Source organism: Pseudorca crassidens, chromosome 8 (genome assembly GCF_039906515.1).
Source record: "Pseudorca crassidens isolate mPseCra1 chromosome 8, mPseCra1.hap1, whole genome shotgun sequence".
Lineage (NCBI taxonomy): Eukaryota > Metazoa > Chordata > Mammalia > Artiodactyla > Delphinidae > Pseudorca > Pseudorca crassidens.
Window position 1 is genome coordinate 38431026 of NC_090303.1, and position 576716 is coordinate 39007741.

At 37.3% G+C, this 576716-nt stretch overlaps 2 protein-coding genes across 2 annotated transcripts; both read left to right on the plus strand.

Annotated features, from left to right (window-relative positions):
- The first annotated feature begins 195 nt into the window (after positions 1-195).
- On the plus strand, positions 196-4519 carry SOSTDC1 (sclerostin domain containing 1). Its single transcript, XM_067745532.1, has 2 exons — positions 196-569; positions 3072-4519. Exons 1-2 carry the CDS (start codon positions 365-367, stop codon positions 3485-3487), a joined length of 621 nt encoding a protein of 206 aa, XP_067601633.1. The 5' UTR covers positions 196-364; the 3' UTR covers positions 3488-4519.
- A 26690-nt stretch (positions 4520-31209) lies between these two features.
- Positions 31210-410082, plus strand: CRPPA (CDP-L-ribitol pyrophosphorylase A). Its single transcript, XM_067746235.1, has 22 exons — positions 31210-31557; positions 42922-43198; positions 63280-63429; positions 120889-120993; positions 128730-128775; positions 155827-155924; positions 184554-184628; positions 185086-185178; positions 205685-205816; positions 328940-333220; positions 350157-350282; positions 352295-352423; positions 376848-382237; positions 385871-386033; positions 386798-386873; positions 394633-394712; positions 397263-397450; positions 398156-398322; positions 400880-400993; positions 402741-402895; positions 405781-405813; positions 409774-410082. The coding sequence occupies exons 1-10, from the start codon at positions 31301-31303 to the stop codon at positions 329042-329044; spliced, it is 1338 nt and encodes a 445-aa protein (XP_067602336.1). The 5' UTR covers positions 31210-31300; the 3' UTR covers positions 329045-333220; positions 350157-350282; positions 352295-352423; positions 376848-382237; positions 385871-386033; positions 386798-386873; positions 394633-394712; positions 397263-397450; positions 398156-398322; positions 400880-400993; positions 402741-402895; positions 405781-405813; positions 409774-410082.
- Positions 410083-576716: the final 166634 nt, after the last annotated feature.

Here is a 576716-nt window from a genome sequence, read left to right on the forward strand (position 1 = left end):
AGAGACAGAGACAGAGAGAGAGAGAAAGAGGGGGGCTGTAGTTACTATAGAGTGTGCCTGGCTGCTTCAGCTCACAGACAACTGATGAAGTCCAACTCTGAAATTTCAGGCAATTTGTATACCAGGCTCCTCCTTTTCTGTAGTCTTCTCTTCCATTGGTAAAATTCTTTTGCAGGGTCATGTAGGGATCCCACCCCTTCTCTGTGTTTTCACTCTGAAGCTTTACACAACTTTACACCTGAATGAACGCCAAACCTCAGTGGATATATAAAGGGAACCTTGAGGAGGAATTTCACAGTTACAGTGCAGAAGCAGAGGGAAAGGAATTAACCAGCTCTCCAGCCAAGCAAATCCTCTACTCACCATGCTTCCTCCTGCCATTCATTTCTATCTCATTCCCCTTGCATGCATCCTAATGAAAAGCTGTTTGGCTTTTAAAAATGATGCCACAGAAATCCTTTATTCACATGTGGTTAAACCTGTTCCAGCACAGCCCAGCAACAACAGCACGATGAATCAAGCCAGAAATGGAGGCAGGCATTTCAGTGACACTGGACTGGATCGGAACAGTAAGTGTGTTTTACTTCCATGGATTTGGTTTTTTCTTATTTGGTAGCATTAGCTCACATTCCTGTAGAACTGTTTCATTGCTAACTAACCTGAACCATATACGTTTTGCTAAACAATCTGGGAAAATCTGCTGCACGTGTATATTGGCATTCTTCCCTACAAAGTTAACATTACTAAAACAGTGATTTGATAATGTAGGCGCAGACTTAAGTTTCTAAACATTCCAAAAGAAAATGTTTCCAGGAATTAGACTGTTGCTTCTTTAAAATCATGCAAGATGAGAATTTTTACAAAGTGTTGTTCTAGTTAAATTCAGATTGTTTTCTGTTTATTTCAGGACATGTGCAATTCTGGTAAAGTGTATAAAGGTAATTAACCAAAGCATGTATGGGAAATCACAAGGGAAAAAAAAGAAGCTTTTTTTGGGGAAAAAAATGGCTCACACTGATTTCTAAAACATGTCTAGTGAAAAAGGTGAAGTTTGGATGATGATATTTGAGAAAGAGGGATAAAACTAAAAACATTGGAGAATCATATTCTCCAAAATAATTCCTCATTAACCAGATCAAAATTTAGGTAACTGTATATTTCTGGGAGAGACTGGGGAAACTTTCATGACTTTAGAGATATAAAATAATGACAGTACAATAATACTTTGTATAGAAAATATTTTTCTTCTTTTCTGTTTGCTTAATTGACAGACTCATTGACCATTAGTTAGAGGGATTCAAATTTCTTCTTTTATATCACTCCTTTCCTTTAGAAGAGTTCACATGCTAGTAATAGGGTTTTAAAAGAGACACAGAGGAACAGTACACAAGAAATCTTACACAAATCTTTAGCTCGTCCTCAAGCACTCGTCGTTCAAGTGCTAAAAGGAGTTTCAACCTCTGAAAAGTCAAAGCAAATGTGACTGTTAGTGTCTTTCTAAGAAAACCAAGGTGTTTTAATTTTCATGAGGATGGTTGCTTTTAGGTACACAGGAACTACTTTATTATTATTAGATTACCGAGCAATGTGGTGGGTATTCATTGTCAATGAACTGTCACTGCAAAAATGCCAAATCTCTATATGAACAGGAACAAAAAGCTAGACAGGTCAAAATCATCTCCAGCTGTTTCCAGGTGCATTCCTAAGGCAGCTGCAGGAAGGTGAACTGGAATCAGAATCAGACAGGCAGAGCACCCAGACCAGCCAGCTAGTTTACACTTTAATTTCAGTCTCATGCTCTGTACCCGCATGGATGTATGTGCATATACCTTAAATTTTTTCACAATTATCACATCCCTTTAGCCTATATCTCTCACCTTACTAGTACTGCGGTACAGAGCTGACGTAAAACTCCTAATTTAGTATCTACTTCATACTAGCTTTCAATATTCTATGCAAGACCACTTCAATGTCCCTTATAATTTTTATTTTTTAAATTTCAGCAGTCTGTACTTTGAAATATATATATATTTCTGGTTAACAAGGCTTGATTTTTTCCCCCAAGCTTGTTACAGGCAATTCTCCTCAAGTTTAGATAACAAAGCAATGGAAAGGAAAACTCAAATATTTCAAGATTAATTTTTGCTTTAATTATGTAAGGCATGTAATGAGAAACAGTCAATTAGAGAACATGCTTATCAAATTCAAATGACTAAACAAAAAGTTTGCCATGACCAATATTCAGGAAACGAACACCGTAGTTCCTTTTGCAGTTGTAAATCAGACATGTTAGGCATTTTTCTGCCATAAAATTCATGGAAATGTAGCCAAGTTGTTATGGCAACCATACGTTCCTGATTTAGGGGGTTTTATATTCTTTAAATATTGAGTTGTAGTGACATTTTGCATTTAAACATTTTAATATTTGTGTTTTTAAAAGTCAGCTTGGGAATTTATGCTTAAAATGCAGTTATTAAGTTTGATATGCAAAATGTCAAACGTACACATATGTATATATGATTTTCTGCAGCTGAATTTTGTAAGTGAAACAAAATATTATGGATTGCATTGTACACAATATTTAAATATTTTCTGCATTTTCTCAATAGATTTTTTTTAAAAAACCTAATTAAAAGCACTTGCAGACATTAACTAATATGACCCATGAGTAAAAGAACATTAAAGTATACTCCTTCTTACCTCATTAAAGAATGAATATTTACACATAAATGTAAGACCTGCTTAATACTAATTGGGGAGTAAGACTAAGAAAATGGGATTTTCATATACTCCAGTAAGCTATTAGCTAATGTTATACATGAAAAAAAAATCAGGCCCAGTTTATTTTATTCCATAAATTGTAGCCATATAAGCTGATAATTTTCATGAAAGCTTTCTCTACAACCATCCAGGCAGTGTTTTGCATTTTGAAAATAAAATAGGTGTTCGCTTCCTATTTGGCCATTTGCTATCATTTGGACATTATTTTTGTCATTGCAGATTACTTTTTTAAAAAAACTGTCCGTTTGTTTTTTGCCTCTGATGCACATTTTTTTCCCTGTTTCCTGAAGCTCGAGTTCAAGTAGGTTGCCGGGAACTGCGTTCCACCAAATACATCTCTGACGGCCAGTGCACTAGCATCAGCCCCCTGAAGGAGCTGGTGTGCGCTGGCGAATGCTTGCCCCTGCCTGTGCTCCCCAATTGGATCGGAGGAGGCTATGGAACAAAGTACTGGAGCAGAAGGAGCTCCCAGGAGTGGAGGTGTGTCAATGACAAAACGCGTACTCAGAGAATCCAGCTGCAGTGCCAAGATGGCAGCACGCGCACCTACAAAATCACGGTGGTCACCGCCTGCAAGTGCAAGAGGTACACGCGGCAGCACAATGAGTCCAGTCATAACTTCGAGAGCATGTCTCCTGCCAAGCCAGCCCAGCATCACAGAGAGCGGAAAAGAGCCAGCAAATCCAGCAAGCACAGCATGAGTTAGAATTCAGGCTCTCCAAACTGGACTGACTGGTAACCATCTGCTTTACAGATTTGATTGCTCGGAAGACTCCAGCCTGCCACTGCTCTTTTCTTACTTGAAAATATATGCTTTCTGCTTTGATCAGACCCAGCAAGCTGTCCTAAGTATCAGGAGCTTCTTTGGAAATAGCTTTTTCTTTTCAAGTTTTTCAAGACGTACGCACATCCATGAGTGGGATTTGCATTTAAATTCCACACATCCTGTAGTATTAATTCCACACATCCTGTAGTATTAGTTCTTGAAAGACTGGTGATACTATACACATCACTGAACCATTACTTTTTAAAAAGGAAAAGGGCTTCTCAGTTACCCTTCATTTCCCAATCCATCTCCCCCACCCCCGAACAAAACCTCTTCAGAATTGAAAAGTTAAAAAAAAAAAAAATTGTTGCCACGAATCTTCAGGTTAACACTTCAGGAAGGTGCTTTTTTGGTAATCTTCATGGGAACAGTTTAGCAGCCAAGAGTGATCGCCCTTTGAAAGAGTGAAAGACTTCGTGACATTTCACTTCAAAAATAAGCCCTGTAGCTTTTTACAGTCTCATAGTATGAAATTATACCCTGCATGCTGACCCTCGCTTGGAATGGAATGCCAGAAATGCATGGCAGCAGCTAATAAGTAAAGCTGATTAACTATTTATTTGTCAATGTTATTATTTAATGAGCTTTCACAAGTGATTTTTTTCAAAATGTTAATTTTTTATGTTCTGAAGCTTTTTCATGTATCTAAATATTTTCTTGTGTAATTTGTGGTTGATCTAGAAATAGGACAATACATACTGTAGATATGTAAAATAAATATTTTAGTCTCCTTATTACATATATGTTTCATCATGAACTTTATCAATAGTATGGATCTTTTTAAATCAATAAGATGCTTTGTAAAGATGAAATATGTAATACTTTCTTGTTTAATCTGTGCAATCGGAAGGTGATTTAACCTTCAATTCCATCAGTTTCTTTTAACAAAAATAAACACTGCTAAAAGTTATTGTCCTTGTCTCTAACATGTATAAAAAAGTACGTGTTTACAAAAACTACAGAATAAACGTATCAGAGTAATTGCTTTTTTTTTTTTAACTTATTTTATTTATTTATTTTTGCTGCGTTGGGTCTTCGTTGCTGTGCGCGGACCTTCTCTAATTGCGATAAGCAGGGGCTACTCTTCATTGCGGTGTGCAGGCTTCTCATTGCGGTGGCTTCTCTTGTTGCAGGGCACGGGAATCTAGGTGCCCGGGCTTCAGGAGATGTGGCTCGAGGGCTCTAGAGCACAGGCTCAGTAGTTGTAGCACATGGGCTTAGGTGCTCCACGCATGTGGGATCTTCCCGGACCGGGGCTTGAACCCGTGTCCCCTGCATAGGCAGGCGGATTCTTAACCACTGTGCCACCAGGGAAGTCCCTGTTTTTTTTTGTTTTTAATTAATTAACTTATTTATTTATTTTGGGGTCTTTGCTTCTGTACGAGGGCTTTCTCTAGTTGCGGCAAGCGGGGGCCACTCTTCAACGCGGTGCGCAGGCCTCTCACTATCACAGCCTCTCTTCTTGCGGAGCACAGGCTCCAGACGCGCAGGCTCAGTAGTTGTGGCTCACAGGCCCAGTTGCTCCGCGGCATGTGGGATCTTCCCAGACCAGGGCTCGAACCCGTGTCCCCTGCATTGGCAGGTAGATTCTCAACCACAGCGCCACCAGGGAAGCCCCCCTGCTTTTTTTTTTAATATAAGGCACATTCAAGTTTTGATAGAAAATTCTATATTAAGAAAAAAGAGAGGGATAGGGAGACCATCGATTCAGTAAATAAGACATTTGAAAAAGTTGGGTGGCAATCCAGCAGTGAGTTGTGATAAGAATATGATATTTAAATATACCAAGTCTACTGCTCATTATAATCACCTGGGGGAGATACAAGACCCAATGCCCAGGCTGCCATCCAAATGACATCATAGTTTCTGAAGATGGAACTCAGATATCAGCAGTTTTTAAAGTTTTCCAGGTGATTCTAATATGCAGTTAAGTTTGAGAAAGGAATTGTGGAAAAATCACTACCATATGTTGGGAAACTTTGAATATTTGAATAATATTGCAGGGTCCCAAAACCAAAAACTAAAACAAAAGAAAACAAAAACTAGTTTTTCACTGTTTTCAAGTTTGACATGCCATTTATTAACCAATGTAATGAGTCTTGAACAAGATTATACAGCTAAATAACTGTTTTGTCAATTCAATCAATGATTGATCCCATCACTCCAAGTGAAGAAAGCCAAAGAGGCTTCATTATGTATTGACAAGATCTTGGTTTTCAGTTTTTGGCTCCTGAGCATGAAGGAGTCCTTAGTGCTTTTTTGTGGTAGATTGTTCTTTTTGTAATTATGTCTAAAAGTCACATGTATATGACATAAATCATACTAAGCTAAATAAGGACATTAATGTTGTCCCTTCCCTATGAGAGGTAGGAGAGTCTCAACATACATAAAGACGAGAAAACATCTCTCGATTTTGTAATAATGCCAACTATTGTATCATTAAATAAAATAATGATTCATAGTCCACTATTGACTTATTTTCTAGTCTTACTAACTAGACCTTAAACTACTTCATATCATTATATCAATGCATGGAACATTCATAATAATTATATCATAGGTTGAATATACCAAAAATGTATTATTTCATATGTCTATTTTACTTGCTCATCATTGCCCAATATGGGATATTTAACATAACAGAAGACTTAAGACACTTTGGCCATTTCTTCCTTCTCAACATCAAAGCACCTTGTATAGAAGGCCTTGGAGATGGTCTTAAAATTAGTGTGTCCTAAGGCCTGAGGCATAAAAAGGAGTTGACTGGACAACGGCTTCACAATCAAGAAGGCTATGTGGTTGCCTTTTACTAATAAAACATTGAAACAAAGGTTTTGGTGATAAAATACTAAAATCATCACTAATTTGATTGTTAATAGTATTTAGTAAGTGAATGTACTAAGAAAAATGAAATGGAATAAAGCAAACTTATAAATAAGATTAGTCTCTGCTAAGTCAAGGATTGGATCCATTTCTTATGGTCACATTCAACTTACTGATCCATTTCAGGCCATGTTACATTGTGATGCATTCAATGCATGGTATTTAACATCAAATGACAGGAAAAGGTCAGCAATCAATAAGAAAAGCCTAGGATACAATCAGTCACTCAGTGAAGTAAAAATTTAAACAGAAAGAGTAGCTTTGTAGTTATTATTTTAAAATGCTAAAAAGCACTTGCATCTTAATTGCTGATTATATTTCAGCTTTTGTTTTTTTCCAGTTAATTCACACATTCCAGTCTGATTAAACTGCATAATTGTATTCTCGCCTTAGTAACTCTCATTTCAGAATGGTGACTGATCATTTTGGCAGAGTCTGACCTCTAGTTTACATCATAATATTTATCAATTAAAGATTTGTTTATCAAGTTTATTTTGCCCAATATGGATAAAGAGCTTTTACTCAAGTGGCTTGATAGATAGAAGAGAGTTTGATAGATAGGTAGATAGATAGATATTGATATTTATAGTTATATTAGATATATATAGATAGGTGTTTTTATCAATAACAAGAATGGAAGAAAAATTAATAGTACATATACAAATAAATAATACATATAGTGTGCTACACCTAAGCTAAATATGGACATGGAGCCTTCAGAAATATCTATTTGCAAAAGAATTAATATTTTAACTACAAATGGTTTATATTTTTTCATTTATTCTAGTTACAAATAACCACTAATTGGCAGTACTCTGTTAGCCATGTTTATTTTACTGTATATTTTTTGAAAAACAATGAAAATTAGGGTGTGTTTTTTTTAATTTAAAAAAGACTGAATTTTAATCCATTCCTGGCTTGTATAAAATTAGTAATTTTTTTTTTTACGGTACGCGGGCCTCTCACTGTTGTGGCCTCTCTCGTTGCAGAGCACAGGCTCCGGACGGCAGGCTCAGCAGCCATGGCTCACGTGCCCAGCCGCTCCGCGGCATGTGGGATCTTCCCGGACCGGGGCACAAAGCCGTGTCCCCTGCATCGGCAGGCGGACTCTCAACCACTGCGCCACCAGGGAAGCCCCAATTAGTAAGGTTTTCCCAGAAGATCATGCTGTATCATTCACCCTACGTTACTAGAATGATTTTTAAAAATTGTATAACCTGATCTATTTTGCATCATATTTAATAGATATTCAGTAGGTTATACTAGGCGGTTATGAATGGAAAGAATAGTATTTAGCCAAAGCAAAACCAGGAAAGTTCCAAATTGCTGAGTAAAATTGAAGCCTTTGAGAGTTTAAATTTAGTATGTTGGATTTTTTTTTGCAACCATCATGAAATTTAAGTATCAAAATCTAATTCATTACATTTGAAATTAAAGTGTGGTTTGGATTAGACTTAACTCTTGAAAATGGTTTTTAGCACTAAAGTGGCAATTCACTGCATACCATAAATTCAGCATTTATACACTTTCTGTAGTCACATATTCTAATGAAAAATAAAATGCATGGCAAGCCTTTGATGAAATCCTGTAGACACTCAGGAGTTCACTGGGAAAATGACTTGGGATTCTCAGTGCTACAGTGTACTATCTTGTTAGAATGTTTCCTTCCCTCAAGGACAGATAGTGATGACTCGCATTTGGTTTAATTGGAACCTATTAAAATATAGCTCTATGTTGAATTAAAATGAGTTTAGATTTGTGAACTGAGTATACATTTGGCCACTAGAAATCTTTGTTACATCCACTAAGAGAGACTTACTAGAATAGATATTCCATTGTATTGGTCTATCCATCATTTCTGATTCCATACTTAACAACCCATTTGGTGCCTTTACCTGCATATTTTGCAAATTGTCTCAAAGAGCTACTGGGTAACAACCACTGCAAAAATCCCAGTGGGAAGATGTTTCAACTTCCAGTTTCAAGAACTGATTAAAATGATTTAATGCCAAGCTGACTGCATAACTATTTCCAGTGCAAATTAGACTGAGTGATAGTTTATCATCTGCATTGGCAGACCTGCTAAAGGATTTATTTTCTGTTACAAATGAAAAGTAAAACAGTTTGGGAGATTTAAGAAGGAACTTAAATATTTCTTTTTGAATTTTAGTAACTGCAAACCAAGGGTTACCTTGTATTCTTGATTTAATTTCTTAGTGGTGGGATTAGATGTATGAATTGAGACAGAATGTCTAAAGTGAATGACATTGTCAGTGACACAGACATATTCAGCTAAAGTTCATTGTTAGTAAAACCGATCAAGAGCCTGATAGGCAGGGCTTCCCTGGTGGCGCAGGGGTTGAGAGTTCGCATGCCGATGCAGGGGACACGGGTTCTGTGCTCCGCAACGGGAGAGGCCACAACAGTGAGAGGCCCATGTACCGCAAAAAAAAAAAAAAAAAAGAGCCTGATAGGCTTAAAGATAACTTACTATTAAACTATAAACATCACCTTTTTCAGTAGGAATAAATTTTTTCTTTGAAATTTATTGTCATTAAATTCACACAAATTATAAAAAAAAGTTTGTTATAATATTGGTGAATTTTCACAAAATGATCACTTGAGTCCTTTTATTTATTGAAATGTTAGCCTAAATTTGGCGTTCAAAGACAGCCTAAAACACTGAACCCAGTAGTCCAGTAACCAGGCCTTTTTTAACAACCCTTTCCCATCTTTAACTAGCACTGTACTTTATGTTGAATAGTTGACAGTTTTTACTAACTAGAGCTCTCTCTATATTTTTTTGCCTTGTTTCCTCTCTTACTTTTCATATGTGGTCTATACATTAAAAAATATTTTCTTTATGTTTTTTGTTCATTTGTTTGTTTTACTTCTTCAAGCTTAGAGAGTTAAACAACAACAACTCTGTCTTGCCACAAACTTTCTTATTGCAAGCCAAAGACAAAAATTGTCAAATGCATTTAATAATGTAATGAAGAGTTATGGGCTTCCCTGGTGGCGCAGTGGTTGAGAGTCCGCCAGCCGATGCAGGGGACATGGGTTCGTGCTCCGGTCCGGGAAGATCCCACATGCCGCGGAGCGGCTGGGCCCGTGAGCCATGGCCGCTGAGCCTGCGCTTCCGGAGCCTGTGCTCCGCAACGGGAGAGGCCACAGCAGTGAGGCCCGCGTAGCAGAAAAAAATAAAAAAAATTGGCACTTTCTAATCTGCTCCCATATAGAGTAATAAAACTCCACCAAAAATCTAAATATTTTATATGAATTTTCCTAATTTATAAACGCGAGCAGTAGATTTAAAAAATCTTGTATTTGAAAAAGTATGCATACTGGCCCTTTTGTTGTGTCAGTTTAAGCTGGTCTATGGGCCATATGGGGCACTTAAATGATATCTCAGTTTAGAGTTAGGAGAATTTAATTCTAATCCCCACTATGCCACTTCTGAATGGCCTTGGGAAATTCAGCTGAAGTGTAAACTTCCTGAGATCTGAGTTGGCATCTCTGTATTAGTTAGCATCCCAAAAGGAAACAGACAACATATTCAGAATAAGTTAAGGAGGATTTATTTACAAGGGGACTAATAATAAAAGTCTGGGGGGGGGGGGGAATAGGGAAAGTACAGGGCCTAGTGCAGGAGCCCAGGCCAGCAACAGCAAAGCTGTCACAAGACCAGGCCCTGAGAAAAGAGGGAAGGATGTGGCTATTGGAGCCTGGAAGGTGAGGGGACACATGGAGAGGAGCAGTGGGCTATTGTCAAGCTGAGCAGTCAGTCAGAGGAAACTGCAAAGCCAGGGGTCCAGGGGAATAATACCCTTGTCACTCTACTTTCCCCCCCATCCTTCTGATTAATCTTATGCCATGGCTCCCCACTAGCTGACCCCCTCAGAGGTCATGGGCTTGAGAGCTGGTGAACGTAATCTGTACAGGTCAGCCTTGGGGCAGAGGGCAGCATGAAGAGTAGAGGATGGATATGGAAAGTCAAACATATCTGCCTCACACAATCTCTTGGGCAGCCTTTTCTTTACAACTGGAAAACTGGAACAGTGTATTGCATTTAGTAGGCACTGAATTATTATAGAATCTCTCTCTCTCTTTTTTTTTTTCATTTCTAAAATGTAGAAATTAAGTTGTAAGGATTAAGATCCAAGGTCTCTTCTAGCATTAATCTTCCTCTTTCATGCTTGAGATAAGAATCTAAAAGAGACATTTGGGAGAAATTCTGAGAGCTTTGGATGGCCTACCTTAAGGTTAGATATCATGTACCTCAAGAAACAAGTCAGCCTATTTAAAGCCAAAACCTATTTAAAACACGAAAACCGAGATAACATTTTTTTGACCAATATCTCATGCAGCACATGAAAAGCAGGGGCATTTTTACTATAGATTCCTATACCTTTGAGAAGTTTTCACTATTTACATTCTATGGATAGAGTGAGGGATAGGAACTGGGTGTTTATTTTTGCTATTATTGTTGTTATGTGTTTTTAATAACAACCATGTCATTAGAACATGCAGTCATAGGTGAAAGATTAACTACAGATCAGTTTCTATTTTGGTTTTTTCATGAAAGCCATTCAAACTTTGAAATAGTATATTAGTTGGAAAAAGAAACTATCTATTCCATAAATCCATTACACATTAACTAAGAACTGCTCACCAAATATGATAATTTTCACCAAAAGGCATTATCTAGAATATAAATATATGTCCTATGTTAAGCTTATTCCTCAACCTCAGAAAAGGAAGCATTTGAATATGGCAGTGTTTAAGCTTGGCTACCCTATTATGAAAATAAAACTTCAGAACTAAAACCCTAAGGCTGAAGGTCTATGGATTAAAAGGAAGATCGCTACATACTCCTACCTGATCTCAAAACATGTAACTCTTACCCATTCACATTGTACTCCCCAGCAGTCATCACTGTAATCCATGAACAACCCGAAGTTGCAGACGGACATCATCATGGTTCCACATGCAGCTGGTCTCTTCACTTGGGACAGTGATAATCATATCACAGTTTCACAGAGTGGGACTGATCCAGGGAATGAGGACCGTAGGATGCCAAGCCATTTTAAATACACATCAAAGCCAAGTTAGAAACTTGGCTTAGGTGTGGAATGATGGGAAATGAAGCACTTGGCTTTCAGAATTTCAAGGACTCACATTAACGGGAAAGCACTGCATAGATAAAAGGCAATGAGAAAGAATGAACAGCTGTGCCAGGCTTTGCTTAGTTGTTACACTGCCGAGCACAGCCTTTAGATGTACAAAGGATAAGAAGCACTGCCAACTTTGCAATTTCTTTTTCACCTGTGTCCGAATGCATAGAAATAACATCTGTAACTGGAATAGTTCCCCTTTCCTCTTACTCTACTCTCTTATACTTGAACTGCTGGACGTTGGGCTTAATCCACTAATAGTAATATTACTTGATCTAAATAAAGGTTTTAGAATGTTGAGGTCCTAGAAATGAGAATACAAAGAAAAGATTATATGGGGAATCCATTCAAAATTAACTTATTTGGTATATCGTTAGATAGTATTGAAGTGTAGTCAAGAGTATAGATATTGGAGCCAAAAGTACATGGGTTTGAATCCTGACCTTGCCCTTACTAACGGACTACTTTGAGCATTATATGCCTCAATTTCCTCATCTGTAATATAGGGTAATTATCTCTACCTTAGAAGCATTCCTGAATGTATGGGCTCATAATATTAGTTGTTACTGATATTACTGTTGTTGTTATTATATTTCTTAAGCTGAGACCAGCTATTTGAGCAGAGGAGAATATAGGCTTGGGTAAGGACTTCATCTTCTCCAAGCCCTTGGTCAAGAAAGTAGACCATGAGTGGGTCAGAGAGAAGCAGAGGAAAGAAGCAAGTGTTAGCAAGGTAGGGGAATGCAAGGTGGAGGGCAGACACATCTTTGGAAGATATTCTGGACAGATCTTAGTTAATTTTAAATAAAAATAAATAGCTTTGGCATTTTGGTAGTTTTCAAAGAGGGAGTTTCTCTCTCTTTCTCTCTCTCTCTCTTTTACTATGTCAATGCCTTTATCCATTCCCATTTGAATCACCCCAGGTTTGCTTTCCTTGGCTATGTTGTCATTTCCTCGTTCATTTCATATATTTGTGTGACACAAAAACTGATGTAGGAAACATTTTCACACATTTATCCTCCTTTCGCCCCTATGCTCAGTCTTGACGGCTATTGTATTTGCTTACTTTACCAATATGTCACTTCAGGGCTCACCCTCTCATTCATTTCTTCAACAAAAGGAACAGAGCAGTTTTTCTTTTACTTCATTCCTGCTTTTTCATAATTCCAATACAATATGTCAATCTACTCCTAAATGTTCAGGCTACTGTTTTCTTCTGTTTTTTCTTTTTATAGTTTATATTAACTGATGGCTTAGAAGTAAGTCATCCTCTAAATTTTGGAACATGTTTCCACAGGAAAAATAGAATTTGGGGCACTTTTCTCCAAAACACATTTATTTACTTATAAATTATATATATATATATAAAATCATATTAATGTATTGTGTACATTATGCAACACATTTAAAAACAGAAATAGAATAAAATGAGAGAAAACTGAAAACAGATTTTCTTCCTGTAGTCCAATGGATCATTAAAACTTAAATAATAATAATGCCAAAAAAGAAAAACAAGAGCAAGTAAACTTGACTGTATTCTCTGAAAATAATAAATGCCATAGAATTTTGGAAAACTTGAGCAAATTTTATACTGTTTATTTAAAGTATACCTCTAAGCATTTCTTACACATTTCTCAACCCTATATTACTACCCTTTAAAATGTTCTGTTATCAATAATTGTGTATTACAAATTATAGTCTCCTTTGAGATCACAACTTGTTAATTGTTCCCTTATTTACTAATTTCTTTGTCATATATATCTTCTTGTATATGTCAAGAGGGTTTAATGAGGGGAAAGCCAGAAGACAGTGACATAAACGGAAATAAAATATTTAACACCATTCTAAAAAGCAATGGCAAAATTCCAGGGAAACATGCCTGGTGTATCTGGAAGTACATTTTATCCTTGGCTTCACAAGAAGATATTTAGAAGAATTATAAATAGAGGTTTTGTTGCTAAAGATTGTTTCAACATAGTTTACTGGCATAAAAAAAGTGATGAAACTTTCTTATATCAGGGTACCCTTAGTATGCTTGGCAAATTTGTTTTATATCCTTTAGAAACATTAAATTCCTAATTAATGCCTGCATTTAATATGAATATTAACTCTCCATTTGTGTATTTTTTTAATATTAGAAAAGGAAGGTTCACTAGAAACATTACAACTTTCATTTCTATAGATGAAAAAAACTTCGTTTTACTATTTTATGCTAGAAACGAGGTATGATTTGGTAATTTTGAAATAGTTAGCTGTTAACCCCCTTTTTCTCCCTTTTTTTCTTAAACCCCACATTTGTTTATTTATTTATTTTTGCTGTGTTGGGTCTTCGTTTCCGTGCGAGGGCTTTCTCTAGTTGTGGCAAGCGGGGGGCCACTTTTCATCGCAGTGCGTGGGCCTCTCACTATCGCAGCCTCTCTTGTTGCAGAGCACAGGCTACAGACGCACAGGCTCAGTAGTTGTGGCTCACGGGCCTAGTTGCTCTGCAGCATGTGGGATCCTCCCAGACCAGGGCTCGAACCTGTGTCCCCTGCATTAGCAGGCAGATTCTCAACCACTGCGCCACTAGGGAGGCCCTCTCCCCTGTTTTTTTTGCTTGCTTTTCACAGGTGAAACTACTGTCACATACAAGTTAAAGCGGCTCTGATTAGTCAGCTGTTTCTATTACAACAGCAGCACATAAACCTTGGATTAACAATCAAACTCTTTTGGAATGAAAATAGATACTATTACCGAATGCTGATCTAATCTATTGCCTTTATAATCTGAAACCTAATTGACCACTTAATTTCTCTAGTTTTGTGTACATCATTTTTTTCTTCAATTAGAGTGAAATTTCTTGGAGAGGTAAACCATGTTTTGTACCATCTGTATAACTCTTGTATAATAGCTTGGTACCCTCTTAATGAGGAATTCATCTTTTTCCAAACCAGAGAATTTCTTTGTGGGTGAGGGAGTTGGGATTGACCATTGCTACGAGACAGGCAGAGGCTGTTGAGACCCTTAGATATCAAGATGGCCAGAGTGCTGCCTCTTACTCTTCCCAAGCCATGGCAAAGAGGCATGGTTGCCACTCCACCGTCCTCCTGATGGTGGGTCTCACACAATTCCTGATTCCTGGCTGCTTAGGATCCTGTTGTAGCAGATGAGTGCTAATAGACAGTTGTAAAGTAATTAATAGAAAAATGAAAAGTATTGCTGAGGTTGGCTGGAAGAGGCATTTCAATACAAAGAGTGGATTCGGCATTCCTCAGGGATTTATAGTCTATTTCATGTAGATGGTGTTTTCCCTAATGATTCTTGTTTTTTTCTGACTTGTTTTTCAGGCTCATTATTTCAACTTAATGTCTCACTCTCAGTTTTTTACTATATTTCTCGATTCTGTAATTCAGTCCTTGAGGGAGGTGAAATCAGCATGCCAACCAGTTTTTGAAGCTCGGAGAGATGACTAGTTGGTGTATATGCTCTGCCCTTAAAACTAAGAATCGTTGTCTAATAAAATAGAAAAATCTCAAGAATGTGGATGAAACAAATTAGGTTTTTGTGCAAATCTAATTGATGCATGCTCTCTTTGATATGGTTTTTTACATCAAAATAGGGTTTGTTGAGTCAGGCTGTAATGATTGTTTTATTTCTTCTCGCTGGTCCTAAGCTCCTTTTAAGGATGTTCATAGTAAAAATTGTTTTCAAGCCATATCCAAAAAGGTGTTAATATTGACATATTCTTTTAACTTGATGAAACTTGAGAGAGCTGACAGCACTTCGTTTTAGCCTTACCTCCTACAATTTGTTATTTCTTGAAGTTGTCTTTTCCCGCTACAGATGAGACTTGAAGTTTAATAAGCCTTAGCAATAGCCTACGGTGAGTAATAGTTTACTCTGATGCAAGATCTAGCATATTTCTGGAAAGACAAAACATGGCACATAAATATGTGTTAGTAATAACATTCAGTGGGTAGAGACGATTCCAAAGGTGGATTCCCAAGCCCACATCTGAACTATAAGACATTATAAAAGTTACTTTGGGGCCAGTGGTTTGTCCTTTGACCTCATTTCTCTGATAGGTGTAAGAAGAGTTGTTGATTTTTCAGTTTGTTTAGCTTTTCACTTGTTGTTAGGACAGAGTGTAACTTCTAAGCTCTTTATTTGCAGAACAGCAGTCCTTCTTTTAAGACTTTCTCTACTGGGCTTCCCTGTTGGCGCAGTAGTTAAGAATCTGCCTGCCAATGCAGGGGACACTGGTTCGATCCTTGGTCTGGGAAGATCCCACATGCCGCAGAACACCTAAGCCCGTGTGCCACAACTACTGAAGCCCGCGCGCCTAGAGCCTGTGCTCCACAACAGGAGAAGCCACCGCAGTGAGAAGCCTGAGCACCTCAACAAAGAGTAGCCCCTACTCGCCACAACTAGAGAAAGCCCACACGCAGCAACGAAGACCCAACATAGCCAAAGATAAACAAATAAAATAAATACATTTATAAAAAAAAAGACTCTACCTGTAACTTGAATTCACCTCTTAGCTATGGACAAGTTGCCCTTGCTGTGGCACCTGTTCCTTTTACCATCCTCTGGTAAACATGGTCATTATCCACCCGTGCTTATCTGATGATACCTGTAACCCTTAATTATGCCTTCAATACCACTGCATTACAACCACCACAAAATTTCAATGACATACAATAATAAGAAGGCACTTATTTAGATCACACATCTAAGGGTTTTCTGGGTGGGGGTCAGTTGATCTAGATAGGGTTTGGATGAGCCTGTTGATTTCAGCTGGACTCATTTATGTATCTGGAGGTCAACTGGAGTCAACCAATCTAGGCTCAGCTGGGGCAGATGGGTTTTGTTCTACATTACTCTCAGCTTCCTGCAGGAATTGGTCTACTAGCTAGGGTATCTCATTATCATAGGAGAGGCTCAAGAGAAAAAGCCTAAATGCATTGGTACTTTTCAAGCCTTTGTCACTCATGTCCCCTAACATTCCATTTACCAAAAAAAGTCACATAACTAATTTAAAGTCAAAGAGTGGGGCAGTATACTCCATCTCTTTATTAGAACTGTGAAGTAACACATCAAAGGGTGTTGATACTCAAGAAGGGGTAAAGGTTGGAAGCCATTAGTAGAATCTAGTACATGTATCTTCATCCAAATCCAGTCTATGTCGCAGACCTTGGAACACTGCAGTGATTCAGCCTCCTCAGAGTATTTGTAATTATTGTGTAGAAACATATTAAATGTTGAATTTCTCTCCATTTTCACTGTATTCACAATAAAGTACTTATTCTTTAGATGAAAGACTTAAAGCTTTATTATTCTTCCACATGGTTTTATTTGTTAGATGCATTTGGTAAAAACACATGAACAAATAAAAAGTACATCCTAAAAAAACCACTGAACCTCAGGACTGATTGTGATCACACCATGCAAAAAATAGAGTAAATCTCATCCCAAAGACAAAATCTAAGCAATTTTGCATAATGACAAAGGTAATTTGTTCTGTTTAAGTAATGAAAAGAAAAAAGTGTTTTAAGGGATGGTCACAGTAAAAACATGAGTTTTACCAATGAAATAAAAATCCTAGTCTGTTCTTGGCAAAACACATTATTGTATACGAATAAAATAATCACTCACTACAAAGTTTTAAGAAGAAAACAAAGAATATGTCCACTTATGAATCCTTTCTTACCCTAAGGGCACCTAATTTGATTTCTTTAGGCTTCTGTGTCCTTAACTGTATAAAGAGCAGCTGGGAAAGTTGACACTAAAATGTCTTCTTCTGCTAACATATCTAAACTCATTATGTTGTCAGATTGATACTGTTTATTCCATTGAGTCAGCCATCTGTCCTAGAAAACAGCATTCAGTGAAGAGGTGTTTATTTCAGGGACCGATTACCTAGGGATGGCGCTTAGCAAAATTGTGAAGTGGGCCAGAAACTCGTTTCAGCTTCTAATAAATTTGAAAAGATTGATGAAATGCTAATAGTCATTTAGACGTTTCTAACATATATCAATTTAATTTATTCAGCCAAGACTTCTTGAGTACTTACTTGGTGCTAAGTGCTGTGACACGTGCAGGAGATAAAATGGTGAACAAACCAGATATGATTCCTCACTCACACACTGATGGTAAAAGTGGAAACTGGTTTAAATGCTTTGGAAAACTGTCTGCCATGTCTACTGAAACTGAACATATGCATACCCTATGACCCCAAAATTATACTACTATGTATATATACCACAAAGATATGTACATATATTTACCAGAGATATATACTTTTTGTGAACATATATTTAGAGCAGCATTATTTGGAATAAAGTCCAAGAAAAGGCAAAAGAAATTACAGTTTTTAAGAGTCAGGAAATGTTTATCTTTGGAGTATAACAACCTAGAACATAGTACCAGGAGTCTTCTGGGGTGCTGCTGGTTTTCTGCTTCTTTTTTTTTTTTTTTTGCGGTACGCGGGCCTCTCATTGCTGTGGCCTCTCCCGTTGCGGAGCACAGGCTCCGGACGCGCAGGCTCAGCGGCCATGGCTCACGGGCCCAGCCGCTCCGCGGCATGTGGGATCTTCCCGGACCAGGGCATGAACCCGCATCCGCTGCATCGGCAGGAGGACTCTCAACCACTGAGTCACCAGGGAAGCCCCTGGTCTTCTGCTTCTTAAATTGGATACTTGCTATATAGTTGTGTTTAATTTGTGAAAATTCGTTGACCTCTACACTAAGGATATATGTACTTTACTGCATGAATATTATAGATTGATAAAAAGTTATCTCCCTCCCTAAGAAAAATGACCATGGGTAGTTTACAGTTTAGAATGGGAGACAAATAAGCAAACAAGAAAACAGATAAATGGCAAAAGGTGCAATGAAAGAAACGAAGAGAGTGTAGCAAATATTAACCAAGTATCTCCAATGGAGAAAGCACCCTGAAAAAGAGGATCCTTTGTTTGACAATCACAGTCAACATATGCAAAACAGTTGGCTATTCAGTACTGCCATTTGCCTTCGGGTATTGCAGGTACTTGTGGAAAAGGAGGTGCCCCTTTCTAGTGGAGGATGTTGCAGGATGTTGACACTGGTCAGGTGATCATTGTGATTTTTTGGTAATGCGTGATTATGCACTGCTCTTTGAATATTTTTGCTTTAACAGCTATAATTATTCTGACCAACATGCCTATGGTTGTACTCCTCCATCCTGCTGGCATCTGTTCTCTTGTATAATTCCCCTACCCCAAAGGAGGTACTGTTGGCATTTGAGGAATTATAATGGGATCGGTGACATTAAGAACATCTGGGAAGCTGGTACTTTGGCTGCATTATGGACAGACATAATTTAGACCTATTAATTAATTAATTTTTGTTAGTTGAGATCCAGAGAGTGCATGAATCTTTTTTCAATCTTCAAAAGCATTTTTTCCCTTGGCTATATTCTGAGACATCCTGGAAATTTACTGCATGTATTTAATAATGAGTTAGAGCTGTCACTTAAAAAAGAGCCCCACTGTATTATAGTAAATGAATATTTATAGATCAAACTCTAAGTTAAGTTCTCCTTGAGCCCAATTTAGTCACTATCCAAAGAAAGTTGAATTATGCCAATCTGCCTGTGAAATATCCTTGGCATTCTAGGATATGAACATGAGTCAATAACTACACTTTCATCATCACTTTTTCCTGTAATTAATTTGTGAGCAGAAAAAAAATCCATTTTTTAAATTATAACAATTTAAAAGCACAGAATGTGTCTAAAATATGCTGTCAATGTGTAACAGGCTAAACAACCTCTAAGAAACGTAATCCTTATTGATTAGAAAAAGATTCATCTCCACTTACTCTGTGCTACCAAATTTCTTGGCTTGGTTACCAGACCCCTACATGTTGCTAGCTGTCAGGTTACATCATCTGCATGAGAATCAACTCATCCTGACAAATTGGATTCTCCAGTCTGGTAAGGAGACAGCAATTTGAAGTCTCCTTTGAAAAGAGCTGTTTTAAGTCAACTCTTCACTATCCAGCGTTTAATTATCTAGTTCTCTTTATCCAGGACTTTGCCTCTCATCCCCCACTCCTTGCCTTTTGGCCGATTCATTCTTCATCAATTGACCCACCGGGAGGTGGGCAGGGTGAGAAAAGAGAAAGGAACTTAACTGGTCAATTGAGCAGCTGGATACATCTCTGGGCCCTCAGTATTCTTACTCTATAAACCTTGTAGAGGTAATATGCAACTGCTTTAGAAAAGTGCTATATAGGAGAGTGAGAAAAATTGCATTTAAATTTTGAGTCTTAGGGAAAGCACACTTAAATAGCACTGAAAATGTGATTATTTCCTAATCTTCAAATTCATGATGCTATCTCTGAAAGAAATAGAATGGTATCTTGAAGGGTTAAATTTAAAAATTCATTCTGTAACCTCTTTGGTTTGTGTGTAAAATAATTTCTTGGATTATATATTTGGGAAAAAAAATGTGTCATTAGCCCAATGAAAGACATCTCCTTGAGAATGGATGTATTTATGTTCAGACATGTTGGTTATTTTTGCTTCTCCTCAAACATGAAATTATGGTCCTCAGAAAAAATAGGAGCTATATAGGACTAGGTTTAAATCAAAAAGATGCCCATTATTTATATGTATTTAAAACAAATATGCATACACATAAGCACAGGAGAGAAATTGCAATGTAATTTGACTATTGGGGGAGCTTAACACTGAAAAAGAATTCAGCACAAACTCTATTTTTTTCAGTCTTTTCTATAATGATGGAAATTGGGGAAAACTTTTACTGAATTAAATCAAATCAATGTTTGGGTAAATACTTCAAAACCTTGAGTATACATATTCTTCATTTCCATGAGTCATTTAGCTTATTCATCCAACAAGTATTTATTGAGCACCCAGGATACACCAGGCACTCTTCTGGCACTGTTCTCCAGCACTGTTCTGGAGGTGCTGTGGAGATACAGACAAAGTCCTTATTCACAGAGATTTTATTATGGGACAAAATGACTAAGGAACACCGTTATGGAACAAACTCAAAGGATCATCAACGGAGAATAGAGCAAAAAAATTGCCTTGCTGATTAACTGCCAAACTTCCAACATTTCTGTGGGTGGCAGGTTGATTGCCTAGACAGGTATAAATCAAGCATTCTCTCCAGTACATGCTTTGCCTTTTTACTGATAAAAAGTGCTTGGGGGGACACAAGTTGGTACTGGTTTGGAACCCCTCAAACACCACCAGCTTTTTGCTCAAAAGCATGGGCAGGTTTGCAAACAGAAGGTCACCATTGCTTAAAAAGCCTCCTTTATTTTTTTTTTAAATAAAGAATTTATTATGGGTAAAGCATTGTGTTAGGCACAGAAGGGAATGCAACAAAAGCATAAGGCAGGGAGGAACTTTTCCTGCTAGTCAAGTGCAATTTAGCAGGAGATGATAGAACCATAAGAAATCAACACCAATGTTAGCCTAGAATTTTCATAAGAGTTCATGACAAACTTTCACATATATAATTCACATAAATTTTATTCTAAAAACAGCTCTGTGAAGTAGGGCGGGATAATTATCTTATTATGCCTAATTTGTAGAGGAAAAAACTGAGCTCAGCAAAAATGAATGACTTGTTTTTAAAAAAAAATCACACTGCCAAGGATAGAGCAAGATAATTTGATTTTTCTCATTTACGATCATTAATGTTTTCCACCACATCTTGCTCTCCTGGAAATACAAAAATGAACTATTGTCTGCTCTCAAGGTATTCATACACATTTGAGTAGCACTTTATCTCTTATAAAACTGTTCTCATAAAAATGATACAATCAGAACTACATCTACTGCAACGTATCATTTTTAGTTCTATTTTGCACATAGAGGAATTTAATAACTGAGCTAAGATCATAAAGACAGTAGGGGCCCAGGAAGATTCAGTCATTACTTAAGTGTTAAAATAAGTACAGAACAATAGAACATTAGCTTTCCAAACTTCAACGACAAAGACCATCAAAAATTGAGTTACTATGCCATTTGGGGAGAATACTTCTTCACCAACAGGGGGCTCAATTTCAATTTATTTACTTACATTACTCTTCTATTCAAGAAGAATTGTGGTGGTCAGGATATTTTTGAAATGGAAAAATGTGTGGTCAGAAAATTTTTGACATGAAAAATTTAAAATAATAGAATATGCTGAAGTTGGGTAATAAAATGAGGAAGTAGGAATATTTAAGAAAAAATTAATTTGTATTATAGGATGATGATATAAAAGCCATCATTCAAGATAAGAAGAAATTTTGGGGGGCTTCCCTGGTGGCGCAGTGGTTGAGAGTCCGCCTGCCGATGCAGGGGACACGGGTTCGTGCTCCGGTCCAGGAAGATCCCACATGCCGCAGAGCGGCTGGGCCCGTGAGCCATGGTCGCTGGGCCTGCGCGTCCGGAGCCTGTGCTCCGCAATGGGAGAGGCAACAACAGTGAGAGGCCCACATATCGGAAAAAAAAAAGATAAGAAGAAATTTTAATTTCTATGGCATGTTATAGTTTTCAATGCCTTCTTCATTTCGTTCATCTCAGTTTCATCCAGGAAATTTTGCTGTAGGAGATAATGCTCACTGTTCACTGAATAATAATTTATTGTAATATTTTGTCAAGATGGGCATTAAAGAGCTGAACCTTACTCTAAAGAGTACTGAAAACAAATTGGAAACACTGTCCTCTCCTTCGGAGGATAGTATTGTTTAGACAGACCTGGCATCACAGCCCATTGCTTCCCTTGGCAAGTCACTAGTTTCAGGTTCCACATCAGTAAAAAGGGAGCAATGATAACCTTTGTCTCACAAAAGCAGTTGTGAGACCTGAAAGAATTATTGATATATGCATGTAATACTGAGCCTGACATGCAATAGAGTACTGTAATAGAGTGAAAGTGGCCCTCCTCCTTGATTCAGTGACCCACCCCACCATGCAATAACTCCTCTGTTCACCCTGGTCAATCACAAGTTGTTAAACTAGGCCAGGTTTCCATCTTTGGGTATGATCTAGTAAAGTGACTAGAAATGTAGGTGCTCATCAGAATAAGCATTTCCAAGGTCTCACCTCAGATTCTGACTCAGCTTTTGCACCTGATGCAATCTGCACCCACAAATGATTGTGATGTGTAGCCTGGCTGAGAACTATTAATTTAGGTTATGTGCTGAGAGGGAGCTGGACATGCTTTTTACCTGCCACACCTCCAGTGTATCAGGACAAAGCTGCCTTTGCCTTTATTACTACGTGGGCTCTCTTTGCTTCTACTTGCAGTGGAATCAAGCTGGACTATGCTGGGCAATGGCAAAGGTCAAAGTCCCCTTCCCTTCCCCACTCTGTCTGATTTTCCCCACCTGTTGGTAGTTTTGTCCACTGTTTTCTGGCCTGACATTTACTTATGCTCTTCAGAGGATTTGAAAATGGAGAGCAGTTGCCCACAAGACAGGACTCTTAATTCAGTTCCTGTCCCAAGATATGAAGAAGCAATTTATTGCTCAAATGTGGCACAGATGATTTCAAAAGAGAGGCCTAATTCACACCAACGACGTTGTTGAAGCAGGACCCCACGTCCATATGAACAAAATCCGGCAAAATACGTCTCCACTAGTGTTACCACTCGGGGTGTGGTTTGTTTATTAAAAACTGACACCTAGGTAGTCATTTGGTTGAAACAAGTTTGTGCATCTCTAGTTGATATCGGGCCCTTTGGCTCCATTTCCAAGATAGTGGTAGGTTTAATGTTCAGAAATTCCCAGTTGACCAAGTCTATAGCCGTAGGTAGAGGAAAGAGCCCAAATCATTTTGTAGACATGGCTCTTTAATAGAATAAATGGCCATAACAAATATTAATACTTGGAGCTTCCAATTTTCAGTTTGGGGGTAATAGAAGCCACCTTCCAAATTGTTCATAGACTTTCAAAGGAGTTGTGTTGGTCCTCTCCATTATTGCAAATACTGTATTTTCTCATATTTTTAGTTTTACTGAATTTTAAATTAAGACTATCATGTGAAATAGTTTTAACTCTGATTAAAGTTAAATAAATTTAATGCTTATGATTACAATTAAAAAATAGAAAGAATATTCAGATAATGAAGAACCCTCATCACCAACATTTTGCTCTCTAATAAAGTGCTAGTCCAAATGGTATGATTACAAGTGAGACTAAAGGATTGTCACCTTTCGGAAATCAGTTCTTGGCCTGTCACTTGGGGTATCTACAACAGTAGGGGCTTCAGTAACAGAAATAATTTCTTAGGTATATATTCACTTTGCTAATATTTCATCCCTAGTTTTGGCTTTTATGATGGCAAAAAAGAGGGTCTGGATAGTTATTGATAACTTCTAGTGAATAACTTGTAGAAACAAATGATCTGAAAGAGCAGAGAGGGCTGTACAAATCATGCTGTATTTCTTCAGTCTCTTCCTCTTTTGGCAGGAAAGCAAGGGAATGACCCTTTGAATCCTTTGCCCTGACCTGGCCAGGAATCTATGAAATCTGTATTGTTTGAGTAGATGTTCTGATCCAAAGACATGCAAATCTCCACAAGTGGGTGATTGGTGGCTGCAGAAGACTCTGCAAAGATGGGCCATTAATAATTCCTCCATGCCCCATAAGTACACGCCACTTCTCGCATAAAAAGGTGTGGAGCCATTTTCCCTCCTCTTGAGCTGGACTTTGGGCTGGACTTGTGACTTCTTTTGACCAATATAGTGAGACAGAAGTATTGCTGTGCCAATTCTGGGCATAGAACTTAAGAGGCCTGGTAGAATCTACTTTTGCTCTTTTGGAACCCATTCACTATATAAAGAAGGCCAGGCTATCTTGTTGGAGAAAGATCATGTGGAAGTTAACTGAGATACATCAGCCAATAGCCAAGCACCAAGACCCTAGCGGTATGAATGAGTCCATCTTGGATTCATTTCCAGGTCCAGTTGAACTACCCTGGTCAACCTCAAACAAAAGAGAGATGAGCGGTCTTCATTCAGTACTGCCCAAATTCCTGATCTATAGAATTGTGAGCAATAAAATGGTATTATTTTAAGACACTAAATTTTGGAATGGTTTGTTATACACAATAGACAACCGAGAAAAATTGTAAAACGATACAGTTCTTGTTCTTTAGAGCTTATTGTGGTTTAGCAATTACATAGCACACTTATCTTTGACCATCCATTCAAAAATAAAGAATAGTAAGTGGATTGTTTTTAAGGTTAGACTCGCGCTGGCCTCGTGTACGGTGACTTCTTGCTATTATCTCTGGCCTTAGGAATTTTTAAGGTTAGAATATCGTGCCTTTAAATCATGATTCTGATATTTACTTAAATGGAAATGCCTGAAACAACTGTTATTAGTTGTTATTTCCCAGGATAAATGAGACAGTTGTATTTTCATCACTTTGAGAGCCAGGTTTAATAGGGGCAGGAAGGCCTTAGTCATATAACTTGACCAAACCCAGACCTAGCAGGAGCAGCCAGTGGGCATGGGAAGTAATTCAAGGCCAGGTTATAGAACATCCTAGTGAGACCCAGGTATCATAATTCACAGGACTGACATTTAAAACCAGTTAAGTGGTGACATGGTTTTTTGTGATTAATCCTTTCAGAGAAGTTATCCAGCCAATTAATCAGAGAACAGCCCTCTGGTGATACAAGTCTAGCCAGTCAAACTGGGATCCTGTTCTACTTTACGCCAAAGACGTGGAATTCCAAGCAGGAGACAATCGTAAGACCTGGGTCAATGGGAGTAGAGTTCAGGAGGAAGGTTGCCAGGAGGTGAGTACACCCCATGAATGGTAAAGCAGTTCTTCTAGGCAATGAGACAAATTCAAGGTGCAGCCCTCTCACAGGATGGAGCTACCTGTCCTGGTCAAGGCTGAAAGGGTTAAGCCCATCGGTGAAAGCCACAGATGAACTTGTGGTAAGCAGAGCTGAGAGTGAGATGCCCAACTCAGGAGATAGCAGGGAGAAAGGAAAAAGGACCAGAAGGCGAGAAGCCAGGAGAACCAAAGAGAAACATAATGAAATTTGAAATTTTGCCCAGGACCAGTGTTGGTTAATTTTGTGCATATTTTTGTTATCGTACTATAGTAGTTAATAATCAGATTTTTTAAAAAGTTAAGAGAAAAAAATAACTACTAAGGAAAGATTTGACAAAAGGGAAAGTTTTTTTTCTTTTTAATCTTTTGTCAAGGTCTTGAGTTCTTTTAAGGAATAATGATAGGAGAAGAGGAAGAAAGAGGATAGTCTGTGCAACTTTAAATCAAAACAATTTTTTCTTTTGGGAATAGTTTTCAGCATTCTAATTTTTCTGAAGACTAAGTGTAAATTGGTCTTCATGCATTTAGGTTTATATTCATTGGCACATTGAACATGCTTAATTCATTCATTCTTTCACTTATGTCTTATGCTAGTTAGTGGTAGCCATGGTCACAAATGGAATTAATTTCTAGTTAACTTATTTCTATTCACATACAGCATAAACAACACAGTGACCTTATTTCTTCCTCTCTGCAATCTACCACAATTTACTTCTCCATGAAACATGGTCTTTCCGTCACTACTAAGTGCTTCCTGTCCAAACCAGTTTAGCTTATTGTTCTCCTAACTAGATATTACAGCATCTGCCCAAACTACTCTGTGTTTTCTTCTTCTTCTTTCTTTCTTTTTTTTTGTTTTTTTGGCTACTGAAGTAAGTGTCCCATGCTAAAAAGCAGTGAAGCACTTTTTTTTTTAAACAAAAATTAAAAGTTGTTTATATCTTCATATCCTTTGGATATCACTGAAGAGACTGTATCATCATTGTCTCAGTCTTCTCTCTCTGCTTCATCCATGTCACTTCTTTGCCTCTCTGTACCCTACCCCACCAGAGTCCCTTTTGGTCTGCTTAAGATCAAGACTTGGTACCCTCTTAGGTGAGGCATTATAAGGCAATGATGTCCCACATTCAGACTCTATTGCACAGCTCATATCCTATATTTACTCCGTGCTTGGCAGGGAAGGGGGTGGTGGTTGTGGTAATAATGCCACATTCAAATGTCCACATTCTTCTTTTCTTATTCCTTAGTAAACAGGTATGACTTTGAATTCTCAGGGAGCATTTTCTTCTTAAAGTCTAGGTGTTTTTTTTTTTCTTTTCTTTTCTTTAAATCTTGTTTTAGTAATACGTTGCAGTTAAAATATATAGGAATAACTGCTGGCAAGATCTTTCCTGGCAGAAATGGCAAATCTTCCTTTTCTAGCTGTTGCTCTTCACTGATGATTCTGTATGCTCTTCTCTTCCACAGATTATGAAAACTGGCTACCACCAATTCTAGACTAGTCATTTGTTTCCTAAACAAACCCATCAAAGATATCACCTCTCCCACATTTCTTACGCACAGAGGGCATTCCCCTCTTTTAGTTTCTGGAGGTATGTGTCATCCCTCAGTTGAATCGCACCCTTGAGTTCCATGCTCAGGACAGAGTTCCAGGCAACAATTTCAATTCTGCTTAAGCTGTGGACAAGGACATGGCCTTTGGTGGCTGTCAGAGGTGATGTGTTTTTTAATGACAGGTCTGTAGAAAGATTTCGGGGATAATTCGGTTTTCCAGGTCTCTATCATCTTTTTTTTTTAATTCCTGGCATTTAAACATTTTCCCCTCGTGTTTTCTTCTTTATAAATTAACAAGGAAATAAAACAGACATTTTAATGAATTTCTTATGCAATTTTTATATGGCATGTTTAATATATTACATGCATTTTGCGTTAGGTCTTGAAATTAAATGCATTGGATATAAAGTGAATTGGGGTGTCATTCTTTTGTAATTCAGTGTGTAAGTCTGGTCCGAACTTACATTAGGATCACCTAAGGAAGGCTATTAAAAAATGCAGATTTCTGGGCCTACTCCAGATCTACTGAGGCAAACTTTCTGTCAGAAGGTGTTAGGGGACCATTGATTGAAACCATCCACCTTGGCCAGGAACGATGATGACCACCTGCCTGAGTTGTGTCACAACAGGAGGTCCCAACAGGAACATGGTGTGCCACTGAAAAATAACCAGGAGAATTCGGGAGGGGCCAAAAGAGGGAGGAGATGATCAACCTCCCAGAATTCTTCGCACTGGAATCCACCTTGGCTGAGAGATGCGTGCACCACCAGGAAGGACCCTGAGTCAGACTATGGGCTAAGCAAGATGATTGGCCAGAGACAACCTGGAAACTAACCCCATTACCATAAAATCTGAGACTGAGAGCCACTTGGCAGAGCAGTTCTCTTGGGTTCCCTTACTCTGCTGCTCTCCACCCGGCTGCCCCTTTCCAATAAAGTCTTTTGCTTTGGCAGCACGTCTGTCTCCTCGGACAATTCATTTCCAGGTGTTAGACAAAAGCCCACTCTTGGGCCCTGGAAGGGGTCTTCCTTCCTGAAACAAAGGTGCCAATAATATATCTTCTAAGATTAATATATATTATGTAAATGATTATATTATATAACTATATAAGAACTACTATGTATCTTAACAATGGTCCCCAAATGATTCTTATGAAAAGTTAAACTTTGGTAGCATTAATGAAGTCAAATTTATCATTCAGTCCTAAGGCTATTCACCACTATTTCCCTTTTTAGCTATACAGGAAAAACAAGGTGGACAGTTGAGATGGTTGATAATTAACTTTATAAGAAATACTGAGAGAAAAAAAGATAATATTCTCGTTGCCATGTGGTGTTTAGTTTGAATTATCCACAGAAAAACCTCAATTCGGAGCATTACCTTTCTTATGTATAAAAATGAGTTAAAGGTCAGAGGTTAATAGACTGTCTCACTTACAAAAGATACACAAGAGCAAAACAGGAATTAGAATTCATAGGCTGACAGAAATGCTGGGGCTGGCCCCTGTGGAACCATAATTTATTTTGTTTGGCTCTGAATTGAAGAGTTAAAGGGTAAACCATTAAGCTGTTCATTAGCATTTGTGAGCAACACCCCAACTAACCTCCAGAGATGCTAGTAAAACAGTAAGTGTGGTTGGGGAGGAGGAGAGTGATTGACAGTGCTAATTATACTTGAATTAACCCTTGAAAAATGAACCCAATTTGATCTAAAATTCTCTAATAATGATAATAATAATAAAATCCCCAAGATAAATCTTCCACGGTACACTGACATGTAGAAACAAACCAAACACAGGAATTTTAGGCCTTTCAGATACAAAGACAAGAGCCACTTCCATTTAATGGGTATTTCTATATGCATTAAAAAGTAAAGACTTCCCTGGTGGCGCAGTGGTTAAGAATCCGCCTGCCAATACAGGGGACATGGGTTTCCTGGTCTGGGAAGATCCCACATGCCGCGTTGCAACTAAGCCCGTGCACCACAACTACTGAGCCCGTGCACCACAACTACTGAGCCCATCTGCCACAACTACTGAAGTCCGAGCACCTAGAGCCCGTGCTCCGCAACAAGAGAAGCCACCTTAATGAGAGGCTTGCACACCACAACGAAGAGTAGCCCCCGCTTGCAGCAAATAAAAAGAAAGCCCGCACACAGCAACTGAAGACCCAACGTAGCCATAAATTAAAAAAAAAAAAAGTAACATGGAAACTACATACTTTACCCAAAGTATGCATAATAAGGAATTACTTACATCCATATAAAAAGGCTCAGAAAAAAACTTTGCTTCTCATATTATGATATACAAATACTTTGCTTCTCATATTATGATATATAAATAAAGTCTGTCCTTTTTTTCAATACAAGTCTATATATTAAACATGTTTAACATACGCTATGTAAGATCTACGGGTTCATAGTGAACAAAGTTAATATATTTGTTCTAAGAACAGAACTAAATCAATATAATAAGATTCTGGCTAAATTTTCAAAGTTTAATTATATTAATGATTATATAGAAATTAATATAACAAGACCTTTATTACTATGCTATTTTTGCTCAAGAATAAGGAAATGAAGAATAACTTTAGCTCCACAAGCGAGGTTTAAAGATCAATATTAATAGAAACAATTATTTGATTGCTTTTCTGCCTCTGTAGGTAGACTCATTTATTCATTTATCCACCAATTAGTCAACATGTATTAATAGAATGCATACTATAGGTTAGATACGGGTGGTGGTGCTACAAAGTGAAATGTATTACGATGCCTACTTTTCAACTGAGTCAGTGATCTGACAAATTTCAAGTAGAATGGAGCTAAACGTTGATTATAATATAAAAGGAACAAAAATAAAACTGATAGTGATTTTAATAATAAGATCAAATCAAAAGACAATAAAAGTAGAAAATTTAAATCTTAATTTTGTATGCTTCATTCTGAACTGGGAAAATGGCTAAAAATACTAAATTGGAATATTATAATCTGATAATATTTTCAGTGCTTAAAGACTCCTATTTTATGAATCTTATATTTACTACTGATGGGTGAAGATTGATAAATTAGCAAATATTTAATTATATATACTTCGATTGTCATTCATTCATTCAATCAGTAGCTTATTCAATGAATATTTATTAAACTTCCCTTATAGTCCAGGACCTGGGGACACAACCCAAACCAAAAAAGTAAGGACCCTGCTCTCAAGGAGTTTACATTCCAGGGGCCTAATACAATCTGCTCTGACACTCCAAATACTTTAGTACATTTTCATGGGAAGCACTTACAGCAAAGACAGTAGTAAACAAGGGCATGATACGCTTCAGGCCTGGAATTTTTCAACTTTGGCTGTACTTCTGTGCAAAGGCCATTAGGTGTGCAATCTTACACAAGTTACTTAAACATTTTAACCTTATTTCCGCCTCTGTAAAAGAGGAACAGTAATAGCTGGGTTCTCCTGGAGATTAAATGAGATAATATGCGCCGACTATTCAGCAATTATTAGTATTATCGCTTTGGCTCCATGGTTCCAAAAAAAAGTGCCTGCTCATTAGAATCACCTGGGGATAGCTTTAAACTCTCAGACCACGCACCAGGCCAATTAAACCCAATCTCTGAGGGTGGGACATAGGCGTCAGCATTTTTTGAGCTCCCCAGGTGTTTCCAATTTGCAGAAATTTGGGAACGGCTGCAGTTTGGCTTACTGATATGTCATAATAACATTTGCCCATCCACCTATCTTTACCAGAGATGGAACCAGGATGCCTCATGAGCGAGTGAAAGCCAGATAACTAAGGTGCACATTTTTCTGTCTCATCTCGTGGCTCGCATCCAAATCTCTTCAAATCTCTTCAAGGGGAGAGGGATGGGAGGGAGTCCTGACCCCTGCTGCCTGCGCACAGCTGTTAAGGTTTAAGGAGACCCTTAGGTATATAGGGAGGGCTGACACTTCCACCTGCAGTGACTGCTGGGCCTGCCAGAGGAGAAGCCGAGAGCCGGGAAAACCAGCCCTTCCGGGGCGCTGGGCTCGGGACAGAGGCCGAAGACGCGCCGGGAGGGAAGACCGGCAGCTGGATCGTCCCCTGGGGCCGTACAACGGCCTGGCCCGCGCGGCTCGGGTGGGCGCTGTCTGTGTGCGCGCTTTGCCCTTGCTCGCCCTCCCCGCTGCGACCCCAGCCTAGGGCAGGAGCAGAGCCCAGGCGCAGTGGCTCGGGGCGAGGAGGGCCCGCCCCGCCGCTCGCCGCCATGGAGTCATGGCCGCCTGGCGGCTCTGGGCCCGCGGAGGCTGGGCGTCGCCTGCGCGGCTTGCGCGGCGCCGACTTGGCGGCCTCGGCCTCCTTGCTGAGCGGGGCCGGGGCCGAAGCCGGGTGCAGCGCGCCGGCCGTGGCGGCGGTTTTGCCGGCGGGGGGGAGCGGGGAGAGGATGGGCGTCCCCACCCCGAAGCAGTTCTGCCCCATCCTGGAGAGGCCGCTCATCAGCTACACCCTGCAGGCCCTGGAGAGGTAATGCGGCGCCAAGCGCGCCTTGCGGTCCCCGGCCCCCTGCTCCCCGCCCTCAAGCCCAGGGCAGCCCGCGCGCGGCACCTGCTCCAGTAGCTGCGCTTGCGCTGACACCCGCTCTCGGCGGACCGCGGGGCCGGCCTCCACCCGCTCGGTCATTCCAGTTCGGGCTCCATTCCCGCTAGCCCTTTACGGAAGGGGAGCTCTGGCCCTTTAACAGACAGGCGCGGAGCCTGGGGCTGCCCCACGGAGCCTTTTACTGCTCCAGCCGCCGGCCTGTGGAGCTGCCCTCAAGACTGACTGGGTTAGCGCGGGGGACGTTTAGTTCTAACCCCGGGACCTGTGGGGACTAATGGGAAGCTGGTTTAGGAGTATCTCTGTCCCATATTCTCTCTCACGCTCATTCTTCACTCTCAGCGGCTATCTCCGCGCATGCGTGGATGATGAGTTGCAAATTAGATTAAAATCTAGTTGCAAACTAGATTTTACTTGCCAAGATAGTTTTATGGGCCTTTGGTCATTCTTTTTATCAACTGTTAACAAATATTAACTGAGTATCTGATATGAGACATACTGTGCTAATTACTAGGTACTGAAGGTGGACCGAGAAGCAGGATTTAATCCAAACCTTTCCATGGTGGAAACGGATTTAAGGGCGCTAACTACATGCTGTATCTTCGAAAACGGACTAGCTGGGGAAATGGAAAAGGAATGGGATAAGGAGGACCAGGGGAGTAGTAGTGAGGATCGAAGGAGGTGAAAAGGAAGGGTATGTTATTTTAGCTTGCTTATAGCCGTGTGTAATGGCTGGAGGGATGGGAAGCGGGGGGAGTACAAAGGTCCACATAGGTGGTGTTATGGTGTTGAAACTTATAGAAGCCAGTGTGGAGCTGTGGGAATATGTTTTCACGTGGATTGACATGAACCATTTGCTTTAGGAGGCTTTAATGAAGATGAAGCTAATGAGGTTCTAGTCAAAGGACAGTAGCATGTTATCCAGAAAACAGACCCCTACCTCCCACGCTTTCACACACCCCAGAAGCCAAAGGCCCCAGTTGCTTTGCCTATGGTAATTTTTCCAAATGACACTTCAGAAAGTAAGTGGCAGTGTAAAGACCCATAATCACCTTTGATTCGTGGCTGGTGGTTACATGTGAAACTCATACAAACATTGAAAGAGTTCCAGGTGCTTTTTCGCTTCTGTAGTTTTCCATTTCTCTGAGTAGTTGATTCATGCTACTCCAGTATTCCAGTGTCACAGATATTGTGACAACGTAGCTCATTTATGCAGGTAATATTAGGGGACACAATAGAGCTCGGCCAGCAGGATCTTTATTAAGCATTTAGATGTAAGGGAGTGCAGAAGTTTCTACGTTGAGTTTTCCCTCGTATGGAAAAAAACGCCACAAAACTTCTGTATTTGCAGTTTTGCCTCTTCTGAGGCAGCAGGAGATAGGTGGATATTAAAAAATATCAATTTTAAAGTACAAGAATGTTCTGGAAAGGCCTTGTTGATGTAAACTAAGATGGAACACTTCTGTTTTTACTTAATTTTATCACAGCGGTAATAAAATCCTAATAGCAGTAGTAACTAATCAAAACCTCCATTTTGAAATACTTCCGGGATCATTCTTTGTAAACTATTACAATGCCTGAAGAATTTATGGAATATGGTTATTTTGGAGGATGTCTCAGGAAATCCTCGGAAACCTTGTATCACAGGGATGTATATACGGGTGCTTCTTAGCCATTTGCCAAATGTAAGCCCTTCTATTGGTAAAAGATGAGCTCCGTAGACTGCTGATAGTTTTCCTAGAGTGTGGTGCTAAAAGGCCTAGGTCATTTCATCCCGAAAGATAAATTATGGAAGTTCCTGTCTTTTGGAACTGAGAGTCAATGTAAAGAACTAATGAGGATTTAGAAGGAGGTTACCCCTGAAGTTTGGCCCCCAAATGGGATAGGGAAATGCAAAAAAACATGACTAGTTTGGTTTTCAGTTAATGCCATGTGAACATTTATTTCTCCTCATTGACTTACCTACGCAAAGCAAGTAAAAATGTATAGCCATACAAAGGAAACATGAAAGCAAAAGGAGGTGGGGCAGATAAGAGAACAATAAAGCTCTAGAAGAAAGGAGGTAGGGGAGTGGTAACCAGTCAGTTTTAACAGGCTCAAGGAAGCAGAAACGTGAGCCTTGAGGTAGAAGAGCTGTGATGGAAGCAAGTTGATTGCAGTCATAGAACCTTGGAAAGGCTCAGGAGTTAAAAGTACTAATTAAGGTAGGGTAGACAGAGAACAACTGTCTACAGCTGTAAAGGCAACTAGTTGAAACCTTCAAAAAAAAAAACAGGCTCCCAGATCCCTGTCAGAACACTGGAGGCTTAGCCTCAGGCTCAGAACCAGCACAGCCAATGGCAGAGTGAAGTGCTCCATGGCCATAGAGAAATTAAGAGGCACATTCTCATTTTCGAATGAGATGCTTAGCACTTCAGGTAGACTCAAGGAAGTACTTTACTTTTCAAACGTGCTATGCATTAAAGCACCTGTCTTTGCATAACTGAGAAGTTGGAGGAGACATTGAGAGGTTTGTCTTGTGAATTGTCTGGGACTTCATATTGTTTTTCTGCTTTAGTTGAAATTGGAAAAATACACATTTTTCTAGTTTAGCCACAGTTTACTTGTGTGCCGTTGAAATTTCTTAAACTAATTATCAGATGAAATGAGATTTAAAAGAATCTCTGAACCCTCAAATATTAAACATGTTGGCTAAAGGCTTTCGCTGGACCAATGGAGGCTCAAAGTCCGTCTGAACTAGTTGTGTGTGGGTATATATTACAATTAACTTTTATATGTGTAGAAGAATATATATGTTTATATGTTCACAAAGTATATTGAGATTATGCACTTTGTTCAGATCTGTGCATTACAGGCGTTATACTGAAAGGATCAAGTGTGACTAATTTGTAGGTTGTAGTAAGAACAGGTCTTCAGAAGATGACTAAAAACATTTCTAGGAGTTTTAAAGTTTCATTTTGGCCTTTTAGGGGGAATTAAAATATAAATTGAACCACAGATTATAACTTGAAGAGAAATTTGATTTTTCTTATTTTGTTAACAAGGAACTGAGGTCAAGGGTATTAATCCTTCTCATAACGATTTATGACCTGAGTTTGCAAAAGGAAGCGTTGCTCTAAGAAATCATGTGGCAGTGGTATTATTGGCAGGGGCCTAAAGCTCTGACAGTTCGGTTGTAAGATCTACTCGCAGTCGATCAACTGATATCTAAATTTTACTGGTTAAAAAAAAAAAAAGTATTCCCAGGTCTGAAATAGGAAGTAAAAATTCCTGCTGGCAGTCTAATTTCTGGCTTCAAATTTCTAGGGAAAGAAAGTGTTATTAAGGAGAGCTGGTTAACCTGGAATAGCTAAATAGACTCAAACGACAGCTACAATGAAAGCAAGTCACAGAGGCACACTTTGGCCATGCTTATTCAGACTCCTGGTGGCTGTGGACTAGGTGGGAATTTCCCTGACAATAGATTTGAACAAAGTCAGGCACAGCCCTCTCCATAGCTCAGGAGGCTTCTTGAGTTCTTGAGGACACTGCTTAAGATGTTTCTTGATAAGGTTCCATGCTCATCAAAACCTGTTATTATAAATTGGCTTCCCATAGAAATCTTTTATAGGAAGAAAATATGCTGTTGCATTGGTAAAGAACTTTGTGGACGTTGTGATAGTAATGTGTATCGTTGTATATTAATATGTTGGCATTCAAATTCATGTTTCGGAGCCTTTTTAGTTTGGTTAATGTGAGTTAGGCTCCTCGAGTCTGATAAATCCAGATGAAAAATTCATTTTGTCAATTTGTATGTTCTGGAAACCATGGATTTTGTGGTTGAGACTGGGTGGCTTTCTTATTATTTGGAAAAATCGATGAAAGTCCATTTTTAGTAACTGTTAAAGACTCCATGGTGTTTTTCAGTGGATTAACTTCTGGCTTATTTGATCTTCTGAAAGTTTTCTTTTAATATTTTTTGTGTACTTAAAATTGTTCTGTCCTACTGTGTTTCTGAAAACCACTGCAAATTCTGTTAGAACAAGAGAATAGAAAGCATAAATGTTAATCGAAATGAGCAATATTGATTGCTTGAATTAAGCTGAAAGTAGGAATAGAGTAGGGAAGACAGGAGAAATATTTAGAAGATAGGAATTGGCAGTTTTTAGTGATTAATTATACTAAGGATTCAGAAAAAGAGATGAATTTAGGATGCTTTTGAGTGATTGCTTAGATATATGAATTTGACTTAAACATTTTGTCTGGATGCTTCATTAATAAAAGGGTTAAGTCTGAGTCAAGGGAGGGAAGAGGCTTGTATTGTAGAAGAAATAGAGTGGGACTGTGTTTTGCACAGGTCAGATGATTGGAGATTTCAGTTCCCATTGGCACCCCTGTGGCTACTGTGAGACAAGAGAGAAGACCAGGACTGGTAGTCTGGGCTTGACCAGTGGAAGCCTTCATGGGCCATATTAAAGAGACTTGACATTGTCAAGGCAGTCAGGGGCCAGCCCCTTCACACCAATTCGGTATTTTCCTTCTAAAATGTCAGGGTGTTTATGGAGAAGGAGGGATCTATAAATTATGGCCACAGTACAATCCCGAGGCCTAATTTCCATGACAACTGTCATGTAAGTGAGCCATAGCTGTCACTGTCTCTTGGGGCCAAACTTCTGCAGCCTGGGTGAGAGCAGTTAAGGAGTGTTAACAGCGCCTGATTTTTCCATCTGTTTTTATTTATTTATTTTAAATATTTATTTATTTGGCTGCGCCGGATCTGTAGTTGCGGCGTGCGGGATCTAGTTTCCTGACCAGGGATCGAACCCGGGCCCCCTGCATTGGGAGTGTGGAGTCTTAACCGCTGGACCACCAGGGAAGTCCCTGCATCTGTTTTTTAAAAGCATTTGTTTAAATCTACTTTCAACTGATCTTGTTAAACTGAGCACAATATACTTGTAAGTAATGTTTATTTTTTAAATATAATGCACATATTAATAGAAATATATTTAAACATAATCTTAAAATATTCTGGGAGAAGATTACATCTAAGATACTGTATTTTTTCCTCAAATTGTCGGTAGGTGTAATGGAGCTTGAGGTTAGGTTTGTATTTGCCTATGGAATGTGCTAGGAAGGAAATACTCAGAACTTGATAAAATCCAGCTACAGGGGGTTCAGTGTGGACTTGCCTTCAGCTAAGGAGGTCGACCAGATTCATTTATTCAGCAAATATTTGTTCACTAGGCACTGTGTGAGGTACTTAAGGCCTTTCTTAGTGCCATGATTCTACATATTAAATTTTAATACCGTAAAAGGCTTTTAATTCTATAACTAGAAAAGTATGTGACTAAATCCTTCGAAACACAAACAGTACTTAAAAAGGCTTGCAAGTGCTGAATGTATGCTTGGTTACTGAACAAAATAGCATAACAAGCCCATTATCTCTTAAGAGTTGTGTAAGACAGCTTTCCGAACTTTTTTATTGTGACCTGTTATGAGAATTAGATTTTGCTCATGACTCAGTGACACATACTTAACTACATCCAACATATTTGAAAGAGAATTTCATGAAAACAATCTGTCCTTACTATTTGCTATACATTAGAATTTTACTATTGTATTAATTTCTATTGACTCAACACTGTTAATCTTAACTTACAAAATTGATTTGATGATACTCTAATGGGTCCTGAAATCTGCAGTTTGAGAAACACTTGTTTAAATCATTTTTCTATTTAGAGCCTCATAAAATTGTTTGAGAAGTCTTAGGCCACGAGTATATCTGTCTAATCTATATCTACATTTTTGGACTGCTTTCTGTTTGATGGAACATAGGTAATCACTTTGTAGATATTTTAAGGCATTCCAGTAAAATTGGGATTGACCTTTGAGAGTTCATTAACTCAGATGTTTGAATGACTACTGTCAAGCAATGTCCTATCTTTCTCCCTCTTCATTATTCTATATTTTAACATTTAATTTCATGTAAGTTTTGGTCAAAAAAGCAACATGTCTTTAAAAGTTGCTTTTAGCTTATTTTTTCTGATAGAATTGACTGTGGAAAGTAAAAGGTGATAGGTTAGGGCACAGGTAAAGCTCTTGCCTTAGAAAAAAATCCTGTCCACTGATATAGTTGAACATGTACTTGAAACTTCTCTATTTAAAAAAAAGAAAACTTAGTGTGATGTCCTATTAATAAAGTGTGATGTCCTATTAATAAACTAAATAGATTTGATTACTTTTACACTTTCCTATAAACTCAAGAGCACATTTTATTTCTAATTGTTTAAGCTTCCTCTTATCTATTCACTGATTTATTTAACAGATTCTTCTTTTTTTTAAATTTATTTTTATTTATTTATTTATTGGCTACGTTGGGTCTTCGTTGTTCTGCGCGGGCTTTCTCTAGTTGCGGTGAGCAGGGGCCACTCTTCATTGCCGTGTGCGGCCTTCTCATTGCAGTGGCTTCTTTTGTTGCAGATCATGAGCTCTAGGTGCACGGGCTTCAGTAGTTGTGGCACGTGGACTCAGTAGTTGTGGCTCACAAGCTCTAGAGCTTAGGCTTAGTAGTTGTGGCACACGGGCTTAGTTGCTCCGTGGCATGTGGGATCTTCCCGGACCAGGGCTCGAACCCGTGTCCCCTGCATTGGCAGGCGGATTCTTAACCACTGCGGCACCAGGAAAGTCCAACAGATACTTCTTGATACATAGTCTGCTGGTGTTTGTTATTGGATTACCAGTGACTAGTATAATGTCTGGCAAATGACAGATGCTTACTGGATGTTTTCTGAATGACTAAATGAACCCATGAATGAAGGAATACTTATGCTTAAATTGTAAGAAATAAACTTGACCATGTTTTGACCACAAATGCAGCATTATTGTTCAAAATAAATGGATTGCTGGGGACATGATGATCCAGACGTGATTTTTTTTTCTCATGGATTTTATGACCTCTCAGTGTTAGTGCTTTTACAGAGGTTTATAGTGTGAGCTCCAAAGTCAGAGTGGGGTATACCCAGGTCCTTTCGTTTCCTAGCTGTATAATCATGGGCAGGTCACTGCCTCTGTGCCATCTGTGAAATGGAGATAATAGTGATTTCTTTCAGGGCCGATATGACTATTAAGTGAAATATTACAGACACATGCTCCAAACAGTACATGGCACTTAGCCAACAATCAATACATCTTAGTTACTATTGCTACTATTAATATTACTGAAAGCTCAGTATATACCAAGCCCTGGGATATAGTCTTTGCTTTTTGTGGGTTGGCATGCTAGTGAGGGAGGTAAAAATGAAACAGTACAATGCTTGATAAGACTCTCCAGCGATAAGAGTGCTCTGGGAGCTGAGAGCAGAGATGCCTCACCCAGAATGTCAAGGAAAGCTTGCTGGAGGAAGCCACATCTGAACTGACAGCTGAAGAACAGTAGGACTCAGCCAGGAGTGGGTGGGGGTGGAGGAATTATGAGGATGGGGGATAATGTTGAGAGGCAGAGGAAGCAGCATAAGCGGAGACCTGGATGTGAGACAATGTGGCGATCACAGAAAGAGGGGCATGGCAGAGACCAAGTGGTGCAGGGAGAAGAAGGCCGAGATCAGGTCCTGCTCAAGAGGCAGCAGGGGATGGCCTAAGGTTTACACTTGAGGGAAGTCATCTAGAAGTGGTAGGGTGGATTGCGTTGATTAAGTGAGAAGGAGGAGACGAGCTGAGAGGCTATTGCAGAAATAATGGGAGAGATGGCTGCCTGGGTCACAGCTGTGCCAGTGGAGACAGAACCTTGGGAAACCTTACATCTAGGGGGCACTGAGGAACTGTCACTTGCTAAGGACTTGGTTAAGCACAGTATACGTTTTAAACCATGTAAATAGAGTAAGTTCTAGCAGTGTTAAATTTGCAATGATAGAAGTGGGGGATGGATGGATTTTACAAAGCAAAGAGCAACCTACACTTAGTCATATTCCAGAATCCTTATTGCCTCTTCACATAACTACATATTTTCTGGTCTGGTATTCTGTGAGTGGTGTTGCTTTGCTTTGCTTATGATGAATATTCCCCCAAGATGTCAGACAAAACATAAGTAATCCCAGTCATCCTTGGAGGCTTAGAATCTAGAAATCAGAGGAAAGAGTCAAACTTATTGAAACAAAACAGTCAGCAAACAATATATTGCAGAGGGAAGGCATTTTCATTGATTTTCATTCTCTCTTCAGGTTGATGAGGAGAGCTTTCTGTTTTCATAATCCTTCAAACTTTGCTATGTTGTAAGATCCTGGTAGATGAGACAGACCAAAATCATTTATTGATAAAACAAATAATTATCGAGTACCTACTAGGCGTAAAGCAATGGGCAAAACTGATACTGTCCTTGCCATCATGGAGCCTACATTCTAGAAGATGGAATGTTGTATTTTGATGAAAAATGGTAAAAATATTTTTTTCAAGTATTTTTTGGCATCAGATGACAGTATAGGAAGATAAAGTACGATGTATTTGGGTATCATATCCTTCTGATGTTTCCCATATGAGATAGTATAGAGTGTGAGGATTACATGAGTTAGAATATGACTAATGCTTAAGACTTAGCAAGTTAATCGATGTTAGCTGTTTCATATTAAGTGATAAATTATTTATTTTGCCAGTTTTTTCTTACTGACTCAGGAGGATTATTACCTCTGACTCAGGAAGATTACCATCTCTTAAATCTTATCCACAAGCACCATCTGATAGACAGGCTACCATCATTGTCTCGCTCGGACTTCAGCAGCAGCTTCCTACCTGGTCTGTCTGCGTGCTTTCTCTACCCAATCTGTTCTCCATCTTGCACCAGAGTAAAGTTTATGCTCTAAAATTAGAAGCTGCAATCACTCCTGTAAACATTTCCATGGAACTAAGTAGCTTAAAGCAACATAAATACATTCTTAAGCTTTTTGATGTCAGAAGTCAAAAAATCATTTTCACTAGGCGAAAATAAAGGTGTTAGCAGTGCTGTGTTCCTTTTGGAGGCTCTTGGGACAATCCATTTACTTGCCAGATGGCAATCCATTTACTCTCTCAGGTTCTGGAGGTCACCTGCATTCTGGGACTTATGGTCCTGTGTCATAATGAGTGCTGCATTTGTTACCACTCTTCCCCCTCGACTCACTTGCTTTTCTTTCACTGTTAAGGGCTCTTGTGATTATATTGGACCGACCCAGATAGCCCAGGATGATCTCCAACTCAAGATCCTTAACTTAATTACATATAGAAAATTCTTTTGATAGGTAGGGTTACATACATATTCACAGGTTTTGGGAATTAGGTCATGGACATCATTTGGGGGTTATTATTCTGCCTACCACAGTTCCCCTTATGTCATTGAACAGCATAGAATACTGGGGGAGGTGAGTATTAATTTGAGTGTAAATGTCCTGCATAAAGCTTTTCTCTAGATTCCTTTTATTTATTTATTTTTTTTGCGGTACGCGGGCCTCTCCGTGCTGTGGCCTCTCCCGTTGCGGAGCACAGGCTCCGGACGCGCAGGCTCAGCGGCCATGGCTCACGGGCCCAGCTGTTCCACGGCATGTGGAATCTTCCCGGACCAGGGCATGAACCCGTGTCCCCTGCATCGGCAGGCGGACTCTCAACCACTGCGCCACCAGGGGAAGCCCTAGATTCCTATTTTTTCAGATTAAAGACTAGAACCCCTAATATGGCCTTGGAGGTCTCCATGGCCTAGCCCAGCCCATCACTTGTCTGGTCCTCCAGCCTCTTCATGGGCTCTTCTCTGTGCTTAAAGAACTCCCCTCCATTTCCTCCTAGTTTCTCAGAACCTTGCTACGGCCTCTGCTTAAACCATCCCTTTCTCTCTCCCTCCAAAGCCTTTTGCCTATTTTCCTGCCTTCTGCCACTTGAAGAGAAAATTCTGCTTCCTTAGGGAACATTATCTTGGCCTTCTCTGTGCTGGTCAGATATTGTGCTGCATGCGATCCTGGAGCCTGGACCTCTCCCTCACAGCACTTTATTGCAGCTTGGAGTTGTTGGTGTTCTCTTTTTTATCTGTAAGCGCTGTGAAAGCAGTAACTATTTCCATTGTATACTCAATTCTGATCATTTATTCAGTGCTCAATAAATATTTGTTAGAGGAATGGACTTAAAATGAAAGGAGGGTGTGCCCTCAAGTTTTGGTTGTGTGCCTCAGTGTAGTGCTGTCGTAGCCACAGGCAGAATGGGGTTTTGGGTTATAGGAAGGGTTTGTTCAATAGGAGAAGGTAGGAGATGGTTAATTATTGAGTGAAGCAACCCAGTGGTTTTCATTTATCGATAGTTAATTTCATAATTCAGTAATTTTCAGACCCTTCTTTCATCTCTTTAAAAGTGAGTACAAGACTTAACTGTCTAGCATGAACATGTAGGATCTCAGAGGCTAAGAATGCCATTAAATTTTAAAGTGGCCTTTAATCAGAGTTGATATCATGGGCCAGAGGCTGTTTTCCTGGCTTGGGCCCATCAGCTGAGGAACTTTGAGTGTATAATCATGTTAGCCTCTGTTAACACTGGTCTTCAAGAGAATTCTCAACTTTACTGCAGCCACTGCCACTCAGCGCTGTGGACTGTTAGCATCTGTATGTCAGTAGGTCTAAGAGTGTTTCAGAACAGTGAAGAATTGCTTTGTTTTGTATCTGACTCAACAGATGAATTCCTTTAATTTTATATTTCATTAAAATATGAGTTTTCTCTTTTGTTTGAGCCTGATTTACACTTATACAAACTTAATTAGCATAATTTCCCTATTTAAGCTAAAACATTTCACCTTGATGTAGGCAAAGTTTAGTTCAGCTATCCAGCTTTGTTGCCAAATCAATGGATTTCTTGAAAGAGACAGAACTTGTGGAATTCATAAGTGCTTTGGGTTGTTCCTATTTAACGGAGAGAATTATTTGGGGAAAAAAAAGCAATTTAAAAGCATAATCTTAAATTTTTTCTCTCAGTCTACTGATGAATATACTAATTATTTAAATTTAAGAAATCTGTGATACATATCTATACCTAATCTATGCTTTGCAATATAGGTACTTTCACACTATGTATTGAAAAATACTACTTCTATTTATATTCATGTTTCTATAGTATGAGAAATTCAAATTCTTAATCAACCCCTTTACTAGACATGATTTAAAATGCATAACATTGACTTAGTTCGTAGCTTTCCATTTTTAATGTCCCTATGAAGATGTATTAGTAGTAATTAGTAACTCAGTTTTGTTACTAGATTAACTTTAGTTGTTTAAGAATCAATTGATACGAAATGTGTGCATACTTTCCTTATAGAGTATCTTGGATAAAGGACATTGTTGTGGCAGTAACTGGAGAGAACATGGAAGCAATGAAGTGTATTATTCAGAGGTACCAGCATAAAGGCATCTCTCTGGTTGAATCTGGAGTGACCCGCCACAGGTCAATTTTCAATGGACTAAAAGCACTGGCAGAGGATCAGCCCAACTGTAGACTCTCAAAGCCAGAAGTAGTGATTATCCATGATGCTGTGAGACCATTTGTGGAGGAAGATGTCCTCCTTAAAGTTGTCACAGCTGCTAAGGAACATGGGGTAAGTATTGAAATACTTCTGAGAATGGATAAAAGGGGCAAACGCTATAGCACATATTCATTTGCTGGATTTTGATGGAATTGTATTCAGTATTTAAATGTCAAGTTAATGAAAATGGGCAAGATGACAAAACGTTATGCTAATTTGTTTTAGGAAGTTTATATTATTATAGATTGTGAGACTGTTCTGGAATTTCTTTTGCTAGGTAGTCATTTATCATAATGTAATATGAGCTATTTGGAGAAGAATGCAGTAATGCCATTAGAGTATGCATATGAATGGATGGACCTTAGCTGCATATTTAATTTCATTCCTTTACCTAAAAATGCTGAAGAGGGACTTCCCTGACAGTCCAGTGGTTGGGACTCCGCGCTTCCAGTGCAGGGGGTGCAGGTTCGATCCCTGGTCGGGGAAGTAGGATCCCACATGCTGCGGCATGACAAAAAAAGAAAAAAAAGCCTAAGAATCTTGTAAGAGTCTAGGAGCTATGTGACTTAAAGCAAAAAAACCCAAACAAACCTGGCTCATTTCACCCAATTTTTGTTTTAATTTTTTAGAAGTGGTTTATTTTTTTAGCACAAACAGCCAGGCAAGATTTTCACACCCCTTAAAGTGAGTAATCTTAGGATGACAGAATTCTGTGTTCACTTCTCTTTCACCAAAATAAACACAGGATAGCAAAAGATCTGTTGTAATCTTTGGAACATATTTGTGTTTTTTTAAATTACTGAGTAAAATCCTGTAAATGACATAATAGATACTAAACTGAAGTTTGCAGTTTAAATTTGAGACTTAGTGAAAATTTATGGCCCAGACTTAGTATAGTATAATAGAAATAGGTTGTAGGGGCTTCCCTGGTGGCGCAGTGGTTGAGAGTCCGCCTGCCGATGCAGGGGACACGTGTTCGTGCCCCGGTCCGGGAAGATCCCACATGCCGCGGAGCGGCCGGGCCCGTGAGCTATGGCCGCTGAGCCTGCGCATTCGGAGCCTGTGCTCTGCAACGGGAGAGGCCACAACAGTGAGAGGCCCGCGTACCGCAAAAAAAAAAAAAAAAAGGCTGTAGAGTTGGACAGACTGAGGCCCAATTCTGTTTTTCTAATTATTAGTAGTATAATATGTTCAACTTTCTCAACTTCTTTGAGCTTATTTTCCTTTTAAAAATATAGATGCTAACTTGTAAGGTTGTTTTTAGGATTGGAAATTGTATATATGTTAACTACATAGTAAAGTGCTAAGTATTTAAAGTGGTATTACTGTAAGAATAATTATAATACCTCAGATAATATTTTGTTTCAAAGATTGTAGACCAATGGAAGGAGTCATCTAAGCCTTCCTAGCCATCTGGGTTTCCAGGAAGTTATAAAATACTCAACTGGGAAAGATAGCCTGATTTCTATTTAGTTATCTGTATGTATTTGGAGTTTCACGTTCAGGAAATTGCTCCTAATTTCATCTCTCTACAACATGAATTTCTTTTACATTTAGACCTATGTAAGAATTCCACAGATAAAATGAAACATTCTTCTTACTTTTAATATAACTTCTAAGTGGTATTTTGATATAGTGAAAATTGTGGCTCAGGAACACTAGTGACCACAAAACTTTCTCAAGGCTCCTGTGTTTTTTGTGACATCTTCCTCTTTTCTAGGCTCCTAGATTGTGGAAGAGACAATGTGGCCAGGTGCAAGGGTGATGAGGAGGAATAAAAGAAGAAAGGATTTATAACTTTTAAGAATTTGAGTAAAACTTTACAAGTTTGAAAGTTCTTAGGGAAGACTATATAATTTGGGCAGTTAGAAAGTCTAGGCATACCATAGCACAAATAAATTATGGCTCTTTGCCTATGTTACCTTTTGGGAAAATAGCACTTAAAACTTATTGTGAAAATCAAACATTTGGGTTTTTTGAGTATTCAGAGAATTTCTAAGATTGTTTGTAAAGTGATTCTTTTGGTAGTATGTCTGAAAGGCAAAAGGTTAATTTGCACCAATTAATAGGCTGAGAATATCATTTAACAGGTGACTAATAAAACATAAACATGTATAGCAGTTCAGTGGTTTTTTGTTGCAGATTTGTCGGAATTGCTTTTAGACTCTAATTTTCTTAAGTTGTTAATCAGAATATAATTTGTAAGATTCAGTCTCATTATGCCTTCTAAATAAAACAAATTATGTTTTAATAAAATCTGAAACTTTCCAGATACATTGAAAAGCTGGTTTAAAGCAAAATCTTTACAACTAATTTAAGAAAACTTCAGAAATTTGGTGTCTAAGAAATACTGCCTTGTTTTTGATGGTGTTAAGGGATAATTTTCATAAGTGTAAAATCATTATTAGTTTCATGCAGTTATAAGGAGCATGCTAAGGAGTTTATTGCCCTCATTAATGAGGGAACCAGACAGATGTTACAACTGAGAGGAGAACAAATTTATATGGAATAAAGGAATGTTGAAATTAATTCCCAAATAGACAAAACTTTTTTTCCCCACGGGACGAGGGGTGCCAGTTGAACCTTCACTGGGCAGAATCTATTGGCACGTTTATAGGCAAGAATGATTTTTCCATTTACTATCAGTTATCTATAATTTTTGAGAGTTGTATAAAAGCTCAAGGGCAATGAAAAGCTGGTTTCCGCTAATCGGGAAGGGTTTGCTCTAAACAATACAGTTTTCAATTGGGGACACTTATTTTGCTTATTCTCATTTCCTTAGAATGTTGAGGATAGTGACCCAGTAGCCTCAGAAAATTCAGGCACTACTTGCTGCCACCTCTCCTACCCTGTTCTAAATTTTAATCCTAAAAACAAAAACACAACTAATTGAGATGTACTACTAGTAGTTGAAGTTCTTGAATTGGTGGGAAGTATTGGCATCGTTTTAACCTCAGGTCAAATTGCAGAAAACTGGTCTGAATTAAGTTCTATAAAGAAAGTAGTGAAGATTTTTGCTTAGAGCTACCAGGCGGTTAGTTGTTTGCCTGGGAGTCCTTTGAACTCATTCTCCTTTGTTATTTTAAATTGTGTTTTATAGACTCTCAACTGATTGTCCTGTTTTCTTACCTCTTTTCAAACCCTACCTAAAAAGGTCCCTTTCAGATAAATCATTTCCTGAATAAATGAGACACTGTGACAGCCCCCTGGTGGGTATGCAGGCTTAAGATAACGTTGATATTTTAACTTACATTACATTTTGGTTAAAAAATCCAAATTAATGATGATGTACTACTTCAAGAGACTAAGATGCCCCAAAATTAAGGCTGACATTAGGTTGTCTGCATATAGGGGCTCAAAAGTGTTGCCCGGACCCCAGTTCTTTTCTCTTCTCTGTGTATGCTCCATTCTTGGGTTTCACAGAGGCAAGATGACTTCAGTAGGGCAGCTTTTATCATTTCTTTTACTTTTCATTTATTTTCTTTTATTTCTTATTTCTTTTACTTTTGGTAGGGTTGGTCAGAGTATAAAATTCTAAGTGTACAGTTATTTTTTCCCCAGTACCTTGAAAACATATTATGCCATTGTCTCCTGACTTTAATATACCTTTGAGAAGTCTACTAACCAGTCTAATTGTATTCCTTGAAAGTAATCTGCCTTTTCTGTCTGGTTGCATGTAAGAATTTTTCAGGTTTTGGGCAGTGTCTCTGGTATTTCAATATATGAATCTTTCTTCCCTTGGATTTTTTGCCCTTTATGAATTTTATGGTCTTTAAAAATCAATTCTAAAAAATCCTAAGCTATTGTCTTATTGAATATTGACCTTGTCGCATTTCCCAACTGACAGCTTTTTTTCTTCTTTATCCATATGCATCTATATACGATAAACCTTATCCTGTCCTCATGTCTCAACTTTAATATTTTCTACTTGTTCTCGTGGACTGCGTCACGGGTAATTTCGGTTTTCTATTTCATTCTTTAGTTCTAATCTTTTGCTTAAGGAGTTTTACAGTTGTAATAATTCTCAATTTCTAGTTCTGTTTGGTCCATTTCAAATGTGACTGGTCTTTTTCTATTTTGCTTTTCTGTTTTGTCTTTCAATATTTAAACATTTTATACATTGTAGCTAATAGTAATTCTTGGTAGTTTAATTCTCCAGCTCTTCAATTCTGTTCACTTTTGCTCATGATGATTGGTGTCCTCCTTTGCAATTTGGATTGTAAGCCCATGTTTGGCAGGACTCGATCAGCAGGAATCCTCTGGGCATGGGACGAAGGTATGTTTCTGAAACATGAATTTGTGTTCCCTCTGCCAGGGATCCCAAGGGCTTTTCCAACCTGCAGCAACTTTTGTCAGTTCTTGGGTTGAAGTTTTGTAGATCCTATGGTGGTGTTAAAACAAATTTCTAACACACGTATAAAGTATAGATGATCATTACCACTTCTCAGAGAAGAGTACTTCCACCCCCAGCTCACCCTCCTGCTCACCCCGCCCCAAATCCCAAGCCAGGACAGACAATTTTGCTTTGTCTTTCCTCACTGAGGGCACTTTTTTCTACTCTACTCTTTAAATGAGTATATAGCTTCTCATGTATCTTTGAGGGCTACAGTTCTCACCAACCAAGTAGCACAGGCTCAAGATCTAATTCCTCATTCCTTCTCATTTGTTAAAACTAAAGCCTCTTGTTAACCCAAAGATCTCTGCCATCTTACTTCCTTGGTTTCTGGCTATCATGTTAGTTCTAGGGAGTTTTCTTGAGAGTCATACTTTTAAAGTTCTTTTTTAAAAAGGCACTTTTAAAAGTTACTTTTAGAAGCTGTTTATGAATTCTTCTGCATTTAAAAAAATTGTAATAGGTTTTTCCAAGGTATGTGGTCTGCCATATTGCAAAATAGGAGTCCTTTACGAGTATGAAGTACTTGTATATTTCCGCATAATTATAAGTCAAGAGATGTAGTTATAAGGACATTGTTATAAGGGATATGTTGGAGCACTGAAAAATAAAGATGTAGAGAGAATCCTTTTTAGAAGGATTAATAAGCTATTGCATATACTCTAAGAACTGCCAGTAGAGTCTCATTTTCAGTTCATGCTATCAGTAGAGCAGCCTCCTAAAGACTTGCTCCTGAGGGAAGACGTTTAGTTTAGTTACTTGCATATGTTTCTTTCCTGAGCTCTCTGTTTTTGCATCTCTAATGATGTTTTATCGTCTTCTCCCTAATCAACTTCTTACAGTAACAGGTTATATTTATTGCTTCTGCTTCTTCATCTCCAATTTATTGCTCAATGCACTGCAATCAACCTGGCCTCTTTCCCCTCTGACTCTTCTGCCTGAAAATCACCTGTAACTTTCCAATTCCCAATCAAACACATTTTTAGTCTTTTGTATAACAAGGAGTTTGACTGGCTTTTGTCCCTGGTTCCTTGCAGGGAGAATAAGTCCTTGAAATTTGTCAAGGGTCTTCATTTTTCATGAGCCCATTGGATCTCATTTGAGCTTACGCTAGTAAGATGAGATGACTCAGGATAGGGGCTGGTTACCAGCAAGACCAATGGAGCTTTGAACCAGCTGGATTTTTGGGGTGAGGAATGGTGCTGGAGACCGAACTCAGTCACATGCTCAATGGTTTAATTAATCATGCTTAAGAAGTGAAATCCCAATAAACTCTGGACAATGAAGCACAGTGGGGAGCTACTTGGTTGGTGAACAAAGAGGTGCTGAAAACATGCTGCTCCCTGATTGCTTGGGGGGAGGCCACCATAGAAGCTGTGTGTTCTGGTCTCCCCTGAGATCTCACCCCATGTGTCTCTTCATTTATTTATCTAGTCTGATTTGTATCCTTTGTCATAAATACGTAATGTAAGTAATCATAATCATATAATCATAATGTGATAAGCATTCTTCCTGAGCTCTGAGTCATTCTAGTGAATTACTGAACTTGAATAGAGGTTGTGGGAACCTCTTGAATTTGGAGTCAGTTGGTCAGAAGTGTCGGTGGCCTGGGGAACCCCACTTCTCTCTGGTGTCTGAAGTAATGGCAGTCTGGTTATGAACCATGGGTTTATGCTAACTCTAGGTGGCTGACATCAGGATTGAATTTTAGAGTACACCAGTGTGTATAGAATGCCTTAAGTTTGATAGTGTTAACCAGCTTTTCCTTGGAACTCTTGCCTCTACCTTGGCTTCTGTGACTTTATTCATTCCTCTTACTTTTTTGACCACTCACTTTTCAGATACTTCTTCCCATCCTTTAAATGAGGTTCCTTTAACTATTATCACCAAACAAAGTATTTCTGAGCAATCTAAATCATGCCCACAATACTTAATATTGTTTAAATCTACATACCATAAAATGCACTTTGGGGGAATGTACAATCTGAGTGTTTATACCTGTAAAGATTCTTGTAATCACCACCACAGGTAGGACACAGAACTGTTCTAACACTCTGAAGAATTTCCTCCTGTTGCCCTTAGTATTCAGACCCTCGTTCCTCTAACCCCTGTCAACCACTGATGTGTTCTCCGTTCCTGTATTTTTGTCTTTTCCAGAATCCATAAATTGAAGCATACAACATGTAACTTTTTAAGACTATTATTTCACTGGGCGCAACACGTTTGTGTGCACCTATTTTAACTCTCACTGACACACTGTCCCAAATCTCTCTCATTCTCAGGCTTCTCACTTCTGAATTCCAGGCCTACTGTGTTCAACTTCCAGCTAGATAGAACCACTTAAATTTGCCTTTTTCAGTGTCTATGGAATCATGTGCAGATTGGAAGTCATTAATCTTCCCTGATATCTTTCCTTGAATTTCATCCATAGGTAAGAGGGAACCACTGATTTTTGAGGAGGGAATAGTAAGACTTGAACTCTACAAAGATGACTGTCTGCCTTGTTTGGTAGGTTGACTAAAGGAAGACTTTGAGGGAAGTGAAGTTAGTTGGGATCTGCAGTAATGATGCAGCTGAGTGATGACGAACCCTATATAAGCCAAATGAAATGGAGAGGGAAGTAGATAGTACTAAAATGTTCAGGGCACTGGACTGCCTGGACTTGAGTAACCGTGTGGTATGTGAGCCATAGGAAATAAGGGACATGTATTTTGTGTGCTTTTAATTTTTCTTTTCCCTGAGGTAGTCTCATCTCTTCTCTCTAAATCCCTGTGTCCCTGCCCTCCCCACCCTTGCCTCCAAGTTTCTGTGAAATTAGGGTTTAGGCACTGATTTTTTGCTTGCCACATCTTTGCAGACCTATTTACATTTGCCTAAGGGTTATGACTGCCTGGGACCTTTTCCGCACTGGTTCATGATTTATCTTATCTTTTCTCATAAAACAAGGTCTCCTATACTTCCTGTATTGGATTTTTGCAATGTGTAAAACAGGGACTTTTTGTATCTGAAAGCAGGCTCCAGGCCTTTGTTTCTTCCTATATTTGAATATCAGCTTGGCACAAGGTTTGATTATCTTGTTGATTATCTGTTTTCTATACAATAGTGTGTATATTTATTGTTAATCCCAACCTCATAATTTATCCCTCCCCCCGCCGACTTTTCCCCTTTGGTGTAACCATAAGTTTGTTTTCTGTTTCTCTTTTGTAAATAAGCTCATTTGTATCATTTTTTTAGATTCCACATATAAGTGATACCATATATTTGTCTTTCTCTGTCTGACTTCACTTAGTATGATAATCTCTAGGTCCATCCATGTTGCTGCAAATGGCATTATTTCATTCTTTTGTATGGCTGAGTAATGGTCCATTGTATATATGTACCACATCTTCTTTATCCATTCATCTGTCGATGGACATTTAAGTTGCTTCCATGTCTTTGCTCTCGTAAATAGTGCTGCAAAGAACATTGGGGTGCGTGTATCTTTTTGAATTATGGTTTTCTCTGGATATATGCCCAGGAGTGGGATTGCTGGATCATATGGTAGCTCTGTTTTTGTTTTTTAAGGAACCTCTACACTGTTTTCCATAGTGGTGCAACTATAGGTGTGTGGGTTTATTTTTGGGCTTTCTATCCTGTTCCATTGATCTATTATTTCTGTTTTTGTGCCAGTACCATACTGTTGTGATTATTGTAGCTTTATAGTTTAGTCTGAAGTAGCTAATTCCTCCAGCTCTGTCCTTCTTTCTCATGATTGCTTTGGTTATTCAGAGTCTTTTGTGTTTCCATACAAATTTTAAGATTTTTTTGTTCTAGATCTGCAAAAAATCCCATTGGTAATTTGATAGGGATTGCATTGAATCTGTAGATTGCTTTGAGTAGCATAGTAATTTTGACAACATTGATTCTTCCAGTCCAAGAACATGGCATATCTTTCCATCTCTTTGTGACATCTTTGATTTCTTTCATCAGTATCTTACAGTTTTCGGAGTGAGCTCATCAATGAATTCAGTAAAGTTGCAGGATACAAAATTAATACACAGAAATCTATTGCATTTCTATACACTAAAAACTAAAGATCAGAAAGAGAAATTAAGGAAACAATTCCATTTACCATTGCATCAAAAAGAATAAAATACCTAGGAATGGATTGTTTTAAAATAGAGATGAAAAACTCACTTAACAGATATTTGACTCTGTATTTGGAAATTTGACATAAAGTAGAATTGACCATGGCTAGTAATTGCTTGATCTCTGGGTGGTTGTTGTCATGATGATCCATACTGAAGGTCAGAGTTCAGTCCTGGGTGGGGGTCAGGTAATAAGCTTTCCTGGGCCAAATGGATCCTTTATCTACTCAAGAGAAAGTTTGGTATTGATTTAAGTCCTATGTCTAAAGAATGAGTGAGTTCTGGAAGAAAACAGTGAGTTCTGATTATTTCTTGGGAAATGTTGACAAAGGTTTAAATTAAGTCCAGGGCAGGTGGTGAACTACTTATTCCCTGACTGCCATGGTCTGAGGTGAAACTTGATCTGTTTCTGATGCTAGAGAAGCTGCTATGTGAAAGGCTTTTGTTTTGCTTAATTACCTGAAACTATCTGCCCTTGCAAATCTGTTCAATTAATTACTTTAAAATGAAGTTTGAAAGGGTAGATTAAGGAAAGATGAGTATACCTAGGAATTAAAGTTTAGTAGATATCCAAGTTTATCTCTGATCATATTAGGTTTCAGATAAATGGTATCACTCTAATTGTCCAGAATTAAAGTTTTGTGTACAGCGGGGGCTCCTTATTGCCTTTGTGCTGCATATTCAGGTTTAGGGATACTTTGTAGTGATAGCACAGTTTGGACAGGTTTTTCTAAAAGCTATATTTCTATACTGAATAAACTATAGATTCTTTCCTCATAAAAGGAGATGGGAAGTATTCTACTATAAAAATGTGAAATAGTCAAAATCTCATAATTGGCAATGATTAGCTTTGAAGATGTTATTCTGTAAACATTAAGTAGTCTCTGAATAAAGATAACTCAGCTAACTGAAATTGTAATTACCTAGTCAGAGGATTTCTGTTGTAGAGTGTCATAATTAGCTTGAATGCAGATGCCTGAGGAGGGATGCATGTTAGGACCTGCTGTGTCGATGGATGATAAGCATTGTTCAATTTTGCTTTTAAAAGTAAACAGTAGAGGTGGGGTTCTTTACTCGTATTGTATGATTTGTATCTATGATGTTTTCCATGCATTGATATGTGGAAATATTTGATACATTACCCTGAGAGGCACGTAATCACTGTGGTGTTGAGCTGTTAAGCTTCCATTCAGAGCTCATTATGCTAATTCCCATGGAAACAGTGTGTTTGATAACTTGGGAATTACATTTTATAAAATAAACTTCTCAGGTAGCTGTACTTTAGAGGCAACTCACTTTGTCCATACTTGGACAGCAGAGGTATTTTCACTTGTGACTCTTTTCTTCGGCTTTTTGTGTAGTGAGACTTAGGAAGCTGGTAGCCACCTTGTGCTTTCAATTGTCTTTATGTTGTGTTACTTTCCAACTGATGTTTTAGCTTCCATAGGAAAGAACCTAGTAATTTCTGCAATATACTAATCCTATAATGACATCTCAAAAATGAATGATCTCTGCTCTTGAAGTTAGTTTTCAGTAATCAAAATGAGGGTCCATAAATACACATCTTAGAAATTCTCTTTTTAAAAATACCAAAAACAGTCAGAGAGAACGACGCTTGCGGATCTACCACATGGTATAATAAATAGAACATTTCTGGTCACTGTGAAACTCTGTCCCTGCCTTGATCGTGTTTACTCCTCCCAGGTGGATAAACATTATTTTGAACTTTGTTTTCTTGCCCTTGTCTTCAGTTTTGTAGCGTGTATCCCTAAAGAACATACTTGTTAGATTTTATTTTTTTGTTGAGGTATAATTCACACGTTCATATGATTTTTAACTGTTTTGTATATATATTTTTTGCCCAGTGTATTGGGGGAAATGTATTCACGTTAATCTGTGCATTATAATTCCTTCATGAGCACTACTTCATATGTCACAATTTATCTGTTTACAGTTAGTGGACATTTGTTTTTAATTTATGCTAATATGAACATTGCTAGCATGAACAGTGCTACTCATGTCTTCTGGTGCACATGTGCAAGGATTTCTCTAGTCAAGATGTGTGAGTGTTACCAGCCTTACCAGATGATGCTGACTTATTTTGTAAATTTGTATCAATTTACAGTCACCAATAGTGTATTAACAACAGCTTGTTGCCCCACATTCTCACCATCACTTGACACTGTTAGACTTATTTTTTTCTAATCCAGATAGTGGAAAGTGCTTTCTCTTTGTGGTTTAAATTGGCATCTTATAAGTAGGTTGGGTATTCTTCATATATTTATGGGCTTTATGTGTTCTTATTGAATTGCACACGTACATCTTTTGCCCCTGTTTCTAGTTCTCAAATAACCACTGGTTTGTTGGGGTTATTCTGGAAACGAATACTTTGCAAAGTATATGCTTTGTAACTGTTATCTCCCTTATAAAAATTTCTTTTTAAAATACTGGTTTGTGATGAGCAAGCATTTTTATTTCAATATAGCCAAAATTACTAATGTCTTTATGGCTCTTGATTTGTGTGGGATCTGAGAGAGTGAATATGGGTGCCTTGCGTTCAGATTGGGGCAGTAGAAACAAGGAAAAGTGGGCAGATTTGGGATATTTTGAAGCTGATGTCTTGCTGATGGTTTGGATAGGAAGTATGAGAGGAGGAGAAATCAATGACCTTCAATGTTTTTGGTAAGAACGACTAAAAGAATAGAGTAGACGTTTCTGTAGATGGGAACATCTGTAGAGGAGCCAGTTAGGGGTGTGTGGTATAGGTGAAACCAGAACTTGGATATTTATAGTCTGGTTGTGTGTTTTGATCTGAATGGAGATGTTAAATACGTATTTGGATGTACAACTCCAGATTTAAGGAGAAATATCTGGGCTGGATTTATAGATTTGCGAAGTCTCGTATAAGATAGTATTTGAAACTCTGGGACTTGAAGAGGTCACCTATGGAATGAATGTAGGGAAGTCTGAGGTCCGAGTTCTGGAAATGTTTTCCACTTAGAAGGAGGATATAAGGATCTAGGATTTAAAGTGTGAGAAGATGAGAGAGTTTGCTTGGTGATAATGGTTTCTGAAAACCAAGTGAACAAATGTCCTCAAGAAGATAAAGAGCTATCCACTGGATTTAGCAATGTGAGGGTCATTGTGAGCTTGAAAAATTTATTTTGTGGAGTTGTGGAGATGAAATCCTAATAAAAGTAGACTACAGAGCACACGGGAGGAGAGAAAAATTACAGATAAGGAATAGTATAGTATGGACAATTGTTTGAAAGAGTCTTATTTTAAACTGATACTAACTGGCAGATGTATGATCAATGGAAGACTGACTTAATGATGGGAGATGTCACAAAATCCATGTACTCTAATGGAGACAGTTCAGTAAAAGAATACAAACTTGAGGCAGGACAGAAGACTATTGCTATAGAGACCTACATGAGAAGGAATGGATGCCAGTAAGTATGTGGAGATGTTGGATCTTAGAAAAGAGGTGGAAATTTTTTGTAGTTCTTAGAATGTTTTGCACTTACTGAGTATATTTAAATATATTGCACTTTTGTTAAATATATTCCTAAGGATTCTTTTTGAAGTTACTATAAAGGAATTACTTTGGGATTGTTCCTTGCAGATATATAGAAATACAGTTAACTTTTATATATTAATCTTGTCCTCTGCATTCTTACTAAACTAGTTTATTAGTTCTAATAGTATTTTTAGTGGATTCATTAGAATTATCTGTGTATAAGATTGTGTCATCTGCAAGTGAAGATAGTTTACTTTTCTTGGATGCCTTTATTAGATGTTCCTGCATAACTGCCCTGACGAGAACTTCCAGTACTTTTCTTAAAAGTGGCAACAGTGGACGTCCTTGTTCCTGATGTTGAAGGGAAAACATTAAGTCATCACACCATTAAGTATGATGTCAGCTGTGGATTTTTTTTGTAGATGCCCTTGATCAGATTGAGCAAGTTCTCTTCTGTTAGTTTGTTGCATGCTTTTTTCATGAAGTGTTGGATATTGTCAGATAATTTTTCTGAGTCTATTGAGATGTTCATGTATTTCTGTTATTTATTCTATTAATATGGTGTATTACATTGATTTTTTTCCGGAACGTTAAATTAATTTTGCTTTCTTGGGATAAATCCCACTTGGTCATGGTGCACAATACTACTTACGTGTTGCCAAATTTGGTTTGTTATCTTGAAGATTTTTGTGTTTATATCTTTCAGAGTATTGATCTGTATTTTGGCTTTTTGTGATGTCTCTGTTTTTGGTAATATTGGTCTTAAAGAGTGAGTTAGGAAGTGTTCCCTCCTATTTTTTTTGAAATGGTGTGAGGAACTGGTATTGAAAAAAATACTTTCATTACAATTAACCAGCGAAGCCATCTGGGCCTGGGCTTTTCTTCGTGGGAAATTAAAAAATGCCTAATTTTCTTAAAGGTCTATTCAGATTTTCTATCTTTGAATTAGTTTTGGTTGTGTCTTTCTAGAAAAATGTGATTTTATCTGTTACCTAATTTGTTAAAATACACTTGCAGTTTTCTTGCTCCTTATTTCTATAAGGTTAGTGGAAATGTCACCACTTTCACTCCTGATATTACTTATTTGAGTCTTATAAACCTTTAGCTAAACTAGAAAAAAAACTGTTTAAACTTTTTCAAAGAACTAACTTTTGGTTTTTCTCTATTCTATTTTCTGCTCTTATGTTTATTATTATGCCTGCATTAGCTTAAGTCTTTCTCTTTTTTCAGTATCTTGAGGTGCAAGGTTAGGGTTTTGATTTTGAAAATGTCCTTTTATATATACACAATTACAGCTACAAATCTCTCTTAGAACTGCTTTAACTGCATTCTCCAGTTACTTTACATTGTGTATGTTACTGATCTCAAAGTATCATTTCCATAGTGATTTCTTCTTGGATTCATTTACTAGTGTGTTGTTCAATTGCTATGTTTTTTTTTGTTTGTTTGTTTTTTGCTTTTTTAAATTTATTTTGGGCTGCGTTTTGGGTCTTCATTGCTGTGCATGGGCTCTCTCTAGTTGAGGCAAGCGGGGGCTACTCTTAGCTGTGGTGTGCGGGCTTCTCATTGCGGTGGCCTCTCTTGTGGTGGAGCACGGGCTCTAGGCATGCGGGCTTCAGTAGTTGTGCCCTGTGGGCTCAGTAGTTGTGGCTCGCAGGCTGTAGAGCGCAGGCTCAGTAGTTGTAGTGCACGGGCCTAGTTGACCCGAGGCATGTGGGATCCTCCCGGACCAGGGCTGGAAACTGTGTCCCTTGCATTGGCAGGCGGTTTCTTTCTTTCTTTTTTTTTTTGGTGGTACGCGGGCCTCTCACTGTTGTGGCCTCTCTCGTTGCGGAGCACAGGCTCCGGACGCGCAGGCTCAGCGGCCATGGCTCACGGGCCCAGCTGCTCCGCGGCATGTGGGATCTTCCCGGACTGGGGCACGAACCTGTGTCCCCTGCATCGGCAGGCGGACTCTCAACCACTGCGCCACCAGGGAAGCCCCTGGCAGTCGGTTTCTTAACCACTGCACCATCAGGGAAGCCCAATTGCTATGCTCTTTTTTTTTTTTTTTTGCGATACGCGGGCCTCACTGTTGTGGCCTCTCCTGTTGCGGAGCGCAGGCTCAGCGGCCATGGCTCATGGGCCCAGCCGCTCCGCGGCATGTGGGATCTTCCCAGACCAGGGCACAAACCTGTGTCCCCTGCATTGGCAAGCAGACTCTCAACCACTGCGCCACCAGGGAAGCCCCAATTGCTATGTTCTTAATTCTCATATTTCTTTTTGTTTCTCTAAAACATTTTTTGAGGTATAATTGACATACAACATACTGGATTCAGGTGTACAACATGTTTCAACATTTGTATACATTGAGAAATTACCACAATAAGACTGTATCTGTCACCATACAGAGTTACAGAATTTCTTATGAAGAGACGTAAGATCTATTCTCTCAGCAACTTTCAAATATGCAATATAGTATTAAGTATATTACATCCCCATGATGTATTTCATAACTGGAAATTTGTACCTTTTAACTTCCTTCACACATTTTACCCATGTCCCCCATCAAGCTGTTCTCTGTATCTATGAGCTATTTCTGTCTTTTGTTTAAGTTCCAGGTAAGTGGGATCATACAGTATTTGTCTTTCTGATTAATTTCACTTAGCATAATGCCCGTGAGGTCTTCACATGTCCTGAAGATGGCCATTTAGGTTTCCACGTTTTGGCTGTTGTAAATAATGCCGCAGTGAATATGGAGGTGGGTATCTTTGAGTTCGTGCTTTTGTTTGCTTCAGATAAATAACCAGAAGTAGAATCTCTGCGTCATTTTGTAGCTCTATCTTTAACTTTCTGAGGAGCCTCCATACCGTTATCCATAGTGGCTGCACCACTGTTTTCTAATTTCACTCTTAAGATCAGAGAACATACTTAGTATGACTTTAATCCTTTAAAATTTATTGTGTCTTGTTTTATGGCCAAACATATGGTCTGATCTGGAGAACTCTCCATGTGTACTTGAGGAGAACATAGACTTTTGTTGGTGGAGTATTCAATAGATATGTTAGATATAGTTGGTTTATAGTGCTTTTCAAGTCTTATTTCCATGGTCATCTTCTGCCTAGTTGTTCTACTCATTATTGAAAGTGGGGTGTTGATATCTCCAACTGCTGGATTATTTATTTCTCCTTTAAATCCTACCAATTTTTGCTTCATGTATTTGGGGATCTGTTAGATAAATTTTTATATCTTGTTGAATTGACCTTTTTTAAATTTTAAGATGGGTTTATCTTTAACATTTTTGGATTTTTTATGGTATAGCTACTCCAGCTTTCTCACAGGTTGCTGTTAGTTTGATATGTATCCTTTTTCATCCTTCTGTATTCAGTATATTTGGATCTTTTAGCTTTCGCGTTTTTACTATGATGTGTCTGGATATGAATTTCTTTGTGTGTATTCTGCTTTGAGTATACTGAGCTCCCTGAGTGTGCAGATTGCTTTTCTTGGGAAATTTTCAGTCATAATTTTTTGAATATTTTTTCTGCTCCTTTCTTGCCTTCATTTTCCCTCTGGTACTCCTATTACAAAAATGTCTGTAATGATGTCCTACATTTCTCTGTGAATCTGTTCATTTTTCTTGGTGTAATCTGTTGATCTGACTTTAAGTTCAGTTATTCTCCTGTTCAAACCTACTGTTGAACCCCTCTAGTGAATTTTTCATTTTAGCTATTTTGCAATTCTAAAATTGCTACTCAGTTTTTAAAAATAGGTATTCCTAATATTGATAATACTAATGGTCATCATACTTTATTTCTTTATGCATGATATCCTTTCTTTCTTTGAACATATTTATAATACCTAATTTGAAGGCTTACCTGATAAGTGTGACACTTGGGCCCTCTCACAGGCAGATTCTGTTGCCTGCTTTTTTTTTTTTTTTCCTTTGTATAGATCACACCTTCCTGTTTGGATGCATGTCTTTACATTTTTTGGTTGTTGTTGAAAAATGCATATTTTGGATAACGTATTTTGTCAGTTCCAGTTGCCTCCTACCTACCCTAGGCTTATTATTTTCTTGGCTACTAAAATAGACCAGCAAAGTCAGTCTTATTCCTGTACAGGGCAAAACCTCTAAAGTCACTTCAGAGGGTGCAGTTCTAGACAAGTGTTGAGTCACCACGGAATGACAGTCGTTTTAGCAGGGTTTGCTTCATCTGTATTTCCCCGATCTCCGTTATACTGTCTGCCTTTGATGCCCAACTGATAAGCTCCATTCATTGCCTGCTGACTGCTCTTTTTTCGGAACAATGCCCAATACATAAAGTACCCTACAGTTTGATCCAAGTAAGTTCTGGTCCCTTAGCCAGGGGTAGTTTGTAAAGCTGGTATTGGAGGTTTGCTCTGATTCTGGGGGTGGGTGGGTGGGTGATTCTTGTTAGCTGTCTCTTGTTCTGGTTGTCTCTGGTAAACTAGCTTCCCTATGGTTCAGCTTTTTGCTCTCATGAAGCTCTCACCTTCCTCTTAATTGCTTACCATGATCTCCGTTTCTTTTGAGAGCGTACTTACCCTTAAACTTCCTCACACTTCCAATTAAGCAAGTTCCCTTGGGGAGAGCTTAGTAGCTGTCTCTTCTTAGAGGCTGTCTTTCTCCCTGTGAAAAATCACCATGCCACTGCTTTGGAGCTATAGTTGGGCATGTTGTTTGAGTGACACCACTACTTCGTGAGCAGGGTGCTGCCTGGAGACATTAGACTCATCTTCTTTTTGCCTCTCCTGGCACAGAAACTCTGCCCTGTGTGTGACTGGGCCAAGCGTGATCGGGGCCCCAGTATTCCCTACCTACCATGCCTGGGGTGGGTCTTGCACTCTATTGGGTGGAGGCTATGTGGGTGAAGGGAGTCTACAACCTCTTGGGCATACTTGCTGGTAACTGAGCCTTTGTGACATGGAATTGAGTGGGATGGGAAATGCTGGCACTCTGCCCCTCCCACTGGGAGCTGGTGGGAGAGGGAACTCTTTCTTTTTGGCCATACCTACTCTGAGTGGAACTTAAATCACATTGAGCTGGGTGTTGCGGAATGAAGGAAGAAAAACAGATGACGGTTCCAGTACCACAGACTCTGTTCTTTCCAAGGTTTAAGAGAGATTCTTAAATGTTAATTTATTGAATGCCCTTAGGACAATTTTCAAAGGCTTTAAATGGTTGTTTTTTAAAAAATGCTTTTCTCTAGTTGCAGAGAGTCTGCACAGCTCTTCATGGAGACATTTTGTATGTCTCATGTTCTTCTAAATTTTTATGTCATTGTCTGGCATAGAATTAACCATAAGTAGTTAGTTAATTATAAGTAATAGAACTATATTTTTTTCCTTAAAAAGCACTATGACGTATGTGCATGTGTGTTCCTTTTCTGTCTTCTAACCTCTGCTGATAGGTGCTAGGCTTGACAAGTCAGGCTTGCTCTTTTTTTTTTTTTAATTGGAGTATAGTTGATTTACAATGTTGTGTTAGTTTCAGGTGTACACCAAAGTGAATCAGTTATACATATACATATATCCACTCTTTTTTAGATTCTTTTCCCATATCGGCCATTACAGAGTACTGAGTATTGAGTAGAGTTCCCTGTGCTCTACAGTAGGTCCTTACTAGTTATCTATTTTATATACAGTAGTGTGTATATGTTAATCCCAACCTCCCAATTTATCCCTCCCCCCGGTAACCATAGGTTTGTTTTCTACATCTGTAACTCTATTTCTGTTTTGTAGATAAGTTCACTTGTACCCTTATTTTTAGATTCCACATATAAGTGATACCATCTGATATTTGTCTTTCTCTGTCTGACTTAACTTCACTCAGTATGACAATCTCTAGGTCCATCCATGTTGCTGCAAATGGCATTATTTCATTCTTTGTTATGGCTGAGTAATATTCCATTGTATATATGTGCCACATCTTATTTATCCATTCCTCTGTTGATGGACATTTAGGTTGCTTCCATGTTCTGGCTATTGTAAATAGTGCTACAATGAACATTGGGGTGCCTGTATCTTTTTGAATTATGGTTTTCTCTGGATATATGCCCAGGAGTGGGATTGCTGGATCCCCTAATCAATGACAAAGGAGGCAAGGAGATACAATGGAGAAAAGACAGTCTCTTCAATAAGTGGTGCTGGGAAAACTGGACAGCTACATGTAAAAGAATGAAATTTGAACACTCCTTAACACCATACACAAAAATAAACTCAAAATGGATTAATGACCTAAATGTAAGGCCAGCAACTGTAAAACTTTTTGAGGAAAACATAGGCAGAACACTCTATGACCTAAATCACAGCAAGATGCTTTTTGACTCACCCCCTAGAGAAATGGAAATAAAAACAAAAATAAACAAATGGGACCTAATGAAATTTAAAAGCTTTTGCACAGCAAAGGAAACCATAAAAAAGACGAAAAGACAACCTTTAGAATGGGAGAAAATATTTGCAAGTGAAGCAACTGACAAAGGATTAATCTCCAAAATATACAACTCATGCAGCTCAATATTAAAAAATCAAATAGACATTTCTCCAAAAAAGACATACAGGTGGCCAAAAGGCACATGAAAAATGCTCAACATTACTAATCATTAGAGAAATGCAAATAAAAACTATAATGAGGTATCACCTGGTATCACACTGGTCAGAGTGGCCATCATCAAAAAATCTACAAACAGGGCTTCCCTGGTGGCGCAGTGGTTGAGAGTCCACCTGCCAATGCAGGGGACACGGGTTCGTGCCCCGGTCCGGGAAGATCCCACATGCCGTGGAGTGGCTATGCCTGTGAGCCATGGACGCTGAGCCTGCGCGTCTGGAGCCTCTGCTCCGCAACGGGAGAGGCCGCAACAGTGAGAGGCCCGCGTACCCCCCCCCCCCCCAAAAAAAGAAAAAGAAACCTACAAACAATAATGCTGGAGTGGGTGTGGAGAAAAGGGAACCCTCTTGCACTGTTGGTGGGAATGTAAACTGGTATAGCCACTATGGAGAACAGTATGGGGGTTCCTTAAACAACTAAAACTAGAACTACCATACGGGCTTGCTCTTTATCTACCTTTCACCTACTTGGACTTTACTCCTTCCCTATCACCCCTGGCTGTCTCTTCACTTTTGCTATTATGCCTAGGCTCCAAATCTCTGCTTGAGTCACTGGAAATGGCCACACAATTTGTACAGCCTGCTTGGCTCTCACATTAGCTTTGATTTTCAGCCAGTCCCTTGGCTTTTGTAAACTAGTGTATGGACTGTCCTTCTCAGATGTTGGTCTCCTTGAGACCAAATTTGTTCTTAGGTATTAATGTTATATGCTGCAATTACATGAAAGATAGGACATATTATAGTCAATATAAGACAGCTGGGTTTAGGCCTACCCTAGGAAGTTTAAGGCTACTTCACCAAGGTAGCTGTCTGGTAATGACCTTCAAGACTATATTACAGTGAAACTTATTAAAGGTAAAGGGAAAAGCTGTCAGATAAGGTGTCTTTTTAAAGATTAGATGCATCTATTAATGAGACAGAGCTTTCATAGGAGCAATTGAAATCAATGGATATTAGCCTCATGGAGCGTTGCATCGATGCTATATTTGAATGGAGCTGTTTTTTTGCAGGAGTTAGAGCAAGACATATATTCACTGTCACTTGGCTGGTGGCTGAGCTCATTTTGGGGATCTTAGGGAATATGTCTTGTTCCTTAATGATGTAATGTGTACATTAAATACTTGAAGGCACACTAACAAGTAAATATTCACGTATAATCCGTTTCAGTTCTTTGACAGTAGTCTCCTTCCCATCTTCAGGGAATACTCAGTTGTATCTTAGCATCCTTTTTTCGTATTTGACTTCAGTGGCCTGTGATGAAGAGGATTTTGGATCCATAATGAAACATTATTTCTGTCTCTAATATATGGAACTGTAGTGGTATGAGATTGGTTTTTGACTGGAAATGATTTGATTTATGAACGAAATTAAGACTTGTTTAAGTATGTTCTTGAGGTAGCTTGTTGAAGGTGTAAGATCTGTTTCAAAACAAAGATACCGAGTTCAGAATTTGACTTTCAGATATTCTGAAATAACTGTGTCATTTGCCTCTCTGTTTATCCTTTAGGCTGCAGGAGCAATCCGACCTCTTGTATCTACTGTCATCAGTCCATCTGTAGATGGCTGCTTAGACCACTCACTGGAACGTGCGAGACACAGGGCAAGTGAAATGCCACAGGCCTTTCTATTTGACGTGATCTATGAAGCATATCAGCAGGTAAGAATCTTCGCTTTTTGACAATCTGCTGTGTTGAGGGTCTCTAAGAACCACCCCCATATTTGGAGATTAGCTAGAAGAACTCAAGGAACTGAGTACATAGTTGGACTCAAGGCTAAAATTGATTAGAGTGACGTTGGATGATAAGAGAAAAAGACCCAGGCAGAGTCTGGAGGAATCCATGTGTAATCTTCTCATGATCTCTCTCCTTCAGTGTCGCACAAAGGTACACCTTCCGTCCAGCAGTGAGAAGGCAGCAGTTTGGGTGTGATGTTTCTTTTCAGGGAAGCCCATTAGAGATTTGATGTCTAAGGTATTGTGTTGGTCACATAGATACTCTCTGCCTTGCACACAAACTTCAGACTCCCAGGAGAAAAGCCGGTGTTCAACATAAAGCATATTGTAAACCATATTGTTTATGTGAACATCTAGGCACAGTGAGCCACTCTTACCAGTTAACTGTTCACTGGAAACACTCCAAGAGCCAAGTTCCCAGACACTGGCCGAGGGCCCACCTGGTGAGCAGGTCTACTGCTCAGGCCTGCAATCTCAGGCCTAATGTAGTAAACATTTTGCACAGCTGTATAGATATTTTGTTAAAATTTTAAAGGTAAGTGATTTCAAAATATCAAATCATTCATGTTTAGATTATACTGGATTGTCTTTGTTTTCATGTTTTGGAAACATTTTTGTACCTGTAAATTTTACTGCTATTCATTTCTGTGTTTGTTTATTAAACAGTTATTAAATATCAGGTAAAGTGCTTGTCAGAAACTTCCCAATGAAATAAGATCACTTACAACAACTAAGGCAGTGCTTGGCTGATGTTAGACAATCAGTAAATAGAGAAAGATGGACTTTAAAGAATATGAGATAATGGTAACATAAATATTGACATTTTATAATAAAAGAATACCGTATTTTGGATAGAAAGTTAATCACAATGAATCAATCTTGACTATCAGTTACTGTTTTAAATATTGAGAATGTAAATCGTAATGTGGCCTTGAAATGTGGACTTGACATGTGAACTTTTTATATTTTATCAAGGTGTAACTTTGCTTTGTGGTACTCACGTAGAAAATACATAATAGTGTTGATCATTTACTGAGTTGAGCAGAAATCGGGCAGTTGTAAGTAAGTTCATATGAGATTGTATTATACATAGAAGAAACACATCTTAATCTGATCCAAAGCCATATGGCCTGACCAAAAAGGTGGGTTTTTCTTGTTTTCTTTTTGTTGTTGTTTTTCCCGAGTTTGAGGTTATGGATGACTTCTCCTCATCAAATTGGGTGCTGGGCAGTTATAGATGTCAAGCTGCAGTTCTGTCTATGAATCTGCTGGATTGTTTCCCCCACCATTTCTTGTCTCATGTCATTCATCCTCTTGTTCTGTGTGCTCTAGTTATGCTTACTTTATTTTCTCAAATATAAGTTTGGTCCTTTCTGGAACTTTACTTCCTATCTTGCTGTATATCCTTTAGATAGTAAGTAAATTATCATTTAGGGAAGCCTTTACTGTCCACCCCCACCCCCACTAGGTTAGTCTAACCCACTACACATTTTCCTAGTGTCCTGTTTTTTCTGCCCAGCATCAAAATTAGAATGGAATGATTACTTGGGAAATCACTTACGAAATGTCCAGCTCCCCTGCTAGACCATGAGCCCTGTGAAAGTAGGCACGGTACCTGTCTTAGCAACTTGCCTGATATTTTATTAGTACCGAGTGCGTATTTGTTCAATGGATGAGCATCGAAGTGTATGCATATAAATATGAAAAATATCCAATGTACTGCTTCTTTTGGGCCACTTTTTCAAGATATTAACACTGTTTCCACTCTGCATTTAGGTGCCTATGCAAATGTCACCTTCTCAGAGAAGCTTTCCACTGATAACTTATATATAAAAATGTTCTCTGTCATGTATTGCTTAATTCTGCTTTTAGTTTCATTAGATATCACTAATGTGTTTTTGGTAGATTTTTCTCTTTCCTGCATGACTGCTCCATTAGAGCAGGAATTTTATCTTATTTGTAGCACCTGGAAGAGTTCATGGCTTACATGATGTTCTTAACATTTTCAACTGTAAGAATTTTATCCATACGTGGGTATATGTAGATACATGTTTATGTGTTAACACTTAGGTCAGTTATTATGTAAAAAACTTTGCATGGGGTAATATGTTATGTACATACTGAAATTTTTTTCTAAAACCTTCAAGAAATTCATCTGAGAAATTAGAAGTATAGGCAAACATTTGTGTATAAAGCTAGTGATTTGCAGCATTTTTGTAAATGTGAGAAATTCTATTCGGCCTCTATTTCTAGAGATTAGTCTTGAATGAATGTAAAGAGCCACTTAATGAATGGATAAAGAAGATGTGGCACATATATACAATGGAATGTTACTCAGCCATTAAAAGAAACGAAATTGAGTTATTTGTAGTGAGGTGGATGGACCTAGAATCTGTCATACAGAGTGAAGTAAGTCAGAAAGAGAAAAACAAATACTGTATGCTAATATATATATATGGAATCTAAGAAATAAAAAAAAAGGTCATGAAGAACCTAGGGGTAAGACGGGAATAAAGACACAGAGCTACTAGCGCATGGACTTGAGGATATGGGGAGGGGGAAGGGTAAGCTGTGACAAAGTGAGAGAGTGGCATGGACATATATACACTACCAAAGGTAAAATAGATAGCTAGTGGGAAGCAGCGGCATAGCACAGGGAGATCAGCTGGGTGGTTTGTGACCGCCTGGAGGGGTGGGATAAGGAGGGTGGGAGGGAGTGAGACGCAGGAGGGAAGAGATATGGGGACATATGTGTATGTGTAGCTGATTCACTTTGTTGTAGGGCAGAGGCTGGCGCACCATTGTAGAGCAGTTATACTCCGATAAAGATGTTAAAAAAAAAAAAAAAGAGTCACTTAAAGTTGTTTTGGGGGAATCTTTATGGAGCATGAAAATGCTCATGATATTAATATAACTCGTTATGTTAACTATATATAATATGTATTTATGCTTACATGTACACATGTGTGTGTATGAGTACACATACAAAACAGAAAAACTAGTTGGATATGTGAATACTGACATGTGACTGGGTTGATAGTAATTGAAGTCATTAAAAATCTGCAGATGTGATACACATTTAAAATATATAAATACTTCAGTATTTGGTTTTGATTGGTTTTGGACTTTTGCACGTACTTGCTTTTGTTGCTTAAAAACGATTTGAAAAACTTTCATTCCTTGAATTTTTAATGACACATTAAGCAGCTGCTAAAGGAAAAGATGGCTAAATTAAAGAGTAACAAATTCAGTAGTGAAATTACTCAGTCTATAGAAACATGAGGAAAACACCAGATTGGTCCAGAGGATTCTTACTGAGTATTCAAATACATAATCATGTTCTGTACTGTTTTAGAAAAATTTTGTACAAAAGCTTTTTAAATTACATGAATCAATTTCTTGAGGAAAATTGGTATGATGGGCACAGATGGTATTCTAAACTTTATTGAGACCTGGCCTCATTTCTAACAAGTTTTTAGGTTCTCAATGAGAATTTCAGAAGATAACTTGTTAAATTTTCATGAAAATGCACATGCCTGGAAGACAGAGCAGGACTCAGCCAGTGACAGAATTGTTCTCTTCAGTGTTAATGATGTACCTTTTGGTTTGATATACTAGACTTCACTGCAGAGATTAATACGTAGGAGTTAAATTTTCTCAATCTCCATTAAGAGTATTTTAATGAAACTGGCTGTTTAACCTGAAAGGGGAAAAACACCTTTCAAAAACATGCCTAAAACAGCCCTTGGATTCTTAAAGATTCCTGTCACTGAAGTCTCTCGATCCAAGAATACAATTATAAAATTAAAGGAATATAATAGGAATTTCCTTTTGTCCTACGTACCCTGCTCACACCCCACATGCATTAGAATAAAATAGGACTTGTATCTTGTACTGAGTGCTAACACGTTGGGCTTTAAATGCCAAGTTAACAAGAAACCAGTCAAAAGCATTGAACTTTATGAAGAGTCTTTCCTTTATATCCACAAGCATTACAGTTCTCGGAGGTTTTATTGCTGTTTTTACAGAGTGTACTTGCCCATTCCTTCTGCCTCCCTCTCTGTTTAGTTAGGCCTGGATTGAATTTGGAGGTGATGAGGAAGAGCCTCAGGATAGAGTTTCAGAAGAAACCTCACATCACATGGGGTTTTGAAAAGGAGAAGTAGGAAAGAGAGGAGGGCAGTAATCATTTTTATAAATGAAGAATTGAGAAAGGGATAGAAATGAAAAGATATGTAGTGGGATGAGTAAGTGAAAGATGGAAGAAACTGTGAAGAAAATGAGTGAAAACCAAATGAGGGCTCTTATGGTAAAGCTTTGAGTTGGAAATGAGCGACTTGTTGAATTAGTGGAAGTATCTGCAAAACACTATTTTTGCCCCTCAAATGTCAGGCACAAACTATGGTAGCAAGTTGCACATCTCATAAATAAAACCATGATCTATAGATTTATACTTTGAGAAAATAAATTCACAACTTGATAGTATGTTTGAATTTATTAAACACGTCCCAAAGTCATGCTTTTCTCTATTGGTCATATTTCTCAAGATGGTATCCTTCTCTCTTCTACCTTTATTTTTCTTCCAGTTACGCTACTTATATATATTCAGGTAACCAGATGAGTTCTGGTTCTATTTTGGAGAAATTCGAAAGTGCTATAGGAAAAAACGATTCTGTGACAGTGGCTGGGATCTCCTTTGAGAATATTTTTACCTTCAGAAGTTTCTTAACCATAGCCTAGAACAGTACTTTGTCTCTTATTTACTTCATGTATATGGAGAAAACCTTATAAATTATTGCTTCACAAACTTGCTTTTTTTCTGAATCTTCCCTTACATTGATAAGCTTTGATGGTACAGTTTAAAAACTAATCACTTGATTATCTTTTGATACAGCCCTCATCCTTCATGTGGACTTGGGTGGGGGGTGGGGGGAGGATCTCTCTTGATGATGTTCCTCCTGCCATCCTTGTCCATCTTTAATGTTCCACACCACTGATCCCTGCAAATGATCCTTTTAACATGCAAATCTGTCAGTGTTCATCCACAGCTTTAGGACTTTAGGTTGTCCTCTGTGGTTCATAGGATAAAGTACCAGCTCCTAAGCATGGCATACAGTTACTGTCCATTGCTCAAAACTCCAGTCTACAGACTTCATGACTTAGTTTCCTTACCACATCTTTTATCCGATTATGTCTACTTTGGGTATATACCGTTCCTTTCATGTTTCATTAAAAATAGGCAGACAACAAAAAAACAAACGGACCTAATTAAACTTAAAAGATTTTGTACAGCAAAAGAAAGCATCGACAGAATGAAAAGACAGTCTACTGAATGGGAGGAAATAATTGCAGATGATATCACTGGTAAAGGGTAAATATCTAAAATATATGAACAGTTCATATAATGTCCAAAATAACCTGCAAAAATGGGCAGAAGACCTGAATACAAATTTTTCCAAAGAAGACATACAGGTGGCCAATGGGCACGTCAAAAGATGTTCAACATCATTACATTGGAGAAATGTGAATGAAAGCTACAGTAAGATATCACCTCACACTAGTGAGAATGGCTATCATCAAAAATCCCACAAATAACAACTGTTGGTGAGGATGAGAAGAAAGGGAGAACCTTTATACACTGATGGTGGCAATGTAAATTGGTACAACTATTATGGAAAAGAGCATGGAGGTTCCTCAATATACAAAGGATCTAGAGGTTCAACTCCTGGGTATATATCTGAAGAAAACAAAAACATTAATTTGAAGAGCGATATGCACTCCCATGTTCATAGTACCATTACTTAAAATAGTTATGATATAGAAGCAATTGAAGTGTCCAAAAAGTGAATGGATGAAGATGTGGTATATATACACAATGGGATAGTATTCAACCATAAAAAGAATGAAATTTTACCATTTGCAGCAACATGGATTGACTTGGAGGTATTATATTTAGTGAAATAAGTCAGACAACATATGGTATCACTTATTTGTGAAATCTAAGAAGCTAATGAAAACAGCAAAGGAACAGACTCAGAGATATAGAACAAACTAGTGGTTACCAGTGGGGAGGGGGAAGGTAAGAAGGGCAAGATAGGGTAGGGGATTAATAGGTACAACCTACTAGGTATAAAATAAGTTTAAAAAAGTAAAACATCTACTTCACTATCATTTATTGGTCACCTTAATCCCTGGTGATTTTTTCCCCTTTATTTAAACTTTTGAAATCTGTTGCCTTATACCCTAAAGCGTCTTACCATCAAAGTTTTTAACGTGTATATACAGATACATTACAGTGCAAACTTGTCAGTTCCCTTCCTGTTTTGTTTTGGATCTTACGTGTTTAGAACTGACTTGATGTTCCTTCTTGGTTTATCGTTGGTTACTGCAGTTTATCTGTGCTAGCCACCTCTTTTTTAAAAATTTTATTTTTTCTCTCCGTTTTCCAAGATCTTACTCTTCTGCTTCCTGAAGAACCTCTTCTGTTACATTTAATGCTTTTCTTAGTCAACTTTCATATGTATCTAAATACATGTCTTACTCAGGTGAAGTTTTTTTTTTTAACATCTTTATTGGAGTATAATTGCCTTACAATGGTGTGTTAGTTTCTGCTTTAGAACAAAGTGAATCAGTTATACATATACATATGTTCCCATATCTCTTCCCTCTTGCGTCTCCCTCCCTCCCACCCTCCCTATCCCACCCCTCCAGGCGGTCACAAAGCACTGAGCTGGTCTCCCTGTGCTATGCGGCTGCTTCCCACTAGCTATCTATTTTACGTTTGGTAGTGTATATACGTCCATGCCACTCTCTCACTTTGTCCCAGCTTACCCTTCCCCCTCCCCGTGTCCTCAAGTCCATTCTCTAGTAGGTCTGTGTCTTTATTCCTGTCTTACCCCTAGGGTTTTCATGACATTTTTTTTTCTTAAATTCCATATATATGTGTTAGCATACGGTATTTGTCTTTCTCTTTCTGACTTACTTCACTCTGTATGACAGACTCTAGGTCCATCCACCTCATTACAAATAGCTCAATTTCGTTTCTTTTTATTACTGAATAATATTCCATTGTATATATTGCCACATCTTCTTTATCCATTCATCCGATGATGGACACTTAGGTTGTTTCCATCTCCGGGCTATTGTAAATAGAGCTGCAATGAACATTTTGGTACATGACTCTTTTTGAATTACGGTTTTCTCAGGGTATGTGTCCAATAGTGGGATTGCCAGGTCATATGGTAGTTCTATTTGTAGTTTTTTAAGGAACCTCTATACTGTTCTCCATAGTGGCTGTACCAATTTACATTCCCACCAGCAGTGCAAGAGTGTTCCCTTTTCTCCACAGCCTCTCCAGCATTTATTGTTTCTAGATTTTTTGATGATGGCCATTCTGACCGGTGTGAGATGATATCTCATTGTAGTTTTGATTTGCATTTCTCTAATGATTAATGACGTTGAGCATTCTTTCATGTATTTGTTGGCAATCTGTATATCTTCTTTGGAGAAATGTCTATTTAGGTCTTCTGCCCATTTTTGGATTGGGTTGTTTGTTTTTTTGTTATTGACCTGCATGAGCTGCTTGTAAATTTTGGAGATTAATCCTTTGTCAGTTGCTTCATTGAAAATATTTTCACCCATTCTGAGGGTTGTCTTTTGGTCTTGTTTATGGTTTCCTTTGCTGTGCAAAAGCTTTGAAGTTTCATTAGGTCCCATTTGTTTTTTTTTTTATTTCCATTTCTCTAGGAGGTGGGTCAAAAAGGATCTTGCTGTGATTTATGTCATAGAGCGTTCTGCCTATGTTTTCCTTTAAGTGTTTGATAGTTTCTGGCCTTACATTTAGGTCTTTAATCCATTTTGAGCTTATTTTTGTGTATGGTGTTAGGGAGTGATCTAATCTCATACTTTTACATGTAGCTGTCCAGTTTTCCCAGCACCACTTACTGAAGAGGCTGTCCTTTCTCCACTGTACATTCCTGCCTCCTTTATCAAAGATAAGATGACCATATGTGTGTGGGTTTATCTCTGGGCTTTCTCTCCTGTTCCATTGATCTATATTTCTGTTTTTGTGCCAGTACCATACTTTCTTGACTACTGTAGCTTTGTAGTATAGTCTGAAGTCAGGGAGCCTGATTCCTCCAGCGGTGTTTTTCTTTCTCAAGATTGCTTTGGCTATTCGGGTCTTTTGTGTTTCTATACAAATTGTGAAATTTTTTGTTCCAGTTCTGTGAAAAATGCCAGTGGTAGTTTGATAGGGATTGCATTGAATCTGTAGATTGCTTTGGGTAGTAGAGTCATTTTCACAATGTTGATTCTTCCAATCCAAGAGCATGGTATATCTTTCCATCTATTTGTATCATCTTTAATTTCTTTCACCAGTGTCTTATAATTTTCTGCATACAGGTCTTTTGCCTCCTTAGGTAGGTTTATTCCTAGATATTTTATTCTTTTTGTTGCATTGGTAAATGGGAGCGTTTTCTTGATTTCACTTTCAGATTTTTCATCATTAGTGTATAGGAATGCCAGAGATTTCTGTGCATTAATTTTGTATCCTGCTACTTTACCAAATTCATTGATTTAGCTCTAGTAGTTTTCTGGTGGCATGTTTAGGATTCTCTATGTATAGTATCATGTCATCTGCAAACAGCGACAGCTTTACTTCTTCTTCTCTGATTTGGATTCCTTTTATTTCCTTTTCTTCTCTGATTGCTGTGGCTAAAACTTCCAAAACTATGTTGAATGAGAGTGGTGAGAGTGGGCAACCTTGTGTTGTTCCTGATCTTAGTGGAATGGTTTCAGTTTTTCACCATTGAGGACGATGCTGGCTGTGGGTTTGTCATATATGGCCTTTATTATGTTGAGGTAAGTTCCCTCTATGCCTACTTTCTGGAGGGTTTTTATCATAAATGGGTGTTGAATTTTGTCGAAAGCTTTCTCTGCATCTATTGAGATGACCATATGGTTTTTCTCCTTCAGTTTGTTAATATGGTGTATCACGTTGATTGATTTGCGTATATTGAAGAATCCTTGCATTCCTGGAATCAACCCCACCTGATCATAGTGTATGATCCTTTTAATGTGCTGTTGGATTCTGTTCGCTAGTATTTTGTTGAGGATTTTTGCATCTATGTTCATCAGTGATATTGGCCTGTAGTTTTCTTTCTTTGTGACATCCTTGTCTGGTTTTGGTATCAGGGTGATGGTGGCCTCATAGAATGAGTTTGGGAGTGTTCCTCCTTCAGCTATATTTTGGAAGAGCTTGAGAAGGATAGGTGTTAGCGCTTCTCTAAATGTTTGATAGAATTTGCCTGTGAAGCCATCTGGTCCTGGGCTTTTGTTTGTTTGAAGATTTTAAATCACAGTTTCAATTTCAGTGCTTGTGATTGGTCTGTTCATATTTTCTATTTCTTCCTGATTCAGTCTTGGCAGGTTGTACATTTCTAAGACTTTGTCCATTTCCTCCAGGTTGTCCATTTTATTGACAAAGAGTTGCTTGTAGTAAGCTCTCATGATCTTTTGTATTTCTGCAGTGTTAGTTGTTACTTCTCCTTTTTCATTTCTAATTCTATTGATTTGAGTCTTCTCCCTTGTTTTCTTGATGAGTCTGGCTAATGGTTTATCAATGTTGTTTATCTTCTCAAAGAACCAGATTTTAGTTTTATTGATCTTTGCTATCGTTTCCTTCATTTCTTTTTCATTTATTTCTGATCTGATTTTTATGATTTCTTTCCTTCTGCTAACTTTGGGGTTTCTTTGTTCTTCTTTCTCCAATTGCTCTAGGTGCAAGATTAGGTTGTTTATTTGAGATCTTTCCTGTTTCTTAAGGTAGGATTGTATTGCTATAAACTTCCCTCTTAGAACTGCTTTCGCTGCATCGCATAGGTTTTGGGTCGTCGTGTCTCCATTGTCATTTGTTCCTAGGTATTTTTTTTTTTCGTGGTATGCGGGCCTCTGACTGCTGTGGCCTCTCCCGCTGTGGAGCACAGGCTCTGGACGCGCAGGCCCAGTGGCCATGGCTCATGGGCCCAGCCGCTCCGTGGCATGCGGGATCCTCCCAGACCGGGGCACAAACCCGTGTCCCCTGCATCGGCAGGGGGACTCTCAACCACTGCACCACCAGGGAAGCCCTGTTTCTAGGTATTTTTTGATTTCCTCTTTTATTTCTTCAGTGATCACTTGGTTATTAAGTAGTGTATTGTTTAGCCTCCATGTGTTTGTATGTTTTACTGATCGTTTCCTGTAATTGATATCTAGTCTCATAGCGTTGTGGTCAGAAAAGATACTTGATACAATTTCAATTTTCTTAGATTTACCAAGGCTTGATTTGTGACCCAAGATATGAGCTATCCTGGAGAATGTTCCATGAGCACTTGAGAAAAATGTGTATTCTGTTGTTTTTGGATGGAATGTCCTACAAATATCAATTAAGTCCATCTTATTTAATGTAAAATTTAAAGCTTGTGTTTCCTTATTTATTTTCATTTTGGTTGAATTGTCCATTGATGAAAGTGGGATGTTAAAAGTCCCCTACTATTATTGTGTTATTTTCAATTTCCTCTTTATGGCTGTTAGCATTTGCCTTGCCTTATGTATTGAGGTGCTCCTATGTTGGGTGCATAAATGTGTACAATTGTTATATCTTCTTCTTGGATCGATCCCTTGATCATTATGTAGTGTCCTTCTTTGTCTCTTCTAATAGTCTTTATTTTAAAGTCTATTTTGTCTGATATGAGAATTGCTACTCCAGCTTTCTTTTGGTTTCCATTTGCATGGAATATCTTTTTCCATCCCCTTACTTTCAGTCTGTATGTGTCTCTAGGTCTGAAGTGGGTCTCTTGTAGACAGCATATATATGGGTCTTGTTTTTGTATCCATTCAGCCAATCTGTCTTTTGGTGGGAGCATTTAATCCATTTACATTTAAGGTAATTATCGATATGTATGTTCCTATTCCCATTTTCTTAATTGTTTTGGGTTTGTTATTATAGGTCTTTTCCTTCTCTTGTGTTTCTTGCCTAGAGAAGATCCTTTAGCATTTGTTGTAAAGCTGGTTTGGTGGTGCTGAACTCTCTCAGCTTTTGCTTTTCTGTAAAGGTTTTAATTTCTCTATCAAATCTGAATGAGATCCTTGCTGGGTAGATTAATCTTGGTTGCAGGTTTTTCTCCTTCATCACTTTAAATATGTCCTGCCACTCCCTTCTGGCTTGCAGAGTTTCTGCTGAAAGATCAGCTGTTAACCTTACGAGGATTCCCTTGTGTGGTATTTGTTGTTTTTCCCTTGCTGCTTTTACTATGTTTTCTTTGCATTTAATTTTTGACAGTTTGATTAATATGTGTCTTGGCATGTTTCTCCTTTGATTTATCCTGTATGGGACACTCTGTGCTTCCTGGACTTGATTAACTATTTCCTTTCCCATATTAGGGAAGTTTTCAACTATAATCTCTTCAAATATTTTCTCAGTCCCTTTCTTTTTCTCTTCTTTTGGGACCCCTATAATTCCAATGTTGGTGTGTTTAATGTTGTCCCAGAGGCATCTGAGACTGTCCTCAGTTCTTTTCATTCTTTATTCTTCTCTGCAGTAGTTATTTCCAGTATTTTATCTTCCAGGTCACTTATCCGTTCTTCTGCCTCAGATATTCTGCTGTTGATCCCTTCTAGAGTAGTTTTAATTTCCTTTATTGTGTTCTTCATCGTTACTTGTTTCATCTTTAGTTCTTCTAGGTCCTTGTTAAATGTTTCTTGTATTTTGTCTGTTCTATTTCCAAGATTTTGGATCATCTTTATTATCATTATTCTGAATTGTTTTTCAGGTAGACTGCCTATTTCCTCTTCATTTGTTAGGTCTGGTGGGTTTTTATCTTGCTCCTTCATCTGCTATGTGTTTTTTTTGTTTTCTCATTTTGCTTAACTTACTGTGTTTGGGGTCTCCTTTTTGCAGGCTGCAGGTTCATAGTTCCCATTGTGTTTGGTGTCTGTACCCAGTGGCTAATGTTGGTTCAGTGGGTTGTGTAGGCTTCCTGGAGGAGGGGACTAGTGCCTGTGTTCTGGTGGATGAGGCTGGATCTTGTCTTTTTGGTGGGTAGGTCCACGTCTGGTGGTGTGTTTTGGGGTGTCTATGGAGTTATGATTTTACGCAGCCTCTCTGCTAATGGGTAGGGTTATGTTCCTGTCTTGCTAGTTGTTTGGCATAGGGTGTCCAGCACTGTAGCTTGCTGGTCGTTGAGTGAACCTGGGTGCTGGCGTTGAGATGGAGATCTCTGGGAGATTTTCGCTGTTTGATATTATGTGGAGCTGGGAGGTCTCTTGTGGACCCGTGTCCTGAAGTTGGCTCTCCCACCTCAGAGGCACAGCACTGACTCCTGGCTGCAGCACCAAGAGCCTTTCATCCACACGGCTCAGAATAAAAGGGAGAAAAAGTAGAAAGAAAGAAAGAGGATAAAATAAAATAAAGTAAAGTAAGATAAAATAAAGTTATTAAAATAAAAAAAATTATTAAGAAAGAAATTTTTTTAAGAAGTAAAAACAAAAAACAAAAAAAACGGATGGATAGAATTCTAGGACAAATGGTGGAAGCAAAGCTATACAGACAAAATCTCACACAGAAGCATACACATACACACTCACAAAGAGGAAAAGGGGAAAAAATAATAAATCTTGCTCTCAAAGTCCACCTCCTCAATTTGGGATGATTCGTTGTCTATTCAGGTATTCCACAGATGCAGGGTACATCAAGTTGATTGTGGAGCTTTAATCCACTGCTCCTGAGGCTGCTGGGAGAGATTTCCCTTTCTCTTCTTCGTTCGCACAGCTCCCGGGGTTCAGCTTTGGATTTGGCCCCGCCTCTGCGTGTAGGTCACCGGAGGGCGTTTGTTCTTCGCTCAGACAGGTTGGGGTTAAAGGAGACGCTGATTCGGGGGCTCTGGCTCACTCAGGCCGGGGGGGAGGGAGGGACATGGAGTGCAGGGCGAGCCTGCGGCGGCAGAGGCCGGCGGGACGTTGCATCAGCCTGAGGTGCGCCGTGCGTTCTCCTGGGGAAGTTATCCCTGGATCCCGGGAGCCTGGCAGTGGCAGGCTGCACAGGCTCCCCGGAAGGGAGGTGGCAGTAGTGACCTGTGCTCGCACACAGGCTTTTTGGTGGCGGCAGCAGCAGCCTTAGCGTCTCACGCCCGTCTCTGGAGCTCCTTTAAGCAGCGCTTTTAATCCCCCCTCCTCATGCACTAGGAAACAAAACCCAGGTTTTGCTTTTACCAGGCCTGAAAGTGTTCCTCTTTCTTTTTATTCCTCTTTTGGACTAAAAAAAAGAATCTGTTGCCTTGTTTAGTCTCTAGGCCACTAGTTGGATCAGGATCAACCCAACAGGGGCCAAATAGGCAGCTCGCACCAGCAGCTCACGAAATGGGAAAGTCCTGCTAGTGTTGGAGGGTCTCCTGCAGAGGTGGCGGTTTGCTGTGCCTCACTGTGAGGACAAGGACACTGGCAGCAGAAGTTCTGGGAAGTACTCCTTGGCGTGAGCCAAGAGCTCAGGTTAAGTTTTTAAAACTTAAACAGATATTGATTTTTATTCACTATGATGTCATCCATGTTGAAGAATCTAGAGCTCATTCCCTGTTGTGGATTAGATTACTTCATAGTTTTTAATTATGTGTGTAGACTACATTCTACTTGTCTGTCTCCTTGGAGACCTACATTGTTTGTTCCCCAAAATGCAGTAATGGTAGTCCCCATATTTGTCACTGTAAGCACAGTGCAACAGTTTTTCTGGAGTACATATCAAGGAGTGGAATGGCTAGGTCATGGAGTGCATGCATTCTTAATTTCATTCTTCTACTTGGTTGCTCTCCAAGTGGCTGCACCAGTTTGAGATTCCACTAGCAATGAAGTGGAGGGTGGGGAAGTTCTAGTTTCAGCCTCATCTATAGTTTTGAAGTGCTGTAGCTTTCTATTTTTTGTCAATGTAATAGGCATGTTATATATTGATTTCTGTTTTAATTTGAATTTTATTGCCACCATTCTACATATATTTTTACATTTCTGTGTTGCTTATCTTATTAATGTGCATTAATATCGTTTGTCCATTTTCTTGAGTTTCTTCTGTCTTTATTTGGTGGAGTTTCTTCCGTATCCTGGATGTATTCCTTTCTTAGTTGTACACATTACAAATATTTTCTCTTAGTCTCTAACTTCTCTGCTTATGTTATCTTTAATGTTCTTCATTTATATGCAGCCAAATTGTGTGCATTTAAGGTCTTAAATTTGTTCCTATGTTGTGATTATAGTCTATTGGTGTTAGTTTTTTCAGTTCACACTTAAGACTTTAATCTTTTTGGAGGGCATTAGAAAATACTCTGCAATATAATTCTAGTTTTTTAATCTTTATAAAGCTAGTTTTTCCAACATCATTTACTAAATCATCAATTTTTTTCTAATTTGTGAAACAGCCTGTTATATTGACAATTTTCAATATACATAGATTTATTTCTGAGTTTTTCACTGATGTACTTGTTTCCTGTGAAAACTACCCCATTGTTTTGAATTCATTAATTATTTCAAAAATTGCCTGTTTTTTGCACAGGTGCCCTAGCATATAGAGCCTTAGGGGCTTAAATACTGATGTGAGGTATGTGTACCAGTCTGGCCACTGCTTCACAAACGCAGCTGGTCACTTTATTACATAGGACATGTCCAGACGGGCTTATAAGAAACTATTTTTTCCTGCTAACAGACCATTCTAAGGGACAGAATTCATCGGCCATCTCTTCAACCGAAACTTCAACTTTTGGTTGAAGTTTCTCCCACAGGGAATGAACTCTGTAGCACTCTGAATGTACTTGTACCACTCAGTCCCAAGGGAAGCCATATCCCTTGACTTACAACATGGCAGCCGTAACTGTCCAGAGGTAGCTACAGGGAGAAACCAGAGACTGGTTTGTGGCCTGTAGGACCATGTGGGCCCACATGTGGTTAGTCACTTCAGTGGCATAGCGTGTATGAGACCAAGAGAGTCTGAGGCAGAGCATAACATGTGACTGATTAAACTATTGACCTTTATTACTTTGATAAAAAATTTGAAACCTGATAAATTCCCACCAGTTGGAAGCTTTTATTGGAATGTTTTGGAGTTATAAACTAAGGGATCAAGTTGATGTCTTTAGTAAGTTGTCCCATTTATGAACACAGTATGGCTCATTCATTCAGGTCTTCTAAATTTTTGAAGGATTTTTACTTTGTGTTACATATTCTTTATCAGTAATTTCTTAGATTATGCGTTAGCTGTTGTAATTTATTTTGTACTTTCTAACTTATGTTTGCTGTTATGTTCCCTCACATCCTCTTTGGCGGATTGAACTTGTAATAGGCAGATTCATTGAACTCTGGTTTTAAGCTTATTCTTGAATTCTGTTTTCCCATAAATGATTATACTGTATGCAGATAATGACAAATTTGTCTTTTTCCTTTGAATCCTTATTTATTCATTTTTGGTTTGGCCAGGACCTCTGGTATCATGTTGCAGAAGAGCAAAGTGGAGTATGTTCTTCTGGATTTTCTTTATAGGGACTGTATCTAACTTGAGTCTGTTTGTTGTAGGTGTTATTTTGATAGAAAGTCTTCAACAAGTTGAACTAATCTTTAACTCATTTCCAAAAAAGTTGATCTCTTTTACAGAATCACAAGTATGCTTTTTGAAATTTTGATTTTCTATACCTAGCAAGATCATCATGTGACTTTTTCTCATTTTGTCGAATGGGATGAATTAACTTGAAACTCACTGATGTTGAACCATCTTTGACTCGTTGATAAACACTACTTGATGTAATTTTTTATACTATTGGATTTAGCTACCTGATATTTAGAATTTTTCCTCTGTGTTTATACGTGGAAAAGCTCCTTTTGATTTCTTGTGCTGTCCTTGTTTGAGTTCTATAGCAATGCTGTATTATTTTTATAAAATGAGGTGGGTAATTATTCTTGAACAATTTTTATGAGAAATATACTATTGCTGAAATTCTTTCCAGTAAAACTATGTAAGTTTGGAGATTTTTTCAAAGGAGAATGGGGTTAGAAGACAGTTTTTTCCTCTATTTTTAGCTTGTTCAGGACCCTCTATTCAGTTTTCCATAGTGGCTGTACCATTTTACATTCCCACCAACAGTGTAGAAGTGTTACAATTTCTCCAACATCCTTGCCAGCACTTCCCTTTCCCCAAACTAGTTGATAGCCATTCTAACTGTTGTGAAGTGATATCTCATTTTAGTTTCGATTTGTGATCCCCTGTTGACCAATGATGTTGAGTATCTTTTCAGATACCTGCTGGCCATTATGTCTTTTTTGGAGAAATGAATGGATAAGTACTTTGCCCATTTTAAAATTGGGTTGTTTTGCTGTTGAGTTTTACGAGTTTCTCACAGATATTGAATATTAACCTCATGTTAAAAGTTCTCATCACAAGAAAAAAATTTATAACTATGTTAGGTGACAGATGTTAACTAGACTTAACATGGTAATCATTTTGCAATGTATACAAATACTGAATTGTTGTATACCTGAAACTAATATAGTATGAAGTCAGTTATACCTCTTACACTATTAAAAAACCCCTTATCAGATACACGGTTTAGCAAATAATATCTCCTATTCCTTAGTTTAGCTGTTTCATTCTGTTGTTTCCTTTGGCTCTGCAGAAGATTTTTAGTTTCATGCAGTTCCATATGTCTATTTACTTTTGTTTCTCATGTTTTTGGTACCATATCCAAGAAATCATTGCCAAAAGCAATGTCAAGAAGCGTTTTCTCTGTTCTAGGAGTTTTACACTTTTAGGTCTTAACGTTTAAGACTTCACTTTGAGTTTAACTTTGTGTATGATGTTAGATAGGGGTCCAGTTTTATTAATTTGTATCTGGACATCTAGTTTCCCCAACACTATTTGTTGAAGAGATGATCTTTTCCCCATTCTTACTTTCAGAACCCTTGGCAAAGGTCAGTGGAGTGTGTATATGTGGGTTTATCTCTAGGCTCTCTATTCTATTCTGTTGGTCTATGTCTCTCACTTTATTCCAGTACCATGCTATTCTGAGTACTTAATATTGTAATTTACTTTTAAATCAGGAAGTGTAGTATCTCCAACTTTGTTCTCATTTCTTAAAATTGTTTTAGCTATACTAGGTGTTTGGCGGTTCTTTGAATTTCAAGATTTTTTCCCTAAATCTATAAAAAAAAAGTCACTAGGATTTTGGGGGAAGCATTGAAAGTGCACATTGCATTGGTAAGTATAGATACTTGAACAATATGAAATCTTCCCATCTATGAACACTGGGCGTCTTTGCATTTATTTGTGTATAAACTTTTTTCACTGTTTTATAAACAAGCCTTTGATTGTTACTGTTTTTTCTTTTTCATTGAAGTATAATTGACTTTACATTAGTTTCAGGTGTACAACATAGTGATTTGATATTTTAATATGTTATGAAAGATCACCATATAAATCCAATTACTATCTGTCACCATGCTAAGTTATTACAGTATTATTACTATATGCCTTATGCTGTACATTACATTCCTGTGACTTATTTATTTTGTAACTGAAAATTTGTACGTCTTAATCTTCACCTCTTTTGCCCATCCCCCCACCTTCCTCCCCCTCTAGCAACCAGCACTTTGTTCTCCCTATGAATGTTGGTTTTATTTGTTTTGTTTTATAGATTCCACATGAGTGAAATCATAGAGTATTTGATTTTCTCTGTCTGACTTATTTCACTTGGTGTAAAGCACTCCAGGTCCATCCATGTTGTCACAAAGAGCAACGTTTTATTCTTTTTTATGGCTGAGAAATATTCTCTTATATACACACACACACATATAAACACGCACCGCATCTTTATCTATTCATCTATCAGTGGTCACTTAGGTTATTTCTACATCTTGTCTATTTTATTGATAATGCTTCTACATAGGGGTGTGTATATCTTTTCAAATGAGTGTTTTTGTTTTCTTCAGGTAACTAGCCAGAAGTGGAATCACTAGGTCCTATGGTAGTTCTGTTTTTAGGTTTTTGAGGACCCTCCATACTGTTTACCATAGTGGCTGTATGAATTTGCTTTCCCATCAGCAGTGCACAAGGGTTCCCCTTCACATTCTCACCAACTCATGTTATTTGTCCTTTTTATGATAGCCATTCTGACAGGAGTGAGGTGACACCTCATTGTGGCTTTGATTTAAATTCCCCTGTTAGTAAATGAATTGAAGACATCAATGTAAGACTAGATACTATAAAACTCCTAGAGGAAAATATAGGCAGAGCACTCTGACATAAGCTGGAGCAATGTCTTTTTGGATCCACCTCCTAGAGTAATGGAAAAAGAAACAAAAATAAGCAAATGGGACCTTATTAAACTTAAAAGCTTTTACACATCAAAGGAAACCATAAACAAAATGAAAAGACAACCCTCAGAATGGGAGAAAATATTTGCAAGCAGTGCGACTGACAAGGGATTAGTCTCTAAAATATACAAACAGCTCATACAGCTCAATATCAAAAAAACCCCCAAACAACCCAGTCAACAAATGGACAGAAGACCTAAATAGACATTTCTCCAAAGAAGACCTACAGATTGCCAAAAGGCACATGAAAAGATACTCAACATCGGTAATTATTAGAGAAATACAAATGAAAACTATAATGAGATATCACCTCACACTGGTCAGAATGGCTATCATTAAAAAGTCTACACATAATAAATGCTACAGAGGGTGTGGAGAAAAAGCAACCCTCCTACACTGTTGATAGGAATGTAAATTGGTAAAGTCACTAAGGAGAACAGTAAGGAATTTTCTTAAAAGACTAGAAACAGAGCTACCGTAAGATCCAGCAATCCCACTCCTGGGCATATATCTGGAGAAAACCATAATTTGAAAAGATACATGCATCCCAATGTTTATCGCGGCACTATTTACAATAGCCGTGACATGGAAGCAGCCTAAGTGTCCATTGACAGATGAATGGATAAAGGAGATGTAGTGTGTGTGTACACACACACATACACACACACAGTGGAATATTATTCAGCCACAAAAAAGAATGAAATAATGCCATTTGTAGCAACATGGATGGATCTAGAGATTATCATACTAAGTGAAATAAGCCAGACCGAGAAAGACAAATATCATATGATAACGCTTATATGTGGAATCTAAAAGAAAGAAACACAAATAAACTTATTTCCAAAACAGAAGGAGACCTAGACACAGAAAACAAACTTATGGTTACCATAAGGTGAATGGAGGGTGGAGGGAGCGATAAATTAGGAGGCTGGGATTAACATATACACACTACTATGTATAAAATAGATTACCAACAAGGACCTACTGTATAGCAAAGGGAACTATACTCAATATTATGGAAAGGAAAGGAATCTGAAAAAGAATACACACACACACACACACACACATATATAACTGAATTGCTATGCTATACACCTGAAACTTACATGATATTTTAAACCAACTATAGTTCAATGAAAAAAAATTCCCTGATTAGTGATGTTGAGTGTGCCTTCATGTGTCTTTTGACCATGCATATGTCATTTTTGGAAAGATGTCTATTCAGGTCTTCTGCCCATTTTTTTATTCCAGTTTTGAGATATAATTGACATAAGCACTGTATAAACTTAAGGTGTACAGCATAGTGATTTGATTTACATACATTATTAAATGATTATCACAGTAAGTTTAGTCGACATCCATCATCATGTACAGATATAACATTAATGAAATAGAAGAAAATATTCTTCCTGTGATGAGAACTTAGGGTTTACTCTATTAACCTATATATAACATACAGCAGTGTTAGTTATATTGATCGTATTGTACATTACACCCCTAGTACTTATTTATCTTATAACCGGAAGTTTATACCTTTTGACTGCCTTCATTCAATTCCCCTTCCCACTCCCTCCTCTGGTGAACACAAATTTATTTTTCTAAGTTTTAGTGTTGTAGGTCAATTATACTGCAACAACATTGTTTCTGTTATACAACATAGTGATTTGATGTTTCTGTGTGTTTCAAAATGATCACAAGTGAGGTTACGATATGTCACCACACAGATATTGCATAATTATTGACTATATTTCCCACAGTGTACATTTTATATCCATGATTCATTTGTCTTATAACTGGAAGTTTATACTTCTTAATCACCCTCACCTATTTCTTTCCTTCCCCCCTTCCCTCTGACGACCACCTGTTTGTTATCTGTATCAGTAATTCTATTTGTTTTATGTTCGTTCATTTGTTTTTTAGATAGATATGTAATGAAATCACACAATATTTGTCTTTCTCTGTCTGAATTATTTTACTTAGAATAATACCCTCTAGCTCCATCCATACTTTTTATGGCTAATAGTTCATTTTATACATATCACATCTTCTTTATCCTTTCATCTATTGATGGACGTATTGCTTCCGTATCTTGCTATTGTAAATAATGCTGCAATGAACATAGGCGTGCCTATTTCTTTTTGGATTAGTGTTTCTGTTTTCTTTGAATAGATAACCAGGAGTGGAAATGCTGGATCTTATGGTATTTCTAGTTTTAATTTTTTGAGAAATCTCCATACTGTTTTCCACAGCGGTCACACCAGTTGACACTTCCACCAACACTGTGCGAAGGTTCCCTTTTCTCCATATCCTTGCTAACACTTGTTTTATGTTGTCTGTTTGAATAGCAGCCATTCTGACAGGTGTGAGGTGGTATCTTGTTGTGTTTTTGATTTGCATTTCCCTGATGGCTAGTGATGTTGAGCATCGTTTTATGTGCCTGTTCGCCATTTGTGTGTCTTCCTTGGAAAAATGTCTATTCAGATCCTCTGTCCATTTTTAAACCAGGTTGTTTGTTTTTCTGAGTTTTATGAGCTGGTTATATATCTTGGATATTAGCCCTTTATTGGATACATCATTTGAAAATATCTTCTCCTTTTTGTTTTGTTGATAGTTTGCTTCACTGAGCAAAAGCTTTTTAGTTTGGTGCAGTTCCATTTGTTTGGTTTTGCTTTTGCTTTCATTGCCTGAGGAGACATATACAAAAAAATATTGTTAAAGCCAACCAATGTCAAAGAGCTTACTGCCTATGTATCCTTCTAGGAGTTTCATGGCTTCCAACTTACATTTGAATCTTTGATCGTTTTGAATTTATTTTTGTGCATTCTATGAGAGTAATCCATAGTCCAGTTGGATTATTTTGAATGTAGCTGTCCAGTTTCCCTAACACCATTTATTGAAGAAGTAGTCTTTTCCCCTTTGTATATTCTTGCCTCCTTTGTCATAAATGAATTGTCCCTACAAGTGTGGGTCTGTTTCTGGGCTCTTTATTCTGGTCACTTAATCCATGTGTCTGTTTTTGTGTCAGTACCATACTATTTTGATGAGTATAGCTTTCTAGTAGAGTTTGAAATTAGGCCGTGTGATACCTCCAGCTTTGTTCTTCTTTTTAAGGATTGTTTTGGCTATTCAAGATCTTTCACTTTTCTGGACGAATTTTAGGATTACTTGTTCTAGTTCTGTGAAAAATGTCAGGGATATTTTAATTGAGATTGCACTGACTCTGTAGATTGCCTTGGGTAGTATGGTCCTTTTAACCGTATTCTTCCAATCCATGAACGCAGTGTATCTTTCCATCTGTTTGTGTCATCTTTGATTTCTTTTATCAGTGTCTTAATAGTTTCCCTGAGTACGGGTAAACCTCGTTGGTTAGATTTATTTCTAGGTATTTTACTCTCTTTGATGGGATTGTTTTCTTAACTTCTCTTTTATAGCTTGTTATTAGTGTATAGAAATGTCTACAGATTTCTGTATATTAATTTTGTATTCTGCAACTTTATCAAATTCATTGTTAGTAGTTTTTTTGGTGGAATCTTTAGGGTTTTCTATGTACAGTATCCCATTATCTGCAAACACTGATACTTTAACTTCTTCCTTTCCATTTTGGATTCCTTTTATTTCTATTTAATTTCTCTGTTGAATCTGAATGAGATCCTTGCTATGTAGAGTGATCTTGTTTGAAGGCTTTTCTCTTTCATCACTTTAAATATGTCCTGCCACTCCCTTCTGGCTTGCACAGTTTCTGCTGAAAGATCAGCTGTTAACCTTATGGGGATTCCCTTGTAATTTGTTGCTTTTCCCTTGCTGATTCTAATATTTTTTCTTTGTATTTATTTTTGATAGTTTGATTAATATGTGTCTTGGTGTGTTTCTCCTTGGATTTATCCTGTATGGGACTCTCTGTGCTACCTGGACTTGACTGTTTCCTTTCCCGTATTAGGGAAGTTTTCAACTATAATATCTTCAAATATTTCCTCAGTTCCTTTCTTTTTCTCTTCTTCTTCTGGGACCCGTATAATTCGAATGTTGGTGCGTTTAATTTTGTCCCAGGGGTCTCTGAAACTGTCCTCAATTCTTTTCATTCTTTTTTTTTTATTCTGCTCTGTGGTAGATATTTTCACTATTTTATCTTCCAGGTCATTTATGTGTTCTTCTGCCTCGGTTATTCTGCCTTTGATTTCTTCTAGAGAATTTTTCATTTCATTTATTGTGTTGTTCATCTTTTTTTTTTTTTTTTTGCGTTATGTGGGCCTCTCACTGTTGGGGTTTCTCCCGTTGCAGAGCACAGGCTCTGGACGCACAGGCTCAGCGGTCATGGCTCATGGGCCTAGCTGCTCTGCGGCATGTGGGATCTTCACGGACCAGGGCACGAACCCGTGTCCCCTGCATCGGCAGGTGGACTCTCAACCACTGTGCCACCAGGGAAGCCCTGTGTTGTTCATCATTGTTTGTTTGCTCTTTAGTTCTTCTAGGCCCTTGTGAAATATTTCTTGTATTTTCCCCATTCTATTTCCAAGATTTTGGATCATCTTTACTATCATTACTTTGAATTGTTTTTCAGGTAGACTGCCTATTTCCTCTTCATTTGTTAGGTCTGGTGGGTTTTTACCTTGCTCCTTCATCTGCTGCATATTTCTCTGTCTTCTCATTTTGCTTAACTTACTGTGTTTGGGGTCTCCTTTTCACAGCCTGCAGGTTTATAGTTCCCGTTGTTTTTGGTGTCTGCCCCCAGTGGCTAAGGTTGGTTCAGTGGGTTGTGTAGGCTTCCTGGTGGAGGGGACTAGTGCCTGTGTTCTTGTGGATGAGGCTGGATCTTGTCTTTCTGGTGGGCAGGACTGCATCTGGTGGTGTGTTTTGGTGTGTCTGTGAACTTATGATTTTAGGCAGCGTCTCTGCTAATGGATGGGGTTGTGTTCCTGTCTTGCTAGTCTTTTGACATAGGGTGTCCAGCACTGTAGCTTGCTGGTCGTTGAGTGGAGCTGGGTCTTAGTGTTGAGACGGACATCTCTGAGAGAGCTTTTGCCGCTTGATGTTACGTGGTGCCGGAGGTCTCTGGTGGACCGGTGTCCTGAACTCAGCTCTCCCACTTAAGAGGCTCAGGCCTGACACCCAGCTGGAGCACCAAGACTCTGTCAGCCACACGGCCCAGAAGAAAAGGGAGGAAAAAAAAGGAAAGAAAAAAAAAGTTATTAAAATATATTATTAAAAAATAAAAATAAAAAATAATAAAAAAGACAGCAACCAAACCGAAAAACAAATCCACCAATGAAAACAAGTGCTAAAAACTATACAAAAAAACAAAAAGAAAAAGAAAAAAATAGGACAGACAGAACCCTAGGACAAATGGTAAAAGCAAAGCTATACAGAAAAAAATCACACAAGAAGCGCATACACATACACACTCACAAAAACAGAAAAAGGAAAAAAATATATATATAAAAAGGAAGAGGACAACCAAATCAGTAAACAAATCCACCAATGATAATCTCTAAATACTAAACTAAGATAAACATAAAACCAGAAACAAATTAGATGTAGAAAGCAAACCCCAAGTCTACAGTTTCTCCCAAAGTCCACTGCCTCAATTTTGGCATGATTTGTTGTCTCTTCAGGTATTCCACAGATGCAGGGTATATCAAGTTGACTGTGGAGATTTAATCTGCTGCTCCTGAGGCTGCTGGGAGAGGTTTCCCTTTCTCTTCTTTGTTTGCACAGTTCCCGGGGTTCAGCATTGAATCTGGCCCCGCCTCTGCATGTAGGTTACCTGAGGGTGTCTGTTCTTTGCTCAGACAGGACGGGGTTAAAGGAGCAGCTGATTCAGGGCCTCTGGCTCACTCAGGCGGGGGGGGGGGGGGGGGGGGGGGAGGGAGGGGTATGGAATGCAGGGCGAGCCTGTAGTGGCAGAGGCCAGCGTGACGTTGCAACAGCCTGCGTCGTGCTGTGCGTTCTCCTGGGGAAGTTGTCCCTGGATCACGGGAGCCTGGCAATGGTGGGCTGCACAGGCTCCTGGGAGGGGTGGTGTGGAGAGTGACCTGTGCTCGCACACAGGCTTCTTGGTGGCTGCAGCAGCAGCCTTAGCGTCTCATGCCCGTCTCTGGGGTGCGCGCTGATAGCCGCGGCTCGCACTCATCTTTGGAGCTCGTTTAGGTGGTGCTCTGAATCCCCTCTCCTCATGTACCCGAAAACAATGGTCCCTTGCCTGTTAGTTCCAGACATTTTCCTCGATTCCCTCCCAGTTAGCTGTGGCGCACTAGCCCCTTTCAGGCTGTGTTCACACAGCCAACCCCAGTCCTCTCCCTGGGATCTGACCTCTGAAGCCCGAGCCTCAGCTCCCAGCCCCCGCCCGCCCCGGTGGGTGAGCAGACAAGCCTCTCGGGCTAGTGAGTGCTGGTCGGCACCGATCCTCTGTGCGGGAATCTCTCCGCTTTGCCCTCCGCACCCCTGTTGCTGCACTCTCCTCCGGGGCTCCGAAGCTTCCCCCTTCCGCCACCCGCCGTCTCCGCCCGTGAAGGGGCTTTCGAGTGTGTGGAAACTTCCTCCTTCACAGCTCCCTCCCACTGGTGCAGGTCCCGTCCCTATTCTTTTGTCTCTGTTTATTCTTTTTTCTTTTGCCCTACGCAGGTACGTGGGGAGTTTCTTGCCTTTTGGGAGGTCTGAGGTCTTCTGCCAGCTCTCAGTAGGTGTTCTGTAGGAGTTGTTCCACATGTAGATGTATTTTTGATGTATTTGTAGAGAGGAAGGTGATCTCCACATCTTAACTCCTCCACCACCTTGAAGGTATCCCCTCCTCAAGGTATTTTAATTTCCTCTTTGGGTTCTTTGATCCATTGATTATTTAGTAGCATGTTGTCTAGTTTCCACATGTTTGTTTTTTCCAATTTTCTACTTGGAATTGATCTCTAGTTTCATGTTTGGAAAAGAATGCTTCATTTGATTTCAGTCTTCTTAAATTTATTTAGACTTGTTTTGTGCCCTAACATGTCATCTATCCTAGAGAATGTTTCATGTGCACTTGAAAATAATGTGTATTCTGTAGAATACAGAATCTGACATGAGTCTCTTATAGGCAGCATATAGACAGGTGTCATTTTTTTTGTCCATTCAGCCGCTCTGTCTTTTGATGGGAGCATTTAGTTTATTTACATCAAAAATGATTGATAGTATTGATAAGTATTGTTTGGGTGATTTCCACTATTTTGTCTTCCAGATTGCTGATATATTTTTCTGTATCATCTAATGTGCTATTGATTCCATCTAGTGTAGTTTTCATTTCAGTTATTGTATTCTTCAGTTCTGATTGGTTCTTTTTTTACAGTTTCTCTTTGTCAATAGTCTTTTTCTCCATTTTTATCCTGAGTTGGGTGAGCATGTTTATGACTGTTACTTTTAACTCTTTATTGGGTAAATTATCTCTATTTTAGTAGGTTTTGGGTGGGGGTTATCCTGTTCTTTCATTGGAACATACCCTTGCCTTCTCATTCTGGTAGTCTTTCTGTGTTTCTATGAATTAGGCAGAACACCTACATCTCTTGGTCTTAAAGGCCTGGCCTTGTTTAGGAATATACCTTGTGTAGACTCTGTGGGCCAGGTGACTGTGACAGGTGGGCTGGCGTGGGCTTGGGCCAGTGGGGGTCTTGGGGTGCACTGTGTTCGGGTCACCTTGGAAGGACTCCTGGAGTTTGAATGGGCACTGGCTGTGGGGTCCTGGTGTGCACCGTAGGAGAGCTAACTTGGCAAGATGCTTGGGGCTGGTGTGGTCCAGGGGGCTGGGGTACACTGTGGCAGCACTGGCAGGCCAGCTTGAGTGCCTGGACTGTGTTCTCACTTGTACTATCAAGATGGAGGGTGAATGCAAAAAATGGCACTCCGTGGTGCCTCTGATCCCAGAGTTTCAGCTATTTCCCACTATCCCTACCCCACCCATTTGGCAGATGCTCTATGGTTAGTAAATGGATTTCCTTCATGTAGTATAGATGCTCTTTAAACTACTGTTTATTTTCCATGATGCCCCAGGGCATGCAAACCTGTGTACAGGCCCCTTGGTGATGTCCCTCCTTATTGTAGGTTGCCATGTTCTGGGGTGGGGTTCCCATTGGTACTATCTCTCCTACCCATATCTATGTGGTCCTTTTATTATTCGTTGTGCAGAAGCTGTTCAGTAAGGCCTCAGTGCTTCAGGAGAAGTTGCTCTGTGTGTAGGTGTAGATTCTGCGTGTCCATGAGAGGAGGTTAGTTCAGGGTCGTCTTATGCTGCCATATTGGACTGGAACCTGATTGTTATTGTTCATTAACATTTCAGTTTCTGTAATGGTTATTGAATTATCAAGGCTTTGTCATGTTCCCTCTGCCAATTTTGACACATTATATTTTTCTGGAAATTTATCTGTTTTATTTATATGTTCAAATTTATTGGCATATTATTTTTAATCAAGTTTTATCTGTAGGAAGAGTCTATTTGTGTAAAAATAGGCCATTTATATATCTTCTTTGAAGACATGTCTATTCAAGTCCTTTGTTACTTTCAAAAATTGGGTTGTGTTTTTGTTGAGTTGTACGAGTTCTTTATATAGTCTGGATATTAATGCCTCATCAGATACGATATGCAGATATTTTCTTCCATTCTATGGGTTGCCTTTTCACCCTGTTGATAGTGCCCTCTGATACATAAGTCTTTTAATTTTGATATAGTCTAATTTATCTATTAAATTTTGTCTATGTTTTTGGTATCGTATCCAAGAAATCATTGCAAAAGTCAGTGTTGTGAAGCTTTCTCCTATGTTTTCTTCTAAGAGTTTTATAATTTTAGTTTTTACACTTAAGTCTTTGTTTCATTTTGAGTTAGTTTTTGTGTATGGTGCTATGTAAGAGCACCATAACTTCTTTTGCACGTGGATATCCATTTTTCCCAGCATTATTTGTTGAAAAGACTGTCCTTTTCCCATTTAATACTCTTTGCACCAAATAATTTGACCAAAAATGTAAGGGTTTATTTCTGGGCTCTCTATTCTATTCCACTGGTCTATATGTCTGTCTTTATTCTAGTAGCACACTGATTTGATTACTGTAGTTTTATAGTAAGTTTTGAAATCAAGGATTGTTTTGGGTATTTGGGGTGATAATGTACTCTTTAGTATAATTGACGCTAACCATATTTTACTCTAAACCTTTCTTTTGTGTTGATTATCCGGAATAGTGTCTCAAATCTAGTAGATGTTTAGTACATGTTATTGTCAGAATTCTGAAAATTGTGAGGACTTTTTATAGTATAAAATATATAATGCTTTTATAGAAACTATGAGTTTATACTCTATATACCATGGAGTAGAAAACTGTAGAAACCTTAGAGAACATACATCAATTTTTTTCCTGCTCTTACCCTGGTTCACACTTGTTCTTTAGGAACTGTGTCTTAATAAGATATGAACATCTGTCTTTACCTGTGTTAGACGATTTTTTAAAAAATGCACTGTGGATGCAGTCCAATTGCAAGTGTCTGTAAGAACAACAAAAGACAGGCAAAAGATGAGGCAAACAGGACACAGAATCAGACTGGAGAGAGGATAACAAAAATAATAGGGTCGTTACTTTCTTCCTGTAGTTTGTCCTGCATTCATGGCATTGTAATGGAAAAATAAGATCCTGGGGAAAAAATTTCCATTCTGGGAGATTACTGGAAATCTTTGGTATGTTTGTGGTTTTCTGGTGAGAAAGTTAAAGGTGGGGAATGGAATGTATGGGAAGAAGCATCCAATGGAAATACGTACTCTGTTTTAAGCAGTAGGCAGAAAGGCCTCTTGGAGCTGTCAAAGCCTTTTTGCTTTATCTCTAAAATCCTGATCTCTGGCTTACAGAATTTGGCAAGAGAAGCTGCTTTTTAAAATAAATAGAAATGAACTCAGAGATACAGTATTTTCTTTTCTTGATATTTTACTGCAGCTCAAAGTAGGTGCGGACTTCTGGAGGACAGTTGGGAGAGGGCAGGATTTATAAGGAGGCTTGAGAAATTACATGGGCACTGAAGAATTACACATAACTGGCAGTCCAATTCCACACTTTGTATGTGACAAGAGCCGACAGACTCTAGCACACAGGCAGCCCTTCTAATTTATGCTCTTCCAAAAATGACAGAGCTCCAGACTACCAGGCAATTCCGTGATCATATCATGAACTGTACTGTGTACTAGCAAAGAGATGCTGTTATTTAGGTGGAAGAAATAAGGTTCAAAATGAAAAACTTCTTGGTTCCCTTGACTGTAAAAGGAAATCTTGTAAGGTTTGGGTTCATCCAGAATCAGATGATGAAATAAATTTTGATCTCATTTAGTTCTTGGGCTTCTGATATTAATTTGTGTAGTATATGTATTAACATCTGCATGGTAGCTTACCAGTTCCCGGCCAAAAAAAGTTTTGCAGGCAGATTTAAGAACTTAAACTCCCATGTGAGGTTCTTTTATTTTAGAAAAATTGGAGAGTGATGGAAAAAGTATGGTGAGGAGATACTTTATCATGAAGGCATATAAATTTTAAAATTCATAAAATTTTATTTAGACCTGTCAAACTGTTCTGTTAAGCGGGTGAATTAATGACAGTTCTGTGCATCTCTCAATTATATCCTATGGTAGTGGATATCTGAATTACACCCATCTGTGGTAGGCATTGCTGTGTCAATTTGGCTATTTGGGAACTATTTTTCTTTGTTAGATTGGCCAAAAGAACAATATGAATGAGTTTTGGAAGGCTGAAGTGAAGCAGAAGCCATTTCTCTCCGAAGGTCTTTTTGTTGTTAGATGGTGTGACCAACAGGCACAAAGATGCCTGGTAGTTTCACCCTGTCCTCACTGCCTCACTCCGTCTGCCTTGTCTACCTGACTATTAGAGCCATTGACTGTTACCCCAGTTCACCACCAGACAGACACTGGTCTGGGGACCAATTGAGGCAGGAGCTGCACAGACCTCTCCGTGACTTCCCCTCACCTTCTGCCTTTGGTGGTGGGATGTGCTTGTCTAGTGAGATTGGCTAATCAGTGAAGCCTTCTCTGATCCTTGAACCTACCTTTCCAGTGCACAGCTTCCCTAGCAACACACTTCCTGAAGTCTAATTCCTATAATCCCTTATCATATATTACTCCCCAGACTGATACATCTAATTCAACTGTGGAGTTTTGTCCATACTGTGTCCACTTACAATGTCGTACAAGCAGCTCTTACTGTTTTTTGCCGTTGCTAAATTATTTTCTTAGCATTTTTAAAAGATACACATGTCTCTTATCAAGTAACAATTTTCCATGCTGTTTGATGCTAAAGTTGTTTGAGTTTGTAATATAGCTTTCTTCTTGGGTGTTTCACAAAGTGTTGCCAAAAGAACCAGAAAGAAAGTTTTGCTTTTAAGTGGTTCCGGCAGGGTTTTGTGTTATTGGGCTGTTGCCTAGAACATTGAAAAGTCATATATAGAGACATAAAAAAGATTATTAACTCTATACTATATTACATCTGGCGTGTTTAGGAACCACCTTTGTTGTAGAGATTAGTCATATCTGAAATAGTTGTGTGTGGGCCAACCCTTCAAACTGTGTGCCCTTCAACACGTTCTGAGGTATTGTGGACTTACAACAAATAAAACTTTAATCTCTGCCCTGCACATGATTTCAAAGTTTGTCATTATTTTATGGACGTTGTTATATGTGAGCATTAATATCTTGAGAAAGAGTTTGATGTTTCAAAATACGAGCTTGAGATGTAGTTTAGCATTATCTGGACCATTAAAGGAGACATTTTCATAGATTTTTGAATGAACTCAATTTCTTGTAGAGTGAGTGGAATCTTTTTTTTTTTTTTTTTTAACTGAGAATATTTTGGACAAGGGTTTATTTTTAGTGAAACTTAGGAGCACTGTGAGTGCCAAGATGGCCATATACCTCATAAACCTCACAGTGGGTAGTCTGAAACAAAATAGTGGTAGTTCTCTGCTTTTGGTATTCTCTAGGTTCTGTGTCAAATCATTTCCCAGGGCTTTTGGCTCCTTGTAAGGACAGAAGTGCTTGAGCAGCCAATTCTTCAGTGGATAAAAATGATAAACTCCAGAATCTCTCTCTCGTGAGAGAGACAGAGACATGAATACAGAAAGAGAGATGAGATATATATGTATATATTTGTATTTGTATAACAGCATTGAGGACCAAAAGTGCAAAAGTGGGAAAGAATTCAACCCTTGAAAGAAGGAGATCACAGTAGGTAAGATCCACACATGTATGGTGTGCCACTCAGCTCTAAATCCACTCTTCACTGCGTTCCTGGATCCCGTGGACATCTCTCCTTTGCAACGGAGGGTGTGAAAGGAAGGGGATTTTCGTCCCAAGTCTGGTGTGCTTCCATTCCTGCTGGCTCCGCAGCTGCCAGCAGCGTGTGTGTGTGGCATTCAGTGCCACTCACTCTTGAACGAGTTTTTGATGCGAGTTCTGGCCTGCCATTCTCTGCCTGCCAGCTCCTGCCTGCTGACAGGCCGGTGGAGGATTTCCCGTTTGCAGTCCTGGACCACAGTTGTGTGTGTGCCAGCCTTGGTTTCGTGGCATTCCAGCAGGAGGCTTTAGGCTTGTCAGTCCCTGTCTGCAGTTCCTTGTTCATCCGTCTCAGGCTCCGGGCCATCCAGAGGGGCTCCCAGCTTACCAGTCTTCCTCACCCCTGATTCCTGAAATGCCAGCCTTGGCTGGCTGACTGTGTACCATCCTGGCCCAGGTCAAGCTGCTAAACTCCTCCACCATCCAGTGGGCTACAGCCATACCTTCTCCAATGAGATTTGAATCTCAGCCTTGGATAGAGGCCCCACACCCTCTTCTTTCCAAATTGTTCCTTCCTTGGGTGTTTTCCCTCACAGTTGGTATGCTTTTTAGAGTTCTGTTTTATTAATTCTTAGTGTAGCTATTGTACATAGTTAATAATACTGTACATTAAATCTCTCCTGTTGAAATTTTTGTGTAGTTTACAACTCCTGACTGAACATAGAATGATGCATGAAGTGCTTTTCCCTGAGGTGACTTCTCAGTCCCTGTAGTGGCAAGGCAGAAAGCTTTTTTTTTTTTGAATCCTGAGAAACCAGAGGATGGAGTTTGGAGCTGCCAGGGAAGTTGGCCATTGAGGGAGCTCTTCCAGCACATAAGGAGCCACAGAGGAGGGAGGCCTGATACGTGCATATAAAATTTCCTCAAGCCTTTGCTGATTCCTGGGCTGTGCATGTGTGGGGCAATATTCCAAGAGCCCCAGGGAAAAACATCAACTGGAAGCCTGAAGAAGATGAACAGAGACTTGAGCTGCTCACCCCAAAGGAAGACAGGGTTTGGAGTTGGAGTCTTGTTATGCAAAGGGCATTGGTAAACACCTTGGGCTTTTCATCAGTATTCTAAGAGGACCACATTTTAGGAGTACCACTTCCCAGGAAACACCATGGAAAATAGCAATCTATAGTTAGTAAAATATATCCTCTACAGTGTCTAGTATGTATTTAAAAACTATTAAACATTAAAAAGGTAAGAGTGACTCATGTTAAGAGGTAAATAGAAAAAGACCCCAAGGTTGGAAGCAGCAGGAAAAGACTTTAAAATAACTATGACAAATAGGTTGAAGAAAAAATATGTTGAGGCTTCCCTGGTGGCACACTGGTTGAGAGTCCGCCTGCCATTGCAGGGACACGGGTTTGTGCCCTGGTCCAGGAAGATCCCACATGATGTGGTGCGGCTGGACCCGTGAGCCATGGCCGCTGAGCCTGCGCGTCCGGAGCCTGTGCTCTGCAACAGGAGAGGCCACAACAGTGAGAGGCTCGCGTACCGCAAAAAAAAAAAAAAAAAAAAAAAAAAAGTTGAAGAATTTACAAGACATGAATTGATATACAAGGTTGATAGAATGGATGAGTGATGAGGAATTTCAAGACAAATATGGAAAGAGTGAGAAATCAAATGAAAATCTGAGAATGGAAATATATCCCGGATTAAAAAACCTATAGTGAATCTATTCACTGTAATCAACAGTGAATTGAAGAATGGGACAGTGAACTTGAAGATAGCCTGGGTTCCAAGAGATCAAGGTGGAAGTTGCCGGTCTTGTTACAGCTTGTGCCCAGAGCTGGAACTCCGCCAGTTCTGTCCTTCTCTATAGGTCAGAGCAGTTAGAGTCCAGCCCGTATATTTAAGGAGAGGGAAAACAAACACCCCCTCCCCACAAGGAATTTGTGGCTCTCTTTAATCTACCACATTCATCATGCTGTACAAGTAAGAAATGTGGAATCACACAGGTCTGGGTTTGTGTTTGGTTTCTGCTACTTTTTTTTTTTTTCAGTACGCGGGCCTGTCACTGTTGTGGCCTCTCCCGTTGCGGAGCACAGGCTCCGGACGCGCAGGCTCAGCGGCCATGGCTCACGGGCCTAGCCGCTCCGCGGCATGTGGGATCTTCCCGGACTGGGGCACGAACCCGCATCCCCTGCATCGGCAGGTGGACTATCAACCACTGCGCCACCAGGGAAGCCCACTGCTACTTTTATGTTCAGTAATTTGCTATACTTTTCTGAGTCTTGGTATTTTTGACCAGGAAAGGGGTTAATATGTTTGCTGGGTTATTGAGAAGGAAATAACTGGAAATAGCAGCAATTAATGGAAGTTATTACACATTATTGTAAGTCCATTGTTGGCTTCAGTTTGTTTAGTCCCTAGTAAAGTGTTCACATGTAAAAACTTACAGCTAATGCTTTAAACTTAATTTCTTTAAGTTTCATAATGTTGAGAGTGGTAAGTAACCTAAGATTTTTTTCCCTGAAATTTTGTTCTTGTTCAAATTATACGTTGTTATTGAGCATGGATGGGGTATATAAGTTGTCAAGCCAGTGAGATGAGTAGAGATGGAAAGGACCATCCAGTGGTCATTTGGTTGGTTACATGAGCATAAATGGGCATGAGATATTAATGCAGCCCAAGCAAACTAAGCTGCTAGCAGGATGGAGTTAAACATATGAGGAGTTAGTGGTAAATGCATTTACCAGATGAATCACCACAGGGATATTTTACACTGTGTTAGAGAAGAAACAGTTGCTTTGAAAGAGATTTCAGGCTTAACTTAGTGGGGGAAAAAAACCAGGTTTGTTTCAGTGGGGAAAAGTACTGGCCTTTGCATGCAAAACTCCAGTAATAATTGATTCTTTAGCAAACAGAACTAAACCAGGTTTAACCACATCACATTTTTATTCAGTGATAATTTCTTCTTTTAAAATTTCTACGTAACAGATGTTAGAATGTATTCATTGAACAAGTGGTGAATCCCCATTGGTTTAGAGCTACTTGCCCTTTGCTTTGACAGTTCTTATTTAGGTGCCTGTTGGTCTAAGCATCCACTTTGGGCAGGCGTTTACATCTGTTCCTGAGAGCTGTGTGAGTTTGAAGTGTGTTTATTTTTTTAATCATCTTTTTAAAGAATTAATTCACTTATTTATTTGGCTGCACCAGGTCTTAGTCGCGGCACGTGGGATTTTTAGTTGCTGGGATCTTTAGTTGCGGCATGCTGGCTGTAGTTCACGGACCAGGGATTGAACCCAGGACCCCTGCATTGGGAGAGCAGAGTCTTAACCGCTGTACCACCAGGGAAGTCACAGGAAGTGTGTTTAGAATGGGGATTGACCGGGCAGGAGTGTATGTGTCTTTAAGACTATTCGATTCTTCAAAACTGATTTAAAATGTCTTCTTTGGCCTCATCTAGGAGTTTTGTTAAATTAGCATCGAATTTTTGATTCACACAGAGCGAAAGGGAAACTAGTTCACTGAGTGGGATATCGAAGGAAGAATAACTGGTAGGTGATCTTCCCATTGGTAGTTAAGAAGTCAAGGTACTTATAAAGGTCAATATGTATTAAATGGCAGAAACAAGATAAAAATTATAGCCTGATTACCTGTTATGTTTCCTGTAACTGATTCTTAAAACAACAACATGCTTTATTTTAATACATTTTGATAATATTTGCCCATAAAAAGGTATAATTGCTTTTGCAAATACCTTTTTTTTTTTTTTTTTTTTGCGGTACGCGGGCCTCTCACTGTTGTAGCCTCTCCCGCTGCGGAGCACAGGCCCCGGACGTGCAGGCTCAGCGGCCATGGCCTACAGTCCCAGCCGCTCCGCGGCACGTGGGATCCTCCCGGACCGGGGCACGAACCCGTGTCCCCTGCATCGGCAGGCGGACTCCCAACCACTGCGCCACCAGGGAAGCCCGCAAATACCTTTTAATAAGGTTTGATAACATAGGATGAAAAGACTGGAGACTATGTCCTTAGCTGGTTAGTTGAAAAGACTGGAGACTTGTGTCCTGAGCTGCTTAGTTGTGAATATATTCAGCAGTGCATTTTTATTAGCATGTTGTCTGTCTTTACCTGTGTGGTTTTCATCTTTTTGGTTTCACTTTGAGATCTGGTTCTAATGTTGAATATTTTTTGATATACATGCCATAGGGGAATGAGTGTATTTGAAATAGTAGCAATAAATAGGATGACTGACTGTTAATTTCTGATGGCTGTAGTTCAGTGTGGAGGTTCAGGAAACATTCTGTTAAACTTACGTGTTTAATGACACTAAATTCCTTTCTTGGAAACACCCTTTTCTTACCCATTATTGTCTTTAGGATAATAAGAAAACTGCAAGGAAAAATTTTGTATCCTCCATTTCTAAGAAAAACTAAAAATTCTAAGATGCTTTAGCCAGACTTTTTTTTTCTTTCCCTTAAAGATCTCAAGTTTATTTATAAGTTAGAAAAAAAAAAAAAAGGGTAAATGTCCGAAGCTTCCTTAGGCTGTTAACGATAGGTTATATCCTTTCGTGCAGTCTGTGTGTTTCCTGCCACAAAATACTGAATGGAATTAGCATCAGGAAGTCGCAGACTTCCTGTCATTAGAAGTAGGCTAGTCTACTTCATATCTGATTCTGATGGATTATGAAAAGCATAAATGCCCTTTGTTTTCAACCATAGTACAAATCATCATGTTATATCATGTCCTGGTGGTATATAAAGCAGTATAATATTACGTGAAAAAATGAACTGTACACTGAGTGCTGCATTTTAAATAAATTTCACTTTCTATACTTACCCTGGCTTTCTTGATTCAGATGAAGGAATTTACTAATTTTAGTTTATTCCTAAAAGGAACATTCTTGCCATTATATATTTTTTTCCAGGAGAATGTTGTCACTATCAAATTGTATACTTACAATGTCATCTGGAAATAATATTATTTTCAGTAAGACATTTTTGTAAAAACTGAATTTAATAAAAAATTTGTTTATAATCTAATTTAAATGATAAATAGTAAAATTCATTTTGCTGGTGTAACTTCTTCTATTTTCTGGAAGATAAAACAGTGTAATCATTTTAAATGGTATCAAAGCTTGGTAGAAAAAAAAAAAAAAAAACCTTGGTAGCACTGTCTAGTTTGCACCCAGATAAAGGAGCTCATAAGGTGGCAAGAACAAGAAAAGTAAATCTGGAAACACCAGTTTGAGGTTGTAGTATATTTTCTATAATCTACATCCATGAGTGCTAGAAAAGAAATAGGGTAAGGATGTTAGCAGACTGAAGCCAACTTAGGAGAAGGGACACAATCAAAGTAATAAAGAGCCAGAGGACTTTAAAATTAGACCAGTTGGGTTTGATTCTTGGTTCTCACACTTATTGACAGTGTGACTGTAAGCAGGTTATTCAACCTGTCATTCTCAATTTCCTTATTGGTTAAATAGGGCTAAAAATGTTATCTATCTCGAAGGATCAGTGGGAAGTTTGGATGAGGTAATACATGGAAAGCTCCTAGTACAGTGCCTGATGTTGCAAGTGCTGGTCAGCTGTCATTATGTACAAATATCCCCAAGACTCCACGGCATGCAACAACTCTTCTGCCTTACTTGGTTTGCAGTTTGGCTGGGTGTTGGTTGATATAAGCTGGGCTTGACTGGGTGGCTCTCATTATGGTCAGTCTTGTTACTGATTGTAATCTGTAATTATCTATTTGGTCTGGTTTACATGTCTCTTATCTTTATTCCCCTATAAGTTGTAAGTTGTAGTCCAAGAGGGTAGGGACTTTGTCTTGTTCACTACGTTACCCTCAGTGCTGAGCCCAATGCCTAGCATGTAATAGCCACTCAGTAAAAAAAAAAAAAAAAAAAAAATATATATATATACACATATCCCTTATAAAAACTAAAAACTTGAAAGATACAGGTTTATATTTTTAGTTGAAATTGATTATGTTCTCTAGTGTATTTTATTTTGGTGTGGCAGTTCACTACAAGCATTTTTAAAATACCACATTAGAACACTTACCTATACAATAAAAGACTTTATGTGAGAATAAATAATAGTGTTATTATAGGGAAGTTAGCTTAGCAATGAGTAAGCAAAACTCTTACACATTATATATCTTAATTTATATATTAATGATGCAGAGGACTAAAGGAAATCATCTGGGTTCTGGTGAAAATAACCCGAGTAAATGTTTCAGCTTTAATGACAGATTGCTTACACTTAGGGAGTGAACTTCCTATATAAAAAGTGGGATAATTGTACATATTTCATAAGTTTTATAGTACTGAGAGTGACATTACAGCAGAGTCCCAAGACTGGTGAGTTGACGGTTGAGTACTGCCTACAGATATGTTTGTCTGTCCTTCATAATTTTTCTTAAAATAATTGTTTTTCATGAAATTAAAAAAAAATTATTTATTTATTTTTGGCTGCGTTGGGTCTTCGTTGCTGTGCGTGGGCTTTCTCTAACTGCAGCGAGTGGGGGCTGCTCTTTGTTGCAGTGCGTGGGCTTCTCATTGCTGTGGCTCTCTTGTTGTGGAGCACGGGCTGTAGGCACGCAGGCTTCAGTAGTTGTGGCGTGCGGACTCAGTAGTTGTGGTGCACAGGCTTAGTTGCTCCGCGGCATGTGGAATCTTCCCAGACCAGGACTTGAACCTGTGTCCCCTGCATTGGCAGGCGGATTCTTAACCACTGTGCCACCAGGGAAGCCCCAGTCCTACAAAATTTTTTTAATTGAAATTTTTCTGGCATTAAAAGAATCAACATGATTTCCTCCTTAAACAATGTAAGAGTCAGCAATACTCTCCCATTCTATACTTTGTATACACTAGTTTGTGCTATAATGTCATATAAATTGCATTTTTATACATTGCATGCCCTTCAATACTCATAATTATTGCTCTTTGCAATTGTCTTTTAAGAAGGAGAAAAAGTTAAACCAAAAATGTTTACCATGTAATGTATACATGTAACAAAAATGTTTACATGTATATTATCATTTATGTTTACCTATGTGTGTAGTTATTTTTACTGGTACTCTTTATGTAGATTCAGGTTGCTATCTAGTGTCCTTTCATTTCAGCCTCAAGAACTCCGTTTGGTATTTCTTGTAGATCATTCTGTTTACAAATTCTATCACTTTTTGCTTACCTGGGAATGTCTTAATTTCTACATCATTTTTGAAAGATTGTTTCGTTGAATATAGAATTCTTGGTTGGCAATCTTTTTCTTTCAGCACTTTGAATATGTTTTCCCACTGCCTTCTGTCCTCCATGGTTTCTGTTAAGAAATTGTTAACTTTAATAGTGAATCTTATGCATAAGTTACTTGTTACTTTCAGAATTCTTCTTGGTTTTTTGACAATTTGACTGTCATGCATCCAGACATGTATCTCTTCCTGTCTGTTTTTTTGGAGTTCATTGAGCTTAAATTTAGTTAAATTTATAAATCATCATTTTTCATCAAATTTAAGAAGTAGTCAGGCATTACTTCTTTGCAAATTCTTTTTGCCCCTTTTCGTCCTTTCCTTCTAGGTGGGACATCATCAGGAATACCAACACAGGAGACCTATCTTCAATGTGCCAGTTGTTTCTTCTGACTACTCAACCATATTGTGTCTGTCTAGTGAATTTTTCATTTCTTTTATAGTTTAGAATTGCAGAATTTCTATCAGGTTCTTATTAGTAATTTCTACGTTATTAATATCATCTAACAGATGAGGCAACTTTCTCATACTTTGGTTCTTTAGACATGGTTTCCTTCAGTTCACTGAACTTATTTTTTAAAAACTTGTTTGAAGTCTTCATCTAGTGAATCTGAAGTCTAGGCTTCTTCAGGACAGTTTCTCTCCCATGATTATTCTCTACTTATGTTTCATTTTCTTTGCATATCTGAATTTTTTTTTGTTAAACTGGATATTTTTACTAATATGGCAACTGTGAAAATCAGAACCCATCCCCTTAGCATTTACTGTTGTAAATATTGCTTGTTTCTACTGTTTAATAACTTTCCTGAACTCATTCTGGAATATCTATATCCTTAGTCATATGTAGCCATTGAAGTCCGCTAAGTTAGCTTGTAGCAGTTGGCTAATGGTTAGAGATTTCCTTAAATGTCTGGAACTAACAATTTTCCCAGCTTTGCCTAAGGGCTGTCTGTGTGTGTAGGGGCACACTTCCTATACTCAGAAAAGCAGTTACAACTCTGCCTTAGTTCTCGCTCCCAGCTTGTGAAGATGCAAAATGTCAGCCAGAAATGAGAGCACAGGGCATTTTCAGGTCTTTCCTTGTTATGTGCACAGCCCTATGCATGTATGTGGCTTTTTCTAGATTCCTAGGAATAGTTGGAGCTTTTCAAAGTCCCCTGTGGACATCTCATTTTCCAGCTTTTCCTTTTAATTGTTTGGTCAGCTTATTTTCAATTGTTAAAACCACATTAGGCAGCTGCACTAATAAACAATTAGCATTGATAGTATGTAGCTAATGCTCCCAAGGAAACACTGCATTGGAAAGCTCTGACTCAAGTCAAATAAAGACAAACCTTTGGATTTGGACTTTTCAGGGAACTTCTGGACAGGTCAAGTTATGGCAGTTACCTGGGAATTGGGATTTGAGAAGCTCCAGCCTTGTTTTACCTTATCCAGGGGCTGCCAGGCTTCTGGTTTTCATTGTGGTTGTAGGCAGTTGGTTTTCAGGGCTGTCATGCTCAGAAGAGAATGTGTGGCAGAAACAGGGTAAATTAAAATTCTACAACATTAACTATTTTTACCAAGATTTAGTGCTATGTGTTTGAACAATTCCACAGATCGTCACATGCCTTTGTTTAGTTTGCAGAGTTCTTAGAAAGCTGATTTTCATAATATCTGCCAATGTTCTTGTTGTTGTTATGGAAGAAAGCATTTTTGGAATACTTAGCTCTTTTTGCTTAGTCCCCTCAACAAGTAACTTATTATTATTTTGTTTTTTGGCTGTGTTGTGCAGCATGTGGGATCTTAGTTCCCGACCAGGGATCGAACCCATGCCCCTTGCAGTGGAAGCACAGAGTCTTAACCACTGGACCGCCAGGGGAGTCCCAACAAGTAATTTTATTACTTGATTTTTCACATGATTTTTGTAAGTCAGTTACTCCTGAGTTTAGGAGTATTAATGTCAGATATGAAAGAACCAAATATGCAAAAGTTGACACTATGTATACTATTTATATACATGTTATATCCACCATGTTATTTTAAATTATATTTTAGTACTCAATAAATATCTTCTAAATGTCTTGTTCTTTAAATTGGAAATATCTTTCTCTAAAATGTGCTTGTGTCTGCTTTGATGTTTTAATTACAATTAAGTAGCTATGCTAAATTAGCAGATCAGGCATATTTTCTCCTATTAGACTAGTCTCCTGTTAGACTACTAGTAGTAGACTAGTAGACTAGTAATTTCCACATTAGATGGAATTAGTGGCTTAATGCCCTTTGTGATTAAATAGGCAGTGTTTAAGCTTTTACTTAAGAGATGTTTCTGGCTGAATGCCCTTTGTGATTAAATAGGCAAAGTGTTTAAGCTTTTACTTAAGAGATGTTTCTGGAAACAAGAACATCAGTGTCTAATACAAAGCACATGCCTACACTGAACTAGTGAGTTGAAACTCAATTCTTAGGGTATATAATCAAAATCTCACTTGTTGTTAAATACAGGCTCATTATTAATATATAGATGCTATGGTTGGCATGAAACCAGTGGTTAGACTTTTCTGAAAGAGGTGCTGTGTGTGTGTGTGTGAGAGAGAGAGAGGAAAAGAGGGAGGAAGTGAGGGGACAGAGGGAGACTAAAAAGGATGAGAAAGAAATAGATACAGAGATGAGGGCGGGAGGAGAGGAGAAACAGAGAAAGAGAAAAAGACAGAGAAACAAAGACAAAAGGAAACAGAGGGAGAGACACTAGAAGAGGGACATAGACTGTGAGCATATTCTTGGAAAAGTTGAAGTAGGAAGGGTTAAATCATAATTTTTCAAGCTGTGTTCCATGGAACATTGTTCTTGAAGAGAGTAAGTTTTGGAAAAAGATCTCTTGGTGAAATATACTTGGGAAATGCTAGACATGATATTCCCCATTCGAATATTCAAAATGCATATTAGTAAACTAAAGTCTCTGAAATGGAAGTTGCTGAACTATGTTGAAGTTAGCATTTCCTGAACTTATTTGCATAAGGAACATTTGCTGTGGATCACAGCTAATAACACTCAGAAAATAGTGTACTTCTGCACAAAACTGATGGACTTGGAGACAATTTTCATGTATTTTAACTTTTCAGTTACAGCTAAAGGGGAGATAAGGGCAAGTGAGGAGCAGTGGCAAGAAAAGGTGAAGGCAATCTTGTTTTACGTCATTTCTGGGGAATAGAAATCTACTTATTTTTGCTAAGCTGTATCATAAAAATAGTGTGGGTAATAATGAGGTTTTTAAAAATTGACAAAATTTAAAAATTCCTATTTGTACCATAGAACTTTAAGAATGCAATGAATTGGTTCTTATTGCTTTGCAGAATTCCTGACATATGGTAGTTGTTAGTTTGTGGGTATGTGTGTAATGGATGAGTGCATTTTATTGTGATCTTTAAGATGTTACAGTTTCATGGAATTTATTACTTATAAGAAAGAAAGCTAGAGGAAAATGAAAGTTATTTTCAGCTTCTGATCCTCGATGACTGGGCTTTACCTTTTCTAGATTGGTAAATTGAGGGAAAGCTATTGAAAACTGCTGAAACAAGCAGGTACATTTGCTGGTTTAACCTGATCTAAAAATCCCTCAGAGTTGAATGCAGTATTTCTTTTACTTGTGGCTAACTAATATCATGGTTTCTAGGAAGTTGTCCTTTTTATGTCCTTTGCAACCACAGGAGAATTAGATTTTATTTAGGCCTTTTGTTTTTTTTAACTAAAGAGATTCCTTATGAAAGTACATAATTTAAGGCTTAATCTGACTGTGAAATCTTTGGCTTTTTACGAATGCTGGCTTTTTGTGTGTGCATACATGTACTCGTGTGTGGGATTGTTTATACTATTACTATGAAGTTTACAGTTGAGAAAAAAAGGTTGGTCACAGGATAAGGCAGTATCTCTCAGGAGTTAATTTTTCACATGTATACTTTAATACTTTCAGATTGAAGTCCATTTTCCTTAATCGTTAATCAAATACTATTTGTACATAATCTAAGGACAGTGGAAGACCTGACTACACTCTAAAAGCAATCTTAGATTAAAAATTAGTACAGATGTACTGTTCTCAAGTAATCCAGATGACAGTAGTATATGGTTTCCAGAGCCATATGATTACCACTAAATTTTTGTAAGAATCTGTTTGATACCTCTGGAATATAGTTTTAAAATACACTACTTTTTGATTAAAAATTTCTTTGCATTTTTATCAGGCACAGGTAGAAATGCTAGCAATGAAGTAATGGATAAAATAATACATTCATTATCTCACAGGCTCCTAACTAGTGCCAGTGTTAACTCCATCTTGCATAGGGCCTTAAATAAGTCTCATGTACCTCTTGGACATAATCAGTGATTAAAACTGTATGAAGAAACATCTTCTTTTAAAAGTTGTGCCTTTGGTGAAGTTTCCCGCAGTGGGGTTAAAATCTTTTAATTGTTTCAGTGATTTAACTCCGGCTGCCTAGACAGCCATTGCTAAAGGATCCACTTTTCCTGCTGAGGCCTGAGGTGTGTGCTGTGTTGTGTGGTGGTTAGCAGGCAATCATGTTAAAAATGACCCCAAATTACCACAGGTTCTCCCTCAAAACATAGTAGGAAGTATTCCATTATGAAAACTAGAGGTAGAGTTACTTATCTGTGGCTCTTACAAGCAAAGCAACAACTTAGGAATTGATTTGCAAGAGTATTATGATTTAATCTAAATGTAGTGCTTTGTAGTGTTTTTAATTTATGGTAAAATTGAAGTAAAACTAGTCTTTTGAATGTGGTCTGCTGCTTAGATTGTTCTGTATTTAATCATCGCATTTGTACAGTGAAACATCCAGGATATTTAAGTTCCTCAGTTGAAAATTAAGTCAGGACTCTCAAATCTTTTAGGAAACTGAATAAAATAATACCAAGGAATAAACAACACGAGGAGAAACCATTAAAAAAGAAAAACCTCTAAAAGTTAAAAGAAATTAAAAGATGTTCTCTCACCAACGGTTCTACAGTGAGTGGACGTGTCAGTATCATCTTTCTCTATGGTGAAACACATATGGCTTTCAAAAATATTAGATAAAATGGAAGTTACAACAGGAAGCCTTTTTAATCTGATTTTTATGGAGACACTGAGAAAAAAGACGAATCATACGGTTTCTTAGCCTTTGGCAAAGACAGTGTGTGGTGAATATGGCCTGGCATTTTGTTGCAAGTCCATGATGTGGAATATACCAAGGTCAGGTGGTGAATTTTCACTTCTGTGCAAGGCAAGGGGAGTGAGTGTGGCACTTTGCACCTTTATTGCTGAACCGAGGAGCTCCCCCTTTTTAGTGCCTCTGTTGATATATCATACGTAGATACTGATATGTGTGCATTGATATGAGTGTATATATTGATATAATTTCTTAATAAGCATACAGTTTTAGGGTAAAAATCACCACTTAAGAACATTCTTAGTGAATTGAATGTATGAAAGAAAAAATATTTCATCCTGGGGAGAGTATATACATCTCTCCAATGGCTATTCCCTTGGAGTTAACCGTTTTTCTGTTTGCACAAGGTGCACTTTGAAAAAAGTGTTAGGGTGCTTGTTACTTGATACCCTTGAGTGCTGGCCACCTTCCCTTGCTTTTCCCCAAGGCCGAGATATATTTGAATACAATCAGAGTTTGACCTGGAGTGAATTGGAGAACTCCGCATTCTTGGGAAAGGAGAAAGTAAAAGAACTGCTGTTTCTTTTAGGTGATGCTTTGAAAGGACGCTACAAAATATTTTGATTCTTTTAGGAAAAACAGAAAAAAAAAACATGGTAAAAGTGAACTGGAATGTCTTATTCAAGGTGCTAATTTTCATTTTATTCTAACCTGGAAAGACATCAATTTTCAAACTTCTAGTTTTTCTTTGACATTGCAGCAAGGCAACTAGAAATGGTCCCTGGTGGGGCAAATATGGCATGTTTGTGATTTGATAGATTTTAGACACTGGATAAAATTGGTCCTAAATTGGTCCTATTTGGAATTGCACCAGGGAGGAAGCTTGTTCTATCTTGTTGCTGTGCATTTGAATGATCAAGAGATAGCTTCTTGTGTTCAGTATATTCTCCCTGAGATCTTTCACAAGCATTGTACTTTCTGGGGAAAAAAATTACACAATTTAACAAACTAAAGATTTGGCAAGAATTATTTAGGTATGTTTTGAATCTTTTTCTTAACCTGAAAACATAACACGTACATAACTGATTAACATAGATTTAACATAGATTAATTACTTTTTTCAGGATTACTGCTTCAGCTTTTTCGTGGTCCCAATGCGTACAAATTAAGGTAATTTTAACTCATAATGGACTTGATGGCTATTAAGTTTTCTAATGTGAGGATTCCCTAGAGAATAAGACCTCTGTGATAGGCTTTGTAGGACTGGTGATCTATCCTGATCCCAGGACATCCAGATTTTAAGAGGGATTTCCTTCTTTGATATCTACATGTCTTTCCTACTCTTGATATTTTCACGTTGAAAACTAATCAGAGCTGTTTCTTTTCCTGTAATTTTTTTTTGTTTTTGGTAGTTCATCTAGGCCTTTCTATGTTGGATGTCTGTTTAATATCACGATAATGCTTTTGGAAAGAGAATGTGCTTTTGCTTACATTGAATAGCAGGGAATAAATGTCAACACTCAGGAAATAATTATTAAGTTGGGAGGGAATGCAGTTCTTTCAGAGGACTGAGAGCTGGGGTTGGGTATGAGTCCTACGTTTTGACCTTTGTACTATCACCGAAATTTCTTTTTTCTTTGTTTTTCTTAAAACATATCCCAATCTTATGAAAAGGTGTTACTGCACTATGCTTTTTGAGTATAAAGACTAAATTTTTTCACAGTAGTTTATGGACAGACTATCACTTACCTGTTATATTGCCAAGTTCATTATATGTTCCTAAAACACGGTTCAAAAAGGAGTGCCATTCCTTTCGACGTTGGTTGTATGGTCGATATATTCCATTGTACAGGTTTACTTTAACGTTAAAAATGGAATTTTTTGAATGTTCAGTGCATGGGGGAAGAGTCTACCTGTGTTGATACTAATGAGCTAAGACTCTGGAGACTTCAAATATGCTGTGATGGGGTACCCAGGTAGCATTCTTGCAGAGAATAATCAGTCTTATACTTGTCAGTTTGGTTTGGAAAAGATTTTTTGATAATTCGCCATATTTATGAATAATCATCAGTGATGCTGGTAGTTATACAATCTTTCAGAAGGATTTTGAGATAATTGCCTCTATCAGGAACTTTTATTGGTACTGGAACTTTCCACTGTCTATGGAAGTTCCCTGATTAGCTTTTGAGTTTACAAGGAAGAGAGATTAAAAGTTTCCCAAGAAAGACATGTAAGTTATTGGAAAAAGAGAATTCATTGGTAATGGCAAGCTGTTGAGACCTGAGTTACTTCTAGGGGTTTTGCTGCCTTATGGTTAATCCATTTTTTTCACCTCATCTTCTAAATTTATGATTTCTGTTTTTCTGTAACTTCAGATTTAGTTTCCACAACCCTCGCGCTCCAAGAGGAGTGCATGCCATAGTAGATTTGACTTCCTTTCTCAACTGGCAAATTCTTTCCTCATGTCCTAGTGCAAACTTTGGGCATATAGAGCCTTCATCAGCCCGTTCACCCAGATCATAAGCTACTGATCATCTGTTGGACTGGCTGCTCTAGAGATAGGTCCCCACCGATAGACCAGTCAGCAGAACCTATGGAGTGGGGTTGGGAAGGAATGGGTATGACAGGAAAATAAAACAAGGTTGATGCTTTCTTAGCAGGGATTGTAGATCGGGTATTTTCGTTCCCAAAAAGGGGTAGGGGGTGGGGAGGGCATGGCCAGCACCCAATACTGTTTAAAAGATTCAAGTACAATATCTCATCGATATCTTAATTATTGGAACAGGAGCAGATAAATTTGGGCAAAGTTGGAAAACCTCACATTGTTTCCGGCACTTTGCCTGTTGTGATAAAAATAAGAAGGGTGGAATTAAAATTCTGTCTTTTATAACTCAGTTGTTACATTATTGGATGGATTACATAAGGATAATGAGGATAGTGATTGTGTACAGAAGAGTGTTCATTTTCCCTAGGCCTTGTTAGTGGCGCACCATGTATTTGCCTCCATCTGTACTAGAGGTGGCAAGGGCCCGTGTAATTCATTTTGAACACAGGATCTAAGGACATCAAAGGCTGGTGCACAGAGTGAGGTGTAATGGCACAGAGGAGTTGGGGTTTGCCAGTGGCATGCTCTGCTGGTCCGTGCTGGAATCTATGGAATACGTAGAAAAGGAGCAGAAACGTGACCAACCGCTTGGGCTGTGTTTTCCCTCACGCGGTCTATACTTGTTGACAACAAATGGAATGATCGCCATTCCTTGTTGCTAAGGAAATCTGTTAAGTTTCTCAGAATAGAATGTTACCTATTACAGAAATATTTCAATCCAGGTGTTCCTGGCCGACTTCCCAGTGTCCCCAGACAGTCCTACTAAATAGGTGCTCTCTGGTCTGTAACTGGTTTCATCCTGCCCAGAGACCACAGCCTAGCTCTCTGATGGTGAGGGAGGGACATGCAGGCCTTAGTTCAGGCTCTCATCAATAAGTGTGTGTGTGTGTGTGTGTGCGCGCGTGCGTGCGTGCACGCGCGCGTGTGTGCGCACTCGCGTGCATGTGCTGTGCTTTGGGGCAGCTCTGCTTTGTACTGTGGGTGTACATTGGCTGGACAGCTCTGCTCCATTCTTTCACCTTGGTTTGACCAGCAGTCTATCCAGGCATGTTCTCATGGAGATGGCAGGTATAAAAGGGTGGAAACACACAAAGTTTCTTAAAGCCTAGATCTGCCACTGGCACACTGTCATTGCTGCCTTCTATGGGGCCAAATTTGTAGTCTTTTGTGTCTGGCTTCTAAGGCTAAAGCATAATGATTGCGAGATTCATCCATGTTGTTGCACATGTCAGTCTATTGTTCTGTTTTATTGCTGAATAGCTTGTCACTGTTAGTTTTAGCCTCAGTGGCCTGGTGTTCAGGCACATTTAATTCCTGTTCTCTTAGCTCTGACTTTTCATGATTGAAGGATGTAGGCTAGGCTGTAGAGAAGAGTTTTTAGGAGCCACAGAGTTTCATAGAAAACCTAGAAACAGAGTTTCACAGTGTTTAAGTCAACAGTTGATGCTGGGGGAACTAGATTGTAAAGTGAGACTCAGAAGAAACATTTGAAAATATCATGTGAAATATGAGAACCAGGGAGAAGGCTGAAGGTACTAAAATTAGTGTAAGGAATGGACCAGCAGGAGGCTATTGGACAAGTTGTTGAGACGGCGGGATAATTTTAAAACCGTAGTTTTGGTCTTGAGATAATGAGATAATGTTTGGCGTTTAAAGCAGATTGTTACAGTTTTAAGTGTTGCACTGAACTCAGGTTAAATTTTGTGCAACTTGTGTCATTGAAGAAAAAGTAGAACTGATGTCATGAAGTCATCGGTGCTTCTCTTCATTTCCCACAGCCTGTGAACATACAGATTTAACTTTGATCTCTTTGTGTTGTATTTGCTTGTATATCTTCCCCAGCCTCATTCATCCTTCTCGGTGCTTAGAGAAGGATGCCTGGCAACTTTTCCATAAATATTTGCTTGGTATCTGGATAGATACTCCTCAAGTTTTTTGATCATTCTTTTTCATGTTTCTCTCATAAATGTTGGACATGTATTTACAGCTTCTTATGAGTATTCCTGCTTGATGTTCTATAGGGAACTTAAACTGATGCCATGAATCTAACCAATGGAACTGTTCCCTTTTTCTGCACCTTCCAACTGGGGTAATAATGTCACCAACCCTGCTGATGCTGAAATAGCTTCTGGCTCTGGGCCCTCCCTTCTCTGTTTCCTGGATTTATTTCAGATCCTCATGATCCCTTTTTGCTTTTTCTTTTTTTTTTGCGGTATGAGGGCCTCTCACTGTTGTGGCCTCTCCCGTTGTGGAGCACAGGCTCCGGAAGCACAGGCTCAGCGGCCATGGCTCACGGGCCCAACCACTCTGTGGCATGTGGGATCTTCCCGGACCGGGGCACGAACCCGTGTCCCCTGCATCGGCAGGCGGACTCTCAACCACTGTGCCACCAGGGAAGCCCCCTCATAATCTCTTGATGAGATTACAATAACAGCCTTCTAACACAGCGGTCCCCAACCTTTTTGCCACCAGGGACCAGTTTCGTGGAAGACAACTTTTCCACGGTCGGGGTTTGGGGAGGGATGGTTCAGGCTGTAATGAGAGCGATGGGGAGCGGGAGATGAAGCTTTGTTGGCTCGCCCGCCGCTCACCTCCTGCTGTGCGGCTCGGTTCCTAACAGGCCTTGGACCGCTATCCTTCCGAGGCCCGGGGGTTGGGGACCCCTGTTCTAACAGTTTTCTCTGCATGAATTTAAAGTTACCTTATCTCTGCGGCTGGGTATTGATCCAGTTTTTCAGTTTTTCCCTTAGTTGTTGACCCTGGGGCTGGACAATGCATGTGTGATATGTCTGCTCAGTGGGTTTCTGGGCACTATCTCAATTCCTTAATTTTATTTGCAAGCTTCGATCAGTTTACTTTTTCAAAGAGATACATAAGAGTAAAATATTCAGTGAACCTCTTAGTTTTTAATAGTGTTTGACAGTATTTGATTGTGAAGCTGAAAAGAAATAGTTAAAAACAGTTACACAATTACCAGTGAAATTTACTTTTCCATGTTATTTTTCCCTCTAATTATCTGGATGCAGAAAAGAAGTATCATCTTCTAGGTAATGTTTAACTGATGCATATGGGTGGTGTTTGCCTATAAGTTCATAGTGGCTTTTGGTTGGGTAGAGCTGATAAAAATGTGAATAAACTGACAGTTTTTTGTTTTAACTGATAAGTGTTTGAAAGCCATTTGTAAATGTAATTCTGTATAAACTCTTCTAAAAATTGGTACTCATAGAAATCTTGTCCTTAGCCAGGTCATTTGTAATTTGTTTCCTGAAGAGTGATGATTGCATTTATGTTATCAGCCTCATATGGACTTAGTCTGAGGTTGTTTATTTACTCATAAAATGATTGGATATATTGTAAGAACAAAGCTTCTTGGACAACTGTCTCTCCTGCAATTCTCAAATACATTGCATAATTCAAACCATGTAAATGTATGCAAAATGCTTCAAGTTTGATTTTCAGATGATAAATTGAATGCAGGTGTTCATTGTTTACCTCATTGTAAGATAGCCTATTTTGTTTCTACTTGAAATATTCTGAGTATGGTTCTATAACTGCAGAGTGAGAAACCTGTGCATGCATGCCTTTGATTTAGTTTTTCTCTAATGTGTATATTCTTTGTTGGGCAAACTTCCCAGGCTGCTTTGCAGAACTAATACTGTGAGTGATGTTAAAGCTGGAAAAATAGATATGTAATCGGATTATTTGTAACCATGGACCATTATATGATTACCATAAAACAATAGTTCCTCACTTTTTTTGTGTTATAAAAGCTCTGACACTTGTAGAATCCCTTCCCAGAAAAATAACTGCATTATACACACAATATTATTTTCAGAGGTTTTTCCAGTCCCTCTGAGTCCTATTCACTCACCTCATGTTAAGAACTCTGCTACATTTTAATGTGTTGTTTATGGGAATATAAACTGAAGCCACCTTTGTGGATGACAATTTGGAATTACTTACCTGTTTCTGGGTAAAGATAACCAACTGAACATGTGTCTAGTTTTGTTCACTACTCAAACCTCACTAAATCCACTTAGCAAGGGATTAAAACCAACATGAACCCACAGAAATAAGGAGAATGAGAGGTGGTGATGGCAAACAAATAAATAACCAGAAAACAGGTGAATAAGTAGTAACTGATGCAGTCGATTTGAGAAGGCTGAATTATAAGAGAGTTGTAGGGAAAGCTAAGAAGTAAAATTGACTACAATAGAATTCCCCAAAAGTTCAGGTAGCACCAGATACTCCTAGAACTGAGTGAAGGGGGACAAAATAAGGAGGCTTTGCCAGAACATATTTTAAAAATAGTCTGATCTCTAAATCACCTTCTCTACTCTATGATCCCCCCCCCCCCCACCACCACCACAGAGACAGGTGGGGGTGGAATCCTTCCTCCGTCTGGAGAGAACACTGGGTGCAGTTGAGGGAAGGAGTGCCTTGCCCCAAACGGTGACTAACAGACCATGTGCACATTGCCTGCCCTATGTGAGAAGCCCATGGTCTCTTCTCCCACTCAGCAGCCAACATCCTGGCGGCTTGGCTTTCTGTCTTGGCTGGAGACTGGAAGTGTTTTATTTATTTATTTATTTTTGTGGTACGCGGGCCTCTCACTGCCGTGGCCTCTCCCGTTGCGGAGCACAGGTTCTGGACGCACAGGCTCAGCGGCCATGGCTCACGGGCCCAGCCGCTGCGCGGCATGTGGGATCTTCCCGAACCGGGGCATGAACCCGTGTCCCCTGCATCGGCAGGCGGACTCTCAACAACCGCGCCACCAGGGAAGCCCGGAAGTGTTTTATTTGAGTAATATGTCTAGTCGAAGAAGACAGACCTAAGAGTACTAACCTCAGAGGTTCCCCATCTCCGTATAGTGAAGCTCACCGTTCACAAACCCCACCCCTGCACTCATTGCTTAATAGCTTTTTAATCTTCCACTCTTAAATATAAGCTGACAAGTTTACCATCCCACGTGAAGAATGCACTTTACTGTGGAAGATAGAGACCAAAACAAACACAAAAGCCTAATATGAGGAAGCAGTGAATATGTAGAAAAAGGAAAACTTTTTTTTTTTTTTTTTGCGATACGCGGGCCTCTCACTGTTGTGGCCTCTCCCGTTGTGGAGCACAGGCTCCGGACGCGCAGGCTCAGCGGCCATGGCTCACGGGCCCAGCCGCTCCGCGGCATGTGGGATCTTCCCGAACCGGGGCACGAACCCGTGTCCCCTGCATCGGCAGGCGGACTCTCAACCACTGCGCCGCCAGGGAAGCCCGAGAAAGGAAAACTTTTAAAAATATCATTACAGAGATAAAAGTTCATTGCCAACATGAATTAAGATCAGAATGCTCAAAAAAAAAAAAAAAAGTTCAGAGGATAAAAAAGATCTGGGGTTAAAAATAAATCTGAGGAACTTCCCCATAAAGGATAAAAAGATGGCATATAGGAAAGAAAAGAAAATTAGAAGTCCAATCAAATAAAATCAATATTCAGTAACAAAACTTTCTGAAAGAGAAAATTGAGAGAAGGAAATATCAAAGAAATAATGCAGCAAAAAGTGTTTTTAAAACTTACCTCTTATATTCCCTTTCTCAGAAAGCTATTAGAGGATGTGTTCCACAGAAAGGAGAGTGTCATTCAAAAAGATTACATGGGATATTGGAGATTCATGATAGGAGAAAGATGAAGAGTATCCCCAGGATCATGGTATAGGGCATTCTCAGGATGATAGCTGTGTGTCACTGTCAGAGGACAACAACCAGTCCATGTTGAAAAAGGTCAGAAGACTTCAAAAGTGACTTCTTCAGGGATATAAAGTTGGTGAAATGCCTTATGTGTGTGAATATCTTGAGAGTAGATCTAGACAAATAGCTGTTTGCTGTTGAATGAGTCATAAGTATGTAGAAAACCAAACACTTGAAACAAAAGAGAAGTTCTAATTCCAGGAAAAACAAAGACTTGTGCAGGAAAGGAATTATAATATATAACCTAGCTATGAGTAATGTTTACATAGTCAGTAATGTAGACACACATTGATTTAACCAAAATTAGGATATTGAAGGCATGGGGAATGGGAATTGTTGGTGTGTATTGTGGTGATGTTGGGAGGAGAGAAGACAAAGTTCTTCCATATATGATGGCCAACTCAGAAAATAAAGAGGCAGCATTACAAGTATGTTATTTAGAGAGATGATGTGACGGTAAACTATTTAATTGCAATTGCTCAGGCCTGACAGTGTTCTGCTTTTGTACCCTTACTATGGCCTCCCGGTAAGTGAAGTATATTTCTCTGCTCCTTGATTCTGGATTTGGTCTCTTAACTTGCTTTGGGATTTTAGCAGATGTGATATAGGCAGAGGCGTAAATGTGCTTGTGCTGTTGGGCTTGCCCTTTGGTGCATCTGTTGCCTTAAGGAAGGCATACTCTCGTGGCTGCCCCTCCATGGTGGCCTGCAGTGTGAGACCCACAGATCAGAACTGCCACAGCCAACCTACAGTCCTGCAGCTTTAGAGCACAGTCATCTCGGCTGTCCCACAGCTGTTCATGAGAAAGAAGTGTATTGCTATGTGCCACTGAGATCATATGTACATTTGTTACTCACTGATAGTTGACTGCTACACATGGAAATGAATGTTAGAAGAGTCAATTGAAAGAAGGAAAAATGATCGCCTCTGGAGAAGACAAAGTAGGGTGAAGGGGGTGAGGTTGACTTTTTCATAACAAATCTTATAGAGATATTTGGTTCTTTGAACTATGTAGCTTGATAACTGAAATGTATGAACTAAAAATTTAGAAAATAGAATAGATGACATAATTTTGTAGTTGGAGTTTATAAAGGAAATCTAGCGGATGGACAAGAGATCAAAGCAGTTGGGGTGCTAGTAATGACATTTTTCATGCCTTCCACCATAGTCTCTTGGTTGATGAAGGGCAGTCTAAGAAAGCGAACATTTCCTAATCAAGAGCAAATAGAGGTTTTATAGGATTGGATGCCTCATTCAGGGAAAAGGGCAACTTCATTGTGAGAGGAGAGTAAGAGAAATGATGGTTAGATCTTCCAGTCAGACTGGATTATGGAATGAAAAGTTTCAGAGGGGTCACAGATAAAGGTAAACATCAAGTTCCCCCAAAAAATTAGTTGTTCAAGTGAAGATAAATGTCAAGGAAATGGCTAGAGTATTTAAAGTTTGTGCACATGGACCTTGAATTCAGCTAGTATAATGTCAGTAATTGGAGTAAAAAGGAAGACTGATCCCATGTGCCTGAAACTGCAGAGCCTATGAAGTAGTGAGAGATGATAGTGTTATGAAGGTTGGAACATTGTCCAGATGGCCCGCATTTTGGAAGGAAAGAGTGTTTTGCATGGAAGAAGAGCAGTAGGGATCTGGAATGTTAATCCTGCCTTCGTACCCTGCCTTTGAACCACTTACTAGTGATGGTTGGGAAAAGCAGTAGAAACCAGTTGAGGATGCTGGTGAGCAATAGGTATTCCTTCAAATATAGGAGGTGAAGAGCCTATTAGGTAATGAGTTGGAGTGAACTGAAGCATAACAGAGGATGGTACAGGAGAAAGGGCTGGGCAGGAGGTTAACTATAGGGTGATGGTCCACGGAGACTGACCGAACAGTGTGAGAGGTGTATCATAAACTATTTATTTGATGTTAGTCACTTAACCGCTATGTAGAGAAGACAGGAAAACAATATACACATAACAAAAAAGCTTCAACTGGGCTTCCCTTGTGGCGCAGTGGTTGAGAGTCCGCCTGCCGATGCAGGGGACACAGGTTCGTGCCCCGGTCTGGGAAGGTCCCACATGTTGTGGAGTGGCTGGGCCCGTGAGCCATGGCCGCTGAGCCTGTGCATCCAGAGCCTGTGCTCCACAACGGGAGAGGTCACAACAGTGAGAGGCCCGCGTACCAAAAGAAAAAAATTAATTAAAAAAAAAGTAACTTCAACTATGTGTGATTTACAGAACAAATCAAAACGGGAAGAGAATATCCATGTTTGTAATTGTCAAAATTGAGAATAATATACTTTAAAACTTTGTTCATCTTCTACCTTTATTCTTCCAATTTCACTGCTAATTTTTCTTCCATTTTTCTTAATGCAAACTAGGTGTAAGGGAAAGTAGAAGGAGAAGGTTGTACACATTTTCAGAGCTACCCACACTACAGAGAAAATAGAACTCTACACAACCATTAGATATTACTGAATAGCTTCTGGCAGCTTTTTTTTTTTTTGTGGTACGCGTGCCTCTCACTGTTGTGGCCTCTCCCGTTACGGAGCACAGGCTCCAGACGCGCAGGCTCAGCGGCCATGGCTCACGGGCCCAGCCGCTCCGCGGCATGTGGGATCTTCCCGGACCGGGGCACGAACCCGTGTCCCCTGCATCGGCAGGCGGACTCTCAACCACTGTGCCACCAGGGAAGTCCTGTTTGTCTGTTCTTTAATTCTCGGTCTTCGTTAAACATTTCTTGCATCTTCTTGATCTTTGACTCCATTATTTTTCCGAGGTCCTGGATCATCTTCACTATCATTCTGAATTTTTTTTCTGGAAGGTTGCCTATCTCCACTTTATTTAGTTGTTTTTTTGGGGTTTTATTTTGTTCCTTCATCTGGTACATAGCCATCTGCCTTTTCATCTTGTCTGTCTTTCTGTGAATGTGGTTTTTGTTCCACAGGCTGCAGGATTGTAGTTCTTCTTGCTTCTGCTGTCTGCCCTCTGGTGGATGAGGCTATCTAAGAGGCTTGTGTAAGTTTCCTTGGCAGGCGGTTTCTTAACCAATGTACCAGCAGGGAAGTCCCTGATTTTTTTTTTTTTTTTTTAACATATTGGACTTTGTGGTTGAGTCATCTATTATCTTTTTCTGTTTTCCACCCTTCTAACTATTATCCTCTTACATATTATCCTTATTTTATGAGTATAGACACTGTTATTCTGGGGTTATTAAGTCTTTATTAACTGTATAGTTTCTAGCTCCTACGAAATACTTTACTTTTTGCCTTTTTCACCTTATCTTTCATTTTAGTTTTACCTTGGGTTTCAGTTAAATCTGGGTTTTTTGCTCATGTGTGTATGTTGGAGACTGGTTGGACTTGTGGATTTTATAAGTGGGCCTGTTGATTGTGAGGTTCACTGTAAGGTGACTGGGGTTGGCAGTGTCTGTGGGGACCTCTGACAATAGTGTGCTAAGGGCTTCTGCCTGAGGAGAACATTGTTAACACTATTTTGGGCTCCAAGTTTAGGGAGGCAGAGGGTTCTCCACACCTATGTATTTGTGTGTTTTTCATGTGATCAGTGATAGCACTATGGCCCCCATGCTGGATAATGTCGATACTTTGTGTAGTTACACATTAATTAACTTACTTGATTAAAACCTACCATCTTGCTGGGTGATTTATTTTTGTTCCTTTTCTTTCTTTCTGCCTGCCTTTGTATTAATTTCTCATTTTATGATTCCCTCTTATCACTATTGACTTCTTACTCTAAAACATTTGTTCAGTGATTACCTTGAGTTTAAACTCACAGTCACTTTGAAATACTGTTACACCTCATCATGAGCACCCAGTAACAGGTTGCTGAAGAAGACGCTGCGGGTGGGTATACACTCCTGTTGCGGCTGTGATTCCCAGAGGCTCTACATTCTCCTAGTTTCCTCCACTCAGTGTTTGACAGTTCGTTGGAATTTTTAGGTGATTGCTTCTTACCTGCCTGTATGGCACTCGCTCCCTTTTGGGGGGAGGCATGCCTTTTCTTAGATTTAGGGGTACTTGGTCATCCTGTGACCTCAGCTCTGATGTTTTGAGGAAAAGTTCTGCTTTTGGAGTTAGTCTGCTTTTTTCTTTTGTTCTGAAATGAGCATCATTGTCAGCTTTCTGTATCCTAGGCAGAAGTGGAAATCGTCATCCATGTTCTTAAGAAACACATTCAGAATTTAATTAGTCATTAAGCATGCTTTTTTTTTGAGGTAACTGTAGAAGCAAGGTTTAATGCAAAAAAAATTACCAAAAACCCTGTAAATAGTTGTAATATTAATCTATACAGTGAATAACAGCTTCAGACTATTTCTGCCAGGATGGCTCAGTATCTGTTTCTAGTATATATTTCATAAGTACCTGATCCATCATTTTCCTTATTTCCTGTTGGCTCTGTTGATTGGAATCCTGAAGACTTCATGCAGTTTGTAAGCTGTTGCCATGTTGGCTGGTACATCACGTGAGTGGCAGGAGCACAGCATCAAGTAATTCTCATCCCTGAGATACAAAGGAAGTAGCTGTTCCTGTGGGTTCCTCTTAGTATGCACTTTGTGAGCGCTTTTAAGGCTGTCCATGCATGTGTTCAATATCTTGCATCTGGAAAGAGGCAGGAAAAGGGTTATTGCTAGTCATCTCTGGGATTTAACAGTGTGTTAGGAGAGAACTCTTTTTTTACTGTAGGTTGGTCTCACTTGCATACTACTAGATGAGCCTGTGCAGACGTTGAAAGTAGAATGTAGAGGTTTACCAAAACTTAATGTATTTGAATGTAACAACTGCTGATAATACTATATTAGAGATGAAAATGTTTAATAAATGTCATGTTAGGTAGTATATCAGTATAGAAAGTTTAAGCTGAGACTGTTCTGAGTAATTTGGGACTCTGGGTATACTTGATGGTTATATTTTCTTGTACATTAACTTCATAAATCATTAAAATTTGGCATTTTGTAATCTCAAGTACAATAAAGATTGGCAAAGGGTGCTAAATGTCATATTCGTATTTGTTGTCTTCCTGCAGTCTGTCTTATACGGATATGCTCTTTGTAAAATGCAAATCCAGCAGATGTCTGCAACGTCTATATCTTTGTTTGGCACTTTTTGCCTGAAGGGTTTCCCTATGCTTGAGTTTTACTCAGTCTTTGGAATGAGATCAGAGACCGTTTCCTCTGATGGGCCTTCCCTGATACCCTCATGTAGAATTAAGTATTTTATCTCCTGGTCTACTTATAAATATTCCTCTATTGCTCCATATCACAGTCTGTTATAAAATATTTGGTATAGATCAACCTCCTTTTCTAGACTTGAGTTCCTTGAGGCCACAAAACATGTTTCATTTGTCTTTTTATTCTGGTCCTTAATACAAACCTTGGACTTGATAGGTACTTAGTGACTGTTACTCAGCTGAATTATATTGTGTTGGTCATTTTTGATGGTTCTGCTTAAAATGCTAAAAAATGTTACTTATATTTTACTAAAATCTAATGGGCGTTTAAATTTTTTCTCATAATGAAAGACTGAAATATTGCCATGTTCAGAATCAAAATATATCCTCTAAAAAGGATATATTGATATTTAAAATACCAATTAATAAGAAAGCGGTATAAATATGAGATAAGGGGTTGGAGTTTTATGGATACCTATATTTGTTAAATCAAGTCTGATACGGTAATCCTTGGTCGTACCTTGAGGCATTTCACAAATGTGTTTGGAAATGTAGTTTTTGAGCAAAGGAAATGAAGTATTATATTTATTTGACACATGAGACTATTCAGGAAGTTAAAAACTCTTCTGATTGCAACATTCCTGTTTTCTATTTGTTTCATTTGGCTTTTAGGGCATGGGGAAGATTAATGTACCTGATTAATCAGTAGCTAATTAAAGAGTTTGCAAGTTTTCTGGGCTCTTTTCCATGTACAGTTGATTATGAAATTAAAAGATTAGTTTATTTAAAATTATATTTCAACTTGTTAATTCTTTTTTCTTCCTACACAGTGTAGTGACTATGACCTGGAATTTGGAACTGAGTGTTTGCATTTGGCTCTAAAATACTGTCACATCAAAGCCAAACTTATAGAAGGATCTCCTGACCTCTGGAAGGTAAGGGAGTTGGTACTTAGCTCTGTTTTGGTGTGTCATTCCTGAAGACGTATTGTCTACAAGTACAGACAATTTCCAGGTGCTTTAGAAGATAGAGAAGTATAAAAATATTTGGTTTCATATTGAAACAGTATTTCCAGGAATAAAGGTGTGTGTGTATATGCATACATAAAAGGTGTTGAGTCTCACTAGGTTTTCTGAACCATCAAATATGGTATCATTTCTATTGCTCGGTTGCAAGAAAACTCACGCTGGGATAATTTATTCAAACAAATTCCATTTTAGCCAATAAGATTCTTTTATTCACAATTTTTGTGTGTGTTCTTTACATATAATCTTTTACTCTGTAGCCTTACCTTCAACTGGATTGAGAGTGCAACTCTGCTTTCCAAAATAACAACGTTTCCTCACAGGCCTTGGGGTGGTAGCTCCAACTTAACTGGGTTGAAACACATATCTGCCAGTTTTGACCCAGTGGGGTTGGTGGCTAGAACCACTCACCTCCTCCTAAGAGGAACTGTGCTCTTTCCTGTGGTAAGGTTTGACTGCCTTTATGGCAAACTTCTTTCTTTAGGAGGAATGAAGTGGTTGTTGCACGATCATAGTTCAGCTTCCTGTTGCAGCAGGAGTGCTTTACAGCGTGACTCTCCTGTGTTTGATTGGGTAGAAATAGGTTGAATTGAGCAGTGTATTCTGAAATAGAATTGTAGGGTCATATCATAGTTTTGAATAAGTATTGCTGCTTTTGAAATGTTGGATGAAATCTTTATAAAGCATCCCTCTAAATCTGGTTAGAAAACATTCATCCTAATTCTGAGATTATATGAATCTAAAAGCATACTTCCTCGTTGACATAAAAAGAAAACAAAAAGCCCTATGTGTTGATTAGGTATTTTGTAAGTCACGTGGTGGGCCTTGCTGCATGCGAAGATTTTCTCACACATACTTAAATTGTTCTAAGATTACAAAATATTGATATGCCTGAATTATTGCCTGGTAGAGTAAATTAATGCAGTCTTATTGCTCTTTTAAGAGTATCCAAATATCATCAACCTAGAAGGCAAACCTTTTATTCATTTTGTTTCTCCTTTTCTATATATGGCTCAGATGGTGATATACATATCAATTGGGAGGATTTTGATAGTAACCAATTAGGTATTTTGTTAAAGATCCTGACCCATGTCACCATAGACCTGCTTGACTTAATTTGCAGACTATGTTGAAAAAAAAAAAAAAATTCAAGACATTTTATTGCTACTAACATGTCAGCACTCTTTGGCCTCATTGCTGATGTTTTAGGCTGTGTGAGTATCTACTTCTTGTGGGTATTCTGAGCCTTCTTTAAACTTGTAAAGTACCCTCAGGTCTGCAGGTGAAAGGAAAGCAGCACACTGCTCTTCTTTGAATTTTACACTCTGTGTTACACAAATGTATTTCAGTATTTTTGAGTGAAATCTCACATTGCAGTGCTTCCACCCGCAATACAGTATCACGGTTTTAGTCCTTACATCTTGGCGCTCTGCTTCCCTTTTATGTGCGACAAATGCCAGGGCACTGAACTGCGGTTGGCCTTTCCAAGTGCTTCTATTCATTCTCCTCCTGAGTCATTTCATAATGCTGTTGCGGGTTGAACTGCATCCCGCCACAGAAGATATGTTCAAGTCCTAGCCCCTGGCACTTGGGAATAAACACTCTTGTTTGAAAAGAGGGTTTGCAGATATAATCAAGTTAAGATGAGGTCAGGTTGGTAAAGAAGAGTCCCTAAATCGGATCTGTAAGAATAGGAGAAAAGATTCACATACAGATAGGTGGAGAATGCCAACGACAATAGAGATAGAAATTGGAGTGATGCATCGACAAGTAAAGGAAAGTGAGGGGTCGCTGGCAACCCCAGGAGACTAGGAAGAGGTGGGGAAGGATTCTTCTCTAAAGCCTTCGGAGTGGGCAGTGGCCCTGCTGACACCTGGATTTCACACTTCTAGCCTCCAGTACGGTGAGAGGATATGTTCCTTTTTGAAGATGTCCAGTTTGTGGTACATTGTTATGTCAGCCCTAGGAAACTAATACACGTGCCAAAGGGTGATATCCTGTTAGGCCCAGAGGGATCATTTTCATAGTATCACTTTCCGAACTGGGCCGGAGTGGGGAAGCCCTGCTCTTAGAATGTTTGAATAATGATGTGCCTTACCAGGGTCTTGGATGCTAAAAGGGCATGTAATGCAGTGAATTGGGCAAAAAGTCTTTCAAATTGCAGTTTTGAGGTCTTTTTAAGGTGTCAAATTTCTTCTGTGATTGAGGGGAAGTTATCTTGAGTGCAAATGATGTAGTTGTTTCAGGTTCCCTGTTTCCCTCTTCTGCCTCCTGTCTCATCATCCTCTACCTTTAAAAAATATTTTTGATATTTACTGGCTGTTCGTTTAGCCCTATTTAGCTTTTTGATGATACTGCATGAGTTGTCTTTAGCATAAGCTTTTAGCTTAATTTTACGGTTTTATTTTGCATGGATAAAGAGTATTACCATTGCTGTTTAAACCAAAGCAATGGAATCTGCATATTGAAATAAGTGTTCTAATTCAATACTAATTCCAACAATGCTACAACTTTTTACAACTCAGAGTTGAAAGAAGATTTAGTACAATTATGCTAAAACTGGCATTGAACTTGGGTGGCAGGCCAAATGCCTGGAACATGATTCAGAAATCTGACACAGTGAAGAGTGCACAGTGAAGAGAGTGCACATTTCAAGAGAATTTTCACTACCACAAAACAATAAGGCAAAGGAGGATTCTGAAATACAGAGCCAGGACACCTTCCCCTACCCCTCAGAAAGTGAGGGAGTTCACCCCTGGTGCTGGGAAGAATGACTAGAAATTTCTCATGACCACATGTAGGACTGTTATTTCATCTGCTGCCAGAAATCCCAGGAGGACTATTTTATATTTTACATACTTTAAAATTTTTATTTATTTATTTATTTATTTATTATTATTATTATTTTTTGCGGTACGCTGGCCTCTCACCCGTTGTGGCCTCTCCCGTTGTGGAGCACAGGCTCCGGACGCGCAGGCTCAGCGGCCATGGCTCACGGGCTCAGCCATTCCGTGGCATGTGGGATCCTCCCGGACCGGGGCACGAACCCGTGTCCCCTGCATCGGCAGACTGATTCTCAACCACTGCGCCACCAGGGAAGCACCATACTTTTGAAAAAAATAGAAGTAAATGCAAAAAGTCAGCATTTACGGTTGAGGCCAGCCTTCCTGCAGTAGCTCCTCTGGGTTTAGAGGAAACATCAGTTTTTTCAGATCACCATGCAGGGTAGAGGACATCCTTGAGAATGAGCAAAACCCCCTTCTTCTCCCTCCTTTCCCCTCCCTAAGAGCGACCAACCACAGAAGAATACAGGACCGACTCCTGAGAATAGGGGTTGGCTCTGAAGCTCTGCCTGAGCGGTTGTGCCTAGCCAGCCCTTACTGAACATACTCTTATTTTAGTGAAATTTCATCTAGTCTATATGAGGAGACTAGATTTAGTCTCCATTCCTTTAATTTATAGTTGTACCATATTTTTGTCCCAATATAAAGAGTTGGTCACTTACTATACTACACAGACCTAATTGAACAAACTTCTTGTTTCTAAGTGTTAAAACAGTCTTCAAGGCATAGAAGATTCATAATTTATTGAAGAAATTTAACTATTCCATTGTCTGAAAATGCTTCTTTAGAAGACGTTGATGTGTCATCACAACATTATTGGAATGACTGACTTTTGAGGATTTCTTTTGATGGGAATTACTTGTTTTAGATTCACGTGTTCTAGCATCTTTGTTAAAAACAAAAGAAAATAGTCTCACTTTTTTCTTTTTAACCTCGAAGATACAATGTGGGGCTTCCCTGGTGGCGCAGTGGTTGAGAGTCCGCCTGCGGATGCAGGGGATGCGGGTTCATGCCCCAGTCCGGGAAGATCCCACATGCCACGGAGGGCTGGGCCCGTGAGCCATGGCCGCTGAGCCTGCGCGTCCGGAGCCTGTGCTCCACAACGGGAGAGGCCACAACAGTGAGAGGCCCGCGTACCGCAAAAAAAAAACAACAACAAAAAAAACCAATGTGGTGAAATTGTGTCTTTTCAGAGGTTTTCATCTAGTTATCCAGTCTAGAGGAAAGAACATTTTCTAGATAGACATAATTGATGAACTGGAAATCAATATAATATCCCCATCCAAATCTAAATTTGTGTCTGTCTTCGAAATTTAAGATTTTCTGGCTTTATTCTAACTATTGGAGTACATACTTATTTTCTTATGAGGTGAAAGATGGAAGAACATTAAGTGTAGTCTGATTTATGTAAGATGGTGGCCAAGTGGACTTGGCTCTGAGAAGTCTCTTTAATATACTGTATTGTCAACACGGAGCAAGACAGAGCAGGTACCATAGTGTCCTGTGGAGCTCACCTTGAGGTAGCTGAGAGTGCTCTGGCCTAGGAGTTAAAGGCAACTATCTCTGTGGCTCTCAGTTTCAGGTTTCTCTTCCACTGAACATAAATATTTTTAAAGCTAAATACTTAGATGAAATACTGCACAGAAGCACAGTGAAACAAAACAGGCAAAAACTGAGCTAAACTAGGTGAGTAGCAGATGTGGGGCTCTGAGCGTCAGCTGTGCAGAGCTTCCACACTGGTCTTCCGGTGGCCCCTGAGCTCTGAGGAGCACAGTGTGAAAACCAGTGAATCAGAGGATTGAGGCTCTTCTATCACTAGGGCTGATGTGTTTTTTTTTTAAGTAACTGTTTTCCGTACTGAGGTATTATGCAAGGTCAAAGAAAACCTGCAGATCATGCTTACAGAAGAAAATCAATCTCAAAACTGATTATTAAACTTTTCGTAAAATTAAAAATAAGGAAAGGACACTCCATATTACTGTAAAAGCTTGATAGAAAGAGTCATCAATTCAGAATTAAAACATTTTCAGTCCTCTTCCCTTTGAAATATGGCAGCTGTTTTATTTAGAAAAACAGAAGGCTGTTTTTCAACACAGTACTTTATAAGTTTGTCAGAAATAGTTTGTAGTTTATTTTCCTTAAATCAGTGTTTGTTGAGAAGTATAGTTGAGGTTTTCGATAAGGCTTTATGAAGAAAATATTAAATAAACATCAAAAACTTTAATCTGTGTATAGTATGTATCCACAGCCAACAAGAAAATGTAGGCAAAACGATGAATTTTAGGGGAGTTCCCTGGCGGTCCAGCGGTTGGGACTCTGCACTTTCACTGCAGAGGGCACAATTCACATTTTGATGTCTTTCTTGCTTATACAATTACTTATTTAATATTAGTGTAGAAAGGACCTTTAGGTAATAATTCATGTATTTTATTCATAAGACTGATTCCAATGCAAAAATGTTGTCTTGCAAATATGCTAGAAAAATCATTTTAGTATTTGAGACCAAGTTTTTTTCATTAAAAAAACCCATTGTTAAGATAGATTTATTTGGAAAAAAGAATAAGGTACTTTCACAATTATTCTATTTAAATTTGGAATGCGGTTTTATCTCTCAAAGAAAGCAGGAAGGAATAAAAAATCAGGTATGGTAATTAGGCATCTTCCTGTTAATTTCTGATTTGAGTTTACCTTACATAGCAGACAGTTATAGGAAAAAAAGGCTTTTCTCACTTAAATTGCAAATATTGAGTGATGATTTCAGATATCTAGTTAACTTTGGGTTTTCATGGAAACAAATGTGTTTTTTTTAATATTTAATATTAATATTTAATACCACGAGAGGTAGCTGTGTCCCCATTGCCTGTCCGAACGCCGGGGGTTAGAAGGTGTTCAGAGGCATTTAAAAGAAAGAGTGGATGTAACTGACATGACTGGAGGCCTCTACCACAGGTGCGTGTGTGGGTTTGTGTTGTGGGAGCCCTGATTTTCCAGCCTTTTCTATTGCCCCCGAAGCCCCCATGGGGCTCTGCTCTAGGCCTTGAGGGTCTCTGCTTCCTGTCTGTCTTGAGCTCCGCAGCCTTGTCTGGTCTTTATTTGGTAAAATAAATATATATTTATTTATTTATGGCTGCGTTGGGTCTTCGTTGCTGTGCGTGGGCTTTCTCCAGTTGCCGAGAGCGGGGGCTACTCTTCCTTGCGGTGCTTGGGCTTCTCATTGCAGTGGCTTCTTTTTTTGCGGAGCACGGGCTTCAGTACTTGTGGCTTGCGGACTTAGTTGCCCCGTGGCATGTGGGAACTTCCCGGACCAGGGCTCAAAACCGTGTCCCCTGCATTGGCAGGTGGATTCCCATTGGCAGGCAGATTCCCAACCACTGTGCTACCAGGGAAGCCCGAAACAAATGTGTTTTATTCAATTCTTATAAAAGAAATTTATCCTCTAAAATGTTGTTTCTGCAGGTTGAGTTTTGCTCACTGTTTTCATTGCTCTATTCCAGTCCTTAGAACAGGATGTACAACATGGTAGTTATTTGATAAATATTTATTGAATGAGTGAATGAGATCAATACATTCTTTAATTTGGTAAAATGCATAGTCTGAAGCTTTAAGTGTCTGTTTTCTATTTATTTCCCCAGATAAGAGAACTGCATTTTGGGTCAGTAACTATAGTACTAGTTTTGGTTCACATGTGCTTGTTTTAGACATAATTTAACAATGTCATATTTGATTTTAATAGATTGGTTGAGTGCTTGAGGAAATTTCCATCTGTCTTACAGGTTAGCTGCTACATTAGTTCTGGATTGTAAGGTATAGTTTTGGACCAGGGTTACCTGCCAGGATACAGGCATAGCAGGGAAACCTATTTTGGGTAGAAGTGCCCTGAGCCACTTACCTGAACAAAGTTTCTGTACAAGTTTAGTTAGGATATAATCTGGAGGAAAATAGTCCAAATTATAGACATGGAAGGGTATTAATTAGTGAGTATTTCTCAAAGTGGGTTTTTAGACCATTTGCATCATAATCATCTGAACGATAAGCTCCTAAGACCTTATAGTACTTATTAACATATTTGATTATTTACTATGTTCTTCAGTTCTGTGATGTAGGAAAAGTGATTCTGCAGTGCCATGCACTTGACATGTTCTGTACCTGAGCTCACTGGATGTACTCTGGGAACTATCTGCTATAGGACCATGCAGGGTATATTACAAGGAATAGGTTATTGCAAGGAGGCTGTATGTTCTTAAGCAAAGATCATGATTGTTCTTATATACATGGTGGTACCCTCCAGGCTCTTTCAATCAGTTATGTATTAATAAAAATCTTAAAAAGGTGAACCTTATCTGGAAGTATACAGATAAACTCAATTCAGAATGAAGACCCTCAATGTGAATTGGTCTTTCAGAAGTATCTCATTTCAACTGAAAATGCAATTTGGTAATTTTTTTTAATATATACTTTTCCTTCTTTCCTTCCAACATAAAACCTACTATTAAACAGTAATTCTAATACTTTTATTTAAATGCTACCACATTTTCTTTGATATAATACCTATATTAATAAGACTTTGGTAACCACTGCCACATAACGTCTCAATTTACTTAAAGATTTAAAAACAAATCTTCAACCATTTGTAGAAACAATATATATTTTTTCTGAATAAACTGATGTGTTGTAATTTAAAAATTGTCAGTATTATGTGTTTATAGTTTCTCCAAAATCAAGAATTTCCTTGGGGGCATAATTTTATTGCTTTCACATTCCTTCCTACTCTGTTAAGTCTAATGAAGTTTATCTGTCCTCTAGGTGACCTACAAACGAGATCTGTATGCAGCTGAATCGATTATTAAGGGTATGTTTGGCCTTATGACTGTCAGTTCCTATGTTTCAAAAATGTAAGCCAGTTGAGAATTTCTCATGACATTTTAAAGCCCAGAATTCTCAGAAGTATAAATGCTGTAGGCCACGGAGGTCTGTGAGTTGTTTGTTTGAGAAATAATTACATATATTTTGTTTCCTGCTTTGAAGTATCACTTATTATGATTTATGTAACATTGGTTTTAGCTTTTATAAAGGAAATACTTTATTAATTTGAGAAACGTAGGTGACATTGACACTATTAGAAGTGAAAACTGATATTTTAATTTATAAATATATTATATTTTGTTTTTATTTATTCAGAGGACTGTCTACTCCCTCCCAACACTGCCATATCAGTACATTAGACAGCATCTTTTGCATGAGAAAAAAAATTTTCTGAAATAGAGAAATTGGGCTGAATGATTTTTAATTCCTTTTAGTTCTGACAATGACTGCAATTTTGTTTTGTAATTTTAGATATTATATATGTAATAACCCCTTTCTCATTCTTTTCATCTCTGACTCTAAGCTCTCAGCTACACAGAAGTACTTTATTTCATAATCAACAAATATGTATTACTGTGCTTGACACCGTGCTAGAAATGTAATGATGATGCACAAGGGACATTCATTCTGTACTTTTGCAACCTCCACAGTTCAAATCACAGTTTCTTACCCTTGGTACTATTGGCATCTTAGGCCAGGTAATTCTTTGCTCTGGGGACTGTTTTGTGCATCCTAAAAGTTGCCTACTCACTAGATACCAGAAGCACTCTTCCCTCCCTCCCCTCCCCTGCTCTGACCATCAAATGTCTCCTGACATCACCACTGTTGTATGTATACATGGTCCTAGCCAAAATCAGAGGGGTCCACCCCCAATGCCTAAGCAAGTGTGGTGCTTTACAATCTATTTGTAATTTACTCCTTCAAAAATACGTTACGGACAGAACGATGTACTCAGATAGTGACTGAGAAGTGACCTTGTAAATTCAGATGTTGATTGAAGTTGAAAGAAATACTGAATGGGAATTGTGAGGGCAACAGTTTTTATTTTATTTTATATCTTATTTCATTTTATTTTATTTTATGGAAAGCCTATTTAACAATCAATTGGCTTCACGTTCAGAAAACTGAAATCTTTTCTCTGTTTATAACATTCTGTATTTGTAGTTTATCCTCATGTTTTTTGTCCTTCAAGAATATTGTGTTTCAAACCATTAACGTACTTTAATATGTGTATCTGTGTATGTAAACAGATCATCTATAGCTATAAATCAAAATGTTGACATATATTTACATATGAGCCAGGCTATGTATAAACATTACTCTGGAGAAGTTGCCTAAACCATGTTGTAGTTGGCTATATTCTCAGCACAAGGAAATTTAAAACTCAGTCTGGTTTCTTTATAAACGCATATCTCCATGACCTAGGTAAAATGGAAGTGAGCCATTTTGTGAAAAGTTGGCAGGTAGTTCAAGTGAGGATGCTACGTATCTCAGTACTTCGCCTATGTATTATCAAGAACAGGCTTCTTATCATGTAAAAGCCTACATTTTAAGTATAATTGCAGGGGGCTTTAGTTTTGGAAATTGTTTGCAGAGAGAAATTGTTTTGTTTAGGTAACATGTTCTAGTATGCTACTTGTCAAGTATTTAAAAAGTATTCTACTTTGATTCTTAGGGAAAGTAATTGGTCTGGATGTAAACAGCTGATTTAGAGAAGAGTCTCCTTATGTTCTTTCAGATTTGCATTTCTATTAACTTCCCAAGAGATTCTGATGTTGCTCCTACCCTTTGAGGACCACTGCTGTGGTGCCTTCCTACTCTGTTTGGGTTTCTAGACCAGTAGTGTGGTGATTACCAGAGAACTTGAACACAGAATGTCTGGCCCTGACACGTTAAGTCAGAATCTGCGTTTTAACAAAAACTCTGGCTCATTAGTTTGTACATTAATTTCCAGAAGCATTCTTCTAGGCTACTCTCCAGTCTTTAATAGTTGATGTTTTTTCCTAAATAATAGCTTTTATTGTATTTAGAGCTTCAAGTCTTTCCACGCTGTCAGTTTCAAATGTTTGTTGGCTCAACTGGGATTGCTACCTGCCTCCATGACTTGAACTAATACTGTCTCTGAGGCCTCATAGTAGAAACAATTCCAGGCATAGGAAAAGGGAAACTCTTAGATTTTTAAAAATAAAATTCTAAAATAGAGTATGGTATATAGCAGGCTACCTATCTGATCTATCTACTCACCTGTTTGAGTTTTCCATGTAAATGTTCAAAGTATTTTTCTAGGCACTTGTGTGACACAGCATTCACTGGGTACTTACTTTGTGCCAGGCATTGTTTAAAGCATTTTATATAGATTATCTCTTGCTTCTCCAAGAACTCAATGAGGTAAGTAGTGTGGTTGTTTCTGTATTATAGGATATTCAAGGGTCCTAAGCAAATACTAATCTAAGAAGGATAGAAAATTAATTCTTAATTATAAATTTTTCTACCTTAGTCAGTTTACCTCTTTATATAGCTGTTCTCCCTTTTTTCCTTAAGCAGAGATTATTCAGATTCCCTTCTCTGAAATTCTTGGGCTACATGTGTTTAGGCATTTTGATTACTATGTATTTTCAGAAGCTACTGCTGTTTGTCATACATTATATCACATTACCAGTGGGATTTGGGACGTTACCACATAATGAAACTTACAGTATATGAATATTTATGCTCAATATTTAGAATGACTATAAAGCCCCTAGCCAGTTCAAGCTTAGGACTCATTTTGCCATCAAATTTTTTTTTTAACATCTTTATTGGAGTATAATTGCTTTACAATGGTGTGTTAGTTTATGCTTTATAACAAAGTGAATCAACTATACATATACATATATCCCCATATCTCTTCCCTCTTGCATCTCCCTCCCACCTTCCCTGTCCCACTCCTCTAGGTGGTCACAAAGCACCGAGCTGATCTCCCTGTGCTATGTGTTTGCCATCAAATTTATATATGAAAACAATTTTAAAAACGTTTAAGAACTTTTTGGATTTCAGCATTGACTGTAACTTGGTGTGACCCTCTTTTAGATTTGATTCAGTGAAGGTGGAAAGAATATCTATTCTTTTTTCTATCCTCTGACATTGAGTTGAACCAAATTTATTGGTATTTTTTCTTTAGAATCTAAGGAACATAAATTATGGGAATAGATGGTCTTTCCCTCCCACCTTACCTCTCTACCTGCTTCCAGCACATGCATATTGAGCTCCAGTGTATATATCTATCTTTTTTCTTTCTTAAAATAGAGATGATATAATATTTGAATGTATGCACTTTCGTCAAGGTTTAAAACCAGGACTTGGAGCACATGGCACTCATGCCAGGTACTTTGTATGTTATTTCATTTGTTCTGTATAATGCTGTTAACATAGATATTACTGCTCTGAATTTTGCAAGTGGGAAAACTGAAACTTAGTGAGATTAGGTACTTTCCTCTAGGTCACATAGTAAGAACAGGATCCACAGTTTAATCCCATTCTCCCTTCACCTTAAGCCTGACTCTATTCTGGGACGTGGCCACTTTGCACTTCTGAGTCATGTCCCTGCTCACATTGACCACTGAAGTGGATACTGGATTCAATCTCTCTCTTTGGTGGGTACAGCAAATGGCTTATAAAATCCAGCCTGCCCAGTTCAGGTTCTGTTGGGTTAAAACCGTGTCTTCAGCTGGGAAGAATGATCACACAATTGATGCTGAAGATGTTATCTCCTAGTGCTGTGCTAAGCACACAGTAGTATTCTAGAGAGTCTGGGAGTGTGGGAAAAGCAGATAATATTGAAACTGCAGATTTCTAGACAAGACTAGAGAAAGAATAAAAATTAAAATTCAAAATCAGAATAATAGTTTCAAAATGATGGTTTGGGTACTGTTTCTTTCATTTTTAAATTCTGGGAGTTTAACATTCCTCACTGAGCCATAACAGCTTTTCCTCTTCTAGAATGGAACTTGTTTTCTCTGTGGTATGAGTGCTTAGTATTCTGTAAGTTGTCTTTCCTGTGCTGCTTTATTTACTTCAATACCAGTTATTGCTGGCCAACGTATTATATTCTGATGTAACTATTTTCTTGTTTACTAAGTGTTTTTCAAACTATAAAATATTTCTAGGATAAATGTCCAAACTTGTAAGAGCTTTTCGTATTCCCAGATTGACTTGTCACTGGAACAGCATGTATATTTTAAGGTCCTTCTTAATTTATGTTCAAGTCCGTCTCTTCAGTAGGGGAATTTTGATGTAACTAACTTCAGGCAAGCTTTTGATGCTAAAATCCTCAAATTATGGTTTATAGCAAGTCTCAAAATCTGACTTTTATTTTATGTTGTTAGATAAGTTTTATTTTTAAGCTTAATTTATTTTACTGTCAGTATATTTACGTGGATTTCCATTTATAGTGAACTGTTCAATAATAGGAAACATGTATATAAGTAGTACTCTCAGATTTCTTTTACAGTCTTTCACACACACAACTTTGAAAAATGTACAGTGAGTCACAAATTTACTCTTATGTAAAACAAAGCATTTTTAATACTCCTTTTTCTGAGGTAGAGAATTGGATTCGGTCATTGTTCTGTAATGTTTAACTCTTTTAGGCTTCGGTGTGTGAAATTTAAAACATAAACTTTTCTAGGGAGTCGTGTGGTTAATTGGTGCAGCAAGACTCTGGGTTGACTGACAGGTTTGTGAAGAGCCACTTAACAAGGAGATACTGTACTTTTGTCACATAAGCTGGTTGAACCCACCCAAGCCTGCTCTGTGGGCTCAGACCTACGCAAACTATTAAAATGGTTACAGCAGTAACATACTTTATCTAGATTTACATGTACCATGCAAACAGTCCCAAACACTTGATTTACTGTGTTGACCATATCATGGCAAAAGGATCAATACTGTATGCTAAAATTTTCTAAGATGGAAATCCCCTAAGGGATTTCTAAATAAAACATTGCATTTATTTTCTACCATCATCCTTGATCACATATTTTAATATTTTTAATTTTCTGGCTGGAGTGTTTTAAAAATAATTGTATTTTGTTCTCTCCTGGTTATGATTGTACAAACCCAAGTAGGCTAGTACTGTAAAAAAGCCTCATGGTACTTATATAAAAATGGAAAAAACAGGTAACATTGATAATCATTTCATTTTTAACTGGCTTTAATTAATATTACTTAAAATAGTTAATATTAATGTTCATATAGAAATTCATGTCTTTCCCCAGTCATTATGTAACGTTTTCCATTTGCTAAGAACTTTATTTTAAAGGAAATTGATTTCTTGGAAATACCGTATCGCCTATTGGTTCAGAACTTTAGACTTTATTCTGAAAATAGATTTTTATTTTCAGCATCATTGATACAGGTGATTTCTTTCAGTGTCAAGTATTTATGCACAGTCAAGCTATAAATCCCCATATGCCTGCTTTTTTGTTTCATACAATTTTTTAAAGGAATTAAATCAGTAAGCAAGCAATTGAATTCTTTTCTGCTTATACATTGAAAGTAGCTGAATATACTTTTCAGTTGTCTCTGACTGAAAGGAATAAAATCAAATCACATGTGGATAAAACTGATTCAGTGTTCCTGAGATTTAGGAAGATTCGTGGTGTTATAGTGTGTATTTTATGCATATGGAGAAACTAATGCCTTTGTTTTTTAGTGATCCTTTAATATCTTCACATAAAATCATGGCATTTTAAGTGCATAGCCTTTTCACATCTTCTCAAATTGAAAAGGTGAGAAACTTTAAATCAGTTTTCTACATCTGTAGAACTCTAGGTTTTTCTTTTCTGATGAGAAAAACTCATCAGGTTTTTCTTGCTAAATAGCCAGTGATGATGCCATTTTATTTTCAACCATGCTTTTTGGACAATGCAAAGCTAAGATTTACATGGAAACTGTAATTTTTTGATGTGTCTGGCTATTGACGATGATACTTCATTTTCCAAATTTTCACATTAATACCATAACTTGTTTGTAAATACTACACTTTTTGTTCTTCACTCTCTTGAGTAGTCCTGTCATTGTATCTTACGTGACTCTGTATCGACATTTGCATCAAGCTTTAATTAGTGAGAACAGGAAGGCTGCAATATGATTTAATAGCAATTTGTTTTCCTTGGACTCTTACTGGAAAAAAAATGTAAATTAGGAAGTTAAATATTCGGGTCAAGATTAAAGAAAGTGGAGTTCACTTTTTTGTTTAACTTTATAATTTCCTTAATTTGTCATTAGTGAGATGCTAATTCAAGCATAAGCAAGTAAATCTGTCATGTTCAGAAACTTCTAAGGTCACAGTGAGGTATTAAGTAACTAGTTAAATAAGACTTAATAACAGACAAAAGCCAGCCAGTTAGGCTTAACTCTGATGTAGGTAGGAAAAAACAACAAAAATGCAAACATGACACTTATGCTTTAAGTAATAATACAATACATTTTATAAATATCCTGATGAGTCACTAGCCTTAGAAAATTGCATTTCCTTCAAATTTACTTCTCTTAACTAAGAAAGAATATATACTTTGAAAAGAAAAAAAAAGTTTTGCATCGTTTTCTTGGAAAACAGTAATATCCTTACATGTAAAAACACGTGCAGGAGACAAGATGTCACATGTCTGATTCTTATTTTCAGTTGCAAGGTAGGAAACTTCATTTGGTATTCAGTGACTCATTTAAAAATGTGGTTAAGATCTGATATAAAACATCTTAAAAAAAAATCTGCCTTCCCGATGTCCTCCAGGTAGAATATGTACAGTTGAGAAGGAAGCCAATTTACAAAGACCACTTTGACCTTTTAATGTGGGTCTGTATTTCTTTCTCAAATCTCTATCCCTGTTGTCCACTTGTCCTGTAGTCATGGCTTGTTGACTGCTTCTCTTTGCTTGACGGCCTGCTGCCCTTACTGTTCTAAGAGCTTCCTTTAGATAGGTGTTCAGAGAAACCTTAGGCATCTTACTACAGATGAAACTGAGATAGGGATTTCAGTGCTCAACAGTGGTGATTCTGTTTGACTCCTTTAAAATTGTTCATGTGAGACAGAAAATAGACTCTAAGATTGGCTTTTGATTCAGTGAACTGAACAGGAGAATAGAAGATGACTGCCCCCACTTTGAATGGCTTAGGACTTGACATCTTTTGGAAATGACTATTTCTGGATTTGATATAGTTGTTTCTTACTTACCTATGAACACAAAAATTTTGGCTCAAGAGGTCAGTATAGTGGATGAGGCCTGATGGAATTCATCGTGTTAGATGTTTCTAAGAAAATGGAAAACTGACTTTTGGATTTTTTGCCTACTTGCTTCTAGAACTAATCTAGTATTTAGGTTTACTTCTCTCTTCACCACTGAGTTTGAAAATTTTTTGTAAAATACAAATACCATCCTGAGCACTCATGTGTCCCTACTCATGATTAATTGATGGAAGCATATGTCTAGGTATTCCTTGCTCCTTGTTAATGTGTCAGTGGGCTTATCACACGGTAAAGAGGAAGCTGTGCATGTTAGAGATTTTACATATTACTGTTTTGTGAAGTTAAATGAAGATTCCAAATTGCATCTGTTTTCTAACCCTTCAAGTAAGACTGGATACTTTATGTATACCGAGAGTTCTAATATTCAAGGACAATTAGAGGAATTTCTAAAAGATGAGTATATTATAAATTAGATTTTGACCTCATTTGTTAACTTTGAGATTATACATTATGCCTCCTATATAGGACTTTTAGTTAGAATAACACTGAAATTAAACACTTAGGAAAACACATTATGTATGAATATATTTTGTTAAACTGTATATTCTAACCAAAGGTGGCTAAGTTGTAGGTTGCGAATCACGTTAAACTGGGGGATTGAAAGCTCTTAAAGAATTCCATTGTACTTACAACTAGATTGAAACTTGAGAAAATTTCAAAAGAGTTTGGCAGATGAAGCTGTGATACATTGAAAACTTGGGCATTCCGGATATCTATGCTAAGAGTCCTTTGATGCACCTCCGGGGTAGGTGGTTGGAATTGTGTTAATGTTCTTCTCTGCTACAGAGAGATAAGCGGAGGCAGAGGAGCATCCTCTGTTGGAAGGTCCACCATGTCTTTTCTCCTTCTTCCACTTGGAGTTAATAGTATGTAGCTGTAGCATTGAAGGGACCTGCACAAGAGGACAGCTGACCTTCTGAGTTGTTGTCTCTATTTTATATCCTTATGGGCTTCAGTTAATGCTTAATTGGTTTTGGTATTGAGAGTGTTGTCTTCTCTGGTATATTGTGACCTAGTGAACCAGCTGAGACTTTTATGTTACTTTCTAAGTCTCTAAGCATCTGAGTTAGGGTTCTGTTGAAGAGTATTCTTAACTCTTGCCTGATTAAGTATGCAAATGAGAGACAGTGTAATTTTGCTTTTGAAGTTTAGAGGTTTAGATGGTCTCTGCTCTTTTGGCATGAGGCGGACAGCATTGTTAGATAAGCAGCTATCAACCACAACGTGGTCTTGTTATGTGACTAGGGAGTCATGGGAGGCATGTAACCAGGTACTTCATTTCTACCATGTTTCATTGACTCTAAGGTGCCATTGCTTGTAAGAAGCAATGTTATTTTTATACCATTGAGAAAAGAAAAATGCTGGCAATTAAACTACAATGTAATGTTTTATTTTCACTTAGAAACTTATAAACATATTTATTAAATGAGCTCTTTTATGTTTATTTAGGCATATATTTTTATCACACTTATTCATATGTAAAAAGACACAGGCAGAGTTCTGTTTTTGGGTAAGTTGGAGCAAGCTCACTCCACTCTGTTTCTCCTAGCAAATGAATCTATATGGACAGAATACATAGAACAGCTGTTTGAGGCTTCAAAGTAAATAGTACAGGTGGATTAACGAGTAAGACCCAATTTTGAAGTACTACCTAACTGGCAGTGAATTATGTCAGGCTCTGTTGTGTCCTGACCTGGCTCCAATGCAGCCCTGGGTCCATTGTCCAGAAGTGGGCATTGGAGTTGACAGACCTCCAAGAAAAGCCCCTTAATTCTGATCAGAGAAGCAGGAAAGGAATTTCCTAATGTTCAGAAAGTGAAGATATCTCTTCTTTTTTCTTTTCTCTCTCAGTGCTTTAATTCCCAGGCAATCATGTGGCAATAGTGACATTGGCAATGGCATCAGTGGGGGCCCAGAGAAGCCTAAAATTCTGAGGGAAATGAACATTCCTCTTAATCAGAGTTGCTATGATTCTAAGAGGTGGGATGACCACTGTTGCTGTTCTTAATTTCTCCTGTTGCTTACCTTTGGACGCAGGTGCAATCATGGGAAATGTGTGCAAAATGGGATAAATAGGATCCCAGCTTTCTGGTAGGAGTGATGAAAAGGGATGCACTAAAGAAGTGGAATGTACAGGGAGAGGTTGGAGGTGAGAGAGGATATTACTCAAATGTACAGGATATGATCTGAGGTCAGTTAACATGCAAAGAGTCAGGAAAATCTAAACTCACATGGGAAAGGACAATTAATAGATACCCATGCTGAGGTGGCACAGATGTTGGAATTTTCTGAAAAATACTTTAAAGCACTGATTATAAAAATGCAACAAATAAGGGAAAATGCTCTTGAAAGATGAAAAGTCTCAGCGAAGGCATAGAGAAAATAGAGAAGAACCAAACAAAAATCTTAAAACTGAAAAAAAGAAGATAACCAAAATAAAAAACTTACTGGATGGGCTTAATAACAGAATGGAGATGGCAGAGTGCCACTGAAGTTAAAAATATATCATTGGAAGTTTTTTTTTCTGAACTACAGAATGAAAAGAAATGGGGAAAAAAATTAACAGTACTCAGCATCTGTGGGAATGCAGCAGGTCATCTGAATCCTGGAAGCAGAGGAAAAAGTGCAGTACAGAAAAAAACATTTGAAGAAACTATGAATAAAAACTTCTCAAATTTGATAAAAGACATAAAACTGCAGATTCAAGAAGCTCAGGTAACTGCACCATGATAACCCCAAAGATGTCCATATCCAGATACTTCCTTCATAAGCAAACTGCTGAAAACTAAGACAAAAATCTTGAAAGTAACCAGAGAGAAATGATGCATTGCTTATAAAGGAACGATAATTTGAATGAATATAAATTTCTTATTAGAAAACATGGGAACCAGAAGAAAGTAGAATACGATTTTTAAAGTGCTAAAAACGAATATTATTAACTCAGTATTCTATATCCAGCAAAAAAAAAAAAAAAAAAAAAAAGAAAAATTACCCTTCAGGAATAAAGGTAAAATAAAAACAATTTCAGGTAATGGAAAAAAAAGATAATTTTGTTGCCAAAAGGTGTACTCTAAAAGAATATCTCAGCAGAGCCTTTCATGCAAAGGAGATGATGCCAGAAGGAATCTAGGAATATCAGGAATTAAGGAAGAGCAACAGAATCAATAAATAGAATAGACTCACATAATTCTTTTTACATTTTTAAACTATTTATAGGTTGAAAGCAAAGGTAATATTTTCTGATGAGTTTTTCTATGTATGAGACAGCTGCAATATTGTAGATAACTAAGTGCAACATAAAAACAGTAAGGTAAAGGGACCTATAATACCATGGTTAGGTTTCTACATTTTACTTGCTGTGGTAAAATATTTTACGTAGACTCTAAAAGGTTAAATATGAATATTGAAATCCCTAGAGCAACCACTTAAAAAAACTATACAAAGAGATTAGATCAGAAACACAAGAGATAAAACCGAATACTAAAAACAAGTTTAAACCAGAAGAGAAAGGAGAAATAGAGGAACACAAAACAAAGGGAGAAAACAAAAATATAAATAATAAAATAGATGACCTAAATCCAAATATATCAGTAATTTCATTAAACGTCGGTGGTTTCGGCACACCAACTAAAAGATAAGAAGACCAAACGTAAGGTAGATAGCTAGTGGGAAGCAGCCGCATAGCACAGGGAGATCAGCTCGGTGCTTTGTGACCGCCTGGAGGGGTGGGATAGGGAGGGTGGGAGGGAGGGAGACACAAGCGGGAAGAGATATGGGAACATATGTATATATATAACTGATTCATTTTGTTGTGAAGCTGAAACTAACATACCATTGTAAAGCAATTATACTCCAATAAAGATGTTTAAAAAAAAAAAAAAAGATGAAGATTTTAGGATGGATATTAAGGTTCGACCCAACTGTATGCTGCCTACAAGAGTTTACTTTCAACATGATGTTTTAAAGGTAGGTTATAAGTAAATAAAAGTAAAAGCACATACCATGTATTCACTAATCAAAAGAAAACTGGATGGCTATATTAATATCAAAGTAATAAAAAAGTACCTTACATAATAAAAGGATAAATTCACCAGAAAGACATAATTCTAAATGTATATCCATTTAACTGCAGAGCTTCAAAATATACTTAGCGCGAACTGACCAAAATGAAGGGAAAAATAGACAAATCAACAATTATAGCTGGAAACTGCAATACTTCTCTAAGTATTTGCTGGAATCAATAGAAGATCAACAAGGATATAGAAAGAGTAAAGAGTACCACCAACTAACTTGATCTAATTTACACAAAACTTTCCACCCAGCAGTAGAAGAATAAACATTCCTTTCAAGTGCACCGAGAACATTCTCCAAGACAGAATGTACCCTGGGTAATAAAACAAATATTAACAAATTTAGAGGAATTGAAAGCATGCAAAGTATGTTCTCTGACAATAATAGAAACAAACTAGAAATCGATAATAGGTAAAAGAAAAACCGTCAAGCTTGGAAAATAAACATTAAATCAACTGTGTCCAAGAGAAAATCTCAAGATAAATTAGAGAATATTTTGAACTTCAGTAAAATGACATCACACTTTGTAGAATGCTGCTAAAACAGTACCTAAATGCTTATATTAGAAATGAAGAAAGATCTTGAATCAATGATCTGAGTTGCTGTGTTAAGGAACTAGAAATAGAGGAGCAGTGCAAACTGAAAGCAAGCAGTGGCAAGGAAATTATAAAGAGCAGAAATTAATGAAGTTGAAAACAAAATGTCAGAGACAAAAAACCTAAAGCTGGTTACCTGAAAGGATTAATAACACTAATAAACCTATCATGAGACTGCAAAAAGAAAGGAAGACACAACTGGAAATGTTACACAATTGTTGGTGGCAATGAAAATGGCACAGCTACACTGAAATGCTGTTGACAGTTCTTATAGCGAGAAAAACACATTTACTGTATGATCCAGCATCCCATTCCAATGCATTTACCCTAGAGAAAGGAAAACTTACTTTCACACAGGAAACTGTATGTAACTCTTTATAGCAGTTCTGTTCATAATCATCAGAAGCATGGAACAATCCACATATCCTTCAGCGGATGAACTGGTGAACTGGTACCACCTATACAATGGAATGCAACTCAAATGAATGTATATGAATTGTCCATATACAAAATAACTTAATCTCAGAGGAATCATACTGAATGATCTCAAAAGGTTTGAGATCTCAACTGATCTCAAAAGGTTATATTTTGAATGATTCCATTTATATGATTTAAAAAAGTTTTAATTTTATTTTAGAGCATAGTTGAGTAACCATGTTGTGTTAGTTTCAGGTGTACAGCAGAGTGATTCAGTTATACATATACATGTATCTATTCTTTTTCAAATTATTTTCCCATTTAGGTTATTACAGAATATTGAGCAGAGTTCCATGTGCTATACAGTAGGTCCTTGTTGGTTATCTGTTTTATATTTTGTCTTTTTATATTTTTTATTATTTAAATTACAAAAATTTATTTTATGTTGCAGTATAGTTGACTAGCAATGATATTCTTGGAGAGACAGAAATGTAGTAACAAGGAATAGATCAGAGGTTGCTTAGGCCAGGGAGCTGGGGAGGGGGTGAGTACAAAAAGATGGCATGAAGGATTGAACTGCTTTGTATTATGACTGTGGTGGTCGTTACACAAATCCGTAATGTTACAATCATGGAAATGACCACCGTATACACGAAAAGGTAATTTTACTGAATGCTAATAGAGGTTAAGTGTATCTTTATAAGGCCCTGATGGGCAGCAATTCTATGATGCCATCCCTATTTCAGAGAAGTTATACAGAGGAAAAATGGAAGTTTCAATCAATGAAATATTAAGTACTTAAGTACTGAAAGTTTGCCAGTTATTTCATTAAAAGCTACAGAAGAAGATTTCATTTTCGCCCCAGAGTGATGTCATTTGCTCTTACATTCTGTTATGCCTTAACGTTTGGGAAAGGGGAATGCCAGAGCCTGTGGAGAATTCTCTTTACTCCATGAACCTGTGAGACTGTCGTTTGACGTGTATTACTCCAATAAAAAAAGGTGGGGAAACTCCTGGGTAAGATGCTGAATTGGGGAAGTATCTCATCTTCTTTACTGATTCTATTAGCATGTGGAGTGCTTGAGGGCCTTCACATCAGACCAGGTTGCCCGGTTTGAATCCTGGCTCCTGAGTTTACTAGCTGTATAATCCCAGGTGAGTCATTTGTATCATCATCTCTAATGAGGCCATTATGATTTTGCTGGCTAGATTTTGGTTAGAATTTAATATATGCTTTTTATAACACAGAATAATAATAATAATTAATTGTCAGTCACTCAGTGAGCAATAATCCAGTGGTTTGGCCGAGTTACTCTGGGCCTCAATCGTTTTCTACTTTAAGGGAGGCTAATATCTTCTATTTATTAGTAACATTGCATTGATTCATTAGAATTTAAAGGACTCCCTAAGATGTTTTGAGCTCTTAAAGCATAGAGCCTTATAAATAAAAATACCATTGCTCTTATTTTTTTCATGTTATTGGTAGTTTTCATCTAAGTTAAATTGTTGAAAGTTTACTGATCGCTTTAATAGCATGTTACAGACCTTTTTGTATCCTTATGTGCTATACTGAAGACCTAATTTTGTCCCTTGATCATATATAAAGGTACTTTCTGAATGAATAGAAGTACAGATGAAAAGACTAGTGTACTTTCAGGTAATTTTTTTTTTTAAATTTCGTAAAACTTTTTATTGTCAAATAACCCACAGATACTGAAATCTAAAACTAATTTGTAGCTTAAAGAATAATGCACATGTTTGCATAACATCACCCAGATCATGAAGAGAACTTTGCCACGCACCTCAGAAGCCCTTTCCTGTATTTTGTAGTGGCTAACCAGATTTTATAGCAATCTCCTCCTCATATTTCTTTTGAACTTTATCACTCAAATGTGCATCCCTCAACACTGCAGTTTGGTTGTGATAATTTTTTTAAACGACATTTAAAATCTCAACCTACAGGTTCCTTATCCCTTTATTTTGCTTGCACTTTGTCTTTTGCTGAATTTAGGCCATGTAATTTGTAGCTTTTCTTCTCTTTTGAATTTTGATGGGTACATATTTATGCATGGTACAGTTCTTTATGTTTTTCTTTCATCTACAAAGTCATAGCTGGATCTAGAAGCTTGGTCAGATTTAGTTTCATCTTTTTTCTCAAGACTAGAGATGGTGTGAATTTTTTGTTAGGAGACACCTAATGTCTGGTTACATAATTTTGTGATGATAGCAGCCATTGATACTCAATGCCTGTATTGTTAAGAGGTTGTGTAGGTAGTTCAGAATCATGATATATATATTTGAATTCTATTAATTAGTTTTCAGGTATTGAGGTATTTTCATAAATAAACTTTACTCATCTATTTACTTACCCAGTGGTACAGTTTATATGACAAAAATAAATGCTTGATTATTTTTCTTTATCAGTTTTCAAGCAAAAGAATCATCATTCTCTAAAGTTACCAATTATTTTGTGTGTGTTTCATAAAGATGAAATACTTCATAAGTTCATAATGGTACTTCCAATTCAATATTAAGTTGTATCTTACTTCCCGCACATTGAGAATTATGGTTATCAAAGCTACAGGGAATAATAGAATTAGAATATTTTGTAAACATTCGTTCATTTTATTCAACAGTGCACACCCTAGGTCTCAAAGTATCAATATTAATGCTATAAACCAATGTTATTTCCATAAAAATTTAAACAACTTTTCCTACATATACTGTCCCCATTTACTCTCCTCCATTTTTTTGTTTACACTGTATGTTTTCAGGTCGTATAGCTGTTATACAGTGTCTGTTTTAACTTAAGCTCTCATTTAGTCGCAGTTCTGCTAGTAACTCTGTTTTATGCTATTCATCGACAATTTTGTTCACATCTCTCTAGACTTTGGTTATCTGAAGCTTGAGCTCTGGTACATTTCTTAGGAAAGTTTCCTGGGAAACTGTTTACTTAATTCACGTTGATAACTGCTTGTGCTTTATACTTGAAAGTTAGTTTTGCAGAATGTAAAATCCTTGGCTCATATATTTTCCCTGGCATAACTTAAATATGTTCCTCTATTTTTCTTACGTAAAGTCCTAAAGATTATCTCATTTTTATTCCGTTATCTGTTTCTGTTCTTTTTGTCTATGTGCCCAAAGGAATGATTTTTTTTTAAGTGTAGTAATTTTGCTACAAAATGTCTTGGTATTGATTTTTATTGGTAAATATTTGCAGGTATTGATATGTGATGTACTTGTGTGTGTATGGGTGTTTGTGTATCATTTTTAGTAGTCTCTTTTTTCTTCATAGATTTCTATTATGTTTATGTTAGATCATCTTTACCTAACTTTAATGTTTATTACTTTATATTGAATGTTTATTTAAAAAAATTTATTTTTACCTTTTTCTCTTAAAGTATTATTTGTTAGTTTTATACATGTGTCACTTCTAGTATAGTCTTCATTTCTTAAATGATCTTTTCTTCTATTTTGAGCTCTTTTCTGAGTTCTGCAACCTAATTTGAGTTTTTAAAATTCCAAATCAAATGGCTGTTTCATGTGTTGTTTCATTAGCTCACTGGTTTTTAGCTTGTTTTGAAATAGATTACGGTTTTGATTGGTTTGATGGGCACATCTTTCTGGCATGTTCTCATTATTTTTAAAGGTGTTATTCTGTTCCTTATTGTCTTTTTGCTTATAATAATTTTGTGTGGGGTTTGGCTTTGATATTTTTCCATTATTCATTTGGATGTGAAGTTAATTTTCTTGAATTTGAAGAGGAAGACACTTTGACGATAGCTCAAAGATCTCCCTCTTTTGTTGCTTTCTTGTGGTGTCCACAAATGTGGAAGCACATTCTAATATTTTTCTGGCTCTGTTCTCCTATCACACTTTCAGGTGGATCTCCTCTTTCTTTTGACTTTGGCTGCATTGGGTCTTCATTGCTGCGCGCAGGCTTTCTCTACTTGCGGCGAGCGGGAGCTACTCTTCATTGTGGTGTGTGGGCTTCTCATTGTGGTGGCTTCTCTTGTTGCAGAGCATGGGCTCTAGGTGCGCGGGCTTCAGTAGTTGTGGCACAGGGGCTCAGTTGCTCCATGGCATGTGGGATCTTCCCCGACCAGGGCTCGAACCCGTGTTCCCTGCATTGGCAGGTGGATTCTTAACCACTGCACCACCAGGGAAGCCCGTCCTGTGTAATTTTGATTCCACTTCCAAGTTCTCTTTTAGTTGGACCCTGTGCTGAAGGTGGTGTGTCAGTTTTCACAGTACGTACACTTTTCCTTCAGACCTAACCAATTTCTCTTGTATTAACCCCACAAAAAGTTATTTTCGTGGGTAAAACTCCTCCAGTTAGGGCTGCTCTTCTTAAATTTTCAGTGACTATCTGTTGGCAAACTTTAAGGTTCTTCTGTTAACCAATCTGTCAGACACCCTGTTTTACTGATCCCTCTACTTGTTCCCAGATAGAGTCCAGTATTTCAGGTCTTGCATCATTGTTGTTGGTTTGTTTTCATTTGGCTGCATCATGAGGATTATGATGAAACCTTTGTATCTAAGTTTATTGAAAATGTTGTCCATGAGTTTTTGATTTTGCTATTCAATTTTGTTTTTATATGGGGATTCTTAGAAATTAAAAACCGTTCCTTTGCGGTCAATGCCACTTTTCAAGAATTCCTTTTTTTTTTCTCTTTTAAATAAATAATTTTTAGTGTTGGTATTGAGCAGAATACTGCAAATGAATTGAGATGTTTCTTTCAAAATAATTCTCTTAATCATAGGTCACCTTCATGTGCATAATTAAATATTTTCTACTTCTTTCCATATGGAAACTAGTAAATGTATGTATATCTGTATATTCTCAAAGGGAAGAGAAAATAATCTGTGTGTACCTAGTAAAGTGAATATGATTCTTAAATGTTAAGTCTACAAAACTTGGAGTTACGTTGTATTGAAGGCATTTTTTTAAGGCTGACCTTATTTTTTACTTTTTCTTCTAGAAAATAGAGATTTAAGATAAGTATTTGAACCTGGCTATTTCAAAGTTAGGAAGGTTTTTATATTTAAAGTTATTTGTTTTGAAGCAAAATTGTTGCATTTTTAAATTTCCTTTCTCTGAAGTTAGATTCTCCTGATATAATTTCCTGATCTCTTTCTAGATATCTAGTTACTTCCTTATATTCACAAATTTGTTTTGTATCCTTTCCTAGAAAATGAGATACGAGATATAGTCTTTTATTCAACAATGCTAATTTTTATTCAACAAATTTTAGATAAGAGAATTTGTATTTTAGTTCATAACAGAGTACAAAAACTGGGTGGCCTAAACAACAGAAATTTATTTTCTCACAATTCTGGAGGCTGGAAGTCTAAGATCATGATTTTGTCAGGGTTGGATTTTTCTGACACTTTTCTGCTTGACTTGTGGATGGCCGTCTTCTACCTGTGTCTTCACAGAGTCTTCCCTCTGTGCATGTCTGTGTGTACATTTCTTCTTTTCATAAAGACATCAGTCATGTTGGATTAGAGCTCACCCTAAGGTCTTCATTTTAACTTGATTAGCTCTTAAAGTGCCTATCTCCAAATACAGCCACATTCTCAGAGACTGGGGTTTAGAGCTCCAACATACGCATTTTGAGGGGGACACAATTCACACCCTAACAGTGTTTTAGTTATGCTCGTAGCCCAGAGATGGAAACTAATCAATGTTCAATACCTTCTTGGAGCCCTATGCTAAAACCTGGGGGTAATGTTGGGAAATTATAAGTTACAGAGTTAGGAGTTTGTGATTTTGTGGGAGAGAAAGACAAATAGATAATATAATCCAATGTAAAAACTATAATGAAAGTAAAATAAAAATGTAGAACAGGATGAGAGGGAAAAATATCGTTTAGGATGCTAACTTCACGTGGACTCGAGTTAGAAAGCTTAAAGTTCACAATTCATGGCAGTATGACCTTGGGCAGTTTACTGGCTTTATAGCCTCGCTTAACTCATCTGTAAAATGGGGAGAATAATTTCTCTCCTTGGTTGTTGTGATGATTAAATGAAATGATGTATAAAAGTATCTACCGCAGTAAAAAGCCAAAGCAATATTAGCAATAATTATAGAATGTCATGAGTACTAAATAATCAGAATGAATGCACTGACAACCAGAATGATTGCTGGCTGTAAGGAACTGATGTGGCTCTGTTGGTGTGTACTGTCTGACCATCTCCTTTGCCAGTAGACTTACTAGGGTCACAGTATGTGTGGATTTCTTTCCACTTCTGAAACTACACTGAGGGGCCTTTTCCCATGAACGTTCAAATTCAGCAATGCAGTGGTTACCTGGATATAAGGAGAATCCTAGTTGTGTGGCTATACGTGTTTGAGAGAGATATCATTATGTATCAGAATTGGGGGTTTGGAGATGGGGGGTACTGTAGTTTCACAAAATTCTTCCTGCTCGTTCTGTTCCTCCCTCCTTTTTTCTTCTCCTCTCACCAAAATACATCTAAAGCATTTGCCTAGTGTTACTAATGCAGATGGTGCTTGATGTAGTCCTCACTGGAGAATTAGACAAGGAAATGTGATGGCACTGCAGGCGGGGGGATCATGAACATTATTGCAAAGATCATGATGTGTCCAGGGAATTGTAGGTGGTATTATTTGGTGGCTGAAGAATGAGGTGTAAAGCCCAACGTGTTGTGGGTGATTATATGTTGCCCTGTATAAAATATATGGAGGTGGGTATCCTCTGGTCAGGACTTTAGAATTATGAGTTATCTGTTGAAGAATGCTTAAAATTTTTTTGCCAGTGAATTAGTTAGAGTTCTCCAGAGAAACACAACAAATGAGATATATACATACACAATAAGGAATTGGCATACATGATTACAGATTATTAAGGCTGACAAGTCCAAACTCTACAAAGCCAATGTCCCAGTTCAAGTCCAAAGGCCAGCAGACTACTGTAGAATCAGGAAGAGGCATGTTTCAGTTTGAAGGCTGTTATACAGGAGAATCATCTCTTACTTGGGGGGAGGCTCAACGTTTTCTTTTATTCAGGTCTTAAAATGATTGGATGAGGCCCACCCACATAAGAGAGAGCAATCTGCTTTACTTAGTTTACAGATATAAATGTTAAACTCATCTAAAAACACCATGACCAATACCCAAATTATGTTTGGGCAAATATCTGGGCACCCTGTGTCCCAGGCAAGTTGACATACAAAATTAATCATTATAGCCAGTAAAGTAAAATCAAGTTGCACATTATTTATTTTTGGCATTATTATTAATTATTGACAATCATACATATTCTTTGACCATTTAGAAGTTGTCATGCATGGGGATGAGGTATTAACTGAAAATTCTGAGCTTATTAATTATTGCTTACAGCTTTTAATTCTAACTTGTCGATTTCCAAGTTATGTTCCAGTTTGAATTTTATGTTGTCACTATGAGAGCTGTGCAACACTAGATGTGATATATAAATGAAGTTATTCAGTGTAAATCAGAGTACTTGTTAAAAATGATTTTGAGGGGAGGGATGTACCCTAGTGCTTTAGATATCAAAATATTTCATCATGTGACACAGGTGCCTTTTAGAAAGATTTTTAAAAAGCTGTTTAAAAGAGAGGGTAGTATGAAAACTAAAACTCAGAGAATAATATTAGTCATCAAGTTGACTGGTCAGGTATGATTTAAAGTTAATTTCAACGTTTTTCCAATTTATCCTTAGGTCTTTTTTGGGGCGAGAACAAAGAGTAGATTCTTGTGTTAGAGTTTTTATGATTCCAGGAAGTGAAATGACTTTATGGTTTTTCCCCAGTGCTATTGTTTTTATTTTAAACTCTAAATGTTTCTAAGAAGTGCTTTATTAATAGTTAGAACAGCAGATCAAGAATTTTAAAGACTTCTTTTTTCTTTTGATTTCATCATTAACCTCAAGGAAGTTGATAAATACTTTGTTTGCATTGAGAAATAATAAGGATTAATCATATTAATGATTGGAAAGTGTTTTGTGGTTCATGAAAAAAGTGAATTTTAAATAATGTGCCTTTTTTCCCCGTCTTCGTGAGTTGGGGGATACTAGAATAACTGTGGAAGAGAGGAGGTTCAATTTATTTGAGCCCTGTTCCTACAGCTTACATTCTTTCCCATTTTGGCCCTCCATCTGCATGGTACAAGTACAGTTATGGCAGATGCCTGTTTTTGATGAAGATCTTAAGTACATCAACGTTTTCAGTTAAGCCTGTCAGTGCATGTTTGTGGATTCATTAATAGAAATCATGTAAGATGTTTCAGCCTAGGTCTAATGGACAAACTAAGATATGAACGATTAGAGCTAGAAGGTATCCATTTTAGCTTCAGAGGATTTAAGTGATGAAAACAGGGGACTATTGATTACTCAAGATGTGTATTCCATTACTATATAAAACTACTGCATATTTGGTGAAACTTTGAAACTTGAAAAGCAGGGGGACAAAGTTGATAGGGATTGTTTATCAAACTCTGAAATGTTAAGACCACAAAGGCACCATTTGGAATTAGAGATGGGTTGTATTTTGGTAAGATAAAAGGAATCTTAACTTATATTCATAGTGAATGTATATGACCATGATAGCATTTATTCTGCGAATATTTATTGGGGATATACTTGTACGAAGCATTCTGGATAACTTTACACATATTAATTCATACAATCTCATTAATTCTCATGTAGTATCTTTTATTATTCCCATGTCTCCTGTTTTTCTTTTAGATACTTATAAACTCCTTATAGAAAATTTGGCTTTACATAGTAATTGTTAGTCTCATCTCGTTTCATACATGTAAAATGCTGTCAAAGTATGAATATACTATTTTCAGATAGAGAATTTGTATAAGATCTTGAAAAATTGCATTTACCTCAATAATTTAACAAATATTGGACACCCAAGAAGTGCCTCATACTTATAATTGAAATACAAACATTGCGTTTTTTCTTATAATATTGCCTTTAAAATATTGGGCACGAAATGTCTAAATTGTAAACTCCAGTGAGCCATGCAGATCAGAGAAGGAGTTGGGTGGGTTTGGGTTTCTTTAAAAATTTCACACTGAAATATCAAAGGGAAATGAGTAACCCAACACATTTTTTTTCCTCACTAAATTCGTCATCCTTCAGTTGCCACAATATGGAGATGAGAGAAAACTACAAACTTATCCCCAAATTATTATACTCAAAAAGACTTATACCATTTTGATGGGATTAATCAGCTATCGTAGGTAATTTTTATGTTTTTTTAAAGATAGAGAAACCTTTTATAAACCTCACATTATAGAAAATCAGTGCAGTGAGTAAGCAGAGGTTTTCAACCTGGCTGAACATTAGAATCACTTTTGGAGCTTCAGAAAGTACAGGCGAGAATTTTGTTGGATGAGTTATAAGCATATGTATTTTAAAAATGTAAAGGCAAAACAAAAAGGTACTGAGAGTTGATTCTTAAGTGCAGCCATGTTTGAGAACCAGTTGAACCTAGTTTAGACTTTAAATGACCTTAGCCGGATAGAAAATTTATCATTGTTGGTGCTAAATGGTATTGATATGGACTGTAGACACTTTTAGAAAGTGGCCAGTCTGGCACAGACTTCCATGTGGAATACAAGTAACTGGGAATTACAAGAAGTCAGCAGACAATACAGAAACCAACAAGATAAAAGATTGACTTTGTTCATTATTATGTTACACTGTCTTGAATCTAGGTCCTTATTTATGTTTTGCTCAGTTGATCTTTAATAAACAGAATTAATTTTTTAATAAATTTATCCAGCTTTATTGAGATATAATTGATGTAAAACATTTTAAGTTGTACAATATGATGGTTTGTTACATGTACATATTGTGAAATGATTATCACAAATAAGGTTAGGTAACAGATCCATCACCTCACGTAATTAAAAATTTAGAGAGATGAATTTTAAAGTCCTCTACTATTTATATGTGTGTATGTGTGTGTATATAAATCTATTTTTAATTGTATCTTATTTGTTTCTTGGGTTAGAATATTTTTTTATTTTAATATACTTTCAAACTTCAAAGATGGCAAGAATAGTACATATAACTTCCATCTGTCTTTTACCCAGATCACCAGTTCACAGATTTTTTACATTTTGACCCATTTGCTCTATCATTTGTTTATATGTGAGCTCATTACCATTTCTTCTTGTGTATGTTCATGCTGTCTTTTGCTCTTTCTCTCTCTCTCTCTAGCTTTCTCCTTCTCTATCTCACAGAATTGTGAGATACTTAGTGGGTGTTTTAATCTGTTAAATTTATGGCAACTTCTTGCACAATAGCAGACTAATAATCCGTGAGTCAAATGAGAAATCACAGTGGAAACTAGAAGTGTACCAGGTTAGAAAAAAATGAATGAAATCTTTTAAATTGAAAATGAAATAATTTAAACTGAAAAATATCACAATGTTTGATGTATAAATAAAACTGTTATTAGAGGAAAATTTAGAGCCTTCAATGTTGATCCTTGAACAACATGGGGTTTGGAACCTGCCCTTCCTCACAGTATAAAATTTGTGGATAGCTTTACAGTTGGCTTTCTGTGTCCACAGTTTTGGATCTGTAGATTTAACCAATCACACTCATGTAGTACTGTACTATGTACGTATTGAGAAAAACAGGTGTAAGTGGACTCTCGCAGTTCGAACCTGTATTGTTCAAGGGTTGACTGTATTAGAATAAAGGAAAAGCACAAAAGCCCACTATTTTTTTCTTTTGTAAGAAATTAGAACAGTGAACTAAATCTATAGATAGTAAATGAAGAAGATATTGAAGAAAATACTGAACATTCATAAGTTAGAAGACAAGCATAAGAGAGAATCAACACAACTTTTATTTGAAAATGTTAATAAAATTGATAAAACCTTGGTAAAAATGATCATGAAAAATATTGAAGGCTCAAATAATTATTATCAGAAATGAAAAAAGAGCATCAGTGATGATCCTATAGACATTGCAATGAGATGTGAGCAACTTTGTTCGTCAGCTTGGGCTGCCATAATGAAATACCATAGACTGGATGGCGTAAACAACAGGAATTTATTTCTCACAGTTCTGGAAGTTGGGAATTCCAAGATAAAGGTGCTAGCTGATTCATTTTCCAGATAAGGGCTCTCCTCTGGGCTTGCAGACAGCTACCTGCTTGCTGAATCCTCACATGGATGTGAGAGGAAGGTTCTGGTGTTTTTTCCTCTTTTTATAAAGGCACTAATCCCATCATGTGGACTTCACCCTATGAGATGATCTTCACTTCATGATCTCATCTAAACCTAATCACCTCCCAAGGACCCTACTACCTAATACCATCACATTGGGGGGTTAAAACCTTCAACACGAATTTTGGGGGAACAGAAACATTCAGTCCATAGCTTTATGCTAATAGACTTAAATTTAGGTTAAATGAACACATTCATAGGCAAATACAACTAGGAAAAGTTGTTCATCCATTTAAGATATTGAATCTAATTAAAAACGCTACCACAAAGACAGTTGGCTTTTACCAGTGAATTTTACAGAAACATTGAAAAGAAGAAATAACAACAGTCATACACATTTCTTCAGAAAATAGAAAAAGAGAGAACTTTCCAACCCATTACATGAAGGCAGTATAAATGTTTAATAAACCTCTCACAAGGACCTTATAAGAATAAAATTACAGGCTAATTTTTATCATGAACATAGAAGCAAAATTCTAAAGGCTGCATTATCAGATTAAAAAATTATGATTTGGAAAAAAGGAAATAAAATTTTGTTCACAATTGACATGTTTGTATATATAAAAAATTTGAAATAACTTGTAAACCCTTAGAATTTATAAGTGAATTTAGCAGTTACTAAATGCAAAGACTGTATAGAAATCTTAAGATATTTTTATACGTCAACAAGTAGAAAATGCAACTAAAGATATTATTTACAATAGCATCAATAATGTTTTTTAGAAATTTAACAAAAGTTGCAAAAAGACTCTACACTGGAGACTGTAAAACACTGAGAAAAATTAAGAAAGATCTCAATAAATAGAGGAATATATTATGTTTATAATTGAAAGGCTTCTGATTTTAAATATGTCATTTTTGTCTAAAAAGCAGGTGAGGGACTTGCCCGGCTGTCCAGTGGTTAGGACTCCGCGCTTCCACTGCAGGGGGCCCCAGTTCCATCCCTTAATAGGGGAACTAAGATCCCTCAAGCTGCACACATGACCAAAATACTTAAAAGTAAATAAATAGGTGATTTTGTGCAAATTTATTGTAAAATGTATATGGTAATGCAAAGATTCCCGAACAAAAAGCTATTTAGAACAGCTGACACGTGGCAAAAAATTAATGCCAAATTGATTTTGAGTTACTTCATTTTATTTATACAGTTGATCTTTGGGCAACATGGGTGTTAGAGGCACTGACCCTCACAAAATTGAAAATCCACATATAATTTATAGTCAGCCTTCCCTATCTGTGGCTTTAACCAACTGAGGATCATATAGCACTGTACTATTTCCTATTGAAAAAAATCTGTGTATAAGTGGACACTTTGCAATTCAAACCCATGTGCAAGGGCTAACTGTATCTCAGTTTTGGAGGGGGATAATGTCCATTTTAATTTGTTGTTGATTTACATTTGATAGAGGTTGGAATTCTATAAAGGATATATGATGAAACAAGGAAGGGAAATCTGCATATGTTGTGTTTTGTTTTAAAAAGTATTGTTAATGCATTATTTTATGAATTAGAATTGTTGTGGTACCATTATATATGTAGTAAATTACTTTGTACTTACACAGTAAATTTTTTATTATAATGTTTTTGGTGTATGTGAAAGAAGCATTTGGAAATGTAACTGGATTTTTGCTAGGACATTACGAAGTCCAGATTTCTCCAAATATTTAAGAGAATACAATACATACATTTGAATTAACTTGGTTTTCAAAAGCTACTGCTCGTACTATAGTTACATCTAAAGCTTTCAGGACACTCTAGGTATTCAGGAAAGCATGGGACCTTCATGTTCTGGCTTCACTGAGTATACCACTTCATAGCTCCCTGCTAAATCATCCAATGATTTTTTGAGTACTTATCTTGTCTCTTGTCACAATAAGTTTATGCTTGTACCCTTTCTACCCCAATACATTAAATTTTTAAAAAATCTTGTTTCTCTTAATCACTTTCAAAGCCTCTTGGCTCTACTAAGCAAAGTTTACCTTTCAAGAGTGAGCTCCTTGCTGATTTTAGCATAAAGATTTATTGAATCTTGTCAACCAATTTCCCTTTCTAATCACAGTGATGTTCCATAGCACTTAATATCTGTACCCTCCATTTGTGTTCTTAATTATATTTAATTTTATTAGGCTTGTGTAACTTAAAATTATGGACATTTTCAAGTTGGTAGGAACCTGAATCTGTCACATAGATTCACAATAATATTGTTTGCAGGGTCATCATGAGACATAGTGTGAATATCGGGCGTGGCTCTTGGAACATATACTATTATTGTTAAGTGGGAGGTAGGTAGTAACAGGAATACCATTAACTGGTGACATTATTATTTTAAATGTTTTGGACTTCCCTGGTGGTCCAGTGGTTAAGACTCCACGCCTCCACACTTCCAATGCAGGGACATGGGTTTGATCCATGGTTGGGAAACTAAGATCCCACATGCCGTGTGGCGAGGCCAACCAAACCAAACCAAAACAAAACAAAAATCTCTCTTAGAATTAATAAAACAGCTGTGACTTATTGAAAAAGAAAATAAAGTTTGGTTCTCCCCAGCTTTTTTCTGAAGAATCATTAACTATTGCTAGAATAGTGTTTCTAGAGAGCCTGTTATGTGGAGTTGCCAGTGTAAGAAGCAGCTAGGTCCTAAGTTAAACTCACGTTTGGTTTGGGACTCCTATTTAAAACGAGACTTTAAAAAAAAATCCATGACATAATACCATGAAATGTGTTCTTAACTGGCAGCAGTATAGCCATTTCTTAGTATTTTAGATCTGTTTACTGTAAAGGAGGACTGCACGTATTTGGGGAGAGTGCATCCAGGGTTTACAAAGGTGAATATCACTATGTCATACCGCTTATGATTTTAAATTATATCATCTCAAGCCTTCCAAATTCGAAGAAACCTATTTTTGACTATTTTCACTTGTTGTGGTAATAGTTAAACAGGCAGGAATTTAATTGAATTGACCGGAATGGCAAGGAAAATGCTGTGCGTAGCCAGGGCACCAGGTGGCACAGTGAGCTGTACGCAGGAGACATCTTATGACCTAACCAGAGGATCTGCCTGGGAGATGGGATTCAATCAGATTCTGGGAGATTCCTTGTAAATGTGGAAGGATTGAATTCTTGAGCCAAGTAGCTGTCACCTGCAGTTACTCTCTTCAAATATATCCAAAGATCCTTATTTCTGTTGCTTACATGATGTCCTGTTTACCCACCCACAAAATGTTAAAGGCATAGATTTACTGACTTGGATGGTCAGTTGAGTCCAGGACATCTCTGTGCAGTCCAAGTCACTCCACTTGGCCTAAAACCCACACCTCCCTATTCTTGTTCAATAGTTATGAACAGCGGGTTAGTATAGGTTTCAGCATACTAGGGCTTTGTTCCATATTCTGTTTGAAACAATATTATTTTTCTTTTTTATCTCAGAAAGAATTTCACAACAAATTTGTGTAGTTATGGACACAAAAGAAGATGAAGAACATGTAGGTCATCGTCTTGAAGAAATGCTAAAAAATGAATTAAATGTAAGTATTCAAAGATCCAGTTTGATAAAATACATTTGATTGCTACAGATTTTTATCATACAAAGATGCTTTCCTTGAGAAGACATAAAAGTACTTTCAAGCTAATTTTCGTATTTTGCTGTAATGAAATCCTGTGTTTTGCCATCACTTTTGACTTGAAATACAATTAGTTCCCCTTCTCCACTCCTCTTCTGGATTTCCTCCCCACCTTCATTCTCCGAGTTCTATTTCTCCTTTAAAATTCAGCGTCAGTGTGACTTCTTTAGAAAGCCCCCCACCCCCACCCCGCCCCGGTGCACATGAGCCCCTGCGTGAGGTTGACACTTGTCTTGAGAATCACAGTGGCCAGCACATGCTAGATGCTTACTAAAGTTTGTTGAATACATGAAGAAAAGAAAGAGATTAAGGAGAGAGAGAAAAAAAAGAAACAGATATGCAAAAGATAGCATAATTATGACATTGAAGAAGTGAATGGATGTTTCTTGCCCCCCCCCCACCTTTGGAACTGATCAAGGTCCAGGTTAACCTCATATTTAATATTAGGGTGAAGGAAATGGAAGAAGTAGCCGTGAATGTGAAGCGGTGTATAGGAATTATTTACTACTTTTACCCCTAAGGACATCCATTATTTTTGTGACAGTTTTGTGCTTTGAAATGTTTTGCTTGCCAAGGTGATTTTATTGTTTTCATCAGTTTCCTTGTTTTCATTAAAATGTGTAACTGCCTGGGTTTATGATCAACATGTCATGGCTTTTTAACAACATACGTAATTCTAGTTGAAAGCAAAAGGAAAAAGTTTATTTTAGTAAGCTAGTTCTATCATGATAGCACAGTCAGTAAAGAGAACAGGCTCTGGTATCAGATTGCCAGTACTCAGATGTCTGTTTTATTGCCTCATTTCCTTATCTTAAATTGAAAATGTTAATAACATCTGCACTGTAAAGTTGTTGGGACAACTGAACTTTAAAAATGTATTTTAATGTGCTTAGAAAAGCATCTGCCATACCGTAAGTTTTCAACGAATATGAACCATAAGAGACTTAACAATGGCGTCTATTAACATCTCAACTCGTCAGTTGAGATGGAGGTGTGATAGTATTAAGTAGTAGATACTACGAGCTCCCAAATTTCAGTCCTGTATTAAATACATGAACTGTTAAATACATAGATTCCTGGAATGTGTAAATATTTAGTGAATCATCTGGGATAAGTTCTGGAATTTCAGTTTTTAACAAGCTCCCCGTGGTCGTTTTGATGGCAGTCAGTGCTAAATCCTACCAGTAGCATTTGGAGCAACAATCTAAAACTGGAAAGAAATGGCAGCCGCCTCAGCTGTCTCTTGGGTGTAAAGGTTATACTTCAATCTTCTTTTCCAAGTTGCCTTTATTCGTAGACTTTCTGAGTATTCCTCCTCTGTTGCTGGAAGTTTTAGCACCTTGTTCTTTGCTTTCTATCTCAAATTCACCTGTTAAGAATCTGTTCCTAAGTTCTGTGCCCTAATTTCTCTGCTGCACCCTGCAGGATATTTAAGTGTACATAACTTCCCATTGTCTGACCTCGTGAGGCAACGTTTTGCCTGAAAAATAGTCTTCTACTCTTGGATAATTTCATTCATGCTTTATCCATTCAGTGCAGAAGCCAATAAGATGGAATCCTGAAAGAGTGTTACTGGGACTTGGGCTATCAACCCTAGGTTTAGAGAGCTGGGTTCTACACTCTTGTTGAGCATCCAACTGATGCATCCTGTGTCACTCATGCCTTGGTCTTCCCAGTGTTAGATTCTACAAAGAGTCCTTTTTGTTACAATTATTATGATAGTCTCTTTTTGTTGCTACTTTTCCTGTATATGTTTGGTAATTATTGATCTAAAACAAATAGACTGCCAGATATTTCTTCAGCAAAGATAGGTTTCTTCAGGATAAACAGACAATTGAAATTTGGGGTCTGCAACCATGACAAGCCACATGCAAGTCCCCCCATAGCAAGGGAAGGACACTTTTATAGAAGGAGCAAGGAAGTTGGGAGGGCTAGAGTAAATAGCCTGTGGTTTCTATTTGCTGAGTCCTTCCCAGGAGAGAAGAGGACTGTTTCTTCTTGTTGGGCTCAGCTGTAGTCGCAGGGTGTGAGGGCTCCCCCTTCTGGTCTCGCAAGTCTGTTTTAAGAGAGAAATTTGTTTATTCATTGTTTTGTGTGTTTTTTTCTAATTTTTATTAGAGTATAGTTGATTTACAATGTTGTGTTACTTTCTGCTGTACAGCAAAGCGAATCAGTTATACATGTACATATATCCACTCTTTTTTAGATTCTTTTCCCATATAGGCCATTACAGAGTACTGAGTAGAGTTTCCTGTGCTATACAATAGGTCCTTATTAGTTATCCATTTTATATATAGTCGTGTGTATATGTCAGTCCGAATCTCCCAGTTTATCCCCCCCCGCTTTCCTCCTTGGTAACTATAAGTTCGTTTTCTGCATCTGTGACTCTATTTCTGTTTTGTAAATAAGTTCATTTGTACCATTTTTAAAGATTCCACATATAAGCGATATCATATGATATTTGTCTTTCTCTGTCTGATGTACTTCACTCAGTATGACAATCTTGAGGTCCATCCACGTCGCTGCAAATGACATTATTTCATTCTTTTTTATGGCTGAGTAGTATTCCATTATATATGTGTATACGACATCTTTTTAATCCATTCATCTGTTGATGGACATTTAGGTTGCTTTCGTGTCCTGGCTGTTGTATGTAGTGCTGCAATGATACATTGGGTCCATGTATGTTTTCAAATCATTGTTTAAATAATGATATGGAATTTAGGGATACACAGAATGGTGTGTAACTGGCGCTGTGTGATTTTTTTTTTTTTCAGGGCCTTCGCTTCTCAGGTCCTGTCCTTCTCATTTCCAGTGTCCGTTGTTTTCAGTGCACTTCATCTACCTACCTGTTGGGCCCAGTCTGGATATAGCCATTATCTTAACTGTGCTGAAAAATAAATACTAAGGCTATTTCTTAACTTCTGACCACAATATTTTACCTTTCCTTATCTTACACTAAATTACTCTAACTGCACATATTTAAATTTTATAGGAAACTCTAATCCCACTGTCTTCTCTCTTTCAGCTACCTTTTGTTTCACCCTTTACTTCGATACCATGATCCATCACTTGAGTGGATCATGGATCTTTTACCAGCATCTTTAATGCCCTTGTCCTTCTATTAAACCCAGTTAGTAAAACCTCGTTCATGTTATTAGTCTAACTTTTCACTTCTCTGAGCCTGTATTCAGTCTTAACACTGCTGGAGAAAAGTATACCACAGTGTAGATCATTGTACTTTAAAAATACTGGTCTTCGTTCTTCACTAGGCCCTGAATGTTGTAAAGCAAGCATACCGTGATTCCATTGTGAGCTCCCCATTCTCCTCAGTGGATATTTTAAACCTTTTCCTCTCTCCTTAAATGTCTAAGCCAGGTTTCTTAATCTTGGCACTATTGGCATTTTGGACTAGATATTGTGAGGGACTGTCCTGTGCCTTGGACACTGTTTAGCAGCATCCCAGTCTTCTACCCACTAGATGACAGTATTATACCCCCTAGTTGTAGCAAACAAAATGTCTCCAGACATTGCTAAATGTTGCCTGGAGCGGGGACAAAATCATCCTCCGGTTGAGAACCACTGGTCTAACCCCACCATCTTTACCTCCACTCTTAAATATGGTCTTATCTCTAACTTCAGAGTATAATTATATACTCCAATATGGGAACATTCCTATCTTCCAAGCCCCAACCTTTAAAGAATCTTGCATCTGTAGCCATCTTCTCATTGAGACTATTTCCTCTCCTGAGCTCTGGTTCTCTTCCCCCCTTCCCCCTCCCCCATGAACAGATACATGTTCCTTCCATTAAAACAAAAACAAAGAAACAGTTCTAAACCCAAGGTTACCCTGTAGCCAAACTTCTTTAAAATAATTTATCTTCTCATTCCTCAGTCCACTGCATTTTGACTTCTGCCGCAACCTTCCGTAGGCTGCTCTCGGTGAAGTCCTCAGTGACCTTCCTATGGGAAATCCACAAGACATTTATCAGTCTTACCTTATTTATTGCACCACTTGACTCTCTTGTCTGATACTATTTTTTCTAGAAGGAGTCTCATCCAGTAGATTCTGTAACATCTTGTTTTTCTTTTATCCTTTTTCATTTTTGGCTGCTGCTTCTAAGTTTCTTTTGCAGGATTCAAGATTCTATTGATGATATTTAGATTTTTGGACATAGGTAATTGGACGTCTTTAAAAAAAATGCTGATGGCTTCCAGTATCCTTCATTTGCTAGGGACACAAAATATTCTCTAGCCCTGTGTTTAATTATTCATTTTCCTGCATTTCAGATCTGTATATTCAGTCGGAGGTCCCTTAAATGTCGATGATGTCGATGATATTTCACATTCACAAATTCTTTTTCCAGCCAGTCCTTCTCCATCTGCTAAGGTTTCAGTCTGTGAAAATGCATATCATTTCCTCATTCCCTAAACCTCGTATAAAGTTTGACTCATTCTCTATCTCACTCCGAAAGCAAATCAAGTTCCAAAACATTTGAATTCTACCTCTCATTATCATTCATATGTGTCCTTTTATCTTCATTGCCACTGTCCTAGGCACCCCAGCTGTTGTCTGGATTATTGCAACAGCCTGTTAGCTGACCTCCAGCCTTCAATCTTGCCCCTCTCAGATTTATTCTTTATGGGGCTGTTTGAATGATTGTTCTGAATTGTTTATCATGTTATTCCCTATTCAAATCTGTTTCTTGGTTTTCCATTGCTTCTAAATTAATATAAAAATGCTTTGCTATGTCTCATAAGATCTCTCACATGACTAATACTACTAATAAAAATAACAATAATAACAGCCAATGGTTTTCAGCACTTATTTTATGCTAGGTACCATAGCAAGTGCTCTTAACAACCTTTTGAAATGGGTACTGTTAACTTTTTTTTCCAGATGAAAGAACTGAGGCATAGAGGGGATGTTTTTTTTGTTGTTGTTGTTTTGGTTTTTTTTGCGGTACGCGGGACTCTCACTGTCGTGGCCTCTCCTGCTGCGGAGCACAGGCTCCGGACGCGCAGGCCCAGCGGCCATGGCTCACGGGCCCAGCCCCTCCGCCGCATGTGGGATCTTCCCAGACCGGGGCACGAACCCGTGTCCCCTGCAGTGGCAGGCGGCCTCTCAACCACTGCGCCACCAGGGAAGCCCTAGAGGGGATGTTTAAATGGTTCTTGTTAACATTGTTGTGAAGGGGCAGAACAGGGACATGGAGATGAACTTGGATTCATGTAACACCAGAATCTGTCTTCCTAACCGACACCCTTGCCAAACAGCCCTGCACTCTCTAACTGTGCACTCTTCAGGCCAGCTCTACTTTTTGCAGCTTCTCAAATGTGATAGTACTTTCTTCCCTCCAGGGCCTTCACCCACGATGTCATTTTCCCCAGGGAACTTTTCCTGAAAAGCTTTGTTTTTCCCGTGAAGTCTGGTTTATGTACCCTTCTATTGTGTTTTGTGAGAGGCTATACAGCCCCATGTGAGGTCTTCCCAAAGCATGATGCAGTCTTAATAAAAGGGGGACATTTATTGAATGTTGAATAAATAAATGAATGGATAAATGATCACAACTTCTTATTACTAAGTTGGACATTGTATTATATATTGTACTGTGCTTGCTGCATAACAAGTTACCCCCAAGTTTAGTGACCTTAAGTAACAAACATCTACTGTCTCAGTTTCTGTGAGTTAAGAATCTAGGCACAGCTTAGCCAGGTTCCTTTGACTCAAGGTCTTTCATTTGATTACAGTCAAGCTGTCTGTCCTCTATAGGCTGTCCTTTACAGTCTAATCTGAAGACTTGATGTGGAGGTAGATTCTGCTCTCAACATTACGTGGTTGCTGGCAGGTCTCAATCCCTTGCCATGTAGGCTTGTCCACAGGGTTGCCTCACCACATGGCACTCAGGATTGAAGGCCCAGTAGTTTTGTAGCCTAATCTTAGAAGTGACATTCCATCATTTCTTTCGTATTCGGTTCATTTGAAGCAAGTCTGTATGTCCAACGCACACTCAAGAGGAGGGAATTATATGTGGGTATCATTGGGGGGTGTGTTTTAGAGACTGATTATCACAAACTGTTACTATCTCAAAATAAATCTTCTGAGTTGTAAAAAGAAAACACCCACTAACATGGCCATCCTAGTTTCCTGTGGCATGTGAGGCAGTACTCTATATAGACCTAAGTCTTCTCTGAACTTCAGAAATTTGCTTTATTGTACCTAAAATTTCCTCATCAAGATCATCATCCGTGTCAACTATAATTCCCTAGTCAAATGAGTCACACAGTCTATTTTATATGGATTCTAGGCCTTAGTAATTGAATCTACCAGAAATTCTGTATAAAAACTCCAGAGATGATCAGAACATTCTGAATAGTTTTGGAATCAACAACGGACACGAGGCCCTAACTAGCCAAAACCAACAGCCTGAGGACATACTCTCACCAAGGAATGAATATAATCTCCTAATTAAATGTCATTCTATCCAATACAAACCAACCAAGAAAAGAATTCATGACTAATTTGTTTAGATTTTTATGTTGATCAGTCCATAGTATAGCCGTAGGTAACCTGTTGTATAATCTGATGAAACATACTGACTATAACATGAATTTTAGAAGAAATGAGTCTAATGAAGGTAGAAATTGTAAAACGGAATTTTGTGTGTCCTGTTAACTTACTCAGACAATCTTGGTTGACCTTCAGAGGAGATGTCATTCATTTCTGCTAAATCTGCCCTGGCTTCTAAATTTGCCTAAAAACTATTAACCCACACAAGGACTTACCAGGATGTTTTCTCTCATAAACAGTCACAAGACTAACAATTATGGAGTGCCTTCCATTTGTCAGAGAGAATATTATGTATCTTAATCCTTTAAAATAAACCTATGACTTTCCCTCTCATCTTACAAATAGAAATAGGGAAACCTTATGGCTTAATACTTTGTCTAAGATTATGTAACTAATTGAATGTAGGTGCTGCTTGATTCATTATGATTTCTACTACTGAATATTTTTCTAAGAAACGGTGAAATAAAGAATTTTAAGTTTGACAGAAGGATTATATCTAAGGTCAGAAAGAAGTCTCCTTGTAAAAGAAATTACCAGTTTTCTACAATTTTCTCTCCCTTTATAAGGGCACATTTATCTTATGGCATTTTTCAGCCTATAACTTATAGACAAACACAAAATGCCACATATTCTAATATTTTTACCTCCAGAGCTTTTGTCTCATTTTGCAAAGGACATATGAAAAGCATGAAGTCACCACTATTAAAATCCACGCACCTGTAGGGCAGATCTGTGTAGGTGTGGAGCTGCTCAGTGCACAACAGGAGGATTGTTTTATTGGCATGAAAAGAAAGGATGTTTCCTGATGAAACTGAAGGAAGAAATTGAGTATGCTTATTATAATTATCCATGCTAGATTTTGAGACATACCTTAGTGATGAACTGAATATCTCAACTCTAATGTAGTGATACACACCAAATACATGGAGGAGGTTGCTAAAAAATGAAATAAGGAACTAACTGAGTAGAGACTTACTGCTCCCACCCTCCATACACATGCAGATTTCACTCAGACTTAAATTTCAAGACTTCAGTATCAGGCTTGTTAGATTCCTTCTTTGATTTCTTTAAGGAGGTCGAAGTATTTCACAGAACCTACCTACTTTGGAGATAGAGGTCTCTAGAAGATACGTCAGGGCAGTAGACAGTGATGGAAGAGACCTCGCCCCTTCTTCCCAACTCTCACTGAAAAATAATTTTTGCCATATACTGTGCTGAGAACAGTAAGGAATTTAGAAGTAGGAAGAGTGGTCTTTCATTAGTTACTTAATTCATGAATGTATTTACCAAATATTAAATGCCTATCAAGATTTAGTCACTGGATTTATGCAGTTGAACTAAGCAGGTATTGTTCCCTGTCCTCAAGGAGCATACTGTGCAGTTGGGGATAAAACAGTAAACAAACACACAAAAAATGTTTAATTACAAATTGTGATAACGATACTAAGGAAAAAGTAAACTGTCCTTATGTAAGAGAGCCCTGGACAGTGATTTAAATTGCGAGTAGAGGGCAGTAAGTGAGCATCTCTTGGCAGATGTGGCATTTACTTAAGGCTAAACTGGTATTCACGAGTTAGCTATTTAGAGAGAAATACAGAAGGAACAGTGTGTGAAAGGTCCTTGAAGAGCTTCGTTCAGGGGCACTGAAATAAGGCTTGTATGACTGGAGTGGAGGTGGACTGGTGGGAGGTGAGGATAGAGACCGCGAGGGTCTAAATGCAGCCTCGTAGGCTTTGTTAAGCATACTGTGACTACCACCACCTACACTGCTACTGTAACCACTACCATTACTTACGTTTTGTCCTACAAGCAAAATGAAGTGGTAGAAGACTTGAGCTGAAAATGTCACGATGCAATTTACATGTATAAGAAGACTGTTGGCGGCTGCTGCTTAAAAGTAAAATTCTATGGAAAAAGACAGGTAGTATTTAATGTTTTTATACATCACAGAACCCCTAAAATCACAAGTGTCTTCAACCCAATTTTTGTTCCTATAATAGAAGAAAAGAAGCTCCTGAAGAATGCTGATCTATAATCTGGACAAACAGGGACCATAGGGGCTTTTTGTGTGTTTTGCTTATCCACCCCTTCCTGTTTCCTGGAGCACATAATTGAATTATTGTTTTGCGTAACCACAAATGACAAGCAGGATATAACTGAAAATCATTTGCTTTCCTGGGTGAAAGGCATGCTTTGGTTTTGTCGAGGTTGTCTGTGGTACCTAGTTTATTTTTCCTAATGCCCTCAAGGTTTTGCCCTAGTTTATTTTTCCTAATGCCCTCAAGGATCTGTGCCTTTTTTTTTTTTTTAATAGACGTAACTAAATTCAGTGTATGACATATTCGTCAAGCAAAACATCCAAAATAGCAAATGAAGTAAGAAGAAAAGCAGAAATTAAAGAAATAGAACAAATCCAGTCATCTCAGCATTGTAAGACCTGTTCAAATTAGGGTTATTTCATGCTGATTTTGGCACATAACATTTTAAAATATTATGTTTAAAGTACCGATTTTTCATTTTTTTGAAGCTGAACACTGTACAGTGTAATAGTGAAATAACACTGTGAACAATGTTTCTCGGGCCTCTGAGTCTGAACAGTGCCAACAGAATTAATTCATTTAGAGTATGCGGTTTTGGTGTATGTACAAGACTACATAAATTAGCTGAAGACCATCCAATAAAATCCATTTCGTTTGTTTGGGATGTTAGCCAGATTTCCTGATCAGTTTTCCAGAGGTAAAAATGTCCAAAAATCACTGGACCACCTAGTTGCTTGGGATGGTATTAATTATGTTCATGCTCTATTTAATAAAATTAACAGTTTATAATTATAATTGGTTGTCAGAGTTTTAGAATTTGGTTATTAATGAGGGAGTAAGGATAATCCTCCCTAAATGCCACTTTCTTTACTTTTTCTTTGTATACTTAACATGTATTCACCTTTTGTATCTGTGTGTATTTTTGAAACATAGGGACATATTGAAATATTACTCTTTCTAAAGGAACCAGATGGTTAATTTGTAAAAATGATAATCCTTGTCTGCTTAGGAATTAGGTCACTGCACACAAGTTCTAGTTATGTTATGCTAAGTTAAAAACAAATAAGCCAAAAAAATAGCCAACATCTAGATTTGGGGATATATTTGTAAAACTCAGGTCTCCTCTTGTAATTCAGGAAATTGATTTTACACACATCGTAAATGTGCTTAGAGGGAAAATTTTTATAAGAAGCTGAAAAGAATTGCTCTTTGGCATGTAGATTATAGTTTCCAACCTTCAACAGTTGATTTTCATGAATATGTATACACTAATTTTCTTATGCTATTTAAATTGAGATAAAGTTTTAAAACTTATTCACTGATGTCATTTCATTTTATTGATTTCTTTTTGGTTCTGAATAGAGGATATGTAATGTTTTTAAAATAATAATTTTATACTTATTAATGTTTCCCTAATAATTGAGTTTGGTGATACATTTCAACTATTTGCATGTGGTATGACTATAGTTAGTAACACCATAAAGTAGATTATTCTTTTGTTCTGGTGGCTTTAAGTAAATAATGGCTCCAAGGTTTTTGCTGTTTTAGGGAAACTAAACCAAATATACCCCTTTGAACTTGTGGTCAGAATAAATTATCCATGGTGTCTTGGTACCTGAGAACTTGTTTTCAAAGCTTTGTAGTACTTGTTTCCTTAGGTTAAATATCTCCTCTCTTTCTCCTCATATCTTCAATGACTGTTCGCTGCATGTGAGTCAGAGTCTATACATTTTGACCCATTATTTCAGACCTCTCACAGTCGATGCTGAACCTTTCACTCACAATGTCAGCTCTTTTGTGGCCCAGCGTATTGTCTTGCTCATGCTTTGAAATTTTCTAGTTTTCTCTCACTCTTTTTCACTCGGTGTTCTGCTTGATTGCATGCCATCCTTGTCAGTTCTGTTTAATACTTGATTTAATATTACTCTTTCCATGAAGTTGTTCCCATTTTTTCTGGTTCTTGGACTTTCTAAACTACTTACCAACAGAGGTGTCATTCTGAATATGCTACGTTTTATTGTTATTCTTTTGCCTATCGCTTTCACCATCTCTTTTATCGCTGATCTCTTGCACAGTGCTGTGTATATGGAGGAGCCAGATAAATAGGTGTGGTTAGTGGTGGTAGAATGATGAACAAGCAAGCTTCTGGAATACCCCTCCACCTGGACATCAGCCAAATGTGTTTCTGGAGATAAAGAGGTAGCTGCTGGGTGTCCATCAATCATGTGAACAGTTGAGAAGAGTTTAGAACACAGAGTACACCCAAGAAGTTATAATTGATTTCCCAACCAGAAGAAAACTGTTTTTACAAATGGAGGGAAAAGAATAGCAAATAAAAGATGTTGATGAGATGAACTGGAGTTAGCTATGGTGATAAAGTTGGTGGCCAGAAGCCTTCTGTCAGGAAAGGGGGAGGGAGAGAGAGAGAGTGATGGGGAACTGAGCTCTGCTGAGGGGGAATTGCAGTGGCGTGAAGAAACAGGTCCATAAGCAACATTTTAAGGTGTATTCTTTAGGATCTGTAATAAGATTCTATATCAGGATATGAATCTACCTTTCTGTATCACCTAGAAACATACTGCTTTAAAAATATCCTGAGGTAGATAATTGTTCACATACTTCTGAAATAAGTCACATGATCATGTTTTTGTTATTTTTGCTCAAAACGTAATTTATCCTTAATATTTAAAAAATGTTTTGGGCCTATGGGCTAAATGTATATTATGTAACTCATAATGGAAAGTTGTATGAGATGGAAATCTTATTTTATATATACAGTAATTATATTTTTTACTCAAGAGGAAAATACATTAATAAAAATCTCTTACTATGTAGGGTCTGAACAATTATATTGGCAGTATTTGGATTTTACAAGTGTTAGGGTGGTATTAAATATTCCTTAAAGTTGGGAATTCGCTGCAGTCACATGGTTAGGACTCTGAGCTCTCACTACTGAGGGCCCGGGTTTGATCCCTGGTCGGGAACTAAAATCCCATAAGCTGCACAGCATGGCCAAAAAGAGAAAAAAGAAAAAAAAAGTTAATCAGTGCATTGTTTTTTTGTGGTTACATATGAAGGAACTCTTCACTAAGCTACTCATGCATGTTTCTAGCTGATTTTAGTTTTCTTCTTTTTTTATTTCCTATCTAATTTAAAATTAGAGACAGTGTTGAAAACTTGGTAACAGACAGAGTTCGAGCTGAGAATATATTATGTCCTATTTGTTTTTAATTTTTATTGGAGTATAGTTGATTTACAATGTTGTGTTAGTTTCAGGTGTACAGCAAAGTGATGCAGTTACACATATACATATATCCACTCTTTTTTAGATTCTTTTCCCATATACATCATTACAGAGTACTGAGTAGAGTTCCCTGGTCTATACAGTAGGTCCTTATTAGTTATCTATTTTATATATAGTTGTGTGTATATGTCAATCCCAATCTCCCAATTTATCCCTCCCCCCTCTTCTCCCCTGGTAACCATAAGTTTATTTTCTATACCTGTAACTCTATTTCTGTTTTGTAAATAAGTTCATTTGTATTATTTTTTTAGATTCCACATATAAGCGATAGTATAGAGACCTCATCTAGCCATTTTGAACACACTTGTCATATTTATGGTATGTTATTTTAAAAGTATATTAAAACACTTGTCTGATAAAATACAATTCTAGTATTTCCCTTGTTAAAAAATGACTCTACTAAAACCTTTAAGTTGTTAGAATATTACTGCTTTTGATGTCAGCTACTGATTTCTGAATAAATGCTGAAGGCCAGAAACCACAACTCTCCATTTAGCCCAGGATTTTGCAGTTGCTATGTTATTAACATTTTGGGACAGATAATTCTTTGTTCTGGAGGCTGGCCTGCGTGTGCATTATAGAATATTTAATAGCATCCCTGTCCTCTACCAACTCGGCACTGGTCGTACTTCCCTCTCACACTTCTGACAACCGAAAATGTCTCCTGATATGGCTGAATTTCCTCTTAGGACAAAGTTTCCCACAGTTAAGAACTGCTAATGTAAACTTTTGTTTCATGCACACTCAAATTTTACAATGGCTTGGGGATAAAGCTGTGTGTGTGTGTATATATACACACGTACATATACATATATATTTGTATATGTGTGTGTATATATAATTGTAATTTCTAATGAATGCATATCTAAATGAAATAGACTATTATCTTTAGACTATTTAAATCATTTATAACACTAATTGGAAACAGTATTTGATGTGCATTCTAATTAGTGATTTCAAATTAATGACACTTTGATTAGAACATAACTTGTACAGACTTTATTAGTGCATATGTATATGGAAACTAGGCTCTCATGATACTTCCGTATATATCTGGCCAGTGTCTGTATTACTTAGAAAAGTTAAAATTTTGTAAATGTAAATTAGATTATGCTGTAAGTTTGGGAAGAATTTGAGGGAAAATACAGTTGAAGTAATAAATTCTTTAATTGTAGTCACTTAGCTTGCCATACTGATATATTTAATAAAAGATATAGGTAACTTATTTTAGATGATACAGAAAGGCAGTACCTTCAGTAGAATCAAGGTTCAAGTTACCTTCTGATTGTTAGTTGGAGGCACATTTCTCAGTAAATATATCTACTGAAAATGAGAGAGGACTTTTATATTATCTAACTGCTTGCTGCTTCACAGTGTGATCCTTGGACCAACTATAGCAACATTACCTGGTTGCTTGTTAGAAACGCAGATTCTACTCATTGTGCCATTTTACACTACCACCAACAGAGTCAATTTCACACCCAAACAGAATTTATTGTTGTCAGTTTTATTTTAGCCATTTTTGTGGATGTATAACAGAACCATACTGTGTATTTGATTTGAAAAGGTATCTGTGATGACTTTTTCATGTGTTTAATGATTAAGTATCTGTTCCATTTTTTAAATAAAATTTTAAAGTGGAAAAAAAATGCAGATTCTTAGACCCCGCTCCACATCTAATGGGATCAAAATCTGTATTTTTAACGAGATTCCCAGAGATTCTTATGCATATTGAAATTGGAGAAACACAGGTCTTAACTTTATTTCGTCTTGCCAGTATGATCTCCATGAGGACAGAAACTGTCTAGTCTATTGCTGTGGTCTCAATGTGCTGTCTAGTGTCTGGCTCAGAGCCCTCAGTAGACAACTTATTGGTTGAATGAATGAAACTCCAACTTACGCTAATCCAGTGGATAGTAGGGTACCCTACCCTATGTGATTTTTAAAAATTTTTGATTAAGACAGATAAGATTTGTTTACGTCAGCTTGCCAGTTCTCAGCTTGCAAATGTCTTATGCATTACTAAGAAACGTAAAGTGGTCATATTACCATGCATGCTTTTTAAACATATCATCCTTTATCATTTACAAAATGGGTAATATTTACAAAATATGCCTGCCAAACATGATTTATGTGAGCTAATGCCAGTCACTTCTCGTTTACTACAAAATCGCCCATTAGTTATGTATAGTGTAACGTTCTATAGTAAACCTCAGTGGAAAGATAAGCTTGAGCAGATTTGGTAGCTTTGCCTTTTGCCTAAACACTTTCTAGGGGCTTCCCTGGTGGCGCAGTGGTTGAGAGTCCGCCTGCCGATGCAGGGGACGCGGGTTCGTGCCCCGGTCCGGGAAGATCCCACATGCCGTGGAGCGGCTGGGCCCGTGAGCCATGGCCGCTGAGCCTGCGCGTCCGGAGCCTGTGCTCCGCAACGGGAGAGGCCGCAACAGTGAGAGGCCCGCGTACAACAACAAAAAAAACACTTCCTAGCTTTGGATGTATAATCTGTATGATAAAATGGGAGCCTAGAATTCTTTGTAATAGTGTTCTGGTTTGTTAAGATTAGGACTTGTATTTTCCATTCCACAATTCTTGTGGTTTTGCATCAGAAAAGTAACTGGCCTTCAAAGGGAATTTTAACAGTGAGACAGAGGGACATATAAAGGAGAACTTTCATTAAGGTTGTATTATCACAATGATTACTTCTGTAACCATCACCTGCTTGGCGTATATTGAATGCAGTGGTTCAGAAGCCCTTGGCTCTTCCAGGATCAAATCTGAGGACCTGAATTGGATGACCTACCTTAGATACTCTCTTCCCTGTCTAGGACCCAGAGAAATGATCTGAGTTAGGGGATTGTCTGTGGTGGCAATTAAGGTTTTTTTGTTTGTTTGTTTTTGCGGTACGCGGGCCTCTCACTGTTGTGGCCTCTCCCGTTGCGGAGCCCAGGCTCCGGACGCGCAGGCTCAGCGGCCATGGCTCACGGGCCCAGCCGCTCCGCAGCATGTGGGATCTTCCCGGACCGGGGCACGAACCCGCGTCCCCTGCATCGGCAGGCGGACTCTCAACCACTGCGCCACCAGGGAAGCCTGCAATTAAGCTTTTTAGCACTCAGATGACTTCCTCCAGATGAGGTGTTTCTTCTGAGTTGACCTTGGGACCTGTAGTGTCACTGCCCTCTGAGTAAAGTCTTGTGACTTCCATGATGTAGTACTAGTTACCTGGAGTAAACTGACACCCTGTGTACTTGAGAGGTTAACTGTTGAGAGTCCCACAGACCTTAGTCTGGGTATTACCCCTCACTGGCAGTACGGTCTCAGACAGATTCTTTAAACTTCTGTGCTTACCTTCCTTATCCATAACATGAGGATAATGATAATATATGCAGAGGTATGTTATGTGGTTTCAGTAAGATAATTGTTTAACGTATTTAGCACAGATTCTGACGAATAGTAAAACCTCAATAAATGTAAGATTTAAAATGTAAAGGGATAATGGAGATGTGGTGATGTGTGAAAGGGTCATTTAAAAGTGGAAGTTAAGTGAGAAGCGAGTGGAATAATAGCAAACATTTAAGGTACACTATATGGAAAGATGGTCATTAGTGTTTCACATAAATTCAAGAAAACAAAGATGAATGACATGACAGGACTCACACTAGAATAGGGACTTTCTAGAACAGTGTTTATTGGGGAAAGTCCAATCCATGGACTCAGGAACAGAGGCAGTGTTCACTGCATTATAAGACTCTAATCTTGGAGCAGTGTGGCTTTTAAGCTACATAATTAAGGGAGAACCAGCCCTTTCCCTGGTGTGATAAGGGCCCGTGATCTAACACTGCTGCAGCATGGCAGAACCTTGGTTCTCGTGCTGCTCTGCCTGCCTGAGAGGATTGAAACACTATCAAGACTTTGGTATGTCTGACAGGCTAGGATCTGAGTCTTGTGGTGGCAGCTTGGTAAGTAGAAGGCCACTGGTTTGATCCACCAGCTTAGTGTCCATGGTTGGAGGTCCATAGTTGATACAGCATGGCAGAATGGTAACCTGATTTACTTACCACCTCAAAGCTCTACCGACATTCATTGTTTTAAAGCTGTAGCTTTTTTCTCTGAAGCTTTCCAGAAGACCAGCCGATAGGGAAGAAGTTTTGGAAAATTTAATCCTTAACTCTCACATATTAATTTAACTAATCTATCAATTCTGATAAGTAAACTGAGCCATGGCGCTTAAGTAATTTGCCCAAAGTTGTACAGCAAATTTGTTGCAGAGCTAGATTCAAACTCCCAGGGATCTTGGCTCCAGGTGCCATGTTCTTAACTGCAAGAAAGAGCTTTAGAGCTGTCTAAAAAAAAAAAGAGTAAATGTTCAATGCTAGATGGACAAAACCTCCACAGAAGTCTAAAAATAACCATGAAGTACATGTTAATTGGCAACTCAGAATTTGGAAATAGTACTTCTTAAAGGAGTGTCTCAGGTAAAGACTGCTGAAAAGCAGGATGGAGAGGCTCTGGGCTGTTACCCTGTGACTGAAGGTCCAGACACAGCACCCACAGGCCAGAGGTGACTCCATTGATAAAGACAGTGACTGATGAATTGATGGCCCAGACTCAGCATTCTGTTGGCATCAGTCATAGCTACGTAAGGTTCTCAGGATTTGCAGTATAGAAGTACTTTCCGCCCCAGCTTTCTTGAGGTATAATTGACCAATAAAAGTTGCGTGTATTTAAGGTATACAGTGTGATGTTTTGACATACACTTTGAAATGATCACCGTAATCAAGCTAATAGATCCATCACCTCACATAATTACCATTTTCTTTTTTGGGGGTGTGGGTGAGAACACTTAAGATTTACCCTCTTAAGTTTATTTCAGTTATACAATATACTGTTGTTAATTACAGCCACCATGCTACGCATTAAATCCCTAAAAACGTATTCATTTTGCATAACTGAAACTTTGCCCTTGGACCAGCATCTCCCCGTTTCCCCTACCCTCTGGCAGCCACAAGACTTTTAACTGTTAACGTGTTGTCTGCAGAGTGAAAAGTGTATCTCTCTCTGATTCCCTTGTATATACCCACATTAGTGCCCTTGTTTGAATGGGAGGGAGGTGGGAAATTGATGGATTCAGATTAAGAAATGATCCAGCCAACATGTTCTGTAAAAAGAGTTCTGGCTTTCAGCACTCATGGGAACCTCTGACTCATGGGACTGGAAACACGTTTTTGAACCTCTGACTCATGGGACTGGAAACCAATGCTTTTCAGCCTTAGTTAAGCCTTAACTCTTCTTGAAATGGAAAACAGTTTTTGGCAACGCAGCTTCCTTCCTAATATCCCTACTTTAAATAGTACTTAGAATATGCAGATGTTTGCATTTTGTTAGTAGTAAATATTTTGTAAATTCGTATTTTTTTATGATGTAAGGAAAGTATTTCATGGCGGGGGTTTTTCTTTTGGACATACTTTTTAAATTTTACTAAACACATTGGAAGGGTTGTTTTAAATTTTGTTTAAATGTTCTCCGAACCAGAATATTTGCAGAACAAGGAGTTCTAGCCAGCAGATTGTTCCATTTGTTGTGTTTGAGTGTGGAAACGTCAGGAATGATAGCTTAAGATGATGCCATAGAACTTTTTCATAAACAGCCTAATAGCATTGTCTAAGGTGGTCTTTGTTTATTAAAGGTGTCAAAGTCTCCTTTGCTATGTTTAGGTAGAATCTAAGTTTCTTTACTCAAGCATGGAAAATATTGTTTGTTTTCTGTTTGGGAGGAAAGCAGTATGACCAAATAAAAGAGTTAAATTTCACTGGAAACAATTATTAAAACAGTCTCAATTGCAAGATGGAAAAAAATGTAGTTTGGTTTTCATATTTTTTTCAAAGGGGGTAAAAAAATGAGGGTTGGGGAAAAGTCAGAAAATCCCTCAATTCTCAGTGGTATCTCAGCAGAGGCAGGGGAAACTATCAGTGCCTACCATTTTAAAACTCTTCATCTTGTAAAAATAATAATTAGTAAGCTCTACAGTTTATACTGAAAATCACAGAACACCCAAATCTGATTTTAAAAATCTGGAGGAAACCTCAAGGCTCTCTCTGTCCCTCAAAATATTCTCACACCTTTTGGTTCTGTAGAATAACTCAGTAAAAATCAGAATTCAAGAAGGTTAAAAATTCAAAAGACAGCATTGCAGGAGATTAATAGAGCAACTGATAATTGTGGAAACAATTAGAGCCACACTGTTATAGAAATAATTAGTACATTAGACATAGAATATAGCAAAGGTCAGGTCAGGTTATTAACATAGACGGAAACTTGGGATAATCACAGTGTATTCCAAGTAAAAACTAAATGATCAATAAGAGAATAGGTGTGAATGATAATAAAGGCATCCAACATATGGATCATGTTTATATGTCAAGTAGACAAACCAAGATGTTATTCTGAAAGTTAGAAGAATATTTCCTTGAAATGACTAACTAGTTCTGTAAGATGTAGAGGGCATATTTTCAAGAAGAATTGAGGAACAGCAACTGACAATTAAATATGGTCTGATTCTAATTAAGATTTTGAACCTCCTCATAAAGAATTCTTCAGGTAGGTACCTAGGAGCAAAAAACAAAAACAAAACTCATAGAAAGGAGGACACTCTGCCTGACCTCTTGTACCTCCACAGTACTTATTATCCAAATACATACAGTGAAGCGTTGTCTATAAACTTTGGAGGGAATCAAAGGGGAATCCAGGAATACTACCGCCAGCCAAATTGTCATTTAGTTAGAAAGACAACAGGAAAAAAATTCGTATGTAACTTCTATGACTACTTCCTGGTAGAACTACTTGATGTTGAAATCTACCCCCCAAAAAAATGGTGAATAGAGAGTGAGTAGATGACACATGGACTTTAAAAAGCATCTGGACAATGCTTTGAAACAGTGTTTGAAGACAGTGGTACAGAGACTGCAAATCTCTAAGGGAAAGTGTGAACTAAACTTTTATTCCCAGGTAAGCTGTTCTTCCAACTAATAGAATGAAGAACTCTAGGAATGTAAAAATGTTGAGGTTTTTATTAAAAAACAAACAAAACCTACTTGCAGCTGAAATTCATCAAATAAAGAAGTGAATTAAAATGAATTTATAAAAGGAGAGGTTTTTATTTAAAACAGTTGTCTTGAGCATAGATAAATTATGTCTAAATTGTGTGAATTATGGCTATAGAATAGTCTATGAATCTAATAAACCTTGTCAGGGTAGAAGAGTACAAGTGACCAGAACAGTAGGTAGAAGAGTTACAAAGTGCTATTTCTTTCTCTCTCATAGTAGGAAATCAATTAGTACTGACTTACAAATGAAGTGCTTTGCCATTGAAAAGTCCAGTGTCTTAATCCTGTTCACGATATTTTACTTAACATTTAGGAAAAGCTCCCTGGAGGTGAAGAATAATCTGAAGTATAGCAGCACCTTCAGTTTTATTATATTTAATGGTTTTTTTTTTTTTTGCTAACATTAAATAATTTTTAAATGGCATGCATATGATTCCATTTTCATAAAATGTGCTAATGCTTTTGTTCCTTCATCCTTTTGTCCTACCAGTTTACTGCATATATTATTAATAGAGGATTGTTGAAACGATACTTACCTGATGTTCAGGGTAATTATTTCTAGGTAGTGTTATTTTTGGATGAGTTTTTTTTTTTTACCTTTTTAAAAAACTTCCACATAGTTGATTTTAAGAACGTACACTTTTCTTTTTTTCTTGAAACAAGACTGTGCTAAGTTTTAAAAACCTATTTGTCAAGTATTTGCTACTGGGTAAAAACATGTTTCTGTCCTCAGAGACCCCATACCCTAAGAGTATGGGGTCCTCAAGAATTTTATCAGTTTTAATACTTTAAAAGCTAAATTGGAATATCCCTCATGTTCTCATCCTAGACCTTATTTATGTACCTCCAAAGGAAAAATATTTAATTAATTAGTTTATTTATTTATTTATGGCTGCGTTGGGTCTTCGTTGCTGCATGGGGCTTTCTCTAGTTGTGGCAGCGGGGGCTGCTCTTCATTGCGGTGCACGGGCTTCTCATTGCGGTGGCTTCTCTTTGTTGTGGAGCACGGGCTCTAGGTGCATGGGCTTCAATAGTTGTGGCCCGCGGGCTCAGTAGTTGTGGCTCATGCGCTCTAGAGCACAGTCTCAGTAGTTGTGGTGCACGGGCTTAGTTGCTCCACAGCATGTGGGATCTTCCTGGACCAGGGCTTGAACCCGTGTCCCCTGCATTGGCAGGCGGATTCTTAACCACTGCCCAGGGAAGTCCCCAAAAAGAAAATTTTTAAAGTAAGTCATTTTCTTTTTTTTTTCGAGTTCAGAATTCACTCACACTTGTTAAAGTTGAGATACGTGGTTGCCTTATTTCATATCTGTCAAGTCAGAAACTAGGGAGGATTTGAGGATTATACCCAATTTTTATGCGAACACTCATGCCAGTATTGTAAATATTGGTAAAAGACATGAAACTCCAGGGTCAGAGGAAAGAATTTGTTACAGCAGTAGCAGTAAGGAGGATAGCAGTGCAGCACTGATTTTCTGAATTGCAGTTCCTCCCGGGGGAAATACAATTAGGGCTGGGTGTTGCTAGGCAGTGGAATGTATTAAAGAAGAATCTAGATATCGGGAAGCACTGCCCTTATACAGGGACTGCTGGCAAACTAGCCCATCCTCCTCTTACAAGAGAGACATTGTCTTTATTACTCTAGAATGCCAAGCAGATTGCTCTATGGAGAGAGATGTCTCTATCTTTACTTTCTACAACATAAGCAAATTTGCTCCAAGAAGAGAGATGCCTATTTTTGCAAGTCTGCCTGCTATGTGAACATCCTTGAAGAGCCAATTTGGAGTATACTAGCTATTCATGCCTTTTAAAATGTTTGGATACATGAGAACCCCCCGAAAAATAATCTCCCTGTAATATCTAGAAGATGAGACTCCTTGAGCAAACTTACTGTTGCACAGTGGAAGCTGATTTTATTTCACTATTGATACATGGCTGATGACTATGGAAGTTTTTTTTTGTTTTTTGTTTTTTTTGGAATAATCTTCCCTCTGAAATTTGTACTCAAAAACTTTAAACCAAAGTAAAATTCTTGAAATTCATGAGCCAGGTGATTTCTATAGCGTAGCTAAGATCTCAAAACCTTTACCTCTCTTTCTCAAATATTTTGTCAAAATTAGGTAGAATTAAGCTGAATTCTTCTGAAGAGGCAGTGCTCTTAGAGATACAGAGTTTCACGTTTTACTATGGAACAAGCATTGTATTTTAGATACATAAGTAAAGCTTTCTAAATGTAATGCCAGTATTAACCATGAAAATGTGACTTCTTACAGAGTTATAGCAGAGATATCATTACAACAGAGCCCTTGTTTAGTAGTTTTTTGTTCATATTGCTATAATAGAAAAACTAGAGAATAATTAGAGCATTGAACTATATGGAAGAAAAATTTTATTAGGAAAGCTTTTATAGTGTATGTACTATTTTCTAGCTAGTCTGGGACTACCTCTAGTAATAATCTTCCCTTATTATTGTTGCCCTAGTTTAAATCTTATTTCTCTATCATATATAATAATTTCTTTTTGTTTTTATTATTTTTTTTATTGAGGTATAGTTGACATATTAGTTTTAGGTGTATGACATTGTGATTCAACATTTATATACCTTATGGATTGATCACCAAGATAAGTCTAGTAACCATCTGTCACCATACAAAATTACCGCAATATTATTGACTAGATTCCCTTTGTCGTACGTTCCATTCCATGACTTACTTTGTAACTGCAAGTTTGTACTACTTTATGTTCTTCACCTGTTTTGCCCATACCCTTACCTCCCCCATCCCCACCCCTCTGGCAACCACCAGCTTGTTCTCCCTTATCTATGAGTTTCTTTATGTTTTATTTTGTTCGTTCATTTGTTTTGTTTTTTAGATTCCATGTATAAGTGTATTTCTCTCTCTGACTTATTTCATTTAGCATAATACCCTCTGGAATATCATGGATGTTCCATCCATGTTGTTGCAAATGACAAGATTTTATTCTTTTTTATGGCTGAGTATATTCCACTGTGTATGCATACATACATATGTGTGTGTGTATTTTATATATATATATAAAATACACACACACCTCCACATCTTCAAGCATTCATCTATCAACAGGCACTTCCATATCTTGGCTGCTACATTGAACACAGTGGTGCTTATATCTTTTTGATTAGTGTTTTCATTTTCTTTGGGTAAATACCCAAGAGTGGAATTGCTGGTTAGTATAGTAGTTATAGTTTTAATTTTTGGGGGAACCTCGATACCGTTTTCCATAGTGGCTGCACCAGTTTACATTCTCACCAACAGTGCACTAGGGTTCCTTTTTTTCCACACCTTCTCCAACATTTGCTATTTGTGGTCTTTTTGATGATAGCCATTCTGACAAGTATGAGGTGATCTCTCATGGTGATTTTGATTTGCATTTCTCTGATGATTAGTGATGTTGAGCATCTTTCCATGTGCCTGCTGGCCTTCTATATGTCTTCTTTGGAGAAATGTCTGTTCAGGACTTCCGTCCATTTTTTGATTGGGTTGTGTGTTTGTTCTGATATTCAGTTGTATGAGCTGTTTATGTATTTTGCATATTAACCCTTTTTGGGTCATATCATTTGCAAATACTCCCATTCAGTAGGTTGTATCTTTGTTTTATCAATGATTTCCTTTGCTATTCAAAATTTTGTAAGTTTAATTAGGTCTCATTTGTTTATTTTTGCTTTTGTTTCTTTTGCCTTAGGGGACAGATCCAAAAAAATTTGCTATGATTTATGTCAAAGAGTGTTCTGCCTATGTTTTGTTCTAGGAGTTTTATGGTTTCTGGTCTTTCATTTAAGTCTTTAATCTATCTTGAGTATATTTTTGTATGTGGTATAAGAAAGTGGTCCAGTTTTATTCTTTTGAATGTAACTGTCCAGTTTTTTCAAAACTATTTGTTGAGGAGACTTTCTTTCCACACTATGTATTATTGGCTTCTTTGTCATAAATTAATTAACCAGATATGGGTGGGTTTATTTCTGGGCCCTCTCCTCTGTTCCATTGATCTATATGTCTGCTTTTGTGCCAGTACCATACAGTTTTGATTACTATAGCTTTGTAGTATAGTTTGAAATCAGGGAGCATGTTACCTCCAGGTTTGGTGTTCTTTCTCAAGATTGCTTTGGCTATTTGGGGTCCTTTGTTATTCCATAGGTACTTTAGAATTATTTGTATTAGTTCTACGATAAATGCCATTGGTATTTTGATAGGGACTGTACTGAATCTGTAGATTGCTTTGGGTAATATCATCATTTTAACAAAATTTTTTTTCCAGTCCATGAACACAGTATGTCTTTCCACTTAATCGTGTCATCTTTAATTTCTTTCATCAATGTTTTATAGTTTTCATAGTATACGTCTTTAACCTCCTTGGTTAAATTTATTCCTAGGTATTTTATTCTTTTTGATAAAATTATAAATAGAATTGCCTTCTTAATTTCACTTTCTGATAGTTTATTATTAGTGTACAGAACTGCAACATATTTTGTATTCTACAATTTTACTGAATTCATTTATTCTAATAGGTTTTTAGTGGAGTCGGGTTTTCTATACATAGTGTCATATCATCTGCAAATAGTGACAGTTTTATTTTTTCTCTTCCAGTTTGTATTGTTTTTGTGTCTTATTCTGGTGTGATTGCTGTGGCTGGGACTTCCCATACTATGTTGAATAGAAGTGGTGATGGTGGGCATCCTTGTCTTTTGCCTGATCTGAAAGGAAAATCTTTCAGCTCTTCACCATTGAGTATAATGTTAGCTGTGGGTTTGTCATATATGACCTTTTTTATGTTAAGGTATGTTCCCTCTATACCTGCCTTATTAAGAGTTTCCATCATAACTGGATGTTGAATTTTGTCAAAAGTTTCTTCTAGATCTATTGGGGTGATCATATGATTTTTATTCTTCATTTTGTGAATGTGCTGTATCATGTTCATTGATGTGTGAATATTGAATCAGACTTGTGTCCCTGGAATTAATCTCACTTGATTATGGTGTATGATCCTTTTAATGTATTGTTGAATTCAGTTTGCTAATATTTTGTTGAGGATTTTTGCATCTATGTTCATCATTGATATTGGCCTGATGAATATTAATTTTCTTTTTTTGTAGTGTTGTTATGTGGTTTTGGTATCACAGTGATGCTGGCCTCCTAAAATGAGTTTGAAGGCATTTCTTCCTTTTCAATTCTTTGGAATAGTTAGAGAAGGGTAGGTGTTAAGTCTTATTTAAATGTTTGATAGAATTCACATGTGAAGCCCTCACATCCTAGACTTTTGTTTGTTGGGAGTTTTTTCATTACTGATTTAATTTCATTACCAGTCATCAGTCTGTTCAGATTTTCTATTCTTTTCTGATTCAGTCTTAGAAGATTTTATGTTTCTAGGAATTTATCTGTTTCTTTTAGGTTGTCCAATTTGTTGGTGTATAATTATTAACAGTAATCTCTTGTCCATTGTATTTCTGTGGTATTAGTTGTAATTTCTTCTCTTTCTTTTTATTTATTTGGGCTCTCTTTCTTTTTTTCACGATGTGTCTCTCTAAAGGTTTGTGAATTTTTAAAATCTTTTTAAAACCCCAGCTCTTAGTTTCATTGATTTAAAAAGATTTTTTTAAAGTCTCTATTTCATTTATTTTTGCTCTGATTTTCATCATTTCCTTCCTTCAACTAACTGTGTTTCTTTTATTCATCTTTTCCAGGTTCCTTTAGGTGTGAAGTTATATTGTTTATTTGAGATTGTTCTTGTTTTTTGAGGTAGGCCTGCATTACTATAAGCATCCCTTCTAAAACTGCTTTCACTGCATCCCATAGATTTTGGAACAATTGTCTTTCCATTATCATTTGTTTCAGAGTATTTTTTTTGATTTCTTCATTGACCCATTAATTGATTAGTAGCTTTTGGTTTAGGCTCCAAAATGTTTGTGGTTTTTTTTCCAGTTTTCTTCTTGTAATTGATTTATAGTTTTATACTGTTTGGGTCAGAAAAGATGCTTGGTGTGATTTCAGTCTTCTTAAATTTATTGAGACTTGTTTTGTGGCCTAACATGAGATCTATCCTGGAGAATGTTCATGTGTATTTTTAAAGAATGTGTATTCTGCTATTTTGGGGGTGAAAGGTCTATATATATATCTATTTTTAGTGGTCTAGTGTGTCTTTAAGGCCAGTGTTTCCTTATTGATATTCTGTCTGATATGTCTATTGGTGTAAGTGGAGTGTTAAAGTCTACTATTATCATATTACTGTCAATACCTTCCTGTATGTGTGTTAATATTTGCTTTATATTTGCTCCTTTTTTGGGTGCATAGATATTTATAAGTGTTACAGTCTCTTGTTGAATTGATCCCTTTATCTTTATATAATGACATTCTTTGTCTCTTGTTACATTTTTTGTTTTAAAGTCTATTTTGTCTGATATGCATATTGCTACCCTAGCTTATATGGAAAATCTTTTCTATTCTTTCACTTTTAGTCTGTGTGTGTCTTTAGATATGAAGTGAGTTGCTTGAAGGTGACCTATAGATGGGTCTTATTTTTTTTATCCTTTCAGCCACCTGTGTCTTTTGATTATAGCATTTAGTTCATTTTGATTGAAGTGACTGTTGATTAGGTATGTACTTATTGTCATTTTGTTAGTTGTTTTCTGATTGGTTTTGTAGTTCTTTATCGCTTTCTTCTTCTCTGGTTCTTTTCCCTTCTCATTTGATGACTTTCTTTAGTGTTATGTTTGGATTCCTTTCTCTATTTTTTGTGTATCTGTTAGACGTTTTTGACTTGTGGTTACCATAAGGTTTATATATAACAAACTATGTATATAGTAGCCTATTTTAAGTTGATGGCGTCTTGAGTTCAAACACGTTCTAAAAGCACAACATTTTATTCTTACCCATGCTTTATATTTTGGATGTCGTATTTTATATCTTTTTACTTTGGGTATCATTTAAATAAATATTTTAGATACAATTTTACTACTTCTGTCTTTTAATCTTCATACTAGCTATATAGGTGGTTGATCTACTACTACCTTTACTATATGTTTGCCTTTACCAGTGAGTTTTTCCTTCATAAATTTCTGGTTTCTAGCTATGGCCTTTTCCATTTAAAGAATTCCCTTTAACATTTCTTATAAGGCCAGTTTTGTGGTGATGAACTACTTTAGCTTTTGCTTCTGGGAAACTCTGTATCTTGCCAGGTAGAGTATTCTTGGTTGTAAGTTTTCTCCTTTCTGTACTTTGAATATATCATGCTAGTCTCTTCTGGGGCCTATAAAGTTTCTGCCGAAAAGTAGCTGATAGTCTTGTGGGGCTGTTCCCTTGTATGTAACTAGTTGCTTTTCTCTTGCTGATTTTAAAATTCCCTCTTTATATTTAAATTTTGACATTTTAATTATAATGTGTCTTGGTGTGGGTCTCTTTGGGTTCATCTTGTTTGGTACTGTCTGTGCTTCCTGGACATGGATGTCTGTTTCCTTCCCCAGATTTGGGAAGTTTTTAGCCATTGTTTTTTCAAATAGGTTTTGTGTCCTTGTCTCTCTTTGCCTTCTGGGGCCCCTGTGCTTCAAATGTTAGTATACTTGATGTTGTATCAGAGGTCCCTTTTTCTTTCGTTCTCATTTTTTAAAATTCTTTTTTTATTTTTGTTGTTTTGATTGGGTGATTACAAGTACCCTATCATGCAGATTGATGATTCATTCTTCTGCATCTTCTGATCTCTGGTTGATTCCCTCTAGTGTATTTTTCATTATAGTTATTGTATTCTTCAGCTCTGATTGGCTCATTTTTATATTTTCTTTTTAAGTTCTCACTGAGTTCACATACTTCTCTCCATTCAGTGAGGTTATTTATTACTGTTAATTTGAACTCTTTATCTGATAGAACTGTTCATTTTCATTTTGTTGAGTTCTTTTTTTGAAGTTTTGCCAACTTTCATTTGGAAGATAGTCTTTTGTTTCCTCATTTTACCTAACTCTGTTTCTGTGTATTAGGTATATCAGCTACATCTCCTGGTTTTGAAAGAGTGACCTTGTATAAATGGTGTCCTGTGGGGCCTGATGGTGCAGTCTCCCCTGGTCATTGTGCCCTCCTCTTGTGGTTGGGCCACAGTTGTTGCAGGCATGCTGAAACGGTGTGCTGGTTCTTGGCCTGGCTGGCTGAGAGGTCTGGCCACAACTGCTCCTGGCCTGCTGATGTGTGGGGCTGGCCTCTGAGAGCAGGAGCCACTTTGGAGAGGTACTGGTGCTGACTGAGGCCAGCCACTGGGTGGGGTGGGGCAGCAGGTACTTTGGAGAAGCTAGCCGGGTTGGGTGGGTTGAGGAGGGCTGTTCCTCAGGGGAATACTGGGGTGGGGCACATGGGTTAACTAGGTTGATGAACAGTGGCAGAAATGGCAACGGCCTGGTAGGTAGAAGAGTTTGAAAAAAAAAAATGTTGCCTGCCACTGCTTCTGTCCCTGGAGAGAGTTCTACCAGATTTCTGCCCCTCCAGCACAAGCCCTGAAATTAGTCAGTAAATTTCCTTTGATAATACCTAGGCTCTTTTCAGGGCTCTGCCTCTGTGCTGGGACTCTGAGTGAGTTTGTGTGTGAGCCTTTCACGAGCAGTATCTTGATTTCTCACAGCCCTCTACCTCTCCCGGATGTGCGCCCCACTGGTTTTCAAAGGCAGATGTTATGGGGGCTCATCTTCCTGGTGCAGGCCCCTCGGGATGGGGAGTCCAATGTGGGGCTCCTAGCTCCTAGCTCCGAGCTCCGAGCTCCTCAGGGGGAACCTTCATGGTTGCGATATCCCTCCTGCTTATGGACAGCTGCACTGGGGGTGGGGGTTCTGATTAGACTGCATGTCTGCCCCTCTGCCCGTCCTTCCTGTCTTGATGTGGCCTTTTCTTTATAGCATTGGTTGTAGAAAGTCTGTTCTGCTAATCTTCAAGTCATTCTCAGAGATAGTCATTCTATATGTAGTTGTAGTTTTGGTGTTTCATGGGAGGGGTGAGCTCAGGATCTTCCTACTCTGCTATCTTGATCTGGACCCTCAGAAGGCGGCCTATGATGGTAATCTCTTGTTGCTTTCCCTGTTTCTAGTCATTCCATATTTAGTTAAATGTATTCTTTGTAACTGTAGTATTTAACATGCTTCCAGAATTCTCTAAAAATTCTTGTCTAACCAATTTTTAAATTTTATTCAAATATTTTCTACTGTATATTTTTTGTATAAGAAAAACCAGACTATTTGCCTATTCCTGAATATATCTTGAGCCTTTTCAACATTTTTTTATCTAAAACAATTTCCTATATCCTTATTTGCTACAATAATGTTAATTATTTTGGGACTACTTCAAGTGGGTTTTTTTTGGTAGCCTCATAAACTTCAGTCTGAATTATTTTGCTCTTATGCATGGTCCTTGGCGTTATGTGCCTATAGAAATTTTGTGCTCATAAAGTTGTTTATGCTCATGTTTGGTCTTTCTATCTAGTTTGTAAACTCTTTTTTCCTCTAATTTTTTCTCCTAGCATGTAAAAGTCACATCTGGCAGAGATCTTCAGCAAATCATCTTAGAGCAATGCTACAATTTTGTTTGTGTGAATGTAAGTAGTTAATACAAATGATTGAAAGCACTTGAGGATTTGTATAAATGTAATGTTTGACAAGTAGTTAGTTTTCTTGTTTCTTAAGTATTTGAATTTAAGATTTTGATAGGTGAGTTGTGTTATTCAATATGTATTTAGAAATGTTATTTTTGTCTTTTGAAATAGGGAAATAACATTTTCTAACAACCTAGTTCACGTAATGAGAAGAGGGTGATATTTCTTTAAACGGTATTTTCAAATTTCTGGTAAAAAGTAGATAAGAAGATAGGTTTGAATTAATGAATTAAAAAAATTTTAATAGCTATAATCTTATGGGTATCCTTTAACATTGTTTGAAAATTTAAAATTAAGCTTGATAGATATTTTGAATGTTTAAATGTTTAAAAGCTCTCCATTTTTCTACTTGAATGAACTAAGTCACTTAAGAACTTCTTTTATTTTTCTGGTCTTTCAGGTTATGACCTCTGATTTTGAAGAAACCCAGAAATTACTGAATATGCTTGAAGAGAGTAATCTTTCCATTTTATATCCTGTTGTTGTTATTTCAGTAAGTGAATTAATGCAGATTTTTCAAACTTAGGCTTTGTTCCTTGAAATTCAACTTTTCTTTTTAACAAAATTTCATCCAACTGAAGAAATCCATCTAAACCCAAACGAAAAAACTCTTCTCGGTGGGTTCTAGAACGCACTTTCTTGCTTTGAGTAATCTGACTGCAGGTCCTTATTATTTCAATTATTTGGTTGAACTGATAGGTTTTCACCCTAGTAAAAATTGCATGTCTTTTCCTTCATTAGAATTTCAGAGGTTATTGCTGAGTTGACTTGTTGTTTGGATAATGTGAAAGAGCTTTATTTTAGTGTACTACCAGAATGCCATTAGAGAAGAAATCCCAAAGTTAAAAAACTGAGGGGCACAAATCAGATGGAAGAAAATACTCTTAAGTTGTTTCATCTTCTCTGTTCCATGGACAGCAAAAGTAGAATGAGCGGACTTCCCTGGTGGCGCAGTGGTTGAGAGTCCGCCTGCTGATGCAGGGGACACAGGTTCGTGCCCCGGTCTGGGAGGATCCCCCATGCCGCGGAGTGGCTGGGCCCGTGAGCCATGGCTGCTGAGCCTGCGCGTCCGGAGCCTGTGCTCCGCAACGGGAGAGACCACAGCAGTGAGAGGCTCGCGCACCGCAAAAAAAAAAAAAAAAAAAAAGTAGAATGAGCAACAGATAAAAGAGAAGTCCTAGAAAAATGGCCCATGAAAGTTTGGGAGAGATCTTTTCTGTGAAAGCCTAAAAATGTATGTTTAGTACAGAATTCACTTGATTGGCCTTTTTAACTGTGCAGCAGAGGGGTATTTCAGAGGGCAAGACCAGGAAGTAACAAAACCAGAGCCCAGGACTGACAAACTAGCTGAGAAGAATCTGTTGTCAGCAGCATTTTGCTGTGGGAAGGCGTTCCAAACATGAAATTTTCAAAACAATTGCTTAGCAATTGTTGAATTCATAAAGCTCAGGCCTGTGCCATAGTGTGGGAATTAAATTCTTGTTAGGTGAGATTGTTAATACAGAATAAAGAAAATTTGCACTAAAAATAAGTAGCTCTAGACTGAGCCATGCAAGTAGAAACAGATTAGCAATTGGGGGAAGTTTGATGATTTCACCTGCCTATTGTATTTGATTTTATGCCCTAGAGATGAGTTCCATGAGTGCTGCTGGTCATGGAAACCCAGATTCCTCATGTGAATGATTTTAACAGAAATATAGATGTTTTCATTGATATTTTTAGGAACAGCATGAAATGTTCCGAATGCTGAAGGGCTCTAAGTCTTCATAGGTTGGAGATAAATTCAGAGTTCTGTTTGGCTCCCTATTCATCGCTCCACATTAACTTTCTTAGAAATCTCATTCACACCATGTCCCCAGATATTCTTCTGAAGAGGCAGAAGAATGCTGTAAAGAGAGCAAAGGCTTTGAATTCAGAATACCTTGCTTCCTTGGTCAAGTTACTTAACTTTTCTGAGGCTTGCTTTCCTCCTTTTAGAAATGAGGCTAGTAGCCCTACTTCTTAAATCACTGTCAGGATTAAAATGATTGAATGTAAAATGTAGTTGATATTATAGTGCTGGGCCCTTGGCAGCCGTGCAATGTTAGTTTCATTTAATAGTCTAGCTCCTGCTCTTTCCAATTTGGATGAGACGAACCAAAGCTCACTGATGCTGCTCTAATCTGATTCCTGAGCTTCAGTCCTACATTGTTCAGCATTTTATCAGGTACTTCCATTTGAGTACTTGACTATCTTCTCACACCTAGCATGTCAGATCTCTCCCAGAAGCACATTCCCCATCAGTTGACTTCTCTTAGTGGCAGTATAGTTGTAGCAGGCATGCAGGTGGGAATCTGTGTCATCAATGAATTTTCCTTCTACCCCTTTCCTCTGCTTCTCTTCACCAAATACATACACACACACAGCATTTTTAAACTGTTAGTTCTTGTAGTTTATTGTTACTATTGTATCTCAAGTTCAGTCCTTTGCATTGCTTCCATAAATATTTGCATTTAGTTTTCTCTTGACTCCTGTAGAGTTCCATTTCACATATCCTAGTAAATGCCAGATTTTCATTCTTTTTTTGGCTACCTAGTGTTCTGTATTAAACTAAGGGAAAAGATGGACAATCCTCTAGTTAGGAAGGAAGTGTCTACGAGAACTAGTTTTAGAATAGTATTATTATAAGTCAGTATACGCTAAGTCAATATGCTATAAAAACTGTAAAATGTTCACTTTAAACTGGAGAGTTGTCACTCTGTAGTTAATACTTGTCTACCTGTTATTTTCCCATTACATAGGTAGAATCAGTGTGGTGATTATTAGGGTTATTATTAAACTTAATAGGAAAATGTCTCTAGAACATATCTGGAATCTGTATCCTTGGGGTGGAACAAATCACTGGAAAGGTAAAGAATACTGCCTTGTTGGATTGAGAGTCAAGTAAATTGTCTCTGGATTTTTTAATTGTCCTGTAAATGATTGTGTAAAGCCTTCATCTTTTTTTCCTTCTGATGCTGCTTTACCCCCAAATTGCCAAAAGGCCATTTCAGTTTCCCTGTGACTTAAAATTTGGCAGAATCATTCAAATATTCCCCAAATAAATAGTTGTGTGGAAAATATAGTGTAGAATAGAAGACTTAAAGTTGAGTCTAGATATCTGGGGACACAATTTTTACATTAGTTAAGTGGGAACAGTGCATACACATATAGTGTGTGGATATGAAAGTATGAATACATATGCAGACATATATACATATATATGTAATTGAAAAGATATTATGTGAATCAGATAGCTCTGAGGCTGTGGTGTGTTTACTTTGCTTCTATCTGAATTACTTCTCTAGAAGATTAAGCCAAGACAAAAAGGACCCTACCGTGGGGGATTTTTTTTTTTTTTTAAATAAGGCTTTTTAAAGCACTTTTAAATTCTGAGAAGAGTCTGTTCATTTGCTTCCCTCAACAGGTAGATTTTATTCATCAGAAAATAAATCCAAAGTGACATCCGAGTCATAGAAAAGTATCTCCATTTTTATTTGGGGATTATGTGATTCAATAGTTATTGAATGCATGTATTGTAAATGTTCACAGGCCTATTTTTTCTTGGCTGACATGTAGTACAGTGGTCCTTTTTCCTGTGCCATGGTTTATCAACTTTGATTTTCAGTCCATCTGAAGAGAGGAAGGCTTGGTCGGAATCAGTCAGATGAAAGGAAAATTGTGGTTGAGTAGGTGTTTGTGAGGGTTTTTTCAACTCAGAGGGTATTTAGTTAAGGCCTTCATTTGCAGTGTCATCATGTTTTACTGTACAAGGACAAATATTCAGAAGAAAAGGGACTGAAAGTCAGTTTAGCTGGGGCGTTTGTTTGACGAAAACATTAGATCATGTTCTCAGTGCTAAAAAATTAATGTCAGGACTACAGTATTGATGAAGCCCACATATCTCTTCTATTATATTCTTATGTAGATCCAGAAAAATATTTTGGAATACCCTGGTTAGCTGTCATTCAGTAGTCATTCAGAAGGTACGTGTGACTTTCAAGTTCATTCTGGAGTGTTTACACCTTGGAGGGAGCTAACTACTAAAGGAATGGACGGTTAATGGTGCTGGGTTCTAGGTATTTAGGATACTTAGGTTTTAGTTTGGGTTCTGTAGGATTCTTGGTTGTTCAAAGATCAGAGATCAACTTCTCCCTGGATTTTATGAAAGCAAAATGGGTTAGGAAATACTTAATGCAGGAGGTTTTTGTTATCTAAGATAAACTAGCATAGGTAGAGGCTACTGCTCTAAGATCCATGTAGAGAAAGGAACAAAATTTTAGCATGAGAAGTAGGACAAATAATTGGGATTTTATTTTAGAAGAACTAAGATATTTATTAAAATAATTTTATCTTCTATTTTTAAAATTTAGATTATGTTTGCAAAAATAAACTTTTTTGAATGATCTTGTAGACATTTATATGATATGTTGTGACATGCTTCATTTCAACTGGTCATTTTTGCGAAAATATTTTTGGTTATTTTTAGTTTTGTGAGAAATATTCTTTATTACTATGTTCAAAATACCTTTTTGGACTATCTATTTGGTCATCATTCTTATATTCTTTTTATGTATTTTAAGTAGTCTCATTTTGCCTGCTTCTTAATTCTTGATGATGTTGAATATGATTTAAGGAATTTATCAATGTTAATTTGATGAACTTAAAAAATCTTCTGTTTTGGTAGGTATAACTTAATTGTAGTTATAATGAGTTATCAGAACTTTCCAAATTTCTCTAGTCAGCTGGAGACTGACGGATGATAAAATAGGTGCTAGCATTAAAGTGAGGAGAGATAGTTGGGTGGGGTCACTGTTTAAGCATTCTGTTTCTCAGTGCATCTGTGTGGCTTAGGATGACGTTTGTTATTGTATGCAATCTTTCAACTGTGAGCCTTTGGGAACACATATTTGGATAGCAATCACACCTTGTACTAGACTAGTCTCTACTTGAAAGAAAAGAAAAGCCTTTTTAAAACTAGAAACTGGTTGGCATGAAGTAATTTTAAAAATTTAGATCACTTTCTGTGTTTTTTTTAACAAGAAAAACCTTATAAACATTAAAGGCCAATGCTTTCTTTCGTAAAGTTGTATAAGAATTATGTTTAAGAATCCTTTTCAGATGTGATTTTTGATGCTGTTTAGTCTATCACGTAAGTTATCAAGGAGCCAAGTTTTTATCCCGAGTTGACTGAAGTTTTTGTTAGCCTGTCGTTCTTGTGGTTACCAGGGGGTGTATAGTACTGCTAGCACCTTTTCCAGATTGCAGCAAGAGGGTCATCTGAAAGCTCTTTTGGAATCATCTGATACAATAACTATCAACATGGGACATGTTCAGTTTTCTCTTTTCTATTATTTGTTTTTTTCACTACTTAAGTAATGATAAACAAATATTTTTGTTCACTACTTAAGTAATGATAAACAAATATTTAGAAAAGACAATATTTGAGATCTATTAGAATAGTAAAAGGTAAATTCATAAAGTTTCTGATACAAAAATCACTCCAAAAAAACCCCATAGGCTTCTATTTAAATTGTACAAGACACAAAAGTGTTAAGAGTCTGAATCGTAGGTTGTCTTTGCTTAGAAATTAATGATCAGAGAAGTGCTTTTTCCCTGGTAATGGAGATTTTCAGAAGACAAAGCTAAGTGTAGCTGTTTTCCATCCAAGCTTATCTAAAATCAAATGTAACACTGTCAAAAAATACTTTCCAGGTCCAGAAAATAAAATAGAGATTCTACTTTTTTTGGATCTGGCAAGATTTCCACAAAATATTCTTTAGTACTACTATCAGATGAGATAATGGACAGTATATTCTTACTTATTCAGTGAGCATAGCTGATTCATATAATAGGCACCAAAAGTTTAATTTTTAAAAGCAGAAAGAAATTGACCACAAATTTAAGTGGAAGTTAAAAACTGAGAAATGAAGCAGATTCTTTAATTTTACTTGATAAAATAGTTTATCACTTTCCACAGCAAAATAATTTTACAGTAATTAGCTGGATAATTATCCAAGAGCTCTAAATTAATTTCCCCTGACAATGTAGACAATAATTTTATTGGTGCTTTAGGAGAGATAGGAATCTTTTCATGAATTTACTTAAGCAAAAAACAGAAATTCCCATATGGAATTTTAATGCTTTGAAAAACATAAATAAACCTTCAAAAGTGCCTAATTTAGTTCTAGTTACAGGAAAGTAGTTTATTGACATAATAGATCAGAATACATGATCTTTAAAATACTTCAAAATGTTTAATATTTGAACATGTCAGCAAATAAAAAAAGGAAAACCACCATCAATTGACACTTGATACATTCACATCTGGGGAAACTGTCACAGAGATGTAAATTGTTTCCAGAAGGTTCCACACTCACCAGTGGCAGAGCCAGGAACAGAATCAATCCAATGTGCAGTTTATCATATACACTTGTTACTCTAATGCTCTCATGAATGTGTTAAATAATAAGATGGAAAGAGATTAAAAATACACATATACATATATATATGTGTTTAAAATTTCTTCCTAATAAAGAACAAATGACAATTGGAAAAACACATTGATTCCTTCTTTTAAGTGCTAATGGTTTCTTTCTTTAGCTTCACAGGGTACTGAGCCTTTATTGAACTTAAGTTATAAAAATCTGTGGTCCTGTTAAATTTCTTAACAGAACCCAGCATGTGTATTTTTCCCTTTAACTTCTTGTTCTATACATTTCATTCTGTTAACCTTATTACTACTGGACTAAGAAAGTGTGTTTTTAAGGCAAAATTTCTTATAAGACCAAAAAAGAGAGCGCTTCCTATCATAATTCTCACTGCTCCATATTGGGTTTACTCTTTATGGGGCACAGTTTACCTTAGAACAATATTGGTTTGAACTGCGCAGGTCCACTTATGGGCAGATTTTTTTTTAGTAGTAAATACTATAGTACTATAGGATCCTAGTTGGTTGAATCCACAGATGCTGAGGAACTGTGGGATGGAGGAGGAATCGTGTATTCGGAGGGCTGACCGTAAGTTATGCGTGGATTTTCAGCTGTGCAAAGGGTTGGTGCCCCTAACCCCCCATATTGTTCAAGGGTCAGCTATGAATGTTTCAGGTCCTAGTTTATTTACATTTATTTTTGAATGGATATTGTGTGTGTGTGTGTGTGTGTGTGTGTGTGTGTGTGTGTGTGTATGTATGTATGTATGTGAGTGATTAATAGCCAATGAATGACGAAGGGATTAGGCCCCATTCCCTCTTCTATTCCTGTCTCAACCATGTTGCTATTGTAGCCTTATGGATACCTTGATTTTTCCCTTAGAAAATTATAACTTTATTATATGTTAAACGTCTGTGATGTCATCACTTAAGATACTTTAAAGTTCTCTCTTTCATGTTTGTACACAGCTTCAGTGGCAGAAATGCAATCACTTCCACAAAATTCTACAAATGTTTTCATTTGTTTTCTTCTCATATAGTAAGTCTCAGGTATTTCCTGCCTAAATCAGTAATAAAATCTAAGTAAATATTGGTTTAAAATACCTTTGGAACCTTTTTGCCCTTTCAGTCACTAAGGGATTCATATCTAACACAAAGATGAGGAATGATGAAGTCATTCTTGTAGGAGGTGTTGAGTAGAAAGAATTGACTGCTTTTTTAAGTTTTAGGAGATCTTTGCTTCCGGCTAAATGGTTACTAGAAAGTTTGTGTTGTGGGATATAGAAATTCCCTAAGATTAATTGTGATGGACATGTAACTGATGATGTGTAAAGAACTGATTCTCATAGGACATACCTTCTGGTAGTCTTTCTTTTAATGAATAAAGGTTATTTATTTTCAGATAGAATGATGTTCTAATGGGTGTACAAATAGAATGAATTCCAGAGAACTTTTTCTCTGTTTTCAGAATAATTTTTTTTTTTCTTGATTAAGCATGGAGTTTGGAATCACTAATTTTCTATTTTAAGTAGTTTACTAAACTTGGTCAGATGAACAAAGTTGTTTGTGAATTTATTTGCCAGTGCCGTCCTAGCAAATCAGTTTATAAAATTTAACATGAAATGAATAGGAGGCAAAATAAATGAAAATAGCCTCCTTTGTTAAGTGGCTTACATGAATTTTAGCCCTAGAAAAGGAAATAAACAATTGTTTTGGTCAGTCCGTTTTTAAAAATTATGTCGGGATTTCCTTTATTAGATTTTTTTTGTGCACTGGATTCTGTTTTAAACAGTGGAAATGGCGCTTAGCTTAATTATGTCATGCTATTTCTTTACAAAGATGGGACTAAATATATTTTCAGTACCGTTTATTATTTTAAAATTACATGTTATACTTCTGTAATTTAGTAGAAACATATATGTTAATATGAACATAGCTAAGCCTGACTTTGTTTATAATATCTAAAAGGATTTTACTTCATGGAGAAAACAAAATTCTGTTTTTGTAAAGGCGGTGTTGAATAGAAAGAATTGGCTATGTAACGTTTTAGGAGATCTTTGGCAACGTAAGGGTGTGAACCTGGAGTGGGATTCAAGGTATAGGTACTAGGTGTGTGCAAGTAACACACCTGCTAACCTTGTCAAGTTATTTCCTGTCTCTGAACTTTAGGTCAGAATTTTTATCTATAAAAGAGCAGGATGTTCTTGATTGCATCTAAGTAGCTTCTCTTTCTAAAAATATTGTCTATACTACAAAACTTTGTGATGTCTTTTTACTTTTATATGATCCACGACGGATGTCTTTTACATAAAGATATAGTAGAGCAATTTAGATGATTACAGTCATGTTCAATATGAATCAGGTGGTAGGATATTCCTTTTTTGAGCAATTTTTGACACCTTTCTGTACTTTAATCCTTATCACAAGACTCATGGGATTTTTAAAATGGTTTCTCTTGTGTTTACCTCTTTCTTATTTATCCTCCTCTTTCATAGGCTGGGTTTTATTGCGTTAAGTCTAGCTCTTCCCTTTTTGCATTTATCCCCTTTTTTCTCTCTAACAACAGTTGCAAGATTAATTTTTCTCCCATCTCCCAAGAAATCTATCCTTCCATGTGTAGCCAGGTCCTGCCTTCTGAAAATGATTTATTAATCATTAAAACTCACACCAATGCTGTTTCTTACTAATTCATCTTAAACTTACTTTAGGTGCTTTCTAGTTAGCACTTTACAGGGAGCTATCCTAGTCTCTTCATTATCTAATTAATTGCTTAATATAAATTCATATAGCATTTACTGAACATCTGTGTGTCAGGTATTTTGACATACATGTAGCCTATTTCATAATGTAATACATTTTTAAACTACATCTTACTTTAGAAGAATGAGGCATTTCCATATGTGCTAATTTTCCAGATTTTCATATCTTGATCTGAAGTAAGGAAATAATTTTATTTAGCTAATTTTGTTTTTGTAAATGAAGATTCTTAATAATATGAGCTTAATTAAAAGACGAGAAGTGACGCGGTGGTTGGGAGGTCACAGGACTCTGGTCACTATCTGTCCCTTCTTTCCACCACCCTAAGGTAAGAACTGTAATTAGGTCTGTTTGAGAAAGGGGCAATTTAGCCTGGAATTAGAATATCAGGATAGATCTTCTTAAGTATAAGGGAGAAAGCTGAAATTTGGAAGGCTGAGTGGGGTCTGAGTCTATGAGGAGTAAGAGGAATAGCATTTCTATTTGGAAAGAGTAGCACATAGGATGGTTAGAACTGGAAAGAGCCAGTGTATCTGAAACAGAGAGAACGAATTACACATTGGGGAGAGTTAAGATGAGAACTGCACAGGTCTAGGTCAAGGTGGGCCTTCGAAGTTTGAACTCTATAAAGGAGTACTGCACAGTAGAAATTGATGTGATCAGCTTTGCATTTTACCCATCATTCTGGATGCAACACAGAGAATGGACTAAAGTGATCCAGAGGGATTCCTTGATGCATTTGATTTCATTTAGAGGCTCTTGCAGTAGTCTAAGAAATAATGGTGGTGGCTAGGACTAGGGTAGTTTTATAGTGAATGTGCAGAAGTGGCTAGAACCAAGATATATTTAAGAGATAGAAGTACCAAGATTTAATGCTTCATTTAATAAGAGAGGAAGCATAATCTCTGATTTTATGTTTTGTGAAATTGGGTGCATAATAGCAAAATAGGCAACATTAGAGAAGGATCTTTATGGTTTGTTTCTGAAAGCTGAATAGGCAGATGAATATCGTGAACTTGTTGGCAGAAATAATTAGAAAGATTTCACTCATATCCAAAAGCTTTGTAGGCGTTTGTGTGTTGGTGTTTTATGTGTGTGTGTGTGTTTGAACAGAAGTTTTTATCCTAAAACCTATACTTGGAAAGGCAAGTTACATGCCTCCAAGGCCTCCTTAATAATTGAATTTTAATAGAATTCCAGGTATAAGCACAATGTAAAATACCTTTCATATTATAATGCTTTTGCCAAGTTATATAGTGTTTGTATGATGGATCATGTTTTTTACAAAATTTTCTCTGTACTAATGCTACACATTCTGAGAAAAAACAAAAACAGTAAAACGAATCTCGTCCATGGTTTGAGTCATTAGCAGACAGGAAGATGGTAAGAATATTCCAAGCCTAAGCACTATTCCCTTAGGATAAAAATCTATAGCTACCTAAAAATAGATTACTTAGGCAGTTTTCTGGAAACTCAACTTTCTTTTATTGAAAGAATGGAAAGGTGAAGGAATTAGTGCAAAAAGCTTCTTGTTCCAAACATCCTTTGGCTTGAACCCTACTTGCAATAAGTTTATACGTGACACTTTTGAAAAGTATAGCATGATTCAGTTTTCCAGGCACCACAAGTTTTATTTTATGGGATTTTGAAGTTTATACTTATTCTACTCAAATGCTGGGATACTTTATTCACTGGTACCTGCTAAGGTAGAATGCAACGGGTGTTGCCAAGATAATCCTAGTGTCAGTAGTGGAAAATTCTTATTTGGGAATGACAGGACTGTTAAGTCTGCCTGTCTCTTCTGAGTACTCTGAGTATTATACCCATTTCTAGATCATTTGAGAAAGAACTATAAATGTCTTCTGAAAAAGTTCACTGTGTTTATGGTAATAACTGAGTTCTAGGATTTTTGCTCAACCAATGAAAATATAACTGATCTTCTGTTTCTTGTTCTTCCCATTTGTAAGAAATGCAGCTCTCACGACATTTATAATTCTCAACCCCACCCCAACCCCAAATGTGGCCTGCTAATGCATATTATTAGTATAATTATGTTAATGTTAGTAATAACAGACATTCATTGAATGTTTGACATAATGAGTCACTATCCTTTTCTTTTAAAGTAAATAATCCTATTTAATCCTCAGAGCAATCCTAAGAGTTGATTATCATAGATGCTGTTATCCTCAGTTCAAGAATAAGCGCTGTGCTCATTTCACTTTATCACATGACATTGATGAGGGATGTCAGTACTTGCCCTTTTCAAGTAACAATAGATTGTTGAAGAAAAGAGTCTGAAAAATCGTTTAGTAGAATGCTCTCATTTTACAGGAGATAATTGAGGCCGTTTTCTCTCCCTGGATCTGAGATAAATTTTTTATATTAGGGGTGTCAAATTGTTCTTGTAGAGGGCCAGATAATGCATACTTTAGACTTCATCGACCATGGTCTTGGTCGCAACTATTCCACTCTGCTATAGTGCAAAAGCAGCCATAGACAAGATGTCAAAGAACGTGTGTGGCTGTGTTTCTATAGAACTTCGTTCACAGAAAACAGGCAGGAGGCTGGATTGACTCATGGGCCATAGGTTCTCGAACTTTGGCTTAAATTGTCAATCCGAAACGATCTATTTGCCACAGTTACTTAGTACCTTTACTAAAATATCTGTTAGACATTCTTTAATAGACGTATACTCTCTGGGTCATCAGTCTCATGATTTAAAGTATTGCTTGTGTGCCAATTCCTACATTTTTACATCCGATTTTCATTATTCCTATGTTTTGACAGGAATGTTTAAGTGCATGAAGTTTAAAAAGTTTGTAATCATCTTCTTCCTTACAAGAACCGTCCCTCCCAAAAGTGTCTCTTTTGTTTTCAGTTTTGACCTCATCACAGCCACTATAACAGGTTTTGCTAATTGCAAATCTACTATGTTACTCTCATTGTCAGGAAGGGAAAAATTTTCCTCTACCCCTCTAAGTTCTTTTGGCTGGTCTAATAATTGATACAAGGCAGATTAACAGGAGAAAAAAAAATTTAATTTTGTATGTGCAAAGGTACCCAAGAGTAATCAAAGCAGCCTGTTGATATACCCTTTTAGACAAAGAAACTTAGGCTTCAGTACTAATTAGTGAAGAAACTAAGCAGAGTGTGTTTACACAGACTTCTCGGCCCTGAATTCCCTGTCTCTGGCCGTAAGAATGTCTGTTTACCTCCTGGTACAGGGAGGGTGGCTTCCACATGGAAACTTATTTCCTGCTTTCGGTGGGACATAAAGGAGGCTCAGAGTGTCCTTGTACCCACTGTTTCTCAAGTAACTTTAATTCAAAACAATCAGTATGTCAAAGTGGTATATTTGGGGGTGCCCTGCCCTGAACCCTGTCATTATTTAAACCTTCTAGACACTCCTCATCCCCTCCTGGACAAAGCTCAGTCAGATCATAAAGCCTTGGGCTGTTCTGGCTCTTGCTTAATTTTATCATCCTTATTCTTCTTTCTTCACTGAGCAATTTGCCCTCTGGTAATACTGAACCACTATAGTTCTGCACATGTACTGTGTTACGTGACACATCTGTGTTTACTCTGGTGAGTTTTTCTACCTGAGACTCCATTCTTCTAGTGCTTGCTTGCTTGACTCCTATTATCCTTAAAGTATGAGTGACGATATTTTGTCTTGGAATCCTTCCTTTACATTCGTGTGCTCAGAGTCTTTTCCCCTTTTTCAAGACAGCTTGTGTAGGCATTCAGAAATGTTTACTGACTTGAATTTGCCTTGACATTTTCACTTACAAGTGTAGGTACATTAAAACAGAATCAGTTATTCTTAGAAATTCAAAGTGTTATAATGGACTTTTGTAGTGGTTTGCCCCAATGCATAGAGTGTCTTTACTTGTGAACTCCAAAAATACCTGTTTTTTAAAAAAATCAGAAAATGCTGATCTAAATGGCCTGCAGACAACCTTAATAATAATAGCAGTAATACATTTTATCATGTAAGATGAAATTTTGACAAGTCACTAAAATATGTAAAGATTATATACTAAACTCAGTGAAGAATCACACACCTGTGTTTTGTAACTTCTTCAGTGATTTGTTTTCTCTGACAGTTTTTCTCAGTTTTCTCAAACAGAAAAATAAGTAAATAAATAAATACAGAGTTAAATGTTTCAGATAATAGTAGCTAAACAAATCAGTGCTTCATATTGGGATTGCTTTTAACTTTTGGTTCTAAAATTTGTTACAGACGATACAGATGTTACTTAAGTTAATTGTAGTTGTACATAATGCTTCAGATAATTGTATTAATAGCAGAATACAGCAGTGGCAGAGTTATGTCCTTATAAGAGAGTCAATCTTGTGAAGTAATCTGAAAAATGTTCATTTTATGATTTTTTTACATGTTTTAAAGTAATACTCGGTTTTTCTATTGATTGTTTAAAATATGAAGTTCTCAAGTCCCTCCCATCAGGAAGCTTGCACAAGCCTCTTAGATAGCCTCATCCACCAGAGGGCAGACAGCAGAAGCAAGAAGAACTACAATTCTGCAGCCTGTGGAGCGAAATCCACATTCACAGGAAGATAGACAAATGAAAAGGCAGAGGACTATGTACCAGATGAAGGAACAAGATAAAACCCCAGAAAAACAACTAAATGAAGTGGACATAGGCAACCTTCCAGAAAAAGAATTCAGAATAATGATACTGAAGATGATCCAGGACCTCGGAAAAAGAATGGAGGCAAAGATGGAGAAGATGCAAGAAATGTTTAACAAAGACCTAGAAGAATTAAAGAACAAACAAACAGAGATGAACAATACAATAACTGAAATGAAAAATACACTAGAAGGAATCAAGAGCAGAATAAATGAGGCAGAAGAACGGATAAGTGACCTGGAAGACAGAATGGTGGAATTCACTGCTGTGGAACAGAATAAAGAAAAAAGAATGAAAAGAAATGAAGACAGCCTCTCAGACAACATTAAATGCACCAACATTCACATTGTAGGGGTCCCAGAAGGAGAAGAGAGAAAGGACCCGAGAAAATATGTGAAGAGATTATAGTCGAGAACTTCCCTAACTTGGGAAAGGAAATAGCCGCCCAAGTCCAGGAAGTGCAGAGAGTCCCAGGCAGGATAAACCCAAGGAGAAACACGCCGAGACACATAGTAATCAAATTGACAAAAGTTAAAGACAAAGAAAAATTATTAAAACATGAAGTTCTCATTCCATTACTTTGATCTTTCAAATAAGGATCTGAAAAAAAAAAGTATATACAAATGTAACATTTTTACTGGTACTGTAAAACTCATTTACTTTTTAATTCTTTGAATCAATAGAAACATTTAAACATTTTCTATGGTTGATATTTTAATACAAAGTACTATTTTATTTACTACCTTTTATTAAATGCCATTATTTCCCAACCTACTAGCTTTGCTGGTATTTTATTTTGTTAAGATTTACAAATGAGCTGTTAGGCATTTGCTCTCAGTTTCCATGATAGCTTAAAACTTAGTTTCTATTCATCAGAATTATGAGTTGAATTTCATGATGGCATTGATTTAAACTTGTTCTAAAACAAAGGGATTTAATATTAAAAGCTTGTTCTTTTTTTCTTTTTAGAAGTACAATTTATTAAATTAATTTTCGTTAATAAAATCCATGTAATTCATAAGTAGTTGAAGTGAGATGAAAGTTTTTCTGAAGTTTTTGGGGCTTTTTTATCTTTAAGATAAACTCTTACTTTGATTTGCATAGTATTGGCCAGTTTCATCAATTTTTAGATTACCCTGGTATTTCTTTTGAAAAGTGATGTTTTGAAGATGTTAGGCCTCATTCATACAATTTACTTTTCTGTACACATATGTTGATAATTTTGCAGTATCTCTTGTGTGGATTCAAAGAACCTCTGGTCTATCTACCAATTCTTTCTAACTCAATTATTTGATAATTACCAGAACTTTCATTTTGACCATCCTTCCTTCTACTTTGGTGGGCATTAAGCAATGCATTACTTGGATATATACATAAGCTTCACAAATTGACTTCTTTCTTAGTCAAATAAACAAAGAGTTTGTTTTCCCTTCTACCGCAAATCCTGACTCCCTTCTCAGGCCTTCCTGTGAACATGGACTCTGGAATGAGACAGAAGTGTTAAATGTGGTGTTATGGAACATTCCTGATGTTTTAAAGAATGTTGTACATGATATTAACTATTGTCCTTTAATTAATGTACCTGTCCTCAGTGACAAGTGAAAAATCACATTTTATAATATAAAAAAGTAATTGGAGTTCATTGGGGACCAGGGGGTATATTAAATGGTTACTAAGACAAATATAAAGCATGTGTAGAATTAATGTAGAAGACATGAGGCAGAGAGAAGCCTTTTCCAAACTCTGAGTGCCAGAAACCTCGCCCACCCACAAAGCCATGAAGTTATCCACATGTTAAATGTTTAAGCAGTTTACTATTTTATAGGAGTGAATTTGCTACCTTAGAAAAAGATGAAATTACATTCTTTTTTTGGGGGTGGGTGAGTAGGAAGAGATCCATATCTTTTTCGTGTATGTCTGAAAAAGAACATTTAGAAATGGCATCCTAACTGGGGAATATTGTTTTTCTTATAATTTACATGTAGTAAATTAGTGAATGGTGCAAAAAGAGACCAAAGAATATGTATTTGGTGTAGCTATAAGCAAATCTGCAGAACTCAACCTAGATGAAATGTTTTGCTACATTTCAATGGATACAAGTGCTTGTATCCTGTCCAAACTGTTTATTAAGGCAAAAACATTTACATTTCTTGAGTTATGACCATTTTGCAACCTTCTGCTACAGTTGTATAAATCTGTCCTGTTTTTAAAATGAAAGTTGATTGTATTGTACCAACTCAATATTTTCCTGGACCTCATAAGTAGCTGATGTATTTTAGAATTCAAAATTAGTAGCACAGTGTTATGTATATGCTTATATTTTACGTTATTGATATTAGGAAGTACATCTGCTGGAGATTATCTTCCGGTTTTTATGATGTCATCAGGCTTTCTCACATGGTGAAAGAGAATTTTGAGATGCATCCTACTTCTTCATGCTCGAATTTTATCAACCTGATTATATACATTTCATAAGGTCAATATCCGTATCTGTTTCTTTAAAAGTGACATATGTCAGCTACAATAATATTTAGCACATACTAAGTATTTAGAAAAGCTGTGTTATTCTCCTGTGTCACACTACTTTGTCTTAAAGTTTCCCTGTAATTTAAGTACTTGGTTTGGTGGTATGAAAAAATTAATAAACATAAACCTCTATTAAAAAGAATTAGGAGACCAGAAGGGGGAGCTCTCATGCCCTGAGATTATAGCAGAGCCCGACAGGAAGAAGAAACACTCCTCTTTCCTGGCGAAGACTCAGTGAATGGAAAGTCAGGGACTCTTTGTTTACTACAGCCCTCCAACTTCCTTTCCCCCTCAATAAAAGCCTTCTCCTTTTCTTGCTGTGTGAGAATTTGCACATGGCTCACCATGGTTACAGACACCGAATCACAATTCTCTGATGATCCCAAATGAATAAACCCGTCTTTGTTTTAGGTCAACAATGGGGTAAATAGGCAGTTTGAAGGTATATAAATAGTTCGCCCAGAGTTCACTTTTACGCATTATTTCCTTAATTTATGGAATCTCCGGTGAACAGAATTGACTTACTGATTTTTTTGAGTGCCGTTAACGTTTTTTCTTTTCAAGGAGCTAGGATATGTTGAATCTTACAGACCTATAGCTGGAGTGAAAGCCTTCCATTCCTAGTTTAGAATCTCATGACTTGGTGAGAACTTTTAAAAACTATTGTACATGTAGCGTGTCCTTCAGTTCAACCTAGATGTTCTATGCTACAACATCTGTTTCTGTAAGAAAAATTAGCTTCTATGTCATTAGTAAATAAAGGAGTTAGGTCCGTTTAATGTGAAGTTGCATCAGCGCGTGTGCAGCTTTTCCTAGATAGAAACAGCCAGAAAAACAGGAATAGAATTATAACCTTGGGAGGAAAGAGAAATACCCTCAACTCAGCTGCTGCCCTGGAAGCAGAAGCCTTTGACGTTAAAAAAAAAAAAAAAATTTGATGTATTAGTTTCTAAGAGAAGTGCAGTCAAACATTCCTCTGTGTTTATGGATTTGGATATTGTTTTCTCATAATTCAGTCTTTTTTTTTTTGCTTTGTGTTTTAAAATCTATGTTCTTAGTAATAAGGTTATGGTTATTGTAAGTTTTGTTTTTTATTATGTACTGTTTTTCTTTATCTGTATCAATGTTTGTTTTTTTGGTCTTAACCCTATTATATTGCTACAACCTTCATTTTTGGTAGTATTTGCATGGTATGCCTTTTCATACCAGTACATACATAAATGTCTAATGAAAACTATCTTATCCTGTAAAGTACATACTTTCAGGATAGTTTTCATTAGACATTTATATTATAACTAGCATATAGTTAGATTTTTTAAAAAATCCAATCTGATAAATCTGTCACTTAAGAAAGAGTTAAAAAGTGTTACATTTATCTTTATTATTTTTATATTTGGGATTCTTTCTACAAGCTTATTTTTTTTTTGGTTATTGCTGTTGGCCAATTATTTTGTTTGCTACTTTACTTTCCTCCTATGCTTTGTTGCATTGATACAAATAATCCTTTAGCCCCTCTGCAAGTTTGGAAACTATACAGTATAATTGTATATAGCTTTAATTAAATAGCATTACTTTTTTTTTTTTTTTTTTTTTGCGGTACGCGGGCCTCTCACTGTTGTGGCCTCTCCCGTTGCGGAGCATAGGCTCTGGACGCGCAGGCTCAGCGGCCATGGCTCACGGGCCCAGCCGCACTGCGGCATGTGGGATCTTCCCAGACCGGGGCCCGAACCCGTGTCCCCTGCATCAGCAGGCGGACTCTCAACCGCTGCACCACGAGGGAAGCCCCAGCATTACTTTTAATATACATAATTAGCTCTAATTTCTAATTAGGTCTCTAATTTCTGTCCTTCAAAAAAAAAAAAGATTCACACTTTATCTGTTGAATGTTCTCATTTCAATATAATCTTGTCTCGAGTTTTAGGTTTACCATTTTTTTAGACTCCCAGAGTTATAATTTATTTTTACAATTAATAGTTAATGTAATTAACTGGTATTTAAAAAATTAATTTTGGGCTCTGTTGTAGGACACTCTTTAAGGAAAATTAAAAATGAGTACCTGCTCCCAGCTCTGACTTCCCCGAGAGGTTCCCCAGCTCCTGGCAGCATGCATTTCCTCCTGGGCCAACCCTAATGGCAGTTTCCTGGCGCAGAGCTCATTCCCAGTTGTAACATAGTCATCGTTCCTTCTCTAATTAATGCATTACCAGCATTTCCACTCTTTCATTTCTGTGCATTTTAAATTTCTGTACAGGCTATAATTGCCAGTTATAGTGGTCTTTTCTTTTCTGCTCCTTGTGCTAGTTTTACACAAACCGTCTCCCTACCAACCACCTCCCTTACTTTAGTGCAAGATTTTTCTGAACTCAAATTTTGTCAGGAAGACTTGTATTACACAAGAAATGTCTGTCTGTCTAGCTATCTATCTAGGCTGGCAGTAAGGTTGCCCAGGTTGTGTATTGCAAAATTCTAGGGCATTCCATTCAGTTAAGGTATGTTGGGCAAGGTGGCCGCTAGCATTTCATGGTATCTGAATAGTACAGGTAATCGCACAGTTAAAAGAGTTAAACAGTCCTCTGAGGCTTTTAACTCCAAACAGTATTTAACTCCAAACAGTAGTATTGTTCCCCAGCCCAGCTGGTATGGGGCTAAGTAGTGATCGGGCCATATGGGCTCCGGAGAGACTCTTACCCTCAGCCTGTCCCCTGGCTTCAGATACATACCGTGACTGCAGTTTCCAAAATTGCCTCAGTGTTGGGGAATTAGCCTGCTTTTTGTAGCAAGCACACCACAGCAATTTTAGGTTCAAACTCCTAAGAGTAGAAGCCTTTATAGCACTAGTTTGACCAACTTTGTGAAAAGACTACAGGGCAGGGAAAAAGGCAGGGCAGAGGTGGGAGTGTCTTCTGCTTTAGCTCCTGCGCTCATCATCTCACATGAGTTTAGGGGCTGCTTTTTTCTCCCCACTTCTCCCTCTGCCTTGGTTTCTCAGGGGTGAGGGAAGGAGATCACAGAAGGTGGTATGTGAACCATCCTTTCAGAAGGCTTCAGCTGCAAATAGGGACAGACATCTTTTGCAACAGCTGATAGTCATTAGCTTCCAGGTACCAGCAAGGGGAACACCTGGCTATAAGGTGAATTACTTTGAAGGAAGGTCTAGTATTTATAGTTCATTCACAATTCTTCCAGCCTGGGTGTGGTTTACCAGTCAGGAGTTAGTTTTACCATAAGTAATACTACCTGGTAAAAAAGCTGAAATTTCACTTTCATAAGTTTTTAGGGAAACAGAGCTTAGGGGAAGGTGAGCCCAGGGTTTCAGGGTTACATGGTCTTTTCTTCAGCTATTCAGCAGATAGAAAAACCTGAAAATTATTCTTTCTGCTTTTTATCTTCCAAAAAAATTGTTTTTTGCTTTTCTTTGTTCTTTTGGTTTATGAATTGGACATTTTTAAGGAAAAAAGTCTTTATTGTTACCTTAGATTTCAAGAGGTAGCAGCTATATGTATATGTTTTCAACTGACTATATTTAATGAAAAGTTCCAAGAAAGTTACTGAATATCTACTAAATTAAAATACATTGCACATTATCTCAATTATCTTTAAAAATGGATGTTATATAAGCAATTTTCCCTGGAAAAGCAAAATGTAATGGGTGAAAAAAACCCCTCTCATTCCCTTGTTTTACAGAAAGAACACAATAAGATGTTTTGTTGTCTGTTGTCATAAAGAGCACATTTCCATATGAATGAGCAGAGAGGAAAGGATTAGTATAAGATTGGTATAAGGGATTAGTATTAGTATATAAGGTGGAGTATATTATAAAATGCTCCTAGTTAATAAATACACAAAATTGAACAAATAATTCTTAAGTTTTAAATTTTTGATATTGCAAAAGAATACACATATTTCTTTATGCTCATTGTATATGTACATTTGCATTTCAAATAGGTTATTTTGAAGCTATTGTTGTGATTTAGGTTTTTATATCCCATGAAAGACAGACAGTATTGTATCATCTCAGTAGTAGTAGTTTGCAGCAAAGAGCACAGATCTCCCTGAGACCTTAAATTTAAATGAAAAATAATGCTTAAAAAATAGTCACTTGAATAATTTCAAGAAAAACACTAACACTGCTAAAAGAATTCTATATAAAATTCTTCTGGATTTACTTTAAGGAGTAGATTATTATTAAATTCCAATTATTACTCTGAAAGGGATTCTTCTAAAAAACTTTTATTTGGATAAGCAGTCCCTTATATTTTATTGTTATTGTTAATTTCTTAACCTATTTATTTCTATCTAGCCTAGTTTCAAGTTGCAAATTAGGAAGTAAGTTGAAAGAATTGATGAAATCATATATTCTTTATACCAATATACTTGACTGTGACACAAATTGAAATAGAATATTAGCATTTTATACTTTTCAATTAGTGTTTACTATATCTGTATTTATAAAGGATGATTCATTTTATTAAGTACTTAGGGGTTGAAATGATTAGAAGTTAATAAAATGATAAAAATAATTTCAATATTATATGTGTTTTAAGCTTCTTTAATGTCATACTTTTCAAGGGAAACTGAATGGTACTCTGATTGTTACCTTTTATATTATTTTGCAGGTGCAATTTCTTGATTATGAATCAGTACCATTTGGTCAGAAAATGGAAAACCTAATGCAGATTAGAGAATTTGCCAAGGAAGTGAAAAAAAGAAATATTTTATTATATGGCCTTCTCGTATATTACCCACAGGTAGGTAAAATGTTGGTCTCTTCAGATTGTATGTTTTTTAGACTACAGTTTTATTGGTGGGAACCTGATTTTGTTAAAAGCAAAGAAATATTAAAAAAAAAATTGGGCTGGTAAATTACTTATCTATTCATGTTCTGCAGCAGGTAGAAACCCTTGACTCTAAGGGAAAATTAAAAATCAAAACAAGTGTTTTGATTAGGGGGAATAAAAAAGATGAAAATTGACAAAGATCTCACACTAGGTAGCCCACATAAAATTGCCAGATATGCAAAGAAAAATACAGAATCCCCAGTTAAGTTTGAATTTCAAATAAATAATAATTTTATTTTTAATTCCAATTTTGGAATTTGAAATTTGAATTTCATATTTAACTGGACTCTTGTATTTAACTGGCAACTCTAAGGTCACAATCTTAGCCGTTTGTATAATTTAAAGTTGTTTATTCCTTTAATGCTGTGCTAAAGATGTTGGTAATCAAGACTTTAATCATTTGAAAGCAGTGGCTGGCATTTGGGTTACATGAGGGCATGGTATTTAACTAGACAAAAACTTACTGTCGCTGTCTTTTAATAGCGAGTTACTTAAGCTGAAGGCAAAATGAATTAGCATTCTAGATTCTTTGTGCAGAGAAATGCTATTTAAATCAAACTGTTTGGAGAATCTGTTAGAGAAGATGGCTTTGCCCTTTGTGCATAGATACCTTTCATAGAACTTGCAGAAAGCTTCATGGTGTCTTAGAGCTGTACCACATAGGAGTCAAGGAAGTAAGATAGTCAACTGCTTTTGTTTCTAGTGGTCTGGAATAAAAGTGATTTGGTACTATATGGTTGATGAATAACAGCTATTGTTTATGAAATATTTAAGGTGCCTTTTTAGCCTGAAGGTAACAACATTTCTTTTGAAACAAATGGATTTTCGTTGAATATAAGGGGCATCTTTTAGCCAGTTCCTTGGTTTTCTTTAACTTTGAGGTTGTTTCCTCTGCTTCTGACAGAGACAAGCATGACCTCCAGTTGGTCCTAAGGACAAGGCAAAATTTAGTTCACTTAGGATCATGGAATTGTAAAATGTTAGTGCCGTATGGTTCCTGAAGTCAGCACAACCAAGGCCTAAAGAGAGACATATAGTTGCCCAAGGACATAAAACTGGCAGAGTAAGAATAAGAACTCAGGTCTGTATCTTCCTTCAGGAATGTTTCCTCTTCAATACTGTCTTTGGTTGTACCCTAGATTAACGTGGTGGGAAAAAGAAATCAGTTATTTCTCTTGTGCCATGCAAAGGAGTCATGGACTAATGCTATGCTATACAGGTATAAAATAGTGTTCACTCAGGAAAGCCTCAAAAGCTGGGGAATGGTAGAGCACACACAGTTCTGGACCTCTCTTTGTCCTATGATTTAGACTAAGCACAAAGGGTCTGTAGCTGACTTTCTAGTGGAGGGTCTGGTTGCCAGTTGAAATGGAGCATGGAATTTCAGAGAAAAAGTATGTTTTAGCGTAAGTATGTCCCAAATGTTACATGGACCATATTTGCACAAAAAATTCTTTATCGTTATTCTGAATTTCAAGTATAACTGGGCATCTTGTGTTTTATTTGCTAAACCTGGTAACACTTGTAGAGTTCATATTTACATAAAAGCATTCATTTTTTTCACACTTGACGTGTTCTACCCTTTTATGGAATGGAGTACGGTGAGTATCTATGTGACTCTGTACCTATGAAGGCTCCCTGATTGGAAAAGTAGCCTTGTGGAAAAGGAGGAGCCTTTGCAGCCCACTGCTTGGTATCTGACTGCTCTTTTTAAGGACACTTGGACCTGCTAAGCCAGCTGTCTACTAAGTTACCAAAAGTGGCAAAAGGTGGTCCTGCAAGCCCTTCAGGATATGTCTCATTACTTTAGGATGCAAAGATAGTTTACTTAGGTGTTGCTTGTCTCTTCTTAACATTTCAGTAATGATGTTTCAAGTATGTGAAAATGTTTAAAATGAAAGGTTTACTTTTGTCCTTAAAGACACAGATGTGAATTGACTTTTACTAGCCCAACACACTGTCCAATACATAATTCCACCTTAAAGAGCATTTACTAAGAGATCCTGGGATGTTTGTTAGATATGCCATTAAAAAAGAGCTGTGGTTAAAAATTTGGAGAGGCAGCAGTGAATAGAGTTAAACAGACTTCTTTAATGAGGGCTTCTCACAAATCCTTAATATACTGATGAGCATTTCATATCTCCAACCTGGGGACAAGGGCTATGCCATTTTCCATTTTCTCCTGTAATCCTTTAACCATAGATAAATCATGGGACTAATGTTCCCTAAAAGAAACTTTGAGAAACACTCCTCACAAGTATACCGTTAAGTAAAGAAAGCACTACCTCTGTACAGTCTTTTTCTACTTCAGTACTAATTTTTCCATTTAGTTAAAGCAGTACTTCTAAAATTGAGTGCCTCCTTGACACTGCAAACAGCAAGGATATGAAGATGTATAAGGTGGAGCTTTCATTCACTGTTTAGTGAAGAGTGTTGGTCTGTGCTTCCCACTGTGCTGTGAGATACAACTTTTTGTAGTGTTCATACACTGGACTTGTTCCCTAAATCTAATTCATCTCTGTAAGAGCCATTAGGTGTTTTGTAGGTAGTTATTATGTATGCTTCTAAGTCTCTGAACAGTGAAACCTTTCTAGATTTTTTTTTAAAACTATTTTTTGTAAGACACTAGCATCAGGTGCCTCTTCTTTGGATAGCTTTTCAGTTTATTGATAGCCCCTCCTCGGAAGAGAGAATGTATTGAATTGACTTCTGTATCTGTGTTACACATATGTTCTTTCTGGCTTAATGAAAACCTCCCTTGTTATGTATGTGATATTTCTGTTAATGCAGATAGTCTTGATATTTGGCCGCACCTTCACAGTGTCGATGTATATGATGTTTATAGTTAAATAGAATTACGTAGGCTTTTTTCTTTTGAAACACATGATGCTATTAAACCTCTGTTTGTGTTTGTATAGAGTTCTTTTACACACATGTATGGGAGTTTTTGTGTTTGGCAATTTTAAGCTGATTAGTTTTATTCTATTATTTCAGTCTTTCATTGTCTTTTTTGATCTAGATTATAGCATATGATTAATTAGCTATAGTTTTCTTGCATCATATAATTTACAAATTAGATGTCATCTATATTTTGTATATACCTTTAAGGAAAAAATAGATTTAGATAAAGCTAAGGATTGATTCCTTCCTTAGTATCTGTAAATGTTCTACAATGTTGTCTGTGATCAATTACTGATAATTTAATAATTCAGTCACTGACAAATGCATCTAATTTTATAATAGCTCAACTCAGTTTCTCCATATTTTCTTTACTGATATAAGAAACTTTAACAAATACTTTACTTAACTCTAGATAAGCTTTATGTGTGCGTTTTTTCTGCCTTTGAGAGAGATTATTTGCTAAATTATTGAATATGCTAGTTTCTTATCTATATCACCATAGTAAGGCACTATTAACTTTTTTTCCCAAAATTGACTTTAAAATATTCTAGTGGCCTCAAAAAATTAATAATTTAAAATGAGCTCTTCGTGGGTAGCTTAAACTTAGAGTTATAGATCAAGTGACAGGCTTCACTGTGTATATATATGTATCTATACATTTATATACACACACGTATATAACTATAAGTAAGAAATATTGGACCATAGTATAAAGTTTTCTAATGTTATCATCCAGTTTTCAGTTCCTCAAGTTGTAAACAAATCAGGAAAGATTTGAAATTTATGCTCTAGACTAGAAATGTAGCATAAAGCTTGCCTTTACAATTTGTTGAATGAATTTAAATCAGGTCCTATCCCTTTTTAAAAAATACCATACAAAAATAACTATGAATAATTAAAACCAGTTTTTATAGTTGAGTCTATATAAAGGATCTTAGTCCCTTTTTAAGTGTTACTTTAAATAATTCTATGCATAAAATATTATTCTTCATCCTGTTAATCCAGCTTTGTTATGCAAACCATCATTGAGGTCCATGATATAAAATTATGTGTTTGGGGAACATGTTTTAGTTATTTGAAAATCTGTATCTGATAATATGGCAGTGAACATATACAGACTTAGTATTTCTGTCATGAGCTGTTCAAGCCAGTAGCTTACAGTTTACAGTCTTAATTTTGTTGAAATCTAAAATATTTTTATGATAACTTTGTTTTTTAAGGCAAATATTTGTGAGTTTATATTTTAAAATAATATTCCTTAAAACTGTGATAGTAAGTAAACTGTTTCCCTGAGTTCTGTGAGCCATTCAAGAAGCGGATTGTAGGAACCCCGTGACCTATAGCTTGTTGGTCAAAAGTACAGATGGCATCCGAAGTAGAAGTCAGCCTGGTGGGACTGAGCCCTTAAGCCTGGGGTGTGTGGTCAGTGCTAACTCCAGGTAGTGAGTGTCAGAACTGTTTAGTGTGGGAAAAATAAAACACACATTTGGTGGCAGAAGTGTTGAGAACAGAAAAACAATCTTTAGGCCAGTATAAAACTTGCTGTATCTATTATCTACCCAATCCCACCGGAGGTTTTCCAAATTGTGGACATTCTTTCAGCTTAGGTGCCTAGTGAAAATGTTGTGAATCAGCGTCCCCAGCAAACTAACAGTAAACATGTAGCATGAAAAAGAAATTAGACTCTGTTGTCACTGTAATACAACTTCAGCTATACTGACCATTTTACAGGTAAAACGTCTAGGTTACAACGATATTATTCCTTTGATTAGTAACTTTTTTGTACAGACATTACAACATTGAATAATCCACTCAACTGATTTTTGCACTCAGCTTTACTTATCCACCGTCTTCACAAAGATATCATGAGACATCTTATTAGGTGTTTTCCTGAAGTCCAGATCTGAGATTTGTACAGCTGTCCCTTGCTTGAGTGATCTGCTGGTATTCTCAAAGAAAGAAATAAGTTTAACTTGTTTAAATGAACATACATTCGACCCCACTAATAAATGATTGATTTTCTACGCCAGTAGCTTTTTAAACACTTTTAAAACATCTTAGAAAAATCCCCAGCTGACAATATTATAGTCACCTGAGGAATTAAATATACAGATTCCTAGTCTGTACCTCCCTGACTCTATTTCAAGAGATCAGGGATATCCCTGGGGCTCTATGTTTCACAAGCTCAAACTGTGATGAAAGTTTAGTATGAGCCAGATTTAAATGACTGATGCAGGTCAGTGGTCCTTCATTACACTGGCATGTTGGAATCACTGATTTCCCTTTGTAATCTGTGTAGGACTGTCACATCAGTGGAAGCTCTGATATACCAGGTGGTATAATAGAATGTTGATTAAGTTTGGTAAGGGAGTGAAGAATGGCCATTTGAAATAGTTTCTCAGGTAACTGAAATCATGTCTTCGTGTTCATTAAGGACAACTGTTCTAAACACTCAAAAACTCTCAGTAAAATAGGGCAGTTATATTGATAAACATAATTAGTTGGAAACAAAAAAAGTGTATAATTGATTGTTTAAAAGATGGATTTTGAAAAGGTATTTTGTAGCTTTATAGAATTAAGAGTCATAGAACCAAGATTGGATACTAGCTAGCCAGGAACAGTACAGTTAACAGAAATGCTCAACCATCCTGTGGGACTGTGCTAAGAAAAATGCCTCCCATCCCTGATTCTGCTTATATAATATGCCAGGGAACCATGGGTAGGAACTCTACCATAGCTGATCCATAAAATGAAGAGTCTCTTCCCTAGATCTAGTCTCCTTGTTCTGGCACCACTTCCACCTTCTAAGTCTCCTCCATGTGCATGATAGAATCTATAGAATTATGCTACAGAATCGGGGGAAATATAGCTTGGTTTTTTCTCTGTAGTCTCTATAGCGCAGAAATGAAAGATGCGCTGTGGTTAGGGAAGGCATTGCTTGCGCCACTTCGCAATATCAGCCCCATCTATGTTATAGAATCCTGTCTTAGGTTGGAATGAAATCAAACAGAGCACCTTTAACCTGTGTTTACATTCAAGGGCTTGTTATTTGTCTATATCCAGGCTTTCCATATGGTGTCTGCCACAAATATACATTTTTAAATACAATTTGGCATATGAACTTTTATAATAATAAAATTTGCAAAGTCTATAAAGTTTATCTGTAGCAGTTTTGTATTTAATCTGTGCATTTTATGTACTCAGGGCTTTAGAGATGAGTCACACAGGTTCATGGTTAAAGAGTTTCCTAAAATGATTATAACTGATTATTTCTTACCTTGAATTAGTATCTTCCCCTTAACTGAAAAACAAGGTATATGACCCTGAACAAGGGATGTAAGTTTTCTAGGCCTTGGATTCTCCATTTTAAAATGCAGAAGTCAGAACTTCTGTTTGAAAGCGTTTGTCGGATGAGAAAGAGGAGACATACGAGGTGTGCAGGCTGTGTCATGTGGTACCATCAACCATCTCTCACTCTGACACGGGAATTCTAGAACTGGGCCTGGGTTTTCTTTCCTCTCCCTATGTGACCATAAACTTCACCTATACTATTATTTCCTTTATTTTATTCAGAATTACTCATTGTTTGTGTATTTTGTTCTAGTTCACAGAGGGAACTGTTCTCCTTTTTTTGTCAGACACCTTAATAAAGTAGAAGACAAGGGTGGTGCCTTAGTCTGTTCTGCTGCTATAGCAGATAGCATAGGTTGGAGGCTGGAAGAGTGAGATCAGGGTGCCAGCGTGCTTGAGTTCTAGGGAGTTGTTGGTTGCAGAGCGCTGTTTTCTTATTGGATGCTCACAGAGCAGGGAGAGGGTGAGACCTCTAGAGACCTAATTCTATGGACGAGGACTCCAATCTGATGAGTTATCACCAACTGAAGGTCTCTCTTCCTAATAGCGTCACGTCACGTAGGAGTTAGGATTTCAACATATGAATTTGGAGGAGGGGCACAAAGATTCAGTCCATGACAGGGAAGGAATTAACATCCATTAGAGAAAGGTTAAGGGAAATATTAAATATGTTAGCACGTCAGGAGTATGTGCCGTTTATTATCTATTCCTTATCTTCTGTCTCCTTTCTTCTTTGTACTGTCATTTTACTGGGTTTGATACAGTGGGAAACAGGACTTTTGAAAGCAATAGTTGGCTTAGTGTTTTTGTAAGATGGGGCCATTGGAAAGGACTACATCAGGCAGAGCTACAGAAAACAAGTCTTGAAGAGGTCAGGGGTAAAACAGGGGAGCCCCTTACCTTCTCCCTGCTCCTGAATGCCACTGCTCTCTTCCTACAACTACTGCAGCTCTGGGAGGCATATAGAAAAAGGAGGAAAGTTACCAAAGCAGTTCTGTAATTTTTTCTTTTTTAAAAAACAATTGTTTGTAAAAGACTTATGAGGATCTTTTTATAAACCTCCAAAACAGGATGTGAAATGGTGAAATGAAGTTGTTTGGCAAAACATTAAATTAGATAAAGATGTGTAAATTGTTCTTCTGTCCAAAGTGTAAGCAAGATCTCTCTACTTGATGAGTTAAGTGCTATTGTCTTTCTCTGTTGTCTGGGTTTTGAAGGTTTTGTGTGTACTATAAAGGACATCCAGAAAACATTCTCGACAATGAATCTCTTTGTAATTACTTCAGGTAAATTCAAAATAAAACATTAAGAACTACATGAACAGGTCCAACTGCTCTCGGATACCGTTGTGCCAAAAGACCTGAATTTGTAGGATGCAATTTACACCAGTCTTTCCTCTCAAATGCACCCCATTTGCTCTGTGTTCTTAGCCTTCAAGTGTGTGCGATCACTTGGAGAACAGATAGGTGCATGCTATCAAGTAGCAGAACACAGATTTGTTTTTAATGAAAATCTTTGGGGAGATTAGACTTAAAACTCTACTCCCTGCAGTGAGCAATTACTTGGAATTTAGCTGAATTATTTACTAAACTCACATTACTTTCCACGCCATCATACGGCATGTACACCAAACACGCAGCACCAAATCTGTTTACGGAAACCCATAATACCCTGTTCAGAGTAATCAGGCTTTTCAACGTGGGAATGTTGATGAGACTAAATATTTTTCACTTTCAAATTGTTTTGGCTTTTATTATTTAGATTTAGTCATTCTTTGGGAAAATAGGAAGGTTATGAAAGATAATGTCTCTTCAAAACTGTGTATTTGACGTAAAATAGCTAGCTAGTGGGAAGCAGCTGCATAGCACAGGGAGATCAGCTCGGTGCTTTGTGACCACCTAGAGGGGTGGGATAGGGAGGGTGGGAGGGAGATGCAAGAGGGAGGGGTTATGGGGACATATGTGTGTGTATAACTGATTCACTTTGTTATAAAGCAGAAACTAACACACCGTTGTAAAGCAACTATACTCCAATAAAGATGTTAAAACAAACAAAAAAACAACTGTGTGTTTGAAAAACTGAAACTATTTTCAGGGAGTTTGGTTAGCTTACTTGGCAGGCTCATCAGAGAGAGTAGCAATAAGCTATTATACTTAGACATATCTAAATGAAATGGATTATTACTTACAAACTTCCGCTACAGAACTCTCCTTCATTTTTTTGAATAAAAAAAGCAAAAGTATGAATGAAAAAGACCATGGAAAATTCTTAATGAACTAAATCCTTTGGACAATGTATTAGCTAACTATCACTGCATAACAAATTACCCCAAAACTTAGTTGCTTAAAACTACATATATAATCTGACAGTCTCTGTGGGTCTCTGGCTCTGGGTCTATCTCAAGGCCACACTGAGAATGGTCTGCTTCCTAGCCACTTAGCTGGCTGTTGAAAGGATTCAGTTTCTCTGGGCTGAGTCTTCAGTTCTGCACAAGCTCATGGTTGGAGGCCAGCCTCTATTCTTTGTCATGGGGGTTTGTCCATAGAGCATCCCACAATATCAGAGCAAGCAAGAGAGAGAACGAAGACACAAGTCACAGTCTTCTGTAAACATAATCACCAAGTGACATCCTGTCACTTTTATTGTATTCTGTTCATTGGAAACAAATGACAAAGTTTTACCTACACACAGGGAAGGTGATTTACATAGGTCATGGCTACCAGTAGGTAGTGATCGCTGGGAGCCATATCAGACGCTGCCACCACAATAATACCAGAATGCTAATATTACAGCCTAAAAACTATATTTCTTGCTACCCACTCCAAGCAAAGCAAGGGGTTTGTAACCTAAATAGGGCCAGAAATGTGTTAAGGTGAAAAACATGCACACAGATTTTACATATATATATATATATATATACGTACATACATACACACATACATATGATTACACAAACTTACTTTTTTCTTGACACTTGAATAGAGTAGTAACAGCTAGAGACAGTATAGCAGGGAAGTGGGGAGCCAACGAAATGGAAGCTTAGTTTTATGTTATCTGTACAATTTTAAAAAGCTTGATTTAGGTCAGATCCGCATCAAATAAATTAGGGAGCATATATTCATAGATAGGCTCTATTATTTCAGTTCAGGTTAGTGAAGCTAGTATTACAAAATAATTGCTATAAAATGGTGGCTTTGCATTTGAGGGAGTTGAGACTCATTACAGTGGAGCATATAACCCAGAAGTGTTGTGTCTCAGAGGCCTGAAAAACAGTTTCCAGGAAACAGAGTTGCTGTAGTAAGTCAGGAGAACTAGAAATAAAAAGAAGCCTGTGAATCTCACAACTGGAATCGTTTTGGTAATCTTCAGGGAAGATGTGTTTGTGGACTTGTAGAAAGCATTGAGAAACTTCATTGGGCGTTATCTGATTTCCTGTAAACTGTTTCTCCAGTAAAACTCCTGTCATATTACTAACATCAATGAAAAGTTGGAAATAGGATCTAACTTCATTCAATACCCAAATTCTGATATTTTAACTAATGAAATAGAAAAAAAAAATAGGCATGGCACATAGGTTGAGTAATTATTCCGTGGGAAGTGGAGAGTTTTCTAATGCATGTGGCATTATTTCAGCCCTTTGAAATAAAACATGTTGTGTGTGTGTGTATATATATATATATATATATATATATATATATATATATATATATATATATATACTGTTCACAGCAGTTTTATGTAGAATTTCCTTAAATAACATTAGAGGGAGGGAGATATCTTTCTCTGTTTATTTTCATTTTATGTAACTCTAATTATCCAAACTGCAGAAGCAGCTGTACAAAGAACTCTAAAATTGCAGTGTTTAACTGAATCAAGTGGAGAGAACATGATGTGTATGCTAGAGGACTTGAAAACATCAAGCAGAGTGGGAAGTGAAACTAGATAGAAGCAATGTGAAGTCAAGGTAATAAAGATTTAGCATTCAAAGCCAATGGCAATAAGTCTGAATACTTAGAAATATTTGGGGCCTATTGACTTTTAGATATTGCGCGTCATTTAGATTAAGGGTAACATTTCCAAAATCTGGGACTGTCTAAGGACCATGTTCCAGGAATGAGAGTTGGTTGTATGTAAATTCCTTATTCTCTGCCCTAAACCATCAGGATTTAGAAAAGATAATAGTTTGTAAATTTAGAACATGTGTTTATTGTCTCTGAGAATCCTATCAACATTTCTGATTATGAACACAAAGGAAGTATAGAGGGACCTTCTCCATTGAGAGTCAGGAAGCTATGAGTAATGTTTGGCATAAAGATTTGTGTATAGAAAACAGTGAAGTTTATTAGTTTTCCATCCATCTCATTACTCATCTTTGACAACTGGTAAGGAAATATATTTTAATTAAGCTTCAACTTTCTGTTACTGAATGCATAATGGCAATTATATACTAATGCTATTAGGAAATGAGTTGGTTTAATAACAAACATATCTACAATCACTCTTTTAGAATCTGGATTTTAATGGGCAGAAAAAGCACAGATGTTTTACAAAGACACCATTCATGATTATTATTATGCTTCGGTCAGTGTTTATATTTTGTATGTTTCTAATCACTATATCATGCTGAAATCCTATATAACGAAGAATATAAGGAAAGAATGTTCAAGAGTACCACAGACAATTTACCATTTTTTTCAGCTAAAATTATTTATTTTAATCTTTTGCATTTTTACTCTATTTCCTTTTCAAAAATACGATTCTCCATGTGTATTTATGGCCTAAAAGCTTCTGAATCGTAATAAATTTCATAACTAGGCTACAGATCTTCTGCTATATGGACAGACTTTTTACAAGGGGATTCAGGAACACAAGAATTTAACGTTTATTATAGGACATGCTGTACTTTTTTTTATTGTTTACCACAAAGACTTTTTCATTAAAAGATTCAAAGAGAGGAAATTTAATTTTTGTTCATAGGCTTGCAAGCTGAAATTTGGGCAATGTGAAATGTATTAAAATAGAGACCATTAAAGTAATCTATATACCACTTACTGGTAGTATGTCCTTACCTTTGGTTTGTAGGTTTGAGCCAATCTTATGCTCTATTCTTGATAGTGAAGTCAATTAAAAAAATTGATTCTCTAGTGAGGATATGCTGCTTTGAACAGATACCAACTACCAAATATCAAGTTACAGGCAAAATTATTAAATGTATAAATGAACAGATTTATGGTTTTCTAATGCATCTGTATTATACTGTATGTTTCTAGTTCCTTTCTAGTGAAAAGTCAGGCCATTTCTTATTTGTCTACTGGGTACATATCTTTGATTCTGACTTAATCTGTTTAGTTTTGAATTTTAAATAGGAATAATAAATTTGCTCAATATATGTATATACGAGGGTTTAAAATAATTGTGCTATATTCTTCATCATCTTAGTCCTTTTGTACCTTTATTAAATTTTTGACTTCATATTTAAGATGTTTTGATGCAATTAAGGATTTAGGCTCTTCAGAGAGGGTGGTCTCTTCTCCCTCTTTTAAGAAAGTCCAGCATTAACACAACATTATTAGTACTCTTTTGACCTTCAAGAGAAGAAATAGGCTAAAAACCTAGATAAGAAGTTGCTAAAAATCTAGTTACTGAATTCTCAGGTCCGGCCCATGATGAGAATAGGCATGACCCCTAAATCTAATTTTTTAGATGGAGATGTTACAAAATTAAAAAAAAAATACATACTGATCATAGAGCAACAATTAAAACACTCAGTGGCAAACATTTCTGAACGTTGATAGCAATTTCTATAATGAAGGCATTGCATTTACCCTAAAAAATAACCAGTTGAACAATTATATAAATGACTGGGAAGCAGCTTAATAATTTTCAACGAATGACCTGGTCAGTATGATTTCAAAAAGCCTCAGTCATATTTTCCAAAGTCGTGCTGCTTCTTTTATAGTTACCGTTTTTTCTCATAACCTAAAAGAACACCAGGCTTTGCCAGCACCATCACAAGAACGTGAGTTTTCTTCACAAATATCCTTTCTCAAGTCAAGTAGATCATAAGTGAATGCTTCCTACCTTTCCTCAAATTTTTACTGAGTGTTTTAAGGCCTTGGGAAGAAAGACAAGGTTTGTGGGTTGTTTTTTGTTTTTAAATATGTGCAAGGCCTTTTGTAAGGCATCTTGAGGAAGTCAAATGGTGGCTGAGACTTGACCTTCGCCCTCAGGGAGAGGTTATACTGAAGGAACTATATCAGGTTAATTAGATGTTATAAATGCATAACTTCTGCTTTTTAGAGCTTAATTATTTCCACAGGTATGTGTTTCCCAGTGGTTAGCTAAGCAATAACAAACGTGGCCCTTGTGGTAAGTTCATGACAATAATGGCTTTGGCCAAAATGTTCATTTGTTTTTTTCCATAAGTTGGCTCTAGTAGCGCTTACTTGTCTTTAACTTCATTGAAAACAATTTTATTAGCTTGTTTTGTGACAGCTGTCATATTAGCATGCATTTTCTAAGAAACTTATCAAAATTGATGAATTTTTGTATAGTCATTTTAATACTGAAGATGGGAGAAAACAACATTTTCGGCATATTATGCTTTATTATTTCAAGAAAGGTAAAAACGCAAGTGAAACACAAAAATCATTTGTGCAGTGTATGGAGAAGGTGCTGTGACTGATCGAACATGTCAGAAGTGGTTTGCGAAGTTTCATGCTGGAGATTCTCACTGGATGATGCTCCATGGTTGGGTAGAACAGTTGAAGTTGATAGCGATCAAATCAAAACAATAAATTGAGAAGAATCAACGTTACACCACGCGGGAGACAGCCAACGTACTGAAAATAGTCCAAATCAAGCGTTGAAAATCATTTGCACCAGCTTGGTTATGTGAATCACTTTGATGTTTGGGTTCCACATAAGCTAAGCGAGAAAAACCTTCTTGACCATATTTCCACATGCTACTCTCTACTGAAACGTAACAAAAACGTTCTGTTTTTAAAACAAGTTGTGACGGGCAATGAAAAGTGGATACTGTACGATAATGTGGAATGGAAGAGATCGTTGGGCAAGCGAAATGAACCACCACCACCACACCAAAGGCCGGTCTCCATCCAAAGAAGGTGATATTGTGTATATGGTGGGATTGGGAGTACTCTATTATGATCTCCTTATGGAAAACCAAACAATTAATTCCACCAAGTACCGCTCCCAATTAGACTAAACGAAAGCGGCACTCGATGAAAAGCATCCAGCATTAGTCAACAGAAAATGCATAATCTTCCATCATGATAACGCAAGACCGCATGTTTCTTTGATGACCAGGCAAAAACTGTTACAGCTTGGCTGGGAAGTTTTGATTCATCCGCCGTATTCACCAGACATTGCACCTTTGGATTTCCATTTATTTGGGTCTTTACAAAATTCTCTTAATGGAAAAAATTTCAGTTCCATGGAAGAATGTAAAAGGCACCTGGAACAGTTCTTTGATCAAAAAGATAAAAAGTTTTGGGAAGATGGAATTATGAAGTTTCCTGAAAAATGGCAGAAGGTAGTGGAACAAAACGGTGCATATGTCGTTCAATAAAGTTCTTGGTGAAAATGAAAAATGTGTCTTTTATTTTTACTTAAAAACCAAAGGAACTTTGTGGTCAACCCAATATTTTGCCTTTTGCCACCAGCATGGCTGGTTCTGTGGAAGTCTGTACCTTCTAAAACCCTATATATTGCACTTGAGATTACAGATCTTTTCAGCTAGTGTATCTTTGGGACTTTATAAGAAAGCATATGTGCTAAGGTAAAATAGGAGAGAGCTGTCTTGTTTAAGCCGTTGAGAATAGTGAATTTCCTGGCTGACTAAAATGTACAGTAAAGAAAAATGATCAGTAAAATTCCGAAAACCTTACCAAGTTTTTATTTTTAAAAAATCTTAGAAAAGTTTGAGAAATTACTAAATTTGTTTGTACTGTTATAGCTTATGTAGCTTTAACGAGGTGTATGAAGAAGGGGAATTTTCCTCTCCAGGACATTTCGTATAACTCTAAGTGCTAAACTCAAGTGGAAATTTTAGAATTCTGTAATGGTTTCATCAGGTATCCAAAGTTTAGATACAGTGGCTAAATTACTGCTAGCTCCTAGCTTTCTCAGTCAGAGTTTAAGTTGGTTTATACTTTTTGGATATGAATTTGATTCAGATTTCCCTTTGTCGCAGTTCAAATGTCATGTATTATGTCTAATATGTTATCTTAGATGGGAAACATGAAAGTTTTTAGTCAAAATGCCAAATTCACTAAGATTTTTATTTTAAAAAAATGTAGACTATGCAATGTTTGCAAATTATAAAATTGTAACTTAGGTAAATAGATTGATAATTTTTAATGAGCTGGAAAATAAACATACACTTGCCATAGTTTGTTATATAACATAGAACTGTGAATTAATTTCATCTTTAAATATTCAGTTACCTTGAAAATAGTGATATTTTGTCTCTGAAACATATTATGTAGTAATAAATGTGTGTAAATCTACTTTATGTAGCTTTCTGTTAATGTATAAATTTCAGTATTTTGCTTCCTGAACAAATTTTATGATCATTTCAAAACTTAAAAAATGCAGCATTTATGTCAGTTTCAACTAAGTTTACTGGAGGCACGATGGATTTTTAAGCCAGTTGAATTAATTGGGGAACTAATTGGCCTATCAGTTGGGAAATTTTAATTGTAAATGTCAGAAACAAAACACAAATCGCTTTAACAATATAACTGAAAAATTCAAGTTCATGGCTTTATGCATTATAGGACCCCAGATGCTCAAAGGGGGGACTGCCTCTTTCTATTGTCTGTCTCTTCTCCACCCCTCTATATACCCAATAACTTGGGTCTTTATTTTCATGTGGTTTTCTGAATAGTATCAAACATAAGCACCAGCTGCTGCAGGTCTATATTCTGTAAGTTTAGTAAACTCAGTGCAGAGAGAATATCTGTATCCTAGTATCTTCAACAAAAGTCTTGGCTCTCATTTTCATTAAGCTTATTTGTAAAACGTGTCTTTATTTTCTGATTCAATTACTTTGGCCCATGTAGATGTTCATTTTATTAACCAGGCCTACTTCATATGCCCACCTTTGGAGCCAGGTTAGCTCACCCAAACTACATGGATGAGTACAAGGGTTGGGTGCATTCCCAAAAGAAAATTGTGGTACGATTCCCCACAGCATGGGGGACAGGCTGGACAGGCCGAAATGATAGATTATTAACTATTCATGTTATGGACTACATGTTTGTGTCTTCTCCAAATGCATGTGTTGAAATCCCAGCCGCAATGTGACAGTATTAGGAGGTGAAGCCTTTAGGAGATAAGTGGGTCATGAGGGTAGAGACCTCATGAATGGGATTAGTGCCCTTATATTCTAGAACATGTGGGGATACAAGAAGAAGACAGCAATCTGCAAACCAGGAAGTAGGTTCTCAGCAAACACTGGATCTGCCTGCACCTTGATCTTGGACTTCCCAGCCTCCAGAACTGTGAGAAATAAATATTTGTTGTTTAAGCCACCCAGTCTATGGTAATTTATTATAGCAGCCTGAACTGATACAATTTTTAATTTGGGAAATTTTTCTATCTTAGTAAATGTGTAAGATAAAGACACAAAATATCTGTGTCCACATGATGTTAATTTGGGTGCTTGTTTACTAATTAACTGTGGAATTACAGAGTATCAGATTTTTAGGGGACCTTAAAATGCAGGTAGTCAGACTCTTCTCGAAATATTACCAACTGTAGTTATTTTTAGCCACTTGTGAAGTGCACTGTAACTTATATATTGCTAAAATATAGTTCCACTGTTTGGAAAACATTGACTCTGAATAATGAAAATAGCCACTATTTGCCTCATCTTCACTCCACCATGCTCCCTGAGAGAGGAAGGAGAGGATGGTCACTTTCTGAGCGTCATTCTTTGTTTTTGTGGCAATGGGAGGAAATGGGGTGAAAATGACTGTTCTATCGCATCTATCAGCCTTGCCATAATTGTCTTTTTCATAGAAAAAAAAATTAGAGCTTTCATGTATTTATACTGTTTATCTAAACGCTTAGTTTCAGTTTCCTTTATTGTAATTTTTTTTCCAGATGTGATTTGTATTGTATATATATTGACCTTCCCTTTTCCCACTCTGGTTCTCACCATCACCTATCATGCTTGTTCTCCATAGCAATTTAACACAGTCTGCGCACAGTGCTTCTTATTTATATGTGCTTATTACTCACCTCACTCACCTAATATGTGAACCCTAAAAAGGCAGAGGTGTGTGTGTTTATGTGTATGTGTGTGTTTTAATCTGGTTTACCGATTTAATTCTAGTATATGGATTGGTGCCTAGTACAGAGTAGGCCCTTAATAACTATATGTTGATATACTAACGTGTACTGTGCAAAAATGAACGTATACTTGCACATATTGTCAAAACATAATAGATTTGAGTGGTATCCTTACCTTTCTGATTTAAAGTACCGTCATCCCTTGGTATCTGCAAGGGATTGCTTCCAGGACCGCCTGCAGATACCAAAATCTGTGGGTGCTCAAGTCCCTCATATAAATTGCCTGATACAGTTGGCCTTCTGCACCCATGGGTTCAGCATCTGTGCATACGGAGGACCAACTGTGCTATACTTCTCTGATGCTTTCTATTAATGCTGCATTCCTGAAAATGTATAAACTATTAACAAAAAAGGATTAAACCACATTTATGTTATCAGTTGAATTTATAGAGGTAAAAGTTATAATGAACTCCAAATTGTAAGTCAATATCATTCATAAACATGAGTGCCAATTGGCTTCTCCCAGGGATTCAGAGACAGTTTGTTATTAAAAAGCCTACTACAATAATTTGCCATGTATTCAAACTAAAGAAGAAAAATATTATCTCAAAGTTGGAATAAAAATATGTGATAAAATTGATCACTAGGTCATGATAAATTCTTAGCAAACTGAGGGTAGAAGTAAAATTTCTTAACTTGCTAAGTGATATACCAAAAATTTAAAGCAAACATCAAACTTAATATGTATTGGGAACATTGCCTTTAAAATAAAGAAGATGAAAGGAATGGCCACAATCACCATTTCTGTTCAACCTTGTTCTGGATGTCCTAACTAGCACAGTAAGACAAAAGAGAGAAATAAAAAGTTTAAAGGATTGGAAAGTAAGAAACAAACCTTATCAGTATTTGCAAATAATATGATCTTATTAGAAACTTTGAGAATCTGCAGACCAATTTTTAAATTTAAGAACTCAGGAGAGTTTTGCATATATAATCAACATACTAATAAATTTTTATTTCAACATAAGAACAAACAGAAACTTTAAATGCTATCTTTTATTAAATAGAATTATACTAAGTGGTGAGTGTGTATTCCTTTGATCTCCTTTCAGCTTACAGGGTCTATAATTACTCTTAATTCATTTACCTTACAAAGAATTTGATTTCTTAGTGTATTTATATGTTGAAATTATTTATCTTCATTCTTAGACATAGCTCAAAAATATTGAGAGAAGAATGTTTAGAAAAATATAAAAGCAGAAAATTTTAAATTAATTTTTTATTGGAGTATAGTTGATTTACAATGTTTTGTTAGTTTTTGCTGTACAGCAAAGTGAATCAGTTATACATATACATACATACTCTTTTTTTTTTTTTTTTTTTTTTTTTTTGCGGTACGCAGGCCTCTCACTGTTGTGGCCTCTCCCGTTGTGGAGCACAGGCTCCGGACACGCAGGCTCAGCGGCCATGGCTCATGGGCCCAGCCGCTCCGCGGCATGTGGGATCCTCCTGGACCGTGGCACAAACTCGTGTCCCCTGCATCAGCAGGCGGACTCTCAACCACTGCGTCACCAGGGAAGCCCCATACATACTCTTTTTTAAGATTCTTTTCCCATATAGGTCATTAAAGAGTACTGAGTAGAGTTTCCGGTGCTTTACAGTAGGTCCTTATTAGTTACCTATTTTATATTTAGTAGTATATATATGTCAATCCCAATCTCCCAATTTATCCCTCCCCCCTCTTACCCCTTGGTAACCATAAGTTTGTTTTTTACCTCTGTGACTCTATTTCTGTTTGGTAAATAAGTTCATTTGTACCATTAAAAGCAGAAATTAAAAACCATGAAAAAAACTCTTTTTGAGTTGGAAGAGTTCAGCAATAACGTGAACTGCTAAGCAATAACGGGTTTTTATATCTATGTTCTAGATGTTTTTGTTTCAGGTTTCTGCAGGCTTTCTCACTGCATTATCATGTGAACAGTCATTGCCTGTTAGGTACCTGCTTTATTGCTTAAGGGAATTGCTGACATGCCAATTTATTAATCTTTCACAATATTAGGCATTTACATGTACGTGATATTTACATTTTGAAAAGCCGTGTGATTTTACTTTTAGCAAAATTTTTACAGAAAAATTTTAATGGACTTATAAGACATCTTAAGATAATGATAAAGTAGCTGCATCTTGATTAATTCAGTGGTGTGTAGAAATCAAATTAGGCATCAACTTACATTTCTAATTGAATCTTTAGGCCTCAGATTATTCTTTTTTTTTTTTTGGCTGCATTGGGTCTTCGTTGCTGCGCACAGGCTTTCTCTAGTTGCGGCGAGCGGGGGCTACTCTTCGCTGCGATGCGCGGGCTTCTCTTGTTGAGGAGCTCAAGCTGTAGGCGCATGGGCTTCAGTAGTTGTGGCACGCGGGCTCAGTAGTTGTGGCTCACGGGGTCTAGAGCACAGGCTCAGTAGTTGTGACGCATGGGCTTAGTTGATCCACGACATGTGGGATCTTCCCGGACCAGGGCTTGAACCCGCATCCCCTGCACTGGCAGGCGGATTCTCAACCACTGTGCCACCAGGGAAGCCCCCTCAGATTATTCTTGAACTCCATAAGTGTTTTGAATTCGTAGGAATATGAATGCCATGCAGAAAATATTTAATGCAGATCGTGTTCATAGTATTTCTAGATGTCTATTTTAAATGTAGCTATTCCTGTGATTAAATACTGTTCTTGAGGTAAGGAAAAAATATATATATTTTAATACTGTGTAGATTTGAGGTTTGTGCATTAACCCTTTCAATTTCTAGTGTGAGAGAATGCTTTTCAACATCCATAACATTTAACAGTTCATAGTTATGCTGAGGCATTCATCTGAATTACTGTAACGGTGAGAAATATACCACTTAGTATGTATTGAAGCATAGCCAGTTTGCTTCTTGCACGAGAACTCATCTGAGGTGGTAGAAATTCATTTATTTGTAGAAAAATAGTAATGTCCATAGAAGGAAAGGCATTTCTTTTGGAAGTTGACAGATCTTAAGGTGATACTTTTGGAATAAATTAGAGTGAAACGTATGGTTGCTTGGGTCCATGAAATTAACAAAATCTGGTTGTCAGAAACACCATGAATAGATCTACATTAATGAATTCTCTAGTCAATACAAAAATACTTCATCAAGTAAGAAAAAAATCTTTTCTGAAGTTAAAGAAAAAATTTATGCTTTGAATATATACTCAGGAAATATACAAATTCTACTTGGAAAAGTGATTCAAGAGGATTTTATTTTAATGGTAATATGAAAATAATTTTAGTGTGTGTTTACAGGATTAGTGTTTTCTTTGTTTTTCTTGGCTCATTCTGCAGAGTTGCAACTTAGATTCATACTAAATGGTGTGTGTGTACGTTTATAGAATTGGTAGAAGACTTAAGGGCATCAATTAAATATTTTAGTTCTTTTATTCTAATCTAGTTTACTGGGACAGTTTTGTGCTATGATGTTAAACGAGATTTTAAAAATTAATTAGGGTCTTTGGACATATTCTTTATACATATCAAAGGCACTACTGTCAAAGATTTAAAAAAAAAACAGACACTAGCTGAAGCTATGAAAACAGATTTTATTCAGTAGCTACTGACTGAATACTAGGAGGAGCCGTTGAGTTCCATTTGATTTGTGTTTAGGTGAGTGGGCCTTTTAAAGGGAGAATGAAGGAGTGGGGAAGAGCTGAGAGAGTGCGCATCAAGTGAGAAATAACAAAAGGTTGGTCAGTATAAATGTGATGAGGCCAGCTGTGTCTGTCAGCTGGCCATTACTAACCTTATGATTCTGTCCTCCCACAGAGTCTGGGAGACCAAAGCCCTATCCTTCCTGATGATTACATTTCAAAGGAATGACTGAGTTTCTTGAGAAAGATCCTCTTGACTTGTAGGAGATACATATACATCTCAAAGGGACCAAGAAAAGATTCACAATTTTTTAAGTCCTTTTTAGTAACTCCTCTGAAGGGGGGTCAGGGGCTTATCTGGGATTTGCTGGAACAAACAGTAAATTCTACTGGCAGTGGTTTTTTTCCCCTGGGGTTAGGGTTATCCTGGGGACAGGGCCGTAGCGCTGTTAGAAGTTGTGCTAGAGTTTTGTCATCTCTTAGTGCAGAGGTTTGGGCAGAGTCTTCATGTGCCAAGAGTTCTGCAGTTCTCATGACTTTATGTTATACAAAACTCAAAAGGAAAAAAACCCCTAATTTTCCAGTAGAAAATAGAAAATTTGACATCTAAAGGAATGAAGGAGATACTGTCCTGAATTGAAAGTTTAGTTTTTTTGCATGTGAGACGATGCTAAGGTTTACAAATGTGTGTTTTCTTTTAAAATGTTGTTTTTTGTTTTTTGAGAAAAAGTGAATTCACATGGTTTTAAACTTAAACCGTATACAGTAGTACCCAGCGGAAAGCCTTCTACCACAATATCCACACCAGCCTGGTTCCCATCTGCTACCCTAACAGTAGCATCTGCCCTTCTCGGGTGTGTGATTTGGTTTCATAACTAGTTTTCTCTTCTGTACCTGAAAGCTTTCTTCAGATTCACAGTGGTGTAGTCATGGTGTAGGTGTGTCACAGTTACCATGTTTACCTTATTCTGTTTGACCTGGCTTTAGGTAGGTTTTTGCTTTTTTTTTTAAAGTAATGACAGATTCCAGAAACCCAATCCAGAATATCAAACCAACTCTTAGGGATTGGGCCTGTATTTTTATTTATATTTATTTATTTTTAAACATCTTTATTGGAGTATAATTGCTTTACAATGATGTGTTAGTTTCTGCTTTATAACAAAGTGAATCAGGTATACATATACATATCTCCCCATATCTCTTCACTCTTGTGTCTCCCTCCCTCCCACCCTCCGTATCACACCCCCTAGGTGGTCACAAAGCACCGAGCTGATCTCCCTGTGCTATGCAGCTGCTTCCCACTAGCTATCGATTTTACAATTAGTAGTGTATATATGTCCATGCCACTCTCTCACTTTGTCCCCGTTTACCCTTCCCCCTCCACATGTTCTGAAGTCCATTCTCTAGAAGGTCTTTGTCTTTATTCCTGTCCTGCCCCTAGGTTCTTCAGAACCGTTTTTTTAAGATTACATGTATATGTGTTAGCATACGGTATTTGTTTTCCTCTTTCTGACTTACTTCACTCTGTATGAGAGAGTCTAGGTCCACCTACCTCACTACAAATAACTCAATTTCATTTCTTTTTATGGCTGAGTAATATTCCATTGTATATATGTGCCACATATTCTTTATCCATTCATCTGATGATGGACACTTAGGTTGCTTCCATGTCCTGGCTATTGTAAATAGGGCTGCAATGAACATTGTGGTACATGACTCTTTTTGAATTTCTCAGGGTATATGCCCAGTAGTGGGATTGCTGGGTCATATGGTAGTTCTATTTGTAGTGTTTTAAGGAACCTCCATACTGTTCTCTATAGTGGCTGTATCAATTTACATTCCCACCAGCAGTGCAACAGGGTTCCTTTTTCTCCACACCCTCCCCAGCACTTACTGTTTGTAGTTGTTTTGATGATGGCCATTCTGACCAGTGTGAGATGATACCTCATTGTAGTTTTGATTTGCATTTTTCTAATGATTAGTGATGTTGAGCATTCTTTCATGTGTTTGTTGGCAATCTGTATATCTTCTTTGGAGAAATGTCTGTTTAGGTCTTCTGCCCATTTTTGGGTTTGGGTTTTTGTTTTTTTGATATTGAGCTGCAGGAGCTGCTTATAAATTTCGGAGATTAATCCTTTATCAGTTGCTTCATTTGCAAATATTTTCTCCTATTCTGAGGGTTGTCTTTTGGTCTTGTTTATGGTTTCCTTTGCTGTGCAAAAGCTTTTAAGTTTCATTAGGTCCCATTTGTTTATTTTTGTTTTTATTTCCATTTCTCTAGAAGGTGAGTCAAAAAGGATCTTGCTGTGATTTATGTCATAGAGTGTTCTGCCTATGTTTTCCTCTAAGAGTTTTATAGTGTCTGGCCTTACATTTAGGTCTTTAATCCATGTTGAGTTTTTTGTTTGTGTATGGTGTTAGGGAGTATTCTAATTTCATTCTTTTACTTGTAGCTGTCCAGTTTTCCCAGCACCACTTATTGAAGAGGCTATCTTTTCTCCACTGTATATTCTTGCCTCCTTTATCAAATATAAGGTGACCATATGTGTGTGGATTGATCTCTGGGCTTTCTATCCTGTTCCATTGATCTATATTTCTTTTTTTGTGCCAGTACCATACTGTCTTGATTACTGTAGCTTTGTAGTATAGTCTGAAGTTTGGGAGCCTGATTCCTCCAGGTCCATTTTTCTTTCTCAGGATTGCTGCTTTTTTTTTTTTTAACGGGTTTTCCCAACTGTGTTGTCAGATGAACAAAGTGCTATTGCGTTTCACTAAAACATGATTATCGTCATTTGAGTAATTAACAAGATTGGCATATTTTGTGTATTAAAATAATATACATCATTAGGTTATGAGGAGACTTGTTACTATGAAAATAGCAGCAAAACTCTATGAGTAATCTAGGTGTTCACAGTCTTTGCTGTTCTGGAGAAATGAAACTAAGAGTGATGGCTGTTTTCCTGTGATCAGAAAGTTTGATGTGATAGTTACAGATCTTCTCCCTTGATCGGTGAAGATGGTTCTTTTGTTAACTATGAGTGAATTCTGGAATTCTTTTCAGATGCTCAGGCTTGAGACTCTGTATCTTTGAAATTCAGTCTGCCATGTTTGGAAAACAACACTGCTTTTCTCTTGACTCTATCTACAGCATTTCTTTTCTTAGCTTAAAATAACCCCTCAAACTCTCATTGTATACTCTGTTTTTTTTTTTTCTTCTGCCCATGCCTAGGTGAGGGAAGCTGCTAAATGAAGGGTATTTGTTAAAATAAGCCATTCAGGGAGTATGGGAAGAAGTGTAACACTTTTTGAGCACTGCGTGTGCTAGGCACTTTCATATATACTCTCATTGAAACTTCAGAGAAGTCTTGTGATGTGGGTGTTAATAGTTCCACTGTACACTGGTGAGAAGTCCCAGGCCCAGAAACTTAAGTAACTCCCCATACCATAAGCTAATAAGTGGCTGAACTGGATTTGGACCTCATGTGCACCACAGTGTTCACCTTCCCAGTGAGGTTTTTGTAGAAGGGCTTTTTAAATTAAAAAAAAATAATAAGATTACATACACACCCTCTAAAATGTTAAATTACTAATACTTAGTGGACTTCTGATTTAGCAGTTGATATTCTTATTCAGGTTACTTTATGATCCAAGCTTCTCTTCTTGGCTATTTAGGGATGGGATGCTGCTGGCCATGGAGGTTGGCAGGGTCTTTCCTTGACTATGGCATGTGAATCAAAGGAATCCTAGCCTGGGTGTTCTTGGAAACCCAGAACCAGTCTTTGTCGTTAGTTTTTACAGAGGAGTAAAGAGCAAGCAATGCAGGTGAAGCAAATGGTCTGTTTCCATGGAGTGGTGAGAGTGGATGTGCAGAGGTGGGATATGGAGAGCAGAGCCTGAAGACACTGCCTGAGAAAAAGTCCTATCAAGGGGAAGAGGCTGTTTACAGTGGAGCCCTCACAGTATTGTTGCAGGGAATAGAGTGGGGTAGGAGAGGATGGTCACATCCCAGGTTATGTCCAAGTCCCTAGGACGGCCGCCAAGTGTGGGTTCTTGGCTTCACACAGGAAAGAATTCAAGAGTGAGCCATAGTAAAGTGAAAGAAGGTTTATTCAGGGAGATAAATACTCCACAGACAGAGTGTGGGCCATCTCAGAAGGCAAGAGAGGCGCCAGGGTACGAGGTGGTCAGTTTTTATAGGGGTGGGTAATTTCATAGCCTAATGATTAGGAGGATTATTCCAACTATTTTGGGGAAGGGGCGGGGATTTCCAGTAATTGGGCCACTGCCCACTTTTTGGCCTTTTATGGTGGGCCTAGGAACTGTCATAGCACTGGTGGTTGTGTCATTTAGCATATGCTAATGTTTTACAGTGAGTTTAATGAGGCTCAAGGTGTAGTGGAAATCAATTTCCACCATCTTGGACCTAGTTGGTTCTAACCAGTTTATGTCATTTCCTCAACAGCTCTGTCATTCTTTTAAAGGTTGTGCCCTGCCCCCTTCCTTTCTCAATATCACTGCACTTTCTCAGACCTGCCTTGTGGCTGGATTGAAGTTAAGGACTTCCTAGGACTTGTTCTGCATCATTTTAAATGTGGGAGGCTGAGGCCATTCTCTGCTCTTCTGGGAAATGTTCCTCTCGGTGCAGTTGGATCTGATACTGGCTGTGGCATCATCAAGACCTAGATAGATAATTTCCTGACCTGGGCCACCTTGATCAGCTGCAGGTGGGGCTGTATTAGAAAAACGGTTTTAAGTTTTCAGAGAAACAGAATAAAAGTTTAAGTTAGTTTAAAAATTAACCCTGTTAAAAAAATAAAGCAAAATCTCTATGAATATACTTGGTTCCAGAAGGAATTGTTCTTAGATGCTTGCTGTGTTTCACTGCCAGAATTGGCTTATTAGTGAGATACATTCCAGAGAACACTAGGGAGCCAGAGCACGGTTTTTCTAATAGCATTCACCTTAATTATCTGCTTATCTTATCTTTGCTTTCAGGGATCATTGTATAACTTAACTTTGTTTGGGATTGGGCTCCTAATTGTGTATTATAAAGAAGGTTGTAAACAGTGTTTTCCGTGCCTTTTTTTTTTTTTTTTATAATTTGCCCTCATGAGTCTTTGTGGGGGTGAGGTAATAATAGTGGTGGTGCAGGAACGCATCAGTGTCATCTGGGGAGATGTCTCAAACTGCAAAATCTCTATTTCAGTCTCTCACCCCACTGATTCCCAGATGCTACCTCCCCAAAAACATTCCTGGAAAATATGCCATATTCTTTAAGCCCCCCCCCCCCAAAAAAAAAAAACACCAGAGAGAAAACAAACCAAAAGGTTTTAAACTCACAGAGCATAATTTCCAAGTTTGCATAAGTTTCTTAGTGTTAAGGTGGATCAGACTACTGACTACTATTCAATCTGGTCATCTTGTCTGTGGTATCCTCTTTATCTTGACCTTAAGGGAAAGTATACCTTATAATCCTGCAACTCAGTTGATTAAAAAAAATTAAAAAAAACACAGAGAAACAAAAACTTATTCATGAAAAGTGCAGCAAAATAAAACATGTAAGAAGTAAATCCAAAATTAGTTTTCTTTTTTGCCTAGTTTGTTCTGGGTGGAGAAAAATTTCCTATAGCCTTTTCTCTTTTCTGATAAAACAGTTGTATGTTTGTGTTGACAGATGGCTTGTAGCTCCATGTTGTGCTACTTTGTTAGAAGCCTTGTAATCAAATTTAGGGAAAGGTTAAGAGGCAAAAAGGATGTGGATAGACATTGGTAAGGGAACTTGAGACTTGAGAAATAAGCATGAACAAAAGTGTGTATGTATATGTATAAAATCTCCTTGAGGAGGGCTTCCTTGGTGGCACAGTGGTTAAGAATCTGCCTGCCAATGCAGGGGACACGGGTTCGAGCCCTGGTCCAGGAAGATCCCAAATGCCATGGAGCAGCTAAACCCGTGTGCCACAACTACTGAGCCTGTGCTCTAGAGCCCGCGAGCCACAGCTACTGAGCCTGTGTGCCACAACTACTGAAGCCTGCGCACTTAGAGCCCCTGATCTGCAACAAGAGATAACACTGCAATGAGAAGCCTGTGCACCGCAATGAAGAGTAGCCCCTGCTTGCCGCAACTAGAGAAAGCCTGCGTGCAGCAACAAAGACCCAATGCAGCCAAAAACAAATAAAGAGAAAAAAAATTAGTTCCTTTAAAAAAAAAAATCTCCTTGGGGGCAGAGTAGGAGTGGTCTATAAGAGTCCAGTGAGCCCTCCGTATTCTACTTGGACAGAATGGGCTCCATATTCTAGAAGCCAGAGATAAAAGTCGACTTTTAGAAGTCACTTGGAGAAGGCCCCTATGTTGTGTATCTCAGGACAATATGTCTGGACAGTGAAGACCTGGGTTCACAGTCCTCGCTGCTTTACAGCATAGCTTAAAAGCCTAAATTAGATTTCCTCCAGGTAAAATCCCGATTTGATTTAAAGGCCAGTTTGTCCCTTTCTATCATCATAGTTCCCCATCTGCTTGCTAATGTTTTTTTTACATAGGTGAGCAGGTGTTTAATTCTATTATTAAGGCTTAAATTGCCTGTTCCTGCTAAATTTTACCATAGATATATTTCAGTTTTATTGAAATCAATCAACAACAAAGTATGAAAACTCAGGTTCACTGCTGTTTGGTTGAAGGAGAAGAAAGTTGGTATTGGTGGTGAAGAGGTTGGGAGAGTTCTAAATTCCAGAAGAGAGAAGGGGAGAGAATCCTGCATAAATGAAGAAGAAAATGCTGAATGAATCGGCCCGGTTTACACCGAGGGGAGAAGCACATGGAGGAGTTGCACCTTGAGATCTCTGTGTCCTGCCTCTGCAAAAGCAGTGCTACTGCACTGATTTATAAAGACTGTTTTTAAAAAACAAGATTGACATTTGACATCTTTTATAATTATGGCATTTATACTAGAGTGTTTATTCCACTTCTTCCTAAGCTTGTAAGAGCAGCAACATAAGATATAAAATTATCATCATAAAGTTTATATTTTTTGATCTATGGGAGACTTTGTGGTTGAGAGCATTAGTGTATCACAAATTATAAATAGAGTTGTTTCCTGAAGCCAAATTTACCTTAGAAGTAAAGCAAGTTTTTCTACATTTTGCTATGTAGAATATTAATTTCATGAGTTTTTAATATGTATTTTATGAAAAAGTCCCATAGTTAACTAACTTTGGAGAAATATTGCTTTTTAAAATATAAGGTCAATACAGAAAAATTTTATTTTCATATTCTAGCAACAAAAACTTGGAAACTAAAGTTAAAAATTAAACTATTACAGTAGCATGATAAAACACAAAAGACTTAGGAATACTAATTTAGAAAAATTTTCAAGATCTCTACACTTAATACTACAAAATATTACTGAGAGAAATTAAATAATACCTAAATAAATGGAGATACATATCATGTTCCTGGATTGACAAGATGAGAGTTTTCTACCAATTGAGCTTTAATTCAGTGCAATCCCAGTCAAAATAGCAACAGGCCTTTATTCTTGAAAATGACAAACTGATTCTCAAATTTATATGGAAATGCAACTTAGAATAGCTGTGATTATTTTTTAATATAATAAAATTGGATAACTCACACCAACTGACTTAAAGACTCGTAAGACTACAGAATTAAAACTATGTGGAATTGGTGTAAGAAAGAGGAATTGAACAACATAGTCTAAAAATAGAGACACATATATAGTGAATTGATTTTTGCAAAGACCTCAGGTGATTTGATAGGGGAAGGAAAATCTTTTCAACAAGTTGTTCTAGAGCAATTGGGAAGAGTTACCAGACAGCAGTGAACTTCAACCTCCACTTTTCACCTAATACAAAAATTCAACGTGATGAGAAACCTAAACATAAAAGTTAAAAACTAAATTTATAGATACACATGACAACATGGCTGAATCTGAAATACACTGTTAAGCAACAGAAACCATTTTCAAAAGGGTACCCACTGTGTGAATTCTTGTATATGAAGTTCTGTAACAGTCAGAGCTAATCTATAGTAATAGAAATCAGGACAGTGGAAAACGGCAAGAGGGGTGATGGAAATGTTCTGTGTGTGTATTGATGGGGATGGTGGATATACAGTTGGGTTTGTCAAAACTTACTAAACTTTACACTTAAAATCTGTGCATTAAGTACATTAAAGTAATTTCCATAAGCAATAACAATGAAGTTGTGCATGTTGCTTTTTAAGAAGATATGTCACTAGCATTGTTTCTAAAACTTCAGTTTTAGAACTCTATTGTATTAGAATTCTCCAGAGAAACAGAACCAACAGAATATATGTGGGGGGCGGGGGGGGGGAGAGAGAGAGGGAGGGAGGGAGAGAGGGAGGGAGGGAGGGAGAGAGGGAGGGAGGGAGGGAGGGAGAGAGAGAGAAGAGAGAGAAGAGAGAGTAGATAGTTTTAGGTCTTAGTCCTGAGGCAAAATTCCTTCTTTGTGAAACCTCAGTCATTGCTCTTAAGGCCTTAAACTGATTGGATGAGGCCCACCCATTATGGAGGATAATCTGCTTTGCATAACATCAACTGATTGTAAATGTTAATCACGTCTGAAAAATACCTCACAGCTGCATCTAAACTAGTGTTTGCCAAACAGCTGAGCACCTTAGCCTAGCCAAGCCTAACCATCATACCTGTGATTGTAGAGAATCATGCTCAACTCAGCTGGGAAACTAAAGGTATTTTAGGTAAAAAAAGTTCCAAGTTGAAGCAGGCTGGCTTATAATTTGTAATTAAAACATGTAGCCTATCTTTATAGTTACAACTATCAGTTATGTCAATGAAATGAATACAGTCATATTCATGAATTGAACTGTGTCTGGCTGAGAAGGTGAATTATCGTCCCCAACTGTAGGCCTCTAGGAGAGGGGGGAAGCCTCACTTCTCTCACACTCTTCACCTGCAGCATCCCATGTGAAAGAGTTACAAGTTTGATTACATAAATTTCAGAATAATGATTAGATCACATTCACTTGATCCTCAAACCAGTCTGTAGATTGAGTAGGAGAGGTTTTATCCCTTTTGTTTTTGTTTTTGTTTTACAGAGGAACAATCAGAATCAACAAAAAGACATGATTTATCTAAAGATTTAATCATTTAATCAAATGATTAAATGATTTAGTCATTTAATCAAAAAATGATTTAATCATTTTTTTAAAACTCACTATGCCTGGCATTGTTTTAGAGTCTGAACAAATCACAGAAAATCTCTGCACTTGTGGAGCTTGCATTCTAGTGGGTGGGAGACAAAGAAAAAGTAATACAAAAAAAATTCTATAGTAATTTATAGAGTTAGTGCTAGAGAGTAGAGATTAGTGCCAGAAGAAAGGAAATGCAGTGGACTAAGTTAGGAGGGCCTTGAGAATCCCGCATGGGGTTTGCCTCACTAAAAGGGTGGAATTTAAGCAGAGGCTTGAAGGAGCTGAGGGACAGAGCCTTGTGGATACCCAGGTGAGCCAGTCCACTAGAGGAAGCAACTAAAGCAAAGCCTCAAAGCTTGGTAACTGTAGCTGAGACTATGGTCTTAAGTAGTTCATGCTGTTAGCACATAAATATGAACACTCTTCCTGCAAGCATAGTGCTAGGCAATGGAGTGACAGCAGTGCCCAGGGAATTCCTAATTTCTTATTCATTTCACTTTAGAAGTGGTTCTTCAACCATGAGATATAAAGCCACTACAGAGGTGTTCAAACCTATTCTGCTCTCGGAATTTTGTGTAGATGATAATTATACATATTATTTTCAGATATATGTAGACATTATAATCAATAAAGACATTACTAAATTCATTATTATTATGCATGATTCAAGTGATAAACACTGAAAGTTCTGTAATCATGCTGGGTGGCATATAGTCTATGAGCAATTCTGAAGTTGAAAAGGGTCCTCCCCATTCTTGGAAATGTTGGAAAGACCTCTGTTCTACGCTGTAAGACTGCCAGATTGAAGCTGGCCCCGAAAGCCACACTGAAAACTGCTGTTTCTAAAGACAAGGGAGGGTTTTGAAAGTTTACAACCGGAGGAATAGCATGATCAGACCTGTTTTTTGGAAGATTTCTTTTTATTGTTGGCTATCCAGAGGAAGCCAAATAGAATAAATCTATTGAGGAATGCGTATGGTTTAATTACAGTTACTTGGTTCCTTTTGTAACACTATGATCCAAACTGCACTGTACTTATTAATTCATTGTTTCTGATGCTTACAAGAGATTCAAATCCTAATTTCTCTGCATTATACGTTATTTGAAGCAGTATTTCCAAGTTAGAGATGTCCTCTGTTCAAAGTCAACAATTAAGAATAGGTATCTAGCTTAACCTTGCCTGGACACCTTGAAATGAAACAGTGGGAACAGTGAAAACAGAACCTTGTCAGAGTAGATGTATATGCTAGCAGGGAAACATCTGGTTTACGTGTCTGCAGGCTGATTTGACATTTATATGTTTGGATGAACTTTCATTTTAGCCTCATGTTTGAAAGTTTAGTTTTCTGTGTTTGAACTTTTAAATTTGGTCTTGATATAGACTATGGTAAACCAAAGAATTATTGTTTGAGAGATTTGAAAATATGTATTTACTATCAGCAGAGTCCCTCTACTGATACTTAATGTTGAATGGTTTTAGGGTAGCGATAAATACGTTTGAAGAGACTTGAGAAAGATGGAAATCAACATATTCAGATTCGAAAGGCTAAAGCAGTTTCATCTTTGTAAGGGATTTCCAAAGCCTGTTTACCTTGTCTACTTCTCTGCGTGATCTGTATTCTGTTCCTTTACAGTATTCTTTCCCACTCAGAAAGGCCCTTCCTCTGTAGATTACTGCTGGTCTCTGATTCATTTCCTCATGCTAACTGTATACATACTCTTGATGAATTATCCTATATCATGCTATGTTTTGATCTTTGATGTTGCTGTCAGGCAGAATATCAATGTGAAATTGTAACAGTTGTTTGCATTTGTGTTTAATTCAACCCGTATGGTATTGGCAACACTATGAATATTCATTCTTTGGCAGGACGTATGCTTCTGGCTTTGTTGCTGATTCAGATTTTCCATGCCTGTATGTGGTAGCTCTTGCTCAAACATCTAGCTGCTTGACTGCTAATGTTTCCCAGTTACCAGATGGTAAATATGTAGCCACAATTTTCCAGACAATATTATTGTCTGGGAGGGAATGAATGCACATTATGCATTTTTCTTGGGTACGTTTTGTCTCTGTGATTATTAAATGAGATCTGGTCACAGCAAACTGGCTCTCCCGTTCCTACTTGACTTCTGTGAGTCCTCAGGTTTCTATCAATACATTTGTGGTGCTTTTATTCACCATTAGGGGATATCTTCCCTTGTTACTCTACTGGCTGCTACTGAGATAGGCTCAGCCACACTCTTGCTGAGATTTACCCTAGTCCTGAAGACCTATATCCACCAAAGAGAAGAAACTGCAGCCATTGAAATGTACATAAGATTATTCATGTGTATCTATCCACCAGGGGCCGGGAGATGCTGAATGATATTGCAAAATACTAAATGTTTGCATGGGAGTCATTCAGTTGCATTTAATTTGCCCTTTTTTTCTGCTTTTTCTGTTTTTCTTCTCTTTTTGATTATTATGGCTAGAAGAGCTGAAATAATGGTTCTTTGAACTTATTAAGGAACTTGTCAAGGAGCTGAAAGACCTGATGTATGTTAGTCAATTATTATTTATAAAATTAATTTGGACTGCAAAAAAAGACACAATTGTAATAATCTTCAGATTGTCTTTATAAGATGAGATACTTCTTTTGAAATGTGCATAAAAGTAAATGCAATTTAATATATAGCTTATTCTGTTTTTGAGAGGTTGGACAGATGATGACAAATATTATTATTATTTACTGAGGGACTACGCTGTTTTGACACTGAATTTAGGTCTCTAGGTTCATTATCTAATATGCTTACAGTGACCCTATCGGGGGTTATCACCATGGATGAGGAAACTGAGGCTCAGAGAGTTTCTGTAAGTGGGCCATGGTCATGCTGCTATCAGAGGCGGATGTAGAATAGACTCTCAAGCCAGTCTGATATCTAAGCCTGTAACATTAACAGCTATAATACCATATGATACATTTTTTGAATGTATTATATATACATAGATATATAATAACCATTTCAGTCACTGAGTATGGTTTTGAAACCATAAGAATATCTGTGTCATTGAACATGTACTCTGATACTAATCTTTTTTTACAGTACTCCCCGGTCTTGTCTTATCTTTGTCTCATGCCACACGTTTGTTCTTGTTTCCCTAGCTATAAAATAGCACAAAATAAAGATTACTTAAAGATGGAAATAATAACTTTGTCCAAAATTATGCATCTTCTCCTCACATTAATGCAGCTCCTCATTTACCTAAGATAACAAACTAGATCACATTGCAGCCTGAAGTGCTCATCCTGGGTATTTGCACTTCCCAGCTTTTACACACGCTTACTAATCTCTAATACAGGTGTCTGCTTCAGCCATATAAACCTCCAGGTTCTTCCTAATGCTTTTCCTGGTTTTTTTTCTGTGGAAAAGATTCAGCTTTCCAGCCTCTCATCAATCCGTGTATCTTCATCATGCACTCCCCAGTTTTTAAGGAATTATTAAATTCCTCTCCATTCCACGTGCCCTCCACACTACCAGATTGTGTATATGTATACCAAGTCGCCATCGTATTTCTCTTTATATGGAGCCTTAAGGGGCTTTTTGATGTTTTATGTATCTATATTTCCTTCATGATAGCTATAATTGAGCTGAATACTGTTGATACTTGCTCTTGGTTTAATGAGTTGCTTTAGATCTTCTAAGATTAACAGAAAAATGTAATAGTTAGAATAGTTAAAAAATTAATTAGCTGAAAATAGGCATGAAAAGGATTCAGGAAAATGCCCCATTTCATATGTTTTTATCTGTTGTAGCATGGATTATTAAAATGTTAATAAAATGTCTTTCTGTCTAAACAAAAGAATGTAAATGTGCTTATTGGGCCGTAATCCAGAAATATTATCATGAGGTTCAAGTTTCAGGAACAGAAAATCCCCTAGAAATTTGCTTAGTGACTGAGTGTGTGTTTTCAGTGTACCATGACTAATTAAACACATACGAATAAAACAGAAAGGAAATCATATGGTCCATATGCTCAGTGGGCCTAAAGTAATAAAGTAGGTAGCAAGAGGGTAATACCTGAGGAAAGTAAACCTTATCTTTGTCATTTAGTCTCTATATCATTGAACAATATTTGATGATACCAATTAAGGTTATCTGAAATTTTGTATTTAACTTTGCTATCATTATGAAATTGGAAAAAGAAAGGTTTTGGGCTTCCCTGGTGTCACAGTGGTTGAGAATCCGCCTGCCAATGAAGACGACACAGGTTCGATCCCTGGTCCGGGAAGATCCCACATGCCGTGGAGCAGCTAAGCCCATGCACCACAACTATTGAGCCTGTGCTCTAGAGCCTGTGAGCTACAACTACTGAGCCCGCGGGCCACAACTACTGAAGCCCACGCGCCTAGAGCCCGTGCTCCACAACGAGAGAAACTACCGCAATGAGAAGCCCACACACTGCAACGAAGAGTAGCCCCCGCTCGCCGCAGCTAGAGAAAGCCCGCGTGCAGCAACGAAGACCCAACACAGCCAAAAATAAATAATTAAAATAAATAAATTTATTAAAAAAAAAAGGAAAAAGAAAGGTTTTCTTTTTATTGACTAATAACTATTGAAAGAAAGCTCTTCTTTCATAATTTCCACTTTTCAGAAAAGGTTTTACAGTCACAATTTGGAGGGGATGGCATAGTTCTTTCACTTAATTACTTCATTTCCAACTTTTTTGTACATGAGAAAAAATTATTAAATTATAGGCTAAAATTAGAATACTAAAAGTCTTTCTTAGAGCCTATCTGATAGACACATTCAGCAATGTGTCCATCGACGAAAATGGGTGAGGGTAAGCCTTTCAGGAAGCAGAAATGTGGGCCCCCCAAGAACTTGTTCCTTTCCCACACCTGGAAATCTGCTCCTTCCCTGTCCAGGGAAAGGTTATGAGTATGCTTTGGACCCGTGATTACTTTTGATTGCTTTTTATTGACCTCTATCCGGCATTTTATAGTTGCTTTCTGGTCTTATTCCACCATTGATTGGTGTGTAAATATTGAAGGAGTAGATACTTTATCATATAGAGTTCACTAAGCAATTTGGACCTACTGGGGATAATGGCTATTACCTGAAGATACTGGACTTGGAGCTTGATGCGGGGACCATATGAGACTTCTTTTCCTTTAGGAAAGGGATAGAAGCATGTAGGTAGGGCTGGATGTTTTGAAAATAAGGCAATAAAGCTGTGTATGGAAATTTGCAGCTAAGGAGTAATTAACATTGAGGGCTGACTACTTGGCAACCATGATCCCCTTCTTCTTTTCTAGCAGAACTGAAATGTTGTTCAGTATTCTGTTGTAAAAATTCATGTTTCACAGGGAAAAATCTCTGGTCCTTTGTCCCAGAGATGTACTAGTTGGTCTAAAGGTAATCTTCACTCCCTTGCTGATGATTGCTTTAGGGCATGACTGAATTCTGGCTGTTGGGATGCAAGGAGAAATTTTCTGGAGGCTTCTGGGAAATTTGTTTACACTCTTAAGAGAAGCCTGTGGGAGACCATTTTCACTCCCATTAGGTGTAAACAGGGAAATCTCCATTCCTTATATATCAACAAAAAACAAAACTAACCTCAAGTTGAAGTCCACACTGCTGGCAGCAAATCAAAATGATGGAGAAACCCTGCATTCTTGAGATGGGGAACTGGTGCCTTGACTGTAAAGCACTTGGAGATTGAGGCAATGATGTCCTCATTGTGTAAGACTTGAGCCAACTCATGTGATTTAGGATTTTCTTTATCAGTCTTTTTTTTTTTTTTTTTTTGGCCGCTCAGCATGCGGGATCTTAGTTCCCCCGCCAGGGATTGAACCTACACCCCCTGCAGTGGGAGCGCAGTCTTAGGGACTTCCCTGGTGGTTCAGTGTTTATCAGTCTTGTCTGATAAAATCTTTCTTTAGACTTTTGCAGAAAGTGCTTAAATAAATCTCAAGGCAGTTTTTGTTACTTTGTCAACTCAGTGTCACTGGCACAGGATGGAAGTGTACTCTTAACAAGGGTGAGGATGGGTCATCGGACCCTTTTTCATCTTGAATTTTTTGACTTAAGGTAGAGCAGTGTGTTGAAAGTGGAGGGACATAGGGTTGGCTGAAGAAGTTCGAAAGGGTAAGGAGAAGAAAAACTTGGCACAAGTCACAGTTAAACTTTGGGTGAGTTCTAACTGATTAAAAATTGCTATGGGTGAGTAGGGTCTTGAGGTGGAAATCGGGGAGCCAGGACTGATGCTTCACTAGTAATGAAATTTGCTATGAAAATTATAAATATAAGTCTTTGAGTATCAATTTCCTCTCCTTAAAATGAGAAGAATGGAGTAGATGCTCTCTGAAGTCCTATCTACTTACGCATTACTTTGGTTAACACTGGAGTTTTCTGTTGGATAATTTATGAAATACTTGATCTATTTAACACTTTGTTACACAGGGGTTTTGTCCCCAATGGGCTGATTTATTAAGATGTTATTGAAATGATGTTTATAAACCACAGTGACAATCTATACTTATTTCTTAAATCATTTTCTGTTGAAACAAGAAATTTTACTGTGGTTCATTTACCTCAACCCCCCACCTCCTAAGAAATTCCTAATAAACCTTTATATATTTCATAAACTTTTAAAAATTTTAAACTTTTTAATACTATTGAAAATGATTTCAGGCATATAATCATTGATGTAATTTGTCCAGGAGAAAGTATTTCTCCTGTTTTCCCTATTAAGGTTACCTAACACCAATTAGTTGGCCAATGATAGAAGAATCTGAAATAATGTATTTCAGCTAGATGTCAGAGATTTTATTAAACAAATGCAGAGTATGGATTATATATGTTTTTATTTATTCAGTGGTAAATGTTTACCATCCTTTCTAGCAATTGAACATTAGGTTTACAGATTGAGAAATAAATACTGATGATAATCAAAATTATCCTAGTTCTGTTGCTCATTAGAGATTAATTACATTGTTTCTGTATGGATTGTATATGGAATAGATTAGAAATCGGTGTAAGTTATTTACTGTAAACAGAATGGTCTGATTTAAAAAATAATTTATATTTGTTTGAAGGATATAATCACTGCTCTTTGGTTTGCTAATACTATTTAAAATGTTTCTTCGTATAAAAGTGCCATGACATCATTAGGTATGTAGAGGAAGAAAATTACACATAGGTTGTGGAATAGCAAGTATCACATACTTGCATTAATTTAATAATTTATGCTTGCTTTTTTTAGTTTGGGAAAAGTGTTCCCTTATTTTCAAAGGGAATGTCAGTTTGAAAAAAAAGTACCGTAATGAAAAAGGTTGGATTGTAGCATTGAAAACTGTCAATTTCATGCCACTAAGTTTGTGTTTTTGTTTTGGTGCACTTGATACCACATAATTTGTTTCGTTTACACCTTGAAGCTGGAGATTTGACAACACATAAAGGTTAACAAAATTCAACAATTTGACCTGTTTACCATTATGTGTACATTCTTACATCTATAAATTTGATTGCAGTGATAACAAAACAGATTCTAATTTTTTATTAGAACATTCTAATGGATGTTGTTTATGCATATTAGTATATTTTAATTTGGAAAGTAAATATGTTTTTCAGGTCTATAGTTAGTATTCAGTTTTTTCTCTTTTAAGAAAGTCTTAAACTTAAATGTGATACTTTCTTTAAAATAATTCCTATATACCTCAACCAATGAATAACAATAGTTGCCACAGAAGCACCTAATGAGATTAGAAAAATTACGCAAACACATATGGCTAGATCAATAAATCTGCCATTATTGTTATATATGAAGCATAGCATCCTCCAGTATAATAGAGAGCATAACAGATACACTCCTCTATAATGTATTTGTTGCCTTCTTATATTGTTGTAACTATGAACATTTTACCTCTCTCAACAAAATTTTATTACTAATTACAGGTTATAGACTGGTATAAAAGATTATATCGCTAGTTCCCAGCCCTGCCTCACTGAATATTGAAATCACCTACAGGCCTTTGAAGACATACAAATGTCTGAGTCTTACCCCATACCCGTTAAATCAGAGTCTCTCAGGGTAGGGTCAGGAAATGGAGTTTAATCTCTAGAATTCCCCAGGTGATGCTAATGTGCAAAATAGGTTGAGGACTTGTAGTCTGTATAGTGCAATATACTTATGAAGTTATTATTGTAACATTTCATTTGACTAAAACTTTATATACTGCTGTGGCTTATATTTTTCTTTAAAAAACCTAAAAAATTTAACATTTCCTTTGGTTTATAACCTTATGATTTTATTGCTGATGTTCACAAAGTATAGCTTTTTTCATATAAATATGTTCAAAGAATGCAGTCTATCAAAATGTAATGGATATGGCTACTATTGGTCATTCTGTGGAGGATTCTCTGCTGATGTAAATTAACATAAAAATGTTGGGTTTTTTTTAACATCTTTATTGGATATAATTGCTTTACAATGGTGTGTTAGTTTCTGCTGTATAATAAAGTGAATCAACTATACATATACATATAACCCCATATCTCCTCTGTCTTGCGTCTCCCTCCCACCTTCCCTATCCCACCCCTCTAGCTGGACACACAGCACAGAGCTGATCTCCCTGCGCTATGCGGCTGCTTACCACTAGCTATTATTTTACATTTAGTAGTGTATATATGTCCATGCCATCCTCTCACTTCGTCCCAGCTTACCCTTCTCCCACCCCGTGTCCTCAAGTCCATTCTCTACGTCTGCATCTTTGTTCCTGTCCTGCCCCTAGGTTCTTTCAAACCTTTTTTTTTAGATTCCATATACATGTGTTAGCATATGGTATTTGTTTTTCTCTTTCTGACTTACTTTCCTCCATATGACAGTCTGTAGGTCCATCCACCTCAATACAAACAACTCAATTTTGTTTCTTTTCATGACTCAATAATATTCCATCGTATATATATGCAACATCTTCTTATCCATTCATCTGCCGATGGACACTTAGGTTGCTTCCATGTCCTGAATATTGTAAATAGAGCTGCAATGAACATTGTGGTACATGACTCTTTGTGAATTATGGTTTTCTCAGGGTATATGCCCAGTAGTGGGATTGCCGGGTTGTATGGTAGTTCTACTTTTAGTGTTTTAAGGAACCTCCATACTGTTCTCCATAGTGGCTGTATCAATTTACATTCCCACCAACAGTGCAACAGGGTTCCCTTTTCTCCACACCCTCTCCAGCATTTATTGTTTGTAGACCTCTTGATGATGGCCATTCCGACTGGTGTGAGGTGATACCTCATTGTAGTTTTGATTTGCATTTCTCTAATGATTAGTGATGTTGAGCATCTTTTCATGTGTTTGTTGGCCATCTGTATATCTTCTTTGGAGAAATGTCTATTTAGGTCTTCTGCCCATTTTTGGATTGAGTTGTTTGTTTTTTTAATATTGAGCTGGAAGAGCTGCTTGTATATTTTAGAGATTAATCCTTTGCAGTTGCTTCATTTACAAATATTTTCTCCCATTCTGAGGGTTGTCTTTTCATCCTATTTATGCTTTCCTTTGCTGTGCAAAAGCTTTTAAGTTTCATTAGGTCCCATTTTTAAATTTTTGTTTTTATTTCCATTTCTGTAGGAGGTGGGTCAAAGGGGATCTTGCTGTGATTTATGTCATAGAGTGTTCTGCCTATGTTTTCCTCTAAGAGTTTTGTAGTATCTGGCCTTACATTTATGTCTTTAATCCATTTTGAGTTTATATTTGTGTATGGTGTTCGGGAGTATTCTAATTTCATTCTTTTATATGTAGCTGTCTGGTTTTCCCAGCACCACTTGCTGAAGAGGCTGTCTTTTCTCCATTGTATATTCTTGCCTCTTTTATCAAAGATAAGGTGACCATATGTGCGTGGGTTTATCTCTGGGCTTTCTATCCTGTTCCATTGATCTATATTTCTGTTTTTGTGCCAGTACCATACTGTCTTGATTACTGTAGCTTTGTACTATAGTCTGAAGTTCAGGAGCCTGATTCCTCCAGCTCCGTTTTTCTTTCTCAAGATTGCTTTAGCTATGCGGGGTCCTTTGTGTTTCCATACAAATTGTGAAAAATTTTTTCTAGTTCTGTGAAAAATGCCATTGGTAGTTTGATAGGGATTGCATTAATCTGTAGACTGCTTTGGGTAGTATACTCATTTTCACAATGTTGATTCTTTCAATTCAAGAGCATGGTATATCTCTCTATCTGTTTGTATCATCTTTAATTTTTTTCATCAGTGTGTTATAGTTTTCTGCAGGTCTTTTGTCTCCTTAGGTAGGTTTAATCCTACGTATTTTGTTCTTTTTGTTGCAGTGGTAAATGGGAATGTTTCCTTAATTTCTCGTTCAGATTTTTTCATCATTAGTATATAGGAATGCAGGAGATTTCTGTGCATTAATTTTGTACCCTGCTACTTTACCAAATTGATTGATTAGTTCTAGTAGTTTTCTGGTGGCATCTTTAGGATTCTCTGTGTATAGTATCATATCATCTGAAAACAGTGACAGCTTTAATTCTTTTGTGATTTCTTTTATTTTTTTTCTTCTCTGACTGCTGTGTCTAAAACTTCCAAAAATTATGTTGAATAAGAGTGGTGAGAGTGGGCAACCTTATCTTGTTCCTGATCTTAGAGGAAATGGTTTCCTTTTTTCACTATTGAGAATGATGTTGGCTGTGGGTTTGTCTTATATGGTCTTTATTATGTTGAGGGAAGTTCCCTTTATGCCTAATCTCTGGAGGGTTTTTATCATAAATCGGTGTTGAATTTTATCAATAGCTTTTTCTACATCTATTGAGGTGATCATATTCTTTTTCTCCTTCACTTTGTTAATATGGTGTATCACATTGATTTGCATATATTGAAGAATCCTTGCATTCCTGGAATAAACCCCACGTGATCATGGTGTATGATCCTTTTAATGTGCTGTTGCATTCTGTTTGCTAGTATTTTGTTGAGGATTTTTGCATCTATGTTCATCAGTGATATTGGCCTGTAGTATTCTTTCTTTGTGACATCTTTGTCTGGTTTTGGTATCAGGGTGATGGTGGCCTCGTAGAATGAGTTTGGGAGTGTTCCTCCCTCTGCTATATTTTGGAACAGTTTGAGAAGGATAGGTGTTAGCTCTTCTTTAAACATTTGATAGAATTTGCCTATGAAGCTATCTGGTTCTGGGCTTTTGTTTGCTGGAAGATTTTTAATCACAGTTTCAATTTCAGTGCTTGTGATTGGTCTGTTTATATTTTCTATTTTTTCTTGGTTCAGTCTCGAAAGGTTGTGCTTTTCTAAGATTTTGCCCATTTTTTCCACGTTGTCCATTTTATTGGCATATAGTTGCTTGTAGTAATCTCTCATGATCCTTTGTATTTCTGCAGTGTCAGTTGTTATTTCTCCTTTTCCATTTCTAATTCTATTGATTTGAGTCTTCTCCCTTTTTTTCTTGATGAGTCTGGCTAATGGTTTATCAATTTTGTTTATCTTCTCAAAGAAGCAGCTTTTAGTTTTAGTGATCTTTGCTACCATTTCCTTCATTTCTTTTTCATTTATTTCTGATCTGATCTTTATGATTTCTTTCCTTCTGCTAACTTTTGCTTTTTTTTGCTTTTCTCTCTCTAATTGCTTTAGGTGTAATTTTAGGTTGTTTATTTGAAATTTTTCTTGTTTCGTGAGGAAAGGTTGTATTGCTATAAACTTCCCTCTTAGAACTGCTTTTGCTGCATCCCACAGGTTTTGGTTCGTCGTGTTTTCATTGTCATTTGTTTCTAGGTTTTTTTTTGATTTCCTGTATGTTTTCTTCAGTGATCTCTTGGTTATTTAGTAGCGTATTTTTTTAGCATCCATGTATTTTTATTTTTTAAAGTTTTTTTTTCTGGTAATTGATATCTAGTCTCATAGTGTTGTGGTTGGAAAAGATACTTGATATGATTTCAGTTTTCTTAAATTTACCAAGGCTTGATTTGTGACCCAAGATATGATGTATTCTGATGAAAGTTCCATGAGCACTTGAGAAAAAGTGTATTCTGTTGTTTTTGGATGGCATGTCCTATAAAATGAATTAAGTCCATCTTGTTTAATATGTCATTTAAAGCTTGTGTTTCCTTATTTATTTTCATTTTGGATGATCTGTCCATTGGTGAAAGTGGGGTGTTAAAGTCCCCTACTATGATTGTGTTACTGTCAATTGCCCATTTTATGGCTGTTATTATTTGCCTAATGTATTGAGGTGCTCCTATGTTGGGTGCATAAATATTTACAATTGTTATATCGTCTTCTTGGATTGATCCCTTGATCATTATGTTGTGTCCTTCTTTTTCTCATGTAATAGTCTTTGTTTTAAAGTCTGTTTTGTCCGATATGAGAATTGCTACTCCAGCTTTCCTTTGATTCCCATTAGCATGGAATATCTTTTTCCATCCCGTCACTTTCAGTCTATTTGTTTCCCTAGGTCTGAACTGGGTCTCTTGTAGATAGCATATACAGGTCTTGTTTTTATATCCATTCAACCCGTTTGTGTCTTTTGGTTGGAGCATTTACTCCATTTACATTTAAGGTAATTATCGATAAGTATGTTCCTATTACCAGTTTCTTAATTGTTTTGGGTTTGTTATTGTAGGTCTTATCCTTTTCTTGTGTTTTCTGCGTAGAGAAGTTCCTTTTGCATTTGTTGTAAAGCTGGTTTGGTGGTGCTGAATTCTCATAACTTTTGCTTGTCTGTAAAGTTTTTAATTTCTGTGTCGAATCTGAATGAGATCCTTGCTGGGGAGAGTAATCTTAGTTGTACGTTTTTCCCTTTCATCACTTCAAATATTTCCTGCCACTTCCTTTTGGCTTGCAGAGTTTCTGCTGAAAGATCAGCTGTTAACCCTATGCGGATTCTCTAGTATGGTATTTGTTGCTTTTCCCTTGCTGCTTCTAATATTTTTCTTTGTATTTAATTTTTGATAGTTTGATTAATATGTGTCTTGGCATGTTTCTCCTTGGATTTATTTTGTATGGGTCTCTCTGCACTTCCTGGACTTGAATGACTATTTCCTTTCCTATATTAGGAAAGTTTTCAACTACAATCTCTTCAAATATTTTCTCAGTCCCTTTTTTTTTCTCTTCTTCTTCTGTGACCTCTATAATTCGAATGTTGGTACATTTGATGTTGTCCCAGAGGTCTCTGAGACTGTCCTCAGTTCTTTTCATTCTTTTTTCTGCTCTGTGGTAGTTATTTCCACTATTTTATCTTCCAGGTCACTTATCCGTTCTTCTGCCTCAGTTATTCTGCTATTGATTCCTTCTAGAGATAATTTTTCAGTTCATTTACTGTGTTGTTCATCATTGTTTGTTTGCTCTTTAGTTCTTCTAGGTCCTTGTTAAATGTTTCTTGTATTTTCTCCATTCTGTTTCCAAGATTTTGTATCATGTTTACTATCATTACTCTGAATTCTTTTTCAGGGAGACTGCCTATTTCCTCTTCATTTGTTTGGTCTTGTGGGTTTTTGCCTTGCTCCTTCATCTGCTGTGTATTTCTTTGTCTTCTCATTTTGCTTAGCTTACTGCATTTGGGGTCTTCTTTTCACAGGCCTCAGGTTCATAGTTCATCTTGTTTTTGGTGTCTGCCCCCAGTGGCTAAGTTTGGTTCTGTGGGTTGTGTGGGCTTCCTGGTGAAGGGGACAGGTGCTTCTGTTCTGGTGGATGAGGTTGGATCTTGTCTTTCTGGTGGGTAAGACCTCGTCTGGTGGTGTGTCTTAGGGTGTCTGTGAACTTATTATGATTTTAGGCAGCCTCTCTGCTAATGGGTGGGGTTGTGTTCCTGTCTTGCTAGTTGTTTGCCATAGGAAGTCCAGCACTGTAGCTTGATGGTCGTTGAGTGGAGCTGGGTCTTGGCGTTGAGATGGAGATCTCTGGGAGAGGTTTAGCCATTTGTTATTATATCATGCTGGTAGTTCTCTGGTGGAGCAATGTCCTGAATTTGGCTCTTCCACCTCAGGTTCAGGCCCGACACCTGGCCAGAGCACCAAGACCCTGTCAGCCACATGTCTTAGAGGAAAAGGGAGAAAAGAAAAATAAATAAATAAATGAAATGAAATAAAATAAAATAAAATGTTATTAAAATAAAAACATTATTAAAATTTTTAAAAAGTAATTAAAGAAAAGAAAGAAAGAAGAGAGCAACCAAACCAAAAAACAAATTCACCAATGATAACAAGAGCTAAAAACCATACTAAAAAAACCCAAAAAACAACAGACAGGCAGAAAGTTAGGACAGATGGTAAAAGCAATTCTATACAGACAAAATGAGACAAAGATGCATACACATACACACTCACAAAAAGAGAAAAAGGAAAAAATATAGATAAAGGAAGAGAGCATCCAAACCAATAAATAAATATACCAATGATAATAAGCTCTAAATAATAAACTAAGATAAACATAAAACCAGAAACAAATTAGATGCAGAAAGCAAACTTTGCTCCCAAAGTCCAGCGCCTCAATTTTGGGATGCTTCGTTTTCTATTCAGGTATTCAACAGATGCAGGGTACATCAGGTTGATTGTGGAGATTTAATTGTCTGCTCCTGAGGCTGCTGGGAAAGATTTCCCTTTCTCTTCTGTGTTTGCACAGCTCCTGGGGTTCAGCTTTGGATTTGGCCCGCCTCTGCGTGTCCGTCACCTGAGGGCGTCTGTTCTTTGCTCAGACAGAACGGGGTTAAAGGAGCAGCTGATTCGGGGGCTCTGGCTCACTCAGACCGGGGGGAGGGAAAGGTATGGAATGTGGGGCAAGCCTACGGCGGCAGAGGCTAGCATGTCGTTGCACCAGCCTGAGGCGCGCCATGTGTTCTCCTCGGGAAATTGTCCCTGTATCACAGGACCCTGGCTGTGGCACGCTGCCCAGGCTCCCGGGAGGGGAGGTGTGGATAGTGACCTGTGCTTGCACACAGGCTTCTTGGTGGCTGCAGCAGCAGCCTTAATGTTTCATGCCCATCTGTGGTGTCCACACTGATAGCCGTGGCTCACACACGTCTCTGGAGCTTGTTTAGGCAGTGCTCTGAATCCATTCTTGCACACCCTGAAACAGTGGTCTCTTGTATCTTAGGCAGGTGCAGACTTTTCCCCACATTCCCTCCCGGCTAGCTGTGGCGCACTAGCCCCTTCAGGCTGTGTTCACACAGCCAACCCCAGTCCTGTCCCTGGGATCTGACCTCTGGAGCCCCAGCCTCAATTCCCAGCCCTCACCTGCCCTGGTGGGTGAGCAGACAAGCCTCTCAGTCTGGTGAGTGCTGGTCAGCACTTATCTTCTGTGCGGGAATCTCTCAGCTTTGCCGTCTGCACACCTGTCGCTGCGCTCTCCTCCGTGGTTCCAAAGCTTCTCCCCTGCCCACTCCCTGCCTCCACTAGTGAAAGGTCTTCCTAGTGTCTGGAAACTTTTCCTCCTTAACAGCACCCTCCCACTGGTGCAGGTCCCGTCCCTATTCTTTTGTCTCTGTTTTTCCTTTTTTCTTTTGCCCTACCCAGGTACGTGGGGGAGTTTCTTTCCTTTTAGGAAGTCTTAGGTCTTCTGTCAGCGTTCAGTTGGTGTTCTGTGGGAGTTGTTCCACAGGTAGATGTATTTTTGATGTATTTGTCGGAGGAAGGTGATCTCCACGTCTTACTTCTCCGCCATCTAGAAGGTCTATGCAAGAATGGTTTTTTAGAAAGAAACTTCTGCAGACAGCTATGGATGTTATTTACCACACGAATGTATGGCATAATGTAGTAGTTTCCTGTGCTAATGTAACTAATTACTAATGGCTTAAAACCTTGTGACTTAAAGCAGCGCTTTTAATTATCTTATAGTTCCTAAGGTCAGAAGTCCTAAGATCAAGGTGTCAGCATGGTTACATTCTTTTTCATGGCTTTAGGGGAGGATTGCTTTTCTTTCCTTTTCTAGCACATGGAGGCTGCCTGCTTTCCTTGGCTTGTGGCCCTTTCCTCCATCTTCAAGGAGCATCACTTCAGTCTGCTTCCATTGTCACATCTCTTTCTCATTCTGACCCTTCTACTACTCTCTTATAACTGCCCTTGTGATTACATTTCCTACAGCCAGATAAAGATAATCTAGGATAATCTTCCATTTTGAGATCCTTAACTTAAGTACAGCTGAAAAGCTCCTTTTGCCATGTAAAGAAGTAATTAGCAAATTCACAGGTTCTGGAATTTGGACAAATATACATCTTTAGGAAATACACTGTCTACCGCCAGCAACTTTGAGCTGATTATTTTTCCAAATGCAGCTTTTTGGGTTTTTTTTTGTTTGTTTAGCAAAGGACAGAGTGCTAAGAAAGAAACAAATAGAAACCCAGTAGTAGAGTTTCAATGGAGAGCAAGATAGAAATAAAAATAATTTAACAAAATGAAAAATTGTTCAAGGTGCTATATAATATGATTCTAAAACTTCAAATCAAATAGAAGTTTTTTGTTGTTTTTTTTTTTTGCAGTATGTGGGCCTCTCACTGTTGTGGCCTCTCCCGTTGCAGAGCACAGGCTCTGGACGCTCAGGCTCAATGGCCATAGCTCATGGGCCCAGCTGCTCCACGGCATGTGGGATCTTCCCAGACCGGGGCACGAACCTGTGTCCCCTGAATCGGCAGGCGGACTCTCAACCACTGCGCCACTAGGGAAGCCCCAATAGAAGTATTTTAATTCATTATTTCATATCACTTCTCTCATTGTTTTATTGTGCAATTAGAGTATGATTTCCGAACATAATGTCAAAATTGAACTAAGGGGCTTCCCTGGTGGCACAGTGGTTGAGAGTCCGCCTGCCGATGCAGGGGACATGGGTTTGTGCCCCTGTCCGGGAAGATCCCACATGCCGCGGAGCAGCTGGGCCCGTGAGCCACAGCTACTGAGCCTGTGCATCCGGAGCCTGTGCTCCACAACAAGAGAGGCCAAGATAGTGAGAGGCCTGCGCACTGCGATGAAGAGTGGCCCCCGCTCACCGCAACTAGAGAAAGCCCTTGCACAGAAACGAAGACCCAACACAGCCATAAATAAATAAATGAATGAATGAATGAATAAATAAATAAATTTATTAAAAAAATTGAAGTAAGACTTGAGACACTCCAAGATACTTAGTACGTTTATAATTGCTACTCCATGTCTTTGTATCCTTTGTCATAAATTGAGACTGAACCAAATTTATGGAGGGTTTGATGCCTAAGTCATGCAATGCAATTAATGCTCTTCACGCAGCTATAGCAACATAGTAAATGCACAATAAATATTAGATATCATTGGTAGCAGTATGTCAGCTTTATCTTAAATGTTTATGTAGACATTTTAGCAATAGCAAATTATTGTCTCGGTTAGATTGATGTATCTAATCAATACATATGTATATATGTTCACTGAATGCTTTTATGTGTTACATACTCTTAGTAATATCCTGAGGTAGATATTAATTATGTAAAAATGAGTCATTGGTATTCTACCTTCAACTGGATATATAATAGCATATTTAGGAAGGAAATTTGAAAGTACTCTGAGAGGTCCAAAAATAATTTCAGTTCAGAGAATAAAAGGTTTTTGATAATAGTATATACATGCTCCTTTTTTTCCTTAAGACCAAAGCAAAATGGTTTATCCCACTATTTCCCAGTGATTCATGTAGGATTGTGTATATATGCATGAGTGTTTTCATTAGTCTTCATATTCTGCCAGTTCTTTATTTTAAATTTCTAAAGCATTGCAGACATAAGTATGAATCTTCAGATGTTCTGCTCAACAACTGTACTTCACATGGTTTTGGAATCACTAATAACCCATTTTAATAACTCCTCCATAAATATCCTTACCCATCCACAGATGCCAGCAGAAAAAAAAAAAAATCATTGCAAGTGCTGTACTCTTCTTTGTGTATGTCACTTCCATCTGTTACTGTCCTACAGTACATCCTACTTTGTTTCCTGTGTCCCAAAATCTTCCAAGTAAGTACGCTGTTCCTAAATTAAGCAGCCAGACTGCTTTGTCAGCAGCCAAGGAGAAGATCTCAAAGCTGCCTTTAAAAACATTCAGATGTCTTAAACAAGTTCCAGTCAAAGTTGCCATTTCTCTCTTTTTTTCCCCTATCCTAGGCAACAGCCAAGAAAACTTTGTTAATCTCCTCTCTGTGGTTTACACTTTTAACACATCTTCTCTCTCTTGAATTGATGGAAGAAGTTATAATAGTACAGTAGGTGTACAGAAAGATACAACAAAATTTACTGAGTAGTTGCAGTGCTTGGAAATCCACAGTTGTTTTAGTAGGTCCACAAAAATTCCAAAGGAAAATAGCCCTTCATTTGATGATCCATTTAATAAGTTGCCTAGTTTTATAAAATTATCATGTATTTACTCTTGCTATTTAGCTCCAACTGTAGTTTTAGTTAAAAAGGAAAGATTATGTGAAGAAGAAATTTAATTGGAATGTTTTGTGTTTAGAGAGTGTTTTCACAATTAAGTGCTCTGAGTTTTTAAATCATTGGCCTTTGAACTTTTTAGTGTTGAATAATATTTGATAGAAATATATACATTTATTATTTTCTGAGTTATTATATTCATTTCTCTCATTTATAGGGAGTAAACTTTCAAGTGATTATTTCTAGACCTAACTGATCATCTGACCACAAACTTAATTGTAACTGCTTCATAGAATTATGATTCTGTGTGTTACACAGAGGCTTGGTGAACTTAAAGTACTCTATCACCACTTTTTTTAAAAAAAGTGAATTAATGAATTTGACCCAAATAGAACATATTACCTACTTGATCCCTTTTTGGATATTTATATTTAACACTATTTTTTTTTCATTTTGAAACACACTCAGTATCCATCCATCCATCCAAATTGTACATTTTTGTTAGCTTTAACAAATATGTCCGTTAACAACCAGTACAAAAAGAATACAAAGCGGTTTCCTTACCTTGAAAAAATTACCTCACTCTGTACCTTTTTAGTCATTTTCTCTTTCAACCTCTAACTCGTAGCAATAATTGATTTCTTCTATATCTGTATAGTTTTGGCTTTTCAACAATATCAATATCAATGGGATCAACAATGTGTATCCTTTTGAGTCTAGCTTCTTTCACTTAGCGTAATGCACTTGAGATCAACCCATGTTCCTGCATATATCAATAGTTTGTGCTTATGGTTAAGTAGTATTCTTTTTTGATCGATGTAACATATTTGAGTCTGAAGGAGTATATTTAGTTTGTTTCACAATTTAGGTGATTATAGGTAATGCTGGTATAAATTTTCATGCACAGGTATTTTTTTAAGATTTGAAATGTTTAATGATAACAATTTTATTATCTTTCCTTTTAGGGAAAAACATAATGACAAACCACCGAAATTATATTGCAAACAACCAAAATAATATTTCTTTAGACTGTGCTACCATCCAGAGTTGGCCAATGATGAGCATATTAACTTTAGTCCTAATTTCTTTTAGAATATTTAATATCATTTTCAACTCAGAAGTAATATGTGATATAAAAAAAGAGCAAGCAGTTCTTCCACCATTAGTTCTGTTAAATATGGAATCTGTTCTTTCTCTAGATCTTATGTTGAATTTAAGATTCTCATTCATTCAGTTTCAAAAATATTGAATGCATACAGAACTCTATAGCAGGAATCATCAAACTATGGCCTGCCACTAGTGTTTGTAAATTACACTTTATTGGAACTCATTCACACCCATTCATTTACTTATTGTCTATGGCTATTTTCACATTAGAACATCAGAACTGAGTTGTGAGAGATCTTATGGTCTGCAAAGCCTAAAATATTTATCATGTGGCCCTATACAAAAAAATGTCTACTGACCTCTGCTCTAGAGGAATGTGGAAATTGATGAACAAAATAAGTACAGTTCCTGCCCTCATTAGAATAGAAGCAGATATTAAACAAATAATCACAGGAGTAAGCATGATTGCAATAAGAGCTATGTAGGAAATCACAGTATATATTCTTATTTATGTAGGTTTTCAGACTATAAATTTGTGGACAAATGAGAAGTATCTTCATAATGTGAAATATATGAAAACGTGTTTTGTAAAAATCATGTAGGATTTTCAGAAACATTAATATATTGAAGAAAAAATAATACCTTTTTCTAGTTTAAACGTTTATATCCTAGAGTATATGATAAAGAGAAGGAATGGATGGCTCTCTTAGATTTTCTTTTATTAATAATTTTTGTATTCATAATTTCTAAAATAGGTGCTTAAGAAATACATGGATGATTGAAACTTCATTTTTAATATCTATACAGATATATATAATGATAGATTTTTTTGTTATTTAAAGTTATTTATATTTTCCAATTCATTTTTATAAAGTTTTCTTAAATGGCTTATCATAAAAGATAAATACAAGTAATAATGCAATAAAAATAGAAAGTCAGAACAAAGGAAAATGATGATACAAATGCCAGCCATGATATTCAACATCATTTTAAATTTGACTCTGAACTTCTTCAAAATTATTACAAAAAGGGAAACCTAACTTGTTATAGAGTTCTCAATTTGGAAGAGAAAACAAACCAAATCCTTAAGGAAATATAAAACTTCCCTAGAATAAAATCATTTTAAACCTTATTTCCTTCCTGTTGAAAATTAAATAGTTTAAATTGTTCATTATCTTCCTTTAATATAGAAAAATAAAATATTTGGGGGACATATTTGTGTACATGATGTTTGCAAAAATATTCTCCCCCATATTTCATATTATGATAGACTTCTCATTTGTCCATAAATTCATAGTCTGAAAAACCCATGTAAATAAAATTCTATTATTTTTATTTTATTTTTGAGTATACTTGATTAGCAATGTTGTGTCACTTTCAGGTGTACAGCAAAGTGATTCAGTTATACATATACACATATCTATTCTTTTTCAAATTCTTTTCCCATTTAGGATATTACAGAATATAGATCAGTTCCCTGTGCTATACAGTAGGTCTTTGTTGGTTATCTATTTTAAATATAGCAGTGTATACATGTCCATCCCAAACTCCCAGTCTGTCAGGTTTTTATGTGACCAGAAGTTTTCATTTTTCTAGAGTAAATACTTGGGAGTGTGATTGCTGGGTCCTATGGGAAGGGTACATTGAACTTTTATAAGAAAATTCCTAAACTCTTTTTCAGAGTAGCTGTCATTTTGCATTACCACCAGAAATGTATGATTTTCAGTTGCTTCACATCAATGCTAGCACTTGGTATTATGAGTTTTATTTTAGCCATTCCAATAGGTGTGTAATGGTATCTTATGTGGTTTTAATTTGTTTCCATAATTACTAATGATGTTGAACATCTTTTTATGTCCTTAGTTGCTGTCTATCTAGCTTTAAATTGTTCAGATCTTTTGCCCATTTTTTGATGACTTGTTTATTGTGTCTTCAGAGTTTTTTTTATATGTTCTTCAGACAGGTCCTTTATCTGATAAGTAATTTATGATTATTTTTATCCCAGTCTATAATGTGTCTTTTTATTTTCATAGTGATGTCTTTTACAGAATAAGCATACTGATTTTTGTGAAATCCAAATTCATCATTTTTTTTCTTTTATGGAGTGTCTTATATAAGAAAAGTTTGTTTTATCCAAGGCCACCAAGATTTTCTTTTATATTTTCTTTTAAACATTACATAGTTTTTGGTTTTCTGTTTAGAAGCATGATCAATTTTGAATAATTTTTATTCAAAGTATAAGGTATAGGTTTTAGTTCTTTTTTCTTTACATACAGACATTAAATTCTAGTACTTTCATTGAAAAGACTATTATTTGCCAATGGAATTGCCTTTGTACCTTTTTCAAATAACAACTGTGTTGATATAGGTATTTCTGGACTCCTTATTCTGTTCCATCAATCTATATTTCTGTTGTTTTGTCAATAGTATGCTATCTTGATTACTGTAGCTTTATAATAAGTCTTCAAATCTGATTCTCAACTTTATCCCTCTTTTCCAAAATTATTTTGGCTGTTCCAGTTTCTTTGATTTTCCATATACATTTTAGAATGGGCTTTACAATATCTATAAAATTTCTTGCTTGGATTTTGCTTGTGATTGCCTTTGATATATAGATTAGTTTCAGGTGAATTGGCATCTTAACAATATTAATTTTTTCATTTTCAATCACTGAATATAGTATATATATACACTTATTTAGGACTACTTTAATTTCTTTCATTTTCGGTTTATAGTTTTCAGAATACAGATCCTTTGTACTTATACCTAAGAGTATCTTTTTTTTGTGGGGGGCAGTGGTTAGGGAAGCTATATGAATGATAACTTTTAAAAAATTATTTTAATTGTTCATTGTTATTATATAGAAATACAGTTGATTATATATCTTGACCTTGTGTCTTGTGATAAACTTATTAGTTTTAGAATTATTTTTGTACATTCCTTGAGATTTTCACAAAGGCAATCAAATCATGTTGTCTGCAAATAGAATATTACTATTATTATTATTATTTTAATCTATCCATCTTTTCTTTTTCTTACCTTGCTGCACTGACCAGGAGCTGCATTACAGTGGTAAAGAAAAGTTGTCAGGATATCCCTTGGCTTCTTTCAAATCTTAGGATGAAGGCACTCAGACTTTAATTATTGAGTATGATGTTAGCTTAGGTTTTTCATAAGTGATTTTTATCAAGTTGAGGTTTATCAATTTTATGATTCTTTTCAAAAAGCCAGCTTTTGATTTCATTAATCCTTTTTCTTTTGTGTTTCTGTTTCATCAATTAAGCACTTTACTATTTACTTTCTGCTTGCTTCAGGTTTAGTTCACTTTTCTCATTTTATTTTTTAAAGATTTTTTTTTGATGTGGACCTTTTTTTTGTTAGTATTTTTTACATTTAATTAATTAATTAATTTAAATTATTTATTTTGTCTGTGTCAGGTCTTAGTTGCAGCACGTGGGCTCTTCATTGTGGTGTGCGGGTTTCTCTCTAGTTGTGGCATACAGGTTGTTTTTTCTCTCTCTAGTTGTGGTGCATGAGGTCCAGAGCGTGTGAGCTCTGTAGTTTGTGTCATGTGGGCTCTCTTGTTGAGGTGCACGAGCTCAGTAGTTGTGGCATGGGCTTAGTTGCCCATGGCATGTGGGATCTTAGTTCACCGACCAGGGATCAAACCCGTGTCCCCTGCATTGGAAGGTGGATTCTTTACCACTGGACCACCAGAGAAGTCCCTCTCATTGTTTTTTTAAAGTGGAAGTTTAGATTATTAAGACCATTATTCTCTTCTGATACAAGCATTTACTACTATAGATTTTACTCTAGTCACTATTTTAGCTATGGCTCAAAAATTTTGTTGCGTTGTATTTTCATTTTCTTTTGGTTCAGAATACTTTGTAATTTCTCTTGAGACTTCCTTTTTAACCCACTGGCTATAAATGTGTTAATTTCCAAATATTTGGGGATTTTCAAGATGTATGCTAGTTGTTGATTTTTTTTATAACTCTATTACAGCCAAAGAATATACTTAGTATGATTTCAGTTCTTTTAAATGTTTAAAGTTTGTTGGGGACATGGGATATGTCTGTATCTTCTTGGTGAATTGACTCCCTTATCTCTGTGTAATGCCCTCTTTATCCCTGAGAATTTTCCTTTACCTGAAGTCTTCTTTATTTGAAATTAATATTGTCATTATAGCTTTCTTTAGGTTGATGTATTTGTGGTTGAATTTTTTCTCCTATCATTTTACTTTTACTCTAACTATATCATTTTATTTAAAACTGTTTTCTTGTAGGCAATATTTTTATTTACTTATTTTTTTAAATCCAAATTGCTTTTTTTTCCCTTTATGTTTGTTTAGGCCATTTACATTTAATGTAATTACTGACATGGACAGGCTTAGGTCTACCACTTGTAATTGTTTTATGTTTGTACCCTGTTTTTTCATTTTTCTATTTTCTCTTTCCTGTGCTCATTTGGATTGTTTGAATATCTGTTAGCATTCCAATTTAATTTATATTTTATTAAAAAAAATTTATTGCAGTATAGTTGATTTACAATAATGTACTAGTTTCAGTTGTACAGCAAAGTGATTCAGTTATACATATGTTTTTTCAAATTATTTTCCATTATAGTTTATTACAAGATATTAAATATAGTTCCCCATCCTATATAGTAAATTCTTGTTGCCTGCAATTTAATTTTTTATAGGTTTTTAGTTATCTCTTTACGTATTTTTGATTCGTTGGTTTCTTATAATATACATACTTATCTTTTCATAGTCTACTTAAGTTTAATAGTCTTCCACTCCAAGTGAAATGTAGAAACCCTCAACCATGTAGTTTCCTTTTACTCTTCCTCCTGTATGTTGTAGTTGTCAGGTGTATTCTGTCTGGACACTTTGAAATCTTTCCAACAATGTTATAATTTTTATTTCATACAGTCATTCATACTTTAGCAAATTTATGAAGAGAAAAAACAGTTTATTAATATTTACCCAGATATTTACCAATTCTACTGATCTTCATTCCTGAATTCCACGTTTGCTTCTAGTATCATTTCTGTTCTAAAAAGTTTCCATTAGCATTTCTTTTAGAGCAGATCCAATGATCATGAAATCTTACTTTTCATTCATTTCAGAATGTGTTTATTTTGCCCTCATTTCTGGAGGAAAGTTTTACTCGTTGTAGAATTCTACTTTGACTTTAAAAATTTTTGTTTTCCTTCAGAAATTTAAGAATGATGTTGTACTGTCATCTGGCTTCTATGGTTTCTGTTAAGAAAAATGAAAGCATTTAATTTATTGTTCTCCTCTATGTAATGTGTTATTTTCTTCTCTAGCTGCTTTTAAGATATTTTCTTAATCTTTAGTATTCACCTGTTAGATTAATGATGCATCTGGCCATGATTTTCCAGATTTTTCCTGTTTGCAGTTTGCAGGTTTTTTGAATCTCTAAATATATTTTTTCATCAAATTTGGAGAGTCATTATTTTCTAAAATATATATTTTTGTGCATCAGTCTTTCTCTCTTCCTTCTGGAACTCTAAGAATATACATGTCAGATTTTATATTTATATTGTCTTACAGGTTTCTGAGACTCTGCTGAGTTGATTCAATTATTTTATTTCTTTTGTTCAGGTTTGAAAATTTTAGTGGTCTATCTTGACAGTAACTCTTTCCTCTTTTGACTTCAGTCTGTTATTGAGCTCATCCAGCCCAAATTTCAATTCTGTATTTTAAATTATAAAATTTCCCTTTCTTTTTTTATAATTATTTTCTTTTAAATTATTTTTTTGAATTGTGGTAAATATACATAGCACAAAATTTACCATTTTAACCATTTGGGCTGGATGAGCTCAATAACAGACTTAACGATTTTAAGTATGCAGCTCAGTGGCATTGAGTATATTCACATTATTACAGCCATCCCTGCAATCCATTCAGAGAACATTTTTCATCTTACAAAACTGAAACTCTTTAAACAGTAATCCCTCATTTTTCTTTCCCCCAACCCGTGGCAACACCCATTCTACTTTCTACTTCTATAAATGTGAGTGTTCTAAATTACCTTGTCTGAGTAGAATCATATAGTATTTACCTTTTTATGGTTGGCTTATTTCACTTAGCATAATGTCTCAAGGTTCATCTGTGTTTTAGTGTGTGTCAGAATGTCCTTCCTTTTTAAGGCTGAATACTATTTCATTGTATGAATATGTCAGATTTGGGTTACCCATTCATCTGTTTATGGACATTGGCTTGCTTCTACCTTTGACTATTGTTAATAATACTGCTATGAACATGGTTATATAAATGTCTCTTCAGGATTGTGCTTTCAATTATTTTGGGTATACTATAACCAGAAGTAAAACTGCTGGATCATATATGTTTAATTATATTTTTAATTGTTTGAGGAACTGCTGCACCACTTTCCCTAGCAGCTGCACTGATTTACATTCCCACCGACAGTGCACAAGGGTTCCAATTTCTCTATATTCTCACCTACAGTTGTTTTTTGTTTATTAATCTTTTGATAATAGGCATCCTAATGGATGTAAGTGGTATCTTACTGTGGTTCGATTTGCATTCTGTGATAGTTAGTGATGGTGAGCATCTTTTCAAAGTGCTTATTGACCATTTGTGTATATTTGGAGAAATATCCAAGTTCTTTGCCCATTTTTTAGCTGAATTGTTTGTAATTTGTATTTTCTTTGCTGAGACATATATCATTCACTTCATTTTGAGAGTTTTTGTCCTCACTTTATGGGACATTGTTATTATACATGCTTAAAAGTGTTTTGATAATTCTACCATCTTGGTCATCTAGATGTTGGTGTCTGTTTATTCTCTTTTCCCATGAGAGTTGTTGAGATTTTTTTCCTGCTTCTTTGAGTCCTAGTGAGTAAATTTTCTGTTGTATCCAGTACATTTTAAGTGCTACACTATGAACTTCTGTATTCTATTAAAATCCTGCCAATAATGTTGATTTGTTTTAACAGTCTATCCACCTACTTATATTCAGATTTCAAATCCTATCTTGCCTCCTGAGGGCTGTGGTTTCAATGTCAGTTTAGTTTTTCAAGCTTTTGCAGTGTTATCCAATCATCTCTCATGTATGCCACCAGGGAAAAATCTGGGACCTGAACAACGTTCTGCATCAAAGTTCAGTTTTCAGATGTTTGGCAGTATTTATTTGAGTCAGTCTACACATGTGCAGTTCAGAGTTTACCAGGACTTTATACACAGATTAAGGGGGGGTCTCTTTCTTCCCCTCTGTCATCTTTGTGGTTCCTCTGCACTCCTGGCTCTCAAGGTCTTCTGTGAATTTATAGCTCCAAATGCTAAAGAATTGGATTCCTTTTGCTGAGTTTTGGATAAAGGAAAGTCATTATAAGAAACATCCATATGAAATTTGTGTATATTGTAGAACAAATTCTAGATATATCTATTAAGCAAAGCCTACATATGAATTTTTTTAGGACAGTTTACTTTTAGGATAAAAACATCACTTTCACCTAATTGGTGAGTTCATTTTTCCAATAACGAGAATATGAAAAATGATACAACTGCCTATGTCAATGCAAAGTCTGGTTTTGTACTAAATCTTGGATTTGAGACGTAGCATTGCTTTGGATGAAGTCAAAGTTCAGAGGCTTTGGGACTGATAACAAAACATTCAACAACTTTAAGTCCAGAATGACTCATAGTAACAGGTAAAACAATTTTCTCCAGTATTTAAACTGTCATTCTGTCTCTTCTATTTAAACGTTTTATTATTCCAATGGTATTCTTTTTAGTTTCAGTAGAGGTGAAGAAGAAACTAGAATACTTTAGAGAGTACTGTGATTTGGGTTTCTATATTTAAAACTGATTAGTTTAAGATTCCTAAACATCGGGCTTTCAAATTCTTCCAGTTTTTCAACTTCCCTTTATGTATGTTTACAAATTCATTTTGTTAACTTTAGTATTAAAACTGTGCCTGTGAGAACCATTTTCACTGATTTCCATGTACTGCCTAAAAATGCAGTACATTTCCACCAATCCATGTGAGCGTGTAACTATAAAGAATTCCCAGATGTTGTTCAAACAACGACAAAAATTACCTCCTATTCTCTCAGTTGGAGACCTGAAGTGTATCTTGTAATTGGTTTAAAAAATGTGTGGAAATGTTTAGAATTTAGTCATTTTATCCCTCAAAAAGTAGGATGAATATTATGTTATAGACTATTTTGATCCTAACTTCAACTTTTTGCTGAATAATATAGGAGTTACTTTGAAATCTTGTTTGGAATATATTAACTGAAAGATGTAAGTCTTCTAAATAATTAAAATTCATTGAATTTTTCTTTAAAGAATTCCACATAAATCTCCATGCTTTCCATTTTAAAAATTAAAATTATGCAGTTTAAGGACTTTGTAGTTGATTGTTAACATGTAGTTCATGTTAAAAATAGATTTAGTTGTAGTTGATTGTTGTAGTTGTAGTTGATTAGTTGTAGTCAATTGTAGTTGATTGTTAACATGTAGTTCATGTTAAAAATAGAATTAGAATTGGGTACTATTATCTTCCTGTAATTCTGTATCTCTTTAAACCGCAGTTTCTTTTTTTCATTTAATAATTTTTCCTTGTGAATATGCATGAAAGACTGGTGACTTCTGATTTGTAATTGATTTTAGTTGGAAGCAAATTTTTTAATAGGGATTGGCAAACTACTGCCCATGGGCTAGATCTGCAAATTGCTTGTTTTTAATTACAAAGTTTTATTGAAATGCAGCTAGGTTCATTCATTTGTGTTGTCTATGGCGACTTTCATGCTACAAAAGCAGAACTAAGTAGTTTTTGACAAAGACCATTTGGCTCACAAAGCTTGAAATACTATGATGTGCTTCTTTACAGAAAAGATTTGCTCACCCTTAGTTCAAGATGAAGGTTGCCAATCATGACAACTTTCATGTATTTTCCTTAACATTTGAGATTATTATATAATTCAGTTTTCTGAGTTACATTAGGATGTTGTTATCAAGCCATTACTTATTGTCACTGAAAGCATGTTTTCAATGTTTCACTGATTCTATGCCTAAGAATTTAAGCTATTGCCAGAGTTGTTGCCATTTCAGAAGCGTATATTCACTTTACCTGATTTTTTATTCTTGCCAGTGAAAGAATTTTTATCTCAGTGACCAGCCTATTATGTTTTCTTTTGTTGATTATGTTGGCTTTGTTCAAATTGGCAGCCTAGCATTTAATCTGCCTCAGTTATGTTCATCTTTGTAGTTTTTACGTTACATACAGGCAGTTTTTGTTTACTTGTTTTACATATTTTTGTACAATAAGGGAAGATGTAAAATTAATAGGGTATGATTAAATAGAGCTGTTGTGACTCATGAATTCTCTGTTACATATTCCAATGCACATATGCCCGTTTTCTAAGTAGTTTTAGTAGAGAAAATAATCTTTTGATTTAGGTAAGAACACTGTATGGTCTTTCAACCTAAAAACCTGTCAATATTGCTTAAGATGTAATGTAATGTCTATTTATTAATTTATTTAGAGATATATCTTGAATTCTTCAACATCATATTCACTGTTACAGACTTAGGAGGACAATAGTATACAAAACAGTCAAAAAAAACCCCACCAAAATTGGCAAAATAAAGAAAGTAAGACAAAACCTTTTAACTTCCCGGTAGCTTACATTGTATTGGGAGCAAACAGACAACAAGAAAGTATCAGAAGGTGAAGAGTGCTAAGAAAAAGGATATGGAATGAGTAAGAGAAGAAAACTGACATCTTAAAAAATAGGAAGTCAGTCTCCAAAATCTCTTCACTAATCTGCACTTCTGTCAATAGTGCATGAAAGGTTTTAAATGCCCACTTTGGACAGTATTCAACCGCCTAACTATGGATCTGATGGGTGTAACTGATATCTTGCTTCAGTTTCCATCTTTTAAAAAAAAAAAAAAAATTTCCATCTTTGTTGTTACTAATGAATTGAGCCACTTTTTCCATATCCTTACTATCATTTTGAATTTCCTTCTTTTGTGATTGGTCTGATCCTATCCTTGGTTATAATTTTATTGAGGTGTCCGTCTTTTTCTTGTTGATTTGCAGGAATTCCTTATATACATGTATGTCCTTCATTTTTTTTTAATATACTAAACAGCTTTGTTGAGGTATAATTGACACAATAAACATCATTGGTTTTTGACATTTGGAGAATAATGTCTTGTTCCAAATGCTAATGTTTTTCATGCTGTCCTTTGACTATAAATTCTGAGTATTTATGTAATAAGTTAATCAATTTTCAACCTTACAATTTATGGGTATTTTAGGGTTAGATTTATTGAGGTATAATTTACACAAAATAAAATTCTTTGTTTTAAAATGTACAGTTTATTGAGTTTTGATAAATGTGTATAGTTCTGCAACTACCATCAAAATCAAGATATGAAACATTTCTGTTGCCCCCAAAAGTTTTCATGTGCCGCTTTGCAGTCATTCCCCTGCTTCACACCCAAAACCTGGCAGTTATTGATCTGCTATCTTCTGCCCCTGTTGTTTTGTGTTTTCTAGACAGTCTTGTTAATTGAACCATACGTAGCCTTTTTTTTTTTTTGAATTTTTAAAGAAGTCTTTCCTCACACACAGGTAACAAAGGTAATGTATTCTCCTATATTCTCTTCTATTAACTCATTGATTTATTTTCCACATTTAGGAACTTTAACAGGAATCCAATTTTTATATTGTTTTCTTTAAGAATTGAAATGTTTTCAAGTTTTTCAATATAGTGAGCTACTTGTTTCAATGCCACCTACTAACAAGTATTCCTAAAGAAATGCAACTGGAATTTTTATTGAGATTGCATTTACTATATAGTTTAACTTGGAGAGCATCGTTATGTTAATATTAAGTGATCCCATCCAGTAACATGGAATATCTCTTCATTTATTCAGTTCTTTATGCCTTTTAAAAGGCCTTTAACTTTTTTTCTATAGGGATTCATGAATACTTTAATTCTTATGTACTGAATAGTTTTTCTTAGTGTGTTAATTCTCATTTTATCATATTCTTTATGTATTTATTGCTAAATTAGAGGAGTGCCATTTATTCTTATAATGTTTTATTTGGTCATTGTGCTGAACTTCCCTATTAGTTTTAGGAGTTTATTGTTGAATTTTGTAAGTAGATCATGTAGTCTGCAAATAGAAACCGTCTGAATCTTCCCTCAGGCTGTTTTGTATCTTCTTTCTTTTTTTTTCTGATAACATTGACCAGGACTTGCTCAACTGCATTAAATGGAGTGGTAAGAGTAGAAATACTCATCTTATTCTCTGTCATTAAAAGAATGCTTCAGGCATCAATTAAATATAGTGATTGTTCTAGGTTTAGGTCTCAAACATTTGACAATGGGAAACTTTTTCTTAAAATACCAATTAATACATTTCACAAAAGAGCTAGAAATGGGATTAGACCAGTGATTTTTACTGCCAGCCTCCATTAAAATCACCTGGGGCTCTAACCCTTGAGTTTTTAATTGAGTTGGTCTGAGATAGGACTCAGACCTCAGTAAGCTTCCCAGGTGATTCTTTTAGGCAACTAGGTTGAAAATCACTGGAGAAATCCATTTAACAAATGAACCTCTAAAGAATATGTATCTAAACTAGTTTAAAATTTAAAATATTGACTCCATAATTTAAAATATATTGACAAAACTATAGAGAATTGTGGATATCTCTAGCTAAAAACAAAACACATCGATGTTTTATTCATGGATATCATGAATTTTAATGTTAAAAGACAGTTTTAGTTTCTTAGGGAGAAAAACATTCCTACAGTATGTTGGGTATACTGATGACTGCTTAATACCTAAACTGATATGTGTTAAAAGGTCTTTACTCAGCCCAGGAGCCCTTATGTTCTACTTAAATGTTCCTTAAATGAGTTGGGTTTGAGACTGACAGGTTAAATCTCCTTTATCCATCACCTGCACACCTATTCTAGACCTATATGAAGGTCACATGTGATAAATATGAGCGCCACAGGTCAAAATATGTATAATTGCACATGTGTAATTTAGAAAAGAAAAGCTATTAAGGGGTCTTCATTTGTCTACATTATCAGAATGTGTTTATTGACCACTCAAATATTAGCAAACTCCTATTTTGAAAACCTGACATAGAAATGATTCATATATCCAAAAGTCATCTTTTCAGTGCTCACGTTCTTGAGCGACAAGGCTATCACTACAGGAAGAATTATCCTTTCCGATTCTCTGTGTTATGAGACATTCCTGTCCTCTGCTCTTTACCCCTTTTGTTCCTGAGCACCCAGTCCTCATGTCACATGCCATACTGCTTCTCACTGTTTCCACTCTCTGAGGATGGAGTCCACCTCTGCAGCTTCCTGGTAACCACACTTTCCCCTCTAGCTGCAGCCCCAGTTCCAGAGCAGTGACACAGGTCACCTTTATTATCTAAATAAACTACTTGAAAATATTTATACCAGGATTATCAATGGGTTTGGTACCAGGAGGATGCCAGAAGCAAGTGGACCTGTTAAGAATGTGTACTATGCCTTAAATCTCTTGGCAAGGGAAAAATATGCAGGACCACTGACAGCACCATTTCTAGGGGAAAATTCTCCTTTGTTCTATAGAGCTTTTCTTAGAAAGACTTTTTGATTAGACTTGTGAGTGGGGTGGGGGGGAAGTTTTGAAGTTAAATCAATGATATACTTTAAGCAAAATTATGCAGAGGAGACAAGTAATAAAAATACACAAAACATTTTAATTTCATTGTTTAAATTTTAATATGAATTAGATATTTGGTCATAATCAGTTAGACAGTCAGTGCTGAGTTACATGAAAGGTGGGAGTAACATGTTAAATGTTTGCTGATGCTGTGCAGGTGCTTCTTGATATGCAATAGTGAGAGATTTAAAAATAGTGCCTTTCAGCTAAAAATCTATTCTAAAATAAAAATTTTTTAAAGTAAAGTAAAAATTTTCTAATGTTCCAATGTTTCTCCTCTGGCTGCCTGTTTCTTATTATTTGCAACTTAGTTATATACAGTTTTAATTGTTTGCTTTCTGTCCTTGCAAAGGAAATGGGAGAATATAGGCAGGTAGCACTCTCAAAGAGGTAAGACAGGGAATCATTTCCATAAATTAACAGAAGTAATCACATCCTACATTATGGGATGCTTGTGATTTATACTTTCATATTTTATTTGGTTCTAATAGCATATTTTAATTTATTTAGGGTGTGAAAATTCCCTTTAATATGTGGACTACTTATAAATGCTAGCTGCTGGTCACAGAAATTTAGAGCTTCCTAAAACCAGTATATTATCATGTCTACCGGGAAAGTCTAAATTATTTGTTTATAATTTATTTTTAACATTTGTGTTTGTCTTTATTTTCCCTCAGTACAGCCCTTCTCGTTTTTCTGAATCTAAGGAGAATTGTTTTCCTTTATCTAAGTAGATGAAAGGACTATTGTTGAAAATAACCTCATTTTAACCAATTGCTAAGAAGAAGCATATGAATTTTATAGTTTCCTTTTCTGATGGAATCCTTTGTTTTTGGCTGCACTGGGTCTTCGTTGCTGCGCGCGGGCTTTCTCTAGTTGCAGCGAGCGGGGGCTACTCTTCATTGTGGTGTGTGGGCTTCTCACTGCGGTGGCTTCTCTTGTTGCGGAGCATGGGCTCTAGGCACGTGGGCTTAAGTAGTTGCAGCCCGCAGACTCAGTAGTAGTGGCACATGGGCCCTAGGGCACACAGGCTTCAGTAGTTGTGGTGCGCAGCCTCAGTAGTTGTAGCGCGCAGGCTCGGTATTTGTGGCACACGGGCTTACTTGCTCCACTGCATGTGGGATCTTCTGGGACCAGGGATTGAACCCGTGTCCCCTGCATTGGCAGGTGGATTCTTAACCACTGTGCCACCAGGGAAGTCCCCCTGATATAATTCTTGAGAGAGGCACTGGTGAAATGGTGATGCAGCACGGGGCAGAAAGATCTCTGGCTCAGGACCAGTTATTCATAGGCAACTGAGTCACACTGTGAGTTAGCTGGACATTAAATATCATTAAGTTCATTTTTCTTTCTTGAATTTTAAAGCCTTAGTATTTCATCCTTAAACTGCCTACATTCTTGTTGTCTGAGTAAGATTGATCCCCTGCAAATGTTTACTATGTTGTAAAATGATAAAACAAGGCAATCACTTTACCAGTTTATGAGAAATCGTCCATTTAGGTATAATTCACCTTCCTGACTCTCAGTTTTAGATTACAATTAGCAATGTCTAATTGTGAAACTATTAGACAAAATGCCAAGTTAGACAAGTGTACAGCTAAAGATTGTTTTGTCTTTCAAAAAACTTTTATTTCCTCAAATGAGAACGGATTGAATTTTTTTTTTACCTTGTGATTTCCTATCCTTTATTTCTTTTTTGTTAATGTTGTACATATACCTTGTAATGTGCACAGTAGTATTTTTATCTATGTGAATGGCGTCTTTTATAAGTTAGGGAAGATGTGAGCCAGGTATTAAAGTGGAAATAATATATAATTTCCATGGTCTTTTCTTATTTGTGTAAGATAGAATGATGGTGTAATTCTGCCAGCTAAGGACTAAAGAAAGTCACGTTTCTGGGATTTGGATTTCAGTTTCTTAAATCCTGCATCCCCTGTATGTTGGCATTGGCTACCTGTGTTTAGCTGTGTGGGGTTATAATTTTCCTTGAGAAGCCCCCTCAGGGACCATTGCTCTGCCAGGTACTGTCAGCCAGATCGAATTGTAATTGCTTGAGTAGTTATCGTTACCTGTTTGCTGAGAACTTTACTTTCATTAATGTTGTGTAAATAAAACCACATGGTATACATTTTTATTTTTCCTTTAGGGTGTACTGGTTAGCATTAACCTTCACTCTGGATAAATTGAACATGAGCATTTATTTGTACAGCCTTTGAGGGTTTTGGGGTTTTTTTTAGAATTTTTTAGATAAATACCCTACTTTTTCTTACTAACTGGAGTTTAGAGCTCTCTTGTTTTAATAACAAGTGTCTTCTCACTTCAAAGAGAATGGCATTGCCAGTTCTCATTTCAGCGTTATGTCAATGATTTGTGTGTAGTGTGTTTTACTTCACTCTTAATAACTTGTATTGGTCTGGATTCTTATGCAGGTTTAATGAGACAGAAAATACTGATGCTAGGTATGAAAATCTTAATGCCTATTAATTAAAAATTTTTATCTATCATAGAAATCATATCATAGAAATCTATTCCAGTATAGTACCTATTAGTGATAGTTTGTATACAAAGAAGAATTTCCAGATTAATGTTTTCATATTCCATCATGAGGTGCTTTCTTTTTGTACACTTAATTTTAAACAGTTTCACATTAATAGGTTAAAAAAATATTGTCTAAAGTGAATCAAGTTGTAAGAAGTATTTACTTGTATCCCAGTAAGCAGCTAGGTTGGAAATTACCATGAATCCTCTGTTTAGCCAGTTCACACAAAGGGGATGTGGACCCATGTTTGTGTTGTTTTGCTTGACCTTGTTGCTTTCTTTATGTAAATAACATAATTGTTGTGTTTTTCTAACTCACATTTTTGTATGGTGGTTGGTCAAATGCTAAGAGCACATCGAGGAATAAGAAAAGTCACGGGATCTTAAATACAAATAAATCATACATAATGAGAGGAAAGAGGAAAGGAAACAAATATTGGGTAATGTTTGCTTATTTATACAGTGCACTGGATATATAGTGTGAATTACACCAGTGCAATCCATGCTTTCTATCAGGGTACAGTTTACCAAGGAAGATAGTCATTGAATAAAGTGAGGTGAGAAATGAGTAAGGAAAGCTTCTGTAAGAATGTGATGTTTAAGGATAGTCATTCACTAGGTAAATAGACGGGGAAGAAATATTTAAGCAGAAGAAAGAGACTTGAGGCAGGATATGCACAGCATATTCAAGGAAAGCAAAGAAGTCAGTGAGATGTAGGTATTCTCATTTTTTTACTTTATACAGAGGTGTCAGTGGCTCAGAGATTAACTTGCTTGCCTATGTAAGATAGCTAGTAAGTAGAAAGCTGGAATATCCACAAGCCCATTCCTTTTCCAACATGTACCACACGACCTCGGTGACCGAAAGGCCCTGATAAGCTATGGACCTGGCAATTTGGACCCCATGCCTTTATTCCAGACTGGATAACCCTTCTTGGAAAACCTGGGGCAGAAAATGTTTTAATCTCTTAGTACATTTGGATATATCGATCACCTTCTATATAGGCAGCATCTGTTAGGAAATGTCCAGAAAAGTATAAGACATATTTCCTGTGCTTACAGAGTTTATAAATTAGATGACAAGATTGAATTGACTCAACACAATCAGCTAGGAAGCAGCATATAAATAAATGCTAGTATGTGTTAAAGCCTAACAGATTTTCTACAAATATATAGAAGTTGGTAACGAAAGTAGGGTGGAAAAGATGGGGAAAGCTTTCTTTGAAGAGATGACAGACCATTTTAGGATTGTATTTTTATGTTAAAGATATACAGAAGGGCATTGGCAAAGATGAAGAAACGGAAAAAAGCATGAAGCCTTTAGCAGAGGGGTGTTGGGTTCCTATCAAAGAACAGCGGAGACCCAGTAAGGCCGTGCTGTGAGAATCCTGAAAAGTAGTTGAAAGAGTTTAAACTTGGCACAGTAGATAGACGGAAACACTGGAGACTCTTGAGAAGCTCGTGTGTTTTTAACTAATTGATAACTAACAGAAGTCGTATAATCTCCTTTCTTTATGGTTTGTTAAAAGTGTTTTAGGCTCAAGCAACTGTTTAGTGCTATTAAAAAGGACCATTTAATTAGAGAAATATTTGTCAGTTACATCTTTCTTCTAAGACTGTACAAATGAAAACAGGCAAAACTGGTGTAATGAACAAAGCTTGCTGAATGGAAACACAGGTTTAATTTTGTGTACAAACAAGGATATTATAACATTTAAGAGGTGATTGATGAAGGAGAGCCATAAAATGTTCATGTTTAGACAGAATGTAATCAGGGGAATTCTGTACTTTCTTTCAATTAAGGAAAATTTAATGTGGGATTTTGGAGGTTTTTATTTTTAACATCTTTATTGGAGTATAATTACTTTACAGTGGTGTGTTAGTTTCTGCTTTATAACAAAGTGAATCATCTATACATATACATATATCCCCATATCTCTTCCCTCTTGGATCTCCTTCCCACCCTCCCTATCCCACCCCTCTAGGTGGTCACAAAGCACTGAGCTGATCTCCCTGTGCCATGCGGCTGCTTCCCACTAGCTATCTGTTTTACATTTGGTCGTATATATAAGTTCATGCCACTCTCTCACTTCGTCCTAGCTTCCCCTTCCCTCTCCCCGTGTCCTCAAGTCCATTCTCTATGTCTGCGTCTTTATTCCTGTCCTGCCCCTAGGTTCTTCAGAACCTTTTTTTTTTTTTTTTTAGATTCCATATATATGTGTTAGCATACGGTATTTGTCTTTCTCTTTCTGACTTCCTTCACTCTGTATGACAGACTCTGGGTCCATCCACCTCACTACAAATAACTCAGTTTCGTTTCTTTTTATGACTCAGTAGTATTCCATTTTATATATGTGCCACATCTTCTTTATCCATTCATCTGTCGATGGACGCTTAGTTCGCTTCCATGTCCCGTCTATTGTAAATAGAGCTGCAATGAACACTGCGGTACATGACTCTTTTTGAATTATGGTTTTCTCAGGGTATATGCCCAGTAGTGGGATTGCTGGGTCGTATGGTAGTTCTATTTTTACTTTTTTAAGGAACCTCCATACTGTTCTCCATAGTGGCTGTATCAATTTACGTCCCCACCAATAGTGCAAGAAGGTTCCCTTTTCTCCACACCCTCTCCAGCGTTTGTTTGTAGATTTTTTGGTGATGGCCATTCTGACTGGTGTGAAGTGATACCTCATTGTAGTTTTGATTTGCATTTCTCTAATAATTAGTGATGTTGAGCATCGTTTCATGTGTTTGTTGGCAATCTGTATGTCTTCTTTGGAGAAATGTCTATTTAGGTCTTCTGCCCATTTTTGGATTGCGTTGTTTGTTTTTTTGATATTGAGTTGCAATCCCTATCAAACTACCAATGGCATTTTTCACAGAACTAGAGCAAAAATTTCACAATTTGTATGGAACTTTTTTTTTTTTTTTTTTTTTTTTGTGGTATGCGGGCCTCTCACTGTTGTGGCTTCTCCCGTTGCGGAGCACAGGCTCAGCGGCCATGGCATCTTCCCCGACCGGGGCACGAACCCGTGTCTCCTACATCGGCAGGCGGACTCTCAACCACTGCGCCACCAGGGAAGCTGTATGGAGCTTTTTAAATGAAGGAAATGAGTGAGGATAAATTATCTGGGACCTCATGTCTTTGTTCAACCTGAAGATTTTACAGTATCTTTATAGGCTAGGTCTGATCCCTCAGTCTAAAGGAGACTCTTCCAGGACACCTGGCAGGACCTCTATAGAAATGTACCTGACTTACCAACATGAGCTATACATTTTTTTTTTCATGTTTGGTCACTGATGATTTTTATAGTAGTCTAACTGGAGGAAGTGAGAGAGGAAGGAGAGAGCGAGAGGTGAAAAAAAGCAATTAAGGCATTTTTAAAACCTCATTCTGAGTATTTTATAAGGAAAAGTGGTATTTTAAATTTTGTATTTATATATGGGTTCCATCTGGCAAAATGAACATAGGAAGCTAGTTAATTGATAATTTCTTCTTGTGTGTGGTGTTCCCATACATTTGATTGCGGCTATACCATAGTCTTATGTTGCTCTTCGATGGTGAGAATATGTTTATGCCATTGATCTAGTTCCTAGAACTAATGAAGGCTGAACATATTTTAGAAATGTGGCTCTTTTTCCCAGATGTCAAAAACCAGGGCTTCCCTGGTGGCACAGCGGTTGAGCGTCCGCCTGCCGATGCGGGGGACACGGGTTCGTGCCCCGGTCCGGGAAGATCCTGCATGCTGCGGAGCGGCTGGTCTCGTGAGCCATGGCCGCTGAGCCTGCGCGTCCGGAGCCTGTTGCTCCGCGGCGGGAGAGGCCACAGCAGTGAGAGGCCCGCGGACCGGGGAAAAAAAAAAAAAACAACAAAAATCAAGTATCTGGGTTTAGTTTGCAAGACAAATTTAAATAAATTATGCTCCTAGTATAATACAACCTAGTGCTTTTGCTAGTCCATTTTTATAACTTAAACAGATCATTTAATTTTTCAGTCTTTTCTTATCATATGTAATGATGCATAAAACTTACAGGCTTTATTAATTAAAAATATCCAGAACATTTGGGTTTTTCTTGGAGAGGTTGAGGGAAGATGGATAGAGAAGAGTTATGTATCTTTATTTTAGATAAGAAAGAAAATGGCAAGAAAACAGACTTATAAAAGTCCTCTAAAGAAAAGTATCTTCCAGAGTCTGGTGTATGTTAGGTTTTCTTTGTGTTCTGCTATGTTTTCTATAAATAAAACTCCAGCACTGTTATAGAGAATTAGTTTTAATAAGGTTAACTTTGAAATGCATTATACATTTCTCAGTCACTGAAATATCATCTAAGTTTAATAGTCTTTGCAAAAGTAAAGGTGTATACAAACGTTTATCATTTTCAAGAAAAAGATCTAAAGTATAACACTTTTAGCCCCAAATTAAGGCAAATGTCCCATCATTAGGATAGCTGGTCAGTTGAATGATCACCTACTGGGAAAATAAATTGGATTTAGATGCCTACTCTGTAATATCCTGAGGGCAGGAGTAATTAAGAGGAACTTTTAAGCCTGACTGGACTTGAGTTCAAATCCTGGCTCACTTCCTCTAGTGACTGAGTTAATCTCTCTTGTACTTAATTACCTTATTTGAGAAAACAGAGCTTAATCAAGGAATGTTCTAATGATTAAATGAGATAATGTATGTAAACATATTAACTGAGGCACCACAAAATAAACATCTTAACTCTTATGTCTGTGCCTTTGGGGAAGTCAACCTCTTTGAATATAAATGTCTTCATTTATAAAATGAGGATAATACAGCCTCACAGGACTGCTATCATCAAAACATCATATGACATTATATTACAAAAGCATTTTGGAAATTGTCAAGTGGGAGAAATCAAAGATGATGTCCATGTTTCTGGCTGGACCACTATTTCATGATGGGGTCCTTCACTGCAATCCTGACAGTGAAGGACCAGGTTCAAGGGAACACATGATGAGTTCCATTCTGGGTATAATGAATTCAAGACTAAAGGAACTATAGAGCATCAGAGCTCAGTTGAAGTTACATAAACTATCACTGCTCTTGTTTAACATAAAGTGATGAGAATTTCTGCCTTTATCATGTGTATACCTATTATAAACATTGTCGTTTTGCCAGCTACCATGACTAAGTTGCTTTTTCATATATCTGTGGTACCTAAAATGTACATCTTTATGACAACTCTTTCTTCCAGAGTTGGAGCAAATACATATCTCATCTTGTGAATTGCCTTTGGTCTGGGTATTGCTGTGTTCTGATAGGTTAGTATGTGGCCAGAATGGTCCAAACAGCTCTGAGTGAATCGCATTCTTAAACTGAAATGAATATTACACGTATTTTGCATTTTCATGTAATGTATTTCCTGTAAATAAATGGACAGATGTATAGCATCATGAATTTATGAAGTTTCCCAAAACACAATTTTTCACTTGGAAAAGTTGGAATTATGTCTATATGTAAGTTTTGTGTTTTATCTATACCATATTTGTGTGAATGAAGTAGGAACATATTTTGCTCCAACTTGATCACCTTCATCTTGGTCGTATTTGGCCAGGGGATGGTTTAGTTTGTCTCAGTTGAGGCTCCCTGTTGACCAAAGTCTTTACATATGCAGGTCTAGCCGGTCAGATGGTTGGCATTACTGAAACGTTAGCTCCACTTAGGTGGCGATAGCCAGTAGTCATACATGAAGATCTAAAGTCCAGGAGGCAGCATGGGTAAGGCTCAGTGTACGGACTTGAGCTAGACTTGGAGCTATGCAATAGTGAAGGTTTGGCACGATAGTATTGGCAGCATCCCAAGGAAATTTGAAGGACAAATTATCTGGTCCAAATCTTGGCTGTGCCGCCAACTAACATTGCTGCTATGGACAGGTTGCTTAAACCTTTCTGAACTTAACTTTCCACATCTTTGAAATTGGAATAAAGATAGTATTTTCCTCATGGAATTGTTGTGATGATTAAATGTGTCAACACACATAAAATGCATGGCAAACTGTAAGAGTAACAGAAATAGTATCTCTTATCATTATTACTATTAGGATGTGGATATATAGGTGTTATCAATAACAGGCAGTCGAAAGCATAGATTTAATAGCATGTCACAGGCAGACAGTGAAGAGAGGAAGCCTAGAATAGAGTCCCAGTGAAGTCGCCATCTAAGGGATGAGTAAAGGAATGAGGACCTGGTGGGAAGTAACCGTACAAGAAGTATGATATTATAGAAACTAAGGTAAAAGGATATTTCAAGGAAGAAAAGGATTGGCTAACGTTACCAGACACAAAGAAAAAAGCAGGTTGCTGCATTTCACAGCACCAAGTGCCACCATTAGGTTGTAACGGTATAAATAGAACCCCTTGTCCCATGTTCATGTATTACAGAGTAGTATATGCAAAGTTGGTTAATGCAGGAGATTCTCAGTCTCTAAAACAGTGTCAAGTCAGGTAAGGATTTTAAAGCATTTGTTTTAAAATGTAGGAAATTGCTAACCTTGACAAGGGCTGTTACAGTGTTAGTCATTAGGAGGAAATCAAATGGGAGTAAGTTCAAGTCTAATGAGAGCTGGGCAATTTGAGGACAGTAATAATACCTGTTAAGAGGGCAGAGAGGAAGGTCAGTGCCTGAAGAAGACTGGTAGGTAGAGGTTTCTTGTTTCACGATGGGAAACGACGCTGATGTAAAGGAGAAGTTAAGAAGGTGGCAGTATGAGAGAGGGCTACTGCGCAGCGTCCGTGCATCCAAAGTGGTGGGCCTGAAACAAGAGGAGGGACACCCTTGGCTTCTAGCAGAATGCTAGGAGAAAGGCTGGGTTCCTGCCACAGCTGCTTGGTAAGCTTGGTGGCAGTAAATCAAGGGAGCTCCTGTCTGATGTCTGGTACTCTCTCTTTGAAATAAAGAGGCGTAAATTTTTCAGAGGAATGACAGAAAAAGCCAGTCTCCAAGGAGGAAGCAGTGTACCTTTCAGTACTTTGGAGTAAAATCTATCAGATTCTACCATTTCTATCAAAATAGAGCCAATCTTGGACCCATTTGATTGGGGTGACTTATTTAAGAAATTACAGGATTTCATGCTTTAGCACGTTAATGGAGCCCTGCCAATGCCAGGACCGTCGGCAGTGAAGCTTCGCCATGGTGGTACGGGAAGCAAACATCTACTTTACAAAAGGAGGCCAGATTATTTTAAGCCATGAAAATAGTGCCAGAAATGATACTACTGAGCTGTCAGTTATATCTTTTTATTGAATTTAAATGCTAGAAAAAAGTATTCAGAAAGTATCTCTTTACCCATTTATTTGTAGCACCACAGAACTCCCTCTTCGAATACTTTCCTACAGGAAATTAATATTTATTATAGACCTATATTTTTCATGAGTGCCCTTTGGCAATAAAAATCAAAGAGAAACTTTACTTACAGGGTTCATTTCTATAATGAATTATAAAATATGTATGATTGCAACAAACCATAACTTTTTATTCTGAAGTCAACTTGAAAATTAGCAGAAACTAAATTTTAAATAATAATTCTACCTCGTATTTATACTCACAGTTCTGTCTTACAAGGAGCTAGGATTCCATTAATAATTAAATATCTCATATGTAACTAAAGAAACTGGCAGTCTTCTTAGTTTTATTTAATGATTCAGGAGGTATACTCAAACTTCAGAAAATTTTAATGTAACCCAATCATTTTTTGGAAAACATCAACCTCTTGGGGTTTGCACCAAATGGTTCTCTTTTAGTACTTTTGCATTTCCCTTTCTGTAGGGCCTCATAACAGGAAATGTTATCATGTCACTTTTGCATAAAAGTTGGTTTACTTTTGTCAGCAAATCACTTCTAAAGGTAGATACAAAGTTAACTTTTTTATATCAGACTTTATAAAATTTTGCTATCCAAAAGTTTTATAGTTCAGAAGATGAATCTCTCATTATAAATATTAACATTTGCTAGTTTTAAAAGACCTGCTTTGAGGATGTATTTCAGTTGGATAAAAATGTATCATAGATGTAGAAACACACAAAGACTTGCAGTTTTCTAAACTGCTCTAACAGATCCCAAAATTCAGTGGCTGAACCAAGATGGAAGTTTATTTCTCTCTTGGGTAACCAGTCCAGATAGATCATCCATGTCTGTTAGCAGCTCTGTTTCATGCAGGCAGCACCTCTACCTTTTTTTAGTGCCCAGCTTCCAAAGTCACTGGTTGCCACTACTCTAAATAGAAGTGAAAAGAACAGAAGCCTTGCGTAAGCAAGTCAAATAGAAGTTGCTCACATCATTCTTGCTCACACTCCATTAGCAATGAGGGATTAGTCACATGGCCATACATGTAGCAAAAGGACCTAGGACATGCAGTCCCCAGCCAGCAGCTGTGTCTCAGTTACACTTTACTATAACTGAGGAGGGAGGAGCAAGTCTTTAGTGGACAGCTAGCAATATCTGACATAGATACAATTGAATGTATAGGGAGAAAGACACTGTTTCAAGAGCATCATCCCACTCCTTAAGAGATTTTGGAAACGTACAATTTTGGATTGTCACATTAATGTTATGCCAGATTACTCTGCACCACTGTAGACTCAGTCACAATACCTGAAGTTCGTATAACATGTTTTGGATATCCTCTCCACCCCCCGCCCCCAAAACATACTTAAAGGAGAAAGTAACAATATAACATTACATAAAAAGCCATGTCGTGTTGAGAAAATTTTCACCTGTACCTGTTCTGTTTTCCAGTTGCTTTAGTTATTTTCCTAAATTAACTTTTCATTTCATTGATGAATTTATTCGTAAATGTGTATTGCCCCATACTATGTTTGGTATTGCGTTTCCTACTACCTAGAGATTAAGAGTTCAGAAGGAAAAGGTATATGGTGACAATAATGTGTCATACATGGAATAGAGGGATGGCAAATGGAAAAAGTGTTTCAGAGAAGGCCTCAGGGAATGGATGATTCCTACTCTGGGGTGTAAAGAATGAATGGAAATGTCTACATTTACAAAAAGGGGAATCCAAGGGACCCTACAGGAAGAAAAAAATGGCATATTCAAGGGCGTGGAGTCTGGGGAACTCCAAATTAGTTGATGTAAATAGAGTGAAGGACCCAGAGATGGAGCAAAGTCTTCAGAAGAGCCTTGGATGTCATACTGGTAACTCAGCATGACCCATTTGGTAATTCTAAAACCCCTGGGGTAGGCAAACATATCCCTGGGATTTATGTCACTATGGAGAAGCATTACAAGTGGTACTATAGAATATTTTCTCTTTTTTCTTAGCTTTTAAACATAAGACATATCATCATAAAAAATAAGCCAGCTGATTTATTAAGCTCAAATTATGAAAATCAAATTTTAGAGTATAAAGTATTATCTTTTTTTCATTATGTAATAGAATAAGAGTACAATCTGTATTTTAATTGCAGTATGTTCTAAATCTTTTTTTTTATAGAAATATACAGCAATACAAATAGCATCCATCCTTTTTCAATGAGAGGAATAAGAACTTTTTTACATATAAAGTGAGTTTAAAGACTTCATGGGATAACTCTCATATATAACTATATATTCTTTTATATATAACTTATACAACTTTTTATATAATCTCTGATAAAATAATCTAAATAAGCATTATTCTTTATTTTTAACCATGCAAAAGTAATTATATAACATTTGAAAATATTTCAGAAATCCAACAAAATTTTTAAAGGAAGCTTATAGGTAACTGGTAGCCACTGAAGCCAGGGTCAAGCCAGAGAATAATGTGATTAGATTTGCTTTATAGAAAGATCCCTTTCAGAGCAGTTTGGTAGATGAATTGGAAAGGAATGGAGGTAGAAAGAAATATGAGTAGAAAGAAAGAAAAGCCAGGCAAGAGGTGGCTAGAGCTTGAGATTTGCAGGAATGATGGAGAGGAAATCAGATGATGGACTTGAGAGACACCCACTTAGGGGAGGTACTGATGGGTCTTAGAGCATTAGAAGCCAGAGGAAGGGGAGGAGCCTATAGGGTGACTCAGGTTTCAGGCTGCTGTCAGTGTAGTTAGTTGGTGGTAGTGGTAACTAGGGTAGGCACTGGGGGAGAGGGGGCAGCTACAGGGGGAGCTGAAACATGTGTTTTGTTTTAGAAATTTAATTAATATTCTTTTCTTAATATAAGTACAATAATGTTTAGGTTGACTTGGTTTTATCCTAATGAATATAGACTTGGTGCAGATTCATGTTGTTTCCATTTGAGGACCTTCTCCCAACTCTTACATGTCCTTCTGGGTACTTTAGCTTGAGTTGCTTATTTTCCTCACTTCTGTCTCTTCAAATCACAGTAATAAAGAGAAGCTTATGAATTTCACTTCTTGGCTCTTGAGGGGAAAAAAAGCAGGATTTGTGCTCTGAAAGGTTTCCCCATGTCTCAGAAAACACTATAAGCATTTCTCCTCTTTCTCAGAAGCTTCCTGTGATTTTAAAGAGTCTCTTCAGGGCATTAGATTTGGAGTGAAAAAACTTGTATGTCTTTGCTGCTAACTTGCTGTGTTGTGTTAGGCAAACAACATTACCTCCTTGGAGCTTTATTGAGCTATTTGTAAAATTAAAAGATTGGATTAGATCAGAGTTTCTTACATTGGGATGGTTGACCTTATTTCAGGTGATCCATGAGCTGCCTAAAATTAAATGGAAAATTCTGTGTCTGTTGATGCAAGCATTTTCCTAGAGCAGGGTCCACAGATTCCATCAGATTCTTAGGGTTCTGGGACTCCAAGAAAGTTTTTTAAAAATGCACTTATTTGAAATCAGGACTGGATTTTTTTGCCATACAGCTTCCGTCTTTCAATGGCAGTGAAAATATTCCACATGACATAGTATAGAATTTTCTTAGTTGTAGACCTGTCATTTTCTGCATTCATTCCTAAGTTATGCTGTGTCTTCTCATTTCCTCTGCGATCTTCTAAGATGCCATTAATAAAATCCCAGCATCTGGTAGGAGGGGATGGAGTGGGGAGAACCAAGGGAAGTTACAGAGATCACTCGAGGGAGTGTGGGGTCCAGACTTGACTCTCAAGACTAGGAGCGTGTTTAGGTGTTCGTCCCTTCACCCGTGCAAACCGTGAGAAGGGATGTTAAACCCTTAGCACAGCCCTTTGAAAAAGCTGCCAGTGTCTGTACTAGACACACAAATTGGCTGCAAAGTACAAGTGTGGGCAAAACTGGCCAAAAGCTTGTCTAACTCAGAGCAGTGACAGTTACTGAGATAAAGCAAGTGAGATAAAATGAGAATGAGTGTTGACCCTAGAGATATTTGTGAGTCTGAACCTCGGCCAAAACTCCAATAAACTAACCCAAACACACTTCTTAAATTCCAGATAGCATAATTATGTAGTGATTACTTTTTTGCTTCTCAATACCTCAGAATAGAGTTTAGCTTCATTTGTGTTTGCTTCGTTAATAACTAAACAATGGTTTAGTCTTTAAGAAATTTATACGGTATCTATATTGACCTTAATCATACTTATTTATGTTGCCACTTCTCCTTGATTTCCACTTATATCCCCATCATATCCTGGAGAGTAGTGCTTCTCAAACTAACTGAGGTTAAAGAACCCATTTCTGTTTGTTTTTTTGTTTGATTAAATTATAATTTCTCTGAATCTATCATTGTGTTTCTACTGTACGTGCCTAGCCAGCAGCTTGTCACGTGACTCATGACCTTAAATTCAGCAATATCTGAACTGGTCTGTAGTTTTTTCAGTGAGATAAGTCCACTCATCACATGCTTGGATATTGAAGGAATATGATTTGCAGGAATCTTTGTACCATTACAATGAGAGGGCAATTGATATATGTAGAATATGTATGATACCGATCGATAGCTGGCCCATGGTTTGGTGAAAGAGATAAATAGAACAGTGGACACAAAGCAGCAGTGCATTAGTATTCAAGTCCAGTAACATTATTTTTAAAAACTTTAAAATAAGTATCACTAGTAAAATATTAATGTTAATTAATCAAAGAGAACTGCATTAAAAACACTTTCATGTTTTCTTATAAAGTCTCAAAAACCAGAAAGTTTTAAATGTAATCTCTAGTTCTAATCTGGTTAGGGAGTCTAAGAAAAAATTAATGTATCAGTGATTATTTATATATTTTATACTCAGGCATGTGTTTTTACTCTTACAGTGTATGACAGAAGTTTAATGTTGTCACTCTAAGTATTTAGACCTGATACACTCTGTATAAGCATTCCTTCACGTTCACTATATAACTCATGTGGGGAATCAAGCCTATAATATTTAACCAGTGCTCAATAAATTTGTTTATATTAAACTCCTGGAAATAAAAAGCTTGAGTTCTGTTTTTATTTGGTTTTGGCACACCCCATTACAAGTAGTGGGAGGCAGGCCTCTACCCCCGTGAAGTTATTTATTGCCGCTTGTTGTTGGACTGCTAGAACGTAATAAATCACTTGAGAGCCACGTAGCATTAAATTTTAAACAATTTACTCAATGAAAGACTTTCCAGATGCAATTGTCTCAAATGCAAGTCTATAATTATAATTTTGAGTTGAGTGGTTAAATGTCTGCCTTCTGCTACATAAAACACAAATCTGCTTGGCATTATTTTAATAAAAAAATTAAAATACAACACTGGGAGAAATTGGTTATGCTTGATATTTAATTCCAGCATTTGCTTCTCACCTCTGCCTAGAGTTTATCACATGAGGGAAGTTGGAAAGTTCAAAATTAGGAGGTGGTAATGTTATTTAAGGTAAAAATGTTAATTAGTACATTTTAAACACAATTTATCTTTCTAGAGAAAAATCACTTAATCTTCCAGAGGTTCAGGTTCCTACTCTGTAAAATGTTCAGCATAATTTCAGTGACGTGAGACCATTTTAGAGACAACTAAGTAAATGTGAGGTATCTTGTATGATACCTGCCTGCTCTCTGTGATATGTGGAATGAATTAGGTTCCTTTGTGTGAGAAAAGTTTAAGAAATATGACTTGGTGTAGATATTTATATCTATACCTTTTATTTACCTGTAGTTTTCTTTGCTTTATGCAGTAAATAAATTCTGAAGGTTGACTGTCAGTTTTTTTAATTTAAAAAAATTATAGGAAGTTATACTAGTAGTCAGCAAAGTTATTCTGTAAAGGAACAGACTGTAAACGGTTTAGATTTCACGGGCCACATAGAGTCTCTGCCTCCTTTCTTTTTCCATTATCTAAAACCCTTTAAAAATATGCAAATCATTCTCAGCTTATGGATTGAACAAAAATAGGCCACAGAGCCAGATTCGACTCTAATTATAGTTCTCTGGCTACTGACTTATATTGATATTATAAATAATAGTTTAAATACCTTATGGGTAGTTTATATATAAAGAAATTATGAAAAGAAATTGGCAGCAAATCTTTCTGATAGGCTAATAGGTCTTTAATTTTTACTCTATTGGATAAACGTAAATTTGTATTGTTAGTTTTACTTAAAGCTAAGATTAAATAAAAGACACGCTACCAGCAAAGTGCTCCTTTGCCCTAAAAGCTGGATTTCTAAATATATAAAATCAAAAACATTAATAATTTTGATAATTTAGGCAATCAGAAGCACACCATAATATACAGAGTAGAATTTATGCTGAAGAACATACAACATTGGTTTTGTTTCTTTCTGAAAAATACATATCAAACTTCCTAGGAAGGATACATTAGTTAGAAACTAAAAAATCATTTAAGGTATAATAAACCCAATCAATATTTCTACAGATATTTTGAAGAAAGCTTTATATATAGAAAGATTTTTATTGAGTTAGTAATATTAGTGCTCTACAAATAAAAATCAAACTCTGGAGGTCAAGATAGTGATTATTTTTCCTGTGCATCCACTATAGTGTGTATTATGTGTATGTGTGTGTATATATATATATATAAAATGTAAGAAATCGTATAGTTTAAAATATGATTTTTTACCTATTCAAAATCTACAAGAAATATGTCTAGAGTGTTAAGCAAAGAAAAAGGAAATTGAGCCCTCCCAAGTTAGGTTTTGGCAAGTTGATGGTTTCAGGCAGTGATTTCTAAGTTTTTGAAGCTCTTTTGTCTTATATTTGTTATGAATCAAAATATTCTCTGCCTTGGAAGGGACAACGTAAATAAACAAATAAACATGCGATTTACTATATCTGGCTCATTTAGGCATTAAGAGACACAACACCCACCTCGTTTACATTGTTTTGTACCATTCTGTGAATCTTGCAGGGTGTCTTTAACAGAATTCTAAGAAAGCAACTATTTGATAATTTTTTTATTAGTGATTGGAAGATGCGACTCTTGGTATTTTCTTACAGCATATGGTGCTCACTCAGGAAATGTTGCTGACTGACAGTCTTAACTCTCACTCACAGGTTTGTTTTCTTTTGTGGTGTTACTGTTCTTTTAATTCTAAAAAATGACAAACTAGAATGCACTTCCTTATTTATACCAGATTTTCAACATGAGATGAAAAGTCATTAAAAAGCCATGGTTCAAGCTTTCGAAATGTGTCAAGGGATTCGTGCAGGTTTAGTCCTGACATTTAGCATCCTCAACAATGCTAAATGTGGTTTGTCACCAGAATCATTTCAACATCCTACACTGAATAGCCATTCTATTAATCTTAACAGTATCCTTAATAAGACTGAGAGGTTTTGTTTTAATAGTTTAAATAAATTTTAAAAATTCTCAAGTAAAAAGGAAGTTGCTGATTATCCATAAACTGAGGGGAAATAAAACGATTAAATAATCCTAGTTCCCTAAATATCCCGTTGAAATTGTGTAGTGCAGGGTTTTTGATAAATTTTCTGTCATTAAAAAATCATTTTGTGGGGACTTTCCTGATGGTGCGGTGGTTAAGAATCTGCCTGCCAATGCAGGGGACACGGGTTCAAGCCCTGGTCCTGGAAGATCCTACACGCCATGGAGCAACGAAGCCCGTGCACCACAACTACTGAGCCTGCGCTCTGGAGCCCGTGCGCCGCAACTCCCGAACCCGCGTGCCAAAACTACGGAAGCCCGCGCGCCTAGAGCCTATGCTCCACAACAAGAGAAGCCACTGCAATGAGAAGCCCAAGCACCACAGCTAAGAGCAGCCTCCGCTCTCCACAACTAGAGAAAGCCTGCACGCAGCAACAAAGACCCCACGCAGCCAAAATATAAATAAATTTATTTTTTAAAAATCATTTTGCTTATGTCATTAAAATATTCAGGTATAAAAGATCTTACATAATTATGGCACAAAACACTCTGACTGTACCAAATAGAGAGCACCAGTTTTATTGTATGTAGAATTAACCAATGAGATAAAATGAGCTTCTATTAATATTTGATTTTTTCTGTTTAGGAAGCTAAATGATTATATATAGATGTAGTTAAGACCTTAACTGTAATTTTTATGGATGAATCTGGTAACCTAAGGAACTATTTTAGCGTATAGGTACACCACATATTATCTTTTTAAATAAAAACATTGTTACGCTTGAATGCTAAATTTTGAAAAAATGGAGAATACAAGATAAGGGCCTTGATTTCCTCCATACTGACACAGTACCTGTACATATAGTGATATAATGTTTATTAATGAGTGATCACTGGTGGTGGCATGAAGAGACATACGCATGTTTCCTGTACATTCCCAGCAGAATGCTTCTAGATTTTGCATTCTGTCTTTCTGTGCTGTGACAGGATAGAATGCGAATGTTTCCACTTCTCCAGCATTTAAATCCTTTACATTCTGCGTGACCTGGACTGGGAAGAGCCAAACCTGGCTTCTCACGGCTTCTCTGGAACGCATTTAAAAAGAGAGATTCCTGGGATCCATTCCAGGTGAGTGTGAGTCAACTCAGTTCCTTCCACATCACCAGTGACTTGATTCTTGGTGACTTGCTAAAACAATCCATATGTAGACCTAACTTTTTTTTTTTTTTTTTTTTTGGCGATATGCGGGCCTCTCATTGTTGTGGCCTCTCCGGTTGCGGAGCACAGGCTCCGGACGCGCAGGCTCAGCGGCCATGGCTCACGAAACCATCTGCTCCGCGGCCTGTGGGATCCTCCCTGACCGGGGCACGAACCTGCGTCCCCTGCATCGGCAGGCAGACTCTCAACCACTGCGCCACCAGGGAAGCCCAGACCTAACTATTTTTAATTCCATCTTTCTTCTTCTAAAATCTGCTTTCATTGTAAATACGTGAAACTGTGGCTTGAGTCTGCTATTGATTTTCCTTTGCGTACAGTAATGATATCACGATTACAATGATTCTTACAAAAGGCTGGTTGCGGAATAGAGAGGCTGCTTAGAGGTTAAAGAGTTTTCTTACTTTCTGAAGATTAACTATAAATGAAATAAAATGGAAGAAATTTTCAAACTTGGCAATAGTTAACTTTAAAAGTAAATTGGAGGCTTCACTGATCCTTACCACACAGTATTCATTTTTCTGGATACAAATTGTTTCAAGCCTAAAGGGTACCTTAGATGTTTCAAAAACTTAGAGAGCATTTTATTTTTGTTTACCATTGAAATTGTTTCCTCCCATGCATGAAGTGAAATGTTTTGCATGTAGTTTATTGCTTATCCGCTTGTTTCACTGTAGCATATCAACTAGTTTTTATTGTATTTGGCCGGCTTGTTTATTTAAGAAGGTTTTGAAGAGCATTTTTAAAATATTAGTTGGCAGGAAAATTTTTTAAAGAAATGACCCTACTCCACAGGTCTGCATTAGTACGCTTTCCTGAGGCGATGGTGTTACTTATTAGAAAGAGTTAGAAACGAGAGCTGACAATTATTTCCAGATCAAGTCTTAGTTCACTTGCCAACTAGCCACATTGTCTGGGGCACAATCTACCTAATCTGGGCCACACATCTATTGTCATCTAATTTAAGGTTTTGGTTTTTTTTTTGTGGTACGTGGGCCTCTCACTGTTGTGGCCTCTCCCGTTGTGGAGCACAGGCTCCAGACGCACAGGTTCAGCAGCCAGGGCTCACGGGCTCAGCCGCTCCGCGGCATGTGGGATCTTCCCGGACCGGGGCGCGAACCCGTGTCCCCTGCATTGGCAGGTGGACTCTCAAACACTGCGCCACCAGGGAAGCCCCCTAATTTAAGTTTTTAGACTGAAACATACTGTATGAAGGGCCACTCCTCCCTATCACGCATGTGCAGAATTTGTGCTGTTGTTGTATTAATACCACAAAATATAAAAAACATCTCTACATACTTTACAGAAAAACTTGTAAATTTGCATATAAAATATATATCTTGGGGCTTCCCTGGTGGCGCGGTGGTTGAGAGTCCGCCTGCCGATGCAGGAGACGCGGGTTCGTGCCCCGGTCTGGGAAGATCCCACGTGCCGCGGAGCGGCTGGGCCTGTGAGCCATGGCCGCTGAGCCTGCGCGTCCGGAGCCTGTGCTCCGCAACGGGAGAGGCCACAACAGTGAGAGGCCCGCGTACCACAAAAAAAAAAAAAAAAAAATATATATATATATATATCTTGAAGTTTATTTTGAATTTTGTCTTTAACTGTGTATCTTGCACTGCCTTTGTCTCACTTCCCTTGTGATGGAAGGTGTAATGTGATGAATCTGCTTGTAGTATCACGATTGCCCCAAATGTCAGACATTACAAAGACATCATTAGGAAGGACAGATTGTAATGGTCGGCCCTTAGAGGAGAACTTTGTGTATTGTAACTGCTTTAGGATACTAGGATAATTGAACTGAGTATTATCTATCTGCAAATTAATAATTACTGTATATTTACCCACAGTACTGTAGTTTTTCTTTATAATCACACACTCTATTTCCTATTGGCCAAGATTCATAAATATTTCACTGTTGATAAAAAGAAAAGAATTACATAAATGAAAATGAGAATTACAGTTTCAGAGTAGAAAACATCCTTCTTAAGTTTTTGCAAAGGTTATATTTTTAAGGGGAAAACATGTTATGTCCATCTATTGTGTGTGTGTAAGATAACTTACAAGGGGCTATATAAGAAATAGCATTAAGGGAGATGAGATGTGCATATAAATAATTGCTATATGAGGCAGTGTAAATGGTGAGTGGAAGAGACAATATTGAGGACTAGAAGAGACAGATCATTTCTGCTTGAGGTGATTAAGAAACCCTTCATGGAACAGATATCAACATCAAATGCATCAAATGCAAAAGACTGAAAAATCTGAAAGACCACAAATCATAGGAATGAAGGCAGGAACTTAATTACCACTGTATTAATAAAGAATCTGATGAGCCTGACACATAGTTGGCACTCAATAAATATTTGTAAATTATGACTGAATGTTGGATTTTAACTAAAGCGAAATTTATATAATGAGAGTAATAGATTCTGTTAGGCAAGTAAGGACAAAAATGGTAGAAGGCTTAAGATACATGTTTAATATGCCTTCATTTATTCTTTGAACAATGATTTTTTGGATCTGTATTATGTGCTTGGATCTGTGAAATGCACTAAAATAAGACAAACATGTTCCGACCATCAAAGAGCTTAGAGTATAACTAATTTAGGTAGAAAAAACTCATATTTTATGTTTCTCAAAAGGGAAGTTCTGTTACTTGATTAATTCCTGAATACAGATAATTAAGCAACTACTGCATAAATGGCATCAGTCATAAAAACTATGCTTGGTAGGGTCATGCACAAAAGGATGTGGGCGTGTGTGATTAGGAAGTTAAAGTAGGTGTTGTTGTAACCACATGCATTTATATCAGGCTACTGATAGAAGCTTTAATTTAAAACATGAATCCTTGGGAGTTTATAAAGGAAGTAGATGAGAGGCATGTGGCATGCATCAGGCAGGTGCTTTTATGGAAGCCAGGGAATTGCTTCTTTATGAGAGAGGGTGGGAATGACACTTGTGAGATCATCCTAGTTTCATGATTTCAAGTTTGTTTGTTGGGTTCTGTTAAGATTTCTGAAATGGTACATTATGCTCAAGATCTTAAGTGAGTTGCTTAAGGCTTTTGTCCCCAGTTTTCTATAACCAAGCCGTTTACTATTTTGCTCTAATTTAAGACTTTATGTAGTAAACATTATTTAAATAGAAATACCTTTAATGATAAACACAGATACTGATTGAAAGCATATAAAGTATGAGCTTGTGGCCAACTCTAGTAAGCAGAGTAGTGGTTCCCCCCAAAAATGTCCTGGTCCTAAGTCCTGGAACCTGTAAATATGTTACCTGACATGGCAAAGGTGAATTAAGGTTGCACATGCAAATAAGGTTGCTAATCAGCTGACCTTAAAATAGGGACATTATCCTGCGTAATCTGCGTGGACCCAGCCCAATGTGTTTTTAAAAGTGGAAGAGGATGGCAGAAGTGTCAGAATGAAGGAGGTGAGAAAAAAGACTGATCAGCTATTGCTGGTTTTGAGGATGGAAGGGGGCCACAAGCCAAAGAATGTGGGCAACCTCTTGAAGCTGTAAGTGGCACAGAAATGGATTCTCCTCTAGAGCTGTAAGCCCAGTGACACCTGTGTCGGTCTTCTCACCCACAGAACTGTAAGAGAATAAATTCGTATTGTTTTAAGTCACTAAATTTGTGGTAATTTATTATGGCAGCAAATAGACAACTAACATGTAAACATTTAATAGTGGTAAGGATCATTTACAGGCTATTGTTAGAAGACGTTTGAAAGAAAATATTGCATATTAATGACACGAGGAGTTACAGAATAGAATGTCAAAATTAATAGAATTTAATCTTATAATTTTAAATCATGATCTTGTTCAGAATAGATGCAAGTATAATTTAAAATAAAAGCCTTAGGGCAGTAGAAATTTTTTTAATCCTTGCAGATTAAGTAACAATTTTAATCAAACCAAAATGAAGTAAGTTTAGCAATGTAATTTAAGGAGTATAAAAGGGGATATATATATTTTAAAATATGATAACAAGATTATAAATATGCCAGCACCTAGATTAATTACATATCAACAGTATAATAAAGTACTTTGAATCAGGAGGATCGTGTTCTATAGGTCATGATCTTGGTGAAGAGATATCCCAAATCCTTTGTATATTGTTGAAGTTCCTAAAATTCATAGTGAAGTCTGTGTATCTGTGTGTGCATGTCTGTGTGTGTAGGGTTTGTGCTTTAACAAAATATAAATTATTTTCTCTGGGTTGCAACTAACACTATAATGAGATTTTTCAGGAGGATTTTTTTGGTGTTGGGTCCCAGTCTCTCACATAAGATAATGAATGACTATATGTATATTTTACAATTTAAACTGAGGCATGTGCAAAATGTATTTTTGACTCTTAAAGCAAATGTGCAGTTAATAATTTCTCAAGAATTTTAACTTCATGAGTCTCTCGTGAAGTTTGTCATTGAAGAACTAGAAGCAGATTGTCCTTTCGGAAATGTTACTTATCTTTGAAAGGCTTTATTTTGCCTTCGTCTGTCTTCTAGCCCCCGACGGAGTGATTTTCTCGTAACTTGAATCTAGGTATCACAGAAAGTTCTTGGGAGAGCGAAAACTTTACATGGCACACGCTTTACTAACTGAGTGCCTCCACATTTAGGCTTAACTTAACAAAGCATGCTTCCAAATAGCTTAAGTGTTTCAAAGTGAGACAGCAAGTCAGCTGTACTGTGGCTGCTTTATAGAGTAGAAGAGAATGGCATGTTTGGAAGAGATACTAGTTTCTCCAGCGTGTGGATGATATTCTCCTTGAGATCAGAAATTGTCTCAATTAATAAAACCGTATTGCTAGAATGACGTGGCAAACATCTAAAGGTAAATCTCACTATTTGCTGCTTTCATTATCTTTTTGAATTTAAATTTCCTTATCACTAATTGGATCCTTATCTGCTCTGCTTTCTTCCCTGGTTGTTGTGAAGCTCAAATGATATACTGGATTGGAAACTCATGTGAAATAACCTAAAGCATAGATTCCTAAGTATTGTTTTCTCCACTCCACCCCCAAGAAGTGAGTTACTGTGTGATCAAATTTATTTGCCAAATGATATTTTATTCTACTCACACTCATGGAGACTCACAATTTATGTTGACTTATAGAAGACTCTGGGTAGTCAGGCAGGAAAGAAGTTAGTTTAACCCATTATTTCCCACACTTAGTTGACCATGACACCCCTTTATTACAGTATATACTATATATATCATGTAATGTTATTTGGAAAAATGCCTTCACACAGACATTTACACATGTGGAAACCGAGGCCTCAGGAGCTTATGGCTTAGACATGGGGAAGGAGGTCCTATGCCTTTACGCTCAATAAAATTTCCAATTCGTTCCTTTATATTCTTCTTCTTTACATTTTGCAGGTAGCAGAGAACCACAGAGGTTTAGGAAGGTTTTATGGTATTTCTGAGGGATTTTACAGAGAATTCTTAGTATCTTTAATTTCATACGTTTCTTTTATATTTAATTATTATTGTTATTATTGTAGCTATTATGTACCACTATTATTACTAATAATCATTACGTTCCATTTGATTCTAACTAGCCTGTTTTCAAAGTGTTTGTGGTAATTCTAGTAAAAATTGTGCATGCCATCATTTATTTTGAATATATACTAATAATATTTTGACAGAACCATATTTGAGTCCAAAATCATACTTATAATAGTTTTGTGGAAAATTTAGATGAGGATCAAAAGCTCTACCCACTACACAATTATGTATATTACATGGCAATTTAATCCTGAGACATTTATCTATTGAACAAATTGTATGTAAAGTTTATATACTATATGAGGCTACAAATCAGCTACATGAATCAGTTTTCCCTTGACTGCAAAGATTACCGTAGTTACCTTTCTCAAAGGCCATCAGTTCCATTTAGATAATATTGGCTAGTGGGCTGAAAGCCTGATCTTGTATGCCACAGTGCTTAGTCTTCATGCTTTAGCTCTTTAATTGTCATGTTATTTCCACAAAGTATTCATTCCAATTTTATTGATAAGGAACCTGAACTGTTGTGTTCTCCTGACACTCCTGTTTGTTAGGGGAGCCACTGTTCTTCCAGTTACCCGAATTCAAGAATCACTTCTGATTATTCTCCATGTCCTAGATAGAGCCAATAACTAAATGCTCTGAATTCTAATTATTCTATATTTCTGGCATTTCCCACTTCCTTTCTTCATTCCTGCTGTGACCACTGTAATAGTCTGGTGCTGCTTGCCTTTTAGCAGAAGCTAGGGTAGTTTCCTAGGTGGTCCCTCTACTATGTCTCTTCTAAAACCTGTCTACATCCCACCGCTAAAATATCTGACCACATCTGATTCCATTGCCCATACCGTTGGCACAGTGCTACTACCATTAAGGGAGAGCAATGATAGATACATTAGCGCTTTGCTTGTGACTATGCAAACCATAATTAGTCATCCCCCATCAGAGAGAAGTAGACTCTATTAATATTACTTCAATCAGAATTAAATGTTCAGTGTTCAATGTTGCATATCCAGTCACCTTATATGTAGTTGTCTTCAGGTAGCCATGAACTTGTTTCTATTGCCAAATACTTACCATCCTACTTACCCCTGTCTTAAATGGATCTCATACATGCCCTTAGATTTCTCTGCTACACTTTTGTTTTTAACATCTTTATTGGAGTATAATTGCTTTACAATGGTGTGTTAGTTTCTGCTTTATAACAAAGTGAATCAGCTATACCTATACATATATCCCCATATCTCCTCCCTCTTGCGTCTCCCTCCCACCCTCCCTATCCCACCCCTCTAGGTGGTCACAGAACACCGAGCTGATCTCCTTGTGCTATGTGGCTGCTTCCCACTAGCTATCGATTTTACATTTGGTAGTGTATATATGTTCATGCCATTCTCTCACTTCCCCGCAGATTACCCTTCTCCCTCCCTGTGTTGTCAAGTCCTTTCTCTAGGTCTGCATCTTTATTCCTGTCCTGCCCCTAGGTTCTTCAGAAACATTTTTTCTTTTTTTTTTTTACATCTTTATTGGAGTATAATTGCTTTACAATGGTGTGTTAGTTTCCGCTTTACAACAAAGTGAATCAGTTATACATATGTTCCCATTTTTCCTCCCTCTTGTGTCTCCCTCCCTCCCACCCTCCCTATCCCACCCCTCTAGGTGGTCACAAAGCACCCAGCTGACCTTCCTGTGCTATGCAGCTGCTTCCCACTAGCTATCTATTCTATGTTTGGTAGTGTATATATGTCCATGCCACTTTCTCACTTTGTCCCAGCTTACCCTCCCCCCTCCCCATATCCTCAAGTCCATTCTGTAGTAGGTCTGTGTCTTTATTCCTGTCATACCCCAAGGTTCTTCATGACATTTTTTTTTCTTAGAGTCCATATATATGTGTTACCATACAGTATTTGTCTTCCTCTTTCTGACCTACTTCACTCTGTATTACAGTCTCTAGGTACATCCACCTCGCTACAAATAACTCAATTTCGTTTCTTTTTATGGCTGAATAATATTCCATTGTCTATATGTGTCACATCTTTGTTTTTTTTTATTAACATCTTTATTGGAGTATAATTGCTTTACAACGGTGTGTTAGTTTCTGCTTTATAACAAAGTGAACCAGCTATACATATACATATATCCCCATATCTCTTCCCTCTTGCATCTCCCTCCCTCCCACCCTGCCTATCCCACCCCTCTAGGTGGTCACAGAACACCGAGCTGATCTCCCTGTGCTATGTGGCTGCTTCCCACTAGCTATCTCCCTTACATTTGGTAGTGTATATATGTCCATGCCACTCTCTCACTTTGTCCCAGCTTCCCCTTCCCCCTCCTCATGTCCTCAAGTCCATTATCTAGTAGGTCTGTGTCTTTATTCCCATCCTGCCCCTAGGTTTTCATGACCATTTTTTTTTTTATAGATTCCATATATATATGTTAGCATATGGTGTTTGTTGTTCTCTTTCTGACTTACTTCACTCTGTATGACAGACTCTGGGTCTATCCACCTCACTAAAAATAACTCAATTTCATTTCTTTTTATGGCTGAGTAATATTCCATTGTATATATGTGCCACAACTTCTTTATCCATTCATCTGTCGATGGACCCTTAGGTTGCTTCCATGTCCTGGCTATTGTAAATACAGCTGCAAAGAACACTGTGGTGCATGACTCTTTTTGAATTATGGTTGTCTCAGGGTATATGCCCAGTAGTGGGATTGCTGGGTTGTATGGTAGTTCTATTTTCAGTTTTTTAAGGAACCTCCATACTGTTCTCCATAGTGGCTGTATCAATTTACATTCCTACCAACAGTGCAAGAGGGTTCCCTTTTCTCCACACCCGCTCCAGCACTTATTGTTTGTAGATTTTTTGATGATTGCCATTCTGACTGGTGTGAAGTGATATCTCATTGTAGTTTTGATTTGCATTTCTCTAATGATTAGTGATGTTGAGCATCCTTTCATGTGTTTGTTGGCAATCTGTATATCTTCTTTGGGAAATGTCTATTTAGGTCTTCTGCCCATTTTTGCACTGGGTTGTTTGTTTTCTTGATATTAAGCTGCATGAGCTGCTTGTAAATTTTGGAGATTAATCCTTTGTCAGTTGCTTCGTTTGCAAGTATTTTCTCCCATTCTGAGGGTTGTCTTTTCACAAAGATAGAAAACTAGAGGCCAGTATCACTGATGATGATTGACGCAAAAATCCTCAACAAAATAGTAGCAAACAGAATCCAACAGCACATTAAAAGGATCGTACACCACGATCAAGTGGGGTTTATCCCAGGAATGCAAGGATTCTTTAATATACGCAAATCAATCAATGTAATAAACCATATTAACAAACTGAAGGAGAAAAACCATATGGTCATCTAAATAGATGCAGAAAAAGCTTTTGACAAAATTCAACAGTCATTTATGATAAAAACCCTCTAGAAAGAAGGCATAGAGGGAACTTATCTCAACATAATAAAGGCCATATATGACATACACCAGCCAACATCGTTCTCAATGGTGAAAAACTGAAACCACTTCCACTAAGATCAGGAACAAGACAAGGTTGCCCACTCTCACCACTATTATTCAACATTGTTTTATACACAGCAATCAGAGAAGAAAAATAAATAAAAGGAATCCAAATCAGAAAAGAAGTAGTAAAGCTGTCACTGTTTGCAGATGACATAATACTATACATAGAGAATCCTAAAGATGCTACCAGAAAACTACTAGAGCTAATCAATGAATTTGGTAAAGTAGCAGGATACAAAATTAATGCACAGAAATCTCTTGCATTCCTATACACTAATGATGAACAATCTGAAATAGAAATTAAGGAAACACTCCCATTTACCATTGCAACAAAAAGAATAAAATACCTAGGAATAAACCTACTTAAGGAGACAAAAGACCTGCATGCAGAAAACTATAAGACACTGATGAAAGAAATTAAAGATGATACAAACAGATGGAGAGATATACCATGTTCTTGGATTGGAAGAATGAACATTGTGAAAATGACTATACTGCCTGTAGCAATCTACAGATTCTCTGCAATCCCTATGAAGCTGCCAATGGCATTTTTCACAGAACTAGAGCAAAAAATTTCATAAGTTGTATGGAAACACAAAAGACCCTGAGTAGCCAAAGCAATCTTGAGAAAGAAAACGGAGCTGGAGGAATCAGGCTCCCTGACTTCAGACTATACTACAGAGGTACAGTAATCACAACAGTATGGTACTGGCACAAAAACACAAATATGGATCAATGGAACAGGATAGAGAGCCCAGAGATAAACCCATGCATATGTGGTCACCTTATTTTTGATCAAGAAGGCAAGAATATACAGTGGAGAAAGACAGCCTCTTCAGTAAGTGGTGCTGGGAAAACTGGACAGCTACATAGAAAAGAATGAAATTAGAACACTTCTTAACACCATACACAAAAATAAACTCAACATGGATTAAAGACGTAAATGTAAGGCCAGACACTCTAAAACTCTTAGAGGAAGACATAGGCAGAACACTCTATGACATAAATCACAGCAAGATCCTTTTTGACCCACCTCCTAGAGAAATGGAAGTAGAACCAAAAATAAACAAATGGGACCTAATGAAATCTAATAGCTTCTGCTATACTTTTTGTCCTTGTATTTCTACAGATTTTAGTCTCAAAATTGTTGTCTAAGATAAGTTTTTAATTCCCTGATGTCTTATGATAAAATCTTTCCTGAATAGTGGCAGTTTTCACCTTTCTAATACCTAGAAGCATGCATTTCAACCACTTTTACTTTCAAGTGCTTCACTCCTAGAGAGGAGAGTTGTCTCTCCGTTAGTTTGCTTTGTTTGTGTTGTTTTATTTCTGAGATGAGGTGATAGTGATGGTAGTGATAGTCATTTTCATGATTTACACTTTGTATCCTGCTTACCATATGCTGCATACTACTCTCAGTGCTTTGTACTCCTTAACTCAGCTAATTACAAGATAAAGAGTTTTTTTCCTCCAGCATTGTTTTTTTAATTATGAGCTTTAAATAGAGTATAAAACTGCCAAGCCTAACTGGATACAGATATTTACTACAGTTTTTTCTTGATATATTTCAGGCATTTATTATTCACCTTTAAATCATCTTGGTGAAATCTTATTACAAACTTTGTTTGAGCATGAAGAAACTAAGTTATGGGTGAACTAGGGTTGAGATTCATTATTCTTTGCTCTGGTGATTTTATTAGGCATTAATGTGCTAAAATCTAAAAGTCCTTAAAACCTCATTAGAATTTAATAGAGGATAGAATTTTGAATTATGCATTATCCTCAAGAGGAGATTTATTACATATTTATATTTATAACATAGATGTTGCATTTTGAGTAGGCTAGGAAGGTAGCCAAAGAAATTTTAAAATATTAGTGTGTGTATACAAATCTAGGAAAACTCTTCTCACAGATTTTACTTTTCTTTAAGAAATGGGGATTATTTTGGAACAGTTGTTTATCCAAGACTAGCTCAAAATCCAGGTTTTATCAGCATTTATATTTAAATTTGTACATCTCAATGTGTAAAGTCTTTCTCTTCCTGTACAGTCTCTTTAATACAATATAGAACATTATTGTTGACATTAGAAGCCTTTTCACCTTAAGTGTGTTCTTGTATTTAAATTAATATAGAACTTGGTTGATACTTGGTGCATGCATACTTTTTACTCAGTGGAGTATCCAGGTTTGCTTTATTTTATTCGTACAAATGCTTCACTGGGGCTTTTCTTATCAAGCATTTTCAAATGCAGTTAAATAATCTTCCTAACACTCTGATAATTACTAGCCTGTGAAGGATAAGAATTATAGTGAAAAGCAGAATATATACGATGCCTTTTGTTTTGCCCTTTAAAGTGAAATGTTTTAATATTCATATTTACATAGCTCACTTAAATCTCTTGTGTTTTATATATATATATATATATTTTTTTTTTTTTGGTACACGGGCCTCTCACGGTTGTGGCCTCTCCTGTTGCGGAGCTCAGACTCCGGACGCGCAGGCTCAGCGGCCATGGCTCACGGGCCCCAGCCGCTCCGCGGCATGTGGGATCTTCCCAGACCGAGGCACGAACCCGTGTCCCCTGCATGGGCAGGTGGACTCTCAACCACTGCGCCACCAGGGAAGTCCTAATATTTTAGATTTATTAGTCTTTGTAGAAAACTAAATCAGAAGTTCCGTACAGCTGTTAGCTCATTTAGGGTCTATTTTCTTAATTTATTTACATAAATTTGTGTAGAAAATATAGAAAAGTTGGTCATTAGTATTTCATATAAAATTCAGATGTGAAGTCTTGATTAAATATTTAAGAAATTGTATAATTAAAGCCTAGGTATCAAAATATTTTATTTTTTATAAATTGTTATAAAATAGTTTTCTTTTTCTTATAAAAAATGAAATAAGGTATGGGGTTTTGTGGGTACTTAATGCTGCCATTGTAGGACAAAAACAGCCATAGACAAACAGCAAATGAATGAATGGCCATGTTCTAATGGCACATTAATTGCAGAACAAGAGGTAGCTTTGATTTGTTCTGAGGGCCGTAGTTTGCTGACCCCTGGTGTAAGATCCCAGCTGACATGGAAGGAGGAAGATGCAGGATGCTAATTGACCAAGTGGGAAGGACCAGCTAAGGAAAGGTTCTGAACGTTAGATCCATTGACCAGTTTTAGGCGTTAATGTCCAAAATGTTGTGCTTTGGTTCCGTTTTCTTGTGAAATATTTCACACCTGTCTTTAGTGCTTAAGGCATACTAGGTACGCAAAAACTAGTTGTTTAAAAAAATAAATAAATGAACAGTTCTCAGCAGCTAGTGACCTCCAAATGTTAAAAAAAAAATTCTTTTTGTTAAAAATGGCATAATTTTATAATAAATGTGTCCTGGATTATTGAAACATATATACAGGAAATGCTGGGAAATATTCAAATCTTATGAATGTTACCCTGTGAATTAGAAAAGGGTATTCTTACAAGATTGAGATAAAAAGTCTTGTATAAGGTTGTGGTTTTTAAACTATGCTCTACGGAAAGACTTGACAGATCCCCTCTGGGGCTTTTGTGGGTAGAGAGTGGGCCAGAGAAGAGAAGTTTCACTGTTGTCCGTCTACTCTGGTTCTTCAACTGAGGCAATTCAACTTGATAGTTTATTTCTTTATGTCTCCGCCAAATCATTCATATGAATAAAGGAAACATAATTCTTCTTAAAAACCAGTCATATAATAGTAACTTAGTAAATAACATAAATATGGTACATACATTTTTGTTCTTTTACCCTAGGCTGTGTAGTGTTCCTTTGGGTACACTTTATTAAGAGCAATAACTCTACTTGACTTTTTTTATCAAAGAATTTTAATGATGGCAAAATAGTAGTAATCTTAAAGTTAATTATGTCTGTGGGAAGTATGGCTGACCAGCCAAAGAGTCTGTTAACCATGGCATTTCTCTGTATTTTGTAGCAGGTTTTCTGCTCTGGAAAAATGAAGCAACTATACATGGTTAGTCTTGAATTCCAAAATAGAAAATTATGCCAGTATCTAAGTTGGCAATATTTAAATTATATCAACTCTTAAACTACATAGCAAGTTTCAGTCTGGGTAACACAAGAGATACAATTTGCATTCCTTCCTTCTTTTATGGATCAGTTTTTGTTAAGTGCCTACTATATGCCAGGCACCGTGGATCTTAAGGCAAGTATAGTCTAATTGCAAGAGAAAGAATAAGCATTTGATTTTGGTGTCACATTTATATTTTAAATTACTTTAGAGCAACATTAATTTGCTGAGGAAAAAAACTCATGTTATAAAGCAGTATTTTTATTTAACTTTTTTTCCCCAGTAGCATAAAGAGAACAGTGATAAAATATATATGAGAGTTAACTTCATAACATGTTGTATTTGATCACGATTTTCTTAGAACTCCCATTTACAATTTAGAAAAATTCTAGTGTGGATAGGGCAGGTTCAGGGTGGACATGTTAGGTTTTGTTGTCTCTCTTTTGCAGATGAAACTTTCTTATATTCTTTCCAATACTCCACCCTGACTCTTCTTCAGTTAATGGCCTTATGACTTTCTCATGTCAAGTGAGCTGCTCAGAAAGAGAGTGAATAGGTCCCTTTAAATGTTTAGTAGATACTTTAATGATTCTTAGTCTCTACCATTCAATTACAACATAACTTTAAGGAAGACTCTATTTTTTAAAATGATTTCACAATATGTAGGCACTTTTATAACTAGAAAAGTATATTAGGGTCATCAAATTACATTTTTTTCCTTGTGTTTATGTTTCGGAGCTTGTGTAAGATTGCAGTTATAATGAGCTTACGTACCTCACTGATGTAAGATAAACCTGAAACACAGGTTAATACAGGTAAATGTGGACTTGCAGTATAATTTGAATACCTTCTGATGATCTCTTAAAAGCTCTTGAATGATTCTAAAATATTCTTGGTTAATAGTTTTTAAGATACTTCAAATTTATTTATTTTTTAAATATTTCTCAGGCTATACTCAAGGATAGTTTTAACTTTTTCCACTCACCCCAACATATAGTACTTTTACCAGTTCTACCCTTGCATAGCCAAATCCTTTTCTTGAGAAATTATAGATATTTTAGCTACAGGTGATTTGTCTTATCTGAAAGATTCTTGTAGGGGGTAAGTAAACAGCAGATATTCTCTAGAAATGATTATCTTATTTTCACATAAATATCTTCAGCTATAAGCGGTTCATTTAGAGAAATATGTCAGATATATATGAATAGTTGACAGTTTATGTTCTATTAATTTTGCTTATTTTTCAGCATTTTGGCTTTATTGTTGTTTTTAATTTACATTTTTTTTTGTCACTTCAAAAATGAATAAAGCTTATTTTGTGAAACATTGTTTCCTACAGGATATTTTCCTAAAGTTTAATAAAGCATTACTAGTTTAATTAGCACTCAATGCTCATACTTTATGCAAGATTATAATTGCAAGCATGCAATTTACAATTCATCATACGTTGTTTTTATACTGCATACAATATGGTAATGAAAAAGCAAATGTCATAGCTATCTTTAAATGTGGCTTAGAGTTATTCATTAAGTTTATTCTCAAGTTGTTTTTCTGTATGAAATGCTTATAGAAAGTAATAGAATCATCAAAACAGTCGATATTCTAGTGAAAAACCAAGTAAAGTGTCGGTTGAAATTAAAGGGAAGATTTAACCTTGTTGGAATAAGATGACTGAAAATTTAAATGTTATATAGTATTCTTAATCATATGCTAATAAAAAAAGATTGTGTTTAGGTTTCTAAATTTCAACTCTCCTTTGGGTATTTCATTTTAAATGCTACATATCTTTGGTGGTGTTATCATTAAATAAAGCTAATACATGAGCCCAGGCTTTTTATAAAACAATTTAAAAATAGAGAATTATATTTAATAAAGAACAAAAGTCCCTTTTCCTCCATCCATTCCACTCCTTTCCAATGGTTAACCGCATAAAAAAGGTGCAGCACATGTCACTAGAGTTGAATCTTAGTTCTCCTTTGTAAAGTAGGATCTTAATCTTGTTCTCTGTAATATAGTGTTTCAAGAAATTATCTTAGTGAATTGAGACTTGGCCCAAATTATAGAGCTCGGAGCTCTCAGACATAGGGAATACTTTTATAGATTGTGATTTTAAAATAAAATGTATACATACATATATACTAAGGTATATATAATGTGTAGCTATGTCATATATGATATATACATATTTGTGTAATATGTATGTGTGTTTACCAAATATATGGAACATCAGCACGTCACAGAGAAGATTTTGTGGAAGAAAGGAGGTATCCATTGTTGATTGAGGTGGAGTGAGGGGAGGGTAGTGGCAAGATATATCACGTATAAAGATTTACATATATGTTTATATAATATATTATACATTAACATCACAATTAACAATGAATATATTATTTTGTATACAATATTAATATAATTATATTATAATATTTTATATGCAATAATAATACAATATTATCAGTTATTATATGTCTATATATCCCACCACTCTCCTCTCACTCCACTTTAATAAGCAACAGATAGCTGTTTTCTTCTGCGAAACCTTCTGTGTGCAGTGCTGGCGTTCCATGTATTTGATGCAACAGAGAGAGCTCTCAAAGACACCGTAGAAATGAAAGTGTCTCCAGTGATAGACTATGAGTTCCTTAAGAATAAAGACCATGTGTTGCTTAGCAATTGTTTGCATTAACTGGTAACTCTATTTCAGGTTGTACATATTTGAAGTCAATCGCATTGGTAATTGAATCCTTCTTGAACTTCAGAAAGGATAGAGCATAGAATCATAGAAAAAAATGTTATTCTTGAAATTCAGATAGAACTGGATTTAATACCCAGGACCATCACTTATTTGCTCTGTAAACTTAGATGAGATACTTAATTTTTCTTATCTGTAAAGATAAAATAATATTCATATCATACGGTTATTAAGTGACTAAACAAGTTAATTTGAAACACTTGATAAAAGGCATTCAAGAAATCTTAGTTAAGATCTATAATTATCTTGAAAGGATTCTTATCCATTTTAATATCAATTTCTAATTTATAGTAAAATATTTAAAACTTAATTTTATACGTATGTGGTCAAGGTGAATTATGAATTTCATTTGCCATGTAATCTACTCTTCCATATTAATTGGCTACAAGTATCACACAATTGCATTTTTTGTCTAAGAAGGTAAAATTGAAAAGCTTTTGAGAAGTAGGCCCAGTAGTGTGAGAATCTGGGAGACAAAAAGTGAGCCAGTTGAAAAGAAAGTAGTGTGCTTCTCAACTTTTGTTCTGGGAGGAAGATGTGAATACTTCCATCTGTCAAGGACATGGAAAGGAAAATGGCACACAAATACATTCTAAAGGGCACTGTAAGAGTGTCCATGCTTCAGAGATAAACAGGTAATTATTACCATATACAAGTTTAAAATAGTATGGAAATAGTTTTTCATTGGAGATAAACAACTGAAGCCAGAAATGTTTGTGGTTGCTCAAATGGAAGATGCTTTGTTAGTTGAATGTATTGCCTGGGCAAAAAGTAGTCACTAATTTGTGTGAACTCTTAGTTTCAAAGTTCAAAATCCTGTGGAGGGTGGCTCTGATTTCAGATGGAGTTCCATATGTTGGTAGAATTATCATTTCTCTTCTGGTTTTTGAATTATTTATGAGCAGGATTTTTTTCCAGTGGAAAAGAAGAACCTTCCCTCTGGCCTTGTTTATTACCGAAGTATAATGTTCCTGTACAGTTGCTTAAGTGTTCATAACAAGCTTGTGGATCTCAAAAGGGGCTGAAGAATTATTTCCGGTGGTCTTTGAATCTGTAATTGCTGCCAGCTGAGGAAGCAAAATTCCAAATAAGTTGCAGGAACTTTCACAAATAACACTTAATATAATTACAAGGCATAAAACTCAAAATATAGTTTATATAATAAAGTCTTACCTAACCACAAAATAGTCAAGGACCAGTCAAACAGGGGTCTTCATAGAGGTATATATTAACCTTGTGCTCGACACTGTACTTGTTTAGATTTGGTAAAACCTTCTAGCTGCGCATTTGAAATCATGCCTGTTTAAAACATACACTTACAGATGTTCTGTTTTGTTGTGAGCGTTTCCAAGAGTACCTACCAGTAGTGATAAAAACATGATCATCAAAAGCCAGAAAATTCTTCATCTTTGCTTAGGTGTAATATTCTGGAACAAAGTGGTTTTGAGATCTAGGCCAAGGACACCTAGTGGAGTTTATTTACTCTTTTTAATAATGTGTTCCACTTTTAGAGAAATACAGTATAAAAATCCAGACTTCAAAACAGGTATATGAATAAGTAATGATACTACAAACTCATTCTTTACTTTTCGGAAAAGTTTGATACAGTATCCACTTAAATATGGAACGTCTCATGAAACCTTTGCTTTACAGTTAGATTTAATTTTGTGCAGCTTTTTAGCAACATTTCTGATATTTTGACAAGAGATAAATTTGTGTGTGATCTAGCTGCAATTCGATCATAATTTACTAAACCAAGTTTAGGAATGACCGGATTGCCTGTATTTTCAGACCATCTCTGTATCATTTATATTTTTATTTTTTATTTATAAAAATATATTTTTATATATTTTTTGTCTAAGACATTTATATTTTATATTTATTTTTATATAATATAATTTATTTTTAATAAATTAAATTTAATAATATAATTTATTTTTATATAATATAATATTTATATTTATTATTTTTATTTTATAAAAATATATTTATATATTTTTTTTTGTCTATTTTTTGTCTTATATTTTTATTTTTATCTTTCTGTTAAAAGTTCAGAATGGGATTCTATAGTTTTTATTCTCTGTAGACTTAGGTTTCATATGAAGAGATCATCCACCGAATATCTCTTTTCCATACCTTCCCTCACCTCATTAAAACATAGGCTTCCTTCGCTAATTTCCATTTTTTTGAGTATTATTTTTCCATTACAAAGACTAGAAACTTGAATCAGTAAGGGAATTCTGTATATACTTTCTTCATTATGTATGTAAGACCTGTATAGATCTTGGCTTCATCACTTGAGTCATGGTCCCTCTCACTTTATATCTAAAATTAATTGCTCTCCCTATCTGTAATCCAGTGGTTTTCAGCCAGAGAATTTTGCCCCCCAGAGGACATTTGGCAATATCTGGAGACATGTGGAGTTGCTACAACCGAGGGTATGGTCCTATGGGCACGTAGTGAGTAGAGGCCATTGATAATGATAAACATCGAACAAAGCGCGGGACAGCCCCCCATAACAATTATTCAACCCAAAGTGACAATAATGCTTAGACTGAGAAACACTGCTCTAATCCCTCTTTAATCGTTCCTCCTCCAGATGATTCTTTTAGGAAGATCAGCTCGGTGCTTTGTGACCACCTAGAAGGGTGGGATATGGAGGGGGGGAGGGAGACGCAAGAGGGAGGAGATATGGGGAGATATATATATATATAGTTGATTCAATTTGTTATACAGCAGAAACTAACACACCGTTGTAAAGCAGTTATGCTCCAATGAAGATGTTAAAAAAAAAATAGTACTCTCATTGCATAATCACCTGATGAGGCATCTTCATGGGTATTATCTTGAGTATATGATCTAGATTTTCGACCTTGGTTTCAGACTTGTGCAACTAGTATGTTCCAGCCCTGTGCTATGCGATCTTCTGTTGCCTTTGTTAGTCAGGGTGGTGTCTTCCACAGAACATGGCATGGATTTTAGGCCCCAAAGTGTCTTTACAGCATTCTCCTTTCTGTGGTTCCAGGGAATTCTACTCTCTGTATTTCTAAACTCACAGCTCAAGTCCTAGAAGGCTTAGTTGACTGTTGTAAGAGACAGTTACTCCAATGAGTTGATGTCATTATCTGTATGTTAGTTATAACCATTTATTTCATCCTATCCACTATTATCTTTCTTTTAAAAAGATTGTTTCTATCACTGAAATCCATTTTGCAAAAATAATTTAATATGGAGTGTATTCCCTTTTTTTTTTTAAATAAATTTATTTATTTATTTTTGGTTGCATCGGGTCTTTGTTGCTGCATGCAGGCTTTCTCTAGTTGCAGTGAGCGAGGCTACTCTTCATTGCAGTGTGCGGGCTTCTCATTGCAGTGGCTTCTCTTGTTGTGGAGCACGGGCTCCAGGCGTGTGGGCCTAAGTAGTTGTGGCTCATGGGCTCTAGAGTGCAGGCTCAGTAGTTGTGACGCACGGGCTTAGCTACTCCGCGGCATGTGGGATCTTCCCGGACCAGGGATTGAACCCGTGTCCCCTGCATTGGCAGGCGGACTCCCAACCACTGTGCCACCAGGGAAGCCCGAGTGTATTCCCTTGTATATAAAACAGATGAAACCAAAGTCTTATCTTGAGGAGCAGAATGAGACACTTAAATTTCCTTGATTTTCTGCTGTTTTCAAGCAGGCTTTGAGGCCATATCCGAGAATATTGAGATGTTAACCTTTGTATTATTCTTTAAATTTTTGGTATATATTTCACTATAAAAATTTTTAGAGAATATCATTTTTTATAGTAGGAACTACCTGTTAATACATTTCTGTATACCTCATGGTTTTCTATGCAGCACTTTGTATATATACACAATAGATATTTAGTAACTGTGTAAAGGGCCATGTCATAAAAAATAGTACTAGAAACAAAGTAAACAGAAGGCATAATCTTAGCCTGGGAAGAAGATTTGTAGAGTATAAGGGCTAAATATGGAAATACATATGGCTTTTTGCTGAAAATTAACTAAAATGAACTAATAGAACCAAAAACAGGAAGTATGGTCCATTCTGAAAATAGGGAACCTCCTCACCTTTAAATCCCAAACTCCTAGGAATATCTTCCTGGTGTTTTTCAGTTTGGACCTAATTTTTAACAAATAGGATACAGAGATTTGTTACTTCACTCCCATAAATTAATGTGCTCCTCGGCAGTATACAAAAGGAAGAAAGAAGTTTCCAGGGAACTTCCCAGTTATTACAGCTTGGTAGCATAAGGGTTGGGTTCAGTGTTAGGAAGTTGACACGTGCCCTTTGGAAATCCATTTCTCAATTTAGAAATGGGCTGCGTAGAACACAAGGAAGAACTTACAGTCATGGATTTCTTCTTTTTATTCACTTGTTTAATTCTGTTGTGAGGATTTAATAAAACATGCAAGACAGAGTCTGCTAGGTGCCCAGCTACTCCTCATTTCAGAAAGCCGGTTTTATTCGGGATAATGACATCATTTCCTAGCTAGCCATACACTTTAGGATGGTCTCTGAGATGTAAGGGAAGATTTTCTGGAGGCTTTATTTAAAGGGACCCTTTTTTTCTCTCTCTTTCTTGCTTCCTCTTGACTGGAAAATATCCAGTATGCACCATTAAAGAAAAATAATGAATTCTTTTGTTTTCAAAACAGCTTATCTATTTCCAATGACCAAAAATATTATATGTAATATTTTTAACATTATAATGACTTTGCTGTTGTATTTTTATCGCACATAACTCCTATCAAGAATTTGATCAGGACAGCTGATTTTCTGAGGGGTGTTATAGCCATGCTATGGATAGAATCTGAGATGATCTGAGGTAGAATGTGAAAAGCTATTTTTTTTTAAGTTCAGTAGTTATTTATTTGATTGCATTCACATTCTTGTCCCAGGTCTTCCATGAAGCTAGGGCATCTACCAGGAAAGAATGGTACCTGAGTGTTGGAATAGTGATATATCGGAGCATTAGAATGGTTGGAATGCTCAGAGAGAAACATCCTTCCTGGTCATTAGAATTGCATTTTAAGGAGGAAGGGGAAATGATGGTAGGGAGATGAAATATAAACTTAAAATAGGAAAAAAGAAAAAGTTACTTTCTGAAAGAATTGCAGAAATTCATTAACAAATAGTGCAAAAAAACTGAATTTCATCTTTTACATATTTATTAAAATATGTACTTCTCTGAACAAGTATGTATTGGCATTTTCTCTCTTGGGCATAATGACAGGCACTCAGGATGCAAATGCTGAGCACAAACAGACAAGGTTATATGGTATTTGATATCATAACATGGAACTTTAGGCCAGGAGAGGATCACATTAACAAATACAAAACTGGAACAGAGACAAGAGCTAAAAAGGAGAGAGAAACTGAGAGCCTACTAAGATGGATGGATTTGACCTAGGCAGGGGTGCCAAGAAAGACTTTCTTGAAGAAGAGGAATGAAAATGAAAGTCAACTTTTCTACCCAAGCAGACATCTGAAGGAAAGTAAAGATGAGAGGGAGAGTATTCTAGAGAGACGAAGCAATATGTAAGAAGGACTTGCCACAGAAGAGAACAAATTCAAAGGGCTGAAAATAGGCTAATGGTGTTAGATTAAAGAGATAAAGGAGGAACATAATTATAGGGAAGCATGATGTGTGATGTGGCAAGAGGGATCAATGTCATTTTTTTCCCTAAAAAATAATGGGTTTGGTAGTACTAATTAAAATTAGAGAGATTGCTAAAACTTTGAATCTTCTCCTTTTATGCTTTAACTCTTATGGCTTAGCTATAATAATTAAAGCAAATATACTAGTGTCTCTTGTTTATAAGTATACTATAAGACTGAAAATAATTTGTATATTATACATTTAATCATGAAGTAAAAATAATTATTTTCTGATGTCTTTGGATTGCTCACTAGTCTCCTTATACTTTTTTCATCTCTTTCACTCATCATATTCCTAGCCATAATAACTTCCTGTGACCAACTTACTGACCAACTTGAAGAATAAAAGTTAGATGCCATTAGAAGCCAAATAATATAAAGATAGTTTCAGCTATTCAGCTGTGGGTTCATTTATTCGATTGTTGCTTAAAAGATGTTATCCTCATCTGTTACAAAGCCTCTCTAATATGTCGGAGCTACTAGTTTTACTCAATCATTCATCATTGTTTTGTAAAATCAAAGAAAATAGGGTCCGAAGAAATAGAATAGTGTCTGTTAATTCATTTTTACACAGTTTTGTCACACGATAATTTAATAGGTTATGATATTCTATATTGAGAAGCTACTTGAAGTACTCAGATGAGTAACTGATAAACCTTAACCTCCTGTAGAAAGTACACTTTACATTCTAATATACTTAGTTGTTAAAAAGATGGGACTAAATTAAATTTATTAATTGACGGCTGGGCATGACTTTAAGATCTTTTTTTTGAATTTATTTAAAAGTAATTTAATTAAAAATTCATGCATCTTATAGTGACAAATTGTGTTGATTTCGATTGGTTAACTTAGTTTATATAACTTTAAAAAATTTCTATGGCTATCATACTCTGTTATAGATGTAACATATTTGGCTTTTTCTTAATTCTGTTCATTACCAAATCCTACTAAGGTGGTATGTTACTTAGGTCTAGTTTTTCCTTGTGCCTTACAAATTGGAACCTGGTATGGATTCTTCTTTTACTGTCTACTTTTTTCTTTCCATCACTAAAAACTCCCTTGTTTTATGTTCTAGCCAAAATCTGGCTTTCTTGCCAAGTTATTCCTTTGGCTTTATTTGTCTTTTGGTTTCTCTTTACATAAAAAACCTTTCCCCCCCGCCCCGATTATCACCTATGTGAAAGTCACATATTAGCTCTAACCCAGATTCAGACTTCTCATTTAAACACACTTTTGATTCCCCTAACCACAGATTTGCTTTCTTAAAGTTCTGTATATCAGTTTGAGAAAATAAAAGGAAATGGCATTCTTAGTCACTGGTATTGTTCAGGGGAGGTTGAGATGAATTTTTACAAACATAATATTTCTCTATTATTTTCCCATATAACATCTAAGAGTAGCAAAACAGATTTAGTTGTAGTTGAAGAATAGGGTAGCCTCAAAAATTGCGTAAATTTATTATTTCTGTAACTGAAAACTCAACCAAAACTAACATACTTGATTGTTTTATCAGTCAATAAAAATAAATCCAAATTCAGACAATTAATAATATTAGCTATAGGGCTTCCCTGGTGGCACAGTGGTTGAGAGTCCGCCTGCCGATGCAGGGGACACGGGTTCGTGCCCCGGTCCGGGAAGATCCCACATGCCGCCGAGCGGCTGGGCCCGTGAGCCATGGCTGCTGGGCCTGCGCATCCAGAGTCTGTGCTCCACAACGGGAGAGGCCACAACAGTGAGAGGCCCGCGTACCACACACACACAAAAATATTAGCTATAAAACTACTGGATGAAGAATATTTAACATTATAGTAGTTTTTTGTGATTTATTCTTTTTGAACATCCTACACATGTAGAGTCAAGTTACTTATTTTCAGTTGCAATTACTAATTTTTATTGTTGATTATTTTAATTTGGAAATACCAGTGCTTTACCTGACAGTTTTCAAGAGTTAATTATGACCACTTTATGGATTTTCATCTTTATTATTGTGATTGTTTAATTTTATTACATTTCATAATCAGTTATTGCCAGTGTTTTGAGAAATATCAAATTTTATAGAGTGGAAATTTTAAAATATTAAATTTTATAATTGGTTATTGCTATTATGTAGGAAAACTCACATTATTTTATGGATTGATCTTGTACTTGGCTACTTGCTAAACACTATTAGTGGTTCTTTTATATTTTCAAATGATTACCTTTTATATTTAAAAGGTAAGATGGATTATGTCTTACTTTCCAGTATTTAACCATCTTATTTATGTTCTTGTCTTGTTACATTGGCTAAGAAACCCAATGCAATGATACATTATAGTAGTGATGCCATTTATCCTTCTGCTTTCTGTAACTTTAAGGGAAGTTCTTAACATAATGAAACAGTGAGTGTTCGTTCCACTTCTTTTTATCCCTTTTTGTATTCTTACTCAGGGATAGTTGTTGAATAGTACTGAATGCTTTTTGGCCTCTAATTAAAAATTCCTGTTGTGTTTTTTCTTTAATTTCATAATGTGTTAAATCAAAATAGATTCGTATATGGTGAAAGCAAACTTGAAAACCTAGTATAAACTTTTTTCCACAATGTATTATGATGAGAGAACATTACATCCATATTACCACAACTTTTAGTTAACACAGCATTGTGTCCACATTATTATTACTATGTAAATGTCATTTACTTCTGATAGCTTGTTTTCCTTATAGAGGACCCCTTTTCTTTTTGGAATTTCCTGCCAACCTAAAGCATGGTTATTTCTCTGGACCAGGTGCCCACATGATCTGCTTTAGGCTCTGAATAACTACCTTTACTGCCAGTTCTTTAATGCAGGTGGGGAATGAGGGGATGGGCCATCCTGTTGACTCCTTAGAATATAGCTAATGAATACTTACCCTGAAGATTGGCCCAAGATCTTTTTCTGCTCCTGGAATTTGTTCATCCTCAGCTTAAGTCAATCCAGAATTGTCTTTCACAGAGTCCTAACTTGTATGTGTTTTGGTCTATGGTTTTTGTTTCTGGTCTGATTCCATCTTTTTCTGTTTCTCAGAAATTCTCCAAAATTTCTAGTCATATCATAGCATTCTTCTTTATTTTCCAGTATCATCATATATGCATTTATGTGTGCATGTGTGTATTTCCAGAGTGCATTTAATTCCACCATCATTACCAATACACATTTGAAGAGTTTTAAAATGAGGGGAGCATGTGTCATCAGGCTACCATCTGATCCAGCCTCTCAATGATTTATTAAAATGAGAAATCCTTATAAAAATAGTCTTGTTCTTTAAGTCAACATCCATTAGACAACCTACTTCACAAAATTAAAAAATCAGTTGATGTCTTAATTAAAGTTGTACTTAGAATTTATAACTATTTGCGGAGGGGGGCTGGGGAAGATGGTCCAAAGAGTCCACAATGTTAATTCTCATTACTCATAATTCCATTTTTGAAAGCTCGTCCATTCCTGGCTGTTTTCTTTCTCACATTATCTTCAAATTTGTGGTGATTACTCTTTCGCTGATTCATGAGTTTATTTTTAATGAGCTTCTGAATTATTCTGTTGGGTTACATGAAACAAATCAGTCATTTTCAGATGAAATGTACATTACATAGATGGCCGAGAGTAAATGGTGAAGACTATGCTTGGTACTGTTTTATTACTGGCCAAAAAAAAAAAAATTAATAGTTACTATATTTAAAGTAACAAAAACTCTGTTCTATATTTATTTACACTTCTAAAAGATCATGTTTTAGTTTTAGTTTGGAACTAAATGGAACTCCTCTTTCTTTTGTGGCTTCCTCTCCTTGTTCCACAATGAGCACTTTGTTATACAGCAGAAACTAACACAACATTGTAAAGCAATTATACTCCAATAAAGACGTTAAAAATAAAGTTGCTAAAAAAAAAGAGAGATTGTAATTTAAATGCCATTTCAGGTATTCATTTTCTGAGTGGCTCTTAAAAAGAGATGATTAGCAGTTTAAAATCAGGATGTTTCTTGTTTAAGTCAAATTTATTCACAATTTTTGCTTTGTTTTATTTATTTAATAAAAATGTTATTTTGTCAGTTTTTTGGTGCTTGAGTAAACCTTTACATATTTTGTCCCTCAATTTGTCAAGTTGTTTTTCTAAAATGTAGAGGGTTGTAAGTAAAGTAGTTAAAACCCCACAAATTCGATATTCCTTTTAAATCCCCAGTCCATGGATATTCATAGTTTAATGTGGCATGGTGACTTCTTCCCATGTCTCTTAAGCACCATACAGCTTGGCATACAATCCGTATTTTAGAGTTCATCATTATCATCACATGATATCCATTGGGTGGCCTAGCATGTTGGGCAATCCTCTGCTAAGACCTATAAAACAGTTATTTCTAAAATATATTCTTGGCCTCTTGTGGTTGATGTGAAAGTGGATGTTGCTGGACACAGCTCTAAGTTACTGAGGATTCTGAGTCTTGTTTCTCAACAAACAAGTAGGTCCTCATGAGTCTAACATAGTTTGCCTTTGGACTTATCTGAAATTTGAGTCCCTTACGGCTCATCTATATTCAGTATTCCTCTTCTATAACTTAAACTGGTTTTTTGCTGTTTTATATACCCTAGGAATTAGCAACATATCACATGGCAGGAAATGACTACTAATTAATTTTATAGAAGGGCAGACGCATAAATCCTGAGAAGCTTAGTGTCATTTCTTAGAGAGTTTAAATGTTAAGTATATTAAAATATAGTATTAATCAATCATATTTACAATCTTCCCATAACTCCCTTTTTTTGGATTAATAAGCCTATTATAAGCAAACAGACTAATGTTATGAGATATTAAAAACTCCACACTATCTTGTGTTCTCTGAAAACTGTGCCTAGTTAGGGGGAAGAGGGAAATTAGGAGTTTGGGATTAACATATACACACTACTGTATATAAAATAGATAAACAACAAGGACCTACTGTGTGCAGAGTGGAACTATACTCAATACATTGTAATAACCTATAATGGAAAAGAATCTGAAAAGGAATATATATATATGTATGACTAATCACTTTGCTGTATACCTGAAACTAACACAACATTGTAAATTAACTATACGTCAATTTTTTTTAATGGTTAAAAAATGTTTTTAAATAGGAAATAAAAAATAAAATGTGCCTAGTCAAAACCAAGGAATTGTTTACTCTTTGATTAAACATTTGTATTTTGTTTCCCTCACAAAACATCCACTTTATTCCTTCTAAACAGCACGTAACTAGTTGAAAGCAAAAAGATAACATGCTATAAACGGATGTACAAGAAATTTTTACCTCAGAAGGAACATAATGATTGTAAATCACGATGTCCCTTCAGTGTTGATTATTGAGACCATGAAGAACAAAACCCAAGGTTTCTTCCATAATAATTAGAAAAACCTCCCCAAGCTTTCATTCCCTGAAATTCACAATGCTTATTTTTATAAATGAGACATACAATATCCAGAAGAATGTCACTGTAAGCTACAGTCTTCTTAGGTAAATCTCTGTGTGCTTTTATTTTTGTTTTGTTTTTGTCCTGCAGTGACGTGAACTTATTTCCAAGTAAAATGCTTGAATCCAAACAAAAAAAATCTGAGCAGCCTAGATTTTTTAGTGTAAGTTTTCCTTTCATTTATCAAGTCACAGAAATAAATAGTTCATTCTGTGAGAGGATTATATTTCCTATAAGAATGATGTACATAATTACTTATAAGAACTTCCTATCATTGAACTTGAGTTTACTTTTAAATGTCTTTTAATATATTCCTATAAAGATTATCAATCATTTTTGCTTATATGATTTAGTGTTCACCATATAGCAGTGTCTCTTGCTGTTTTCATTGGACATATATATAATCCAGACAGACATTTTCTTTCTTGTAATTATTATTCCTCTCTGCTAGTATTTTAATTATTTATAGCCATCAGGCATTTATTTGTCTTTTAAAGGCCTTCCAATCCCAATCAGAATGAATAAACAATTAAAAGGAAGAAAGATTTTGTAGGTTTTCTTTTGCTTTTGATCGTGTGTGTTCTATATAACACTTAAATTATTCTTTATGAAATTAGTATATCCAGGAAACTGGAGAATTATGCCTTAGGCTGGGTGAATGGAAAACATGTTAGTGCTTCCTTTGTAAGGTTTCCAGAGTGCCACAGGAGATTTCTAATGTGCTGCTTATTTGTGTTCTCCCCAGATCTTTTTCAGTGTATTATAATGCTGGAGAAATAATTAAAATGTTGCCTACCCTTTTCTATGTTCTACACCTCACTGAAAACATGTCAGCACAGAAAGCAAACGTTCATCATGTCTCAATATAAAACAGATCCTGCCAGGGATCATGCCAAACCCAACCAACCATGACGGTCAAATCAATCTATGTTTTGGTTTAAACTTTAATTTTTGCCTTTGCTTTAGCAATTTGACTCTGGTATATGTTGTTCCCTATGGCTTATCATTTTATGGCGTGATAGTTACTGAAATTGACAAGGCTTCCTGCTTACCTTTGCAATGTATATGTGTGACAACATAAACTATAAGAGAAAGTGACATTTGACTCAATAAATATTTGTGTTATGTCCCCTACATCTGTTTTACAGAACTCCTTTTTTATTCCTCCATCAATATTCACTGAAAAATGCTGGCTTCTACCTTTTGTCTGGACGTCACAAATTCCGGAATCAGTGTTTCAATTTCCAAGTTAGACTTTTTATTGTTATTGACCCGAGAGATTTAATTCTCTCATCAGTTTATATTCACATCATAAAACATAAGTTAATTTGGTTGTTTTTATTTATTTACTTATTTTGCTGTTTTGGGGGCTGGGCATGCATACCATGCTGTGTGTTACACCACACGTCCAACTTATTGCTGCTGAGTCATTAAAAAACTGCAGGAGGGATTATATTTTTAAGTTGATATTAAACTGAGCAAAAAAATTAATGGGTCTAAACTTTAGTCATTCAGAAGCATGTTTTCTTGGATAAGATTATCCCTAAAGTTGTTAAGTGCTTGGACTCTCTATATTCTGATCCTGATTTCAAGTCTGTATTTCTCAGTCATTATCTGTGTGACTTTGGACAAGTTACTCAAGCTGCCTTGGTTTTAAATTTCTAGTTAATGGAATTTACCTCATAGGATGTGTGATATTTTCTTTGCTTTTTTTTCCCCCTAGTGGTTTTGTAAGGTGATATCCTGTTTCATACTACTACTGATTGTTTTTTGAGTTTTATATGCATATCTACTTTTTCTCTTGCTTGTTAACTTAAAATCATTGATGATTTAATATATATTGGCTTGACTGTGTAAAATAAGAAATTCAGTATGACTTTCAGCCCTCTTCATATTCCAACATTTTGTGATGTAGTTTGCATATTTTTAAAAAATCCTTGTCTTTGAAGAATAATTATTAATTATTAAAGCATTGCTTTGCTTTATAATCCATTAAAATAATTATCCTTCTCTCTGTATAACTGAGTGATTTTTTTCTATAACAATCTGTAAATATTGATGGACAAATAGGTATCATTTTCTTCTTTATGACCCTTTTATCTCAGGTTCTGTAAATATCACACTCCTGATTTCTTCCTACAAAGTATGTCTGCTCCTTCTCAGAGTCTTTGCCAGCTTCTTTACGTCTCTTAGATGCCTAAATGCCGCAGATTCTTAGAGCACTGTCCTGTGTGATCCCCCAGAATTCTCACCCACTCATATGGTTTTAAATACCCTTCATTTGAAAATGACTATTTTCTGTGTTCTATACTCATAACTGCCTATTTGATATTTTGTCTTGGATGTCTCCCTCAAATCTCAGATTTATCCAAAATGGAGTTTGTAATTTCCCCCAATATCCAAAAGTGCTTCTGGTAAAGGAAACTTTTTATAACTTTTGTAGTGACCCTCTATCTGTAATACTGCTTTTTGTCTTAAAGTCTGTATTTTTATAGTGAATATACTGAATACAGTGAACCGAGCTTTCTTTGGGTTAGTGCCTCTCTGATCTACCCTTCTCAGTCACTTGACTCTCAGCCTTTTGTGTCCTTGTATTTTATGTGTAGCTATTATAAAGGCCATGTAGCTGTGTTTAGTTTTTAATCCAACATGACAATCTTTGTGTTTTTACCCATGGGCTTAGTTAGTCATTTACATTTATTCAAATTAAAAAAAGTATTTGGAGTGGTTACTCTCACCTTATTTTTTGCTTTCTGTGTGTTCTACTTTTCTCATGTTTTTTCTTAACTGTTTAATTAAGATTTTTGTTTTCATTAGTTTTTTTCTCTGTTATTAATCTTGAAATTTTTGAAACAATTTCAGGCTTACAAAATATTTCAAAAATAGTACGTTACCTTTTTTTCTTAAGACACTTCTTGTTTTAGATTTGTATACTCATTTTAAAGCTACTTCTTTATATTCCATGCCTTCCTGACTTATTAGATTGTCTTTCTGAAATTATCTTTCTTCCACCTGAGGTACATCCCTTAGTGCCAGAGTATTTTTAGGAATAAAATTTTACGTTTTGTTTATCTGAGGGAGCCCATCTTCTGTTTTCATTTTTGATAAATAATGTTTGTGGGTAGGAGGTATAAGCATTTTAGGTTGATAGGTTTTTTTTGGAGGGACTTAGGGTTTTTTTTTTTGGGTTTTTTTGGCTTTTTTTCTTAGCAGTTTGCAGATATGCCAGTGTGTTCTTGCCACCATTATTGCTGTGAGAAAAAGTGTTGTCAAGGTAACTGTTGGTCCTCTGTTGGTTTGTTCTCTCTAGTTGCTTTAGGATCATGTCTTTATGTTTAGTGTTCCATGGTTTCCCTGAAATTTGTCTACTTGTTGAGTTTCCTTTTTATCCACTTCAGAATTCATTGGGTTTACTTTATGAGTGAATTCCTGTGTGCTATAAATTCTGGACTTTTTTAAGCAATATTATTTTTCCCCATTGTCTCTATCCTCCCTTTCTGGGATTCTGATTAAATATATATTAAACATTCTTATCATGTCTGCCAAATCTCTTAACCTCTTTATATTTCCCATATCTTGTCTTTTCTAATATGAATTCTGAGTGATTTCTTCAATTCAGTTTCAGTAATTTTCTTTTCAGCTGTGTCTAATCTGTTGTTTGATCCATCCTTTGAGGCTTTTTTTGGTTTAAATTTGTAATGTTTTTTATTTGTAAAAGTTGTATTTCTTATTTTTCAAGTCTGTTCTTGTTTAAGAGACTGCTCATTTCTGTGGATCCATGTTTGTTTATTTAGAATTTTTTTACATAGGTTCAAATTATTTTGTGCCTAGAAATTCTAATGCTGGTTTCATTTTGATACTAAACTGGTTTGTTTTCTTCATTATTGTGAATGCATATATGTGTTTATGTGTTTGTCTGACTTGCCCACCTATGTATTCCATTAAGGGAAAAAAACATCTCTCTATTCATATCTTAATATATAACTTACATCCTGGTATCAGGTAAGTTCCTGAAATACAGTCATTGAAAGGAGTCTTGTTCTTATTTTTTTCCTCATTTATTTCGTTATTGAATAAGTTAACTTTTTAAATACTCCATTTTTTTTTTTTTTTAAAGAAAGACTCTGCTAATGGGTACGCTTTCAGAGCCCTTGCATATCCCACAATGTCTGCTTTTTTGTCCTTCTTACAGTCAGCCAGGATTCCTAGGTAACAATCTTTTCCTTAGATCCCATTTTCTTGGGGTATTTAATATTTCAGAGAAGTTACACATCAGCCATTCTTACCTATTGAAAATAATCTGTATTGCCTGATGGAGCCTGTTGAATTTTTATCTTTAAATTTGAAAGTATCATCAGAATATGGCTTCTTTTGGGGGGGGGGTTTCACTAATTTTGCAAGGGTCTAAATGATACCTGTGTCTCTGCAGACACTGGTCTTTCTTCAACTCAGGGAATTTTCTTCTACATATTTATAATGACTTCTGTATTATCTGTGTTTTCTCCCCAAGTTTCCCTTATACAGTTTGGTTCTTTAATTAATGTCTTGACTCTCTTCTCATTATTTTAAGTCTTTTATTCTTCTGAGTTCTAGAGATTTTCAAGTCTGTCTTCCATTTATCTAAGTCAAATTTATATAGAATAGGTAGGTTGTATACCACTTCCAATGAGATATTTAATTAAAATACATTTACCTAATATTTACATGAATCTCTAGAGACATAAAATTATTCCTACTTTGTTCCCACTTCTATGTTCAAAGTATCTTCTTGAATCTTGTTTTCACTTAGCAACATCATTTCAGAGAAATATAGTTAATTCTAATGATTCCAGAAGGTTCTTTCCACCTAGAAAATTGTTTCACATATCTGCTGATTTTTATCTACCTTCTTATTAGGAAGAAACCCTATAGGTAATCTTCTACCATGTGTCCTTCTCCATGAAAAAGAACTCTGCTCTTCATTGTGGGAGGGAGCTTTGTCAGGCTAATTTTCTGCTAGTTAAGACACTTAAAAATTGGCACCATTCTGGTCAGGATAGAACTCTTCTTGTAAGTTGCAATTGAAAGTCTTCTTCTTGGAAGGAAATAGACTTTTTAATACAATGGTAAATATTTTTCTGTGGAAATGTGAGATGAAAGCTTTGGATACTAACTATTTACCGATCTAACCAATATTTAAGAGTCTAATGGTCATTAACCAGACATCTTTTTCTTTTTTAACTGCTCAAAACTATTTCAATAGTAATTCCCCCCTTTCCACACACACACATGCTGCTACCAAGAAGTTATGTTTGAATTTGGCCTACTTTAGTTATCTTTCCTTGATTTAAGTTTGTAAGTTTATGGGAAAAATTCAACCAATCTTTATGCTCTAAGAGAAATTATCGGTACATTTTTCTACTAACGCCTGGGCCATCCACTCAAGAAGATACTCTTCTGAATAATCTTTCTGTCCACCCTATCTTTTCTCACCCATTGTGGAAACAGGAGTCATTGCCTACCAACACCTGGTATACAGATTTTCTGCTTATGCAACCACCTCAAATAAGAGAATGCCTGCCTCATTGTCTGCCTTTATCCTTCTGACTTGGGTATATTAGTGTAAATTTATCAGTGTCCCTACACTTATCTCTGAGACCAGGCTTTCTTTCATAGGAGAGGAATCATGTAGCACAATTTTCTAGTTTTTCACACCTTTTCAGTTTCCAAGTATAGATACAAGTTTTTCTCTTATTTTTGTTTTTAGGGGGTTATTTCTATAATGATATATCCTTTATCTAAAAACATCGATGCTTCAAAGCTGTCTTAATAGTTATATATAAAGCCAGATTTTTATAGAAGTAACTAGCAGATTAATCTGGTTAGTTTACTGAGTACCTACTATAGGTATAGTACTTTATTTGATTTTAGAATTTAATTTGGGAGAGTTGCCTTTTACTGTCTACAATTTAGCTAAGAAAATAGGATCTATACGTATGCAAACCTAGCAAGACGGTAAGAGATTGTGAGGCAAACTCTGATAATGCAAATTGCTGATGTGTACTAAAGTAAATGATTTCATAAGAGGAAGTCATCACAGCCAGGTATTTGAAAATTGATGTGAATTAGAAAGACAATTATTGGGAAACCATTTTACTGGAGAAGAGAAAACAGTGATTATATCAGTATGGCCACAGAAGTGGATTCTGTATAGTAAAGGAGTGGAAACTGGCCAGAAGGATTGATTAGGTTGACTGTGCATAGTCCTGAATGCTAAGATGAAGTTTGTGCTGCAAGTAATGTGGGTTTGACACAGTGAAAATGGTTGTTCTAGTGAGATTAGAACAGTAGCCATGGGCAGAGAGAAGTAGCCAGTTAAGAAATCCTTGAGGAATCTAGGTACAGGATGGTAAGGATGTAGACTGAGAGTGGTCAGAGTATAGCTGGTGAGGGATGTCACAGTAGAAAACTAACAGGACTTGGTAACTGTTGCATAAGTTGTATAGGATCAAAACAGTTTTGCTAATTAAAAGAGACATTGTGTATGAGACAGATTTTTCAACTTTATTAAGTGGGAGAATTGATATTATGAATGATGTAAGAAAATAAAGTATGACAGTGTGACAAGTCCCAGATCTAGAAATAACTGACACGATAATGACATGCGCGTTCTCAAGCCAGATGTCTGGTGCTTTTGGCTGCCCAGGTTTTACCCCACTGCACTCTGGTTCTGAGAGCTGCATAGTTTGGGTCTCTCCTAATCTTTAGTCTCTGTTCTTATTCAGCAGAGTGACAGTGCTGCCCCCTCAGGGTTTCTTGACCAATTCTTTCTTCTTAATTATCTTGTTTCAAAAATATTTACTGAGAACCTTCAGTACGTGCAAGACCTTGTGCTAGGCATGGAGAATAAAGGAGACGAAAAGTGCTGTGTGGTACTTCCGTTAGTAAAGTCAAGTGTATTTTAACTAGTATTTTGTTGTCGAGGTTTTCAGGAGACATTTGTTTCACTCAAATGATCAAGAGGCAAATACTTTTCATTTGGAGAGGACTCTTGTTTTTCGCAAACTATTAGTAAGTGACTGCTTTTTTCCTGCAGTTTTGGAAATTTACAAATAACGAACTTTTTTTTTCATCTCCACTAGGGGACAGTGTGTTACCATTAGATTTTTTTTTGCTTCCATATCAGCAAAATGTATACAGAAAGGAAATTTAGCCTCTAATTATTTTGATACGATATTAATTACCTTACAAATGTAACAAGACTTAAAATGTTTCTAAAGTATACAGCTTAGGATTTTTGTATATTGTATGTGTTATGGATGGATAGATATATGGCCATATATAGATACAGGTTTTATTTGTTTAGAGTGATTGAAATTTTGTGGCATTTAGATAATTTTTGCATGAGTCCACCAAAACGAGGATGGGTGGCAGAAAGATATTAATACCAAAATATAAGGAAATTGAATTTCAGGACAGTTTTGTAATTCATGGAACTTGAATTAGGCTTTCTGTATGGAATTTGCTGAGACAATGTAATGTTTACCCTTCCAAAAGATCTGTGTAGTCTCTTGAGACATCTAAAGCCTAAATAATACATTTATACATATATTTTAAATTTATAGAGTTTCTTTTAAGAGAGTACATTGTCTTCTTTAGGAATGATGTGTATGGAAGATGAAAATCTCAAAAGATTTCCGTTTAGGTTGTCTATAAAGATTTGGAGAACAGTGATGTCATAGCTTTTCCTGCCATTCTTTGAGACAAGATCCTACAAACTCCACATAAATTTGATTCTAACAGCATACCATAAATTTGTTTATACCTCTTTAATTCAAGTACTGATATCTGTGTAGTACAATGATAGGGTTTAATGTTTTGAAATATACCTTTTAAAAAGTTCTTCAAGTTTTGCCAAAACTGGGTTTTTGCCAAAAGTTGTCTTTTGAGAAAACTGAAAGCGACAGTGGATCAGTAAGGAATTCTGAGGATATGACATTACAGAAAATTGACCACTTGTACACTTGCAAGGTGCTACTTCTTCGTCATTTACTTCTGAAACTGCAGGCGTTACTTGTTCAAATTGTGAGGTTGATGGTGGGGAGCAGGGAAAAAAGCTGCTATGAATAATGGAGGTGTCATTTCATTCCCAGTCTTCTGTGAAAGTAAAGAAATCCATTTTCCCTGATTTCCAAAGAGCTTGCCAAAGGCTTAGAGGTCCCATGAGAATTTTTGCATCGAGACTTCACTACTCTATGGAAGATGATAGATAGAACCACGGGAAAGAAACCTACCATCAACCAAAAAAAAAATAATAATAATTATATATATACATATACATATATATATATATATCTCATACAAAAAACCTAAAGTACAGGATTCCATTGACAAGACTTAATTACTCTAGAGTAATTTTAAAATTGTGTTTTTAAAAGATAATGGTAATAGAACTTTTGTGCATCTTTTTTTTTTTTTTTAATTAATTAATTTATTTATTGGCTGTGTTGGGTCTTCCTTGCTGCGCGGGAGCTACTCTTCTTTGCCGTGCACGGGCTTCTCATTGCGGTGGCTTCTCCTGTTGCATAGCACGGGCTCTAGGCACACGGGCTTCAGTAGTTGTGGCTCACAGGCTCAGTAGTTGTGGCGCACCGGCTTCATTGCTCCGTGGCCTGTGGGATCTTCCCGGACCAGGGATGGAACCCGTGTCCCCTGCATTGGCCGGCAAATTCTTAACCACTGCGTCACCAGGGAAACCCCGATCTAAGCATAGCATATTTCATCCTAATCTTGAAATTACAGAGTGATAGAGAAACAGCTAAATATGATAAGTTTAAAACCCATGGTGAATTCTAATTCTAAATAATTCAGTTCAAGGATATAAAAAATTTTAAATAGCAATTTTATATTGATTTTTTTTTTAATATTCTTCCTGATATTTAAAAAAATCCAACTGTAAGAAACTCTTCAGGGCTTCCCTGGTGGCGCAGTGGTTGAGAGTCCACCTGCCGATGCAGGGGACACAGGTTCGTGCCCCGGTCCGGGAAGATCCCACATGCCACGGAGCGGCTGGGCCCGTGAGCCATGGCCGCTGAGCCTGCGCGTCCGGAGCCTGTGCTCCGCAACGGGAGAGGCCACAACATTGAGAGGCCCGCGTACCGCCAAAAAAAAAAAAAAAAGCAACCCTTCAAAATCTCAATGAGCAACTGTTAACATGCTAAATAAAATTAAGTACACATTTTTTGTTGTTACTTTTAGCTTAACTTCCATGATATCTTTCTTAACCTCTAAATCAGCAAAAAGCTATAACTTTGTGAATTATTAATATGATTCTTTTGGAAATCTTTTATTGAAAATTGCAATATTCAAACAAAAATGTTTTCTTTGTACAGATTTTGAAGTTTTTGGTGGGGATAGGTATTCTCTGGAAATCTAGACAATTATGAAGTACTGATTTTATGAGATAACAAATCAAATTTACTCCCTGAATTTAAAGTCTTGAAACTAAGTTTTAAAATAACTTACTTTTCTTATTAGAATAAAGTGTGTTTATTACGAAAATTTTGAAAATATAGCAAAACATAAAGGTGAAATAAAAATAGCCATAAATCTGTCACCCAAAAATAACTCTTGTTAACATTTTGATATTTTCCTTCCCAGTAATTTAAGAAACCTGATTACTACATCCTTTTTTTTTTTAACCTTTAGGACCAGTTTCTAGTTTATAATACAGCTGTAACCAAGAAAAAGAGTGAATGTTGTATTTTAAAGCTAGAAGTTATATTTTTTTATGAGAAGATAGAGTGCAATTTTTATTGTTTTTCAAAAATTTGACATTGTTCTCAAGTGAACAGAACAATAAGATAACAAGTAATTACTGTCTGAAGCCTAGCCATGGATGTTGCTGGAGTTACAGATAGTAAGTAAACTGCTGATAAATTTAATTTGGGTGCTTTTTCTTAATTTTTTATTGTGAAAATTTGGGTACCCACTCTTCTTACAATAGCTTTATCACATTGATATGTCCCTCTAAGGATCAGCCATTTCTTGTCCCAAAATATTTCTTGTTCATCCTGGACTCTACAGTATTTTCTTCCCCTTTCTCTCATCATTTGGTTCTGTCTCCCTGAGGATAATTCCTGTCTCATGTGATCTTACCATGCTCTGAATTCCCTTGTTCTCTCACGTGCAGCTGTAGCAATATTACCTACAGTCTAGTCCTGTACATATATTTGTACATTACATCACATTGGTTTTCTAGGGATGGGGTTAACATTTTTCAAATTTTTTGTTTGTTTCATGGAGTAAATATTCCCAGATGACATAGCTGCTGACATAACCCATATGTAGTTTTCTGAATGTTCGAAGCAGGTTTTTTGGTGATGGTGGTAGGGTGTGTCAGTTGATAAGGAATAGGGAAATGGAATAGTAATGTGATTACAAGGTATGAGATGATTATGGTAGTAATTCACCATTTTTCTCTCTTGCTTCAGTTTGGATATTTTTTTACTTCATTTCAGGGTCACTGGTATAGTCTCTGGCTCTTCCCATCTCATATTAAATCAATTAATTCTTAACTTCAAGTACTATATTGTAAAATTGTAAAAAATTTTTTTTTTTTTTTTTTTTTTTGTGGTACGCGGGCCTCTCACTGTCGTGGCCTCTCCCGTTGCGGAGCACAGGCTCCGGACGCGCAGGCTCAGCGGCCATGGCTCACGGGCCCAGCCACTCCGCGGTATGTGGGATCTTCCCGGACCGGGGCGCGAACCCATGTTCCCTGCATCGGCAGGCAGACTCTCAACCACTGCGCCACCAGGGAAGCCTAAAAATTGTTTTTTTATTTGAGATTCCAGTTCTATGTTAAAATTTTCCAGTTTTCATCAACGTTTCCTTCTCTTCCTCTATTTTTTAAATATATTAATCTTAGTTACTTTGAAATCCTTGCAGGGTAATTCCAATATATGGATCATTTCTGGGTCTGTTTAAATTGATTTTCTTCTGCTCTTGTTTATGGGTAGTCTACTTATTTATTTATTTATTTATTTATTTATTTATGCTGCTTTGTGTTCTTACTTGTCAAGTAATATTTTATTGTATGCCATCTGTTACTTACAAAGCATTATAAAAGCTCTAGTTTATTTTAGCTTCCTCCAAAGAATATTAAAATTTGTTCTGGCAAGCATGTGTGTTACTGGGAAATCAACTTGCTCTTCTGGAGATTGTAAAGCTTTGTTAGGGCAGTTCTAGTTCAGTTTTGTCTTTATTCCTAGGTTATAGGCATGGTCTTCACCAAGGTCTCCTTGTTCTAGCCTACCTCACATCTAATCTTCTAAGTGCAGTGCAGCTTCTGAAATCTCTGCTCATTGCTCCAGCTTCCCAGAAATTATTCTCTGCTAGGCCCCATGGAGTCTACCTGTGCAAGTGCCGATTAGGAATTGGCCACATAAGGGGAATTTTCAGCAGAATTTTAGGACTTCTTTGCAACTCTCCCATCGCAGGGATGTTTTTCGCGCAATCTGAGCCACTTTGTCAACTTTAAATTGTAATCTGTCTTTTATATCCAGAGAGACCATCATTCACTTGGACTCTATTTCTCTTCTTTATAGTTTCGAAATATTCTCTCAACAAGACATCTGAGATGAATGGTCTCTGCTTTCAAGGACTGTAGATATGCATTGGTTACTGTCTTAGATCCGCAAACAACATTTTTACATAGAGTTTACCAGATTTAATGGTTATGTATGGTGAGTAGGTGTTATCAGCTACTCTGTTGTGGCTGAAACAGTACCCTCCGTAAAAATAATAATTCTAACAGCTGTTATTATAGAATATTTGTTAGGTATCTGTGATTTACATGTCTTACCTGGTTTAGTCCCTACAGAAAAATCTGTAAAGTAGATAATATTGTTACCCCAGTTTTAGATGAAAAACGCAGAACTATAAAACTTTGATAATTTGCTCAAAGATATCTGACAGTTGTGAAGGCCAGTATTTGAATACCAGCAATCTGACTCTGGAGCCTGATTAAACACATCTTTTCTTGAAAAATAATACACTTTGTGTTTTAGATTCACAGAAGAATTGAGAGGATTGTACAGAGTTCCCTTGTGCCCTTTGTGCAGTTTCCCCTATTATTAACAACTAAGCCATAGTTTATGCAGATTGCCTTGGTTTTACCAAAATTTTTTTTTTATCCCAGGATACCACATTACCTTTAGTTGTCATGTCTCCTTAGGAGACAACTGTCATGTCTCCACAGTTGGCTGTGACAGCTTCTCAGACTAACCTTGTTTTTTATGAACTTGATAATTTTGAGGAGTGCTGGTCAGATATATTGTAGTATGTCCCTCTATTGGAGTTTGTCTGATGTTTTTTCTCATGATTAGACTGGCATTATGGGTTTTGAGGAGGGAGACCACAGAGGTAAATACCATTTCATGATAGCATATCGAGAGTGCATACCATCAACATGATTTTTCAGTGTTCATGTTGACCTTGCTCACGTAGTTTTAACACTAAACATTTTTATTATATAATATTGGGAGCACACAAAGGAATGTATGCATATACATGTGCATAAATATGGATGATTGATAATAAAACGACCACCTGGAATGCCCCTCCACTCCCTATCTCCATCAGTGATTGAAAACACTGTTTTGCAAATCCACTTTCAGCAGGAAATGCTTTTTAAAGATTTATTTCCTTGCATTTTTTTACTTACGTTATCAATACTTTTATAGAGGTATGGAATTTTGAAATGAGTTTGAAATTCATAAATTATTTGTCTATCTAATTTTTGTACATACTAGAATTTTCTTAGTATATGTATGTCTCACCATCTTGTTTTAATCAGCTCTTAAAATTCCGTATTTTTCAAAGATGGAATGATTGAGGTCAGGCAGAGAGGGAAAACAAATATTTAGTGGAATAACGTAGGTTCTTCTCACTGAATTCGAGTCTTTCCAAATGATGCCTATAAAAAATTGCCAAAGTAATCTTTAAAAGAACAATCTTACTTAAATTTGTTAGTAGCTAAAGATATGTAAGTTGTGGAGTAATCAAAATGAGCATGGAAGATTTATTCCAAGATAGAGAAAAGTGATTTTTCTAGCCCTAGGATCTTAAACAGGTTTTCCCCCTTCATTTCTTTGTTACCATGCTGCTTTCATTATAAGTGTAAACTGGTTTCAAAGAGGCTATACAGATAGCCTTTTTCTGTTTATTTTTGAATGGGAAACCTTAATTATCATCATCTGTTGTATATCTCATTTTAATGAGACTTGGGAGTAGATGTGTATCATACCCTGCAACATTGTAATTAATTAATTATTGAGTGACAAATACATACCTATAGTTGGTTTGTGTTTTATTCAGTTTTAGAATACTATTTCTGTATTTATAAATGGTGTGTCATGAATGATATCTGCTCCTATATAAGTGAATCACATTTTAAGCTCAAACATATTTGGCTTTTAAATGATTTGTTAATGTGATTTGATATTCTGGAAACCGGTACAGCATTTGAAATCCATTATTGAAATGTCATTAAAACTCACTCACGAGAGGCAAAGTAGCCACCATACAGCCCCTGTGCATCTTCACCAGTTCCACCTCTTAGAACACAATCAGGGAAACTGACGGGAAAGAATAGTTTAAGCAGAGGTGATCTCTTACTACCATCATCATAGATGAGAAACCCAGGCCTGGGCTAGTGGAGGCGTGGTGGTAGTGGGAAGGCTTTGATAAGATAAAATTCTTCTTTGTACTGTTGCCAGACTTCTGGCTAAATATGTAAATAGGAGTAAACAAAGTAACCAGATAGTGGTCATTGTTAACAAATGAGTCAGACTGAAAGGGTGAACATATGTCTATCATTGTCAACCCTCCTTTGCTTTGAATTTGTTATAATGTATGGAGGGCAACCGTGTGTTAGGCATTGAACTAAGTTTTTTATATTCAAAGGTAAAATATTCTCTACATCAAGAAACTGATCATCTGGTGGAATAGATGGCCAGCTAAAAAGACTATAAGAATTCAGTGTGCTAGAGGAATTCATAGCTATGGAAGTGTATAGATTCACCTCACTCAAATTGGGTTGAAGAACAGCAGTCAAGGGAGATTTCAGGAGTCACTGATAATCTGAGTTGAACCTCAGAGTAACTAGGGTAAGCTAGGCCAGGAGAGGGAGTGAGATAGCTTTTCTGGCAAAGGGATTAGCTGGTGCAAAGGGAACCTTGAAAAATGGCTTGATTGGGCAATCTTTTTTTTTTTTTTTTGGGCAGTACGCGGGCCTCTCACTGCTGTGGCCTCTCCCGTCGCGGAGCACAGGCTCCGGACGTGCAGGCTCAGCAGCCATGGCTCACGGGCCCAGCCGCTCCACGGCATACGGGATCTTCCCGGACCGGGGCACAAACCCGTGTCCCCTGCATCGGCAGGCGGACTCTCAACCACTGAGTCACCAGGGAAGCCCAGATTGGGCAATCTTAAACAGTTCTACATGGCTTGGAGAACTGAGTAATTTTAAGGGAATGGTAAGAAGAGGCTGGAAGGATAAAAGACCTTCCAGGTAAAGGGTTAATACTTGATCCTGAAGTTTAAAGATAGCCTTCAAAAGAGTCTATGCGGGATAATGATGTGATCAGATTTTTATTATTTAAAATCAGTATTTTCATTGCTGTGTGGGAAATAGGATAGAAGAGGACAGACTTCAGAGAGACTATGAGATTGTTTCGGTAATTCAGGGCCAGAGGTATTATGCTGGCAGTGGCAGTTTGAGTGGAGTATATGGATTCAAGAAACGTTAAGGAGGCAGAAACAATGGGTCCCAGTGATGTACTGAATGTTGGGATAAGGCATTACGGACGATGCCGAAGTGTAGAAATTGGTTACCAGATCCCTCTTTTTGAGCCTAGCACAATTCGTAACCCAAGGATTTAACATATTAACTCTGTTTCCTATTTCATTTTCCCTTCATATTATCATCCCCTCATACCTTCAAGAAGCCTAAATAATTAGAAAAAACAGAATTTCATAGGGAAATATGATTTCAAAGGGAAAATCACATTTTAGCAACTTGTGAAATAACTCTTTTCACAAATCTGCCTGATCTTTACTTCAAAAACAAGCAGGTTTTTTGTTTTGTTTTCTTCCTCCACACCAGTACTCACAGTTTATAACAAAGTCTGTTGTTGAAGAACCCTCAGGAAAAAAAAAAAAAAGGTGAAGAGAAGGCTTGTATCATCAGAGAAATATTCACACTTAAGTGAAGAGCCAAAGTTGGTCTTCAATATTGGATTAAGGGAAAAGAATCTTTTGTTTCATATTATTAGCTTTTGAAATTGTGTCATTGCTTCTTTTGGTACTTTCAGCAGATATTTTTTCTATACTGAAAGTGCTTATAAAAGCGTTTCTCCTTTATTTGGGACAATGGCTGTGGTCTGAGTTCTATGCAGTGCTGAGCCCAAAGAATAGCAAGCCTTGCAAAGTGTCTCCTTGAACACAGAGAAACAGAGTCTGTGATTGTGGTTGCCAGGGGCTAAGGAGTGGAGGAAATGGGGAGATGTTGGTCAAAGGATACAAACTTCCATTTATAAGATGGGTAAGTTCTGAGAATTTAATGTACAGATGGTGACTATAGTTAACAGTACTGTATTGTATACTTTAAAGTTCCTGAGAGAGTAGATCTTAAATGTTCTCACCCCCCTTCCAAAAAATAGTAACTATATGAGATGATGGGTGTGATAACTAACCCTACTTTAGTAATAATTTTGCTGTATATATGTATATCACATCATCACATTGTACACCTTAAACTTATACAATGTATTTATGTTTATAAAGTTTTTCAAAAATAAATTTTTTTAAAAAAGAAAAGTAGGTCCTTATTAAATTTAATGTGTTGATACCTTTTCTTTCTAAAATAATTATTGTTTTATCTTTTCTTTCAGGATGAACAGAAGCTACAGGAAAGTTTAAGGCAAGGTGCCACCATTATTGCTGCCTTAATCAAAGAAAGAAATTCCGGACTCATTGGTCAACTACTGGTAGCATAAAGAACATGAAGAAAATTACCTACTGTGTTCTTAGAAACATTTACCTAAGTATCTCTTTTGTGCTTCTCTCCGAATTGTATATGGTAGAATGTTTAAGTTGTATTTTATGTCTTTTATAATTTGGAGGATGTGATGCTTAGGTGAACTTGAAAACTTTTTATGCATGTCAAATATAAATTGCTTAAACCGGAAAAGAACAGATAAGTGGAAAATAATAGCCTTCACATAAAGAATGTGTGCCTTTTCACAAAGGCATGAAAGGTAAAATAGAAATAATGATGAGTCAGCTAATTCTCCAAGGAATGAGAATTTAGGAAATGTCAACTATTATCTCTCTGTTAATTAGTAAATCACACCATAATGAAACTAATAAATAAGATTAATGAGTATTGTTAATTCTAACATTATCCTCTCTCCATGGGTTATTTTGAATTGCATTCCAATTTTTCACACCTTAAAAAAAAAAGAGGAGATAGCAGTGAACTCTGGTTTGAGTATCTGTACCATTAGCCTCACATTACCCTAGATCTCTAAAGGAGATGTAATCTCCTGCTTTTCTAATGTTTTAAAATTGTATGTTTTCCTTGGTTTATGAAATATAGTTTTGACTTACATTATTTTTAAAGGCTTCTGATTTTTCTGAATAACTTTAAAAGAAGACTGCAAAGCTTCATGAAAGTGACGTTATTTTGGTCAATCTTAAGTTAGTCTTCTTCTAAAAGGAAGAGAGTCCATTGCACATAAAATAATTTTCTTTTGATACGGATAACTGCTGCCTTTTTAAATCGAGTTCTTATTCTTTCAAATTTCCACTGGTATATACATCTTAAATATTGATGATTTTTCCCTTACCTTATATTTTACAGTTTTGTCAATCCAGTCATTAGAGATGCCTTTTATTCTATATATACACTTCATAAAAACACATAGATCAGATTATGCCAGGGCTTAGGCTGCACGTGGGAACTATAAAAATTGCATGAAATGTTTTCAGTTAAAGATAGACTATGAGGGCTTCCCTGGTGGCGCAGCGGTTGAGAGTCTGCCTGCCGATGCAGGGGACATGGGTTCGTGCCGCGGTCCGGGAAAATCCCACATGCCGCGGAGCGGCTGGGCCCGTCAGCCATGGCTGCTGAGCCTGCGCGTCCGGAGCCTGTGCTCCACAACGGGAGAGGCCACAACGGTGCGAGGCCCGCGTACGGCAAAAAAAAAAAAAGATAGACTACAAAATATCTACCTTGTGCAGTCTCTTCTTCACATGTTGGGTGATTTTGCCTTCATTTCTCAAGTATCCATAATAGTCGGAGAGTTTATATTTTACATTTAAATAATAGTGAGTAGAATATAGAGGAAATGAAGTAATTATTGCAATTCATTCTCCTAAATGAAATGTGTTGTTTGAATGAATGTAGGCTTAGATCTCAATTCCTGGGCTCGCCACTTTTTCTCTCTTTCTCTAGGGATGTTAAGAAATATAAAATAAATCATTTAATTAAAAATCTTGAGGGTGGAAATATATGGGCAGTGTGTGGATTTTGGTTAGAATGTCTGTTGTCGTTAAGGCAGGTTGGCTACGTTGTAAAAGGTCATAGGTGTGTGTTTTGACATCTTCAGGTGGAAATGTTTTAAGAATTTGAAATGTGCTCATAAAGGCAAAAGGGGAAAAGTTACGAAGATTTTAAGGAGAAAATCAGTGCCTTTAGGTACGTGATGGGAAACTAGGCAGTCTCTGGCACAAGCATCACTGTATCTATTGAGTGCTGACTGAGTTACCTTAGATTTCAACAGAAGAGAATATTATACCAAACAAGAATTTATCTTGGGACAGTTAGTATGCCTTTACCCTAGGCAATTGTAAACATTTAGTGTTATGAGATTTAGTTAATAAAATATTAAGATGACGATGTCTGAAATCATCATCATCATCATCATCATTATGGCATTTAATTTTTTTCTTTATAGTTTACAAAGTGATTCACAGCATTGAAAATAATTTAAAGAAATCTCCTCACATCCTTTACAATTTAGATGGAAATTGAGGCTCAGGGATCCTCACTACCTTCTCCAAAGACACATGTTAAACTCAGAACCACTGAGAATAAGTTTTAAGCTCATTTCCTCTATAACAATGATTGCAGGCAAAGGATATCCAGCAGAGAGGCCTTCGGAAATGAGCCAGAGGCTCCGAATGAGCGTTGGAGGAATGGACGAGGAGGGACAGAATCAGTCCAGTGACCTGAGGAAAGTCCTGAAGCTTTTGGCTTTCCAGCCATCTTTCCAACATACAGAAATTGTAGCTAAGGATAAAGGGAATGAAGAGAATTATTGGCCAGGAAGGAAAGATAAACTAATTGATTTTTTTATTTGTTAAGAGATCCAGAGGCAACTTTACAGTTATATATTCATCTCCACTTTGGGAAACTTAATTACTTTCATGAAAACTGTCCATTTTCACTTTACTTTTCAAAATCCCTTTAAAAATTATATTAAATATGCCTGAGGGTTGCTGAAATTGCTTTCTACCTGTGCAGATTTTGTGGAAAGGCTGTTTTCTTTTTAAATGTATGCTACTTAATTACATGCAATTTAAAGTTAACCTTTTTAGGAAGTTAACACAGCGCGATCGGTAGTTTGATTAATGACGTATTGGTAAGAGGTAGTATTTTTTTTTCACGAGAGTGCTCAATTTGAGAGATGACTCTTGCAAATAGACTCATCTACAGATGAAAGTCAGACCCCTATATTCTACCAAGACCTCAGACCCCTATATTCTACTGAGAGCCATTCTTATTGTGGTCACTTTAAACATTTTGCATTGGTTTACCAGGAAAACGCTCTTTTCCTATGCTAGTTTACTGTACATTTGACCCTTGAACAGCACAGGTTTGAATTGCACTGGTCCAATACATGTTTTTTTTTCAGCAGTAGCTAGGAAGGAACCATGGATACAGAAGACTTACTATAAATTATGCACAGATTTTTGACTGCTGGGAGGGTCAACGGCTTTAATCCCTGTGTTGTTCGAGGGTCATCTGTAATTATACCTATCAAATTTTATGTTTTATATATATATAAATACAATATTGATTTTATAAAAATCAAGTTGTAGTACTACATTTTCTTATGTTAAATATGTAAATTTTACTTCATTTTAATGTTGAAACTATATCAAGAAAACAAATGATAATAGTTTAATTAAAATGTGAAGAAAGCCATTTGAGATAAGAAAGATTGAAATTGTTTTAAAAGTTTAATTCAAAAATAAACAGAATAAATGAAAAATACATATTGTTTTAGGGTTTATTAATATGGTTTAAAATACGTGGACAAGATGTGGCTGTGTAGCTGGTGTTTGGCATTGTAACATTAATAGATGTTCTTGTATGGTTTTAGTTTCAAAACTGTGAAAAGGTGTGGATCTTTTTCAATGAAAAGTAAGAAACTACCATTAAATATTTTAAATGTTCTCTTTACACAACAAAATGTAGGTAATTGATAACTAAATTATTGATATTTTAAAATCTAATGACAATTTTCATTGATATTTAGTGTATATGTACATATTTTTCAAACTGACTCAGTCTCAACTGAATAACTGAATAGAACATTCTCAAAATATAAGTGTGATCTTTTACATTAGAGGAAAATAGAATTTGAGATTCAGATATATTATTCTGTAAAATATATTAAAAATTTGCAAAACCAGAAGTCTCAGATTTTTTCTCTTTCCCTCATATTTAGCAGGTTTACCAGCAATTACTGTGGCAGCTAAGGATATAAAAGCTATACTTAGGCACAGTGGAAAAGAATATTGTGACCACTTAATAATGTCTGCATGGGTGTGGTGGGTTGAATTACTTTTTAGCAATATTCTTTCCCTCCATTTAGTTTCCATATGAGGAATATATGTCCACTTCATGACTTTGGGATTCATCCTGTGACCTGCTTTGACCAACAGAGTGAGTCACAAGTGGCAGTGCACCGCTGAGACTAGGCTTAAGAGACCCTGCATGTTGCTGCTTGCTCTCTCCCACTTCTGCCACCACCATGATGTACACACTCCGCCTGGCCTGCTGCCTCCCAAAGGAAAACGAGAGCCGGGATCACCTGACCTCCAGCTAATTAACAAATGGATGCAGAAGCCCAGCTGAGATCAGCAGGGTCTCCAGCAGACAGGTGAGCTCAATAAATGCTCATTGGCTTTTTTTTTTTTTTTTTTTTTTTTGCTAGTACTGAATTTTGAATCATTTTATCGAACACCAGTTGGTAAGCAAGGAAAGAAGATCTGTGGCAGTGTGTGGTACATTTGCTCTCACAAGTCTAGGATATATCTGGAGACACACATTTTGCTAAAGCAGAACATTTACCAGGAGAACTGTTGGTTAGGGCAATGATCCCAAAGTATTAGAAGGTTCTCTGGATGCCTCCTTCCCTAGTTAGTAGTTACTGAAGGAGGAAAATAGACCTGAATGTTATAGAAAAGTTTTCAGAAGAAGTTAAACTTTTTTGGGCCTGAAATGACATTGAGTTAACATACGGGCTACTAAAATAATAGATAGTAGAAATAGCTAACATTTGTTGAATGATTACTGTGTTCCAGAAACTGTTCTTAGTACTTTTGCATGTACATAACTTTTTTTTCCATAATAACTTCATGTACTAGGTAGTATACCAGTCTCCATTTAAAAGATGTAGAAACTAAGGCACATACATTTTGAATAACTTTGAGTAACAGAGTCATTCGAGCACGAAGTGGGCAAAATGTGATTCAAATTTGGTTATCTAACTTTGGAGCTTATATTCCTAAGCATGATTCTTTATAATATTATAAAACATACTATTTTTTTCCCCATGGAACAGCATTTTATTTTAAATATAGTAGTGTGTACACATCAATTCCGAACTCCCAATATATCCCTCCCCCATCCTTCCTCCCTGGTAACCATAAGTCCGTTCTCTAAGTCTGTGAGTCTGTAAAACATACTATTTTAAGATCCCTTAAAGAATGACTCTCAAAGATGGGAATCTCAATTTTATTTTCGTTAATAGCAAGAGAAAGAAAATGGGTAAAGCCCATTACCTTTTAGTGTTGCTATACTCTTCCTTTCCTTTGTGCATTGCTACCCCCAACACACAAACATATTTTAGAACATCCTTGGATCTGCATGTGCCAGTAAAACATACAAAGACTGATACTCACATACAGTTATTATCACTCACAGAGATGGTGATCTCTGTGAGCTCTGAAGTTGTTGGGATTTCCTCAGGCAATGAATGATCGGCATATTTGGATAACAAAAGTGGAAGATGAAAAAGTAGAAGGAAATACTTCCTTGATGAACCAGAGTTGCATACAGACATTTGCACCTCAGCAACACAAGACCTGAAAAGAGAAGTTGAAATCCATTCACTGTCTTTACAAGAGAAAGGAAGGTCTAGAGAAATGCCCAGGCAGCAGGAAGTATGAAGTCTTCCCTTGTCATGAGACTTCCCTAAGCATGAATGTTCACAGTGTTTGCTCAGTGGGAAAATTTGGGGTGAACGGTGTCAGTGTGATGAGCTTGACCTGAGCAGAGCCAGGAATTTTTTCTCTTCATATCTGAAATATTAGAACCTGCGATTTTTAAAAATGTCTTCATATTTGAAAGTTGCTAAGAGAGTAAATCTTGAAAGTAATTACGACAAGAAAAAGAATTTGTAATATTGTATAGTTACAGATGGTAGTTACAGATGGTACCTAGACATAGTGTGGCATCATTTTGCAGTGTCTACAAATATTGAATCATTATGTTGTACACCTGAAACTAATATAATGTTGTATGTCAATAATACTTCAATCAAAAAAGATAAATTTTTTAGAACTTCAAATAATATTATTCAAAGGAGAAGTCCCACTTTGAGTCACCAGCAAAGAGTGGGCTGAACCCTGTGTTGGAAATTATAGCCTTTACAAACACTTTCCACGTTTCTTTGCTGTGATTTACTCTTTCCGGGTGTTATTGTAAATTGAAAAACTCATTATGCAATTTTGATTTTTCCTATTCTGTCATTGGTGTCCAAAAACAAATATAGTGTCTCCTCAGTCTGAAGTTTTGTCCTCTTAAGTATTCGAATAACCAGCTCTTTTTTTTCAATTTGCTCATCAGTCTAATAATTAGTTCCTTAAAAAGAATTTCCTTTACTACTCACATCTCTAAGTTTTGCCTCTTCATTAGAATTTAAATTATATAAAAGCAAGAACTTTGAATCTTCATATGATACCTTCTACTGACTGTCTAGAATAATATCTGGCACAAAATATGTGCCCGACATTGAGTCGGTGAATGGATAAATAATCTGAACTCTTTTTTAACACACGGAGCTGAAACCTGAATTTTGTAGTTGGTGGAATAACATTGATCAGTTTGGCTTTCTCAATAAATATTGATTAGGTAAATGAAATATTACAAATGGTATTTTCTGTGAAGATTGAGAAAGGACTCTGATGAGTACATGTGATGATGTTGGATTGCCAGGACTTAAAAAGTAACCTAGGGGCTTCCCTGGTGGCATGGTGGTTGAGAATCTGCCTGCTAATGCAGGGGACACGGGTTCGAGCCCTGGTCTGGGAAGATCCTACATGCCACGGAGCAACTAGGCCCGTGAGCCACAACTACTGAGCCTGTGCGTCTGGAGCCTGTGCTCCGCAACAAGAGAGGCCGCGATAGTGAGAGGCCCACGCACCATGATGAAGAGTGGCCCCCGCTTGCCACAACTAGAGAAAGCCCTCGCACAGAAACCAAGACCCAACACAGCCCCCCTCCCAAAAAAAAAAGTAACCTAAAAAAATCGTGCAGGGTTTTATCATGAGTCCTTAAATAACTTTTATGTAAGGTTGTTTTTTTTTTTTAACTTTAAGGCTTTATTAAAATATACATTAACACCACCAGATAAAAGATTCACGTCTGGGCTGACCTGGTGGCGCAGTGGTTGAGAATCCGCCCGCCGATGCAGGGGACACGGGTTCGTGCCCCGGTCCGGGAAGATCCCACATGCCGCGGAGCAGCTGGGCCCGTGAGCCATGGCCGCTGAGCCTGCGCGTCCAGAGCCTGTGCTCCGCAACGGGAGAGGCCACAACAGTGAGAGGCCCGCGTACTGCAAAAAAAAAAAAAAAGATTCACGTCTAAATTTGTGCAACACAAAACACAAAATCTGACTTTAACACGTTAGTGTGTATTGAGGAAAAAAATCAGGTTTTCTGTTGCTAATGAAAGTACTATAGAATAAAAATAAAAGTAGTTGGATATTTTTTAGAAGTCTTTACAGCTGAAATGCATTATGCAAATTACTCTACTTTGTGACGATGCTACCAAATAATCTGAACAGGTGTTAAAACATCTGGGTCTATTTAGCAGCATAGACGAAGCCTGGATTGTCTAATGCACTTTTCTCTTCTTGTTTAACCTTAATTAATCCTTGCAGGGTCTCTGTGAGGTAGGTCTGTATCAACCTTGTGGTATGACAATTACAAAAAGGCAGATGCAGAGATTAAGGGGTCATGATCACCCAGCACACTGGAAGCCAAACTGAGTCTAGAAATCCAGAATTTCTGATTTTACCTTGGATACTGTTTTAGGGAATTGGATTACAACTAGGAGGGACTGTTCTTTACTTAAGGTTTTAAAAAATCTGATTAAAATCTGCATCCAGAATTTTACCTGGATGCATTCCCTCATTTTCCATTTTGCAAAGTTGCAGTTAAGCCAGAGGCAAAAGCTTCCACAAGGCAATCCTAGTGATCTTTTTGACCTGAGTGGAAACATGATTTGAGATTTCACATGGAGGCCAATTTTGTAAGAATTTCCACTAGTATGTGGACTGTAATAATTGGGTTATTTGGATGAGGTTTGGGAAAGCATCTAGTAGATTAACTAAATGAGGTTCCTGGAGCTTTCCCATTTTGGAGCTATCCATTTTGTTCTTTGTTCTACCTCATTATAAAATGGGCTATTGAAATTGGTTGGTTGGTTGGTATGTCAGCTTTTTCTTTTTATTTTTTTTAACATCTTTATTGGAGTATAACTGCGTTACAAGGGTGTGTTAGTTTCTGCTTTATAACAAAGGGAATCAGTTGTACATAAACATATGTTCCCATATCACTTCCCTCCCGCCCACCCTCCCTATCCCACCCCTCTAGGTGATCACAAAGCACCAAGCTGACCTCCCTGTGCTATGCGGCTACTTCCCACTAGCTATCTGTTTTACGTTTGGTAGTGTATGTATGTCCATGCCACTCTCTCAGTTTGTCACAGCTTACCCTTCCCCCTCCCCATATCCACAAGTCCATGCTCAAGTAGGTCTGTGTCTTTATTCCTGTCTTATCCCTAGGTTCTTCATGACATTTTTTTCCCCTTAGATTCCATATATATGTGTTAGTATACGGTATTTGTCTTTCTCTTTCTGACTTACATCACTCTGTTTGACAGACTCTAGGTCCATCCACCTCACTACAAATAACTCAATTTCATTTCTTTTTATGGCTGAGTAATATTCCATTGTATATATGTGCCACATCTTCTTTATCCATTCATCTGATGATGGATACTTAGGTTGTTTCCATCTCCGGGCTATTGTAAATAGAGCTGCAATGAATATTTTGGTACATGACTCTTTCTGAATTATGGTTTTCTCAGGGTATATGCCCAGTAGTGGGATTGCTGGGTCATATGGTAGTTCTATTTGTAGTTTTTTAAGGAACCTCCATACTGTTCTCCATAGTGGCTGAACCAATTCACATTCCCACCAGCAGTGCAAGAGTGTTCCCTTTTCTCCACACCCTCTCCAGCATTTATTGTTTCTAGATTTTTTGATGATGGCCATTCTGACTGGTGTGAGATGATATCTCATTGTAGTTTTGATTTGCATTTCTCTAATGATTAATGACATTGAGCATTCTTTCATGTGTTTGTTGGCAGTCTGTATATCTTCTTTGGAGAAATGTCTATTTAGGTCTTCTCCCCATTTTTGGATTGGGTTGTTTGTTTTTTTGTTATTGAGCTGCATGAGCTGCTTATAAATTTTGGAGATTAATCCTTTGTCAGTTGCTTCATTTGCAAATATTTTCTCCCATTCTGAGGGTTGTGTTTTGGTCTTGTTTATGGTTTCCTTTGCTGTGCAAAAACTGTGATTAAAAATCTTCCAACAAACAAAAGCCCAGGGCCAGACGCTTCACAGGCAAATTCTATCAAACATTTAGAGAAGAGCTAACATCTATCCTTCTCAAACTCTTCCAAAATATAGCAGAGGGAGGAACACTCCCAAACTCATTCTATGAGGCCGCCATCACCCTGATATTAAAACCAGACAAAGATGTCACTAAGAAAGAAAACTACAGGCCAATATCACTGATGAACATAGATGCAAAAATCCTCAACAAAATACTAGCAAACAGAGTCCAACAGCACAGTAAAATGATCATACACCCTGATCAAGTGGGGTTTATTCCAGGAATGCAAGGGTTCTTCCGTATACGCAAATCAATCAACGTGATACACCGTATTAACAAATTGAAGGAGAAAAACCATATGATCATCTCAATAGATGCAGAGAAAGCTTCCAACAAAATTCAACACCCATTTATGATAAAAACCCTGCAGAAAGTAGGCATAGAGGGAACTTTCCTCAACGTAATAAAGGCCAAATATGACAAACCCACAGCCAACATCCTCCTCAATGGTGAGAAACTGAAACCATTTCCACTAAGATCAGGAACAAGACAAGGTTGCCCACTCTCACCACTCTTACTCAATATAGTTTTGGAAGTTTTAGCCACCGCAATCAGAGAAGAAAAGGAAATAAAAGGAATCCAAATTGGAAAAGAAGAAGTAAAGCTGTCACTGTTTGCAGATGACATGATACTCTACATAGAGAATCCTAAAGATGCTACCAGAAAACTACTAGAGCTAATCAATGAATTTGTAAAGTAGCAGGATACAAAATTAATGCACAGAAATCTCTGGCATTCCTATACAGTAGTGATGAAAAATCTGAAAGTGAAATTAAGAAAACACTCCCATTTACCAGTGCAACAAAAAGAATAAAATATCTAGGAATAAACCTACCTAAGGAGACAAAAGACCTATATGCAGAAAATTATAAGAAACTGATGAAAGAAATTAAAGATGATACAAATAGATTGAGAGATATATCATGTTCTTGGATTGGAAGAATTAACATTGTGAAAATGACTCTACTACCCAAAGCAATCTACAGATTCAATGCAATCCCTATCAAACTACCACTATTTTTCATGGAACTAGAATAAAAAATTTCACAATTTGTATGGAAACACAAAAGACCCCGAATAGCCAAAGCAATCTTGAGAACGAAAAACGGAGCTGGAGAAATCAGGCTTCCTGACTTCAGACTATACTATGAAGCTACAGTAATCAAGACAGTCTGGTACTGGCACAAAAACAGAAATATAGATCAGTGGAACAGGATAGAAAGCCCAGAGATAAACCCATGCACACATGGTCACCTTATCTTTGATAAAGGAGGTAAGAATATACAGTGGAGAAAAGACAGCCTCTTCAATAAGTGGTGCTGGGCAAACTGGACAGGTACATGTAAAAGTATGAAATTAGAACACTCCCTAACACGATACACAAAAATAAGCTCAAAATGGATTAAATACGTAAATATAAGGAGAGACACTCTAAAACTCTTAGAGGAAAACATAGAACACTCTATGGTGTCAATCACAGCAAGATCCTTTTTGACTCACCTCCTAGAGAAATGGAAATAAAAACAAAAATAAACAAATGGGACCTAATGAAACTGGAAAGCTTTTTCTTTTCTTTTTTTTTTTTCCTTTTCTATTCTTTACATCTGAGCACTTAATTTAATTGAAAGCAAGCTCTTCAGTCTAAGTGGATAACAAAACATCCCTTTGAGGAGGAGGAAATAGATGATAAAATCTGTTACTAATTTTTTTCAGTAGTTTGGAGGAATTCCTTTTCCATCCTGTGTATGTGTTTTTAAGACCCTGTTAAGTTCATAGTTCCTTTTTCTTTTCTTGTTTGAATAGAAAATCATTCTCTTTCATCCCACCTGAGTTTTAAAAATGTATTATTGAACTGCCGAGTTCAGGAATTCAGTGGCCTGTTTTACTCAATGGAGATGTGTATGACCTGATAGAAAAAGAATGCTATTCAAAGACATTTCCGCCTGTTTGTTTCTTGGATCAGTTACTGGTCACATAAATCTGGAAAAAAGCCAAAATATGTAAACAAATTAAGAGCTTTAGTATCCCAGTGGGAATATCCATAAATTCTACCGTAAATCAGGAATTTAAGATTAAGTGCAATATGCTATAAAAAGATAGCAGAGAGAATCAACTATAGACCAAATATTCTTGGCTCTGGTTTGAGAATCTTAAAGGATATTAAAAGATTTGGATTAATCATGGAGTTATGCATAATATTACTCCTTCCCAAAGCTATATGTGTTGCCTAGATAGAATTTTATTTTACTAACTTCTAAGTGTGGCTTAATATCAAACAAACCTTCAATTCTGAAGCCACTCTTTTATATTCTTTTAGTACACAAAATATATATAATGTCAGTTATCTATCTTTACAGTTAATAAAGAGTGAATGAACCTCTTTACACATCTGCATAAATCTGTGAATACAGTAAAGGACAGTTTGATAGGTTGGGGATTTTTCCAGTAGAGCCTTTTTGATACATACTGTTCTCTTCTTGCAACTCTCTGGTGTATGAATTGAAAATTGTGGTCTTTTCAATTTTTTTTTCTTTTGAACCAGAGTTAAAACTTAAATGTAGGGCTTTCCTGGTGGCGCAGTTGTTAAGAATCTGCCTGCCAACGCAGGAGACCCGGGTTCGGGCCCTGGTCCGGGAGGATCCTACATGCCGCAGAGCAACTAGGCCCGTGTGCCACAACTACTGGGCCTGAGCTCCTAGAGCCCACGAGCCACAAGTGCCACAAATACTGAAGCCTGCACGCTTAGAGTCCGTGCTCCGCAACAAGAGAAGCCACGACAATGAGAAGCCTGCGCACAGAGACAAAGAGTGGCCCCCGGTCATCACAACTAGAGAAAGCCTGCGCACAGCAACGAAGACTTAACAGAGCCATAAATAAATAAATACATTCATTAAAAAAAAAAAAAAACTTAAATGTAAACCTTTCTCTTAAGAAAGACCCCAAAATTTAATACCCCCATTATGATGTCTTGTGAATTTCTTCTTGATTGTGTATGTGTAGAGGAAGAATGAGAATGTAGAGAAAGAGAAAAGCAATATACACATATACACATATTTTTATGTCAACATTGTCTTGAAAGAGTTGTTCTAAAACAATTGCATTGTAAGCTTATGTTTTGTATGCACATACAAGAAGAACTTGTAGAGATTAGGTATTACGGATTTAGCCAGGTTTATCTCAAATTGGGAAAAATAGAGAAAATATGTTGTACATATTTATACATAATAAATACATAGTCATAATTATACACAATTAACAATACTCATTGGCAATGCAGATTCAACACAATTTTTGTGATCGTACGACTTTAATATTGGTGACTTCACTAGCCTGTGATGTGAAAATGATTTTACACGCTTTTTTTCTAAACCCAAATTAAAACATGAACCCTTATGGTTTCTGTCAGAAACTAACCTGAATCACAGTATCCTCCCCAGCAACCTCATGCATGCTGTAGACTAAGTACCTTAGTTTCTTTTACCCTTTATTTTTCGTCTTGTCACCACGCTATTATTACCTTCATGAGAAAACCACTTTCCTGGGCACGGCCGTCTGCAGTCTGAAGCATCCCTGTGTGTCCCACAGCAGCCCCCTAGGAGGGACTGTACTGGCGTTCAGAGTATTGGTCTTAAATGCTCTTCCAGCTCACTCAGAGAGCTTGATCACAGATGCATGCAGTTCCAGGAGGTAGAGGCTGGACTCTCCCTGAAACTGCAATCATGTTTTTGTTGCTACAGGGACATGTGCTACCACTAAAGAGAAGCAGAGGGAGGGAGGCCTGTCTCTGCTTGGCTCTCTACCAGAAGCACTGTAGATTTCTGGGTGTTTGGGCCCAACTACTCCTGGACCATACGGCAAGCAGTGTCTACTCTCTAATATATCCCCATCCAAAGGACTTAGCTTATTCCTTGTATTACAATTAGACACTCCCCAGAATGGGTGATAGCGCTGTCATCCATTCTCTTCAAGAGAAATGCTTGTGTTTAACTTGCTGTTAAACACAGAATAGTGTGAATATTGATACATTTCCCAAGGTCTGAATTTTTTAGTCTCATCCATGGTCCACTTGTAACACTGTCAAAAAGATTTTTTTTCCTCGAAAATAGTTCATATCTATCTGGGAGAAATATTTTTTTAATTAATTTATTTTTATTAATTTATTTTTTGGCTGCATTGGGTCTTCGTTGCTGCACGTGGGCTTTCTCTAGTTGCGGTGAGCAGGGGCTACTCTTCGTTGTGGTGCGTGGGCTTCTCATTGCAGTGGCTTCTCTTGTTGCGGAGTGCAGGCTCTAGGAGCGCAGGCCGCAGTAGTTGTGGCTTGTGGGCTCTAGAGCGCAGGCTCAGTAGTTGTGGCTCACGGGCTTAGTTGCTCCGCGGCATGTGGAATCTTCCCAGACCAGGGATCGAACCTGTGTCCCCTGCATTGGCAGGCGGATTTTTAACCACTGTGTCACCAGGGGACGCCCCCGAGAGAAATATGTTATGAGCCTTGAATAAATTAAAGAAGACAATTATACAAAGTAACACAGGAGTGGACGAAGTATGTAAAAGACTGCTTTTTTCCTTTGTGATCTTTATTGTGGTAAAAGAGTATTTTGGAGACCACCTAGTTATTCAGTAGTAATTACCATTAAGTGTGTTTTACTCTTTGCCATATAAATTTTGCATATCTCATGTAACTTTCTTGAGAACACAGTTTTCCATACTTTATAAAAGAGCCTGAGGCTCCTAGAGGCCAAGTGAAGATCCTATGATCACATAGCTTGTAAGTGGCACAAGCAGGACCACAATCCTGTAGTTTTTAATTCTCCCCTACACGGCTTCTCATCAATAGGATCTAAATGTTATCTAAATTACAATAAAAAAATGACTAATAATAGATACGTTGATAAAAATTTTAGAATCTATTTATTCAGTTGTGTATTTTTGTTTTGATTCTCATTCTTCTATGGGCTTCAGGGCAACTGTCAGAGTTAGTCATTAGCAGTAGATGTGTATCTCCTGGTATTAACATGAGAACTACATAGCAGACCACATCCTGGTCCCTAATTGTTAAACATCTCTTATGTTCAGGATCTCTGGGTCCTATGGAAATTCTACAGGGAGATCAAGGCACATTCTACAAAGAGATAAGGCAGGATACCTATTCTCTTTGACGCTTTTTCTGGAAAGGTGAGAAACAAATGAAAATCATGGCAATGGAAAGTGATATGGTAAAAGTGAAATTAGTGGTGTCATTATCTTCTTTGGTATTCACATAGCATGTTCATTACCAATTATATTTTATATTGAAATGTTTTCTTTATACACCTCTGTTCACTTTTAAGATGAAATCTTCTTGAGGCTAAGTGTTAAATTTTAGTCCTCTCGTTAACTCCAGCTTATATTAAATATAATGGTAATCTGCTAAGGTCCCTTTCAGGTATAAAATTTAATTTCTGTCTAGCAGCAGTATCAACAATCCTTTAGTTAAGCCTTTATCTGTTGGGATATAAATTGTCAAGTTTAGTTTACAGCCTGGCTGAGCAAGAGAGAATATATAAATCAAATGATATCTAAGAATCCATTGAAGCCTATGTAATATGTTAGAATCTCAATTTATTAATTCATATGTCAAAAAATATCTATTTTTTAAAAAATCAACTCATCCCTGATTTCAGGCCCCAGTCCTGTGTGGTTGGAATAAAAGTCAACCTCTGGCATTATTCAGGTTCCTCTTGCATCAGGGGTGTACAAAGAACCTGGGTCTCAAGAAGCACCAGGGCATCAGAACTGCCCCTCTAATCCTCAGCCATCAGTCCCCACTGTCCCTAAAAGGCCAGCAATCAAGACTAGCAAAATGACCCAGGTCCCTGTATCCTTTCTTTAAATGTTGATTTGATTGGGGAATATAGTAGTTCATTCCTATTTTATTTTGTTTTTACATATATATACATTCTTTTCAAAGTATTCTTTTCCATTATGGTTTACTATAGGATATTGAATATAGTTCCCTGTGCTATAGAGTAGGACCTTGTTTTATCCGTTCTATCAATACATACAGTAGCTTACATCTGCTAACTCCGGCCTCCCACTCCATCCCTCCCCCAGTACCCTCCCCCTTGGCAAACACAAGTCTGTTCTCTATGTCTGTGACTTTGTTTCTATCTTGTAGATAGGTTCATTTGTGTCATACTTTAGATTCTACATATAAGTGATATCATATGGTGTTTGTCTTTCTCTTTCTGACTTCACTTAGTATGATAATTTCTAATTGCATCTGTGTTGCTGCAAATGGCATGATTTTGTTCTTTTTTATGGCTGAGTAATATTCCATTGTATATATGTACCACATTTTCTTTATCCATTCATATGTTGATGGACATTTAGATTGTTTCCATGTCTTGGCTATTGTGAACAGGGGTTCTATGAACATTGGGGTGCATATATCTTTTCGAATTACAGTTTTGTCTGGGTATATGCCCAGGAGTGGGATTGCTGGATCATATGGTAATTCTATTTTTAGTTTTCTGAGGAACTTCAATACTGTTTTCCATAGTGGCTGCATCAACTTACATTCCCACCAGCAGTGTAGGAGGGTTTCCTTCTTTCTACACCCTCTCCAGCATTTGTCATTTATAGATTTTTAATGTTGGCCATTCTGACAAGTGTGTGATAGTACCTCATTGTAGTTTTGATTTGCGTTTCTCTAATGGTTAGTGATGTTGAGCATCCTTTCATGTGTTTGTTGGCAATCTGTATATCTTCTTTGGAGAAATGTCTATTTAGGTCTTCTGCCCATTTTTGTATTGGATTGTTTGTTTTTTTGATATTGAGCTGCATAAGCTGCTTGTACATTTTGGAGATTAATCCTTTGTCAGTTGTTTCGTTTGCAAATATTTTCTCCCATTCTGAGGGTTGTCTTTTTGTCTTGTTTATGGTTTCCTTTGCTGTGCAAGAGTTTTTAAGCTTCATTAGGTCCCATCTACTTATTTTTGTTTTTACTTCCATTTCTTTAGGAGGTGGGTCAAAAAGGATCTTGCTGTGATTTATGTCATAGAGTGTTCTGCCTGTGTTTTCCTCTAAGAGTTTTATAGTGTCTGACTTTACATTTAGGTCTTTATTCCATTTTGAGTTTATTTTTGTGTATGGTGTTACAGAGTGTTCTAATTTCATTCTTTTACATGTAGCTGTACAGTTTTCTCAGAACCACTTATTGAAGAGGCTGTCTTTTCTCCATTGTATATTCTTGCCTCCCTTATCAAAAAAATAAGGTGACCGGGTGGAAGGGAGGGAGACGCAAGAGGGAAGAGATATGGGGATATATATATATATATATATATATATATATATATATATATATCTGATTCACTTCGTTATAAAGCAGAAACTAAGACACCATTGTAAAGCAATTAGACTCCAATAAGGTGTTAAAAAAATAAAAAATAAGGTGACCATATGTGCGTGGGTTTATTTCTGGGCTTTCTATCCTGTTCCATTGATCTGTATTTCTGTTTTTGTGCCAGTACCATACTGTCTCGATTACTGTAACTTTGTAGTATAGTCTGAAGTCAGGGAGCCTGATTCCTCCAGCTCCGTTTTTCTTTCTCAAGATTGCTATGGCTATTCAGGATCTTTTGTGTTTCCATACAAATTGTGAAATATTTTGTTCTAGTTCTGTGAAACATGCCATTGGTAGTTTGATAGGGATTGCATTGAATCTGTAGATTGCTTTAGGTAGTATAGTCATTTTCACAATGTTGATTCTTCCAATCCAAGAACATGCTATATCTCTCCATCTGTTAGTATCATCTTTAATTTCTTTCATCAGTGTCTTATAGTTTTCTGCATACAGGTCTTTTGTCTACTTAGGTAGGTATATTACTAGGTATTTAATTCTTTTTGTTGCAGTAGTAAATGGGAGTGTTTCATTAATTATTCTTTCAGATTTTTCATCATTAGTGTATAGGAATGCAAGAGATTTTTGTGCATTAATTTTGTATCCTGCTACTTTACCAAAGTCATTGATTAGCTCCAGTAGTTTTCTGGTAGCATCTTTAGGATTCTCTATGTATAGTATCATGCCATCTGCAAACAGTGACAGTTGTACTTCTTTTCTCATTTGGATTCCTTTTATTTCTTTTTCTTCTCTGATTGCTGTGGCTAAAACTTCCAAAACTATGTTGAATAATAGTGGTGAGAGTGGGCAACCTTGTCTTGTTCCTGATCTTAGTGGAAATGGTTTCAGTTTTTCACACTGAGAATGATATTGGCTGTGGGTTTGTCATATATGGCCTTTATTATGTTGAGGTAAGTTTCCTCTATGCTTACTTTCTGCAGGGTTTTTATCATAAATGGGTGTTGAATTTTGTCGAAAGCTTTTTCTGCATATACTGAGATGATCATGTGGTTTTTCTCCTTCAGTTTGTTAATATGGTGTATCACATTGATTGATTTATGTATTTTGAAGAACCCTCGCATTCGTGGGATAAACCCCACTTGATCTTGGTATGTGATCCTTTTCATGTGCTGTTGGATTCTGTTTGCTAGTATTTTGTTGAGGACTTTTGCATCTATGTTCATCAGTGATATTGGCCTGTAGTTTTCTTTTTTTGTGACTTCTTTGTCTGGTTTTGGTAACAGGGTGATGGTGGCCTCGTAGAATGAGTTTGGGAGTGTTCCTCCCTCTGCTATATTTTGGAAGAGTTTGAGAAGGGTAGGTGTTAGCTCTTCTCTAAACGTTTGATAGAATTTGCCTGTGAAGCCATGTGTCCTGGGCTTTTGTTTGTTGGGAGATTTTAAATCACAGTTTCAATTTCAGTGCTTGTGATTGGTCTGTTTATATTTTCTATTTCTTCCTGTTTCAGTCTTGGAAGTTGCGCTTTTCTAAGATTTTGCCCATTTCTTCCAGGTTGTCCATTTTATTGGCATATAGTTGCTTGTTGTAATCTCTCATTATCCTTTGTATTTCTGCAGTGTCAGTTGCTACTTCTCCGCTTTCATTTCTAATTCTATTGATTTGAGTCTTCTCCCTGTTTTTCTTCATGAGTCTGGCTAATGGTTTATTAATTTTGTTTATCTTCTCAAAGAACCAGCTTTTAGTTTTAGTGATCTTTGCTGTCGTTTCCTTCATTTCTTTCTGATCTGATCTTTATGATTTCTTTCCTTCTGCTAACTTTGGGTTCTTTTTGCTCTTCTGTTTCTAATTGCTTTAGGTGTAAGGTTAGGTTTTTTATTTGAGATGTTTCTTGTTTCTTGAGGTAGGATTGTACTGCTATAAACTTCCCTCTTAGAACTGCTTTTGCTGCATCCCATAGGTTTGGAGTCGTCGTGTTTTCATTATCATTTGTTTTAGGTATTTTTTGATTTCCTCAGTGACTTCTTGGTTATTTAGTTGCATATTGTTTAGCCTCCATGTGTTTGTATTTTTTACAGTTTTTTTTTCTTGTAATTGATATCTAGTCTCATAGCGTAGTGGTCGGAAAAGATACTTGATACGATTTCAATTTTCTTAAATTTACCAAGGCTTCATTTGTGACCCAAGATATCTATACAAATATATATCTAGCCCAGTGAATTTTCCATGAGCATTTGAGAAGAAAGCGTATTCTGTTTTTCGATGGAATGTCCTATAAATATCAACTAAGTCCATCTTGTTTAATGTATCATTTAAAGCTTGTGTCTCCTTATTTATTTTCATTTTTGGTTGAATTGTCCATTGATGAGAGTGGGATGTTAAAAGTCCCCTACTATTATTGTGTTACTTTCAATTTCCTCTTTATGGCTGTTAGCATTTGCCTTATGTATTGAGGTGCTCCTATGTTGGGTGCATAAATATTTACAATTGTTATATCTTCTTCTTGGATTGATCCCTTGATTATCATGTAGGGTCCTTCTTTGTCTCTTGTAATAGTCTTTATTTTAAAGTCTAATTTTGTCTGATATGAGAATTGCTACTCAGCTTTCTTTTGATTTCCATTTGCATGGAATATCTTTTTCCATCCCTTCACTTTCAGTCTGTATGTGTCCCTGCGTCTGAACTCGGTCTCTTGTAGACAGCCTATATATGGGTCTTGTTTTTGTATACTTTCAGCCAGTCTATGTCTTTTGGTTGGAGCATTTTATCCATTTACCTTTAAGGTAGTTATCGATATGTATTTTCCTATTCCCATTTTCTTAATTGTTTTGGGTTTGTTATTGTAGGTCTTTTCCTTCTCTTGTGTATCCTCCCTAGAGAAGTCCTTTAGCATTTGTTGTAAAGCTGGTTTGGTGGTGCTGAATTCTCTTAGCTTTTGCTTGTCTGTAAAGGTTTTAACTTCTCCATTGAATCTGAATGAGATCCTTGCTGGGTAGAGTAATCTTGCTCTTACGTTTTTCCCTTTCATCTCTTTAAAGATGTCCTGCCACTCCCTTCTGGCTTGCAGTTTCTGCTGAAAGATCAGCTGTTAACCTTATGGGGATTCCCTTGTATGTTATTTGCTGCTTTTCTCTTGCTGCTTTTAATATTTTTTCTTTGTATTTAATTTTTGATAGTTTGATTAATATGTGTCTTGGCATGTTTCTCCTTGGATTTATCTTGTATGAGACTCTCTGCACTTCCTGAACTTGATTGACTATTTCCTTTCCCATATGAGGGAAATTTTCAAGTATAATCTCTTCAAATATTTTCTCAGTCCGTTTTTTTTCTCTTCTTCTGGGACCCCTATAAATTTGAATGTTTGTGCGTTTATTGTTGTCTCAGAGGTCTCTGAGACTGTCCTCAATTCTTTTAATTCTTTTTTCTTTATTCTGCTCTGTGGTAGTTATTTCCACTATTTTATCTTCCAGGTCACTTATCTGTTCTTCTGCCTCAGTTATTCTGCTATTGATTCCTTCTAGAGAGTTTTTAATTTCATTTATTGTGGTGTTTATCATTGTTTGCTCTTTAGTTCTTCTAGGTCCTTGTTAAAACGTTTCTTGCATTTTGTCTATTCTATTTCCAAGATTTTGGATCATCTTTACTATCATTACTCTGAATTCCTTTTCAGGTAGACTGCCTATTTCCTCTTCATTTGTTTGGTCTGGTGGGTTTTTACCTTGCTCCTTCATCTGCTGTGTGTTTCTCTGTCTTCTCATTTTGCTTAACTTACTGTGTTTGGGGTCTCCTTTTCGCAGGCTGCGTGTTCATAGTTCCTGTTGTGTTTGGTGTCTGCCCCCACTGGGTAAGGTTGGTTTAGTGGGTTGTGTACGCTTCCTGTTGGAGGGGACTGGTGCCTGTGTTCTGGTGGATGAGACTGGATCTTGTCCTTCTGGTGGGCAGGATCGCGTCCGGTGGTGTGTTTTGTTGTGTCTTTGAACTTAGTATGAGGTTAGGCAGCCTCTCTGCTAATGGGTGGGTTTGTGTTCCTGTCTTGCTTGTTGTTTGGTGTGGGGTGTCCAGCACTGGAGCTTCTGGTCATTGAGTGGAGCTGGGTCTTAGCGTTGAGATGGAGATCTCTGGGAGAGTTCTTGCTGATTGATATTACGTGGGGCCAGGAGGATTCTGGTGGACCAGTGTCCTGAACTCCGCTCGCCCACCCCCGATGCTCAGGCCTGACACCCGGCCGGAGCACCAAGACCCTGTCAGCCACACGGCAGTGAATGTGGCAGTCTCCATTATGAAGTCAGATTATGAGGGTCTACAATTGCTGTTCAGCTAGAACAGGCCGATTTGGTTGCAATTTGTCTACGAGGCTGTCTCTAGCAGCTGGTGGCTAAAAGAGTAGGTCTCTGCATGTGCTGCCAGAATCTTAAACGTTTATATAGAGGTCTTCACTGGGTTCAGTCACGGATTCGGTACAGAGAGTCTGAAGAACACCTTACTCTCTCAAGGTTGTGTGTTTGAAACAGCTCCTAAGCCTGAGGGTCTGCAAGCTGCAGGAAGACGAGACCGCCCGGGGCAGCCTGCAAGCCGTGATTCTTGACACGAACCCTGCTGCTGCTGTTGTGGAATCGGGCTTCCCCCACCGTCCTGCAGTGAGTTTTCAGTGAAGCTTTCTCTCTGTGCTGATGAGATTCATGCTACCTGAGTTGCCCAAAGCCATAGAGCGCATAAATGTTGGGGTGGGGGTACAAACCCAGCAAATCTGGCTCCAAGGTCTGTGTTGTCACCCAGCGAGAGTGGGGAGGCCACGCACCTCAATGTCTCACCCCCGCGAGCCACCCCCTCAAACCCACACCGCCGCAGGATAAGTCACCCGTGCCGGCACTCCTGTGCAGCCGCTCAAAACCTAAACAACATTTTTACACTTGGATATCTTACTATTTCTATTTAGTTAAACTTAATCAAAAACTGAGGTTATACTTTCTCCCCTAGTTTGACTTGTTCTCCAAGTTCATGTTACCAGGGCTTGCTGCTCTTCCTCTTTTAGAGTTTTGGACCCTTTTTCTTAACCTTGTTCCCTATGCAACTGCCTATCTTTGAACTATCCATCACATCGAGACTTCCTTATTTCTCCTGCCATCACTTTAGTTTATGACCTCATCCGTATACGCCAGTCACGCCTCATATGCCACATATGCCAGCAAACCACTTACCATTTCCTGACCCTGCTGTGCTCTTTTGCCTTATGCCTGTGAACATGCTGTTGCTGCCTGATGTGCTCTATTATTATATTTTTACACACATTTATTTCTTCTTCATCTATGCTTATGTCATACTTTCACGCTATTATAGAACTTACAGTGCCTTACCACTAGGCACGTTAAGAGTCGATAGCATGTTTTACACATCTCTATTTCCTTTGAATCTAGACTATTAAATGTTGGTAACAGGTGTCAAAGAATTTAGGCAAGCTTAACACTGAACGGGCCTCCCAAATCTTCTTTTCCTTCATAAGCCGCATAAATAATGTTCTCATTCTGCATTCCTGACCCACACTCTTCAGTAACTCCGTACCTACTTCTCCCGCGAGTAAATCCACCATTTGTCTGTGATTATGGCCCATCATGTTAGTCCAGCCCACTATTTGCAGTCAGATTCTACTCTAGTTTACCTTTGACTTCAGTGTTTTCCTAAGGTATACAAAGAATTCAAACAAGCTCTTGAAATATTTTTCACTTATCTGCTGCTTTAATGGAAGCTAAGCTCCACCTGGTGGTAGAATTTGCTTCTCTTGTTTAGACTTGAGCACATGCAGTGAGATCAATTCAGCAGGGAAACAAATTTGTACACATCTCTCTATATGCAAACGTGTATATATATGTATTACATATGTGTGTGAGTGTGTGTTCTGCAGGCTTTCCTCTGTCACAAGAGTAGTGAAATATGCTTGTTAATTTATTTTACCGACTTGGACGTTTAAAACATGGCATTCAGCATTTGATTATTATAAACGTCTTGTGCTATTCAGGCTCTCAGCGATGACCAGAATGATCTTAGTGTGATAATCAGAAACCAAATATTCCCTACCACCCCTGTCCCACATCAAAATTGGTTTTCGAAAGGACTTAATTCATGCTTTGGTACTAAAGGAAGTTTATTTAAAGGCCTTTATGATTCATATAAAATTATAAAAATAAAATGGAAAATGTTTGAAGATATTAACTCAAGTCATATTTTAAAGGAGGATAGTCCAACCCTGTACTCAGTACACGGGTAAGTTCTTTCCCTCTCGCAAGCGAGCGAGCGCAGTATTATGTTTAGCCTTTATGGTGAGCGACATTTTGTAGCATATAGCTTTATGAAGACTAGAAAATTAGCCAGAGTTTACACACTGGGAGCTCTGCAGCTGGATTTAACCCACAGATATGTTTTTTCATGTTTCTACTAAAATATGAAACAATTGCCTCTGTTTGAAAATTGGAAAATTTCATTATAAAAATGCAGCTAGCTAGCAATGAGGGGTCTTTTTCTCGCAAATCAAGTGATCTCAACCTGAGGAGTAAGTACCCTTTTTAGATGTGATGCACACTAACTTTCCATAAGCCCCACTACTCCTTAACATATCACACTCTGCCTCCTTTTCTTTATTGCCTGGCTTCTGTAGGCACGGACATTTAGGACCACTGGCATTCATCTGTGATGCCTGAGAAATTCATATTCTGGTCGAAGGAGAAAATGAAGAAAGATGGGTCAGTAAGCATCAGAAAAGTGAAAGAAACAACCCAAACAAAAGGTATAAAATTGCTTTCTCTGTAATTTTGCACAACGCCCCACTGGTGGCATAGGTGTACTTCCAATAGTATCATATTTAAGGGAAAGGACTATCTTTCCTAACTGCTGGCTGACAAATTTTAGAGGTTTCATTTTCCTTCAAATACCAACTCCTGGACTGAGAAATATCTGAAGTTATTTATTTTCACTTTGAGAGTATTTTAGTTGTTAGGCTAAAATCTAGGCACCGACATAAATGTGTTTGCCTTCTCCGCCCAATCAGACCACCTCCTGAGCAGTGAATATTACTACTAAGCCAGTGTTGCCCAGCCTTCCTAACCCGGTCCACATCTAATGAACTTACATATTTCGTGCTCCAACACGTTTTTGATTTGCATTTTGTATCTCCCTTTAAAGGGGCGCCTCTTCTATGGTTAATTAGTGACCATGTTTTGACTATCCCCACCAGCTGTAGTTGGGCAGAATAATGGCCCCCCAAAGATGTTCGTATCCTAATCTCCATAACCTGTAAACATTACATTACATGGCAGAGGGGGATTAGGATTGAAGATGAAACTAAGACTGCTTATCAACAGACCTTAAATAGATTACCCTGGATTAAATGGGTGGGTCCAGTAGTGACAGTGGTCCTTAAAAGTGGAGACAGAGGCCAGGAGGAGCCTTGGAGGTGTGACTATGGAAGAGTGATCAGAGTAATGCAACATTGCTGGCTTTGAACAGAAGAAGGGGCCACAAACCAAGGCATGTGGGTATCCTTTAGAAGCTGGAAAAGACAAGGAAACAGATCTGCCTCTAGAAATGCAGCCCTGCTGACACCTTGAGTTTAGACCAGGGAGCTCTGTGTTAGAATTCCATCCTATAAAACTGCAAGATAATAAGTTTGTGTTGTTTTAAGCCACCAAGTGTGTGGTAATTTATTACAACAACAATGAAAAACTAGTATACTGGCAAAGAAGTTTCCTTTGAAGTTTGTTCTCTGACATTTTTGTTATGAAAAAGCATATGTTTTCAAGATAAAAAATTGTACTAAAACATAATTTTTGGAACAATGCAAGTTTCTTCCTGCTTTCTTCTCCTCCTTTTCTTTCCCCTGTCTTGAGACTCATTGTTTTAACCCACTCCTACCCCTCCATAGCAGAGAGAGAAGGTCATGGTTGAAGAACTGTGCTCCTACAGTGTGGAGCTCCAAATAGGAAACCTATGGTTGAAAGAGCTAACAAAAGGGAGAAGGCAGCAAAAAACAAACAAAAAACCTTACTTTTATTTTTCGCAAGATTCCTATAATCTCTGCCCCATAGATTTTTTTCTTTTTCCTGTTGCTTTTGGACCACAAAACTGCTAAACTATTTTGCAGCCCACTGAGAGTGATGCTGCATAAACTTCTCCATGAGATTATGGCAAGTAAGAACCTGTTGTGGTCTGTAGGGTATCATCGACAGGCACTTATACATACACTTAACTAGAATTCTTAATACATTATAAAGTATCAACCTGAAAATAAAGTATCTACTGAAAACGTTTTCACATTAAGTTTATAAATTTTCATGATGCTATTTTCTGGAAGTTTAACAAACTCTCATTAGTTAGAGTCAGACTAATTTCACTCATCATCTTGGTATTCACATAACACATTATATATAGTAGCTGCTCAATATATGGGTGAGTGAATAAATCCAGCTTTTCAATTTATTGGCACTTTCTCTGGTTTAGCCAAAAGTAGGATATAAAGCTGTGGTTGCCTCGTCTCAGTTTTGCTCTGGGATTCTCAGAGTATAATTTCTCCAAGCTCAAGGTGGTCCTAGAATTTAAAGACAGATATTTTTCAATATGGCTTCTAAATGTTAGACAACTATGTAATTTAGTGCTTATTCAAAGAAACCAAATACCTTTCCCAGAAGGGAAATTGAATCAGGAGATGTCACGTTGCCCTTCAAAAGGCAATTTCTAAGGGACTTAAAAGGGTTGAATTTTAGAGCCTACCTTCCTCCACTCCTTTATAAGGACCTGTGAAGTTTTTTTAGTCCCTGATGCTGATTCTTACACTTTCATATTTATACTGAAAATCATGTGGAGATATTGTTAATTATGTTGTGTATCACGCAGTATCCCTAGACATTCAGATTGGGTAGGCCTTGGGTTGCGTCGTGGAAATTGTGTTTTGTAAAAATTGTACACATGTGCTGCAGGTGACATTGAAGGCCAGGCTGTGAGAAATGTTGCCTTAGGTTGCTTGATGTGCCTATATTGTTGTTCACTTGTACAAACATCATTGTTTGTACATCACCATTACTCTAATCTACAAAGAAATCCACTGCTCTCCAGTTGTCCATATCCCCATACCTCTCCTCTGCCTCCCACCTGCCCCCTCACCCAATTGTGTATTGATTTTACAAAGCCATGCTTCCCCCCACCCCAAGACCTAAGGTGGTAGATACAATTAAAATTGTTATAGTAGAAAAAGTCCTGTAATTCTCCTCTGGGGTAGGTGGCGCTTTGCTTCTGAAAAGGGCTGCACTTCCTTTTCTGTGGGTTAATGGATCTGGACTAGATAAGTATGTGTCTTGCATGTTCCTGTCTCTGTCTTTAAATATGTCTCTTCCATCCTACATCGACAGTGCCCTGTCTCCAAGGTTTCCCTCACCATGACACAGTATAAGGCCTGTCCTAAGTCTCATTGATCTCCACACCTTTCCTCACTCCTTCTTACCACCAAAACACCTCAATCAGCAGCAGATAATCAGAAAGGCGAGTTAATCTGTCAAATGGTATAAATGAGAATTTGTAAGTATTGGTGAACCCAAGCATTAAACCTGGGGCTTCATCAGTAGTGAGCATGGCTTAAGCATCTACTGAGTTGTACCTTCTGTGCTAGCGCAAAGGAGCAAAGGGCAGGAGGATTTTCTGCTTAAGGGGCGTTAACGCAATGGTGGGAATTTCAGTATGAAGCCTTCTAAATCGGGGAGATGAATTTGAGGGTATGTAAGGTAGGTATACCTTGTGCCTTTACTGAGACTAAGGGTTCAGATGTTTTTGCTTCACCCTTTGGGCAGTAAGACCCTTGATGTCTTTTAGGCTTCACACAGGGCTCCTCTACTACTGTAGACTGGCAAAAAATAATCAGTTGCACTAGTTCTTCCACCTCATAGAAATTAATTAAGTAGTTTCATACAAAGTGAAAGGATCATTTTTTTAAATTAAAATTAACAAACATTGGGCATATTTGTCTCCATAAACTCTTTGTTATTTGGTACAACACTCAGTTTTGTATATGATGGGCAATGGTAGGTATTATGTAATGGCAAATAAAGCAATGTTGTATATTTGTAATTTCATGGATTATTAATAGGGCATTCTTATTTTGTTACCCCCGCCTGAGACAATATATTTTTAAAATAGCTTCTTAATGCTACTGTTTTTCACTTTTTCAGTGGCTACTCTTAGGATGAGATATTTTATAAATTTACTTTAGGGTGGGCAAAATGGAAAAGGGAATAAACTTTTCCCAGTTTCTTCAAGAGGTCCAAAAGTGCATGATACAAAGAATGGAATTTGCTTTGATATAAACATAACTTGCTAACAATAGTTATCCCAAGATAGAAACAGTAGCTTTCTTGAGGGAGTGAAACTTAGATCAAACATGATCTGGCTGCCTTTGAGGTTCCTGTATCACAGGGACGCTTGACTAAGTAATCTGCAAAGACCCTTCCCTCTGGGGATCAGAATCCTAAAACTCAGAATGCCCTGGTGTGCGTAGGGAGGTTGCTGAACTGTCCCTTTTAAAAAACTGCCCACTAGAGGGAGTATAACATCATAAATATTTCCTTTCAGTTGCTGCCTTACTTCTGGTAAGCCAGCAAGAAAGCAAGATTCAAGTGCAAATACCTAGAATTTATTTCATACTTTTAAAAATGTTTTTCTCATTAAAATCTTATGGAATATTTTGATAAGCGAAGAAAATTTTCTTCTAAAAAATTAGTGTAGCATATGGTATGTAACATTAATATTATTTGTATATGTAAAGAACTCAGAATTTTAAATGACTGGTGGAAATAGAATCCAGATCACTTGTTCGTGGTTATCAGTGTAAAACATCTTGGTTCTACATGGAGTATGTTTCACCCAATTTTTTTAGGTCTGTTGTTACTATTGTTTTATTTGCTGTGGATATAATTCCATAATTTCCCTGTATGTTATAGCTTTCCCAGACATTTAAGATAAACTATTCCACTGGACAACTGGTTTGATTACATAGTATCAAAATCAAATGTTTCATTCATAAATTTTTAAAAGAACCTGCCAGTCTGTCTTAGGAAGATTAAAAATGGGTATTTTTCAGAGATAAAAGCACATTCATTCTCTTTCTATTGTGGGTGGTTCTGCATTTAACTCTATTTTTTCCATTAAAATTTTCTTATTTTTTTCCCATAATTTTGACATTAAGTCTCCAAGTTCTGTTTCGGATTGGACTTTTTATATTTGAATATTTGGAGAAAAAAGTTTTAAAATATTATAATTTATTTTGAAGCACTGACCATTAAAACATCAAAAGTTCAAAAGGAAAATATTTATGAAAAATTGAGGTATTAGCCTTTTGTTGGTAAAATGTATTTTAAGCTAGAATTTACATAATCTTCATCAAGCAGAAAGAAGCACATATATATTACTTCAAATATATTTTAACTTCTTAGCATCTTAACTATTTGAAGTACATTTCTAAGAGATCTTTTTTTTCCTTACCTTACTGTCAGCATCACTGGCCACAAAATAAACTTCCCTAACTTCTCTAGTTCACTGAAAATTGTTGCTTCCATTTAAATTGAGAATTTTCTTTTTCTTTTCCATTGCAATTTAAACAAACCCCAAAACCTACAGCTTGGCAAGTGATGTGTCAATGTGGAAACAGTAAGTTACTTTGATTGTGCATTGCCTTCTAATAAGTGATTTGGGGTAGGGGTAACTTCTTGCTATGCTCATTGGTTTCTTTCTTCCATCTGCTTCTGCTTGCCTGAAGGATGCTGTCACCGGCTCAGCTCCTCCATTACTCCCTATGTGAATAAAACCAGTATCCAACCTTCCTCAAAAGCCAGGCTTATTTGTTATATTTTTTTTTATCTATATTTAGAAAAATTTAGTATGAAATTAATACATACTTGTAAACAACCAAAAAATATGTAAATACTGATACTGAAGGACAGAAATTAAAAGGTAAATTTTTTTTCCTTTTCAGATTTCGCTATCCCTGTGGTGCAGTTTGAGTCTTTCCAGATACTTTGTAGCACATGCAATCCTGTATGTATGTATGTGTGTGTGTATATATATATATATATATATACACACACACATTTTTATACATGGATATTTCTTTTGCCTTTTTTTAAACAAAAATGGAATCGTGTGAAAAAGTACTCTTCTGTGGACTGCTTTTTTCACTAACAATGTATTTTTAAGATGTTCCTGTTTCAGTACTTACAGAATTACTTCATTTTATTTATAGTTGTATAAAATCCCATAGTTTATTTAGACTCTAGTTTCCTATTGATAGACATTTAAATTGTTTCCCCTATTGCATTATATCAAATAGTGCTGCAGTGCAGGAATTTGAATATCATCTTTGGGATCTTGTGCATTTCCTACGTTTTTGTGGTTAAAACACAATAGATGCTGAAAGCGTGGCTGGCTAACTATTTACTTTTTATTCATGGCGTATTTCCACAAGGCTTTTAAGATGTCTGTGTTTTATATTACTCTGTGTCTGTGAAAGATATTTACTTTTATCAACAAAACATGTTGGTTGCCAACAATCAGATTTCAAAAGAAAAAATGCTAGTTTCTCTGACTGTATCTTTACTAGAAAGTGAAAGAGAGATCATTTGTCTCTAATTCAGGTGGAAAACTCTTAAGATTGGAGGGAAAAAAATGAATTAGCAGAATCACTGTGACTTTAGATCATGTTGATCAAATGTGAGATTAAGTATTGGATGTTAATATTTTTGTTGTTAATTAATGGCAAGAATTGAATGGTTAGGTAAAAATGACTTGGGCACACACTCTAGAGTACTCTGCAGTAATTAAAAGCAATAAACTAGATGTACACAAAATAACATGAAGATACTGTAAGAACAGTAGGTTGAATGATTAAAAGTAATAAACAGAATGAATCAAAATTTTTACAAATCAATAACCTTTATAGATTATTAGGTTATAAATCAATGTACTTTATATTAGAACATGCACAAAACATTATTACACAAGAATTCCTAGGAGTTCAAGGCTGTCAAATATGTTAGCATGGTTCTAGAAGGAAAAGTGAAATGGGATTGGGGAATAGACATAAAAGACAATCATCAGAAAACAAAACTCAAAGAAAGAATAAGTATTTAGACAGTGCTTTCATGATTTTTCAGACACTGAAGAGCCTTTTTCTAGAAATGAGTGGTTTATTTCCCATGAACATTTCCTAAATTGACTTGTTCTCTGAATGTTGTTTTTCTTTCAAGTTGACAGTTCCTAGAATGGGCAGAAAAGATGCAATACTAATATTCCTTAAATGTAGTGATGGGAATTAGTGGTATCTAGGTACCCCTCTGTGGCGGGGAATGATGGTATATTTTGGAAATAACTATAATTAGGGGTCACTGTTCAAGGTGGTTAAATTGCTAGGAAAATGAGAGAGATATGATTGTATCAAAGCTTTCTTATAACATGACTCCTAAGTAAGGACACCAAAACAGCCCAGGTAACTAGCTGTTTGAACCCTCCATCCAGACTATCTGAGGAGATGTTCCAGGAGCTGGGCCTGAGAGTGGGTAGAACTGCCCAACAGGCCAGGTCCAGAGCCAAAGAAAAGTGAAGACTGCATCCGGAGTGAATTATAAAAACAAAAGGCTAAAACCTACATAGCCCTTGCTGTGTGCCAGGCCGGTTCTAAGCACTTTACACATAATAACCAGTCAGTCGTCACAACAAAGCTGCTGGGGAAGGTGAAATGATCAAGACCACCTGTTCAGTGTGGTAGGTGCCAGTGGGCTTGCAGAAGCGGTGAGGACATGAAATCCAAAGGTCTGTGGGGAAGGCCTGGCAAGATGGGCATAGAGGGATCAGGAAGAAGGGGCTGGAAAATCCCCAGGGGTGGAGGCCCGGAAGGCTGTATGCATTCTGTGCCCTGGCCTTGCTGGGTGGAAGCAGGAGCTCTGAGGGCTGCCCAGGCCATTCGTATCACACAGGGATTTCAATCCTCTTCATCCCTGGGGCCTCAGAGAAGAGTTCAGAGGAGTAAGGTTGGCAGTGTGGAGACAGCCAAGTCAGGATTCTTGACACGTGATCTTCTTTGTTTTGGTGAGGTTGGCAGCCCTCTCTTTGTCTCCTTTCTGGATGATTAAGAACCCCAAACAGCATGAGCCGGATGTTTGAATGTTTTTAAACCTTGTAATTTTGTAAATTGTCTGTTCCTGGCCCCCTTCCCCACACTTTTGCCCCAGCTGATATCATGATGCTTTCGCCTTCAATTTCTTAGTTTCTGTTGACTTTCGAATGAAGAAAGTGTGATCTGAGTTTGTTTTCTCAGCAAGGTGATGGCAAAAGGATATATTACGGTGTTGAGGAATTTTTATTTTCTCTCAGACATCTAGGATGAGTAGTATATTTTAGGCCCTACTCTCCAGGATCTCTCTCTTCTGCTGAGATAATAAAATTGATCAGATGTTTTGAGGTTAAGTAAACTGTTGTAACAATCTGGCAGCTGCCTGCTGGTTGTGGTTTTCAAAAGCAATTACTCACTCTGGAGTCAACTTTGAACTCTACATTTTAATTGAAAAGGCTAATTGTAGGCTATTGCTCCTGATTTAGCATTTAATTTGGCAGATTAGGAAGTAAAAGGACATTGGGAAGGGAGGGGAGAGGAAGAGAAAGTAAGTAGAAGTGTTGCCGAGCTCCAATTCCTGTTTATATATGAGTGTTTTCATACACAGCACATTGTATGCTATCTGGAGAAACAGCAGTTGGACTAAAAAGTCTCTGAGGCACCTGTCTGAGGTTAGTCTGCAAAATCCTTATTTTGGGCTTCTTTGCTTCTGTCTCTCTGTCTCTCTGTCTCTCTGTCTCTCTGTCTCTCTGTCTCTCTCTCTCCCCCTCCCTCTCTCTCCCTCTCCCTCTCCCTCTCCCTCTCCCCTTTTCTCTCCCTCTTCCTCCCTCTCTCTTCCTTCCTCCCCCCCCACCCCGCTTAATTTCTTAATTTTATTTCAAATGTGAAATTTCAGGAATAATTTTCAAGAATATTATCAGACCACGCTTATATATCTGATTAGGAGCTTATTTCTCAAATTCTTGGTTATGCTAATAGGTGGAGACTGCTATTTGTTTTCACTAAAACCTAGCTAACAATTTTACTTAAAATCAGCAAGAGATAGAGATTACTGATGTGTGTCCACAAGAACCAATTATTGATGTGTGTCCACAAGAACAAATTACTTCCCTATGGGAATCGTCATAAATTGGATTACAAGAAAGATACCAAACATCCAAAAAGAAATATAGCTGCACCCAAATTTACATCCAGGACAATTAGTAGCATTATTATTTTAGTAATGAAAGTTACTGCTTTTAGAAAGTTGCTTTTAGAAAGTTACTGCTTTAGAAAGTTGCTTTTAGAATTGAGCTGAGAAGTGTGAGAACTTGTATTTCTGCAATCTTGTCCCCACCTAAAAGCAAATGTAGTACTTTTACATTTACTGGGCACAGATGATACTATGCATTTTATAGAAATACATCCTCTAAACTAAAAAAAATATATATATATGTATATGACTCCTTTGGACTTTATGCTTTTAGATCAATTGGCAAACTGTGCTGGGAATTTCCTGTGAATCTAATAAAATGTTGATAGCCTAAATTAAGGCTGAAATGAAAGGCACGAACATATGAATTGTTTAATTTTATAATATGTTTCAAAATGCTAGTTGCATTTGACTCGAAAATGCACTTTATTTTTAGACTTTTGTGGAATGCAGGTTGGGCTCATTACAGTTCTGTTGATATTTTCATTGACCGCGTAAATATAATTTAATCTCTGTGCATCAGCCTTCTGATCTGTAAAAACAAGATAAATATTCTTCTCACACACTTTGCACTCAGAACTCCTCTGTTGAAACAATAAACAGGGTTGTAATATATGAATGTGAGTACTGTTTCAGAATCCAATGTCTTTATCAACAACAAAGAAGAGCTGACATTTATTTGGTGTTTCAGTATTAAATTGGAAGATACTACAGTTAATGAAAAAAAGAAACATCTGTGTTGCCATTAGGAGGATTATTCTGAAATATGGATATCACTGGAAACGTCAGCTGCCTGCTGCACAATTTCCAAGAGCCATTTTTTGTGATCCCGGTATTCATAGAGGTCCTCAAGTAGAATTGACACAAGGAGAGGAAAACCTTATAGACAGGAGGACTTCAATTAAACACACTTAGTTCTTTCAAAATATCTTAAAATCAAATCTATTTGTGTATTTTTACTTTCTACTTTTGGCAAAGTACCTTGCTTTAGAAAGTAGGGGAAAAAGATGACTTTTGTGGTAAGATTAAAGAAACGTGTTTTTTTTCTATGAAAGAAAAGATTGAAGAGAAAGTTAAGCTTTTCAGATAATGTTATTAGAGGCAGAATTTAGACACAATGGATTAATACTTTAGTCGTGGAAAAGATTCATATTTGAGGGAGGAAAAATAGTTACATGATGGTTTCTAAAAATACCATGAGATTATGGAGGTAAATCTAATTTTCCCCTTTGATGATCTTAGAACGTAGAGAAGACATGTCTGAAATGCCAGTTCTAGAGTCTGAATTTCGAAAATGAAACAAAACCAAAACCCCTTCTAACATGATGGTATAATAGTCATTTCAGAACGCTGCTCTGGAAACACAAGACAGGGTTACACCTCAGCCAAATTGTCAGCTTTTGCCTGAAGGCATGTTACAGAATCCTGACAAGCCTCAGTTTCCTCATCTGTAAAATACAGGGAGAATAATAATACCTATCTTGCTGGATTCCGTTTAAGATTAAATGAGTGACTATTAACTAATTTCCTACTAACTTATTTAAGATAAAACTGCCCAATATGTTCTAGCTACTATTATCCCATTACTCAATATCTGTGCTTTTTTTTTTTTTTTTTTTTTTTGTTTTTTTTGCTGTATGTGGGCCTCTCACTGTTGTGGCCTCTCCCGTTGCGGAGCACAGGCTCCGGACGCGCAGGCTCAGCCGCTCTGCGGCATGTGGGATCTTCCCGGACCGGGGCACGAACCCGTGTCCCCTGCATCGGCAGGCGGACTCCCAACCACTGCGCCACCAGGGAAGCCCTCAATATCTGTGTTTTATAATTAATCATAACTGAGCTTCCTCAAAATTATCACAAGGGAATTGTAGAAATCAAAACACAAAGTCACATTTGACATGAAAAATAAAACAAATTTTCAGGAAAGTTAAGAACAAGTATAATGAATCCATTATTTAAATTTGGGTATATGGATGGACTTCAGTTGTCAAAGCTTCTGGAAAAAGAAAAAGTGATGATTGAAAAGAAACTAAAGTTTTAGGAATTCTTTCACCCCATTAGCAGACATACACCATTATGATCAAATTATTAGAATAGAAAAAAATTCAGGCAGGAATAACTTCATGTCTTGAGGTAATTTCCTGTATTATTTCTAGAAACATATTTGATTAGGGACTAAATTAGTGGAAAATTTGTTTTCAAGAAAAATGAAAGGCCAGAATTGAACTGATGACATAGCTGAAAATTTTACAACTACCAATGGCTATTGGGGTTTTATTGTGGTTAAACCCTGTACTTGAATTTCTATAGCAGTACCCTATTGCTATAGAGGATAAAATAGGCTATTCTTTTCTATTGTCTGGCATACAGACATATCAGTACCTCACCACCAGAGTTACCTGAATTTCTCCCCCCCAAAAAGGACTGGTGTTGTGGGGGGGCTCCCTTGAGAGGATTCACAGAATGGCGTGTAGGTCACCAGCCACTACCCGCTGTAGGATCATGTTCACTGAGAGTGCTAGGCAGAGTGGAGGCAGGACTCTCAGCGCCTCTGGTTACTTGATCCATCTGCTCTTAGCTCTGGTGGAGGTTTGATTATGAAGACGGCCTTTTGCTTTGCAGACATACGCTTGAGTCTTACTGAGATAATTTGTTGCAAAGCAACTCTGGCTACTGCTCAGGTGAAACAGCTTTCTTTCCATACGGTTTCACTTTACTGGAGGTGAGATCCAAGAACTGCTTTTTAGTGGGAGAAGGATTTCTCCAGGACAGCTTGCTAGGATTTCTTTGTTCAATCTCCTTTCTTTCAAGTTGGTTGAGGGACATCAGATAGGATTCTTGTTTCACCCCGCATGCTTCTTGTCAACTATCTTGCCTTTCACAGTCTGACTACGCAGGGACGTTTACAGCCTTCCACTGGAGTCTGCCAGACCTAGGTGTTATGTGCCATACCTCCAGGGATCATTACCATATGGTATTTTAGGAGAGGACACAGTTCATTTCAATGCAATTCAAATGAGCAGATTTCTTTTCTTTATTACACCATTGCATTTGGAGGCAATCCACCAGAGGCAGAATCTAACTCTCAAAGGAACGCTCTGCCCACTCTGTCCATTTAACAGGACATTTGGCTCAAAAATCTAGTCGGTTGATCACACATGTGCAACAGATGTGTGAGCATGCGTAGCGAAAATAAAAAATAAAAAATCCCAGAGTGTACTGTGGGAAATGTAGCAGAACTACTGGAAAACAGGACACAAAGAAGTCTGGTACTAAAACTTTGATTTTTGTTGTTGGAGGGCAATGTTTTTTAATTAATCTTTCCCTCCTTTCGTAGGAGGAAAAGGTATAGGTTTCCACTATTATTTTGCAGTGATCATTCGTGTAACACTGGTGAGGAAACTTGGTTCATTTTCACAGATCTCCTCTTATAAAGATATAATTCTAAATATTTTGACCAGAATTTTTGGGGCCCCTGCTTCTCAGAAACTGAATGTTGGCATACTTCCACTGAAAAAACCACCCATTTACAAGAGAGGATATCAGAAATATACATCCTTTCATCCATGCTTCACAGGCTTATATGGAAAGAGAGAGCACCAGCTGTTTTTCTCATGGTGAATAAGGGTTACTTGGGGAAATCTCTCTTCCTGTTTTTATATGGACAACTAAATTGTTGCATAGCCAGTTAATTCTGGTTAGGTCAACAGCACAAGGTTAATTATTGGAACCTTCCTCTTTTGCCTGTGTGACAGTAAAAGATTAATAGGAACCAAAAGAAGAAAATGAAATATAGTGACTTATTCTAGAAGTGCTGTTTATTTGGGAAATTTAAATTTTGCTTTTATTATATTTGAAAGGATTTATACATAATCATCTTTGTCTTCTAGGAAACAGTAGAAGTTTGAAAAACTGTGATGTGAATTAATTTGAAAACCTGAGTAATATGAAATTAATCAAATTCAGCGGATTTTATAATATATTAAAATATTTAGAAAAAATATCACTTATTTTGTAATAGGAACTTTTTTTTTTCTTAAGTAGAACAATTGGCATACCTATGAGATAACTTTGAAATTATTTTCCTGTTCTCTGTTATACCTCAGTTTGGCTTGGATAATTTTATAACTTTTTTTTTTTAAACTAGGTTACGATACAACATTCTCTTTCTAACCTTGGGTTTAATTAACACATCAAAGGACACATGGACTGATTCCCTTCAATGTACTATAATATATTTTTATCCAGCTGCATGTTATTATATAACCTCAGAGTAAAGCAACCGTATCACTGTTGATATATTCAACTTCTGTCCTTTGGATTTGGTCAGCATTGCATGTGGAAGCAGAAACCCACCCTGTATTGTTATACGGATGGTTTTTCATTCATATCCTTGTTACTCTTTTTTTTTCCTTGTTACTCTTAATAAATGTCTCAAAGAAAACTATTCTGCAGCAGCTACTCATAAAGAAGCAGAAAATGGCAAAACCACAGCATAGAAGGAAACCTATGTGAAAACACTGGTTGTGTCTTCCTGGATACAGAAAACAAACAGAGCTTTTGAAAGAGCTTGCCAATATATGCCTGCCAAATAAAATACTGTTTTATGAAGTCAGGAAAAAACTAATTTTAAAGGTTATTGTAGGTTATTTGTGGTCACTTCTGGTGTGCATACACCATGATGTCATCCTGAACTCTTCTCTATATATATTTCAGTCTTAGAAGTCTTTTGTCTAAGACTTGATCTCAGCTACTAGAGACATCTAAACTAAAATACTCTTATTATTCAATACTCATAAAAATGTAGACTGAAAAAAATTAGAGTAGATGGAAAAAGTCCCAGCCAAGTCCAGGCAACAAATCATTCAGGCAGATTCATCTTCTGAAATCATACCTACGCTGTAGACATCTTAGGACACAGTTGCTGGAGAACTTCTCAAGTGACTGGAAAGTAGCCACGTGTCCGAACGGCTCTCCTGGAAAATTATTGCCCATTGAGAGGGGGTAGATGGGACCCCTGCCAGAGACATCTCATCTGAGGAATGGGAGCAAGGGGTTCCTTGGGCAGTCCAATTTCTCTCTCCTTCTGGGTGGACCACTCGCCTATAATTCCCAGATATTTTTCACTTTGTTTACATGACCTCCTGCAGCAATTTCTCTTCTTTCCTGTAGCAGGGTTGATTTTTTTTCTTTGTGGGATTTTTTTCGCTTGGAAAACCCCTCTTTGTTGAGGTAGTCCTCAATAAACTAGGAAATGTCAAATAAACACTGGATGAAGACAGACTAGAAGGCCAGTGAGATACAGCAATTGAAAATGGGGGAAGCTAAGAAATCTCTTGAGCAAAAAATAAATCAAAACAACATTTGGGCATTGGAAAGAATATATAGTTTTACTGAGATGTAAAAGGAAATGCATGTTTATAGTGGAAAACTGACACATTAAAAAGTTTATCAGGATACTAAGCTGACATCATTTGCATCGTCTTCAGATTCATTCAAGCATTCAAAAAAATGCTTTTTGAGCGTCTCAGTGTGCAAGGCATATTGATTGATGTTAGAGAACAAAAGAAATAAGTATATTATAGATACAATAGAAGGCATTAAGTGTTTTGGAGGAAAATAAAACATGGAAGAAGTGTTCAGAGTTGCTGGGATGGAGGAGCTGTGATTTCAAACTTGGTAATCTGGGAACACCTCACAAAGAAAGTGACATTTGAGCAAAGCGTAAAGTTGTGGCTGGAGTGAACCGTGTTGCTAACTGTGGGAGAGCGTGGCAGGTGGAGGAACAGTAAATGAAGAGCCCCAAGCCTGCAGGACACGTGGTGTGTTGGAGGAACAGCACGAAAACCAGTGTCCATGCCATGTATGTGGGTATCTTAACTTCATCTGCACATATGTGCAAGGGCACCCCACGCTCCATACATATAGGCACGTTAAAATGCCTGAGAGATTTGGGGCAAATACATATTTTGGTTACATAATTTTTTCCCTATTTACGATTCAGATTTAGGTAAACTGCTCTGTGAAAACTCTGCTCTTTGCATGAGAATGGAAAGCATCTGCAGGTCCAGTGAGGTGAAACACGGATTCTGATGGGTTTGTGGTTATTTTGTCATCTTGGTGATTATATTGTGCTAATGTATATTAAGTACTCCAAACCTATAAATATATTTCATCATGAGATTGGCAATGATTTCTTACTGATCTGTTCTTTTTGGGAAACCCAGTCTGAAATTATTCTCTCTTCTCTCTTGCATAGCTTTGAAGATGATATGAGACGCAAGATTCATTCAGTTCTGATAAAGTAAAGCTTTAGAAAATACATAGTAAAGACAGGACATGGGAAAATGTGGTGAGTTACTAAACAAAATATAGAAAAATCAAAACTGGGATATTAATCATCCCTTTAATATAGTTCTCTACTGTACTGTTTGTTTGTCAACATGGGATAGTTTTAGAAAGCTGTGATTTGGGGTTTCCATGTTCTGGGGTTGTTATATATTGGGAGGAGGCTCTTGGAAAGCAAATTGGAGGGACGAGTGAATTACAACTAGCAATAGGAAGACAAGACTAGAACTTTGCTCTTTTCTTCTTTTAATTGTAGGAGGAAGAGAATACATTTGGTCCCCTGATGAGTTTATGCTCTCTTGACAACGTCTAGGGAACTGTGTCCTTTTGATATTGCATAGGTGGCAAACCACCCAATAAGGCATCAGCTACCTTACTAAGGGATACGTTTATAGCTTGTCATTCCTGATCCTACATGAAGGGAGGGGGAAAATGTTGTTCTCCAAAATTATCTTTAGTTGTGAAGCCTGTTTAAAAACACAAACAAACAAAAGCACCACCAAAGGAACTTGATACAAGGTTAACTAGGGACAGACAGAATGGGACTGACTCAGAGGTGAGTCAGGCTAGCTGGTCCTGGGTCACTGCTAGGTTCACTGAGTGAACCTTAGACGTGGAGGACTGTCATCTCTCTTCAGGTGTGTTCCAGTTAAGGGGCACTGCTGTTCAGAGGGCTGAGCTGCCATCTGTGGAGCCCGGGCAGATCTCTAAATTCCAGTTGTGCTCTGGCTATAAATTAGCTTGAATGATCCCAGCGATTCTCAGTTGCCTCTTTCTCTTCCTCCTCCATGACTGACATGCATCTCAGCTCCCGTGTAGGGGTGATTACAAAATATTTTATAAGCTGTTGAAGAAACTTCCTGCAGTTCAGCTCTGGGATTTATTTAGACTCTCTTCCTGCAAAGGAGGAGAGATATCATTGTACCTCATGATATGGGATAGCATATATTGACAAAGAAGTAAAAATAGTGTCAAGTGGAGGACGTAAGAGAAGGCTGGGCAGCCACTAGTCACATGAATGATAAGAGCTCTGTGCAAGAGTCCTTTTGTATTAGTTTTGTGTTATTTATTTATCCATCTATCGATGCAGATGCAAGTGGTTCATTTTAATAGGAAAAAGATCACCTAGTACAGGAGGGCTTATAATGAAACACAGCAGTTCTCTAATCCACATGTCTTTCTATCCACAGTTCTGCTCCAAAGAGGCAGCTACTTGTAAGTTCTAATTTTGTGTTCTGCTACTTGTTTTTATTTTTAATCTAAAACATTTATTTCCCTAAGGCTAATGTTTAAAAAAATTTTTTTATAAGAATATTTTAGGTTCACAGCAAAACTGAGGGGAAGCTATAGAGATTTCCCATATACTCTTGGCCCCATACATGTACAGCCTCCCTCATTATCAACGTCATCCTCCACCAGACTAGTACAGTTGTTACAATTGATGAATCTATATTAACATATCATAATGACCCAAAGTCTATAGTTTACATCATGGTTGCCTCTTGGTTTTGTACTTTCTATGGGTTTGGATAAATGTGTAATGACATGTATCATTATGTTATCACACAGAATATTTTGAGTGCCCTAAAAATCCTTTGTGCTGTTTATTCATCCTTCCGCCTCCCTCAACTCATGGCAACCACTGATCCTTTTATATTTCCATAAGTTTTGCCTTTTCCAGAATGCAATGTAATTGAAATGACATAGTATGTAGCCTTTTTTCAGATGGGCTTCTTTCACTTAGTAATGTTTTTAGGGTTCCTTTAAGTCTTTTCGTGGCTTGATAGCTCATTTCTATTTAGTACTGAGTAACAATCCATTGCTTGAATGTACCCATTCACCTACTGAAGGTCATCTTGGTTGCTTCCAAGTCTTAGAAATTATGAATAAGCTGCTGTGCACGTATGTGTGCAGGTGTTCGTGTGGATATAAGTTTTCACCTTTGGGGAGTAAATACCAAGAAGTGTAACTGGCGGATCATATGGTACGAATATGTTTAGTTTTGTAGGAACCTGCCAAATTGTCCTCCAAAGTGGCTGCACCATCTTGCATTCCTGCCGACAATGTTCTAGAGGCCCTGTCGCTCCACATCCTTGCCAGGGTTTGGTGTTGTCAGTGTTTCAGCTTTGAACACTGACCATTCTAGCCGTTCTCGTAGGTATGCAGTGGTATCTCATTATTGTTTTAATTTTCATTTCCCTGATGGCACATGATGTGCAGAATCTTTTTATATGCTTATTTTACATTTGTGTGCCTTCTTTGGTGAGGTGTCTGTTCAGATCTTTGGCCCATATTTTAGTCAGGTCATTTATTTTCTCATTGTTGAGTTTTAAAATGTTATTTGTATATTTTGTATAACAGACCTTTATCAGCTGTGTCTTTTACAAATATTTTCTACCAGTCTGTGGTTTGTCTTCTCACTCTCTTAACATTGTTTTCACGTAGCAGAAGTTTTTAATTTTAATGAAGCCCAGCTTATCAATTCTTTCTTTCATGGATTGTGCCTTTCATGTTGTATCTGAAGTCATCGCCAGCTCAAGGTCAGCCAGGTTTTCTCCGATGTTATCTTCTAGGATTTTCATAGTTTTGTGATTTATATCTAGGTATGTGACCCATTTTCAGTTAATTTTTGTTAAAGGTGTAAGGTCTGTGTTTAGATTTTTTTTTTTCTTTGCACACCTAGAAGTCCAGTCGTTCTGGCACCATTTGTTGAAGAGATTATCTTTTCTCCTTGTACAGCCTTTGCTTCTTGTCAAAGATCACATCTGTGTGGGTCTATTAATGGGTTCTCCAGTCTGTTTCATTGATCTGTTTATTCTCTCACTGATACTCCACTGTATTGAATAGTGTAGCTTTATAGTAACTCTTGAAATTGAGTAGTGTCAGTCCTCCAACTTTGTTCTTCGTCTTCAATACTGTGTGGGCTATTCTGGGTCTTTTGCCTCTCCGTATAAATTTTAGAATCAGTTTGTTGATATCCACAAAATAACTTGCTGGGGTTTTGATTGGGATTGCATTAAATCTATAGATCAAGTTGGGAAGAACTGACATGTTGATAATATTGAGTCTTCCATGAATATGGAATATCCATGAATATGGAATATCTCTCCATTTATTTAGTTACTCTTTGATTCCATTCATCAGAGTGTTATAGTTTTCCTCACATAGATCTTGTACATCTTCAGTTAGATTTGTACCCAAATATTTCATCCTTGGGTGCTAATGTAAATGATATTATGTTTTTAATTTCAGATTCCACTTGTTCATTGCTGGCATATGAAAATGACTGACTTGTATATTAACCTTGTAAGCTGTAACTTTGCTATAATTGCTTATTAGTTCCAGGAGTTTTTGGTCAGTTCTTTCGATTTTCTGCGTAGATGATCATGCCATCTGCAAACAGACATTTATGTCTTCCTTCTCAATCTCTATATCTTTTTTTTCCCTTGTCTTATGCATTAGTTAGACATTCCAGTACAGTGGAGTTAAGTTGAAGATTAAGTTAAGATCCAGTTAAGTTGAAGATGTTCACTCCCTATATTCCTAGCTTACTGACAGTTTTTATCATAAAGGGGCGTTAAATTCCGTGAAATTCTTTTTATGCAACTATTGATATGATCATGTGATTTTTCTATTTTGATCTGTTGATGTGATGGATTATATTAGTTGATTTTCAAATGTTGAACCAGCCTCACATACCTGGGATAAATCCCACTTGGTTGTGGTGTATAATTCTTTTTATGCATCATTAGATCCAAATAGGTAATATTTTGTTGAGGATTTTTGCATCTATGTTCATGAGAAATATTGGTCTTTAGTTTTCTTTTCTTATGATGTCTTTGTCTTGTTTTGAAATTAAGGTAATGCTAGCCTCATAAAATGAGTTAGGAAGCAAGTATTTCCTGAGCTTTTATCCTCTGAAAGAGATAGTAGAGAATTGGTATAATTTCTTCCTTAAGTGTTTAGTAGAATTTACCAGTGAACCCATCTGGGCCAGGTGCTTTCTGTTTCTGAGGGTTATTAATTATTGATTCATTTTCTTTAATAGATATAAATCTATTCAGATAGTCTATTTCTCCCTGTGTGAATTTTGGCAAATTGTGTCTTTCAATGAATTGGTTCATTTTATCTAAGTTTTCTAATTTGTGGGAATAGGGTTGTCCATAGTATTCCTTTATTATCCTGTTAATGTCTATGCAATCCAGAGTGATGTTCCCTCTTTCATTTTTGATAATAATGTGTCCTCTCTCTTTTAGTCTTAGTCTGGATAGAGGCTTATCAATTTTATTAATCTTTTTAAAGAAATAAATTTTGGTTTCATTGATATTCTCTGTTGATTTCTTATTTTCAATTTTATTGATTTCTGTTCTAATTCTTATTGTTTCTTGTCTTCTGCTTACTTTGGATGTAATTTGCTTTTTTTTTTCTAGTCTCCTGTATTGGAAACTTATATGATAGATTTTTAAATCTTTCTTCTTTTCTAATATATGTATTTGGTGCTATAAATATTCCCCCAAGCACTACTTTTTCTGCATCCCAACACTTTTTTTTTTTTTTTTTTTTTTTGCGGTACACGGGCCTCTCACTGTTGTGGTGTCTTCCGTTGCGGAGCACAGGCTCCGGACGCGCAGGCTCAGCGGCCATGGCTCACGGGCCCAGCCGCTCCGCGGCATGTGGGATCTTCCCAGAACGGGGCACGAACCCGTGTCTCCTGCATCGGCAGGCAGACTCTCAACCACTGCGCCACCAGGGAAGCCCCCAACACATTTTGAGAATTTGGATTTTAATTTTCATTTTGTTTGAAATATTTTAAAATTTCTCTTGAGATTTCTTCTTTAACCCACGTGTTATTTAGAAGTGTGTTGTGTCATCTCCATGTATCTTGGGCTTTTCTCAAATACAGTATCTTTCCCAGATGTCTTTCTGTCATTGATTTCTAGTTTAATCCCACTGTGGTCTAAGAGTAGACACTGAATGATTTCTGTCCTTTTAAATTTGTTAAGGTGTATTTTATGGCCCAGAATATCGTCTATCTTGGTGAATGTTCCATATGAACTTGAGAAGAATGTGTATTTTGTTGTTGGATGAAGTAATCTTTAGATGTTAATTATACCCAGCTGATCGATGATGTTGCTGAGTTCTGCTCTGTCTGAAATTAATATAGCTACTCTTGCTTTCTTTTGATAGTGTTAGTGTGGTATACTTTTCTCTATTTACTTTTAATCTATAATTGTGTTTATATTAAAAGTGGTTTTCTTGTAGACAGCATACAATTGGATCTTCTTTTTAGATCCACTCTGACAACGTCTATCTTTTTTTTTTAAACGTGTACGTTTAAAAAATTTTTTATTATTATTTATCTTGTTTATTTATTTTTGGCTGCGTTAGGTCTTTGTTGCTGTGCGCAGGCTTTTTCTAGTTGTGGTGAGCAGGGACTACTCTTCGTTGCAGTGCACGGGCTTCTCATTGCGGTGGCTTCTCTTGTTGGAGAGCACGGGCTCCAGGCGCCCAGGCTTCAGGAGCTGTGGCTCGCGGGCTCTGGAGCGCAGGCTCAGTAGTTGCGGCTCATGTGCTTAGTTGCTCCGCGGCATGTGGGATCTTCGCGGACCGGGGTTCGAACCCATGTCCCCTGCACTGGCAGGCGGATTCTTAACCACTGTGCCATTAGGGAAGCCCAACGTCTTATCTTTTGATTGGTGCATTTAGGCATTCAAAGTGATTATTGATGTAGTTGGATTAATATCTGCTATGTTCATTATTATTCTCTCATTGTTGCCCTTGTTCTTTGTTCCTATTTTTGTCTGATTCTGCTATTTGTTAATTCTGCTGGCTTTCCTTCATGGTGCTTGATTTCCTATATGTTTGGTGATTTTTGAGTATGAGTTCATGTTTCTTTGAAGTTTAGCCTGTATTTCCTTAAGGCCTTGGTCTAAGGCTGATGTCCCTCAGAAAAGAAGTTGTTTCTGCCAGCGCCTGTACTTACTACTGATCTTGGACCACTTCAGAATAAGCTCATGACCTAAAATTCTTTAGGCATTCCAGCTAGTATAGCATTGATTTGTAAAATTCACTGATAAACTATTCTTATTTATGAATTCTTAAGTGAGTTAATTCTTTTTTCCTCTGCCAGCACCAAATTTCAATTCAGGAAATTTTTCTTTTTATCATTAGGAGAAAAGGTGTAGGTGGTGGTGGAAGCTGGAGGGGTAGGGTGAGGGTGGGAAGGTAGGGGATTGTAGGAGATAACATTCACTTATATTCAAATCAAGAATATGGCACCTTGTCCCCTCTGGCTTACGTAGAAAAATCATCTGTAAGAGTTCCATATTGGCTTGGCTCTAGGGTTTACTTCATGTTTCCCATGATTTGTGAAATTTTGGAAACTATAGCTCAAGATTACCTGGGTTTGACAAATATCTTCAAGGTAAAACCAAGTTTTTGCCTAAATAATCCTCACCTCTTTATAGCATACCCACAAATTCAACTGATGCTGTGTACATTGTATCCAGCATTTTTAGTTGTTTTCAGGGCAAGTTATGTTAAGAGTATCTAGGCTGCCCAACTGCCAGAAAATTAGTTCTCCTCATCTACTTTTTGTTGTCCTTCTATTTCTTTCACTGTTATAAGTGTATTCTTTATTGTTGTTTTTGTTTTACTATCATTTTAAGTGGGGTGCCACAGGAAAGGAAAACAAATATGTGTGCTCAAATTCCTTAAGCTACAAATTATTAAAAAGTCAAATTTTAATTAGAAACTGTTATTTTTTTAAAAGAGAAGACAGCAAGAAACTTTTAAAAGTAAGTATGATTATTTTTTATTGTTTTGAAAGTGCAGTTTTTAAGTGAATTAGTGAAAAAGAGTTTTATATTGGACTGGATATATGAATGTTTAGAATACCACAGTTAATATTATGCTAATGTGATTAGATATATGTATACGATTAGATACTTAATTTGTTCTTTCAATAAATTCAAACATCTTTTTCAAGCATGTACTATATACCATATACTCAATGAAAACATTCACAGAAAGTATATTACTTAATTCATGAATAAGAATCTTTCTTTTTGAAATGTATTTAAAGACTAAGGACACTTTTCTATTTTTTAATATTATGCATAATTTAATCATTATTTGAGGCTAGTTATATAAATGTAGATTTTTTAAATGTATTAAGTAAAAATATCTGGATATAATATGAAATTTTTTATTTTGCTATTCTTTTAAGAGCACTGGTATGACACAGATTTCCAGCTTCAGATTAGAACACATGTATTAACATTTCATGAAGAAAGGGAAATTTGGATTATATTTATAATATGGCAAATGGTAAAATAAATATACACTAGATAAGAATATTTCTCTGTGGTTTGGCCCACATAGACACATTCCCTGGATAGCTGACAGCTACTCTCTTGGGAAATGTGAACATTAAAAAAATTGTGTGTGTGTGTGTGTGGGTTTTTTGTTTTTTGTTTTCTTTTGTACTATCAGCTCTAAAATAGGATTGCCTATAGCTATAGCTATAGCAGCTGTCAGACTTGGTAGCCCTTTAGGAAACACGACTAGATAGAGAAACTAGAAGGTATTTATTTTAGACTGATGTAAATCTGAGTCTGGCAAACATTTTCTCAGATTCTATGGATTGGAGTACCATGATTCCTGTCAGTTCCATGGATCTCCTGTAGTTAGATTTGCATCACTGATCAAGTGGATATGTATACTGTTAAAAAGACAAGGAAGAAGTAAATCTTCAACAAGGTATTTCTTTATTAAATTAGTACCAAAATAGCTCTGGCCTGACTCAAGACTAAAATTCAATAGACTGGATCCTTACTATCAAAATTTAAAGGTATTTCAAGTTATGATAAATGTTCAAATTACAGCTGGCTAATCTTGGAGCATCTATTATCATATGTCCTAGTTAGGCTGTCCTGATGATAGGAATAAAGTTCTTGTGGAAAATATTTCCTAAACAATATGATAGCAGTACATATTCATAAATAGAAATAAATGTTCGTGTTCATTCAGTTTGAGTGGCGCTGGTATTGTTTGTCAAATCATCAACTCAGCGCTAAGATTTTTGCAGTGGAGCTATAGCGGTTCTACCACAGCAAGTTCTTTCCCTGGAATGACATTGTAAAGTCAGTATAGAATCTTGCCAAGGTTTCTTGGTTATTTCTTGTAGAAACACTATGTAAATTTGCTGAGTTAAGAAAAGTAACTTGTAATGTGCTCCAGTTCATTATTATTCTTTTATTAAAATCGGTATCAGGTTATCAGGCATACCTTCTTAGCAGTGAATTTGGGTGAGCAATTTGAAAATGTGATATATTTGTATGACCGCACTAAAGCAGTAACCATCTTGTAGAATAATATAATTTCTTTATTAAAAGTAATAAATAATTTATAATTTCTTCATTAAAAGAACAGATGAACATTAGCTGTAGCTGCCCATCTCCTACCATATTAATGGATTTTGGTGGCTTTATTTTCACATGGAATTACACCCATAAGTGCAGCCACTTCGAGACACAAATCAAGGAAGATGGAGTCCTACTGTTACAAAATAATTATTAGCATAAAAGAGCATGTCTTTTTATTTTACTCTAAACTAATGTTCAAAATAATCTCTTCATATTTAGAAAGAGGATGTCACATAGTATTAGAAGACACTACATTGCAATTAATAGAATACAAAAATTATTAATGGATTCAAATTTAAGAATGATCTACATTTTTCTCTATGTTACAGCAAGCTCAAGGTTATCCTTATAATAATATCACCCGTATTTATTTTTATTTCTATATAATTTCTTAAGAGTAGGAGGAAGTTTGAACTGAGTTAAACCAGATATACAGTGGATTGTATTTAATCTTAGCTATACCCACAGGAATGTTTTGTTCTAAATTTTCTCATAGAATTCTATATTCTCACTGTTGCAGCCCTTATTATGTTTAATTTTTATTTGTACTGTTGTACATTTCCATCAACGGTAAGCTTCATCAAGGCAAGACCATACTTGTCTGGTTCATATTCTGTCCCCAGTACTTACCACAGTGTCTCTCAAAATAAGCTCTCAGTAAGTACTTATTGAATGGATCATTGACTCAGCAAATTACTTCCTTTTTTTTTAAATTACCATCTTAACCATTTTATTTATTTTTTAAATGGCATTTATTTATTTATTTATTTGGCCACACCACACGGTATGTGGGATCTTAGTTCCCCAGTCAGGGATCGAACTCCCCACCCCCTGCATTAGAAGTCCCGTTGGACCTCCAAGGAAGTCCCGGCAAATTACTTCCTAATGTGAGAGAAGTTTTAACATTTTTTTTCTCTAATAAATAAACTCAGAATATCTCTCCAACAAAGATGGCTAAGAAAAAACAAAAATAATCAAGACAAAATACAGGTATACATGATTTTTAAGCTTCCAGCTACTCATACCCTCACCTACAAAGTTTGGTTTAATTTATTTAGGCTCTGGGTGTGCTTATTCAACCTTATTTTTGTGTTTACGCTAGGCTGATTCTCATGGCTACAGACAGAGCTAAAATTAAGTGGGAATTGGAAGAACAGAGGAGAAAAACTGGATTTTTGCCACCAATCTTCATCCTTCCCTAACCCTGAAGACCATTTTTCAAGACTGTGGCAATACAGGTCTCCTTAGAAATAACTGATGAGATAGAGGAACAAAGAATACAAGCCAAATGTCCTGTAAATCTCGGAGCAGAAGCTCTCTGACCCAAGCAGACATTGTTATGACATCCTGTACCAGGATTCATAAAATTCCCGAAGGTAACCACATATTTCAGGCCAAGGATACCTCTGGAAACATTTGTCATTTGTTCAGCTTTTAAGAATGGCTTTGTGTTAGATTTGCATGAATGGCATTGAATATTATAGTTTTGGTAAATGACCTAACTGTCGAGAGTAACATAATGTAAATGGTTTGTTTCAAAATAACATTTTTCTGTACCTTAGTAGCTTCTTAAACCTTCAGCAATGTTAATAATTCGATTTGGAGACATGTCTGACTGGGAGAGAATTCTATCTCCCACGAGTCACTTCAGTCACCTTCCTAGTTGATGGGGCAAAAGTACCCATTTCAAAAGTGAGTGTAGAAGCACCGCAGAGGGAATGAAGAGCTGGACGAGGAAGTTGAAGACTGGATGCTAAGTCTTGGCTCTGTCACTTAGCATATATGTGATACTGGCTGAGTTATAAGTAGCTGTTCTGATCCTCAGTGTCAGAACTTGTATTTATGATTCTCCCTACCTGACCTGCCTCCTCAGGAATAAGATAATGAACATGAAATCTCATTATACTCCAAGATGCCAAACACGTTTGAGATGTTACACTCAAGTATCTAGGTAGATGTCAAAGAACTCGAGAATGATGTCATTCAGAAACAGGATTTGGAAGGATAATGGCTATGAAAATAAAAAGATGAGAGAATGGTGATTGGAAGGGAAGAAGAAGCACTTACAATATTAGCAGAATCAGAAGTCCTAAAGTGAAAATCTGCAACTAGGAGGAAAGAAAGACGAGAATGCTGGAACCACTTGTGACTTTTGTTCCTTTGGCTAAGAACTACAGTGTGTTTTTTAAGTGAAGTCTGCTGTTGCTTAAGATTGTCAATGAGTGAGCCCGGGAAGAGCTATCCTAAGCCCGGGAAGAGCTTATCATAAGCCCGGGAAGAGCTATCCTAAAAAGGCTTTATTGGCTGACTGTTCTGGAATGGTGCTCAATTAAAAATATTTTTACCTGTGCCCTTGACTAAGACAGTTTTGCTGAGCCTAGATGTTGTAGCCAAGAAGAAAAAGCAGGGCTTCCCTGGTGGCGCAGTGGTTGAGAGTCCGCCTGCCAATGCAGGGGGCGCAGGTTCGTGCCCCGGTCCGGGAGGGTCCCACATGCCGCGGAGCGGCTGGGCCCGTGAGCCTTGGCTGCTGGGCCTGTGCGTCCGGAGCCTGTGCTCCGCAACGGGAGAGGCCACAACAGGGAGAGGCCCACGTACCGCAAAAAAAAAAAAAAGGAAAAAAAGAAAAGGCAAACCATCTGAAGCATCTCAGGTACTTGGTCATCATGGGCAACTTGTTTTTTTCACATGGACGATGACACCTTCAAAGAAACAACGCCAAGTAACTGAATTGAGCTAAGACTTCTTAAGTGAAATAATACAATTTTAAGGGGGAAACTGCAGAAAAAAGCATAGGTTTTTAATAAGCTCTTTTAACTAGGAAAGCATGGGGAAATCTCTTAAAACCTCACTTTCTTTAAAAAAGAACAACAATAACAACATTTTGACCACATGCTTTTAACTTTATAATATTGAAGATTACATAAGCTTAATCTTAGGCAATGCTGTAACCTCAATTTTTAAGGAATTCAGATGATCGCCTTCTTTTTCCTCTATTTTTAAAATTTTTTCTTTGAATGGAGAAAGGAAAGAGGAATTATTAAAAGCAAAGAATGGCTTCCATTTATCTCTTATCCATAAGACATGAATAAAACAAACTTACCTGGTAGGTACCCAGGTAAGTGGTTCTGTGGTATATTTTTTAAAGTGTTTTCCATGTTACACCTACCAGTACTCTTAGAATTAGGCTCTAGACATTACTTGGGTTCCAAAAAGGTGGTTAATATCCCCAAAGAATCCCTCATATTCTTCCTTTTTAATTTCCACTCCTCTGCTAGTGAAGCTATTTGGAGAGGTCTCAGTGAATCAGTGAATAACCATTGCCACCTTCATCTCTTTTTGGCTGCCCACAAAATTGAAAACTCTGTGAAACTCACACCAGATAGTTAGGTCTTACCCATTTTGTGGCTTGATTACTTGTTCTGATTAATTTTAAAAAACTTAAGTAATTTAAAGGTTTTTTTGAGGGGGAATTTTCTTTATCTCTGAAGTAGTCACCTGATAAAACAAGAATAATCCTCAGAGTAAACATATTTATTATGGTTTCATTAGAAGTATGTTCCTTGAAATGTGCAGTAATGTTCTCATGGTCAAATGTTTATTTCAGTGACAAAAAATGAAGAATGTTAGTGTACTAATCTGCATTGTAAAGTGTGACAAGTTCAGATCAAGCTAACTGGAAACTTGGAAACCAAGGGAGTGTCTACTGCAAGAATAGATTTTTATATCAGTTAAGAATTGCATTTGGCTACCAGTGACAGGCTGCTGACTTGTGTGATTTAAATATCTATGCATATTTGTCAATCAATAAAAAGTATAGAGATAGGCAGTTACTGATAGCTGTTCAATAGCACAAGAGTGTCAGGGATTCTGGGATGAATTTCTTAGCCTTCCACTCATGGTCCCCAAGTGACTGCTGGACCTCAACACCTTACAACCAGTTTTTGAGGAAGAAGAAAAGAAGGGGCCCTTGTCAGCTTAGTAAACTTTTCCAGAGGTCTCATCCAGCTGTTTATCACATCTTGCCTATAAGATGTGCGTGCATCTTACTGAGCATCCTTTGAGCAGGTGAGGCTGAGAAATATATTTTTAGCTGGGTACTTGCCTTCCGCTATCCTCTCTCACAAAGGAAGGAGTAAAAACGTGGAGGTTATGCTGGTAGTGAGGAGTTACTGCTACATATATGTTACACTTCAGTGCCATCTCAGACTCCTCTTTGGAGTTAAGTCACCCAAAGTGAAAGAGAAGAGATGCAACTTCATCCACTGACCACCCTTGTTATAGGAACCTGAGTTTCATCTCTCATTGGAGCTATAATTAAACCATACTCTCCCAGAGAGGTAGGGACACAGTTGTACTGGGAAGCTCCAGTATAGGATAGACCCCTGGCATTCAGTATTTGAGGTTTCCATTGTTCAAGACCAAACTTTGAAGGTCCATGGCATATAATAAATAACTTTAAATTTTTATGTCATATCAATTTTAGCCCCCTTCACACCAAGAGGCATAAAATTTTCTGACAGTAGGAGATGTATTCATTTCTGGGGCTACCATAACAAGATACCACATAGTAGGTGGCTTAAACAACAGAAATTTATTGTCTTACAGATCTGGAGGCTATATCCAAGGTCAAGGTATTGACAGGATTGGCTGTAAGAGACAATCCTTGCCACGCCTCTCCTAGATTCTGGTGGTTTTCTGGCAATCTTTGGTTTTCCTTGGCTTATAGATGCCGCACCCTGATCTCAGCCTTCATCTGTACATGCATGGTGTTCTGCCTTTATCTATGTGAAGATAAAGGTTCGTGAAACCTCTTCACATAGTGTCTGACTCTGTCCACATTTCTTTTATGAGGACACCATTCATACTGGATTAGGGCCCTAATGACTTCACCTTAATTTGAGCACATCTGCAAAGACCCTATTTCCAAATAACCTTCTGAGGTACTAGGAGTTAGGACCTCAACATATATTTTGAGGGAACATAATTCAACCAATAACAGTTGGTGTTCAAATTACTTAATCAGAAAATGAACCTGCAACATCCACATGGCAACAATCTTTTTTCTCTCCCTCCATTTTTATGCAGAAATTATACACTATAGGGATATTTAAGAATTTTAAGGGCCTACTCAGTAGCATACATTGGAAATACTGCTTTTAGTATATTATCATGAAAATAAATGATGAATCTAGATTACAGTTGAGTTGCTCTTGAATCTAGAGATATAGATTTACTTCACATTATGACTGTTCAATTGACCAGTTTCACCATAACAGCTCACTTTTCTCAAAATAACACTTTTTTGAAATAACGGTTTCATCCCAAAATGTACTGAAAACTATAAACAATATATTTCCAGGAAAAGTCACAATTGCCAATTACTTAACACAATAATTTCTAATAAGAATATCATTTGCAACAAATTCAAATCGAGCATCATGTCTGGATGAAACAAAACATTTTTGCTCTGCGTTAGGATGCCAGGTGAGAAGACAGATGTTGCATCTTCTGAATCTATAGTCTCTTTTGTACATGTTTCCACGTGTGTCCACGTGTTCCACTGCTCTCAGGTTTAGCCTTTATTTCATCACAGTCTTAAAGAAATTCTTTTCCAGTGGGCTGAGCTGTGTCTCCCAAAAAGATAAGGTCAAATCTTGAACTCTGGTACCTGTGAATAGGAGCTTATTTGGAAATAGGGTTTTGTAGATGTAGTCAAGTCATGATAAGATCATAATGGAGGGTGAGTGCTCATCAAACAACTGATGTCTTCATGAGAACACGGACATTTGGACACAGGGACACAGAGGGAGAACACCATGTGAAGACAGAGGCAGAGATTAAAATGATGCATCTACAGGCCAAGGAATGCCAAGGATTGCCTGCCATCTCCAGAAGCTAAGAGAGAGGCATGGAACAGATTCTCCCTCGGAGACTCCAGAAGGCTTGCCAAGGCTTTTGGACTTGATTTTGGACCTTTGGCTTTCAGAACTATGAGAGAATAAATGTCTGTTGTTCCAAGCCACCCAACTTGTGATCATTTGTTACGGCAGCCGTAGGAAACTAATATATCTAGCAGATCCAATTTTCAAATTCCTGTCTGAAGATAAGCACCAACTGTGACTGCCATCCCTTATTCAGTCTCTTCCTTCCTCGGTGAGTAAAATAAACTTCATTACGATTTATGTTCAGACTTTTATTTTCAAACTCTTGTTTGTATTTATTCATACTATTTATTTATATAAACTTGTTTTCATTGTTCACTTGATATATATATATTCCAGTCTATAGAATTTTTTTGAGTATTTTGGATTGGAATAATATACCTCGTAATTTCCCTTTAAAATTAATGAATTTTGCTTTCAATTTACGACCTTTCACTTTAGGGCAAGGTTTTAGGAACAAAATTAAAATCATTAAATGAGACAGCGCTTACTATAATTCTGATGGTCACAACCTGAGTAAAGAAAAAAAGGTGTTTCTAGCAAGAATAAGGTAAGTGGGTGTGTTGGTTTCCTGGGAAAATAATAATGTATTCTTGGAAGCACTTCTAGTTATTCATGTAATTTAAAAAGTACACCTATAAAGGGAGAAGAAGCATGTGAATTTGTCAGGGAAAGAAAAGAAGAGCGAAGCAGGAAATGAGGAAGAAGGGAGTTATGGAAAAGAAGCAGTTGGGAGGAGCACAGTGAGAATTGAGGAAAGTTTGTTTTTACCGTCATTCTTGCTCTCTGACAACTTACTTAGTTTTCAGCTCTGTTTATCAGATTGTTGTGCAATTTATCATATTAATTTTTTATACTTTCATATTTAATTGATAATTTATTATTTTAAAATAATTCCTAATCCCCTCACATCCTTTAAGTGTTCAAATATCACTTTGTCAGACAGTATACTGACTAAGATTCTGTGACCTGACACCCCTCGCCAATCCCTGTACTTTGGAGCTCCCTTACCGTGTTCCACTTGTTCATCGTTTCATTGCACTTGTCACCTTCTGGGAAGAATTGTAATTTACTTATTTGTTATTTTTGTTTCAATCTGATTTTGCCACTCCCTCCCCTTCCACCCCCACCCCCCACCCCTGGAATAGAAGCTCCTTGAACTCATGTAACTTACGAGACTGTTTTACTCATTCACCTTATATATATCTATGATAGTTGCATACTGGGCTGGGTGTTCGGTGGCTTGTGTGTTCTCATTTTATCACTTGACATGGAAGTATGTGTGTTTAAAGATGAGTTGTTGCTTGAGCTGATGCCTGCCTCCTGAAATGTCTCTATAACATAGCTTAGTAAGATATTAACAAATCCCAGTGAAACACATCTGCTCTACTGTTGTCTCCAGCTCCTGGTCTCTTCAAACTTTTAAAACTGTCATAGATTACTGGAAACACAACTGCATTTGAAATTATGTCAATACAACAGTAGTTGCAGATGCTCCATTAAGGGTTTAAAAACTAAATTGTCAGCCAAAGAAAATGGCCATCACTCCAGTCCTGCAGAAGTAAGTTTTGTGGCAATGAGGGAAGTGGGGCTCCCTGCTCACTAACACATAAATGACTAAACTGGAGAGATTTCTTAGGGTGTCTGCTAACCAGTGGTGTGGATATGTAACTGGATGCTGGTATTGCAGTGCAGTTGTAGTGAAAATCCAGGAGGTGATGAAAGACAGTCTATGGTAATAGAACTGGAGGAACTTGGGGGATTGGATCAACTAGGTACAGTCTTGCTGCTCCCTCTTTTTGATTTGTATAAGCATTTTTTCTACAATCTAGAAAGTGCAGTGCAGTGCTTTCCAATTTAATTGATGGCCCGGTCTGGCATAAGTGATTCCACATGGTGGTTGACAAATGACTCTTGGGTTAGCCCTCCACCCCTCTTATTCAAGAAATAGACAAATTAGCAGAATTTTCTCTTTTCTCTATAGAACTATCACTTGCACATCTATTTATCTATCTTAGATGAAATTTTAAATATTTTATAAACTGATGAGACCTCTTGTTCTTGGTTTCGGCAGAAAGTGGAATATCATAAATAAAATTGTCTTACATTCTCAGTCATCGGGTTGATGGATGGTTAAAGGAAAAGCAGCATCCTGGGTTTTTCAGAGGCATTGCTATGCTTAGATCAGATTATATGGTGACTTGTAGTGTAACCATGCTAATATCTCTTTACACAAGAAAAATTTCTTCTAAATAACAATATCAATTTTGAACTGCTCAAGGGATTTAGTAGAAAGGCTTAGAACATGGCAGTGGTAATAGATACTCAGAAGGTCAAAAATTCTCAGCTAGAGAATGGTTCAATATGCTCATTTATCACTTTCCACTTTTGCTCATATAAAACAAAGACATACAACTAGGTGTAAGGTCAAGTACTGTACCAGCACAATCAGGCTTTAAAAAAAGTAAAGCAAATCCCAATTTACTACTGTCAGTTCACAGAATTCACTCTGATATAATCTTCATGTTGTAGATATTTCTGATTGAGGTGTTCCCAAAACTCATGGGCAGAAATAAACTGAATGACAAACGATGTGACTCTTCCACATATATAACACATGTCATCTAAAAATTGTAATGCACATATAATTACCTAGTTAATAATTTTCTAGAAAAATACTGATGAAAATAATCTGAATTTACCAAGAATCAGACAGAGACAATTGAGAGAAAACAAAGTGAAAGCTTTCTTTAATCTATTGGTTAGGCTAGATTGGACAGATGGCTTTTACAACATTCTTGGGAGAATTCACAATTTAGGATTCATAAGCTGTGATCCTCAGATGAGGACAGTGGATACTCACGCACATTACTGAAGCCAAGTGGTAGGACGATACACTGCATCCAAGCTGTTTCCATGAGTGAATAGGCTCTAGCCTTTCTGGCTTGTTTTCTCGGTGCTGGAGAAGACATCACACATTCTTTGGAAGTAGAGTCCAACCCAAAACTCCACTAGATCTCCTGTCCTGCCTCTGTGTGGTCTGGGTGACCCACTTTAGCCTGAAGGAGCTCTGGGAAATTCGATATGTCTACAACCAGTTTAAGGGCTACTCCTGGGTGGTCCTTAGCAGTTAATAGGGTTTGATTCCGGGGCCATTATATGAGATTCAGAGAAGCCCAAGAATCTGGGCCTGGACAAGATCCAGTCTGTTAAGAATGGTGATTACTCCTGAGCGTTTCAATATATAAACTGGAAGGACTAGAGCAGTTCTGGGAGAATGTACAGATAACATCAAACACACCTCACCAACTCTGCAGCCATCTTGGTTACCATCTAACAAGGTCCAACTCAAGGCACCATTTTCAGATTGAGCAATAACTAGGCATTAAGACAGGTGTCCAGAACTTTCCAGGAATGGCCTTATGACTAGAAAGACCCAAAGGCATTTGCTTTAATCTACTTAGATTCAGTGATTTCTCTAAATGATATGAATTCTTAATTATATGCACATTAATAAAAGAACTGAGATGTGGCAAATCTAAAACTCATTTATATTTTATTATAAAAAATAGTGGGTACGGCTTCCCTGGTGGCGCAGTGGTTGAGAGTCCGCCTGCCAATGCAGGGGACACGGGTTCGTGCCCCGGTCCGGGAAGACCCCACATGCCGCGGAGTGGCTGGGCCCGTGAGCCATGGCCGCTGAGCCTGTGTGTCCAGAGCCTGTGCTCCGCAACGGGAGAGGCCACAACAGTGAGAGGCCCACACACCACAAAAAAAAAAAAAGTGGGTAGTGGAAAGAGCATGTGCTTTGGAGACAGCCAGTCCTGAGTTTGAATTCTCACTCCCCATTTACTGGCAGAGAGACTGGCTGAGAGACTTGGGGCGTTATCCCAAGAGGTAATACGTGCAGAAAATATCAAGGATTATTCAAAAAGTGTTCAGATATGTTTGTATGTATCAATCTTGTAAGAAAAGTAACAATGTTTCAACCGTAAAAACCTACTTGCAATTGCAAAATGCCTCTTTTATCTGTCTCCATAGCAATTATTAGCATCTAACATAATGTATATTTTACATATTTACCTCGCTTGCTCCCTGTCTCCCATCCCCACTTTCCCCCCAAAAGTAAGAGTTCACGGTTGCAGGAATTTACTGTCTGCTTTGCTCACCATTGCATCCTCAGGAACTGCAGTAGAAACTGGTACATAGTGTCGGGTGGAGTTTCCTGATTGTGGCAGGAGTGGCCAAGGCCTGATGGGTCCTCTCTGCAGTGGTTGGGAGTCAGTCCTCCAGGCCCACTTGGAGCCTCCTCTGCTGCCTTGCCCGGATTGGTAGGCACCAGTTAAGTGAGTTAATCGTTTTTCTGCTTAAAATTGCTTAAGTTCATTCATTTTTCTGAGTCTGAACCGTTGTTATAATTTAGTAAAGGAATTATTTAGAAATAGCTGTTCTGTGAATTCACACTATAAAGGCAGAGGGTGGGGCTTATTTTGTTCTTCACTTCTGATCTAAAGAGAGGGCTTTAAGAGAACATTGAGAATCTAGTTCAGTCCATGGCAGACTGGGGGAGACACCGGAGCCTAGAGTCTGACTTCGGCTGTTAAGTATAAAGGTCACAAATGAGTGACTAGCCAGCAGCTGGTAAATAAGCCAAGGAGGGGGGAAGCAGGGACTAACTCTTGTGTTTAGAAGTTCTCAAAGACACCTGAGCCATCCGACCCGCACCATATACGGGCCGTGTGTGAGAAAGAACCTGCATGAGATCATCTCAGTTTCTGCAGGCTCCTCTCTGAAGGAGAGGATGTGATCTCAAGGGAGAGATGCTGAAGAGGCCCAGACCCTGAAGGATTCTCAATGGATACAAAAGGAGTAATCAACCAACCTCTTCCCTAGAGATGGAGGTTTCTGAAGAACCTAAGAAACACTCTGAGTCAGCTTTATGTCTGCAGGCCTCAGGGATTACCACGCCAGCTCAGAACAATGTCAGTCAAACAAGAATTTTCTTGTTCTCTTTGCTTCCTTCTTCTCCCGATTGCTGCCAACAAGCAGTTGCCCTCACCTGCTTACTAAATACAGTTTGTGCCCCATCTCTCCTCTCTTCCCCTGATAGACCCTCAACGGGGGACTGAGTTTTGATCACTGAATGGGAGTCGACCTTCTGATTGAGCTACATTTGAAGACTCAAGGTAATGACAGAATTTCTTATTATTCATAGTGACAAATGTTTTATAATAGCATACCGTTATAGCTATTCAGACTTCAGAGGTCACATTTTCTTCAACTACTGAACTATACTGAAAGTCAAGTGAGATTTGAAGAGCAAGAAAAAGAAGCCTGATTAAGGGACTAGAAAGGGGCAAAATATGCAAGAATGGGAATGAGATATGAGACATATCTAGAGGTGTGATTAAAATAGTAATAAAATAATAAAGTATGTCTGAAGACAATTCTATGACAACAAATCTGAAAACCTTAGACACAGGTGACATAGATGCTTTTCTAACATAATTTAAATTTCTAAAATTATCCCAAGAGAAGGTAAAAAAAAGTCAATAATCAAAAAGTGATTGAGAAGGTTAAAAATCTGCCATTAATGAAAGCCACTAAGGCTACAGATTTTCCCAGCTGGATTGTATCAAGTCTTTATAAAAAATAGATAATTCCTATGTTACTTAAGCTACTGCTCCCCTGGAAAAAATTCTTAATATAAAACCTTATGAAGTTATCATAAAAAACAAAAATGCAGCTCAAACTCCTATGTAAATACACAAAGATCTTTGTAAAAAAAAAAAGATAGTTGTAATATCCAGAAACCTATCAGTATAAATGCTGTACATCAATCTATTAAAAAAAATCATATGGTAATATCAATACATTCTGAAAAAATTATATGAATTAATCAAAACTACAATGAGGTTTCACTTCACACCAGTTAGAATTGGCATCATCAGAAAATCTACAAACAACAAATGCTGGAGAGGGTGGAATCTACAAATAACAAATCTACAAACAACAAATGCTGGAGAGGGTGGAAAGGGAACCTCCTGCACTGTTGGTGGGAATGTAAATTGATACAGCTACTATGGAGAACAGTATGGAGGTTCCTTAAAAAATGAAAAACAGTACTACCATATGACCCAGCAATCCCACTACTGGGCATATACCCAGAGAAAACCATAATTCAAAAAGAGTCACATACCACAGTGTTCATTGCAGCATTATTTACAATAGCCAGGACATGGAAGCAACGTAAGTGTCCATCAACAGATGAATGGATAAAGAAGATGTGGCACATAGATACAATGGAAAATTACTCAGCCATAAAAAGAAATGAAATTGAGTTATTTGTAGTGAGGTGGATGGACCTAGAGTCTGTCACACAGAGTGAAGTAAGTTAGAAAGAGAAAAACAAATACCATATGCTAACACATATATAACACGCTCTGGGATGAAGTGAGAGAGGTGGCACTGACATATGTACACTACCAAATGTCAAATAGATAGCTAGTGGGAAGCAGCCGCAGAGCACAGGGAGGTCAGCTCGGTGCTTTGTGACCACCTAGAGGGGTGGGATAGGGAGGGTAGGAGAGAGACGCAAGAGGGAGGGGATATGGGGATATATGTATACGCATAGCTGATTCACTTTGTTGTACAGCAGCAACTAACACAACAATGTAAAGCAATTATACTCCAATAAAGGTATTTTTTTAAATTTATGAATTAATAAGAAAATATGACAAAATAATCAACCTCAAATTAAACTAATTATCATTAAGTTAGAAAATTCTCATTGCAATTAATATGAAAAATTAGATGTAAATGTCTACTGCTGCCATTGCTTTGGAATGGTAAGTTAAAAAAAATTTAGTAAAAACATTAGAAAATAGAAGTTTTTTTTCCTAATGACAGTATTGTATGTCTAGAAACCCTAAGATTCTAATTAAAATCAGAATCAATGAAAAATAATGGATAAGAGAATTTAAGATAAAAACAAGATAAATATGTTAAGACCAAGAACTTTTGTCTATATTGTCTATAAGCAAATGGCAATGAAAATGGAAAGATAGCTGTTTATAGTAAACAGCATAATATTCTCACAGATGACTTTTAAAAAGAAAACACAGGACCTATGTTAAAAAAAATCTGTGAATCTTACTCATAGAATATTAAAGGACATAAAACAATCTTTGAAATATGGAAAAACATAGTGTGATTTTGGATGGGAAGAATTAATACAGTAAAAATGTCAATTCTTCAAAAATTCTCCTATAAATTTGAGGCACTAATAATAAATAGAGCTTCATCAAGGCTGATTTCAGAATTGGATACAATGAAATAAAAGTTCGCTTGGAAGAATATATGTCTGAAGCAACCAAGAAAAGTTTGATTATAGGAGAATCAGAAGCTGCGAAATACGCTTCACACATCATTCATCAGACTATAAAGTCACTACAGTCAAATCAATATGGTATTAGCCATATGGATCCATGAAAAATAGAGAATCTAGAAAATAAATGTCTGTATATGAAAATTTCATATATGGGAACGTTAGTATTTCTATTCTGTGGGAAAAGAGTGACTTATTTATTAAGTGGGGATGACAAATAGCTATTTATCCAGAGGGAAACTAAGTTGGGTCCACTCTCACTATATGTGCTGTTCAGTGCTGTAGCCACTAGCCACAAGTGTTATTTACATTTTAATGGAACTTAAATTTAAAAATTATGTTTCTCAGCTGTTTTACTCATGTTTTAAAGTGTGGCTAGTGTTTACTTTATTGGGCAGTGTAGATTATAGAAGCTTTCCAGCTTTGCAAAATGTTTTGTTGGACAGCACTGATTTCTCTCTCTCTCCGTATAATATTTACATGTATATATTGTTTATAAATATTTACATAAACATAAAAATACAAATATATATGTATACATGTGCATTTAATTGTTCCCTATTGACTTAAAATTTAAAAATAAAACAGAAGAAAATCACCAAGGCTACCTATACAATATAGGGGTTAAGGGGAAACTTCGTAATGTTACCAGAAACCCAGAAAAAATAAAGAGATATAGTTGACATAAAAATTATAACTTTTGTATACACATTGATATCAGTATCAGTTAAGGTTCTTGGTTGAAAACAACATACATTTTAACTGTATGTTCAGAAAAGCAATTTGGAAGGGAAAATGCAACAACTATAGTGAGGGACTGCTTTTGAGAAGATAGCACTGCTGTCTCTGTAGGACATCAATACCACATTCACTGTCTTGCCTTGATCATTTCCACCTTAGAGTTATGTGCAGGTGAATCTAATAGGAAGGGGCTGGGGCATGTTCTAGTACCCTAGCTGAAAGGGAACCTGGGAAAGCAAGTTTCTACTTTCTGGCTTAGGAGACAGAACTCATAAGTGGAAAATCATCCACACATAGAAAAAGTGTTCAGTAGATCCTGGAACAGCCACAAACGTGACAAGTGTCCACTACATTAACATAAATAAAGTCAGCAGACAAACGATGGAATTGGGGGAAGGACATAAAAGGTTGCAACCCAGATGATGATGAGCATTTAACGTCTATAATACAGAAAGAATCCTTACAAATTGTAAAGAGAAAGACAAACCACTCAATAGAAAAATACGTCAAGGATATGAATAGGGAATTCACAAAAGAGTAAACTCAAATTTCCTGTCCTTAAAATAACAAGGAAGTATCACTTCACCATCGACGACTGACAAAATTGTAAAATTTCAATAAACCTACTGCTGGTGGGGATGAAGGGAATTACATATTCTTTGCTACTGGAATTATACATTATTCTCATCATTTTGGAAAACAATTTAGCAGTGCTTCTCAAATTTTAAATAACCATAGCCTTAGAGGCAACCCCATTCTTCAGAAGTAAAAGCACCACTGTACAAAAATATACATACGAGCATGTTTATTGTACTTTTTCGTAGAGGCAAGAGTCTGAAAGAGTGAATGGCCTTCAACTGAGAAAAAATTACGATACATTTACACTATGGGCTATTAAAAAGCAATTACAACAGTGAGTAAGACCTGTGTCATTTGTCTTGGAGCGATTATGACAGTGAGTTGTTGAGTGAGAAAAGCAAGATGCAGAGAAACAACTAGAACAACACACAACACACACTATGAAAAGCGGCAGAGTTTTTACAAGAATCATAATGGGGGAGGGTGAATTGATGCAGGTGAAGAAAGGGAACAGAGAAGAAGTAGGCAAACCAAGAAAACAAGCCTTGTCAATTAAAAACATAACCAAAAATCTCATTTATGTAAAACTACCTACCTGAGTTATGTATACCTCCTTCAAGAGAAACCATAAAATAGTGTAGTCTTGGTCTATAGACTTTAGAAATGTCTAAAATATATTCTTAGGTGAAAAATTATTTCACAGAGTAATATGTAGAGAATGGGTCCATTAAAAAAAAACAAAGAAAGGTGTGTGTTTATATGTATTTGTACTGAAAAGATGATACTTATCCGTTTCTTAATTCTGGTTTCCTCAGAAAGTGTAGAATTGGCAAGCAAAGGCTGGTTTTACCTCTTATACTAGTCCTAATTAATTTCAAAATTTAAAACACAAAAATTAAAAATATGTTAACATTCTAGAATGTATTGTAAAGGGAATAAACTCTATTAGGATTCAGAGAGTAATTAGAGACCATCACCTGAGAGAGGGAGCCTTTGGGATAGCCTGTCTGCGGAAAGTGTCCGAGCTGAGACCTGAAGAATAACAGTGAGCTTTATTGTGGAGAGCTGGACAAAGAATATTCTAAGCTGAATCCACAGGCCTGACAGTTCATTTGAAGGGCAGAAAGGAAGCCAGGGCACCAGCTGTGTCAGGGGCACATGGATAGGTGGTGTGGATTAAGGTCAGGGAGGCAGAGACTTATAGACCACTGCTAATAAAAGTTTGAGTTGAACCACTTCTAGTCAGCAAACAGGAAAAGTACTTAAATTTTAAACCCTTTATAGCAGCTTGACATTGCTGAGGTTCCAGCCGTTGATCACCAGACTCACCTCAGTTCAGGTGACTTTGAAGTTGGATGGTGCAGCTCATGTTGCAGATTGCTTCCAGTCATATGCAGTAGGACCGTATGTCAGTCCATGGTGCAATAGAGAAAAAACAAAAGCATAAACTAAAACAAACTTATCCTCTCCACAGGTTGATAGAGAAGCACCGTCATAAGACCTGGAGAGATGTTTGCTTGCTATTCTCAAAGAGGTAGTAAGCCACTGAAATGTTTTAAAAAGAAATGACTCTTTATATATATCGTACAAAAGAATTTTCTAGTTTAAAACTAGAATTGTCCCAGCTTTCATCATGCAGAATGGCTTGGAAAGGATCAAGAGTTAAACAGGGAGTAGTTAGGAGACTGCTGTGGTGGTGCAAGTAGGAGATGGTGGTGGCGTGGGCCAGGTGGTGGTAACTGGACTGGAGGATAGAAAAGGAAGAGTCCTGAGGAGCCAGGGATGATTTCTAGTTTCCTTCCCTTCCCTTTTCTCTTCTTTCCTTTCCTTCCCTTTCCTTTTCTCTCTCCCCCTTTTTTTTTTTTTTTTTTTTTTTACATAATAACTGCTACACTATGATGATATCTATGGAGATGCAGCTAATGGGAGAAGAAAAAATTGAAGGCACAAATCAAGATTTCTGGCTTGGACAAATTTGAGTTTGAAATGTATATTACACACCAAAATGGAAATAAAGCTCATCAGAGAGGTGTGGACGAGAGGCATAATTTGGGGAGTTATTAGCACATAGGTAAAATGTGAACAATCATCCTAGTTTACCCAGGACTCTCCCTGTTTTAGTACTGAAAGTTCTAAGACGTGGGAATCCTCTTATTCCTTGGCAAACTGGGGTAGTTTCTCACCTTATGTAGATGGTATTTACACCATGGAATTGGATAAGAGCAGCCAAGGAAATCACACACCAGGATTGAGTCAGGAAAATATTAAGAGGAAAGAATCTTAGAAGAGCTCACCAGTGAGGAGGTAGGTAAAGGCAAGACAGAAAAGTGTCAAATATCTGGAAACCAAAGGAAGAGAGACTGTCAACCATAGAATGCTGGTGAAGGTCAAGTAAGAAGAGGACAGAACAGCAGATTTGGCAAGATGGTGGTCATAAGTGACTGTAACAAAAGAATAGATTCTTGGGAGTGACGGGAAAAAACCTACAATGTCATAAGTTGAATAATGAATGGCAGGAAATAGGATTAATAAGTACTAAAAAAAATCATCCTAGCAGCCTTGCAATGAAGGGGAGCAGAGAAATGGGCAGTAGTTTGAAAAGACTGAAGAGAGTATAAAAATGCTGTTTATGATTTTATTTGGGGAAATGAAACTACTATGTGAGTGCAGTAGGATTGCCTGGCAGTGTTAAATAGCTGTATGAAAATTTTAGCATAAATTTCAAGTGGTTGTATTCTTCCTAGTTGTTTATCTACAGTTACATTTAGCTTCTCAGATGCTGGCGTGAAAAAAAAATTTTAAATGGTTTCAGCCAATATTTGGGATTTTTCAGGGGAACGTGCTAGAGAAAAAAGGAGGCACGCAAGGTAAAATAATTAAAAGGGAATTATTTCAGTTAGGTAACATGGACTAAAAGCCAGGTTAAAGGGGGAAGAGGAAACATAATTAAGTTGGAAGAGAGTGAAACGTGAAGGCAATGGGTTAGATGTTTCACTGAAGTTGAGGAATTCTGGCAAAATGAGTACTTGGGAATGCAAACCGAAAGAACAGCAGTTGGCAGCCAGGGAAGGGAGTGACTGATTTTAAGTTTTCAGGGATGGTGAGTTACTGCTGATGCAACCAGCATCACTGGTTGGGAGCGGGTGGAGGAACAGGTAATTGAAGGTGAGGAAGGGAAGGATCTGACAGGCAGGGTAAATGGTTCATCCATGTGCATTCTGAAGTTACCGAGAATGATGGCATGGAGTTGAGATGGAGAAGAGAATGAGTCAAGAGGGACAAACTGGGTCAAAGTATGAGAATAAGGAGGAGATGTAGTGGGTGGTTTAGTCTGATGGTGCAAGCTTCAGATGGGAGGGAGTGATACGTAGCCAACCCTTTACCTTCTGGTCCTGTGGTATATGGGGTATAATAGAAAAAAATCCCAAAACCTCTGCATCAGACAAGGAAGATGGTATCATCAGGACTTAAGGTAAGAAAATCATTAAAGAATTAAAGATAATTAAAACATTAATTAAAGATAATGCTCAGAGAAGAGACTGAATTGATAAGGAAATCTCAGGATAGTATACTGTTAGGATTGGCTACATAATTTTCAGGGCCCAGTGCAAAATGGACATGCAGGACATCATGTTCAAGAATCATTATGAATTTCGGGACTTCCCTGGTGGTGCAGTGGTTAAGAATCCGCCTGCCAATGCAGGGGACGTGGGTTCGAGCCCCGGTCCGGGAAGATCCCACATGCCACGGAGCAACTAAGCCCATGCACCACAACTACTGAGCCTGCGCCCTAGAGCCCACGAGCCACAACTACTGAGCCCGCGTGCCTAGAGACCGTGCTCCACAACAAGAGAAGTCACCGCAATGAGAAGCCCGTGCACCACCACAAAGAGCCGCCCCCGCTCGCCGCAACTAGAGAAAGCCCGCGCATAGCAACGAAGAGCCAACGCAGCCAAAAATAAATAAATTTACAAAAAAAAGAATCGTTATGTATTTCAAGATGGCAACAAAACATTATGTCAAATGTGGGCCCTTCTAAGTGTGGGGTCCTGCGTGACTGCACAGGTATCATGCCCATGAAGCTGGCCCTACCTATTCTGGGCCTAGGAAAAAGATTGGGGAGGGAGGGCAGCATTTGGTCAGATTAAGGGATATACTATATTTCTTTGTTTGAGGCTGCTATGTGCTAACCATTGTTTAAATGCTTAACCAATATTATCATTTAACCCTTCTAACAGGTGAGGTAGGTGGTATCTCCCTCTTCGGCAGATGAGGAACCGAACGCACTGGAAATTTAAATGATTTGCCCAAAGTCACAGTAAGTTGCAACCTGATTTTATTTGATTTGATTTGTTTTTTTACTGTTAAAATTGAGATGTAATTCACATACCATAAAATGTATACACAAAGTTTACAATTCAGTGGTTTTTAGTATATTCACAAAGTCTGCAACTATCAACACTATCTAGTACCAGAATATTTCCATCATTCCAAAAAGAAACCCCATACTCATGAAGCAGTAACTCCCCATATTCCTTGGCAACCATTAATCTATTTTCGAACTCTATGGATGTGCGTATTCTGGGCAATTAATATAAACAGGATCATACAATATGCAACCTTTGTGTCTGGCTTCTTTCACTTAGTATAATTTTTTTAATAAATTTATTTTATTTAGTTTTGGCTGCACTGGGTCTTCGTTGCTGTCTGCGCAGGCTTTCTCTAGTTGCGGCGAGCGGGGGCTACTCTTCGTTGAGGTGCGCGGGCTTCTCACTGTAGTGGCTTCTCTTGTTGCGGAGCACGGGCTCTAGGCGCTCGGGCTTCAGCAGCTGTGGCTCGCGAGCTCTAGAGTGCATGCAGCCTGATTTTAGATCTGCATTCCTAACTACCAGGCTGTGTTGCTTCTCAGCAGTCCTGGAGTTAATAGATGACTTGGAAGACTCAGATTTAGGGCTGACCAAAGTAAACAGCGGTATGAGATGTGACAGAATTAGTCCTCATTATGTCCCCAGAAGAAGAAGAAAAATCAGCTGCAAGGTAGTTTTTTATTTCAGTTTTATTGAGGTACAGTTGACATATAAAATTGTAAAATGTACTTAAAGTGTACATCGTGACGATACGATATACATATACGCTGTGAAAGGATTCCCTCCATTTACTTAACACATCCATCACCTCACGTATTTACCTTTTGTTTGTTTGTTTTTCTTTTGGTGAAAACATTAAAGTTCCACTCCTTGAGCAAATTTCAATTAAACAATGTAGTGTTATCAACTGTAGTCACCATATTTTACATTAGATCCTCATACTTCATATATCCAAAGAAAATAAAACAGGATATAAAAACAGGATATCAAAGAGATATCTGCATCCCCATGCTTATTGCAGCATTATTCACAGCAGCCAAGATATGGAAACAATCTAAATGTCAGTCAATGGATGAATGGATAAAGAAGATGTGGTATATATATATAAATATATAATGAAATATTATTCAGCCATGAGGAAGAAGGAAACCATGCTATTTGTGACAAAATGGATGGACCTTTTGGTCTTATGCTAAGTGAAATAGCCACATAGAGAAAGACAAATACTGCAAGATATCACATATATGGGGATGTTTAAAAAAAAAAAAACACATACAGAGAGAGTTGAAAAGGGGTAGCCAAGGGCTGAAGTGTAGGGGAAATGGGAAGAGGTTGGTAAAAGGGTAACAACTTTCGGCTATAAGGTAAATAAAGTCTGAGGATCTAATGTAAAACATGGTGACTGTAGTTAACACTGTAAGGTATAGTTTTGAATACTTAACATAAAAGCATCCTGAATCAACTCTCATGTGCTACTTTCTAAAGAGGAAAGATACTTCATTTTTTAGGAAGTTTCTGGGCATGGATTTTTGCCAAGTTGGTGTAGGTAGTAGATGAAGTAGAAGCCTCAGGTCATGAGATGACTTATTTCACATAGCTAATCCTAGAAAACCACAATTCCAACAAAGTGTTACAATCAGAAATCATTTGAGTAAATTATCTGATGAAAGTTTAAGAAAAGTAATTGGGTAAATAAAATCATTATGATGGTGATACCACAAAAGGAAAAAAGTCCTCATATATGGATGAATTTTTACACACTGAAAAACTACCTATGTCCCTTGGAAAAATTTGTGATCTAATTTCTTAGCACTCCGTTTTGCTTTGGCTATATACATAAGAACTCAATGATCTCACCATGTACTACTTGGTCTGTGTGACAAATTGGTTATCTTATTTATGACTGAATCTCAGTTTATTCTTTGTCTCCAGATACTTTCACACTGCTATGTGTATGAGGGATTGGGGGAAGAAAAGATGCAATTAATTTCAGTCGAACTGATTATTTACCAATGCTTGTAAAAAAAAGACACAGCTGGTTGCATGATTTATTGGCCTATGTAGTCTTTGTGCTTATTGAAATATGAATTGATTAATGTTCTCTGTCTAAACTTTGCTTTTGTTTTAATGGACTAGTAATAAATAGGAGTTTGGGTCAGTTTGATGTAATCCAAAGTAGAAAACAAAGAACAACTAATGAGTAGCTCTCCTAATTTTTTTAAGGCATTCCCTGGAGTGTAGTATTTCCTTTCTAGCTATGCATTGTAGATGACTGTATCTGTTAGCACAGTTGTGTATGTGACACTTGTAATGGCACAGCTAGATTAAAAATGGAGGAAATACATTCAGCCTCTTTCTGTTTTTTAGCATTACTGAAAAAAGGCATCTTCAATTAATTATACTTCTTATTATTTTGTAGATAACACACTTTCAAAGAATTAAAATATAATAAAACATACAGTAGTGCTACTGTATAAACTGTATCTTTCTATTATTTTGAGATCCACTTTCTGGCAGTAGGACTAGTGTCCTTATGAGAAGAGGAGGAGATTATCGGGATACACGTGCACAGAGGAAAGGCCATGTGAGAACACAGCAAGAAGGCAGCCATCTATAAGCCAAGCAGAGAGGCCTCAGGAGAAATCAACTCTGCCACCCCCTTGATCTTGGACTTGCAGCCTGCAGAACTGTGAGAATATATTTATGCTATTTAAGTCACCTGTATGTGGCATTTTGTTATGGCAGCAAATTAATATAGTTGGAAACTGTTCTATATTTTTTAAGTTGTGCTAAAAATAACTCACATCTGTTTTTAGAACTACTAGCATACATGATTGTAAGTGAATGTCAATTGGAGACTTTAAAAAAATTCAGTGTGGATGAAATTAGACACATTTTCATTTCTCTGAGTTTAACATGTTATTTATATTAGAGCAGTAAAGATTTTCACCTTTACAAATAACTTAATTATGAAACATTTAGAAAACATAGGACAAAAGAAAAACATAATTTCTTATCCTACTGATATATTTTGATATATCAACAAAGCCAGTAATAAAAAGTGGAGAAATTAACTCTACACACGTTTATTTAAACTAGAGATTTAAAATTTAGTATATGAATATTGTCATTAAATGTACTTCATGTGTACATACACACACACACACACACACACACACACTTTTTGAAAGCTATGTCATCAAATTCTACTGCATCAATTTAGCATAATTAATGTAACCAATCTGTTGTTGGATAATTAGAATTTCAAATATTCTCAATTATAAATATGACAAATACGATAAATTCTCTATGACAGATACTTTCAAAAATTAACATATATACATATTTTCAGCTGTCTTTCTTCTTCTAAAGCATTCTCTTCTACCTTCCAAAGAGGAAGGATACTTTGTTTTGGCAATTTCAGGCGTGGGGTTTTGCTGTGTTGATCCAGGAAACGGATGAATTAGAGCAATGTGTAAGTCTAAGAGGCTACGTTAATCCATGTGAGGAAGACACATGCAAGAAAAGAAAAATGTTGAGTTGAAAAGATGGAGAAAAGAGGTGAGACAGAATAAATGGCCAGTGCTCAATTGTAGAAAAAAGTTTTGGAGAGTAATAGAGAATCAGAGACATTGGGAGCGGCTGCCAAACTGTAATGAGGATTTTAGGGACGATAAACTGGGGAAGATTCTTGGAACTTCTGTGTAGTATGACCAAAATACCCATTCAAAAGTCCTTTTGAGGAATATGAAAATTTTCATTTTTTAAGTATTTTTGAATATTGGATGATGTTTTCTTTAAAATTTAAAAAACACTGATTAAAAACTACCACTTCATTTGTACTACATAAACAGGGATTACATATATGGGTGTGTGTGTGTGTGTGTATTTGCAGCTTAATTCTTGAATACACCCATAATTTATAAATAACATGCTTGATAAAAACGGTGTGCAAAATTTAAAGGTTTTAATCTATGTTTTCAAACTGCTATATAAGAAATTCTTTTTATCCACTGACAGTATTTAAAAGTGCTTGTTTTCTTACCATTTCTTCAACTTTGCCAACTGATAGGTAAACAATGATGTCAAATTATTTCATTTTTTTTATCATCTTTATTGGGGTATAATTGCTTTACAATGGTGTGTTAGTTCTGCTTTATAACAAAGTGAATCAGTGATACATATACATACGTTCCCATATCTCTTCCCTCTTGCGTCTCCCTCCCTCCCACCCTCCCTATCCCACCCCTCTAGGGGGTCACAAAGCACCGAGCTGATATCCCTGTGCTATGCGGCTGCTTCCCACTAGCTATCTACTTTACGTTTGGTAGTGTATATATGTCCATGCCTCTCTCTCGCTTTGTCACAGCTCACCCTTCCCCCTCCCCGTATGCTCAAGTCCGTTCTCCAGTAGGTCTGTGTCTTTATTCCTGTCTTACCCCTAGGTTCTTCATGACATTTTTTTTTTTCTTAAATTGTGTGTGTGGATATTTTCTCGTATTACTTCTCTGTCTCTCTCTCATATTATTACCTTTCTCTCTCTCTCCTTCTCTCTCTCTCTCATATAAATGGCTGGCCTATAAATTTTCTAATTAAAAATTGAATAATATCTCATGAAATATATAGTTTCCAATATTTATTTTATAAGATTTATAGCACAGTATTTTCACTTTAAATGAAATGCAAAGCTTATATGTTACATAAAGAAATCTAGTTTCAGGTAACGGTGAGATGTAATGTTTTCTAAAACTACAAAATTTTGTAGTTAGAGCTCTTAGGAAATACTGTTCTTAGTTATCATTCTCAGAATATGGATTATTTCTCTCAGTTAAAAGGGTTGACTTTCAGATTCAATCTTATTAAGTGTAATCTTGAGCTATTTGTAATGAGGTGGATGGACCTAGAGTCTGTCATACGGAGTGAAGTAAGTCAGAAAGAGAAAGACAAATACCGTGTGCTAACACATATATATGGAATTTAAGAAAAAAAATGTCATGAAGAACCTAGGGGTAAGACAGGAATAAAGACACAGACCTACTAGAGAATGGACTTGAGGATATGGGGAAGGGGAAGGGTAAGCTGTGACAAAGCGAGAGAGTGGCATGGACATATCTACCAAACATGAAATAGATAGCTAGGGGGAAGCAGCCGCATAGCACAGGGAGATCAGCTTGGTGCTTTCTGACCACCTAGAGGGGTGGGATAGGGAGGGTGGGAGGGAGGGAGATGCAAGAGGGAGGAGATGTGAGAATATATGTATATGTATAACTGATTCACTTTGTTATAAAGCAGAAACTAACCATTGTACTCCAATACTCCAATAAATACTCCAATTATACTCCAATAAAGATTAAAAGAAAATCTTTCTTTTAAGAATCTGTCAGAAAACATATATCTAGCTTTCAGAGAAAATTGGTGAGTAAAACACTCATTTATATTTTTATGTTTTGTCTCCTTTGCAGTTTCAGATATTTTCTCCCCTACCTCCTATTTAAGCCTTAGGCCTCCACCTCTGCTCCCCCTTCCCTTTTCTGTTTCTTATTTCAAGTAGTAACATCTATCACTCAATCACTCAAGGCAAAACTTGCAAATCACATTTGACACCAGCTTTTCCTCTACATTTTCCAAGTGAAATCGTATCAATTTTATTTCCTGAATATATTCAATATGTTTATTTTTCTTGTTCACGGCAAATGGTGCTTAGCATAGGCCCTTATTAGCTCATCGTGGTATTCTTTTTCATAAAATTTTTTAATGCATCTTCCTCATCTAATAAATTCCAAACTCTGTAATCTGGTATATAAAGCCCCCTCTCTTCCGATCTCTTCTCTCTCTCCAACTCTTGCATTTTATATTGAGTTATTTGCTCTTCCCGAAAATTCAACATATTGTATGTCTCTGTTCGTTCTTTTCAAAAACTGTTTGTTTCCTTGGAAGTAAGAGTCTGTGTCATTTCTTTTTCTTTGATTTCCTAAATTTTGCTTTTCTTTTAAGAGTTAGTTTACCTGCCTCTTGAGAGACTATCTGGTATGGCCCAGGTGCTCATCCTTATACTTTTTTTTTTTTTTTTTTTTTTTGGTACGCGGGCCTCTCACTGTTGCGGCCTCTCCCGTTGCAGAGCACAGGTTCCGGACACGCAGGCCCAGCGGCCATGGCTCACGGGCCCAGCCACTCCGCGGCATGTGGGATCTTCCTGGACCAGGGCACAAACCCGTGTCCCCTGCATCGGCAGGTAGACTCTCAACCACTGCGCCACCAGGGAAGCCCCCTTATACGTATTTTTATGATACGTTTCCTCCTTCTTTTAATCTATCTGTATCATGATTAAGCTCTTTGCTCCTCTTCTACTTCTCTGATGATTAGAAGTAACTTTATGTATGGGACTGTCTTATTTTCCTTTGTGCTCACAATATCTCACCTAATAGCATATATACATATATGGTATTAGCATGGATACACACACACACACACACTCTCAATACGTAATTTTTGGACTAAACTGAATGCCATGTCTTCATTTCTCCTCTATTATGAGAAATATAAGAAGTGAGCTGCTCTATAGTTTTTAAAAAACTTTGAACAAGTTCAGAAAATGTTTACTATTGTACTTTCTTATTACATTAGAGGAGGAGAAATCGCTAATCCTTGGCCCCAGGTTTATATATTTAGTGTAAAGGGATATATCTTATAGGTCTTCTTGGTCAGGAAGAAGCTCACATTCAAATCCAGAAAGTTCTTTTTATTTTTTTAACTTTAAAGAAAACCTCTATTTTATGAACCATGACCTGCCTTCAAATAACAGCACAGAATTAACCAATAGAGAGGAGACACAAGAAGAAAAAGCTAAAATATGTAGAAAAGGGAGACAGACCAAAGGTAGGCTTGGAATTCACTGGTCTTGATCAAATCTTTAATAAGCTTACAGGCTTCACGTAGCAGAGTTGCACTCACCTACGGATTCCACACAGCCCTTCCAGTGCTTTATCTTATGGATGGAGGGGACCCTCTGTAAAGTATCATGAAGTGCGGCAACATAATTTAGATTATGAGAATCTAAACTAATTAAGTTTGCCGTGACCATTCTATACCAAGAGCTCTCCTATACATAATTTTTCACATCTTACATAGATATAGACATACACACACAATTGTTTTTTAATTGTCATAATCTTGTTTTTCCTGACTTAAATTCTTTAAAGCTAGAATGTATAAATTATATTTTTTAACTCCATGCACATAATACATTGGTTGTGCTCCAGATATCTACCTGATAATTTTTAGTTTCAAAATTTTAAAAATCTTTTTTTCCTCAGTGAACATTACTAAGAAGTCAATAACTCATCAGTGCATAGGTAATATACACGAGTTCTCTCCTACCTCACCAAGTTGGGGAAACACCTAAAACTAACTAATGGCACTTTTTCCTCTCAAAAATTTGTATAATTTATGGCAGCAGAGGACTGGAGAATTAATGGAAGGGTAAGAAAAAAAAAAAGAAGCTTCCCTCTCTTACATTTGAGAGATTATATGCCTCTGAACCCTAGATTCCTTGATGCCAGGACTGTGACTTATTAATATTTTATCCTCAGTACCTGGCACATAGTGAGTGCTTAAGACATGTCTGAATGAGTTAATGGAGGAGAAAAGTCTAGGTCCCTGACTGTTAAGCAACATCTCAACAATTTAGTGAATGAACAGAATATGTGTGGGGTAGGAATTCAATCAATCAACACAGGCATGTACAAACCAACTTTCAGATTAGTTAGAACCAGAATGAACTCTCCCTTTGTGGGTTTAAATTTGGTTAGATCTGTGATCTGGAGTCTCAGATCACATCTGTTACTTGATCTTGGATCTTGACAAAAAGTGACAAAGGAGTGGCATTCAATGATACAATCGAGAAATGGATCTCTTCATTCTATTTTTGGGGCGTAGGTCATTTATCTCCTTGTCTTCTTCCTGTTTTGAAACATTTGCAGGTAGCGAGGTGAAGCAGAATCGGCACAGTCTCTCAGTGTCATAACCGGACATGGGGTTGACCATTGTAACACCAACCATAATCACCTACAGGGCACTTTCAGGGCCCTCTGTGCGATGAACTGGACCTGGCAGCACTGGCTGTTGCACGATTGGGGTAAGACACACTTGCACATATGCAACCACTGTGCTAGGCCTCCAGGCTGGAAGAAACTGAAACAAGGGTTTGGTGTCTTAAGCTGAGGCACATCGTGAATAAATACCCAATACTGACCTTAGTATTATGCCAAAATCAGGAATCTGTCTGAATAACTGAACATGACATTCATTCTCTAACTGCTGAGGCTGAGTGAAGGAAGGTGGAAAAGTATATTTTTTGCTTAACTGGGCCTATCACTCTGAAATTTAGCCCCAATCATCTGTCGCACTGAGAGGGGAATGCTGGAATGTTACAAAGCATGTTCCCCCAAAACAGAGGAAATGTAGTTCAGAAGCCAGAGAATTCGACTAGTCCCCTCATTTGTTTTTCAAGTTTTGCTCAAATTGGCTCGCAAATTTATCTACTATGCGTTGCACATGGATATTTTTGTCACCGAATGTTTTACAACAGCTGTGATCCTGATGGGGATTTAGTTAACCAAAGGCCCCTCTGCATGCAAGCGGTCACCAGGCATCTAACGGGCTGAGGGCTGAAATGACAATAAAGTGAGCAGAACCATGCAGCTGTGGACCAAATGTAGGGTAATAACTAGCAGTTGGCCATTACGGGGTTAACCGCTGGTGTTCTGGTAAGTGTAAAAAAATGTGGAGGTCCTGCTCAAAAACACAGCCCAAATTCGAATAGTTCCATTGGGTTAGAGTTAAAAATGCTTCTGCTTCCTTTTCAGCTGGTGATTATTTTTAGGACACCCATCTTGTTGGAGTGTCTAACACATATATTATAATTATAATTTTTTGATAATTATGTCGTAGTTTTCCAACATGCTTTTAATCTAAATAAGGGATCTTTGCAGAATATCAGCTTCTTAGTCTCTGGGGTTTCAGCCACTAGTGCCTGTGCCTTTATAATTTCCAGACTTGTTGCATTTACTCTGGGAAGAATTTTTACCTACATTTGTTGAGTTAAAGAGCCATCCATTCTGTTGTTTTAAACAAATGAAATTGTATCACTGCAATGTCAGTCCAAACATGTGTAATTAACATGGAAAATATGTCTGAGCCATATTGGTCAAGATAGATGACTTCCTTGCATGACTTATAAACAGTTAGAGGCATAAAGCCAGGATGTCAAAACCAAGTTGTATACTGCAAAGGTTTATCTGGGAGGACTTTCAAATTACAAAGGAAAAAAGAGACAAAATCAGGCTGCCACGCTTTCTTAACAAGGGGAGCAACTTTCTGCTATCTGTATAAAAATAAGCCTTCTGTCCTCCTTTCGACATGTGTTACTCACACTGCAAAGGTCAAAATGGAATCTCATTCTTCTGGAAATGTTCATCAAACAATATAATGGTACATGTCAGGGCTTTCAGATCATTCTGGCTGGAAAGGGGCCTCTAAACTCCTTTTAAATTTTATCAGTGACTGTGCACAGAATTCTCTTTGGAATTCTTTGATCAGTGTGGCCTAGGCTCTGAAAGAAAGAGAATTCTATCCCCTGCGTGCTTTTCTGAGTCCTCTGAAAGCTACCAGCTTTGACCTTTTTCTAGGGTTGTTTTCCTAGGTAACGATCCACTGATACTATTGCTTACAGGTAGTAGAGTTGTAGTCACCTTACCTGCAGATGCTCTTCCGTTCCTTTGCTGGATGAAATGAGCTCATTCGGAGTGCACCTGAAGAATCTTTTTTTGTCCTGAAGTATAACCCAATCCTGTTTTTATGTTATCAGTGGCATCAATTAGAAATTAAGTGTGCCAAGAACCTCTGAGAAAATCCCACTTGTGACTGAATCGCATCCCAGGAAGTATAGTTACCAAGGCATAAGTTAACTTGGGATAAGAAAAATCCAATTTGACTACAGCCCTATACAGCAATACCTCCCTTTCCAGAAGGTGTAATGAATTGTCAGTGTACAGGTTTGTAGACTTACTTATATGGGAAATTCTTCCTCTGAGAAAGGTCCCTTGGTTTCATTCTGGTGGTGCTATATCAACAAGGTTCTTGACCACTTGGTTCGTGAAAGCTTGCTGTTCATGAACTAAACTCATGTATATTCTAATAGTAAAGGCCTTAGGATGTATAATTCCTTCTTTAATTACCAAGCAGCTTGAGCTCTGAATGGTGTTTTCATATATGAGAGGGTGGGAGAGTGAAAGCAAAAGAGAGAGAGAAAGTGAGGGAGAAAAAGAGGGAGAGAGAGGTCTAGGAATATTTTGCTCTACTGTTTCAAAAGGGAAAATTGTCTAAATTGTTCTATCTTGAGGTTACCTGAAGAAGGGTGCTCATAAAATAAGACTGCTTCCTACTGCAGACGTCAGTTTTACTGCGGATTGCAGGAAAGTTTTACATGGATTTTTGATATCTGTCAAGGAAAGGGAAGTTAATGTTCTGCCGGGCAGGGAAGGTAAACATAAAACACATGGGCTCCTCGGAAACTGAACAAAACGTGGAAGCCCTCACTCATCCTTGGGAATGTGGTAAAGCTACGAAAGCAGAACCATCATCACTCCATCTTTCTTGGCATTTAGTCCCACGTCAGCATTCTAGAAAACCTTCTCTACCCTTCCTTCCATTCCACACCTCTGATAACATCTGATGAGACTGGCAGGATAAAGTTGAATAACTCACGGAAAAGGGATGCATTCCTTTCCGTCTTCACCCTGCTGGGTACCTCAGTATATCGAGGATGGATGCCTTTATTCTAGGCCCCATCCCTCAATTACAGGAGCTTTGCAGTACTCTTATCTGGATGGATTGAAGACCTAATAGGAGAGTGGGAAAAGGATTAGCATCCTCAGAAAAGGAAAGCAAAGAACTTATCAAAACAGGACGTAGGGTGCTACCTTGAAGCCCAAAACTCAATTTTATGTTTTTATTTTTCAGACTGATGCCATGAAAACAACTGCCAACAAATCAGTGAGTATAGTGCAAGGGATTTCTTGTTTATCTTTTTAAAGTTGAAGATGTAAGGTAGTAAATTACTATAAGATATATTCTCAGCCAAAGCTAACCTGGGGGGTGTGTTATATAAGTGTGTTGTATACGCATGGGCATATGGTCACATACACATGTATCAAGGAATGGATCGGTCATCCTGAATATATTCAATCTCTTGTGAAATACTGGGCACTGGAAGTTGGAAGCTGCAGCAAACACAGCATATGCTATAAGCATTTCACCTATTAAAGTATCTGACACTTGGCAGGTGCATTCAAGAATGACCGCTCTTGGCAAGTCCATCTTAGCCTTGCACACGAACAATAAAGAGAAAGGAATATTTTCAGTCTGGCAGAAATAAGCAACAGGTGCTAAAGGCCTTGTGCTGTAGTTTAACAGGAGGGAGTATACTGAACAGTGTGAAATAAGCAGACATAATTATAACGTACTTGTAATGAAAACGATGGCTCCTAATTAATTCTGGTCTAGACTTGTTCAAAGACCCTGGGGCCAGCACACCTTAGGGGAAGGATTATACCCTTTAATAATAACAGAATGCATAAAGTATTTAGTAGTGTACCCTTCATAGAGTAAAAAAGTCCCTTAGGGATTCTAAAATCTAGGGCTGTTTTTTCTGACGTGGAGCTTTAGTGGTCATCCCATATGTTCAGGGCTGTGGAACCTCCAGTATGTCCTTGTCTAGAATCTATTTGTCCACTCTTTAGCGTAAGGAGCTTAATCCAGTATTTTATCCTCATCTCTCATTCATTCTGGTTCTTGAAACAGATTATTTATTGCATCAAGGCTGCTATTCACCACACATGTGAGATCTCTAATGTCACAAGCAGTTATTCTTGAGTGACTCCTGTTCTAGATGCTGTCAATGAAGATGGTATAGCCCAACGTTCATACACCATTGTATCCCTACTGTATCTTTTGTGTCTAGTGCTTTGTTTGCAAGATTACTAAGAATGCAATAGGGCAATCTTGACAATTGTAGTAAAACTGACAAAAATATTTAGGCTCTGGAGTAAGATTTGCCAAATTCAGAACTGTTTCTAAATCCTGCATATGTGGTTTTGACTCGATTAGTTCAATTCCCCAAGGCCGTTTCTTTTTCCATAAAGTGAAGATAATAAAAGTCTTTACTTCACAGGCTCTTTTGAGAACTGAGTTAAGTAATTCATATATTTACCTTAGTAGGATATCACATTGTGTTTATTTGAATATGTTACTTTCAATTATGTTTTCTAGAGTAAATTCCATTGAAAATAACCGAGCGGGAACAGGGGTTGCTCTGAAAGAGCATATGATATTCACACTTCTCTAGATGCAATTTCTAGGATAAACCTTCTTCCTTTATCGTGATCTGGGGCTTTGCTACGTAAAGTGTGGTCCGTAGACCAGCAGCATTGGCATGGCGTGGAAGCTCGTGAAAAATGAAGAATCCTGGGTTCCACCCCAAACTAACTGATTCATAATCTGTATTTTAATGAGATCCCAAGTGATTTGTGCGCACTTTAAAATTTGAAAAGCTCTGGTCTATACAGCTAAGGTCCTTACGTGTCCTTTTAGATTTTCCTGATCTTACGCCTAATTTAATCATGTTTATTATACCTGTATATTTTTGTTAACCCAAATGTTTACTTTTAAAATTTCTGAATTGCTAGACAAGTCTTTCAGAATAAGTGACACTTTATTGATGCACGGTATTTTAATTTTTCTGGTACACACTCAGACCCCCAAAGCCATATTGATGCTACGTCCCCTCCCTTCTCTCACCCCGGAACACCTTAAAGACTCTCATCATTTGATTACTAGATTTTGATTTGCCTGTTTCTAGAGAAACTACTAAGACATATTGGGCATTCCCTCTTCTGATTTTGAAATTGAAGTAACATCTATGTGGGGCTTAGTGAGAGAAATTTAAGAAAGGCATGGATCATTGGATCATTGCTTCATTCCATAAATTACTTTTCTTGACTGTATTAAATTGTTGATAGATTTAATTCTGCCTTGAAGAAAATGTTTAGTTTAAAAAAAAATGTTTCGAGACAAATTTTGACCATGCTTAATAGAAGACAAATGCATTCAGATAAATTGAAATTAATTCAAATTAATCATTTAAAAGTTCAGGTAAAGATTTTTTTTAAATGATTGGTACAAGGTTCTGCTAAATTTACATATTTTTTCCCTTTTAAATAACACTTTCAAGTTACATATAGTCCTTTAACTTTTTTATGTGTAACACTATTATTATTTCCAATTAATGGGGATATTTTCCATACTGATTTTTTTTTTTTCACTTACTATTCGACCACCATCTCATAACAAGGACAGCTTGAGAGTGCGTGTTAACAAAGTCAAACACTACAAATGAACTTCACAGTTCTCTGCACTGCTCATTCTCACCTCATGAATCCGAAAGTGTCTATGAATTTGAAAGATTGCTGCTGGCGGATGATCTCACCTTCCACACTTCCATATTCTCTGGTTACGGTTTTTCTCCTGTAAATGGCTCCCTATACTTGGAGCTGCAGTGCCAAACTTTCTAGACAGGCATAAATTACTGCTGTGTCTCCCTTCCTCTTTTTCTTCATTTATATTTCATACTGTATGACAAAGTGAAACATTGAGTAACGGATGGTGCTAAAGGACGGTGGCTATTTACTGTGTTTTTTTCGTGCTCTGGGCGTTTTATATGTCTGAAATACCGAAATGTATGATACTAGAGATCAAACAAGAGGACTTGAAAATTTTCATTTGTTGCAAGGAAGCTCTGGTTTTATAAAGGCAGCTGCAAATTAGACTTTAAGTGCTAACTGAAAGGAATGGTTGCAATATGTTGTCGGGCAAAATATGAAAAATACAGAAAGGTCAAAGTAGTAAAGTATATATCCACTTACCTAGAGCACTGAATCATTCACTGAGCTGACATTCCTGCTGTAAACTCACTCACTTTCATAAAAGATTTTTTTTCCGTTTTAGGAACAAGAGAGATGTCTGTGTCATGCCAGCCCTAATACCTAACCCATCTTAATGGGAAGGGCAGCAGAGCAAATACCTTTCTTTCTCTTACTTGGTTCATTTTTAATTTATAGGCTTTAAAACTATTTATCAACTAACTTCCTTCCTCCCTTCCTTCCATTCTCTTTTTTCCCAATAATCTTAAACTTTCTCCTGAGGGGAATACCAGTTTTCTCCTCACTGTCCATGTAGTACGTGCTCCCTACAAATTCTTTATTTTTACCCTAAAGATAGAGGCTGTCTTATTTTCTGAAACAGACTGGATGCCAATTTTTAAAAATTTAAAACAACTAATAGTGGTAAACTCTGTAATTTCTCTCAAAAAATTTTCCCCCAAATTAGGGCTTGACGTTATACTGGAACTGAAATGCTCAAGTTAAAAGAAGGAAGGAAATGAATATTTATTGAGGGTCTACTATGTGCCAGAAGTTTTCCCTACATGATTTCTTTTAATCCTCATCACAGCACTGTGTGAGAGCTGTTATTCTCTCTAATTTGCAGTTTAACAACTGCAATTCAGACAGTCAGTAGCTTGCCCAACATCATATAGCTACTAAATCTGTATGACTCCAAAGTCTTTCCCACTTGATTATATACCAGTGTCCTCTCCCTCAATTTTGCAAATGAGACCCACGAGGAGCAAAGAGACTGGGGGCTTAAATTGGTGTCTGAGTTTGAACTGGATAATAGGTTCTCTGTTCATCCCACTGTGCCATTGGCAATACAAAGATGGGGAAAAAACTTGTGCAACTGGCCCTAAAATTAAAATTCACATTAAAATATCTGTAAGAAAATTTACCATGTTCATTTTCTTGAGGGGTGGAATCTATTAATATATTTCCTGTCTGTTACTGACAATAAAATCTCATGTGATTCCTCCTCATGTTTCTTTCTATCTCTTTCTCTCTTCAGTGCCATGAGTTGATCAGACCCCAGAGATAACGACTGTTATTTCTAAGGAATTCTGTATATGGTTGCAGGCAACACAACTTTCTCGTCTCCATGGAACTGGAGCAGAGGTCAGATTATGCTGGGCCAAACTCCAAATCTATAGAACGAATTTTCTATTTTCCAACCATTAAGGCGGACTGTCCTCATAAATTTATGTAACTGTTCAAAGAGTGAGCCTTATCTTTTTCCTATTTCTCTAACAACTTCTTCCTCCCAACTTCAGAATTGAAACACAGTAGGGACTCGTAGTACAATAAATATTTTTGCATATTTGTTACTCTTTTTTTCCTCCCACCAGAGTTTACACAGAACAAGAACTCCACAGATGATAAACAGATACAGATGTTTTCCATGACTGTTACCATATTTACAAATGAAAATATAAGATTTGGTAGGTAACCGTTAGTTAGACTGGGGGAAAGGATTGAAAACGTTTCAAGGTTGTGTTAAGACCTCTTATACCCATTGCTTTTGGAGAGGTAATAAGAAACAAAAACAGAAACCACATAGCAAAATCTGAACATCACCTGCCTTAGAGGTGTGCAGAAAGTAGGCTATACATCCTCTACACCCAGGCCAGCTTGAACTACTCCCTGTTCCTTAAATATACCTTGTTCTTTCCCTTCTCTGAGCTTCTTTTTAAGATGTTCCCTCTGATATAACTGTCCTCTCTTCCTCCCCTTCTACCCGTCACATTTCCACACATCTCTCAACATTGGGTTTAAATGCCACCTGCTTCATGCCGGCCTCCCATGAACTGAGGGTCAGGAAGTCCCTTCTGTGTGTGACTGTAGCAGTTGGAATACAGATCTTTTGTAGCACTTACCACTCACTGTACTAAATCTGGAATATTTTTATATCGTTATATCTATCTTCCTTATAAGGTAAAGAATTGTTTCTGTATATCAAAAAGCATAATCCTCACTCTTTTCTATTTTTGTTCACTTGGCTTCTGGGACGTCATGCTTTCTCAGTTCTCCTCCTCCCTCACTGGCCATTTCTTCTTGGCCTCTCACTCTTTCCCTCCCTCCTTCGCTCCCTCTTTTGGTTTCAGTTCCTCAGTCTGGACTCTTCACGATGTAGTAAAGCTTGGTTTTTTAACTTGATCAATATCCACTCACTCCCAAGATGACCTTATAGAATTTTACAGCTTTAAATACCATCTAAATGCTGATGACTCCCAAATATATTATCAAGCCTGGATCTCTCCCTCAACTCCAGATTTATCTCCACCTGTGTGCCGAATCATCTTCACCTGCCTCCTCACTTGGCATCTCACATGAAATGTGTCCAAAACAGAAATCGTAATTCCCCCCAACCCCCGCCCCACCAAAACTTGCTTTACCTTCCCCTCCTTAGTAAATGGCAACCAGCATTTTAGAACCATCGATTCATCTCTTTCTCTTAATTCATGCATACAATCTTTCAACAAATCCTGCTGGTTCTATTTTCAAAATATATTCAGAATCTGACTACTTCTCATCATTTCATGTCTATGACCCTGATCCAAGCCATAATTATCTCTCATCCGGGATACTCAGTGGCTTGCTAACTGGTTTCTCTTGTCTCTACACTCACATCCTACCGTGTGTGTGTGTGTGTGTGTGTGTGTGTGTGTGTGTGTGTGTGTGTGTGTGTGTGTGTGTGTGTGTGTGTGTGTGTGTGTGTGTGTGTGTGTGTGTGTGTGTGTGTGTGTGTGTGTGTGTGTGTCTGTCTATGTCTGTTCAAGAGAGCAACCATCCTGATTGATTTAGGTATTATTTAAACTTAGATAATGTCTTCTCTTATTCAACCCCTCCAAAGGCTCCCATCTCGCTCATGGTAAAAACCAAAGTCTTTGCAGTGGCTTACAAGGCCCTATATAATTTGGCTCCCTGTTACCTCTATGAACTCATCCTGTGCTTCTTCCCGCCCCAGGTGTTCAGTTACAGCATCACTGGCCTTTTCTTCAAGTGTTCAGTGTTCCTCCACCTCAAGGCCTTTGTGGCTCCCTCTGTTGGGAAAGATCTTCCCCAACAACCTATATTTTTTTGCACCCTCATTTTTTTATCCATCTTTCTTCATATTTTCCCATTATAAGCTTATTTCCCCCAGTACTAAGTTCTCTGGTCATCCTGTTTAAACGTCAACCCACCCCCTTCCTTCTCTGCTTGTTATTGGTGTTGTTTCCGGTTTTCTTTTTTTGTTTTCACAGCCCACCTTTCAGACGGGGCATGAGAGCCTGCCCCAAAGTAGGTGCTCACTGAACGTTTTCAGATTTGTTGAATTTCATAGTGCCTTCCGTGCACATGGTAGGCGCTCGCTGTTTTTCAATCGACAGTGTGAAGCTCCAAATTATATTTTGCACCAGAAAGGGGAATACAGATTTTTATCCATTTCATGAATTTTTCACAGTTAACAAGAATTGAAAGTGGTTGTATATCAGAAACAGGTGTGTTTCATCTGTATATAGTAAAACACTAAGTTTCAAAGAGTGGAAAATTTTGGTTGTTCATAGCAGAAGGAACTATGGAACCAACAACAGGTTCATCGAGCCAATGGCTATGTTAAAATATAGACAGTGCCACATAACTAGGAAAATGCTCATTCAAATGCTCGAAGGGCGCCTTTGATCATGTTTAAGTAAAGAAATTATGAAATGCTTTTCACTTAAAGTCTTCCTGACACAACCACAATTTGGCAATTGTTCTCAAGCATAGAAGCCAGAAAAAGATAAAACATGGTGGCCTTCTACTCTAAACCCCATAAATAATTTTATACCCCCAAATAAAACAGTTAACAATATGACTTTCTGAGTGAAAGGAAGAGATTTTGTAAGAGCCATTCACACCATAACAGATGCGCTGTCTTGCTTCAGCCTTACTTTATATCTTTCCTTTACCCTTTTCTCTCATTGAGAACCCTATGGCATAAAGTTTCATTTCAAAGATTTAAAATAGGACATGGACTCCTAGGCAGACTTAAGAGCAGTTGTACAGAGCAATCTATCGTGGATTTTGTGACTCTTACACAACATGCATAGTTTCCCTGGGACCAGGATATTTTTGCCCTAAAACTGGCCCAGTTCCCCTGCACAAGATCATCCTCCTTGCTCAGAAATAATGGTAGAATCGAAATAGATACCACTCAAATTGAAAGAGTCCGTTCTAATCCAATAGAAAACTACTGGCAATTCTCGGAGGTTACTGAGTTTAGGATCTAGAGATCATCTTCACTTGTCAGAACACTGGACTGCAGAAAGCTCCAGAGACAATTTTGAACGACCTAAGCAATTTTCACCACCTTCAGTGTAAGCACCTAGAGGATTTACTGACAAAAGTATGCTGTGCATGCATTTTTTTTTTTTTTTGAGCATTAGATTGGCAAAAATGCCCTGGATGTTTGAGCATAGGCTCCTTTGTCTCTTTCTTTTAACCCTGCCAGACCTCCCTAAGATATATGCCACAGAGAAGCCCCCATCCTCCGGTGTCCATGATGAATGATTTGGGAATAGTCCAAACAGTAAGGGAGGGATTTAGCCCAGCTTCCTTGACTCTAGCCCCATTTATTTATGAGAAGGTTGTGAGGAGATTTACAGGGAAAGTAAAATATTCCATAGTGTGGCTTTTTATGCAGACCGGTGCTTAGGAATAATCATTGCTGTCACTGCTTTAATGTCGAAGGGAAAAAAAAAAAAGACTTCTGCAACCCATGTAGTACAAAAAAAGAAAACAAAAAAGCAATAAAGGAAAACCAGGAGTTGTGTAGTTTGATAGTTTGTTTCTAGCTTCTTATTTTATCATTACACCCTTTGCTCCAGAAACTTTACTTTTCTCTAAATTCCGTCAAACTTAATTTCTTCATCTCTGTTCTCTCTTCTCCATTTGTGTGTGAGCGTCTGTGTGTGTGACAATAATTTTTAATACCCACAGTACTTCATTATTCCTCAGAAAGACCCTCAAGAGTACATGCCAATAATTTGTCCATTGTGTAAATGATGAAACCAAAACTCAGAAAGTGAACCTTTCTGAACCTAATGTTGATAGGGAAAGAAAGGTAATGGTAGGGAGAGCCCAAATTCAAACTTAGATGCCCCTGACTTCAAAGCCTTGTAGTTAATCACTGTGTCTTCTTGCCTCTTATGTAGAGGAAGAACTTCTGCTGTTTGCTTGCTGGCACAGGCAAGGTCTGTGAGCAGGCCTCTCATATGCCTGGCTCATCGTGCATCCCCTGGCCAATGCACTTGCTTCATTGCTTTCCATGCTTGCTCTTTACTGTGAGAACAGAGTCCTTCTGGGTAAGGAAGTCATTCATTTCCACGTTAAATAATCGTGGAGATGCGGGTTTAAACAGAATAGCAGGCAGAACATCGAAGCCTTATTTAAACTAGAGAGCTATATTCAGTATTTCTCTTGCTTTTTTTTCATTTCAACTTTAGGTTTTCAGTACAAAAGAAGAAGGAAAAATCAGCGATGCCTGATTTCTTTTTCCTAATATTTTCTTATGGCAATTTCCAAACATAAAGTTTGAAACTTTTACACAGTAAATACCCATACAGTCAGCATCTAGTTTCTATAATTTTGCATGCTTTACTTTTCACCTCTCTATCCACTAATCTCTCTATCCACTAACCTATCTTATTTATCTGATACATTTTAAAGTTAACTGCAGATATCAGTGCCCTTCACCTCAAAACAGTATGAATATCATCAACCAGGGTTCAATATTTATTGACTCTTTTTTGTTAAGGTAAATTTTATGTAAGGTGAAATGCACAAATCTTGTGCATCATTTGATGATGTTTGATGTGTATCTACATCCACGTAACTAAAACCTCTTTCAAAGTATAGAATATTACTATGCCAAATCCAACATAATCCTCATCTCCTAGCCCCCCTGCTCACAGAGACAATCACTGTTCCAGTTTTTACATCATGGATTACTTTTAGCCATTTTAGTCTTCATAGTCATTCAAACAAATCACATAGTAACCACTCATTTGTATAAGATTTCTTTTACTTAGCATTATGTTTTTGAGATTTATCCATGGGGTTGTAGTGATATGTTCCTCCTTATTTCTGAGTAATATCCCAGTGTATGAAAATATCACAGTTTGTTTATCCATTCTTCTCTTGACGAAAACTTGATCTAGTTTTTCAGTTTAGGCTTTTCGCGAATATTCTTGTGCAAGTCTTTCTGGTGTACACGTTTTCATTTTTCTTAGGTAAATACCTAAGAGTAGAATTGCTGGATTGCGAGGTAGGCATTTTGTTTAGTTTTATATAGGAACTGCCAGATCTTTTCCCAAGGTAGTTGCATGGTATTACATTCTCATCAACAATGTATGAATATTCTGGTGGCTCTACAAGCTCACCAACATTTGACATTTTCTGTCTTTTAACGTTTAGATTTTCTGGTGATTATATAGTGGTATCTCATTGTGATTTTAATTTGCAATTTGCTGATGAGTCATGACATGGAACACTCTATTATCTTCCTTTGTAAACTGTCCAGTATTTTTGCATATTTTTAAAAATTGGACTGTTGTGTTCCTTGCCTGATTTTGAAAAGTGGGCAATACTGAATACAAGTGAAATCACCGTGTCATTTAATTAGTTGTCTGAAAACTCAGTCTTAGGAACCATCCAAATTGTATGGAGCAATTATAGATAAATCAGGTAAAGGACTATTAGGTGTGGTCTACAATTATAAGGAAGAAAAAAGATAAGATTTGTTATTGTAATTACTCCAGGGCTGCTGTGGGCCTATCCTGTCTGCAACAGAACATGACAGAACAGATTAGCCTGAGACCTGTCAGGCTATCTTTAGCTTTCTATTTAACTCTCAGAAACTGTTAAGATAATCATCCAATTGGGTTAATGCTTCTCTGAACCTGCCCTTCAAACCTGCCACTCTTTCTCCACCATTCATTCATTATTTCCTTGTAAAACTCAAGTGGCCATCTCACATTATTTAATAATTCTATAAGACATATGGCCAACTGCTAAACTTAACAATGGAGGATCAACTTAAGAAGGAGCAGAGGAGTGATAAATGCATTCCCCTTATTGTCATAAAGTTGGAAAATTATGACCATATGCATGGACTGAGCCAAAAGGGCAGAGAATTCCCTTTGTCTCCTTATTATTCACCCATTGTGCTGTTTTAAGTTCCTTTAGTGGCCAAAGTGTGACAGAAGCAATACATCAGGTTTTTGCTGTAAAATGTTATCTAAAGGCAAAAAGTGGGCCTGTAGGACAGATAGAATTCTACACTGAGCCATGGGATTTATGATAAAATTCTATAACCAAATAAAAAATATCTGTGACTACATTTATGTGAAGCAACGGTGCCATTCTTTGGCTAGTTTAGGTAATCACAGGTGCACATTCTTAGTCATACTAGAGATATATCCCAGTAGACATTTGGGAATCTGTTTTGAATTTTAAAGTGGAAGTTCCAAGACAGATTTGGCAATTCTTTTCAAATTCTCTTTTTCAGAGAAAAATACACATTGTGGAAAAACGCTGGAAAAATATAGATTGTGATTCAAAAATAGTGTGCTGCATGTATATATATACAGAAACATACTCTTTTGATTTTGATAGGTTAATTTTCTGTGACACCTCTGGATATGCTTTGGGCCCATGTGAAGAGAAATATTTAAATAAATATATTCCATAACTATGAAACAGGAGTTTAGCAATGAGCACAAACTGCAAACAAAGCAAAGACAGAAAATCAGAGCGACCCAAATTCCAACTCAACATTGGACGAGTTACACTCTGATAACATGGTTGCGATAGTATTTTTAAATATTCAAACTGGTTTCCTGAGGAACATTAGCTATCAGTGTTTCAGAAAGAAATATTAAGGTGTTTTAATCAAAATTAATAGTAATCTTTCTTTCCTCATTACTGTAATTAATATGCCTGCTTCTCTGTCACTGTAAATTTAATTTTATCACCTAAGGCTGGCAGTGAACTTGTGCTGTCTGAATTTATTTTTTTTTTCATTTCCACAGGGTAGGAAGGAAAGGATTTGGAGCATTTCTGTATTTTTTTTTTTTCCAGAAAGAGGCCAGAACATGCCATATTGTAAATATTAGCCAAAAATATATGCTAATGAGAAAAATTCAGTAATCCTCATGGGAAGCCAGTCGTTTATTCTTTCTCCTTGCTTCCACTTCTTTCCCATTTCCCTGTGGCCTGCTGGGAATGAGTGTATCAAAGAGCTTACACTTCTGTTGGGGTATGACTGGGCCTATATGGTCTAAAGTCTAGTGTGCATGTAGAGAGGCAGCTTCCTGGTTCAGTGACTGTTCTGTAAAATAGAATTTTCCTGTACGTGGCCTCTTGCTGTAAATCTGAGTTGCAGATTTACAGCAAGATATCCCCTCAGTCCTGGAAGATCCAGATAGGGCCTGGGGTGCCTGGCATCCTGGTTCAGTAGCCTCTTGCTATAAGCGACATTGAAATGATTCATAGATAAGGACCCCCAAACACTGGGTTGCAAGAAAGGCCAAGTGATACCTTCAGCTACCTGATAATCTGAATAGTCTTTCTCAACTCAGCAGCAAAAATACAAACAGCCCAATCGAAAAATGGACAGAAGATCTTAATAGACATTTCTCCAAGGAAGACATACAGATGGGCAGTAGGCACATGAAAAGATGCTCAACATCACTAATTATTAGAGAAATGCAAATCAAAACTACAATGAGGTATCACCTCACACCAGTCAGAATGGTCATCATTAAAAATTCTGTGAATAACAAATGCTGGAGAGGGTGTGGAGAAAAGGGAAAACTCCTATACTGTTGGTGGGGATGTAAATTGGTGCAGCCACTATGGAGAACAGTATGGAGGCTCCTTAAGAAACTAAAACTAGAACTACCATACGACCCAGCAATCCCACTCCTGGGCATATATCTGGAGAAAACCACACTTGGAAAGGATGCATGCACCCCAACGTTCATTGCAGCACTATTCACGATAGCCAAAACATGGAAGCAACTGAAATGTCCATCGACAGAGGAATGGCTAAAGAAGATGCGGTACATATATACAATGGAATACTACTCAGCCATAACAAAGAAAATAAGGCCATTTGCAGCAACATAGATGCAACTAGAGATGATCATCCTACCTGAATAACTCAGAAGAGAAAGACAAATACCATATGATATCACTTATATATGGAATCTAAAATATGGCACAAGTGAACCTATCTAAAACACAGAAACAGATTCATGGACATAGAGAACAGACTTCTGGTTGCCAAGGAGGAGGAGGTTGGGGGAGGGATAGAGTGGGGGGCTAGGGTTAGCAGATGTAAGCTATCATTTATAGAATGGATAAACAACAAGGTCCTACTGTTGGACCCAAGCCCAGGGAACTATATTCAGTATCCTACAATAAACCATAATGGAAAAGTTTTTTTTAATAAAAACAGTGTATTTTATATATATATAATTGAATTACTCTGCTGTACAGCAGAAATTAACATTATAAATCAACTATACTTCAATTAAAAAAAGTTAAAAAATGAAGTCTCTCTCAATGGCTAAGGAGTGTTCTGTACATCAGCGGTCTCCAAACTTTTTGGCACCAGGGGACCAGTTTCGTGGAAGACAGTGTTTCCACAGATGTGGGGGACGATTCGGGCAGTAATGCGAGCGACGGGAAGCAGCAGATGAAGCTTCGATTGCTCATCTGCCGCTCACCTCCTACTGTGCGGCCTGGTTCCTAACAGGCTGCAGAGCAGTATCGGTCCATGGCCCCGGGGGTTGGGGACCCCTGCTGTACATGAACATCTATTCAGGACTCAGGTTCAGATTGTGTTAGTTGGGGCACCCTAACATATTGTAACTGAGTTTAGGTCTCAGATCCCCAAAGACAGTGGCACACAGCCTGCAGGGACAAAGAAATTTTGCAGGGACTCTTAGGTTTAGATGGGAGTGGCAGCCTCAATCTCTGTCTTTACATATATGGGCTACTTATATAAGTTTTTGACATTTGTGTTCTCAGTGACATTTAAGCTTGTTGCACGTTGGATGCTCTAGCAATGCATACATTCTGAGTTCTAGTTTGAAATATATGAAAAAGTTCAATTGGATTAAAAATTATTTTCTCCTCAGAAATGCCAACATTGGTTGCATTTGTCAGTGAAAGACATGATGATTTCTTCAAAGGTAGTTAGTTTATACATGAAAGTTAACTCAGTTTTTCACTGGATATTTGAAAAGATTTTATTTGCCAGTGTGATAAAATTTTCAACATTTAGTATTTTCTCTAATGCTCTGTGTGTTTGTAATTACAAAATGTCAAGAAAATGTAATACTTTTTGCCCCCAAAGGTATTTATAGACACTCTTAAATCCCTTCCAGTTTCCTCCCGTGAGCCATACAAATCCTGTCATTTTCTCTGTATGCTGTGACAAGAAAAGCATGGGGAAGCCCTGCAGCAAGGCATATCGGTTACTGGTCTTTTTATAGGCAGCGGCTACTGGCAACTTAAGGACCAAGGGTGTGTATCTTCCTCCCTTCACTAACGAATTAAAGTTTCCTCCTCTCGTGAGAAATTATAAAACATAAAGGAATCAATCAACCCTGGCCTGTCCTCTATAACAAACTATATGTGGTTCATGAAATAATTATTTAGCAACTGCAACTATAAGTGGTTTGCAGGCATTACTATCCAGTATTATCTACCAGCTGCCCCTCCCAGGACCCTGGCCCCAGGCACAGACTAATGCATTTCTCTGTTACACAGTCCTTCAACAGCCTCTAACCTGTCTTGTTTACTCTTCCGTTCCATGCTCATGCCTCCCCCTCTTTGATCTGGTACTGAGGGTGGAAAGTCTCCAGATACTCTTTTCAAATGCTTTAAAATAATTTTAAAATAAACTTTCTTAATTTATACAAAATACAGAACCGTGAATGAAAGCTATTTGTAAAAACAATAAGCAAAAATGTATAGAAGAGAACTCATTTTTCCTAAAGTCCTCCCTAATCTCACACTCCTTGCCCCAGCAACCTTGCTCTCCCTCTCTCTCTCTCTCTCTCTCATAATATATAGAACTTCACCTCAGCTGCTCAGATTTCATCAGCTGCAACTTATTGACGAGTGGATTTATTGACCACCCCACCTGGTGCCAGAAAGATTTGAAATCACTTTTAAAATAGACACTGCAGGAGTAATTCATGTGTTTCCCTGAGTTCTATACTTAGCTCATTCAATAGACTTAAAAAAATCCTATACCAATTTCAAGGGAATATTGGTGGGGGAGACAAATTCTCTGTCTGGAGGTTGGGGGTAGAGTATTGTTCCTGGAACACTTTAACCAGAAGGTTGGGCTACTATATCACATGGACTGGAAGACTGAGAGCCTTTCACTATTTCTCTGGGGACGTGATGGGTGTAGAGTCAGATTGCTTTCATTTCTGTCCTCCTCCACCGCCACCACCCTCATCCAAACCACCATCATCTCTCACTTGGGCACTTCAATGTTTACCTAGCTGGTTTTGCTTCAGTGCTTTCTCACAGATCATTTGTTCCTCCTAGAATAGCTAGTTATAACATGTTGCTCTGTTCCTTACTCTCACAGCCTTACATCATCTGCCCCCACCATCTTCTATTCTCTTCCCTGCTCTCTGTGGTCCAGCCACATTGTATTTCTTGCATTTCATCAACTACTCTTAGCCCTTCACATACTTGGGACCTTTGTTTTTATTATTCTTCCTTTCTATCTTATCTTTCCCATCTACCCTGCTCTTTACTAGTCTAGCTTTTTCATATTGATCCTATCCCGGCTCAAACAGCATTTCATCTGTGAGCCTTTCCTGACAATCCCCCCTCAATAGCATCCCTATTCAAAATCTTCCCAGCCTTCTGTTTATATTCTTTATAGCACTGTCACCATTTGTATTTCTTTATATCATTGTGGCCACTTATGTGCATCTCCTGTAAGATAAGAATGCTAGCTCTCTTATTTCATCACTGCGTTTAACGCTAGAGCAAGGAGTAACACTAATTGATCACAAATGAAAAAAATTATTCTTACAAAAGAATTACAGTGGGTTACGTAAGAACTTAGATCCAAGAACCAATAAGGAAATAATTTTCTATTTCAGCCATATCAGTTATTATCAAGTATAAAGGGTCCAAGTATGACTGAAAATCTCTCTTTGGCAACTGTCTGCTTCATCTGCTTCTTCCTCCTCTCCACCTCCCAGGCATCAGGGTATTTTTGCATCAGTGCAAAAATCTAGCTTGGCAGTACTTCAGCCAAATCTTTGCTATAACATATCTGATGGTCCAGGGTTTTTTTGTTCTTTTCCCTGGGACTTTTTTACGTAGAATAAAAATGTCCATTTAATCAGTACCCATGATCTTCAGCAAGGGGGCAAGAGGAAAACAATCTGATTATAGTGGCATGCATGACCGCCAGACTTCCCACTTTATGGGCATTTCACATTTTGCAAAAGAAACTTATCGATACATATATTTTCCCTCATAAGAAAAATATTTGGAGGGATAATCTGTAGTACCCCTGACTCCCACATGTCTGAGTTTTGGGCTAGAAGAAAAGGATTTAGGGACTTGACATCTTCCATGTGAAAGATTGCCAAGATCTTGCTTAAAGCATACCAACCTACATGAATCCCTAATGAAAGTATCATGCAAGATTTCACTCTTCCTTTTATATTAGTCAGGCATGCCTTACCTATCTTCCCTTTCTGTAAGTATTATGTTGGTAAGTTTGCTTTGTAAAACACATATACTATATTAAATAATCTGTCAACTGAAAGCAATATTGGACATGTATTACCATTTTGTTCACGTGCATTATACTTTTGCAACCTTGGCCTATTTGTATCAAGATTCCACTGGCAGTGTTTTGCTTTTGATCTGTGAGCTATTAAAAGCCCTGTTACTACAGATGAAAGGAGTTAGAAAGTTCTATATCATAATGCAGTGTGATCAGTAATGCACAGAGCAGGTAATTTGCAATGACTTGCCAAGCCTTTGATTGCACCAGGTTTATGGCTATTAGCAGTTTCCCCTTTCAAATTTGTATGGTTCCATACTTCCTTTTTGACCTCTTTTTCATCATTTATGGTCCAGTTTGGTAGTGAAAGAACATAACTTCTTGCTTAGTGCACGGCTGTCATTCAAACCCCAGTGACTTACTGAGCACTTTGACATTTGTGATGATGAAAAAAACATTAAGCAGGTGTACAGAACACTAACCAGGTTCCTGCAACAATGCTTTATGGGATTCACAATGTGCCTCTGGGCTATAAGCTGATTCAGGCTTGATTTTCTCTATCAATTTAATCTCAGTGTTCAAACTGCCATTCAGAGAAGGAGGCATAGTTTTCACTAAAATTGAAGTTAAATAAAATTCCCAATAATAGTGTTAATATAGGACCTCATAAGAACAATTGGAAGGGCAGTGACTGCCTACCACTAAAATCATATTAAAGTAGGGCTCACATGTCTACTTTGAAGTCATGCAATTAGGAGTACTACTTGATACTGGACTATATAAAATTTAAGCCCTATAAAATGTCTTTAGCAATGAAAACTTACAGCTCAATGGCACGCTTTAGCCCCTTAGCTGTCTGAATTGCATGTATACCATGTGAAGGAAACACCACGTTATTCTGTGGAGGTTTTTCTTTGCACATTTAAAATTGGTCATCTGTTGTACAGGTGTGCAGCACATCCTGGTGTGGGTTAGTCTGCCCTCAGGTGCAGTCTGTCTGGGAGATGTGGAAACCTCCAAAACTCAACACAGTCCAGGTCCCCAATTAGTGTGTTTGGGGAAGTGTTCAAAGTCAGAACCCCTGAGCACAGGGATTTTCCCAACTCAGTACTAGTTAGACATCTCAGAATCTACCATTCAGGCCCAGAACCATTTTCAGTGTAAAGTGGCAAAAATGTCACATGCACGTACAGGCTCACACATACCTAACAACGAAAGAAATATTGTTGTCAGGATCATCCACTTCCTATCATCATTCCAGTATGAAAAGAAAATACCTTTTCCAATAATATGGAACAGACAAGCATTGCACTTTGACCTTCTGGACGTTTATCATATTTAGCAAATTATGTGAAAAATCCTAAATCTAGAATAGAAAATTTTGAGTAGTTTTACATTTGGAAGTGGTGGCTTCTAACAGAGAGCATAAAAGTTACGTCCATTTATATCTAAGGCAGAAATACCCTGAAAGAGTAATTATAAGCAACTTGGGAAGACAGAGCTGCAGACTCATGCGTGCTTATCAATGAAGAAGGCTATTCACATAAAATGAATGCATTTGAAGATCAAAGGCTATAAGGGCAATCGGTGCATGGGTAGTGACTCATGTATACTGAGCATTTTGCACAGAAAACTCAGTGTCCCTTTCAGCCACAGCTGGGCATGTGGAGAGCAGCAACATTAGTTGCTTCTTTGAATATAAAGTAGTCATAGCTATACTATTCCATGCTTGCCTAGCAAAAATACAGTGATATCGACAGCTTCCCTTGTCCTTACCATCTAGCTTTTGTAACATTTTCATCTTCTTTCTATACACATCAATTTCATATCCAATACAATGACCATGACTGCTCATCATACACCTTCCTCCCAGCCAAATGTATTTGTCAGAGGGTAGTGACGTAAACGGGACTAAGACGGGAAGTTCAATTAAAAAACAAAGCGATGCTGATGCTTTATGTGTTTTACAGAGATGGCAAGAAATTTTATATCTGCTGTGTCCCTCAGGCTGGTTGTAATTTCAGTGCAGAGTGGAAATGGTCCTGAGAAATTATTGATCTTGACTTTTACCAGGCCTGCAGTAAAGCAAAGGTAACAAATAATGTCATGCTTGAAGTTGGTGAAAAAATATTTGCAGTCATGGTTGTAAGTTGGGGCCAAACTCAGGAGCACTGAACCCAAACCCAAAAGCACACTACCTTGTCTTTTGCCAGTCTCATGTAATATTTTTATCTGTTTAGTTTCACTGATGAGATTTTTAGGTTAGTTAACCAGTACTTCCTGCTAACCTGTCTTGATGTTTTATCAGGTCTTACCTAAAATCACGTGCTTGTTTTGAGTCCATGTGCTGACAACTACTTAAATGCATCACTCCTTATTTATAGCAAACTTTGCCTGTGCTTTCATCTTTTCAAAGATTTTGCATGATCCTTTGGTGTAGGTTATTTAGAAAAATGAATGAATTGATGCTAGAAAAAATACAAGCGTCCCATAAAAAAGTGCAAATAGAAACCAAACGGAGGAGAATTGGCAAAAAATAGTTTACTTATATGTAGAAAACTAGTGCATTTTATTTCTTTAACAGTTCATTCAACTGTGGCTACAATTACGTATTTGCATTATAACATGAGCTCTGAAAGAATTTGTACCTAAAGTGGGAATACCAAAGAAAGTCGTTTCAGTTTATGAAATTACACTTTGTACGTTTATTTGTTCTCTCTCAACTTGAAACCCACAAGTTTTTATTAAGGCCATGGTTCATATTTCAAATAGCAAGAAATCTTCACGTCTCCCTTTTCTTCCCCCTCAAAAATAAATCTACAAAGCACCTGGATTTAGAAGAACAACATAGATCTATTGCCATTAACTCTGAAAACTAGCAAGCACTTGCATAATAAAAATAAACAGTGTGTACCATAATCGATGAGGAGGCAACATCCCACATTGTTTATTGATTCATAAGGTTAAGATTAAAGTGGGATTCTTGCCTGTGTTTATCAACAGGTTTTTTTTTTTTTCTTTTTTTAAGCAATAAGTGAACCTGGAATCCCACAAACCAATCAATAAAGTTTAAAAGCTTCAGTGAATCTAACCCATAACAGGTCCTTGTTTGGAGAACATGCTCAAGAAACACATGTGCCTTTAAGAGGTCTTGAAAGACTTTACACCCATGGACCATTACCATTTCCAAACACCCTGCAGCATTACCAGCCCAACATATGCTGACTGTATATCACCGTGACCCTCTCACTGAAGCTCTTTTGACTGGAGTGCTTTTAATACCCACTTTCTCAGCTGAGCTCAGGAGTGATTTGTTTTACATGCCACATTAATCCTTTCCACATTTTCTGGATGAGGCAACCACAATTCCACTTGTGAGGTGTTTCTAAAACACAGTTATAGGAATAAAGCAGCAGGGTCCCAGACTTGACAACTTCCCTCTAGGCAGCTGACAAAGTGGGCTATCGTGCCTCGGTTTAACTCTCGGTTTAATGAACATTTGTGCCCAGACACTAGGGTGGGCCAGCCTTCCAGGCCAGTAGGAAGCCCCATTTATTGAAGGCAATTTACTCTCAATTAAAACACTGTAGGAATCTTCATAGATGTAATGCTTTCTTGATGCTATGCATATTAGTAGAATTAAAGTCAAGAATAAATGGAAAAGAGCAGTAGAACTGAAACTATATAAAACACATCTCAGTAAAACCAAAGAGAGTTTATACATCACACCCTCATAATTGTAGGAAGAGAGCTTTATTTATTTATGTATTTTTTAATAAAGGGGCAATTAGTGTTCAAAGTGCAGGCTTTTATTATGTGGTAATTTTACAGTTTTAACTTTAAAGGCAACTTATCCACCCCTACTCCCCAAATACATTCCAAGACCAGTGAACTTCTGTCGCATGCATTTATGAACTTTTCTACATTTTTAATGTTCACTGAATGTAAGTAATGTAGATTTTTGATATTTCAGGTTGTCAACAAGGCTAACTGATTGAACCAACCAATTGTTAAAAAAAAATGTTTTTACATGTCAGCACTTGGCTGATTTTATTAACTTGTTAGTATTATGCTCCCAATTTTATGTGTTAAAATCTGACTGTACAAGCAACTTGAGGCCTAAAATTATGCCTTTATCCAGTCCTAATTTATTGTTCTTCCCTCATAAATTTTATTTGCAGCTTCAATGGTCTGAAAAAAGCAATAAATCATAGTGAGGTGAGTTTTACATAGTTTAGATTGAGTTCCTTATTTTCACTTGAAATTAATCTAATCCATTCCTTCTGGTCATTGTCATGTGGCTAATAGTATGTCTCAAAGCAAGAGATCATTTGAGTCAAAGAGATCTTTTTTTCTAAGCTACAGGATATCAGTTACACATACTCAGGTGATAAATCTTTTACATAAATTATAGGGAAACTGATGTAATGTTTACAAAATATTTAGAGTTCTGTAAGTGAAAAAATACTCCCCTATTTATTTATTGTCCCAGGTTGCTTCCCTTAGGTAATCAGGAGCGTGATTCTAGTTTTTCTGAAGAAGCCTTCTGGAGGCGTGATGTACTGCGGTTTCCCTACCACCTGTTGAAGCCCTGGTTGCTAAACTGTGCCTGGCATAGCATAGGTGCTCATTAAATATCTGTAAAATGGATGATGGATTCAAACATGGACCCCTTCACATTCTAAACAACAATCTAGTTTATAATAATAATAAAACAACATTTTAGCAATGCCTACCAAAAAAAGTTAGCTATTTCCTAGTGATCTTTAAAACAAAAAAAATCTGATCACGTGAGGGAAAAAAAAGCCATTGAAATCTCATTCTCCCTTTTTCTCTCTACACACATACCCACACGGACACACCTACACCACACTAAGCAGAGATTCTACTTTAAAAATAATTAATGTAGGTGCTTCCCTGCTGGCGCAGTGGTTGAAAGTCCGCCTGCCGATGCAGGCGATGCGGGTTCGTGCCCTGGTCCGGGAGGATCCCACATGCCGCGGAGCGGCTGGGCCCGTGAGCCATGGCCGCTGAGCCTGCGCGTCCGGAGCCTGTGCTCCGCAACGAGAGAGGCCGCAACAGTGAGAGGCCCGCGTACAGCAAAAAAAAAAAAAAAAAAAAAAAATTAATGTATACTCAAATGTAGAAAGCAGAATTAATACTTAGCAGATCATCTGATACATTTTTAGAACTTTGAAAAGTTGAGTTTAAATGAATTTGTCAACAGTTGATGGAGAACTGTGAATTGTTTCATCTGTGTTTTAAAATTGATTTTAAAAAATGACTTTTAGCTTTTGGAACCCTTGTCTCAACATCTAGAATCATCTCAAAATGAGAGGATACTTTCAAGAAAAAAGAAATGCCTGAGTGTAAAGTACTGTCTTAAACTTTATTCCAAATGCTCTGCTTTCAGTTTCTTTAAAGAAAACTTTCTAGATTACTTTCTTTCTCTAAACTGATATTTCTTTAACAAGATCTAGAATTCCTTGGCTAGCTTAGAATCATAAAAGCACTGGTTTTTACCCTGCTTGGACATTTGCTCAGTTGAGTTTGGGTTCATATTTAGTTATATCCACTAAAATTGCCCATTCTTCTTTTGCCATTGGGCATTTTTTCAATCTTAACAAAACCGAGTCCATATTATAGGCCTGCTGGCCAACATTCCAGGTAAATGAACGGTTTTAAAGAAAAATGGTGCTATTTTTCAAAAGCCTGACATTTAAAAAAATACAAGTCCAGAACTGAAGCCTTCAATAATTTTTCCATGCCTATATGCTACAAGAAGCAAATGGTTACACAAACGAATACATCTGGGATTATTTTCAAGCTGTTATTCCCCACCAGGGAAAATATTTAGAAATAAGGCTCAGTCTTTGTGCTGGAACTACAAAGAGGCCAGCCATCTTGATGCTTTTCCAGATTGTTTAATGATTTTCCTCATATTGTGTGGTGGCTTTATTGCCCTGTTTCGTATGCCTTCCCATTCACTGTTGGTAACCATTTATGTTGGGTATGTTCCAATTTCCAGATCTGTTTTGTGGCATTTATAGCTCGCAGCTAATAAGGCCATTCATTATTTTTATATACATAAAATATTAAAAAATATACTTTACCATGGAAAGTTAGAGGAAATGATTCAAAATTTAAAAACAGCCTTATTAAAGGATGGAGTAAATTTTCCTTTAAACTGTTAAGTGAGGGTGACTGTGGTTCAGAGGTGCCTGCTTCTAGAGTCCAGGAAATGCAGTATTAGGTGTGTGTGTGTGTTACATGTATACGTAGGTATTATATGTATACATACATATGTAACGCAGCAAGCATATGTGTATTATATATATATAGAACTATAAGTGCAAAAGGAATGGTAATTCATTTATGTTACTTTGCAAACTCTGACTTTATAAGATAGAGCCTCCAACAAATATGCATATGTATATCCTGGTGTTATTTTCATTCAGCTTGGATTTTAGAGTTTGAGTTTTTAGAGTTTTGCCTTCCTATGACGCCCTATAAAATGAAAATTATTGAGTTTGTTAGATGCATAAATACTATATGTCTAAGAAACTGAAATTTCCAGAATTAACTCCAAATTAAAGCAAAAAAATGAATATTATCATTAAGGTAGTCTTTTACTCAACATACATCTAAGGAGATCATGTTAATCATGCTTTTATTCTACTTTTTCAGTTCTATGTAAGTTAGATATTGAAGACATATTTCCTAACTTCAAATATATTAGATTGAGTTCATAAGTTACTTTGATTTCTTATATTTAGAATGCATGTTACTAAACTAAAAATTTTCATATTTATTATCACACATTAGAAGTGATTTGAGATTTTAATCATGACCAAAGTCTGAAATAAGATAAAATCCTCTGAAAACATAGTCTTTTTTAATATTACCTTTGTGAATTTCAATTTCAGTGTCATAATATCTTACGGGAATAAAGTTTTTTGCAGGAGAATATAGCCTCTAATTGTTTGAGTGTACAAGTCATGCAGAAGATGGGTTGGTTAATAATGATATAGTTCATCCATTTCCACAGTCAGAATTCTGTGAAAGAGGAAAGTCTCAAAGGTAACCCACAGAGGTAAGGCTAAAAGACCTTGTCATTGTGAAAGATTTTTATGCGATTGAATGAGAAAACAATACCAAGTTTTAGATATGAACATTGTAGTGCATAGGTCTACAGAAAGAGAAGCTAATTTCTATGAGAATAATTTGCAGGTCTTCCTACCCTTGAACATCACCTGAGTGAGTGGTGTGCAGTGTGCCAAGAGGCAGTATCTGAGCTCTTGGATATTTATATTTTAACAAGAGTGACATCAAATTGATAGGTCTTTACATGCATCAGATTAATTTTAACTTGTTTTTTTGCAAAGAAGACAACTTATTTAATTTCACCAAGTTATGCTTCATGTTAATATATTTGTGTGGACATCTAAAAACTTAGGTGGTTTTGAATTAATAATGTTATTATTTTTCTGATATTGAAAGTATTAAATCATCTTCTAAATCATCACCAATATGAGAGCAGAAATTAGAGAATCCCCTTAATCTTACCCTTCAACTATAACAAAGATTACATATGTGTATTTACATATAGCATATACGTTAACAGATTCATGTATATTATTTCTAATTTTGCACATGTATACACCAACAGTGTATACAATAATGGTTCATATTATTATGTAAATTACAGAAACCAGATAGAATTTAGTTTAGTTAGAAACGGGTCCTGTCCTGCAGCTTTTTACATGGGCCACTTCCTCTGCCGATACACAGAGATATGCTCCAGTGTTTTTAATATTGCACTGTATTCTCTTAATATTGGGTTGGCCAAAAAGTTTGTTTGGTTAATGAATACATTGTTCAATAAAATTCTTGGTGAAAATGAAACATGTGTCTTTTTACTTAAAACTGAATAAGTTATTTAACCTATTCCTTATTGATAAAATATTTAAGTTGTTTCCAAATTCTAGCTATTAGAAACAATTCTTCATTGAGCATTCTCTCATAAACAGTTTTGCATACTTAGGTTTACACAGCTATTGTGTAATTTTTGAAAATATCATTATTGCCTCAATGTGTATGCACATTATTCAATTTATTGATGCTAACAAATGCTTTCTAAAAACTGTAATAATTTGCATTGCCAACAAAATTGTCAAAATAAAAAATGCCTGTTTTATTACTCCTGTACAAACATGAATTTTATCACAATTTCTCTCTTTTCCCTTTACCTTTTTAAAATAATACAAAGTATACAGGCTAATCTAAAAAACGTCTAGCAATATAGAACTGTATATAATAAGATTAAAAGGCAATTTTTATTTTCTCTTTCGTCTCCTTTCCTCACTCACACAGCTCTCTCTCTGCCCTCTCCACTGCCACCATCTCTGTGCATTTCCAAAAATCTCTATTTGGGCATGTGTTCTTAATGTACGTACTACTTGTCAGTCATAAATACGATCTGGGCTTCCCTGGTGGTGCAGTGGTTGAGAGTCTGCCTGCCAATGCAGGGGACACAGGTTCGAGCCCTGGTCTGGGAAGATCCCACATGCCGTGGAGCAACTGGGCCCGTGAGCCACAACTACTGAGCCTGCGCGTCTGGAGCCCGTGCTCCGCAACAAGAGAGGCCGTGACAGTGAGAGGCCCGCACACCGCGATGAAGAATGGCCCCCACTCGCCGCAACTAGAGAAAGCCCTCGCACAGAAACGAAGACCCAACACAGCCATAAATAAATAAATAATTAAAAAAAAATACGATCTTATTTGATATTTTATTCTACAGCATCCTTTTCACTAAAAAATGTTTCACAAATAACTTTCTATTTTATTTTTAATGGCTGTATACTATTATGTAGTCCGTATGCTAATTTATTGAATCCTTCTCCTATTGAACAGTGTTTCTCCTGTTGACCAAGGTTATTTTCAGGTTTTCCCTATTACAAAAATTACTTTATATTAACTTCATACTGAAATCTTTACCACTTGTGTATTTGTGAAGAAGAGACATATAGAATTGGAAATATGGAGTCAAACAATATGCACAACTGAAATTCTGGTAAATACTGCCAAGTTACCTTATTAATCATTTAAAAATATTTGCTAACCATAGGGCCATAATATTTCATTGTTTGTATTCGTAAATTTTTTGTCTTGTTGAGATGAAGAACTTGACCATATGTTTTTAGGTTATTGAATGTATTTGAAATGCCAGTCCAGGCAATTTGCTAAATTTTCATTTGTGTTGTTCTTTGCTTACATTATAATTTATAGGACTTTTTTCTCTGTTGTAATTATTACCCATTTGTCTATTATATTTTTGTCTTTCCACCCAGTTAATGATTTCCCTTTTTTTCTTATTTTTAATTTTTATGTTTTAAAATTTATTTTTTCCTTCATGGTTTTTGAATTTTGCAACATATTTAGAAAAGCTTCTGTACCCCAAAGATGAAAGATATTTGAAAATGATTTCTTGTGTTTGTTGCCTTTTACATTATAATGCTTTGAAGTCCATTTGGGAGTTATTTTGATGAAAGTGAAGTCGTTGTCAAGGTTTATTTTCCGGAGTTTTTTTTTTTTTCTCCAAATTATGTCAGGTGGCCCAATACCACTTGATTAATCATCTAGACTATGTAGAAATGCCAGTTTTTACGTATATTATTTTCCCATGCATATTTGCATCTGTTTTTTAGATTCTCTATTCTGTGCCATTGATATGTTTGTTTCTCCATCAGTACTGAGTATTTCCAATCACTTTAACTTTATAATGACATTTAATGCTATGTAAGACTAGGTCACCCTCATTGCTTATATTTCAAAGAATTTTCTCAGCTTTATCATTTGATATGAGACCAAAGAGAAACAAATGTCTATTTTCATTGGGAATGCCTTGAATTTTCAGAGTAATTTAGGAAGGATTGATATTTTAAAATATTTTTAAATTTTACTCTCCAGTAATACAATATATATCTCAATAAAGATCTTTTTAATGTCCCTTAATAGAGTTTTATAATCATATTCATGTGGATATAACTCTTTTTTTTAAGTTTACTTGTAGGTATATTTTTATTGATTTTGTAAATCAAATATATATTTTCTATGTGATACTGCTGTAGAAGCAAAGAATTTATTCTGCAAATGACTACTTTATTGAAATTTTTTATAATTTCTAATAACTTATACAATAGTTATTTTGCTTTCCTAAAGAAATTATCATATAACCTACAAATAATTAAAATTTTGCTTCATGCATGTTGTTGTTGTTGTTTAATGCATTTATTATTTGTTGACTACTTTATGGAGTAATTAAATAATAATGGTGATAACAGATACCCTTATCTTAATTCTAACTGTGTTGGTTAAGTCTGTGGGTCAACTTGACTTCCATAAGAGATGCTCAGATAGCTGGGTATAATAACAGAAACATTAGAATAATAGAAACATTATTATATAATAGAAACATTATTTCTGGGTGTATCCTTGACAGTGTTTCAGGAAGAGATTAGCATTTCAATCAGTAGGCTGTGTAAAGAAGATCCACCCTCACCAGTATGGATGGGCAGAAGAAAGGTGAATTCTCTCTTTTCTTGAGATGTCCATCTTCTCTACTTGGAGAATTTTTTTTAAAGGTGGTATTTAAGCTGGCTATTTAACTTGAGTTGAAACTTGACATGGGACCAATATAGAGGCTTATATTCCAGAAAGAGCAAGAAGATTCAAGTCACAGAAGATTTGCTGGAAAGTACAAATTTGGGGGTTGAATAACATGGAGTGATGCTTGAATAGTAGACTGGGGCAACTTCTGAAGGATATTTATGCCATGCTAACAATTTTGAGCATTGTATAGTTTGTGTAAAGTCATTTTAAAACATTTAAAATTAGCATGTAACACAATTAGACCATTCATTTAGAATAATAACAGACTGCATAGAAAGTGAGTTTTCAGGTAGAGAAAAAGGACAGTGTCTCAAAACACTGGGCGAGAGATAATGAGGGCATATAGCAGTGGCATAGGAGACAGAGAAAAGATGGATTCACAAGGCATGAATGACTGATGTTATAGTTAAAGAGAATGATGGGAGGGAGAATGAAGGAATGCTGCTTGCGTGACTAGATACCTGTTAGTGCAATTAACAGAAACGGAATGAAACGGGAGAAGGGAGCTGGGGAAAAATGGTAAATTTCTCTAACATAGTGTGAGAACAGAGCCAGACATTGTTGTGGGAATATGACATGGCTTCTCCATTCATGGAGCTCTTCACATAGTGGCAAGAGAAATACCAGGACACGCTTTTTTGTAATTTAATGTTGTAAGAGTTTTCAGCAACAATTATTCAATCAAAAGTGTCCCCAAATGACATTCAGTAATCCTGCTTTGGTAGGCTAAGGAAAAATTCTCAGAGACGTGCAGACATTACAAGGACTACACAGGAGGATTTATTTTCCAGGGACAGGGGTGTGGAGAAGTGAGGTGCGTGCGTGAACCTAGTCTGATGTGGCTGAAGCACTGGATGTCCTTAGAGAAGTGACTGAAGTTGTGGCTTATAAGTAGAAGAGCAAGGCAATCACATTGCGCTATGGGATACTAAGAAGACAGCTGGGTCCTTCTCTAGATATGGGCTAGAAAGAGACAAATGATCTCAGCCCTTCCAATGTCACAGTTTTTCAGACTTGAAAACTATTATGTATTCACATCCTATGAAAGGTAGTATCTTTAGCAGAATCTTGGGCCGCACCACGTAATAAACCGAAGTATGAGTTCTGTTGGTGAAATGTATGAGTATCCACAGGCCATGAGATGAATAAAGGCTATTTTGTGAATTCAGGTGCTGTTTTGCTGCCAATGAACTTTGTAGAAAAAGGAGCTTTATGGATTTCAGGATGGGAGATCACGGATTGTGGACCTGCATATCTCCTTGGGAGTAATACATTTTTGATCATGTTTGGACTAGTGGGAATGGGTGACATTGTTCAGGTAGGAAAGTGAATTAGAGAAGAAAGGTTAGTGGACAAAAACTAAGGAAAATTATCATTTAAAGGAAATTTATCCCTTGAAGGAAATCCAGAGGGAAAAGCCTGAAATACTAGAGTGGACATTTAAGAAGGAAATGTCAACTAGATCAAATGTGACAGATTGAGCCAACAAACAGCCATGTGAACAAGGAAATATAAGGCGTTTATAAATACTGTGATGAAAGAAAAACAGGATAGCGTGGTTAGAAGTGCCCAGGAGGCTGCCTTAAGGATGGGTGGTCAGGAAGGCCTGTGAGGGTTGCCATGTAAGCCAAAGCCTGAGGGTCATAAAAGAGCGTGCTGGAGAGAGAAGCCTGGTCTAGGCAGGGGTTCCGAAAATGTATGCCATGAACGAGAGCTCTGTGGAATTTTGTAGAAGCTTATGGATTCTTTCTCAGAAATATATTTATAAATACATAACATAAATATATAGAACTATAAAGGGAATCAACTATATTGAAACATTACATCAAATATGTAAAAAAATCATGGATTTTTGATGCAGTAATATACACACTTGTAAACTATCAAAACTCAAGAGCTCACAGGCAGATCTATAACTCACAATATTAAAATGATTAAGTAAAGAAACAATAGTTCAAGATATATGGAATAACTGTAATGTGGCATGAAAGTATCCGTGATTTCTATTAATGAAAAAGTAACAGGTATCGCTAACACAACTGTGGAACATAGTGAAAGAAAATGCTTAATAAAGAGGTAAAATCTTTCCTATCCACGTTCGTATACCCCTGGTCCAAGGCAAAGTTTGGCCATGGTAGAAATTTAAATATACTTTTAGGAAAAGTGTGGATAGAAAGAATCTGAAAATGAAGCACAAAACTCTGAATTCTGCACCCATCATCTTCAGCACTTAGGATAATGTTCCAACACATTTTCTGTGTGACATGGTAGGCTCCCAGTTTTTTGTGGGGCCTAAAGGAAGAAAGGGCATGATGTGGTGCAAGCACCTGCCGCTTGAGCCATACTGTACTGTGGTACCATATGTATCTCTGATGGGAGAATCAAAGCATAGACTACGGTACCTGCAGTGGGAGTATTCAAACATAGATCCCTGGGTTCTGGCAACAGGCCATACAATTTGTTGCAAAGAACTACACACCTACTAAAAATACACCTACTGCATACCTCCTGGTATGAAACTGGGCCTTGGCAGGAATGAGCTTCTGACCCTGTGACATCAAGTGACCAAGCATCCAGAGGTGGCCATCATGAACTTAGTCCTCTCAGATTACTGAGTTAATATGGCCAGGTGGACCCAGCAGTCATTGTAAGATGGAAGTAGTACACTCAGAGTCAGGCATAAGCAGGGACAGAGGAAAAGTAAATGCATAAGCAGGTGGCCCAGACCCACCTTCACATTATCTAGCACTGTTTCATCAGCAGATTTCCCCCAAGCCACACCTATGGCAGCATTGAAGGTCCCTTATAACCAGCTGATGGAGAAGAATATTCCTCAGTAATGGGTTCACTAAAGGGTTGGTGTGTTATGTTGGTGTTAGTTGAAAATGGATGGCTGATTCACTGCAGTTCAATCCAGGGGTTTCCCTGAAAGGAAACTGTATAGGCAAACTCTCCCAATAGGCAGAGCTCAGAGTGGTGAATTTAGCATCCACTTTGTGTGGAAACAGAAATAGCCCAAGGGTACATGACCTCATGGACAGTGGTAAATAGCCCAGCTGACTGGTCAGGGGCATAGAGAAGTAAGAATGGAAAATTAGGGACTAGGAGGTCTGGAGAAGTGACGTGTATTTGCACCTATGGAATAAGCGCAAAATGTGACAATCTTAAGTTCCTGTCGATGTCCATCAGAGAATACACACACTGTCCACAAAAGAGGTATTAACCAACCAAGTTGACAGAGAGACTTGGCCAGTAGACGTCAGCCAGCCTCCATCATTGTTCACTCTAGTGCTGGCACAATGGATACATGAAGAGTGAAGTCATGGAGACTACGCATGGGCTCCCACTCACCAATGCTAGTCTAGTGACTGCCCCTGCTAAACGCCCAAATTGTCAGCAAAGAGATCAGTCCTTGACCCTATTACAGCACTGTATTCTGAAGAGTCCAATCAGCTTCTTGTTTGACTACATTGGATCCTTCCACTCTGAAATGAGCAGCAACTCATCTTGACTGTAATCGACACACACGCTTGGTAAGGGATCAACTTTTATGCCAGCAAAGCCTTGTCTGGACCCAGTATCTGAGGATTTACGGAGTGTTTTATTCACTGACACATAATACCAAATAATTTAATAATTACATCAGAGGAGATATGGCAGTGGAAACAAGACCAAGGGATCCACTCGTTCTTTCCCATACACGACCGGAGAGAAGCCACTAGCTCGGCGGCACAGTAATTTGACCTCTTAAAGATACAGCTGAGGCACAAGTTTGAAAATGATACCCTGCAAGAATAATCCTCCAGGACTGCATCATCCTCAGGACTGAGTGTACACTCTAAATCAAGTACCATCATCTGATGTTTTGTCTTTAAGTAGAGTACACGAATCTGGGAACCAAGTGGTGGAAACAGCAGCCGTTATCAATTACCATCACTCCCAGTGACATACTTGGGGAACTTGTGCTTCTCATTGCCACAAATTTAGGTTCTGTGGATTGAGAGGTGCTAGTTCCCAAAGGAGAACCCTTCCACCAATGGACACATAGTCCCACTGAACTCTATGCTACAGCTATTAATCTGTTACTTCAGGCTCCTATGCTAAAGACTATGAGGAAAGCAAATGAGTCGCCATAGTGGCAGGGGTGACTCACATCAATCTTTAAGGAAAGGTAGGGCTTTGCTACAAGAGGGATCAGAAAGTATTGGGCTTATTCGGAGGTTATTCAGTGGGTCATCTTTTGGAGAATAATTAATACTCTCCTCCCCTCCTCCACCACCTGTTTTAGATGCCCCTCACCCTCAACTAGTAGTTCCCTTGGTCTAGGTTTGTCTCCTAGTGGGGTGATCCAGACCCTTATCCCTGTGGGATTTGAGAGGAGAAATTTTTACTCTGTGGTTAAGGAGGACAGACCATCTACAGAGTGAATCATGTAGGTTTAAGAAGAATGTAAACATCTACGACAATCTCTGGGTGAAACGGGAATCAGCATGAAGATTGCTCCGTCCAATGTCATGATTGTAATGGCATTTATTAGTAGAGTTAGGCCATTTTATTATTTTTTTTCTGGTAATCATTTCTAGCCAAGGAAGAATAACAGAGAACTTAACTGGCTCGAGTAAACCAGAGATAGAAATTGATCATCTAAAAAGTACAACATAAGGATATTCAAGGGGCAAGCAATTTGAGGATGGTATTAGGACAAATCATGCATCCTAGTTTTGGAGGGAAGAATATAAATATAATTGGCAATGAACATATAAAAGAGATCAAGGAACTAAAAATCGATGACGTGTTGAACTACATAAGGGACTATTAACTAGTAAAATAATTAAAAGTTGTCACCAGAAAATATAAAGGAGACCAAACAGAATATTTGCACAAGAGATAAGAGACAAAATTGATGACAGAAAAAGCACCTTAGGGTGCTTAATAAAATACATGATGTGACATCTATGTTAGTTCCTGATGATAAGGTAAATAAGAGATAAATTGCTTTGTATTATTGATATTAGAAGTAATTTTGGTTTGAACTACTCTATTTTGTGTGTAGTCTAAGTCATATGAATGCACTGGGAACATAATGAATTTTTGGTCTTCTATACATTTTTTTTTTTAAATCAAGACAAGGTGAGATGGTCTTAATAATGAACCATGTCTCAGAGTTTCACTGACCATGATAAAATTTGTTCAACTATGACAACAGGGTCCCTCCTGCTAGAATACTTAAGGTTTGGTTTTCTTAATTTAAAATATATCCTCTGCGGGGCTTCCCTGGTGGCGCAGTGGTTGAGAGTCTGCCTGCCGATGCAGGGGACACGGGTTCGTGCCCCAGTCCGGGAAGATCCCACATGCCATGGAACGGCTGGGCCCGTGAGCCATGGCTGCTGAGCCTGCACGTCTGGAGCCTGTGCTCCGCAACGGGAGAGGTCACAACAGTGAGAGGCCCGCGTACCGCAAAAAAAAAAAAAAAAAAAAAAAATATATATATATATATATATATATATCTATCTCCATCCTCTGCTTTGGTCAAGGGAGATCAGTTACTTTCCATAGAGTTTGTCTCCACATATGATAGAAACAATTACTGAAATAAATCACATAATATTCTCCAAACTGTCAAATGACAGCATTAAAAAAAATAATTGTTTCTTATAAGTTTCCAAGTAACCATAAGATAAAATGATGCAATCTGCATTTCAGATCGATGTCATAAATTAATGAGGTTATTGTGAGGAATATCCTAAATAAATGTGTGTCTGTTTTTTTCTAGGTCAATAGCAGGACATCACAATTTTATACACTGATTTGTGTTCCCCATAGCAAAGTCTCACTTTTTTTTCAACTGAAGTAGAATTGACACACAGCATTCTATTAGTTTCAGGTATATATCATGATTTGATATTTTTATATGTTGCAAAATTATCACCACCATAAGCATATGTAACATCTGTCACCATACTTAGTTACAGAATTTTAAGATAAGAACTATTTTTTTTAAAACATCTTGATAGGAGTATAACTGCTTTACAATGGTGTGTTGGTTTCTGCTTTATAACAAAGCGAATCAGCTATACATATACGTATATCCCCATATCTCCTCACTCTTGCGTCTCCCTCCCACCCCTCTAGGTGGTCACAAAGCACCGAGCTGATCTCCCTGTGCTATGCGGCTGCTTCCCACTAGCTATCTATTTTACATTTGATAGTACATATAAGTCTATGCCACTCTCTCACTTCGTCCCAGCTTCCCCTTCCCCCTCCCTGTGTCCTCAAGTCCATTCTCTAGTAGGTCTGTGTCTTTATTCCGGTCCTGCCCCTAGGTTCTTCAGAACCTTTTTTTTTTTTTTTTTAGATTCCATATGTATGTGTTAGCACACAGTATTTGTTTTTCTCTTTCTGACTTCCTTCACTCTGTATGACAGACTCTAGGTCCATCCACCTCACTACAAACAACTCAATTTCATTTTTTTTATGGCTGAGTAATATTCCATTGTATATATGTGCCACATCGTCTCTATTCATTCATCTGTCTGTGGACACTTAGGTTGCTTCCATGTCCTGGCTATTGTAAATAGAGCTGCAATGAACATTGTGGTGCATGACTCTTTTTGAATTATGGTTTTCTCAGGGTATATGCCTAGTAGTGGGATTGCTGGGTCTTATGGTAGTTCTATTTTTAGTTTTTTAAGGAACCTCCATACAAACCTCCATATGGTTTTGCTCCTTCAATTTGTTAATATGGTTTATCACATTGATTGATTTGCATATATTGAAGAATCCTTGCATTCCTGGGATAAACCCCACTTGATCATGGTGTATGATCCTTTTAATGTGCTGTTGGATTCTGTTTGCTAGTATTTTGTTGAGGATTTTTGCATCTGTGTTCATCAGTGATATTGGCCTGTAGCTTTCTCTCTTTGTGACATCTTTGTCTGGTTTTGGTATCAGGGTGATGGTGGCCTCGTGGAATGAGTAAGATGAGAACTTTTAAGACTCACTCTCTTAGCAACTTTCAAATATGCAGGATAACACTAACTATAGTTGCCCTGCTACACATCCCATCCCATGACTCATATATTTTATAACTGGAAGTTTGTACCTTTTGACTCTCTTCACCCATTTCACTGAGCAGTACCCCCTACCTCTGACAACCACCAATCTGTTCTCTGTATCTATGGCAAAGTCTCTGCTTCGATAGATTTTAACAAGCAGTATCTATTCACCTGTGATGACTTTTTAGCTGATGACATTATCTCTTAATTGTATCAATCTGAGCACATCCTTACCACCAGGGAAAATTAATAGGCTGGTTTACACACCCCCTTGGTTTATAATCCCAAAAATGTATCACAGGCTTTGAGGTTTTTGTTTCCTATTCTTAAATATATTGGCGCTCAAGGCTGCTTAAACAAGCATCAGCAAAGGTGCCTGTCTTCTCTGAAGTTATTTTCTGCGGAAATCACAGCCAATGACCAAATGATTTGCAAAGATTAAATTGTGCTTATTTTATGGCATTCTAAAACAGCAGGGTTAAACACTGGGCCAGCTGCCAGCCGTTCAGCACCCACACTTTCATGTTTGGCTGCCAGATCCGTCTACACGAATTATTCTGGAGCAGAAATGTGCGATGGCGCCATTCTGGAGAGCAGAAATGAGTTTTTGAGTTTTAATGCTTTGATGAATGGATAATTCAAATATTATCCACTTTTACATGCATACAAAATACTTTTTAAAAATTAGATTGGATTTTGGTTGCTGGAGGAAGGTTTCTCCTTTCTTTTGGAGGAAAGACATCCCTTACACTAGTTAAATTTCCTTTTTCTTTGTTCCAGAGGTATGTTGGACCTCTTTCTCCAAGCCTATCAAAAATTAAGATGTGTACTTAGCCATTTTATTTGTAATAGAAGCTATAGATATACATACATTCTTATGTGCATATATATGCATATATATACACACATATTAGACAATTTATTCTATGTTAATTTTCACCAAAAACATTTTCTTCTCTATACTCGGCCATAGTCTTCAGGCTGAGGCATGGCTATACATTCATTTGACATCTTGATGGCAAGATGAAGCAGCTTCACATGCTGTGCCCATCTCTATACAGAAGAACCAGTCTCACACTCAAAGCCCACGGTCTATAGCCACACAGGTAAAACTTCATTAGTAGTATGAATGATTTAAAAATACAAAAGAGCAACAACAAGTCTAAACAAGTTTATACTCAAGGAAGTAATAAATGGCTACCAGAAAGCAAACCTGGAAGTTTTCAGACAAGAGAAGCCACTGTCTCTACTACAGGGTGTGAAGCACTTTTTTTTGGAGAAGGCAGGTCTTGACCCGGACTTAAAAAATATTAGGGATTTCCTCAGATGCAGGAGAGCAATAGGAGAGGGACCTGTGGGTTGCAAAGAAGGAACTATAAAGTCATGCCTAGACTGATTTTTTTAAATAGATATAAGAAGAAAGTTGGGTCCATATTTTTGTAGGTTGGAAGCTCCATGCTGAATAGCTTGGAATTAATCCTTCTGACAAGAGGGAAAGAATGAACACTTTTGGGCAAGACCAAGGACACCAAGCTAAACCAGTATTTTCAGAAGACTCATGTGATGTTGTACAGGGTGGAATGAAGGAAAATCTGCATGTAGACAGATTCCTCAAGAGAAGGCTCTGGATGAAGTGCTGTAAGGTAACCAGAGCATCATAAAAATGCCAACACAAAGAAGTTCATGGACAAAAGTAAAATCAATAGGACGCAGTAACTGAGTGTATAGTGAGCAAAGCTTCTCCAGTTGACTGGTGGAGGAATATGGAATGACAGAATCTAGCTTGCATCAATCACTATTTCTGAAACACTGAGAGTCAATAAATATAAGATGTACCCCTTCTCAGGAGTACATTACCTTAGCAGTGAAGTCTCCAGTGCAGACAAGACGAGAGGGGAGAAGTGACTGGATTGGGGAGGTTGGAGAGGAGAGTCTAGTGAGTGATAAGGTCAGTTTTAGTTTGAGTCCAAGAGAAACCAGACAAAAATGGCTGGGAAAAAAATATATCATGTGCTTTAAGACATCTTAGAATGCGTTGCACTGAAGGGACAAGACAAAATATTTTTTCACATTTTGGTTCAGTTACCATTAAAATTAAAATTTTCTGGCAATCATTTTTTATTCATTTTTATGGCAATATTTTATTCTAATATTGCATAGCATTTGTGCACCCTACAAATTTGCCAGTCCCTGCATTCCAGATGGGTAGCTGCCCTTTGTCGTTCCTTTCCTTGAAGATTCTTGCAGAGCAGAAAATAGAAGGTACATATAGCAGACTCCTCCTAAAATCAGTGAAGGTACTGTTTTGGAATCCTCTGGGGGCAAGGGAGAGGGGTGTGCCTTTGAGAAACAAAAATATGGGGTTCTTCTCTGACCCAAGATATCACACAACCCTGTGGAACTTTGATGAGATTCTCAGCTTCTCAGCTTTTTTGAAGATGCCTGAAGAGAAGCACCAGGGCTCCTGAGAGCAACAAAACCTCAAGCAACCTGCAGCAGCAAAGGCCAACTGTCAGCACTGGCCAGAGAGATTTCCTATTTCTTAACACTGGGACCTCTGTGTAGGAGGATCCCCAGAAGAACTCAGGCTGAATCTTCCACCAGCCTGGCAGGATGGAAACTCAGTTTTGAAATTAGTTTCATTAAATAAGAAATAGACACACAGATGTCTTGCATTATGTTTTTTTATGATTTATCAATGAAAACTGGTAAATTGAAGAATTAAAGATCCAAAGTTGTAGGGTTTTTTTGTTTTAGTTCTTTCTTCTACCTATCCATAGATATAGTACACTTCTCCAAACTTCCTTCAGTCTTGGAATTCACGTTATAATCTACTACGTTAAGGGCTGAATGGTGGCATCGCTCAAAAAAGTGTTTACTTAGCAGTGGTACCAACAATTTTTGATGCTGTATCTGTTCCCATCATTCTTTCACACTACAAATGAGGTAGTTGAACTGTGCAGAACAACTTCCCAGAAGAATTCTTGCTCGAGTTCTGAGTAGCATAGTCTTGGAGAAGGATAGCTGAACATTTCTTGTATTGGACCTGAAGTCACAGGAGATGCCAGCAACAACAGTTCTTTAGGAGCAGAAAACACTTGGTGAGATACCACGTTTATCCTTAGGCCAAAGTACCCAAGACTCTTCTCTCTCAAATGGGTCCTGATCATTTACATTTAAAAACATTTTGTAATTAACGCGCGTTCATTATGTTTATGCTAGGCCATTACAAATCTTTTTTTTTTTTTTTTGCAGTACGCGGGCCTCTCACTGCTGCGGCCCCTCCCATGATGGAGCACAGGCTCCGGACGCACAGGCCAAGCGGCCATGGCTCACGGGCCCAGCCTCTCCACGGCATGCGGGATCCTCCCGGACCGGGGCACGAACCCGCGTCCCCTGCACCGGCAGGCGGACTCTCAACCACTGCTCCACCAGGGAAGCCCACAAATCATTTTTAAAGACAGTTGAAATAAAGCGAAAAATTCAACAATGGAAGATAAAACCATGGAAGATGTTTTTCCCTTACATAAAAAATGTTTAATTATTTTCTTCTTAAATCAAGGCCTCATAGAATCAGAATCAATGTCCCCATTTTAAAAATCATGCACTGCCTCTTTCAATTATTCTACAGTATTACTAGATGACTAATAAAATTTGTATCATATCATAATAGAAAACTGCACTGGGAAAATATGAATGTGTCATGTTTTGTGATGTTGAAATCGTGCCATAAATGGTCCCAGTCAAGCCTGAAAAGCTGCTATTATTATTTCTTTTTATTAATGTCTAAGTAATCTGCATTTTTGATAACTTCAGTAAGCCTCATGACTGTCAACGTTTGCCATTTACTTTTTCTTTCCCCCAAATTATTTTTGACACTTTGGTTTCTATTTAACAAGTAAGTAAGCGTCCATTCTTGGTGATGTTACTTAATAGATACCACATGTCCAAGGCCATAGGTAAACACCATTTACTGCAAAACAGGTTAATGACACAGTGCAGATATTGTTGCTATAGTCCTATATTATGCAAATAAGACCAAACTATTTTTGTAGCAATTATTTGAACTCACGAAAACCCAACAGAGGTCATCACGCTACAGGTGGGGATTAACACAAACTTAAACTTGTACTAATCTCCCTTTGAGAAAGGAAGCATTAGCAAATGCTCTGTGGCAGCTGCTCATTTTACTATACAGCTAAATGCTACCAACAGAAGGGAATACTTAGGAGACCAATTTGAATTAACACGTTTGCAAATTTAGTGAAAGTATAAACACATATGATATTAAAAAAAGAGAGAGAGAGAGAGAAAGAACCATACATACAATTCTTACTTGGAGCCATGCTTTTCTTTTTAAATTTTCCCTGATAGCTCCATTTCTATGATTCTATCCAGGCCCATAATCTAGATGTGGTTCTCTACAATGACAGCTTATTGGTATATCAAAAAATTTTCTGAACTTTGTGTGATGCAGGTTAATAAAATGCGATCACTTTTCCTGAAGAAGTTGAAGTACACCTCTTGGGACTGATACAAAATAGGAGTGATTCCCTCTTTGGGATGATTAGCTCAAACGACAGCAAAGAAGGAAGCTATCACATGCGCCTGTTTAGTATGAAATGATCCAGGATTTGGACTAGGAAAGGAAGACTAGGGAAAGGAGATTGTAAAGAAAGCAAGGAAAAGGGCTTAATCACAACTGTAGAAGTCAGAATTAATAATTTGTGTAAAGAGGATATTAGGAGACTGGTTTTTACCAGACCAAGAGGTCCATGTTATTTATAGCAACATTAAAGTTTGAAAACTTGCTGCATGATAAAATGTCCCTGAAAAGATTTATTTTTGCAGTTGTTGTAACCTCATCTCTTTATTATGGGATTTCAGAAGAACAATAGTTTGTGGAGCTTTACAGTTTCTGTTTCATTTATGTACTCTGTATGTAGCAGACATTAAGCACTGGTATATGGCACATACTGCACTAGGCACTAGGGATACTCATATAGTTCCTACTTTTAAGGATTTTACAGTATCTGATAGTTGTGTAGTCATTTAAACTTGAAAAATGCTTTCACTTTTAATTTTTCTAGTATTCTGCTTTTCTATATACCCTTTGGGCAACATGACCTTGATATTCATGGCAATGAATTTTTTTTTAAAGGAAAGGTGATTCTTCAAATATAAGGAATTATATTTTGAATAATGTAATGATGACTGTCTTAGCCTGGGTTGCCATAACAAAATACCATAGACAACATGGCTTAAATAACAGACATTTATTTGCTCATAGTTCTGCTGTCTGGAAGTCTGAGATCAGGATGCCAGTAGTGTAGAATTCTGGTGAGATCTCTCTTCCTGGGCTACACATGACCACCTTTTGGCTGTGTCCTCACATGATGGAGAGAGAGTAAGCTCTCCGATGTCTCTTATCATTAGGGCACTAATCCCATCATGAGGCCCCACCCTCATGACCTCATCTAGACCTAATTACCTCCCAAAGACTCCCTTTCCAAATATGATTATATTGGGTTTAAGGCTTCAATATATGAATTTTGGGAGGACACAATTCAGTCCATAGCATAGACTTAGGTGCCCCATTTGAAAAATTTTGTGTTTTGCCATATTTGATTCAGAATGTTTTTTTAAAATAAGTTTATGAATGAAAGTTCTTTTATACCTTTCTCCAATCATATCATTTTATGTATCTAATAATAACCCTATTCTTGCATTTTGTGTATCTTTTCTGTTCAGATTTTAATACTTTACTACTTATTTATATATGTATAAACAATAATGTTGTGGTGTGCTTTCATATGTTATATAAAATAGTATTATAGTTCATAACTTATTCTTTAATTTGTGTTTTCCTTTTAGTTTTTTCAAGACCCCCTGATATATATGTATGTATATATGGATTTATATGTAGGTGTATATGTATACAAATATATAAAATAATATAAATATCAAGGAATCTTGAAAATCAGTGTCCAACATATAGTTTTGTTTCTACCATATCCAGGACTCATGGGTCCAGGGATCAAGGAGTGGAAATGGAAGTGGCACCATTATTACTGCTAGTGATCCATCAGGAAAAATTTTTCTTCTTGTCCTCACCATCTTATGTTTCCCTGGTCTGGAGGTCTCCAAAGGGAGGAATGCTTCCATCAGTAAACACAGCATGATTCTACTGAATTGGAAGGGAAGATGGCCACCTGACCACTTTGGGCTCCTCATGCCTTGGAATCAACAGGCAGTTAAGGGAGTTACTAGGGGGACTGATCCTGACTGCCAAAGGGAAATTGGACTGCTACTATAAAATGGAGGTAAGGAAGAGGATATCTGCAATGCAGAAGTTCCTTTAGGGCATCTCGTAGTACTACAATGCCCTGTGATTCAAGTCAGTAGAAAACTACAACAACTTGGGCTTCCCTGGTGGCGCAGTGTTTAAGAATCCGCCTGCTAATGCAGGGGACACGGGTTCCATCCCTGGTCCGGGAAGATCCCACATGCCGCGGAGCAACTAAGCCCGTGCGCCACAACTACTGAGCCTGCGTGCCACAATTACTGAAGCCCGCACACCTAGAGCCCATGCTCCGCAACAAGAGAAGCCACGGTAATGAGAAGCCCGCGCACCACAATGAAGAGCAGCCCCCGCTCGCCACAACTAGAGAAAGCCTGCACAGAGCAACAAAGACACAATGCAGCCAAAAATAAAAAATAAATAAAATAAATAAATTTAAAAAAACAAAACAAAACTACAACAACTCAATTCAGGCAGGATTACTAATGGCCTAGGACCTTCAGGAATGAAGGTTTGAGTCATGCCACCAGGTATAGACCACAGCCAGCTGAAGTACTTTCTGAGGGCTAAGACAATATGGAAGAGATGGAGGAATAGGTAGTTTTAAATACCAGTTATGGCCACGTGACCAGTTGCAGAAACTAGGAATATAATTGTTTTGAGTATTTCTTATTTTGTTATGAATATATTTGTGTGTGTGTATACCTAATATTTTTTTCTTTCCTCTCTTATCATATAACGAGATGTATTAACTTTGATTCATAGTAGTTACGTTTTGTTAACTTTACATCATAGTATTTGAGTTACAGAATATGAAGGGAAGACTGATTATCATTCAAGCATTTTGCATCATCTTCTGGTGAAAGGGTTAGGGGACTTGGGTTTCACACAGGATAGTTGTATCATATTAAGCAGAAGTATGACTTTAATAATGTCTTTAGAGTTTAAGTATGTTTGGAAAAGATGTGCATGGGTGCCAAATTGACAAGGGGTAGACTGTGATGGCTTATTTTATGTTTCAACATGGCTAAGCTATGGTGCCCAATTATTTATTCACCACCAATCAAGATGTTGTTGTGAGGCTATTTTTAAAAATATGATTAATATTTAAATCATTTGACTCTGAGTAAAGTAGATTACCTTTCATAACACGGGGAGGGGTGGTGGTGGTGGTGGTGCTATATCCAACCAGTTGAAGGCCTTAAGAGCAAAGACTAAAGTTTCCTAAAGAAGAAACAATTCTGCCGTAAGGCTGCAGTATTGGAAACCTTGTCTGCTGACTTGCCCTGAAGATTTCAGACTCAAGAATTGTATAGTTCTGGGCTTCCCTGGTGGTTCAGTGGTTGAGAGTCTGCCTGCCAATGCAGGGGACGCGGTTCGAGCCCTGGCCTGGGAAGATCCCACGTGTCACAGAGCAACTGGGCCCGTGAGCCACAACTACTGAGCCTGTGGGTCTGGAGCCTGTTCTCCGCAACAAGAGAGGCCGCGATAGTGAGAGGCCCGCACACCGCAATAAAGAGTGGCCCCTGCTTGCCGCAACTGGAGAAAGCCCTCACACAGAAATGAAGACCCAACACAGACAAAAATAAATAAATAAATTTAAAAAAAAAAGAATTCAACAGTTCTAACCTGAATTTCCAGGCTGCTGGCTCACCCTACAGATTTCAGACTTGCCAGCCCCCACAATTATGTAAGACATTCTCTTAAATTCTGCCCCCATCTCCCTCTCGCTCTCTTTCTCTCTCTCAATTCTGTTTCTCTGGAGAACCCAAATACAACCTTATATCCAGCAACCTTGATGTACGCACTTATTTTAATAATTTATGTAGAGATTATTTTGGATTTTCTGACTGCAAAGGGTGACAATTTTCTTTCTTTCTTTCCATTCCATATATATTTTATTTCCTTTCTTGTCTTATTATAATGGCTAGGGAACCCAATAAAAAGTAGAATAACAGTGTTGATAACAGGACACTAGAGGGAAAAGATTTTAATATTTTATGACTGTATTTTGCTATAGATTTGTGAAGATACACTTTAGTATGAAGGAATTTTTTTAATTCAGTTTTATAAAAGTTTTTTTATAAGTAATGGTTATTGCAATTTGTGTTAATTCTTTTTCTGAATGTATAAAGAAAATCAGGATTTTTTTCTCTATTTCTTTAATGTAATTAAATATACTGATAGTTCAATATTTGAAAACCAAGCATCACTTGAATAATCCCTTCCTGATTGGAATAATTTTTTTTACATCTTCCAAGATTTGGTTTGTACATCTTTTCTTTAAAAATTTTACATTGTGGTTTATATTACTTTCATTTCTTGCTTTATAGCCCAGTGATCATAATTTGTATACTCTTCCATATTAATTTTTTACTTTTCCTTGAATTTCAGTTAATTTTTGTCTTGTAAAGTTTAAGTTATATAATTAGGTATTTAGAATTGAACCTTTTATCACCATGGTCAATTGAACCTTTTATCCTCAGGAAAATTTCCTTTTTATTTCTGCTAATGCTTTCTGACTTATACACCTCAATATTATTATCACTACATTTGCTTTTTGTGTGTGTGTCTAGTTTCTGCTCTTCATATATTTCCTTTTTAAATTTTAATTATTTTCTTAACTTTCTATTTAGCTGTGTCTCTTGTAACAAGCACAGAATTGTTGCTGTTGTTGATAAATTCAGTTAAAATCTTTGGCTTCAATAGGGAATTTAATGTATTAACATTTACTGTAATTACTGACATATTTATGTTTAAATCTATATTTTATAATTTATTTATGATATTTATACATTTTGTATATACATATTTCCTCTACTTTCTACCTCTTTTGGTTTGAATTCTTTATATTATTTAATCTCAGTTCATTTGCTTGAAAATTGTAACTGGTTACACTGAAGCTAGAGCTTACCGTATGCACGGGTACGTATGTAAATTTTTACCACCCTTCAAGACTTAAACATCAAACTCCCTTTGACTTGCAACTCAGTTATTGGCTATTTTCTCAGAGAGCACCACATGACAAATGCCAGTGAATAAAAAACCCTGTGCCAGGAGGGTACAGTTGAAATAATCCAATGTAAGAATGATATTTTCCAGAAACTACATGTTTTACCTTAAAAATTCATAAGATTTTCCTCACGGTGTACTAACTTGTTTTAATAGTTAAAAAATAAGTTAGGTAAATATTAAGAAAAAATAATTTAAAAATAAATAAAAACAAGCAAAACCTCTTAGTTATTTGATGTAATGCTATATCATTGTCTTGATCAGTTCTTAACAAGTGAGATGAATGCAAAGCGATTTGATCCTGCATTTTGAGATATCACCTGCATCAACCTAGTTTTCTGTCTCAGTATCACAGTATTTAAAAGAGAGTCAGAGAAGCGGATGTTTATAAATGTGTATTTTTTATTCACTGTTTTTTAAGTTGTCAGAGTAGTTATGAAACACTACCAGAAATGTGCTGCCTTGGGCAGAGATAAAAAAACTGTATAATTTTGCAGTTGGGAAGGCTTCTGTCTCAGTCACTTCCTATTTAAGTAGCCAACCACATTGCCTGGCACAGTGTCAGCACTCAGGAAATGGATATTGTTGTGGTGGTGGTTTTTGTTATGATTATCTTTAGTTCTGGATTGTTCATACCTTAACAGTATGTAGTATCTTAGACTCAGAAGGATTGCAATGCAACTTTGAGGATAGTCCCTTTCTTTAGAAAAGCTACTTTCTAACCTAAGAAGTAAGTTGCCTGTACTTTGTTTTTTAATTCTTCTAAAACTTTGTGTTTTTTTCTTTTTTTGTGGTACGCGGGCCTCTCACTGTTGTGGCCTCTCCCGTTGCGTTGCGGAGCACAGGGTCCGGACGCGCAGGCCCAGCGGCCGTGGCTCACGGGCCCAGCCGCTCCGGACCAGGGCACCAACCCGTGCCCCCTGCATCGGCAGGCGGACTCTCAACCACTGCGCCACCAGGGAAGCCTTTTTTTTTTTTTTTTTAACATAGTCTTTTGTTCTTCCAAAAACACAGTTAAGAAAATGAAAAGGCAAAAAAAGCCTGGTAGAAACTCTTTACAACACGTATCAGACAAAAGGTTTGTATCAAGAATATGTAGAGTTCTTCCAAGTCAATGACAAACAACAAAAACAACAACCCAAAAAATAAACAGAAGATTTGAATAGACACTTCACAAAATATTTCAAATGGTGAATAAACATATGAAAACATGCTCAATATTAGAGAAATTCAAATTAAATCTACAGTAAAATACTAGTATGCACCTATGAGAGTGGCTAAAAGTAAAAAGACTGGCTAAACCAAGTGTTTGTGAAAATATGGAGGATTTGGAACTCTTATACAATGCTCAAAGGAATGGAAAATTGTATGATCATTTGGAAGACAGTTTGGCAATTTCTTGAAAAGTTAAAAATACACTTTCCTATGACCCAATAATTCCAGTCCTAGGTATATGCCCAAGAGAACTGAAGGCATATGTCCATACAACACTTGTGCCTGCATGTTCAAAGCACCTTTATCTGTAATACCAAAAACTGGAAACAACTCAAATGTTCCTCAACAGATCATTTGATAAATAATTACATGTATCCATACAATGTAATACTCTGCAACATAAAAAGGAATTAACTCCTGAGACACACTTAAGAAAAAGTTAAGTAATCTAGTATTCATGAGTGGCTTCATGGTTAGAGAGAGTGACTATAAAAATAAGTGCAATTAATTTTAAAAACACTGACATCTAAGATTGAAACAAACTGTAAGTGGCCTCTTATACAAAAAAAAAAATGTTGATTTCCTGACAAGTAGTTATCTATATTAGTAAATTCTGAGGATACTTATAATACACTTACCTAAGCAAACTTAGAAACTTGTACACATAAACCTTAGTGTCTGTACATTTCAAATTTCAGCTGCTTTCATTTGATGCTAAGCAAATAATGAATGACCCGGCTTTGTTATTTGTAGTAGTCCACAAGTATGTAACATTTTTTATGATAATATTCTCACATACAGTATTTATTATTTTGCATTATTTTTAAAGAATATTTACATCAAAACAAAAAAACAAAAAACCTCTGACACTAACTGCAACAATATAGTTTTAAGCAAAGTTGCATAGCGAATTGATCTCCGTCTTACTTTTGCCTTTCTAACATCTGCTGTTTGCTTCCAAACAACCAGGATCCTCTCCCTCTGGCTTTCATCCCATGAAGCCTCTCAACCTAATGAGGCTTGCTCTACTTCCCCTCTGCTCATCCAGCACTTAATCTTGAGAATTCCTGGAGCCAGAGGGTAAAGGATGTTTCCAAATTCAGAACTCCTCCTTTGAGATAAATGTCGAGAGTCCTTAGTGCTCCGACCAAATGCTTTCGGGTTCTCACCACTTCAGGCACATATTGGATGCGCTTGCTGGCCCGTGCTTGTGGTTGTGGGGGCCATGAGACCAGTAATGACAGATGAATTGTAATTATAAGTGATATGTGTAACTCTGGAGATCTGAGTACCCAGCTGTAACTTCAAGACTATTTTCGGGACTTCCCGGGTGGCGCAGTGGTTAAGAATCCGCCGGCCAATTCAGGGGGCCTGGGTTCAATCCCTGGTCCAGGAGGATCCCACATGCCGCGGAGCAACTAAGCCCGTGCGCCACAACTACTGAGCCTGCCCTCTAGAGCCCACAAGCCACAACTACTGAGCCCGCGAGCCACAACTACTGAAGCCCATGCGCCTAGAACCCGTGCTCCGCCACCACAAGCAGAAGCCTGCGCACCGCAATGAAGACCAATGCAGCCAAAAATAAATAAATACAATTTTAAAATAAATTCCCCTCCTGTCTTGCTCATTAAAAAAAGAAAAAAAAAAGACTATTTTAGGGATCCCGTTTTGTTTTGGAATGATGATGAGAGAACTCCCTGAATGTCTGTGATGAGCAGAAGCCTTCTGCTCCCATGATGGACATCTCATGTAAACAAGAAAAAAATAAAACTTCTATTATTTTAAGTCACTGTGACTTGGTGGTCATTTGCTCCCACAGCATGAGCAAGCCTATCCTGAGGGGACCAGTATCATATATTATATTGTCCCAGGAGCATTCTAGCAGCATTGCTTTAGTCTCTGGTTTGGAGTCCATAGGAACGACTCTAATGGTAGAATTTCTGCCATGGGATAGGGAGCAAGAGATTTATGTAGGGGAATAGCTGGGCAAACAGAAACCACAAATGCACCTCAAACCGTGTTATAAAAGCAGCTACATATTCAGCACATCTGCAAAGTTGCTTGCTGATGATGTTCTAACTGATGGATATTTTTGTGTTTTCGGTTTCTGGTTGAGTACGAAAATTTTGTGAACTAAAGATTCTATCTGCCACAAATCCTCGCCTTTTCACAGCATTTTCTTAACGTTTTGATTCTCGGCTACAAAGGTAACTGGTGGAAGCCACTGACTGCAGAATCCCGTACTCAAAGCACAGTATTGGGGGAGGCTTCTTTCCTCTCTTTGACAAATGCGATTTGTTTAAAATGAAGTCAGAGGAAGCTACTCTACAGTTATCGAAAGGCTTAGAAATAAAACCCCAACACTTACAGTGATAACATTGCCCACGCCTCCCTGAAAAACCTTTCTGAAGCTTAAGTAGGAAAAAGCATTGTAAGAGTGATGACAGCGGCTCACCAATAATTCTTTAAAATATGACTAATAGTATTGGAACAAGAACAAAGATTTTAGATTTTGGGGGTGGGTGGGAACACACACAAACACAATGCCTGGTCTTTGTTTATAGACAAATTAGATCTAACTTCTTAATATGAAAATCAGTTACCTGCCAGAAACTCAAAAACATTTTTTTATGAACAATTTTTCAGAGATACTGCCAATCCTTTCCCTAAATAAAGTGAGATTTCAAATCAGCAGAGAATTAAAATATATTTACTTAAGAAAAACTCAAGCAGAAGGGCATCTGATGTTTTACAGACATTCCAACACCTTCAGGAAATTTGAACTCACACCAAAGGGTCTGATAGTCATTTGAGTCTCCATCGGTACTGGAACACATGTGCACACAATGCACATTGAATTGCTCCAATGGAAAAAAAAAAAAAAAAAAGAAAAGAGAAAGAAAACTGGTCTTAAATTATAGAAGTCCTCTACCATTCTTAACCCCAAAGTCTTTGGCAGCTTGAAACACAATGACTTAGAGTGATATGGTCACAAAGCTTCCTTTGGTGCTAGAAACCACAATGCTGAGGTCTAAGCAACTGCTGCTCCAGGAGCACAGCAACTAGAAACTAAACAGCCCAGGAGACATCTAAGGCTGAGGGACAATTTGGGGAGCAAACTAAGAAGGATGCATTACTTGCTCTGATTTTCCTTGGACAGCCGCTTCTCCGTTTCTTCTAAGTTTAATTATTTGCTTCATGTTGTCAGCTTGTTGCCAGAATTTGGATGTGCTCCAATTAATTTTCACAATTCTTTCTTGTAACCAAAAATATCCCTGCCATTTTCCAACCCCTGAGCTAGGTAAGACCATCTTCTAATATATATTCTGGGAGTAAAAAAAGTGGAAATTTTAGATTCCATTGTGGTGAATTCACTATTAGATTATTTGGAGGCATGTTAAAGCCACTAAATTAATTGCCACCATTTATTATAATGTTATTGTCCAGATTGTGTTCTATCTATTATGCATCATCTCATTTAATCTTTAAAGTAAACCTACTATCATTACCCTGATTAACAGATGAGAAAACTGAATCTTAACAAGGTTGCTACACGGCTAGGAAACAGGACGAAGAAGGGATCAAAACTCAGTGCTTTCATCTGTTGATGGACACTTAGGTTGCTTCCATGTCCTGGCTATTGTAAATAGAGCTGCAATGAACATTGTGGTACATGACTCTTTTTGAATTATGGTTTTCTCAGGGTATATGCCCAGTAGTGGGATTGCTGGGTTGTATGGTAGTTCCATTTTTAGGTTTTTAAAGAACCTCCATAATGTTCTCCATAGTGGCTGTATCAATTTACATTCCCACCCACAGTGCAGGAAGGTTCCCTTTCCTCCACACCCTCTCCTCAATGGATAAAGATATGGCACATATATACAATGGAATATTACTCAGTGATAAAAAGAAACGAAATTGAGTTATTTGTAGTGAGGTGGATGGACCTAGAGTCTGTCATACAGGGTGAAGTAAGAAAGAGAAAAACAATACTGTATGCTAACACATATATATGGAATCTAAAAAAAAAGTGGTTCTGATGAGCCTAGGGACAGGACAGGAATAAAGACACAGACGTAGAGAATGGACTTGATGACACCGAGGTGGGGGGGAAGGGTAAGCTGGGATGAAGTGAGAGAGTAGCCTTGACATATATACACTACCAAATGTAAAACAGATCGCTAGTGGGAAGTAGCTGCATAGCACAGGGAGATCAGCTCGATGCTTTGTGACCACCTAGAGGGGTGGGATAGGGAGGGTGGGAGGGAGACACAAGAGGGAGGGGATATGGGGATATACGTATACGCATAGCTGATTCACTTTGTTATACAGCAGCAACTAACACAACATTGTAAAGCAATTATACTCCAATAAAGATGTTAAAAAAAATAAAAAGAAACTCAGTCCTAACTCTTTACTGCTGCTCTGTGTTGCCTTCTTAGATACTTCCTTTTCTGCTTTTATTAAAAATGTTAGTTTCTCTTCAAAGTGTTATCCACCCTCCTCAGTCAATCCCTAAGAAGGGTCCTCCTGCCCGGTGTCTTTCAAACCAATAGAATGAGACCGAGTTTGGTTCAGAAGCAAAGGGAAGCTTTCCGGGGCAGGTGCAGCTGTGCTGCTCCAACTGCAGATCGCAGTGCCAGGGACAGCGCTTCTGCACGTGGCCTGCCAGCTGCAGTACGGGGGTGGGGGCGGGAGGCGCATCTATGCACACGGCCAGCCAAATTGAGGTGTCGGCAGCAGCAGTTCTGCACTGGGAACTCTAATCCCATGTGTTAGGTGCAAGACCTCTATACATGGTGGCCCCCTACAGGCAAGGGAACTAGACTAAGCGCAAAAGAAGAGGGCAGAGCTTTGACCTGGATTTCATCTTATTTTTCTGTGGGCTTCCAGTGAGCTTTGCTGGTGACTAAAGGAGCATCTGTACATCTTTGAAAGTGACAGTTAGTGCTCATATCAATGTTTCCCTTGGAAAGGAGATGCTGATGGTTGAGTGCTTGAGAGCACAGTCTGGAGCCCTGACCGCCATCTCCTAGCTGTGGGACCATGAGTGAATCATAGACATTCCCTATCTCCCATTGCTATGCCATATGGCCATGTTATGGAAATTAATTTATTTTATATTTACAGAGCCCAAATAGTATGAAATGTAGGTGTTATGATTATCTGTATCCATGAATATCATATTCACATACTTAAATAAATCGTAACCCACAGATAAGGTATCCCAGCTCAGCCACCCAAATGACGCGAAAAGTCCTTTTCAGGAGGTTAAGTAAAAATCTTCACTGCAGCTGTGACTAAAAGAAGCCCCTGTCAGAGCAGGAGGCAATGAAAAAGTGATGGTATGCCATACTGACTGGTAAACTTTTAGTTCAAACTGCTTCTCACTGCCCGCCCCCCTCCCCAAAATCCATGGCATAGTAATCCTGTTCGGAACTTTATCTTCCATTTCAACAGCTCTTTGGGCCATCTCAGTTGATACAGTTCAAATTTCCTGCTAGTCAGGTAGCACTAATATCTGCATTTCCCTTTTATTCCCTCCACATCATCTCAGGGCTTTCTTCACTGAGGAGCCACGTCCAGATTTGGGGTGAAAATTGAAACTGGAGAGCAGCATTGGGGGCGGCAAAGCCAGGAGCATGGAAGGACTCATTAATCAGGATCCAGAACTGCCACTGACGAGAACTCTGGGAAGTGGGGCGCATTCTTCCCCTAGGGTGAATGTGGAAGTGCTTGGCTTCTTTCTTCTTTTCTCTTTTCCTGTGGTGCCTCAAAAAATGCGCAAGCTCTGGCTCCAAGCCAGTGGGGTGATTTCTTTGTTTAAAGGAAAGTGTAAAGTATTTTCACATTAAATGAAGAACTTCAGACATCTCCGGGAATCTGTCCTTTGAGGGCTTGTTAAAATTCAACAAAGACCCATTTATACTTTAAGAGAACCTCTTCTTCCTTTGCCGGGTTGCCTTGGGGATTTTCATTTCTTTCTGCAGCACCACTGTATTTTGTCTTAGCTTTTCCTCTCAGAGGAATTATGGCCACATTTTTTATTTTTAAACCCTCAGATCTCTCTTGTTCATATTTAATCTCATCTATGTTTTAGTATTCATCTTTAAAAAAGAAAAAAAGATGTATGAGTTGATTTTAGCTGCCTTGTCCACTTGTTAGGGGGTGACAGAAACATTTGTTTCTGATTTTTGAAATTACAAACATCACAAGAGATTTACTAAGAAACTAGTTTTCTCTGAGTTTGTGAGTTCTCATTCCAAGTTTTGTAAGACTCCTATATATCTTAAATCTTCACAAGGGATATCAGGAAATAATTTTAGGAGGAAATATCCAATTGAAAGTTAATTCCAGCCCCCTATATTTATCCGGAACATTCATATATCTTGCTTTTTGGATGGTGAATAAAAAAGACTCTTCACCAGAGTGAAGAAGAATGTAAACTATGGGAAGTTAGAGTTTCATTCGCGGCTGTGTGCCCATTAGCCCGCAGAGTGCCTCGCACATATTAGATACTCAGAACCTGTCGTCTGAAGGAATAAATGAACACATTTTAAAATGATAAAATATTCAGCCTTAAAAAGTTATGAATTGCCTCTTTTGTCTCTTATAATTAAGCACTTGAACGTTTTCTCTAGCACCAATTGTACATTAATTCACAATGAACTATATACCATAATACCTTATAGGAATGATATAAACACAGCTTTTCTCACAAACATGGAAGACTACAGTTGTATTTCTAGGTTTTCTTGGGGACAGTGCCTGTAACAGAGGCAGTGTGGACATCCAGTTCAATAAGGCTACATGGCCTTCCTGCGGCTGTATCAGCAGCCATCTCGGAGTTGTACCCAGTGACACACACAATTCCAGAGCTTCAATGTTACACATGAAGAAGGATTAGTCTTTATTATTGTTGGAGAATTCTTCATACTCAAAGAATGTTTAAGTGAGATTATTTCCTGCCTAATTGCATGTGATTAAATCTTCTGGGATAATGAAAACTGATTATGTGCATGACTGTGGATACTTTTCTCACTACATAATAGAGGATGTAAGTAACGTCATTCATGGAATTTACTTGACTGAAAAATTACTTGTTTTAATCCTATGGCAGGATTTCTATGAGAATTGTGGGGGAAAGCTTTAAAAATGACACTGAAAAATATTTATCTAAAATAAATCTATCTACCTACCTACCTATCTATTCTATCTATTAGCTATCTAATCAATCTACGAGATGAGCAGCCAAGTCTGAGGACCATGCCTGTACCTGAAATTGGTTCTTCCTCGAGGACAGTTTCCTTAGGAGTCCTCTTAATTGCTGGCTCTTTTCTACACTCTCCTACCCCTGGGCCTGGAGATGGGGCAGATGCACTTGTTGCTTGTTGTCATTTCTCAGCAATCCTCTCTAACCCCCTTTCATCAATTCTTCCTGCTTTAAAGCTCATGCTGTGAGAGCTCATATTACCCTTCCTTGTTGCACTCATTTACTGACCACTCGGTCACTTTCCCTTTTTTCTTAAGATTTTAATTCTTAGATAATAGTCACTCTCTCCTAAACTACTGCTGTCTTAATTCTTGCTGACTTCAAAATCTATGCAGATGCTCCTTCAGTCTAGCTCCTTGGTGCCTTGACCTCCCCTCCTCTAAAACAGGGGTCCCCAGCACCCAGGCCACAGACCAGTACCAGTCCGTGGTCTGTTAGGAACTGGGCCACACAGCAGGAGGTGGGCAGTGAGTGAGCGAGGGAAGCTTCATCTGTATTTACAGCCGCTCCCCATCGCTTGCATTACCGCCTGAGCTCCGCCTCCTGTCAGATCACCGGTTGCATTAGGTTCTCATAGGAGCACGAACCCTACTGTGAACTGAGCACGAGAGGGATCTAGGTTGTGTGTTCCTTATGAGAATCTAATGCCTGATGATCTGAGGTGGAGCTGAGGCAGTGATGCCAGCACTGGGGAGCGGCTGCACATACAGATTATCATTAGCAGAGAGGTCTGACTGCACAGAGACCATAATAAATCAACTGGAAAACAAGCTCAGGGCTCCCACTGATTCTGCATTATGGTGAATTGTATAACTATTTCATTATATATTATAAGGTAATTATAATAGAAATAAAGTTCACAATAAATGTAATGTACTTGAATCATCCTAAAACCATCCCCCCCGCCCTGGTCCTTGGAAAAATTGTCTTCCATGAAACCAGTCCCTCGTACCAAAAAGGCTGAGGACCACTGCTCTAAAATGATCACCTCCCATCTACATAAGACAATCAGTACTAAGGTTATACCATATAGTTTCTTTTTACTAACAACTCTTAGTTTCCAAAATTTGCATTGTCAGGAATCTTTCTCCATGACTATTACCTTTTGTCTTTCCAGTTCCTGCATATTTATACCTCATGGTGGCCAAAATCAGTTGATCATACCACTTGTTCATTGTCGCCCTTATGAACTCCCTTTCTTATTCAGTTACCTTATATGCCATGACCCGTCATTATAATTTCTCTCTTCTCTCTCCTTGCATTGTATCTGTCTTGCAGAATTTCACCCATGGTTAATCCATGGTTAAATCCATCTCTCTGCCTACTCCACATCTGTTCCCATACAGATGAATATGGCTGCAGAAAAACACAACCATAACGATCGTCTTCCTTTAAATTTATGACCTCTAATCTCAAGTGGGCTCTTCATATTGCCTGGCAATCATATTATATTCCCCTAGTCCATTCATTCTCCCACTCTCCCTGAAAAATATTTCCTACTTTTTCTTCTCTCCTCAAACTTCTAATGCTTCCTCTTAAATCCTAACTCCCAGGTGATGACCTTGCTTTCAGATAAAATAGAAATGAACAGAAGAGAGCTTCCACAAAGTCCTACCATAATAACTAACCACCTACTTGCATCTGTTCCTTTGACTGTGGATGACTTAAGGGCGTTCCTATCTAAAGACAATTCTTCCACTTGGCAGGAGACTGTTTTGCTTATTTTCCTACTTCTAGATATTGCTCTCCCTCCAATTATTATTTTCTTCCATTTTCTACTAGAGCATTTATAACAAACATGCTCTATCACTCTCGTCTGAAAAAAGGAAAAGGATTTTATTGACTCTATCATTCCATTCAGCCACCACTGAATTTTCATATCCTTTTACCTAAAAAAACTTTCAAAATGTTTTCTAAAGTAACAGTCCTCAATTCTTCTTTCTTACGGCCCCTCCAATCAAGCTTTAGAACTCACCACTCTGCTGAAATTGCTCTTGTTTAATCACTGATGACCTCCATATTGCTAAATCCAAATCAGTTCCTGTTCATCATCTCATGTGACCCATCAACAGAATTTGATACAGTTGATCACTCCCTCCTCCTTGAAAGTTTCCCCATGTGGTCTCCAGGATCCTACACTCTTCAGGTTTTCTTTTTTCTCACTGGCTGCTTCAGCTAAGACTCCTTTGAGGGTTTCTCTTAATCACCTCACCAGGAATCACTGGAGTGGCTCAGGGCTGAGTCCTCAGACCCTTCTCTTCTCTCCCTACACTATTTTGCCAATCACATCTTTTACATGATTTCAAAAATCATTTCTCCACTGACAGCTCCCAGTTGGATATCTCCATCCTAGACCTCTTCTATAAACTCAAACATCTCTCTACTTAGATATGTAATAGGCATCCCCAAGTCAGCAAGTCCAAAATCATGCTCTTACCATTCCTTTCAAGTCTGTTCTTCACAGAGTCTTCTCCATATCAGTAAATGGCAACTCCACATTTCATTTGCCAAGGCCCAAATCTCTGGGGTCAATTTTTCTCCTTCTCTCCTAACCTGCTTTCAATCCATCACCAAGCACTGCTCACTGTACCTTTAAAATAAATCTATAATCCAAGCATTTTGCACTCCCTTCATTTCTATCAAGTTAGTCCAAGCCATCATCATTTTTTGAATGAATGATCATAACAAGCTTCTAGCTAGTATTCTCATTTCTGCCTTTGTCTCCCCAACAGTTTATTATCAATATAGCTGCCTTAAGAAGCATAAATTCAAATACGTCACTCTTCTATATAAACTCTCCAGTGGCTTCTCATCTCACTCACAGTAAGAGCTGAAGTCCTTATATTGATCTACATAATCTGGTCTTGGTTATGTCTCTGTGGTCAACTTTGCTGGTTGCTCCATTCTCGTTATATTAGCCACTCTGCTTTTCTCATACTCCATGAATAATCTGCCTTCAAAACTTCTGCAGTCGTTTTTCTCTACAGAACAATTTTCTACCATAAATGCACATGACTGGATTTCTGTCTGTTTCTACTGAAGTATAAATAGGCTGATTCTCAGTGAAGCATTTCCTGGCTACCATATTTAAAATTCCATTCCCTATTCCTCTTATTTCCTTTATTTTTCTCTATACAGTAACTCCCATCAATATCTAGCTTACTATATATTTTACTTGTTTATTTTATCTATTATATATCTCCTTTTGGTAAAGTATGGGTTTCATTCTGGTGTGTTAACTACTGTATTTCCAGGCACTCAGTAAATATTTGTTGAATGAATAAATGAGTGAATGAATACAACAATTCTCATGATTTTTTTTTAAATTAATTAACTTATTTTTGGCTGTGTTGGGTCTTCATTGCCGCGTGGGCTTTCTCTAGTGGTGGCGAGCAGGGGCTACTCTTCATTGTGGTGCACGGGCTTCTCATTGTGGTGGGGTCTCTTGTTGCGGATCACAGACTAGGCACGTGGGCTTCAGTAGCTGTGGCTCGCAGCCTCAGTAGTTGTGGCGCATGGGCTTAGCTGCTTTGCAGCGTGTGGGATATTCCCGGATCAGGGCTCGAACCCATGTCCCCTGAATTGGTAGGCAGATTCTTAACCACTGCAGGAAGTCCCACTCATGATTATTAAATGACAAATTACTGAGATCTCAGGGAAAAAATGACTCCAAGGGCGAAAAAGAGGGGGAAGAAGTATCAAATATTTACATTAAAATAGAAGACGCTTTACCTGAGAATTATGTTAGTACTATATTCAAAGAGCTAAGACATAAGGACAAATTGTGTAGTATACTTTCCTATATTTATAGCTACATAGCTCACATGAGACTCATTGATACGAACACTTGTCCTTCTTAAGAGTTTGATGGAATGTTAAGGTATAGTTCAATGCATCTTCTAATACTCAATAGTTCAACACCAATTTGTATAGAACAGAAAACCTACAAGCCTCCAGTAGCAATCACAGAAATGTAACAAGGTGACTTCGACCATCTCATTTAGTGATTTTCGTTAATTTTATGCTATTATTTTTTTTATGGTTTAAAATGGTAAACCTAAACATTTAGGGCCAAAATGAAGTACCATATGAAGTGGGGAAACCTGTCACCCATGGTGTAGATTTGCACTTGCATTTTATGTAGAACACTGGACAATTCCACTCTCTCTCAAAAGGTCCTTTTCACTGTAATCAACTATTAGCACTTTATATGCTTGTGGGGTTTTAAACTACATCATTAACTAGTCTGTGCTTCCTCTCCCGCCAGTAACTATAGAGTTACTTCTGAAGATCTGATCTTTTTTTTCTTTTCTTTTTTTTCAGTGAGTGAAAAGCAACCAGAGACAGCTTGAAGAATTCCAAATGCTGTCAAAAAAATAAAAAAACAGACTGAATTAGCTGAGGGAGGAGAAGGGAAGTGGAAAAGAGCAGTCACACAAGTTCATGGTCCTGGCTTTTTATCATGCCTACACTTGGGGCCACATCAGCGGCCTTGCTTTTGTGCCAGAAGCAGAGCAAGTCATAATTAGAATATGGAATATTGCAAAGAAAGGGAAAAAGGCCCCATCTGGGCAGCCACTTTAACTACAAGTCCAGAACCTGTTTTATAGCTGAGGCACAAAGACTGTATTAATACATGTGGTTAGTACCTTTTCTATACATACTGTAGATTCATTGTGTCTGCTTTTCCTAGGTGGAGCAAACACAGACATACAATATTTTGTTCTCTTTTTGCTGTTACACTTCCTTTCTCGCCAGATGCAGCAACCCCCTTCCTAAGCCATTCTGTCTGTACTGCTCTGTATGTTGACACCCATCAGCTTGCAAGTGAGTGGGGCTATCAGCGCTGGATATTTTCTCCTTCACTGTCACTGGTCTAATGACATCCTCTGGTTTATGCGCTTTTCTCTCCAACACCACCATAAGCTAGAATAACTCACTCAGTCTGGGTGTTAGGTACCTCTCCTATAATTCATGCCAAGTAAAGGAAATCCCTAGACTTAAGGACAAATAGTGCAGCATACGTACAGAGTACTCAGCAGTCTCCATGTGTAAACTTACCTCTAATAAAATGAAATAAAGCATTTAAATGTACATAGTGCTTTTTTTTCAGATAAAGAAGTAATTAGGGATGAGAGATCTTAGTACAATAGGACCATTATTCCCAGTATCACCATGAGAGTGAGAGTTCTAAATACTTAGGTGGATTTCAGAGTCCAGAATGCTGTGGGAGCTTAATAAATGACTGTTATTATTTAAGTACAAGTGTTGACTGAGTCTTAACGTTAATGGATACCTTTGGGAATATTCTTTAGACAACAATAATTTATCCAGTCTTGGTATCAGGGTTTGAGTAAATGTCTTTACTGCAGTATCAGCATGAAAATGCCGTATACATTTTTGTATTTCCAGAGGCTAGTGGGGCCCAGCATATGGTAGGTATTCCAAAATATGCTTTTTTTTTTAACATCTTTATTGGAGTATAAATGCTTTACAATGGTGTGTTAGTTTCTGCTTTATAACAAAGTGAATCGGCTATACATATACGTATATCCCCATATCTCCTCCCTCTTGCGTCTCCCTCCCACTCTGCTTATCCCACTCCTCTAGGTGGTCGCAAAGCACGAGCTGATCTCCCTGTACCATGTGGCTGCTTCCCACTAGCTATCTATTTTACGTTTGGTAGTGTATATATGTCCATGCCACTCTCTCACTTTGTCACAGCTTACCCTTCCCCCTCCCCGTGTCCTCAAGTCCATTCTCTCAAACAGATGAATTTAATTTCTTGGATTTTTATAGCCTCTTTGGGTTGTGTTTTGGCAGCTAAAGCCAGTTGAGAACTGTATTCTGGCTGCTGTAAAGATAAATGCTTAGGAGCAATGTTTTAGGGTTTTGTACAGCAGTCCTTGTCTTTGGAACTTACTTCTCTTTAGAATTTTCCTTTGTTAGAATGAGAGAGGCCATTAAAATCAGAGAAGTCCAAATTTCAAGCCATACTGGTGTGGGTGAAATATCTCTAATGCATTTGTTTGGATTTTTATCTTTTAAATTTACATTATTTTCTTTGCAGCTAGTTTCAGTAACAGTAATTTTCCAACAGAGATGTTTGTTTAAACCTAGGTACTGTGTATTTTAAAGCTGGTATCATTCTCTTGGTACTGGTTAGTGAAGGGTAAAATGCAATGGAAACACTGAGCCTTAACCCACTTTCAAAATAATCACAGAGCGTAGTAATTCTGCATCATCTAATGTGGAAATCATCATATAAGAGTAGCATAATTACACAAAAAAGGAGCCAACTAAAAACAAAAGAGAAGAAAAAGGTAGGATAAAACAATTAAGATTGAAATGAAGTTCCTGGAGAAATTCCTACAAAGTTGTGGGTAGAAAGATCTGTGAAAAAGATCACAAATTATGTCTGCTATGGGTTTGAATTTTTTAAATTCCTTTGTTTTCTTAATTTGGATTAGAACTTTGGTTGATTTGGGCCTAAGGGCTGATCTTACATTTCTAGAATCTCTACCTGATGACTTATCTCTTCCAGTTCTTTTCAAGTCAATTTTACTGGTTTTAAAGAGTATTTCTTAAAAACAGTTACCCATGTCATTCATGGATATTATTTTGTGCTTGCTAAGGAATTATTTTCTTATTGTTTCTTAGTTAATGTGTCAAAAGAGTCATGAAGAGTGTTTTATGTGCTGGCGTTGTGCTAAGCAAGCTCCTTCGTTTACATTAACAGATCTATAACTTAGGATAAATGGTATCAACACTTTTTTCTAAGGCTATTACGTTAAATACAAAAATAATAAATTAGAGAGGTGACTTCAGCAAGCTGGCAAAATAGGAGGTCCCCTGCTCCTATGCCCCCTCAGCAACAATAATTTGGCAGCCAGCCACAGACAAAAGTGCCTTTGTGGGAACTTTGGGACCCATGTAGGTGACTGTGAAACCCCAGTGGAGCCCAAGACCGAGGAGGGGTACTTTGAGAAGGTAGGCCCATGCCCAGGTGGCTGACTCACCAACCATGGTCCTGGATACAGACCCAGAAATAGCCCCATCCCCCTGTGGAATTGGCTATAGCCCCATTCGGCCTTGGTCCTGCCCCCAGGACCATCCCCCAAGGGACCCAGCAGGATTCACGCCCATAGGTGCCTTGGGTAACAAACCTGCTGACATTGGTCCTGGGTGTGGTCCCATGGCTGACTCTAGCCCATCTTGACTGAGATCTGGAGGCAATTCTGCCCACCCAGGGACCAGGCAGGAGACACACCACCTGTTTCCCCCACATACCCCTCCTGAGGCAGGCCGGCCATGCTCAGCCTGACAGCAGATCCAGAAATGGCTATGTAACTCAGCCTCAGCCCCCCTCAGCTATGGTCTGACAGCAGCCCTTCCTGCTCAGACACTTGGTGGGAGAAACTTTCGTCCTGGCCCCTGGAGGCAGGCCCACAGACCTCCATCCAATTGCAGAGCCTAAAGCAGCCCTGTGGTCCTGGCATAAAAACAAACACATAGACCGGTGGAAGAGAATAGACAGCCCAGAAATAAACCCATGCATATATGGTCAACTAATCTTTGACAAGGGTGCCAAGAATACACAACGGGGAAAGGAGAGTCTCTTCAATAAATTGTGTTTGGAAAACTCAATATCCACATGCAAAAGAATGAAATTGGACTTTTATCTTATACCATACACAGAAATTGAACGTGAAATTTATTAAAAACTTAAAAGTAAGACCTGAAACTGTAAAACTCTTACAAGAAAATGTAGGGGAAAGCTTTCGACATTGGTCTTAGCAATGATTTTTTTGGATAGAACACCAAAAGCACAGGCAACAAATGCAAAAATAAGAAAGTAGGACTACATCAAACTAAACAGTTCTGTATAGCAAAGGAAACAGTAAACAAAATGGAAAGACAACATATGGAATAGGAGAAAATATCTTCATTCCATGTATCTGATGAGGGGTTAATATCCAAAATATATATAGAATTCGTACAACTCAAAAAACACAACATGATTTAAAAATGGGCAAAGGATAAAAAGGAACGAAATTGGGTCATTTATAGAGATGTGGATGGAACTAGAGACTGTCATACAGAGTGAAGTAAGTCAGGAAGAGAAAAACAAATACCGTACATTAACGCATATTTGTGGAATCTAGAAAAATGGTACAGATGAAATGGTTTGTAAGACAGAAATAGAGACACAGATGTAGAGAACAAACTTATGGACACCAAGGGGGGAAGGGGGTGTGGAATGCGTTGGGAGATTAGGACTAACATATATACACTAATATGTATAAAGTAGATAAATAATAAGAACCTGCTGTATAGCACAGGGAACTTTGCTTCACTTTGCTGTACAACAGAAACTAACACAGCACTGTAAAACAACTATACCCCAATTAAAAAAAAAAGAAAATCACTGAGAGAGGACAGCAGGTGTCATTAGCAAATGTTAAAATAGCTCCCCTAACTTGGTGAATAAAACATATTAAATATCTGGAAAAATAAATGGGCAAAGGACTGGGCACCTAAATAGACATTTTTCTAAAGAAGACATACAAATGACCAACAGGTACATGAAAAGGTGCTCAACATCACTAATCGTGAGGGAATTGCAAACCAAAATCAAAATGAGCCATCACTTCATGCCCGTTAGAATGGCTGTTATCAAAAAGATTAGAGATAACCAGTGTTGAGGAGGGTATAGAGAAAAGGGAACTTTTTTTTTACACTGTTGGTGGGAATGTAAATTGGTGCAGCCATTATGGAAAACAGTACGGAAGTTCCTAAAAAAACTAAAAATAGAAATATCACATGAACTAACAGCAATCTCACATCTGAGCATATATCTAAACGAAATGAAATTAGTATCTCCAAAAGATATCTACCCACTCACGTTCACTGCAGCATGATTTACAATAGTCAAGATATGGCAATAACCTATGAGTCCATCAAGAGATAAATGCATAAACAAAATGTGGCGTGTGTGTGTATATATATATATACACATACATACACACACAATAGGATATTATTCAGCCATAAAACAGAAGGACATCCTGCCATCTGGACAACATGGACATTATGCTAAGTGAAATAAGGCAGATAGTAATATAAATACTGCATAAGCTCACTTATATATGGAATCTAAAAAAGTTGAACTCATAAAACCAGAGTGGAAGGGTGGTTGCCAGGTGCTGGGGGGGAAGTGAGGAGAGTTGGTAAGAGGGTACAAATATCCATTAATGAGATGAATAAATCAACATGATGACTATAGTTAATAATACTGTATTACATACTTGAAATTTATTGATAGTAGATCTTACATATTCTCACCACCCACACATACACTCACACTTCGTGCAAATATCACTTCTGATCTGAGATATTTAAGAGCCAGTGTGCCTCAAAAGCACCTATCTACAAAACAGAAACAGACTCATAGACATTGAGAACAGACTTGTGGTTGCCAAGGGGGAGGGGGGAGGAAGAGGAATGGACTGGGAGTTTGGGGTTGGTAGATGCAAACCATTATATTTAGAATTATAAACAACAAGGTCCTAATGTATAGCACAGGGAACTATACTGAATATCATGTGATAAACCATAATGGAAAAGAATATAAAAAAAGAATGTGTATATGTGTATAAACAACTGAGTCACTTTCAACAGTGTAAATGAACTATACTTCAATTAAAAAAAAAAAAAAAGAGCCAGTGTGCATCTTCCATCTCTTTCTGGCAGCAAATTTGGAGGCCATGTTTTGGCCTATGTTCTTGAGTCACCATTTGGTGGAGATTTGCTCTAGAGAACTTCTTGCCCTCTTTAGACTTTTATGACTGATAAATGAAGCTTTATTATATGAAATCACTGATACATCAAGGTGTTTGGTTTTTTCTTCAATTATGGCAACATAGCCTAGCTATACTGACTGATAAGAGCCCTTTATATTTATAATCACAAAAATAAAGCATTTATATATTAATCTTATTCCCTTCCCACTAGGTTTGAAGACGAATGTGTGGGACTTGTCTTTATATACCCTTCAATGCCCAGGCATAATCAATGCCTTATATATACAGAACTGAGGCTGAATACTCAAATGAATTAAGGAAAAAAAGGAATTGAGGCTATTAATTTCATATATATGTGTGTGTGTGCATATGTGTATGTGTGTGTGTGTATATATATATAGTTGTTGTTTTGTCTTGTTTTAAAGTAGCAGAAGTATTCCCACAATCCACGTAGACTAGCTCTCTTTCAAATATCAGAAATGATAGTTCATATAGCAAAGTCTGTTGCTATGTAAAAATAACCTCACAAAACCTTATGGTTTTAGGATAGAACGAATACCCAGACCCTTAGAAATATACTGCCAATTCAAAATAGTTGAGTTAGAAAGTCCTATGAGAAATTGACCAGATTTGTTTTTCAGATATTATACTATTTTCTTGGCCTCTGATCTTGGGGAAGTGTTGGCACATGGCTCCAGTTCCTACTCTTCATATTTGCTTCCTGAATGGAGAAACCCTGGGCACTGTTTTCCTTTGTTGAGGTGGCCAATTATGTTGCAGGGTGGTGTTCACAGAACAGAACACTTTTATAGCTACTTGCTTCAATCTGGCCTGTTCTGCAAACCTTTGTTCCACTTGTGGTCAGTGAACCCAAACTCTGGAGAGGTTAGTTTCCCACCCAAAGGGCCCACCAGGCTGGGAGCTTGAACTGAGCATTGGTTTTCCCTGTCAATTTCATCTTTTTCTATTTGCTTTTACCCTCCCCTGGTTCTCATTGAGTTGAACCCAACATGGTTTTCACTTAATTAACTGTTATGTTGTTCTAGGTATTAATATCATTGTCAGCACAGTTGTGTGAACAACTTTTGTTGGTTATTCTGGGCTTCTTCTGCTAGTAGGGAGACTATGTCTATAATAGCAATCAAATGCTTTGGAGGAAAAGCATTCATCCCATATTTTTCACTAGCCAATTCAATTGAAGAGAATTTCAAATTCCTATTTAAAATATTTACTATTTCTGAATTTTAAAAATTAGAACATGAATAAAAAGTATAAAAGGAAAATAAATTTAACCCATAACCCCATTACCCAGAAATAAACAGTTAAATTTTGATATATTTTTCAGTCTTTTATTTTTTAGCATTTATTAATTATATATATATACCTAAACACATACGCACATATACCCAAACTTCTTCAAAATTGAAATTGCAATTTAATGTCATATTACAAAAATTTTCAGTCTTCAATTACTGTTACATGCTATGATTTCTAATGACTAAATCTTAGTCACTTGTACATGCAAACCATCCACTTTTTGATGCACATATGGAATTTTCCTCACTTTTTGCTATTATGAATACTTTCAGATTGACTGTCCTTATGTATCTATTTGTACATGTATAGTTATTTACATAAGATCATTTCCTAGAACTGGGTTTTCTGGGCAAAAATGCATATGAACTTTTATGTCTCTTGGTTTACTACTCAAGCTTTCTTTCCTACAAGGTTTTGACAAAGTACATCATACCTTTCATAGCATGGATAATTATTGTTTTTAACCTTAATTAGACAGATTAAAATTAGATGCCATTGTAGATCTAATTTGCCATTTTTTAAATAATATAGTCTTTGTATACTTATGTCTGAGATTCAGTACCTCCCTGTGATTATGATGTTTTTTCCTCCTTTCACAATTTTCTTTTCCTCCAAATCGTTTTCTTTTACTGTATGTTTTGATCGCCTGTCTTTCATATTAGAGGCTTTCCTAAAATGCTTGGTAATCCTGGGTTCTTTACTATATTCAAGACTGAAGGACCTGAAAAGCTGATTATAAGCTCTGTGCCTGTGATGGGACCTGTTGCTCTTGAGACTGACAGTAAGATGATTTGACTTGGCCACGTGTTGTGGCTCTCTCCATGTCAATGTCTTTAGTCCTCTTCTTTGGGGTGGTTGTGTTTCCCACTGAACAACTCACTGAAGTCCTGTCCAGAAGTTTAGTCAATTCTCGGCTGTAACACTGGTAAAAAGGCAAAGGGACTTGAGGAGGAAGTCTCATTATGCAGTTGGCAGGTGTACCCTTGATCTCCCCGGATTTTTTTGTTTGTTTTTTGTCACAGCACACCTGCCCTCAACTTTTCCTTGTGTCCCTCAGTCAAGATATCCCCTCTGTCAAGTTTCCAGGGAGCTTTAGACAATGAATGGGGGGGGAAGGGCAGTTGGGGGAGAGAGTGGGAGAGGAGATCTAGACAGACAACTGCTTCTCAAATAGCTCTCATCCACCATCCCTTTCCTCAGCCATCACCCCCACTAACTGAGGTACACGTGGACATCAATTCCTGAGTCTTTTGAAGATTCTGTGGTGCAAATCAGGCCAAGGCCACTCGTTCATCTGTTTCCCAGGCTTCAAAGTTCTGTCACTATTGTCTCTACTCCTACTTTATCCTTGTGGGTTTATGTCTTTTAAAATAATCCCTTTAGTGATATTACAATGGGGTTTCAAGATTCAGCACTTTTGGACGGCCCAAAGATAACTGTGAAGTTAAGCATTTCTCTTATAACAGCATATAATAAATTACTTTTTATAATGTAAATGGAGAGTTTTATAATTTAAGTTTAACTCATTAACCTGCATGATCGTAAGCAATATGACTAGACCTACTTTTGTAATTGTTTTGTGTATCCTATTTATACTATCTTCCTATTTCTTTTCTTTTATCCTTTGCTTTCTTTTTCTTTCATTAAAAAATCTATTTATGGTTTCTAGACAATTATTTTACCCTATATATTATTAAAAAAATCAAATGTCAACAAATCTTTTGATCTGTTTTTTGGTAATCTTTAAAAACAGAATGATTTTAATCTTACTTCCCCAATGTAAGTTGGTACAGCCATTTATGGAGGTTTCTCAGAAAACTAAAAATAAAATCACCATATGATCCAGCAATCCCACTCCTGGGCATATATCCCGACAAAACTCTAATCCAAAAAGATACATGCACCCCTATGTTCATAGCAGCACTAATTACAATAGCCAAGACATGGAAACAACCTTAATGTCCATCAACAGAGGAATAGATAAAGGAGATGTGGTACATATATATAATGGAATACTAGTCAGCCATAAAAAAGAATGAAATAATGCCATTTGCAGCAACATGGATGCAACTAGAGATTATCATACTAAGTGAAGTAGGTCAGAAAGACAAATACCATATGATATCACTTATATGTGGAATCTAAAATATGACACAAATGAACTTATCTACAAAACAGAAACAGACTCATGAACATAAATAACAGACTGTGGTTGCCAAGGGGGAGGGGTTTGAAGGCACGTAGTGGGAGGCTGCAGGTTAGCAGATATAACCTATTATATATGGAATGGATAAACAACAAGGTCCTACTGTATAGCATGAAGAACTATATTCAGTATCCTATGATAAACCATAATGGAAAAGAATATGAAAAAAAAGAGGTACATATATGTATGACTGAATCACTTTGCTGTATAGCAGAAATTAACACAAAACTGTAAATCAACTACACTTCAATAAAAATAAATAAATGATCTTACTTCCCCATCTTCGAAGGTACAATTTGTAAATGTGTATAGGCGACATGATGAAAGTTATCTTTGATTTATCATTCTTGTGTCAAATTCTTTTTTTTTTTGAGAACCTTTTCACCTTTTTAACATTTAGTTGTACTATCATTTTTTGAAACATTATTTAGACTTAATTTTAATTGTTCTTCAAGCTTTCATGTGATTTCTTATTATATAATTTCTTACTACTCTAATTTCTCATTACTCTAATTCCTGAGCTTTTCTTTTGATTCATTTCTACATCAACTAATAGTCCTTCAAGCACCTTTTTCGGGAATGCTGATAGATTTTCTGAATTTTGCAATTATGACACTATTTCTTTGGTGGGTCTACACAATGTTTTAGCTCAGTACAGAAGTTAAGGCTAGTAATATTCACTGGAAAACTCTTGACATTGTTTCCTTTTAGTATTCAGTTATTGTAAATATCACTTAGTACACAAGTTCTGGTTTGTAAATATAGAACTTTCTTTATTATCCATAATTCCTTTTGAATTCTGAATCTCAATCCCCATTCCTTAGGTCAAGTGGAAATCTTAGTCCTTTTTGAAATATTCACCTTAGACTTGTTCCATAGTTCCATGTACTTAAACACTGTATTTGGGGTAGGGGGAGGGGTAGAAGGCTTGTTGCATAGTTCCATATACTTAAACATTGTATTTGGGAGGGGGAGAGGGATGAAAGGGGAGATGACAAATGTCTTGATTTATCTGAGACTGAGGGGATTCTGTGCTAAAACTGGGGAAGTCCTAGGTAACCTGGGACATGTGAGTCATACTAGATTTAGACTCTAGTCTTTGGTTCCTATGGTTTGCTTTTGTGATGACTGCTGTAGAGGGCTGACAGGCTCTTTGAATTCAGCTACTCCTTGCTGCTTCCTGCACATGCTTGGCAGACAGGACCCTTTTGCTACCTATCTATCTATCTATCCATTCATCCATCCATCCATCCATCCATCCAACAGCCTGTCAGCTCCACAGAGAAACTGCTGAAGAACAAGATGTGGTGTCCCCTGTCTGTGAACCTATCACCTTCTCTCTGACTCTTCTTATTCACAGCCTAGTCAATCCTCCTTCTGTGTTCAGAAATTTATGCTCATGAAACCAAGAAAGATTTGGCTTCATAATAAAATCCTCTAGGCTCTCCTAAGAGCTTAAACACTGAGAAAAATGTCTACAAAGACTTGTGGCTCATTCCTCTTTTCTGCCGTACGTCTATCCTGAAATGATTACATATAGAGCTGCTTACCTGCCTGACAGGGAAAGGAGAAAAGAAGTTAAAATCTCAACAAGGCATCCAGCTCCAAAGCTCTGGAGACAATGATTCCCTACCAAATTGTATCCCCTACAAGAAACCTATTTATCCTCAAAATATTGGGATTTCTTTTAACTTTTACACATAATTTTAACAGAATATTTGAAGCCCTTTTGAGTTGCAGATTTAGATTTCTTGTCAACCCAGCAAAAATGGTCAATTATCAACCCAACGATAGCTAATTAATCAGCTTATTAGGCTGATTTAGCTTATGTTCCAAAGCACAACAAGCCCATATAAGTGTGATCCCTGTTCTTTAGGATCCTTTGGTCTTAATAAATTCTTTGTATTTATTTGAATGCAAAGTGATGCTTTTTGTTCTTTCCAAACCATGTATACAATGAATATAAAAAATAAAATCAAAGTAATTTTTCTGTAATTGATAGTCATATACTCTTCTCTGCATGTTGTACAACCTTCCTGTACTTATATATAATAACTCCAGACTATTCTCTACCTCAAGAAAAAGTCGAGGGAATAAGTAACCTGAAGTTAATGTGCATAAGATTTAAAGACATAGACTTTTTTCTTTCAACCTTCTTTGACAACAGAAAATCAGTCTCCTCCAAGTAGTACCTGGAAAGGTTCCCTAGGCTGTATGCTTTTCCTCACAGATCTGCCTGTATGACTCCACTAGTGCCCACCAGGGGAAACAGCCCTGGTAAGAAAGAATAACAAATATCCTTGGCATAGTTGAGGCTGCCAGTCATGTAATGTTGCTTTTCCTCTTTATTACTTCATTTGGGAGGGTTGACAGGTATTGTTCAGATGAGGGATAGAATGTGCAAGTTTGTTATAGAAGACTTTATTTATGTTGCTTCTGAGTCTAATAACCCAAATCCTCACCATTCTCACAGAATTAATTGATCTCTGCCCCCAAGCACCAGGAATATTGTGACCAGTAAGAGTACTGACTTTTGACCATGAACATTCATTGCAGCTGTCAGCCTGTGCAGTTTTCTGACAATATCTAACCTAACCATGTGTGTGCCATGACTTTACTTCTATTATTTTCAGTTTTGCAACTACATTCAATGTACATTTGTATCGGAGTTTACATCCATCAAGGCCTATAAGTATTGTTAATTTCTGATCATTCTGTGGGTTTCATGTTGGTATTATAGTATTCTGCAAATCACAATGGGAGATATGCATCTAGAAATTAACTAGCACACCTTGTTATTTTGCAATTGACCTGTATTTGCCTCTTCATTCCCCACCCCCCCTTTTTTGGCTTTGATTGGATCCATTAGCCTTTATCTGTATTTATCTTAACAGATTTATGCACAGTTAATCAAATAAATTCAGCAATAAACCCAAGACGATTGTTAAAATGATTAAATAAACTTTGTCAGGCATGTTGTGGCTGTCTAGTCATTATACTCTATGCCTGAAGGTATTTATAAATGAATGCCTGCATCACAGCTAGTCAGTGGTCAGTGGCTCTTCCGGGAGAAACTTATTGAAGAAAAGCCTGTTTCATTTCATTTGTTTTTACTGGAGATTTTTTTTTACCATGGCTTCTATTTGGTAGCCCCTTTTTGAATCCACAATTACAATGTTAATACTAAACTGATCATTAAAAACATTTGGACACAGATACAGCTCACATCACTAAGCTTCTACAGTAGATCAATCCTCTATAAGAGATCTACAATAGGGATGTTGTTATTCTTTTTACTATTGGGAAAATAGACCCAATGGGGTTAAATAAATTGTCTAAAGTAATTTAACAATTAAGAGTCAAATATTCTGACTCAAGTTTCATTGTCCTTTCACTGTACTATTGGCTCTCAGATTATTTTGATAATAATACATTAGGTATACGAAGTCCACTTAAACTTGCTGTTTATACTTTCTTATTCGTGGAGGAAGAGCAATTATAATAAAAATAAAATGTCATAGCCTAAGCAAAATTTGTTCAGGGTGGTTTAAAAGCAGAATTTACTAGAAAGCAAGAAAAGCAACTGAAAAATACTGAATATGTCCAACTCAAGACTAAAACAAACAATGCCTTCTTGGGCACTGAAAAATTTCCAGCCAATGTATATGAGTACCACTCAACAACAGGTTTGCAACACTGGTGGATGTGGTCTGGGAGCCAGACTTCATTGCCGAAAAAACCCACAGTAAATAGGTGGAATGCATTAATTTTTATTTATAAATATTACATTTAGTATAAGGCACAATAATTCACTTTAAAATGTTATTCTAAGTTATACATAAATATATACTTGTGTGGAGTTGACCATCATTTGATCATAAGAACATAAGAAAAAACTTGCATTTCAGGTAAATTTTCATCCATTGGGTAAAACCTTTCTGCCCAAAAGGAGATCATAGCCCACACCATAAAAGATCACTGAAGTGCAGTTTTTACAAAATTTTAAAATTATGTTCCTTGGAAGAAAAATATCTAGCCAACCTTATGCGAAGTCTGATCAAAACTTATATTATGGGGGGGGGGCAGAAAGCAGAAGCAAGAAGAACTGCAATCCTGCACCCTGTGGAACGAAAACCACATTCACAGAAAGACAGACAAAACGAAAAGGCAGAGGACTATGTACCAGATGAAGGAACAAGATAAAACCCCAGAAAAACAACTAAACGAAGTGGAGATAGGCAACCTTCCAGAAAAAGAATTCAGAATAATGATAGTAAAGATGATCCAGGACCTTGGGAAAAGAATGGAGGCAAAGATCAAGAAGAAGCAAGAAATGTTTAACAAGGACCTAGAAGAATTAAAGAACAAACACCTAGAAGAATTAAAGAACAAACACCTAGAAGAATTAAAGAACAAACAGAGATGAACAATACAGTAAATAAAATGAAAAATATACTAGAAGGAATCAATAGCAGAATAACTGAGGCAGAAGAATGGATAAGTGACCTGGAAGACAGAATGGTGGAGTTCACTGCCACAGAACAGAATAATGAAAAAAGAATGAAAAGAAATGAAGAGACCTCTGGGACAACACTGAATTCACAAACATTCGCATTATAGGGGTCCCAGAAGGAGAAGAGAGAGAGAACCCAAGAAAATATTTGAAGCGATTATAGTGGAAAACTTCCCTAATATTGGAAAGGAAATAGCCACCCAAGTCCAGGAAGTGGAGAGAGTCCCAGGCAGTATAAACCCAAGGAGAAACATGCCGAGACACACAGTAATCAAACTGACAAAAATTAAAGACAAAGAAAAATTATTGAAAGCAGCAAGGGAAAAACGACATATAACATACAAGGGAACTCCTATAAGGTTAACAGCTGCTTTCTCAGCAGAACTGTACAAGGCAGAAGGGAGGGGCACAATATATTTAAAGTGATGAAAGGGAAGAACCTATAACCGAGATTACTCTATTTGGCAAGGATCTCATTCAAATTCCACGGAGAACTCAAAAGCTTTACAGACAAGCAAAAACTAAGAGAATTCAGCACCACAAAACCAGCGCTACAACAAATGCTAAAGGAAATTCTCTAGGCAGGAAACAAAAGAAAAGGAAAAGACCTACAATAACAAATCCAAAACACTTAAGAAAATGGTAATAGGAACATACATATTGATAATTACCTTAAATATGAATGGATTAAATGCTCCAACCAAAAGACAGAGGCTGGCTGAATGGATACAAAAACCAAACTTGTATATATGCTGTCTATGAGAGACCCAGTTCAGACCTAGGGACACATACAGACTGAAAGTGAGGGGATGGAAAAAGATATTCCACGCAAATGGAAATCAAAAGAAAGCTGGAGTAGCAATACTCATGTCAGATAAAATAGACTTTAAAATAAAGAATGTTACAAGAGACAAGGAAGGACACTACATATGATCAAGGGATGAATCCAAGAAGAAGACATAACAATTGTAAATATATATGCAGCCAACATAGGAGCACCCCAATACATAAGGCAAATGCTAACAGCTATAAAAGAGAAAATAGACAGTAACACAGTAATAGTGGGGGACTTTAACACCTCACTTACACCAATGGACAGATCATCCAGACAGAAAATTAATAAGGAAACAAAAGCTTTAAACGCCACAACAGACCAGATAGATTTAATTGATATTTATAGGACATTCCATCCAAAACCAGCAGCTTACACTTTCTTCTCCAGTGCACACAGAACATTCTCTAGGATAGATCACATCTTGGGTCACAAATCAAGCCTTGGTAAATTTAAGAAAACTGAAAACATATCAAGCATCTTTTCCGACCACAATGCTATGAGGTTAGAAATCAATTACAGGGAAAAAAACATAAAAAACACAAACAAATGGAGGCTAAACAATACATTACTAAATAACCAAGAGATCACTGAAGAAATCAAAGAGGAAATCAAAAAATACCTAGAAACAAATGACAACAAGAACACGATGATCCAAAACCTATGGGATGTAGCAAAAGCAGTTCTAAGAGGGAAGTTTATAGCTATACAATCCTACCTCAAGAAATAAGAGAAATCTCAAGCAAACAATCTAACCTTACACCTAAAGGAACTAGAGAAAGAGGAACAAACAAAACCCAAAGTTAGTAGAAGGAAAGAAATCATAAAGATCAGAGCAGAAATAAATGAAATAGAAACAAAGAAAACAATAGAAAAGATCAATAAAACTAAAAGCTGTTTCTTTGAGAAGGTACACAAAATTGATAAACCTTTAGCCAGACTCATCAAGAAAAAGACGGAGAGTACTCAAATCAATAAAATTAGAAATGAAAAAGGAGAAGTTACAATGGACACCGCAGAAATACAAAGCATCCTAAGAAAATACCACAAGCAACTCTGTGGCAATAAAATGGACACCTGGAAGAAATGGACAAATTCCGAGAAAAGTATAATCTCCCAAGACTGAACCAAAAGGAAACAGAAAATATGATCAAACCAATCACAAGTAATGATACTGAAACTGATTAAAAATCTTCCAACAAACAAAAGTCCAGGACCAGATGGCTTCACAGCTGAATTCTACCAAACATTTAGAGAACAGTTAATATCTATCCTTCTCAAACTCTTCCAAAAAACTGCAGAGGAAGGAACACTCCCAGAATCATTCTAGGAGGCCACCATCACCCTGATACCAAAACCAGACAAAGATACTACAAAAAAGAAAATTACAGACCAGTATCACTGATGAATATAGTTGCAAAAATCCACAACAAAATACTAGCAAACAGAATCCAACAACACAATAAAAGGTCATACACCATGATCAGGTGGTGGGATTTATCCCAGGGATGCAAGGATTCTTCAATGTACACAGATCAATCAATGTGATACACCATATTAACAAATTGAAGAATAAAAACCGTATGATCATCTCAATAGATGCAGAAAAAGCTTCTGACAAAATTCAACACTGCTTTATGATAAAAATTCTCCAGAAAGTGGGCATGAGAGAACCTACCTCAACATAATAAAGGCCATATATGACAAACCCACAACAAACATCATTCTCAATGGTGAAAAACTGAAAGCATTTCCTCTAAGATCAGGAACAAGACAAGGATGCCCACTCTCACCACTATTATTTGACAAAGTTTTCGAAGTCCTAGCCACAGCAATTAGAGAAGAAAAAAAATTAAAAGGAATCCAAATTGAAAAAGAAGTAAAACTGTCACTGTTTGCAGATGACATGATACTATACATAGAAAATCCTGAAGATGCTACCAGAAAACAACTAAAGCTCATCAATGAATTCGGTAAACTTGCAGGATACAAAATTAATGCACAGAAATCTCTTGCATTCCTATACACTAACAACGAAAGATCAGAAAGAGAAATTAAGGAAACAATCCCATTCACTACTGCAATAAAAAGAATAAAATACCTAGGAATAAACCTACCTAAGGAAGTAAAAGTCCTGTACTCAGAAAACTATAAGACACTGATGAAAGAAATCAAAGATGACACAAACAGATGGAGAGATATACCATGTTCTTGGATTGGAAGCATCAATATTGTGAAAATGACTATACTACTGAAAGCAATCTACAGATTCAATGCAATCCCTATCAAATTACCAACGGCTTTTTTTTTTTTTTTTTTTTTGCGGTACACGGGCCTCTCACTGCTATGGCCTCTTCTGCCGTGAGGCACAGGCTCTGGACGCGCAGGCCCAGCGGCCATGGCCCACGGGCCCCGCCGCTGCGCGACATGTGGAATCCCCCCAGACCGGGGCACGAACCCGTGTCCCTTGCATCGGCAGGCGGACTCCCAACCACTGTGCTACCTGGGAAGCCCCCAATGGCATTTTTTACAGAACAAAAGACCCCAAATAGCCAAAGCAATCTTGAGGGAAATAAAACGGAGCTGGAGGAATCAGACTCCCTGACTTCAGACTATACTACAAAGTTACAGTAATCAAGACAATATGGTACTGGCACAAAAACAGAAATATAGATCAACGGAACGGGATAGAAAGCCCAGAGATAAACTCACGCACCTATGGTCAACTAATCTATGACAAAGAAGGCAAGGATATACAATGGAGAAAAGACAGTCTCTTCAATAAGTGGTGCTGGGAAAACTGGACAGCTACATGTCAAAGAATGAAATTAGAATGCTCCCTAACACCATTCATAAAAATAAACTCAAAATGGATTAAAGACCTAAATGTAAGACCAGACACTATAAAACTCTTAGAGGAAAACATAGGAAGAACACTCTTTCACATAAATCATAGGAAGATCTTTTTTGACCCACCTCCTAGAGTAATGGAAATAAAAACAAAAATAAACAAATGGGACCTAATGAAACTTAAAAGCTTTTGCACAGCAAAGGAAACTATAAACAAGATGAAAAGAAAACCCTCAGAATGGGAGAAAATATTTGCAGATGAATCAACAGACAAAAGATTAATCTCCAAAATATAAGAACAGCTCATACAGCTCAATATTAAAAAAACAAACAACCCAATCAAAAAATGTGCAGAAGACCTAAATAGACAAAGAAGACATACAGATGGCCGCGAGCCATATGAAAAGCTGCTCAACATCACTAATTATTAGAGAAATGCAAATCAAAACTACAATGAGGTATCACCTCACACCAGTTAGAATGGGCATCATCAGAAAATCTACAAACAACAAATGCTGGAGAGGGTGTGGAGAAAAGGGAACCCTCTTGCACTGTTGGTGGGAATGTAAATTGATACAGCCACTATGGAGAACAGTATGGAGGTTCCTTAAAACACTAAAAATAGAACTACCATATGACCCAGCAATCCCACTACTGGGCATATACCCTGAGAAAACCGGAATTCAAAAAGACACATGCACCCCAATGTTCATTCCAGCACTATTTACAATAGCCACGTCATGGAAGCCACCTAAATGCCCATCGACAGACAAATGGATAAAGAAGATGTGGTACTATATATACAATGGAATATTACTCAGACATAATAAGTAACGAAATTGGGTCATTTATAGAGACATGGATGGGCCTAGAGACTGTCATACAGAGTGAAGTAAGTCAGAAGGAGAAAAAGAAATATTGTATATTAATGCAGATATGTGGAATCTAGAAAAATGGTACAGATGAACCCATTTGAAAGGCAGAAACAGAGATACAGATGTAGAGAACAAACGTATGGACACCAAGGGAGGGATCTGGGGGGTTGTGGGATGAACTGGGAGATTGGGATTGACATATATACACTAATTTGTATAAAATAGATAACTAATAAGAACGTGCTGTATAAAAAAAAAAATAAAATTCAAATCAAAAACAAAAACTTACATTATGACCAGATTAACTTGGTTTTATTGCAATTTTTATATTGGGATTTAGTAAAAGATATAAATAAATAATTAAAGAAGATTACAGTCAGCCCTCTGTATTGACAAGTTCCACATCCATGGATTCAACCAAGTACGGATGGAAAATATTTAAAAAGAAAAAAAAACCTCCACAAACTTGCAAAAGGCAAAACTGGAATTTGCTGTGTACTCTCAACTATCTACATTGTATTTACAACTATGTACATACTATTTACTTTGTTTTAGGTATTATAAATAATCTCGAGATAATTTAAAGTATACAGAAGGATGTGCATAGGTTATATGCAAATACTATGCCATTTTATATAAAGGACTTGAGCATTCTTGTATTTTGGTATCTGTGGGGAGGGTCTTGGAACCAATCCCCCGCAGGTATCAATGGACCACTCTATATAAGAGAGCATGGAATCTAGTACTTCTAATACATTTTAATGTCATAATATGTAGAAAATCATAATCTTTAATCGGCACACTGGCATCATTTGGAAGTGATTTCAGGGGTGGGGTGGTCTATGTGAGACTTGATGAGAAACATCATATTTTCTGTATTTTATTTATCAGTAATAAAAAGTCTCAATTAATGTTTTCAGAAGTTTTAATGAACTTAAACTTGCTAAATAAACATAACTTCCTTTTTTTTTTTTTTTTTTTTTTGCGGTACGCGGGCCTCTCACTGTTGTGGCCTCTCCCGTTGCGGAGCACAGGCTCTGGACGCGCAGGCTCAGCGGCCATGGCTCACAGGCCCAGCCACTCCACAGCATGTGGGATCCTCCCGGACCGGGGCACGAGCCCGTGTCCCCTGCATCGGCAGGCGGACCCTCAACCACTGCGCCACCACGGAAGCCCACATAACTTCTTTTATATCAGTTTTGAAGCTTGAAATAGCTCCATACAATAATTTCAATTGATAAAAATTTTAAATGGTTATAAAATGGATTTACATTTTGTTATCTCCTGTAACCATATCCGTAACCCATTCACAGCCCATTAATAAGCCATGACAGTTTGGTTGTAAAACAGTGCATTACCCTATCTTCCCTGGCTTCAAATTGGCATTCTCTTCATACATTCTCTGCCCTCTAATACTTTGCAATTTAATAAAGATAAGATGGAAAGCAGACCATATAGAGTCTTAAGGGGAGTTTACAGATCCATTATAATCTTCAATGCAGCTCTTCAATCTCCTATATGTTTTTTTTTCTTTTCCATTTACATCACATTTTTCTCCATTTCTGGCTGTTATAAAATATTTACAACATTTATTGAGCATTTAGAATTAGTAAAGATTCACCCATCTCAGTACTTTCCATATAAACTAATTACCACAAATCTGTTTAAAATAGATGGCATTATTATTCCACTTATGTTGCACGGATGCTAAAGTATACTGTGTCCAAGTTTGCAGACCCAGGCAGTATGGCTCAGCATTTATTCTCTTAACCACAGACTCTGATACTGCTGCTCTGGTACCTGAAGGGACGAGAAACTAGCTCACTGTAGAAATATCCTCATTTTTTTTTCAGATAGCTCTTATGTTTATGCCTATTTTTCTTCATGTTGAGCTAACATATGATTTCTAATAAATGCCAAAGTTGAGCTTTCCCTATTAGCTAATGCAAAATGATGCCTTATTAAGGGCTGCTACAGGGCTGCCTTTGAAATATTTGGAGACAATTGTTCTCCAGTCTTAAAAGGAACACTTCTTATTCATCTTGGAACGTCTGAGTCCTTTCCCTTCTCTAACGGTTACATAGTTATAAAAAGGCCTGTTAAGCTGTGAGACCATGACTTTTGCCTAAAGTTTCTGGTCTGCTTTGTCTATCACAGAGCGAGGACATAATAGCCACTCCTCCATTCAGATACCTAAACTTCCGTTAATGAAAAATCAAATTAACATTTTTGGCAGCTTCATTATAATCTTATTATCAATTTTATGTGGGTAGGAAAGGAACAGCATACTTATTTAGAATCTTGTGCTCTCTAGGGGTGATGTTTATTTTATCACTCCACAAGGAGACTGATCATGGAATGTTATGGACTGGAGAGGTCCTCAATTCTGGGATCTGTCCTTTAACCATACTCTCTACGGAGGAACCTGCCCTTTCAAGTACTCCCTTGCCAACAGCCGTGACTTATGGCATCAATTGTGCAAATGAGAGAAATCATGTGGCCACAGTGGGAGGCAATCAGCCAAAACAAATTGGGGGAGAGATGAGAGACTGTGAGACTGAAGGCTCTTGTTTGAACTTGGAGGTGAACGAGAACTGCCTGGGACAAAACCAGTGCATGAGACAAATTAAGGAAATAAAATATTTAGAAATGTAGTCTTGGAATAACAGCAGACTTTGAGGTCTGGCTTTTAACCAGGGCCTAGAATTGGTGGTTCTTTGGTCTAAATAAAACATTCAGTCATTACAAACTGAACAAATATAGTGAGGTCATGTTCAGAAGGAGAGCTTGACTCATTCTTAAACTCCTAATTCCCTGAAACCAGTGTATACAATTTTCTAGCAATGCAATTTGAATGATACTGAGGTGAGAGTTTTAAATTTTCAAACCATTCTTAACAATTAAACTGAGGGAATCCATGAACAGTCTATAAAGAAAATGCCCATGTTGGGTCAGATAATCTAGAACTGTATTCCTGCAGTACTATTATTTAATGTTTAATCTCTCTCTGCTTTAATTTCTTCCTTTGTAAATTGGGATTAATATATTTGTTTCGCAGAATTAAATGTTGACATTTCACAGGAAAATCATTTTTGAAGTATAACGTACTATTCAGATGTCAGCTATTACCATTAATACTTATGACATTATTCATATTTCTTGAAGATTCTTTTCTATATATGAAGTTCCTCATTATTGAAAACAGTTGGGAATCTCCAAAAAGCGCTCTTTAGAGACTGTTAGCCAACCACCAAACTCTTCCTTCTCTTCTTCCATAGCAGTAGAATTGTAGTTGGTTCAGTTCCTAGACATCCTTACAGATGTCCCAGTTTATGTGAGTGAAAGTGATATGTGCCACTTCCAGGATAATTTCTTAAGACCAGGCAGAGCTTCCTGAGTTTTTCTTTTTACTTCCCATCAGTTCTAACTTGGACATGGTGGTAACATATGAGAAAGACACCACAGAGGATGGTGAAGAAAAAATATGAATGAAAACCGGATCTCTGAATCACTCTGTGGACCAAAGCTGCCTGACACCCTCAAAGCCCCACCCTGTACTGTTTTGGATAGAGAACTGTAGTTTTTAAGTCACTGATTCTCTGGTGTCTGGCCGATAAAACTTAGTCAATCTTAACTAATAAAAATTATATACATGATGTTTTGCAGTATTTCCATGCTTTCTCTATGATCACAGAAAACACACTGGGGAAAATTAGGAAATGTCCTAAATTATAAAAACTCAAATTGGCAACATGGAATAAATAGCACTGATAGCCTACTCCTGGTTAAAATGATCAATTAGTTAGTTTTTTTTTTAATACTGGGAAAATTTTATACTTATAAACATTTATCAAAAACTAAGAAATTAACCTTGACACACTAGTATTAAAGTACGGGCCTTATTCAAATTTTACCATATTTAAAAAATTAATGTTATTTTTCTGTTCCAGATCTAATCCAGGATTCCACATTTCATTTAATTGTCATGCCTATGTGGTCTCCCCCAATGTGTGACAGTCTTCAGTCATTACTTGTGTTTTATGACTTTGACATGTTTGAAAAGTACTGGTTATTTGTAGAAAGCCCCTCAACTTGGGTTTGTCTAATGTTTTCTCATGATTAGATTGACACTGCGGATTAATGAGAAGACTATCCCAGAAGTGCTGTGCCCTTCTCAATACACTGTATCAGGGGCTACATGAAGTCAGTACATATGACTGGAGATGGTAAACTTAACCACTTGGTCATGAAAGTGTCTGCTGAGATTTTTCATTCTAACCTTTTTTTTTCTGTTGTAATTATTAAATACTATAGAGAAATACTGTGCAAATATCCTGTTTCAGCTTAAACTTTTATCCAACTCATTTTAGCATCCATCTTTGGATCTTGCCTATGATAATTTTTACTCTAGTATTCAAATGGTGGTTTTCTATTTTCTCTTAGTACTTTTGAATGTGTTAAGTGAAATTCTTCTGTAAGGAGAGTCACTGATTTTTCCCATTTAAATTTATGCATTAATTAATTTATTTACATTATTATATACTTATAGATTTTTATTTCAGGGTTTTTAATCTCAAATACCACAGTAACTTATTCTGTTGTTCAAGCTATTCAAACTTTGTCCATTGGGAGATCCTTCAGTTTGGCTCCTGTGCCCTTCCATATGCCTACCTCCTTCCTTTTCTTTTTTTCTCCACACTCCTTTACTTCTGGCACTACATAATGTTCCAGGCTCATCTCATATTTTCCTGCCTCACACCTTGAGAAAACCATTCTCCCAGGAGCCCTTGTTCCTTTATTAGACAGTAGCATTTAGAAACCAATATCTGGGGACTTCCCTGGTGGTCCAGTGGTTAAGAATCTGTCTTCCAATGCAGGGGATGCGGGTATGATCCCTGGTCAGGGAAGATCCCACATGCCACGGGGCAACTAAGCCCACGCACCACAACTACAGAGCCTGCGTGCTCTAGAGTCCGTGCACAACTAGAGAGCCCATGCACCACAACTAGAGAGCCTGCATGCTCCAACCACTGAGCCCGTGTGCTGCAACCACTGAGCCCGCACGCTCTGGAGCTCGTGTGCCATGACTAGAGACGCTCACACACTGCAACTAGAGAGAAGCCTCCAACGAAGATCCCGCATGCCGCAACTAAGACCCAACAGAGCCAAATAAATTAATTAGTTAACTAATTTAAAAAAAGGAAACCGATATCTGGGCATGAGGTGTGCTAATCTGCGAATAGGATGTCACTGATGCTAGCCCCATTCAGTGGAAAAAGTTAAGAAATATGTGTGCGAACTCATACATGCACACATGTCCATAGCTATTTTTCGATTTACCTGTGTGTATAGACCTATATTTTTTTAATAAGTCAATACTGGTACCATCCACACTAATCCAGCACTGCAGGATTCATTCTCACCTTTCCCCTTTCCTTATTACAACTTCGCTCTCTGCTAGAATGAGACTGGATCTTATTATCTATGTCTACTTAATTATTTGTTCAGTCCTAGTATACAAATAGTTTTAGACTTCTAATCCATACCCCTGAGAGAAATTTACACACTAGAACACATTGTGTTAGCTCCTTTTGCCCCCGTCCCCTCGAATGTGATTAAGTGATTTATATGTAATACTGCTTCTCCTTCCTCCCCAACATCCCCTACCTGGCTGATTTATTCTTTAATTTACACTTAATAAAATTTTCTTTTTATTGTGTACGATTCTACGGGTCTTAACAAATGCATAGAGTCATTTGTTCACCACAGCAATTCCGTATACAACAGTTCTATCACTCAACATTCCCCCCAAGCTAGACATTCCCCAACTGCTGGCAACCACTGACTTGTCCTTCACCATGTAGTTTTACCTTTTCTATTGCCATATAAAAGAAATCATATAATATGTGGCCTTTGGGGACTGGCTTCTTTCACTTAGCAAAATATATTTAAGATTCATCCATGTTGTTGTGTGGATCAATAGTTTGCTTCTTTTTATGGCTAATACTTCATTGCAGGTATATGCATACTGCAGTTTGCTTATACCTTCAGCAGTTAAAGGTCACGTAGCTGTTTCCAATTCTTAGCAATAATGGACAAAGCTAATATAAATACTCACGTCTTTGTGTGAATATACCTTTTTATTTATTCTAGGTAGATATCTAGGAGTAGGATTGCTTGGTCATACAATAGGTGTATGTTGAATTTTATTAAACTGCCAAATTCTTTTCCAGTTTGGAAATGGCTGAGACATATTTTAATCCTACCAGCAATGGATGTGAGTTTCAGCTGCTCAGCAAGCTCACCACTATTTGGTATTGCTAGTTGTCGGATTTTACACATTCTAATCGATGTGTTATCATGTCTCTCATTGTGGTTTTAACTGGCATTTCCCTAAAGATTAATGATCTTGAACATCTTTTCATATGCTTATTAGCCCTTCTTACATTTTCTTTTGTGAAATGTTTGTTCAAATCTTTTGCCTATTTAAAAAACTGGGCTATTCGCTTTTTGTTAATTGTTGAATATTTAGAGTTAAAAATTTTTTTTTGATACGACAGCTTTGTCACATATATACTTTGCACAGGTTTTCTTTTCCCCCACTGTATTTTGTCCTTTCATTCTCTTAACTGGTTATTCTGCAGGGAGAAATTTTACTTTTAATGAAGTTCAATTTATCCATTTTTACTTTCATGCATTGTGTTTTGGTGTCTGAGTCATCAAACTTGGGTCACAAACCTCTTTGTCTGACCCAAGTTCATACATATTTTCTTCTATGCTTTCCTCTAGAAATTTTATAGATTTACTGTTTTTTTTTTTTTTTTTTTTTAGATTTACTTTTTATATTTAGGTCCATGGTCCATTTCCAGATGATTTGGTATAAGGTTTGAAATTTAGGTGAGTTTTTATTATTCTGCATATGAATGAAGGAATTTGACTTAAAGTTCCATGAAATTCCAGAAATGAAAGCTAAAACTAGCTACTAAGATGCTATCAGTTACAAGTGACAATTTATCTCTCTATTATCTTCTGACTACCATACCACCCCACTCCCCCAAAAAACTTCTTAAAGACAAAGGGTATTTGTTGCCTCATATAACTGTAGACTGCAGAGACTCGTGGCTTTGGTGTAGCTGAATCCATGCCTTAAATAATGTCATAACTAGTCTCTGCATCACTTTTTATCCCTCCATACTATCCTCTTTCCCAAGGACTCTTCCACATTACAGTGCCGAAAATATCTGTGCCACCTTTAAATCCAGTAAAAGTTTCTCTTTCCTAATAGTTCCAAATAAAGTTCTATATTTGAGTTTTCTTAGACTGGCTTGAGTGACACACCTATCCTTGAACAAGCTGCTGTGTCAATGTCATGTAAATGATCTGACAAACTCGGGTTACAAGCCCTGTCCTGAATCTAGTAGCAATGTCAGGCACGTTCTAACCATGTAGTTGAGACTCAGGGAGGGGTGGCTCCCTAAGAAAAATCAGGGTATTTATATCAGAAGAAGGAGAATGGGATGCTGGGCTGGTAGAAACAATGTTTCTTCACTATAAAAGGCCCCAGCAGAGTGAAAGTGAGTAGAATAACCTGTAGTGGAAGTGAGACATGAACTGCTCCAGGTTCATCACCAAGGGTCTGGGAGAAGCAGTCCCTTGTCTTTTCTCAGTATAAGAAATGTGGTAAATGAGTGAAGTGCTCAGAATTCTTAGATGGCATGCCCTTATGTAAGTTACTGTAACCATAAAAGTTTAGTATGTAGCATATATAAAATTAAAAAATTTGGAACTTGTCATTCCTATTTTCACTAAAAATAAAGTTTACTGGGATATTTAGATCAACATTATTATTTTTTTAATAAATTTATTTATTTATTTTTGGCTGTGTTGGGTCTTTGTTGCTACGCACAAGCTTTCTCTTATTTGCGGCCTAGCGGGGGCTACTCTTTTTTTTTTTTTTTTTTTTTTTGCGGTACGCGGGCCTCTCACTGTCGTGGCCTCTCCCGTTGCGGAGCACAGGCTCCGGACGCGCAGGCTCAGCGACCATGGCTCACGGGCCCAGCCGCTCCGCGGCATGTGGCATCTTCTCAGACCGGGGCACAAACCCGTGTCCCCTGCATCGGCAGGCGGACTCTCAACCACTGTGCCACCAGGGAAGCCCGGGGGGCTACTCTTCATTGCAGTGCACGGGCTTCTCATTGTGGGGGCTTCTCGTGTTGCAGAGCACGGGCTCTAGGCACGCGGGCTTCAGTAGTTGCAGCACATGGGCTCAGTACTTGTGGCTCACGAGCTCTATAGCACAGGCTCAGTAGTTGTGGCACACAGGCTCAGTTGCTCTGCTACATGTGGGATCTTCCCGGACCAGGGATCGAACCCGTGTCCCCTGCATCGGCAGGCGGATTCTCAACCACTGCGCCACCAGGGAAGCCCGTAGATCAACATTATTAACTGGAACGTTAGAAGAGAAAGAGCAGCATGACTTCGTGAGTCTAGGGCACAGTGGGTGCCAGTTGAAAAATCCACAGGAAACGAAAAAAGGGAAGTGATTACTGATGAACCAGAATTTAACTACTATACTATAACCTTAAAATCCATTCCTTAAAAAATAGTTATTACAGCACTTAAAATTCACATCCTGCAGAATCTCAACCAATGAAAAAGTTACAAAGGGAGTGTGAAACTGAAATTGAAATAAAAGTTACTCTACATGTAGAGTAGAGAAAGTTACTCTACATGTAGAGTAGAGAAAGGTCAAAAACAGAACTAGGGAAGATGCTAGGACCCTCTAGGTTCTACATTCCTGAGTGACTTTCTGGAGTTCCTAAGATATCTAATCTAGGTTTGTTTATTGTTAGTACAAGAACACCCATGTATATAAGCAAACTTAGTGTATGTTGTGGGCAAAATGGTCACAGAATGATAGAATATAGACCCTGAAAGAGATCCAGACACTTAGACCATCTCCTCCACCTAACAACAGGCTAGTGATAATCTGGTCCCTACCTGGCTCAGTCTTGTGTGATTTTTTTTTTCCTCCTAATTTTCTATATAGCCTTTATCTCCACAGTTGGTGTTTCCCAGACATAATATAGACAGTTCTTATCACCTTATCACCTGAAAGGGTAAACTGATACTGAGATATCCTTGAGGCCTTTCTTAGCTATGGGGCTAATATAGTGAGTGAGGAAAGAGCCCAGCATCCTTTAGTTCACTCAGATTGCCGCTCAGCAGCTGAGACTATCAACAGCTTTCTGTCATTCATCTGGTCAGTATTTATAGAGCATCTGTGTCAGACCCTGAGCTAGGCACTGAGATGACCATAGTATATAAAAGTCTCTTCCTACTCCCAGGGATCTTTACATTTAATTTATTTAAAAACGTATTGTCGGCAGGAGCGGGGGAAGGGAGATGTTTCTTTTCAAGGGTGTACTAGTGTTTTCCAACACGGGTACACACCCACAGCTAAGGTGTGTGTTCTATGACACATGGCACCTATGATGTGTTTCTTTAAGGAAAAAGAAATAATAAATCACTTTTGATCTTCACTTCCTGAGTGAAGGGATGAAAATATTTTCAGCAAATTGTTGAGATACTTCCTATTGTAAAACAGTTCTTAGAGACTTGGAAGAGTTATTTGCTTACATCAGTTTTTAGGAAGTAATTCATAGAAGAACAATTCAATTGCAAAGCCTAATATTGTTCCTCAAGCTACACCCTCTCTGCCTTTCTGTAGAAAAACACTGCCCAGACTTCCTATTAAATACAATCTTTTCCTAAAAGAAGGCAAGTGGCATCAATTTTTAAACAATGGAATGCCATCTGGAATGATAATTTGTAGTAGAGAAGGTAGCTAAAAAAATGAGCATCGTCATTAAGGAGAATGTACATGCAAAAAACGAGGAGTATTTCATTAAATTTTAACCAATAAACCACTTAATAATCTTATTCAAAACACAGGCTTTGAATTACGTCAAGGCAGAACAGAGAAACACAGATAAATATTCTATTCTCCAAAGTGTGTGTGTGTGTGTGTGTGTGTGTGTACAGATATATACACACATATACACATATACAAATGTATACTGTATTTATATAATATATAAATAAATACATTTATGAAATGTTTCTGAATCTTTAAGTATGATTTTACATGGATGGCATGAGAAATTTAGAAATAAAATAGAAAAATAATTTCAAACGTATGAAAATAATTCAATACTAAGTCTCAAAAGATGATCAAACTGATACTTTTATGAAAATTAATGTAGTTTTCAACTTGCTGAAAATATTTTTTGGTCACTATTTGTGGTTTGATTTTTCATGAATTATAATTATGATATTTCCTTCAAGATTGTATTTTTAAAGCATAAATCTATTTTAAAATTACACGTCAAATAATCTCCTGAAGATATGTTAGCTGAGACTTTTAAAAAAATCTTGTTTCTCACAAATTCTACTAACAACTGTGTCATCATGGATATCCTTGTAAGCATTTAAATATGAATATTCATCCTTTATGCTCCACTGTGGTATGTGTGTGACAGTATTATATGCCACCTGGACCTCTGACCATCACCCAGGATTAGAAAGATGTTACACTGAGTGGCAGTAGATTGACTCTCACAGCACCCCTTCTCATGACAAGAAACCATGATCCCCATGAGACGTACGGAGTGAGAGAGTTTTGTACTTGGAAGTGTCAGGAAGTAGGGCGATCTCCTCTCAGGATATGCAGGTCAAAGTTTGAAGGAAAATACGTGAAAAAAAATAGAAGAGTAAAAATATGGGTAAAATAAACATACAAAGAATAAAGGCACCCACTTTAGAAGGTATTTCACATGTACGCTCTCACAGAGTCAGCTTTTCAATGTCTGAAAATCTCAACTAAAATTATTCAGGGAAATGCTGGAGATTTTAGACAAGAGATAAGAATATAGATGTGACTGAGATTCCATGAAAACATGTTGCTATGAAGTTTGTTGGTATTAACTGCTTCTTACTATCTTCTGAAGGAATGTTTTTTCAACCCCAAATTAATTACTTGTGTACATTTTCTGAAAAATGCTTTCTCTCTATATATATAGTTTTACAATCACTGTAACTATTGGTTTTTACTTTTAATATTCTTACAAACCCCAGTAAATCACCATTGAGATTCAAGAATATTTCTTCAAGAAGGGTAATATACTGCTGAGTTCTATAAGCTACAAGAATGTTTATACGCCACCGTGTAAAAATTATCACTTAGAAATTCTTTTATGGAACTTGCATATATTAAGTTATGAAATTTTGGCATATTTCCAAAATATTTTCTTTTGCACCTGCTACATGATCATTTAACTTAATGTTTGAGAGGACATGCTATTCTTTACCAAAGCAGACTAAACACAGTCTCTAAAAAATATGAACTATTTCTCTTGCCTAACAAATGATTTCTCCTGTATTTCTTAAATTATTTGTTCTCTTGGATAATTCATATTTCTGTCCTCCAATTGTACTTGTTTACGAGTATAGAGATTTACCTTCACATTTCGTTAGTATTCACTTCATATCTTATTTCATAATTATTATTAATGGTTGTTTTTGCTTAAACATTTCCTACTAACAAGATTAGATGTATCAAATTTGTAAATTTTATTAATTTATAAACATATAAATTTTACTTAGAAGTGATTAGACAAGAACCAAGAATACATAATCTGTATGTGTCATCCTCATTTCCTTGCTTTCTTGACCACTGGGGAGAAAATTCTAGATTTGGTGCCTAAACGTGGATATGACCACACAGTGTCAGGTATGGGAACATCGATTGCCATGGGAACTGATGTGGAAAAAAACTGTAATTTAAGTATATTAAGTATTCTTCAAGAAGATGATATAGGTCAATTATATGACTTTCCCCCTAAAATATCCATTTTTTAAACTAAGCTTTTCTTTTAAAACTAAATGTTATCTGTCAAATATGGTTCTATGACCAATCACAAAATCACCTATGATATTTTCTGGAGGTAATAAGAGGTATACCTTCTTTCTTCTCCCTTTCACTTCAATTTCTTTACCGTTTGCTCTGCTTTGCCACCAACTTCTGCAACTGCTAATCTCATTTAAACATTTTTTTAAAAAATTAAGCTCCTAAGGCTCTAAAAAAAGAAGCTATCAGATACTAGAATCAAACTCTGGAAATAGACTGGAAAGGATTAGAATGTAGCAACTAGACCTGCCTTTTCAAGATAGGACACAGGCATCTGGGGCCAGGCCCCATTTTAGTTGCTAGGAATACAGTGATGAAAAGGGCTCTCTGGCTTTGAAGATTTTATGCACTCAGGGGACAAAATGACAAACTGTACTTTGACGGTACCTTCAAAATTCCTACAACTGATGATTTTCAACTTTTTTTTTTAAAGTGGCACATATGATAGCTGATATTCAAATGCATTGCCCTGCTATGAGCATATACAGGCTTATGAATATTTCTATCCCACTAGTTACTAGTGGTAATTCTAAAGCAATGGTTATCATAGAGGCTACAACAGTTTAATGACTGGATGTTCTGGAGGTCAGATGTCACTGGTCATCAGCACCCAGTGGCAACTATTAGGACTGAACTCAAGTCTCTGGAGAAGCATGGTTAAAGCAAACAGAACCAAGTACTCTTGGATGAACTCAAGTATCAGGCCAGTACTGAAAGAATAAACCAAAACACTCCTGTACTAAAACTGATACAAAGGTCAAGGACTTGGTTTTAAACCTAACACAGAATCCTTGAATTTAGAAGTATAATTTACAGTCAAAAAAAGATCTAGTGGCCCCAATGATTTGAAAACAAGTCATGGCTTAAAGTTCCGCTTAACTAATGGCAGGACTGGTTGACAACCTCAGGGACAACTGAGACTGTGAGAGGAGACAATATACCTAAAAGCACCTGGCCCATTATCTGACAGTTGGTCAATAAAGTTTCTATCTCTTTTTCAAATGCAGTAAGATCATCCTCAACCACTCCAGGACAGGTATGCAAAGGAGTGATTTATATCTATATATTTTTAACACCTTTATTGGAGTATAATTGCTTTACATTGTTGTGTTAGTTGCCGCTGTACAACAAAGTGAATCCATGCCACTCTCTCACTTCGTCCCAGCTTCCCCTTCCCCCTCCCCATGTCCTCAAGTCCGTTCTCTACGTCTGCATCTTTATTCCTGTCCTGCCCCTAGGTTCTTCGGAACCGTTTTCTTTTTTTAGATTCCATATATATGTGTTAGCATATGAGCATATGGTATTTGTTTTTCTCTTTCTGACTTACTTCACTCTGTATGACAGACTCTAGGTCCATCCACCTCACTACAAATAACTCAATTTCATTTCTTTTTATGGCTGAGTAATAATCCATTGTATATATGTGCCACATCTTCTTTATCCATTCATCTGTCGATGGACACTTAGGTTGCTTCCATGTCCTGGCTATTGTAAATACTGCTGCAGTGAACATTGTGGTACATGACTCTTTTTGAATTATGGTTTTCTCAGGGTATATGCCCAGTAGTGGGATTGCTGGGTCGTATGGTAGTTCTATTTTTAGGTTTTTGAGGAACCTCCGTACTGTTCTCCATAGTGGCTGTATCAATTTACATTCCCACGAACAATGCAAGTGGGTTCCCTTTTCTCCACACCCTCTCCAGCATTTACTGTTTATAATTCTCTCATAAATCCAGAGAAATTTAACCCACAGAGGATTATAAAAATGCAGTCTATATCATGCTTCATCCTGTGCCAGAGCAACAGTTAGCAATCGCATCAGCCCCCTCTGAAAATAAAGCTCCCTCTTATTCACTAATATATTGAAGAAGAAATTAAGAGACCTTAATGTTATTAAGCCAAGGAATTCGTTTTAACAATATCAATTGTAGGTGACACTTAAAATATTTGATTTGAGAAATTCTTTCCACCCCATTCCTTTTGTAGAACTGCACGTTATGGGAACTAAGGAAAACAAGGACCCCTTCAACTCAAAGCTCTACAAGGAAAGCCATCATATCACAAAACTGAATCATGGTGCAAGAAGGCCATCTGCACACCCCTTTTCTCTACTGAATTTCAAATGCTTGGCACAAAGAAATATCCAGCCAGCATCATCCAACTCCCCATGAACTGTCAGTAAAATAAGGCTAAAAGGTTTCAACCACTGATTTTTTTTCCCTAAGAAAGAATACCATTTAAACTTTATGTCTCATAGTTTACATTCAATATACAAGCATCTGAATATCACTCTTGTATTATGTGTATATTTGAATAACTCCTTATATTGACATACTTTCAAGAAAATTTTCTTTAGAAATCTGAACAAGATGTTCAAGAACGCAAAACTGGTTTTTAGTAAACCAAGTTGAACTTAAAAGTGATGCTGTGAAGAAAAGAACAACAAAATGTTTCCTAGTGGTTATGTATGATTGTTTTATTAGGTTTGATAAGACTAAACAGTCCAAAGATTTGACAGTCCTGACACCTGGCATATGAAAGATGGAATTCCTGAATGGAAATTATTCTTATTGAACTTTTCTGAAGACTTTGGCTGGAAAGACATATCCTTTCTAAAGCCAGTACATTCTCGGTGCTCCTTCAACTGGCTGAAAAATGAGGTACGGAATTCTTTGCTTAATGGGAAATCTACTGCTGTTTTAATACATATTTTTTTGGAACTTTTTTTTAAAAAAAATTCTGTCATCACTTTTCCTTTGTAGAAATAAATATGACACCATATGGGAAAAAATGTTAAAGCTCCATATGTATAGAGTAATGCTCTGAATTTAAAGATGAACTAATGCTAACCTCCATTTAATGATTAGAAAATATTGAAAACAAATACCCATACAAGTTTATGTGCTTCACAGTTGCTATGCACAACACCAAGATGATATGGCTACTCTGTACTTGGCCGTGTTTAGGTAAAATCAGAGGTGTTTATAATAATAAGATATTTTTATGTGGCTACATTATTTATCTTACTGGTTTTACTTTGTGATGCACAACAGACCCGTTATTGTACTTCAGCTCAGATATTTATATACAATACAGTTCAAAGAACTGATTCTCATTCTTCTACCTACTGCTTAAAAAATGTAGGACAGCAAACTAAATAAAAAGAGGTCATAAATCACAATAGTACAGATGTTGAAAAGGGAAAGTGCTTTTTTGGTCTGTCAATGTGTCACATGAATTTTTAAGTTATGAAATCCATAAAAAATAGTTTCAGGACTGAAAACAAAAAAGGAGGGTATGGATTAATTGAACAAAGAAATAGAGGATTCTTTAGAACTGATTCAGAGCCTAGTGGAGGGAGCTATCCACTTTGAAAGGTCTAAGACACAAAAGAATTCTGTGATTTGGCTATCGTGTCTACTCAGCCCCAGGCTCAACAGTAGTAGTCAATATGGGGTCCCTAATTGGGATAGGGAGCCAAGGGGTAGTCTTATACATTTGCCTCTTTAACCTATTTGAATATGTTCCATATAAGTCCAATGCGTTAGTAGGTGATGGACCGGGATTCATGAGTCCAGAAACATGAGGCAAGTGAGATTCTATCTCAGATATGATTAACATCTACTATCGAAACACTTCAGATGGCAGAGAACCTCCTTCTTTCTGAGATATCCCATCTTACCTTTGATCAAACATGATCTCCCTCTACCTTTTGCTCATTTTCCTCTGGCATCTAAAGAAATATCTATCCCTTGTTCTACATGGTAGTTTCAAACATGTGAAGATAGTACTTACGTCCCTCAGCTTACATGTCCAACTGAATATTGTTCTCCAGAGAAAACATTCTCAGCTCTTTCTGTCATTTTTAAAATGTTAACTGGTGTCATGTTTCTCTTCTTAATTGCACATTGTTAAGTGAGTTATTGTTCATCCCAATACGTTTAAAAATGTGTCATTTAGCACACCCCAAACACACTCCTGTTGTAGAGAATAGGAACACCATCACTCCCTTCCTTATTTTCTGATCACAGGTAAATATATCATACCTTGCACAGCATTTACAATGAACCACTCTTCTCCCACACTGCCAGTTTCATTCATCAACTGTATTACTTCCGTACCATTAATGAGCTAAGTCTCACTCCATTTATGCGCATGCACACACACACACACACACACACACACGCGTAAATTCTATGACCAACTAAAACAATGAAGCTTAAGAAAAATAATTTTGAATTGAACTAAATGAACGTTCACTGTATTGGAGGGAGATAAGTGGCATTGTTAGTTATTCATTTGGCAGTTTAAATATTTCTTGCCCTTCCCTTGCAATACTTTATGTGTAGACAGCAAAGCAATACCTCATCTACAGTCGAGTTCCTTATCCACATGAGCTTTTTTTTTTTTTTTTTTTTGCGGTACGCGGGCCTCTCACTGTTGCAGCCTCTCCCGTTGTGGAGCACAGGCTCCGGACACGCAGGCTCAGCGGCCATGGTTCACGGGCCCAGCCGCTCCACGGCATGTGGGATCTTCCCGGAACGGGGCACGAACCCGCGTCCCCTGTGTCGGCAGGCGGACTCTCAACCACTGCGCCACCACAGAAGCCCCCACATGAGCTTTTTACTTGATCCTTTACCTGATGTCTCCAATAATTGACATCATTGTCATTTTTTACATACTTCTCTATTCCAATACTTGGTGTAATTTCAAACTTCTATTAAGATGCAGGTATCAAGCTTCAGCTCTGGGACCCCAGGCAAGTATTTCAGGTTGGTGCCTGTCTTTCTCTTTTGTTAACTGAAAAATAAATGGCTCCTCTTTTGAGATTATTCATTGCATTATTTATACTTCTGCACACAACTGAGGCCCAGGTACACTCATCATTTGACAAAAACTAGAGAAAGAAGAGGAAAGGAAACTTAGAGATGAATGATCTTAGCTCTCACCTGTCACAGTATCTGTGGGAATAACCACAGGTTGTTGACTGTGATTACTGGTTTTGTTATATCTGCCCTCCATAAAAGTTTTAAATTTCCTTTTGAACGCTCATCGTATGTCCAAGGAATATTTCAACAGCACTAAAGATGTCTCACTCATTGCAAAGATTATCAGAGCTTTCAAGTGCGTTGGATATTTGGCTAGCAAAATTTTAAAGTGTATACTTTTATCCCTTACTATTGGGAAATTATATAATAAATATGTATTATTTCTCAGTAGTTACTGATCTGTGCAGTTATGTGAAACTCTTGCTTTCATTTTTATTATTCTTATAGTGGGATCCGTTGATGAGAAAAATATAAGACTGGTCTTTGCATCTTATTTACCCACTCCACTATAAGAACAGAGGATTTAAAAGCCAATTTAAATTGAGGGGAAAACGTGTGTATTTTTTGAGAAAGCAACAAGGAGGAAAACAGAGCAGCAAGAGTATAAAGTCTGAGAATGTGCCCCCAACTGAAGATGCTATGGTGTTAGCAGGTCATGCTACCATGACGGGATGCTGGAATGAGTTTCATGTTGACTCAGTTTCAAATATGTTCCAGTAAGAGAGACTGAGGTAGCAGGATGGACATAAGACACATCTTTATATGCAATGCATATTCATAAAATATCTGAGTTCCAGTGTTGCCACTCCAAGAACTCTCAGCAGATGATGTTATTCAAGAGATTTCTGAGAATAATACCTGTGCAGAAGATGGTGCTGTGAGCTCTGTAACCAACCTGGGCACCCTCCACCAAAGGCACATGGCTCTGTACCACTTCCTAAAGCCCGGTGAGGAGGACTTTCACAAGAAGACTTGGAGAGCTAAAATATGTGTGTCTCTGCAGTTGTGGGGGTCACATCGAAAGCACTAGTGGGCAGAAGTGCCAACTAATTGCTTGGTGACAAGCCAGCAGGATGCTGCAGCACTGCGGAGTCTCTCAGGGCAAAGCATGTGAGAGCATGTTCTGCAGATCAGAATGGGCCATGTGAGCTGGCATGAGGTCACCTAAGATCATGCCAAGAATGCTGATTAGAAGACTGAGGAGACCTCAGCTGAGAGAGACTTGATACGGTGTATCACAGCGGGTATCACAGGGTGTGTCACAGGATGCTGAGGAAGAACACAAAGTATCTGCCCAGAATAGACATTGGCGTGGGGCTGTAGAATAGAGGTTTCCACAGGTGAGGGTCCCTGAAGTGACTGAAAGTGCATCACAAGAGAAAGTCTAGTTTAACTACGGGCCAAGTCCAGGAGTACAGCTGACTGACAATATCTGACTCAGTCTTGCGATCTCTTTTGCAGGCTCTAGCCTAAGGCTGATCTAGGCTAGAGAAGAGATTTTTGCTTCATCAAGTTAAGAGGTTAATTTGAATCTTGGTCTGGACATGTTAATAACTGAAATGAGACAGTGTTTGTGACAAAGTGACCAATTACATAAAGAATGAGCAGAAAATAAAGGGACTTTGATTTCATCCAAGTTTTCATTCACGAATAGGGAAGAATTCTACCACTGAATAAGACTTAATGGGGCTGCAGGAAACAAAAATAAAGTTGCATTTGGATCAGTTACAACGCATGATTCTTGCTACTTTGGAGGCGGTAGCAAGGCGTCAGAAGATACGAGCTTCAGGACATCCCTCGGAGAACAGATGGTGGACTTTGAAGCTGTAAATTTAGGCAAAATGCTCTCTCCTCAGCCTGGTGACAAACCAGTGGTGCCTCCCACCCTCAGGAGACCAGTCCCACTTGACTGATATGCACAGACAAATAGACAATGAAATCCAAAAAAACAGGAGGCCCTCTTTAAACGTTCTGGATTTTATACAATTTGGGACCTGAGGTCCTGCAATATGAGAGACTGAATTTCTCACCAGTGACGGAGAGTCAATTTTATTTTTATTCAGAAATATGTCTTGATACCTAAATGTTATGGTTTTATTTGAAAAACATAATACTTGCTTTATTCCAAAAAGTTTGTGGAATAGAAGGAAATGCATGGCAGTAGTGGAATCAGGACACGTACTAGGTGAAAAGGCCATTGGAAGGGCATCTGTCAGTAGTGGGTGAGTACTGAGTCAGGAATGTCTATAGACAATTCACAAACAGCCTGGAATTTCTGTGCGTCGCTGTTATGCTGTGTAGCTGTATATACCACAAACACTCTAAGAGCATTTTAGAAGACTTCTATTCTTGCTTCCCTTTCCTTCCTGGCAAGTTCTCTGTGTTTTTTGTTGTTCTTTTGTTTTGTTTTGTTTTTTAATCCTTACTAGGGAGAAGTTTTGCACCTCTGGAAATATACTGCAATTTTATGGCTCTCCCTGATGAGTGAATTTTTCAGCAACCATATGGTATGGCTGGCTCTGACTCTACTGAACTCTAATAATGTTCAGAGTCTGTGGAGCAGCTTGTTCATTCCAATCTTTTGTAAGCCTTGCTATATTGATTGCGGTCTTTGATAAACCAAGTTGTTGAGTTTTCGGTCTCTGCCAGAAGTTTTAAATAAGACAGTTTGAAAGTCAGCTTTGGTTGAGCTTTATTTTGCATAACTTGCTTTCTCCTATGCCATAGGCATGATAAATTTATGGCATAACTTTTCATTTTCTTTTTGATTATTTCAGAAAAGATTTGCTTCTCAAGCCCTTACACGTGAAGTGCTTGAGTCTCCCGAGATAGTCTTAATGTCCCTTCTCATTTTACACGTATCAGAGTATTTTCCTTCTGCCATAAGTTCAGCATTTACACTTACTGAAATTCTTTGAAATGTGCTTATTTTTGCAATTATTTCAGCATTTAAAGTAGTAAACTATTACATAGTGTCATGAGTTGGTTTTCAAAAGAAGAGCTCTTGTATTTTTTATCCACACAATGATCATTTAATTAATATCTATTATATGCCTACCATAGTACCTTCCCTGAAGAAATTTAATGTCTAGAATGAGATACTACTACTACTATTGGTAATAATAATAATAAAGATAGCTAAAATTTGTTGAGTGGTTCCTACTTGCCAGGTACCTTTGTAGAATTTTACATGTCAGATATGAATTGATTCTCATACATACACAAATGGATATTATTATTCATTTCTTTTAACATTAAAGGAAAAAGACATGGACAAATTAATTCTCTTGCCTCACACAGATAATAAATGTCACACAGATAGTACATGATGAATTCAAATTTAGGCATCTTGATTCTCTTGAATCATCCTATCTTTCTCGATAGAAAAGAATGATTAAAATATTTCTGGTGAGAGGGAGTTCAGCTCCTGAAAGGTCTAGGAGTCTTATAAATGAAATAGGGATTTACCTTAGGGACAGTATAGATCATTGAGCAGATGTCAGTGAGGCACTAACATAATTGTGATTTCAGAAAGCTCTGTGATGAACTGAAGAAAAAGATGAGAAATAGTCAAGTATTATTCCTAAATTCCTAAATTTCTGATTTGTGTTGCTGGGTGAATGGAGTACGTATGTAAGGAGAGTGGAGGAGGGGCGAGTGAGAAAGAAAACAAACTTGGGTTTGGAAATGTAGAATTTGATAATCACATAGAGATTAGCACCAGAGATACGGATGGAATAAATGAGGCCAAGGAACTGAATGGAATTTTTTTTTTTTTTTTTTTTTTGCGGTACGCGGGCCTCTCACTGTTGTGGCCTCTCCCGTTGCGGAGCACAGGCTCCGGACGTGCAGGCTCAGCAGCCATGGCTCACGGGCCCAGCCGCTCCGCGGCATGTGGGATCTTCCCGGACCGGGGCACGAACCCGTGTCCCCTGCATCAGCAGGCGGAGTCTCAACCACTGCGCCACCAGGGAAGCCCGGGATTATCTTTTGAGCATCATAAAATATGGAGAGAAGAGAGCCAACGACTCAGGAAAATTCCAATAGTTATGGGAGTCCCAGAAGATAAGGAGTTAATAAAGTTGCCTGACAATAATTTTGAACAGTGGTGAAAGGAATACAAAGCTAGCTGGTATCACAAAAGCCAAGAAAGAGGGCATTTCAGGAGACAGGACGAGTGTCATACATTCTTAAGAAAGGCTTTGTAATCTGATGATTGAAAACAATTCTGTTGGATTTATTAACAATGAGATTGCTGGCAATCTTGGTATGAGTAATTTCAGTGGAATGATGGACTCCACAAAGGAAGCTGAAGTTGATGGGGAAAAACTAGAAAGTGAAGAAGCAAAAACAGCAAATGTAACAACTCTTCAAGAAGCTCATCTGTGAAGGGCAGGGGCAAGAATTAGTGCTGGCCGAAAAATTAGGGCTGGGCTTCCCTGGTGGCGCAGTGGTTGAGAGTCCGCCTGCCGATGCAGGGGACACAGGTTCGTGCCCTGGTCCGGGAAGATCCCACGTGCCATGGGGTGGCTGGGCCCGTGAGCCATGGCCGCTGAGCCTGTGCGTCCGGAGCCTGTGCTCCGCAACGGGAGAGGCCACAACAGTGAGAGGCCGCGTACCGCAAAAAAAAAAAAAAAAAAAAAAAAAAAAAATTAGGGCTGATAAGCTTAGACAAAAAGTCTAAGCTTATCAGCCCTAATTTTTTTTTTTTTCAGTACTCCTAATGATTTGGGCACTAAAAAAGTAGACTTAGATACAGGCATCGGTGTTTTTGTTTTGCAAAAATGAACCTCCTGTCAAGAAGTTCAAGTCCTCTGCAATGATACAGCGAGTTAGAAGGTGGAGGTGCTTAAGGAGCTTACAGAAGCCTGAATTAGCTCTTCAGGGGAAAAGGAAAGCAGCTGATTAGGGGAATCTAAAAGGATCAGGAAACAGTGTTGAGGAACAAGTAGAGGCTACAGCTCATGGCATGATCTGGGAGCTGGTACTATTTTCTCCAGAATTCAGCATCCTGCACAAGGAAGACAACTATATTCATTCATGCTTGGTGTTTTTCTATACTGGTAACTGAAGAATTCATTAGAGGAAGGTCAATGTATTACTAACAGAGGAGTTGAAAAAGTAGATCATTTTATCTAGTTTGAGTAGCGGCAGAAAGAGCTATTTTAATAAGTATGAATTATATACCACGTATAAGGGGATACAGGGGTGAACAAAATACTTACATATGTGTCCTGCCCTCAATCATGTTGGTAGTTGAGATAGAAACAAATGAATACTCATATAAATGTATAATTACCAATAATATTAATTGCTCTGAAAGAAAGTTAAGATATACGGTGAGAGGCTAAGAGGGTAGAATGCTTTAGATTGCATGTCCTGGAAACATTTAGAATGGTAGCTTCACAAAGAAGATTTATTCTGGAGTGTTCTCAGGACACTTGTGAAGGCATCGAGGAAGCAGGACTGGGTTGAGGGAGAAGTTGGGCCACAGTGCACCTGAGGTCTCAGCGGATCCTATGGAAGTCTGGCTGCTGGGAAGGCCCTTCAAATCTATCCCAGGGCTTCCCTGGTGGCGCAGTGGTTGAGAGTCCGCATGCCAATGCAGGGGACGTGGGTTCGCGCCCCAGTCCGGGAAGATCCCACATGCCATGGAGCGGCTGGGCCCATGAGCCATGGCCGCTGAGCCTGCGCGTCCGGAGCCTGTGCTCCGCAACGGGAGAGGCCACAACAGTGAGAGGCCCGCTTACCGCAAAAAAAAAAAAAAAAAGCTATCCCAAATTAAGGCAAGGGGACAGAGCTTTGCATTCTTCATGGTCACTGGCTATAAGTTGCTCCCCTGGAAGAGTTTATAACAAAGGGTAAGGCACTCTCTGCGGTAGCTGAGGAAATTCACAGCGAAGGATGTATCAGTGAGCTCTCAGCAGCCTGTTTTCCCAGCAGCTGGGGGTGGTGTGTCAGCCCTACAGAGGGTATCTGAGTGAAGCACCATGTAATAATTATAGTTTATTACCCAGTGGTACAGATCCACCAACATCTTCTAGTGAGTTTTCCCTATCTGGGAGCAGGTCCTTCAGGGTTCTTATTGACCTTTCCTGGGAAACTTACAAGAAAAGCTATAGGATGAACCACAGTTGCTTCGTGTGACCTCTTAGCAGTAACTAATACTCATCACCCTGCTCCACCACACATTCCACACTTTCCTCATTCTCAGCTAACACCTTTGCTTGCTAGGTGGTTTTCCTGGTAGAGTGAATGAGATCTTTGTCCCTGAAGGATCTGGGTCCCTAGTTACCATGCTCTTCTCAGACAATGGCTGCTCTGCTTGTTCATTATTATGAAAACTGGTCAGGGAAGCAGTGAGATACCCCAGTGAATCCCTTGAGCACAAAATATGTTCACTCCCATTTTGCAGCATGATGCTTAGGGTGGGTTTCTTACCAAGATGCCTGTCGGGATGGTGATTCTCTATTTTTCCTGATGTTTTCTTGGTACAAGGAGTCTGAAGTTACTGGACAGCAACTTTCAAGTTGCCAGTTGAGAGGGACTCTTACTGTGTCCCTGGTGACACAGGGAGCCCAAATTTTCCTAGTGGGTCATTGGGAGTGATAAGAAGTGGGGCGACTGCTACCTCCAACTCTTTGGTTCCCAGTCTCCTGTGTTTGAGATATTGAGGACAAACCAACATATAAAGTTCCTTGAGTTGGGGTATATACTGTGTCTTGGAGGATAGCACCCCTCCTTCTCTGTTACGGGCTGAATTGTGTCCCCCTCCCAAATTCATATTTTGAAGTCATAAACCCCAGTATCATATAATGTGACTTTATCTGGAGACAGGGGCTTTAAAAAGGTGATTAAGTTAAAATGAGGCCTTATCCAATCTGATGTCCTTATAAAAAGGGGAAATTTTGACCAAAAAAAGTGACACCAGGGGTGTGCTTGCACAGAGAGATAACTATGTGAAAAGACAGCAAGAGGGTGGCCATCTGCAAGCCAAGGAAGAGGCCTCAGGAGAAACCAAATCTGCCACTACCTTTATCTTTGACTTCCGGCCTCTAGAACTGAGAGAAAATAAATTTCTGTTGTTTAGGCCACTTAGGCTGTGGCATTTGTTATGAGAGCGCTAGCAAAGTAATACACTCTAAAACCAAACTGACGCATATGATCAGCTACATATTTAAGAGGCCCATTCTGCCATTCAGCAGGCCAGTAACTTCTGGGTGGTTTTATATATTATAGGCCCAGTGGATCCCATGGTCATGTGCCCACTGCCATACCTTGGTTGCTATGAAGTTAGTCCCTTTGTTCAAGGCATAGGCATGCTATGTCAGTAGATAATACAATTTTCTGTATGTCTTCAGATAGAGAGGATGACCAAGTCTTTGTGCGTAGGAAGGGCAAATGTATAAGCAGTGTATGAATTTGACGTGCTCATCCTTCCAGGTGGGGGAAGTCAAGTGCAATCAACTCTCCACCAAGTGGTTGGCTAGTTTTCTCTAGGGCTGGCATCATATGAGACTCAGCATTGGTATCTGTTTTGGCCAGTTAAACATTCAGCGGGGGTAGCCCATGTGTAACCTCCATCTCCGCCATCACAGCATCTCCATTATTCTCCCCTTGTCCAAGTACTGGGGTGACCAATGACAACAACTGGCTATCTTTAACAGTTTTAGTCATTATCTCTACCTTTTTATTTAGTTTCTCTCCTGGGGTTTATGCTCTCTACTGGGCATTAACATGCAATACAAATATCTTCACACACTATGCTTACTGCTGTAGGTCCATCCACATGCCCCTTTTCTCCATTAGTTTACATTGTATAATTAAGACATACCCTTCTTGGATGCCTATTTTGTCTACAGTGATATTGTGTTTTATTAGAATTCTCTATACCTCTCTCACTGTAGCCCTGGCTACAACTTCATTGTGCTGTTCATTGTGAAAGCTGCACCCACCATTGTACCCAACAGCTAAGTGCTGCCACCTGGGCTCCTCTCATTCTATCATCCCATCATCCCCATCGCGATCATGAAGCCCAGACTAGGAGCAGAATGTCTTACTATCAGCTATTGCCTACAGAAGAAATCCTCCACTGAACTTCCCAATGCTGCCACTGTTCCTCTCACTAGGCATGCCTAATTTATTTGGTAAACAGAATGTTCCCTAGGCCCTCCCATGGAACCAGTTGAATAACTGGTATGTTTGCCAGCCTCAGGTAGTATATCTACTATATAAAGTTTATTTCCAGGAGACTTTTAAAGCCTTACTCCACTACCACTACAGCAGTTCTGACACTGATGCTTCACTTAGGGAAGACCATCGATTTTTACAAGTTTCCAGGCGTCACTGTAGCCATGTATTAGTACTACCTCCGGGGATCCTTGTCAGACTTTTAAATCTTATTCCACTGAAAACTACCCCACATGAATAAACTTTTCCTTATCAGATGTGTTTCTGTTTCCCTGAGCCCATCTCAGAATCCCATTCTATACATTCTCTCCCTGCTCTCACTGGTAGTGTATACATCAGCCCGACCCGGGATCTTCTTCAGTGTAGAGTCCCTCTCCTTCCTTGGCTGATCAGGCTCAAGTTCCTGTTCAGGCTATGCTGGGATTTGACTTTTATCGATATGGTTATTGAAACAGTTGCCAGGATGGTAGGTGGGAGGAGATCTTTGGAGCCGTGAGTGTCATCTTACAAAGCGTCTGCCTTACTTGAGGCCTCTACACAATCTTCAAGCAAGGGAGCCACTAAATTCTAATAAAAAAGAGTGTATGGGAGACCTTCAAGATGGTAGAAGAGTGAGACGCAGAGATCAACTTCCTCCCCACAAATACATCAGAAATACATCTACTGCAAACTTTGATTTTACCTGATGCAATTTCTTTTTTTTTTTAACATCTTTATTGGAGTATAACTGCCTTACAATGGTGTGTTAGTTTCTGCTTTATAACAAAGTGAATCAGTTATACATATGTTCCCATATCAAAGTTTGCAAAAGAAAAGACTGGATATTTTGATATAAAAATAAGAAGACATCATTTCTATAATGTGGATATTTTGATATATCGTGAGACTGCTCTGGGATAAAAAAACGTTTTAAATTAGTAAAGATAAATTGATTTTAAAATTAAAAAAAAAAGAAAGAAATACATCTACATGTGGAACAGCTCCTACTGAACACTGGCAGAAGACCTCAGACCTCCCAAAAGGCAAGAAACTCTCCATGTACCTGGGTAGGGCAAAAGAAAAAAGAATAAACAGAGACAAAAGAATAGGGACAGGACCTGCATCAGTGGGAGGGAGCTGTGAAGGAGGAAAGGTTTCCACACACTAGAAGCCCCTTCACGGGTGGAGACTGCCGGTGGTGGAGGAGGGAAGCTTCAGAGCCACCGAGAAGAGCGCAACCACTGGGGTGCGGAGGGCAAAGCGGAGACATTCCCGCACAGAGGATCGGTGCTGACCAGCACTCACCAGCCCGAGAGGCTTGTCTGATCAGCCGCCGGGGCAGGCAGGGCTGGGAGCTGAGGCTCGGGCTTCGGTCAGATCCCAGGGAGAACACTGGGGTTGGCTGTGTGAACACAGCCTGAAGGGGGCTAGTTCGCCACAGCTGGCCAGGAGGGAGTCCGGGAAAAGTCTGGACCTGCCTAAGAGGCAAGAGACCATTGTTTCAGGGTGCGCGAGGAGAGGGGATTCAGAGCACCGCCTAAACGAGCTCCAGAGACTGGTGCAAGCCGCGGCTATCAGCGCGGACCCCAGAGACGGGCACGAGATGCTAAGGCTGCTGCTGCAGCCACCAAGAAGCCTGTGTGCGAGCACAGGTCACTATCCACACCACCCCTCCCGGGAGCCTGTGCAGCCCACCACTGCCAGGGTCCCGGGATCCAGGGACAACTTCCCCGGGAGAACGCACGGCACGCCTCAGGCTGCTGCAACGTCACGTTGGCCTCTGCCGCTGCAGGCACGCCCCACATCCATACCCCTCCCCGAATCAGCTGCTCCTTTAACCCCGTCCTGTCTGAGCGAAGAACAGACGCCCTCAGGTGACCTACACGCAGAGGCGGGGCCAAATCCAAAGCTGAACCCCAGGAGCTGTGTAAAGAAAGAAGAGAAAGGGAAATCTCTCCCAGTAGCCTCAGGAGCAGAAGACTGAATCCCCACAATCACCTTGATGTACCCTGCATCTGTGGAATACCTGAATAGACAACAAATCATCCCAAATTCAGGAGGTGGACTTTGGGAGCAATGATATGTATTTTTTTTTCCTTTTTCTCTTTTTGTGAGTGTGTATGTGTATGCTTCTGTGTGTGATTTTTGTCTGTATAGCTTTGCTTTTACCATTTGTCCTAGGGTTCTGTTTTTAATTTTTATTTTTTTTAGTATAGTTTTTAGCACTTGTTATCATTGGTGGATTTGTTTTTTGGTTTGGTTGCTCTCTTCTTTCTTTTATTACTTTTTAATTTTTTTACTTTTAATAATTATTTTTTATTTTAATAACTTTAATTAATTAATTTTTCTTTCTTTCTTTCTTTTTTTCTCCCTCTTCTTCTGAGCCGTGTGGCTGACAGGGTCTTTGTGCTCCAGCCGGTGTCAGGCCTGAGCCTCTGAGGTGGGAGAGCCAACTTCAGGACACTGGTCCACAAGAGACCTCCCAGCTCCACATAATATCAAACAGCGAAAATCTCCCATAGATCTCCATCTCAACACTAAGACCCAGCTCCACTCAACTACGACCAAGCTCCAGTGCTGGACACCCTATGCCAAACAACTAGCAAGACAGGAACACAACCCCACCTACTAGCACAGAGGCTGCCTAAAATCATCGTAAGGTCACAGACACCCCAAAACACACCACCGGACACGGACCTGCCCACCAGAAAGACAAAATCCAGCCTCATCCAACAGAAAACAGGCACTAGTCCCCTCCACCAGGAAGCCTACACAACCCACTGAACCAACCTTAGCCACTGGGGGCAGACACCAAAAAACAATGGGAACTACGAAACTGCAGCCTGCGAAAAGGAGACCCCAATCACAGTAAGTTAAGAAAACTGAGAAGACAAAGAAACACAGAGCAGGTGAAAGACCAAGGCAAAAACCTACCACACCAAACAAATGAAGAGGAAATAAGCTGTATACCTGAAAAAGAATTCAGAGTAATGATAGTAAAGATGATCCAAAATCTTGGAAATAGAAGGGAGGAAATATAAGAAACGTTTAACAAGGACCTAGAAGAACTAAAGGGCAAACAAACAATGATGAACAACACAATAAATGAAATGAAAAATTCTCTAGAAGGAATCAATAGCAGAATAACTGAGGCAGAAGAACGGAAAACTGACCTGGACGATAAAATAGTGGAAATAACTACTGCAGAGCAGAATAGAGAAAAAAGAATGAAAAGAATTGAGAACAGTCTCAGAGACCTCTGGGACAACATTAAATGCACCAACATTTGAACGATAGGGGTCCCAGAAGAAGAGGAGAAAAAGAAAGGTACTGAGAAAATATCTGAAGAGATTATAGAGATTATAGTTGAAAACGTCCCTATTATCGGACAGGAATAGTTAACCAAGTCCAGGAAGCACAGAGAGTCCCATCTAGGATAAATCCAAGGAGAAACATACCAAGACACATATTAATCAAACTATCAAAAATTAAATAAAAAGAAAAAATATTAAAAGCAGCAAGGAAAAAACAACAAATAACATACAAGGGAATTCCCATAAGGTTAACAGCTGATCTTTCAGCAGAAACTCTACAAGCCAGAAGGGAGGACAGGACATATTTAAAGTGATGAAAGGGAAAAACCTACAAGCAAGATTACTCTACCCAGGAAGGATCTCATTCAGATTCGACGGAGAAATTAAAACCTTTACAGACAAGCAAAAGCTAAGAGAATTCAGCACCATCAAACCAGCTTTACAACAAATGCTAAAGGAACTTCTCTAGGCAGGAAACACGAGAGAAGGAAAAGACCTACAAAAACAAACCCAAAACAATTAAGAAAATGGTAATAGGAACATACATATCGATAATTACCTTACATGTAAATGGATTAATAGCTCCAACCAAAAGACACAGACTGGCGGAATGGATACAAAAACAAGACCCGTACATACACTGTCTACAAGAGACCCACTTCAGACCTAGGGACACATACAGACTGAAAGTGAAGGGATGGAAAAAATATTCCATGCAAATGGAAATCAAAAGAAAGCTGGAGTAGCAATTCTCATATCAGACAAAAAAGACTTTAAATAAAGACTATTACAAGAGACAAAGAAGGACACTACATAATGATCAAGGGATCAATCCAAGAAGAAGGTATAACAATTGTAAATATTTATGCACCCAACACAGGAGCACCTCCATACATAAGGCAAATGCTAAGGGCCATAAAGGGGAAATCGACAGTAACAGAATCATAGTAGGGACATTAAAACCCCACTTTCACCAATGGACAGATCATCCAAAATGAAAATAAATAAGGAAACACAAGCTTTAAATGATACATTAAACAAGATGGACTTAATTGATATTTATAGGACATTCCATCCAAAAAAAACAGAAAACACTTTCTTCTAAGTGCTCATGGAATATTCTCCATGATAGATCATATCTTGGGTCACATGTCAAGCCTTGGTAAATTTAAGAAAATTGAAATCATATCAAGTATCTTTTCCAGCCACAATGCTAGGAGACTAGGTATCAATTACAGGAAAAAAATCTGTAAAAAATACAAACACATCAGGGCTAAACAACAGACTACTTAATAATGAAGAGATCACTGAAGAAATCAAAGAGGAAATCAAAAAATACCTAGAAACAAATGACAATGAAAACATGACGACCCAAAACCTTCGGGATGCAGCAAAAGCAGTTCTAAGAGGGAATTTTATAGCAATACAATCCTAACTTAAGAAACAGGAAACATCTCAAATAAACAACCTAACCTTACACCTAAAGCAATTAGAGAAAGAAGAACAAAAAACCCCAAAGTTAGCAGAAGGAAAGAAATCATAAAGATCAGATCAGAAATAAATGAAAAAGAAATGAAGGAAACAATAGCAAAGATGAACAAAACTAAAAGCTGGTTCTTTGAGAAGATAAACAAAATTTATAAACCACTAGCCAGACTCAACAAGAAAAAAGGGAGAAGACTCAAATAAATAGAATTAGAAATGAAAAAGGAGAAGTAACAACTGACCCTGCAGAAATACAAAGGATCATGAGAGATCACTACCAGCAACTATATGCCAGTAAAATGGACAGCCTGGAAGAAATGGACAAATTCTTAGAAAAGCACAACCTTCTGAGACTGAACCAGGAAGAAATAGAAAATATAAACAGACCAATCACAACCACTAAAATTGAAACTGGGATTAAAAACCTTCCAACAAACAAAAGCTCAGGACTAGATGACTTCACAGGCAAATTCTATCAAACATTTAGAGAAGAGCTAACACCTATCTTTCTCAAACTCTTCCAAGATATAGCAGAAGTAGGAATACTCCCAAACTCATTATATGGGGCCACCATCACCCTAATACCAAAACCAGACAAAGATGTCACAAAGAAAGAAAACTACAGGCCAATATCAGTGATGAACATGGATGCAAAAATCCTCAACAAAATACTAGCAAACAGAATCCAACAGCACATTAAAAGGATCATACACCAAGATCAAGTGGGGTTTATCCCAGGAATGCAAGGATTCTTCAATATACGCAAATCAATCAATGTGATACACCATATTAACAAATTGAAGAATAAAAACCGTATGATCATCTCAATAGATGCAGAAAAAGCTTTTGACAAATTCAACAGCAATTTATGATAAAAACCCTCCACAAAGTAGGCATAGAGGGAACTTACCTCAACATAAAAAAGGCCATATATGACAAACCCACAGCCAACATCGTTCTCAATGGTGAAAAACTGAAACCGTTTCCATTAAGATCAGGGACACGACAAGGTTGCCCACTCTCACGACTATTATTCAACATAGTTTTGGAAGTTTTACCTACAGCAATCAGAGAAGAAAAAGAAATAAAAGGAATCCAAATAGGAAAAGAAGAAGTAAAGCTGTCATTGTTTGCAAATGACATGATACTATACATAGAGAATCCTAAAGATGCTACCAGAAGACTACTAGAGCTAATCAATGAATTTGGTAAAGTATTAAGATACAAAATTAATGCACAGATATCTCTTGCATTCCTATACACTAATGATGAACAATCTGAAAAAGAAATTAAGGAAACATTCCCATTTACCATTGCAATAAAAAGAATAAAATACCTAGGAATAAACCTACCTAAGGAGACAAAAGACCTGTATGCAGAAAACTATAAGACACTGATGAAAGAAATTAAAGACGATACAAACAGATAGAGAGATATACCATGTTCTTGGATTGGAAGAATCAACATTGTGAAAATGGATATACTACCTATAGCAATCTACAGATTCAATGCAATCCCTATCAAACTACCACTGGCATGTTTCGCAGAACTAGAATAAAAAATTTCACAATTTGTATGGAAACACAAAACACCCCGAATAGCCAAAGCAATCTTGAGAAAGAAAAACGGAGTCGGAGGAATCAGGCTCCCTGACTTCAGACTATACTACCAAGCTACAGTAATTAAGACAGTCTGGCACTGGCACAACAACAGAAATATACATCAGGATAGAGGTCCCAGAGATAAACCCACGCACATGTGGTCACCTTATTATTGATAAAGGAGGCAAGAATATACAGGGGAGAAAGACAGACTCTTCAGTAAGTGGTGCTGGGAAAACTAGACAGCTACATGTAAAAGAATGAAATTAGAACACTCCTTAATACCAGACACAAAAATAAACTCAAAATGGATTAAAGACCTAAATGTAAGGTCAGACACTATAAAACTCTTAGAGGAAAACAGAGGCAGAATACTCGATGACATAAATCACAGCAAGATCCTTTTTGACCCACCTCCTAGAGAAATGGAAATAAAAACAAAAATTAAAAAATGGGACCTAATTAAACTTAAAAGCTTTTGCACAGCAAAGGAAACCATAAACAAGACGAAAAGAAAACCCTCAGAATGGGGGAAAATATTTGCATATGAAGCAACTGACAAAGGATTCATCTCCAAAATTTACAAGGAGCTCATGCAGCTCAGTATCAAAAGAAACAAACAACCCAATCCAAAACTGGCAGAACACCTAAATAGACATTTCTCCAAAGAAGATATACAGACTGCCAACAAACACATGAAAGGATGCTCAACATCATTAATCATTAGAGAAATGCAAATCAAAACTATAATGAGGTGTCACATCACACCAGTCAAATGGCCATCATCAAAAAATCTACAAACAATAAATGCTGGAGAGGGTGTGGAGAAGAGGGAACCCTCTTGCACTGTTGGTGGGAATGTAAATTGATACAGCCACTATGGAGATCAGTATGGAGGTTCCTTAAAAAAATAAACATAGAACTACCATACAATCCAGCAATCCCACCCCTGGGCATATACCCTGAGAAAACCATAATTCAAAAAGAGTCATGTACCACAATGTTCATCAGAGCTCTATTTATAGTACCCAGGACATGGAAGCAACATAAGTGTCCATCAACAGATGAATGGATAAAGAAGATGAGGCGCATATATACAATGGAATATTACTCAGCCATAAAAGGAAATGAAATTGTGTTATTTGTAGTGAGTGCATGGACCTAGAGTCTGTCATACGAGTGAAGTAAGTCAGAAAGAGAAAAACAAATACAGTTTGCTAACACATATATATGGAATCTTAAAAAAAAAAAAAGCTTATGAAGAACCTAGGGGCAGGAAGGGAATAAAGACACAGACATAGAGAATGGACTTGAGGGCATGGGGAGGGGGAAGGGTAAGCTGGGACGAAGTGAGAGAGTGGCATGGACATATACACTACCAAATGTAAAATAGATAGCTAGCGGAAGCAGCTGCATAGCACAGGGGAATCAGCTTGGTGCTTTGTGACCACCTAGAGGTGGGGAGGGAGACGCAAGAGGGAAGACATATGGGAACATATGTATATGTATAACTGATTCACTTTGTCATAAAGCATAAACTAACACACCATTGTAAAGCAATTATACTCCAATAAAGATGTTAAAAAAATACTTAGAGCTGATGATCTTGAAGAGTTACGCTGTAATTTGTAACAGCTATATTAAAAACAGAAGCAAAAAAAAAAAAAGAGTATATGGTCAATTTTGCAGGTCCAGTAGGTTCAGGGGAATTTGGGAATGCAAAGTTCTCAAGAGCATTCATTTAGAAATCCTTATTCCATATCTGAGGGTTCCTTCTTTTCCTGTCTGGGCTCTGACCTTGGCATAGAAGACCTGCTGGCTGAGAATGCAGCCTTAACGGAAGCTCTGTTATTCTCAGGATGAAGTCATGTATCTGATTCTCTGCTCTGTCCTCCTTCCGCAACATGTGATTAGGGTTTCTTTAAATGAGGCCCGGTGGCTTTTACATTTTGCATTAAATTGGGGACTAATTACTCTGAGCCTGACATCTCTTTTCAACGAATCACTGGAACTCATCAACAGCCACCTCCTTCCATAGGCATTACAGCTAAATAATTTGCTCATCCCTCCCATGTGCCAGAAATATTATAGTTGCTCTTGTACCCTCCCACTGGTATTCTATCCGAGTTTAGCTCCAGTAAATGCTTATTTTAAACCACAGCACACCAGAGGCTATCCATTGCTCATCCTGTGATGGTATCCTTATTGCCACCCAGACACTAAGCAGCTCAGCATTAAGGTTTTCACTTTATAGCTGGCTTCCTAGGACCCATTCTTGATACTATCTTAGGTTGGGTTCCCTGGAAACAAACTCTGAGAAAAAATGGTTGTGTTCTGAAAGTGTACTGGGAAGAGCTCTACGGAGATATCTGTGAAGTGGGGAAGACAGGATTGGACAGAGAGTGATGTTGACCCAGCATGCAACTGAGGCCTCAATAAACCCTACAAGGACATCTGGACCTCAGTTCTTTCAACTTGAGGCAAAGGGCCAGACCTTTTTATCCCCGCATAGGACATGGTATAGCCCTCTGAAGATGACTATTTCCAGTGAAAGATACAAGTGTGAGCAACTGACATCCAATATTTCCAGCATTTTACTTCACCTCTGAAAAAAGCGGTGTGGATAAAGTATGCAGTATTTATTACAGGAGGATTCAAAGTAAGCCTCTTTGTTTTGTGAAGCAATATATTGATTAAGATGATAAAAAGGAAATATAAAAGCAAATGGTGGGAGAAGAGCATTTCAGGCAGAAAAAAGACCATGTGTGAAGGTTCGGCGATTAGGAAAGAGCCTGTCCTTCCCAAGGACTTAAAGAAGTCCACTGTGAAGTGCAGCAAGCAGGCAGAGAGTGGCTGGAGAGACAAGCATCAGCTAGACCACGTAGGATCCTTAGGTTCTGTTAAGGCTTTTGAATTTTAATGTAACATAATGGGAAGTCTTGAAGAAGGAAGAGTCAAGAACTTTAAGACGTCACAGTAACACCATCAGCTCTGACTTAACAAAAAGATCTCTTTGGGGGACAATATTGAGAATGGTTTGGAAAAGGGCCAGAATACAACCAGGGAGACCTTTTATTGATTGTGGAGATAAAGAACAGTGAAGGAAGATAGAAAATTTGCAACAGTGTCAAAATCCCCAGGACTTCAGAGTGCATTAGATATGAACATTGAAGGAGAGGGAAGTGTCAAGAAAGACAAATAAAAACAGCATTCTGGCTTGACAACCAGTTGGATGGCACTGTGATTTAAGGGCACTGGAGGTGGAGACTGAAGATCTAGAAGAGCCTATAGCTGAGTCAGCACCTCTGAGATGCCTGATGGTGATACCAAGGCAGGTGGATACATGGATATGGAATGCCAATGAGAATGCTAGGCCAAAAGAAAAAAACACAAAACATTTAGGATTACAGGCTATACTTCAAACCAAGGGAAAGAAGGAACTGAAATATGAAGAAGGTGTAGATTGGGAACATAAAAGATCTCAGGTAAGAGACATGAAAAATATTGTCAAGTTGGGTGGAGGATAAACTACTATGTACTTCGTGCACACATGCACTACCTTATTAATATGTACATACATATTACACTGTATGTAATACATTATATGTATAATTGTATATTATTTACTCCATGCTTATAAGCCTGTACGTTATTAATATTACAGAGTACATGTTATTATTAATCCTATATAGCACATTAGGTCAAATCAGTTCTAGCCAACATGCGTGTCATATCCAATAGATCACGAGCTTAATCAGCAAGCCACGTGAAACCATCAACCCGCTTGGCAGGTGTCCTCTTCTCGCTCCGGGCCCATGAGTTATGGGTGTTTCTATCAGTGGATTTTATCAGACATCTGGCTCTTACTTCAGTGCCATCTCACCTAATATTGCCTATTCTTTCCCCTTACATAAGACATCTCAGTGGACTACTGACTAATCAGCCCATGCTCACATATGACTGTGGTTGCATGCATTTGGTATTTTTTTAATTTTTAAAGAAATGCTGTGACTCAGCTATGGCCATCTAAGGCCTTAACACAGTCAGGCTGTAGCTGGACTTTAACTGAATATTATTTACCAACATCAACCATAAGGTGTTATTCACTCAATGGTTACAGAACACAAGGAAATTAGACATATGTACACTCACGTGTACACACACGTACATGCACTGAATAGGTAAATGACCTGTTCAACAAACCCCCTTGCCCCCCACTAAATCCCATGCTCTACATGCCTATATGCCCTGCCAAACCCCCCAAACAGAGTAAAAACATATAAATACATAGAACTAAGCTATCCACCCAATAAACATGAACAATTTAATGTTCAAAATTAGTTAGACCTAGACAATAAACCCTAGTTGTACCAATAAACTACTTATTTACCATTTATACAGACAGACGTCTCTAGATCTATCAACCATTTTTTATCAAAATTTTAGCACTAAATCCAACCTAAACCACATAAAATAACTATATACATGTTACTTCACTATATAAAAACAGCTTGTTAATGTGGCATAAAATCTAAACCAACGTACTGAAAACGCCTAGATGAGTTTACCAACTCCATAAACACATACGTTTGGTCCTAGCCTTTCTATTAGTTTTTAATAAAATTACACATGCGAGCATCCGCGCCCCAGTGAGAATGCCCTCTAAATCATTAAGATTAAAAGGAGCAGGCATCCAGCACGCTGATATTAGTAGCTCGTAACGCCGTGCTTAACCACACCCGCAGAGGAAACAGCAGTGATAAAAATTAAGCCATAAACGAAAGTTAAACTAAGTTATACTAACTAGTGTTGGTAAACTTTGTGCCAGCCACTGTGGTCATACGATTAACCCAAATCAACAGAAATTCAGCATAAAGCATGTTAAAGAGTGATATAAAATGAAGTTAAATTTTAATTAAGCCATAACCAAAATAAAAATAGACTCCGAAAGTGACTGTAGTATTTCCTGATTACAAAACAGCTAAGACCTAAACTGGGAATTGATACCCCATTATGCTTAGCCCTAAACCCAAATAATTAAGAGAGCAACAGTATTCGCCAGAGTACTACTAGAAGCAGCTTAAAAAAAGAACTTGGTGTGCTTCACACCCCTCTAGAGGAGCCTGTTCTATAATCGATAAACCCCGATAAACCTCACCAACCCTTGCTAATTCAGTCTGTATACCACCATCTTCAGCAAACCCTAGAAAGGAATAAAAGTAAGCATAATTATTACATATAAAAATGTCAGGTCAAGGTGTAACCGATGGGGTGTGAAGAAATGGGCTATATTTTCTACTTCAAGAATTTATTTCTCACCACATGAAAGTCTTTATGAAAACTAAAAACCAAAGGAGGATTTAGTAGTAAATTAACAATAAAGTGTTTAACTGAATAACGCCATGAAGCATGCACACACCGCCCATCACGCTCCTCAAGTATTATAGTAATTTCCTATAATCTATTAACAAACACTAATTATATGACAGGAGACAACACGTAACAAGGTAAGCATACTGGAAAGTGTGCTTGGATAAATCAAATCATAGCTTAACTAAAGCACCTACTTTTATACCTAGGAGATTTCATAATTTATGAATACTCTGAACATCCGAACACCCCTCTCCATTCTACTAGTATAAGCAAGCGAAATAAAACATTTACTCAACATTTAAAGTATGGGAGATAGAAATTTAAAATACCCTCTGGTGGGTGTGAAGAAAAGGGAACCTCCTGCACTGCTGGTGGGAATGTAAATTGATACAGCCACTATGGAGAACAGTATGGACGGTCCTTAAAAAACTACAAATAGAACTACCATACGACCCAGCAATCCCACTACTGGGCATATACCCTGAGAAAACCATAATTCAAAAAGAGTCATGTACCACAATGTTCACTGCAGCTCTATTTACAACAGCTAGGACATGGAAGCAACCTAAGTGTCCATCGACAGATGAGTGGATAAAGAAGATGTGGCACATGTATACAATGGAATATTACTCAGCCATAAAAAGAAACAAAATTGAGATATTTGTAGTGAGGTGGATGGACCTAGCATCTGTCATACAGAGTGAAGTAAGTCAGAGAAAAACAAATACCTATGCTAACACATACATACGGAATCTAAAAAAAGAAAAAAAATGGCTCTGAAGAACCTAGGGGCAGGACAGGAATAAAGAAGCAGACGTAGAGAATGGACTTGAGGACACAAGAAGGGGGAAGGGTAAGCTGGGAGAAATTTAGAGAGTGGTACGGACTTATATATACTACCAAATGTAAAACAGATAGCTAGTGGGAAGCAGCCGCATAGCACAGGGAGATCAGCTCAGTGCTTTGTGACCACCTAGAGGGGTGGGATAGCGAGGGTGGGAGGGAGACACAAGAGGGAGGAGATATGGGGGTATATGTAAATGTATAGCTAATTCACTTCGTTATAAAGCAGAAACACACAATTGTAAAGCAATTATACTCCAATAAAGATGTTAAAAAACAAATAAATAAATAAATAAAATACCGTCTGGCGCTAGAGAGAAAGTACCATAAGGGAATGATGAAAGAAACATTAAAAGTAACAAAAAGCAAAGTTTATCCCTCGTACCTTTCGCATAATGATTTAACTAGCAAACATTTAACAAAGAAAACTTAAGTTAAATATCCCAAAACCAGACGAGCTACTTATGAACAGTTTATAAGAACAAATTCCTCCATGTAGCAAAATAGCAAGAAGATTTATAAGTAGAGGTGACAAGCCTAACGAGCCTGGTGATAGCTGGTTGTCCAGGAAAAGAATTTCAGTTCAACTTTAAAAATTACCAAAAAAATTTTTAAATTTTAACGTATTTTTGTTGTTGTTTGCGGTACGCGGGCCTCTCACTGCTGTGGCCTCTCCCGTTGCGGAGCACAGGCTCCGGGCGCGCAGGCTCAGTGGCCATGGCTCACGGGCCCAGCCGCTCCGCGGCACGTGGGATCTTCCCGGACCAGGGCACGAACCCGTGTCCCCTACATCGGCAGGCGGACTCTCAACCACTGTGCCACCAGGGAAGCCCCTAAATTTTAATGTATTTTTAAATGTTAATCTAAAAATGCACAGCTTTTTAGAAACGGATACCACCTTATCTAGAGAGTAAAGACAAACACCATAGTTGGCTTAAAAGCAGTCACCAATTAAGAAAGCGTTCAAGTGCAAGAGTAATTTTACCTTAATACCAGTAACAAATCAACTCCTAGATTTATACTGGACTAATCTATTGACCAATAGAGGCAATAATATTAATATGAGTAACAAGAAGTATTTCTCCTTGCGTAAGTTTACATCAGTAACTAATAATATATTGATAATTAGCAGTAAATAAATACCACTCAACCTTAAATTATTTAGTAAGCAAATACAACTCAACATTAAATTATTTATTAAACACACTGTTAATCCAACACAGGCATTCACTCAAGGAAAGATTTAAAAAAGTAAAAGGAACTTGGCCAACACAAACCCCACCTGTCTACCAAAAACATCACCTCTAGCACAACTAGTATTAGAGGCACTGCCTGCCCAGTGACAACTGTATCCTGCTACACGGTATCCTGACCGTACAAAGGTAGCATAATCATTTGTTCTCTAAATAAAGACTTGTATGAATGACTACATGAGGGTTTTACTGTCTCTTACTTTCAATCAGTGAAACTGACCTTCCTGTGAAGAGGCGGGAATAACAAAATAAGACAAGAAGACCCCAGGGAACTTTAATTATTTAACTCAAAAAAACCCTAACTAAATCACCAAGGAATAACAAAATTTTATATGGGTTGACAATTTTGGTTGGGGTGACCTCAGATAACAAAAAACCCTCCAAGTGATTAAAGTCTAGACTTACCAGTCAAAACATATTATCACTTACTGATCCAAAAAACTGATCAACAGAACAAGTTACCCTAGGGATAACAGCACAATATTCTAGAATTCATATCGACAATAGGCTTTATGACCTCGATGTTGGATCAGGACACCCCAAACCGCTATTAAAGGTTCATTTGTTCAATGATTACAGTCCTATGTGATCTGAGTTCAGACCAGAGTAATCCAGGTCAGTTTCTATCTATTATATATTTCTCCCAGTACAAACGGTCAAGAGAAATAAGGCCCACTTTAAAAAGTGTCTTAAAACCAATTGATGATATAATCTCAATTTAATTAATACATACAAAACATTATCCAAGATCAGGGTTTGTTAAGGTGGCAGAGCCTGGTAATTGCATAAAACTTTAACCTTTATAACCAGAGATTCAAATCCTTTCCCTAACAAAATTTTTATAATTTATACCTTAATACTTGTTATCCCAATTCTTCTAGCCATAGCATTTCTAACATTAAGTGAATGAAAAATTTTAGGTTATATGCAACTTTGAAAAGGGCCAAATATTGTAGGACCATATGGCCTATTACAACCCACTGGTGATACAGTCAAATTATTCATTAAAGAAGCACTACGTCTTTATTCCTGTCCTGTGCCTAGGTTCATTGGAACCATTTTTGTTTTTTTAGATTCCATATATATGTGTTAGCATACAGTATTTGTTTTTCTCTTTCTGACTTACTTCACTCTGTATGACAGACTCTAGGTCCATCCACCTCACTACAAATAACTCAATTTCATTTCTTTTTATGGCTGAGTAAAAGTCCATTGTATATATGTGCCACATCTTCTTTATCCATTCATCTGTTCATGGACACTTAGGTTAGAGAGTAGCACTGACATATACACACTACCAAACGTAAAATCGATAGTGGGAAGCAGCTGCACAGCACAGGGAGATCAGTTCGGTGTTTTGTGACCACCTAGAGGGGTAGGATAGGGAGGGTGGCAGGGAGACACAAGAGGGAGGAGATATGGGGATATATGTATATGTATAGCTGATTCACTTTGTTATACAAATTCACTTTGTTATGCAGCAGAAACACAACATTGTAAAACAATTATACTCCAATAAAAATGTAAATTAAAAAAAAAGCACTATGACCAGCTCCATCCTCTATTTGCATATTTATCATTGCACCAATCTTAGCCCTAACTCTAGCCCTAACCATATGAATTCTCCTACCCATACCTTACCCTCTCATTAATATGAATCTAGGAGTACCATTTATGCTAGCTATATCAAGCCTGGCACTACACTCCATTTTATGATCCGGATGGGCTTCCAACTCAAAATGCACATTGATCGGAGCCCGATGAGCAGCAGCACAATTTCATGGGAAGTAACACTAGCAATTACTCTTTTATCAGTCCTCTTAATAAATGGATCTTTCACCCTCTCAACCCTCATCACAACATGAGAGCAGTTAGGAATAATTTTCCCATCATGACCCTTAGCTATATTATGATTTATTTGCACTCTAGCAGAAACTAACCCAGGCCCCTCTGACCTAACAGAAGGAGAATCTGAGCTTGTATTAGGCGTCAACGCAGAATATGCAGCAGGCCCATTCACCATATTTTTTTAGCAGAATACACCATCATTATCATAATAAACATTTCCACAATAATCCTATTTCTAGGAGCGTTCCATAACCCCTATATACCAGAACTTTACACAACTCACTTTATGATAAAAAAAGCTACTACTAACAGTCTCTTTCCTATGAATTTGAGCATCCTACCCTCGATTCCGATACGATCAACTAATACATTTACTTTGAAAAAACTTCCTACCACTAACGCTAGCCCCATGCATATGACACGTCTCACTACCTATTGTAACATCAAGCATTACTCCACAAACGTAAGATATATGGCTGATAAAAGAGTTACTTTGATAGAGTAAATAATAGAGGTTTCAATCCTCCTATTTCTAGAATCATAGGAATTAAACCTACCCTTAAGAATTCAAAATTCTTCTTGCTACCATACTACATTATATTCTATAGTAAGGTCAGTTAAATAAGCTATCGGGCCCATACCCCGAAAACGTTGATATATGTTCTTTCTGTACTAATAAATCCCATCATCTTTACCATCATCCTAATGACCATTATCTCAGGAACCATAATTGTAATAACCAGCTCCCACTGACTACTTATCTGAATCGGTTTCAGAATAAACATACTAGTCATTATTCCCATTATAATAAAAAAAAGTTTAACCCACAAGCTATAGAAGCATCCACCAGATATTTTCTAACACAAGGTACCGCATCAATACTACTTATAATAGCCGTTATCATTAACCTATTATACTCCGGCCAATGAACTATTACAAAAATCTTTAATCCAACATCATCAATAGTAATAACAATAGCCCTAACCATTAAACTAGGACTATCTCCATTCCACTTCTGAGTACGTGAAGTTATACAGGTATCTCATTAACAGCAGACTTAATCTTATTAACATGACAAAAACTTGCACCCTTGTCAGTATTATACCAAATGTCACTCTCCATCGACCTAAATCTAATATTATCTGTATCCATACTATCTCTCATAATTGGAGGATGAGGCAGACTAAACCAAACCCAAATACGAAAAAGTATAGCTTATTCATCAATTGCTCACATAGGGTGAATAACAACCATTATATTGGAAACCCAACTATAACGATGCTAAACCTACTAGTTTATATTATAATAACACTTATCATGTTCGTACTACTCATTTGCAGCTCAGCCACACCACACTATCACACAAATGAAACAAAATACCCATTATTACAAGCCTCATTCTCATCACCCTATTATCAATAGGAGGTCTCTACTATTCTAATTTCTAAATATCAATATTCAAACTCTAGTAGTTTCCCTTTCCCTTTATGCTTCTTCATTCCCCTCTGTATCTCTGCACTCCAAAGCCCTGAACCACCACTTGGTGACCTCCAGACTATCAATATGCAGCATTTGCCTGCAGACTGTTGCAAAAATGTCACCAAATAACCCTTGTCATTCAACTTGAGTGGATTCTAGACAGCCTTGTGTTTAAATCCAAATGTTTGCTCCCAATATAAAATGTTTCTGCAAGTCCCTTTTCTTTCCAAAGTTGTCAGTATTACGGTTTTATTTTTTCAGTTATGCCTATGTCAGAGAAAGATGTTATTACTTTCATTTTTCTCATCTTTAACACCAGTTTCTCTCTCCCTTTTGAACAAGGATGTGCCTCAGGATGCGTGAGCTACTTATATGCAGTGACAGTGTCTTATTCATCTATGGTTCCAATGTTTAACCTAGTGCAGGCAAATGAGCAGTGGTCACAAATATTTATCAAATAAATAAGTAAATGAAAACTAAATGAATGATTAGGGAGGTGGTATGGGACTAAGGGAAAATTATTATAGCACCAAAACAAAACAAAAAAAGAAGGAGTGACTACTTAAAACCCAAATCTTTAGAAAATCATCATACCAGGACAGTCTTTTATTGTAGCTTATTCTGACTCCTGGGACAAGCAATGGATTCAGAGATGCTGTTATGCATTCTGTATACATTAAAGTATTAAAATTTTTAAGATAGGTATATTCATTACACTGTCAAAGCACACATTAGGATTCTCGTGGGGATTTTTTTTTAAAGCTGCATGATAAATTTAGAGGCACCAGTAAAAATGCCTGATGTTACCCCCCTCCAAAAAAAAAGGCAGCGAAAAATGAATCATTTGACATGACTAAGAAAAGAAGCAAACATTTTTCTATTAGTCAAATGAAAAAACATGTAGCAAAAATCGAAGAAGCTTAAAAACAAGCAAAACCAAAATAACACTGCTACAGGCAGAAAAAAAAGTATCAACCAAGTAATAAAATGTTATTCCAAAACACAGATTTCAACTCTTTTCCATGTTCACCAGAAAGCTGGCAGCAAATCCGATTTCAACAATTTACTTTACCAAAGATGATAAATGTGCCAGAAATTTTTATCACAAACGATGTGGGAAGAGAAAAATGCAAAAGCAGAAGACCACAGTTAGAGGTGTTGGAAGGGGGCTATAGCTGTAGCCCTGTGGGGAACCAAGATGACTATGTTTGAGCAATCTGTATTCTCTGAAAACCAGAGGCTGGGATTTTTCCTTTTGGTCTTATAAGAATTTTCTTATATAAGTATAAATATATTTATTAAGAAATAAAGCTAAGTAATACTAGTTTTATCAAAATAAGTTTATACGGTAGGACTTCAGATACTGAATCATTTGAAGTTGTGAACAAAATATTAGGTTTTTTTTCCTGTTCAATATTTTTGGGGCATTTTGAAGGGAACATTTTCATTATTCAAAAAGGAAATGATCAATCTGCTTCTGTTCATTACCACACAGTAACATGAATTTATAGTTTATTTAAGGATAGTCTTAAATGTGGTGGGAGGGGAATCCTTCCAATTTGTGATGTATCAATAATTTGATTGAACATAAATTATTTACTATGAAGTTGCAGAAGAGTTTTGTTTCCTGTGTCTTCCTTGAAGTCACCACAAATAAACTGCACCCAAAATCATATTATATGATGACAAATTTGAGGCTATTCAAATATCCTTTCTTGAAACTTTTTTTAATAGTAAAGAAACTTTCTATATTTGGCTTTTTAGACCTTAAATGGCATCCAAAATATTTCTATTTGACTATGTACTGTTACCAATATTTCTTCTAGCATTTTTTCTAGTGTTTTAAAAAATATGATTCAAATGTAATTTACTCTGAATTATCACTATTTTGAAGTATCTGTTTTTCTAAGAATATATTATACATATTCAATATGCACACCCACACCCATATGTACATATATACACATTTTTTGCATGCAGATCCTTAAGTTGCTTAATTAATACAGAATATTCGGTCTTTTAGAATTTTTTAGGGATATAAAAATTCTGTGTTGAGATAAGATAAAAAGTTCAATTCACATAACATAGCTATCTAAAAGTATTTTGAAATTCTCTTCATCAGTATTATTATGAGTAAATTCAAACGTATAAATTTAGAGAGAATAAAACAAACCCTCATATCTCTATCACTCACCTTCAACAACTATCATCTCAGGACCACTCTTTCATATGTATCTCTCCCTCCAAGACCTCTCAAAATTATTTTGAATTAAAACCTCCACTTCATATCATTTCATTCATACATATTGAATGCTACTGAAAGATACTCTTTCTTAAAAATCAGATGGTGGGAGGGCAAAATAAAAGGATAACTCTGATCCTAGCCATTCAGCCATGGGGCTCAGCAATGGTAAGAGCCTGGAATCTGGCCCTAAAGGAGATTCTTAAAGGCTACATTAGTTACCTATTAATGTTTTTTTTTTAAATCAAAGTTACCAAGATAAAACTCAAAGTGTATTCAACTTATGAATATGAATGATACACCTTTTGGAGGTTTAAGGCTCCTTTTCCTCACATGACAGGAGGAGTTTCAGTGTCCTTTCCACGATCAGTTCATGCTTAGTCCTTTGGCTTTAGGCTATTACACAAATCACACCAAAGAACCCAGAACTAACCCAGAATCCCTGAATAATAGCCGTTCGGTACTTTTAGTGACAACAAGACATTAATAGTCACTTTGGTCATTTTATAGGATTTCATGCTTTCACTTTATAGTCAGTAAATCATTTAAACTCATTCATGGTTCATTAACCATTCATCTACCATGTACCCACTTATACCTACTCATTCAATGAACATTTATTGTGTCATGCACTGAGCTAGGTGTTAAGGCTACAAACGTGGAATAAAAGTCTATGATCTCTTACATCCAGACAATGAGAATATTAGTCAATGGTAAGAAGAAATGAGCTATAAAGCCATGAAAAGAGATGAAGGAACCTTAAATGCATATTACTAAGTGACAGGAGCCAATCTGAAAAGGCTATATACTATATGATCCCAACTATATGACAATCTAGAAAAGGCAGATGGAGACACTAAAAAGATCAATGGTTACCAGGGTTTGGGAGGAGGGAGGGATGAACAGGTAGACCACCAGAACTTTTTAGGGCAGTGAAACCATTCTGTAAGATACTGTGATGGTGGATACATGTCATTATATATTTGTCAGAACTCATAGAACATACCACAAAAAGAGTGAGCCCTAATGTAAACCATGGATTTTAGTCAATAATCATGTATATATATTGGCTCATTAACTGTAATAAGTATACACCGCTAATGCAAGATGTTAATAATAGAAGAAACTGGGGGAGAGGGGGTATGTGAGACCACTCTGTACTTGCCACTCAGTTTTTCCATTAACCTAAAAGTGCTTCCTAAAAAAAGTCTATTATAAAATAAAATAAAATAAATCTATGGTCCTTTTTGCTCTGGGATTTCAAGATCTAGATTGGGGCAGATGTATAAATAACTATCCTTACTAGTTTCCTAGGTTTGCTGCAACAAATGTATAAATAACTATCCTTATTAGTTTCCTAGGTTTGCTGCAACAAATTAGCACAAACTTGGTGGCTACAAACAAAAGAAATGTATTCTCTCACAGTTCTGGAGGTCAAGAGTCTGAAATCAAGATGTCGACAGGTCCCAAGTCTCTAGGAGGGAATCTTTACAGCTTCTGGTGGCTCCAGGAGTTTCCTGGCTTGTGGTCAATTCAGTCTCTGACTCCATCTTCATACAGTATCCCTTTCTCCCTGTGTGTCTCTGCTCTGTGTGTCTTACAAGGACACCTGAATTGGATATAAAGCCCAACTGTATAATCCAATGACCTCATCTCAAGATTCTTAATTATATCTGCAAAGAGCCTTTTTCAAAACAAGGTGACATTCAGAGGTTCAGGGGGTTAGGGTGTGGATGTACCTTTTTGGGGGCCAACATTCAACTCATTACACTACCCATATCATGATTTGCACTGTAATAGAGTATGAACAGAGTACTCTGGGAGGGAGGTATAGAAGTGTCACAGAGAATATGACATGAGATGAATATTGAAGGATGAACTGGAGTTTGCTAGCCTGGGGCAGAAGTGTCATGATGTGAGAGGTAGGGGAACGCCATCTCTGGGGAGATATTCCAGGCAACAGGAGGGTCTGTTTAGGGAATGGTAAGAAGGTCAGTGTCCCTAAAAGGGGGCTGGAGAGGTTGAATGAGGGCTAAAGGAAATAATAGCATATGAGTCTGAGATATCAGACTGTTGATAGGTTATAAAGGAGCTGACAATCCTGAGAGAAAAGCATTGTTCTTCATCCTATTTACAAAGTTCCTAAAGACACGATCAGATTCATACTTTAGAAATAAGACTACTGCAACAGAGTTAGGACTTGAGGAAGCAGAGGCTAGCAGCAGGGAGATTAACAGGTTATATTCAACAAAATCCTACTCAATCAAGAGGTAAGAGAACTAAGAGCTATTCTGGAGGTAAGATAGCATGTGAAGAACAACCAGATTTGACGAGTAGGGAAGGATATGAGCTCGAGTCTTCAGCTGATGCCATCATCCAAAGCAGGGACTTTTGGAGGAAGGGGATGGTTTTATGTGGGGTGTAGAAAGTTATGAGTTAACTTTTGGAAATATTTAATTTTACCTTGTAGTTCAAGGTCTAAATTTGGTCTATAAAAACGTTTTGCTTCTAAGCAGTAAAGGGCTCTGAAAAAAGAAACAAGCTTTTGGGGAAATCTTCAAAACTACCTTTAGAATTTCCCACACGGGTCCTTCCCAGTCCACTCCTGTTACAAATGACAGGCTCCAACACACCACATGGCCCCGGAAACATAAAAGGAAGGAGGGAATCACCAAGTATTAAGAAGCTTTACTGGTTCATAGAGGCGAGAAAAGATTTTCCCTTTTTGAGGGGATAGAAAAAGTCTGAAAATAATGCTACAAGTAGCAGCCCAATCTTTTAAACAGACAGCAAAAAGAATTAGAGCGTAAGTTTTCACCACAGAGGAGGTCTTCAAACAGCACAGAAAGGTCCATTATTACCTTTTATTTTTATCTTTGCAGAGCTGGTGCAATGAAAGAAGAAATCTATGTTCCAGCATAAAAAATAAACATAATATCACTGTGACAGGGACTGATTCAGTATGGAAACACTGACTGTAGAGACATTCTGGCTTACTTCAAAAGACTTTCAATAACTGCCAACAGAGTTTATTTGGATAGTTTCAGTTTCATGTGTTTAATCAACTAAAATAAAAACTCAATCCAGAGTTGAGAGTGTGACACAGCATGTGTTCCAAAGAGGGTGTGCATGTGTTCATATTTGTGAGAACATAAGTGTGTTTGAGTGTGTGGATGTTTGAGCATGAGCAAAGGTGTGTGTGTATGTTATAAAATTTTACCGTTTTATATCATTTCATCTCGTTAATAGGGCCCATGCTCATAATCTTCACAGCTGTGATGATATCAAGCCTAAATTTCCATGTTTTTTTTTAACACTTCATGCTCTAGAGCCTACAATAGTATGTTGCAACTACAGATAAGAATAGAGAGTAGAAAAGTAAAGCTGCTTTCCCTCTCATCAACAGACTTCATTCAACTTGATGTCACAAGCTTTTAAGGACTACCATGTTCTATCAGATGGTTTCAATGTATTAGTATGTACTAATGAATATATTAATATATTTTGCCATTTAGTTATACAGTAAAAGCAAAATAATGTGTCCTTAAAGGAATTTATTTCTTGGATTTTTCTGTTACAGTAAGCAAATCTCTTAGAGTAGCCATTTGCAGATGAATGTTATTAACAATGTGGTAACACCACCTCCTATACCATTGACATTTTTTTTTTTTTTTTGCGGTACGCGGTTCTCTCACTGTTATGGCCTCTCCCTTTGCGGAGCACAGGCTCCGGACGCGCAGGCTCAGCGGCCATGGCTCACGGGCCCAGCCGCTCCGCGGCATGTGGGATCTTCCTGGACCGGGGCACGAACCCGTGTCCCCTGCATCGGCAGGCGGACTCTCAACCACTGCGCCACCAGGGAAGCCCACCATTGACTTTTAGAGGCTGGGCGCAGGGAAGTCAAACAACACCCAATCCAGTGTTTCCCCAATTTTTCCGGTATCAGTTACTTACAGTGTTTGATAAAATCATGGTTTTACAGGCTGTACCCCTGCTGAAGAGAAATGTTTAGGATTAGCTAGGACTTGGTGAACTTATTAAGATTCAGTACGTTTGGAAAACAACCAACTAGCCCAATCCCTTGTTCTTCAGATATGAAGATTCAGACAAAGGAAAATTACTAACCCAGTGAAGGACAACCCAGTTAGGCCTAGAACCCATGTCTCTTTCTCCTAAACCACTGCTCAGGTCCAGCAACACCTCAGGCACAAAATACAGAAATTCTAATTTGGCTTTCTCAACACAAGTGAGTTTAAAATGATTCTAGTGTGCAACTGTGAACTTCATTCCAGTTCAAATATACATTTCAGCATGCAGCTTAGTGGTTGTATAGAATTCAGTGTTAATGATGCCAGAGTTGTAATATTTACCCCTTTGGAACAGTATTTGAAAACAAAAAACGTAGCATTCTACTCATCCTGCAGCTAACCATCATTCCAGCTAGCTGTGTCACAAATGTTTGCCGTGATCAAAAAGGGGATCCGGTGACAGAGTGCGGGCGACTCAACACCACCGTCCACACTGGAGGGACATAACTTTGAGTGGGTTGATGATAATGCCTCAGTAGCAACATTTTGGCAGAGGAAGAAGAGAAACTTTTTAAAACCAGTGTCATTTGGTATGAACTGTTCTTAGCAAAAGAGTAAGACTTGGCCTCTGTATCTAAAGAACTTAAAATGTCAGGGGAGAAACGAAGACTGAAACAGAAACAAGAAATTACAGGTCAGACAGTGTGCATAGGCTTGTCATTTTGAACAAGGGGTATGATACTATGTTCCCTCTCAAACCTCATTCCACATGCAAGTGTGATAAGTTATTATGTCAACTGTTTGAGAAAAATTCTGGGTATTTTTTTGACATTGACAGTCACTTTTTTTTTTGTGGTACACGGGCCTCTCACTGTTGTGGCCTCTCTCGTTGCAGAGCACAGGCTCTGGACACGCAGGCTCAGCAGCCATGGCTCACAGGCCCAGCCACTCCGCGGCATGTGGGATCCTCCTGGACGGGGGCATGAACCTGTGTCCCCTGCATCGGCAGGCGGATTCTCAACCACTGCGCCACCAGGGAAGCCCGACGGTCACTTTTACATTATACTGGCATTAGCCCTCTAAATGATATGCATTCTTTCCTGAAGCAAACAACTCAGTAAATATATGTGTAGCTAATCATCTTTCCTTTGCAATTTCTCTAAAACCATGAGCAAGGGTTTACAGATACTGTATTTTCCTTTTATAGAGAACATAGGCAAGACTTGCATCTTCTTGGAAATTTTGTGAATTTGCATAAACGACACACATTTTTCACATTTCGATTTTCCCGGTCATTAATTGTGATCAAGAGCAACTGGTTTGACAGACATGGTCTCACTTGGGGCACTGGAAGCCAAGTGCTCATCTTCCCAGTCATTAACCTCTCTAGTATCAACAGTGTGGGAAATTACTGGGCTACCAAATAGTTACCATTCTCTGGCTTGCCACTGTCTGTGGGCAGCCCAGAATGCCCGCTTCACTTCCGAGTTTATTAGATCTGACAAGTGAACTTCCCATCATTCAAGAAGATAAGGATGGATCTATATTGAATTTGATCACCCTCATTCTGTCGTCAGAATGTTAGCAAATGGTATTAGTATGCCATTCATCAGTGCAGTGACCACACTACCTTCCACCTAATCTCTAACAATTGGGGAATGATTTAACAAATCTCACCATGTGCCAGAGTCTAAGATAAATGCTTTGTTTGCATTAACCTCATTTAATCCTCTCAACTGTCCTATGATGTAGGTTAAAGGTTACTCAAATTTCCCAGAGAATATTAAGTCTCAGAGAGAACAAATAATTTTCCCAAGCGCACGTGACTGTCAAGTATAAAAACTGGTATTTGAACACCTTCAATGCGATTCCAGAGCCAAAGCTTTTAACCAGTTGACTATCCTGTCTTCCAAAAAAGAGCTACGGAACAAGAAATAATTAGAAGCATCAATCCAAATGAGTAAGTACTCAGCATTTGGTAGCTTCACCTCCTCTTTCTCATTCCCTAGGTACAAACTTCTTTAAATAAATCATGAGATTCTACTGAATTCTGGACTTTTCATTTGGAGAACAGACCAATTAAGTCCAGGTTGGAATTTAACTCACATCAAGATATTCAAAAGTCATTTTAAATTTAAAGCTTATTCAAACAATCTAAGGAAACCCTAGAAACGATACATTCTGTATATTTTCTCCACAAAAGCTCCATGGATGGTGCTAAACACATGACCATTCACAGGGTTAATTAGTTAAAACGATTTTCTATAGTCAGAGGCAGTAAAATCAAAGCTGTGACATTTTTATCCCAAAAAGCTATCCCAGATACAAGTCCTACCTTTTAAGAGGATGTCAAGGAGTTAACCATTAAAGTAATGTATCTGGTACCACAATATCTGGCTTTTAAACAATTCTTTTCAATAAAAATGTAACAACATTGCACTTGAGTTTTCAATTGCTTTTCTTTTTGATTGTCTCTGAACAGACACATATTTGATTCACAGAATGCACTTAAGTATAAGTTCCCAAAACCACAGACAAAATTTTGTGCTATTTTAAATAAGTATTTTAACAGAAAGCATGGACAATAGTAAGAAACAGAGTAAAACCTAGTGACTTCCCAATACATCCATTAACTGTCAGTGGTTTTAGGAAAATGTAAAAACAACACACAAAAGAGAACCCCAAAATCAAGTCCCAAATGTTCTTGAATCAAATATAATTAGAAGGAGCACTTGAAACTAAGAAACCTGATTCTATACGAAAGGCCTATCCAAAGAAATATTAAAGCCATTCCCAAATATTAATGAAACCAAAATCTGCAGAGATGAATAATGTAAATGACATTATCAATACTGAACAGAGAGTAGTATAAATAGCATTCTGAATGTTAACTGTAAGAAAGATTTCAAAGTGACATGAAACCAAATGACTACACACATTCTACGAGGAATAAAATGAGTGCAACAGAAGCTAATTCTATTCATTTTAAATATACTTTGTTTTTAAAGAACTGTGCTATTAGATTTGCTCTGTCCAATAAAGACATGTTAAAATACTTTTCGTCCTCAGTTTCCACATAGTAAAAAATTGTGTATGTTCTCCCTTGCCTGCAAAGCAAGAAAACAATCCCATTCTTTCCACTGGCCTTACAATTCGCTATTTTCCCTTCCAACACATCAGTTCTTCTACCATATCCAGATCGAGGGTATTGAAAATGTAAACCAGTCCTCTTAGAAACATACATAAGAAGTCTTTCTTTAAAAAATTAATTAAAAAATAAGTAAACTTTTTTTCATATTGGGATCTAGGGCACTGTAAGAAACGTATTCCAATTGATGGCAGAAAGCCATTACGAGGAAACAAACTGTATATAAGGATGTATATAAGCGACAGCCTTTGTAGCTCTGAAATAACTTACACAAAGAACTCATATATAAATTTGGCTCACCTCAGCAACACCTTTTCTTTAAATTACACAGAAATCTGAAATGCATTGGGTGTATGTAAGGGCAAACTGTGGGCCTGAGTAAAAATGTGTATTTAAAAGGAAAAATGTGGAAGTAATTATTACCTTGATGTATTTACCAGAATGCACAGAATGTATTCAGCATGTCTCGCCTGGGCATTGAGGGTTTTGCAGAACACCTATGACTCTAAAAATCCAGCATTTGGCATTATGCGATCTGAGAGTTAATGATAAACCACTTTACCCCGGCATTGTTGCCTTGGAGCCTCAACAAGTCAGTCTGCTGCGATGGACTGAAATAATTACTTCAAATGGATGAGTCACACTATTGCTGGCTTCCACTACGCTCTGGTTGAAAATGAACAAATCAGTGTGGTAGGCAGGCACTCCAGAGAAATAAACAGGAACTTTTGTTTCCTTCCATTTAGAGACTAAAAAAGCAAGACAAAGGAGAGCTAAGTAACTGCAAAAGAAATCTAGTTGGGTTTCATGATTACTGTTGGGTACTTACATTGTGCTCACAACCAAGCCAACATTCATACTGCCTACTAACCATACTTAAAAGGAGGTTCTGGTCAGCATTAAGAAGAGTCTATATGCCCAAGAGTGGGGCATATGTGTAAGAGGTGGGTTCCAATGAGCTGCCTACAATATGTATATATGCTCTATAAAGTAACCTGAAGTAGGGAGGGTGTGCAATGGGAATCCAAGCTAGAGACCTTGAGGAAATGTCCAAAGTACAACAGTGAAGAAAATAGAAGAAAATCTCTAATTTAGAGGTGAAGACACAGAGTTACAAGTTGGGCCCTGGGAGAGAAGCTATACTGAAGGAGAAAGGTCATAAACAACATGGAGTGTCCCTACACTTTCAGCACACACCAGTGGGTTTTAGGGTTTATATTATGGGACCCCGAGTGTGTAATCCATGGATATACTGAGCCAGCCAAATAGTACAGGACCAAGAGATCTAAAATCGTGCATCTGCTTGGCTTCCGGAACGATAGATAATAACCATGGCCTCTTCACAGCAAAGTTCTAAGACGTATTTCTACTATCTCCTATTCCTCTATGATCACACCTCACAGATTCTCTTAGTGGACTTAAGAAAAATGGATACAAATAAATTGCTGAGCTTAAGAAGTAGAAGGATTTGGGCTTTCCAGGTTGTACAGAACCTTGAAAGACTAAGTTTCCTAGAAGGAAGCAAGGCTTGATTGAATCTAGAAAAAAGCACATAGCAATTTTTCTGCTGAGAACAAATATTGGAAAGACCATTTCAGGTAAAGGAGAAACAGCACGTGCAAACAAATTAGTGTGCCCGAGGAGCTGGAATAATTTTCTATAGATGAACCACAGATTATTTATGAGGCAGTGGCAGCAGACCAGCTTAGAAATGTTCAGGCTGAAGTCAGATTATAAAGCAGCTAGCTAACCAGTGCTAAGGAATTTGAACCTTACCTTTTAGGCAATGATGAGCAATTGAAGGTGTGTGTGTGTGTGTGTGTGTGTGTGTGTGTGTGTGTGTGTGTGTGTGTGTGTGTGTGTGTGTGTGTGTGTGTGTGTGTGTGTGTGTGTGTGTGTGTGTGTCTGTGTTTTTGTGTTGGGGCTGGGGTCAGGTGGGGCACAGGGGTCACATCTTTAAAAGTACCTGTCAGAAATCTCACTTGGGCAACAACATGAAATATAGTTTGCAAGTGGGCAAAACCGGAGTTAGAGGAAACCAGTTACAAACAGGTTATTGCAACAATCTAGCAAAAAAGAAAAAAATTAAGATTATGGAATAAACAGCAACAGGAGAAGAACAGAGGAGAAGATGGATTCAAGAATATTCAGGACAAAGTGTGGCAGAACTTATGGAAATGGAACCTCAAGGGAAGTGCTGTATTTTTTGAACAGAGGTTTTGGAATACAGGAGCAGAGGCAATTTGTCAGGGAGGGGCAAATAACAGAGATAAGTTTAGTTTTTAAAATGATGTGTTTGTGGGACATCTGGGCAGATTTGCCTGGAATCAGATGGCCTTGTTGCTTTCAAAGTTCTATTATTCAGTTCACTTTTTGTTGCAAGTGACACAAATCCAACTCAAACTAGTTTAAACCAAATCAAGGGATTTCTTGGCTTTTTCAAGGGGCACAACTGGCATCAGGCATCTAAGCACTGTCCTTAGGACTTTCTCATCTCTCCTTGCTTCCATCTGGCTTCAATTTCAGAGGCTTTCCGTGAGGCAGCAAGATGACTACAGATGGCCCTAATCCAATGTGCTCTTGACTCCTGCGGAAAAGAACATATTCTTCCCAACATTTCTGTCACAACTTCTGGACTCTGATTCGCCCAGTTTGTCACCAATCATGTTACCAAGGCATTAGATATTCAGATTGTCCAACCTTAAGTCATATTGCCAGGACTCAGGGGCCAGGTCCCAGGTAAGGCCCCTTGATTGACCATGCCTAGAGAAGCACGTGGGGATACAGAAGTGTGCATCTCTGCTGGAAAAGGGGTTCTCTACTGAAACTCAATCTAACCATATGAATGTAATGAGATATGAGATACTCTACCTTTCAAGATCTGAAAGTCTTGATAACAAACACTATCATTAGAAATACCATAACTAAGGAAATGACTCTAAGACAACTAGAAGTTTCTCTTACAGATATGGCTGAATTTTACTAGATACTGGAGAAAAGCAATGAAGAGAACATTAAAATGCATGAACAAGATAAATCTCTTTTGAGTCCTGTCTTCAAAGGCTCCAGGACTAGGTCCCATGCTATAGGGGAATCAATACATTTCTCAAACACCAAAATACAAAGATTTTTTTTTTCCTTTTTGACCTTTTAAGGAAGGTTTTCCAAAGTTCATTAACTTATCGGACAAACAGAATTATTTGGGAGGAATGTTTGGGACACCAACCTCCCCCCTCCCCCCCCCCCCACCTGCCCCTCCAGAGGCTGTGTGTGTTTAGTGTGAGGCACGGCAGTGGAGAAAAATCACCATTCCTGCCTTGGAAGTCAGGGAAAGAAGCTGCTTTTGTTCAAGCCAGCTGACTCAAATCACCCCAAGTAGGTGTTTAGTCAGACTGGATTCTCCAAACAACTAAATACTATCCCTCCTCCTCCTGGGGCAAGGCAGCTTTGGGAAGTGATTAGAACTGCCTGGAAATCCTGAGCTGGAAAGGTAAGGAGAATGGGAGGCGACCTTGCCCACCCTGGCTCCCGGACACTTTACCAGGTCAGACCCATTCTGGGCTCAGGTAATTCCAGTGAGTGCCCTGGCATCCTGGGTGCTGGACCAGTCTCTACCTTGCCCTGTGCCAGGGGATCCAGGGGGCTTTTTGGGTTTTACAGGGATCGATGCAGCCTGGGGAGAGCAATACCCCTTGGACCTCACCTGCAGGGTAAGTGCAAGAGCAGGCTTCAAGGGCTCTAGTGAGAACCAGGCAGGACCATAACTATAGCCTGATGTATAACTTTAAAATTCTCAGACATGCCGTGTGCAGGCCTCAGGCCCTGCAAATATCGAGGGCAATCCTGTCTTTAGCATTTACCAATTGATAGGCTTTCATAGTTTAATAAATCACAAATTTAAAGATGAATCTAATTTTGATTCTGGTGCCAAGAGAAATGTTTTTCAAAGAAAGGTTTACGGATTCTGAAAGAATAAACACTTCCAACTTCACTGGATTTGCCTTGTAAGGTGGTTTGCCATTTCTACTCACATAGGGTGATCCACCATAAGGGACATCAACAAAATGGCTTTTATATTCTGTTTGGTTTTACTTAATGAGTATTTCAGAAGCATATGCTTGTGTTTTGTTTTGATCCTTTTTTTTGGTATTTTTATGGTGTGGAATAGGTTTAAGAATTTAGGTGAAATCTCGTATCGTTTCACATTTAAGAAAAAATGGATTGACCAATAAGTGCTCATGGAGTAGGAACAAAGTAGGTTCTTATTGGGGGTCATCTTCCAGTCACCCTTTATAGTCACCTGTTATAGTGCTTTTTGTAAGTGGTCACTTGCCTGCACTGCCGATTAGCCAATCTGTGGCCCAGCCATGGAGCGGCTAGGAACTTCACCTTCTCAAGAAGCCCATTTCCTGACACATTCCCTTCTGTTGCAGGATTCCAGACCGCCTTCAGAGGTCTTTGCCCTGGTCTTTGTCAAAGCTTGAAAATGCGAAGGAGCAATAAATATGCAGTATACTTAATTTACAATGTTACTTTAACTTGAAATAGTATCACCAGATACAGTGAATAGACTCGGTGCTAGACTAATGGATAAAAGAATAATTGCACAAATAAAATATGAAAGAAGAATAGGTTGCTTCAAGAAATGTATTTGGACTGGTAGTTTCCAATATGGCAACTTGTGTTAAAGTTTTTAAAGCTATTTGAAGTCTGTAGATGTTTTCAGTTTTTCTAACCTCAAAAACAGATGTCTGCGAAGTCTCATTGTGCTTTTCTACAAATGGTATATAGGAAGAGTGTCTGCAGAGCACAGATTACCTCAGCTCTATCCTGTGAGTCTCTGTCTTCAGTTGTGTTCTTTATGGTCTGTGGTACATAAACTTTTTATAGACAGCGTGAGGAGACAGTAGCTGAAGTAAGTGTCTTACCATGAGAACTTTTATTACAACTTCCTCTGTGATTGAGCAGAATCCAAAAGGAATAGAAAATCTTTGGCCACAGAATCCTTTTGAAGCATCCTGACCAATAAAAATGTTTAATTTTGAGAACTGCTGGGTAAAAAAATGCTTTCTGGTAACCAGTCCACACATCTAAGTGCTGCAAAATCACATAAATTTGGGTACAGATCAAACTGTAATCTTACTAGCTTTGTATTCTCAAAGAGAGCCTCATCTATAGGTTAGGGAAGAAATTCCAACGCAGCAGAGATATTCTGAGGAAGAAGTAAATAACAGCACAAAACCCAGCGTATAATAGGTGTTAAATACTAATTAGTCATACATATGTACTTCTGACCTTGATTTTTCATTTTCATAGTTCAATGTTAATAAATGAATACTACTTCAATTAATAGAACTTGATATCTGATACATGTGCCCACTTTTAAAAAGCAGAGCTTTATCTGAAGCATTACAGTGATGAAAACATAATTAATGAATTATAATTTTATATTATAGAATTGACTATGTTTTAACTAATGTGTATTGAAGCAATGACTGTAATACAGTATTTTCCCATTTTGTTAAAATTTTTTGTCTTTTAATATTGTTGTAATAGAAATATACATATTTGCATATTAAAATCTTGACAATTTCCTTCCAGCTATTTTGGAATTAAGACATTGCTTTATTATGATTAAACTTTCACTTCTAACCACCCAGATTTTCTTCCTCAGCTCTCATTTAGTACATCAAATCTAACACGTTCCAAAATGAGCAAGTTCATTATCCTTCCTTGTCTCCACCTCCAAAAGAACTATTGCTTTTGATATTGCTATTCCTGTGAAGGGTACCATTTTTCCCAAGTCACCTAAGCTTGAATTCCCTCCCCTCCCTTTAATTTCTTATCCAAACTGCTGCTACTGTGCCATGTACTTTATACACATTATATATATATATGCACATATGTAGTTATATATGATAGCACATATGCAGAGCCAGCATATGTGTTTGTATACACATATATATGCTAGTCTTACATAGTTAACCCTCGATATATGTGCTAGCTATCGTGTATGTATGTGTGTGCGGGGTGTGGGGAGAAGGGTATAAAGAACTAGTATTTGCTGAGTGGTTACTATACAAGGTACACAGAAACTGTGTTACACATTACAGAGTAATTATTCATTTATTTTAATCTTCCAATCACTCTATGAAGTAGAGTGGTACCAGAATTATTTCTATTTTACAGAAAAGGAAAGTTTTTCTGGGACTTATTTAAGCTCAAACAAATAGGAAAGAGAAGAGCTGGGGTTTCAAATCCAGATCACTCTGCCTCCAGAACCTGCAAGCTTCATCACCTATGTTTTCTCATATCTATTCCCTCGCTCTTTATCACAATGTCACTCCTATTCTTGAACGCTTATTAACCTCTATTACATTTCCCACCAATGTGTTTCCCTACCATGTGTTTTGCCCCTCCATGCAATTTACATTTCACCACATGATTCATTTGCCATAAACATGACTCTATCTAATCTTGTCATTCTTCTACTTAAAAATTGCTAATAGCTTCTTATCGCAAATTTCCTCTGTTACCTTTCTCCCATTACTGTATTAGTCAGGGTTCTCCAGAGAAACTGAACCTATAGGCTGTGTATATATAGAAAGAGATTTATTTTAATGAAATCGTTCATGCAACTGTGGAGTCGGCAAGTCCAGTATCTGCATAGTGGGCTGGAAGGCTGGACACCCAGGGATGAGCTGATTGTACAGTTAATTCTGAAAGGCTATCAGGCTGCAAACCCAAGAGAGAGAGAGCACATGTCACAGATGAAGTCCAAAGGCAGTCTGCTGCAGAATTCCCTCTTGCTGGGGAAGTTTAGCCTTTGGCTTAATTCAGGTCTTCAATTGATTGGAAGAGGGTTACTCACCTGATGGAAGACAATCTGCTTCACTCAGAATCAACTTATTTAAATGTAAATCTCATCCAGAGTAATCTGTGATGAAATATCTGAGCACACTGGCCCAGTCAAGTTGATACATAAAATTAAGCATCGTGATTACTATTACTATTCAATAAGTTTCTTATAATTCAGCAAAACTGGGTATTTGTGGGCCCCCCAAATCACCTCATTCTTCTCCACCTTCCTCCTTTTATGGTGCTACTCCAGTTGCTTGAACAGCTCACTCTTATCTCTTACCTCATCATTTAGTAAAAGACATGAATGAGTGAATGAATGAATGAATGAGTGTAAGAAGGAAATGAAAAATAGCACCCCAAATATCAAAGTGAGTATTGCCAAAGTCACAATAAGGCTTTCAACAAAACCACTCTTGAATGGTATTAGAAGCTTTTTCCCCCCTAGTGACTGTAACTTGAAGTCATTTGTTGCTTCTATGCCTAATGATCTTGGCCATGCCATCTGGAGGCAGAGACACATATTTACAAGGTACACGTAGACATACATATGTCTGTATAGACAGAGAGATTGCACAGTTTTCCTGCTAGAGTTTAAAAAGGCCTCTTTTATAACCATCATTAAAAAGTCTACAAATAATAAATGCTAGAGAGGGTGTGGAGGAAAGGGAACCCTCCCACATGGTTGGTGGGAATGTAAATTGGTGCAGCCACTATGGCAAACAGTATGCAGGTTCTTTAAAAACTAAAAGTCGAGTTGCCATATGATCCAGCAATCCCACTCCTGGGCACTCCTGCCGAGAAAACTCTAATCTGAAAAGACACACGCACCCCAGTGCTCGTAGCAGCACTATTTACAATAGCCAAGACCTGAAGCAACCTAAATGTCCATCGACAGATAAATGGATAAGGAAGATGTGGTACATATATACAATGGAATATTACTCAGCCATAAAAAAGAATGAAATAATACCATTTGCAGCACCATTTATGGACCTAGAAATTATCATATTAAGTGAAGTCAGACAGAAAAAGACAAATACCATATGATATCACTTATATGTGGAATCTAAAATATGATACAAGTGAACTTATTTATAACAGAAAGAGACCCACAGACATAGAAAACAAACTCATGGTTACCAAACGGGAAAGGGAGTGGGGGAGGGATAAATTAGGGGTGTGGTATTAGCAGATACCAACTACTACACATAAAATACATAAATAGCAAGACCCTACAGCATAGCACAGTGAACTATATTCAATGTCTTGTAATCAATCATAATGGAAAATAATGTGAAAAAGAATATATATATACACACATACACATATACTGTACACCAGAAACTAACAACATTATAAATTAACCATACTTCATAAATAACTAAATAAAGAAGTCAACAGGCCTTTTTTTTTCCTTCACTCTCAGGGATTAAAGTTCCTGAGAGCCCACATAGGTCATTTACATCTCAAACACACAAGAAGAGAAATACCTTCCAGAAAGCTAACTTCCTCTAAGGCACATACAAAAACCATTTTAGAATATCAAAAGATTCCCATCTTGGCCATTTTTCAGGATTTTTTTCTGTTTCAAAATCACCAATTCAGTTTAACAAATAACTAATAGACAATAATACATGTCATTCCCTCACTTTCACACGTCTCACTTTCGGAGGAACAGGAATCAGCATTCCTTAATCAGCATTAAGCTTCGCCTTGGCTGTTAGCTCAGCCTCTGCGGCCTCAATACAAAGGGCAACAGCCAGCCCACAGCTGTAGCCACTTGTTTTTTCCCCACTGTAATGGCGGCCAATAGCTCTGAAACAGCCTTAGGGGTGTCCGAGTTTTCTGTACTCTCTGGGAGCCCACCATTCATCAAGGACAGCTACCACAGAGCCCCACATTCGTGGAGGGCCACCCCCGGGGAACCCCCCCCAACTTTCAAGCACCACATGTTAGTGCATGCCACTCCACCCCCTTCCCATCTCCTGTCCTTATTTCCTGACATCTCGGCGCTCATGGGAGTTTCCCTAGTCTCCTGGCTGCTCTATCAACTGTTGGGCTGCACGCCGCAGGTCCGCAAGCCCTGTACTTGCCCAGCTTCAAGACCAAAGAAAGAGCCCAGAGTCAGCGACAGAGACATCAAACTTACATGTCTGAAGCAAGGTCCTGGAGCGACACCTCACTGTGCGTGGCAGAGACCTGCAAGCAGGACGTGCCGAAAGTCTTCGCTGCCAAGGGCAGCCGGGAGGTTACCACTTATAGGGGGAATTGATATCAGGTTGGTTCATCTGTTACCAGGGAAACTAGCTGAGGGGCCCGCCCCTCACCACCCCTTTGACAAGCTATCAGGTGGAGGTGTTCTGATCGAAAGTTAGAACAATCATTAGCTGGGGCTGAGGCAAGTATGTAGGAAGGTCAGTCAGGTGAGTAGGGTGTAGGTTAAGCAGGCACTGGTTGAACAGGGATGCAGAGAGAGCAAGAGAACAGCCACGTTGAGTGGCCTGATCATACAGTAGCCTACCAATGTGCAGGCTCTGCTTTCTTGATCCATTTGGTACACTTCTAACATAAGATGACTGCCAAGAATTGCTAAGCAGTTTAGAAAAAAATCCTAATTGAAAAGAAGGCTAAAAGAAACTAAAACAAAGAAAAGAAAGGAAAACTTGGACGAGACAGAGACAGTGTGGGAAATAAACTTAAAAAAATTTGAAACTGGGAATTCCCTGGTGGTCCATTGGTTAGGGCTCTGTGCTTCCACTGCAGGGGGCACAGGTTCGATCCCTGGTCTGGGAACTAGGATCCCACAAGTCACACAGCACGGCCAACATAAAACAAAAATCTGAAACTTCTGAACTGAAGGATGATGGTTTAAATTCATGTTTGTCTAACTTCTTTCATGAAATACCCCTAATGGTAGAGAAGAATGGGCTGGGTGCTTAAGTGAAAGATTCTCTATCTCTAAATGTTATAATCATGTCAGGACTTAACCCCACACCCAATACTTCACAGAATCTAGCAGAGATAATTCACTCTAGTGTATATCCTAAATGATAAATGCACCCACATATACACTGAACATAGTCATAAATGTTACATCTGTCAGGACCCTTTAACTATAATACTGACTTTACAAGTGTGAAAATTAAGAGACTTACGTAGTTTGTGATCATTTGTGAGCCAGCAGGTCCAGGTTACCTGACATCCAAGCTGCTGCATGTTTTACTATATTGAATAAACTCTCAGATAATCACAGACTTGTGCTTCATTTTTCCCTCCTGTGAATCAGAATTCAGCTAGTTGTTTTTCTACATCAGGAGAATACTGTGAGGAAAGTAAGAACTAAAGTATTTGAATCCTTCTTAATAAACAAATATGACTTACAACATAGAAGTGCAAGTATTAATGTAAAGACTCAGTGAGGTATTATTTAAAGTCAGGTGTAACTATTGTAAGGAAAGTGATTCCACGTGTTAATGTTAAATAAGTATAGAGAAAAACCTTTTGGGTCTCAATCAAAATGTCCTTATATGTGTTTGCAATTGTTTACATGAAGTTTTAGGAACAAATGAAGAAATGTAGATTTAAGTATACAATCTATATATGAGTATTTATATGAAAAAAATCAGGGAAGAAATGACAACATCCAAATACTGTGAGAATTAAGGTTTAAAACATTTTGGAAATTATTTTCATTTTCACAAAATATATTGGTAATTTCCTTTAAATTTCATTATTTAAGTATAATTGAATGGATTATTTTATCACAAAATGGGCATTTGAAAAACATTCTTTATTAAATGACCATCACTTAAAAACAAGAGATAAATTCTTACAGATATTTGCATTTAGGAAAAAAAAATATTGATCAAAGTTTCATAGCTTTTTTTTTTTTGTCCTCTCCAGGTTTTAAAGCAGTTTCATAAGAAACATGATTTGGGGCAGATGAGTTCTACCTTTGCCATCAAACCTATAGCTCACAATAAGATCGTGAAACAAAAAGTATCATTTCCCCTCATTTTGGCATGTCACAAACAAGAAATAAATTTCCTGCAGTTCTTCCTATAATTGTTTACTTTTTTTTCTCATATTAAAAAACAAAGAACAAAACCTTAAATGACAGTATAGTGCGGGGACAAGAGGGCTGGATGAGAGCACACCAGAGGTATTTGTTATACACACAGTAACTCTCTGGAATTCTGCTTCTTCATCTGGAACGTAAAGTGGTGAGGGATAGAAAACCCCTGTTCAACAGAACTTTCTGTAATGATGGAAATACTCCATATTCCGTACTGTCCCATACAGTAGCCAGCAGTCACACGGGGCTACTAAAGCACTTGAAGTGTGGCTGGCTTTACAAAGGAACACATTTTTCTCATTTCATTTACTTTTCATTAATTTAAATTTAAACAGCCCCACGTGGCTAGTGACAACTGTGGACAGCGCATGACTCGACAATCTCTTGCGTCTCCTAATTTAATCCTCTTTTGATTCTGTGTAAGAATGTTTAAACTCTAGCCATGCAACCAAATAGGTTGAAAACTTATATCTCTACAGAAGTCCTGTTGAAGTCAGAATATAAAACTGACAATGGAATTTTCTGGGAAACCTCTAAATTCTTATTTGGTATAGACGTTAGTATGTGATAAAATTATTTAACAATTAATAATGAGGAGAAATGCACACAATTTGCTCTTCAGTATGATGACAGAGAATAAACTTCTCTGTTGGACAAAGGCTGAGTCACAAATCACATTTGTGGCTTATCACTCTGGGCATGTCACTTTACCTCTTCGTACCTTAAATTCTACACCAGCAAAACCGAGCTAAAAATAAATATTTTATCAGTGTTATGATGAGCACCAAACAGGATAATAAGTGTTAAATATCTAGCATGTTCTTTAGCACATAGCAGAACCTCAAGAGAGTGTATTCTGCCTCTCCAACATTTTTTAAAAGTTAATTTAAAAAATACTTTCTACAGAATCTTTATTATCACCTGGAGGGTAATCATTTGTTCTCATTTCCTATTGGGTTTGATTTTGTTTCTCAAAAAATTAAATAGCCAAAAACAACAACAACTAAAAAAAAACAAAGTGAAATATAAATCAAAAATCAAATCAGGGCAGAGTTCAAACTCTGAACAAAAGAAAAATATTCTTCACCTTGAAGGCCCTTTCTTTCAAACCAGCAAGTTAAAGGATTTCTCCATCCACTGTTGGTTCTGGCAAAGAAGCCACAAGATTTTTTTTTTTTTTCTTCTCATCTCCCTTTGTTCCATGTTCATTTCTAAGCCTTGCCTCCGGCTATGTTGGCTCCCATCCTCCGAAGAAGACCCTATCATTTAGGAAAGGATCTGGGGTGGCCAGGTTGCCAGTGGCTCCAGGCCCCAGCAGGACTGCCAAATATGTGGGAGCAGCTTCCCGCACGGTGTGGGTTGTACCCAGGCATCCTCAGCGCCAGCAGCTGTGTGGGGTCTGTTCTCACCAGGGGCCTCTCATTTACTGCTGAAGCATTCTTGGAAAGTCAAGTTCCAAAGCTAAACAAACAGATAAATTCTGCAGCAATATGCATTGACATTTTATAGCATGCTTGTGTGGAGGAATTAGGGGAAGTAAAACACACCCACTAATATTCACACACAACAACATCACCAGGCTTAGTAAACCTCGATCCATACTGATACGCATTCTCGTCAGAAGTAAGGTTCCACGGAGGAACTAATTTTAAAGGAGCCGTAGGGTTTCCTGCAATTGCGTTTGCTCTGCTTTCTCCAATCACCAGCCCTACAGTGCTACTGGAGATTCCCCATTTGTGGAGGGGCTCCCTCCTCAGACCTTCTAGTATTTTTAAGATCTGTAAAAAAATGAATTTTACTGTGAAGCTTGCAAAGCGTAATCTAACCAGAATAATTAGGCAATGAATATTTCTTCAAGTATCATAAAAGCATACTGAGAAGTATGCTTTTATTATATCATAAAAGCATACAGAGAAGTAAAGTCGTAAGCTGTTGGGTAAGCATAGTCTTGGTTTATGCTTAAATGTGCAAATATTTCTGCTCAGGGATAGAAAGGGCATTGCCTCCTTTAAGAACCTTTCCTAATTTTTCACTCCGCCTTACATTCAAGAAGCACATGCTCAATTCAGTGGCAACCTGAAAACGTGTGACAGATGTACAATAAATGCTGCACCTATGCTCACACTAAGGGCTCAGAAGAAAAATTAAATCTTTCCAAGTAGGAGAGCTCAGGCAGTCATTTTTTCCATACTTTCCTGTATGTGCTCCAAGTTGTGGAATGCACTGAGGAATGCATATTGAGTGATTTGGTGTAGATACTTTTTCTTTAATTTTCCTCAGATTTTATTGCATTCACAGGAAAATATGAAATCACTAAGTTATCTTATCCATAAATGTATATAGAAATGAGGTAACGTGTTTGGTACTTATGGATATATTGTTTTTTATGTCTAAGAAGGAATTTTTTTTCTCTCAGAGAAAAATCAAATGCACTTAATGCCAATTATAACACCACTTTCAAAACCCCAGGTTTGATTTAGGCTGCAGGACTGGAAATCAAATAAAATCTTCCCTGTGTGTAATAAGGTATAGTAATGCCTTATTTATCAGGCATTGTTAAAGGTTGGGGTGCTCCATGTAAAAGAAATGCCCAGATACTTGAATTTTACTCTTCTATGTGTAAACTGAAAGTGAAAACATAAAAAACATTTTTTTAAAACATCTTTTAAAATATTACATGTTGTTTTCATATGCTATGGGGGGGGTCCAAATATAATTTAATCAAGTTTGAAACTGAGCTTAGCCACTTATTAGTTATAAAATTTTGCCAAGTTAGTAAAATCCAGCTCAGTCATTTACTAGTTTTATAATTTTGGCAAATTAGTTAGCCTCTGTTTTCTCATCTGTCAAGCAGAGATAATTATACCTATGTCACAGTTTGAATTAGCTAATCTATATAAAACACCTCATAAAACCCCTAACACACAGACCTACCCAGCATAGCCTCCAGCCTAGGCTGTGGATTCAGCAGCCAGACTGTTGCCTCTGCCATTTCCTAGCAAGTAAACTCGAGCAATCTTTTTTTTTTTTTTTTTTTTTTGCTTTACGGGGGCCTCTCTCACTGTCGTGGCCTCTCTCGTTGCGGAGCACAGGCTCCGGACGCGCAGGCTCAGCGGCCATGGCTCATGGGCCCAGCCGCTCCGTGGCATGTGGGATCCTCCCGGACTGGGGCACGAACCCGTGTCCCCTGCATCGGCAGGCGGACTCTCAACCACTGCGCCACCAGGGAAGCCCCGAGCAATCTTTTTAACTTAATCTCACTATGCCTCAGTTTCCACATTTGTAAAATGAAGGTGACAAGAGTAAGGATTAAATAAGCAGTGCATGTAAAGTCCTTAGAGCAGTGACTACCATATATAGACAGTGTTCAATCAACTATGATTTGTAATGTTTTCTGAAGCATTTCTGAATGCTCCAACTGTGTATAATTTTGGCAGGGGTATGTGTGTCTGTGTGTGTAGGAGGGGGTTGTGAATTCCTTTTCTCTGGTTATCTTGTTTTGGCTATATCACTAACATATTTCTAGATATCAGCCGTAAAAAGTTCTCTGAGGTAGGTAACATCCATGCATGTGCTTTTGCATTTTCTGGGTTGTTGGTTGGTTTTGTGTTTCTCCCTCTTTTCCTTGTGCAAACATTACACTCGTCTCAGCCAAATACTGGGGAAAGGCCAAGGTGGCTGAGGAAATGAGAGGTCCCTTTAGGATCTACCAATGCAGCAACAGTGGTGAAAATTGTTATCACTCAGGCAAGTAGTAAAATGAAACTTGAAATGGGTGTTCTGACACTACTATATTCAGATTTGTGCAAGAGGGGTTTCTGCTTCTGGCTTTACTTCTCCCAAAGAGCAAGGATTTGGGTAGGGGTCAAAGGATGTGCCCACCTAAAGTCCACATTCTTCCCTCTGGCCCATCTGCAGGAACATGCAATCTTGAATTCCTTGTCCATAGTCCCTCACTCAGCCTGCTTTCAGATTACTACACTGATATGTACTTCCCTAGACTCAAAGGGAAGCTGTGTATGAGGATAAGAACAAAGCTCAGATGCCTGGCCTGGACTGTCTACATGGATGAGCACAGGGCAACCTCCTGGTAGGTGGAGGAAGCCAAAGGTGGGATACAACAGAGGCCAGAGGCCTCAGGCTGTGGGACTCCAGGGCTGTGGGACCATGGCAAGTTACAGCCTTCATCAAGGGATCTTAGGTAATGAGTAACTGAGATGAAACAAATGTGGACTGAAGATGGGAGAAGACTCCCTGAATGGGCTATCTTTTGTGAGACTCGAGGGTTTTCACATGAGCTGGAAAGGGTAAACACTCAAACGGACTGAGACTGAACTTTATCCTCTTACGGTAAGTGAGGTCTCAGTCAGAATAGAGAAACTAAGTCATGTTTTGAGTTTGTGTTTAAAAATTTAGCCCTGCTTTAGAGGGATTAGGCTTATGTGTGTGGCCCGGAAGGCAAAATACCATGACAAATGCATGTAAGTTTTACAGAAGTCAATGTCAGCTAAATATAAAGAATATTTCCTTAGGGAGCTATAAAGCCAGAAGAGGTAATGTGTTCATCAGCTAATATACATGTTCTGGTTCCCTTAAAATTTGATATTCTCTTTGCAAATTAATAAATGGTATTCTGAGACATTAACACAAAAATAAAAACAGAATGAGCTGCTGTTGTGAACTTACCTAAACTGATTTAGTCCTTCAAAATTACTGGGTTCCTCTTACACGGGAAATCATTTAGCAATAAATATATGTATCAAATCATCACATTGTACACTGTAAGCCTGTACAATATTATATGTCAGTTACATCTCAATAAAGTTGAAAATAAATAAATATTGGATTTTGGGGGGTAGTAGCTGTCGCTTCCAGCACCTTACTAGCATTTGGTATGTTATGAGAAAAGCAAGATACAGGCTAAATTATGCCACACATTAGCAAAGCACACACAGGTCAGGAATTCAACATGAAACTCGATGACGTTTCTTTGTTCTTTTGGGCGACTCTTGCAATGAATTTAAACAAGAGGGTCCCATGGGCAAATGTGACAACATTTCAGTAGCAAAATTATTTTAGTCTGCTAGTCAGAATGAGGACATAGCCCTAGGCGTAGGGCACCAGTTTGAACAACGGAGCCAACCCAAGATTCTTATATCTCTTTCAACCAAGAGCAGAGAGATCAACTCATGTTATCATGTTATTTTATACGATACTCATTTCATCACAGAAAAATCACTGCTAACTTTCCTTAGGCTATTTATTATACCGTCTGACACTAAGCAGAGATCAAGACTTAGGACCACTGAATTGATTATGACCATAATTTTGCAGTGTAGGATTCTGATAAGAATTTTCCAAGTAGTAGTTAACCATCCCTGGGGGGGTGTAGTCTCGATTAGGATTCTTTAAGTTAACTAATTATTTCTATCTAGGGCACAGATTAAAACTAACATTCACATTTATACCACTTTATTTAAACTGAAGTAATCTCAGATAATTTATAGGAAATTAACATCTGCTTCAGGAAGCCATGAGTCCTTGTTAATGTAAGTGATCAGGCAGAGACGGTAGGATCAGTGTTATGGTCTTTTCCATTGGAGAAAATTCCTTCACTGAGTTTTTTGGGTCTTCATATCATTCTAAAATTCTTTGTTTCTATCTAATATCACACGTTTAATTAGTGGCAAAACCAGGAATGGAAACTGGTTCTCCTTTTGATCAGAGTTTCTTGTTCAGGTTGGCTACAAGATTTAACAAGTTATTCAACATATTCATAGTCATTTCTGATTAAGTCTTATAATTCTAACACCCACTGCTCTTCCTTACTGAATAGTACTTAAATCTTTCTTTATTATCAATCTCATTTTTTGTGATTTTTATGACAAAATTTATAGTCTTAAGTGTTTTTTATTTTGCAGACTGAAAACCACATTTTATATGAAAAATGTATAACAAATATGGTATTAACCACTTCTAAAATGTTAAATAAGAATTACTCTAGGACTTCCCTGGTGACGCAGTGGTTAAGAACCCACCTGCCAATGCAGGGGACACGGGTTTGAGCCCTGGTCTGGGAAGATCCCACATGCCTCAGAGCAACTAAGCCCGTGCGCCACAGCTACTGAGCCTGCATGCCACAACTACTGAAGTCCGCGCGCTTAGAGCCTGCGCTCCGCAACAAGAGAAGCAACCACAGTGAGAAGCCCCCACATCGCAATGAAGAGTAGCCCCCGCTCGCCACAACTAGAGAAAGCCTGTGCACAGCAACAAAGACACAAAACAGCCAAATAAATAAATTTATTAAAAAAAATAGAATTACTCTTCACATTCATTAAAGTTACAAGTGAGGCTTTCAGTTGCTCTACAGCTCACTATACAGTAATTTGGGATATTTTTAATCTGTCAGAAATGCCATTTAAAATGTCATTTTAAATGTCAACATATTTTAGTTGTTTACAGATTAAAATCTATGAATTCTAATATATCCAGATAAGTCAAAAGGTTACAATAGGTATTTTTGTACTTTTCTGTTAATTTTAAAATGCAAAATTAATCACTGTATTCTAAATTTCAGGATACAATGGAAAATAAATATTAGGGCTTAAGGATATCCTTGGTAAAGTCACCCTTTCAAATAATTAAAATTAATTTTCAGAGTGAAATTGAAACTATTTCTTTCATTAGATAAAAAATATTGTGCTGGAGAACCAACCGTCTAATTATTCTACAGTAACTTTCCCATTTCCTTACTGATGAGCCTTTCTTCTTCCTGTCACCACCTCCAAGTTTCAGGGAATGTGAAAACCAACAAAAGGAACAAACTGTTCTGTGGTGTCAGGACTGGTGGTTTTATGGAAACTTAACAGGATCCCTTCTCCTAGCTGTCCGTATATTCTCAAAGAGGACAGCTAAAAAAAGGCCAAAACAAATGTTTCCTTTCTGGGGTTTTGAGGCCTCCACTTCCAGTTGAGAAATAAAGGCACACATTTAGTGGGTTGGTCTGTTGCAATAAAAACTACTATTCAGGGTTTGAAGAGTTGGACAAATGATGAATTTAAAGTCCAAAAGTGTTTTTTCCCTTAATAAACACATTTTGATAAATTATCGATTAAGATGTCTAATTTAATTCCAGCATACCAGATAATGTGGAAAATGCATTCTCATCTTAATGTCTGTATAAGGTGTTCAAAACACGTATCCTCCTACAAGGTACTCCAGCAGAGTGAGTATAGACTACATTCTACTTGACAACGGAGGTCTTGTGTTATTCATGTTTATAACCTAACAGCACAGCCAGGAGATAGATGGGTGATTGTTGAATGTGGACAATCAGTCAAAGCCTTAAAATGGCAATAGTCTGTATAGACACAGTTGTCCAGAGAGCTGAACTGGTTAATGGTCAGAAAGCTGAGATTCTCCTTCTAATCTTTTTTTTTTTTTTTCTCCTTCTAATCTTATGCCCTGCTAAAAAGCTTCACTCTCCTCATTTATGACATGAAACAATGATGTCTGCCTATTTAACTCGAGATTTTATTTTAAGGCAAAAAGGGAGTTATGTTTGCTTTAAAACTCTATGTGTTGGATTGCTATAAAGGATTATTATCACTATATCCTATTGGTAGAGTTATCTTTAGCATTCTTGGGCAAAATAAATATAGTGTTGCTTGATATCCCTGAACCCAGCAGAGGAATCCCAGCAGCCAGAGTTCCTTAATATGATCACATTTTAAAAACTGAGGTATAACAAGTACAATACGATGCACAGGTTTTAGGTGTACAATTTGATGATTCTTGACAATTGTATACACCCATGTAATCACTAGATTAATCAAGACCTAAATTATTTTCACTAACCTGGAAAGTTCCTTCCTGCCCCTTACCAATCTCCATCCCTCCACCACCAGGCAACTACTGTTCTAATTTCTGTCACAATAGTTTAGTTTTGATGTTCTAGAATTTTATATAAATAGAAAATACAGTATGCACACTTCTGTGTCAGGCTTATCTTGCTCAATATAAAGTCTTTGAGGATCATCCTATATCAGTTTTCTTTTATTCATTTCCAAGTAGAATAATGATATATTTATATCATTATATGTTCATCCATTCACCTGTGGATAGACATCAATCACTTCTAGTTTTAGGCTATTATGAATAATACTATTTTTCAAGAATTCTTTAAGAATTCTTTATATATTATTGATACAAGTTCTTGTGAAATGCTAGTTGTGAATATTTTCTCCCATTCTATGGCTTGATTTTTCATGTTGTAATAACTTTTGCTGAGCAAAATTTTAATTAAGTCCAGTTTATCAATTTTTTGTTTTAAAATTAGTACTTTTTAATTTCTAATGAATCTTTGTCTACCTAAGTTTGCAATGATATTTCTCTTATATTTTTTTTCTAGGCAATTTAGCTTTTACATTAGGCTGACAATTCACCTCATGTATGTGTGGTGTGAGGTTTGGGTCAAGGTTTAGGTTTATTTTTTCCCATATGTTTATCCACTTTTCCTGTGCTATTTCTTGAAAACATTTTCTTTTCTCCCATTAAACAGCTTCAGCATCTTTTCAAAAATAAATTGTATATATTTGGGTCTATTTCTATACTCTATTCTGATCCATTGTTCTATTTACTATTATGCCAATACACACTCTCTTATATACAGTATCATTATAATAAGTCTTAAAGTCAGACAGTTAAGTCTTCCAACTTTGTTCAACTTTGTCAGTGTAAGCAGGATATACTTGGATATATCTGAAAACATTCTGAAAATCTATGCCTTCAAATAAGAGCGTTTAGTCCATTTACATTTAATGTAATTGTTGGCACTGTTGAATTTAATTTTACAATCTCTCTATTTTATTCTATTCGTCCCAACAATTTTTTGTTCTTTTTCTCTTCCATTCCTCTGATCCTTTGGAACAATCAAATATCTTCAAATATTTTGTATTGTTCCCTGTAATGACTTTTTAATCTATACTTCATTGCTTTATATTTTTAGTTATTACTTTATAGACTAGAATATGCATTCCATATGATTATTTTTTGAATTTGAACTTTTCCTCTATATAAGATCAGTAGAAGAGATATTTGGCTATTTGGCACCAATGTGTGTTTGAAACTCAGATTATGGAGACAATGGAAAGTTATTTTCAGAGTGACTAGAAAAGAGAAGAAGATAGTTCTTATGCGAGAAAATAAGAAGTACAGCAATTACAAATATTGGGCAAGACTGAATCTCCATTTATATTACTTGGACTGAAGAGTAAATACATAAATATTTTATAAATTTATCTTTTTTAGATTTTAGGTGATACAGCACAATAAGCCTTAATCTAAATACTGTAGTGCATGCCAGAAGCTATAGTAATTTTGAAAGGAAACAGCCTCATGGGAAAGAAAAATATATTTGACTGTAAGCTTTTACATTTTTAAGACTTTACACTTACATTTTGTTAAGATAAAATGTGACTTACTGTTTTGTTTTTTTTTCCACAGTTCATTCATTCATTCATTCAAAAATTAGCTCAGTTTGCTATGAACATCACCATGACTGCTGAGGAAATGTTGAGTCAATTCCTAAGGAGAAGGCCAGGAACAGTTAATGTTTCTTTTTTGTTCCTTCAAAGCAAAAGGAAGCCTGGCCTAAATTAAGCTGGGAGTGCTTTTTGTAAAGCATACCAAGCTTTATGGGACTTCGAGCTCAGCATTTTAGGCACAGTATTTCAAACTAAATCACAAGAAAAAAATTCACCACTATATTACTTCTTTTAAACAATTCAGCATGGTGTAATTTTTTCTTTGGAAATGGGATACAGCTGCTTCTTGGGTCATGATTATGTTTGAGGATCTTTTGGTAAACTGAGGCCTTCCTAAACAATCACTATTAAAACACATAAAATATAAGTCTTGCTATATTAAACACTTATTGAGCTATAGGAAAAATAAAGTGAATTTGTAAAAAAAAGAATAAAATTCCAACTTTCTAATGCATATTCTTATGAGCTTTTTAAATGCAGCATCTTGTTTTTAGACTATTAAGAACAATTGAAATCAGATTTTTATTTTTAAGTAAAAGAACACTCTTTACTAAATAATAATTCACAGTGTAAGAAGAAAGAGTTCTACGAACTTCTTCAAGTGTTTAAATACAAATGCATTTTACAACTAAACTTTTTCTAAAACACTTCCTAACTTAAGAGGAACCAAAATCTTTTTACCTTATTCTTTATCTTACAGATGTTTTTACCATAGTGCACATTACCTTATTTTTTATGGTATATTTTTACCCCTTATTTTTTTAGGAAATTGCTTTGGCTTTTTTTTTTTTCTCATTGAAAGCATAATAGATACTCACTAGGAAAAAAAAAAAAGCTACAGAGAAAACCCCAAAAGTAGAGGATTTAATACATCACTTGATAAAATAGTCCCTGTTAATATTTTGGTGGACTTTGTTTCATACGTTTCCTATATATGTATTTTAATACTAAACATGTACACATATACATATAAAGACACACTGATATTTCTCTTACCTTACCACTTCCCTCTTCTCTGACAAACACCTGTTTGCTAGAGAAATAGGTGAGGGAGATTAAGAAGTACAAACTTCCAGTTATAAAATAAAAGAGTCATGGGTATGAAATGTACAGTCTGGGGGTAAAATTTAAGAAAAAAATAACATTGATATGAACATACATATTTAACAAATTCATACTATACTTTCCAAATATGTATTGTTTTATACCCTAATTATTCTTATAAGTAGGCTTCAAAAATGTTACCTATCTATAAATTTAGATTCAATTAGACTTTTATATCCATTCCACTGACTGTTCCATAAGACAACTACTAACTTCTACTTCAATGTGCAACCCTCATTCCTCACTTTACTTGACCTTTACTTGACATTGTGGATCCCTCTCTTTTCTTGAACCATTGTCTTCACTTGGCTTCTAGAGGCTCTTCTGCTTTTAATTTTCTGGCCTCTTCTTCTTGGTCTCTCTCCTCTTTTTTTTTTTTTTTTTGGCCACACCACACAGCTTGCAGGATCTTAGTTCCCTGACAAGGAATTGAACCTGGGCCCCAGCAGTGAAAGCACCCAGTCCTAACCACTGGACCACCAGGGAATTCCCTTGGTTTCCTTGACTTCTCAATTCCAGTCTTTAAACATTTGGAGTGTTATTGAGCTCAGTCCTTTCACCTCTTCTCCTGTCTTTCTATACTTATACCCATCGTGCTCATACGTAATCCAATGCCTTTAAATACCATTTGCAGGATGGCATCTCCCAAATATATATCTCCAGCCTGGACTTCGCTGAATTCCTGACTGATACATACAAGTGACTATTTGACATCTCTATTTGATGATTTCATAGGCATTTCAAACTTAAGATTCAAAACTTCAAAGTTCAAGTTCAAATCTTGTTGATACTATCTGCCAAACTTATTCCTGTTTCCTATCTCAATAAATGATAACTCCATCCTCCCTGTTATTCATGAAATAAATCTTGAAGTCATATTTTAATTATTTTACTGATATCCCAGATTTGACTGGATAAAAATGTTGTTGTCTTTCCAAATAAGCCCTGAATTTACCACTTACCACATCCATTAACACACTCAGGTCCAAGCCCCTTTATCACTTGCTTAGATAATTGAAGAAACCTTACAACTCGTCTTTTTCCTTCCACTTTTAGCTCATTCTTATCTATTCTTAACGTAGCAGTCAGTGTAATCTTATAATGTAAGACAAATCACATTACCTTTCTGCTCCTTCTTCTCCAGTGGTCAAAGTCCTTCACTGGCACTTTACAGAGGTAAAGTCCTTTACCTCTCTGACCTCACCATCTAGGACTCATCTTTTTGCTCACTACATTCTGCCCATGCTGACTCTTTGCTGTTCTTCAGGGGCTTTGGTATTAGCTGTTCCCTCTGTATAGGATCCTATTCTTCCAGATATCTATGTGGTTTATTCTCTCATCTATTTCACATCTTGTTGCAAATTCACACTCTCTGTGGATCCTTCCTCACCCACCCTATCATAAATCCGCCTTCCCATTTCCCTCCTTTATTTTTCTCCTTAGTGCTAACGTGATATATTAGCCCTATTATTAGTGTGTTTTTGCCTCTCTCTCCAGCTAGAATGTAAGCTCCTGGAGGACAGGGACTTTCCTTTTTTGTTTATTTCTGTATGCCCAACTTATATAACAGTGCCTAGAATATTACAAACAAATATTTGTTGAGTGAATGAAGACACAAATGGAGGCACATCATTATTTGTAACTACTAATAGTGTTTCATTACATGGATGAACTGTTATTTTCTTCAACCAATTCTGGATTGATGCTTGTTCAGTTTGTTTCTATTTCTTTATTATTATTTGTTAATAATAATAAACTATATTAACACTGATAACATCTTTGTTTTAATTGCTGCATTACAGGATTGACACAGTTTTAAAGGCTTTAACTATGTGGCTAATAGTCCTCCAGAGAAGATGCAGAGTTACACTCCTGAACAGTACATGTGAGTGTCTCCAGTCCAATGCATTAGCTATAGTGACTATAATCATTCACTCTAATGCTTCCCAATATGATATTAAAACTTGGTACAGTATCTCAGTGTCATTTTACGTTCATGCAATTAAATAAATAACTATAAGTAAAAAATTAAAAAACAATAAATTTTCTCACAAGCCAAGATGGGAGCGTCTCTCTCAGCTAAGAAGCACACAGACGGCTTTCATTAATAGTTGTGTAGAGCCTTCTTTGACTGCACAGGGCATTTCCTACAAATTCCTGAAATCGAGATGACTTTTCACATTCATATGTACTCTCTTCCCATTCACCAGACTCTATGAGTGTACTCAGCTGTTGTGTCACCATTTGCTAGTAAGAACCAAAAACAGTACTGATAATAGATCTTCTTTTTTTGCAGAGAAAAGCAACAAACAAACAAAACCCACCACAGCCAAAATAATCTTTACAAAGAAAGTCACTTGTAGCTTCTCTCTGTCATTAGGTCTTCAGTAAATTCCTAGATAAGTGCAGGTTTTCCCATCCCTTTAGGGAGGTGTAAGATGGTCGGGAGTGTGCAGCTATTCAGTGGGTCTAACATGCGTCTTTCTAACTAAAGCTTATTTGCTTTGGCTGAGATTCTGACTGTCCTTCTTCCTGTGTTCTTGTTAGATTTTTCAGGCTACATTCATAAAATAGAGAGCCTGTCTCTTGGTGAATATTGAATTCCTCTGTGTGATAACTTGTGATTTTAATGAAGTTTTGTTAATCTCTAAAACATGTGCTCTGTTGTGCCTGGTCCCTCATCTTCCAGAGCTATTTTTTTTTTCTTTTCCAGAGCTATTTTTGTTATTATCTAGATATTAGTATCCTATCAGTGTAGTTCATATTTTATGTCTATTCTGTAAAAGGATGGCCTACATATATATTCAAATCACATTTTAAAAAATGTGTTTCTGGGCTTCCCTGGTGGCGCAGTGGTTGAGAGTCCGCCTGCCGATGCAGGGGACACGAGTTCGTGTCCCGGTTGGGGAAGATCCCACGTGCCGCGGAGCGGCTAGGCCCGTGAGCCATGGCCGCTGAGCCTGTGCGTCCGGAGCCTGTGCTCCGCAACGGGAGAGGCCACAACAGTGAGATGCCCACGTACCACAAAAAAAAAAAAAAAAAAAAAAAAAATGTGTTTCTTCCTATGACTTTAGATATAGAAGTTAGTTACCATGGTTAAAAGTTACAATCAATATGGTGGTTGAGACCATACAGGGAGCAATAGTGACAGAAAAATACAACTCTGTGCTTTTCTTTTTTAAGGAAAAGTACAGTTTTCCTAAAGTAGCTTTCCCTAAACTTTTTCATCTCTGCCTACCTTTAAACTATTAGAAATTACTGTCAACCCCAAAGAGCATTATCTTGTGGGTTATAATTATCAATATTTGATATTAAAGCTTAAAACTGAGATATTTTTAATATACAAATTTATTGGTTTATTTAAAGATAGAAGGAGTAAATCAATCACATCTTGATAGAAAGAACATATTTTTATGAAAATAACTATTTACTAAAAAGCTTTTTATTAGAAGAGTAACATTGTTTCACATTTTAAAAAATATCTTTAATATATGAAATAATAGATGACAGCTGGATTCTCAACCTGCTTCTGCATCCAATATGTCACAATATCAGACATCATGTCACTGCTGGAAAGCTCCAATGCACACTTGTGAGAGAATGAAAATGAAAAAAAAAAATCTTAATGTTATTATGAAAAGAGTTTTGACCTCATAGACCTCTGAAGAATTCCCCAGGGGTCCTAGACCATATGTTGTCCTCCAATAAAAGGTCAGTATGTTCCAGAATATGAAAGGGTGAAATACAGGACAAAACTTGGAAAGTTGGAATGAATTAGCCTTGGTTTATGATACCTAAATCTGAAAAGAAGCTATGAAATATGTTAAAATTTTAGTAACATTTGCTCACTTTTGATGGGCTTAATTCCTTGGTTTACTGATTCATGCCTTCATCTACACTATGAGAGGATTTTCTTTACTTTCTCTGTAACTTGCTTACCTAGCAGAGACTGTCTCATCAGAACAATTTTCTGTGCTTTATGTTTACTTAATTATGTCTTTGATTAGTTAATTAAACAGAAACAAACACAAAAGAATACAGTTTCCTCAGTTATTAAAGAGCTAAAGTTCTTACAATGATATTACCTTCTAGATTTGTTTTTAAAATCTTTTGTCACTTTGATTAAATAGGTAACTAGGAATTGTTTCTCAGACAGGATTATCCTATTTTATTAAAGTGCCCAAATTGCCTGTGACTACTCTTTTGCTTTTGCCTTCCTGAAAACTGAATTTAGAAAAGAATGAAAACATTTTCAGGATGTATTTTACTCCTAAAACTATTTTTGAGATTTCCCAGAGGTCTCCTGAGAAATCACAAAGATTTGTTCTATTACCTGATAAATAAAGAGATGTGAGACAACTTTATGTTCATTTGATCTACTACTATTGCAAGAATCCCATAGAAAAGTTATCAGTTCGGAAGAGACACTCAGCCTTTTCTGATAATGTGTGTGGGGATGAACTGCTGTTAATGTAAATATTTCAGAAACATGGGAAGTCCCTGGAAATTTTTCAGTGTCCTTTATATCCATAATACAGTTTTACTCCCAAGGGAAATCGATCAAGACTTCTATAAAATAGATATAGGCAATACCCCAATAGAGAATTTTACTCTCTTTGATATTACTGATTATGATGATAATATTATTGACTATGGTGATATATTAACAAAAGCCATTAAGTCTCTAAACAGTTTTGATTTACTCTGATTCTTGCTTGAAGTCTCTGCCATAAGCTACGGGCCAGAGTTGTGTCATCAAAAGAGAAGGTCTGGGGCTTCCCTGGTGGCACAGTGGTTGAGAGTCCTCCTGCCGATGCGGGGGACACGGGTTCGTGCCCCGGTCCGGGAGGATTCCACATGCCGCGGAGGGGCTGGGCCCGTGAGCCATGGCCGCTGAGCCTGTGCGTCCGGAGCCTGTGCTCCGCAACGGGAGAGGCCACAACAGTGAGAGGCCCGCGTACCGCAAAAAAAAAAAAAAGAGAAGGTCTCTGAGACTTTAAATGATTGACATTTCGAAGAATGGTTTCTTGAGTACAGGCTTTAGAACTTACATCACACAGACAACTTTCACACCACACTGCTAGATGGCTTCATGAAGCCAGACCACTAATCCAAGATCCAGTAGGATAAGAATTCATTTCCTGGAGCTGAATAAGAAAAGCGATGAAGATAATTTTATTGTGATTATTTGTTTGGAATACTGTTGGTATAGTTTTAAGTTTCTATTTTCAGAAACTTAGTATGTCTCTTTACCTTTCATGGAAATATTTGCATAGCCACAGTACAAATCTGTACATCAAGATTTTGCCTGGGGTGTTGTATCAATATTAGAGACTGAAACTTTTTAAATCAGGTGTGACAAGCTGCCTTTAAGGGGAAAAAAAAAATATGGAGCCAATGTCTCCAAACTTCTCCCAAGAAAACTGGCCCAATACCTGGCTTACAGGGTCCCAGCGTTATCCTAAAGCGTAGTAAGAAAATTCTTGGCTGACTAGGAATCTTTAAAAATTTGGGGGACTTCCAGAAGATAGGAATTCACTTCGATGTGTAGGTACTGCCAGTAAAACCTGGTGGAGAGACATTCTTGGGCTTGGCTTCCTGGCCTTGGGATAGAAAAGTAGAGGCTTTTAAAAAGTAAGATCTGGGGGCAGGGTCAAGATGGCGTACTAGGAGGACGCGGAATTCGCATCTCCTCACAGCTAGGCCACCTACCAGGCACCGGTAGGAGGAACCCCCAGGGACCAGGTAGGGCATAGGGGGAGTGAAGGGGGAGGAGAAGTGGAGGTGGTAGGGGACGGGCACCCCTGAGGGGCAGCTGGGGGAGGGGAAGGGATCTCACACCCGAAGGGGGAAATAGAGGAACCACTGGGAGGGCAGAATATCAAAAGGGAGCGTGGCCGGGTTTCCCCTGCCCACTTGGATCCCCAGGAACCTGTTGAGATCCCGGGCCTGATCCTCTGCCCACCAAGGACCCCTCGAGCCACGCAGGTCCTGAGGGAGTGGGAGGGAGGGAAGGGGGAGCAAAAGTAAAGGCCAGACCTCTGGGACTGGCACCCCTGAGGGGTGGCTGGGGGAGGGAAGGAGTTCTTATACCCAGCAGGACCCACCCATGGTTAGAGGTCCGGGGAAGACCGTGGAAGAGATGGTGGGGGATGGGCGTGAAGGAACGGAATGAAATGGGGCCAGTGCTTTCCCTGTCCACTTAGGCACTGGGGAAGCCTGTTGAGCTCCTGGCCCTAATCCTCTGCCCTCGGAGCCTCCCTACTGCCACTGAGAGTCCAAGCCCCGCCCCTACACCCCCACCCAGGGCCCCACCTCTACACTCAGAGACCCCCGCCAATGAGCTGGGCCTAAGCCCCACCCACACACCCTCACTCAGGGCCCTACCTCCAAACTCTAAAACCCCTCACTCCACAGGCCCTCCTTTCCACCTGCTGCCTCTCCCCTTCTGCGCAGGTCCTAAGCAGAGGCCCCGCCCCACACTTGAACGTTGCCCTGCCTAGGCCCCGCCCCACACACAAATGTCACCATCCCACCCGCCTAGATTCCATTCCCCCAAACCCTGCCCCTACCTAAGTTCAACCCCCCCCACCTAAACTCGGCCCCCATAGCCAAGGCTTTTTTTTTTTTTCCTTTTTTTTTTCCTTGTCTTTCTTCCTCTTTTAGATTGGGGTTCTGTTTTACCTTGTTCATTCATTGTTGTTCTTTTATATTTTTATCTTTCCTAATAAATGTTTTATTTTTCTAATTTTATTTTATTCTTTATACTTTGTTAGTGATCTCTTCCTTTGGCTTGTTGTCCCACCCCACACCTTTTTTTTCTTCTTTTTTCTGCTGTTGTTTTATTTTACCTTGTAGCAGTTGTTTCAATTATAGTTTTATTTTCCTAATACATTTTTACCCTTCTAATTTTATTTTCTTTTTTATTCTTTGATATTGTACTGCTCCTTTTTTCTTTCATTCTTCCTTTTATTTATTTATTTTTTACCACGCCACAAATTTTATGGGATCTTAGTTCCCAGGCCAGAGGTCGGGGCTGAGCTCCTGTGGTGGGAGCTCCAAGTCCAAACTGCTGGACTAACAGACAACTTCAGATCGCAGGGAATATCATTCGGAGTGAGGAGTCCCAGAGGCCCTCATCTTAGCACCAAGACCCAGCTCTATCTAACTGGCTGCAAACTCCAGTGCTGAATGTCTCAGACCAAACAACCAGTAAGACAGGAATACAGCACCATCCATCAAAAAAAAAAAAGAAACAACAAAAAAATATGCTACAGATGAAGGAGGAAGGTAAAAACCTACAAGACCAAATAAATTAATATGAAATAGGCAAGCTACCTGAAAAAGAATTCAGAGTAATGATAGTAAAGATGATCCAAAAGCTTGGAAACATAATGCACAAAATACAAGAAACTTTTAACAAGGATCTAGAAGAAATAAAGAGCAAACAAACAATGATGAAAAAGACAATTACTGAAATTAAAAATACTATAAAAGGAATCAATAACAGAATAACTGAGGAAGGAGAACAGATAAGTGAGCTAGAAGACAAAATGGTGGAAACAACTGCCAAGGAGCAGAATAAAGAAAAAAGAATGAAAGGAATTGAGGACCATCTCAGAGACCTCTGGGAAAACATTAAACACACCAACATTTGAATTATAGGGGTCCCAGAAGAAGAAGAGAAAAGAGTCTGAGAAAATATTTGAAGAGATTATCGTTGAAAACTTCCTTAATAAGGGAAAGGAAATAGTCAATCAAGTCCAGGCAGCAGAGAGTACCATACAGAATAAACCCAAAGAAAAACATTCCAAGACACATATTAATCAAACTATCAAAAATTAAATACAAAGAAAAAATATTAAAAGCAGCAAGGGAAAAGCAACAAATAACACACAAGGGACTCCCCATTAGGTTAACAGTTGATCTTTCAGCAGAAACTCTGCAAGCCAGAAGGGAGTGGCAGGACATACTTAAAGTGATGAAAGGGGAAAAACCTACAACCAAGATTACTCTACCCAGCAAGAATCTCATTCAGATTCGACAGAGAAATTAAAACCTTTACAGATAAGCAAAAGTCAAGAGAATTCAGCACCACCAAACCAGCTTTACAACGAATGCTAAAGGAACTTCTCTAGGCAGGAAACACAAGAGAAGGAAAAGAACTACAAAAACAAACCCAAAACAATTAAGAAAATGGTAATAGGAGCATACATATTGATAGTTACCTTAAATGTAAAGGGATTAAATGCTCCAACCAAAAGACATAGACTGGCTGCATGGATACAAAAACAAGACCCGTACATACACTGTCTACAAAAGACCCACTTCAGACCTAGGGACATATACAGACTGAAAGTGAAGTGATATAAAAAGATATTCCATGCATATGGAAATCAAAAGAAAGCTGGAGTAGCAATTCTCATATCAGACAAAATAGACTTTAAAATAAAGACTATTACAAGAGACAAAAAAGGGCACTACATAATGATCAAGGGATCAATCCAAGAAGAAGGCATAACAATTGTAAATATTTATGCACCCAGCACAGGAGCACCTCCATACATAAGGCAAATGTTAACAGCCATAAAAGGGAAAATCGACAGTAACAGAATCATAGTAGGGGACTTTAACACCCTACTTTCACCAATGTACAGATCATCCAAAATGAAAATAAATAGGGCAACACAAGCTTTAAATGACACATTAAACAAGATGCACTTAATTGATATTTATAGGACATTCCATCCAAAATCAAAAGAATACATTTTCTTTTCAAGTGCTCATGGAACATTCTCCAGGCTAGATCATATCCTGGGTCACAAATCAAGCCTTGGTAAATTTAAGAAAATTGAAATCGTATCAAGTATCTTTTCTGACCAAAACACTATGAGACTATATATCAATTACAGGAAAAAAATCTGTAAAAAACACAAACACATGGAGGCTAAACAAAACACTACTAAATAACTAAGAAATTACTGAAGACATCAAAGAGGCAATCAAAAAATACCTAGAAACAAATGACAGTGAAAACACGACACCCAAAACCTATGGGATGCAGCAAAAGGAGTTCTAAGAGGGAAGTTTATAGCAGTACAATCCTACCTCAAGAAACAAGAAACATCTCAAAGAAACAGCCTAACCTTACACCTAAAACAATTAGAGAGAGAAGAGCAAAAAACCCCCAAAGTAAGCAGAAGGAAAGAAAACATAAAGATCATATCAGAAATAAATGAAAAAGAAATGAAGGAAACAGTAGCAAAGATCAATAAAACTAAAAGCTTGTTCTTTGAGAAGATAAACAAAATTCATGAACCATTAGCCAGATTCATCAAGAAAAAAAGGGAAAAGACTCAAACCAAAAGAATTAGAAATGAAAAAGGAGAAGTAACAACTGACACTACAGAAATACAAAGTGTCAGGAGGGATTACTACAAGTAATTATATGCCAATAAAATGGACAACCTGGAAGAAGTGGACAAATTCTTAGTAAAGCACAACCTTCTGAGACTGAACCAGGAAGAAATAGAAAATATAAACAGACCAATCACAAGCACTGAAATTGAAACTGTGATTAAAAATCTTTCAACAAACAAAAGCCCAGCACTAGGTGGCTTCACAGGTGAATTCTATCAAACATTTAGAGAAGAGCTAACACCTATCCTTCTCAAACTCTTCCAAAATATAGCAGAGGGAAGAACACTCCCAAACTCATTCTACGAGAACACCATCACCCTGATACCAAAACCAGAGAAGGATATCACAAAGAAAGAAAACTACAGGCCAACATCACTGATGAACATAGATGCAAAAATCCTCAACAAAATACTAGCAAAGAGAATCCAACAGCACACTAAAAGGATCATACACCATGATCAAGTGGGGTTTATCCCAGGAATGCAAGGATTCTTCAATATACACATATCAATTAATGTGATACACCATATTAACAAACTGATGGATAAAACCCATTATGATAATCTCAATAGATGCAGTAAAAGCTTTCAACAAACTTCAACACCCATTTATGATCAAAAATCTCCAGAAAGTAGGCATAGAGGGAACCTACCTCAACATAATAAAGGCCATATATGACAAACCCACAGGTAACATCATTCTCAGTGGTGAAAAACTGAAATCATTTCCAATAAGATGAGGAAGAAGACAAGGTTGCCCACTCTCACCACTATTATTCAATATCGTTTAGGAAGTTTTAGCCACAGCAATCAGAGAAGAAAAAGAAATAAAAGGAATCCAAATAGGAAAAGAAGAAGTAAAACTGTCACTGTTTGCAGATGCCATGATAGTATACATAGAGAATCCTAAAGGTGCTACCAGAAAACTACTAGAGCTAATCAATGAATTTAGTAGAGTGCAGGATACAAAACTAATGCACAGAAATCTCTTGCATTCCTATACACTAATGATGAAAAATCTGAAAGAGAAATTAAGGAAACACTCCCATTTACCATTGCAACAAAAAGAATAAAACACCTAGGAATAAACCTACCTAAGGAGAGAAAAGATCTGTATGCAGAAAACTGTAAGACACTGATGAACGAAATTAAAGATGATACAAACAGACGGAGAGATATACCATGTTACTGGATTGGAAGTATCAAGATTGTGAAAATGACTATACTACCCAAAGCAATCTACAGATTCAATGCAATCCCTATCAAACTACCAATGGCATTTTTCACAGAACTAGAACAAAAAATTTCACAATTTGTATGGAAACACAAAAGATCCTGAATAGCCAAAGCAATCTTGAGAAAGAAAAACGGAGCTGGAGGAATCAGACTCCCTGATTTCAGACTATACTACAAAGGTACAGTAATCACGACAGTATGGTACTGGCACAAAAACAGAAATATAGATCAATGGAACAGGATAGAAAGCCCAGAGGTAAACCCATGCACATATGGTAACCTTATGTTTGATAAAGGAGGCAAGAGTATACAATGGAGAAAAGACAGCCTCTTCAATAAGTCGTGCTGGCAAAACTAGACAGCTACATGTAAAAGAATGAAATTAGAACACTTCCTAACACTATACACAAAAATAAACTCAAAATGGATTAAAGACCTAAATGTAAGGCCAGATACTATAAAACTCTTAGAGGAAAACAAGGCATAACACTCTATGACATAAATCACAGGAAGATCCTTTTTGACCCACCTCCCAGAGAAATGGAAATAAAAACAAAAATAAACAAATGGGACCTAATGAAACTTAAAATCTTTCACACAGCAAAGGAAACCATAAAAATGACAATCCTCAGAATGGGAGAAAATATTTGCAAACAAAGCAACTGGCAAAGGATTAATCTCCAAAATACACAAGCAGCTCAATATCAAAAAAACAAACAACGCAATACCAAAATGGGCAGAAGACCTAAACAGACATTTCTGCAAAGAATATATACAGATTGCGAACAAACACATGAAAAGATGCTCAATATCACTGATCATTAGAGAAATGAAAATCAAAACTACAATGAGGTATCACCTCACACTGGTCAGAATGGCCATCATCAAAAATCTACAAACAATAAATGCTGGAGAGGTTGTGGAGAAAAGGGAAACCTCTTGCACTCTTGGTGGGAATGTAAATTGATACAGCCACTATGGCGAACAGTATGGAGTTTCCTTAAAAAACTAAAAATAGAATTACCATATGACCCAGCAATCCCACTAGGGGGCATATACCCTGAGAAAACCATAATTCAAAAGTAGTCATATACCACAATGTTCACTGCATCACTATTTACAATAGCCAGGACATGGTAGCAACCTGAGTGTCTATCCACAGATGAATAAAGAAGATGTGGCACATATATACAATGGAATACTACTCAGCCATAAGAAGAAATGAAATTGAGTTATTTATAGTGAGGTGGATGGACCTAGAGTCTGTCATACAGAGTGAAGTAAGTCAGAAAGAGAAAAACAAATACTGTATGCTAACACATATATGTGGAATCTAAAAAAAAAAAGTTTTTGATGAACTAGGGGCAGGACAGGAATAAAGACTCAGATGTAGAGAATGGACTTGAGGACATGGGGAGGGGGAAGGGTAAGCTGGGACGAAGTGAGAGAGTTGCACTATATATGTCAGTTGCACTATATATGACATATATACACTACCAAATGTAAAACAGATACCTAGTGGGAAACAGCTGCATAGCACAGGGAGATCAGCTTGGTGATTTGTGACCACCTAGAAGGGTGAGATAAGGAGGGTGGGACGGAGATGCAAGAGGGAGGGGATATGGGGATATAAGTATGCATATAGCTGATTCACTTTGTTATGCAGCAGAAAGTAACACAACACTGTTAAGCAATTCTACTCCTGTAAAGATGTTAAAAAAAAAAAGTAAAATCTGAGATTCCTTATGAAAATATCTAGGCAGACGTTAATTTATGGCCTTTTTAGCTGTTCAGTACTGTATGCATGACTCAGGATTGCAAAGCAAACTCAAGGAGTCTACACGATTAATTACACTCTTCCTGCACTTGGGGAAATAATCAGGTCAAACCTAAGAGCACTATTTTTATGCTCAAGGATAATCTTTGAGATTACTATGATCACAGGATGAATAGACTGTCAGAAAAGATATTAAAGGCTTTGAACGGCAAAAAGATAACTTGGTGTCCTGTCTAGTATACTCTTGGTTTATCTGCATTTATTATTGTTGAACAAGTTTATAACTTGGTAACTTGTAGAAATTGGTAGCAATGAAAATGATTCTTGTCCACAGAAAGTGAATTTGTCTAGTGCACCTCCAAGAACTCATTAACTATTAACACATTCATTTCAGCAGTTCTGACTCCCCATATCTGTGCTCTCTGAATTCTCTTTCGAACATGTTCTAATATCTTACTGGTTTCCTCATTTATTAATAAATTAAATAAAATACATACATGTCTTGTATTTTAAAAATGAACAAGGAATAATATTTTGTATCTATTAGAGCTATTAACCACTCAGAAAAAATAAACCTCAAGAAATTTTGGGATATCTATGTGAAAAAATTGTGTATATTGATTTATTTATTGTTTATCTCCTCCTCTGGAATGGAAGCTTTACAAGAGGACTTGGACTTGTACGTAGCGGCTCAGTATAGAGTACTGATTAAGAGCCTGGCAAGCCAACATACCTACTGTGACTTTCACCAAATTACTTAAAATTTCCAGACCCCAGTTTCCATTGTTTAAAACAGGGCTCATCTGTAAAATAGTCCTATCCCTTAGAGTTCTTCCCAGGAATTAATTACATATCAAGAGCTTATTACAGTGTCTGGAACATGAAAAAACTATTAAATAATTACTCATGGACATGCTGATTTATTCTTTTCTTTAAGAACTGACTAACATTTATCCCTAATTAGTAATAAATATATTGTCTACAATATTCCTACTGAATTCATTCAGTGGTAGTGAGGCATTTCTCAGATCTGTAGCCACAGAAAATCACTAATGCCTCTATAGTGAAAACTAAGATTTCTGTGAATCACGTATTAGAAGACAAAAATTATCCCTTTGAAAAAATAGTAAGAACTGAGATTTAATAAAAAGCTGGCCATTTCTTTAACATCTATATTCACATAGAAATAATCAAGAAAGAGCTTAAGGTTAATTGCTAACTACTATGCAAACAACATAGTCTTCCCTTTCATTGTACCGCACTCTATCAGCTCCCTTCAGCCTCAAGACATTGTTTCTACTACAAAGGAAAATAACAAAGCCGTTAGGGACTTCCCTGGCAGTCCAGTGGTTGAGACTTCAACTTCCAATGCAGGGGTTGTGGGTTCAATCCCTTAGTCAGGGAGCTAGGATCCCACATGCCTCCCGGCTAAAACCCAAAAAACCAGAAGGTAAGACAGAAGCAATATTGTAACAGATTTAATAAAGACTTTAAAAATGATCCACATCAAAAAAATTTTTTAATTAAAAAAATACAAAGCCTTTAGTTTGAATATTTGATGGTCAATATTAAAAACAGGGGCCAAAATTTGAGTATAATATTCAATTTGGAAGCCTGAATTCTTCATTAATATATGTTGGAATTTAATTAAATTTATAACTACATAGATTCACAAACTTAAAATATATTCAGCTGTTTCACAGATGTGGAAATGCTTTAGTTTGGAAGACTTACCCTATCATACTGGCATGAGGTCTTCTGATAATTTAACAGCTATATATAGTGAAAGTTAAATAAAAATCTCCAAATGGCTTGCCAGAAATCATTAGTATATGCTGTCCTCATCCTTCGACTATTGCTAAAGCCAATCAGATTGGTTTTAAACCTTTCCTGGTGGCTTTGGAAATGTGTACCTTAAAGCCCAATGAGAGATGTAATGCTTTGGTGGAGGGGCGGGTTATTTGCATATTTTCAGGAGTCCCATGTAACTGTAGGATGACCCTCTGAATACTCCTAACTCACTCACCAAATTAGAGTCTAGGTAGAAGCACAGAGGCAGGTGTTTTCAGCTTGCTAATCATATTTAAGTTTATACCACTTATTGGCTAGGATAAGAAATCAAATATAATCTCAAAAATAAGTAGTCTAATTAATCTTCATTCCAAATGCTAAAGAACTATGATAAGGTGGTACCTGCAGAAAAGAAAAGCCAAGCAAGTTGAATTTGGCCTTTTCCTCATAAAATCATGGTCATTTTCCAGTTCTCGTTTTACTCTACCAATTAGTGGTATTTGAAGGACTTGCTCTTTCCTTTTTCATTAAAACACATTCTTCACTTGGCTTCTGGAACAGCCCTGTCCTTTTTTTTTTTTTTTTTTTTTAACTCACTGGCCTCCCCTTCTAATCTCTTCCCTCCTACCCTGGGTAATGTTCATATTCCCTAACTGCTAAACACTGATGTGCCCAAGAATCAGTCTTAAAACTCTGCTCTGTCTGTATTCATTCCCCAAATGATTTTATTTTGTTTCACTACTTTCAATACATTCAGATTCTGACAACTTTCAAACTTAGGTTTTCAACCTTAAGCTTCTTTTCTGAATTCTACAGCTGGATACCCAGCTTCTTACTCAACACTTCTCTGTGGAGGGCCACAAAAATTTGAATTTTCTTCACTAATCCTAAATTTGAAAATTGCCAATTCCAAAATTGAACTTGTAACTCCACCCTCCTCCAAAGTAGCCCATGTTGCAGTTACCACAATCTTACAAAAAGAGGATTCTACTTATTCAGACCAAAAGCATGGAATAATTCTTGAAGCCCTTCTTTCTCTCATGCTGCATAGTCAATCTTTCAGTAATATTCAGAATATATTCAGAATCTGGCAACTTCTTACTAGCTTCATGTTGTCTTCCAAATTTAAGTCATCATTTTCTCTCATTTGGACTATTGCATTTGCCTCCTAATATGTCTCCCTGCCTCTAGTCTTACCTCCTTAGCGTCTATTTTCTCACTTCAGTGAGAATCTCACGCCTCCACACAAAGCTCTTGAAAAGAAGAAATCCAAAGTCTTTATTGTGTCCTGTGATGCCCAGGCATGTGTCCCCACTCTCTGCCCTCATCTTCTCCCTCTCCTCTCATTCATTCTACTACAGCCAAACTGTTCGTTTTGACATTCTTCTAACCCAGGAATGGTCCTACCTCTGGGTTTTTGCACTTGCTGTTCCTGCTGCCTGGAAGAGTTTTCCTCCAGATAACTCCATGACTGCTTCTCTCAGTCTTCGGGGTTTCTGCATACATGCCCTTTCTTTGGAAGATCATCTCTTAGCACCTTATGTGAAATAGTACCCCCCCCCCCCGCATACACACTGCCATTCTCTGTTGCCTTACTCTCTCTTACTCTTCTTCATAGCACTTTCTAATATTTACTTAGAATATTATTTTGCCTTGGCATGAAAATATTCATGCCACCTGGCCTTTTATATACTTATTTGCTGATTTGTTTGCTGTCTTTCTCCTCCTTTAAAATAGTTAGTAACTTGTCTTTGGAGGTTTTGTCTGCTTTTCACTATATTTCTACAGCCCAGAAGAGTGACTGACACAGTGCAGATGTTCAACTAACTTCCTACTGTGTGATCCTAATTCTGGGACATAAGTTTACTGAAAATGCCTTCCTTTCTACTCGTTCTCTTTAATGCAACACCTTCTGAAAAGCAAAAGTGGAATAGTAGGGCTTCTAAACAGTAGTCCTGGATAAACACCAGAGCCAATGTTGTAGTGGGGGTCCTCTCCAGCCTTTTCCCACTTATCTAAAACTCCTGTTTCAGGAGCAAGCTTTTGGAGCCAAAAGTGCAATAGAAAATCCACCTCAACCTGGCTCAGACAATGAGGGGACATCCAGAGATAGGACTGTTGAACCCTCAGCCCCACTATACCTTTACTTCACAAGTCCTGTCTATCTGCTCTGTCCTGTGCAATGCTGGCTTCATCACGAGGTTGTCTCCCCTTGTGTTCATGCAGTGGGTGCCTGATGCATTAAGGTCACAAGTGTTCAAAATGAGAGAGAAAGGCTTTCTGTGTTCCTTTCAGCAGATCTATGAAAGCTTCTCTAGAACCCTCCAGAAATCTTTACAGAGTCACATACCCACAACTGGACTCAATTGCTAATCAGAAAGGGCAGTTACCCTTAGATAATTCAGGCTCACCCATGGTGTGGTCACGTTTCTCTTGAGTCATGTGGGTTACATGAAGGAAGTCAGAAATCTGAACTAACTAAGACTCAGGCTTCTCTCGATGGTGGAAGAATGTCTGCCAATCAGGTGGTCAAGAGTGTTCACATATTCTTGAACCAAAGACCTGAGGGGATAGTGACTTGAAATTCAAGGGACAGCATTAACCATAACATGTGAGACAGTCCGTCAGGTGTAGCGTATATCTTTTTAATTTTCTGTGTATTATAATGTTTTGATATCTTAAAAAAACAAAACAAAACAAAAAAAACCTTCGCAGCTGGGGAGAGTTTGCCCCTCCCAGGGTCAACCAGTTCTTACAGATGACGGCAAAGGGTCCAGCCCAGAGTGTGTTTTGAAATGCACACTAACCAAGCCAGAGCCAGCACCTCCTCTATCTGCCATACTCCTCAAGAGGAACTATTCCTTTGCCTTAATGCCAGGGCCAGGTACCAGGCAACTAGGGACCACCCCTATAGCTGTATAAAGCCCACTGAAAAAATTCAAACCAGCCAATCCGAAACTGTTCTCCCTGCCCTGCCTTGCCTTTTCCACAGAAACCCCAGTAAAGGCTCTGGCCTAAGGCTTTCCCCTCATTCTTGTCGTCTGGCCCCTGACCACCCTGGTGTCTTTCCCATGTGGCCCTGCCTGCCTCCTGTCTCTTGGACCTGTGAGCATCAGAAACTTTGTTTGCCCGAGCCTCTCCTGTGTCTCCTCTTGTGACCACACTTGACTGACCATCACATAAGAGAAACAATACAAAAGCATCGGGCTTTTCCAGAGAGCGAGGATCTGTAGAGGAGACTACAGGCACATTTGTTAGTTCTTTGCTCCAGCCTTGGTCATTCACTGCTCCAAACTACTCTCACGGAATGTATAAATTGTGAATGAAACAGGCTTTTTTTTTTTTCCATTGATTTTTTTCACTCCCATAGTGCTAAGGGTAAAAGTACAGGTTTTGAAAAATATGTTTCATTGCTTTCCACTTCTAGCTTGTCAGTGAAGTAAATCAAATGTGAATTTGTGGATAGAGAGGATCTGGTTCAAAATCCAAACTTCATCACATTAACAATATACCTTTGGTGGAGTTATTTTTTTCCCTTCGAGGTTCATGCTATTATTCACTAAAAAGATGACTATAATGCTTCCCTCTGTAGCATTTAATCCAGGTTGTGTCAGATAGCGTGTGTAAAACACCTGACTTAGAGTAGACAGTCTGTAAACACTGGTGTCTTACTCCTCTTTTCACAGCAAGGCACATGGCTCCAAGGAAAGGCTGAGAGGTTCTAAAAGCCTATAGCTTTCCCTTAAAGAATGGGAAAGGAATAGATAGGCAAACTTTCTTTGTTACTAGATTATAGGTCATAGGACTTGCTTAATTCCCAAATTTCTATCAACAAAGTACTGTTCAGTAAATAACTGTTTTCAGTTGATTAGTTTGATTTTCTTCTTCCCCTAACTTTCATAAATAAAATAACCCACTTATTATTTGGCAATAACTCAGCCCTTAATTCTAAATTTCAAATATACTAATAGATTTTTCATGTAATTATAAAGACTTTTGAAGACAAATTAATATAGTTAAGATGTTAATTTACATGATTTACTCCTTTCATATCCCAACACTGTGTCTAAGGGTTGAAATACCTTATAGCTATATGGATTAGAAAAAAGTTAGAGTGAGGGATGTCTTGTGCCATTTAAAATAAATTGTTACTATAATATCTCTGTGCCCACTGCCTCTACCCAGATTCTTGCTGCTTATTCACTGTGGACCCAACCTCCTGGTGACCACTGTGACCCAGGGATGTAAATTCAGTCAGCAGTGTTTTCGCAACCACTTTGTGAAATTACAGCATTGTCCAAAAAAGTAAATGAAATACAGGGAAATGGAAAAACCAAAACTTGACATGATCCATCTAGGTAAGAACTAAATTTCCTATGTCTTTCCAAATCATTCCTTTTTCTTCTTGTCAAAGCAAAGGCCAGTAATGCCAGAAGCTCCACGATTCCTTTTGGAACTACCTACTTGCTTTCATTTTCAGGACATGAGAAGAGAAAGATTTCCAATTCTTTCTGGCACTCAAAACTCTGACACTAGCCTTGACCTTCTGCCAGTATAAATGAATTGTGTTAAGATAGTCACTATTTCACGAAAATAATTAACTATAATTCCCTGGCCAGATGACATTAGTGCCAGAGAATCCAAATAACTGAACCTAGCTGTAGGTCAACCACTGACCACGACAGGGAAGAGAAAAAGGAAAAAGAAAACAAACCAAAAAAGCAGGTCCAAAGACTAAAAACAACACTTTTTATTAGATAATTCCTCATCTTTTAGAATACTCTATAACGTCCAATGATTTCACTCTTCTTGCCTCAGTCTGCCCTCAGCAGCACCAACTGTGCTTTTCTTGGCATCTTTTACAAACTAGTCTAATCTCAGCACAAGTTTTCTAGTGGAATCCTGTCTAGCACCCAGTTACACTTAGCGAGCCAAAGTTCTCAATTCCTCAGTCACTTACACCAGCCATGGGCTCCTCTGACTGGCACACATGTTCTTGCCACCAGAGCCACGACTCTCTGCAGATTTGTGCTGATTCTACACACACTTCTGATTGCAAGTTCATATTTGAATCCAAGAAGTGAGATCTGTTCAGGCTCCAGGGCCCTATAAACTTCATCATCTTGAAGTTCACTGGCATAGTGATTATTTTCAAGAACACATAAAGTATGAAGCACACATTCCACATTTACTAAGTATAAATTTCATCACCAAGAGAATTTCCATATTCAAAATATGAGGTTAGATTTGATCTATGCTTTATGAAAGAAATTCTTCTAAAGAAAGCCTCCATTTCAGCTGAATAAAAACTCTTTAATTTGTATTTTCTCCAGAGACTAATCATAAAGGAGAAACATAAAAATGTGAAATTGGAAGATTCATTTATAGAGATAACTTTAAAAATAAACACCATCTCATGTTATCCTGGCCTTATATCAATTCTAACTGATATTCTGGAGAAAAGTGAAGCCACTGTAACAATGCTATTTGTAAAGGCTGTTGTTGTTGTTTCTTTTTAAATATCAAGAGGAGTCAAGTGAATAAATGCAACTAGCAATGTTTATGCTTGAGGCATTACCTCCTTGGGGATTTGTGAATCTTGAAAATACAATATTGTTTTCATGACAGATATGAATCTTAGGTTTACACCATCAAAGTTGGCAAATTAACCCAAAGAAGAATATTTCTATTCATTTTTTTTTATATATTATTCACTGAGCAGGGCTAAAGTGATGGAAACAAGTAGGATGACAAACTCCAGAGGAGTTGCTTTTTTTTTTTTTTTTTTTTTGAGTTGGGTCTTCGTTGCTGAGCGCGGGCTTTCTCTATTTGTGGCTAGTGGGGGCCAGTCGTCATTGCAGTGCACAGGTTTCTTATTGTGGTGGCTTCTCTTGTTGCAGAGCATGGGCTCTAGGCACGTGGGCTTCAGTAGTTGTGGCACATGGGCGCAGCATTTGTGGCTCGCAGGCTCAGTGGTTATGGCGCACGGGTTTAGTTGCTCCATGGCATGTGGGATCTTCCCAGACCAGGGATCGAACCTGTGTCCCCTGCATTGGCAGGTGGATTCTTAACCAGTGAGCCACCAGGCAAGTTCCCAAAGGAATTTCTTAAATATGATTTATTTCCATTTTCATGAGGCTTTTTGTTTGTTTGTTTGTTTTTTAGGCAATCAGTCCCTGACATGTTCTGCAGGGTCAGATCTACACTTAGAGGTTTGAAAACTATCACAAGTAGAATCTAATGTGAATAGAGGGAAAAAAAATGATTATAACCAACAACAACAACAGCAGCAACAAGAAAAAAGTATGGTAATAAGTAAGAGCCAACATATGTTTTTTGGGTTGTAGCAGGCACAAACGTCTTCTTTGATTGGGAAGGATAAATAAATACATCAATGGATACAGGAACATTTAACATTAAACTACATCAATCAATTTTCAAATTTCTTAGCTACTTTGAATTATTATTATTTATTTGTGTCTGTTCGAAGTATATAATACTGGTTTAACTTGGTCCAAGCACATATCATGGCTCTGATATGCTGATCTATGTTTGTAGAAAAGCATCTCTTAACATCTTAATGTATGTCTTTTATACTTAAAAGGATATTTGATGTATTCGGGGTAACTTTCAGATGAATTTGATATTGCAAATATTGATAGATAGATACATACATACATAGATACATACATACATACATACATAGATAAGGTGTTCCATGAAAGAGTCTCATTATTGTCTTCCTATATTCTAGACAGTATTTCCAAAGGATTGTGAATAGAAGCAATATACACAAGTCACGGCCATTTTATGTTAATCCACAAAGTCAGAGGACTCTGCTACCTATTCTCTACAACCTTCCTCCCCCCTGAAAACACTAGAGATGACATCCACAGTATTCCAGTGTATTTTATGGTCAATCATAATGGACAAGGATCCCGATGTGTTGCTGAATTTCTCTAGAGTCTTTTGAACAAATGGTCTCCCAATAGATTCCAGAAGAAAAACTATCTGGGGCATATGGTTTAGGGTCTTTTGGTCGCACCAATTTTGAGAAGTGGCTGTTTTGCAGAAGTTCTGAAATCCTAAACTACTTAGGGAATGCCAGGTGAATGCTAGTTCTGAGCGTATTAAGGAGAAAAAAAGAGAAAACTTTGCTATGCTTTTCTTGCCACGTGACAAAGCTGTTTCTACACAGGCAAAGAGATTTTTATTCTCATTCATTACCAAGATGTGTAATTTCATGCCAGAGCTACCAGTGTTTTTTCAATCTGAAAACTCTCAGTAGCAACTCTGATATTCATTTTGAGTTGAAAAATCACTTTACTAGCTAGTATGGTTATGTGCCATATAATAATATATACACAGCAAGGAGCTATTATGGACCACGTAATGCATGTGATTGTTATACTACCTTTATATGATCTAGTTTGTTGATTCTAATCTAATTATTACAAAATAAATTACATGTCACCATATTATGAGTCAAAATGTTAAATATTAACTTTCTTTAATGTTTTAAGATGTGTTTTCTTATATTAAACCAATTTGGAGTTTTTAATATTTTACTCAGAATTATTAGGATTTTTACCAAGTAGCATCTAATTTAAAAAGGAATATTTAGTGAATACCTACTTTATAATGGTTTCAAATTTAATCCTAGGAATAATTACTGAAAAGTCACATATCCAAAACTGTAGAATACATCCTGACTGGCCAATCAGATAAATAGTCCAAAGGGATTCTTTTATCCTTGGTAAAGAGAGGGGTTGACTCTGGATGGAAACACCTGAATTGTTAAAGATAACACTTAGAAACATATATCAAGGAATTCATCGCATAAAGCATAGCTGGAGACAATCCTTTTTATTAAAACTAGTATGCCAAGGGCTTTTGTGACTTCCAGTTCTTTTATCACCTTGCAGTTTTCCTACTGATCAATTGCCTGTTCAAATGTTCCTTTTTGTTTCCCCCCAGAGAAGGCAGCTTCATTTCTCTTGCAAACAGCTCCATTTCCTGTTCTGTGGCTGTGAGTCCTGAAACATAGATCTTCTTATGCTTCCATCAAAAGGTGTCATTAATTCTAGGGTACCTGACAACCATGTTCTCTTTCAGAGACACCAAGGAAGTGGAGGGAGATTACTGCCCCACTCCCTGCTGGTACAAGGTTTTTCTGTTTCATCTCTGGATGAAAGTTCTGCAGAATAAGTATATTATGCACCTTTTAAGTCTAGTTCTAGGGAGGTTATGCCACCTTTTTCCTTCTGAAGGTGGTTTAGTTAGGTGCCAAGAACATGGGTATCAAAACTGGGCATAGCTGAATCAATTCCCAGCTCTGCCCCAATGGGCTATGTGACTTTGGGTAGGCTTCTTAACTTCTCTGAGCCTTCCTTTGGGATTGCTGGAATAATTAAAAGAGATAAAATTTTAGATACCTAGCCTAATGAGCAGCACATATTAAGAACTTAACAAACAGTATCAGTTCCTTTCCTTGTTTCTGTTCACGTGGTTAAAATGCATATATTATTTCTCCTAGAAAGGAAATCCTAATTTTGAGGAGGCAGTATGTATTAAGAGAATAGAATGGGTTATGGTACCATAAAGACCCGGGCACTCTTACAACTTAGGTGACTTTGGGAAAGTTAATTTAATTCTATGAAACTATTTCCTCATTTGTTAAATGCAAGCAGCAACTACTGAGCCTGCTAGTTATTAAATTAAATGCTCTATTGTATAATGCTTGCTACAATGCCTGAAGTAATGCCAGATAGTATGCATCTAACAAATTGCTGTTTTTATGCTCTGTCTCACTTTTCATAAAACTACCTATATAGCAGTAAATTGCCAATAAGGGCAGTCATATATTATAAAATATGTAATTTATTGTCATGGTCAGTTTGCAGTGTGGTTTTAAAACCTTTCCTTCCTCATCTCTGTTCTTTCCTTCCATCCTTTTACATGCTAGAAGGTAGTACGGAAGCAATGGTGTAAGTAATGGAAGACACGTGTAGTATAAAAGTTTGGGGGTTAAAAAAGATTCCAGAAATTCTTCTGGATGAGATCAGAAAAGCATGAAGCAGGGGATCCAGGCCAGGTGGAAACTGTAGGATTGGACAGATGGAGTTGGAAGGAAAATGAGACGCTGATCAGATCATAATCCTCCTCTATATACAAGATTTCAAGGGCTTCTTTACATCAGACATAAAATAAAGTCAAACTTTACAACATGCAAGATCAGGTCCCACCTGCTTCTCTGCCCTCTTTTCATGTTGTCCTCTGCTACTTCACTAAGCCAGCTGCACTGGCTTTCTTTCCATTCCCTGTACCTGCCAATCTCAATCTCACTTTAGGAATTTTTCACTAGCTGCACTCTAGAAGACGCATAGGGGAATTTTTAAGGGGATGGATCTATTCTGTACCTTCATTGGATTGGTTGCTATATGGTTTCATATATCTTTATGAAAATTCATCAGACTGCACATTTGAAACAAGTGCATTCTATTCCATGTAGAATAGACCTCAACAAAGTTGATTTAAAGGAAAAAAAATCCTCTAATTCAGTTGCAGAAGTCAATAATAAAGTAGAATTGATCTCAAAATATTTGTTTTAAGAGGAATTTTGCAGGCATTTATCTATTCTTTAAGATTAGTTGGTAAAATTCAACTTTTTTAGTGTTTAGAAGCTGATTTTCCCAGACTTCTAACATAAATCAACGGATATGGGTTATAGTCTAAAGGAAGTAGAATTTGGCAAGGAGCAGAAAGCATGAACTAAAACTGGGTGGTGGACTGAAAATTCAATAGGGAGACATCACAGATTTCATCTATGATTTCCATCCAGG

Bases quoted from the DNA above. Each gene is read 5' to 3' on its own strand.
- SOSTDC1 (XM_067745532.1), top strand. From the start codon at position 365: ATGCTTCCTCCTGCCATTCATTTCTATCTCATTCCCCTTGCATGCATC. The intron at 570-3,071 runs GTAAGTGTGTTT...TGTTTCCTGAAG, and splicing joins CACTGGACTGGATCGGAACA to CTCGAGTTCAAGTAGGTTGC.
- CRPPA (XM_067746235.1), top strand. From the start codon at position 31,301: ATGGAGTCATGGCCGCCTGGCGGCTCTGGGCCCGCGGAGGCTGGGCGT. The intron at 184,629-185,085 runs GTAAGTAGTTAA...CTGGTCTTTCAG, and splicing joins ACAATTTTGTTTGTGTGAAT to GTTATGACCTCTGATTTTGA. The intron at 205,817-328,939 runs GTAGGTAAAATG...CTTTTCTTTCAG, and splicing joins TTCTCGTATATTACCCACAG to GATGAACAGAAGCTACAGGA.